The 576,716-nt window shown below is 45.6% G+C and overlaps 6 protein-coding genes, 1 long non-coding RNA gene and 3 pseudogenes across 25 annotated transcripts; 5 read left to right on the plus strand and 5 right to left on the minus strand.

Moving 5' to 3' along the window:
* Positions 1 to 23,024: 23,024 nt before the first annotated feature.
* Positions 23,025 to 139,274, plus strand: FBXW4 (F-box and WD repeat domain containing 4). 5 transcript variants are annotated; one of them, XM_054690345.1, is made up of 9 exons: positions 23,025 to 23,314; positions 75,697 to 75,792; positions 80,169 to 80,354; positions 80,789 to 80,921; positions 86,197 to 86,291; positions 128,199 to 128,264; positions 137,844 to 137,984; positions 138,447 to 138,588; positions 138,738 to 139,274. In XM_054690345.1, the coding sequence occupies exons 1-9, from the start codon at positions 23,208 to 23,210 to the stop codon at positions 138,855 to 138,857; spliced, it is 1,086 nt and encodes a 361-aa protein (XP_054546320.1). In that variant the 5' UTR covers positions 23,025 to 23,207; the 3' UTR covers positions 138,858 to 139,274. The 5 variants fall into 5 exon arrangements, with proteins under 5 accessions (XP_054546320.1, XP_037351882.1, XP_037351881.1 ...); XM_037495985.2 differs by lacking the exon at positions 23,025 to 23,314 and adding an exon at positions 56,565 to 56,591; XM_037495984.2 differs by lacking the exon at positions 23,025 to 23,314 and adding an exon at positions 56,626 to 56,643.
* A 21-nt stretch (positions 139,275 to 139,295) lies between these two features.
* On the minus strand, positions 139,296 to 177,859 carry DPCD (deleted in primary ciliary dyskinesia homolog (mouse)). 3 transcript variants are annotated; one of them, XM_054690347.1, is made up of 8 exons: positions 177,829 to 177,859; positions 171,611 to 171,884; positions 168,505 to 168,651; positions 156,197 to 156,277; positions 147,359 to 147,483; positions 146,896 to 147,029; positions 140,701 to 140,803; positions 139,297 to 140,322 (listed from the first exon to the last, which is right to left on the minus strand). In XM_054690347.1, the coding sequence occupies exons 4-8, from the start codon at positions 156,234 to 156,236 to the stop codon at positions 140,218 to 140,220; spliced, it is 507 nt and encodes a 168-aa protein (XP_054546322.1). In that variant the 5' UTR covers positions 156,237 to 156,277; positions 168,505 to 168,651; positions 171,611 to 171,884; positions 177,829 to 177,859; the 3' UTR covers positions 139,297 to 140,217. The 3 variants fall into 3 exon arrangements, with proteins under 3 accessions (XP_037351886.1, XP_054546322.1, XP_037351885.1); XM_037495988.2 differs by lacking the exons at positions 168,505 to 168,651; positions 171,611 to 171,884; positions 177,829 to 177,859 and adding an exon at positions 161,142 to 161,252; XM_037495989.2 differs by lacking the exons at positions 156,197 to 156,277; positions 168,505 to 168,651; positions 171,611 to 171,884; positions 177,829 to 177,859 and adding an exon at positions 161,142 to 161,252 and having other exon boundaries at positions 139,296 to 140,322.
* On the plus strand, positions 161,284 to 170,019 carry POLL (DNA polymerase lambda). 6 transcript variants are annotated; one of them, XM_037495980.2, is made up of 9 exons: positions 161,284 to 161,360; positions 162,188 to 162,328; positions 162,791 to 163,085; positions 163,243 to 163,399; positions 163,682 to 163,999; positions 164,756 to 164,929; positions 165,445 to 165,573; positions 168,397 to 168,565; positions 168,967 to 170,019. In XM_037495980.2, exons 2-9 carry the CDS (start codon positions 162,214 to 162,216, stop codon positions 169,329 to 169,331), a joined length of 1,722 nt encoding a protein of 573 aa, XP_037351877.1. In that variant the 5' UTR covers positions 161,284 to 161,360; positions 162,188 to 162,213; the 3' UTR covers positions 169,332 to 170,019. The 6 variants fall into 6 exon arrangements, with proteins under 6 accessions (XP_037351877.1, XP_054546319.1, XP_037351879.1 ...); XM_054690344.1 differs by having other exon boundaries at positions 162,192 to 162,328; XM_037495981.2 differs by lacking the exon at positions 161,284 to 161,360 and adding an exon at positions 161,437 to 161,689.
* Positions 177,860 to 194,034: 16,175 nt separating the features above from the next.
* Positions 194,035 to 359,442, minus strand: BTRC (beta-transducin repeat containing E3 ubiquitin protein ligase). 8 transcript variants are annotated; one of them, XM_037497132.2, is made up of 15 exons: positions 359,426 to 359,442; positions 315,347 to 315,454; positions 275,876 to 275,953; positions 258,496 to 258,585; positions 218,431 to 218,662; positions 214,617 to 214,803; positions 209,013 to 209,109; positions 207,631 to 207,768; positions 207,050 to 207,168; positions 205,380 to 205,629; positions 204,780 to 204,898; positions 203,194 to 203,304; positions 202,472 to 202,550; positions 196,605 to 196,797; positions 194,035 to 194,365 (listed from the first exon to the last, which is right to left on the minus strand). In XM_037497132.2, exons 2-14 carry the CDS (start codon positions 315,446 to 315,448, stop codon positions 196,636 to 196,638), a joined length of 1,764 nt encoding a protein of 587 aa, XP_037353029.1. In that variant the 5' UTR covers positions 315,449 to 315,454; positions 359,426 to 359,442; the 3' UTR covers positions 194,035 to 194,365; positions 196,605 to 196,635. The 8 variants fall into 8 exon arrangements, with proteins under 8 accessions (XP_037353029.1, XP_037353027.1, XP_037353026.1 ...); XM_037497130.2 differs by lacking the exon at positions 359,426 to 359,442 and adding an exon at positions 357,616 to 357,752; XM_037497129.2 differs by lacking the exon at positions 359,426 to 359,442 and adding an exon at positions 357,454 to 357,576.
* Positions 325,156 to 325,825, plus strand: LOC119234058 (proteasome subunit alpha type-2-like; annotated as a pseudogene).
* LOC119234059 (probable global transcription activator SNF2L2) lies at positions 328,894 to 357,343 on the minus strand (annotated as a pseudogene).
* On the minus strand, positions 343,251 to 343,377 carry LOC119234989 (U2 spliceosomal RNA; annotated as a pseudogene).
* Positions 359,443 to 457,333: 97,891 nt separating the features above from the next.
* On the plus strand, positions 457,334 to 459,722 carry LBX1 (ladybird homeobox 1). Its single transcript, XM_037497220.1, has 2 exons — positions 457,334 to 458,254; positions 458,910 to 459,722. The coding sequence occupies exons 1-2, from the start codon at positions 457,930 to 457,932 to the stop codon at positions 459,428 to 459,430; spliced, it is 846 nt and encodes a 281-aa protein (XP_037353117.1). The 5' UTR covers positions 457,334 to 457,929; the 3' UTR covers positions 459,431 to 459,722.
* Positions 459,723 to 495,552: 35,830 nt separating this feature from the next.
* LOC129145043 (uncharacterized) lies at positions 495,553 to 497,719 on the plus strand. Its single transcript, XR_008550049.1, has 4 exons — positions 495,553 to 495,950; positions 496,386 to 496,512; positions 497,133 to 497,306; positions 497,487 to 497,719. It is a non-coding gene; the product is annotated as an uncharacterized LOC129145043 (long non-coding RNA).
* A 19,252-nt stretch (positions 497,720 to 516,971) lies between these two features.
* TLX1 (T cell leukemia homeobox 1) lies at positions 516,972 to 520,340 on the minus strand. The gene is made up of 2 exons (XM_037497059.2): positions 519,300 to 520,340; positions 516,972 to 517,177 (listed from the first exon to the last, which is right to left on the minus strand). The coding sequence occupies exons 1-2, from the start codon at positions 519,868 to 519,870 to the stop codon at positions 516,972 to 516,974; spliced, it is 777 nt and encodes a 258-aa protein (XP_037352956.2). The 5' UTR covers positions 519,871 to 520,340.
* Positions 520,341 to 576,716: the final 56,376 nt, after the last annotated feature.

A 576,716-nucleotide genomic window follows, 5' to 3' on the forward strand; every position in this document is an offset into this window, starting at 1 on the left:
TACTCCAGGAGCCCTAATCTGGGGATGCCTGAGTACTCTGGGTGAGGGTGGACTCACGCCATGACTGTGACTAGGGAGGAGAGGTGGGTTGTCCACAGAGCCAGACCTGCCTCACAGAGCTGAGTGAAACGATTGATGGTGGGAAGTGGAGGTGGACAGGTCAGGGAGATCTGCTTCCTGAGGCTTTGGGAAGCGGTTGACTCCCAGCAGGACCCCAGGCCAGGCACCCATGGGAGCAGAGCCCAGAATAGTGGGGCTAGGCTGGGCTAGAGCACCCACTACCTTGTTTATCTTTGCATTGCTGCCTCCATAGAGCCCTCACTAATGGGGTTTTACAGCCCACTCAAGCTGCAACTGGCCAAGAATCAATCATTACCGGCACTTAGTGGTTTGATAGTTAACAGCCTGAACTGAAGCCAAACTGGTTGTTAACTGTGATAACAACTGATTTCAAGGGGTTATTGCCGGCCCAATATGCTCAGCCCATTTATTTCAGGGAAAACAAGCAGGGAGCTGTTGCAGGGCCCAGAAAAGGGAGGAGGACTGGGCTTTCCTCAGCCAAAAGGCCCGCCACTCTGTGGGTACTAGCCGAGGTCTGCATGGAGGCTTGACTTCCCAAAGTTCACTGAGAGCCTGTGTGTAGGCCCAGGTGATCTGCGCAGAAGGCCCTCTCTAATCCTCCCTTCTCCAATCATCTTACCTTCTCCTCTGCCTTGATTCCCCATCTCTCTCTCCTTCTTCTCCCACAGCAGTGCTCCCTTTGAGGCCCTCATGAGACTGGTCCTCCATGAGGAGAGGCCCAGGCCTAGTGACCAGACCCTCTCATCCAGGCTCCCAGGACCCTGCCAAGTCCAAACCAGAACCTGGCTTTTCATTTCAAAGTCAGAGAAGACTCCACCCAAGTTAGAATTCTCTTACTCTACCAGGTTCTGTCCATTCCTACTTTCTACCCTCAGTAGAATGAACTCAGGCAAGGTTATGACTGAGCATCATTTTAGAAAATGTTCCTGCAGCAAAGGACCTCAATCTTCCCTGCTACCTGCAGATAGACAGCCTGAGACCTAGAAGTCACATAACTGGTATCAAAGCTCATATAATAAATCCTCGCTTAACATAGTCAATATAGGCGTTGGTGATTGTGACTTCAAGTAAAAGGACATATAAAAAAGCAGGTTTTTGAATGATGTCATTTTGTTCAGTGTTGCCCCGGATTTCCCCCATCAATGTTATGATGAAGAGACATTATTCAAAGACCTGCTATATAGAAATCAGTTCATAAGTGCTAGACCTAGGTTGTCTTTTGAGTACAACAGGTGTATCCCTAATTCCATCCATTCATTCACTATTTATCACTTGCCTATTATGTGTCAGACTCTGTTCTGGGCAGAGGGGACAAAGCAGGAAATAAGAGACAAAACCCTTGTCATTAGAGAGCTCATATTCTAGTGAGTGGGGGTGGGTACAGGGCAAACAGGATCTAGTACAGGTATCCCCAATTTTAGAAGGTTTGAACTACCCCACTTCACTTTTCCAGAATATCTACCCTAGTACCGATTTTAGCTAACCAAAAAGAAATCTGAAGAGAAGTTCTTCTCTGATGACAAAAGGTATAAAGCAAGCATAGCTTTCAGAGTTGGTTTTGTAGCAGCCCTTCTAGACACCACAGCCTCCTGAGCAGTGAGTGACTCTACCAAGCTCCTTCAGGAACTACTTTATGTAGGTTGTGTGTGTGTCATATCATCCCTGCTTTTACTGTGAGTCTTATATTAGGCTTTATGTGTTACTTGGTATGATTTGGTAGGTTACTTTTGAGATCTGAGTAAGCTGAAAAAAATTCTATATAAATTAATGACAATTGCTTCCTTGCTTGATGCTCTTTTGGTGGTAAAAAGATACTGGAATTTGAAACATTTTTTGCCAGTGGGGATGACAGGATTTGCTGCTGGATTTGAAAGTGGGCTGAAAGAGAGAGGAGTCTAGGGATCTCCAAGGTTTCTAGTTTGGGCAACTGAAAGGTTTCACAAGAATGCTCTATTTTCAGGTAGCAGGAAGTTGGAGGCGGGGGAGTGGGGGTGGGAGGGAGCGGGGTAGGGGGCCTACATAGCAGACACTGACAACTTTTTTTTTAAAGATTTTTTTTATTTTTGCATAGAAGAACTGGGGTGTAGGCCAGAGGTGCGGGGGCTGAGAGGATTCACCAGAGACAGAGCGGGGAGCAGAACAGGCAGATCTACTGAAATACACTGCTGAGGGGAGCAGCAGGCGAAACAGGAGAGGTCTGCTGCGCCATGTGGCTTAGCTCCCTGGTGGGGATTGAATTCAGGCAACTCAGGCCATCTCCATGGGCTGTTGTGGTGATAGTGCTGAGACCTAACCCCTAGGCCACCAGGGAGGCCCGACACTGACAACTCTTACAGAGAAAAGTCAGAGAAGGGAATGAATGTGGACGTGGGACACAGTTTAGCAGCTTTCAGTAGGATGTTCAAGGAAAGTCTTCCTGAAAATTTGATGTTTGAGCGGACACCTGACTGAGGTAAGGTGTTCAGATATTGGGGAAGAGCAATCCAGGTAGAGGAACAGCGGCTACAAAGACTTACTGCATCAGGAGAAGAAGAGGGGTGTGGCTGGAGTAAGCGAAGGGAAGACATGGGGGTGTGTGTCCTTGGGGCGTGGTGGTGGTGGTGGAGAACCATAGAAGCCGAGATGAGGCTAAAGAGAGAAAGGGTGGTGGTGGAGGCCGATGTTGAGGGCCCTTTCCAAAGACTTTAGTTTCCACTGTCTTCAGCAGTAGAGTGATGTGATCCTAATTCAGTTTTCATAAGATTTATTTGGCTGCTACGTTGAGAATTGACAGGGTGGGGCCTCCCCTGGTGGCGCAGCGGTTGAGCGCTGGGCTGCAAGGCTGCCCGCAGCCTCTGCAGTGCTGGTTGGTTCCCCGGCTGCCGTGGAGGTCCCACAAAAAAAAAAAAAAAAGAGAATAGACAGGGTGGCAAGGAAGACCAGTTGTGAAGTCATTGCAGTGATCTACGTGAGAGATAATGATTGGAGGTGGTGAGAAGAGATTGGAATTTGGGCCTTTTTTTGCTAGTAGAGAGAACAGATCTACTGACGGATTTGGATGCGGCTTGAGAGAAAGGAGTGTAGGGTTTTCCAAGTAGTCTGAGCAACTGAAAAGTTGGAGGGGTCATTTCATCATATCCAGAAGATTCCAAAAGAGACAGATTTTGAGGGTAAGAGTAGGAGTTTCGTTTTGGACATGTGGAGTCTGTTCTGATTAAATAAACATTCAAGTGAAGATGTTGAGTAGGCAGTTGTGTATGAGTCTGGAATTCAGGGGAGAGGTCTAGTGTGAAGATAGAAATTTGGGAGTATTTAGCAGCAGACAGAAGATTTTTAAAGCCAGGAGATGGAAGGATTCCCTGGGGGAGTGAGCATAGCTAGAGAAGAGCTCCAAGTCTGGGCCTTGGTGTACTCCCAACATTTGGAGGTGGAGAGGAAGGGGGAAATGCAAAGCCGATGAGGTGTCACCGGCAAGACCGGTGGCGGAGAAACAGGAGAGCACGGTGCCCTGATGATAGAGGGAAAAGACAGAACGCTGTCTGGGCCTGAAGCTCTGAGTGGGGTGAGGGAATTGTTTTGCTGTCTCTCTAACCCCACCACCCAAGAGGAAGAGGTCAACACACAGGCTGATTCTCCTCTCAGCCTCCCCTGCATCTCCTCCTGCTGCCTTTACCTCCAGAACATATCCCAAATCCAGTCCAGCTGCCCCACTCACCCTCCTGCAAGCCATCAATGGCTCTTGTCTAGTTTATAGCAGCAGCCCTCTAAGAGCTCCCCCTGTTTCTTCTCTTACCCCCTACAATCCGTCTGGACCCAGTGGCCAGAATTCCCAAAACACAAGTCAGTAACAGATCAGAATGGATTGTGTTACTCCTACCTCAGCCAGAATAGAATTCACACATTTTCATGGCCTGCAATTTCCCCACATACTCCGGTCCCCACTGGTTTTTCTAATGGAAAAGGTGGGTTGGGGATCCTCCGTATCAGGGATTTGGGTCAGGTCTTGGGAATTGTCTGGCCATCAGGGAGACGTAAGGGCTGTCCTGGAATGGGTGAGGCTCTGAGCCCAGCTGAACTTGCAGGTTTTTTTTTTTTTTTTAAAGATTTATTTATTTATGCATACAAGAGCTGGGGTACAGGCCAGAGGTGGGGGGGGGGTGAGAGGATTCACCAGAGACAGAGCAGGGAACAGAACAGGCAGACCGACTGAAATACACTGCTGAGGGGAGCAGCAGGCGAGTCAGGAGAGGTCTGCTGCGCCATGTGGGTAGCTCCTTGGCCGGCCGAGGATCAAACTTGTGCTGCGGAGGCTGCGTACAGCTTCACAGCACTGTGCTTAAACCCTTGCGCCACCAGGGAGGCCCTGGACTTGCAGTGTTTCTAAAATGTCCAATGCTATTCAGCACAGGCTCACTCCCATCCTTTCAAGCTGCAGTAAATATCTCCAAAACCTGGACAAGCGAACATCCCAGCCTATTGGGATGCACGTCTCAGAACCTCCCCAAATTCTGCTTCATTCCCTGCCACTGGGTTTCCATAGCAACTAGGGGACTTCAAAGGAGAGAGTGAAGGGGAATTAAGAGCCAGAGAGAGCAGAAGAGAGAGGAGGAGTAAGTGGTAGCAAGACAGATGGGGAGCTGGCAGGAACTCCAAGGGGATCCCCAAGTCCCATGTTACTAGGGAGGGCTGTGCCAATAAGGTCCCTTTGGTTATCCCTCTTCCCCATCTGGATCTCTTGGTGACCTTCAGATCTCACTGTCCCTCAGGGTAGGACCCAGAGCTGAACCTCATCATACCTTCCTCCTACTGGCTGGTGGACACTGAGAGCTTCCAGCTCAGTCCTCAGTCCAGCTCCCCTCTCAGTCCCTGTCAGCAATAGTGAAACAGCTGGGAAGAAATTTTCTCTTCTTTCCTTGGCTATGGGTGATAGGGGGAGAGCATGGGGGAGAGTCCGGGCATTACCCTATGCCAAGCCAGGTCCATAGCTTTGGCATTTGGGAAGTAAGGTCATGTCCCCAGCCAGGAAGGATCAGATGGGCTGCAGCTGGGGAACTGGCTGGAAGTACTCAGATCAAGGGGCTAGACCTGGACACTGCTTTGAGGGGCTCAGGAGAAACCTGGACAGAGCTCTGCACAGCTTTGCAGCCTCCTGTTCCTGGAGCCCAGAGGACCAGAAATTGTCTGGGCCTGCGTCCCGGGGCAGGGGTGGGGGGGATGGGGGCAGAATGGCAAGCCCTCGAGGAGCCAGGACGCTGGGCCCTAAGACTAAAGCCAACTGCCTGGAGAACCAGCCAGTGAGTTTCAAAGGTAGGAGTGGTCAAGGCCAACACCAAATTGCAGCTGTCCCTGGGCCTGCACACAGGCGCATGGCTCCCAGACACTCAGGCTCAAGACCTCTACTTTCTGGGACTCCTCCTCATTTCCGCCTCTGACATTTAATCATTTCAGTTCAACAAATATCATCAGCCCCGGCCAGATCTTTCTTCCCAGAGAAGTCCCACCTCCCATCATAACCCATACCCGGGCCATGCCATACCCTCCTATCTCGTCTCCCTGCCCAGTCTATCTCTGCTTTTTTTGTACACTCTCCCCTCGCTGACTCTGGCCTCCTTCATGAATGCAGAGCCAACTCATCAAACTTTCATGATGGGTAATATACCATGTAGGATCTGCCTGATCTGGGCCCTGATACGAGAGGATGGGTCAGTAGGAAGCTGGCTCTGGCTTCTGAGGGTTTGTGCTGACTCGCCGCCTTGGGCTCAAGTTCCAGTCACTTCCATGGATCTGGCCTGATCCTCCCTGGTGGAGTAGGGACAGGGTGCTCCCAGGTGGAGGGAAACACTGGGTTCCTGAGGAGAGGCGCTAGCACCCCAGGCAGGGGTGGATGGCGTCTAGGGAATGTCCCCAAGGGAGGCATGACTGGCAGCTGGCGCTCTGGATTAGAACTGGAAGACAAGGCGAGCTGAGATGGAGAGACTAAAGGTTTTTCTGAGAGTGAGGAGCCTTAGCATGTGGTGTCTGGAATTGTTATTTTTGCCCCAGGGAGCTGGGTAAGATGGGTGTGTATACGGGTATGAGGGGAGAGGAGGGCCTCCAGTTGGTGGCAGGAGCCCTGCCCCAGAAGCTGGCCTCCATGTGGGGGGTACTTTCAGCAAATCCGTGGGGTGCATAGAGAGAGGGAAGGGAAGAGGAAATTAATCTTTTCTTACTCTCCTCAAACCCCCTGGGATTTCTACGGAGGTGGCACTCTGCCCTCACCCTGTCCTTTCTCCCTACCTGGGCCTCAGCAAAGTCTAGAAGCAATTCAGAGAAACGGCAGTAGGAACAGATGTTCAGATGTGACTTGGTGTGATGATTAGTCATAAGGACTTTGGAGTTAGACAGAACTAAGTGTGATCCTGGCTCTGGCACCTCCTAACTGTGTAGCCTACGCAAGTCATTTTCACCTCTCTAAGCCTCAGTTTCCCTACCTGCAAAATGGGGAACATAGTCTACTTTCTGGAGTTGCCATGAGGATTAATATTTATGAGTGTATGTAGGGTGCCTGGCAGAGTGCTTAACAATGGCTTCTGACAAGTGGTGGCTGCTCTGGGGAGTCACTGGGGAGGGGGTGGGTGAGCGGAGCTGTGCCCCTGTGAGCTCAGGTTTGCACAGTCCCATCATCCACACACCATGGCCAGGAGCCTGGAACCAAAAGAAAGCAGAGTCTCTGGGGAGGCTGTTTTCCTGGGAAAGCAACTCTGGCAGCCCGGGGGCCTGAGAGAGCCAGAAACCTGGGTGGAACAATCAGCAAGGTGCTCCATGCACACCCTCACCTTCCACTCATCCAAGTGGGCCCCTGAGGGCCTGGGGGAATATAGGGTAGATGGTGGGGTCCTGCAGGGTGGGGGGTGGTCTTCCTATGTTCTCTCCGAGGCCAGTGTGCAGGTTCTTACTGTCCTGCCCCTCAGACTTGACCATGTCTCCTAGACTCCCAAAGCAGCCCAGGCAAGAAGGGGAGAGTCAAGCCTGAGTTGTGAGCAGTTGGAAAGAATGGAGAGAAGAGCACAGGGGACGCCAAGGGTCAACATTCAATGCTTCTTAGTTTTCCTCTTAGCAAGCGCAAACTTTTTCCTTTTCCCAGGACATAGCATGGCTTCATGATAAACTTGTTGGGCCCTTCCTTTATACTGGGCATTAAAGCCAGTGTGGGGGAGCAATGGTGAGTGAGTCGAGAGACCCCTGGCTCCCAAGGCTTCCAGCCTAACGCAGATGGCCACAGTAGGCAGGCAGTTCTGAGGAGGCGTGGGAAAGGTGAGTACAAAGAGGAGCAGGGGTTGTGCAAGGACAGAGGGCCTAGGGAGCACGGCTGGAGTGCTTGAGTTGAAGCCATGCTGATTCTGAGGCAACTGGTGGAAGAATCTGGGCTGGCTCTGACGGAGCTCAGCTCCATGCAACTTAGTCCCAATTCAGTTCGGTGCACACTGAGTTTTGAATTGCTGGAGACAAAGGCAAGGTCCCTTCCTAGGGGCTTCCCCATGTATTGGGGTTCACTGAGTAATAAACATATGGTTGCCATACCCATGGTGTGGGTAATACATGGGTCACTGGACTGACTCATAAAGCGATCAGAGAAGATAGGAGTTGAAAGGAAGTAGCTGTGGAATCCTCAGGGAAATTCATCTTTCCCGAACATTCTAGAAGGTGAAAGGTTTGAACTAGATTATTTGTTTTAAAAAATTTGTTTTTAGTAGCAGAAGCTTATTTCCTGAGGAAAACCTGTATAGACGCCTATTTCATAAAATAGATGTAAACCATATTTGCTTTGGTTGGCTCAGGGATCAGTGTCCCTTCAGCTTCTTCCTTTGTGCCTGACACCTCAACTGAGGCAGGTGGTGAAGGGGATGGAACATCTGAGCCCTTCAGAGTTCTCCAGGCATCCAAAGAAAGATGACGACAAGGACCCTCCAGAGAGGCAGGGCTGGGTGGGTTCCAGGCCTGCTGTCCAGGGCCACCCCCTCCACCGCTGGGAAAGTTCCTGCAGGATGAGCTTCTGAGCCCACTCCCTCCTCAGAGCACCTGGACAAGTGGGGCTTTTCCCACAGCCTCTCAGAGAGGCTCTGGTCTCTTCCTGCACTGACCACTCACACCCAGGGATTATCCCAACCAGAAACTTCCATTCCCAACAAAGCTCCCAGGAATGCAACCCGAGCTGCCACTGAGAGGCTCCCAGGCTAACTGGGAAGTGGCCGGGAGAGGGAGGGAAAAGTTGCAAAGCACTGGAGCCTCAGGGAGGCTATGAAACCTGAAGACAAACGACCAGCCTGTGTACTGGTGCTGCGGAGCTGCCACTGCCTTCTGCAGAACCAAAGGTCAAGGCTGAGCTGAGTGGGAAAATAAGGGGGAAGTGCACCCCCCAGGCTTTTCAAGGGGAGAGTAATTGGTGCACCTGTGGCTAGGGCCAATATCCCCTGTGAGGCCCTCAGGGCTGGTCTGCAGTCACTCAAGCTGCCTCCTCCCTACCCCTCCCCTCAGCCCTCTCCCAGCTGCTTCCACTTACTCCCATGGGCTGTGGAGGGTCAGAGACCAGGACCCGCCAGCACACCCAAGGCGGGTGGGAGAGAAGAGTAATAACTGTAGTTGCCACTTGTCGAGCACCCATCAGGTGCCAGGTGTGCTGCATATGTTGTTTCTTATCCTCACGGTAGCCCTTTGAGGTCAGTCCTACCAGCCCCCTTTTACTGATGGGGAAACTAAGGCTAGGAGTTAAGCCTTTTGCCCCACATGGTGGAGCTAGTTAGTGTTTTCCTATAAGCTGAACCCAGGGCTTGTGGACTCTACTAACGCACCTTCTGGCACACCACACCCTGCAACCCTCAAATCCCACCTTAGAGCCCAAGAACACTAGTTCAAAAGAAATGCTTCCCCTGCAAGCCATGCTGTGCAGCAGCAGCGAAACTGTGAGTGGGCCCATCTGTGGCTTGGATCTCTGTGACCTTGTGAAAGTGATTTTACTTCCCCGAGACTCAGTCTCCTCGTGTGAAATAGGACTCATAACAGTGCCTACTCATAGGCGGAGGGCCAAGCGGATAACACATAGACTATTCAGAAGGTGCCCCCACAGGGCAAGCGCTCAGTCTTTGCTATGACTGTGGTGAGATCTCCTTTTCCGCTTGGCCTGAGCCCTAAGGACGAAGCGTTCAGCAGTTTGTCCTAAACTCACCCCTCCCTGCCAGCCTCTAAGTATAGGTTAGAAGGTGTCTCAGTCTTCGAGGAATTTTGGAAGCCATCAGGAATCTTCCACTCTTGTTTCTAGAGAAGCGCTAGGCCTCCCGATGACTGAGTCACCAAGTTTCCCACATGAGGAGGCTGCTTAGTTGGGCTCCTGGTCCTCCCTGGTGGCTCTGGAGACTGAGAATGCCAGCATGGCAGGACGCCCGCTTTTGGAGATCCTGGGAATCAAGCTGTCTGGGGAAAGGGGCAAAGGCGGGTGGTCAGGGTGGGCCTAGGTGCTGTTGTCTAGGTGGGGACTCCGGCAGAACTGCTGAGAGGCAGGCAGCTTGGGCCTCTGAGAATGGGTAGTTTTGCTGGGCCAGAAGCCAGGACCTTGACCAGATGCGTGGTTTTTCACCTCAGCCTCCTTAGACCGGGTGTCCCAGAGAACCCCTTTCTGGGGCTGGATAGTGACTGGCTCTGCCCTATAGGTAGAGAAACCCTGTTGGTCTCTGCTCACCTGGGTATCTCAAGGCTTGGCTTCTGGCTGCATTAGTGACTGGGGCTTGGACTAAGAAACTAAAGCTATCCCCTTCAAGGACAAACCTGAAGTCAACTTTTGCGATGGCTCAGCTTGAGCCTGTGCGGGTAGTAGTGGGGGGCAACTGAGAAAGGAGGCGCTTACAGTCTATACACATACAAACGATGGTGGAACATCAAATAGGCAGTTACAACGGTGTGGTTTTCAATTTTATTCCAAGTATTCATTACAATAAATGAGTCAGCCAGTATTATTACCCTTTAGAGATAAGAAAATCAAGGCATAAATGCATTATCAATATTGATACTAAGTATATCTACAACATAAAAGTTTTAAGCTAAATGTGTATGTACCACGACTGCAGTGTGCATCTGTATGTGTGTGTGAGCGTGCACATGCCTTTGTGTGTCTGTAGTATGTTCACATAAATGTTCTCTAGCAAGTACCCTATGTTTCAGGCACTGTGCTTATATACTATTTTTCAATTTTTCCTTTTATTGACTTTTCTAATGACCTAATGTCTTCAGGTATCAATATTCCAAATTTATAGAGGAGAGAATGAAATTTCAGCAGGAGTAAATCTTATCTTCAAGTCACACAGCTCATAATAGGCCAAGTCAGGATTTGAAGCCAGATCTGTTCATTCTAGTCTTTCTTCTCTGTCATGACAAATAATGCAGAGCAGCACGTCATGGAAAAGGTGACCAAAGGCAGGCACCGGCGTGGTGCTAGGGGATTCCAGAAGGGCAGAGTTCCTCTCTGGTTGAAGGGAAGAAGCACTAAGGAGCTTTACTTGCCCAAGGTCATCAGTGGACTAATCAGGAGTTCGAGGTAAAATCTAGGTTTCTAGACTTTGAGATTGATACCAGTTTTGGATGTTACTGATAATCAGAACACTGAGAGGGATCATGTCAGTTCTGCTTTGGTGACGAAAAAATTCTGAAGCCTTTGGAAGTCCTTAGGACCTATGTGAAATTTGGATGGGCTGAAAGCATGTGCAAAAAGCAGAGAGGAAGCAGAGTTCCCCAGGAGCCAGAGCAGGGGCAACATGAGCACACCTGGCCCCCCTTCCTTTCCCAAAAGATGGGTGCTCCTCTGCACTCTTCCCCTACATGACAGCTAGAGCAAAAAATTTCTAACCAAAGCCAAATATGGTATCAAGTCACGGGTTCAAGTCTCCACTGTTGCCCCTTGCACAAGAGATGCAATTCAAGTTCCTCAACCCAGCAAATGAGGCCTTTCAGAACCTGGCTACAAATTTCCAGATTTTTCTCCTTCTACTTTGGTGGGAGAGTCTAGTAATACAGATCTTTTTACCATGTCCCAAATACTCCATGCTTTTCTGTGCATTTGTCTTTTCATATGCTGTTTCCCCCACTTAGATGAGCTCCTACACACCTCAAAACCTAAATTTGTCTTCTCCCCATGTGTCTCCCAGGTAATCCGCTGTGGTTTCATACATTAGTCTGTTTATAACACTGGCTTATAACTACTGTTGATAACAAGTAATCTTGGAATATAGTGGGTGCTTCATACATTCTGGTGAATGAATGAACTCCAACCTGCATATATCAGTGCCTGATACTGCCTTTATGCACCAAATCAAGAAGGTCACAAACATGATCTGAGAAGACCTGGTCAACAATCTCCAGGATTTGAGGTCCTTCAAAGATTGGAGGTAGTTTTAGAAGAGAGAATGACAATTATAGTTACTGTTTATTAGGTGTGCTAGTCCTTTCTATGTCTTATTTCATTTTATCCTCACATTATTCTGAAGCAGTAGTTATTCTCAGAAAGATTTTACTCCCTAAATACGTTGTTATCCCTATTTTACAACTGGAGAAACTGAGGTTCAGAAAAGTGAAGGAATATCTTTTTTCCAAAGTGATGTGCCCAGGATTTAAATCCAGACCCGCTGACCTAAGTGCTTTATCTCTAGGTTTTTCTGCTTCTGACTCCCCCAAGTAGAACTTCTTCTTCTGTATTAAGGGGGAGCCAAATCCATTGCTCCTCTGTCTAGTTAGAAACACCACTGGCATGTGTGTTCTGCACCATTTGGCACAGGCTCTAGGGCTGCATAGGCAGGTTGTAGATCAGAAGTTCCAGGTTGATGTTTGTGTTGAAACTGTGACAGGCACCCATGGGAGGGGCACTACTCACTAAGTTATGATCCTGCCATCCCTGGACTGTCCTAAGCTGAGGGCTAAAGCAAAAAAAAAAAAAAAAAGAAAACAGGCCTAGGAATGACTTAGGTTTCTCTCTCTTCAGGTTACTTTGTTAGGAAGAGGAAAGCCCTTACAGAAATTCAGGAGGACTTTCTTTTGAGGATGGAACGTGAGTTCTAGTTGGCCTTTGGTATTGTCATGTGACCTTGGTCTAGGGTCTTAACTCATAAGCCTTCATGAGTAGGCAGATAAATAGGCAAGAACACAATGTACTTAGGAAGGAAAGATCCAGATGATACATAGAGGTTGGGAGTCTGAGCTGAAGTGTAGACCATGCCAGAGGCCCCAGAGTTGCTAGTGGTAGTATGACCCAATATACTGCTGGGGCTGAGAGGCCACTTAGGACCAGACACCGTGGAGACGGGCAAGGAAACCATAGACAAAGACAGCATTCTTCTTTGGGATACCAAAAGCAGGCCCCGTCATAGCCCCTCTGGAAAGTCAAGCAGTGGGCATCTAGAAGCTCCCAGCTATAGGAAGTTAACTTCACCTCTCTTTGGGCCTCCCTACACCCAACACACTCTTGAATCTCAATAGTGGTTACCCTTCTAAGGAAGGCTAAGGTATAAGGTATAAGTACTTAAATGTCAGATTCTTGCTAGAAAGCAAACTCCTGGAGGGAAGGGAATTGACTGCTTCACCTATGTTCCTCACCCCCTGCTATGGTAGGTGTCACATAATTGTCTGGATAAATAAATGAATAAATGGATCAATGGATCAATTTCAGGTGAGTAGGAAAGGGTTCAATGTGATAGAATAGAATAAAGAGAAGATATATGTATATGTATAAAGAGAAGATATATTCAAGAAGAAACAGAATCTGAAATGGCTCAGGGATTTAGGAACAAAAAAGTTAAGAACAGAGAATATCAATTCACATGGGCCTGGGTTAACAGTGGCCAACGAAACCTTAACTGGGTAGACTTTAGGGCATTCTTAGGCTCCTTGGAGAAGATGTGAAGGAAAATGGCACTCAGGGGTCAGGTTCATTGTCTCTAGCTAGAATGACCATATGTCCTGGTTTGTACATATTTTCTTTGCCTCCCATCTTATTATCTTTTTTGTTGAGATGTAATTCACGCACCACACAATTTGCCCTTGAAGTGTAGAATTCACCCTCCCTGTGCAATTATCATCACCCTTTGATTCCAAAACATTTCCTTTTTTTTAAAGATTATTTATTTATTTATTTATTTATTTATTTATACAAGAGCTAGAGGTGTGTGTGCGGGGGGTGGTGGTGAGAGGATTCACCAGAGACAGCATGGGGAGCAAAACAGTCAGACTGACTGAAATACACTGCTGAGGGAGCAGCAGGTGAGTCTGCTGTGAAGAGCAGCGGGAGAGCAGCAGGAGAGGTCTGTGAGCAGCAGGAGAGGTCTGCTGTGCCATGTGGGTAGCTCTCTGGCCAGGGTTTGAACTCGTGCTGCAGTGGCTGCGGATAGCTTCATAGTGCTGAGACTTAACCCCTTGCGCCACCAGGAAGGGCCTAATTCCAAAACATTTTCCTCACCCTAAAAAGAAGTCCTGTATCCATCAGCAGTCAGCAGTCACTCTCCATTCTCTCCCTCCTCCCAGTCCCTGGCAACCACTAATCCACTTTCTGTCTCTTTGGATTTACCTCTTAGGGACATTTCATAGCAATAAAATCACACAATATGAAGCTTTTTGTATCGGGCTTCTTTTACTTAGCATGACATTTTCAAGGTTCATCCATGTTGTAGCCTGAATCCATACTTTAAACAATACAGTGCAGTAGATTACAGTCACTCTACACATCGCCATTAATATTGTAGCTGTTGTATTGCAGGGGTCAAAGGGAGTGGAGAGGGAGGAGACAAGCTAAGATTCTCTTCCTGGAGGGTCTGCTTTATTGACTCAAGGCACCGAACCAATGGTTGGGGGCTGATTCTAGACTCTTGTACTGGCATTTTGATTGGCTTTGAGACCTTGACTTCCTGATAATAGGTACAGAGAAATGACTATAGTTTAACCTATTGCCAGCTTTTTGGAAAAAAGCACAACTTAATGAATTAAAAATTGAACCAGGGGAGAAACAACCCTCAGGCTCTCGGTTTGGTTATTTGCCTGTCCACTGGCTTTTTGTGTTCTTGATTGGGGCCCTCCATTTCTAATCTCTATAAAATGAGTAGTCATAACAAGAAAACGCTCCAACTCTTCAGTTTTAAGGCATTTCACAGAATCTTCCATTTTTCTCTGGTCTCTTTTGTAGATGTGTGATGCCAGGACCCACGCACTTAGGATGGGTTGGGCCTTTGGCTCACAGCTGTGTGTGGTTTTGAGTAGACTGATCAGGAGGGCATTTTGTGCATTAGGCAATTGGGACAGAATAGTTTGGGTATTCCTCACACTGTTATCATGGCACAGGGTTCACGATGAGAAAATGTCATGGGTGTTTCTGTAGATACGTACCTACTAGTCTCGTTTTCCCTGATGTGTTGAGTTCTCAGGGCCAGCGGCCAATTTGTAAATAATGCCATTTTTCTCCCAATGCCCAGGCAAGTCCTTCCTCATAGAGGGGCCCTGTGTGTACTGGAAGGAAGGATGGAAGCCTGGCCAAGTCATATTTGTTAGTGCGTGGAAGTATTTCCTCATCTGTAGGGGGCGGAGGAAGAGTCTCCCTGTCTCTAGGGTCAGGGTGAGGAGCCCCAAAGTTTAAGCAATCAGAAATGGTCTTGAGGTGCCACTAGGCTACATACCAGGAGGCAGGCCACAGAGCAGCTGGACCTGCTAGTTGGCAGGACTGGGGGAGGCTGTCCTCAGGGGAAAACCGAGGAGGGCAGGGCATGCTAGCCAGGCCTGCTGCGCTGAAAGCAGCAGACGGGTAATTTCCAAATGACCATTTCAAAGGAAGGTTGAATTTCTCCAAGATAAGAGGGAGAGCAGAGAGCATGCCTATATCTCTAACCCCCTGAGCTCATGGCCGTGATAACAGCTGTGGGGTTGGAAACCTAATGCTGATGAAAGAGTTAAAGGGTGGCTGCGGGCAGCTATCGGTGACACCGCTAGGAATTGAGCATGCTCCTGGAGCTCGGCTGGGGACTGGTGTTCGTCCATGAATAGAGGCCACTCTCAGGGAGTTTTTCCTGGAACAGAATGGGGTCAGAGAGCTGCCCGGGAACAATGGTTGCCACCGACTAGCTGAATTTCTTACAATCACACACCATACCCCCTGATCAAATAGCTCCTTTGTCTGGCTGATATAAAAACATGTCATACAATGATGATTTGGAAGAATGACACGGGTTTGCCTTTCACAGAGATCAGAAGGGCTTGTTGTGCAGCAGTGGGAGAAACATCAGAGTCAAGGAAAACCTGGAGAATAAAAGCAGCAAATGGAAACAGACAGCAACAATAAAAAAGGGCTGGGTTGCTAGAAAGGCAGACAAGGGCTTGGTTACCAGCAGGGAGACCCAGCAACCAGGCAGCTCCAAGGAAGGAAGAGCCGGCTGGCTGCCCGGTAACCAGTTTCACAGCGCCCCCTTGAAACTTGGGAGAAACTCAAGGAGTGAAAGAAACACAACTTGGAGTAAGAGACCTGAGAGATCATCCAACCCATATTATTATATTTGACAGATGGGGAAACTGAGTCTGGTGAGGGATGGTGTCTTAGTCATTTCCTTGGATTGCCTAGGTTCAACTCTTGGTTTCCAGCTGGCTTCTCTTATTTCCCTGGCTTTGAAGATGGAAATGCAGGAAACTCTCAAGCACTATCTGTTCAGAGTGTGGAAGAGATGAGCTTTAGAAGTTGAACTGGACTTTGCCTGAAGCAGTGATTTCTTCTATAACGGAAATCAGGCAAGTCAGAGCACTCTTGTATGCCTCTGTTTCCCTTCCTATAAAGTGAGGTGCTCCTGAAGCCAGCTAGCCGTTAGTTCAGCCATCATTAATTAAATGCCTTCTGCGCATCCTCCCCTGGATGAGGGTACTGCACAGAGGAGGACGTGAGAACCTCATTAAAAGATATGACACAGTCACTGGACCCAGCTAAGTAAATGCTGCCTAGACTATGTGGATGCCAAACCCTGCTTCTCAGCTGGGACCTGTAATTGAGGTGGGCAGGTTTTCTGTCTGTTTCAGGTAGGTCAGACTGAGACTTTGTTGTTCAAAGGGAGAAGGCTCATATAGCAAGATTCCTGCAGCTCCCAGTCATCAAATAGTTTACAAGGAAGATGACAATTGTCAATGTCACTAATTAACATTCATCTTTAGTGCAGCGACTGTAAATGGATCTGAAGTCTTGTATTAGATTTCCCTAGAACTATGTGGGGTTAAAAAGCAGGAGTATTTGGTGTTAATATATTCTCTTTCATTCCAAGATCCTGAAATCCTTTACCCATAGACAGCCAGTTCTCAAAGCTACCCCTGTGGGGAAGCTGGCAAGTGCCACTCTCCCAGTTTTGCAGCTGGGAGGCCTGGGTCACAGGATGGTTCTTAGTCCTGCAGTAGGGCATGGAAACCAAGACTGTTGCCCTCTCATTCACTGCTTAGCCTATGCACTAAAGAGCAAGGGTTTGGAAAGCAAAAGTGAAGCTTAGATCAACAAGTGGGCCTGGTATGCCTCTGGTATAGAAAAACAGAAATGTTTTTATATTTCTAAAATTTACATGATTTGTTTAAATGGATGATACATATACATGGTTCTTTAAAAGGTACAATAAGGTAGGAAGTCATATCCACTCCCCAGCCCCATGCCACATATGCTCTGCTCTATACACACCATTGCCTATCCTTGAGAGGACCAGTTATGAGGTTCTGAACAGCTATTCTTTCTTTTTTTTTTTTAAGATTTATTATACTTATGCATCCAAGGACTGGGCTAAAGGTATGGGCGTGGGTGTGAGAGGATTCACCAGAGACAGAATGGGGAGCAGAACAGGTGGATCAACTGAACTACATTGAGGAGGGGAGCAGCGGGCGAGTCAGAAGAGGTCTGCTACACCATGTGGGTCACCTCCCTGGCTGGGGATTGAACTCTCTGCAGTGACTGCGGATAGCTTGATAGTGCCAAGATTTAACCCCTTGTGCCACCAGGGAGGACCTTAACAGCTATTCTATACATTTTAAGCATACACATAAAATATACGTTCTCACTATTCTACATATGTACACTGTGTTAAAGTTGAGTATGAAGTTGGCAGAAACCCAGTGTTGGGAGGGCGATAGGAACCCAAAGGTCATTACCAGATCCTGGATAGGATGCCCACCTCTCTCCAATTAAGCTGCTGGTTTTTATGCTCTGCTTTGGAGGAGAGTTCCTCATAATGTCAGAGAATGGGTTAATCTGAGTGTCTTGAAGAGAACTACCCCCAAATGTGTTGACTTTTTCACCTAAAAATGGAAAGTTAGTCTGGGATCAAAAATAAGAGGGTATGGGTATCCCACCCAGACTTCTCCTTATAGTCTAATGTTCAGTGATTTCCTTGTAGGAATTGAGAGCCCTTTGATGAAACATTCTAGATAGGTTTCAAAACTAACATTTATTTTTTTTTAAATATTTTTATTAGAAGAACTGGGGTACAGGCCAGAGGTACACGGGGTGAGAGGATTCACCAGAGACAGAGTGGGGAGCAAAACAGGCATATCTACTGAAATACACAGCTGAGGGGAGCAGTGGGCAAGACAGGCTAGGTCTGCTGCACCATATGCAGGTTAGCTCCATGGCCAGGATCTGTTGTGGTGACAGCGCTGAGACTTAACCTCTAGGCCACCAGGGAAGCCCTCAAAGGTAACATTTTGAGTGTTTATTATGTGTCTGGATATTAAAATTATGCGCACTTTTTATACATTACTTCACTTAACTCTCACTGCAACTATAATCTCCACTAATGTCTGAGGACATGGAGGCTTAACTTATAAATGGCAGTCAGGAAAACTTGACCTGAAGTTGATGTTCTACTGTTGCACTTACTTGCATAAGAATCTTACCTCTGTCTGGTATCTGAAGAGTTAAATCCAAACTCCTCAGCTTGGAATTGAAGACCCTCTGATCTTAGGTTTCTCTCTTAGGTTTAATTTTCTCTTAGGTTTATCTCTTCTCCCTGCTTGCCACGCATTGCAGGCTGAGTCAACCAGATCATACACTGGTATTGATCCTTCCCTTCTTCCAGGCTTTTGCAAAGGCTGTTTCCTTTTCACATAGATTCTTTTTCTCATCTCTATGTGGCAAACTGCCAATGTGATTTTTCTAAAAATCTGACTGTGTTATTTCACTGTTTTCTCACCTCCTAATGTGATCAAAACCACATTTCTGAAATTCAAGCAGAGGCTCTTTACGTTCTGGGTCCTATTGACCTCCAGCCTCACCTTTCACTTTAGTCTCTTAATTGTGTTCCACACCTGTGACTTAGCATTTCCTAAACATTTTGGGTACTCTCAGCTCTAGGTCTTTGCATATGCTGTTCCTTCTTCCTAGAACACTTTTCCTACATTCTCCTTCACTTGACTAATTCCTACCTGTGTTGATCATTGCTTGAGTCGCACTACTCAGGGGTCTTTCCCTTACCCTTCATGACCGTTTGACATCTCCTCCTGCTCTCAGGATTTGTGTTTTATTTATTTATTTAAAAAGATTTATTTTATGCATACAAAAACTGGGGTACGGGCCAGAGGTGTGGGGGGTGAGATGATTCACCAGAGACAGAGTGGGGAACAGAACAGGCAGATTGAGTGAAATACACTGCTGAGGGGAGCAGCGGGCAAGTCAGGAGAGATCTGCTGTGCCATGTGGGTAGCTCTCCGTCCGGGGATCGAACCTGTGCTGTAGTGGCTGCAGATAGCTTCATAGGTTACGTCTTAACCCCTTGCACCACCAGGGAGGCCCAGGATCTGTGTTTTAAAATAACTGTTTCCTGAACTATGAGTTCCTCAGGAATCCAGGTTGTCTCAAGAAATAAGTGATGAATGAAAGAGTTGATGAATGATGGATGGAAGATTTAGAGTCCCTGAATGGGGTCTAGCTGCTCAGTCTGAACTTGGATCCTTCCTTTATGGCCAGCTGTTGCCTGATAGTCTTGCAATTACTCCCATTATTTGGAACTTCTTCACTGCAATGTGACTTTATTTATGTGAGTTTACTTCTTTGAGACTCAGTTTCCTCAAATGTAATAGGAGAAGGTAGGAGTACATGATCCCTACTGTCCCTTCTGGATCAAATGTTAGGGGACTATCTATCAACATAGATAGGTTTAATTTTCTCTTAGAGAAGGAATTTTCCAAGCACTGTCAATTTGTGGGAGAGCACCAACGATGTTAGTGGTTGTAGGAGACGTTCAGGGTCTCCAGATTAACATTTTGAACTCAGGAGTTGGCAAATATGGTCCTTGGGCCAAATCCCTCTCCCTGCCTATTTTGATACTTACCTTCTTCCAGGCTTTTTGCAAACTAAGATTTTTTTTTTCATATTTTTAACAATTGGGAGCAAAATCAAAATAATAATATTTCATGACTTGAAAATTATGAGAGATTCAAATTTCAGCTTCCATACATAAAGTTGTATTGGAATGAAACTATGCTCATTTGTCTATAACTGCTTTTATACTACAACAGTGTAGTCGTGACAGAGACTGTATGTTCCTCGAGTGACCCTTTAAAGAAAACACTTATCAGGCCTCCCTGGTGGTACAAGAAGTTGAGTCTCAGCACTGTGAAGCTATCCATAGCCACTGCAGCACGAGTTCGATCCCTGGCCAGGGAGAAAACCCACATGGCATAGCAGACCTCTCCTGTCTAGCCCGCTGCTCCCCTCAGCAGTGTGTTTCAGTAGGTCTGCTTGTTGTGCTCCCCACTCTGTCTCTGGTTAATCCTGTTACCTCCCCCGCATCCCTGCCCTACACCCCAGTCTTGTATGCATAAATAAATAAAACTAAATTAAAAAAGAAAACACTGGGCCTCCCCGGTGGCGCAGCGGTTGAGCGCTGGGTTGCGAAGCTGCCCGCAGCCTCTGCAGTGCCAGTTCTATCCCCGGCTGCTCCCCGGCCACCAGAGGAGGGTCCCACATGGTGCACAGACCTCTCCTGCCGCCCGCTGCTCCCCTCAGCAGTGTACTTCGGTCCTTCTGCCTGTTCTGCTCCCCGCGCTGGCTCTGGTGAATTCTCTCACCCTCCCGCGCTTCTGACTGTACCCAGTGCTTGTATAAACCAATAAATAAATCTTAAAAAAACAAACAAAAAAAAAAACACTTACCAACCCCTGTTCTGACTCAAGAATGATCAATGGCTTCCCGTTACCTGTTATAATTATCTGTAAAAATATAATGTGAGCCACATAGGTAATTTAAAATTTTCTAATAACCATATTGAAAAATAAACAATTATTTTAAAAAGACTAATAACATTTATTTAACCTAATATATAAAAATATTATTTCAGTATGTAAGCAATAAGAAAATTATATAATGGATCATCAGAGTATCATTGATTATATTGCATAATTATCAGGCATGCTGTCTGATAATTTTTTTTTAAGATTTATTTATTTATTTAAAACATTTATTGGGCCTCCCCGGTGGCGCAGCAGTTGAGCGCTGGGTTGCGAAGCTGCCCGTGGCCTCTGCGGCGCCGATTCGATCCCCGGCTGCTCCCCGGCCACCAGAGGAGGGTTCCACATGGCGTGCAGACCTCTCCTGCGGCCCACTGCTCCCCTCAGCAGTGTACTTCAGTCCTTCTGCCTGTTCTGCTCCCCGCTCTGGCTCTGCTCTCCCGCGCTTCTGGCTGTACCCAGTGCTTGTAAGTATAAATAAATAAAATAAATCTTAAAAAAAAAAACATTTATTTATTTATTTTTAAAGATTTATTTATTTATTTATACAAGCACTGGGTACAGTCAGAAGCACGGAAGAGTGAGAGAATTCACCAGAGTCAGAGTGAGGAACAGAACAGGCAGACTGATGAAACACACTGCTGAGGGGAGCAGCGGGTGGCAGGAGAGGTCTGCTGCGTCATGTGGGACCCTCGCCTGGAGGCCGGGGATAGAACTGGTGCTGCAGAGGCTGAGGGCAGCTTCGCAGCCCAGCGCTCAACCGCTGTGCCACCCAGGGAGGCCCTGCTGTCTGATAACTTTTGAGTTGTGTAGATGTGTATGAAAAAAACTTTCAAGTTTTGGGGCCTCCCTGGTGGCGCAAGGGGTTAAGATGCAACCTATGAAGCTATCTGCAGCCACTGCAGCATAAGTTCGATCCTCTGCCAGGGAGCTACCCACATGCTGCAGCAGACCTCTCCTGACTCGCCCACTGCTCCCCTCAGCGGTGTACTTCAATCTTCCTGTTCTGTTCCCCACTTTGTCTCTGGTGAATCCTCTCACCCCCTGCACCTCTGGCCTGTACCCCAGCTCTTGTATGCATAGATAAATAAATAAGTCTTAAAAAACTTTCAAGTTTTGAAGATCACATTTTCATGTTTAGCTACACATTTAGTGATCATTTTAATGGAAAAATGCAAAATATAAAAAAATGCAAATATACAAAATAAAAAAAACATGGTTAATGAGACTTAATATATTTTTTCATACTATGTCTTCAAGATCTGGTGTGTATCTTATACCTACAGCACATCTCAGTTTGGATTAACCACATTTTACATGCTCAGTAGCCTCATATAGTTAGTGGCTATATTGTATTTGACCGCTCAGATCAAATTTAAACTGTTTGACATGAAATTCTAGTTTGTTGGTTGATCTCAGCTTCAATTCTGTTTCCTTAAATACAGCCAGGTGAATCTATTCTATGCCCCCTAAATTAGATGTAATACTTCCCACCTCTACTTTACTCTCTGTTCTTTCTTGGGGGGTGGAACATATTTATTCAGATATAATTAATATTTTATACAATTCACCCATATATAGTGTACAGTTCAATGATTTTGAGTATACTCAGAGTTGTGCACCATCAATTTTAGATTATTTCATGACTCCAAAAAGAAACTCCATACCATTTAGCAGTCACACTGGTCTCCATATCCTCCCAGTCCTAGGAAACCACTAATCTATTTTCTGTCTCTCTGAATTTATCTGTTTGACATTTCATATAAATGGATGCATACTATTTGGTCTATTGTCACTGGCTTCTTTCCTTTTTTTAAAACAGATTTATTTAGTTATGCATACAAGAACTGGGGTATAGGCCTGAGGTGCAGGGCTGGGGGTGAGAGGATCCACCAGAGACAGAGTGGGGAGCAGAACAGGCAGTCTGACTGAAATACACTGCTGAGGGGAGCAGCGAGCAAGACAGGAGAGGTCTGCCGCGCCATGTGGGTTGCTCCCTGGCCGGGGATATCGAACTCATGCTGCAGAGACTGCGGATTGCTTCATAGTGCGGTGCTTAACTCTTACACCACCAGGGAGGCCCTCGAGGTTGAAATTTGGTGCCATAACTTAATATCTGTGAAAACGATGAGCAAATTACTCAACTTCCCATGGAAAATTACGGGTATATACAGCGGCACAAAAGAGCTCTTAGCCGGGGAAGAGAGCAGGAGGCCTCAGAAGCACCAATCACCTCTCCCGACTCCCCTTCCCACCTCGGCCCCTCCCCCCTGGCGACCCCCATCAAGCTGTCTCCCAGTCTTTGCACTCTGCCCACCCTTTCCACAGCTCTGCTACCCTCCCCTTCTACTTTCCCAACACTTCTCAGAGCTGCTCCTCAAACTATGAGGGCACCCAGGGCCCCTCGAAGCCCTGTGATAACCCGGGAGCCCGCGGCCGTCTAGTAACAAGGAAGCGCCACCCTCCCCACCTCAGCGCCTTCTCATTGGCTGGTCCAGTAACAAGGACGCGCCACCCTCCTCACCTCAGCGTCTTCTCATTGGCTGGTCCAGTAACAAGGACGCGCCACCCTCCTCACCTCACCGTCTTCTCATTGGCTGGTCCAGTAACAAGGAAGCGCCACCCTCCCCACCTCAGCGTCTTCTCATTGGCTGGTGCTTGCCCTTGAGTGCCGCCTCCCCACTGCGCAGGCGCACCACAGGCTTCCCCCCCCCCCAAGTCCTTTGAGGGCCGGTGCTAGAACTTTCTGGTGGGCCGAGCTTGGCTTGAGTGTTAAAGTTTCCTCTTCCTCTTTGTTTTCTGTAACTAATGCTTGCTAGGGAAACTTTCACAGTCCTGCAAGTCCTCTGCTTATAGTGTGGTTATTTCCCGGGCAGCCCACGGAAGTTGGACATTGTGGCAAGTTGAAAATGCCGCCTGGGAGCTGCCGCCTGGCTCCCCCGAGGGCACAGCGTGCCCGGTCCACTCTCGGGGGGCTTCTTGCTGTCACACCAGCACTTCGTGAAGTCGAAAAATCGTAAGTTGAATTATCGGAAGTTGGGAACCAACTGTCCATAAAAGTGAAAAGGGGCAATTTTTAATTTTTATTTTTTTAGATATTTATTTATTTATGCATACAAGAACCAGGGTGTAAGCCAGAGGTGTGGGGTGAGAGGGGGCGGGGTGAGAGGATTCACCAGAGAGAGCGGGGAACAGAACAGGCAGATGCACTGAAATACACTGCTGAGGGGAGCAGCTGGCGAGGCAGGAGAGGTCTGCTGTGCCATGTGGGCAGCTCCCTGGCCAGCTGGGGATCGAACTTGTGCTGCAGTGGCTGGTGATAGCTTGACAGTGCTGGCTTTAACTCCTGCGACACCAGGGAGGCCCACTGGGGGGAGGGAGTGGGGACAATTTTTTAAAAAACCATGCTGCCCCTCCGGGATCCTTGTGCCTAGGTGGAATTAAGAGCTGTATGTGCATTTAAAGCATTGGAATCCAGTTAAAGTAGAAGTCATCGTAATAATAGGTCACTTTGGTTGATATTTTCTATGGGCACTATACTGAATTCTCTACATTTAGCACTGTACCATACTTTTCCCATATTACAGTTGAGAAACTGGCCTTACAAAGGATAAGTAGTTTCCTGTAGCTCTTACAGTTAAGAATTAAGTGATAGGACCAGATTTGAAACCAAGTCTGACCCCAGAGCCTGTGTTCAGCCTCTTCTTTGTACAGCATGGTTTTTACATCCAGAGGCTGTTTTCCTTCTGCTTTGGGAATAGTTCCCAAGACATAACCTCTCATCATTTTATGACTTCTGTGCAATATTCCTGGTCAGTGGATCTTTAGGATATGGGAAACCCCAAGTGAGGACTGGGTTGACTCCTTTGGAAAAGGCTTGGAAGGCCTGAGTGAGAGCTAGCCATTCTAACCTGTCTCCAAGGTCTAGAGCTCAAAGAGGCTGCCCCTGAGGGTGAGTGGTTCCTCCTGGGAATGAGTGACCTGGTAGTCACAGCTACATGTGCTAACAAATAAGAGTGACTGTCTTCGGTAGGGCCTGGGCTAGATGCCAGGCAATTAATAGACATTATTTCAGTCAGCTCTCCCAGTAACTCTACAAGGTAGGTGAAATGATTTGTCCAAAGCCAGTGTTGTTAGAATTCAAACCCAGGCCCGCTTGCTTTTCTGTAAAAATATAGCAGTCACTAAGAGTGTGATGTGCCAGGTCCTCTGCTGGCATTTGTCCATGTATAATTGTTTCATTGCATCTGCACAGTAATCCTGACAAGAAGATGCCATGATCTCCCTTTTACACATGAAAAAGCTAAGGTTCAGAAAAATTCAGTACTTTACTCAAGCTTAATAGCCTGTAGGAAGGGGACACAATAGCCACACCCTGAGTGATTGATTCCTCACAGGGTGCCTTGTCTGCAGTCCCACACCAGGGGCAAAGTTTTTTTTTTTTAAAGATTTATTTATTTATTTATACAAGCACTGGGTACAGTCAGAAGTGTGGGAGGGTGAGAGAATTCACCTGAGTCAGAGTGAGGAACAGAGCAGGCAGAAGGACCGAAGTACACTGCTGAGGGGAGCAGCGGGCGGCAGGAGAGGTCTGCGCGCCATGTGGGACCCTCCTCCAGTGGCCGGGGAGCAGCCGGGGATCGAACCGGCGCTGCAGAGGCTGCGGGCAGCTGCGCAACCCAGCGCTCAACTGCTGCGCCACCGGGGAGGCCCCAGAGGCAAAGTTTTGATCTGCATTGAGGGTTTGGCTCAGAGCTAGGTTCAGCCTGGGCAGGCACTTATTTAAGGACCAGGTAACAACTGAAGTCTGAAATTTATTCAGGACCTCTGGTTCTTCCTTTGACATCCACTCTGGGGTGAACAGAGCAAGGCCCCAAAAGGAGGCAGCTGCTTCACTTCAGCAAGGGGGTCACAAGAGGTATTTCTTGTGCTTTAGTCTCTCCATCCTGTATGTCTGGAACCTGCTGAATCTTTGATTCTTTTGAGTTTATGTAAAAGAAAATTATCCTGTTCTACTGACTCAGTGGTAGAAAGAACTTTAAAAGAGAGTTACTAGTGTTACTTTTTGTTTGATGCTTCTCTGTGCCTGTTTCTTCCTCTGTCTCTCAGGATTTCATAAGGTCTTAGGGAGGAGAGACAAAGTAATGGAAGTGGTAGTAGAAGGACTGGAATAAATAGGTTATGGTTCTGAACACTTCAGCAGTTCTCAAAGTGTAGTCTTGGGACGCCATCATTTCAGGAGTCAGCAGGGTCACAACTATTTTCATAATAATGATAAGATGTTATTTGTCTTTTTCACTCTTGTTTTCTCTCAAGTATACCGTGTATTTTTCCAGAATATGAAGCTCCTGGACAAACTTCATTCATTGCATTCAGATTGTTGCATTCATTGCAGTGGTTTGAATAAAGAAGCAAGTAAGAGAAGTATGTCTTCTATGAAGACAGAAAGTTGGTAGACTTGCAAAGATGTGAAAACAATCCTACTTTTTTTGAATATGTAATTCTTTATATATTTCATATGTAATGGGTTTATTTTTAAAAACAAATTAAGTGTCTTTAATAAAAAGTTCTCAGTTTTTATTTATTAAAATTGATTTACAACACTGATTATGATCTAGGGATCTGTTTTAATTTCTAAGGAGGTAAATATTATTTTTTGATTTTATATATTTTTTGCATCATTTTTCATTTTTGTACAATGTGTGCATTTTCATCTTGGTTATAGTCCCGTACAATTCCCACCACCCTTGTTCTGATCCTCTTCCCTGCTCCCCCTGCCCTGCTCCCTCCCCCCCCCCAGTGTGTCTCTGGTTTATAGTTGCTTGTTGATTTTGATTTTTACTTTATTATAATTAGTCTTTTTCCTGATCCTTTATTTAGGTTTTCTAAATTCCCGCTATGAGTGAGACAATCCAGTATTTTTCTTTTTCTTTCTGGCTTATTTCACTGAGCATGATCCCTTTCAGCTCCATCCAGGTTGCTGCAAATTGCACGAGTTTATCTTTTTGATTGCTGAGTGATATTCCATTGTGTATATGTACCACATCTTCTTGATCCAGTCATCTATTTTTGGGCATTTGTGTTGTTTCTGTAGCTTAGCTATTGTAAATAGTGCTGCTATAAACATAGGGGTGCATGTGCCCTTTTGAATTAATGTTTTTGTGTCCTTTGTAAATACCTAGGTAAATACCTAGGAGTGGAATTGCTGGATCATATGGAAGCTCCATTTTTAGCAGACTGAGGAATCTCCACACAGCGCTCCATAGTGGTTGGACCAATTTGCACTCCCTAAGGTGGTAAATAATGGCAGATATTGTCCACCTAACCATAAGCTCTCTGGGATTCTCAATTCTTTCCAAGAATGTAAGAGTAGAGAAACCAAAAAGTTTGAGAACTGCCTTAGATCCATTAACATCACATCAACATTATATTAGACCTAACTGTGAGTGGTGCCAAAGATTTCTGGATGAACCATTGGTCTGTTTATATCACGGTAGTTTGCATTTTCTGTAGTCTCATGCACATGGATTCATATATAGGTATCCTTTTGTCCCTGCCTTCTTTCACTCTGTTGTTGGTTTTGAAACTCCTCCATATTAATGTGTTGAGGTGATTTGAACTCTGGTTCTGCCACTTAGTGACTGTGAGAATATTAACCTGTCTGTTCTTCAGTGAGGAAACAATAAACAAATTTCTATCTTGCATAGTTGTGAAGATAAAATGAATAGAAGTAAATAAAACAGTTCAGTTCCTGGTACTTACTGGATGCTTGATAAATAGTAGTTATTTTTGAATGTATGTTTGGGGTAGGAATTAAGGAGGGTAACTAGTACAGCATGGGGATAGGGGAGAATCTTGTTTAGACTGATTTGATAGCTCAGGTTTAACTATTTGTTTAACTTTTTTTTACTTGCACACCCAAAACCTCCACACATGGCAACCTGACCAGGAAATTTTTCTTTAGTGAGGGCTGGGGACATGGAAATTTGTAGCTTTGAAAGCCTTGCCAGTTTGGAGTTATCCTCCTGGAAAAAAACAAAATCCTACTAGGTTGCTTTGAAAATGGAAAAGATGTATTCCTTCTTCATCCTTGATTCCAAATCCAACTGGCCAGGCTAACTAACACTTGGAATGGTAACACCTTGTCTGGGGATTGGGTGGATACTTCAGAAGGTTCTTGGCCAGAGGAAATGGGAGATTGAGGTTTTCTCTATGAGCCTGGGTTGGGACAGAAGTTGTCGAGCTGAGGAGTTTCTCAGAGAGTCCGAACAGTATCCCCTGCTTCTCAGCCTTTCTAAGCACCAAGGGCCATGGAGACCTGCTATAGTCATGTTGTGTTTGCTACTGGCACGAAGCTTCTTGTATCCTCATGCTACCGGGAGGTAACTGCTTTTTCTTAAGCCTGAAGACACAGTCTGGGAGAGAAAAAAAACACACACACAAAGAGGACATGAGAGAAGAAGAGAGGGGGGGGGGGTGAGAGAGAGGGTTGAATTGATCGCTGTCTGTTCAGGTCTAGCTGGAAAACACAAAGAAGTGAAAAGGCTTCTTGGTTGGTGTGCTTTTCTTCATGTTTTTCCCAGGGTTTGAAGTGGGGAGGGAGGGATGGGAAAAAAGAAAAGAAGAGGTGGTGGATTGGCAAGGCCTGAGCAGAAGCAGCACAAAGCCTTTAGGGTTGGGAGCTGAGAGTAAGTTGGTGATTCTGGGACCCTCTAGGATCACCTCATTGCTGGCCAGTCCTTTCCTTCCCCAGAGACTCTGACTAGGGTGATGCTGCCAGTAGTGCATTTTGAAAGAAGAAAAACCAAGTAGCTGAAACCTGTCCATCCCTGCTCTAGGGAAAAAGCCACCACCATATTAACTTTTCTTCCATTTGGAGGTGGATGTTGGTTTTATCTTTTTCCAGTGTAGTCTTCGCAAACTTTTATTCAGTTTTTACTTTGTGTCGGGCATTATCCCAAGTGCTTTGCACATGTTTTCTTGATTAATCTTTACAACGACCTTGTGAGGTATGGGTTCTGTTATAACTCTCATTTTACAGATGAAGAAACACTTAGAAAGGTTAAATATAATTCCTTCTAGCTCCATCCATGTTGCCGCCAATGGCATTAGTTTATCTTTTTTGATTGCTGAATAGTGTTCCATCGTGTATATATACTACATCTTCTTGATCTAGTCATCTATTTTTGGGTATTTGGGTTGTTTCCAGGTTTTACCTAAAAAAAAAAAAAAAAAAAAAAAAAGGATAAGTAAAGGATCTAAGGTCATGTAACTAGTAAATGGCAGAACCTTGCCTTGTTTTGGAGTCTGAATGCTGAGACTGCATACTTAAGCATTGTATTACGCGTATTGTCTCTTTAATAGCTCATAGGTTACTATTACTCAGGTGGGAGGAGGGTTGGAGTTGGGAAGAAAAGAGATGGAGGAAGGGGAAGTGTAAAAGCAACTACAGTTAGTGTGTATGGACCATACCAGCAAGTTGAAATAAATGCTTCAGTAGCTAAAGAAGGGAATACTTCTACAAGCCTGGAATGAAAGAGTTGAGGAAGTCTTTTTTGCTTTTTGAGAAAATATATCTTTTTGAAAGGTTAAAAGGTTAAAATGCAGTGCTTACTGCCTGGAAACAAAGCAAGCTGTGCCATTTACCAGCACTATAGCCTTGGTCAAGTGACTTACCATCTTGAGATTCCAGCTCCTCAACTATAAAATGAAGATACACACATTCCTTCCACAAATGTTTACTGGGAGCTGTTTTGTGTCAGGCAGTATTATAGGCAACAGAGATATATTAGTGAATAAGACAGACAATGACTTTGTACTTGCAGGGTTTACATTCCAGTGGGGTAATAATTGCACCTAATTCATGAGGCTGATGTGTCTGGGACATCCTAGGTCCTCGCTCCTATCATTTCTTACTTCAGTTCAAGCTCCATTTCTTTGAAGAAGTCTTCCTCAACCTGCCTGACCAGATCAATTTCTATGAGCCTTTATAACACTTAGCATTGTTATAAGTTGTTTGATTCTCTGACCAAAGTCTGTAAACACCATGAAGGCAAGCGCAGTGTCTGATTTTTTGCTTTAATTTGTTTTTTAACTCACCATTAAATACTAGTTGAATGAATAAATGAAATGAAATTATGCATATAAAGGATGTGGGGTGACCCTGGAGCAGTCAGCACTCAATGAAATACTAACTTTTATTATTACTTGACATTTAATGCTTCCTGACTTGGAAACTAAAGTAAGCCACATTTCCGCTTACCTGCCTTTGACCTTTTTGCCTACGTAACTGTTATTGTTTTTCCTTGTTGGTTCACCCTGAATTTTGTTTGATTGTTCACCCTTGTCCCTAGACTAGGAAGTGGTAGAATTGGGATTTGGATCTAAGCAGTTGGCTCCATAACTTTTGCTTTTAACCTTTGAAAAGGTCACATATTGGTAAATATTTGCAAATCATATTTCTGATAAGGAGTTAATATCTACAATATATAAAGAACTACAATTCAACAACAACAACTAAAACCAAATAACAGTTAAAAACTGGGCAAAGGGGGCCTCCCCTTGTGGCGCAGCGGTTGAGCACTGGGCTGCGAAGCTGCCTGCAGCCTCTGCAACACGGGTTCAATCCCTGGCCGCCGGCGAGGGTCCCACATGGCGCGCAGACCTCTCCTGCCGCCCACTGCTCCCCTCAGCAGTGTACTTCGGTCCTTCTGCCTGCTCTGCTCCCCGCTCTGGCTCTGGTGAATTCTCTCACCCTCCTGCGCTTCTGACTGTACCCAGTGCTTGTATAAATAAATAAATAAATCTTTAAAAAAAAAAAAAAAACTGGGCAAAGGACTTGGATAGACAGTTCTTTCGAGAAGATGTATAAACATCCGATGAACACATGACAGATGCTCAAAACCACTAATCACTAAGGAAATGTAAGCTAAAACCACAGTGAGATACCCCTTCACATCCACTAGGATGGCTACATTAAAAAAAAACAACTGGAGAAAAACATGTGTTGGCATGGATGTTGTGCACTATTGGTAAGCATGTAAGATGGTGTAGCTACTACACAAAACGTTATAGTAGTTCCTCAAAAAATTAAAAATAGACTTACCGTTTAATCCAGCATTCCACTTCTGGGTATATATATCCAAGGGAAGTGAAAACAGAGTCTTAGAGAGGTATTTGTATACTCATATTCATGGCATTATTATTTGCAGTACCCAAAAGATGGCAGCAACCCAAGTGTCCACTGACAGTTGAATGGATAAATAAAATGTAGTATGTACTTACAATGGAATGCTACTTAGCCTTAAAATGGAAGGACATTCTGACACATGCTGCAGCATGAATGAAACTTGTAAGTAACAGATGGACAAATAGGGTATGATTGCACTTACATGATGTGTCTAGAGTAGTCAAAATCATGGAGACAGAAAATTGAATGGTGGTTGCTAGGTTTGGGAGAAGGAAAAATGGGTAGTTATTAATTAGTAGGTACAGAATTTTAGTTTTACAGGATGAAGATGGTGTTGGTACCACATGGATGGTGCATGGATGGTGGTGTTGGTACCACAACAATGAGAATGTACTGAATTTCATTGAATGGTATATTTAAAAATGGTTGAGGTGATAAATTTTATGTTATGTGTATCTAGCACAATTTTTGAAAAGTCAATCAAATTTTTTTTCACAAATAGTCACATTAGTATGGGAATTATACGTGTGTGTACATGTAAATTTACATACATAGAATCACATATTACAAATAAAGGGACTTCCTTAACCTCATTATCCCAGGTCTTCAGGCCCCCCAGTCACGTCAGTCCCTTTGATCTTTTTTTTTTGTAAGATTAATTTATGCATACAAGAACTAAGGTACAGGCCAGAGGTGGCAGGGCCGGGTGGGGGAGTGGTGGATTAAGAGGATTCACCAGAGACCGAGTGGGGAGCAGAACAGGCAGATTGACTGAAATACACTGCTGAGGGGAACAATGGGTGAGACAGGAGAGGTCTGCTGCGCCATGTGGGTCACCTCCCTGGCCGGGGATTGAACTTGCGCTGCAGTGGCTGTGGATTGCTTCATAGTTCTGCAACTTAACCCCTTGTGCCACCAGGGAGGCCCAATCCCTTTGATCTTACTGGTGATTTGTGTAAGGTGGGAATGTGACTCAATTCTGGCCATGAGGGTAAATCTGTTAGGTAGTTTCTGAGAAATGTTCCTCTGATAAACAGAAATACACAGATAGATATTATCTTGTCTACGTGAGAACTGCGCCAGCAATCTTGGCACCATGACAGGTGCTAATGGAGACTATTGACATGCTGAGGACGTCAGAATTGAAAAACAATTTGTCCAAAATGACAATTCAGTGATGGCATCACTGGATTCTAAATCAAAGACCCTGAGCTGTTACATAAAATTATAATGTTCTTGGGGCCTCCTTGGTGGCTCAAGAGGTTAAGATGCAACCTATGAAGCTATCCACAGCCACTGCAGCACAAGTTCGATCCCTGGCCAGGGAGCTACCCACATGGTGCAGCAGACCTCTCCTGACTCGCCTGCTGCTCCCCTCAGCAGTGTATTTCAGTCAATCTGCCTGTTCTGTTTCCCACTCTGTCTCTGGTGAATCCTCTCACCCCCACACCTCTGGCCTGTACCCCAGTTCTTGTGTGCATAAATAAATAAATATTAAAAAAATAAGAAAAGGTGGAGGTTATTTATCTCCTAATATTAAAAAAAAGATTATAATGTTCTTTATTGGTCAAGCCATTTGAGTTGGGTTTTCTGTAACTTGTGACCAAAGGCATCCTAACATTCGGAACGTCATAAAATCAGTACTAGGATCCTCTGGCCCTCTGAGTGCTTTTCCCTTGTGCAGCTTTCCCAAGTCAGAACAGATCCCTGCCATTGCTTGACAGCAGAAAGTCTTCAGCAGTCCCAGTGGGCAGCCCTTGCTAGTGACTGTGCAGGGCATGGACGGGAGTATCTCAGGACCTGGCCACTTCTAACCAATAGTCTTTCCTTCTGAGCCTTTCTTGGCCCAGCTCTGCTGCTTCCCTCCTTCATCTTTCACAGGCTTTACTGCCTCCACCCCACCCTGCTTGCACACCTCACTCTTCCTTAGTATGTGCTGACGATCAGAATGACTCCCTTTGAGGGATTTGTGCAGCCTGATCTGAAAATAAAAGACCTACTTTCTCCTCCTTGTCATTCTGTATCTTTCCAAATATATTCCTCATGTCTTGGGTCACAAAAGATCAGTTAGATCATCATTTAACAATTGTTAAGTGCTGTTCACACCAGGACTGTACCCGGGGCCTTACAGTCTGTATCTCATTTAATCCTCAGGGAAGTCCTATGAGATGGGTATACGTATACTTATTTAACAGATGAGGAAGTCAGGTTTTGAAATGTTAGGTAATATATCCAAGGTCACATTAGCAGAAGAAAGTGATCGATCTCATTTTATTTAGATCTAGTTGTCAGCCCTTCAGAGAACCCTGCTCTCCTGCCTAAAACACTTCCTTTCCCTTCATTATTCTCTAGTCCTTTCCCCATTTTATCACTCTCTGAAATTACAGTGGTGCTTGTCTGTCTTGTCTCTCTGAAAAGGGACATTTCTGGAACACTGATCCTGTCTGATTTACTGCTGAGTCCTCAGAACCTAGAACAGTATCTGCCCTGAGCAGTGCTCAGCTCGTCCCTGAATGAATATGTAAAGGAAACTCTGCTCTTCTTTAAGGCATGTTTATATCCATAGCTTGCAAGAAAAGTACATCACATTTGAATGACACACTACAGTTTGCATGGTGTTTCTACCGTGATCTCATTTGGTCCTTACAGAAATCTTTAGATAGGACTGACTGTAAGTCTTTCTTCAGGATCTTCTCACACTTGCTGGTCCTTCTGCCCTGGGGTGCTTTTCCCCTTTGTTCCATATCAGCATCACTCTCTACCTCCTTATGTTACTTCCTTAAAGCCGGCCTTGCTTGATCTCTCAGCCCATTTAAGAACCCATGTTCTTCACACCTCATAAGTCTATTGTAGTCCTTATCACAATGGTAGTTAAATAATTATGGCATTGTTTTATGACTGGCTTGTTTTATGACTTGGCCTAGCCACTGTGAGGACAGGGCTTTGTCATGCCTGTGTCATATGCCACTGTGCCTGAAACACTGTGATGCGCATTATCTCCAGCTCTGTATGTATGAATTATTTCCACTCAGTGGATGGGGAAATCAAAGACCTATCTTCTAGACAGATGGCTGGAAAACTTTTTTTTTAATTTGCAGTCATTTACATGTCTGTATAACGTTGGGATTACATTTTTACTCTTCCACTGTGCACATGCTCACTGACCCTCCTCCAAACCTCCGCTGCCAGTGTCCTGTCTCCTCTCTTCCACATTCCCTTCTCTGCCTCGCCCCCCAAAACTTTTTTTTTACTCACAGTCAGAAATTTGTTACTTATCACAGCCCTAGGAAACACATCTACACGCACATGCAGTAGTTCTTACCCTTATTGTGGACTAAGCACTGATTTTTTCTATTTTGTTCAACTTGATTTTATTAAAAATGTGTATTTCTAATCCACTTCATTGACTTCATGCCTGACTAATGTCTGAACAGCCTTGGCCTATGCAACCCACTCAAGGTCACCTAACGGGTATAGTGGTGATCAGGATAATAATCCTGTATTCTCCCACAACCTACACTCTGGAGGGTTCTTGTCCTAAGACAAGACTGTCACAGTCTTCTGTCATTTTTGATAATCAGAGAACAAATTCACTCTTTGGTTTTTAGCCTCAGTGAAGGCAATGCTAGTATCACCATTCACAGGCATTTCGATTAGGTTTGTCCAGAGACCTCAGCTCTCTTCAATGCAGCTGTCCAGAAGGTTCTTCCTAGACACTCCAAAGGGAAAGATTTAGCTCTGATGAGTGGCACACCCACACTTGCTGGAATTCTCATTCGAATTACACCAAACATTAACATATGGACAAAGGCACATGGCATATTAAATGATTTACTGGGGTCAAAGATCAAGTCAATGGCAGGCCTGAAGTTAACCTGCCACACAGCCCCAGAGTCTGCTAGGCTAAGACATGAGGAAGCCGTGGCTGGGCAGTGCCGTCAGCCAAGGCCTGGTCAGCCTTCAGCCAGTTAATCTACAACAGCACCTTCTTTTCCTCCTGGAGGGAGGTTTGACTTGAACTCCTGGGAGACCTGCATTCTTGGAATCTAGATTTCTCTCCTTCAGAGTTTAAATTAGCTGGTGTTGGACGCAGAAGCCTAGAGAAAGCTGAAACTTGTTTATTTATTCTTTTATTCCTGGGTTTATAATTTGACCTAAAATACTGTATGTCTGTACATGTGTTGATCTCAGAAAATATTTGAGCTTGCCTGCTTCTCAGGCCGTGTTGGCAGGCAGCTGTTAAAGCCATCAGCAATGTTTGCTTCCAGTTACAAAAGAAAACATTCTCTATTTGGGGCTCTGTTGTTGTTTTTTTCTTTCCTGATTTAAAAGGGGAAATATGTTTCCCAGTAGAGATGTGGGGCTGCTCCCAGCCCCTTTCAGGGCTAAGAGTGGCTAAAAAACTTTTTCAGTGCACCTGGTTCATCATTTTTCTAATACTTACAGTCTTCTCTACCTGTAGAAGTATCCCTAGGGGATTTGGTTTGAAATTATTTGAGCAACAGGGCAGGTTTCTTCCCCTTCTCTAGGGATACCAGTTTATGGTTCAACATCTCTTTCAAACTCTGGTGTGTATTTAGCTAAGAAAGAGTCAGGTTGTGTCCCATTATCAGGTGCACTGACGAAATAACTGCTGATGGGCCCACAAAAACACGAGTAATTCTAACCTCTACCCAGAACCTTTAAAGGAATGCACAAACCCTAACCTTGCTTTGGTGCTTTGGAGAGACCATCTGGGGGAAAACTTCATTTCCCAATATATATTTGAAATTGAGAGTTCCTCTGACTGGGAAGTAGGAAAAGCCATATGGCAAATGTGGGGTCACATATGCAAATATTTGTTTCAGAGAAACATTTTAAACATGATAAGTACACTCTTGAAGGACTGCCCTGTACCCTGGGGACACGAACTGAAGGAGTTGAGGTGAAGAGGACTGAAGAACAGAGAGTCAGACAGTGGCTGGGAAACAGGATACAGGCAGGATGACTTGCTGGAGGTAGGAGGTGCCTTTGCAGTGTCAGGGCGAAGTTCAGCAACCAGTGGGAAGCAGGAGAGGCAGAAGGTTTGAAAATGAAGAATGGAAGCCTCCAGGGGGAAAAGTGGCTGCCTAAATGAAAGAGGCCTGGAATAAAACAGGACTTACCAATAGTCCCTCAGGAATACCAGGATGGCTAGAATTGCTCGACTGACAGCTTTGACTCAGAATTTAAGACGAGATCTGGGCCACTACATGTGAATTTCTGACTGAAGGTCATAGTCAAGTTGAAACTGCCAACCATCAAGCTAATGTGCTCATCACCTGAACCACATGATGCTAAGAAACAAGACTTTTATATGGTATCTTTTTTAAAAATTGCAAACTATAATCGTTCATTCCTGGTATGTGCGAAAGCAGTTGGCTTTTATATACTGACCTTCTAACACAGACCCTTTCTGCATTTCTTTAGATCTTTGATTTCTTTTATCAGTGTTGTATAGTTTTCTACATATAGATTCCTATACATTTTTTTTAGATTTATACCTAAGTATTTTTGGTACTATTGTAAATGGTGTTTAAAAAAAATTCAAATTCTGTTTTTCTTTGCGGGTCTTTAGGAATGCATAAAAAAGCAGACTTTTATCTTCTCAACTGCCATTTTGAGCTTCTACCCAAAGATACTTTTCGTGAAAGAAGGTTGGGGCAGGATGGGTCAGTAATCACAGCTGTCCCGTTCCCCTTCTTTCTCACTCTGTAAATATTTGTTTATTTCATTTGACTGAGTTGATGTCATGCTAAAGAACAGCTGGGGAGAATGGGGTACTGTTGAGATACAAGGGAAAATGCCTGAGTCTCAAGGTTAAGATCTTTGGAGGAGAGATGTTTGAACTCTTAGTGTCTGAGATAGAATGGCAAGTGTGGGAAAATAAGTGGTAACAGCATTGTGAGGCAGGGAGAGAGCTCGGCACCAAATGATGTGGCTGAAGAGGAAAGCATATTTTGCCTGTGGTCACATGTAACAATCTACCAAAATAGCATGTGAATTGATATTTGAGATGAAACCCCTGTTTGTTTGACCTAGAATAATTAGAGTATAATAAGTCATTGCTATGTTAATACTTATGCTAATGTGTTTCAATAAACAGTGATCACAAACATGAATAGTCTCTGCACAACTGGGGTTTGTTTCTGACATGAGGCTTTTTGGTTGTGAGAAAAGTGGGACTTTCAGTTGAAACTGGGTTGAGAGAAAAATGGGAAGATTCTATACCTCATGCTTTTATCTCCCGTGGCTAGCAAGGTACAGGGGAAGTAGTTCTCAGTTGATGTGTATTGAACAAATCTGGAAGCAATTCAGCAAAGCTGACTTTGGTGCCCAAGTGTCCAAGAAGGGGAGGGGCAAGGCAGAGATGAATTTAAGCAATTATTATCAACAGAATCTAGAGTAACAGCGAAATCAAGATTCAGGTGGCTTCCAGGGCTTCTTCCTGGGACAAGTAGACCAACGCTCTGGGCAGAAAGGCTGTTATTTACTCAGTGATCAAGGTAGTTGAAAGTCATGGCTCTGTCTTGGGTGGCAGGTAAACTGTAGAATCATCCCTTCCCTACATCTCATGAATATCTACCCAGCTGTCCGGGATGAAATGTGTAGATGGAGGTATACTGGTGTGCTGGAGGACCATGGAATGACAGAATGACCCTTAGAATCTCTTCTGATTGTAACAGGATGGTCCCCAGGAAAGGGGGAGGTTCCAGGTTTCCTGTCCCACCCAAAAGGTGGGTGCAGCTGAGCAAAAAGAGAAGAAGCTAAAGAAGAGACTGAAGAAGGAAGGAAACAGGATGGAGAGCCAGGAGGAAACCTGGAGGAGACACATGAAATGAAAAGACATGTAAAAAAACTGCTCTTGCCTTTTGGTCGTAGACTGGGTGACACAGATGTGGGTGAGAGACCCATGGGGAGGTGACCATGGCGGTTTTTATCTTAATTTTAATTTTGCTCTTTTTCTTCTGGGCTTGTCTGGTTGTTTCTGATCCTTTTCTGTGGGTCCCCACTGGAAGATGCTTTAGACTTGTGGCAGGCTTTGGGGCCTTGCTTTGGGCCAATCCCATTTGGATGGAGTTTTACCCACGAGGGGACGGGTAACTTTGGGTGCTTGATTTAGAAACTAGATTCTTTGCCTTTCCTGTATTGTTTCTTAATTGTATTAAAGTTCCTTCCCATTAAAGTCTCATATGTTTTGTGTTGATGGGGCGGATGGCAGAACCCATTTAGAGCAGGCAGGTTTGCGGGGTCTGGGCTGCCCCTCTCCCTGCCCTGTAACATAATCAGGGTCACCTGATTCCCTTGAACTGCGCTTGAAGAGTTGTGCCTTTGCTGGAGGGATCCTAGTTTTATGGAGGGCTGAGAACACCTGTGGAGGTTTGTACTGTTGTTTTTTTTTTTTACACTGATGTCTTATTTGGTTCCCCTATATTCCTGTTATAAGTGAAACCATCTGATATTTTTCTTTTTCCTCCTGGCTTATTTCACTGAGCATAATTCCTTCTAGCTCCATCCACGTTGCTGCAAATGGCATGAGTTTATCTTTTTTGATTGCTGAATAAGTACAAAACACAACAAAGCAAAAAAAGACAATTATAAATCAGAGACATACTGCAGGGAGGAGGAGGGGGAGGGAGGGAGGGAGGGAGGAGCACAGGGGACTGAGGTGATGGTGCACGGGTACATTGGGAAAGGAAATTCTATGGGGACTAAACCTGAGGAGGTTGGGGGAAGCAAATATTGTTTAAAAATGAACAATGATGGGCCTCCCTGGTGGTGCAAGGGGTTAAGACGCAACCTATGAAGCTATCTGCAGCCACTGCAGCATGAGTTCGATCCCTGGCTAGAGAGCTACCCACATGGCACAGCAGACCTCTCCTGACTCACCCGCTGCTCCCCTCAGCAGTGTATTTCAGTCAGTCTGCTTGTTCTGTTTCCCACTCTGTCTCTGGTGAATCCTCTCACTCCCCACACCTCTGGCCTGTACCCCAGTTCTTGTACGCATAAATAAATCTTAAAAAAATTGAACAATGATGTAAAAAATATAATAATAATAAAAATTAAAACAACAACAACAACAACAAACACCTGACCTCCCAGTGGTGCAGCGGGTTGAATGCAGTGTTGTGAAGCTGTCTGCAGCCTCTGCAGTGCTGGTTCGATTCCTGGCCGGCCAGGGAGATTCCCACATGGCGTGGCAGACCTCCCCTGTCGCGCCCTGCTGCTCCCCTCAGCAGTGCTTTCGGGTCCATCTGCCTGTTCAGTTCCCTGCTGTGTCTCTGGTGAATCCTCTCGCCCTCTCACGCCTCTGGCCTGTACCCCAGCTCTTGTATAAATAAATAAATCTTTAAAAAAAAAAAAAAGACAACCTGTGGAGGTGGAGTTGCTAGTCCCTGAGCCTTGAGGTAACAAGTGCAATGGAGAACCATTTCTAAAGGCTGCTCTGAGTCACAGCTAATTAAGGCATAAGGGAAATGATGTCTTTCCACCACAGGCCTAGGTTTCATTCTGTACCCCAATCAAATATTTTCCGCATGGTTCTCACCTGGAAAATTTCCCAGAGAATTGGCATATCACGTACATTTTTTTCATTCCTCTATAAACACAAAAGAGATTTCTGGAGGTGGTTACTGTATCCAGGAATGCCAGCATTTTCTTCTTAGGGAAGGACCTAACATTCAGCAATTATATTACTTTAGAGAGGGACAAATGCCCATTAGCAGTTAAATATGGATGGAAATTTTCTTAGATGAGGCCCAGAGCATGAGATCTGAAATCAGTAGATCTGAATTTGGTTAACTTGTGGCCTTGGATGAATCACTTGACCTCTTTGAGTCTCTGAGAAGTATGGATGATAATAACAATAATATCCCTTCTGTTAACCTTAGGGGCTATTGCTGCAAACAAGGAAATGCTATACTTTAGTTATGATCATTCCTGGGATGAAATTGGTATCAACGGTCCCTGAAAATACCTTAGGAAAGAGTCCATTTAGAAGGACTTAACGCAAATGTACATATTTTAGGCAGGTCATGAAGCTCTGAGGGAATTAAAAGGATCAGTCAATAAATATTTACTATCTATTATGTATAAAGCATTCTTGGCCCAGAGGGGAAAAGTGGGATGGGTAGAAAGGTAATAAGCATTGTTTCTGTCCTTTGGTGGAGAAGACAAATAAAAGTATGACCAGTACCAGGTAGATTGACAAATGTTGAATGAATAGTCCAGTCAGATAGTGCTAAGGATTTTCATGGGAGGGATTTCAAGGGGGTGAAAACATGAGTTTCGTTTGATGGATGGGTGGGATGCAGATGGGAGAAGACTTTTTCAGAAAAGAACAGGTGGGAACAAAGACTCTCAGCACAGGATAAACAAGACATTCACCTATCAAACACTCACTGCTTGTTCTACATTGTGCTGCTTTTGCATGCTACTTGTCCAGCGTAACATGTACATAATAACAGAGAATTAAGCTTTGTCAACCCTTTCTACTGATGAGGAACTTGAGGTTCAGCAAGATTATTGTTTTGTCCAAGGTTACATATTAAAGAAATGGTAGAGCTAGTCAGATTTTCTGACTCCCAAGTCCAAAAAATCTTTCCACAGTGTCTGCTGTTTGTTTGGGATCAGTTTGGATGGCATGGAGGTTTTCATTTTGGGGCAGTAAGGATGGAGAGAGGTCGGAGAGTACAGAATACTAAGTGCTAGCTGATCAGAGGCTACTGGACTTTGAATAGGGGAGCAACATAACCAAAGTTTGTTGAAGATTTCCAAGTTCAGGGCTTCCCCGTTGGCGCAGTGGTTGAGCTCTGGGTTGCGAAGCTGCCCGCAGCCTCTGCAGCGCTGGTTTGATCCCTGGCCGCCTGCGATGGTCCCACATGGTGCGCAGACCTCTCCTGCCACCCGCTGTTCCCCTCAGCAGTGTACTTTGTCGGTCTGCCTGTTTTGCTCCCCGCTCTGGCTCTGGTGAATTCTCTCACCCTCCCGCGCTTCTGACTGTACCCAGTGCTTGTATAAATAAATAAATAAATCTTAAAAAAAAAAAAAAAGATTTCCAAGTTCAAGGCTCTGTGGGGGCATAGGCTGTACCACCTAATAATAATTATTAATATTATTAAGTGTTTTGTTCAAGGTTACCTAATAAAGAAGTGGTAGAGCTAGTCAGATTATCTGAGTCCAAGTCCATAAGGGAGAAAGCAACTACCTTGTCATTTATTCTTGGCTGCTTCCACCTCTTGAGATTATTTTCTCGATTGTGTTATTCCTGGGCACACAGGAATCTGCACTTTCCACTCCAGAAGATAGCATCATATTTCAGTAATGGGCAAAGTGAAAGTGGTTCAGACTGATCCCAGATCCAGCAGTGAACTGAGGGGTAAAAGTGCCCACACACAGAGACTCTTGTAGCAACCAGATCACCGCCAAACCAAGCCTTCAGTAAGAGGTTTCTGTGTTATTTTCCTGAGACTTAATCCCTTGTGCCACCAGGGAGCCCCTAAAATACCTGTTTTCAATAATAAGAAATTGGTTGTGTAAATTATATCTTATACAGTAGAATGCTATGCAGCCATTAAAATGGTTCTTGTTGAAGGATATTTAATGACAAAAAAAGAGTCAAGATTATATTAAACTAAAGCTGAGGTCAATTTTTAATTTTTAAGAGTATATGATTGGCCTCCCGGTGGCGCAGCAGTTGAGCGCTGGGTTGCGAATCTGCCTGCAACCTCTGCAGTGCCGGTTCGATCCCTGGCTGCTCCCCGGCCACTGGAGGAGACCTCTCCTGCCGCCCATTGCTCCCCTCAGCAGTGTACTTCGGTCCTTCTGCCTGCTCTGCTCCCTGCTCTGGCTCTGGTGAATTCTCTTACCCTCCCTCGCTTCTGACTGTACCCAGTGCGTGTATAAATAAATAAATAAATCCTTTTTTTAAAAAAAAAAAAAAAAGAGTATATGCTCATGCTCATTAGAATGGCTGTTATTTAAAAAAAAAGCATATGGTGGTGTGGATATGGAGAAATTGGAACTCTTGTGCATTGCTGATAGGAATGTAAAATGACTCAGCCATTGTGGAAAACAGTATCATGATTTTTCAAAAAAATAAACCTAGAATTACCATTTGATCCTGCAATTCCACTTCTGGGTACATACACAAAATAACTGAAGGCAAGGACTCAAACAGCTGTTTGAATACCAGTGTTCATAGCAGCATTCTTCACAAAAGACAAAAAGAGGAAGCAATCCAGATGTCCGTTAAGGATGAATAACAAAATGTGCTGTATACATACGATGGGATATTATTATGCTTTTGAAAGAGATGAAGTTCTGACATGTGCTACAATATGGATGAACCTTGAAGACATTATGCTGAGTGAAATAAACCAGGATAGGACTAATAGTGTATGATTTCAGTTATTGAGTTACCTAGAAGTTGTCAAATCCATGGAGACATAAAGTAGAACAGTAGTTACCAGGCCTGAGGGTAGAAAAATAGGGAGTTACTGTTTAATGGGTACAGTTTGGGAAGTTGAAGAAATTCTGAAAGTGGTGGTGATTGGTGCAAGATTATGTGAATGTGTTTAATTCCACTGGGACTTAACCTTTAAAATGATAAATCTTTTTATGTATATTACCACAAAAAATTATTTTTAGAAAATTCTAAAAGGCCATATAGAAGGCTAAGTTGCAGATTATAGATGATTTTTTTTCAGTATCTTCTCTTTGATCTTTAAAATTAATTAGAAAAATTATTTTTAGTTACATGAGAATTATATAAATACTTCTTAACAAAAAATTAAACATTACCTCCCACAATCTCTTATACATGCATGCCTGAGCCCACTAAAATGGTAAGAATTGTTTTATAAATAGTTTATGTCATTTTAAACTTTTTTCACTCAATAGCATTTCTCAGATTTGATATCACTCTTTTCCAGTTTTATTTTTATTTTTTTTAAAAGATTATTTATACAAGAATTGGGGTACAGGCCAGATGCACAAGAGGGTGAGAGGATTTACCAGAGACAGAGTGGGGAACAGAACAGACAGACTGACGAAATACACTGCTGAGGGGAGCAGCGGGCGAGACAGGAGAGGTCTGCTGTGCCATGTGGGTTGCTCCGTGGCCAGCGGGGATTGAACTGGGACTGCAGAGGCTGCGGACAGCTTCACAGCGCTGTGCTCAACAGCCTGCACCACCAGGGAGGCCCTCCAGTTTTATTTTTTAATTATTATATATTATTCCACAGATGGATACATTATAATTTTTTTTTTTAAGAATTTTTTTTTTTAGGGCCTCCCCGGTGGCACAGCGGTTGAGCGCTGGGTTGCGAAGCTGCCCGCAGCCTCTGGGGCGCCGGTTCAATCCCCGGCTGCTCCCCGGCCACCAGAGGAGGGTCCCACATGGCGTGCAGACCTCTCCTGCCGCCCGCTGCTCCCCTCAGCAGTGTACTTCGGTCCTTCTGCCTGCTCTGCTCCCCGCTCTGTCTCTGGTGAATTCTCTCACCCTCCCGCCTTCTGACTGTACCCAGTGCATGTATAAACAAACAAACAAAACAAATAAATAAATAAATAAAACATGCCTCTATAAAAAAAAATAAATAAATAAAAAAGAATTTTTTTTTTTTTAATAGAGGCATGTTTTTATTTATTTATTTGTTTGTTTGTTTTGTTTATACATGCACTGGGTACAGTCAGAAGCATAGGAGGGTGAGAGAATTCACCAGAGCCAGAGTGGGAAGCAGAGCAGGCAGAAGGACCGAAGTACACTGTTGAGGGGAGCAGCGGGCGGCAGGAGAGGTCTGCGCGCCATGTGGGACCCTCCTCCGGTGGCCGGGGAGCAGCCGGGGATCGAACCGGCGCCGCAGAGGCTGCGGGCAGCTTCGCAACCCAGCGCTCAACCGCTGCGCCACCAGGGAGGCCCTGGATACATTATAATTTAACCAGTTACTTGTTGATGAACATTAGATTGTTGAATTGAGATTTTTTGCTATTGCAACTCATGCTGCAGGAACACAATTGAGGTTTTTTTAAACTGATACCAATAAAGTGTGTTACATTTGTAAAGAGGAAGTATATTTTAAAATATAAAATTATTTTTTAAATTTGAGCAGGAAAAAAGGTAGCGACTTAATGTCCCCGTTTTTTCTAGAGGCTGAGGTGCCCCAGGATGCCTATCACTTTTGAAGTATTAGGAATCAAGTAATAACACTTGATCTTCATTATTTTTTTCTCATGGAATTTAGAATAGTATAAATCCATCAACTCCCTAACTTTCAGGATCAAGTCAGAGGAACTGAGATATGGGGAGAGAGTGTTCAGCCCATAAAGGGGAGGAGGTGATAAGATAGATATCTCAGTCCTCACAGCACACCACATTCTTAGGTAGAAATGATACCATTTGATTTCTTGAAATAAGGCAGCCATATTAGCTCCTGTCACCACCTGATCTTCAGCTCCTAACCTTACACTTGGGATGCTGGAGACATTGGAATTAATGAGAAAATCAGCAAATTCCCAGCACCTTCTGCTTAGTGCCAGGTCATCTTTACCCACAGGTGCAACTGATTGTAAAATAAGTAAAGTTCTTGTATTCGACAAAATGGGTTACAATACAAAGGCTCTCCAGTTAAAAAAAAAAGAAAAGAAAAAGAAAAACTCCCCTCCCTCCTTCAAGTCTCTAATCTCATCTGTGAAAAAGAACTGTACTTTACTGTCCACAAAACAGTCTATTTTCAAAGTGAGAGGAGAATTGCTCTGAGAGGAGAGCCATCAGTAACTGGGATCGCGAATTCCTGCTTGTTTATAGAAAGCAGTGGCTAAGGGTAGACACTTTGAAACCACCTGTGAAAGAATTAAAGACCCAGGGGGGCAAAACCCCCATCACAAACAGAATCTCACTGATCAAGTGTGAAAGAAAAGGAAGAAAGAAAAAGCCAAGTAGATCTTTGCAGGCAACCACTAGATGGACATAGAATTCAAAAACATTCTTTAGTGAGATCAAGGATGGCAGGCTTTGAAGCCTGGAGGGCTGGCGAGTCTCAGAAACGGCCTGGCCGTGGCAATCCCCACACTGAAGCGTCCACAGTCTTGCACTTGCTGGAGTAAAGCATTTAAATTGGAACAATGTCAAATTTCACAGCTATCTTATGTCCAGTGACCTTACGGGACCCCAGGGAAAAGACAGATAAAAAATGATTGTTCTTAACAAGTTCCTGAAAGGGAAGAAGTCACATAGGCAACCTCAAGAAACAACTTTTCAAAATGCAGACATGCAGGGTAGCAAGCAAACAGTGTTTATTTATTCATCTATTTATTCTTTTTACTTATGACTGATGGTATGTTGCACTCCTCACAGAACACATATAAAGTTCTGTAAGTACAGTACATTTATTAATGAGGATGATGTTATTGTGGGAAAAGAGGAGATAACTAATCTGCATCATTTAATCATTTTGAAACAGGTTTTGTTAGAATGAGAGGACATAGTAGTATTTGACCAGCAAAAATCCGTACATTATGTGAAAAAATAATTGAGGACAAAGACAAGATCTCGAACTTTTGCTGTTTTCTAGACAAGGATTTTAATGACACTTCACACCCCCTAACTCTAAGAGAATTATCTTAATTTTTTTTCCCTTTTAAAAGAAACATTATCTCACTTTTCCCACCTCCTTTTCCAGAGGAGCCACTATCAGAGAATTCAGGTATATAATTCTGTTTTTATTTTGTATTTTTACATAATAAATATATATGGTCCCTAAAGAATTACGATTTTTTGTGTTAAAATTTTTTGTAAGTGCATAATACTGTATTCTAAATTTATTTATTTTGGTTATTTCACTCAACTTTGTTTTTACCACTTATCTTCCTTGTTTTTGCATTGATGTTTTAAAGGAATAAATCAAGCAGGAGGAGTAGAAAGAAAAAGCTTATTTAAAGCCAGAAAGAAAAAGAAAAATACTGGATGGTCTCACTCATAGCAGGAATTTAGAAAACCTAAATAAGGGACCAGGAAAAAAGACTAATTATAGTAAAAAATAAAAATCAACAAGCAACTATAAACCAGAGACACACTGTAGAGGGCGGGGTAGGAGGGATTACAGTCAAAATAAGGGGGCTGGGAATTGTATGGGGACTATAACCAAGATGAAAATGCATACATTGTGCAAAAATGAAAAATGATGTAAAAAATACATGAAATAAAAATTAAAAAAAAAAGAAAAAGCTTATTTACACCAGAATAGTTACATTTATGTTTCTGCCCGTCTTTAATTGGGAGACTAAAGTCGGGAGGACTTCTTGGAAGAAGGGAGTCCTAAATTGAGTTACTGAAACATGAAAATATGCTAAGTGACAAAGAATGCCATAGGGCATTTCAGGAAAAAAAAATTTTTTTAGTTTCCTAAAATAGGAATTATGAGGTTTGCTTTATGATCTTTCCTTCACTATTTAAAATATAGCATCGATGACTTTTTCTTTTAACTTTTTGCCTTGATGAAGGCTTATGACTGTAAGAGATACATTTAGAAAGGGATGCTACACTTAGGGGAAGTAAAGTCAATAAAACAAAACAGCTCTAGAAATCCTATACTTAAGTCGAACAGGTATACAACAACCAATTACAAATGAAAGAATCTTTGATCAGTGGAATCTTTAGAGTGCGCTGAATAAAATACATTCAAAATGTATTTGGAGAGTGAGATAAAGATATGGAGGTCAAATGAGTGCTGTGTATGTTAGTAGTTTTAATTTTACCTTGTCAGCACCCTTGTGTACAAAACTTGAGAGCAAGACTTTGATTTGTTCAGGTTTCTGTAAGGAGGGGCTACAGAATCCTTGAAGCATGATTTGAAAAAGATGGATAAGATATTCCACCCAAAATTCAACATCACCTTTAATCTTGCCCTCTCCTCCTCTAATCCCTAGGTAATGTTTTGTGCTTCTTTTGCAGGAAAGCAATTTTGTTAATCACTTTAGCACCAATTCTTGCATCCCTGGCAATACTCAGAACTGCTTCCATCCAAGTCTTTGATGTGGGAAAGAAACACACACACTCTTTCGCATGTAATCTGAAAACAATTCACCTCTTGCCAATGAATGCACAGCACTCCACTTTAATAGAGAGCAAGTTCTGTGGAGGTTTCTAATCCTTTCTGCCAAAGAAGAGAAGAGAGAATCACTCAGGTAGCCCAACCTCATTCAGGAGTTAAAATCACTTGGAATGTTTTGTGGTGTGTTTGGGGCTTTTTAAAATATCACTTGCTGAAGATTACTGCACTCAGGGGAAATCAAAACAACTCAAGATCAAAAAAAATAAATAAATAAAAAATAAAAAATAAAAAGATTCCCCATCCCCAACTCAAACAGGATATTCTTCTCAATGCAGATAACTCTTGATCTAAGTGTATTATAAGAAACCTGCTTTAATCCCTCAAAGCAATGGTGTTATAGATAAGTAGCAGTAACTGAGGTGGCTTAAATTCCAGAAATGTACAAAAGATTTGGTTGGAAACAAAACTAAAACAGAAAGCTCAATCTCATTGCTGTGACTTGAAGGGGTAAATTTAGGGCTGTAAAAATGCAAAGAATGATGTCTAAAAGAGAAATAGCCATAAAAATCTAGAATTGTCTTAATGGTTTTATAGGTAACTTACGGTGTGTTTCAATGTGTTTTTGTAGCGTGTATAAGCATTGTAAGAAAGTGAAATTGTTTTACTGATTTTGGGTCTGATGGACTTGATTTGAAAATTTTTATGTACTTACTATGATGTTACAATATTCTGAAACTATTTCGTCAGTGATTTTTTCTTTTTTTATAATTTTTAGTTGAATTTAGTCCTTTTTAGTCCTTGTTTATTCCTTTTCCTAAACGTATCACTGCTTTAATGTAATAGGGTGGACTTTATTCTTTTCTTTCTGTCAGTAATCATCCTACTTTAACAATTTGGGTATCATTTTGATATACTTTCTGACATCTCAGTTAACATACTGCAAATTACCCCTACCCCCTTCTTCACTATAGGTCTGTTACAAAGTAATGGCAGTTTCTTTCAGTGTGGCCTTTTACATTTACTTAAAATATTTGAAAATGCCCTTTCACTTTTTAAAGAGAAATAAAACTTACTTACTAGGTAATACATGCTAATAGTTTATAGTCAAAAATTCAAAAGGTATAAAATAGTATATAGTGAAAAGAAACCCTGTGCCCCATCCACCCAGTCCCTCTTCTTAGAAGCAAACACTGCTACTAGGGTTTTGTGTATCTTTCCAGAGGTATTTGGCATATAACAGTCAAGGCACGAATATAGTTTCCCTTCCACAAGTAGCAATACATTACACACAGTGTTCTGTATTTTGCTTTTTTCACTTAATGTATATTAAGGATCCTTCTATAACAATGCATATGATATTCATTCTTTTTCACAGCTGGTTGTTAGTCTGTGCTACAGATGTTTCATGGTTTATTTAAGCAGATTAGAATACATTTGACCCAAACATTTCTATTCTCTGTCAGTGGCTTACTTTTTTTCTAACGTTGGTCCTGTGAGTCAGTCATGGGTACTGTTGAATAGTGATTTTAGTTGTAACATGAAAGGCTCTTCAGCAAATATAAAACAAATTATTTTTTAAACGTTTTATTTTATTTTTTTTTTATAGAGGCATGCTTTATTTATTTATTTATTTGTTTGTTTGTTTGTTTTGTTTATACATGCACTGGGTACAGTCAGAAGCGCGGGAGGGCGAGAGAATTCACCAGAGCCAGAGCAGGGAGCAGAGCAGGCAGAAGGACCAAAGCACACTGCTGAGGGGAGCAGCGGGCGGCAGGAGAGGTCTGCGCGCCATGTGGGACCCTCCTCTGGTGGCCGGGGAGCAGCGGGGATCGAACCGGCGCCGCAGAGGCCGCGGGCAGCTTCGCAACCCAGTGCTCAACCGCTGCGCCACCAGGGAGGCCCTATTTTTTAAACATTTTAAAGCATTAAAAAATTATCCAAAGGGATATGAGATTACTGTTAAAAAAACAACAACAAAAGCCAGCAGCACAAACCTGGCATTATGGAGTTGTATGATGCCAAGACTTTCAGTTGTATTCCTCTTAGTCTCATCATGAATCCCCCTAGATTGTGTCATGCCTTTACGGCTCAAAAATTTAAAATTCTGTTGTCCCTGTATGAGTTAAGATAGGATACTGAATTGAGAATTTTCTAATAGTTGATGTTAACTTTAATACTTTTAACCTATGAAATATTATTAAAAATTTTAATGTATTATTGAGGTAATATATTTTTATTGAGGTAACATATACAACACTATAGGTTCACACATCTTCAATGTATGTTGCTACATCATGTCCCCCACCTAAGCCATCAATAATCCTCTACTACAGTCTTTAAAATATTATTAAATATTGTTTTACCCACCAGTTTGATATGTTGTCTTATACATGACTTAGGACTCAAATCAGGGGAATTGGAGCTTCTAGATGACTTTAGTTCTTTGGAAGAGCTAGTTTAACCATGGGGCTTGGCCATTTGTGAATTTTTTCCTGTTATTTAGTGGCCCAAGAAGAGATGGAGATCTTGAGAAATTTTGTGTTACGTCTCCTGGATTGTACCACATATCTGCTGAGAATGGTCATGCCATGCATGAGCACCTGGGCAAGAGTTCCTTTGTATTTCGTGGTGTCTTCATAGCACTTGGAGGCCCATCCCCTTACCAAGTAAGGGTATGAACGCTTAAGTCTGTCTGGCCAGGACTGATTATCTGCGTGATTATTGTTTAGTTCTCAGTGAGACTGACTTCAGTTTTAGCCTTTTGATCTGTCCATTTTGCTCCTAATTTATGAGCTTCTATCACGGATGTGAAGTTTAGCTTCTTACTGCTCACTCTTAGAGGGAAACTTTTCTAGTGGAAGCCTTTCTTCGGTGTGAAGCAGAGCTGGTATTGATGTGTAGTGACAGAGTTGGTGGTCTGGTGGCCATTGTCCTGTTAGGAGCAGGTGAGCTTGCTAAATTCCTTGTGTTTGGAAACTTCTCCTTTGCTTGTGTTGCCAAAGGAAGAAGATTCAAGCTGTACTCCTTGTTTCCAGGTCAACCTGCTGATTGGGAACCTGAGACGAGGCCCTGGGGCTAGCTGGGACTTCTTCCTGCTTTTCTGTTCATGAGAGTAACTAATGATAGCATTACTTAGCAGAGAAATGTGGAAATGTTTTCTTTTCCTCACTAAGTTTCATTTTATATTTTATCATTCTCACCCCCTGACATGCTCTTCTACCCATTATAGAGCTATGATCCCTTAAATTCTGCGTCCATATATCATTTATATAAAATTTGTGCTCTGATTTCTCAGTTGTAATATTAAGAGTGTTTCTGGGAATGATATCTGACTCTTTAAAAAATGAATCTTTCTAGTAGAGCTGTTAATTTTAATGACTAGAAATCTTAAGTAGAGGTTTACATCTTGTTAGAGGTGACCTTATGGGGCATTTTTACTTTTTTCTTTTGCATTTGGGGTGACAGGAGAAGGTTTTATAATATCATGAATTTCTATAACTCAGGAAATACACTGCCTTGATCTGCGTTACAATTTTTTAAAAGATTTATTTATGCATACAAGAACTGGGGTACAGGCCAGAGGTGTGGGGAATGAGAGGATTCACCAGAGACAGAGTGGGGAGCAGAACAGGCAGATTGACTGAAATACACTGCTGGGCCTCCCAGTGGCGCAGCGGGTTGAATGCAGTGCTGTGAAGCTGCCTGCAGCCTCTGCAGTGCAGGTTCAATATTCCCAGCTGGCCAGGGAGATTCCCACATGGCGTGACAGACAATGGTAGTGGTAGTGTTATGCTCTATGCCTTGAAAGTGAAATATAAAAATTATTTGGAATTCTTCTGTGTGAGATATTTGTAAAAAACTAGCTTAATTAAATTATTTTTTTAAATTTATTTTGAGAGTTTGTGCTGTTTTCATTGCTTTTTTTTTTTTTAATGCCCATAATGGCATCTCTTTTATTTATTTGTTTGTTTGTTTATTTATACAAGCAGTGGGTACAGTCAGAAGCACGGGAGGGTGAGAGAATTCACCAGAGCCAGAGCAGGGAACAGAACAGGCAGAGTGATGAAATACACTGCTGAGGGGAGCAGTGGGCGCCGCAGGAGAGGTCTGTCGCGCCATGTGGCACCCTCACCGGCGGCCGGGGATCGAACCAGCGTTGCAGAGGCTGCGGGCAGCTTCGCAGCCCTGCGCTCAACTGCTACGCCACCAGGGGAGGCCCCTTAATTAAATTTTTTTTTTTTTTATAGAGGCATGTTTTTATTTATTTTTTTGTTTGTTCGTTCGTTTTGTTTATACATGCACTGGGTACAGTCAGAAGCGCAGGAGGGTGAGAGAATTCACCAGAGCCAGAGCGGGGAGCAGAGCAGACAGAAGGACCGAAGTACACTGCTGAGGGGAGCAGTGGGCGGCAGGAGAGGTCTGCGCGCGATGTGGGACCCTCCTCTGGTGGCCGGGGAGCAGCCAGGGATCGAACCGGCGCTGCAGAGGTCGCCGGCAGCTTTGCAACCCAGCGCTCAACTGCTGCGCCACCAGGGAGGCCCTAATTAAATTATTTTTAACATGTAGGTATAAAAACTTCTTAGGCGTTTTCTTTAGAAAGCCTGATTATCATGGCAATACATATTCACTGCAGAAACTTAGAAAATGCAGGAAGATGTAAAGCAACAGAAAAAGAACTACCTGTGAGTCCTCCTCTCATAGGCATCCATTTCTAGCATTTGTTCATATTGCCTTCTAGTAATTTTCTGCATAAAGTAACTTTTAAGTAGTACTTTAAATTATCTCATATGAAATAAAAATACTTTATCATTGAATATGACAGTATTTCTAATAGTATTTCAGAATATAAACTACTAACTTGGTAGTTTCTGAAAACGACACTTTGACCTCCTTATCCTTTCACTTATGAGGTGCTCAAATGTTTATAAGTAGAGCATTCAATGGTAGGCCTCTTCTTTTGCTTTCTAAAACTCAAATTTGTTCTTTATTTTACTATTACATAATGCATGTTTTATTTTTTTTTTAAGATTATTTTATACAAGAACTGGGGTACAGGTCAGAAGCACGGGAGGGTGAGAGAATTTACCAGAGCCAGAGCGGGGAGCAGAACAGGCAGACGGAGCAGAACAGATAGACGGAGCAAAGACACTGCTGAGGGGAGCAGCAGGCGAGGCACGAGAGGTCTGCTGCTTTGCAGCACGGCGCTCAACCTCTGTGTCATCGGGAGGGCCCCATAATGCATGTTTTAAAATGGAATAATGTTTGAGTAAACTCATTGGCTAGTTAAAAACTGGCAATGGTCTGGGCTTCACATCTCCAAATTTCTTGTTGTACGGTGTGTTTGAATTCATGACAACTCTATTTTTCTTTATGAGAGAATTTATTTTGTAAAGGTAATACATACTTGTCACTTACAAGATCAAGCAATACAGTAAGTACATAGTAAAATCCAAAAATTCTGCTACCTAGAAGTAACCATTATTAACCTCATTCCAGAAAATTTCCTTTTGCATATGTAAGGGAGGGATAAATTTACAAAAAAATGCTCATATAATACATAATACATAAATTGCTACTTTTAAGAGAAGAAAATGAAGCTAAGTTTAGTTAAATATTCTTTTGCAATATATATTCTCACAAATCCCATTAAAGTTTTGCAAAAAGATTATGAGAAGCATTAAGGGGTTGTAGGTTTGTCTGTATATAAAAAGTAATTGAGACAAGAGCAAAAGTTACTTTGAAGCAGCTTTTGTTTAGATAATAGTACTGCTAGATGGACAGAGGTAAAGTATAACATTTAGATATCTTCTTATTAGTTGTAAGGGGCCTTAGAGGACCTTGAATTCAATGCCTTATTCCATTTTTTGCTATGTATGGCAAAGGCCTGATTCAGAATACAAGATTTGTAGTTATATTATCTGAATTGATACCTGTTCTGCCAGTTAGCAACCATGTGGCCACAGGCCTCAGTTTCATCTTCTCCAAGACAGGCTAGTAGTAGCTTTTTCATGTGCTTGTTGATAGGCATAAGGGAGACAATACCTGTAAAGTTCTTATGTTAATAGTGTCTCATACACAGTAAGAGCTGAATAAATATAAGCTATTATTATTATAGAGGAATGTTAGCATCTGAGCCAGAGTATGACATTGAAAACTGTCATTCACAAAATAATCTCTTTCTCATTCATCTTAGAATAACTTCCTTATTAAAGCTGCCTACTCCACAAGTTAAAGGCTGGGGCCCTTAGGACTTAATGAGTGGACATCTGGGCATGAGAGTGCTGGATGTGTGAATAGGCTCCTGATTGTCACCTGTATTTATATGAATGGACAGAATACAGTTCTAAACATAATTATACACTACCTATAACAGCAACAATCACTACTATGCATGTTGCTTACATGAACATGCAGAAAGAATTTTATATCCGTGTTTAAAAATCCTCCTTAAAAGTAAACCGATACTGGGCCTCCCCTGGTGGCGCAGCGGTTGAGTGCTGGGCTGCGAAGCTGCCCCCAGCCTCTGCAGCGCTGGTTTGATCCCTGGCCACCAGCAAGGATCCCACAGCGCAGACCTCTCCTGCTGCCCGCTGCTCCCCTCAGCAGTGTACTTCGGTCCATCTGCCTGTTCTGTTCCCTGTTCTGGCTCTCTGGTGAATTCTCTCACCCTCCCGCACTTCTGACTGTACCCAGTGCTTGTATAAATAAATAAACAAATCTTTTAAAAAAAAAAGTAAACTGATAATAGTTTTTCTAAAAACAAGGTATGAAATTCACACTGAGCTTTAATTTTTAATATACTGTGAATTATTCCATGTTTTTGGCATAGAGTGTTTTTGGTTTTTAATTTGAATTTTATTAGTAATATGCAAATTAAGGGCCTCCCCGGTGGCGCAGCAGTTGAGCGCTGGGTTCGATCCCTGGCTGCTCCCCGGCCACCAGAGGAGGGTCCCACATGGCGTGCAGACCTCTCCTGCCGCCCGCTGCTCCTCTCAGCAGTGTACTTCGGTCCTTCTGCCTGCTCTGCTCCCCGCTCTGGCTCTGGTGAATTCTCTCACCCTCCCGCGCTTCTGACTGTACCCAGTGCTTGTATAAACAAAACAAACAAACAAATAAATAAAACATGCCTCTAAAAAAAAATATGCAAATTAAAATTATTAATAAAAAACTTTATAAAAACCAAGGTAAATTTTACCCCCCCCCCACCTTATTTCATTATGACTGGCTCCTGAATTTGAACTTTGAGGAAGCTGATGATTTTTTTTTTTTTTTAAAGATTTATTTTTATTTATTTATTTATACAAGTACTGGGTACAGTCAGAAGCGCAGGAGGGTGAGAGAATTCACCAGAGCCAGAGCGGGGAGCAGAGCAGGCAGAAGGACGGAAGTACACTCTGAGGGGAGCAGCGGGCGGCAAGAGAGTTCTGCGCGCCATGTGGGGCCCTCCTCCGGTGGCCGGGGAGCAGCCGGGGATTGAACCTGCGCTGCTGAGGCTGCGGGCAGCTTCGCAACCCAGCGCTCAACCGCTGCGCCACTGGGGAGGCCCCACAGTTGATTTTTTTGACATACCCAGTCCTAAAAATGAATTTTAAAAAAAATGATTTTTTTGTAGTGTGGTTCTTTTCAAGTTTGGGTTAAACCTCAAATTGGATTTTGTTGGTGGGGGAAGGGTAGGGAGAATTGATGAAAAATTGTAGTTGCTTCTTTAAGCTGAGACTAAACTAGGTTAGAAACGTTATTTTTTAATGCTCAGGAATTTAGGGATACAAGTTACCACCAGATAACAGAATATATGTCAGTTTTCCATTTTGACTTTTCCTTTCTGCATAGGGAGTACTTTGACTTTTTTTTTTTTTTTAAGATTTATTTATTTAGAGAAGTACCGGGGCACAGGCCAGATGCGTGGGAGGGTGAGAGGATTCACCAGAGACAGAGCGGGGAAGACTGACGCAGACTGACGAAATACACTGCTGAGGGGAGTAGTGGGCAAGACAGGAGAGGTCCGCCTTGCCATGTGGGCATCTTCCCTGCGGGTGGGGATTGAACGGGCACTGCAGAGGCTGCGGATAGCTTCACAGCGCGGTGCTCAACCGCCTGCGCCACCAGGGAGGCCCGGGAGTACTGTGACTTTTTAAAGAATTCTTTAAACCATAAATTCTGCTTTAAACAGTTCACTTGTCCCCTAGTTTGGATGTGGATGAGTGATTTTTCAAATGATGTTTTAATTTCTTCATCAATGAAGGTGACATGGGATAAAGAGTAAACTGCACTTGTGTGACTGGATTTTAATCCTGACAGTTTAACTTGGGTTAATTAAGTAGTTTTCTGTCCCTTCATGGTGCTCTACTAAAACTAGGTATAATGTGGATGACCTACTCAGCTTTAATTGGTGTAAAGGAATGGTTCAAAAATAGTCAAATGGTAAATTACAAATGTGACTAACATAAATCTGAACACCAAATGTAGAAACGTTATGATGTATTCCTCAATGTCTTGCTTCTAGAGTGGCTCACAGTACATGATAACTGTTGAGCTGATGATGCCATTACCTCAGTTTGCAGTTTTCCTACCTTAACAGTTTTCTAACAGTATAGTACTGTGAATAAGTATATTTCTTTATAATGATCTCTAAGAGAGGAACAAAATTATTTCCTTGCACTGCAGTGTCATATTAATATTGTTTTTAATAAGTAAAAACCACTGAATGGAGTTTGGAAATCTTTGTCTACACTAACCCCTCACCCCTTCTTTTTTTTGGGTAAGGATATTTTTTGTAACAGGATTTGACCTGTAACTATTACCTGAGAATTTTCTTAGAGGAGTTCAAAGCATTTTACAGGGATCATCTCATCCCTCGAAAGTCAGGCAGAGGTATTATCTCCACTACAAACTGAGAACACTAAAAGGACAAGATAGGTGGGGTTTTTGTTGTTGTTTTGCTAAGATCAAAAAGTAATTCCAGGGCAAAGCCAGATTCCAGTTTGACCTTGTTACATGATGCTTCTGTAGCACTATAATGTGATGTAGTTGCTTCCCAAGTCTCTCCTTGGCTATGCTAGATATTGAATAATTTCCAGAGTTGACTTCTCATTCATTCTTGCTCTCTGAAAATGGGTCTTAAGAAGAAAATACAAAATAAAAACCTCAAGTTCTCTCTGTCAGAATTTGAGGGACAGGATACACAGCCAGGGATAAACATCTTCCTCCCCACCCCCACTTCTAGCCCAGTACTGTCCACAGTAAGACAAAATACAGGCTGTCAATGCAAGTCTCATGTACAAATTAAAATTACTAGTGGTTACATTAAAATATATTTTACGCAGTGTATCAATAATATTATCACTTCAAGGGGGTGGGGCGCGGGGAGGGGAGGGATTGGGGTCAAAATAAGGGGGTTGCAATTGTGTGGGGAATATAAAATTTATTTAAAAAATATCACTTCAATATAAAATTACTGAGACTAGTTCACATACTTTTCCCTGTATATCTTCAAAATCTGCTGTGTATTTCACCGTTTCAGCATATTTCAATTTGAACTAGTGACATTTCTGATGCCTAATAGCCAGCCACCTGTGACTGGGGGGGATCCTGTTAGACAGCATGTCTAAACTTCAGTAGGTTTTTCTTAGTAGATCTCCCTTCAGATCGTTGCTCATGTGAGTGGAATGAGTAGTGTGGGGAAGGGCTCCTAGGTGACCTTGGATAATCCACTTGCAGTTGGGTGGTGACTAATAAACCCTACCTAGCCTTGCTATTTTCCAGATACCAACTGGGGTTAGTGGATCCCATCTAGAAGACTGCCACTTCCCTAAATAGCTAAAACACAAGCGCATTGCCAGGACCAGGTTCATACCCTGTGTGAGAACCTGGGCTAAGGAACCTGTCCATTTCCAGGACTGCTGTTTTGTGGGGCCCTGGTATGTGGCCTGTGGAAAGAAGGCATCAGCAGCAGAGGAAGAGGAGGGCTTCCAGAGAAGGAAGGCCAGCCAAGTGGGGGCTTCTTGAGGGCAGGGACTCCAAATAGGCGCTTCTTGAAGGTTAAAGTTCTTTTTCGGCCTTGGTCAGGTCCTTAACGGGCTCCCAAGCCAGGTGAATGAATGCCTGTGCTTCCACCGAGCGTTAGGGGCGGCCTCGGGGGCGAGGATGGGGCGGGGGTCTGTCCCAGTGCCCGGCCCGCACCCCGAAGCGGCTTCTCGGCGCGGGTGTGAGGGGCGGGCCCAGGCTTCGGCCCGCGCCGCCCCATGTGACCCGGTCCGACATGGTGTCGCCTCCTCCCGGGCGGCGGCGGCGGCTCGGGCTCGGTTCCGCGTCGGGCCGGCCCGGGGGCCGCTCATGGGCAGCCAGGGCCGCTCGGGGCCCCCGGGGAGCGCGGGATCCGGCGAGGGCGAGAGTGCGGACGCGAGGAGGCTGCAGGAGGGAAGGGTCGCCAGGGGGAAGCGGAGGAAGGGGAAGGGGAAAACAGGAGCGGGGCCAGGCGGAAGAGGAAGAGGCGCGGAAGGGAAGCCGGCGCCGCCAGAGGAGGAGGCATCGGGGCCCGGGGCCGAGGCGGGAGCAGGGGCAGGCCCGGGCGAGGAGGGAGAGGGGCCCGGCGGCCCGGAGGACGGGGCGGGAGGGCGCCTGAGGGAAGCCGAGGGCAGCGCGGAGGCCGGGAAGGCGGCACGAGGACGAGATGACGGGAAGAAGGAGGGACGGCGGGTTAGGACTGGGCGGCGGGAGGACCCAAGGCCGGGGAGAGCGCAGGGACGAGGGGGCCAGGTTTGGGGCCGCGGCACAGGCACGGGGGCGGCCATGGCGACGGCGGCCGAGGAGGAGGAAGAGGAGGCGGCGTGGGAGCCGGCCGCCCGCCCGGCCGCGGGGTCCGCGCTCTGGCGCCTGCCGGAGGAGCTGCTGCTGCTCATCTGCTCCTACCTGGACATGCGGGCCCTTGGCCGCCTGGCTCAGGTGTGCCGCTGGCTGCGGCGCTTCACCAGCTGCGACCTGCTCTGGCGCCGGATAGCCCGGGCCTCGCTCAACTCCGGCTTCACGCGGCTCGGCACCGACCTGTAAGCGCCCGCTAGCCCGCCCACCCCCAGCCCCGGGCCGGCCAGCGTCCCGGGAAAGGGCGGGGCGCCGCGGCCTGGTCGGCCTGGGGCCCAGTTCACCCCAAATTCCGAAGCCCAGCCCGGGTCTCCACCGAGGCCCTCTCTTAGCACCTAGGGGGTTCCAGGGCCCCTCTTCTTGAGGCCCCCAGCCGGGGAAGCTTCTCAAGAGCATCCATCAGTCAGCACACTCCCTGGGGTGGCTCCTCACAACTAGCCAGGTCAAGCGTTCCTCGGTTGTCTTTTCGCAGACTTGCTCTGCTGTGGCTCCTCAGCTTCTGTGGAGCCCGACTGGCCTGTGGCTTTTAACACCACCTCCTGTGCAGGTCTAAGACCCAGGTCCACTGTGTGGTCTGTCAGGACGTTTGTGTGGTTATTTGTCCTCTCACCTTCTTGTAAAGGTTCTTTGGCTTCAGGACTTGGGTAAAATGAAATACGGAGAAGGGGCTTAAACCCAACAAGCAGGCCCTAGGTCCAAGTGTCAACCATAGTTTATACCTCAGGAAGGGTGCCTGCTTATGGCGCGGATTAGGGCTAGGCTGAATACAAAGGCACGTTATGGCAATTTGGCCTGCTTCTGGTATGGGCTGAGACCTGTGAATGAAAAACTTTCCTGAACCACTTAAAATGTTAAATATGAAAGGGAAAATATGTATATAGAGTTGGAGGGAGTAAAAACTTTCAGTTTGGGTTAAAACATCCAGTTTGGGTTAATCCAGTATAATAACATTAAAGTTTGTTAAAACACCTCTAGACAACTATTTTCATTTTTAAAAGTTACCTTTCAGTTGCATACGTCTCCCTACCATTTAGTTGCTGTCAGTGCTCCTATCAGAATAGGTACATAATAAATATGACTTGTATCACGAGATTGTAAACATTCCTCTAATATTAAACTTTCATATTGTGTCTAGCATTTTGCTGTTATAGATAGCAATGGGATAAATAATTTTATGTATTTTGGGTAATAGCTTTATTGAGCTATATATCACATGCCATATAATATGTGTCTTTTTTAATTAGTTCCTTAGGATAAATTCTTGAGGTTGGCATTGGATGAAAGGTTAATAGGTTGTAAAGGTGTTATATCAAGTTACAGTGGTTCCAGCAGAGAATGACTGAACTAGTTTCATGTGAGAATTTAAAAAAAATTTGCTGCTTTAGTGGACATATCTTGGTATCTTTTGTTATTTTGCATTTCTTTTACCACTGAACAGGATAAATATTTTCCCATGTGTTTCTTTCACCTGTGAGATTTTCTGTTCCTAGTCTTTGCCCATTTATTATTAGAGTCTTGATGTTTTTCTTAAAATTGGAATTCTTGTAGGTCATAGATATTAGACTCCAATCTGTCATCTTTGATGCAAATATAAAGTAGATCTGCCCATATTTTGTGATTTTTTTCTTTTGCCCACAAAGCCGAGAAATGTATAGTTTCTCCATAGACTTGATAACTTTCCTTAATATTCTGATTTTCTTATAATTTTATTTTTTTAACAGTTAACACTTTAATCAGTATCATTTTTGTTTTGGTGCGAGGGGTGAATTCACTTATACTGTTTTCTTCCTAAACATCTGTGTAGTTATCCCTGTACCTTTTGTTAAATAATTCTTTTCCTCCTTTCAGAAAGTTTGTTTTTCCAAATATTAAGTTTATATTTGTATATGTATGCACATATATATGGGTATGTGTATGCAGCCTGTGCCACTTAGAAATGGGGATTCATTATGTATCCTAGACAGTCTCATCATTGTGCAAACATCATAAAGTGTAATTTCACCAACGTAAGTGGCATAGCCTACTACACACCTAGGCTAGGCACAGGGGCCATGGATATTCTACCTGTCCTTGACAGGTTAGTTGTTAAGTGACAGATGATTTAGTGTATGTGTGTGTTTGTTTTTTTTTAAGGATTATTTATGCATACGAGAACTGGAGTACAGACCAGAGGTGCAGGGGGTAAGAGGATTCACCAGAGACAGAGTGGGGAACAGAATAGGTGGATTGACTGAAATACACTGCTGAAGGGAGCAGCGGGCGAGACAGGGAGAGGTCTGCTACGCCATGTCGGTCACCTCCCTTGCGCCACCAGGGAGGCCCCTAGTGCATGTGTTTATATTGGATCTCTATATAACCTCAGTTTTGTTCCACTGCTATAGTTTTACATTTCCATACTATTAAAAATATTGTTGCTTTTGATAGAGCCCAATTATCTGTTAGACTATCCTTGTTTGATTTTGCATGTTTGTCACTCACCCCCAGAAAAAAAAAATCCTGTGCCTTTTCAAAAGTTTTTATGACTTTCACTGTGAAGTTCCCACATGTCTGTTTTCCGTGTATTCCCAAATATATTTGGCAATCTCTTTCAATATGTTTTCCAGCTGGGTATTATTAATGGTATACAAAATTACTTTAATTTTTTGTAAATATTGAACCTGGTCATTTTGATGAACTTCTATTAATTCCAGTACAATTTTTGTTAATGATGATAATGATGCTTTGGGATTTTTTTGAAATGCAGTCTTAATTACCTTCTTTTTCAAAGAACATAGCGGTTGATATGTAAAAGAAATTAAAATAAGTGGAAACCAAACCAATCAAAGCAAAGTTTGGTTTTCCTTATAGAGATTAAGTGAACAAATGAAAGAATTCATGTTTATTTTTCTTTTCATTTCAAATGCTCTAAAGGAGAAAATGGGAATGAGTGTGCATTCTATAAGCAATAATAAAGTGAAAATGTGTTTATGGTATAAAGTGCTTTGAGACTGTCAAGTGATATGATTTTAGTATTAGCCATGTGTGTTTTGATTTCTTGACTGTCCTAGGATGAGGTATCTAGGAAGTTGTTTTTCCACAGTACTTGATAAAGAGCAGGGTCACTGCTCATGTTTTCTGAGTTGCGGGGAGAAGTTATACGTATTACAGCAGGTGGAGAGAGTGTTTACCAGTGTGGTCTCTTTCTGGACAGCTGCAGAGATGTGATAAGCCACCAAGAGAGTTGTTGTCATCTCTGGAGGGAGACAGCATACATCCCAGCCCTCTTTGTGCATAAAGGAACCTGGGTCCAAAGTACAGTGAGAGAATGGCTGCTTGGGTAGTTGGCAGGGCTATAATATAGACTTTGGGCTTATTTACTGCAGTCTGGACATTGAGATAAGTTTTCAGAAGTACAACCCAAAACTTCATTTATCAGAAGCAACACAGCCTCACTGGACCTGAATTTTACCATCTTTAGAGAATGGGAGTAACATACCCAGTAATATGAGGCTTACATGTAGTAATGTGTAGTTGCCAGCACATTGTCCAGTCATAGTAGTAGTAAATTGTTGTAAAATGGAACTTTTTTTTTAAAAGATTTATTTTCATTTATTTATGCATATGAGAACTTGGTTGTATGCCATACAAGAACTTGGGTGTATGTGGGGCACAGGGGATGGTGAGAGGATTCATCAGAGATTGAATGGGGAGCAGAACAGGTGGATCTACTGAATGACACTGCTGAGGGGAGAAGCGGGCAAGGCAGGAGAGGTCTGCTGCGCCATGTGGGTCAGCTCCCTGGCGGGGGATGGAATTCATGCTGCAGTGGCTGGAAATAGCTTAATAGCTGAGACTTTAACCCCTGTGCCACCAGTGAGGCCCCTAAAAGTGAAACTTTTTATTTGCTTGGGTTCTCCTGTAATCAGTATGTATATAACAAAAGTGGTTTTATTTAGAGTGTGCCTGAAGTCAGGTGGATGAAACACGTGAGAGAGAGAGAGAGAGAGAGAGAGAGAGAGAGAGAGAGAGAGAGAGTGTGTGTGTGCACGCGCGTGCACAAACATCGCTTCTCTTACCTGTCTTGAATGTTTTTAGAAACATGACAGCAAAACCTGTTGGCTTAGAGTCTGCATTGCCTACCAAAGTGACTCTTGATTCTCAGAAACACAGACTACTAAAGTTTAGTGACCTTCCGGCCCAGGGCAAGTCTCGTTCAGTTTGGCTGTTCCTAACTGATCATAGCTTTGTTGAGTAAGATGAACTGTTTTGGTTCCTTGTGATTTGTTAATGGTCTTATACTTGTGCTTGAAGGCATTTTGACCACTTAAAACCACAAACAAATAATTTGCTTCCCTTTAGGCCTCTTGCCCAAACACTGGTAGTTATCCTGACCCTCTGTGTGTGTGTGTGTGTGTGTGTGCGCACGTGCTCGCGCCCATGTGTGTTTAAATTAGACATAAAGATAATTTGAGTCAGTCATCTGGGTTAAAATCAGTTTTGTTTAAATATTTCACAAAGCCTAGGGGAACAGAAACATCTTTAATATAGAAAAATGAAGGAACTATTTTATAGAACTGTTTTTTAAGTTTTCCTGAATGAATAGTGGAAAAACTATCTTAATTCATTCTTTCGGAACAAAACAGTGACAGTTGACTGTCATTTTTATAATGTAGGCTAAATATAAGAAGTTAAATTGACATAACAAATGAAAAAGCAGAAGTGCTGTCTGCAAATTCTGATCCTGAAAATTAAAAGCAAAGAGTGGAAAGAAGAATGTGTGTTTGTTTATAAATCTACTTTTAAAGAAATATTTTTGTCAGTCTTAGGGAAAACTTACTTGATCTTCTACCTCCCAAATTAAATCCTACATGCTTAAAATTGAATTTTACTTAAATGTCCTTCCAGCAATACCCGATGCTCTCTTGCATTTGCCTGTGATAGAGATTCCTAGAATTTAACAATAGCTGTTTAGGGAGTAAGGCTCTTGAGGTGTTTGCCCTGGCATGTACATTCATTCCTCAGCCAGGGTTGTAGGCTTGGAGCTCTTTGAGGCTAGGGGACTAGGGTATCTATTTCAGTGATGATTAACGTCCAGAGTGGTGAGATGGATACAGATAAGCAGTGTGTGTTTGTTTGTTTTAAAATGATTGCGCCTAAGAGCATTTTTTGGCCTAGAAAGCATAAAGTTTCCTTTTTTAACTCTGAAAAGAGAAGGCATTGCTGAGTGGTTACATTTAAGGCCTAAACAGTGATTTTCAGAAAACATTTAGCCACTTAAAGTAAACTTAGGCTTTCTCCTTTACCTTTCTGCCTTACCTAGGAAGGAGAGTCTCTTATTCTTTATTGAAAACTTCTGTATATGGATGTATTTATCTTCAGCCATTTTGAAAGACCATATTTTGAATGGTTTTTTGAGTTAATAAAAGTTGAGTCAGTTTACATGCTTGAATAAATAAGACAATACACCCGTGGAAGCATGAAATGGTGTCGTGCAGTCAGTACCTCCAAGGGCAAAATGCAAGGATGGAAGAGGCCTTTTCTTCCAAGACCATGAGACTATAGAAATTGCTTATATCCTTCCCATTCTTGTAAAACTTAAGTAGTAGGGGATGAATTTCTTAGCTTTCAAGGCAGAAACATGGGGAAGTCCAAAGTCCCATAACTTGCATGATAAGGAATTCATATTGGAATAAGGTTTCTGAAAATATTTTAATATTCTGTACGTTCAGATTTTTTGTGTCTAGCACCTTCACCTTAGGTGAAGATAGTGCTTAAGCAGTTTGAATCAAAATGACAGTGAGATTACTGAAGAAGCATACAGATTTTTTAAAAGAGATTTTTGAGTGTTTGATATAGAAAAGAATCGCCTTTGTGTGACAACTTAACCTTAACTCTGGGTTAACCCTGGATTGAGTTAACTTCTCGTCTGGATTTATAAACATGGAGTAAGGAGAAGATGAGATCAACTGTGTGAAAAAATGAGAAAGTTGAGTTTTGAATTTTTAGTAAAAATGGGCATATCCCCCACTTTGTTCTATAGACACAGATATTTGCCAAGCTTCAGAATTTACCTCAGGTGTGTCAGCTATCGAGTGAGTTTGAGAATCCTAAGATTTTCAATAGTAAACTTCTTGAGACAAGTCCTTTCTATTCAGCAGTTTTCCTTAGATTTGAACAGGATCCAGATGGGAGTCAATGGAGGCAAGATGGCTGCACTAATTAAGAATATGTTTATGAATCTTGCATCCTGTGACTGCTTGAACTATATCTGAAATTGAGTGTGCGGCTATTCGGACAAAGAATTTATCTCCTGTTAGAGGTTTGGCTGCTTTGTCTCAACTTTTAAGTGAGTTTGTCATTATATCCAGATTGTTCACATTGCCCACCCTGGATGTCTGGGCCACCCAATGGGCCCTGTGCCTGCCCCTCTTTAGCCCACAATTAATTGCCAGTGCATTCTTTCTTCTTTTCCTTCTCTTTTGGTATTTGACATGAGCTCAAATTGCTGAGAAAGGTGACAACTGTGAAATGAAGTCAAGGCTTGGAGACACCTTAAAAAATACATGCAAAGGCCACTAAATGACAAGAGCAGACTGCTAGGCTCTTTCAAAACATCGCCATGTCTGTTGATTTTCCATTCCTTGTCCACAGCACAGAATTGGAGGTCAAAGAATCATAGGAGTTAGAGATGGAAAAGACATTTGGGGTCAACCAGTTCATCCCTCCGCCTTCTCCTACCCCTGATTCCAAATCATTCCTTACATTATATTTTCTGCTCCCCCCTTTGCTCTTGTACAGTTTTCACGGTCTTCACTTCAACCTCGGCTGTCAACCTTTGGGGAATGATGCTGAAGGCTCTGTCCAGTTTCTCCTCTGCGAAGAGAGATATTGCCTCTACCCCCCTGTGAACTTCTTTGTTGGTGGTCTCAGCTGGGAAGCAGAGGCTAACTGGTGATGAGCTTTTCTAGATGGAATTGAAGAGCATTTAGTATATGATGATGTTGAGGAAGGGGAAGAGGTTTCTGGGGTACAGTGTAGTGATAGCTGAATGTGTTCTTAGATTTTGTGTTTCAAGTCTCTTTACCTGAAGGAGATTGTGTGTGTGTGTGTGTGTCTGTGTGTGTGCGCGCGCGCGTATGTGTATACACAAGGAACATGGTGTTGGGGAGGTCGACAAAGACAAGGAAATTACATAGATTAGGAGTTAGATAACAACCCTAACTTAGATATTGACGAGTTGAGCACATAAATTAAAAATATTAATTCTGTGGAGTGGTAGAGGATTGTTTCAAGAAATACATGTTAGGGATGAAATAGAGTGGTAGCTTACTGTACAGCTTCAGCTTAGAGTCAAGTCGAGGAGAACAGATAGTTTGGAGACAGGTGTTTTGGACTAGGGGACGCTGTTGGTTTTGGGGTCTTCCTGTGCTTTAAGAAAGTAGAGAAAGAGGGTCTTCTGCTTACCTGCTGCCTCATTTGGCAGGGGGAATGGCCAATTTTAGAGGCAGCTTTGGAAATTTCCCTGCTCCCCATCTTGTTCCAGCAGCTGTTGGGAGCTGTCCGAAGGGGGTATTATATTTCTTTTGGTAACTCTGCCAAGAATGAGAGGAAATCCACAATCTGTGGGCTTTGCTTGGGGTGGGGTGGGGGTGAGGTGGGGATGGCAGGTGATGCGACAGGGAAATTAAATTGTTTTATAGAAAATATGTTGAGTTACTTTTCCTGGAAAGCTGTTTCACTGGAAGGAATATTTCCCCTCTTCACTAGCTTCTGTAATGGGCTCTTTCTCTGTGGAGAAAGGGAAATAGTCTTTTATGGGTACTCTTTTTCTTTCTCCTTTCTAGCTCCTCTAGGACCCTCCTGTGTTTCTGAGTATTTTCCTTTGATAGTCCATGTCAAAAAGTTGAGTCAAGATTCAGATATTAGTAGTGTGTGTGTTAAAGAGGGGTGTCTCTCCATAGTGAGTTACTAAGAAAGAACTTCTCTTGCATCCTTGGGTGTCTTGGTTGCAGTGTGACTTTATCATAATGGCCTAGAAACTGGTGGTGTAAAATCTTCATGGGTGGCATCTGGTTCATGTTCTCTTCATTCCTTCATCTAGGCTGGACAGGCATCAGGGGTTTTGAAACCTGGCCCCTTGCACTGAGAACCTATTTTGGTGATTAATATGGAACACAGTTAAAAACAATAAAAAACAACCTTGAATAGCAGAGCAGTGAATGTACTTGTTCCTTACTTTTCATAAGTGTGCTGGTACCTAATACATAATGCAGAGGATGGCCTGTTTACAAAAATAGCATCTTTCTTGCTGTTGCTTATTTTCAGGAAGTGCTGGATCAGACTTTTTGAAAATTGTATGGTGGAATTACTAAAAAACTGATTCTGTGATCAGGTGAGTGTGGTAAATGCTGTGCTCTACATTCCTGCTCTTGGAGATTCATAATGCCCATTGGTGAATTAAAGGCGCTGAGAAGTTCTGTTATAGAGGGACCTGTTTGATTTTGTTTCAACCAGCATGGTCCAAAATGTTTTGATCATAGAATTCCTTTTCCCCCTTCTTAATATCTCTTAACATCTTACAGAACACACACACCGGTCAAATGACTGCAAGTACAGAATTTGAATAACAGCAGTTGGAAATAAATATGAATGTGAACATGACCCTAGATTCCAAGCGCATATAAGGATCAGGGTTATGCTCAGTGCTTCTGAAACTACTTTGGGCAGCTTTGACATATGGGTGCCATGTGTAGATACATTATCTGTTCTGATTCCATCCCTCGAGCCCTCTCTAGCATAAGAATTTGGAGGCTTGGTTGAATTCCTAAAGGTGTGGTTTGTTACATGTCTTCAGGAAGGGCCTTTGGAGCTTGAGGGTAATGTGTCCAGGCTCCCGAAAATGCATTGCTGAAAGTGTGACTTCTGAAACTAGACTTTGTGAACTCTTATTTAAGCAGTTCCTGAACAATAGCTATCAAAATACCTTACTATGCTAGGACTGTGGTTGTCATCTTTTGTGTCTAAGACTTGCATCATACGATGTTAGAGTTATTGGTAGTGCGTGGAAGGATTAAAAGGTGAATGCCTTTTTCTTTTGTAAAGCATGTTTCAGAAAGTTGAAAAACCTGCCCTTGATTATTTACTACTTCACTGTCTGGTGTGTTAACTGTTTGAGTAGACCTCATTACTGCCCTGATTGTGGTTTTTCTTATATCCTTGAGGTAAAGTTCATATATGTTCCTCTGAAGATGTACTTTTCCTTATATTTGTAGCAAACTGTGTCATAAGCTACATTGTAGCTCAGTGATTTGTCTGAAATATTCATTGAAGGGGATCTTTAGCTGAAGGAACCTTACTCAAGGTCCCTGGTATACCAGTGCTATGCAAGCATGCTGGTTGAGAGCAACTTTTAGAAGCACTGGGAGACTGAAGATTTGATCCTGTGGAATTTATGACTGAATTGAATAAACAAGGCATATAACTGTGAACAGCTAACAATGCCCAGATTTATGGTAGTTTCAGTCTAAGTGCTCAGGTGAGATGGAAAAGAATGTTTGGCAGAATCAGGAAAACAACAGCTTCCTTAGATCTTAAAGGATGGATGAATTTGGTGCCTAGAAGAAGAAAGCATTACAGGAAGCTATGGGTATAGGAATGAAGGTAGAAATGGATATAGGAGTGAAGGTAGGAAAAATGGGCTTGGATAGAGCCCATTTACCTATTCAATGGGAAGTGAGGTTGACAGTTGGAGGCTTTGAAGAGAGGATATACTCTAAGCGTTTCTTATGCATGGCCCTGTCCTCATGCTGGCGTGTTCTGTACGATTTCAGTTCACTCTGAGTCTTGAGGCTATCCCTCTGTTCCCTCCCAGGAAGGATAAGCAATTATGTTAACAATATAATGATTTTTCATGGATTTTATTTTGCATCTTAATTATAGATCAGTGCTGCTGAGGCCACTGGAGGATTTAATTTAATGCAAGTGTCAACAGAGAGTTAGAAGTTCCTTGTCTTGGGCTGTTTAAATATTTGTACTTTAAAGTCAAATTCTTAGTATTGTAAAGACTGGTGGATAAAGGCAGTATGAAGGGATATCTGCTTTCTGGTAAGAAGATCGAAGAAATCAAGAGACTGTGTTAAAATTCTAAGCCCCCAAGCATCGTTTTGGCCAGTCCTACCCTTCCTCGTTGGCCTAGTGCCCCTTGAGAGGGCCTTGCTCCTGAATTTTCAGGCCAGTGGGAAATCATGCCAATCTGCAGGTATGCAGAATCAGCTCCATCAAGGGGAATTAAACTTCAAGATGGGCCAGGAAGGCAAATTGATTTGTGACCCAGGAGTTTTCTGATCTTAGAGGCTGTGCAGGTTTAAGACGTCTCCTATATACCCACATCCCCCCCCTCCACTTCCCAGCCATTTTTCTTCAGACGTGGTTTATTTATTTGCTTTTGGTTTGGGGTGTGATCAAGGAGAGGTGAAATGAAAGAGGACTCTAGATAACTGCCTAGATTAATTTCTATCCTTTTGGACTCACTTGTTGCTAACATTTTAAGGGACCTGATAGTTTACCCCTGGGTGCATGTTGTATTGTTTTTGTTTAAAATAGGTCCTGCGCCCAGGAATGCAGTCAAACTGTAATGGTGACTAAGTGCCGGAAAGCTGAGAACTGGGCCGAGTGGAAAAATGACCCTGAGGCAAAAGGAGGGCTGGGAAAATGGAAGTTTGACCAGATCCACAGGCTAGGTTAGAGATTCTTCTGTGCGTTAATAGCCAAGCAAGAGGTTTATTTACAGGGCACTAATCATTTTGGGGGAGCACCCCCACTTTATTTCTGTAACTATGCTGGGGAAACAACCAACCAGAAACATTTCAAGGATGGGAACAAGGATCCTGAGCGGACTTCAAGAGGCACGTTGCCCCTGTCCTCTCAGTACTTGTGCTACCTTGTGCTATGGATGTGATAGACTCCCACAGGAGGGAGTGATACCTGTTTTCAGAGAAGGGGGATTTTTTTATTCCGTCTGATTTTTCAGGTGCCAAAAATAGGAATATAGATATGGTTTGGCTACCAATCAGGGGAACTGACCATCAAAGATGATTGATCAAACAAAAGGGATGAGAAAGGTGAATTGTTAAGCTGCGTCTAACAAAGTGATACTATATGTCAAGTGAAAGCCACATTGAACAGTTTAAAAAAAAATCAGAATTTGATTTGAAGAAACCAGAGCCAATTATTTTGATTCTGGTGTTGGTTGTGGGAGAGGATGCTTGTACCTGCTATTTGGGAACAGTTTCTTGAGTTCACCTTTGAAAGTTTCTTGTGATCAGGCCCTTAGGGGAGTGCTTTGACCCTTAGTAAAGTGTCACCAAATGGCAGTTGAAGTGACCTGGGAGATGAGAGAAGTGTTGTCCTTATCCTAGTTCAGGAAATGCATTGATTCTTTGCCCCTTATTTTCTTCCTTCTGTGACCCAGGATATTCAGTTTTTGGTTTCACCTCCACTAACTAACTTAGACCTAATTCAAGAAGAAATGCTAACTATAAATGAACTACTATTTGTATGTATGTCTGGGAAGGATTTGCAGATAAAATGTGACAGGGAGTCTAATCCTTTTCCATTAAGACTTTCAGTTCTTTTGGCCCATCCTGTTAACTATTTTTTACTGCCTTTGGATCTCTGTCCATCTAATATCACACTAGTAATGTGAAACCAAGGACCCACATTCACTAGTGGAAGAATTCAGTAATACATTTTAGCTTTTAACATGTATATTCTCAAATCTTAATCATTCAACGTGAAAAAGGACTAATGTTTTACTTAGAAGAATAATTTCTCCTAAGTTATAAAATTAGAAGAAAAAGAAATGATTTAGTTTTAGCGATGACACTATTAATAGATATTAGCTCTTACATATATTTATGTAAAAATAATCTTTTTAATAGTGATTTATAACTTATAGTGCACTTTTGTTTTAGTTATTTTAAAAAATACAATAGCGTGAAATACTGTCCTCATTTTATTTATTTTTAAAATATCCTCATTTTATAGGTGAAGAAATTGACTATGAGGAAAGTTAGGTAACCAAGGTTATAAAATTAGTAAGAGACAGAGCTGGGATTCATTTTCCTAAATCTGCATTCTGGACATTTCCCGCAATTTCATTTAATCTATATTCAGCTAAAGGTAAATTGAAAGACAGCCATCAATAATTGTGTAATATATTTTTAAAAATTGCTCATTTCTTAAAGTACCATCTGTTTACTACTACTTTCCTGTTGTTTATGGAGATAAAATTTTTTGTGATGTCTCCTTACTTCTACCTTTATAAATTTGACTTAGTTCTAAATTACCATTATTTGCTATAGTCATTTTTAAAATGTTTTACAGTCTTTATCCCTGTTATTTCTAGAGACAGTATATTCCATTTCATTAGTATACCATTTCCCCCCATAGATAGACATTTGGGCTGTTTCAGGATTTTAGCTCTCATATACAGCTGCAACTATAAATACCTTTGTAAACAGTGTTTTTCTTTTGAATTATTTCTTTGTGATATTGGTACCAAAATTGGGTATGCTGGACCAGAAGCTGTCATTTAACAACTTTTCTCTTAACCAACAGAATTTTTTTTGAAAGGCTGTGCCAGTGTGCTACCAGCAAAAACCAAAAGTAGTGTCTGATTTTTCTGCTTAATAGCTAGGAGGCTGTAATTTACTGATTGTCTTAATGTGCATGGCTGTGAACTGAACTGTTGTGGTTGTAGGATGTCTCCCCTGTGTTCATGGTGTGAATGCTTTGTGACTGTTCTTACCTGTTAGTAGGTATGAATGACAGGGTATTGGAAACAATGTATCAGCCTGCTAGATTTTTATTGGTCCCCTAGAAGTTTTAGAGAGAAAATTTGTAACTGTAGAATTGTTAATTTTCTTCTAATCTATTGCTTTCACTTAATCTGTTTTCTTTATGCAGTCTTTAAATACCTTAATGTCTTCTGAATCCTCTTAAAATCTTGCTTAAAAACTGTTTTAAATTTACTTTCATTTTAAAAAAAGTTTATTATATTGTGGTATGAAATGGTAGTCTCAGTATTTTGCTCTGTTGATAACGTTTTAGCAATAGCATTTCTTATTAATATTTAATATTTTTTTCTCTTTACCAAAATATTACATTATAGAAAAACTGGAAAATGCATAAAAGCACGAAGAAAGTAAGAGCATCTAATGCTGGCTATCTGGAGTTAACTATTACTATTTTAGAGTATATCCTTTCATTGTTTTTTCCAGTTACGAATATTCTGCTTCTTTCTCTTCTAATGAAGTTAGGAACATGCCACATATAAACCCAGTAGTACTAATTTAAGCAGTCATTTCCTTTTTTAAATATATATATATTTTATATCATTGTTCATTTTTGTACAAAGTATGCTTCTATGCTCTCCTCAGGTGTATTCCCTGTAAAATTCCCACCACCAGTTCACCTGTGAACCATCACCATAGTCCCTTTCCTTTTTCCTCCCCTGTTTTGATCCCTCTGCTTTGTTGGATATTAAGTTCATTTCAGTTTGGGTCATTTCTGGCTTTATTTTTTTAAGGTCAAAGTATCAGACATTTTGTTTATTAGTGCCTTCTAATTGGATAGAACTAGCAATATAGGAATATAATTGCTCTGTCAATATACACTTTTTGATACTTATTATGCATAAGGCATTGCATAAATGAAAATAGCAGCTGGCACATTGTAAGTACTATATTTGTATTTGTTAAATATATTATATTTCTTTTTTTTTTTTAGTAGAGGCATGTTTTATTTATATGTTTGTTTGTTTGTTTATACAAGCACTGGGTACAGTCAGAAGCGCGGGAGGGTGAGAGAATTCACCAGAGCCAGAGCGGGGACCAGAGCAGGCAGAAGGACCGAAGTACACTGCTGAGGGGAGCAGCGGGCAGCAGGAGAGGTCTGCGCGCCATGCGGGACCCTCCTCCGGTGGCCGGGGAGCAGCCGGGGATTGAACTGGCGCCGCAGAGGCCGCGGGCAGCTTCGCAACCCAGCGCTCAACCGCTGCGCCACTGGGGAGGCGCTTAAATATATTATATTTCAATCATGGTCCAGAGAGAGCACATTTAAAGTCATTTTTAAATAGTATTCAACTGGGTTAACTAAGCTCTACTTACTTTGGTGAAAAGATTTTCAGATGTTAGCTTTGAAATAATATATTCTTTGCCTATCTTGGGCCCAAAAAATTGTAGCAGGGAAACCTATCCTGAAAATTCACTTTCTTTAAAGTGTTTCAAAAACAAAAGACCAACATGAAATTATGGATATATAAAACTTAATGATATTTTCAGGAATAACATACTATAAATTAAGCAAAAAGAACATGATAAATTTATAACTGAATATATAAAGAGTCTTTACAAAAAAAAAAAAGACCATGAACGTAATTGTTCACACAAGCAGAAGAAATACTAATGGGTTTTAAACCCTTGGCCAATTTCAATATTATCCATAATTTAAAAAAAATTCCCATTTAAAGAATAGAAAGGAGTAATTTTTTACTTCTTAAAATGGCAAAGAATAAAAAAAACCTTAAATGGCAAGATCATGAAAAATAAGGAAAGGCTAAGACACTGCTATATATTAGAGGAGACTTGGGAGACACGATAAGTCAGTACAATGTGGATACTAGATGGGGTCTTGACAGAAAAAGACATTAGTGGAGAAATTGGTGAACTCTGAACAAAATCTGCAATTTAGATAATACTGATATAGAGTGTTAATGTCTTAGTTTTGACAAATATACCATGGTTGTATAACATGGTAGTTACCATTAGGAAAAGCTGAGTGAAGGGTATGATTTTTTTTGGAAATTGAAAATGATTCCAAAGTAGAAAAAATTTTTCTTAAAAAAAAAAAAAAAAAAAAAAGCATGGGCCTCCCCGGTGGCACAGCGGTTGAGCGCTGGGTTGCAAAGCTGCCCACAGCCTCTGCAGCGCCGGTTCGATCCCCGGCTGCTCCCCGGCCACCGCAGGAGGGCCCCACATGGCACACAGACCTCTCCTGCCGCCGGCTGCTCCCCTCAGCAGTGTACTTTGGTCCTTCTGCCTGCTTTGCTCCCCACTCTGGCTCTGGTAAATTCTCTTACCCTCCCACGCTTCTGACTGTACCCAGTGCATGTGTAAACAAAACAAACAAACAAATAAATAAATAAACATGCCTCTATTAAAAAAAAAAGCAGAAAATCAAGAATATTTAGAAATAAACACCCTAATATGCTATTGGGAGTGTAAGTTGGAATAACTTCTTTTGATAGTATCTATCAGAATAATAAATACACAATTTCTTTCCGCCCATTCCATACATAATTTTTTCTCCATATATTTTCACATGCAAAAAAAGTATATATTTATTGCAACATTGTTTATAATGGTGAATTTGGAAACCTTTTAAATGTTAATAAGTAGGTGACTGATTAAATGATGATTGAGTCACACAGTGGAATTCTATGCAACTATTAAAGAGAATGAGATGGTATGTTAATATACCTGAAGGGTGTGATTCTATACCTCTAGGTTATATATAGTGTTATAAATGAATGCTATCTCAATTTAAAAAAGAGAGAATGAGATGCATCTAAATATATAGTAATGAAATGATCCCCAAGATACAGTTAAGTGAAGAAAGCAATGAGGAGAATAGTACATGATTTGAAAATGAAAAGTGAGTAGATGTACCCATCAACCATGTACAGTATATAGTTATCTCTAGGGAGGGAAACTCTCAGCCAGGAGTGAAGAGAATGAATCATTTTTGCAGTTAATCTCATGGTATCTGTAATCTCATGGTATCTGTTTTTACTCTATATATTTACTGTTTCCTTAACCAAAGGAATTCTTCTATACAAATAAATAAGTGAGGATAGAAGGTAGAGTATTATATATCTACCTGCTAAAATAATCTTTTCTAGCCTGTATCCATTAGAATCTTGATGGCAGGACTGGCTTGCTCCCTTTGGGGTGGCACAGAGAGGTGAATGTGAAAGTATAGTGGAGGCTGGAAGAAATGCATGTCTCTCTTCTCTGCCAGTGCGTTTCTCTGTAGACATGGCAGTTATCACTGTGTCCTAAGCAGTGTACCTTCTGTTGTCCAGTGGGAGAAGCCAAGGAGACAGGAGAGGTTCAGGGGCCTGAAATGCAGTTTTCAGATTCTTGCCAACAATTTCAAAATTGTGTCTAAAGATGCACTTTCAGAGGGGCTTTGAGCTATTCTTATCCTCCACCACTTAGCGTTCTCCTCCACCTCCAACTATGCCATTTCTATTGCTGATGTGTGTGCCTATCTTACTGCTCCTACCTTACTCACCTGGAAAATACTGTGGACACTCCATCTCCAAAATTTTAATATATGTCAAAGTTGAATAAATTGTGCATACACCTATCACCTGGATTCTACAATTAACATCTTGCTATATTTGCTCTATTGTATTTTCAAAGTAAGTTGCAGATATCAGTATATTTCAGCTCCAAACATTTTAGCATGCATATCATGCATATCATTGTCTAGAACATGTTTGTGGGTTTTTTAAGGACAGTTACATATATGAAACACAATTACATATATGAAACACTCATGTCAATCATTGGATGCATTTTTGATAAATACACATCACTGTAACCCATATCCCTTTAAAATTTAGACTAGAACATTATCTTAGAGTTTCTGTATGTTCCTTTTCAGTCAGTCCCCATTCCTATCCTGTTGATAATCAGGTTTATTCATCATAGGTTATTCATTATAGATTAGTTTTCCTTCTTCCCAAACTTTACATAAATGTAGCCATACAACGTGAAATCTTCTGTATAAGATTTATTTCATTTAGCATAATGTTTTTGAGATTTTCCCACATCACTGTGTATAGCAATAGCTCTTCACTTTTTATTGATGAGTAGTAGTCCATGACCTGAACACAGGGGTGTGTTTACTATTCCCCTGTTGATGGTGCCTGGGTTGTTTACAACTTTTGTCTATTATGAGCAAAATTCCTATGAATATTCTTGTGAGTCTTTTTTTTTAATTTATTTTTTTATTTTTATATTCCCCAAACAATTGCAACCCTCTGATTTTGACCCCAACCCCTCCTTTCCCCCCCGCCCCCAAAGTGTGTCTCTGGTTCATAGTTGTTTGTTGATTTTGATTTTGTTCTTTCTTGTAGTTACTCTTCTTGTGAAAGTCTTTTTGTGGACATATGCTTTCATTTCTCTTGGGTAATTACAAGGTCATAGAGTAGATGTAGATTGAGATTTATAAACTGCCCATGATACTTCTTCCCAAAATGACTGTACCATTTTGCATTCCACCAAGGGTAGGAGAGTTCCTTATTGGCCTTCAAAAAAAAAAAATCATCTATCCATCCATACACACATACACCGAGGAGATTTCTTCATACTTTCTGGATGTAAGCCTTTTGGCAAATATGCATTTTGTGAATATTTTACTGTGGCTTATGTATTCATTTTGGTGAGCAGAAATTTTTAATATTGATAATCTAATTTTTGAATTTTCCTTTGTGTTACTGCTTTCTGTGTCTTCAGGAACCTTTACTTATCCCCCAAGTTGCAGAATTATGATTATATAAATTTTTCTAACAACTTCATAGTTTTACATTTTATGTTTAAGTCTGTGATTTATTTTGAATTCATTTTTATGGTGTGAGGTAGGGGTCAGGGTTCATTTTTTTTTTTTAGAGAGCCTGTGGTTCCAGCACTTTTAGTGATCCTTTCTCCATTATGTTGCTTTGACATTACATATAGACACTTTATTTATTTTTAAAGATTTATTTATTCATGCATACAAGAACTGGGGTGCAGGCCAGAGGTGGGGTGTGTGTGAGAGGATTCACCAGAGAGAGAGTGGGGAGCAGAACAGGCAGATTGACTGAAATACACTGCTGAGGGGAGCAGTAGGCGAGACAGGAGAGGTCTCCTACACCATGTGGGTCAGCTCCCTGGCTGGGGATCAAACTCTTGCTGCCGTGACTGTGGACAGCTTCATAGGGCAGACACTTTACCTCTTGTGCCACTTTTGCCTTTTAATACCAGAAAGAAGATTAAAGTATAGACACTTTAAAGGACAAGCTGTTCTCCTTAGCTTTCTTGGTTATCCTAGTATGGAGAATTAAGAGTTCTTCTGACCATTTCATTTATATCCAGATATAGTTTGTGTGTTCCTGAGATCTGACAGAATAAGCCCTGGGACTTTCTCTGGTTGGCAATTTGTTGTAGTAACTGAATTATCTGTTATGTCTTTACATAGGATGACCAATGTTCCAGTAAAGGAACGAGTGAAAGTGTCTCAGAACTGGAGGTTGGGGCGTTGTCGAGAGGGGATTTTGCTGAAGTGGAGATGTAGGTAAGTAGCCTCTTGACTCTTTCATAGCTGCCTGGAACAGGAAAGCATGCTGGGAAATGAGAAGACACCACATTGTCTTGGGCAATGTGGTGCTCTCTGGTGATCCTTTAAATATCACAAAAGTGGCATCAGATGAGTAACTTTTTTTCACATTTTATAAAAGGATTACTTCAATAAATAAAAAAATGGATTTCCAAAGACTTTATTTTAACTTTAACAAATTCTGTACTTTTCATAATTATAAAATAATAAATGTTTATTGTAGAAAACTGAAAAAAAAAGAGAAAAATATAAAGAAAATAGAACTTACCTATAACTCTACCACTCAGCAGTAACCACTATTGTTGTACCTTATCGAAAGATAAATGAAGCTAATATTTCAACCTATCTGGTTTTACAATTATATATATATTTTTTATTATTCTACTCTAGAGAGTTAAACCTTCACTCGTGGCTTCCTGTAGCCCTGTTTCTTTTCTTTATTAAAAGGCAAAGTAGAATTTAAGAGTTTGGACATATACGCTGTAGCAGTTAGACCTTCAAAAAATTGCCAGAAAATTTAGACATTGGCTTTGGTATTGCTAATGCCACAAATTTTATACTCCATTGATGGAAATTAATTCATAGTTACAATTTCCTACCAAAAAAGTGCTCCTTGCTGATTGGTTGGAATGGATAGGGATCATCATGATTCCTCATTTCATTTTAGACTGTACTTGTGCTAATAGATTTAGGCAGCCTTCTTTGACTGATGACCCTTTCACTCTTTGCTTGTGTCCAATGTCACTGGTTGCATTGACATTATTTGTTTTGAATCATGTGTTATTGAAGGTGGTGGTAATAGTGAAGGAACTACAGGGGAGACAGATGGATTTTACTAATGAAGGATTTTACCCTCTGCTTTTTTCTGTTACTCTTCTTTAACTCTAGAGAGTTAAACCTTCACTCTTGGCTTCCTTTTGCCTTTTAATACCAGAAAGAAGAGTTGAGTTCTTATCAAGTTTTTGTCCCTGATGAATTTTTGGGCTGATTTCAAGCAGTTTGGCAAATAAACACACAAAAGTAGTTACCAGGCTGCCCCAGGATTCTGTTGTTTACCTGTCATGAACCTGGTTTCTAGTCCTAGGCTGTTTAGTAGATGGCTCTAAACACAAGAATTCCAACCCAGCCCCCTCTTCTTGTTGCCCACTTGAGTGTGCCGCCAACTCATGCAAGGGGATGTTGAAGAAGAATGTGCAGAACGTGAATGCAGGAATCTGTACACACTCTACACATGTTCTATACAGTATATGCACACACTGTAAAAGCCTCATGAGCAGAAATTCCATTACTACAATGTCCAAGCTGCATTTAATGGCCCGTCAAGTCAATTTGCAGAACTTTTCCACATTCCCATGACATTTGTGTTAAGGAGTCTGGGGAAGAAACACAGCCCAGTTTGTTCAGATAGGCTTGCAGTTGGAGATGGTGTCTCTGTATCTGGGAATGAATGTGCTGGCCTTACAGTTTGCTCGGGGTTTGGTAGCTCCAAAACCACAAATAGTGGCTGCTGGATATCTCTCTTGGAAAAGGGTAGGTAGTCCTCACCAGAATCTGCTGTCTGGCAGAGTCTTCTTAATGTTCACTCTGTGCCATGGGACTCAGCCTTTCTCCTTTACCCAGATTGTAGAGGGAATCTTTTTTTTTTTTTAAATATTTATTTATTTATGCATACAAGAACTGGGGTACAGGCCAGAATTGTGGGGAGTGAGAGGATTCACCAGAGACAGAGTGGGGAACAGAACAGGCAGATTGACTGAAACACATTGCTGAGGGGAGAAGTGAGCGAGTCAGGAGAGGTCTGCTGCGCCATGTGGGTAGCTCCCTGGTGGGGATTGAACTCGTGCTACAGTGGCTGTGGATAGCTTCGTAGGTTGCTTGTTAACCCCTTGCGCCACCAGGGAGGCCCCTGTAGAAGGAATCTTTAAATATTTGTAGATTCCTCTTATCAGCTGCCTATGAAAGATGACTATTTCTTTGTAGCCCCTCAACTGTTGTGGACTGCACTGGAGCTGTGTTTTCCCATTTCTATACTTACCCTTTGATGCAGAACTATAGATCTCCTCTACTCAGTACATTGGCATCCTTTTCTAAATGGCTTTATCCTCTTTACTTATAAATGACCCATTTGCTCTAGTAGGACAGGGAATAGAACTTTCCAGGGCTCCCCCTTTTCTTTTCTCCATCACACCCTAACTGATTTATTGGGGAAGAAGTATGTACAAGAATATTGAAACCTTGAAAGTTGCCACTTGCACTTCAAATCAGTGAGGATGCAGAATGAAAGAAAGGTGCTTCATCTGGCTGAAAGGTTTCTTTTTGACTCTTTCTACCTCTCAATTATTGAATCAGTAAAATTCACCTGCCCACAAGAAGTCTAGGTTGCTCGTGATTCAAGTCTTAAGCATTCTCCAATTAAAAGTGATGTTTAGGTACTTCTCCAAAGACGTACATGGCCAGCAGACAACATGAAAAAATGCTCATTACTTATTGTCAGGGAAGTGCAAATAAAACCACATTGAGATAATTTCCTCACTTCTGTGAGAATGTCCCATATCAAAAAGACCAGAAATAACAAGTGCTGGTGAAGGTGTGGAGAAAAAGGAACCCTCTTATACTGGTGCAGCCCATATGGTAAACAGTATGGAAGTCCCTCTAAAGATTAAAAATGGACTCCATATGACCCAGCAATTCCACCCCTAGGTATCTATCCAAAGAATCCATAAACACTAATTTGACAGTCAGCTTGCACTCCACGTTCACTGCAGCACTTATTAACAATAGCCAAACTATGGAAACAACCTCAATTCCCCAAAACAGATGACCAGATCAAGAAGGTGGTATATATATACAATAGAATACTACTCAGTGATCAAAACAGATAAACTCGGGCCTCCTCGGTGGTGCAGTGATTAAGCGCTGGGTTGCGAAGCTGCCTGCAGCCTCTGCAGTGCCGGTTCAATCCCTGGCCGCTGGAGAGGGTCCCACATGGCGCGCAGACCTCTTCTGCCGCGCCCTCCATTTGTCTCCCTGCTCTGCTCGTCGCTCTGATTCTGGTGAATTCTCTCACCCTCCCGCGCTTCTGACTATACCCAGTGCTTGTATAAATAAATAAATAAATCTTTAAAAAAATAAATAAAAGACAAAACAGATAAACTCATGTCATTTGTGACAACATGAATGGAGTGGGAAAGGATTATGCTAAGTGAAGTAAGTTAGATGGAGAAAGATAAATACCATATGGTGTGACCTGTATACAGAATATAGAGAAACCACAAAGGGTCAGATCAAGCCAAACTTCAAAACTAAACTTGAAAGCTGACTGTAGAATGAAGGCATCCAGAGGGTGTGGGGGAGGGGCGAGGACAAAATGAGAAGGGAGCACAATGGACTATGGTGTTGGACTGTAGGTGCTTTGTGGTGGGTGTGCTTTGGTAACAATACCTCAGTGGGAGGACCCTGTACTGCCAAGAAACAAACAACGATGTGAACCATGTTACCTCAATAAATTTTAAGTTTTGTTAAATTGGTCCGTTAATTATGATTCTCTCAGGAAGTCTAAAGAAGGACCTCCCTGGTGGTGCAGGGGGTTAAGCACTGCACTGTGAAGCGATTCGCAGCCTTTGCAGCACGAGTTCTATCCCTGGCCAGCCAGGGAGCAACCTACATGGTGCAGCAGACTTCTCCTGTCTCGCCCGCTGCTCCCCTCAGCAGTGTTATTTCAGTTAGTCTGCCTGTTCTGCTCCTCACTCTGTCTCTGGTGAATCCCCTCAACCCCTGCATCTCTGGCCTGTACCCCATCTCTTGTATGCATAAATAAATAAATCTTTTTTTCAAAAAAAAAAAAAAGAAAGTCTAAAGAAGATTAGGTCAATCATGCTAATTTTCTGAAAGAGGCCTAGAGAGGGGTAATTTTGAAGGAGGGGAGCAAGGTATACACTTAGCTTGCAGGTTATCCTTGCTAAGATGAGAATCAGTTGGCCGCTCCAAAGAGTAGAGTTGAGTTTTCATGCTATATCTTTTTTTTTTTAAGATTTATTTATCCATATAAGAACTAGGGTGTAAACCAAAGGTGGGGGGCTTAAGAGTATTCACCAGAGAGCGTGGGGGGCAGAACAGGCAGACTGACTGAAATACACTGCTGAGGGGAGCAGCGGGCAAAGACAGGAGAGGTCTGCTGCACCATGTGTGTTGCTTCCTGGCCTGCTAGGGATTGAACTCGTGCTGCAGTGGCTGGTGATAGCTTGATAGTGCTGTCTTTAACCCCTGCGCCACCAGGAGGTCTCTTTCATGCTATATCTTGATGATCCTTAATTTTTTTTTTTCCATCTCTGCAGCCAGATGCCCTGCATGCAGCTCGAGGGTGATTCTCTATACATATCCCAGGCTAATTTCATCCTGGCCTATCAGTTCCGCCCAGATGGTGCCAGCTTGAACCGTCGGCCCATGGGAGTGTTTGCTGGACATGATGAGGATGTTTGCCACTTCGTTCTGGCCAACTCGCATATTATCAGTGCAGGAGGGTAAGTGCTGCAGGTCTCTCCTCCCACCCTCTTTCTTACTGTTCTTCAGGGACCTTTTACTTGCCTCTGGCTTTTCTGTCTCAACTTCAAAGGAATGAGGAGAGAGACTGGAAGAAGGGATAGTCGTTTTTTCCATTTAAAGTAGAGATTTACCAAAGGTACTTAATAGGGTTAGAGAAGGAAAACAGGAAGAGTCTAATGAAAAGTGAAGCTGGTTTTGATACTCTCAGAGGGGGGATTTGTTTTATCTCTGCTCTGGTCAGCCCCAGGAGATCTGAAGAAGTAAAGGAATCTAGAAGTTCAGGGCCTTACTGGGCTGAATTACTTAAAGTTTAGCAAATTTGGACATCATTGGAAACTTGGGCTGTTCTGTAGACCTGTTCTCTCCAGAAAGAATAATTGGCTTTTGGGTGGGCTCCTTATTTCTCTCCTAGAGATGGGAAGATTGGCGTTCATAAGGTTCATAGCACCTTCACTGTCAAGTACTTGGCTCATGAACAGGAGGTCAACTGTGTGGATTGCAAAGGGGGCATCATTGTGAGTGGCTCCAGGGACAGGACAGCCAAGGTGAGGTGGTCTCCCTCTTACATACTGTTACTCCTTCTGTCTATAGGGAGTGGGTTGGGAGAGGGTGGTTAGGGTCTTGAGTCTCAGGATTGGCTGAGAGCATTGGGTGGGGACAGAGGGGCAACAACACAATAAAGAACTCACTTATTTGCCTCTGGCATGCAGCTTGCCATGCCAGGCTGTGCCCTTGCCAGCTGGATTGGGAAGGGAGCGGACAGTGGCTGGGAAACTTGCCATTCACTTGAAATGTGTGAACTCAAAAACAGAGAGCCTAGCCAGCTTTTTCCTCCCTGAGCTGAGTTTTCTCAAGTTTGTGGGTTAAGTTCTGACCCCAATATTTTATTTTAAAATCTACTTTTTGCTTGCTCTCTGTTTAGGGAGGTTAATTTTTCACCACTTTGTTTATAAGCAGTCAGGCTGATAATTAAAATGTGTTTTTACTGTTCCTCTGGAGAGTGATGTGGTCAGTAAACAGTAGAAAGACGATGAGAAAAAGGTGCTGTTGGTTGTGTCGTTGCCAAATTGCCTGCTCTACAGTCAGACATCTGACAAGGCGTGCAGAATGGGCTGATAAGCAGTGTGACCCCTGCTTCAAAGACTTAGCTCATCTACGTCTGAGTCGAACAGGCTCATCCCCATGAAACAGAGAACTTCTTTCTCCATCCCTGTGTCCAGCAGCCCTAGCAAGGGCCTACACAGTCTTATGGAGCTGCTGTGGGAACTTCACTGACAATTCATTTGATGGTGCAGGAGGCTCAGTAGTATCTTGCTTGTCTGTTTCCCAGCATCGGGAGAGTTCATAGTGCTAACAGGAGCAAAATGCTTGTCTGTGTCAGCAAACAGGCCTGTACAACACACAGGTTGGGAATCAGGAGTGGGAAGTTGCAATCTTTACTACTGACTTTACCGACAACCTGTATCTAGTGATTACTCCTTCATGAGAATATATTGCTAGTGTTTGTGAAAAGAAGTGCTAAATATGTTCCTTTGTATTTTTGAAAGTTTCTCCTCACTTTGCTGTTTCCTGCCTTTCTTTTTACTCTTTGTGACCTATGAGAGACATGTATACCAGTGTTTGGGGTCTTGAGAAAAATTTTTGAACCAACGTGGAAATTGAAGTTTCTGTCATGTACTTCCCATTCTCCCTCTGAATACCTGTGGCATGTTTCTCATTGGTCACTGTTTTACTACTGTCCCTTGCAAAGAGACTGGCTTTAACTTGCTGTACTGCTCAGGAGACAGTTTGCATAGAAACATGCGTCATGTGTGACCATCTCATTCTGGCATCTTCTTGTCATGACTTCAGGCTTCCCTTGACTCTTCCTTTTCAGTAACATTTCCTTCCTCTTTCCTATTCTCTGGTCTAACACCCAGAACACTATGAAACTAAGCTTTGTGGCCACATGTAGCAATTCAAGGGGATGAATGGCTCATGGTGGAAGAATGATAACAATTTGATCTGGGATATTGGGTTAGTTTCCTGTTTTACATCCTATCCTTTTGAGAGTTATTTTTTTTAGGTCAGTGACAATTCTCTCTCCTGGTTCATCAACTGCGGAAAGCTTGTCACCTGTTTTGGAGCTCCCCAGTGACTTCCAGGCCAGCTGATCTCATACAGCTTTCTGGAGCTTGCTTCTGTTGACTTCCTTTCTGTTGTCATCTTTGCATTTAGCCACCTTCATCTTCCTGGCCCATTTCTGTATTACCCACAGTCTTGTCTAACTGACCATTTTTTTTTGGTGGCATCTGCAATTCCACAGACTTCTAATACCTGAACCTTTTTAAGAACTTACTTATGTTTGCTTGTGAACACCTATAGGCAATAGGTTGCCTGCTGGGTGTGTGTGTGTGTGTGTGTGTGTGTGTGCGCGTGCGTGTGCGTGTGTTTTCAAATTCCCCAAATATTACTGTGTTTTGAAAGGAAATTGGTTTTACTGAGGTGAAGAGAACTAAAAAATTTTCTTTGTAAGTCTTCAGAGCTAGTGACTGCACAGAGAACCCTCTTCCTTCCCCTCCCCGAAACCCTAGTTTTAAATTTACTGTGATTTATCTTGGATTGCTTCTTTGGGCTTCAGTGGATTTGGCTCCATCTTCCATTCTGAGATGTGATAGGAGGGTAACTTATGTTCTTGGTGGGCCTGGGCTGGTACTGAGCGTTCTTTCATTTCCTCCTTTGTTCTCAGTTCTTTCATTCACTCTTGTGTTACTCTATGTGAAGTTTAGCACACGAGGCGCTAGAGCTCTTCAAAGATGAAGATACAACTTTTCTCCTTAAGGGGGACTGCTGTCTGTGTTCATTGGTTATGAAATTGATTGGAAGTAGCCAGGAATGTGAAGTGTAAGCCTCTAGGGAAAGAAAGTTCAGAGTGGAGCGATCACATCTGACTTGGAAGGAGATACTTTGTGAAGGAGAAAGCACTTGAACTTGTTCTATATATTTTTCTTCTTTTAGTTATTTTTCAATGCATAGGTTTGATTGTTTTTTAAATAATTCAAAATTTAACCAGGCACTGTGCTTAGTACTTTATTTTTTTTATTTTTATTTTTTTAAAGATATATATATATATATTTTTTTTTTTTAGAGGCATGTGTTTTTATTTATTTATTCGTTTGTTTTTTGTTTATACATGCACTGGGTACAGTCAGAAGTGCAGGAGGGTGAGAGAATTCACCAGAGCCAGAGCGGGGAGCAGAGCAGGCAGAAGGACCGAAGTACACTGCTGAGGGGAGCAGCGGGCGGCAGGAGAGGTCTGCGCGCCATGTGGGACCCTCCTCTGGTGGCCGGGGAGCAGCCGGGGATCGAACCGGCGCCTCAGAGGCTGAGGGCAGCTTCCCAACCCAGCGCTCAACCGCTGCGCCACCGGGGAGGCCCTAAAGATATATTTATTCATGCATGCAAGAACTGGGGTATAGGCCAGAGGTGGTGGGGGGGCGGTGAGAGGATTCACCAGAGACAGAGTGGGGAACAGAACAGGCAGACTGACTGAAATACACTGCTGAGGGGAGCAGTGGATGAGTCAGGAGAGGTCTGCTGTGCCATGTGGGTAGCTCCCTGCCTGGGGATCGAACTCGTGCTGCAGTGGCTGTGGATAGCTTCATAGGTTGCGTATTAACCCCTTGTACCACCAGGGAGGCCCTGTGCCAAGCACTTTACATTTATTTACTTTCTCATTTTATTCTTTAGGATAATTGTTTCCCTATATAATTGTGCTCATAATATGTTTCAAATACTCACTATGCCCTGCTGTATATACTTTATTTTATAAGGTTTTCCATTATTATGCAAATTGTTTGTGTTATCTTTAATGACTCCACACTGGACTTAACATTTAGGTACCATTTTTCCTACCTGTCATGTTTGTACCTAGTTTTTTCCTACAGTATTAATAACCACTGTTATTGAATGCCTAATACCTGCCAAATACCATGTTATAGTGCTTTACTCATCCACACTAAACTTTGAAAGATAGGTGTTATTTCCCATTTTACACATGAAACTGAGGCTAAGAAGTTATGCGAAATCTCTGTAATGAAAGGTAAATAATAGCAATTAGGGTTCAAACTCAGATTTGTCTGATTTCACAGCCCATGCTTGCTCTTTGTAATTACAAGTTTTAGGGAATATTTTCACCAGTTAGGTTTTTCTTTGTTTTAGGATTATTTTCTTAGGATTGAGTGTCAGCAATAAAATTATCAAGTCACAGACTTTGGTCATTTAAAGTATGTTTATATATATTGTCCGTTTGCTTTTTAAAAGGACTGTGTAAATGTATATTCTCATTGCGTTTATTTTCTTGAGGGTCTGTTTTAGATTTGACCATGAGGTTGACGATGTGATCAGCACACTCATGTTTCTGGGGGATTGTGTGCTGCTTAGGTAGGCCGGGAGTGCTACTTTCCAAAGATCATATAAGCAAGAACTTACCTCCTAGGGAATTTGCATCAGGGAAAATACACAGCTTTTCCCCCAGGCTGAGGTGGTCTAAAAGGTGGTCTAAAAGAGCCAGAATCATGGCACTCCAAGAAAGATGTGGTATTTACCTTTTTTTTTTTTTTTTTACCCCCCTTCATTCAGGATTTTGTTCCACTTTTATTTTTCCTATGTTGGAAAAAGTAAGTCACACCCTTCTTCCAGTACCCATACACAAAAATCTAAAACACTTTCTCCTTTTATAGAGAAGAGATATCATGTAACCCTAAGACGGCAGGTTCACCCCACTCTATCACCTACCCCTTAAACTCTTAGGAATGTTAAAGTTCTTCCATCTAAGGCCCTGACTGGGTTTAGTGTGTTCCCCTTATAGCCCTGCAGGGACCTTGAGAGGTCATTGGTCCACTGGCTGCCTCAGGATCCCTCCTTGGCTGCTGTCTGTGGACAGTGCTGTACATTTGAGGTTTCCTTTCTGTTTGGTTAGAGGCTTATTTCCCTGTGTGTGTCATCTGGGGATCTGGGGTAGGGAGAGGTGAGGGGGGCCTTGTGCTTAATGGGAGATTTCTAAATGCACTGGCTGCTGAGAGGACTCTGTGAGTGTTGATTAGAGTTAAGCCCAGAGTGGCTGCTAATGTACATTCCTGACTGATAGGGACCAGATAATGCGCTCCAAGCAATATTTTTAACCTGTAGGAGATATGGACGCTTAAAAGAGTTAAGCTTTTCTGCTACTTTTGGTGATACTAGGTGCTAAATTCCCTGCTGACATGAATAACTTTGGATCCTGGGCATTATCAACAAACAAACAACAATATACCACCTTCTGACATAGAAGTCTCTCTTCTTCCATCTTTCCTTCCCTTTCTTTTTACTCTTTCATCTAATTCTTCTCTAATTCTGTCTCTGTCCTCACACCCATACTATGCCTTGATCTTCTTCCCTCTCTCTACCTCCCTAAAGTAAAAATTGGTTTGAGATAGGAAAATCCACAGTCATGGGAGGTTGCTGAGAAAAGTGAGCTCGATCTACTCATTCTTCTCAGTCAAGTCTCAGTGAGGAATGTGGAACTTCTGTTTCCCTGGTGTAAAATTGACTGGTAAGTAAATGCTATCAGGTAGTGATCAAAGGAGGTGGTTAGGACCATGAACCAGGATTTATTAGGTGAACCAGAAGCTGGAGAGGCCCCTTGGCTATATTCTGAGCTCTATGTATGCAGCACAGAAAGGATTTTCCAGTTTCCCAGCCCCAGCACCTCTAGGGACAGTTACCCTGCTAGGAGCATCTTTCTCACCCCATCCTGACCCCAGGCAGTGCCAACAAGAGCATCTTCTCTCATGTTTCCAGGTATGGCCTTTGGCTTCAGGCCGACTAGGGCAGTGCTTACACACCATTCAGACTGAAGACCGCGTCTGGTCCATTGCCATCAGCCCATTGCTCAGGTAAGGGAGATATTTTTGGATATGGTTTTGTCCTATATAATAATGCTTTTATTTTACCAGGTACAGTATGCTAAAAAAAAAAATCTTATGCATGTGTATTCTAGGTTCCTTTGAACTGCTCTCCTGGAGATTTTAGAAATCCTCCAGAAACGTGTGGTCTGTAGCCCACTTCATATGTGGATGGGGTTGAAATAACCTTCCTAAAACATCTAATACCAGAAATGTGAAGAAGAAACATACTGTGTGTTACAATGTAACTGAATCCAATTTTTATAAGAATATCCCTTCTAGAACAGATGCCCTTTGGAGTTGCTTCCAAAGCAGAGGTGTCTCAGCACCCCGGGATGTGCCAGCACCAGCCAACATGCTCTAACAACTGACCTCTCTCTCCTAACGAGTGTGTTCCCCTTGGGAAATGTCCTCTGGAGTAACCCTTATGGCATTAAGTCATCCTAAGGGCTGTGGGGCCTATGTCCAATTGAACCTTCATCCAAAGATACGTATGTAGAGTAGATTGACAATTGTAGCAAAACTGCCAACTTTTTGATGTTGGCTTTACAACCTTTTCTTTGGCCTGACTGGTATTTCTCTAGCTTTCCCTATGAATGAGTGAATTTTGCATCCTGACATGTGCCTTCTAGGCGCTCTTGAATTGAGGTGGTACCTCTCTCCAGCAGAGTACATAGATGCCCTCTCCTGCACCTGCTCTGTCACAGTGTTCACTTATGATCTTCTCCCACTTCTGTCATCTCTCACTCCCCACACAGATGATCAGTGGAAAAGCTGTGGGGCTGCCACTCTCCTTATATACTGGGTTTAAGTCCGTCACTTGTTTTATGAGAGACTTGATCCCTCCTTTGCTCAGCCTCCTTCAGCCTCCTTCTCCTCACCCTGCGGAGTCTGCACCCCTCCTGCTCCCTTCCACAACTCCCTTTCAAATTTTTTTCTTCCTGAAGAATTAGAGCCGATTAGCCACGTCATTAATTCTTCAATTTGACGGCTGATATAGCAGGACCTGAAACACATTGCTGACCTCAGAGAATGGAGACCCCGTTCCTTAGCATATTGACGATGGGAGAAGTTAATTAAAATTCCACCAAGCGGAGGTGTCGGCTAACCTATAAACCTGTCGCTGTTCAGAACAAATCATTTTAGCAATCCTAGGAAAGAGGGAAGGAAAGACCAGCAGGGAGTAAAGAGGCCTAAATGTGTGGGAGCGGAAGGTGGAAAATGGAGCCATTGAGCTTTGTTCCCTCCTCATTTTCTTCTTAATTTTGCTCCTTTTAAAGCCAAGCTTTGGGATCTGTGGGGCTGGATATGTGTAAGGATGGAAGGAAGATGGGGCAGCTTGTGGGAGGTGATAGGTGTGCTGGTGACTTTGTCCTGGTGGTTACCTGTGGACTTAGGCTGGTTTCAGGAAACTGGGTGGGTTGAAGTGGGGCAGTGGTAGAAGAAAGTTTCTACAGGCTGGAGATGGTCCATATGCCTTCCGCACATGGATTTTAGGCCAGAGAACACAGACAGTCTCTCCCAGTACCTACACCCTCTATTCCTCTACTTAAGCTGATGCCTCTACTTAGCCTACCTTTTGACAGAATAGGGCATAACATACCTGTTGAAGATGGTGTCAGTAAAAGAATTTGAGGACAGAGTCTGCCCTTGTCATTAAGAACCATGTTAGATCTCAGTAAATTGGGTTTGGTTTCTTCACATCTTGGAGACTGGCTTTGAGGAAAGACCTAATTTCCTAACATTACTAGTACTACTCTACGACTGTTATTAATACAAGCAGCTAACATTTATTAGTCATCTGCAGTATGCCAGACTTCCTAAGTCCTGATGTGCCTCATTTTTGATGAGGTGAAGATCGGGGTCTTTTGTTTTCTTCACATTCACCTTCAGAGTTGTCTTGTCCTCTTGATAGATTTTCTTGGTCTTGGCATGATTTTTTTCACTCATTCTTGACTGGCTGTTCAGCACCTGACCCACAGTTATTTGATATGACCCCTGCTCCACTGGTGATGTCTTGGACTCTTTGAAGATAGTTTGCATTTGGAATTCTGTCTTTATACTAGATGACAGAATATATGCTGGTATTATTGCTGGCCTCGAGGGCTGTCTTACTGGACTTCTCACCCAAAGGATATGCAGGGTTAGGGAGCTTATCACCTTATTGTTAGGCCCACTTCTCTTACCATGTCCATGAATTTGAGCCTTTCAATAAACATCAATTTTTCACAGTTTGGGGAAATACTGTTTCCCAACCTCGAGATCTGTTCTGGAAGACAGGAATTCTGCTTTACCACTAACCAGCAGGGTGGTCTCAGGGGAGTCATTTACTTCTCTGAGCCTCAATTTCCTTATTTACTAGTATTTATATATTCTTTATATTTACTGGTAAAATACATTTACTAGTATTTACTCTTTCCCTTTTATATTGTTGTAAATACGATCCAGATAATAACTATGAAAATACTATCAAAGAAAGCTAAAAGGATTATAATGTTTTGCCAACCAGAATCTCTCCTGTCTGGTATAGCGTTTATTTAGTGGTTTAATTGCTCTCATGTCTCCACCTTTTCCTGAGTATTCTCCTGAGCCTTATGGAGTTACACTGTTCTTTTGTAAACTTTTTGAGATGGGGACTCAGCAGGACTCTCTTTCTTGTCTTCTTTTCCCTTTGTAGTATGCTTGTCCTCGATGGCTGTCTTCTGTTCCCGCCACCTCCCCTGTTGAGTAGGGTTGTCAGTGTCACTAATGTGATGTGACCATGAACTTCTCATGAAGAATATGGTGAGGTAGGCTGTCCTCTAGGGCAGGGATTCCTGGTCTACCTGACAGTTTCTACTCCCTCATATAGTTACATGGCACTGGGACAGTTAGGAGACCTAGCACATCTCTTTTTTTTTTTTTTCCCTTCCCCTAATTTACCTCTTTTTTTCTATTTAAAATACTCTGTCAGAACTGTTCATGTTTATCTTTGATGCTAGGGCTTTGCTTTTTTTTTTTATATTTATTTTTTTGTGTAGAAGAACTGGGGTACAGGCCAGAAATGTGGGGGTGAGAAGATTCACAAGAGACAGAGTGGGGAACAGAACAGGCAGATTTTACTAAAATACATTGCTATGGGGAGCAGTGGGCAAGACAGGAGAGGTCTGCTGTGGTTAGCTCCCTGGCAGGGGTCGAACTCAGGCCATAGTGGTGATAGCACTGAGACTTAACCCTTAGGCCACCAGGGAGGCCCCTTTTCTTATATGTGCACTTAGACACTTCATGGTCTGAGACATGAAACTTCAAGCCCTGGGCTTTATCTGAGGTGTTCAAGACTGGGAGAAAGCAGCTTTCTGTTCGGTGTCCACACAGCTCCTTCCTTTCTTTCCATGACCTTGAGTTCTTGATTCTGAATAGTTGTGGAGGTTGATAACAGTATGCTGAGAGTTGTGTTCAGATACTCAAAAACACAAATGATAAAACAGTGTGCTCCTCAGAGAGGTAAAAGGAAAGGAGGTTTTTCTCTATCATTTTCTTGCCCTAACACCAATAATTCTATTTTAAAGATTTATGACATGTTCTTTGTGGAAACTCCTCCAAGGATCTTTTTCTGTGATGGGAATAAGATGTGTGCATAGCTATCACAGTTTCCAGATGATACTAAGTGACTAAAGTCAGGCTGTTTCTGGTTAAGGGGAAAGAGAACTGCCATTCTCCTGGTGGCAGAGGGAGAAACTGGGAAGATCATTGCAGGGCACATGCAGGACAGGGCAGAAGAGGCAGCAGTTTGTGCTCAGGTCTAGCCTGTTGCCACATTGGTAGGGAGGGAGGGACCTGAATCAGGCTTGGGTCATGCTGTGCATCTAGGCAATAGCTGTGGCACTTGAAGGGCTCCTTAGGGTCCAGGGAACAGTCTCTCTTCCTGAAATCCAGAGCTGAGATAGATACAAGTTGGGGAAAGCTGCATGTCATCACGGTATGGGCTCACTTGGGTAGCTGAGAACGTTTGCCCTATTCCTGGAGGGCAAATGCACATGAGTCTTTAATTTAGGGGACCTCTTTAAGCCTGATCTGGGGACCCTGGTAGTGAAATGGATCTGTAGACCCACTTGCCCTATCTGCCAGGGAGGCTCTTCCTTCCTCTGCAGGCACCATATTTATTGCCCTCCAAGAAGGAGATACTCAACAGAATCCTTCCCCGTCTCTGAACAGCATTTACTGTCCTGTGAGTAAGTGGTCAGGAAGGCTTTCCCAGGACACTTGGGTTTTAATCCCTTCTCTCTCGTTTCTGTCATCAGGGAAATATATGAGTGGTATAGGTGTAGAACTTGACTGAGCTGTGTTATTAAATATACAATATAATCTTGTGGTGCCTGTTTGTTTTTGGGGGGATTAGTCCAAGTCTGCATGAAATGTACCGATTGAAATTTGTAAAGTGAGTTGTGGCCTCTGGGCGGGGGGAGTTGCTGCCGCTTCTTGCTTCATTTTGATGGAGGAGCTGCCCCTTCTTGCTTCATTTCTCCCAGAGGTGAGGGAAAGTCTGGAAGGAAAGCAATCACTGTGTACTGTTTGGTAAGGGGGTGGGTTTCTGGGGGAGAGCAGGTTGTTTGTTTCCAGTAGTTACAGGGTTTACTGTGTGTTGTGTGTGGTAGATGCATATTCACCAGCCAGTTGAAATACACCTTTCTTTAGTAAAAGGTGATTGTATCTGGAGTTTGCTTGGACTGAGAGGTTTGAAAGATTGGAAAAAGAGGCAGCCAGCATTCAGTTTAGATTCTTCTGGTTCCCAGTGGTTCATCAATCCTTGCACCCTGGGCTTCATAACTCACTTAGTGCTTTTAGGGAAAGACAAATCAAAAGAAAGGTTATGCCGCTGAGTTTTGCTTTTTCTGGTTGGTCTTGGAGAACTGGGCCTTGAAGGGGATCCCTAACCTTGATAACCTTAGGAAAGATTGGTGGATGACTTTGTTGTGACATAGTAGCTGGCGGCTGCTATGAAGCTCTGTCTTTTCTTCCCTCCCAGGGTTGGGGCAGAGGAAAGACTCCTGGGGCCTGTTGCAGGAAAGGGGAGACCTAAAGAACTAGGCAAGGAGTGCTTCGGTGTCCCCTTTTGCCAGTCTGCAGAGCCCACACGAGTATGTGCATGTGGTACCCCTAAATGAGAGTCAGAGGCACAAAGACACCATGCAGGGGCCAGGGGCTGGCATGTCTGGAAGGGATGGCAAGATGCCTGGAGAAAGAAGGAAACTCTAAGTGATGCTAGGTAGGCCCACTGGTCTGGCCTGAAGTGACCTAAAATTGGAAAGTGATCAGTGTGGGGGTACAATTGAATTGGAATCTGGTCCTGCTGAGTCCTGCCACCCTAGAGTTCATTGCCCGTGCTTAGCCAAGCCTCTCTGGTGGGCGTATCCATTAGTAGCAAGGATGAAATGACACAGAGATGGGTTTCACGTCCTTAAGACCCTGGATTTCTGCCACTGCGCGGGACAGGATGGGCACAGGAGGCTCATTTGCTGAGCTGCTGGCCTGAGACCAGCAACTCAACTAGCCCCGACTGGCTCAGAACCTATTTGTGGGAGTGACTGCTTCCTTGTCCAGGAAGGGTGGCTCAGTTGTTAAAAGTTGACCTAAGTAAACCACTACAAATAGAAACAGAAGCTGCTGCAGAAGGTGGGGTACTGTGGCTCCAGAGAGGATGCATCAAGACCCTGCAGCTGCTTACCTTAGTGTTCAGATTATTATTTTCTCATTCTCCATCTCTCTTTCTCCCTCTTTCCTACCACCTAACCAGGTGGTTGTACTAGACACTGGGGAAGCAACAGTGGACTAGACAGCATAATCTGATGGAGAGATGGGCAAGTCAAATGGGTGACTGAGTGTGCTCACTTCTCAGATGGCGATGCGGGGCACATTATGGGGGTCAGAGTCTTTCTCTTCCTGCTGCCTGCACCTCCTTTGCCCCACCTACACTGCTATTTCTTATAGTCCTCCCTTGTCAGGAGGGAAGGCAATTTTCCTGTCTCAGCTGCGCAGACTTTTCTGGGTTGTGTATGCATTGTGCCTGTGTTTTTCCACCTTTGATCGCTGTTCTGCTGACAGATAATTTAGCAGTCACATCCCAAGGTGGAAGCATGGAGTTAATGTTAAAATTAGTTGGTTTTTTTTTTTTTTTTTTTTTTTTTTTACTCTTTAAACTTCAGTGGGTGATGAGGCAGAGAAAGAGGCAGGAGGGTGAAGGGGAGCCATAAATTCTGTGGCTGGTGTAGTTGTTCTCTAAGCAGCCGGGAAGCCTCTGATGTCTCCACAGCACTTTCATTAACATTTAAATTAAGGGTTTGTTTTCCAGTCTGTTTTATAGGCAGGGACCTTTCATGGCTTGTCACATGCAGCTCCCCCCACTCCCCCCAACACTGCAAGTGTGTAATTGTAGCCACTGCTTCATCCTAACTCTGGGTTGCAGCCGGAGTTCAAAGGGAATTCCTGGAGATGGAGCTCTGGAGGCACAAGGTGTAAGAATCAGGATGTGGGTGTTCCTCCTTACAGGAAGGCACTGTGCAGCAGGTGCTCTTTCCTGCTTCCCTCTGCTCTGTCAAGGGACACACTTCGGTCTGACTGACGCCCCACCTTTCTTTCCCTGAGGCGGTCCAGCAGGTGGAAAAGGGGCCTCCATCCAGTGGTTTCTCCTGTATCACAAGTCAGGGCCTGAGACAGATTATTCTAAGATAAAGGTCTTTGTGCTTATCTTTTTATTTTTTTGAGCCTCAAGAATATTTCTTCTTACTCGGACTTAGAGAAGCAACAGCGTAAAAATATAAAAGCATTACCATCTGAGAAGAATTTACAGTATAAGAGGTCTAAGGTCCTAAAGAGTGCCATCTGGCAGATATGTGTACACTTATTTGGTGCTACCTCAGAGTGCACACATCTTTGAAATAGCTTATTGATTTTGAGAGATCATTCTCTGAGGTCTTGGGATCCAGAGGAAGCTCTCCTGTACCCTTCCACGGTAAATTTACTCTAAGCTTCCTTTCACACAGACATATCTGGCATCATTTGGGGATGTTTTGAAAGACATCCATGCTCTGGTCTGTCTCCTTCCCACCAGCATCTTGTTGAACTCCTGGTGGTGAGGCTATACACCAAACACACACACACACAGTATCTCACTAGTTCCCAACCCCTGAGGGCTTCATTCCCTCACTGCGAGTCTTGAGCTAGATTTCTTCTCTAGATTGTGATGAGAGGGCATTGTGGCCTGTCTTTTTGCTCAGAGGCTATGGATTTTCTTCCCCATGGAACTTTAACTTCACTGCTTGAGTTACCACATCTTTCCTCCTTCATTGATCCACTCAAACCATCTGTGACTTGTCTGTAGGATTGAAAACGGCTGAGTGGCTTGCCCTCCTGTTCCAGGTACTCAACAGGTGGACACCCTCATGCCCTGGAGTTCTGCCCAAGAGGAGCGAGGGAGGTGCTGGGGCAACCCCTATGCAGGTGCTGCTAGGTTCAGATTGCAGGCTGGTTTCCAGGCCCCTCCTGGTGGTGATTAATCTGGGACATGGGCTGGCAGAGGCCCAGCCAGGGCAGCTTTGGTCCCTCACTGTGAAGACCTTTGGCTCAGTGACTGAACTGATCTCTGTAGCTGTTTCGGCTTGAGTTTGATCTGTCAAGGCTAAAGAGGAACCTGATGGCGGGGCGGAAACTTCTAGCCCTGTCTGACTTATGGCACTGATCCGTTCCAGTAGCCTTGTCATCATAATACCCATATATTTAAGAGGATTTCTCCACCTGTTAGCTGTAACACTCAGATCAGCCAAAAGGGATCTTTATGAAATATCTGTGCTTTTACTTTCTTGAGCCCATGAAGTTTTCTCTTGTAAGTAGACTGGGGGTGGGGATTTGTATTGGACCTGAATGAAAAAGGTAGTGACAGAGATACTGCTAGGTCACCAGCATAATGTATGTTAGTGTATTGGGGGGTCATGTCAGGTGGAAGAATCACCCCATTCTCTTACAATTAGGTTGCTCTTAGGCCATTTGAAGTAGATTTCACTATTTTAGTTTGGAATTAAGTCTTCAGTTTCTTGTTTTCCTTTTCATTTTAAGCCAAATTTTTGGAAAATATGATTGATACCCCCACCCTGTCTTTCCATCTCCCAGAGTCCTGGCCCCTGGGACTCCAGGTTTCAGTCTGTAGGGCTAGTTGTACTTCTTCCCTTCTCTGAGTTCAAGACAAAGAACTCAGTTGCACATGACTCTACTTGGTCATGGGCTTTAGGCTGAGAAACAGAAATTCTCTGACTCATGACAGTTTGCCTGTTTCAGTGAGTCTCAGTGAGTTGCATTTTACAGTAGTTTCATTTGGGGATTAGGAGCTTGAGGGTCCAAGAGTTGAAACATTTTCCTCATGCCATGAAGAAAGAGAATAGACATTCTTATATACAACCAGCATTTGAATATGTTGGCACCATTGATCTAGGGAAGTGGCCGCAAAGTGCTATAAATCATAAACGTCTGTGTGGTTCTGAATTTTGCTGTGCTGACTGAAGTTTCCACATATGATGACAGTAAACGATGCTTTTATGCCTCAGCAAGCCAACCCTTGACTTGGCTCTTCCTTCGTACCAGTGCTAAAAGATCTCTGGCTATGTGGATCGAACATAATCCTTGTGCCTCTCTAGCATTTTCTTGAATGAGACACTCTTGACATTGTGCGCTTCTGAGGGCAGGGGTTTTATTTCCTTTCTTGTATAAGAGTTTTGTACCTCTGCACTAAAAACAAGAAACTCCTATACCGCTGGGGTGCCCCATTAAACTGACTACCCGAGATCGTTGCCCCTCTTCCCAGCTTGTTCTTGCTCTCCTCTCTGGCTGGGGCATTTTCATAGGGATGGTTTGTGACTTGGTCTGTAGTGCCTGTTAGAGAGGCTTGGCTCAGGCAGAATGTGCTGGCAGGGAAGGAGGGAAAGAGGGAGGGGAAGGGTTGCAGGGAGGAGGGAGCTGGGTACATGCATGCAGAAGCCATGGTAATTGCCAAGGGAATATTAGTCTAAGAGCTGCTGGCCCAGGAAATTGCTTTCTGTAGAAGCTTTCCTTTTTCATAGTTTGCAATGCAAATTTAAGACAAGAACAGAACACAAAAAAGTATAGGAGGGGCAGTTTTATGATAACATTAAAAAATTTCAGCAATGTCTTAATTTTTAAAAGAGAATTTCTTTTGGTCAATGCATAATTTTATTGAACATGTATTCTGCCCTCAGCTTTCTCTAGAAATCATTCTCTTGAATGGGAGTAAGTCAGTGTATAACCATATAGAATATATTGTGTATTACATATAACATTTCTCTGACATATATATATATACAAACATACACATATATACATCTGCCTAGCACTATAGTGATAGATATTGTATAGTGATATATATGTGTGTGTGTATACACTATGGTGATAGGTATATATGTGTGTGTGTGTGTGTGTATATATATATATATATAATTTAAAGTAGGAAGAGAAAACTTTATTGTTATTATTTTTTTTAAATTTTATTTTTATATTCCCCATACAATTGCAACCCCCTTATTTTGACCCCAATCCCTCCCCTCCCTGCCCCCCATCCCTCATAGAGTGTCTCTGGTTCATAGTTGTTTGTTGGTTATGATTTTTACTTTCTTATAGTTACTCATTTTCCTGGTCCCTTATTTAAGTTTTCTAGATTCCTGCTATGAGTGAGACCATCCAGTATTTTTCTTTTTCTTTCTGACTTATTTCGCTGAGCATGATCCCTTCCAGCACCATCCATGTTGCTGCAAATTGCATGTGTTTATCTTTTTTGAATCCTGAGTAATATTCCATGGTGTATATGTACCACATCTTCTTGATCCAGTCATCTATTTTTGGGCATTTGGGTTGTTTCCAAAGCTTAGCTATTGTAAACAGTGCTGCTATAAACATAGGGGTGCAGGTGCTCTTTGGAATTGATGTTTCTGTGTCCTTTGGGTAAATACCTAAGAGTGGAATTGCTGGATCATATGGAAGCTCTATGTTTAGTAGGTCAAGAAATCTCTACACAGCTCTCCATAGTGGTTGGACCAGTTTGCACTCCCACCAACAGTGCAAGAGAGTTCCTTTTTCTCCACAACCTCGCCAACATTTGTTGTTGCTAGTTTTTTTAATATATGCCATTCTCACTGGTGTGAGATGGTATCTCATGGTAGTTTTGATTTGCATTTCCCTGATTACAAGTGATGTTGAACATTTTTTCATATGCGTGTTGGCCATTTGCATTTCCTCTTCAGGGAAGTTTCTTTTTAGCTCTTCTGCCCATTTTTTGACAGGATTATTTTCTTTGTTGTTGTTGAGTCTCATCAGCTCTTTGCAGTTTTTTGTGATCAGTCCTTTATCATTAGTGTTGTGTGCAAAAATGTTCTCCCAGTTGGTGGGGTTTCTCTTAGTTTTTGTTATTGTCTCTTTTGCTGTGCAGAAGCTCTTTAATTTAATGTAGTCCCAACTATTGATCTTTGCCTTCACTATCACTGCTTTGAGTGATGTGTCTGTAAAGATGTCTTTGATGTGCATATCCCGTAGTGTTTCGCCTATATTTCCTTCTATGTATTTTATGGTTTCAGGTCTTAAGTCTAGTTCTTTAATCTATTTTGAGTTGGTTTTTGTGTATGGTGTGAGGTAGTAGTCAAGCTTCATTCTTTTGCATGTAGCGACCCAGTTTTCCCAGCACCATTTATTGAATAAACTTTCTTTGCTCCAATGCATATTCTTTGTTCCTTTGTCAAATATTAGTTGACCATAAATCTGTGGGTTTATTTCTGGATTTTCTATTCAATTCCATTGGTCTGTGTGTCTGTTCTTGTTCCAATACCATGCAGTTTTGATGATTATGGCTTTGTAGTATAGTTTGAAATCTGGGCGTGTGATGCCTCCATTCCCTTCTTCAAAAGAGAATTTCTAATAGTGAGAGAGAAACTTGTGGGAGATTAAACTATTTATAAATCATATTTTGCTGTGACGCCTTCCTCTACTTCCCCTCCCCACCCCCCATCTTTTCTACATTCTTGTGTTCAGGCTTGTCTCTGGCCTTCTTCAGCTTACCCTGCTGTAGCCTCTGCTCCTTCCTATAGTAATGCCATAATCTAGCTTCTAGATGAATAACTGTGGTGGTCACAATGTAGTATTTTGATTTCTGCAGCAGACTAGAAATAGCAGCCCCATCTAAAGTAAGTGTGGTTTAGACAGTGTGCACACTGTCAGTACATGTGCTGACAAGCACATATCCCAGGGACAGGGGCTTGCTTGCTTTGAGAAGACAGTAAAAGCCAACAATGCTCTTTACTTTCTCTGCTCCTCAACACTGGGGGTAGGCTTGATGAAACAGAATATGGGGCCACCTGGCCTTTTTCTTCTCTTGCTTTTCCATGCTTCATCTGCCCTGTCTACCAAGGAGTGGCTTTCTGCTTCAAGGTCAGGGACGTTTATGTCTGTGTTGCTTCTAGATGCTTCAGGAATGCTGAAGGTGGGGATAAACCGGGATGGCCACCACATTCATTATGCTGGCATAGTAGGTAGTCAGGTGAGAAGTTCTAGACTGATGACTTTTTAGTAGTCAAGCTGCACAGGAGGACACAAAGAAAGGCCAACAGGCAGTGTGGAGGAAGAACTTTTCTAGTATAAATATACCCCTGTAGTAGAGGGTTCTGGGTAACTGTGGGGATTGCTTCTGCCCCCTTGTGTGTGGCTCTGTGGTACATGTGACATGTTCGGCTGGACAGGTAGGAAAGGGAAAACTGAGATGTGAGGGGTAAAGTGAAATGAACTCCTTCTTGCCTGGTGGCCACCATGAGTGTCCCTCCCTCCCTTCTTCATTGATTGTGGAATTTTGAAAGCAAAATTAGCTTGAGTCTTACCCCAGGTCAGTCTTGTGGTGCCTTGTCAAAACTTTGGAGTCTCAGGAGCATAATCTCCCCATAGGATACTGTCTGGATTTAATCGGCCATTACTTAGTACATGTTCCTTACCCTGAACTACTGTACCATGGCCTTCAGGGGCCTCAGAGAGGGGCCAACTTAGAGCATGTGATCCGCTGTCTCTTTCTCCAAAGGATTCTGCTCTTACAGGAAGCTTCTCTCTCTTATATTTTCTGCCTTGTTGCAGCTGTAAATATTCGCTGTGTTGGCTGAGGCTGGGCCTCTTTCCTCCTGGACCTGAATGGGAGGAGAACAAGGGAATGATTGGAGTGGGGTCCTATGATAAATGACCCAAGTGAAGGGTCAGCTGGGCATGAAGGTGAGATTTGTAACATCTGGCAGGGAGGGAACATCTGGCAGGGAGGGACACATGGGTTAATATGTTTGAAGCACTCTGCTCTCCCGACCTGTAGTATCCTGACTAAATCTCACTAGTATCCAGGGTGAGCTATGGTTGAGAATAAAAACAACAAAAAAAAAAATTAACAGAAAAATACAGATTACTTAAAGGATTCTTCCACTTGCTAGAAGTCTTGCCACAAAAATTCTTTGCAGGCAGGTAAGGACAGCTCTAGGAATAAGGAGAGGAAAAGTTGAGAATTTTATAATTACATTAGTTTATAGTGAATATTAAAATAAAACTGAAAACCTTTGCCACATAAATTCTACTTCTAAGAATGTATCCTAAGGCAATAACCAGAAAAGTATGCAAGATGTATGTATGAAGACATACTAAGAACACGTAAATATCTATTAATAAGGGTCTGGTTAAAGGTTCTATTGTATTTTCACCCAATAGAATACTACCTAGCTATTAAAAGAATAATAAAGATATACATTTATTGACCCCAAAAGATGTCATGACAAGTTGCATGAAAAAAAGTTTACAAAACAATGATAAGTATTTGACTATCTTATCAGGCTTATTATTATGTGGTGAATTTCTGCTGACATTTTCTTTCTTTTTTTTTTTTTTTTAAAGACTTATTTATTTGTTCATACAAGAACTAGGGTAAGGCCAGAGGTGCAGGGGGTGAGAGGATTCACCAGAGACAGTGGGGAACAGAACAGGCAGATCAACTGAAATATACTGCTGAGGGGAGCAGCGGGGGAGTCAGGAGAGGTCTGCTGCTCCATGTGGGTATCTCCCTGGCCAGAGATCGAACTCGTGCTGCAGTGGCTGTGGACAGCTTCATAAGTTGCATCTTAACCCCTCGCACCACCAGGGAGGCCCTACTGACATTTTCTTATTACTTTTTTAAATTTAAATTTTTTATAACGAACCTATTTTTACAATTAGAAAAGCACAAATTTCAATTTCAGTGTCAGGCAACTATAGGGAGAATCCATTTTTCTTTACATGGTTATTTAAATTAAAGATGTTTGAACCTGTATTTTCTGAATTTTAAACAGTTTTGCAAAAGTTTATTTTGCATACCCTAAAATACATCCATTTTAAGTATACAAGTTAAGTATACAATTCCATGATTTTTTTTTTTTTTTTAAAGATTTATTTATTTATTTATTTATACAAGCACTGGGTACAGTCAGACGCACGGGAGGGTGAGAGAATTCACCAGAGCCAGAGTGGGGAACAGAACAGGCAGACCGACGAAATACACTGCTGAGGGGAGCAGTGGGCACGGCAGGAGAGGTCTGTCGCACCATGTGGGACCCTCGCCGGCACCCGGGGATTGAACCAGCACTACAGAGGCTGCGGGCAGCTTCACAGCCCAGCGCTCAACCGCTGCGCCACCAAGGGAGGCCCTACAATTCCGTGATTTTAAGCAAGTTTTCTGAGTTGTACAGCCTTCACCACATGGAATTTGAAGTGGACTTGAAGGATGGCTCTAATTAAACTGCAGAAGGAAACTTGAGGCAAGAGAACTGGTATGAGCAAAGGTAAGATAAGGGATAGAGTTGTTCAGTGTTAAGTTTAGGGGTTCAGAGTAAACAAGTTTGGCTGGCTGAGGTGGAGGGTTTGTGTAAAGGAGTGGTGGACAAATGAGACTGGAGGGAGAGGTTTGGAGCCTGGCTTTGGAAGACTGAAGAACATAGGATATTAGGAAACCATGGAAGATTTGTGATCAGAATGAAACAATTAAATGATGAACATGGTGGTACAGTGTGTAGGTTACTTTGGGTGGGAGAGACTGGGTAGTTTTCTCAGGAGTATACTTTGTCAGCAGTGAGGGTCTAGATTCCTGGGGACAGTGGGAAAGCAAACATTGGACTCAGGAGACACAGGAAAAAAACCTGTAGGCAGTCATGACTGACGGAAGAGAGGCATTCCCTCTATGGGCATGATGACTGAAGGGGGCTCTAACTTTGAGAAGACAGAGTTCTGTTTTAGACAGGTTGGTTGTGATGATCGGTTGCCATAACTTGAGATAGCCAGGAATGGTGGCCTGAAACTTGGACATGGGGTTGCAATGCAGAAGGCACTGGCATGGAGACAACAGCAGAAATAACATGAGGATTATAAGAGGAAAGATAAGAGAAATAAAGGTAATCAGGCAAGGAGAAACTGAGGCAGAGAGGCAGGAAAACTAGGAGGAGGAAAGTAGGGAGAGAGAATGAGAAAAAGAGAGAGAGAGCACCCAGTAAGAGTAGAGGAACAAATTATATAAGTTATCACTACCTTACTAGTTATTCTGAGTGATAGATAAAATAGATAAAAGGGAAAAATGCATAGCTTTGATCTTGATGCATACAGATTTAGAAACATCTTTTTCCTTGCTCTATTTAAACATTTTGCTTTCAAACTATAATAAATCTTAAGTTTTGCTTTCTTTCAAGTTCTTTCCTCCGACTTTTGTTCTGTTCTGTTGTTCTATCCTGCAGTTTTTTTCTCTTGAGGGTTGTCTGTTTGGTCTTGGTCATTTTTTTGTCCTGTTCATAAAACTATTCAGTGTAAGCTGGGTTTTGAGGAGGAGTAACTGAACTGGAGATGCTCATGATAAAGTGAGGGAGTGTCTTTAATCCCTGTATTTTCTCCATGTATAATGGTATTTGGGCAAAGCAAGAGAGACTTATTAGGAGAGTAAAAATCAACTGACCACTTTGCCATTTGGACAGATGTGGTATCACAGGGGCAGCCCAGGTTCTGGGTTTGTTTGGACAGCTATGTCCGTCTGAAAACATTTCTTTAAAGAGAATTAAATATAAACTTTCAAATCTTTGAATTTTTAGGGTAGCAATTCCATGGAACATCATTTGTGTTTGAAGCTAGTGGTGAGGAGGGCGGAGTGGGGAGAAGCGAGGGGGTGGAGATGGGAAGTCCAGAAGGAATCAGAGAGAGAAATTTTATTGAGGGAGAGTTTGCTGGGTTTATGGGAGGGAATCTCTCCCCTCCTCCCCATTCGGATTTGAAAGGGCCGGTGAATCTTTGATTAGGTGCAGGTCAAAAGAATTTACACATTGTGACCTTAATAACTAGAGGTGATTGGCAGGCGGGCTGTGGGGAGGGGGCCTCCGGCCCCTTTCATCTCACTTAGCACAGAGGAGAGACAATAGGCTAGCCGATTTTCCTTGTTGTCCCTTGTTTGAAAAGGTCTGGTGTCTCTACTAGGTACCTGTGACATGGGGGTCTTGATTGGGGTCTCATAAAGGCCCCTGTCAGTATGTCCAAAGGCCAAGAGTACAAAAGCGAGCAGTGGGTGGGGGTCTCAGCTGACCACTGAAGAAGGGAGGGGAGGGCCCGGGAGGCAGTGGAGGGAGAAGCAACCCCCGATGGGAGCCCTTATAGAAGGAGGGGAGGAGGGGGGCAGAGAAGGGCCATTTTTGTCCCTAACTCATCAAGCACATCTGCAGAATTGTCCAAGCTGCTGCCTCCCGGTTTCAAAAGGAAAAAAAAAATGATCGTTTGATAAACCGTCCCTGATTCACCACTTTCTCACAAGGGTGGGAGACCCGGCCCTGACCTCTGTATGATTTCACGTCAGGACCGGGCTTCTCTCCCCCACCCCCAGATTGCTAGAGAAACTTTGAAATGTATCCTGTGGCTTTCGCTGCCCCTTCTCAACCCCCCCTCCCGGCCCCGTTTCCCACCCTCTCCACCCCACTGGTCTCTGTTTTCTCCCTGGGCGCTCCCGAGTGTAGGCAAGTAATTAGTCCCCTCTTTCTGGGGCACAATGCAGCCAGGGTGTTTGGCGGGCCGCTTCCCACCCGCTTGCAGAGCTGGGGGCCTGGGGGCAGTACCAGGTGGTATGTGTAGTGTGTTCCAGGCCTGTGCAGTCGTGGAGGCACAGGGCCGGGGGCTCAGGGCCTAGTGTGCTCCTGCTTCTTGAAGGAATGTGCAGAGGCACATGCATTAATGGTCCCCACACAATGCGTTTTTTTTTTTTTTTTTTTTTTTTTTCCAGCCAGAGGCATCTTCCCCGTGAAAAGGCTGCCGAACTGGAGCCCAGGCGGGAGTTTGGGCCTCGGAGAGGGCGTTATTTCCCACTCTGCGCTTAGTCACTTGGAGCTAACGTGGGAGACCAACAGGCCACGTCTCCTGAGAGCCCACTCTTTGTATCTGATGCATGCTCCCCCTTTGCCCTGTCAGTTTTGTGTGTTCACGGAGCGTTGATTTTAATGCGGCCTGTGTTGGGCTGGTAGGCCAGGCTGGGGGGAGCTCAGGTCTTTGTCTTACAGGGCTTCTTCATCTTGGAGGGTCTTCAGCCCTGGAGGCTACTGGCAGATTTAAAAGGTGGGGTGAGATGCCAACTCTGGCTGGCAGAGGATTCCCCCATCCATGCGTCTGTCACAGACCACTGTGGGGTGCCTAGAAAACAAGAGCACCTTGGGATGCTCAGGCACACGCTTGCTTGGTCCTCCCACCACCCCTTGAGGGGGGAGGTTAGTTCTACCACGTAGGGCTGCCAGCTTGAAGTGATTTACACCCCCATGTGACTGAGTCTGGCAGGAGCACAGATTGTGAGCCTCAGGGAGCCAGGCCGTGGGGTGCGAGGAGGTGGGGACAGGCAGGAGGGGTGCTGGGAGAGCACAAGTCTGCTGCAGTTGACTGCCCAGCAGCTGGTTAAGGTCACAAGAGAAAGAGACCAGACAGAAGAGAGGCAGTACCTAGGGGCAGACCTCACAAGTTCACCTCTGGCAGTTAAAGGGAGAATCCCTAGACACTGGGACTGAATAGATAGCACTTTCCCCATGAAGAAGAACGGAGACCCCTTCACAGGTGAACCCACTAGGGACTATCTAACAGGATGTCTTCTCTTTTGACAGTTTGTCCCACTGCACTGTATAGCCTCATGCTGAGAGCTGGAAGGAAGCATCTTTGCCCATGCTCAGTCCTAGTCTTGCTGAGAGAAAAGATGCTGAGGCATGACTTGAGGAGGGAGGAAATTGGGGAGCATCAGCCTCAGTGTGGCCTGCTCTCCTTCTGGAACCTAACGGTTCCTCTGAGTCAGGCAGCTGGTGGGTGATGATCTGCCCACCCTCACCGTGGTCAGGCTGTGGTCCTGGCATCTGGTGTGGTGCTAGTTGCCTTTATCTGAGGAACCAGGGCTTTGGAAAGCCTCACTTTCCAGGCCATGAGAAGGCTGAGCTAGTGGTTGGCCAGTGAGATAAGGTGGTCCTGAAGAAGCATTCCACCAAGGTTGCCCGAGCACAGTGGCTCATCTATGCTGGACCCTTCAGACTGTGTCAGGAGTTGTGCCAGTCACACTGCCCAGCCTGATGAGGGGAAAGTTGCTGGGGCTCTAAGGCCTTTGAGGGGCCTGAGTCCCAAGGGGCCCACCAGTTAGGAGCAGCTCCTGCTTTGGGTCAGTATGTGGCAAGAACATTTCTTTCGTTAAGAAACAGGCACTCTGGCAATACCCACCCACTCCCTTTACCTTTTTTTTTTTTTTTTTTTTTTAAGATTTATTTATTTATGCATACAAGAGCTGGGGCACAGGCCAGAGATGCAGGGGGTTGAGAGGTTTCACCAGAGACAGAGCAGGGAACAGAACAGGCAGACCGACCAAAATAAACTGCTAAGGGGAGCAGTGGGCGAGATGGAAGAGGTCTGCTTTGCCATGTGAGCTGCTGCCTGGCAGGCCAGGGACCGAACTTGTGCTGCAGAGGCTGTGGACCGCCTCATAGTGTGGTGCTCAACCCCTTGGGCCACCAGGGAGGCCTTCCCTTTACCTTTTACTGTTTTTTTTCCTTAACTTTTCCAAGTGTATGTCTCCCTTCTCTTCTCATCCATTCATAAACAGCTCATAAATACCCTAAAAGAAACAGAGCTTATGTGTTTGGGACAATAATGGAGGAAAGGAGTGTCAGGGATGGCGAGGCAAGGCTTCAGGATTTCAGGTAATATGGTCGTTCTCCCCAGGCCATCCTGCCAGGCCTGGCTAGGAGGGCATCAACAGATCATAACCTTTTAATGCAAACTTGATGGAGGAGAAAGATGAAAGCATGGAAACAAATGATATATTTATCTATAGAGGGTGTTCAACTGGAGAAAAGGAGCATTTCTTACTGATTGGAGTGCAGGGCATTTCATTACTAGGCTTCATTAACAGGGCAAGAGTGTGGTGGGCCTCTTTGGGGATTCCCTGGGCTATTTTTTTCCCTTTTAAAAGTGTAATTGTTTCTAGGTTGGAGGAAGAGGCAGAAATTGCTCATGGGAAATTGGTGAGCACCCCGGGTTTTAAAACAGTGTTTGGTACAAGGTGAAGGGAGGTAGATGGCCAGTGGGAGGGTGTTTAGAGGCCTTCCTCATTCCTTGACAATAAAAAAGAGATTGGAAAAGCTCTGGTGGAGGTCTGGAGACCTCATCTTTGGAATTAAGATTAAAGAATTTAGAGTGATGAGAAAAATGTTGATTGGAAAACCTGACTTTCTGGGAGATGATATTTGACTATTTTGACTTTTGTATTAAAAGTGCAAAATGGTGAAATTTAGATGTGCAGTGTCTGACACCAGAGCTATTTCCCAGCATGTCCCGACATTCTCTTTTGGAGCCAATCAAGGGCTGGAGTGGGCTGGCCTTTAACTTGGCTGGGTTGCATGCATATTAACATCTGTTCAGGCAGGGGTGACCAGCTTCTGTCCACAGAAGATTTTCTAAGTCAGGTGAGCTTGACTTTGAAGTTCTGATTCCTTTTCCTGCCTTTGCTATCCCAGTGTTCATGTCCAAAGTATAGTCAGTGCCCAAGAAAACTCTGACCCAGAATGCTTACTCTCTGAAGTGACTTGTCTGGGTTCTGTCTAATGAATTCAATTGTCTGGTATTCAGCATTGCAGGGACTCTGAGGAGAGGTAACATTTTGTCATGACTGAGTTTCCTTCCATGACTGGAGTCCCGAGAACAGAGATACAGTTATCTCGTGTAGACTCAGTGCTTGTTGTGACTTCATCAAACGCCTGGAGTTTTTGCTTTCTCCCACACAAACCATCCTTTCCTTCTACCACGAGTCTCTGCTTAACTCAGGCTCCCTAAGGAACCTGGAACTTGAAATACACTGGATGTCTTTCCGTGGCTGGTAGACCTAATTCAGAATGGTCTTCAATGACCTGGGACCTCCCTAGAAATTGGGTGAGCCTGGGATTTATGAGATCACTGGGCACCTGTATGGAGGCAGCATATTTCTTTTCCCTCATTTTCCTCTTTACTCCCCACATCGCCTTCCTGCAAAGAAAAAAGTGTCCCTTTGTGCACTTTCCAATTCCTCAGAGAGGAGATGAATGGAGGAAGCACTTAACATTTCATGAAAATTAACTGAATGGTAGATAGCCAATGTGTTTTTGCTTTTTAAATTTGCAGGCACATGTCCTCTGTCCTTCTCTTCCCAGCTCTGTGAGAGTGTATGTGTGTGTGTGTGCGTGGACCTGCCATATGTCTCTGAGTCTGTGCCTTTGAAAGTGGATGTAAGGGTGGCAGGCAGGTCTCTTGGTCTCTCTTGGTCCCTCCAAGCAAGAACAACCTTTCCTGAGATGATCCATGTGGACTCTGCCTTTCATCTTCATTACTTTATCTTGCTGTCCCTGCTTCTGCTGGGACATTCACCTTAAGGAGGAACTGTAATGTAGTATGTATGCAGTATGTGGATTCTTCCAGCCACTCAGTTCCTTTCAAACCTGGATTAGCACCAGGAACCTAGTTATTGAGATTCTGGCAATCACTGTGTTTCCTGAAATTCTTTTATTCTTCTTTAGATTATCTTTGGGCCAGTCTTTAGGAATTCTCTGCTCTGAATAATCCTCCTTTTAGTGATGGAGTGAAAGGAAGTATAGTTTTCTTGAAGAAATGGTGGGCTTCTCAAGCAAGTCAGAGTGGTACCTGTGGTCACATGGAGAACACAGAAGCTGGGCAGAGGAGAAGGCAGGCTCTCAGGTTGACAGAAGACCCCAGGGTCTAAATTCCTTGGCTTTTCTGCCCAGGGAGCCGTACATTGGAGGGAGCCGTACATTGGAGGGAGCCGGGAGGCCTGCTGGGGGGGGAGTCAGTTTTCTCTAGAAACCTTTGGTTTGAAGATGGTCAAGGATATCTCACTGTCCAGTACTTGGCACAGGTACTGTGTAGCATTGTCAGTCTAAAAAGTGAGGGGGATCACAGAGCCAGTGATCACAACTGTCAAGTATCTTTGTAAATTTGGGTCGTTTCTTTTCATTCTTCTGAAAGGTGTTTGTAGTGGTTAAGTAGAAAAGAAAGGAGGGCCTCCCCTTTGGCGCAATGGTTGAGCGCTGGGCTGTGAAGCTGCCCGCAGCCTCTGCAGCTCCAGTTCCATCCCCGGCCGCCGGCGAGGGTCCCACATGGCGCGCAGACCTCTCCTGCCGCCCGCTGCTCCCCTCAGCAGTGTACTTCGGTCCTTCTGCCTGATCTGCTCCCTGCTCTGGCTCTGGTGAATTCTCTCACCCTCCCGTGCTTCTGACTGTACCCAGTGCTTGTATAAATAAATAAATAAATAAATAAATAAATCTTTAAAAAAAAAAAAGAAAAGAAAAGAAAGGAAACTTCCCTTTTGGTGTCTCAGTGCTTTTCCAAAGAGAAAAACCCATAGTTTTTATAGTTTATGATTTCAAAAATTTATGCCAAAATACATGACATCAGAAAAAAATCTGTTCCAAAACAAGCATTGGGAGTGTGGGGTGAGAGGGTTGAGCTGTAAACTTGAGGAATTGAATAGGATGGGCAGACAATTGCTTAGGGAAGGGATTCCCAGGCCCGGTATCTCCTTAACTCCTCTTTGAAAACCTTTCCTATGTCAAAGGTGCAGTGCAAATAGTCCCTCCTCTCATCCTCTCTAAGGTGGTCAACCACCCAAGGAAGGTCTGGAGGCCGCGCCCTGGGGCCCATTAGAAGGGAGCTGACACAAGCAGAATGACCTATGGGGGAGAGGGCTCTATTCCTGGAGATAATGAAGGAAACAGATAAGGTCACCAATAAAATCTCCTCTGCACATTGTAAGAATTCTTGGCCAGGCATGGGGTCAGAAAGACATGATTCTTGGGAATACGTGGACTCTGCCAGCCTTAGAGTATCAATCCTCTATTTGGAAAACCACACATACTAATGAGTAGCAGATTGCAAAGGTATATATGGATCTGGAATCTTGAGCTTCCCAGATCCATATATACCCTTGTTTTGTGATAGAGCTGACTGAGGTCATGCTCATGCTCCATCCCTAACCACCACCCCAATAGGTAGAAGCTTTCCTCCAGGCCTCTTATGATAACTCAGTTCCTCTGGGACTAAAGTCTCAGAAGAGAGATGATGGTTGTTAAGGTATTTGGGATGCCTGTTGACTATTTATGATCTGAATTCCGGGTTTGAAATTAATTGAATTGCAGAGACAACTTCCTTTTATTATTTTTTTTCAAGCCAACAAAATATCCTAAAACCAAATTAAAAAATAACCCAACCTTTCATCCTTCTCCCTCTCCCTGTGGCTTTGTTTGCTGGTGAAAAGTGTTTTCCCCAGTCTCCTTTGGGTTACCATGCTGAACAAAGTGAGAAACCCAGGGAAAGAAGAAGCTGGTGCCAGAAGGGCTGTAACCTGCCCCTCTCCTGCAGCCCCACCCCCACTCTGGCTGCCCAGCTTCTTGTCCCCTGGCCTGCCTTGGCTGCCTTACCAGCTGGGCTGCAGCCCAAACAAGCAAAGGTATCTTGGCCAACAACAAACCCCAGCTTTGTTGTGCCTATGAGGAAAATGCTTTCTGGAGCCCAGGGATCTCCTCTGAGAACCACCTGTGCCTCCCACCCTCCCGCCTAGCCAGGGCCTTCTGGCACAGGGGCCCCTACATTCCAGCCATCAGGCTGATGGTGGAGAGTGAAGGGTGGGAGAGGTCAGTTTGAGGGGATGCAAATTCCAGTCTGCCCCTTTATGGCCCTTAGTTGGCTCAGAATCTCCTGCGGTCCTGGCCAAGTTAAATTTGTCCTGTCTGTCATCAGCATTGACAGTTCCTTTTTGAAGTAGTCTTCAGAATAGGGACAAGGGAACCTGAGGTCTCTCATCTTACCAGGTCTTGGTGCTTCAGCTGGGCAGCCATGTAGGGAACCCTTTGCTAGGCCACTTCTTGATCACCAAGTGTCTCCAGTGTGTCTCTGTTACCCAGTCAGTGACAGTGATGAAGAGGATGACTGACTCCTATGAAGTGCTGGCAGATGCCCAATACTCTGCTGAACACTTTCTGTCTCATTTCATCCTCCCAGATAGATACTACCTCCATCCTCAATGTATAAGTAAGGAAACTGAGGCCTGAGGGAAGCTAATTAACATGCCCAAAGTCACTTCTGATATTTGAAACACTTAGGGCTTGAGCACTGGCAGCTGTCTCCAGCATGCACCACTTTTTCTCACCTTCATGAGAAAAATTTTATTTATGAAAATCTTAAGGACAAAACTCAGAAGTCCCTTAGCTGCAAGAAATGTGGATATGATGCTAAACAACATTTCTTTCCCCTAAATTGAGTAAAATATGGCATGTCACAGTAACCCTTAAAGCAGCAATCTTCAGAGTTCAGTATGGCCTGTACATTTTTAAATAAGCAAGACTAAAACGAGCTGCAACGGTTTTGTTTTTAAAAATATACTGTGCAACAGATGGCAATTACATGAAATGATCTTAACAAGGTACATATATAAACTTAAGCAAAATATGTCACATAGGTAAAATATTGATACTGCAACTAGCCATGTGGTTCACATGGTTTCTCAAGAGAATTGAGAGACAGTCTTTCTACTCCAGCTTATCCTCTTAACTTGTTACTATTCATTTTCAGTAAGGCTTGTGGGGAAACTAGCTATCAATGCTTTTGCTAGAAGATTGCAGTTTTTGTTAATAGTAGAATCAGCAGAGAGACTGTGACATTATAAATCTAGGTCAATAATCTATAGCATGGGTCTCATTAGAGAACTTAGTTGTACAGAAACTTATGTAGAAGCCATTTCAAAGAAGAATTTGTAAGCTTTCGGTATTAATATTTTCCTAAACAGAGGTAGCCCATGAAGAGTCGGCTGACACTACCTAGATAATGACCAAAGAGAAGGAGAAGGTCTTTTGACCAAAGTGGGAAGGGCAGTATGGAGATACTTAGAATCTTTGCTCACTCCTTTCGTTCTTTGTTCTCTCTCCCTGGACTGGAGACAAGGTTGTTTGTAAGTTTTCTTGTGAAAGCTAACTCTGTTTACATATTCATTCAGAGAATTGTTTTCTTTAGATTGTTCCCATGGTTTCAGCTTTCCTTTGTGTGCCTCATAGTTGAGAGAAGGAGACAAACTTGCAAACTGTGGAACACTTCACAAATTTGCCCATCACCCCAGTCACCTCACGGCCCAGTGGCCCGGCCCTGCTGATCTCGGTGTTGTTCCAAGGATGCACTGCTGGTCCTTTTTCGTGCTGTGCTACATTTCTGCTTTCCTGGGCCATGATCATCTCACTGTCACTTGGAATTAGAACTTGTTGATTTTCTTGAATTGCTTCCGATTAAAAAAAAAAAAAACACATATAAATTGAAGATTTGATTCTTTGGCTGGGGCTTACGTTACCTAAATGCAAGCCTCTGTGAGTTTACTTTTTCTGAACCCCTTGTGTAAGGCTGGCTGGATAGCCCTGAGGTACTTATGGAAGGAATGAAGCTCCTGTTTTTGCTGCCTCCAGCTTTGGAATTGCCCAGGTGAGCCTTGTTCTGGAGAGGAGTGGTCAGTCTCAGAGTAGGAACACCCAGCTGAGGGGGGAGGGTGGCCTGTGCAGTGGGGTACATGATTGATCCAGGGGCAGTGGAAGGTGGGAAGACAGAACCCAGGCCTGATGTGATGAGGCCGTGCCAGTTGTTCTTAACAGCAGGCCTACTTGTCCTTGGCCTGTATCTGTCTGACCGGAAGCTGTTCCAGGAGTGCTAGGGCAGGGAGGGAGGGTCTGCTTTCACATCTCTGAACTGTGGTGTTTTGATTAGTCATCCTTTCTTTTTTTTAATAGATTTATTTATTTATGCATATAAGAGCTGGGGTGTAGCCAGAGGTGTGGTGGTTGGGGGGTGAGAGGTTCACCAGAGACAGAGTGAGGAGCAGAACAGGCAGATTGACTGAAATACACTGCTGAAGGGAGCAGTGGGTGAGACAGGAGAGGTCTGCTGTGCCAGGTGGGTCAGCTCCCTGGCCGGGCATCGAACTTGTGCTGCAGTGGCTGCGGATTGCTTCATAGTGCTGACACTTAACCTCTTGCACTACCTGGGAGGCCCATCTTTTCTTTACTTTGTGGACTCTCTTAGAGGACCACTGTGACTCAAGATCTTGACAGGGTTTGAGTTGGGATCAGGGTGGAAACCGTAGTTCTTAGCAACCAGCCCAGGTCAGTGCAGGTGCGGGCTTGGGGTAGCACATCATATTGCAGTAGTTTCTGTGACTTAGTCTCAGTGTTGGATGAGTAGGCAAAAAGTTTGACTTGACCACTGCTTAGAAGCCATATGCCAGCCTGTTCCAGCTGCCCCTACCCACAGTTCACCAGTGCTGTTAGAGATTTTGCTGTGTGTGGTTTTTGATGGCAAATGGGAGCATGACCCCACTTCTGTTGGTGTGACAGCAGGGTAGCCCTGGGCAGCCGGGTGGAGCCTTTGCCTTAGGAAGCTCAGCCTCATTTCTTTTCTTCAGTCCTGGTCCTCCTCTGTGGTGATATGATCAGTGGTGAAGAAGCCCCTGAGAGACTCCGTCTCTGGGTTTCCAGACAGCTTTGCGTCAAAGGCAGGAGGATTTGAAGCCATATGGGTGGGGCTCCCTCTAACCCCTGACCGCCCCCACCTCTGCTCAACTGTCTTATTAGTGTCTTTCCTGTCTTCTTAGACTTTTTTTTTTTTTTTCTGAAAAGTTAAAAAGCATTGTTGTAGTATAACTTTCCCATTTTGTGGACAAGAAAATTCAGGCACCAGGAGGTTACAGGCCTGCCCAAGTTATACTTTGTGAGTGGCTGAGCTGGCACTGAATACTGGTAGACTGAGTCCCAGCTCTGGACCCTTTCTAGTGAACTGCATGCTGCCCTTACTTGCCCTCTCACCTGGCAGCCATCTCAAATCCTCATTCACCCACGCAGCTCATTTGTCAAGCAGTCCTGCTGTTGCTGGTTTTCACTTTTTTCAAGGAGAACTGCTTGGGTCTGGAGTCAGGATCTCCCAGGGTTGGTTGTGAGAATCTGGTGGGCCTGCTTGCTGTTGGCTCTCTGGTTTCTTCCACTGTTAGAGTCCACTTTCCGGCCTTTTGGATACCTCACACTCACCCCAGATAATCCACATGCTGCTTTTATCTTGTGCCTTCTTGCCTTGAAGACGCTCCTAAGCTGTAGACTCGCCTCGCTTGGCTGACTGTCAGGGCAGCTATGATGGCAGCTGTAAAGATGTATATTTAGAGGAGCCATGGGTCTCCCAGTCTAGAATCTTTCCCTAGAGCTTTCTGACTCGGGAAGGTCCAAAATGTTTTATGAGCTCCAGGCTCAGGCCCTTTGGGGAGAGCCAGCCAGACATAGCACAGTGGCCCTCTGCTCCCCCGTGTCTCAACCCAGCACAGTCCACCATCCCTTTCCTGTTCTTCATTAACGCAGAGCTATAGTGCTAGGTGGAAGTCAACTGCTTGTGTGCCTCCGCCTCCCACAAAGCTATTTGGGCCACTGGCCCCCAGGGGAGAACACAGATTGGGTGGGTGATGATGTAGATCCCTTGACCAGGCCCCAGTCCCAGCTGCCCCCACCAGCCCTGGTCTGGCTCACCAAGGGGCCCAATTCAGAGGCCTCTTTTGTTTGACTTGCACAGAGCAGCCCCAGCTCACCGTTCCCACATGCCAAAGTTTCCCCACCATTCACTGAGAAGGCTGAAAAGCCCTCAGCTAATTGCGTTGGGCTGAAAATTACCACTTCCCTGTGTTCCCCTGCTGCTGAGGACATTTGTGTCACTGCTGTATTTAGGGGGAACAAAGGCCTCCTGTGGGGAGAGCCCAGGTACTAGTGTGGGATGGGGGAATAATTGCAGTCTCTCCAGGTGAAAGCCCCTGTTAAACTTCAGTAAGTCAATTAGGCTGGGGGGGAGGGCAGAGACCCCCACAATAAACTGTTCCCACCAAGCAATTAAAGAAAATCATTTTAGCTTTGAGGAGAGAAACTGCTTATTAGAAATTTTGTGGGTCCCCCTCCTCCCTAGTCCCCCCAGCCCCCCCCTTGGGGATGAAACAACAAAACGCCTTCCTCAATAGAAGTGTTTCTCCTCCTCCCACTCATTGTGTGGCCTGAAAGCACTTACTGTGGGAGGGTAGAGGGAAGGACAGAGACAGCCAGAGGGGGGAGAAAATGGCTGGGGCTTAACACCTGAGTTAACTAAAACTTACAACTGCCCCCTAAGATGGAGCAGAGAGACTCCTGTGTGTAGTCTTTGCACAGGTTGTGTGTGTGGGGCCAGGGAGGGTGGTGTATATTTGTGTGGGACATACACGTGCCTACAGACCCACTTTCCTTATTTGGAGTGGAAACACCAAACTGGGGGTACATCTGTGTAAGTGTGCCGCATCCTGCATGCCCCCATTACCAAAAAGAGCAAACACAGGGCATGTGTATATGCGTGTGCGTGTCCGTGTGTGTATAAGTGCTTATATGTGCCTTCTCAGCAAAGGATGGCAAGGCCAGCTGGGTGTTCACGTCTCCCCAAGACTGTGACTGGGCCCACGTTCTCTCTTCTCCGAGGAGCCAAATACCAACTCCTGGGAGCCGGGCCACAAGCATAGCTTTCTGCCTCAAACAGAAGCTGAGGGCTGAAAGGCTAGCAGCTCTCCCTTGGCCCTGGCCTACGAATAATCTGGGGGGGGGGCATATATGTGTGTGTGTGATGGGTGTACGTGCTGATCTCCACAGCCTCCTTCCCCTTGTTGCCTGGGTGAGGGTGAGGTATGGAGACTCAGCAGGAAAGAAGTAGCCTGAGCTGGCACATGTTTTCTAGGTGTCCATCTTTGTATGAAAGGATTATGGTAAGAGTCTAATTGGCAAAAAAAAAAAAAAAAAACCAAACCCACCCCTAATCTATGAGACATGTAAAGTTGGAAAGATAAGGTGGTCTTATCTACAGAGTACCACTGGGAGAGGTTGACTCCCATGCCGAAGTCTGCAACTTGGTTATTTGCAGGTGTGTATTCATTGTGTACCCACAGATCACAGGTAGCATGGGTCCATCCCCTACCCTGTCCCAAATCTTGGTCCTTTAGGGGAGGGCCTGTTGGCTCTGAGAGTGGACATGGCATTGAGTCAGGCACTGCCCCGGCCCCAGTGCATCCTGTGGCTAATGATGTGTTTGGCTTTCATTCCAATGTTCCAACATTGGTGGGTTGACTTTTCCCAGAAAACAAATATGCCAAGTTATTTGCCTACCAAGGGGCCTTAGGAGGTAGAATTTGGTGCCTACGCACTGGCAGAAGGGAGGTAAGGGCTGTTAACAGAGTCCTGAGCAGGAGCACGGAGGTGAGGTTGGATGGAGAGTGTGCACTGGTTGGAATCTGGGGATCTCGGGAGGTGTGTGTGGAGTAGGTGGGAGAGGAGCAGGAGGGGGCTGCTCGCTGAGGCAGACTCCACGCCTGTAAGGAGATAAGTCTTCAGAGAAACCTGAAGTTCAAATGTCTAATTTTGCTTCAGTTTTCGTATATGTATCAATAGATGCATACGCGTGTGTCTGGTCATGTTATAGTGATATAGTTAGATTTCTTATATGACATATGATATTTATTTTATGCATCAGAATGTGGTTTTCCATGAAAAGGTCTTAGTTTACTTATACCTTTCTGACTTAGGACTTTGAATGTCTTTCTGACCTAGGACCAGGATCATTAAAAAAAGAAAATGAAAGGGTTTTGGGGTGACTGCATTAAATATGTGTGCTTTTTTTTTTTTAAGAAAAAGAAATTTTACGTGCTACAAATGGATTCTCTGCCTGTTTCTTCCTATATTTTTTTGGTGTGTCACTCCAAAAGCAGTGGAATACTTGAGTGTACTCATATGGTTAGATTTATTTTTCCCTTGGTTTTTGGGGCATTGGTATTGGGTCAAGGTAGGTAAAAGAGAAAGAATTGCAGTAAAGGTACTGCTCGGGGCTGCAAAATTTTAACTTAAATTTTTTGGGGAAGTAACATTGGTTTACAACCGTGTATATAATTTAGAGGTATAGGTTCATACTTCTTCACACCCACCTCAAAGCACCCATAATCCTCCACCACAGTCCACTGAACCCCCACTCCCTCTTGCTCTTCATCCTCACCCTCATCCTCTGATAACTTCAGTTAGGCAGTCAGATCTCGAAGGTTTGTTCTGGTTTGGCTTTGTCTGTTCCTGTGTTTTGTTTCTTTATATTCCACATGTGAGTGAAACCATCTGGTATTTGTCTTCTCCTTCTGACTTATTTTGCTTAACATTATCCCCTCCAGCTCCATCCATATTGTTGCCAGTGAAAGATTTGATTTTGTGTTTGTGTTTTTAAACTTTCCAAAAAACCCACATTTATTTATTTATTTATTTATTCATTCATTCATTCATTTATTCATTTATTTATTTATACATACAAGAACTGGGGTGTAGGCCAGAGGTACTGGGGTGAGAGGATTCACCAGAGACAGAGTGGGAAGCAGAACAGGTGGATTTACTGAAATACACTGCTGAAGGGAGCAGCAGGTAAGGCAGGAGAGGTTTACTGTGCCATGTGGGTCACCTCTCTGGCCGGGGATCAAACCTGTGCTGCAGTGGCTGTAGATAGCTTCATAGAGCTGAGACTTAACCCATTGTGCCACCAGGAAGGCCCTCCTCCCTCTGTCTTAATAGGAGGAAAGAGATCCAGGGATTTAGGTGGTGATAGTGAATCCATAGGTCAACACACACACTGCCTCTCTGAGACTTTTTTCATTAGTGGGTCATGAGGGTCTCTCTTACTTTAAGCCCTGGCAGTCATGAGCCATTGGATGAGGAAAGTCATGTGGTGGGTAGTATGGACGGCCTCTCCTGCTCTTTATTTCTTTAGAGAGCCTCTTTCTAGAAGGTCTTCATTGTAATTTGATGCATGTCACATGAAAATGACTGCCCCACATTGGTGCTTATGGAACACTGGGAATGAAAATAAGAGCCTGGCTAAACTCTAGGGAACTCCATTGCTAGGCCTGACAGTGGGTGAGGAATGTAGGACCATGAATCATACAATGATTTCTCTTTGACCGGTCCTTATCACTCTTCACCATTGGTGTTAAAAACACTTAATGCTCCTATGCAAATCTGGATCAAGTCTGAGTCTCAGGGTCCCTCTGTGGCTTATTAATGTGGATGTATTTAGAAAGAATTGAATAGTGAATAAATTTGAATTTATGTCTGGCTTGTATGGGTGACTCTCTGTCTAGCTCTTTCCTCTGTTTAGAGCCATAGTTGATCATTAGGGTTCTTACCATCATCCCATCTCATTCAGATGCCAGCCATTTATGTTCATCATCAAACCTGAAAAGTCACCAGACTTGTCTGGCGTGAGTCTCCCTAGTTGTCATCAGACCATGTGGGCCACCCATGCCCTGGAGAAGATGCCAGCAGTTTGGTAGCCCAGACCTTATGCCTGGCCACTACCATGACGCCAAAATGGAATGCCTAAAAGGAAAAGGCTATTCGTTTTGAAATTGGAAATGTATTTTGTGCTTCAGGCCAGCCATAGCAGCCACAGCCATTCGGGTATCCAGTATCTAAGGGCACTGTTGTGGCGTTAGCTGTGGCCTTGGCTTCTGTTGGGTTGACAGTCAAGTTCAGAAACTCACTTGTTTGAATACGCTTGTTGTTTACCCCTTTACAGAGACTGATTATGAGGCAGAAGATTGCGGGGGCGGGGTGAGGGGTGGGGGAGGTACTATTAGAGCAGGGATGGAACTGATGTTCTCATGGACAACTCTTCCCAGGCCTTAGCTACTCTGCAGCCCTCTAGGTGAAGGGTCTCTATAGAGGGTGGCAGCCAGATCCAGAATGGAACCCAGAACCATGTGGTTTCTGTGATGTTCAGAATTACCCTGCAACCCATCATTGGGCAACTTCAAAGACGATATTGTTATTACTAGCCTCATTTTAATTTCTTGTTTTCTGTTTTTGCTTTACTTACATAAGTAATATATAAATACATTCCAATTGTAAGGCGTTTGGCTTAAAAAATACATTTTTTATATGTGTAGAGTATAAAGTAAAAATTGCCTTCAGTTTCCAGTGGCCCCTCCCCCATCCACTTGTTTTTGTAGGAAGACAGGTATGTGTCACTGCAGATCTTTTAATTTGAAGCAAATGTCAGATATCATATAATTTCATGACTGTGTATTTATAGGTACATATAAATATATACATATATATATACACACAAGTATATGGTTTTGCTTTGTTTTAGGCTCATATTATACTTTTGTTTGGTAACTTGAATTCTTCCCCTACCTGTGTGGCTCAGAGGTCCTTTGCTATCAGAGCACTTAGCTCTAGCACATTCTTTTTTCTGTTGCTTTCTAGTTCAGAATAATATGAATACACCATCGTTTACTTAGTCATCCTGCTATTGATGGACGGATAGGCTATTTCCAATAGTTTGCTCTTATAAACAATGCCTCAGGAAACACCTCTGTACTTGCCTATTTGTGCATGTGGTCTGGCCATTCTAGGAAAGATAGATACCTGGAAGAGACTTGTCAGAGGGGTAAGTGCATTTAAAAGTTTTCAGGTGTTGGGCTTCCCCGGTGGCGCAGCAGTTGAGCGCTGGGTTGTGAAGCTGCCCGCAGCCTCTGCAGCACGGGTTTGATCCCCGGCCGCTGGGGATGTGCAAGTACATATTTACTCTCTCACTTTACAGTACTGGGCATTATCTGGGGTTTTGTTGTTGATTTTCACATTTGTCTCTGATGGGTAAAAAGTGGTATCTGAAGTAGGGAGTGAATACAGAATAGTGATCAAGAGCTGGACTCTGGAGCCCAACTAACTACGGTCAAATCATGAGTCCACCTACCTGCTGTGTGTGTGACCTTCGTGAGTTAATTTACCTCTCTATTCCTCAGTTTTCCCCTCTGTAAAAGGGGGGTGATTCTGTTAGCACATACTTAATAACAGTTTTTTTTTAATAGACTATGTTTTGTTTTTTTTTAAGATTCATTGATTTATTTATACAAGCACTGGGTACAGTCAGAAGCGCGGGAGGGTGAGAGAATTCACCAGAGCCAAAGCGGGGAGCAGAACAGGCAGACTGATGAAATACACTGCTGAGGGGAGCAGCGGGCGGCAGGAGAGGTCTGTGGGACCCTCACTTGGTGGCCGGGGATCCAACCAGCACTGCAGAGGCTGCAGGCAGCTTCGCAACCCAGCACTGAACTGCTGTGCCACCGGGGAGGTCCCGTAATAACAACTTTTAAAAATTTATTCACTGTGGAAAATTTCAAAATATACATACTTCCAGACTTTTGACCAATTTTGCTTTAATATTCCCTACATACTTTCCCCTCCCATATTATTTTGAAGCAATATTAGTCATATAAATATATAATTCAATATGGTTTTTAAATGGTAGTGATGCTTTAAAATATAATTATATATAATTATAATTATTATATAATTATAATATAATTATAATATCAATTTAATGATAATTATATAAAATATAATTATAATATCATCATTTTACCTGAAAAATATATATAGGAGTGCTTTAAGGGTTAAAAGAACTAACCTATATAAAGTGCTTAGAACAGTGTATACATACTAGTAAAAACTATACAAGTGTTTGCTGTATTTGCGTTATTCTAATTTATATTTCTTGACTAATAGGTTTCACATTACTTCATATTTTTTTTGGAAAAGTGTATTTTTTCCCATAAATTATTGAAATTTTTTGCTTACTTTTTCCCTCTGTGGTTTATAAGATCTTTTTATATGTTGTGAGCATTAATCTTCTGGTTATTATATATAGTTTGTACTTCCTTTAGTCTCTTGTTTACAATGCCTCCTGTTGCATAGATGTTTTTGTTAGAGATTAACTGTCATCCTTATCTTTATGACTTAAGAGTTTTGTCTTAAGAATTTCTTATCTGGGCCTCCCCGGTGGCGCAGCGGTTGAGCTCTGGGTAGCGAAGCTGCCTGCAGCCCCTGCAGTGCTGGTTCGATCCCCGGCTGCTCCCCCGCCACCAGAGGAGGGTCCCACATGGCGCGCAGACCTCTCCTGTCGCTGGCTGTTCCCCTTAGCAGTGTACTTCGGTCCTTCTGCCTGCTCTGCTCCCTGCTCTGGCTCTGGTGAATTCTCTCACCCTCCTGCGCTTCTGACTGTACCCAGTGCTTGTATGCATGTATGTATAAATCAATCAATCAATCAATAAATAAATAAATCTCTAAAAAAAAAAAAGTATGTCTTATCTATTCCAAGACTATACAACTATTCAACTGTGATTTCATACTTTTTTCTAATATGTCTACAGTCTTCATATAATTAAAAAAAAATTTCTCTCCCTAATCTATCTGGAATTATGTCTATGTCTGCTGTGAAGTAGGGCTCTAATATTTTACTTTTCCTTAAATCAATCTTAAGATTGATGTGTATCCTGTGGTCTCTACACCATTTATTGATTAGCTTATTGTCTTTATTTTATTTATTCTTTTTTTAAAGGTGAGGAGATACTTATTTATTTATTTATTTATTTATTTAATCACTGGGTACAGTCAGATGCGCAGGAGGGTGAGAGAATCCACCAGAGCCAGAGCGGGGAGCAGAGCAGGCAGAAGGAACAAAGTACACTGCTGAGGGGAGCAGCGGGCGGCAGGAGAGGTCTGCGCGCCATGTGGGACCCTCCTCTGGTGGCCGGGGAGCAGCCGGGGATTGAACTGGCGCTTCAGAGGCTGTGGGCAGCTTCGCAACCTAGCGTTCAACCGCTGCGCCACTGGGGAGGCCCAGCTTATTGTCTTTAAAGACCAGCTAGGCTCTATTAATTCCTGCAAATGTATGGGCATTGCTTTGGATTCTTTTTTTTTTTTTTTCCCCCTGGTGAAAAAAATTATAATACAATTAGCAGCTGGACTGAGTTCAGAGGACCCCAGTTTTGTTGTCAACATCCACAGTGTCCTTTCAGGAGCCACTCGAACATAGGCCTTCTTCTCTCCATCAGGTCTAGTCAGGGGGTGACCTTAGCCTCTCGAGGTCATAGAGCTTCTTCACAGCCCTTTTGATCTAGTACTTGTTGGCCTTGGTGTCCACCATGAACACAAGTGTACTGTCGTCCTCTGTCTTCTTCACGGCAGACTCAATGGTCAAGGGATCTTGATGGTGGCACGGGGTCAAACTCATTTCTCTTTGGAGCACTCTTTGGGGTGCCTTCAGCATCACAGTGCCTTGGGCTGCAGGAAGATGGGTAACAGGTGACATGATGTGTGGATCTTCTTTTTCTTGTGGCTGTGGACTTTGAGCACTGCTTTGTTGGCCTTCAGAGCTTTGGATTGGCTTTGGGAGGGGCAGGGGCAGGGGCTTCCTGCACTTTCAGTGCCATCTTCATGAAAAGACACTGGGATTTTTTTTCAGATCCATTGATTTATTTGCCTATTCCTGCATGGACATCATATATGGCGTTATAGCATATTTGATGTCTCATAGAGCAACTTCTTAATGTTCTTTTAAAAATATCTCTTGATTATTCTTATGTATTTCCTCTTCCAAATGAATTTTAGAATCGATTAAGTGAAATTTCTTATTTGGATAGGGCTAGATTGAACTTGAGGATTAATTAGAAAAGAACTGACAGTTTTAACCTCTGGAGACTTCCCATCCAGGAACAGGAAATATTTCTCTACTTATTCAGCCACCAGCAGTTATTCCCTTTAGTAGCTTTATAGTTTTTTTATATGAGCATAACTTGGTATTTGTTGTTGTTAGGTTTATTCTTGGTTATTTTATAGTTTCTTAATTCTTTTTTTTTAATTATTTTATTTATTTATACAAGCCTGCATACAGTCAGAAGTGCGGGAGGGTGAGTGTATTCACCAGAGCCAGAGCAGAGAGCAGAACAGGCAACTGACGAAATGCACTGCTGAGGGGAGCAGCGGGTGCGGCAGGAGAGGTCTGCGTGCCATGTGGGACCCTCTCCGGCCAGATGGGGATCGAACCGATGCTGTCGAGGCTGCGGGCAGCTTCACAGCCCAGCGCTCAACCATTGCGCCACCGGGGAGGCCCTCTTAATTCTTTTTTAATGAGTGGATTTCTGACTACATCTTAGTTGGTGATTGCTGGTGTATAACAATAGCTAACCTCTCTGGGTGTGTGCTCCCTGCATACACTGCCGCAGGCATCTGAAAGCCTGTGCCTTGGCACTGTTCCTTCTGTTTCACAGGTAAAGAGGCTGGATCTTAGAGAGGTTAAATACTCATCCAGGATCACACTGGCAGAGCTGGTAGCCCTAACCTTGCATTCCTTTCCACTGTTGTACATAGCATGGCAACCACCTAAATCAACCCTGCTGTTTATTTTATTAGTGTATTTTTTTCTTTTTTTTAATTTTATTTTTATATTCCCCATACAATTGCAACCCCCTTATTTTGACCCCTAGCCCTCCTTTCCCCGCCCCCACCCCCCATAGAGTGTCTTTGGTTCATAGTTGTTTGTCGATTTTGATATTTTCTTTCTTATAGTTATTCTTTTTCCTGGTCCCTTATTTAAGTTTTCTAGATTCCTGCTATGAGTGAGACCATCCGGTATTTTTCTTTTTCCTTCTGGCTTATTTCGCTGAGCATGATCCCTTCCAGCGCCATCCATGTTGCTGCAAATTGCATGTGTTTATCTTTTTTGAATGCTGAGTAATATTCCATTGAGTCTTTGGATTTTCTAGCCTCTTCTTTTTCCATGCCCTTTGTTGGGTACATGGTTTCGTCAGTGTCATTTCTCAAAACTCTGACCCAGTCTTTTTTTTTTTTTTAAGATTGATTTATTTATACAAGAAGCGGGAGGGTGAGAGGATTCACCAGAGATAGAGCAGGGAGCAGAACAGGCAGACTGACTGAAATACACTGCTGAGGGGAGCAGCGGGAGAGACAGGAGAGGTCTGCTGCACCATGTGGGTTTCTTTCTGGCCGGCCGGGAATTGAACCTGCACTGCAGAGCTTCATAGTGCTGTGCTCAACCCGCTGCGCCACTGGGGAGGACCCAGTCATTTTTTTCTCCTTAGCACTGAAACATACTACAATTTCCTCTTCTCAGGAATGAACAGAACAGTTCTTATATGGAGTCCATGTAGATAGAAAATAGTGTTGAAACTGCAGCCCCCCAAAATATCTTGTTAAATTCAATAGATTAAATGAACATGTTATTCCATTGTACTGTGAATTTTGTTTTTGATGTGCTTAATTTTTTCTCTATCCTGTTCTTCCATTGCTTATTTTTAAGTTTCTATGCTTCTGCTTCTTGAGTGGAGTGGGTGCATTTGGGAAGAGGCTAACCTCTCCTTGGTCGGGTTGACCTTACCATTGCTTCAGATGAAAAACAACCCACTCTGTCTTTCTATCTAGTCATTTCACAGCGGTAGGACTGCTGTCCTCCTTGGGGCAGGCAGACCTGCTTTGCTGGCCCTTGTTAGCTGGCAGTAGGAGTCCATCCTCTAGCCATTCTGTCCACAGCCTGGTCTTCCTTCTATGTGAATGCTCATACCATCCTGTCACGAAATACTTGGGCTGAGAGAGGCCTGGGGGGTGTTGTGTGTGTGTGTGTGTTTCTCTGGGAATGGTGTTCCAGGCCTCTGCCAGTCATGGGAGCCCAGGAGTTGGTCTTATTTCCTGCTGGCCAGTGCCTAATTAGGAGAAAGAGATCAGTGGAGCTCCTCCCTTTTGACCTGGGGTTTGCTGTCCTGCCCTTGGGCTACTGGTCATTCCTAAAGCCTCCAACCAAGGAACGCTAGGCCACCATGCTGACACCTGCTCCTGTTGCACAGAGCAGCAGGTCCACCTGCTCTTGGACATAGGTCAGTGAACAGGAATGTTTGGTTATGCTGTGTTTTCTCTTACAAGATGTAAATATTATGTTTTCCCTTTAAAAAAAAAAAAGCACATTCTCATTAAAGTAGATTTGAAAAATAAAGAAATTTTAAAAGAATCTCTAGTTACTGCTACCCAAATACAGTTTGCTTTTAGCTTTTGATTATGTTTCCTTCTACTCTCTTTTTCTATGCATAGGCTATTTTTTAAATAGTTGTAAAAATTACTCTTGTCTTATATTAGCATATCATAAACATCTTGCCTGTATACTTTGAGAACATCACTTTAAATGACTGTGTAATATTCCATCAAATGGATGACCATTTGTTGAATAAGCTTTCGGTCTTGACCCCTTGAAGGCAAGGGTTGTCTTCCTTTCCCTGTTAACCCATTTTGGTTCAATCATCCATGAAGTTGGCTAACCTTTTAAATTATATTTTCTTTCTGTACCATGTCTTTGAGGTAATGGTGTGCCAATTGCTATGTGAAATGAAACTTTATTTTTCTTAAACTTACATTCAAGTTTTAATTATGAACAAAATTGGACTTTTCCCTCACTGGCCTTACAGCATTAGTTTTGGGTGCCTCTGGCCCCCAGCCTTGAGAACAGCAGGCACCACATGGATGGCAGGTCCCACACTTGTTGTCCTGTCCCATCACTGATGTGAATGACTCGCAGCCTTCTGGCCTGTGGACGGCATTCAGGGGGATGTTCCCCCAGCTGTGGGATGGGCTCTTTGCTGGGGAGACATTGAGATATCTTTGTCTATTTTTTTTCCTTCCCAAACACATCTATTTCCCTTCCCCTTGGGTGGCCTGAGGTATCCTGTTTGCTGGAACTTGGGAACTGGCTGCCTCACACTTTCACCTGCCCCAGTCTTGGCTCTCTTCTTCCTGACTTACGGTGACCACCTGTTTCTACTCCATTGGTCCCTTCCTTGCAGTGCTGTGGCTGCGCTGCTGCTCCTGGCTTCCCTTGCTGAGAGAGTGTGCGTGACCTTCGCACTGCATTCATGCTTCGGGATTTAGCTGCTGCTGTGATGTCAGTGGCACAGGTTAGCAGATGGCAGTGGCAGCAATGAGACCTGACATGTTCTAATGACTCCCTCCTTCCCATCCTTGCTGGCTGAGCCAGTGGAGGGGCTGCAGTTTCCTTGAGGCATTTTAGGAGGGAGCTGAGGGAAATCGGGGGCCCCCCAGGTGCCAGTGAGGCCTGTGACCTTTGCTGCTATAATATCAGTGTTTCACAAGCAGGGCGGTTCGGGAGCCCACTTGCAGTCCATCAAAAATTGATTTAATTGCAATTTTTCCTCCAATTAGGAGCACTGGAGCCTGACTAATTGGAGTAATAGAGAGTAATAAGGCTCAGATAAAAAGCCTTCCTTGGCGGCCTTTGTATCTCGTGTCAGTGCCTGTCAGAGGTCAGAGAGCTTGCATATTCTATTAGGCAGCCCGGCCTTCATTTGTACAAATTAGTTTACCCAACAGTAATTAAAATGCCAATGCGGGTTGAAGAGAACTGAATACACTTGATGGGCATGTTGGTGAATGATGTGACAGCTCTGGTGGCCTCCCTTGCCAAAGTGTGTCAGCCCTGGCTCAGAGGCGGCTGGGGCCTGGGCCAGCTGGGTGGCTCCAGGCCAGCCACGGGGCACAGCTGCTGAGCACACCACTTCTGCTGCCCCTCCTCAGAGTCACTCAGTGCTTCTTCTTCCAAGTAGAGTCATTTGTTCACTTGTCCATTCATTCATTCAGCAGGCATTTGAATTTTCAATATGTGTCAGGCATTATTCTAGGTGTCAGGGAGAGAGCTTACAGGGCAAGGCTCTGGAATGAAGATGGACCAGGATCAAATTCTATTCTTACTAGTTGCTTCCTCTGTAAGCTAGAGCAAGTCATACTACCTCTCTGTGGCTCAGTTTCCTCATCTGTGAAATAGAAAAAGTGGTCACCTACTGCATAGGTTATGAGGATTAAATGGGATACTGCTTTTAAAACACTTGCTCAGAACTTGGTACATAGTAAGTGCTCAATAAATTACTAGTGTAATTAAGAGGGCCTAAACTAAAGGCAGCAAGAGTCAACCTTTTTACCCTGCTCACACCCAAGTATTGATAATTTCCCTTCTTACCTTCCTCTTCTGGTTTCTGTACTTTGTTATTTTCTATTCCTCAACATGAATACCTAATAACCCTAAGTACCCTAAGTCTCTCTCTGTTGTGAGTGCTCTTGCTTCTACTTCTTGGGCCAGATGCTCCTCTCTGGATGCCAGGCTTGCCTGCAGAGGGGCTGCAGATCTGAGTAAGGTCTGCGGTAAGATGGAAAAAATAAGACAGCTGGTTTTTTGAAAGGGCTTTCTACAGGCCCCTCAAAAGTAGAGTTTACGGAGTCAGAATGAGAGAGTGCTTGCACTTGTGCAAAAGTGTGTATGTGTTTTGACATTAATTTTTAGGTACTGTTAGAATTTCCCATTTAGTGTCTGGTTGTGGTGCTTATAAGGACTTTACTGCCCTAGTGATGTATGACTATGTCACTGTCACGTGTCATTTAGGTCTGAGTCTGGTGCTTTAGGAATTATTAAGAAACAGAGTAAATACCCCTCTGTCCTTCACAGCCTATATTGACTAGCTTTCCTAGCCTCGTTGGCTTCAAACTCTGGAAGGCCCTTTCAGTCAATTCTACAGATTTGTCCTGAGCACCTCTTTCAGGTCAAGCACTGCTTTGACCGCAGGTTCACAGGAGACACATAGGGTCTCAAAGGAAAGATAACCCGAGAGCTGTCGTATGTCCCATGAAGGCAAGCTCAAGGTGTGTTAGGAACTTAGGAAGGATGGTCAAGCCACCTGGGGAGCCACCAGCTCCTGCCTCTGCCTATCCAGACAGGTTTGCCACCCCTGTCCCTGGGATGCCCCTGCGAGATGAGGCTTCATGCAGTGCACAGATCCCACCTCACACTCCTTTCTTCAGGGCGTGTTACTGAGTCTTTGGGAAAGCTGCGTGCTGAGCAGCAGGTCCTGTATGCAGCGGCAGCATTTTGGATACATTCGTGGAAGTGAAGTGGTCACTTTATTTTACCTTTCTGTACAATGGGAATAAGAGTTTGTATCTCATGGACTCATTGTGGGGGATGAACATCTTTGGGTGTCCCAGAGGAGTGAATTCCTTGTTTTCCTCTGCTGCATGTGTTTCTCTTCACTCTGGCAGGACTGCCGTGGGCATACTTCTTACTCTTCTGGCCGTGAATGTGGTTCATCTATGGTCTTGCCTCATATTTCCTAAAATCCATGGGAGTTAGGGGGTGGGGCGCACGTATGGCCGTAAGTAGCAGGGAGCAGTGTGAGGTATGCCGGGACTGCGTCTGTAACCAGCCTTATGTGACCCCAGGAGTCCTGGGCGGTCCCCATGGTTTAGGTGTGAGTCTTGGTGAATGTCGGCAGGGCCTGGTTCCAGATCTCTTTGGCTGCTTGTTGCCTTCATGTTTTTTACTGAGTGTAAACTTTGATCAAATTCCTAGGCCCTTATAGATGCCAAGGGAATTCTCCTCCTCTCTTCCTCTTCTTCCCTCTTTCTGCAGTAAGGCGAGGGGAGAGGGCAGCTTTTGGAAAGAAATGTTTATGGGTGTCACATGCAGGCATGAAAAGAAAGGCCTTTGTAGGATATGATGGTAAGAGGCACTCCTCCTGGTGGCAGATGGACAGGGCCAGGGACTGGTAGGCAGGCTAGAGAAGGACAGGAGCCTCATGGGACGTTGGAGCTGTGGAGTGGCAAGGATTCAGGGTCCAGGTGCCTCCCATCTCTCTCACTCTCGTTCTCTCTCCCCCTCCCAACCTGACCTTACCTTACCTTGATGCTAATTTAGGCCTGTGGCCAGTCAGAGGCTGCCACAGGCCTCCTTTAGAGATGTCTGTGCCGGCGCCCCTCACCTGGCCCCCGCTGCTCTAAAGCTGAGAGAGCCCAATTGCCCGCTCGAATGATTTCCAAGTGGCTATTATGTTTCCAACCCAAGGTAATTGGCTTTACCAGTTATTAATGGATTACCCTCAAGAGAAAAATGTCAGGGGAGGGAGATGAAGGCAACACCTCCTGGCTTTGTAGTTTGGCGCTCCAGTGTCCAGTGACAGCTTCCCAGGCTAGCAGTCACTTGGGGCATGACACGGTGGCTGTTTTGGCACATCATTCTAGTTCGGTGGCTGCTGGTACTTCTGAGGCAAGAGGAAGCTGGAACAGTGGAGCAGGTCTCTAGAGGAAGTCTTGGCTTGAAGCAGGGAAGCCCTAGGGTGGCTCATTGGCCTTGTACCTTTCCTACAATTCTGATTACAAATCAGTGCCTTAGCCAGTGCCTGCCCTAACATCCCCCTTCAGCTGCTGGCGGGCCGGCTCCCCCCAGCTGGAGCCACTAGCTTCTTCAGAGCCTTTCTGTGGAGATCCATCTCCCACCGACACGCTTGGGATCAGAGAGGCACAGGCGCTGGGCAAGGCCTGGGCGGATGAGCTGCGGCCCCCACATTGCTAACGTGTCATTAGTGTGTCCAGCCCCCTTCTCCCCCTGCTGACATGTAAGGGCATGCCTCCGGGCTCCGGAGCGACACAGCGACACAGCCGCTTTCAGTTGTCTTGCTTACCAGTTAGGTTTTCAAGGCCAGGATCCCTACAGACTCCCCGCCACACCCCTGCCAAATCCTCTAACAAAGGGCTGGTCTCGCACATAGGCTCAAGTTCTAGTGCTCGCACTGGGCGCCCTTGCTCTCTGCACCGATCCGTCACTCTAGGTTATGCCGCCACTTAAAATGAAACTGCAGATTGTATATGTTGAACTCTTTAGGGGTTTATGAGACACTGAGAAATATGGTCAGAGTATTCCCCTTACCCGCCTCTTAGAAACGTCTGCCATTGTCCCCTAAACTCTGCCTCACTGGCATCCTACCCGAGCAAGCCCTGCCTGCCTGGCTCCTCACATTCCCTGCTCCCCATCCTCATGTAAGCACATCGCCTGTCTCTCCTTTTCCTGCTGTCACTTTTCGTAGTCTTTCTTTCCTCAGTTTGGCACCTTTACCCCTGCTCTGTGCTTACACTATAAGATCAGATTCCCTAGTTCCTGAAACTGTCAGTGTTGCCCCCCAGCCCCTCTAACATCCTGGAAGGATGTTACCTTCCAGCACTCTCCAGCCTGTTCCCAGGAGACCTCCTCGGTACTGTGGCTTTGTGAACTCGGCATTCACGCCACAGAAGCCTACCAGCTTGCCCTCTCTTGGCCTCTGTCCTGGAGGTGTTGCAAGTCCAGCCGTGGTTGTACCCCTGGGTTCTCCAGGAGGGACAGTCCTCATATGCTCCCAGTGGTTCTCCTGTAGCTAAGCTCCTCTGATTGCTTTCTCTGGGCTGCTGCTCATCCTGGCTTAGCCCCACAATCCCTTGGAGAATGAGCACAGTACAGCCAATTGTGTAGCCATTTCCACAGGTTCTGACAAGCTAGATCTGACTCTGCTCTCCTTTTGTTTGGCAGCTCCTTTGTGACAGGGACAGCTTGTTGTGGGCACTTCTCACCCCTAAGAATCTGGGACCTCAACAGGTAAGAGATTCCTGAGTCCACCATGGTTTCCAGTGGGGGTGGGGCTGAAGCAGCCTGGAGGCAAAGGAAAGTGTGGGCTGCATCAGCTGGCTAGGAGTGGTTCACACAAAGGCTGAGAAGGACTCCTGACCTGCACCCATGGCAGCCTCTGTTGGGGTGCCTGCTCCCGTGGAATCATTCAGGGTTAACTGGGAAAACTGTGGAAGTAATTATAAATTATGATAGGTAAATAATTTCATGTAGAATGTGTAACAGCAGTTTGGATTTATGATACTCTTTCTCTGAGAAGTGCTGACTATGTGGCTACTTAAAATTCCACCTGTCTGCAGGGATGATTTTTCTGCAATAAATTTTGCAATTTTATTGCCCAGGATATAATTGCTGGGTACTTGGTAAGTGGTATCTCATCATGGTTTTCATTTGGACTGCCCTGATAGCTCATACAGTGGACAAATTTTTATGCGCTCATTTGCCCTCTCATATTCTCTTTGATGAAATGTCTGCTCGTGTCACCCATTTTCTCATTGGATTGTTGGCTTTTTCACTGCTGAGTTTTGAGAGTTCTTTACATATCACAGATATTACCATCCTGTCAGGAGTGTGGTTTGCAAATATCTTTTCTCAGTCTGTAGCTGGTCTCTTTCTCCTTTTAACAGGATCTTCTACAGAGCAAAATTTTTAGATTTGGATGAAGTCAAAATGATCTCAACTTTTTCTCTTATTGTGCTTTTGGCATCAAGGCTAAGAATGCTTCACCAGTACTAAGTGCCCACGTTCTGGTTTCTGTGACAACAGTTCACAGTGGCAAGGACATGACATTCTTGCCTGTCTCCTGCCTCAGTTGCTCTAGCTTGTCTTCTACTTTCTGTCCATCTCCTCAGGAAAGTATTAGCCATATCGTTTTTTTCTGAAAAAGTCCATTGTATCGTCAGTCTTTCAGAAGTATTTTTTATTACCGATTAAATGTTTTAACTAAATATGATTTTCTCTACAACATTCTCTTGAATGGTCATCCAACCATCCAACCAGGGGTAGGAGCTACTTGACATCTTCGGCTGGCTTTGAGAGTTGGAAAGCCTGCCCTTCCTTGAGGATTGACCTGCTTCCCGGAGTTGTGGTCTTGGGCAAGAGCCAGGTTGAACCTCTCCTCTGAAGGACGGGCCCTGCCCCTCCAGGGTCTTCTCTTTTCCAGGCCAGAAGTCTAAGGACCTTCATTTGTTCACAGACAAGGTAGATCAGTTAGGATCTTTGGGCTATAAGTAACGAAGACCTAACTCAAAAGTGGCTTATTACTTTTGAGTAATTACTTTATTATTACTTTCCTAAATGGCAAGGAATTCCAGAAGTTGGATGGGCTCAGTAGTTCAGTGAGACCATGAGGGCCCATCTTCTCCTCTGCTTTCTGCCTTGCCACCTTCGTTACAGTGGCTTTTGCCCTTTCCCGCAGACTTGGTTTCCAAAGTTCCACCATCTCATAAGGCAACGCCCAAAGGGAAGAGAACCAGAAGAGGTTATATGTTCTTTCCTCAGAGCCCCCAAGCATACTTTTCCTAATATTTAGTGAATAAAAACTGTGTTCCAGGGCTTACCTTGAACCAGGGCCTCACAAGGGAAATGGAATGCCCAGTCAGGATTCACCTCGAGGCCTGGGAGAGAGCCAGCTTCTGCCAGTGCAGCATTGGCAGTGGGGGAAAGGAGAGGTGGGCACAAAATCAAGAACCCTTTGGTTAGCACCAGAGGTGGGAAGGAATAGCTGAATGGGTGACCTACAGTATTGGTCTCACACTAGTTTCAGGACCATACTGACTTGACCATTTTTTCTAATATATATGGTTTGATGCTTCCTGAAAAGGGGTGTTCACAACTGAGTATTGAACAGACCAGGTGTGAACTGATGAATGGCAGGTACTATCACCTCCCTTATTCTAGAGATTCTACTTTTGTTAATGTAGTCCTTTGTCATTGTTGCTTGCATAACTAAAACTTCCAAGGGCTCCTTTGTTCTTTTGCCCCTGGGATGTTGGCATCCCTGCTGTCTGTGGAAGCTGTTCTCACCTGCTAGATTCTTGGCCACTGGCAACTTTTTCCTTCTGAATGGGGCTGAGGCAGAAGGAGCCCCTCCTGGGGGTTCAGATTGGAGGTTGTGAGGAACTACAGAGGATACACAGGTGGTGTGGTCAAACCTGGATTGTTGAACTGACTGCTGCTTTAGTAAGCTCTGCGATCTGGGGACTGTTCCACCTTGGAGACATTAAACCACTCTGAGCTATCTCCTTACCCACCCACATCAGTACCTTGAGGTTTGCTGGGGCTCAGCTTGTCAGTCCTCCAACTAGCTGTGGCCTTGTGACTAGTAGAAAGGAAGGTGAATCTGCTGACCTCATGGCACAGAAAAGGCTCTTGGCACGAAGGCTGCAGGTCACAAAGGTGGGTATTGTTGCTGGAAATAAGTTGCATTTAGTCACGTAGCTGGACCTGATGCTTGGTATCATCACTGCCCTGGACCCAAGATGGTAGACAAACCAGGGGGAGAGGATACACCCTTGAGGCTTAGTTTTGAGTAATCTTTGAGTGGCCTCTTCAGCCTATAGGTTGCCTTGGTGAGGGTTCTTCTGGGGTCAGATTGATGGTCACGGTGGAGTTCTAAGATACTCCAATTTCTTGAATACCATGCTCATATAAAGTCCCTATCTCACTAACCCCATCACTTGGTCTCTACCCAGAAGGAACCCAAATGAGAATGGGCACAAGACAGCTATGGCCTCGGTTCTCACTGGAGCCAGACAAGTAACAGCCGCTGTACCCACTGGCCAATCTATGGTAGGGCTGCCCAGGGTAGCACTTGGCATTGCCTTGTCCTAGCCCCCAGGCTTCCCTCATCACTGAGAGGAGCCCAACGTCTTTAAACATGTCTCCTGTCCTCAGAAAAGTGTGGAGCCTGTGCCACGCAGGGATGGAGGGAAAGATTCCCTAGTGGAGGCATCTGCTTTGGGTGGGAGGAAACGGACAGACAGGACGACTGTCTGTAGTTCTCTTTCTCAGAGAAGCCCAAGCAGATAATAAAGCCATGTAGAAAATAGGATTAAGGTAATGAACAGGCAGGACAGAGTTTGATCTTTCAATAATGCCAAAGCCTGACTGACAGGCCAATCTGGAAGGTGGAGCAATATCGCCGGCAGGACTCGGTGGCGGGGCTGTGTGCGATACTGGACGGATTCTTTGCTTTTAACCTGTCACTGCTGAAACTTGAGGCGTACAGGATTTTCTCTTTTATGTGTGTGCTACGACTTGGTGGGGGGACTCCTGGAGGGCAGTTTTGCTCTGAGCATTGCCCCTCCAGGGGCTGCCTTCAGGCTGGTGGTGGGGGCTGGGATACACCTCACAGGTATAGGCGCCCTGCTGGGCACCAGGAGCCCCGCATCCGCCTGTCTGCCAGGGACACGTCTCCAGGCAACCTCCGCTACTTCCCTGAAAGCTGGGACCCCTTTCAAGGCCACCATGGCTCCCTCAGCCCTCCGTTCCATCAAGGTCCTTGACGTGTCCGTCCTCCTTATGGAGAGGGAGGAAGCACACAGGTCAGAGGCCAGCACACAGCCGTTGTCTAGTTGGCTGGGAACGTGACTATTCCTTCTCTCCCTCCCTTTCTGCCTCTCTCTGTCCTTTTGCTGAGGACCATGTACTGGGCTCAAGGACAGGGGATTTCTCACCTGTCTAAACCAGGCCGTGGCGTCCTTCACCCAATCTGGAGATGCCAGAGTGCTCCCCGTTCCCAGGGAAGATGGGCTCTGGGCCCAGTCACCAGGCTCCGAGAACTTCCATCTTGACAGGCAGTGCCAACAGCCAACCACTGAAGAATCACTGGCTTGGCTCTGTGTTCGCATCGGGCCAAGGAACTGTGCCAAAACAATCCCATTCCTGAGCCTGAGGTCTGGAGGAATCAAGGCCCCGTCTTGTATTCCCTGTTTGCTCTTGATCGGAACTCTTGGCTAGGCCCCAGGGAAGTTGCCAGCTTGACGTGGCTGCTGAAGGCCTGGGGAAACCTGACTGGCCTGACATCACATACGCCCCTCTCCCTGAACTTGCTAGTGCCTTGGGTTATACATCTCTACTAAGTGGCACTGGTGCCTTGAGAGTAGGACACAACAGATGCCCTGGTGGTGGTGGGCAGGCAGGCATCAGGATGGAGAAGGCGTGTGATCCCAGACCTGGGGATGTCACAGTGGGCCCAGCCGCGGTCTGCAACCTGGGCTGTCTGATAGAGGAGGAGGCACGAGTGGGCTTTGGTGACCATGTTACTCCAAGGGCATTGAAGGTGGTTGAGTTCTTGGCTAGACGTCGTGCCGTATATGTGTGACAATATGCTTGGCCTCAGCACACATCCCATCTCCCCTTCCCCTTTGGGCCGAGGTCATCCCGAGCTCCCCTTTGTATCTCCATTCCTGTCTTAAACCCCTACGTCTCCTCTCAAAGAAGGCAGGGCTTCTCACACATTGTGACAGGTGCCTGTATTTTTTCCTTCTGCGCCTTTGCTCCAGCCGTCCCATGCCTGGAATACCGTCCTCTCCCTACTGAAACCCTTCTAACTCTGCAACAGAAGTAGCACCTCCACCATGAAGCCCTCCGTGATTCTCCCAGCCAGGTGCCCCAGCTCTGCCCCTTGCCTGTAGCTGGTCCTTTTTCTGGGCCACCCTCCACCACCCGTCATTGCCTGTCACAGTCCTGTTGCTGAAGAATCCGCGCTCACAACCAGAAACCTTCTCGCATCTGTCCCCTCATAAAACTTGCTTTCATCTCTCTTTTGGCTGGAGTTGGTGACCTTCTCCACCAAACACTGCCCGAGCACTCACATGGTCACTTGCCAGTCACCCTGTGGCCTAGAGGGCTCCTCCGTGGGCCAGCCATCTCTCTCGGGATCCTGGACTGAGCACAGGAGAGGAGTATCAGAGCACCTAATGGCAGCTGGAATGGCGGCAGCGTTCCTGCCCGCCTGCAGAAGGAACCGGTGGCCTAGGCACATGCTGGTCTGCTCTGAGGGCACCACGAGTGCCCATCCCGCCCAGGTGTGGCTTTGTCTCTTGGACCGCTCGGACCGTGGGGCTTGGCCCTCCGTCAGGGTGATTATGGCAATTGCCCCTCTTTAAAGCACCTGCCTTCTCCTTTGAAAGTATTACTGACAGCTTTTTTCATTTTCTTTTTTTCTTTACCTTTTTAAAGAACCCTGTAATTTCTTTCTTTCTCCCCCCTTTTCTTTCTTGTCCCCTCTGTCCCCCTGAACTCTTTGAAATTGGCTCTCTGCCTGCTGACACCAAACTGATACTTTGCGTTTCACGTCTCCTTATCCCTTTATGGCAACAGATGTTGAAATTTTGTATCCTTTTATCTGCCCGGCTGCCCCTTCCTGTAATTACGGCCCTCTTGTTAGCAGTACAAAGTGGGCTGCCTGGCCTTTGAGCCATTGTGTCTGAACACGTGTGTGCAGGCGGGTGCGGGTGCTGTGCACGCGCACACGTGCATGTGAAAGGCCGTGTGCTTGGCCAGGACCCTTCCTTCTCACCTACCCGGCTGGGGCTGGCCGTGCCTCCTCATGGCCATCACTCTGGGCACGCTGGGGGCCCTTGCACCTCCTCCATTCTCTTACCCCACCAGAGCTGCAGATGGGACTCTAGAACCACCACTTCATTTCAAAATCTGCATGGCTCTCTGCAGCCAGAGTTCATGCCAGCGCAGCAGTGTGTCAGCCAGTCCCGCCAGCTCGCTGCCCTCTTGAACCCAAGCCTCCAGCTGGACCAGATGCCAGCCAGATGCCCCCAGCTCTGCCCCTTGGCTGGAGCTGGTCCTTTCCCTGTGCTGTCCCCTCTCTTGTCATCGCCTGTGACAGTTCTGTTGCCGAAGCTCAGTACCCACAACCAGAAACCTCTCATCTGCCCCCTTCCCAAACTTGCTTTCATCTCTCTTCTGTGACCCCCCAGTTGACTACATGACAGGCTTCTCTCCCTCACTGGATGGAAACCTCCTTGAAGACAAGGAGACTGTCTTCTTCACATTTCTCTGCACGTGATGCCTTGTATACAGAAGGTGCTCAGTGAGTTGTTGATCAGAAAGGAAGAGCGGGAAGGAGCCTCCTCTCTCAGCAACCATGTTGGCCCCGCTTATACCTTCAGGCTTTCTGTCCTGTTTGCCACCCATCCATCCGTCCCCTCTCCCAAAAACTAGTGTTGCATTTTGGGGTAAAAAACTAGTGTGCATTAGTGTTGCATTTTGGAGGTCAAATGGGGTGTCCTCACATCCAGACAGACGGTAGAAACGCGCACCTATAGGTCTCCAGGGAGCATTGTCAGGAACCCAGTATGTTGACAGTGATGCTAAGACGCTAGGGCCATGGGCACCTCAGCACCAGGTTCCAGGCTCTGGCTTGTGGTGGGAGCCTGGACAGGCTGGGACGCGGGGACTCGGGAGGGAAGTGAAGCAGGATGGGGTTTTGCCAGGGACTGCCCCTCTGAGCCCAACGCTGGCCTGTCTCTTAGGACCTCACCCACATGGACATCTGGGCCGTTACTCTGGGGATGGACTTCAGTTCCCTGTCCCCACAAAGCTGGTGATGGGTGGCATTTAAATTTCACTCCCCGCCTCGGGAATTCTCTTCGTCCTCCCTCTCCTCTGCTGATGTTGGGCGGGCCAAGCCACAGAAAGCTGGCTGCCTCCCCCCACCCCCTTACGGGGCTCCCAGGGTGTGTACTCTGCTGGCCTTTCCTGCCCATGTACTCTGGAAGCTTCCAGGGGGGAGCCAGACCCTGGCAAGCGGGCTCCTTGGGCTGCCTTCCCCGGCTTGGGTCCGATTCATCAGGCTCAGAGGGGCGGCCCCCTATGTCTTTTACTTTCCCTGGCTTGATAGAGAATTGCTGGAGCCGGGCTTGGGGGAGGCTGGTGTGTGGAGGCCCCCAGCCCTCTGCAGCTCCCAGAGTCCAGGCTTTGTGTGCAGGAGCTGGAAGGGAATGGACTTTTTGTCTGGCTCTATAGTGAGACTGGCCCTTGCTCCTGGCTCGGCCTGGGGGCCCTGAGTCGCAGCCCTGTTCCCACACGAGTCTTGCCACAGCCAGGGCTCTGCCCCCCCTTCCCCCCCAGTGAGCGGCCAGGATACATTCTCAGCATTCTTTCCAGGGAGAAGGGGTGAAATGTCTGAATTTAGGGGTGACCATATTATACAAATTGCCATCTAATTGTTTTTACAAGAACACACTTGCAGTAGGAAAAGGCCCCCCCGGAGGTGGTGCTGAGACGGTTTGTTTTGTCCCTCTTCCCCCTCCAAAGTTTGGGGCTATTGTTGGCTGATCTCTCCCTCCACCAGAGCAGTTGAGCTAGAGTTTTCTAGTTAAATTGGTCCTGGGGTGGGGGCCATGAAGGGCCCATGGTGCCATTTCTGTTTGTTTTCCCAAATCAAAGCCACAGCAGGGCCCCTGTGGCACCGCTGGGCTGCCATTGGAAGAGACGGGCCATTTCCCAGAGCCTGGTGTGTCAGTTTATACTCTGAACTTAACCTCTTGGGCACACACAACAGAGCCTTGAGGGTTCCGGGCCCAGAGGCAAAAGAAATTGTATCTCTTTATTGGCCCATTTAAAGCGTGTGTGGCCTTTTCAGAGTACCAAGAAGAGCATGGCAGACAGTCTGCAGCCCCTGGCCGAACTGGTGGGACTTGTCCTGGCCCCGAGGGCTGGTGTTCACTTGGCCTTTGGGTCTCTCCCAGATGGGGAGAAAATTTTGTTTCTTATCACAGATGTGGCATGACATTTTTCAGTGATGGGCTCGGACACGGAGGCAGGGGCCCAGGGTGGCAGTGCCATCTGGAGGCGGCGCTTACACTGCCTGCCCAGCCCAGTGGTGCCCAGCTCTCCTTCTCAAACCCAGGACCAGCTGTGGGCAGGTAGAGCCATGCTGGGCTTCACCTCCCCAGCCCCCACTGCCTTTCATCTTCTATTTCAAACACACAAACATGAAATTACTTCAGTAGATTAAAGGGGAGAGCTCCTCAGTCATTCCTGCAGGCCTCACTAATGGAGGGGGCAGGGCCCCCAAATCTAGGTGGAGAGGGGGCACTGCGGAGCAAAACAGCCCCTACCTGGTATGCACCAGTGTGTGCGCACCTGTGGGAGCGACCAGCCCATCTGGGAAGACAGAGCTTCCTGGGAGCTGAGGTCAGTGACCCTCAGAGATGCTGACCTGATCCTTTCTGCCTGATCCTTCATAGCATCACCCCCACGCCCCCAACACAGGCTTATCATCAGCTTCCACTGATGGGAGAGTCCGTCCCTGGGACAGAGGCTGGAGCAGGGGTGCTACAGCGAGTGTGCGCCCCGCTGGGTCACTGTAGTGCCCAGGGCTCCAGTGGGGAAGGCAGCGTGAGCAGATGGGAGCCCCCAGCCCCCGCCTCTGCCTGCAGGGAAGATGGCTTTGCTGGGGAGAGGGAGGCGGACGGTCAGCCTGTGCGTGGAAGGACTGGAGGTGAGGGCGTGTTCACCCGTCTGCCCCGGCCCTGGAGGATACTGCTGGGGCCAGGGCTGGACTGGTGAGACCACCCAGTCCTCACACCCTGTGCCCTCTTACCTGGTGTCTCTGTGAGTGACCGTGGCCATGCTGTCGTCCTGCCAGGGAGGAGAGCCCGGCATCCCTGGGTGAAGCTGCGGGGTTGGCCCTGGAAGGGGCCCCTCTTTTTCTTCATTCCCCCCAATCATGCTGCAGAAACTCACTGCATCTACCCGTCCCCAAGCCACAGGGATTAGCGGGTGTACTTGATGTTGAGGGGTAGTTGCTAGGGCCAGGAGGCCCCCCTACGTGGTTGCTAGGGGTCCGGCATCAGGGCGAGGGGTCTGCCCACTGCCGCGGTCACGGAGGGAATTACACAGTCACAAAGAAATTGTTCTTCTCGGTAATCTGCTCGAGGCCACCGGGCGGGGTGAGGGTGGGGGAGCGAGCCGGAGCGCAGCAGGCTGGGGGCTGTGATCACAGAGGCGTGCGAGCCCCGGGCCGGGGGCCAGCGGCCCAAGAACACCAGGGACCAGCCCGCTAAGCTGCTTTCTCAGCGATTTCTCTCCCCAGACACAAAGGTGTTTACTTGTTTTAACATCTCCTGAGACTCCCCTTCTCCCTTTGTGTGGTCTTTATCCCCAATGAGGTTTGAGCCCCAGATTACAGGCGGGAATTAAGGCATTGGACTCGGGCAGCTCAGAACGGCATGACCTGCAGGATCAAGGAGTATAAAGTAACCGAGTGTGTGTGTGTGGGGGGGGGCGACCTCTTCAGCAGGGCCCATTCATGTCTGCGGGAGGAGAGACTGCGGTGGCGTGGCGGCACGCAGGTGTGGTGGAGGGAGTGCTGGCCTCCGGGGGAGCCCTTCAGCAGGGGGAAGGGGCCCGGGCTGGGGGCTGCCCTCCCAGGCCCCTTGCTGAGGGAGTCTAGTTCTTGGGGAGGAGAGCAGCATCTGCCCAGGGGCTGATGCCATTTGCAGGTGAAAAGAATGTGTGTGGGCCAAGGTGGGCCGACCTCTCCTTACCTCCTCAGCCTCTCCTTACCTCCTCTCTCTGCAGCGGGCAGCTGATGACACACTTGGGCAGTGACTTCCCTCCAGGGGCTGGGGTGCTGGACGTCATGTATGAGTCCCCCTCGACGCTCCTGTCCTGCGGCTATGACACCTACATTCGCTACTGGGACCTCCGTGCCAGTGTCCGGTGAGCGTACAGGGTGGGAGGCCAGTAGCAGGAGCCTGTGCCAGCGCCACGGGCCCACAGGGAGGACACAGAGTCCACGTCAGGGGTCCACCACGTGGGACACCCCACCCTGGGCATTCCTGGTCCCAGGAGACCAGGGCCTGGGAGACCACAGGCACCGGGCCCTGGAAAGGGAGGGCATTTCTTAAAACCCCGGGAGCTGTCAGGTGTGGCCCCTCAGTCTTCCGCTCCAGCCCATCTGGGAGCCTAGCTGATGTCGCGGTCTGCGAAGCACGGGTGCCGGCATAAGCTGCCGTGGAGTCCGGGGCTTGGCAAGTGCAACCTTTATAGAGGAGGATTTTAAAGAATTTGGGGACTCAGCTTCCTTCTCTCCCAGTTAAAAATGGTTCCCGAAGGCCCCGGAGGAAGCTGGGGTGGAGGTCTCCCCTGAACCGCCCACCTGCATCTCCTCTTCTTGGACAGGAAGTGTGTCATGGAGTGGGAGGAGCCCCACGACAGCACCCTCTACTGCTTGCAGACAGATGGGAACCACCTGTTGGCCACAGGGTCCTCCTACTACGGTGTCGTGCGACTGTGGGACCGGCGCCAAAGGGCCTGCCTGCACGTGAGTGCCTGCCTCGGTCCTGGGGGGTGACTCCTGGAGGGGGTGGAAGCCTCCAATGGCAAAGGTCCCACTGACCTGGGCATCTCAGGGTCAGTCTCTTCCAGCCCCCAATGGGAAAGCTCTGCCCATTCTTGTGCCTTGCCTTGTAGGCCTTCCCGCTGACGTCGACACCCCTCAGCAGCCCTGTGTATTGCCTGCGCTTCACCACCAAGCATCTCTATGCTGCGCTGTCTTACAACCTCCACGTCCTGGACTTTCAAAACCCGTGACCTGTGGGCCAGGGAAGCCAGTTACTCAGGGACTCTCCTGACTGGAGGGTGCAGTGATACCTCCTCCCCTGTCCCATGGCGCCTGCGGTTCTAGACCTGTGACTCCAGCTGAAGGCTACCCACTGACTCGGGATTTGGAGTCACCAGGGGCTCGGTCCCTCCTAGGAACCAGAAGGAGAGAAGAGATGTGCTGCTGAGACAGGTAGCCAACCTGGCCAGGCCTTGCTTCCCTGTTGGCTAGAGCAAGGATCAGGCCTGCACCCTGGCCTGCAGACCCTCGAGCCGTGACAGCTTAGTGAGGCGAGGTGCTCAGCCTTCCCAGCTGTTCCCTTTCTGCCCCTTGCCTGGAAGGAGGGGTAAGGCTGCCAGTACGCCTGCTGGCACCGGCCCCTCCCACCTCAGTCAGACACCTCCCCCCCCCCCCCCCCCCCAGCCTTGACCAAGCTCTCCCTGCTGGGACACTGGCCTCCTCTTGATTTGAAACCGAGAGAGGACAAAGGGAACCCAGCAGTTCTGAGCCAACCCAACTTCAGGTTGGCTCTTAAAACATGCTACAGTGTTCACTTTTGTAAAAAGTAAAGCTTGATTATTCACAGATCTGTTTCCTCATTGGCTGTGGAGTCCTGGAAGACCCCAGGTTGAGGGAACAACAGATTCAAACTTGGGGATGTGCATGCTGGGAATAGGGCTCAGTGCTCCAAAGAATAAAGGTTTCTCTTCAGGAAGACCTCTATGGAGACCCCTGGTCTCCTGGCACCCTGGATGCTGGGGTAGGTGTCACCTGTAGGTGTGGAGAGGGAACTGTGGATGGGCTGAGGGCGCCCAGTGCTCTCCATCTGCACACGCTATGTCCAGCATGCACACCCCCACCACCCTAATTGTGGCTTTTCACCAATGTCTCAATATCCGGGGCTCTGTTTCCAAGGCTTATGTATTTTAAAAATGTCTTCCTCTCCTACATCTATCTTAGGGCGTCCACTTCTGCAAACTAGGGTAGCACAGGGTCCCTGCCAGCCTAGCCTTGGCCTCCATTGAAGGCTCATGCCTCCTTCATGCAGAAGACTTTAGGTTGAAGGTCCTCCGGCTGGAGGAGAAGGGAATGTATAGCCCCCCATCTGGGGACAGGAGCATACAGAAGTGGACAAGAGGGCAGTCTACCCACAGCGACTCAGAGTGACTTTACTCAGCAGATGCGCTCAGGATGCCCCGAGGCCCGGTTCTTACAGAGTCTGATAGCTCCTGGGAGAGAAGAGGCTGCCCCTGCATGGAAACACCTAGGCCCTGAGGTCTCATGGGTGCACTGGAAGAGCCTCACCGTCCTCTAGCTGGGGGTGCACATCCTTCATGGTGGGGGTGCTCACTACTGGGTCTTGCAGTCCCCATCACTGCTATGGGCCGTCTTCACCTTCTTTAGCTCCTTCTGCAGTTCTGATTCTGCTAACAGGACCTCCTTTGGCTTTTGGTACTGTGCATGGGCCAGAAAAAGGGCATAATTTAGTTATCCCACCCCTACCACACCACCCCTTCTGAACCCTCTATTCAGAGATGAGGAAATTGAGGCCTAGCGGGTTGAAGGATTTGCTCAAGGTCACATGGCTGCGTAAGAACAGGCCATGGACCAGAACCCGGTGCTGTGATTTCAACCTCCCCCAGGCACCTCCATCCTCTCCCAACTGATGATACAGGCAGGCTCTTCTTCAGGCCCCCACCCTGCTGTCCTCACGCTGCAGTAGAGGTGCCTGTTCTCTAGCAGGCGCACTCCACGGGGGTGGGGGGGACGCCTATGGCATGGGAAAAGAACCTCTCCCCGATGCAGTGGCTAAAAAGTCTGGGTGAATCTTACAGAGATGATCAGGGTGCAGTTGGCATGAGCAAAGCTCAGCAGGGAAGCATCCAGAGGCAGCTGGTATCTGTCTAGGTCAGGAATGGAGAACTTCTTATAGTACCTGTCGGGACAGAAAGAGGCCATGAACACCCAGCAAGGTGACCCCAACAGTTGGGCAGCAGGCCTCTCTGCTGCCAATCCCCTATACCTGCCACACAGCCAAAGAGGAAAAAGGCAAGCCTGTCAGAAGGCCAGGACTTCAGAGCTTAGTGACCCTGGAATGAACAGGGTGAAAGGCCTTGTGGCCTGTCTAGCAGTAGGAGAGTGGGGCCAGTCAGCACAGACCAGTGGTTGGTTAGTGGCTCATCTTTCAGGCTCGGGACCCCTAAACACATGCAGAGAAACCTCTTAGAATATACAGGCAAACTAGGCCTTCTTTGTACCCCAGAAAAATGGAAAATAAATGGAAAATGGAAAAAATGTGCCAATAAGGGACGGGATAGAGCATCTAGGGCCGGCTCCCAAAGGCGGGGAGCTGCAGTTGCCTTTTGCATGGGACTTCCACTGCGCCTCGGCTACCTCTTCCCCTTTGGCTTTCAAGGCCGTGTTAGCCTGACTCCCTGCAGACCACAGAGGAAAGGACATCCTCAAGGAGGGATCTCAAGAGGACAGAGCATGTGATTCACCTCAGAAGCTGGACCTCTGGGGCTCTAGACTACATTGCTGGCCTTGAGACCCCAATCCTCGGTGCCACACACACAGGGCCCCTATCATCTGCAGGTGCCAGCTCAGAGATGAACGATCCCTTTTAGTAAAGCAAACCAAACCAAACAAATAAAAGCTAAAAAAAAAAAGAAAAGAAAGAAACCCCAGATAGCAGGGCGCAGCTCATGATGTGTGTAACTGGACTTTGTTTTGCAAGGAAACCTGACCCCCATTACCAAAGAGGAAACCCAGGCTCAGAGGTGAACGGGATTAAAGCAAGCGCCTTGCTCCTGGTCCGGGGCTGGCTGTACCAGGGCACAAAGAATGGCCGCCTCATCTCACGCCGAGTCCACCGGACATTTTCCTGGCCGGAAATGGGGTCTCTTTGGCTGGTACTGCCAGACCTGTCCCCCAGAGCTCACTCACGTGCGGGCTGGGGCAGGAAACCCCGCAAGCAGCTGGAGAAGCCGGCGCTCTTCATACTTCAGAGGGTCTGGCTCTTGTGGGGACAGCTCCCCCCAGTCCACCTCAAAGGCCTGATGCCCTGGGGGCTGAGAGTTGCCATCAACGTGGCACGTCTGCCCCTCTCTCCCTGCCCAAATCCTCAGTTTTGAGGCGGGCGCTCCTGGCTCCCCTCCAGGTTCCCCACTCCCCGCCAAGCCAAGGTGCTGGGGCTCAGGGCAGGAAAAGAATGTTTACTTAAAGGAGACAGTTCAAAAGGCGTGGGGGTGGGGGGTCCTAATGGCACCACAAGTTTGCTTTATTTTCCAAAGCTCTGCCCCAGGGAAAGGCGATCCATCTGCCTGCAGAGCGGGTGGAATGCCCGCATCCTCTTCCCAGCCAGGCTAAGGGCGCTTCCTGGGGCCCTCGGTCTGGCCAGTAAAGGTGGCAGACACTGATAATAGGAGGAAGTCAAAGGTTAAACAGCAGAGATTAGCAGAACACAAAGGCTTGTTAGGAAGTGTTAACATCTTCCCTGCGAATAGACACGAGCAGCAGAACGAGGAGTGAGGAGCGAAGCAGCCCCAGCACAGGCAGCCCAACCAGACCGGCAAATCAGGGGGCCTGTTTAAGGCCTGGCCATGTAGAGCCTGGGCCATCCTCTCTGCCTACCTAGCTCCTGGGCTTGGGGGCCTGGGGAGCTGACACACACCTGTATGCACTCAGAGGGGCACTATCAAGCCACATTCTCCAGGTTGGGGCAGTGACCCTGGAAAAAGAATCCCAGGGCTTGGTCTCCACAGCAATGACAAGATCAAAAGGAATTTGAGGTGCATGGCTTGACACCCCCCCATTCCCTGTCCTAGTCCCACCACCTTTCATGAGCCAAGCAGAATGGGACAGAGCGGGTCTAGAAGTTCAGCTTTGTTTCGAGTCTCTTCTAGTGGATTTCATTTACTGGTTCAGGTTCAACAACTCTCAGGGGTTCCTACAGGCAGGGTTCCAGGGAGCACGGAGCACCTGCTTCCTCCCTGAGGGAGCAGCCCACCCCCACTCACCTCTTTCCTTGTCCTGGAGTTTGCTCTGAAAGGAACTGTTAGGGGGAAAGGATGTCCTACACACCTGATTTTCTCACCAGAGACAGAGGCCCACCGTGCTCAAGTGTGCCCACACTCAAGCAGCCGTGCGTCACATCAGCTCTGTCCCAGACCCTGAGCTCTGAGCTGGGCACTTGAAGAAGAGACAAGACTGCATCCCTGCCTTGCTGTCAGGAGACTCCCTGTGTTGCCACTAAAAGCGAAGCCTCACAGCGGGTGGTCCCCAGGCTTCCTGCAGGACACAGTCCCAGTTCCCCAGCCCAGCCGCAGTCAAGCTGCTTCGACTGCTTCGGGGCCAGGCACTGTTCCGAACACTTTGAGACCCCAAACAACCCTCTCGGGCTGGGGACGCCTCTTCTCTTCTATAGAAGAGGAAACTGAGGCCCAAAAAGTATCTTGCCCAAGTCACAGAACAGGTCAATGGAGAAGACGTAATTCTAAGTGATAATCCCCCAACTCTCCTGAGCCCGCCACCTCTCCACCTGCATCTGACCAAGAATGGGGCCGATAGAGTGGGGTGGACTCCCTCCGTCCTGCACTTTACCCTGAGCAGGTTCACTTAAGTTCTTTCCTCAAAGGAACTGCCCTAGAGAAACTCTGGCTGTGAAAGGGACTGGCCGCCTCTGCACCGCTCTTCAACCTGCGCCAAAGGCCAGCTCCTTTATTTTGGCTATTTTGGAAGTGACCTATTGTACCCCATCACTCTACAGTACCCCCTTCCCAATTCACAGTTCTTTCCCATCCCATTCTCCCTTGCAGTGAAGTGACAAAGGACACAGGTGGCCTGGTCTTCAGAGAGACTGGCGGAGGGGGTAAAAGCAGCAGCGCTACGGTGATCACAAGGGCCAAGCCCCGCACACCTCCAGGGGTGCCCTGTGTGCCTGTGCACAGGCTCCCCAGAGTGCTCCAGAAAAGCCTGCCAGTTTCACCCTCAGAAAATCACTAGGCAAATCTTTCTTAACCATCAAGGCTTAAGGCCCACTGGTCACCCTGCTGCTGCCTTTTTTTTTTGAAGATTTATTTATTTATTTATCCAAGCACTGGGTACAGTCAGAAGCGCGGGAGGGTGAGAGAATTCACCAGAGCCAGAGCGGGGAGCAGAGCAGACAGAAGGACCGAAGCACACTGCTGAGGGGAGCAGCGGGCGGCAGGAGAGGTCTGCGCGCCATGTGGGACCCTTGCCGGCGGCCAGGGATCGAACCGGCGCTGCAGAGGCTGCGGGCAGCTTCACAGCCCAGCGCTCAACCACTGCGCCACCAGGGGAGGCCCTGGTCACCCCTGCTCCTGCAGCCCCACCTAGAGTCATGAGGCGCATTCGCAGACTGAAGGCTCAGAAGTTAATTCCGAGATTCCTAAACTCAGTGACCACAGAATCCCTTTTTCTGGGGGTGCCTGATGACACCTCCCAGTGTTGGTATCACCAATGCCAAATCAACTGTGTCTTCTTCAAGTTCCAATTTCCAAAGAATTATTGAGGAGCTGCTTCATCCAATGCTGTATAGTTTCATCAAATCCTCTAATTTGTGAGGCGGGTAGAAGCATTCCTCTCCTGGACGAGGGAACTTTGCCCAAATACCACAGGTAATATGCGGCAGAGGCCAGATGGAAGCTGATGGCTCACCCAGCACCCTGGCCCATCCCGCTGCCAGCTTCTAGGCCGAGGCTAACAACCTTCTTCCTGCACACACACTCTTACCAGGAATGAATGGCACCACACCAGGGTCTTGGAAAAGTGCTTTCTTCCCCCAAGAGTCATCCCTCTCCAGTGCCTGAGGTCACAGCACACCAGCGACAATTCCCTCAAGAAAAGTGGCCACCTCAGCCCTTCTTGCAGGGATGGGTAAAGGAACTCCGACTTTTGTTAGGAGACACACTGCACAACACTAGAACTGGGGCAGGCACGGAACTTGAAGTCACGTCAGAGGGAGACGCGACGTGGGAGACAGAGCAGGTGCCCGGGCCTGGGGAGCACCACCGCCCCTTCGGCGCGCCAGTGTTGCTAGGTCCTGCACAAGCCTGGGCCCCGCGGCCCCTCGGATGGGGTGATAATCAGAAAACGGATAGTAAAAGTCTCTCGGTTCGGCTCGAGGCAGGGCAGGTACAGAACCCGGTGCGTCTCCGGGCGGGGGCCAGGGCCTGGGCTCGGGAAAGAGTCGGTCAAGGACAGAGCCGCGCCTCTGACCGACCGCCCAGTGCGGGGACCGAGGAGAGCGGGGCTGAGCCAGACTGGCCCGCGGGGCTCCAAGGGCGGCACGGACGCGCTCCTCTCCCTCCGCGGAACTGAAGCCCGGGCCTGCCGCCCCAGAGCACCACTCCCGCCCCGCCGCAACTTGCCCGCAGTTCAAAAAGGTCTCGGGGCGCCGTGCGGGCGTCTGGCCGCGAGCTCCAGGCCAACAGCGCCCCCTATGGCCGCCTGCGGGCCGGGGATGGGGCCCAGAGGCTCTGCCCGCAGATGAATTTTTTGGTGAGCTAGCTAGCCGCTCTCCGCTCCCCGGTAATCACATTTCTGCCTGATGTCTGTATTCGACAGTGACCTCTGGGGGACAAAAGGGAGGCAGCAGCCAGCTCCACAAACTGCTGGGCTGCAGATTCAAGTGCTATCAGAAGCACTTTTGTTCCCAGTTTGGACCCAGGGCCGCCTCCGCCAGGGAATGCTTGCTGAAGCATGGAGTTTGTTTTCCTAACGGCAATTTCTCTGTTGTCTGAAATTGCTAAATTCCACTTTAGGCACTGACTCCTGTTAATGATGAGAACAATAACGGGAATAAACTGCCTTTTATCTGAGGGCTTCAAAGTGCTTTATAAACGCAAACCCTTATTATTATGACTTTATATTTATAGACATGGCCCACTGCAGGGGCTGCTGGCTGCATGTACAGCAATAATCCTAAAATTAATTCATTCATCTCCAGTCTTCCCCGTCCCCTTAACCCTGACAAAGTGATTGGATGTGGGGGTCACAAGAGGAAGGTGGGACTCAGGGCTGCACAGGGGGATCCTGGGAGCCACACTGGATCCCTGTGGGCCTCATGGACCTGAGGGAAGTAGAAGGGGAGGCTGGGCCACAACATTTGAGAAGATGGACAAAGAGCTGGGTCCTCTCACCACGTGGAAACCAGAGGGTGAGTGGGGCCCCGCTGGGCCAAGCTGACTGCTCTGTGAGGCACGCTGGGTGGCTCCACAGCTTGTGGACCAGTCACTCATTGTCGTGAACAACACAAGCTGGTACCATACAACATTTCTCTAGGTCAAGTTTGATGTATTACAGGCTTTTCTCTTCACCTGTGGTCAGCCTGCGCTCCAGAAGTCCAAATGGGATCAAGGTATTTCCAAGATCGCCAGCCCAGAAACATCCCTGCCTGGATCAAATCTCCACCCTGGACACTTCTGTCCTCTCAACCCCACATTTTGCCTGTCCCCTAGCAAACCACAAGGAGAGGAGCAAAGGAAAGTTGAGTTCCCCTTTTGAAACATAATGCAAAAGACTTCTAGGAGGCCAAAGCAGTTACCCACTCTCCCTCAGTCCAGGGAGGGATCAGGGTTGCTGCTCCCTGGTGCTGTTTTAAGTCCTGTAACTGCCACCTCAGAGGCGGGCCTCCCCAGTCATGGCTCCCTGCTAACTCTGAGCTGTCACCGGGTCAAGTGTGCTGTGGACTGGATCTAGCGGGTACTTTAAGGCCACAATAACCTTACAGTAGAACTACATAAGATCACAAGCTAATTGCCAGGTGATTCCCTCACTCATCTCCTCATTCATCCAGCAAAAATAAATCAAGTCCCAGTAATGCCAGGCACTACACCAGACACTCATTGTTCCAACTCCCCTGCGCTGATTATGTTATTCATACCGGTCCCAAGAGGAAGCCTCTCTGCCCTCTGGGGTAGGGAGCAGTCTGAGCCTTAACCCTGGGTCCAACCCCACTCCCCACCTTGCCCCACACAGGCAGGCAGTGCCCACCACACTACTTACTTTTTGTTGGTGGTTCTGACAACAACACAGCGCTCTGTCTGGTCCACACAGACACTATAGACATCCTTAGGGTAGGGGAGATTTCGAATCCGCCACTGGAAACTCATTTTGGTATCCTTCCGCATGAAGATGGGCTAGAAACAACAAATCCAACTCTGTTCTTGGAGGGAGGGGCGGGTAGGGTGGCATGACCTCCCATTCTGCAAAGCTTTACCTAGGGGCAGAGTGGAAGACCCTCAGCTCTTCTCCACAACACCCCTCTGATGATGCTATGGCCGGGACACTCCAGATCTGTCACCCTCACCCTGGGATGGCCAAACCCCCGGGTATGACTCAAGCAAACATTTATATAGCATGTGTGCAGGTGGGGACACTAGAGATGAGAAGTAAACATAGTCGCTGTCCTCAAAGGTCAGTCCAATCCCACCCGACGCCCGCCCCTGACCTGGCCCGAGACACATACATTGGCATTGCTCTCCTTGATGAGTTCAGGCCCCAGGCTCCCTGCTCCTGGGGGTGCTGGCTCTCCCACCTCAATCTGCCACTGGCCCAAGGCTCCAAGGGCACTTTTCAAACGCCACTTTCTCACTGGGGAGAGAAGGAAGCAATGGAGTTATGGGAAAAAGAGGAGCTCTGCTCTTTTCTGATGAATTGTCAACTTCACATCAGGCAAGAACAGAATAAAGGAAGATGAGGTTAGTAAAAGGGCAGTTACTTGTAAGGGAGAAAATCTGGATCCCAAAAGTGTGAGTTGACTGAACACTTTTTCCTTCTAAAGCTGACAGGTAGATTTATCTCGTGATTCATAAAGTCTATATACAGAAATTCACTCATCGCAGGTATACCTGGCTTAAAACAACAGCCCCCAAATGTATTTAAATAAAAATTTAGACACATGCATTTTAAATGCAATATTTATAGAAAAGCTAATGTGATTTTTTTCCCAAGTGGGACCATCCTTTTATAATGCAAATAACTATCTGCATTTTACCTTGCTTTACAACTCAAATATCTGCATAAGACTTTTTTTAAGTAAGGCACATACATTATGAAAATTATTAAGTGAAAAAACTAGTGCAGGACATTACCTAAACCCCCTGCTGGGATTTTCAGGACCGCCTCAGCCCTGTGGAGGCAACCCTGTCCTGGTGCAGGTTATCACTGCAGGGGCTTCCCCCCCCACCCCCAGCGGGGACCCGCCCCTCCCCTGCTCCTTCCCCTTCCCACTGCACTAGGGTGTCGCCAGCCTGGGGAAGCCAGGTGCAGCCTTCCTGCCGCTGGTGTAAGGAGTCACACAAAGGGCCTGGGGTCCTGCTGGAGCCCTTGCGTGCGCGCCATGTCTGCCCCGGTCAGGCGGCCGCAGTCCGCTTCTCACGCAGGCTTCTGTGAGACCTTGTGAGGAATCAGGCCCAAACACCCTCGCTGCTCCGAGTAAGGCATGCAAGCTGAACACAAAAGAGTGCTGTAAGATTAGAATTTTTCCTTGAATATGTGTTTTTTAAAGGTCTGCTGCATTCTGCAGTGTGGTTTTATTACGTCTTAGGGCCAAAATTCTCCCTAGAAACACATTTCCAAGTTTATAATGAAAATTAATAAGGAAGAGTAAAACTTGGAGATATGCTTTATAGGCAACTTTTTCCCCCACAAATACTTCTTCTCTCTTAAGTGAATGGACTGTGACTGGGAGTATGTCCAAGTCTATTCATGTAATACCTAGCTCAACTGGAAGCTGGCCTTCTGGGGGTCTCTGTCACAGTCACAAACGCAGAACTGACAAATGCCTCCAACCAGCAGCTCATTGTGACAAGCCCCAGCACCTCGTTCTCCACTGTAGCAAACATGGCTCCCAGTTTCTCACTCAGACTATGCATATAGTCTATGCATAAAGTATGTGTGCAGAATGCACAGGAAATTAATTTTTCCCAGGCACACTGATAACAGCACGAGGGCACAGCTCACAGGGAGGGCACCAGCTCACCAGGAAGCACATGGGGCCAGTCGGCAAGAAGGGCAGACAAGTGTCCCTCCACCCTGACAGGGCCACCAAGTAACAGCACAGCCATCACACATTCTGAGGTGGGGGATCCTTTAGAAAGCATCTACCCCAGTGCCTATCTTTTTAAAGTGAGAAATATATTTCTTCTCTGGTTGCTCTCCTTCAACCCTCGCCACTGTTCTCCAGGGGACAGAGAATGAAGAATTTCTGAGGTTCAGGGAAAGAAACTAACTTGCAACTAAAGCCACACTAAAATCCAGGTCTCAGGCCTCCCTGGTGGCACAGGGGTTAAAGTCAGTGCTATCAAGCTACCAAGCTATCACCAGCCACTGCAGCACTAATTCTACCCACATGGCACAGCAGACCTCTCCTGTCATGCCCGCTGCTCCCCTCAACAGTATATTTTAGTAGGTCCGCCTGTTATGCTCCCCACTCTCTCTCTGGTGAAGCCTCTTACCCCTGCACCTCTGGCCTACAACCCAGTTCTTGTATGCATAAATAAATAAATCTTGGGCCTCCCTGGTGGCACAAGGGGTAAAGCACCACACTATGAAGAAATCCACAGCCTCTGCAGCACGAGTTTGATCCCCGGCTAGCCAGGGAGCAGCCTACATGGCGCAGCAGACCTCTCCTGTCACGCCCGCTGCTCCTCTCAGCAGTGTATTTCAGTGGATCTGCCTGTTCTGTTCCCCACTCTCTCTCTGGTGAATCCTCTCACCCCCGCATCTCTGGCCTGTACCCCAGCTCTTGTATGCATAAATAAACAAATCTTTAAAATAAATAAATAAATATTTAAAAAAATAAAATTCAAGTCTAAATTTGAGTCATTAATAAAAGGTTAAATTATATTCAATAAACATTCAATAAGCATTGATATTTAGAAAAGTTTCCATTTTTTTGGTAAATAGCACTAACTCTTATATTTTAGCCTTTATTTAAAGAAGGGCTTTGATGATCTGAAAATGTCTTTTATGAGGAACACCTCACTATCAAGGCCAGGCCACTGCTGTAATCCCGGGCCTCATGCAACAGGTGTCCTCAAATCCAACACCAGTGTAGCCAGGAGAGGCGATTCTGACCCCGGGGCTTTCTGTCTACTCTCTTATTCCAAGGGATTTGGGTTTTGCAGAGAAATCTTCCCAAGGAGCATATTAAGGAGGAAGGTCAGCTACTGGTGTCCTTACTGCTGACCTTAACAGTTGCTTGGGTCACAGGAACTTGGCACCCTTGGCTGTCTCATCACCATTTTAAAACACCTTGGGAAATTAAATTCTTTGTTAAGGTGCAGGTGAAGGTCTCCCTACTCATTTCCTTATAAGATCCAATGTAAGATCGTGATGAAGTCCTGCTATTTCCCCCCCATGTATATGGGTGTGAGTGCACACATGCAAATACACACTCTGCCTTGTCTTTCTTGTTCTGTCTTTGTTCCAAACTCAAGGACAGTTCCTGCGGCAACAGAAGACCGTCTCCACCTGCTGTCACTCTGATTTGATTATATGTTAGCCCAAACTGGTGTGTGCGAGGCAGCTCCCTGGGACGCTGTCACAGCTTCACGGCTGAGCCAGGGCCAGGCCTTGGAAAGGAGGCTGTCAATGACCGCGTAAAGGGTCTGGTGGGGAATATATGAAGGAGGCTGTGCCTGGGGGCTTTTTCCTAAGTCAGCAGGAAGCAGGCTGATGTCCCAGACTGCTGAAAGGAGGCCCCATCTTTCAGGTGGGCTGGAAAGTGGAGGTCCTCAAGGCCTCTTTCCCCAAAGCTCCCAGCCCTGGCCCACTTCCAATGTGGATAATTACATTCCCCTCTCCTAAATACTCCCTGCAGCTTAAACTGGATGCAGGATTCTTCTTTTCTGCCCTAAAACACTGCAGCATTGCTATGTGGCTATTAAACAGCTGCCACGTCCCATCCCTGAGGAGGTTGAAGGGAATCGAGTGGGTCATTTATAAAGCTGGTGAAGTGCTTGGGGATGAAAGTGCTCAATATCCTCCAAATGCAGCCTGGGGTGGTTAGGCTGGCGGTCAAATACCAAAGCAGATTAAGCCTGTAATCCGAATGTAATCGCTAGGGGATGGCCTGCCCTTCAGCCTCTGCCCCCCTGGACATGCTGTGTTCTTCTGGGGCTGGTTTGATGTTCCGATCATTGTTATGGGGCCCTTCAGTTTTTTCCTCTATGAATACATACAGCATCATTGTGGGGGGTGGGAATGAACAGCATTGAGAGGGTAGAAAAAAAATATGACACTGCTACGCTTATTAACACTGACTGGAAGAGCTCTGCTCTACACAGATGCACTACTGGCGATTCTTCCCTGAATTACTTTCTGAGTTTTTCCAGCAGAAAGCCAATTTGGCCAATTCTCAAACTTGTATAATTAGCTGGAAAGTTGGAAACTATTTCCACTCACTCCCATAGTAACCCTGTCCATATTTTACTTCGTAGAATGCACAAGCAAAAGTCAGCTCGGGTCCTGGCATTATTTATACTTAAAAATCAGCAAAGAACAGTATTTTGCAAGGGCAGCTGGCGGGGGTGGGGTAGAGTGGTGGAGATGGGTAAGAAAAGCAGTTACTGCTCACAGCGCCCAGCGGCTCCAGTGGGTGTTCCTGTCTGGCCATCTCTGTCCTGCTCCCACTAGCTCCTACTCACGTCATTCTGGGCAGAGCAACTTTAGTAAGAAAAGAAAACAGGACTAAATATTCTCAACCCCCAGCAGGATGCCGCTGTAGACTAAATCATGGGCTCTAAATCACAAGACTTAGGCTGATGTCCCACCAGAGAAACTAACCAGCTATGTGATTCTGAGCAAGATGCTTAACCTCTTGGGGCTTCTGTTTTCAACTGTAAAATGGAGACTGTGTACCAAGTGCCTAGGGCTGTAACAAGGATGATTAAATGAGATGATTCTTGTAAATCACTTATATGCTGCGCAAGGAAAGTTATGGTACTGATATCATTATTAGGTAAACTTTATCCAAACAGTATTCTCCTATGAACCTTCATTTCTGCTCTTAAAAAAAAAAAGGGCTTGGACATGTCATAACAACAACAACAAAAAATCATGATTGTATCAACAGATGCTGAAAAAGCATTCAACAAAGTTCAACAACCATTTACGAAGGCCCTCGCAATTCTCAGGATAGAAGGAACATACCTTAATATAATAAAGGCCCTATATGACAAACCCATAGCCAATGTCATTCTCAGTGGTGAAAGCTGAAAGCCTTACCCTTAGGATCTGGAACAGGATAAGGATGTCCACTCTCACCACTGCTTTTCAATATAATACTGGAAATCGTAGCCAGAACAATAAGATAAGAGAAAGACATACAAGGAATCCAAATAGGGAAAGAAGAAGTAAAACTATCACTATTTGCAGATGACAAGACAATATACATAGAGAATCCTAAAAACACTACAGAAAAGCTAATCAAAATAATTAACCAGTTTAGTAAAGTAGCAGGATACAAAATCAACACACGGAAATCAGTATCCATCCTATATGCACACAATCAATAGAAGAAGAAATCAAGAAAACCATCCCTTTTATAATGGAAACCAAAAAAACAAAAACAAACAAACAAACAAAAAAAAACAAAAAACAACCAAGTACCTGGGAATAAACCTAGCAAAAGAGGTGAAGGACCTATACAAAGAAAATTATAAAACTCTGTTAAAAGAAATAGAAGACACAAAGAAATGGAAAGACATGCCCTGCTCATGGATTGGAAGAATTAACATTATCAAAATGGCCATCCTACTGAAAGCAATTTACAGATTTAACGCTATTCCAATAAAAATTTCAATAACATTCTTCAAAGAGATAGAACAAATATTGATAAAATTCATATGGAACCACAAAAAATTTTGAATAGCCAAAGACCTCCTGACCAAAAAGAAGGAGAATGGAGGTATCACATGCTTCAAACTATATTATAAAGCCATAATAATTAAAACTGTATGGTACTGGAACAAAAACAGACACACAGACCAATGGAATCGAATAGAAAACCCAGAAATAAACCCAAAGATTTATGATAACTAATCTTTGACAAAGTTGCAAAGAATATGCAATGGAACAAGGACAGTTTGTTCAATAAATGGTGCTGGGAGGGCCTCCCCGGTGGCGCAGCGGTTGAGCGCTGGGTTGCGAAGCTGCCCGCAGCCTCTGCGGCACCGGTTCGATCCCCAGCTGCTCCTCGGCCACCGGAGGAGGGTCCCACATGGTGCGCAGACCTCTCCTGCCGCCCGCTGCTCCCCTCAGCAGTGTAGTTCGGTCCTTCTGCCTGCTCTGCTTCCCGCTCTGGCTCTGGTGAATTCTCTCACCCTCCCGCGCTTCTGACTGTACCCAGTACATGTATAAACAAACAAACAAAACAAATAAATAAATAAAAAACATGCCTCTATTAAAAAAAAAAAAAAATGGTGCTGGGAAAACTGAACTGTGATATGCAAAAAAAATGAAGCTAGACACCATGCACAAAAACCAACTCAAACTGGATAAAAGGCTTAGACATAAGACCTGAAAGTGTAAAATATATAGAAGAAAATATAGGCAAAACACTACATGACATACACCTCAGTAACATCTTTAAAGATACTTCCCCCAAAGTAAAGAAAGTGAAAGAAAAGATGAACATATAGGACTACATCAATAAAGAGTTGATGAGACTCAACAAAAACAAAGTAAACAATCCAGTCAAAAAATGGGCAGAAGAGCTAAAAAGACACTTCTCCAAATAGGAAATGCAAATGGCCAACAGGTATATGAAAAATGTTCCACATCACTTGTAATCAGGGAAATGCAAATCAAAACTACAATGAGACACCACCTCAAACCAGCAAAAATGGCACACATTAAAAAAACAGGAAACAAGTGTTGGAGAGGATGTGGAGAAAAAGGAACTCTACTACACTGCTGTTGGGAATGCAAACTGGTCCAACCACTATGGAAAGCTGTGTGGAGGTTCCTCAAACTACTAAAAATGGAGCTTCCATATGACCCAGCAATTCCACTCCTAGGAATCTACCCAAAGGACACAAAAACATTAATTCAAAAGGATGCCTGCACCCCTATGTCATTGCAGCACTATTTACAATAGGTAAGCTATGGAAACAACCCAAATGCCCCAAAATAGATGATTGGATCAAGAAGAGGTGGTACATATACACAGCAGAATACTATTCAGCAATCAAAAAAGATAAACTCATGCTATTCACAGCAACATGGATGGAAATGAAAGGGATTATGCTCAGTGAAATAAGCCAGAGGAAAAAGAAAATTATTAGATGGTTTCAGTTATAGGAGGAATATAGAGGAAATAAGGGACCAGGGGAAAAAAAATTATAATAAAGTAAAAAACAAAAGGAGGGCCCTGCCTGGTGGCGCAGGGGTTAAAGTCTCAGCCTACAAGCTATTACCAACCACTGTGGCCGTGAGTTCAATCCCTGGCCAGGGAGCTAAGACACATGGCACAGCAGACCTCTCGCTGCTCCCCTCAGCAGTGTATTTCAGTAGATCCACCTGTTCTGCTCCCCACTCTGTCTCTGGTGAATCTTCTCACCCCCTGCACCTCTATCCTACACCCCAGTTCTTGGATGCATAAATAAATAAAATAAATTTTTTTTAAAAAAACAAATTAACAGGCAACTATTAATATCAGAGACACTCTGCAGGGGAGGGGGTAAGGATGGGATCAAACTGGGAGGAAATGTGTTCTTACACATGGGACTATGGTGATGGTGCACGCGTGAATTGGTGGTGGGAATTTTACGGGGCTACACCTGAGAGGAGAAAGCATGCATTGTACAAAAAGGAAGAATGATGTAAAATATATATAAAATAAAATTAAATTTTAAAAAAGCGCTTGGAGGCCACTGTCTGTTCCCACCTGCCAAGAGGGAAAGTTGCCGCTTAATGTGGGGTACTACAAATGAAGGAAGCTGGACTTGTTTTTCATTTTAATTTCATGTCCAAGCACAACTAAGAGGCCTGGGTTTCATTTGTTTGTTTGTTTTCACAGCCACAGCTGCTATGGCTGTTTTATTTGCTCTGTGTGCAGGAGGGAGGTGATACTGGGGCTGGAGGAGAGGAGCTGCAGCGAGTCTGTGGCCTGGTGATGGGTGGTAAGCTCACGTGACCTCTGTTTTTATAAGCTTGCCCTGTTAGGCATTCCAAGGCTGTCACCCCCTGGGAGCTCTATAAATTACAAGGCATTGTGAGGATATTACTACTGTATTGGTTTCCACCAAATCAGTGTCATATGCTAAACACATCAAGATTTTTAATAGCACCAGACTAAGCCAATTGGGACTGGAGTCCAAGCAGCTCATAATAAGGAGGGATCAACACTTCACTCTGTAACTGAACATGCGCAGGACACACGTTTTAAGACTGGAGACTAAGAGAATGCAAACCAGTGTAATCCATGTTGTCGGTTCTAGACATTTATGAGCTGTCAGAAAAGGGGGAAAAAAAATTCCCTTGCCAATACTACCTGTCGATCAGGCCCAGGAAGAAATTAAAGTCAAGAATAATGACAAGAAAATAACCCAGCCCATGACTCCATCATTGGTCTTAGCATTTCAGTTGGAACTTAATAAAAAGACCAACTCCCACTGCTGACAGCCTTAGGCCCTGGGTCAAAGAACCAGCCACCTAGCTCTGGGAAGTCGGTTAATGCTGATGTGCATACCTGGAAACAGAGAACGGACAAATCAAATAACCCCCAGAAACCTGAGCTGGAGCAACTACTCACAAGCCTATTCTGAGAGGAAAAGAGCCGCAGGAATGAAAATGACAAAGCTGCAAAACCACCACTTCTCCCCCCTTCTCTCCTGGAATCCTTCATTCTCCAAGGTGAGGGTCGTATTTAATAGTCTGCTCTGACACTGCTTGATCCCGGTGAGGCTTCAGAAAACAAAAGACAAGCAAAACAAATAGAAGGGAAAGCCTGACCTTAGCACTGCTCGGCCTGCAAGGGCCATTTTCAGTTCCACCTGCTCTCTGAAGGTTTTTCCCAAAGGTTCCTCTGCTGCCCATTTCCACCTCAGAAGTGCTCGCTCCCATAGCCTGGGGGCGGGGGGTGCTTTATGGGTCAAGTGGACTTCCGCTCCACTTCTGATGTCCAGTCCTGGGTTCAGATTATTCTCAGGAACATCTTGGTTCATCTGAGGGCATCTGTTTCCCCTAGTTTCAGCATCTGGTACTGGGGTCCTCCCTCAGGCCTCAGTTAGGAGTGTTCACCTGTGCCTAGGTCACCGCAAGTGTACCTATGGGCTGACTGGGAACCCCCATCACTTACCAAGTAGTTCACCTGTCTTCTCATCATATTCTTCGGCCATTTCCTTCCCATCTGGGAACAAGTAGTGCACCTTCCTTCTCCCTGCGCACAAAGCAGAGTACCTTCCTCAAAACCTCCTCTTGCCTTCCACTCTACAGATCAAGGGATCTAGAAGGGAAATTCCAAAAGCCTTGGGCACACTGAGAATCCCTCCCAAGGTCTCCCACAACTCCTCGCCAACCTTGCCTACCATTACTTTAAGACATGTCTGGGACTCCCTTCTGTAGCTTGCTCTGAACTTGTCTTCGCTCTGCTGTTTCCTATACCAGTGAGAGCTCTAGACTTCATCCCATCTGTTGAGCGCCTCCTTTCCCCCTTTAAAATCTAGCTCAAATGCCACTTCCACTGGGAAGTCTTCCTTAGCTATCACACCCAGCCATCTTGGCAGAATTCATCCCCTCGTTGCTTGTGCCTTCTTACTGCTCTATTCATATCCACAGGGGAACACTGATTGGTGTGCTACTTTTTAAGGCCTCTGTCTCCCCAGGATTGGTATCATATTGATCTTTTCCTTCCTATTTCCTAAAGCCAAAGCTCTGTGCTCAGGACATTGAACTGGATTTTCTGACCATGCCCTCTCTTTAGCCACACTGTTGCTCTGCCCTCTTTGGCACATCTCTGTGACATCTCTAGCCACAGCGACAGTGTTAGTGTCCAGGGGTTTTCTTCATGGCATTTACCTTGGTTTTGAATTTTTCTCTATTTGCACTACCTGTCTTTTCTACTAGATAGAAGGGGTTTTAGCCCTCCTAACACCAAGCATAGTACCTGGCATCTATTAGGAGCTGATCATTACCGATTGAAAGAAAGAATGAACACTGATTCATCTTTCATTGAAAGAAGGGGGGCCTCCCCGGTGGCGCAGTGGTTGAGCGCTGGGTTGCGAAGCTGCCGGCGACCTCTGCGGCGCCGGTTCAATCCCCGGCTGCTCCCTGGCCACCTGAGGAGGGTCCCACATGGCGTGCAGACCTCTCCTGCCGCCCGCTGCTCCCCTCAGCAGTGTGCTTCGGTCTTTCTGCCTGCTCTGCTCCCCGCTCTGGCTCTGGTGAATTCTCTCACCCTCCCGCGCTTCTGACTGTACCCAGTGCATGTATAAACAAAAAACAAACAAATAAATAAAACATGCCTCTATTAAAATAAATAAATAAATAAATAAATACATACATAAAAAGAAAGAAGGGAAGGACTAAGGGAGTCTCTAGCCTGAAACTTCCAACTAGGTAGTATAAGCCTTTTCTTAAAAGTGACTATGTAATTCCCCCTACATTCCCCTACTTAGTTACAGGGAGGCTCTTCACTGAAACTAATACTCAACAGACAGGTACCCAACACATGCTTGACAAATAGAGCCCCAACGCCGCTAATGAGCTAAAGGTGCCACTAGCTAAAACAGGCAACTGTATCTGACCTACCAGTACTTTTCCCATCCAAAACACTCCTCTGGGACACAGTTCCCTTGAGTCATTCCTATTTGGTATTCAGGAGAAGTTCACCACATAATTTGCAGGGCCTCTCCCCTAGGTCACACTATTCTTAGTCCTTTGGATGGTAGATAGATTTGAAAGGGGTTTTCCTGCCAGGAGTGGGGTACCTACATAGAGCTGAGACTGTCTGGCCTGACCTTCTTTGCCCCCTGGAGTTGTCTTGAGTCCAGGCAGGATGCAATGCTTACAAGTGGTCAGTATTTAATATATTTTATTGCATTTAATTCTCACAATAATCCTATGTGCCCCCATTATAAGTGAGAAAAACTGAGGCTTAAAAGTCACACAACTTGTCCAAGGTCATAAAGTTAGGAAATGACAGATGCAGGCTTAAACTCATTTAAGGGCAAAGTCCATGCTCTCATAACCATACTAGGATAATATCCATGGCTCTTAATATTCTAGTAAGGTTGAACACTGTCCTAAGGGCTCATTGGTCATATTCTAGTGAATTACCTGTTTAGGCCTTAGCCTATTTTATTTGGGTAGTCATCTTGTTTTATTAATTTGACTGGACTTTGTATACATTAACCATATATGGGGAAAATATTTTGTTTCAGTTGCCTTTTATTTAAAGATACATAGTATGTATCTATATATTAAAGTTAAGAATTAAAGGTGTCCTGGGTTCTTATTACCAATAGCACATACACATACACACCAGGAGGGTAAATCTACAGGAGAGATTTAATAAGATATATCTATATATTTAATATTTTGAGGGGGCTGGAGGGAAAAAAACCCAACTAATAACATTGGTTTGTGATGCAGATGATGGAGGAACTTAAAATCCTGGCTGATGAAATAACTGTTTAAACACTGGCCCGTGACCAAAGCAGGGTCTTAAACAGATACTTGTACACCCATGTTCATAGCAGTATTAGTCACAATAGCTAAAAAGCAACCCATGTGTCCATTGACAGACGAATGGATAAACAAAATGTGGTACCGATATACAATGAAATGTTATTTGGCCTTAAAAAGGAAGGAAGAGCGTCCCTGGTGGCATAAGGGGTTAAGCACAACACTATGAAGCTATCCACAGCTTCTGTAGCATGAGTTCAATCCCTAGCAGGCCAGGGAGGTGACCCACATGGCGCACCAGACCTCTCCTGACTCGCCCGCTGCTCCCCTCAGCAGTGTATTTCAGTTAGTCTGCCTGTTCTGTTCCCCACCCTGTCTATGGTGAATCCTCTCATCCCCCACACCTCTGGCCTGTACTTCAGTTCTTGTATGCATAAATAAATAAATCTTTTTTTTAAAGATTTATTTATTTATTTATACAAGCACTGGGTACAGTCAGAAGCGCGGGAGGGTGAGAGAATTCACCAGAGCCAGAGCGGGGAGCAGAGCAGGCAGAAGGACCGAAGTACACTGCTGAGGGGAGCAGTGGGCGGCAGGAGAGGTCTGCGCGCCATGTGGGACCCTCCTCCGGTGGCCAGGGAGCAGCCAGGGATCAAACCAGCGCTGCAGAGGCTGCGGGTAGCTTCGCAACCCAGCGCTCAACCGCTGCGCTACCAGGGAGGCCCAAATAAATCTTTTTCTTTAAAATAGGAAGGAAATGTCTTGAAGACATTATACGAAGTGAAATAAGCCAGTCACAAAAGTATACAGCTATTGTATGACTCCACTTATATAAAGTTCCTACAGTAACTAAATTCATACAGAAAGAAAGTAGAACAGTGGTTGCCAGGAGCTGGGAGTAGGAGGAATGTAGTTAGTGTTTAATGGGTACAGAGCTCCAGCTGAAGAAAATGAAAAGGTTCTGGAGAAGGCAGTTGATGATGATTGCATTGCAACGTGAAAGTACTTAATGCCACTAAACCAAATAGTTAAAATGGTAAACTGTGTGTTATTTTTAATAACAGAAACAAAAAACAAAACTTACTGTGATGATCACTTTACAAAGTACATACATGCTGTACACTTGAAACTAAAATAATGTATGTCAATTATACTTCAATAGAAAACAAAACCAAACAAACAAAAAACAGTCCGGTGAGAACATGTCCCAAATCTTTAGCTTGGCAAAAGCAATGTATTACAACATACCCCAATTTATCTGCAATCCTGCCTCATTTTCCATCATTTCCCCTTATTGCTCCATGAGAACTTTCATTCACCCTTGCAGTCTTGCACCTGACAGTGTGGAGGGATGTTTCGAATGGGTGAATGCTTCAACTTCAGTAACCGGTTATTTCCCAGGTAATCAGACATGTGCTTTCATACCGCCTGGCCTGTACACGTGGACATTCTTTCTGGGCTAATTATCCCCATTTCTCCACTCAGCAAGCACCTATTAAATCTTTAGGACCCATCAACTCGACCTTTTCTGTCAGGTCTCTCTTCAAGGAGATGTTCATTTCCATCTTCATTCTCACAGCATTTTACAGAAGATTTTGACTTCTGATTAATCTACTATCGTTTATTTACTTGTCTTTCCTGACCACTTGGTGAACTCCTGGGACAATATGTCTTTCCTTCTATCTGCTCTAGTACAGTTTAGCACATGGCTAAAGCGTCCCTAAAAGCTGCAAGAATGAATGAGCAAAATTATTTTCGTTTTAATTTCCACACATCCGTGAGTGTGGATGTGAGTGCCTACCTGGTATCTTGAGAGCTACAGGAATTCATACCTAATTCATTCAGGCTACCAAGTGGGCCCAGGAAGAGGCCCTGAAAAACCAGGGCCCTACACCTGCCATTCTTAGGAGAAAAAAATCCCACTCCATACTCGTGTGCCCAACTCTTCCCAGCACACCCGGAGACCCTGCTCTGTCTCCCCTAAAGACCCAGGAAACATTTAGAGATTCGCTTACAAACATGAGAGCTGGAAAGGACCTCAAGATATCAAAGGTTGCCACCCCACCCACCTCGTTTTACAGATGAGGAAAGTGAGGTCCAAATAAGTAGAGGGGACAACCAGAGAGCCCCCGGTGACAGGGTGGTAACTAGAGCCCAGGTCTCCCCATCTCTCCATGGCACCAGGCTGTCTTCAGCAGAAGCCCAGGCTGAGGTTTATGGGGTCCCAGGTCACGATCCAGTTGTACCACTGACTGCCCAGGGCAGTTGGGACTGGCTAACACCTTCTCGCGTTTCCTTTTCTGTAAAACGGGGTGGAAGAGTAAAAGCCTCTTGGGACAGCGGTGTGGAGCAAAAACATAATGAAGATGAAAGGAAGTATTTATTAGTAACAACTCAGAGGTGCGAGTGGTGTAAAGGAAACTAGCGGGTGTTCGGAGACGCGTATTCGCGTCACGTCATCTCTCTGGGCCTCAGTTTCCTCATTTGCAAATACAGGCCCCGGCCGGGCTAGCGGCCACGACCTTTCCAGCTCTGCGGTCCCAGCTGTGAGGCGCCAACGCTGAGGGCCCGACTTGGGGTGGGGGGAGGGCGAGGGAGCTCGCGGGGCCTCGAGTTACCGTCCTGCAGGAGCGCCGTCTTCTCGGCCGCCCGCAGACTCTCCAGCCAGCCGGTCACCGCCATCTTCCCTCCGCCCAGCCGCGCGCCCGGCCGCTACCATGACAACCGTTCCGCCTGGGGCCACTTCCGGCTGACCCGGAAGGTGTCCTGGGCACTTGCTCTTTCCCACTCCCGGAGCCGTCGCGCTCGCCCTTCGTCCACGCTCATTGGCTGCCCCGGTAAGTTGTTACTCCTGCCCCCAATGGACCCGTCGGGTCTTGAGTGGCCCCGCCCGGACCGAATCCCGGGAGCCGGGTGGGGGCCTTAGGGCCGGGCCCGAGCACTGCAGCCCTCCTCTGGCCCCCAGTTGGGAGTCCATGGCACTCGCCAGCTGCGTCCGCGCCGGCTGCCGCACACCTGCCGGAGTCTTCTCCACCCCCAGCTGTGAGACCGAGGCGCCGTCAGTCCCAGAAGGCGCCCCACACCTGCGTTCGTGCCCCATTTCCCCGTGGCTGCGGGGCTGAGCCCTCCTCCCCGCCCCAGTCCAAGAGGCCCGTGACTGCGACAGGTGCAGGGCGTTTCCCCTGCCTCCCAAACACCTGCATCTACACCCCACGTTTTCCTCTGCGGTCTCTGATGGGGGTAGAGAGATTATGTAGGGTTTATGTGCAGCTATTCCACACCCCCAGTCTCCACTCCTGTTGAGAGCCAAGTCTATTCTAAAGATGCAGTTCTATATTCTAACTTGGTAATTCCCTCCTTTTGGTAAAGCCCTTTGGAAGTGAGATGCAGCAGGGTAGACGCTGCAGAGTCGCGCCCCTGAAGAATGATCTTACCTAGCCCTCAAAGGTTCTCCCAGTAGTCCCTGTCCACTCTGTTCCCCTTGAAAGGGCGTGAGTGTAGTACAAGGCTAAACCACTGAAATTCAGCTGGGTTTTGAGAGACCCCTGGCAACTAGTTACTGCCCCCAAAACCTGGTCAGTGGAGATTCCACTTCCATAGGCAAAGGGTTTGGGGGAACCTCAGATCTCATTATCCACATGACAACTGCCCGATCAACCCTCAGACAGGCCAGGATCCAGTCATAACTCAATGGACCTCAGAGGTGTCCTGAAGACATTTCCCAAGCGGAAGAAAACACGTGCCAATTCATCGCCTAAAGTATCTGCAAAGATTCCCAAAAGGGAAGAGGGAGAAGCAGCAGCAGGTGAGCAGACCTGCTCTCGGGTCCCCAGAGTTATGAGTTATTATATAGCCTAATTAACAAATAGGTGACAAAGGCTTAGATAGTAGGGCAGGGCAGGGGTTGGGGAGAGAGTTTAGTGACTGTGAGGCCTGTAATGGTCTTGTATACACCAGCTGTGTCTTGTGCCTGGTACACAGTCGGTGCTTATTAATATTTGTTTAAGGAATAAATGATCAAGTGAAGTGATACCTACAGTATGCCAGGCCCTGTTCTAGGGTATCGCAGGAAACTGTTAAAATCCTTGCTCCTGATATTCACTTGATGACCTATGAGGTAATTAGCAATATGCTTGCGGTGGGTCCCCAGAAGGCCAGCAGGTTGGATGGAAGGAAAATGATTGATTGGTGGTAGGGGACTATAAAGGGTTCATTCGGATCATATCTGAAAGTTACGACATTAGGCATCTGGATGTCCCCTCCACAGGGTGGCTGAGCTCCCTGCAGGCCCATGTTGTGCCCACTGGCATAGGGCGAGCCCGGGCAGAACTCTTTGAGAGACAGATTGTCCAGCATGGTGGCCAAATATGCTCTGCTGAGGCCCCAGGAATTACTCACATTGTGGTGGATGAAGGCATGGACTGTGAGCGAGCCCTCCGCCTCCTTAGACGGCCCCGGCTGCCCCCAGGTGCTCAGCTGGTCAAGTCGGCCTGGCTGAGCTTGTGCCTGCAGGAGAGAAGGCTGGTGGACACGGCAGGATTCAGCATCTTCATCCCTGACAGGTGGGCTGGTCCCAGTCTTTCCTCAAATGTTTTTTTTGGCAGCGTCTTGGACTCTTTTGGGCACATTGGAAAACCAAGATTTCAGAGTAGACAAGGACTGGGAGCAGAGACAGTTTGAGAGCTTTGGTATCTTAACCTCCCATCACTATCCCTGCAGGTACTTGGACCAGCCACAGCTCAGCAAAGCAGACCAAGTCTCTTCTCTTGGAGCCCAGGATGCTCTGGTCGGAACAGCCTGCTCTCCCCCAACTCTTCCTGCCAGACCTATATCTCCTCCCCAGAGGGCAGAAAAGACTTCAAGCACCCTAGTCCAGGTCAGGAGCCTCCCAGTCCCCACAACTCCCTTCCCTAGGAACTAGATCACAGAAACAGGGAGGGCCTGGTGGTGGTTCAGAGAGTCCCAGGCCTGAGAAAGGAAATGTCTCTTTATTGTGAAGCCATTTAGCTCTTCCCAACATTCATCATTCCTGCATTTGTCCAGGCCATATCTACCTTTTACCACTGGGGACCCTACGGCTGGCCACTGGGGATAAGGGTGAGGTGCCCTCCTCATAGAGGGCAGGAATTTATTTTCTTTTCTTCTTTCTTGCCTCAAGCCTGGCTCTGATGATGAAAACAGTGATGGGGAAGAGACCCAGGTTAATGCAGCTGATCTGGAAGCCCTGATCAGTGGCCACTACCCTACTCCCCCTGAGGGCGATGGTCAGCCTAGCCCAGCCCCTGAGGGCCTGAGTAAGTGGGTCTGTGCACAGCCTTCCAGTCAGAAAGCGACCAACCACAACTCCCACATCACAGAGAAGCTGGAAGTGCTGGCCAAAGCCTACAGTGTGCAGGGAGACAAGTGGCGGGCCCTGGGCTACGCCAAGGCCATCAATGCCCTCAAGAGCTTCCACAAGCCAGTCACCTCCTACCAGGTATCTGGGACTAGGGCAGGGTATATGGGGGCCTGGGGTTGGGGGAGTCTTCACTGACCAGAAGTTGATGGAGGTACCAGTCGCACGTGGGGATCAGGTGTGGTTTAGGTTTTATGATGTTTGGGATTTGTACAAAAGGAAAAAAAATGGAGAGACTGATGAAAGAAGATTGGCAAAACTTATAATCATTGAAGCTGGGTTTTGGGTACTTAGGTGTTCATTGTACTGTTCTCTCTACTTTTGAATTTTTTCCATAATAAAAAGTTTATACTCTTGAGGCCAGTAGACCAGGGTTTGAATTCTGATTCCCATCATTCACTCACTGTGTGACTTTAGGCAAGTTACCTAAATCCTTTGAGCCTTGGTTTTCTCATCACTGAAAAGGGACTAAGAATAGTAACAAAGTCATAGTGTTCCTGTGAGGACTAAATGAGATGATCCCTGCAGTGCAGGAGCTGATACCAGGAAGGCTTCAGTCAGTGGTAGCCGTGATGGTGGTGTGGTGACTAGTACCATCATTATTGCCTTTTCCCTCTTCCTGTGTTCATCTCCATCTCTTTGAGAACCAAAAGATGAGTTACCTAGCCCATGCCATTCAAACTTCTCATCTTCAGCTACGCCCAGGTTTTCACAGCCATCATTACCAACCAGCCAAGGGGCTTTTATTTGGACATCTGCTGAAGGGGAGCCAGCTTCCCCACTGCTGGCTCTACCTTCCCCATCTTCTGACTTTTCTGCCTCTGCCCCCTCCTCTAGGAGGCCTGCCATATCCCTGGAATTGGGAAGCGGATGGCAGAAAAGATTGAAGAGATCCTGGAGAGTGGGCACCTGCGGAAGCTAGACCACATCAGTGAGAGTGTGCCTGTCCTGGAGCTCTTCTCCAACATCTGGGGAGCCGGAACCAAGACTGCCCAGATGTGGTACCACCAGGTCACACCCTGTCCCAGCCTCCACTTTAGTTTTACTATGTCTAGAAGCTTCTGCTGCAGTTCTCTTACCTTGTACTCTGATGGGGGTGAATCCAGATTACAGGGAGACCACTTTTCAGGGGGCCAGGTAAACCCCTCTTCTGGCTCCCAGAACCATCCCCTTCTTTGGTTCCCTTGGGGCATTAATTTGTGGCACAGGCAGAGACAAGAAGTGTCTCTCTGTCCCCCAGACCAACAAGGGCCTTCCTGAGACAGCAGGCCTCAAGGCTAAGTATCCAGTGTTCCCAGACTGATGGAGTCATGAACCAGTATTTTAGGATTGTGGCAGAGCTGGTTAGGGTATGCTTTCCCCGACCCCTTCCTTTCCCAGGTCCCACTGTTTGTAGAATCAGTCATCCAAGGTTGGTCCTCAGACCTTCTTCGGAGTCTGAGCAATGGAAGACTTGTGTACTCATGTACTGTTTCATTAGTGGTCCTGGATCCTTACAGCCTCCCAAACTGGCTTCTTTTTTCCAGGGTTTCCGGACCTTAGAAGACATCCGCAACCACGCTTCCCTGACTACCCAACAGGCCATTGGTCTGAAGCATTACAATGACTTCCTGGAACGTATACCGAGGGAGGAGGCTACAGAGATCCAACAGACAGTAAGCAGAACAGTGAGGAGAGCCAGGCTCTGCTGTAACTTCCAGGCCTGGCTCGAAGTAAAGATACCTTAGTTGGGGAGTCCAGCAGGCAGAGGAAACTGTGGGTCACCAGGGGTTGGAACCAGTGGTGAAAGAGTAAGTTGAGTCTGAAGCTGTGAACCCAATGGAGGGATAGTGTTGGTAGGGTAGCAGGCTACAGTACCATCTCGCTGGGTTAGGGTTCTTAGTAGTCAGAGTTATCATTGGCTTAGATGCTAGAATGCCATTAGGATTGGGCTACTGTTAGGGCTAGATTAGACACTCAAAAACTACTTGAGGATATTGGGGTTTGAACTGGGCTAGGTTATGGTGGGCCAGCACAGAGGTTCTTTATGTTTGTTTGTTGTTGTTTCTTTTTTTTTTTTTTTTTTTTTAAAGATTTATTTATTTATTTACTTATGCAACCACTGGGTACAGTCAGAAGCGCGGGAGGGTTAGAGAATTCACCAGAGCCAGAGCAGGGAGCAGATCAGGCAGAAGGACCGAAGTACACTGCTGAGGGGAGCAGCGGGCGGCAGGAGAGGTCTGTGTGCCATGTGGGACCCTCCTCCGGTGGCCGGGGAGCAGCCGGGGATTGAACCGGCACTGCAGAGGCTGCGGGCAGCTTCTCAACCCAGCGCTCAACCACTGCGCCACCGGGAGGCCCTGTTGTTGTTTCTTTAAAGATTTATTTATTTATGCATACAAGAGCTGGGGTACAGGCCAGAGATGTGGGGGTGTGAGAGGATTCACCAGAGACAGAGTGGGGAGCAGAACAGGCAGACTGACTGAAACACACTGCTAAGGGAAGCAGCGGGTGAGACAGGAGAGGTCTGCTGCTATTGCTTCATAGTGCTGTGCTTAACCCCTTTCGCCACCAGGGAGGCTCCTTGTTGGTTTTTTTTTTAATTCACAAACTTCTTTGAGAATCTTAAGGAAACTATGGACTTTTTTCTCTCCAGAATTTGTATAAATGTACAAACTTTTCTATCTCTGTCCAGATGTATCAACGTCTGAAGGTCTGGTTCAGGGTTGGGGTTAGTGTCAAAGCACAGTACCCTTGGAATTAGGTCTGTGGTTAGAGGGAAGTAACCCTAATTGTAGGGTTACAATTAGGCCTGAATCAGGAGTAGAGTTTTCTTCTTTCTTAGTGTTGGATGCTTTTAAGATTTGTGGTTGTCCTTGAAATAAGGTTTGGCCAAGATTAAGGTTTTATTTAAAGTAGTGTTAGGGATTAAGTGCATATAAAACCTAGATCAGAGAGAGAATAGAGTATGACATCTAGGGCTAGATATATATCACTTGTTCAGCTGATGTCAGGGTAAAGGGTTGGTTGCTATGGGCAAAATTTACTCACTTTGGTCTAGGATTCTGATAGACTCCACGGAGACTCTGGCCCAGCTGAGTTGAAATTAGCCTCTAGCTCTACTCCCAGGACACTGGACCATGAGGCCCTTGCAGGTTGGATAGACAGCTCCTTTGTGCACCTATCAGCAGGCCTTGGTACAAGTGATGACACTGTCACTCAGCCATGCTATTCAGGCATAGAGAATGTCCCAGCCAGCCTCCAGCCTCCCCACCCCCCATTGGAACAGAAGTGGCTTCCCACCTGGCCTACTCCCCCTATTTAAGGGTTCCAGCCTTAGGCTTTTTTGATGGAGTTACTCATCCCAGGCCTCCTCCCATCCTCTTGGGAGGCTCATGAAGAAAGTTGAGGGGATTAGCAGAGCCTGTCTGTCAGGAGAATTGAGGTGTTCTGCCTACTGGTTTCCAGGGCCCCAGAAATCTCAGTGTCCTGGGGTGGAGGCGGGCATCCATCTACATTTGAAAGGCCTCTGTGTCTGTGTGGTGGAGACTAATAGGTTTATCCCCCTCAATGAGGGATGATCCTCTAGCTGACAGTCCTCTCGGTCTTGCCTCTCTCCCCACCAAGTAAGGCTCTGGGCATTGGCTCACAGTTAATGTTTTCTTTCCTTTCCTTTTTTTTTTTTTAAGATTTATTTATTTATTTGTTTGTATGTTTGTTTATTTATACAAGCACTGGGTACAGTCAGAAGTGTGGGAGGGTGAGAGAATTCACCAGAGCCAGAGCAGGGAACAGAACAGGCAGAAGGACCGAAGTACACTGCTGAGGAGAGCAGTGGGCGGCAGGAGAGGTCTGCGCGCCACGCGGGACCCTCCTCCGGTGGCCGGGGAGCAGCCGGGGATCGAACCAGCGCTGCAGAGGCTGCGGGCAGCTTCGCAACCCAGCGCTCAACCGCTGCACCACCAGAGAGGCCCTCTTTCCTTTCCTATGGGTGTAGTCATATTGCTCTATTTTCCCCCAGTTCTAGGCCAGGGGCACCCTGCCAGCCAAGTTCCAACTCAATCTTTCTTTAGCCCCAAATCCTTATATCCAGGACCACTGAGACCAGGCTAAGGACTTCCAGGCTCTTTGTGCTAAATAGAGTTTCACAGAGCTGGACACATGGGTTAGGGCAGAGGCCAAGAGAAGGTGTGCCTTTCTGTTCTTAGCTCTAGAGGGACAGGTAGTGCTTCCCTCAGAATCAGATCTTACAGCTTGTATCTCACCTCAGGCTACCTCTGGTGGTAATAGTGTATTTTCTACTCTTCTAACCTAGTGAAACTAGAGAACAGCCATTCTGCAGGGTAGATCACTGGCGTCTGTTGCTTGGGGTTCATTCCCGCAGGGATTGTCTTGGGGCAAAAGCTGGACATGTGGGCTCCTGAATCAGGCAGGGAAGGCCTGGGGAGAGGAATGCCTTGTAGGCCCATAGCCTTTCACCCCTCATTGCTCTTTCCCAGGTCTGGAAGTCAGCTCAGGCCTTCAACCCTGGGCTGCTGTGTGTGGCATGTGGCTCATACCGACGGGGAAAGGCCACCTGTGGTGATGTGGATGTGCTGGTCACTCACCCGGATGGCCGGTCTCACCAGGGCATCTTCAGTCCACTCCTTGACAGCCTTCGGCAGCAAGGTATAAGCACCATTTTTGGATGAGCAGGTTGGCAGGAGGCAGGACAGGGCAGGGCTGGGCAGGAGCGAAAGCTTCAAAGCTGCAGTCTGTAGGCAGGAAGCAGGACAGGACAGCTTTATGAGACCCACGTCCCTTGTGGCCGAGCATTTCAGAGAAGGGGTGAAACAGGCCCTTCGTACCTACACAGAAGTCCTCAATGATACTTGCAGGTTGAGCATGTCTCATCTGACGACGCTGTGGGGGGATGTGGGAGGACCTACTGTTTTACAGATAAAGAGATAGGCCCAGAGTGGGCAGTCATCCAGAAAATAAATGGGCAAGCTGGGAATAGAGGATGATGGGATGGCCCTGAGCCTGGCTCCCCTTCTCCATCCTCCAACAACCCTCCTGTGTTGAACCAGGTTTCCTAACAGATGACTTGGTGAGCCAGGAGGAGAATGGCCAGCAGCAGAAGTACTTGGGCGTATGCCGGCTTCCAGGGCCAGGGCGACGGCACCGACGACTGGACATCATCGTTGTACCCTACAGTGAGTTTGCCTGTGCCATACTGTACTTCACCGGCTCTGCCCACTTCAATCGCTCCATGAGGGCTCTGGCCAAGACCAAGGGCATGAGCTTGTCTGAGCACGCCCTCAGCACAGCTGTGGTTCGGGACGCCCAAGGCCATAAGGTGGGGCCTGGCCGAGTGCTGCCCACACCCACTGAGAAGGACGTCTTCAGGCTCTTAGGCCTCCCCTACCGAGAACCAGCTGAGCGGGACTGGTGACCCATGACTGGGGGCAAGGGGTGCCGAGCTGGACTGCTGCTCCATCTGGCCATCAGTACTGCCTTCCAGTCTCAACTGGCTGAATTTCAGTGTTTTAACCACCAGCTCCATGTGCCTGAGGAAGAGGACCTGCCTGGCTCCCAGGGTCTTCCTAGCTCTCTCCTCTCCAGAAACAGGCTATTATCCCTTCTACCTCACCACTGCCTGGTGGAGTTGTGCACCCACACAGCCCCTTGTCCTGTTTAAAGCAGGAACAGTAGCTGGTTTGAAGCTACCTTTCTGCGCTAAGTGCCCAGTCATTCCTCCTTCCCCACCCGGGGAGAGCCCTGCTGGGATGGGGGCAGTAAGGGGAGAGACAAGGAGCATCACCCATCACCCTGTGGAGCAGAATGAGCCCTTCTCCATGTACGTCACACACCCTGCTTCATGTGCTACTGGAGGTGTGGGGAAGGGGGTGCCCCTGACTGGGTGAGGGCTACATTTGAAGGCCCAGGAACTCAATAAAGTGCATTTGACATTCAACCTGCCTGGTGTCAGTGAGCTGCTATGGTCCCTGCCTGCCCTCTTCCACTCAGGTAAGGATGGAGATGGGGACTGAATGGGGACCCAGAAAGGCAGGTTAACTGCTCCCCCTACAAACAGGCTGGGCCTGAGTCAACTCAGACAGGGGTGGGTGGATATTAAAAGGAAGAACTCATGGGGCCTCCCTGGTGGCGCAGCGTTGAGCACTGGGTTGTGAAGCTGCCCGCAGCCTCTGCAGTGTGGGTTCGATACCCGGCCACCAGGTGAGGGTCCCACATGGCGCGCAGACCTCTCCTGCCTCCCGCTGCTCCCCTCAGCATTGTATTTCGTTAGTCTGCCTGTTCTGCTTGCCTCTCTGGCTCTGGTGAATTCTCTTACCCTCCCATGCTTCTGACTGTACCCAGTGCTTGTATAAATAAATAAATAAATCGTAAAAAAAAAAGGAAGAACTCATGGAGTCAGGAATTAGGAGTTCCTCTCTACCCATCAGGGTCTCCTGTGGGCCCTGCCCTCGGACAGGCTATCCGTGAACACAAGGGATCAACCAGTGGTAACCTGTGTGCCTCTGACAGCTGCCTGGAGGAGTGAAAGGCAGACTGACAGGAAATCCTGCTTGAGAAGGGTATGCAGGTCACGTTTGGGGATGATTAAGGACCCTGCTTTAGAGAGGATGCTGTATGTCAGGGACCAGGAGAAGGCCAGGCTAGGGAAAGATGGGAAGTCAAGCTGAGGGCTTGGTTTGATAGAGCAGATTACAGCCAGTTTGCCTGCTGGGACAGGATAGTTTTCAGAGACTGGACCTCGCAGGGCGGAGAATCTGGTGAGGGGAGCGTTGGTGTAGAGAAGGTTTGGGCATACCACATGTGACGAAACAGCATGGACGCAGGGGGAGGAGGCGGTGCTGGAGGAATAGTCAGGGTCCCGGAGAGGCCCAGGGCCTGAAGGGATTTTGAAGCAGAGTGTGAGTGGAAGTTGGGCTGCAGAGATGGGCTCAAATCTGAGTGCCCTGCACAAGAGGTAGGCTGCAGGAAGGCGCTAAGTCCTACAACTTCTGTAGCCTGCACAGTCCAGGAGCTGGCCTTGGGTGTGGTGTCAGAGAACTGAGTAACCTTAGAGTGGGCCCCTCGACTCTAGTTCAGAACCCTAAAGTCAAGCCATGGGCCTTGCCTGCCAAGAAAGGAAGCAAACAAAAGCCATGGAGTCTGGGAGGACTCCTTTCACAGCTCAGTCCCAGCCAGGGACAGCTGCATCCAAGGCCCGTGAGGGGCGAGCTTCTACCCCCCAGGAGGTATGGCGGCCCAGGGCCTGGAGTGGTCCAAAGGAGCTGGGGGGAAATCCCTGGCCCCCAGATGTTAGCACTGCTTTGGGTGCCTCCTCAAGCTCTGCTAGTTCTACTCCAGACCGGGCCCTCAGTAAGGGTCAGAGTTGGCAGAAGCCCAAAGCCTGGAGTGTTGGGGAGCAAATGTGGAAGTTATTTCTCCTTTCTGTTTGTTCCCACTTCAGTGCCCCAGGCTATTCAGCAGCCTCTCCAGGCCTGGAGAAATGGGGCCTTTAGGAGAAGAGAGAACCCATGGGTCATGGTTAACTTGGCTAATTAACCCCTTCTTCCACACAGGAAGCCCCTAGGAACACAGGGATAGTGCTGACTTCTCTGTCTGAAACCAGGGGCCTGGCTTCCATTCCTGCCAACCCCCCACCTTCCAGGGTACTTAGGATTACAGAGTCTGCTTTCAAACCATACAGACTTATGGCCTTACCTCCTGACAAGGGCAACAGGAAATCATGGAATAAAAAGGAAGAGTGCCCACTACTTCTAGAAAGATCCTGGTGGTGGTCTCCTTGCTCATCTGACACAGGAGCCCAGGGGAACGGCCAATGGGAGGATTTCTGTGTCTTCAGAAAGTCTGTCCAATTTGAAGGGGGTATTGTTCTCTGAGCCCGACGCCAAGGGTGTGCTGGGCTGGAGGGGCTCGCTAGCCACTTCAGAGTCTGAACCTGGTTCCTGGTCAGGCTTTCAGCCCAGTCTTCACCCTGGAAAGAGAGATTGTGTTTCAGAGCCCTGGTGGGAACTGGCAATCTGTCCAGCAATTGAGCATCTCCCCAAACCATCACAAAGTCACCATGTGGTCCTGGGGAAAAGAGAGTCCCAGCAAGCCTGCCCCCGACCCCAGCTCACCACCACTCTGTCACTGAGCCAGATTTGTTTCTGGCCGGACCTCATGTGTGGTAGGCAGTATAGTGACTCCACCTGCCACCTGCTCCCAAAGATACCCACATCCTAATATCTGGAACCTGTGACTAAGTTACGTTATTTGGTGAGAGGGACTTTGCAAGTGTGATTAGGGTCAAGGGTTTTGAGACAGAGGAACTAATCCTGAATTATCCAGTGGCCCTAATCTAATCCTGAGTCCTTAAAAGTGGAGAACCTTCCCCAATATAGAGGGAAGGTCAGAGATGGGATGTTTCTGACTTTGAAGATCAAGAAGGCAGGCCACCAGCCAAGGAATGAGGGCAGCCTTTTAAAGCTGGAACAGGCAGGTAATCAGATTTTACTTCAGCGCTTCCATCAGGCAACACAACCCTGCTCACACCTTGATTTTATTCCAGTGGAGGCAGATTTCTAAACAATAGAATCTATTATGCAATGATAATCTTGTGTTGCTTTAAGCCACTAAGTGTGTGGTAATGTGATCTTACAAAAGAGAACCAGATGTGTCTTGGCTCTTCTATACAAATTGTGTGTAAGGACCTTGGGTGTGAACAGGCTTGGCTGTGAGGTGGAGAAGGTCCCCTGAATAGCTCGGTGTGGGGGAGAGGAGGAGGCCTCCTACATCCGGAGGGGTGGGGGTCTGGTGGCAAGCAGAGCCCGGGGCTCCCGCATGTGACTGGCACAGTGTGAGCCTGTCACTGACCTCTCAGGGCTACTCTGCCCAGGCCTACCGAGCTAGGAGCCTCACCTCTTCCCACGGCTGGGGATGACGACACTGGCCCAAGTTGCACTGAAAAGGGGAGAAGATAAAGCCAGGCTTTCTTCCTGGGTTCTGGCTGTTCATGGTGTGTGTGTGTGTGTGGGGGGGGAACAGGCATGTACAGGGGGCCAGGGGCCTCCCAGGCCTGGAGTGGGCATGACAAGCTTGGCAAGCCCAGCTGTGTCCTGCCGTACAGGATCCAAGGGCTGGGAACGTAAAACCCAGGCCATTTGTCCTGCTTTTCCAGACAGCTATGGAATTCCTGTCCCTTTAAATGGAACATGGAACATGATGCCTTTGCCAGGACTAGGGACTACAACTTGGAGAAGACGTTGGCCTTATTCCCTCTTTGCTCCAACAGAAGAGCTCCTTTCCAGACTCCCCACTATCTCAGAGATTGGCCTCCCGTGGAAGTACAACTGTGGGGCAACTGCTACCCAGACTGGACACATTCAGGCACTGCCCCAGCCTGGGATGGGCTCAGCCCCATGACCTTCAGCTCTAGTCCACTCTACTTCAGTCCAGGCACCAGCCAGCTTTCCAGAAGGCGTGAGTCCCAGGGCAGCCCTGCTTCTGAGCTCTGGGACCGGGGACCCCCCCAGGTCTAAAGCCCTCAAGCTGGTCTGAGATACTCAGCCAGAGATACCCTACCTGGGGGTCCTCAAGGCCTGCTCCCCCACACTGGAGGTCAGTGCAGAAGCGAGCCCCAGCAAAAGACCTAGTGGGACCATTCCTGAATAAGGCCCCAGAGATTAGGAGAGAACCCAGGGGTCGAGGGACTATGGGGAGGGCTCTGAGGATGCCGGCTGTGTGGCTGAGGAGCTGTGGAGTCTTTTCTGGCCCTTCACTCTGCTGGGCTTGGGTCTGCCCGATAGAGCAGGCCCCAAGCCTCAGACAGTGTTCTTCGAGAGCAAGCCCCGTTAGCCACTGCCACTGCCCCCACTCATTGGGCCTGGGCTCCCTCAGCTGTCACTGCGCCCTGGTGTTTCACTGCATGTTCATGCGCTCATGTGCCTCACGTGCCGACCTGGCCTGTTTGTGCTCTGTGTGTTCCTGATTTGGTATCTGTGGGTGTGTGGGCGACCCCGGGTGTTTGTCAGCGTGTCTGTCTATCCCGAGCTCTTAGTTGCCTGCCCCAGTGTTGTCAAGGGCTCAGGCAGGACCTGGGGGACGGAAGGGGGTCCCTGGAAGTCCCGTGTGGTACCAGGCGGGGACTGCATACGTGCTGGATCCCTGGGCTCTGGACGCTGGGTCCTTAAGTCCACGGAGGCGGCCGCAGGGCGGGCCGCCTGCGTCAGCCTTGAGCGGCCATCAATAGCGCGCGGTTAATTAATTTGATGGGAACAGCAGGGACCGCCGTTTGCATTTAGTGAAGTTCCAGGAACTTCCAACCTCATCTTCATAATTGGCCTCATAAATTGTAAGAAAGAGAGAGATCAGCAAAGCGGGAGGGAGGAGGGGCTGCCCGTCCGTCCTTATTTAATTTTATTGCTGAAATTCATCTTTTTAGCCTCCTCCGGAATCGGCTCTCCCTGCCGGATTTGCCTAATCATGATAAATTAATATTCATTTCCCCACCTCTTACCCAGCTCCCGCGCTTGGATGGAGTTGGGGAGGGTCTCCATCCAGCCCCTCCGCCAGGCCTCTGTGCACCTGAGGGTAGGGAACTGAAGGGGAGTTTGCAAACAGAATAGAAAGTGGAGCCTGGGGAGCTCAAGAGGGAAGAGGTGGGTGCTGTTACTGTGGGGGGCCTGAGGGGAGATGATTGATTGGGGTTCCCAGATCAGAGGCTCCTGAGGCAGGAACAGCCTGGGGTGGGGGTCCAGGATGCTGGGATCAACTACCCCAACCTGGCCAGGGCTGGGTGTGAGGAGGCAGAAAGAGCCTGGGGTCAAGGTTGGGGGCAGTCAGGACTGATTTGGGAGATGGATTTGGAGAGCCAGCTCTGGTAGAAAGGCAGGGCAGAGGAGGTTGGTTGTCTACCCACTCTGGTCTTTGCCCCATCCCCCACCAACTAGATGCAGGCCACCTTGCCCTATGCAGATGTCATGAGGGGCACAGCCTAGTCTGTGGGTCCCACAGCCTGGTCCAGCTGGGTGGCTGGACCCCTTAAGTGGGCACCTTCCCGGAGCAGTGCCATTGTCCCAGTTACTGATCTTCCTTGGTGATGCCCTTTAAAGGTCTGCAGGGAAGTGCTGATGAGTGTAACGCAGTCCTGCTTTTCTCTGGGCAGTGGGGGGGCCACCTACAGTCCAAAGGATCAACATTCTGTCTTCTTGCTTCACAATTAGTATGTGAGACATGAAAAGGACTTCAGGTTTCATCCAGTTCCTTGCCCCATTTATCAGGTAAGGAAACTGAGGATCAAAGATCAGAGGTGACTGGCTCCAGAATCATGGAAGTGAGGAAGCCTAGGACACGGAGTAAGGGATGCTTTCATCCCACTTGGAGGCTGGGTGTGGTGAGCAGGAGTCTATGACTCCCATGATCCTTGCCCTTGTATACTTCCCTTCTTTTGAGTTCCGGTGGAGTCATCACTTACCATTGTTGTTAGTCCTATTCATGGTGAGATTACTTCTAATAGCAAAAGGGAGAGTATCTGAGTGAGCCTCATAGTTTCAATGTAACTGGCCAGTAGAAGAAGGGGTAGAGAGATTTAAAGCATGAGGGGGGTTTGAAAATAGAGGAGTCCATGTGCAATGACCATGTGCAATGTCTTCAGGATGAGAGCAGCCCCTAGCTCACAGCCAGCAAGGAAACTGGGCCCTTAGTCCTACAAACACAGTAGCTGAATCCTGCCACCAACAGAATGAACAAGGAAACTGATTATTCCCCAGAATCTCCAGACAAGTGCTCAGACTGGCCAACACCTTGATTTTGGCTTTTTGGGCCCCTAAGCCCAAATTCAACTGAACCTGCCTAGATTTCTGGCCTATAGAATTATAAGATAATAAATGGCTAAGTTGGGCCTCCCTGGTGGCGCAGCGGTTGAACACTGGGTTGCGAAGCTGCCCGCGGCCTCTGCGGCGCCGGTTCGATCCCCGGCTGCTCCCCGGCCACCAGAGGAGGGTCCCACATGGCGCGCAGACCTCTCCTGCCGCCCACTGCTCCCCTTAGCAGTGTACTTCGGTCCTTCTGCCTGCTCTGCTCCCTGCTCTGGCTCTGGTGAATTCTCTCACCCTCCCGCACTTCTGACTGTACCCAGTGCATGTATAAACAAAACAAACAAACAAATAAATAAATAAAACATGCCTCTATTAAAAAATAAAAATAAATAAATAAATAAATGGCTAAGTTTGTGATAATTTGTTATGCGGCAGTAGAACATTAACACGCAGGATTTAAGGAAGGGTGTCTTAAGAGACTCCTATGATGGTGGGAAGGGAGATGAATTTGGGGGAAGTCTGAGGCTCTATTTTAATGCTACTTCCCTCCCCCAAATTCTCACATTGCAACAATTGACTGGAGCTATTCTCTAGTTGCCAAAGCCCTCCCTATTGTTTTACTTGGGACCAAACCCTCATAAGCATTTAAATTTGGGGCTCTTCCAGGTGGAGGCTGGGCCCCAGGGATCAGTGAGTTCACTTCTCACAGGAATGAGTCCTCAACAGGAAAAACTTCTAAGGAATTGGCTCCAAGTAGAGTCTTCCAATATGCGGGCACCATGGGCCAGCTGATAACTTAGTTCCCTGCCAAACCAGTTCCCCTTCCTCATCTCAAGTGAGAGTTTTCAAAAATATTTTTCATGGAGCCTCGGTGGGTATTGACAAGGTTTTTGATTCTCACTTGGAAGGCACCAACTTCTATGGAGGCTGGGGAAGAAAACAGATTTTGCAAATTATGGAAAGAGTCTCCAGTGTGGAGATCCAGGTTAGCTGCACCACCACATTTCTGGTTTATCACGGTTTCAGCAGCATTTATTGATTGATTCTTATGCCTGCCAGTCCACCTTTAACTTGCCTCTGCATGTGGATTATATCATGAGGCCTTCCCAACAGCCCTGTGGGTAACTGTATTATGCCCATTTTGCGGATGAGAAAAGGGAGGCCCAGGAGACTTGTGCTAAATCACACAGCAATGAGGAATAGAGCTGAGTTTCAACTCAAATCTCTCTGACCTAGGAAGCCTGTTTCCCTTGCTCCCCACGGGAAGTGGCTCTAGGCAGGATCTAACTGACCTTTCTGCCCTAACCTCACTTCCTTCTTCTCCCAGGTACTCAAAGCAAAGAGCCCTGAGCTTTCCATCTGTGGAGGATTCCTAGTGTCGGTGTTGAAGGACACAGTTCCTAGCCCTGAAATCTGGGAATTTTTGAATCAGCAAAATGTTCACTTGTCCTGAGTTGGGACCCCCGAGACCTCCCACCTCCATGAGGGAATTAGAAGCATGGGAACACTAACTCTTAAGCTGCAGCCCTGCTGTATGCAGGTGTCTTGGCGCTATAGCTCACATGTGTCTTTATACATGCCTGACCTGCCCCCACAGACCACCCCAAACCCCACCTTGTCCCTGGACACATCTGAACCCTCCCTCAAGCCCCTCCCCTCCAGCATACCTGACTTGTTCCAAAGTGGATGCCTCACAAGGCCGGATGAGCGCCTCCCCTGGCCTGAAATACCCTCTGCCCCCAGTTCTTGGCCTCCCCTGAAGATCTTCTCTCATCACCATGACCTTGGACTCAGTGCTGTACGTCAGCGCTTTGGGGTCACTGTGCCAAGGATCTCTGGTGAAGCCTACCTACCTGCCTGCCAAGCCATGCACCTCACTGGAAAGGAATCACCCCTGCCTTGCCCCCTCCCTCCCAAGTCGCCTAATGGGAAGAAAGTCCACAGAACCCCAGGAAAGAGGGCCTACAGGTCTTGCCCTTCTTCTGCCGGCCAGAGAAGAGTCTTGGAGCGCCGGACAGCCCCAGCTCCCCGGCCAGGGGCCACGAACTACAGCCCCCACTTCAGCACTGAGCCTCAAGCCCCCCACCTTGAGGGGGCCCTGTCCCGGCCCTGCCCAAGTACCTGTGGAAACTGCAGGACTCAGTGGAGGAGGACGGCTCCCGGGAGCGGCCCGAGAGAGCCCCCCGCAGCGCGCAGTGCGGCCCGGCCGCGCCCGGGAGTCCGACTCCACGGGCCGGCGTCGCGCTCTCCCCACCCCAAGCCTCAAGTTCGGTCGTGCGGGCCTCGCCGCCGCCAGCCCACAGCAACGGCCGGACGAACAGGCCTCTCGGGAATCCGGACCGGGAACGGCCGCTCCGAAGCCAGGGAATGACTGGGCCGGGGCGACCCCCAGGGGTCAACTCGGGGCCGGGCGTCGCGACAGCCCGGAAGTCGCGGGCCGGGCCGGGCATCCCGCGGGTGTGCCGTGGGCGGGGCCGGGCGTGCCGTGGGCGGGGCCGGGGAGGGCGGGGCCGGGCGTGCCGTGGGCGGGACCGGGCATCCCGCGGGCGGGGCCGGGGAGGGCGGGGCCGGGCGTGCCGTGGGCGGGGCAGGGAGGGCGGGGCCGGGCTCCCGCGGGCGTGGCCGGGGCGGCCGGGGCCGGGGCGGGCGGGGCAGCCCCGTCCTGTGCGGCGGGCGGCGGGAGGCGGGGTGCCGCCCATGGGGGCGCTTCGCGGAAGGCGCCAGCAGAGGGCGCGCGAGGACCGGAGAAGAGGCGCGGCCGCGTGCGAAGGCGGGGAGGGGGTGTGGTGGAGAGGGGGCGGGTGCCGGGAGAAACCGCCCCCCGACTTCTCTCGGGTCTCGGGGTGGGGGCGGGGCGGGGAGCCTCCGGACTGCCCCGCCCCCACCCCGCGGCCCCCGGCCTCCCTCAAAGAGGCCGCGGGTGGGTTTGCGGCCCCGCGCACCCCGTCCTGGGTGGTGGATCCTGCCCGTCACCCCTCAAGGCGTCAGGGACTCGCGGCTCCAGCGCTGGCGACTTTGGCACTAAGTCGGGTGAGCCCCTGCCCCAGACTCACCTCTGGGCGGGATTCTGTGCCTCAGTTTCCCCTGGGGAAGTGCGATCCTTGCTCCTGGAAGCTCTTAACAGAGACGACCCCGAGAGCTGGAATCAGTGCCCCCCGCTGCCCCCGCTCCCCTTCGCAGAGCTTGAGGGAGGAGGAAAAGCTGGGGAGAGGAGAGGCGTGAGCGGTGGGGGGCAGGTGGCCCCGAGACGCGAAGGCGCGGCCGAGAGGAGGGCGGCGCGGAGGGGAGCGGCGTGGGGCCCGCGCGGGGCCGAGCCCTCTCCCGGGAAGCTGTCCGGGGACCCGGGCCAGACGCGCCTCCTCCGGGCGGCGCTGGGCGCCGAACCCCGCGCCCGTACGCCGGGGACCACCACGCCACCCGAAGCCCCGCTCCAGCCGCCATGATTTATGGCTGGGCCAGGCCCGGCGACCTTGGACGGATAACTAATGGCAGGTCAATAACGCTACAGAAAAAGTGAACTGGTTAGTGTGGGGGGAAGGGGCCCTTAGTCGGCCCGTCCTTCTCCTCCCAGCATCTTCTCCCTAACCCCGTGCCTCTCGCTTTCGTCCCCTCCCTCTGGGGTCCCCTTCCCGAGGAGGATCTGAGTAGGGGGATGGGGGGAGGGTCCTGGGAATACTTCCTTCTCTCACGTTCTGTGGAGGGGAGTCACGCTGGGAAGTCAAAGTGGCAGGTGTAGTTGTCAGGCTGGCATTACCCTGCACCCTCACCCCCTCACACACACACCCCTGGCTCCCTCTCCTGGCCCATATGTTTGGAGGTGTCCTCTGCCTCCCCCACCCACCGTCTGCAGTCAGAGTGCTTACTTTAGCCTGGGCAGCACCTTATGTTTGCGGTGGTCTGGCTTGCAGAAGGGTTGTAGGAGTTAGGGGCCTGCCACTCAACTCCTAGATCATCTGGCTCTATTGAGAGTGAACCAAGGCCTTCTCCGCCCAGCTCGGGCAACTCCCCTACCCCTGTTTTAAGTCACCTGGATCCCCAGTCTGTTTTGGACACCCCAGGGCCCCCAGAGTTGGGAGGAAGGAAGCAGCTCTCGCAATATCTGACTCGACTGTATCTGATCTGTCAGCAGCAAGGTTCAGGGTAAATGTGTTCCATTTTGTGGATGGAGAAGTTCAGGGAGAGGAACAGTCAGCAGATGAAGGAGTTGAGACTCAATTTCAGATCTTCTGGCTCCAAATCATCACCTCAGGGTTCTGGACTCTTCTTTCAGTTAGCTCCTCCTTAACTCTTAACCAGCTCTGTAGGCTGAGGAGACACCAAGGAGCAGGCACTCAGGCGAGGGCATTCTTTCCCTAAGTAGACATGAGTGATGAAACAGCCCCGGCGGAAGAATAGAGCAGTGGTAGTGGGCTGCGGGAGTATATGGCTCTGCGGGTACCCCGTGTGGTGGTGGGGACTAGATGCCCAGTGTGTGTGTGTGCGCTTGTGGGTGCACATCCATCCATGCATTCACTTGATCTCTCAGCCACCCAAACAGATATTGAGTGGCTACCACACCTGGGGACTCAGGGCAATGTTAGGGAACTTGTATTTTAGCAAGGATGGGTATGTTTAAGAAGCCATGTTCCCGTTGCGTGTGTCCATGTGTGGACTCGCTGCAGCACTGAGGCACATGTAAGTTCCAGGCCCATGCAGGATGGAGACACTGTCTTCACAGATCCCTTTGACTGCACACTAGACCTTCAGACTTACTGGCTGGTTCCAGCCAAACTCACTGCCTTCTCCTTCATGTTCCCTCGTTCTACAGTCTTACATGCTCAACCTGAGAGATCCCTGGAGCCAGGACTGGCTACATAATTTTTGGGGCCCAGTGTTAAATGAAAATGCATGCTTCCTAAAGAATGATAAAGAATTTCAAGACAGAGTTAACTAAAGCAGAAGGCCCTTGTAAATGCGGGGCCCCCGGAACTGCACAGGTCACATGCCACACTTGCCTGGTGCCTTCCACAAGCCTCCTTTTCCATCCATTGACCTCCTTTGCTGTGTTGGGTGCTAACTCCAGCCTCTTGGGTCTCTTGCATGCACCTATGCCAGCTCCTGCTAGGCCCCCTAGCCTGCAGCCTCTTTCCAGCTCCAGTATCTTGGCTCCCGTTGATCTGATAAGTCTGGTTCCTGCTGTACTCAGCACCATTCACCTGGACTCCTGTCCCTTCTAGACTCTGGCCTCAAATACTCCCTTACACTTTTCCATACCTTTTTCCAGAATTCAATTCCTTTTGAAAATTGACTCTTCCTTTAGCCATCTCCTCTAGGAAGACTTCTGATTTTACATTTGGAAATCTCATATCACAAACTGTGTAGCTTGGGTCAAAACAAATCATCTGCCTTCACTCATAGTCATTTGTCTGCCCTTTCAGGTGTAGACTTAAACTTCTAGAAGACAGGGATGGTGCCGTATTTATTATCGTGGTAAAGCCACAATACCTAACTGACCTGTGCCTGGGAGGGAGTCAGTTAGTATTTGTTAATGCAGATGTTGGCATCTTTTGCACATGGGGGTGGGTGTATTTGGAGCCCCTGAATTGTGTACAAAGAACTGTAAGGGATGGTGTCCCAGACACAAGCTTTTCTGCTTATGTGTATACATATTTTCCCGTCAGTGCATATACCAGCATGTGCATGGAGCATACATGTGCACGACCATAAATGCTTTTTGTAGGTGTGTGCACGAATTGCAGGTGCCTGGGCAGGCAGGTGTCTGTGTGCATCGGTTTAGGTTGGGGGGCGGGTGTGTACCCTGATTTGGGCATAGGTGTACGCCTGTGCTTGGCAGAAAAGCCTATGCCTGCGGTCTCGGGAGGTGCAGATCGGTTGTGCCTGGACAGGAGCGGCAGGTGCTCCCTGCAAGGACACCGGCGGTTGGCGCGTGTGCCCGCCATGTGTGTGCACAGCTGCGTGTCCTGGCCCCGAGCCGGCCGGACGCCCAGTGCGTCCCCTGCACCCGCTGAGCGCTCCGCTTTGTTCCTCCGCCGCGGGCGGCCGCGTGGGTTCCCGGCTTGGGCCTGGGCGTCTCGGGCCCCGCGGTGATTGGCGGGCGGCGGGCGGCTCGGGCCCCCTCCCGGGCGGGCGGAGCCGGATCGGCTCCGGTTACCGGCGCAGAGGGGTAGGGGGTGGGGGGGGGCGGGGCGCGCCAGGCCATCCATCTTCTGTTATTACAGCGTAATGGGGCTGCTCGGGCGCCCGCCCATTTGTCATCGGCCTCGTTCGCTGATAACGGGCATTTGTCATCACTTTCCTCTGCGCCAATGTCATCAGCGCCGCTGACAGGCGGGGGAGGGGGTGCGGTGTGGGGGGGCTCGCATGCATGAGCACAGGCGCACACACATGCACGTGGGCCTGCTGGACACACGCTCAGTCATATACACACAGGCACACGGAACCTGAGGGGGCACACCAAACCTGGGGGGACACATGTCCCTGTGCGGGGATCAAAGCTCCCTGGAGAAGGACGCACTTGCAGACAAACTCAGAACAGCCTCATCTGTCAAGCTGATATTCCCAGCTGGAGATCCTCTTCCCCAGTTGAGACGTGTGCTGGGGGAGGGGCTGCTGGTGCTCCGCGGTTAATGGCAGTTTGAGTGCAGGTGGCCCTCTGCCAGCTTCGTGTGCACACGTGTGACATCAGCCCTCAACGTTTATTGGGACCCCCAAAGGTTCTTCAGGCCTGTGTGTGTGCAGGCCATGACAGCACAGGGACAGCCAGGCAGGCTTCCCAGCGCTCAGACACAAGAACCTTGGCTGAGTCTGCAGGGCCGGGTGCTGGGCCATGGAATGAGGTGGAATGATGGGTGGCCGGCTGGCAAGTGGTGAGATGGTGGGAGGTACTCCCTAAAATGCCTTCTCTCAGTTTTCCAGGGACAATGTAGACCTTTGCTTCTGGCCCTGTCCAGGTGCTAAGTCTCGGCTGATATGCAGCAAGAGGGACTTAAGAAAGATTCCAAAAAGAACTTCCAGCCTTGAAAGGGTGGGAGGCAGGTTGGGGCAGGGATGGCGCTGGTAGCCAGGAGGGGAGCTTGGAAGGCAGTGAAGGTCTCTTATCTATGCCCTGTGCCCTCTGGGCTGGGTCAGGGCCTGGGGCGTGGATGCTGCTTTTACCACATTCACTTCAGGATGCAGAAGAGACTCCATTAGCCTCTAGGAGGGAGGGAGACCCTCCAACTGCAACATCTCAGGTCCCTGGTTGTCAGGGACATAATAGATGCTCATTAAATATCTGTTGAATGAATGAATGATTGATGACAGGGAGGGAGCGTCTTCCTAGTCCTTCCCTGAGTGACCGCCAGCCACTAATGACCAAGACCTCTTGGCCTTCTCACAGCCTTCCCCTAACTCCCTCCCTCACTCCTCTGCAGCCCCCCAAATTTCCCTTCTCCCCCAGTCTCTCCCTCTTGGACTAAGGGGGATGGGGGAAGGTCCCCTGGCAGAGCAGGGCTCTGCTTGTTCCTTGTAAATGAAGACCATAATTAACATTAAATTAAGGTAATACAAATGAAGGCAACATAGAGGCTGACAAGATGAGCGTTTGGGGAGGCAGTGGGGAGAAGTGATTCATATTTTTAATTTACTGTACGGATGGGCCGTGTGGCTAGGGAGCGGGCGGCTCTAGTGGAGGGGGTGTCGCCCCGCGATGTTTGCTGGGCTCTGAGTGAGCACACAATGACTATTAAACTCAACTGTCCATATAATGGGACAGATTCAACATGACGCCCACCAGAGCACTAGGAGCTTGGCCCGCCAGGCTGTAAATCCTGCCCACACAGAGTCTCCCAGCCCACCTGCCCATCCAGCCCGGCTTGGCCCAGGAATGGGCCTGGGATAGGTGGGCACAATCAAGAGACCCAAGGGAGCCTTGGGCAGGGGAGACCAAGGAGGGTAGAGGGTCTAGATGGCTAGATCTGGCTGAGCTCAGGGTTGGGGGGTTACTGGAAGGTCAGGTCTTGAACCTGCTGGAGGTGAGATGGGCCCTGTTACCCCCTCTCACCGAGCCTCGGAGCCGGGATGGGTTGGAATCATGACTCACATGTCGCCTGTTCCAGGAAATGAAGACACTGGTGTCCCATTTCACAGAGGGGAGCTGGTCCACATCATCCTCACCATGGCTGCTCATGCTCGCCATCGCTGCCCTACCACACCTGCCGCGCACACCCCCAAGCACTTCTCACCCATTAGCAGTTCCTGGAGTCCTCGCAACCATCCCATGAGGAAGATTTTACAGTTGAGGAAAAAAGCTGAGATCGGGAGTGACTTGGTGACAGAACTTGTAAGTTTCCATTGTCCCATCCCATACCTCCAAACCTTAGAGCTGGGGTGACTCCCGGATCTGGTAAACTGTGCATGAAATGAAGGCCAATCTCAGCTGCCCTTCTCCTGCTGACTCTGAGGCCTTACACAGAGCTCTCTGGGGACTTGAGGTATATGACCCCCCCCCTCACCTGAACAACTTTCCACCCTCCCTCCAGTCAGAAGTAAGGTGCCAACAAATCCCAGGCCAGCAGGAAAGATTCCTGCTAACTCACTCTGCAAAGGGAGCCGAAAGATGCACATCCCTGGGATGGAGACGCAAGTGTAATTTAGGTTTTGATATTATGAAAGTCTCGCTGCTCTAAAACAGCGGGGCACTCGGTGCCTCATTAATAAAGGATAAACTCGGAGTCTATTTACAAGGCGCTTTTTGGGGTTATTTACTCTCCAATATACATATGTAATGTTGCGCATACTTACCGCTAGGTACAGCTCATCCTTCCAGCCTGGGCGGTGGAGTCACCCGGGGCTCCTGCAGGGTGGCGGGGGTCACTGGGGAAAAGGCAATGCAGAAGGGGCCACTCCCAGGGGCAGGGAGGCTTTGTGGAAATGCCAGGGCCCCATGGAGGCGGGGGACTCTTAGAATTTTAGAACTGAGAGGTAAAGGGGCAAAGGGCAATGCACCCCATTTTCTCCTCTCCCCCCACCCCTGCCTTTCTGAAACCTAGACCCCTGTAAAGATAAGGTGCAGGCTAGACTTCCATGCTGGGCCTTCAGGCTCTCCCCTCAGCCCCTCCCTATTGAGCCAGGGTGTGGGTATTTCCTGCCCCAGAGCCCCCTCTGACCACACCCTGGCCAGTGTGGGGAAGAGCCCCCACAACGCTGAAAGAGGTCAGCGGGTTCCTACCAGCATGTTCTGTGCAGCACTGTGCACCTAGTCCTAGGCCCTGTCACTGTCCCACCGGCCCCGCCACTGAACGAGACCGAGCCTGGGGTGGGCGAGGTCTCCCTCAGATCGGATGGGCACTACCTCCCAGCTCTTGGTGCTCCGGGCCAGCCACAGCTGAGATGGCTTCCTGAGCTGCTCAGTTGCCTCCTTTCCCTGCAGCCGCCAGCATCTGAGCCTCTTCACTTTCCGCGCAGCGCCTCAGTGAATCTGCAGCTATCTTATGAGGTGGGCCACTGCTTTCCTCTCCATTTTATGTGAAACTGAGATTTAGGTTAGGGAACTCACCCGGTACCATCAGTAAGTGCCAGAAGGGGATCTTACCCCACACCTGTGAGCCTCAGCCTCCAGCGAGGCACTCTGAAACCTGCCCTCCAAGAGCAGATCTCCCCTCACTGACCAACTCATTGAACACCCACTGTGTGCAGACTTGTGCCTGGGCGTGGAGACCTTGGCCAGACCTTAACCAGACCCTGGTTAATGCATGGGAAAGGCTGGAGATAGGGCTCCTACCCACGCATCCCACTATGAGTTTTGAGACTCTCTGCCCTTTCAACTCCAGGGATGAGGAGTCTGTGGCCCAGGGTCCAGCCTGGGGGGTGGGAGGTGATGCTGGCATACAGCTGGGAGAGGAGCAACATGGGTCCCCTCCCCCCAACCGGGTCCTCTGTACCAAGGAGACATCTGAAGCCAATAGCAGACTGCAGTCTTTTTGCAGGGAGCCAGGGTGGAGGGCTCAGTGTCTGACTGGTCCCTGGGGATTCCCTAGGGCTAAAAGGACACAATCGGCCTTGGGCTGGAACTCATGGCTGCCCTGGTCCTCGGTGCCTGGGGCTCAGCAGGAAGAGAGCAGGTTCTTATATATCCTTCCCAACCCCAAAGTCAGGGGAGAGATGACCTGGAGGTGCTGGACAGAGAGGGGCGGTGAGGAGGATCTGATCCATCATTGTTGGTGAACAATGAGCCATCGCAACCCTAATTAAAGATGCAATTACAGCAAATACATTCAGGACTCAGAATGAATGACGGATGGCAGGAAAGCACCTTGTAGTCAGCAGTTAGGAGATGATACCTCCTAAAGGCTCCCCACTCCTCAGCACCCCCAAACTGGTTACAGGGTGCCCTGGTCAGCCTCCTGACAGGATGGAGACAGACCGGTAGGGACTGAGCCTGCAGCTGAGGGGCGAAGCAAGGACTAGGGACCTTGCTGGAGAAACGAAGCTGGGAAGTAGGCCAAGAGACCAGAGTGAGAGGGTTGGGGCTGGTGTTTGTCAAGCAGGGAGCAGGGTCAGTTGGGAGTGGGCGTCTTTGTGAGAGCATGACCAGAACACAGAACAGGATTCCAAGGTACAACTGCACAGGGGAAGGAAGTAACTGGACCCCAGTGAAGGCCGGAGGGACCAAAGGCCACTAATCCGAGGCTGAGTGCAGGGCCCAGGTGCAAACTCAGCCTGTAGAGGGTAACCAGGCAGGGCCCTGGTGAGGTATACTGGCTTCAGGTCAGGGGGGTGGGGAGGGGCATGTTGGATTAGTGCTTAACTGGGGGTCAGGGTGTGGGGCTGGCCACATGAGGGGAAGAGAAGTGGGTTTCTTCCACTTACGTGGCTTCTGCTCCGCTCTCCTTAAGCAGGAAAGGCCCCCAAGAACCCCTGAGTTCCACTACCCCTCTCCAGGGCCACCTCAAGCTTGCGGGCACTGACTGTCTCAGGGAGGCCTGAACTTTGGGACATCTTCCAAGGGCTGTTTGCCCTGGGCCCCACTCCCACTTTCCTTCAGGAGACCCTGAGCCCAGGGTCAGGTCACTCTGAGGCCAGGCTGAGTTGTGGGCATCTCAGGGTCAAGACATGAAGACCTGCCTGGAGGGGGGTTTGGCGGCCCAGCCTTTTGGCCCCACCTGCCATGGTGGTCCCTGGTCAGGGCCCCACAGGGTGTGTGGGATGACCCCAGGGGAAAGAGGCCTGGGTGGGGGTGGTGGGGAGCCCAGGCAGGCAGGCAGAGGGGAGGGAGGGAAGGCCACTGACAGCAGAACAAATGCTTGTAATTTTATAACCAATCTCAGCGTGTCCGTGGGGGGCCGTTTGTGCCTCCACTCAGGACCAATCAGCCTGACAGAGCTATGAGTCTGCCTGAGTGAATGTGAGCAGCTTCCCCGCCCCGCCCCCCCAGCACCACTCACTGCAATCTCATTACCTGCCCAGCTCAAGACTGGCCAGAGCCCAGGGGCTGCAGGGAAGGGGTACCCAGCCCATGCCAGAGCCAGGGCTGAGCCTAGGACCCGGAGAGCATGGTGGGAAAGCACTGGACATCCAGCAGCTCCGACGTAGGGAGAAGGGAGGCATTTATTAGGCACCCTTTGGTGGCTGAGCATTTAGGATCTGGATAGTGCACAAGCCCCTGCCCTCAAGGGGCTTGCAGTCACTAGGGGCAGATGGAAAGATTATAGAGGATGGGCCCTGGGAAAGGGGAGGAGAGAGAAGTGACCGAGGAGGTGCGGGGTGGTGCACAGAGCCCCAGAACAGAGCTGGCATCAGAAGAGGGGTGGGAAGGAGAGGGTAAAAACCTCAGGAGTGCCAGTAGAGCCTGGGCAGAGAGAGCATTGGGCTTGGGGAAAGAAACGCCCACTCACAGGAGAGAGGAGGGCGGCTGGGGAGGGGCTGGCCCGCCAGTGGTGGATATTAAAGGACGGCCTTGCTGGATATCTGGCTCTGGGGATAGCTATGTGCCCATTAGTCTCTCTAATTGTCAAAAATCTAATTTAGTGTCTGGAGCCCGGGCCGGCCTCGGGTTAAATGGAGGGAGGCAGGCCTAGCCATAAATCTGCCCTCCCAGTCTGGGCTGGTGCTAATTCTGCAGTTAAGTGAGGGGGTGAGTAAAGCAGCAAGATGGGACAGGGAGAGTTCTGGAGAGGGATCTCTCTCACCCTGTGTGCCAGCTTCGGTGTGCTAGGTCCTAGCTAGGCTCTCCTCTCTTGCTGGAGGAAAGGGACTTGCCTGGGGCTTATCTGGACCATGCAGGGGAAATGCCTCAAACATGCCATGAGTTCAAGAGACCAGAGGTGTCTCCCAGACTGTGCAGCTGAGACTGTATAATCATCAGTCTCTCCTCTTCCTTGACTTGCTCTGGGTCTATGTGGACTCACTCATCCCTTGCAAACTGGTAGGCAGGAAGGTGACATTTCCTAAGGACACAGTGAGACTGGTGAGTCTCACTCACCATGGACCAAGTGACTGCTCATCCTGTTTGCTAGGGGCTGCTAGTGATGGGACCCACGGGTCATTCCACAGTGGGTAGAACACACACCATCCTTGGGTGGCCCAGACTTCAAGAGGAGCACGGGGATGGGATAGCCCCTGAAGGCCTCATGTGGCCTGAGGCAGGGGAGTTCTCTCCACCTGGGTTGGTAATGTCCTCACTCCCCTCAGAGTTGCTAATTGAAAGCAAGGGGTGTGGTAGGCTCAGCGGGAGAGGTTGGGGGACTGAGAGGGTTCCCTGAGAGGCTCTGCTTCCATCCGGGAGAAAAACAATTTCTCCTGGCTTCGCCTCCATCTCACCAGGCACCCACCCGGCCTCTCCTGCTGCTAACGAAGTGTCTTTAATTAGCAGCCTAATAAAATGCTCTTAATTGGCAAGAGCCAATCAGGAAGAAGGGAGGTCTCCTCCCCTTAGTCATTGCCGATGGTGGCAGAGCTGTAGGTTTCAAGGGGAGAGGGATTCCAGGCCTGGTCTGACTTGAAGAAACAGACTTCAGGGCTGAGTCTTCCAAGGGCATGCTCTATAGACTCCAGTCTTTCTGGGGTAAATGACCTACCACTGGGTTACAAGATGAGAGGCAAGCACCCATAACCCCCCAGGCTCAGCCTCTGTTCAAGTCTGGGCTGAGGGGCCCAGCTGGTGAGTGACAACAGAATGGACGTCAATGGCCTGAGTGGTCTCTGCTGGCTTTGCCTTTGGCTGCCTGACCTCAGTTGTTAGGGAAGAAACTCCAGTGTGGTCTCGGGCAATGTGGGGTGCCGCTTTTCTTGCTTCTGGAGCTCCCCATGTGCTAAATGCTGGTATCCTGGATGCTCTGACACTCCTCTAGTTCCAGCAGGGAGAGCGCTGCCCCGGGGCTTGCTGAGAATGTCTCTTGACCACAGGGACCAGTCCAAGTATGACAGGCACTGAGACCAGAGCCAGGGAGCCTGGTCAAGCAGGGAGAGAAACTAAAAGCCCAGATGTAAAACAAGGGCCCTGCTTGAGACACTCGGGAAGAGTGAAGAGGTTGGGAGTCCCTTTCTCTCACATCTGCAAGGGCATACATACATCTCTCTGGGTTTGGTTTGAGGCGGAGAGGGCATGGGTTCACTAGGGAGCAGCAGTGTTTTCCCCAGATGGTCAGTGCACCCTTAATTTTTATAGCTTGCTGGAGTCTCTGGAAATTGCTCACAAATGTGTGAAACTGTCGAGAAACTGATCACATGGGATGCAAGGGAGATCTAAGTCTTCTCACCATCTCAGTAAAGAGGAAATTTAAGTTTTGGGTTAAGGTTGGGTTGTGGGAGGCTGAGGCTATGGTGACAAGTTCCCAAACTAGACATCACCTTGGCTTCACTTTTATTCAACACAGGGCACTAACTGTATGCTGGGGACCCCACATTTATCCACACTATTCAGCTCTGATGTTTTTCAATCCTGTTTTCTCATGTCAGATTATTTTAAAAGCTACCTGTGCACTCCCTTGACATAGACATTCACTGAAAAACTCATTCTCTTGATGTTGGGCAAAGAGACAAGACACTTAAAAAATTCACTTTAATCTTATATTTGCAATTTAAGTTACTTTTTTTCTGAACAGTTAAAAAAACCAAAACACACTATATTACCATGATCCTAGGTTATGAACATATTGGTACACTGACTATACATCACCAGAACATAATCACAAAAGTCAAAGCAGTTCTAGAGAACAAAGGGCTGGACCATCAAAAGCTCTCTCAGGGCAGCTTCCATTTGTTTCCAAGCCTGCCCCAGACAGAACTGGATCCAATGAAGATCGCTCAGACAAACAGTCTGGGTTGGCCAGGAGTGATTACTGATTTGGGGAAGTGTTTGTTTCCTTGGTACCCAGGGGTCTAACCCTCCTAGTCGGTGTTTCCCTTCAGTGTCCAAGAAGGGAAAGGGACAGAGGGGAAGTAATGCTTTATCATGCATCGATCCTTACACACACACACACACACACACACACACACACGAAGGCCAATTAGAAGCTGAGCAAGTGTGTTGCAAGTGTATTGGGTTGCACGGATTTTAGATAACATCTGCCTCCAGAAAATTTTACATCATAAGTATTCAATTTCCAACAGAAGAGGTTTGTGGATATCAATGCATTAATTAAGCTTTCACCTGAAATCAGGCAGCCCAAACCATGCTCTTATGCTCTACTTTCTCTCCTCAGTTACATGGTTTCTGAGGTCACAAATGGACTACAGATTAAAAAAAAAAAATAGTAAAATGAAGCTTATTCCCCTAGCAAAAGGCTGTCTTTCTGGCACTGATTAGATTGAGAGGGGTTCTAGCCTTTTGGTGATCAGCTATGTGAATGAAACCCAGGTTTATTAACTCAGCCTGAAGACTCTGGGTGCACTTATTAGAAATGAGTGTTATTCTAGGAGGGAAGGGTGGAAGGCAGGGAGAAGCAAGGGCACATTCCCAGGTTCTTCAGCTCAAACTGAATGGGGTCTGTCAAGCTCATCTAAATGAGGACAGAGATGAGTGCGGGTTTAAGTAAAAAGGTTTCTCATGCCCTTTTCCGCCTAAGTACCTTGGATTCTTCTGGAAGCCGTCTGGAAGACTAGCCCCGCAGGCCTGCTCTACTCTGGGCTGGAATGCTTCCATGTCAGGCAGGGAGGTATTACCATGTAAGGAAAATGGAAGACACCAACGCCAACAATACCAGGGTATCTAATCTAATTTTAGGAAAGACAAAATCGCTGAAATGATTTCCAATACCACACTCCTCTGAAACTGACCTGATTATGTTTCCATACACAACCAAGGGCTATGCAGGTAGGCTAGCCACAGATGTTCACAGCAAAGGGTAAGAGGAGATGGCAAAGGAGACTGCATATTTTCTTCTCTTCAGCTTTTGATTGTACAGAAGAAAAATAAAAGGATTTTTCTTACTTAAGCAGAAACCAGAATGATTTAGGGGTCCCAGGATCTTTTCCAGTTCAGAAACAAATTACGAGGCCCAGACTTTATTACTTGTCAACAGAATTCCAATGTCCCTGTCTTTGAAATTCCTGAAGTCACCAGAAAGAATTCTGTGAAGGGAAAAGTGTAAAAGTTCTCCCCTTCACAATTCATGTCCACTTTCAAATTGCACATAAGAAGTTCTCAGCAGTGGAAATACACACACATGTGCAGAGGGCATGCTGGTTTGTCCAAGCAGCCCTAGTATGAACAGAAGCTCACTTGTGCCCACAAAAGCTCCCAGGTGTGGGTGCACGCACACACTCCGCACCCGCCTTTGAAAGGGCTTCTTCCCATTTTTAGGAAACAATTCTTTCACGGTCTCTTTGCAAACTGCATGAGAAGAGGTTAGACTACACTGGAGACATTTCATTTCAGAGTCAAGAGATGCCTTCAGCTTCTTTTCTACACTCCTTTAAAAGTGTTGAGATCTTCTTTGTCTCTCTTTTCTTTTTAAAAAGGTCAAGCTTTACATTTATTCTAGCCCAGTTGGGGATAAGTGATAATCAATTCCCACTGAAATCATGCAGAGATGGTAAGTGGGGTTTACCTTCTCTGGAAATGAACTTCTACTTACCTGATTATTTCTTCTACAATGAACTGGTAAATGACCCCCAGAGCCGAGAAATGTGACTGACTCAAGTTTTTCAGACCACTTAACTTCATTCCCATTTCCATCAGCAGCGGAGGACAACTTGGAGAATATCCTCGACAGAGCTAATGGCTCCCGACTGCAGGGTCCACCCTTGATCTCATTTATGATGTTCTGGACAAGCTTGAGCAGTCTGAGAAACAATGCACCTTCAACTGAACCTAGATGGGAGAGCAAAACCCGGGCACCAGTGAATATTCAACAGCTCCCACTTTCGAATAGCAGCATATAATAGGAGGGCTGGTACAGTTATGGCTATTGGGCAATATTTTGAAACAGCTCAAAACCCATGCCTCTTTAATGTGTTTTTCAGGGCTGACAGCCCTCTGCCTCATCTGTAGCAAAATCCTTAACCAATCAAAAAGTCAACACTAGTCAACACAATAGACAAGGAACCCTGATAGTGGCTAAATAGAAAACATTTCTCTGTAGCATTTGGTAGTAGGGAAGGGAATTACACTCAAGAAATACTTCCCTGGCAATAACATATCATTACATTGGGAATTATTTTCTGAATATAACCTGGAATTAAAATCTTAAAAACATTCAGAGCAGGAAAGGAAAAATGCTTAAGCTTAACCTGCCTCTCAATATGTAATACTAACATTCAGTCTGGATACATTTTGGGAAGAGGATACCTTCTTGCAAATCAGAGGCAAGAGTGAAGCTGGTTTTCTTTGTCCCTTCCCCTGTGCTGAACTAAAAGGTGGCCTGGCTTGTAGGTCACCTGCAATTGGTTTCCATTCTGATGTTTTTACAGTAGCTGGTTAAAAAGGGGCTTTCTTTTACGCAAATGCTTTGATTAGGAACACAAATAATGGCCTATTTCAAGGGACAGTTCGAAAGGGAAATATAAGACTCACTGTGGACTCAGACTTTTGACAGGTGTGCCCACAAGACACAGCTGGGGAAACAGGCAGGGTGCAGGTCCGTAGTGCTCCTGTTGCTCTCAGGTCAGGACAACACATGTGCCCTGAATCTGAAGCCCACACAGCTGCTTTTTTAGTGGCTGGGTAGCCTGGCCCTTGGTGGGGGGTTCATTTGTTTATGTTGCTTACCAACTGCCAGAGAAATTTTATTGGCTGGGGAGACTGTACAGCAAAATAAGGCCAGGAAGAGGAAGAAAAGAAAGAGAAAGCTGTTTGTGTCCCTTAATAAACCCTGTGTGCCAAACTTCACCCTGATCCTCTCTCTGGCAGCTTTACCTTTGTAAGTATTGGGTTTTGGAAGAGCAGAAGGAGGATTCTGCAGTGCAAGGTTGAGATTATTAGACTGACTTTTGAGAGATGATATTTAATGACCTAAAAAAAAAAAATCAACTTTTAATCCTAACTACCTCGTAAGTTACTCTGACCATGGTCGTGACAAAGATATAGGTACCTGTACAGGCCCTGATGAGGAAATCAGAAATGTGAACCATTATTAGAATGCACTGAGCGACTGGCTCTGGCCATTTCAAACCTTTCTGTAGGCTGAGCCTACCAGTGATTTAAGATGAAGTACAATGCTTTTTATTACACATCTAATTGTTAATGAGAGGAAATGCAATCAGCAACTCCTTTCCACACTCTACATGGAATCAAGGAGACTGCTGAGTCCAGAAAAGATGTGGCCATTGATGGAGCCCAGGAAATTTCTGCCTCCCTCCCCCCCTTTTTGGAGGGGGGTGCATTGGCAGAAGAGAGAAGAGTTGCAAATATGATGAGAGTAACCAGGTCTGAAAATCCGTTGTTGCCACACAAGGTCACTTGCAGCAAAGGCCTGGGTTTGAAATTTTGATGGAACAGCATTAAATTCTTCCAAATGTTGCATTTTCTAGCTGGTCTGCCTCATGCTATCTGAGGACACTCTCTTCATATTCTTTCTTCTCAGGTGAAGTAGGGAAACAGGTTGAAGAGAAGTGGGGGGAGAGGGGCAGAAATAGAGAACGATGGAAGGAAAGAGGCCCAGATCTTCCAGTGTGTGCATTCTCGTTTTCTTTCTTTCTTGCCCCAGAGGCTATACAGACAGCGGTCTCCTCCTAGGCATAGTGGGGCTGGGCCCATCTTTCCAGGCGCTGGGCATTCCTGTGGTTCACAGGGAGACACTGGATGCTGTCTGGCTTGAAGTTGTATCCCCCTGTTCCCTAGAAGTGGGTCGGTCCCAGTAGGCTATACAGGGAAACTAGTTCTTCTGCTTAATGGCAAAGCAAGAGAGATTCTGGCAAAACACTAAATATATTTATAAGTCATCTTTGTCTGGAACCAAATGAGGAAAACACAGGTGCGGAGGGGAAAGGAGGAGGGAGGTGAGGTTTAAAGTTCCAATCATTCACGAAAGATAAAAGACATCTTCTGATAGCAGCACTGAAGCAGTCAGCTGTGCTGAGCAGCCCGTCCTGGGTCGACTGCAGACCAACTGTGTCCCAACAGGAGTCTCAAAGCCCAGATCCTCGGCTAGTCCAGGAAAGTGGGTAGTAGTTTGATTATTACTGCTGTTGCTCATCCTGGTATTGGCAGATATGTTAAATACCACAACCTTAATGAGTCCTGTGTGAAAACAGAGCAGATAGTCATTAGTTCCTTTCCCTGTAATTCTTACTTGCACTATAAGGAGCATATTATCTTAGCTATCAATTGAGAGAAAGACTTGGTGGTCCTTCCTAATGCCTGCTCTCTGCACATGCCATGCAGAGCTTCTGCTAAAGGTCACATGCCCTATTTGGGGTCTTGGTGGGGCACAATGACATGATCAGGCAAACTGATTCTGGTGTCTTGAGATTGAGAGTGACTACAGTAGATGTAGTGACAAGCTTTCACATGCTCCCTACAGTGACAGAGTAGGTGAAGACAGCTCTGGGTTTCTGGCCTTGAGTGGCCAGGAAGATGGCTATGCCGCTACCAGAAGTGGGGGAGATGGGTGATGCTGCTTGGCTGGACAGCACCAGAGCTGTGGATGGGAAAAGTGATGGCTCAATGTGTTCCCCAGAAGTGCTCTTGGTACTCTCAGGTACAGATGTGTAGCGGGTGGCATGTTGAGCTGAGAGCTTAAGTCCTGAGATAAAGAAGCCCAAGGATGTAAGGAAGCCCAAGAAGAGGGCTTAGATAAGGAAAAAAGCCCAGACTCTTAGGGGATGTCTGTGTTTCAGGGATGAGTGAAGGAATGAGATATAAAGAATCAGAGTACTAGGAAGAATATTAAAAATGGCAAAATGTCATGGAAAGCAATGGAAGAGAAAGTTTTGGCAAAAGAAGGGATAGGTTGGGGTGGTTACACTGTTAATAATAATGACTACTTTTTACTTAAGTGTTATGTGCTAATACTGCTAAGGACTAACGTTCTTACATATAAACATCTTAATGCATTCCTCACAACAGCTCTGTGAGGTATGCACCTTCACTTTACTAATAATTTGCTAATGAGGTTTGCAATCCTAATTTTACTAATAAACTAGGGTTCCAGGGAAGTTACTTGCCCCAAGGCACACAGCTAGGATTCTCACCCAGGCCTGTGTATGACTTGCCTGAGGAGGCTGGCATATGAGAAAAGAGTGTGTCTTCTTTGAGAGCAGTGAGCATTGATGTGAACCAGGGGGTATTAATTTTGCAAGCTACTCACCACACTCTACCACACTCATAAGAAACCACTGCAAAAAGTGGACTAGATATGGCCTTCTGCCACAAGAACTGAGGTGGGAAAGGAGAAATAAAGATAGCAAGATAGCAATGCTCCCTGGTAGCAAGTGCAGTTGTTTTTTTTTAATTTTTTATTTTTTTTTATTTATACAAGCACTGGGTACAGTCAGAAGCGCAGGAGGGTGAGAGAATTCACCAGAGCTAGAGCGGGGAGCAGAGCAGGCAAAAGGACCGAAGCACACTGATGAGGGGAGCAGCGGGCGGCAGGAGAGGTCTGCGCGCCATGCGGGACCCTCCTCTGGTGGCCGGGGAGCAGCTGGGGATCGAACTGGCGCTGCAGAGGCTGCGGGCAGTTTCGCAACCTGGCGCTCAACCACTGCGCCACTGGGGAGGCCCAGCAAGTGCAGTTTTCCCAGAGCAGTCTAATGTATGTATTTGAACTGGTTGTGACACCAGGCATGACCTGAATATACCACTATATATGCATATATATAGTGCATATATGTATATATGATGAATTTTAGGACATTTTCCTGCCTTAGAGGGAGGTAGGAGACCAGAGTGGGAGAATAACACATGGAATTCTTACCAGCTACTGCTAAGGTCAGGTTTCTTTTCTTTTCTTTTTTTTTTTTTTTTGAGGGGGTGGGGTATAGGAATAAGCATTAAAAATACCCACCTTTCAAAATAAAATGACAACAAAAAGACAGCACTATGAAAAGTCAGCATGATATTTCACCAGGAGATTTTTCTACTCACATATGAGATATCACCATGGTTAATTTAAAAGTCTCTATTATAGGTAATGGTTTGACTTGGGGACTACAAATTCACAGGTTTTGGGGTCATTACCCTTAGTTTTCAAACTGATATAACCTCATTTCCTCAATACTACTACTAAATAAATGGGTCAGGAATTACTAATTCTACTACCCAGGATCATCTAGATCATTTAGGACTGAGGCTGGCTATCTTGATGAAAAGTAGCATCCAAAGTGTAGTCCAGCCCTGTCTCAAGCTGTTAGTTGCCCTGGTTTTACAGGACTTGGAGAGGTAAAGGGCATGAGATATCTGAATGAGCCAACAACCCCTTACAGCCAATATTCTGTTTCCTGAGCACAGTGCTAGGTACACAACTTTTTTCCCCCCATACCTGGGCAAATATGAGGTCAGTATATGATCATTTATCTGGAGATATAGGTGTATGTTCGAGAAGGGGAGCGGGGGGGTTCAGTCTGGGTAGCTGGGTCATTTAGGAAGTCCCAGATGAGGATTGTGTCATCATGTGAACTACTGACAATCTGGAATTCATCAAACTGAAGTCGGAAAACTCTTCCAGAATGCTCCTGAAAAAGCAGAAATGAGAATTTTTGAACTATTCAAAGCCAAAAGGATATATATTGAGCAACATGTCAAAAGGAGTCTATGGGAAGGCTATGGTATGCTGATAATTTTCTCTGTCTACCATTTAGCTGTTTTAAGAACACAGAGGAAAAATTTAATTTTGATTAAGGCAGGTTGGAAAATTAAAATATTGTGCAGTTTATTTCATAAACAGTCAAAACAATATCCACTAGCGCTAAGACAAGTTAGCACACTGGCTTCACATCATTAACTCTCCTTGGTTTAGGCTCAATGACAACATTCCTCAGTACCTGCCTGGGTTTATCCTCTTTTTGAATCTCTAAGATTTTTCTACAGAGGCCAATGACTGATGAGGAATGAGTAGTGTGCTAATAAATATCGACTAACCCTCCCCAATTTGTAAAACCATTTGCATATTTTCATGGTGTAAAAACTCCTACACTGGTCAATTTCAAGCTATCCATGTGAGGTCAACTAGCTTGCAAAATTTATAGAAATTTCACTTGGCTCTCACAACAATACAACAAGCCTGTTCTAGCATACCATTGGCAGTACTGTCCACCTGATCAAGACAGAGTATTTGTAGTGTCCTGGAAAGTACTGTCCTGCCCCTTATTTGCCAGTATTACTTTCACCCCAATGCTCTCCTCAGCAATCTTTTTTTTTTTTTGCTCATGAATTTCATTTCAGTACATTCACACAGTATGTATTCTTTTGTACTAGCTTCTTTTACTCAACAATATGTATAAGAGTCCTCTCTGTCACTACATCTAACAGTAGTTCATTTTCTTTACCTACTGTTGGTTGACATCCCATTATATGAACACAATACAATTTATGTTTTCTTTTGTTTGGTGGACATATAAGGGTAACTAAAGTTTTGGCTACTATACCAAAGTTGCTGTGGATATTTATGTACAAGTCTTTTGATGGATATATGTACACATTTCACTTAGGAGCAGAACTTCTGGGCCATGGAGTAGGCACATGGTTAGTTTTAGTAAATACAATGGAAACGTTTTTTATTAAATTGTGCCCCCTTGTGATCTAACAGCATTCCAGTTGCTCCAGATCTTCACCCACAAATTGATACTGTCGATCTTTTTAATTTTACCCATTTTGGTAGCTTTGTAGTAGTATTTTACTGAAGCTTAATTTTCAGTTTTCTTTATGAAGCCAAGGAAATTCCCCTCTATTTCTAGTTTGCTGAATTGTATTTTTTTTTCCTGCCATGAATGGATGTTCGGTTTTGCCAAATGCTTTTGCTGCATCTATTGATATAGTCATATGATTTTTTTCCCCCTTCTTTAGCTTTTTGATGTGATATAGTACATTGATTCTGAATATTACACAAGGTTTGCATACCTTGTGGAATAAATCCCACGTGGTCATTGTGTATAATTCTTTTCATACATTGTTGGCTTTGATTTGCTAATATTTTGTTGAGAATTTTTAAAATTTAAGAATTACTTAATTTGGCATATTACTTACCTTTTAAATAATTTCAGAAAATTTCCTTACCGTATAATCACTAAACATGCAGACAGTCACAACACTTAAATCTGAAGGAAATGGTTAAAAAAAATCCTACCTAATAAATTCATATCAGCCATGCAATTGTGTGTTTGCCTGTTACATTAGTATTTAAATATTTTAATTTTGAATTATGGTAAAAAACAAGTAACATAAAATTTACCACCTTACCCATTTTTAAGTATTCTGTTCAGTAATATTAAGTACATTCAATTGATGTACAATCAATATCCAGAACTTTTAATCATGTAAAACAAACTCTGTGCTCATTAAACAACAATTTTCCATCTCATACTTCCTCCCCCTGCCTCCACTCCCTGGTACCCACCATTCTACTTTCTTCTTATATATATTTGACTGCTTCAAATTTCTCATATAAATGGAATCAAACAGTATTAGTCCTTTTGTGACTGGCTTATTTCACTTATAATGTCCTTAAATTTCATCCATGTTGTAGCATATGACAGTTTTTCTTTTCTTTTTAAGGCTAAATATTATTCATATACGTAACTGTATGTGAGTGTATATATATCTATATAGAGTGTTTATATATATACATATATTTGTTGTTTACTTGTTCTTCTATTCACCTATGGATACTTGGGTTGCTTCCACGCACTCTTGTCTATTATGAATTATGCTGCTTCATTATGAACATGGGTATGCAATTATCTTTGAGATCGTTCTTTTAATTCTTTTGGATATATATCCAAATTGGGAGTACTGAATAATATAGTAATCTACCTTTATTATTTTGAGGTACTGCCACCTTGTTTTTTATAGAGGCTGTATCATTTTACATTCTGTACAAGAGCAAATGAGCTCAGAGATGAGCATCTGTATTTATTAGATTTTTTTTCCTTGTAATATATTTGTCTGGTTTTGATATTAGAGTAATTCTGCCCTCATAGAATGAATCTGGAAGTATTCACTGCTCCCATCTTCTGGAGGAGATGGTAGCAAATTGGTATTTATTTCTTCCTTAAACATTTGGTAGAATTCACAAGTAAACCCATCTGGGCCCGGTGCTTTCTGTTTTGGAAGGTTATTAATTATTGATTTAATTTCTTTAACAGGAACAAATCTATTTAGATTGTCTATTTCTTCCTATGTGAGTTGTAGAAGATAGTATTTTTTAAGGAATTGCTCTATTTAACCTAAGTTATAAAATTTTGGGGTAAGGAGCTAGTCATAGTATTCCTTTATTAGTATCCTTTTAATAGCCATGGGATCTATAGTGATGCAAAGCTCGGTTTAACATAAAAAAAAAAAAATCAAAGTAATATTCCAACAAACAAGGGTAAAATCCACGCGATCATCTCAATGAATACAAATAAAAAGCATTTACACAAAATGGCAACATCCATTCCTAATAAAAACTCTCAGCAATCTAGAAAGAAAAAAGAACTTCCTAACCCCTTGATAAATGAATATCTATGAAAAACCTATAGCTAACGTAAGTCTATAGATAAGCATATATAAAATGATGGAAGACCAAATGATTTTTCCCCCAGGAAAAGGACATCCATTTTAGTAGTTCTTTTGAATATTGAACAAGAAAGAAAAACAAAAGATACACAGATTGGAAAAGAAGTAAAAGTGTATTTCTATATACTTGCAATGAATAATCTAGAAACTGAAATTTTAAAATACCATTAAAAATATGAAATACTTATGAATAAATATGACAAAAGGTGTGTGAGAACTCTACATTGAAATATAAAACATTGCTGAGGAGTTTAAAAAGACTTAAATAAATGCATAGATATACTGTGTTCACGAGCCAGAAGACTCAGTATTGCTAAGAAGTCAATTCTCTCCAAATTGATGTAGGTTAAAAACAATCCCAACAAAAATCCCAGATTTGTTTTGTTGTTGAAATTCACAAACAGATTCTAAAATTCACATGAAAATTCAAAGGGCCACCGCCCAAAAGCTATTAAAAAGCTGCAGTAGCCATGTTACTATGATACTGGTATCATGATAGACAAAAAGAACAAATCTGAACAGATCTGTAAGTAGACCCAACATTAATTTCTGATAAAAATACAAAGGCAATTTAGAGGAAAAATGATAGTCTTTTGAATAAATGGAGCTGGAATAATCAAATATTGAAATAAATTTTGATCCATACTTTGTACTACCCTCCCAAATTAACTCAAAGAGAGTCATACACCAAAATGTAAAATTTAAAACATAAAACTTCTAGAAGAAAACAAAGGGGAAAATCAATTACAACCACTACACAACCAGTCAAATGGCATAGTGTTTTTTAAAACTGAAAATATCAAGTGTTATCAAGGGTGTGGAAAAATGGGACTCTCATACATTGTTATGGAGATGTAAAATGATTTTGCATTTGCAAACTCCCCAAATTGGGAAATAGCTTGGTAGTTTCTTTCCTTTTTTAAGATTTATTTATTTATGCATATAAGAACTGGGGTGTAGGCCAGAGGTGTGGGGGGAAGGGGTGAGAGGATTCACCAAAGACAGAGTGGGGAGCAGAACAGGCAAACTGACTGAAATACACTGCTAAGGGGAGCAGCGGGCGAGACAGGAGAGGTCTACTGCGCCATGTGGGTTAGCTCCCTGGCCACTTGGGATTGTACTCATCCTGGCTGTGCTGCAGTGTCTGCAGATAGCGTCATAGTGCTATGACTTAACCCCCTGCACCACTGGGGAGGCCCCCTAGCTTGGTGGTTTCTTTAAAATGCAATTGTATACTTATCAGAAGACCTAGAAATCACATTCCTAGATATTTACCCAAGAGAAAACACTATGTATATACAAAAAATTACTGCAATTCTAGATACTGCAATGAATAATCTAGAAACTGATAGTGTATGGGGATATTTTCAGTATCATCAAAAACTGAAGACATTACAAATGTCCTTAAGTCACTGAATGAATGAATAAAGTGACTCATCCCCATAATGGAATACTATTCAGCAATAAAAGGACACAGTAACAATACGAATGAATCTCAAGTCAGGTGGAAAAAATCAAACATAAAAGGCTACATACTCTATGATTTAATTTATATGACATTAAGACAAAAAAACTGTAGGAATAGAAATCAGATGAATAGTTGTTAGGGGTTGGAAGGAAAGGGGACTGATACAAAAGAGCATCACTTTTGAGGTAACATAAATGCTCTGTATGGTGATTGTGGTATGTACACCACTGCAAAATTCATACAACAACACTAAAAAGGAGGGCAAATTTGGTAGCGTGTAAATTATTAAAAAAACAGACTTAGATTAACTGTAAATGTAAAAAGCATGAAACATGCAGGTATAGCACATCTGTTGCTGAAAAACGAACTTTAATTCCAACAAGGAAGACAAAGAAATGTACCTCTTTCTTCTCTAGAGCAAGAAATTTTGAGACTCTAGATTCAGAACTCTGGGCTTCAAAAGCTTCCTCACATCTTTTTCCTGAGTTGTGCAAAAATTCTGTGCTCCCTGGTGCCCCACCTAATCTTTTCTTTAATGAAAGCAGCTTTTAACCTTAGGCCATTTTCTAATCCGGGCCTTTGGTGAACACCCTGATAAAGAATGCTGTGCTTTCCACAGTGACATTCCTCCTTATAAGTTACATCCCTCCCTAAATGTCGAGATGTCCAGGCAAGGGGTTATATGAGGAACAAAAAAGGCAGGATTCAAGTTGCTGGAGGCAGCATGCCTTCAATAGGATGCAGAACGTGGCTGACCAGGGGGTCCACGCAGATTCCCATGGCACTTTTTGTAGGCACAGGTGTGCAGGTCCTCAGCTTCTGGACAGGTTCCAATTTGAGTAATTATGTTCCCTCTCCCTAAGTACCCCCTACTGTTTCTGGTGGATACAGAATTCTTATTCACTTCCTGTACTAAACTGTTGTGTAGAGTTGCTGTGCAGCTGTTAAGCAGCTGCCACGTTCCTCTCCATATATAGTCTCTAAAGCACTTTTGGATGAAAGGCACTATATAAACATATTTTATCGTCACATAGTGGTTGCCTTCCCACTTAGTAGTAGGCTATATAAGGTTCTAACCATCAAATCCAGATCTGTATTCCATAGCACAGGAATGCTTAATTTCTTCCCCTTTTTGCTCCCCAAACCCCTCCAAACAAGGCTCTTACCACAAGGGTCCGTAGACAGAGAGTCCCTGCAGGAGCACGGGGGTCTAAAGCAGCCACAAGATCCCATACTTTAATTTTTCTAAAGATCAAAAGGGGGACAAAAATCTCAGTTTAAAATGAAAATTAAGGGGACACTCGAAGAATGGCAAAAAGTCACAGCAACAAATACTTATGGTGAATGTAATTTATATGATAAATGTAGCTCACAGGAATATAAATACACTTTTTTGTTTTAGAGACTTGGCTGTCACATTCATTCTTGGGAAGAGGTTACTGAACACATTGTTAGTGAAATGACAAAAGAAGTGAAGACAAAAGAGCTACACTTTTAGAAATTACTTAAAGAGATCAAAGTTCAAGATCCAACCATACTAAGCCCCAAAGCCACTGTACTCCAATGTTTCAGTTTTTCGAATAAGTCACTCTTTCATAAGCATATCCTGTTATACTGGGATTGTCCAGTTCTTTGCTTTATAGGTTAAAACAGACAAATATAACCAAATAACCAAAATATTAATGAAAATCGTGAGCAAGCAAGTGCAATCAAACCAGTGCAAAGAACATTTTGGAGGTGAATACAAAGATAAGACATGAGAAATAATGCATCAGATCCTTTCCGTGAAATATAAATTCTTTTAGAGAAGAGGAAGGGCTATATTGAACATCCTAAAGCAAGAATGACTGAGATGTACATTTTCTTTAACTCTTGTTAGCAAACTCACCCATCATAGGCGCCACTGACTATTCTCTTGTTATCAAATCGAATACAGCGCACTAATTCCTCATGGCCTTCTAACACCCGTAAACAAGCACCACATTCTATGTCCCATAATCTGGAAGAGAAAATTGAGTCAAGTGAATTTTTACCAAGACTTACATATTTCTTTTCTAAGCTCAGAAGGTAGTAATAATATACTTCATATCTTAAAAAAAAAAATTACAAAATCAACATCCATACAAAGATGTATTGCTTTCAGTGTAATTTATTTCCTTTCTGCCATATAACTCAGGAAGAAAAAAAGAGTGATTTAAGCTCAAATATAGTATATATTTTCCAAGCACAATGCTTTATATAATTCTGTAACTAGGATCTCTAAGACATAAAAAGGCTGAGTTCAATCCACACAGATGCCTGTGAAAGAAATGACCAAGCCAAGAAAAGTAATGCTTCTTGAAAAAGCCAGTAAGAATGTGATGCGGTGTCAGTGACGTCCTGTCCTCAGCAAAGTACATCCACCTCACTGAGGACACTTTACTCCCTGCCCAGAACAATCTGTCTCATATAATAGAAACACAAAGTTAGTCCTCAAAAACTTAATTTCATACTAATTTAAGAAATTTATGCTTTCTAATCAATCTAAGTGATTTCTAGGAATGAAAATTTCCTTAGAAATAGCTCTATCTTTTTTTAAAAATGGTTTTTTCATCCTTTTTGAAGAGAATTGAAAAATCTTCCAATTCTATTCATATCTGTGTCATTCATCTTTATGAAAATAACAAAAATCACTTTGATTTGTAAGTTCTTCATTAATTTCAATGACTGGGTAGCTCCTTGACCAATGTATGTGATACTAAGAAAACAAAATGCAGGGAGTTAAATTAAAAAATGTTTTTTGAACAGTGGTAGAGAGAAAAGGCCTTTAGCTATTCATTTGCAATTTTCTTTTTTTCTTCTTTTTTTTTTTTAATAGAGGCATGTTTTATTTATTTATTTATTTATTCATTTCTTTGTTTTGTTTATACATGCACTGGGTACAGTCAGAAGCGCGGGAGGGTGAGAGAATTCACCAGAGCCAGAGCGGGGAGCAGAGCAGGCAGAAGGACCAAAGTACACTGCTGAGGGGAGCAGCGGGCGGCAGGAGAGGTCTGCGCGCCATGTGGGACCCTCCTCCGGTGGCTGGGGAGCAGCCGGGGATCGAACCGGTGCTGCAGAGGCTGCGGGCAGCTTCGCAACCCAGCGCTCAACCGCTGCGCCACCGGGGAGGCCCTCATTTGCAATTTTCAACTGTAAACAGGAGAAATTTAAGGAAGAAGGGTCTTCAATCTTATCTATTTATCCATCTTGCTGACTTCCTCATTCAAGTAGTACCTTTAAGTAGGTCTATCTGGTGATAAAATTATTACAGGGAGGAAACACCTCAACAAAAAGCTTTGCTGTGCTGCCTCTGCTTGGGGCAAACTTTTGGCCTTATAAGAAGCTATAGAAAGGAAAAATATAAACATAAGCGAAAGATTTGTTTGATCTATGTGCAAATAATGAATGGCAGGGTAATACTGATCCCTTCTGGGCAAGGCACCTGCTGATCACCTGATAGTGTTGTCAGATGAGCCACTCACGACCAGCCTGTCTCTGTACTGCAAACAGGCGATGCCACGTTTGTGTCCGTTTAAGGTCCTTACAAATTCACAAGTACTTGTGTTCCATACCTGAAACAGAAATCAGCATTTGGCAGGTGATTTAGTGCTGTAAGTAGTAAAATTTATGGCAACTGGAGTCTTGGAAAAACAGAAAACAGGACTGAACTACTAGGGGTAAGTCAAATTCTCAAAACAAACTAAAAATATGAGAAACATTATTCATAATAATAAATGGCTAATTTGTAGCTGGCTGTTATCACATGAGAAGTCCTCAAATTAATTTACTCACATTGGATTAGTCTGGTCTTATAGATATGTTTTTTTGAACATATATCTACTCCTGTCCTCACACTCACCATTATTTATAGGAATAAAACATACAACCAAAATTTTCATACAACCTGTCTCATTCATTATCTTTTTACACAAAGACTAGTATCTGAGTTAATTACTCATTCTACATTGAGGTTTAATATGAAATTGCTCTTGATCAAATTTTCACATGAACTCGCCTACTATAAGGGGGCTTACTGAAAAAATGCCCTTTTACCTTTATAGTTCTATCCCCAGATGCAGAAACGATGTACTTGTCATCAAAGTCTACAACATTGACGGCAGCTCGGTGACCAACCAGTACCCTCCGCAGGGTTATGTCGGTTGGGGAGGCCATATCCCATACAGCAATGGACCGGTCTTTGGAGCAGGTCACCATCATGCCATTATTGAAACGCAAATGCAGAACTGCTTCACAATGGTGTATCAATGTGTTTAGCATTTCACCTGTATTTACATCCCACACCCTGGAACAAACAACATTAGGAAGATTATCTAAAATTTTGGTGGCAATCATGCTATAATTATTACTGCTATGTTCTGCAGTACTCACCCCCACCCCCATTTCATAGTGTTATACCCCACTCTTTATAGCTTTGAGGCTAAGCTGAGGTAAAGAGTACTTACTGATGGGTCATGGGGAAGTGGTAGATAGATGGTTGGGCTGAAGAGTGGGAAAAGGGGACTGGATGCTACTAATATGAAACCCTTAAGACATGCTACTTGAATTGTGGGCAAGTTGTGGGAGGCAAGAATAAGGTAGCAGCTACCAACACCTCCTAATTGCGCCCAGACTTCAAGATTATTAGAAAACATCTGACATTCAATCTGTTATCATTAATGAGGTACATTTAAAACTGGGACTCTAATAACAGCAGTACCAGTGTCCCAGGGATAGCTGCCAAGAACTAGAATGGATATAGGCCAAAAAGCTTCTCTAAGAAAATGACTTGGTATTGTAGACTGGAGCTAGATTTCACCACACAGGTCAAGGTCCTACTTCTGTGCTTTGAGGTGGTAGGGGTCAATGATAGCTATCCCACTGTAAATACAGGTTTTAACACAGAGCATGGGGCTTTTGGATAGCTTGAGAATTTTGTGTGAGGATATACTTTATTTGGGTATTTGCTTTTGGTTTTTATAACACATTCTTTTTCTTTTTCTAGTTTAACCCCCTTTTTTAGAAAGCTATTTTTCCCCTTATCCTATAAAAGATGTTAGCTTCTACAATGTTTCAGCTTCCTTGAGGCACTCCACACACACCAGTAAATGTTAAATGTCGATAACTATAAGAAATGAATTTGCTATGCCTTTAAGTCAAAAGACATGAAACAGGAACTACCTTTTATAATCACAGAAGGATAACTTGAAATGTTAAACATTTGACTTCAGAGAATCTAACAATGCAGTTAACTGTTTTTTTTTTTTTTTTCCTATTTTGTTAAAGTTACTTTTGATGCATTGTGTTTGCTAAATCCTTTAGCTTAAGGCAAAATTCCTAACAGAGGTTTCCAGCAGTGCTGCTGGTGCCCAGAACTCAAACTACACTGGACTCCAGCAGCATAATGGCTGTGTCATCAAATCACTATCGCCTCTGGAAATTGAAGGCCCCTCCCTGAGTGAAGCTTGCAATTAAAAACTGCAGGGACAGCAGGGGAGGGGCTGGCAAAGAGAAAGCACTGCTCACCTGTACACATTTTAAAGGAGATAATGCATACCTGAACTACAGTTATAACCACCATTCCCCTGTGAGATGGTTTTTGTAAGGTATGCAAAGATTTACCAAGTTTCTATTATAGATGATTTGTCCAAATTAAAATAGAATACGTGGTCTCTTAAATGTACAAAAATGTAAACTAGTTCAAAAGATCATCTGAAATTTTCTACCTGACCGTGGAATCCGACGATCCAGTTATGATCACCCTCTCGTCATACTGGAGACACAGGACAGAACCCGTGTGGCCTGTGAGAATTCGCTTGCATTCCAATGTGCTTTTATCCCAGATCTAGGATGGCAAATAAGATCCTTTTGATCACTATGATAATGGGGTGCTGCAGAGACTTGTTGGTTCTATTAAGTGTTTGATTCTCCCAAAGAATCAAAGCCCAGAGTAGTGTGGAATGCATTCTAAGCATCTATGTATATATGTGGCTTTAATACAAATGCAGACCTTATCCTTTTCGTGAAAGAATAGGGACAGGCTATAATTATATGAGGGCCACAAGAGTAGTAGTGCACTTCAAGAAAAGAGTATTTAACCCTAGGACTACTCATGTGTATGTTATGTTTTTGGGCAGGAGGAAGCAGGTATCTGTCCTTTAAGGAATGATTTTGGCTTTGCGACTGGAAATAACCTAAAACTCTTACTTACTGGAAATAATGCTTAGAGTTTATGCTTTGGATTATTTTATGAATGTGGTTACCCTCCCTTGCTCCTTTCACCTTCCCACAACTGAAGAAACCTTACCTTGATTGTGTTGTCTCGAAGACCGCTTACTATCTTCTGGTCATCGTACTGTAAACAGTAAACTCCCTTGCTTGTTTCACTGCGGCAGTGAATTCTCTGTAAACTGTGCCTTCCACATCTCCAATTAGATTCTATTGTCTGAGAAAAAGGAATTGTAAGAGTAATTAGGTAAGGACCAGAACTAAACTCTTATGTGACCTTCACTGGCAACCAAGGACAAATGCTCAATGCTTCATTCTATGGGATACACAGCACTTAGAGCAAAGTGAAAATGCTTTTCAAAATCCACTATTAAAGTTTATAAAAAATTTTCCAAAAAAAATTTTTTTCCCATTTACAAGGTAACTGAAGATTTTCTACTTTTTTGGCTGGAACTGCTATCTTCAGTAAATCACCAAAATGATCAACACAAAGGAAAAGGGGGAGTCCCCACTGTAGGTTCTCTAGGCCTGTTAGAAGGCATGGAGTTGTATCTTCGGCCACATAAGTGGTAATCTACAAGAAAGGTGGTAATGTAGACACTGGGAGGGTGGGCACTATTCAAAAAGGGAAACTTCACACGTCACCGTGGCAAAACTGGTAGAGTCTACAATGTTACCCAGCATGCAGCTAGCATGGTTGTAAACAAAAGGCAAGATTCTTGCCGAGTAAAATTAATGTACGTATACTAGCCACTCTGAAGAGCTGAGCTAGTTTCCTGAAACGTATGAAAGAAAATGATCAGGAGAAAAAAAGGAAGCCAAAGAGAAAGTTATTTGGGTTCAGCTGAAGTAGCAGCCTGCACATTTTGTGAGAACCAATGGGAAGGAGCCTGAGCTGCTGGAACCTATCTCCTATGTATTCATGGCATAACAGGTGTGTGTGTGGGGGGAGGGGAAGACTTTGGACTATTAAAAAAAAAAGATTTTTTAGAATTTTCCTGCATATACCGCATTCAATTAAATAATAAATCTGCTGGAAAGAGACTGCTCATCAACAGAGGGCAAGCTATGAGTCAGGTGACGTTATGTGCTCAGTGCTCTTACTTATGTGGAAGCCAGTTCTGCCTGTGAATTTCCATGGTGACTCAACTCAGAAGATACTCAAGTATCAGTTTATAAATGCAACTTTAACAATCTCACTGCTATTATATGAAGACATCATTCTTCCTCTCTTTCATCTACCTGTCTGTCTGTCTATCTATCTGTAAAACAATTTTCAAGAACTTCAAAATTTTTTCCTGGTTATTTACTAAATTTTACCTACCCTGTTCCCTTGTAAAGAAATTGATTTTTAATCTACATCAATAAGCCTTAATGGGTTTGCTGTAACAATGCAGTTACTGAAGAATGCTGACATTTCTCTAATATTTGGCAAATACCCAAATATACATAGATTCTTACCTCAATGTCTTGTATAATTTTAGGATAAAGTGCTCTATAAAAAGAGTTGGGAGGAGCATTCCCATCAGGAGGTTTGTTTTTGAATAAATACTGTCCCCTAAAAAACAATAAACATTTTCCAATAAAAATCATATTATGACACATTTACAAGGAGCTTCATACTTCAGTGTTTTCAGTTATGTTCCATATCATCTTCATGACCAGTTTGGAGAGGTGTAAAGGTAAGCCCTATTTTAGGAGTCCTGCATTGGGGAAACTTTCCGGGATCTAAGGAACTCAGTCATAATTGATTTACTCTTGGATAAAACATTCTGATTTCTACTGTAGAACATTATTGGATCAAATCTTCAGGAACATTTTAATCTATCAGACCTCTGTTACAGTCTCAGACCTCTGTTACAGTCTCTTTTGAAAACTTTGTTAGTGATAACTCCTACCTTTGATTAAGCACAGGCCACAGCGACTTCCTTGTTCACTGAGTAAAAAGCTGTGCCAGTGTCAGTGGAGACCTGCATCGTGGACAGCAGTAGTGCTTCAGTCATGGAGACCACTTTTTCTAGTCTTCACTTACATGGGGTAAGGTGTATTGTGACTCACCAGGCTGCTGGTGATCAGTGTAGCTAGGCTATAAAAGGAGCAATTCAGTTCTTTTCTACAGAAAACAAAGGGATTATAAGAGTATCTAGCAGAAGGTATGGAAGATGATGTAAAGAAATGCCTAAGAGCACTGAGCTGCCAAGTCTAAAGCATGAAACTGGCTTTCACAGGTGTGTTCCTGGCTACGTACATACAAACATGCATTTTATTGGCTTTCCTTGACTCCAGTGAGCAACATTTGTCAGCATCTCCTTCCTCATGACAGCACATATCTGGAATACTCATATCCCAAGCTAGATCTTTGCTACCAAAAAAAATCAGTAAGTGGCAATCACTTCCTGCTGGGTAAAAAATTTAATTCCTCATCCTGAAGTTAAGAATCCACCAAACACGGTGTGGAAGCTAGTAAACCCCACTATGGGTGTACTAACTGCTGTTCTCACTGGCACTGTGCCTTGCAAAGTGGAGATAGACAGAAATGCCTCTGAGTGTAATCCTGGCACCAGAGAAATCATGTTTTCTCTGGGCCAGTCATCCACTCCTCCCTCTATAGCTCCATTACACTATAATTAATTGTTCAATGTCTCCAGGAGCGCTTCTCCCCTGCCCTCTTCCTATTATACACCTTGAAAATTAGTTGAGAAAATTTCCTATCAGGAAGGTAGCTGGCTGTGATTTCTGTGTTAACACAGATAGGGATATCTGCAATGGAGAAGCTAAATAAGAGTTTTTAAAAAGGGACTAATAGGAGCAAGAAACATCATATACTCATATAAAGAAAGTGTGCAAAAAAAAAAAAAAAAAAAAAAAAAAAAAGAAAGTGTGCAAACAACACAGTATGAAAAAATTCTGACTTAAAGGTATACTTTTCTAAACCATCTTGTTTTATAAACACATTGCAGGCAAACAATAGATTCTGAATGAAGGAATTCTAAATCTGGTAAATAATTATGATTTAATAATTTCAACTCCAACATTTTTTGATGAGGCAGGAATCACTGTATTCATTTTGCAGATAAATCAAATGTCAGAGGGGTTAAGTTCCTTGCCCAAGGTCAGAAAGCTAATAAGTAGATCCAGGATTGGAATTTAAGTCACACGTCTGAGGCTGTAATCTTTACTGTTGTCTCTCAGTACCCAACATTCCTTAGAAATTATGGTCCTTTTAATCTTAATCTCTAGCAATTGAACACAGGTACCCCAGGATTTTTTTCACATGCAATAAAACTATCTCTATATCACATGTAAAGAGAAATCACATAAACCTGATAGCATTTTCCATTCCATTGTATTTATCATGCTTTCCTATAAAGATCTGAATTCCTTCAAAATCAAAGCAGCTCCCAGAAAAGGGTAGCTAGCTGTTAAAAACTGGTTTCTTAGTCTATGTCTGTATTGTAAAGCCAAAACCTTTTATGCTGGAAGCTCTTTGACAACAGGGACCACTTCTATGTGAAATGTCTAGTACCTTTGAGAGTATGAGTACATGATAAATGCTAAACATTAAATTCAGAATGTTATCATAAAATGTGATCTGCTGATTAAGAAAATGGACTTTTCCCAAGTGATCTTTTATTATACTTTAAAGAGTTACCATTACTGAACAGAGAATACATTTAGTATTGGGCCTCCCTGGTGGCGCAAGGGTTAAGACGCAACCTATGAAGCTATCTGCAGCCACTGCAGCACGAGTTCAATTCCTGGCCAGCTAGGGAGCAACCCACATGGCGCAGCAGACCTCTCCTGACTTGCATGCTGAGCCCCTCAGCAGTGTACTTTGGTCAATTTGCCTGTTCTGTTCCCCACTCTGTCTCTGATGAATCCTCTCACCCCCGCCCCACACCTCTGGCCTGTACCCCAGATCTTGTATGCATAAATAAATAAATCTTAAAAAAAAAATACATTTAGTATTATTCAAGAGAAAATGACAGAGTTCATATCCTAGGGGCAGACTGTCAAATTCATCTCGATATAAACTACAACAGCAAAGTAGAAGCTATTAAACCCAAATGTTTTATTAGAAACTATATTTACTTATTTATTTTTGGTTGGAGGAAAATTTTGGTTTGGTTTCATCGTAGGTTTGGCGAGACACTTGAAAGAAAGTGAGAAACTGGTCATAGATTAATTTTTTGTTTTTTAAAGTTGGGGAAGCCAACAAACAGGAAGAAAGGACTCAGGTAAAAATGGAAGCAGAGGGAGGGGTGTGGAAAACAAAAAATAGAAACAGCCACAGAAAGTCAAGGGGATACTGAAGGTCTTCACAGGATAGACAAATAATTGTTAATTTCATGGGGCTATATGAAAGTAAGGTGATAAATATGGCTAAAGGCAAAGGAATATAATTAGAACGCTGAAGGATACTCAATGGAGCAGGTGTGGGTTTCTGTGATGAAGAAGACAATACTGAATTCTGAATTATTCCTCAGTTGTACCTTCACATACCTTTTTAAAGGGTTCAAAAGTTAGCTTTTCAATGAACTGACAGGTCCTCTCCCCTTTAACTAACTTAACAGATCTAGATTTACCGCCAACCCTAAGCAAAATTAGAGAGCCTACGTTTATCGTTAGCATTTTCACACACATTTGGCAGGATCTGCCCTTCTACTTCTTGTTCTTCCTGCCTTGAAAAAGGACTGTAATCTCCCTATGTCTGAGAAAGTTTACTGTCATTTATAGTCCAAATGGGAACAAAGTGTGTTTTAACAGGAAACAAAACCTTTATAGCTATGGGAATGATGCTCTGTAAGTGAAATTCCAGGTGAGGAGTTCTTTGGAGGACAGTTTCTTTTCTTTTTTTTCTCTCCGTCACCCCCCACCCCCCAGAGGATTATTCATAGCTGCCCTAAAATTTTCCCATGTAAGCAATGCCTGATCTTTTTTTTTTTTTAAGATTTATTTATTTATGCATACAAGAGCTGGGGTACAGGCCAGAGATGCAGAGGGAGAGGGGGAGAGGATTCACCAGAGACAAAGCCAGGAGCAGAACAGGCAGACAGACTGAAATACACTGTTGAGGGGAGCAGCGGGCGAGACAGGAGAGGTCTGCTGCGCCATGTGGATAGAACTCATGTTGCAGAAGCTGTTGACTGCTTCAAAGTGTGGTGCTTAACCCCTTGCACCACCAGGGAGGCTCTGCCTGATCTATTCCTAAAGTTGGTCCTGACACTTAGCAAAATGGTAGATTTTGAATGTTGTACAACTATATACTTACTTGTTTTTGAATTTATTTCCAAAGTATGAAACACGCTAAAGATAAGATTTCTGTTTTTCACACACAGTGGAGTAAGTGAGAATAAGAAAATATTTGGGAAATACAGATATTCTTTGACTTCTACAAAAAAATTTTAAACAATTTTTATGTAGTCAAAGAATTGCCTGGCATTTGTTTCCTTTAATTGAACTTGTGAGAAAAAAATTAAAAATTCTTCCTAATATACAGAATGACAGAAATCTCCTGGTAGAATATTAGTGGTTGTAATGTTTATTATGTATTAATGAATTTCAAAGATGCAAAAAAGGGAAACTACTGCATTTTTATGAAAATTGCTAAGAAAAGATGATCCTTCATTCTTAACTGTTTTACATTTCTTTATGATCCAAGATTAACAATTCATAAAATTAACTGCTCAGGTTATCACTGAGCATATACACACCTGCTGGGACATACCTACCAACTAAAGTACTTAATATGCCTCTGTTATTTGATTTCTGAAATATTTAGACCTAGCTTTCTTAGAGCGACATGTTAGAGACATCTTCAGAGAGAAAATTATATATGGGAGGCATCTTCCAGACTTTTTTTTTAAAAGATTTATTTATTTACACAAGCACTGGGTACAGTCAGAAGTGCAGGAGGGTGAGAGAATTCACCAGAGCCAGAGCGGAGAGCAGAACAGGCAGACTGATGAAATACACTGCTGAGGGGAGCAGCGGGTGGCAGGAGAAGTCTGCGTGCCATGTGGGACCCTCGCCCGGCGGCTGGGGATCAAACCGTTGCTGCAGAGGCTGCGGGCAGCTTCGCAACCCAGTGCTCAACCACTGCACCACCGGGAAGGCCCTTTCTAGACGTTTTAATGAAATGTTACAAGAACATCAGCGATATTTTTTAGACAGCTAACTACACAATGCCTTAAAGGAATCAGGATTATGCAGCAAAATCTCAAGAAAGGATAAGAATCTTAAGAAGAAACAATGATTTAATGTTAATAAATCATTAACAATGATTTATCATAGTTTCTGATAAGCTAGCGTTCTTATTCTAGTTGGGCATAAAAATAATTTTTGAATACAAAGGTGATAAAACAGTACAGGCATGGGTTAAAAGCAAGAAATCTTCAGCAAGCCTTCCTAGTGGTGCAGGTGGTTGAGCACCACACTGTGAAGCTGTCTGCAGCCTCTGCAGTGCGGGTTTGATCCTGGCCGGCCGGCGAGAATCCCACATGGCGTGACAGACCTCTCCTGCCTCGCCCACTGCTCCCCTCAGCAGTGTATTTCGTCAGTCTGCCTGTTCTGTTCCCCGCTCTGTCTCTGGTGAATCCTCTCACCCTCCTGTGCATCTGACCTGTACCCCTGTTCTTGTATAAAAATAAATAAATCTTAAAAAAAAAAAAAGAAAAAGAAATAAATCTTCAGCAAAATAATTTTTGTTTTAGGGGAAAGTTGGATCTGATGGCTTCTGTGTGATATAGTCATCTACTGTTCTTATAAGTTGCCCCTTTTCAGGATACCAATTTCTACTCAGAGAATGCAGAGAACAGAATGCTTTCAATAGGAGGGCTGACTAGTTTTCCATTATTTTTTTTTCAAAGCAGTATAACACATTGTTATATCATATAATAGTGGTCAGAAGAAAAGTACATGAACAAGTATTTTTACATTTTCTTGTTATAAACCAGCAAAATCACTGTATTAAATAAATGGTTTTACAATTGGTTTATACAATATTCCAAAAACTTTGCGTAGCCAGATCCTGAAGCTCTAATGAAAGAAAGTTAAAAGGCTCACCACCCTCTTCGTTCTGCCAGGCCTCTCCATAGAGAATCTGTCCTGACCATTCTCTCGATGAGCTTCTTCCATAACATGCCATCAGATGTTACTCGGTACCACTCCTTACACACAAGTTCAGCAGCACATAATGATTTGGCATCCAGGTATGACAGAATGTTTTCAGCAATGTGATCCAAACCCCGAGCTTTTGGTGAGGGGAGGAGGCAAAGAAAAAGAACAAAGGTGGTGGTGGTGAATGATTTTTTTTTTTTTAACAAAAGATCCTTTAAAACAAAACAGCATTTATTCTGCTATGAAGGCACATCCCTGTCCCTAGTGTGGTCCAGTTTCTTTTTCAAACAGAGATGGGTAAAATGAGTGTCAATAATTTTTCCATAAGATTACAGAAATGAACAGTATTTTCCATCTTCCTTTAGATAAGGAAGTTAAAGCTAACAACCAGCAAACCCCCAAGACATTAAAAATAAAAAGGAATCCAGAAAACAATTCACATCTATCTATATGGATTTCAGCACTAGGGGATGTTCTATGGATGGCATCTCAAACTCTGTGATTCAGACCCCCCCAAATCTCTATATTAGGTCCATTTCTCATTCTGTTTCTATTACTGCTGCAATTCCAAAGCTGTTCAGTAAAAGAAATATCCTTTAAATGTACTCGGGGAGAGGCACTAAGTCAGAATGTGCTGGGTTATAGAATTTTGGGCATGCAGAAAGGAGAGAAAGAAATACAAATTGGTACAGGAACATCCCAAGAGGAATGACAGAGAGGTATGTTTAAGTTCAAGGAAGAGTTTAATTTCAAGGAGTTAAAAAAAAAAAAAACCAAAACAACCAACCCTATATTTGAGAATAGCTGTTGCTATAAAACCTAAATGACAGTTGACCAAAGTCAAAAAAATATCAGACCAACAGTCACTTGGCTAGAATTTCAGAAACTATTTTGTAGGATGTACAGAGGTAAAACAGTGAAATAGTTCCTGTGCTGTGCAAACCAGATTGAGTTTCCTGGTCAATATTCTCTATCACCCAAATTTGTATTAAGGCCTCAGAGGAATAGATCCTATAAAATAGGATGATGGCACTAGTAAACCCTTTTGCTGCTGTTCTAATTCACAAGTGAGACAAAAAACATTCAAAGTTATTTCTCTTTACAGGTTACATATCAGAGTTTTGCTACAGATTTAAATAGTGCAGAGTATTCCTTTACTCTAACTCCCTTAGGCACAAACTTAACAAATAGGAAAGAGAATAGCAAATTTCATTTTGTGCCTTTCCTCTGAATCATATAAGGACACACTTGGACGCCATTAGCAACAATCCAAATGTGCTTAAACATTATTCTAATTATAAAGATTGTATGAATATCAGTCACATTTCTCAGCAGATTTGGGAAAAAATGCATTAAATGAATCTTGTTTGGCTGGCATCACATGTTGATATTAAAGCATAAGCAGATGGAGGCATCCATCACCTAATTCTTAGTAAAAGAACATAACTTTTAAACCAATTAAAGATATAATAATTAGCTCTTCATGCAAAAAGCAATGATGGTACAATTTCTACATCTTTATATTAAAACTTCCCATACCATCAGAAGTTTCCAAAGTGCATTCCTGTGTTTTTAATGGTTGCCATCAAATTGCTACTGATCTTTCACTATGTCCCTATAATAAGTCTTTGGAAGTAATTTCACCTAACACTCCAAACAAACCCATTACATTAATGGATTACAGGCACTTTTTGAAGTAGTTTGGTTTACTAAATGTAGCCAGATGGTGTAGGTTTTTAAGTTAAAATGGCCATAAAGCATTAAACTGATGATTTAATACCTTATAAAGTGGCCAGCAGATACACACGAGGGATGAGTATTAGGCAAAGGATACACCAGGTCTAATAGGCTCCTGTTCAATTCTTAGTGGTGTTTGCTTGAGATAGTAGCATGTCTTGTGATTGGGGAGAACACGGTAATGAGATATACACAGATTGTTTGCACAAAGAAAACTATTTGCCTATGGCTAAAACAAAATCCAATGAGTAAAGAGGGGGTAGAATCTATTTAACAAAAGATATAGGTACAAACTCAGCTTAAAAATGGTTATTTCGAGCCTCCCCTGGTGGCGCAGGCAGTTGAGCGCAGCACTGTGAAGCTGTCCGCAGTCTCTACAGCGCTGGTTCAGTCCTGGCCAGCCGGCGGGGGTCCCACATGGTGTGGCAGACCTCTCCTGACTCGCCCGCTGCTCCCCTCAGCAGTGTGTTTTGGTCAGTCTGCCTGTTCTATTCCCCACTCTGTCTCTGGTGAATCCTCTCACCCTCCCACGAATCTGGCCTGTACCCCAGTTCTTGTGTAAATAAAAAAAAATCTTTATAAAAAAAAAGTTATTTCTAAGATATAAATAGGCATTCTTTTGTTTTAAAGGGCAATTTAAGTTCCAAGTTTGGAAAATGAATTTTAAAAAAAGATATCACTGGCAAAGATTAAGTAAAGTAGGACAGTGCAGTTCTGGGGGAGGGCATAAGTAATGTTTTTCCTAGGATAGTTGGTGCATGTACTAAAAGCCTTAAAAATGTTCTTAATTTTTTTAATGTAACCACCCCATATCTGGTATTTTTTTTCCTAGAATGCCCAAAAGATCAATTATAGTATTGTAGTTTATAATAGAAAAAATTTTTTTTCAAACTGCCTAAATGTTCCATAAAGGGGTTAAAACTGTTGTAAAGAATATATAACACTATAAAAAATTATGTTGTAAAAGAGCACTTAGAAAAACACATTCAGAGAATAAAACAAGAAAAAATGTTACAAATCCTTTTGATCACAGCTTTAGAGGGAAATATGCACACCGAGGAAAAAATTGGAAGACTATATGCCAAAATACAATAGCACATTAGTAGTTTCCCCTGAATTGTGGGGTTCTGGGAATTTTTATAATGTTTCCTCCTAAATTTCCAATAACCAGGAAAAAAAAGCCGAAAAAAAACCCCAGGATATATATTAGATGAGATTCATGCATCGCTGTACTACTTTTATCTTTTTAAATAAGCTTTTAACATATATGAGAGAACCTTATATTTTTCTGATAGCAATTTCCCTAAATATTAATGCCTATGTAGTGTCCTAGATTGTCACATCAAGCATTTAGTAAACAACACCCTCCAAATAAAAGGATTAAGTCAGTATGTGTGTGTATGTATTTAAGTGTAATTATGTATATATTTTAAGTGGCCATATACTTATTTAAATGTGGAGACACACACACACATACACACACACACACAGAGTTTACAATAGCTAGTTGGTAACTGAGCACAGTTAGATTGTAAAGCCAGGGATTTACATATTTAATGTCATAAAAAGGCTGCTGAATTACTCTTCTTTCAAAATACTTAATTAAACATGCTTCTTATTCATTCCTATAACCTAGTCTGTTGCTAAATGTCCACAGAAAACCAAATCTAAGTAGGTAAGTTAACATACCTTGAAACTAAGATATGTTGTAAATTACACACATTAAATTAGGTAACACCTCAGAAAAGATTTTACTTGGATTTATGTGTAGGTAAAAAATAGGGTGAATAGGAGGGCATGAAATAGGGAGAAGACAGGAAAAAGGATCTCCTTTAATAACTCAAGTTAGACTTTTTTGTATTTATACCCTAAAAAGGTGTGATTCAAGGACCCAGTTTTGAAAAAAATCAAGTCAATCAGAATAAGGACTTATAAAAGACATGTCTAGCTGAGAGCCGGTACCATTACCATTGTCAGATAGCTTCCAGGCAAATTAATGCCTTACAAACACCCACAGACATACCTGGCAGAGCAGTTATGAAATCCCTCTGCAACATAGGCTTAAGATAGGAGTTTATGTGTCCATGTTGGTAATGACACATTTGGGATATAAGGTGTTCCACAAATTCCACTTGATCAGACTCTGACCACTGCTCAAAATATTTGACACACAGTTCTTTTTCCTTTTCATAGCTTGCTGAGAGTTTCCGTTGCTTGGGCACAATCATACTGGAAGTGCCATTGGCAAGTTTTGTCTGTAGAAGGAATAGATTAAAAGAAATATATAACAGTAAGTACTGAAAATGAAGGAAATATAATTTTTTGGTGTGGCATTTTTTTATGTCTATATGATAGAGCTCACTCTGTTATTCTATTAGTAACTGTGAATAACAATTACTGAAAAGTCACAATAAATAAATAAATAACACAGTAAGCTGGTAAATCAGGAATATTTAAGGACAACTAAGCATTCATTTCCCAAGGTTCACAGGAGGACATTATCTGGAAATACACAGGTGAAAACCAAAAGCTGAAAGCAGGTAAATTATTAATCAAGAAAATTAATTTGTTTTTTCTTGAATTCACCAGTTACTGGACATTTATACAATTACTCACAATTTATTTTTAATAGTCAAGTAAGAAATCTTCCAAGCAAAGAAAGGTCAATGAATAATTTGTGATTCTGCTACCTTTGGAGATAAACTTTACATCGTTATTTATATACTCAATCTACCTTTACCTTCTTAAAAAAACTCATCCCTATTATCAAATTTACAAGGATTAAAGTTCTTTTTATTAATTGTTAATTCAATAAATGTTAATTATGCCAAACACTGTCCTAGGTGCTAGGGATACAACCTTAAACAACACAATCTCTATTTAATCAGGAACTCATATTTTAATATGTGCAAGTTAAAAAATTAACCAAGTACGTAGCAAATAAAATGTAGATGATGTTACAAAGAAATATAAAGCAGGATAAGGGAAGAGGGGAAAAGTATGTTTCTGTAGTAGGCAAAATCCTAGATGGTCCCCCAGGTTTCTTGACAACTGTACACACACATCTTTGTTGTTCAAACAAACACTGGAGTAGTGCTGCTGTGATTTAAGGCTGAGATAAGGTTCTCAAATCAACTGATGTTAAGATAGGGAGATTACTCTAGTGGGCCTGAAGTAGTCAACTGAGTCCTTTGAAAAGCAGGGAGTTTTCTCTAACTGGTTGCAGAAGAGGAAGGGGGCCATGTGTTAAGAAACATGGACTGCCTGCCTCTAGGAGCAGAGACCTCAGCCTCACAATGCAAGGAACTAAATTCTCCCAAAACTAACAATGAACTGAGAAGAGAGTTTTCCCCCAGAGCCCACATGCAAATTGAAAACTCAGCCCAGGGAACACCCTGATTTTAGCAGTGTGATACTGTGAGCACAGGTCCTAGCCAAGCTGTGCCGGACTTCCAATCTACAGAACTGTGAGCTAATGAACAGGTGTAATTTTAACCTGCAAAATTTGGGATAGTTTATTATTCAGGGAAAAAAATCCCACAGACATAGCATCCTTGAACAGCCACATTTGAACTGAGACATTAAGGAAATGAGGGAATTAGACATTTTGTTACATGGCAGAAGAATGATCTAGGCAACGGAAATTTTGAGAGCAAAGGTTCTGGGTGGAAGCCTGTCTGGCACACTCAAGGAACAACAAGAGGGGCCAGTGTGGCTGGAACCAAATGAGCAAGGGAAGATAAAGTTAGACTAGTTGTCCAAGCCAGGCCATCCAGGTCATTTAGGGGGTGGCAGCTCATCTCCAAAAATGGCCCTAAACAATTCCATCTCTAACTGAATGCAAATGCTGTTCCTCCCATCAAGAGGTAGAATTTATATTCTAGCCTTTCAGTCTGGGCTTTGATTAATAGCATGTGGAAAAAGTAACAATCTGGGACTTTTGAGCTCAGGCAGCTTACGCTTACTACTTCTTAGAGTGGTGAGCTACCATGAAAGAAATTCAGGTAACCTTAGTGAAGAGGGAAATCCAGAGAATGAGAGGCTATGCAGAGAGAGACAGTTCACACGGGGAAGCGCCTAGAAGCATGAGAGTGATATGATCTGACACACTACTGTGTGGAGAATAGACTGCAGGGGACATGGATGGAAATAAGAAGACTAAGAATCTATTTCATAGTATCCATGGAAGAGACAACCACCTTTCACACTAGAGTGATACTGGAGAGGTGGTGAAAATAATTAGGATTCAATGCAATAACCGAGATTTTAATCTTATAAAATTTGAGGGAGGAGTCAACAAAATTTGCTTTAACAATAGATACAACAGCATACCCAAATCTGAAGCTAGGAAATACAAGGAGAAGATTCAGAAATTAGGTGAAACTCTGAAGTTGATTTTCTTTGAGGCTAACCAGAGTCATACAGCAGGATACTTTTTTTTTAAGGATTTATTTATTTATTTATACAAGAATCGGGGTACAGGCCAGATGCGCGGGAGGGTGAGAGGATTTACCAGAGACAAAGCAGGGAGCAGAACAGGCAGACTGATGCTCCACTGCTGAGGGGAGCAGCGGGCACAACAGGAGAGGTCTGCTGCGCCATGTGGGACCCTCGCCGGTAGGCCAGGATCGAACCTGCGCTGTAGAGGCTTTGGACAGCTTCACAGCGTGGCGCTCAACTGCCTGTGCCACCAGGGGAGGCCCCAGCAGGATACTTTTTTTTTTAAAATAAATTTTATTTTTATATTCCCCATACAATTGCATCCCCCTTATTTTGACCCCAATCCCTCCCCTCCCCGCCCCGACTCCCCATAGAGTGTCTCTGGTTCATATTTTTTTGTTGATTTTGATTTTCACTTTCTTATAGTTATTCATTTTCCTGGTCCCTTATTTAAGTTTTCTAGATTCCTGCTATGAGTGAGACCATCCGGTATTTTTCTTTTTCTTTCTGGCTTATTTCGCTGAGCATCGTCCCTTCCAGCGCCATCCATGTTGCTGCAAATTGCATGAGTTTATCTTTTTTGATTGCTGAGTAATATTCCATGGTGTATATGTACCACATCTTCTTGATCCAGTCATCTATTTTTGGGCATTTGGGTTGTTTCCAAAGCTTAGCTATTGTAAACAGTGCTCACAGCAGGATACTTTTTAAAGTTATGTGATGCATTGTCCACATATTTGCTTGAGGCCATTTCAATTTGGTGGGGTGACCCAAGTTATCATAGTGTTCATACCTGCTTAGACATATTGAATGTGCCATAAAATTCTCAACTTTGGATAATCATATCTTGCTATTTAAGGTACAGGCTTATATTAGTTTCTAAGAGTTAAATCCTACATGCAGGCCTCTTTACAAATGATTCTGATTCACAACTGTAAATTTTCATAAATGGCATTAACCATTCAAATTATGTTGAAAAAGCTGACACCCTTGTCAACTGCAAGCCCTAGTGTACAGAGTTGGATGTTTTCTAGCATAAATGCCCTTGTTGTCTATGTACAGACCAAAATGATTAATAAGAACCTTGTTGGACACAGGCCTTGGGGAACTTCAGTGTTGCTGTTTGTCTAGGTTGTTTCTAGCTCAGAAAAGGAAAACTTGCAAAACATAGAGTAAGATTTAATGAGCTAACAAATAGGTGGATTTACAAGCTTGACCAAAATGCTACTACCCATCCCCACAACCAAGACCTCTCATTTCATCATCTTTTAGATATTTGTCTTTTTTTTTTAATGGACTTTTTTTTTTTTTTAAAGATTTGTTTTTATTTATTTATACAAGCACTGGGTAACAGTCAGAAGCGCGGGAGGGTGAGAGAATCCACCAGAGCCAGAGCGGGGAGCAGAGCAAGCAGAAGGACCAAAGTACACTGCTGAGGGGAGCAGCGGGCGGCAGGAGAGGTCTGCGCACCATGTGGGACCCTCCTCTGGTGGCCGGGGAGCAGCCGGGGATCGAACTGGCGCTGAAGAGGCTACTGGCAGCTTTACAACCCAGCGATCAACCGCTGCGCCACTGGGGAGGCCCTTTTTTTTTTTTTTTAAGCTTTATTTTATTTATACAAGAACCAGGGTACAGGCAGATGCGTGGGAGGGTGAGCGGATTCACCATCAAGAGAGCAGGGAACAAAACAGGCAGACCGACTGAAATACACTGCTGTGGGGAGCAGTGAGCAAGACAGGAGAGGTCTGCTTGGCCATATGGGTTGCTCCGAGGCCGGCGGGGATTGAACCGGCACTGCAGAGGCTGCAGACAGCTTCACAGCATTGCGCTCAACGATCTGTACCACCAGGGAGGCCCATATATTTGTCTTTCAAAAGGTAGAAATGGACCAAAGATGGGTGCTACACAGAATATTGTTTTCTGACTAAAGACCAGAAATTGCAGTAACAGGACAATAATTGGCCATTTGATGCAATCACTCTATTTATAATTTAAACAAACCTGGTGTATCTATAATCATGGGGGGTCATGCTTTGATCAGTGGCTATTAATAGAAAAAAATAACAAAGGATTTTACAAGTTTGGTTATTTTACTGCAGGAGCTAACAATGAGTCAAGACTTTCTTATACTTTCAATGGACAAATCATAAATGGTACCTAAAACACTATTAGAAGAGAAGTATATAGCACTGTGCCTGGCAGCCACCCATCTAAAATTTTGCCTCCACCATGGCCTCCACTTCAGAGCCTGCCTGTATCTACTCAGCCCTCACCTTGCAGAATGATGAGGTGCCAATCACGGAGGATAAGATCAATGCCCTGGGCCTCCCTGGTGGCACAAGGGGTTAAGCACAGCACTGTGAAGCTATCCACAGCCTCTGAGGCACAAGTTCGATCCCTGGAGGGCCAGAGAGCTACCCACATGGCACAGCAGATCTCTCCTGTCTCACCCACTGCTCCCTTCAGCAGTGTATTTCAGTCAGTCTGCCTGTTCTGCTCCCCATTCTGTCTCTGGTGAGTCCTCTCGCCCCCTAAACCTCTGCCCTGTATCCCAGCTCTTGTATACATAAATAAAATCTTAAGGGAGTGATGTAAACATTGAACCTTTCTAGTCTGGCTTGTTTTCAAAGGTCCTGGCCAATGTCAACATCAGAGGTCTCATCTGTAACACAGGGCTGGTAGACCTGTCCTGCAGATGGTCCCGCGGCAGCAGGAGATCCTATCCCCTCTACCATGGCTGCTCTAGCTGAGAAGAAAATGGAGGCAAAGAAAGACATTCGAGGAATATGATGATGATGTGGGCTTTGGTCTTTTTAACCAAACCTCTCTGGTAACCTGTTCAATAAAAAGCTGAACTGTTTAAATAAAGAAAAGGAAAGAAAAATAAAGTATAAATTGAGAGTTTATGCATTTATGAACTGCACAGGGTAAATCCAGCTGATACTATATTTTAATCACCACCCCTCAAAAACAAGAGTATTATTTCCTTATGAGGTGGAAAGACACATACCTCAGATCCATCATCACTTCAAATAAGTTATTCATAACAACCACACCATATTGTATCGTTTTAAGAGCCTGAACCAGACAGAAAGAACTGATTTTAAATTCTAGTACCCCTTTTGCCAGCTGTGTGACTTGGAATAAACACCTTAATTTTTCCCTCTGAGCCTCAATTTTCCTCACCTGTAAAATGGAGACAATTACAATCTATTTCATTGGACTTTCGTGAGGACCAAATAAAATAATCTAAGAAATGCATGCTTAGCTTACCATGTGGCACACAGTAAAGAACGCAATACTCTTAGAGATGATTGCATGACACTGATTAATATGCCCTTTCACATTATGTAACACAAATATTTTTAATTTTCGAAGTATAATATACATAAGAGCTCAATCTAAAGGTTACAGTTTGCTGAATTTTCGTAAGGTGAATGTACTTATGTAACCAGCTCCCAGATCAAGAAAACAGATTATCACAAGCTTCATTGAATGACTGAGAAAGAAGAGATGTGGAAGAATTTCAACTCAAGAAATAATGGTCGAGTGGAGGGAATGGTGGCTGCCAAGATAGAAAACCACGGTTAATACCAGAACCCCAATGCTTTCAGGGTCACCACCTCCCCTTAAGAGTAACCACTATACTCATTTCATTTTTAAAAAAACATATTTTAAAAATATTATATAATTTGTGCAGCATTAAAATACATATAATAGGAATACACTTGACATAGGTTATAATATCTATAAACTAAAAACTATGAAACGTGGGTGAGGAAAAGCTAAAAAGACTTAAATAAATGGAGATACCTATTATGTTCACAAATTGAACTCAATATTGTTAGGGACCTCCCTGGTGGCACAGGGATTAGGCTCAGCACTATCACCACTATGGCCTGAGTTCGATCCCCAGGCAGGAGCTAACCCACATGGTATAGCAGACCTCTCTTGTCTCGCCTGCTGCTCCCCTCAGCAGTGTATTTCAGTAGATCTGCCTGTTCTGCTCCCCACTCTGTCTCTGGTGAATCCTCTCATCCCCTGAAACTCTGGCCTATATCCTAGTTCTTATGTGCATAAATAAATAAATCATAAAAATATATATTGTTAAGATGATAATTATTTCCAATTGATCTACAGAGTCAATGTAATATCAATAAAAATCCCAGCAGCTAAATTGACCTGGTAGCGCTAAAATCTGTACATAAATGCAAAGGACCTTAACTTTAGCCAAGGCAATCTTGAAAAATAAAAACAAAGATGGATTCACACTATTGAATTCCAAGACTTGCAACAGTAATCAAGATAGTGTGGCTTTGGTGTAAGGATACACATACAGCTCAATGGAACAGAACAGAGTCCACAAGTAGACTTATATATGATCACTTGATTTCTGAGAAAGGTTACAAGATAATTCAATAAAGGGACAGTCTTTTAAAAAATGATGCTGGAACAACTGGATATCTATATTGAAAACAAAGCAAAACATTATTCTTTACTTAGACCACATACAAAAATTAATTTAAACCTCTGCACAATACACTACAAGACCACAGCAGATGAGTCAAAGAATCTAAAAAAGAGAAAGGGAAATATATTCTTCTCCTATAGTTTTGGCACCCACTGTGGAGTGCTCCATTGGCTGAATGTTACTTGTTCTGGGATTGCTGCAGCTGAGAGATTCTAGGACCTCTGATAGGAGCCAGGAGAAGATTGGTGGCCAGGAAGATGGCATCAAAGGAAAGTCCCTGCTTTGCTCCAGGAAGGATAAACTGAGCAGTCCAGGCAGGTTATGAAATTGGAGAATCCCAAGACATGGGATAATTCTAGAGTACCTCATGATCTCCAGGGACCAACACTGACAGAGTTAAGACAGAAGAGATGTGGAAGAATTTCAACTCAAGGAACAAAGGGTGAGTGGAGGGAGTGGTGGCTGCCATGGTGGCAGAAACTGGGTTTTGTGGATATGGCTGAAAAGGGATAAAGTGCTGTGGGGAGCCACCAGTTAGGAAAACAAAGCTCAGAAAGGTGTGGCTCACCTCACCCAGTTCCCCCAGAGAATAGGTGGATACAGGGCTGAACACATATAGTGAGGCTACTTTGCAATGCACTGGGGTTGCACAAAGGGTCTAGCCCACAAACTGTAGAGATGTTGGTCTGAGGCCTGGAGAAAAGGGCTTGTAGCCCCACTGACTAAGGCACAAGCCTGGGGCACAGCACTCCAGGATTACTTCCAGTACCCCGCTAGCCCCCACTAGCTGAAGACCCAGCTACAAATCAGTTCTCCCTGCCATACAGCACAATCAACTGGAAAAGGGGAAGCACTGTACCACTGAGAAAGAGGGAATACTCCCGAACACATATTATGAGGCCAACATTACCCTAACACCAACACCAGACAAAGAAAACTACAGACCAACTTCCTTAGTAAACAGAGATTTAAAAATCTCAATGAACTGAATTTACAATGCATTAAAAAGATTCCATATCATAACCAAGTGAGATGTATACCTGGGATAAAGGTGGTTCAACATCTGAAAATCAACCAACACAACTCACCACATCAATGAAAGTATAGTTAAAAAAAAAAAGATCATTTCAACAAATGACAAGAAAGTATTTGATGAGATTCAACATCCATTTATGATGAAAACCCTTAAAAAACTGGGGATAAATGGAACACACTTCAACATAATAATGGCCATATATAACAAATTCACAGCTAACACCATTTTTTTTTTTTTTTTTTTTTTTGCTAACACCATTCTTAATGGTCGAAAAACTGAAATCTTTTGCACTAAGATTTGGTACAAGGATGTCCACTTTCAGGACTCCCTGGTAGCCTAGGGGTTAAGTCTCAGCGCTATCACACGATAGCCCACCACGACGGCCTGAGTTCAATCCCTGCTCAGGGAGCTGACCCACATATGGCACAGCAGACCTCTCCTGTCTCACCTGCTGTTCCCCTTAGCAGTGTACTTCAGTAAAAAATCTGCCTGCTTTGCTCCCCACTCTCTCTGGTGAATCATTTCACACACATACCCTACCTCTGGTCTACACCCCAGTTCTTTTATGCAAAAAATAAATAAAATCTAAAAAAAAAAAAATTATTTATTTATTTATACAAGAACAGATTTGTACAGATCAGATTCAAGGGAGGGTGAGAGGATTCACCAGAGACAGCAGGGAACAGAACAGGCAGACTGATGAAATACACTGCTGAGGGGAGCAGCGGGGCTGCGACAGGAGAGGTCTGCCGTGCCATGTGGGCCCCTCGCCAGCTGGCCAGAATCAAACCGGCACTGCAGAGGCTGTGAACAGCTTCACAGTGCAGCGCTCAACCGCCTGCGCCACCAGGGGAGGCCCAGGATGTCCACTTTCATCACTACTATTCAACATGGTACTGGAAGCCCTAGATAAACAGTTAGACAAGAGAAGTATATAAAAGAAATCCAAACTGGAAAGAAGTAAAGCTATCATTACTTGCAGATGACATGATAATGTACACAAAGAATCCTAAAGACTCCACTAAAAAACTAATTGAAACAATAAATCAGCTCAGCAAAGTGGCAGGTTACAAAACCAGTCCACAAAAGTCAGCATCCTCTCTATATGTAAGCCATGAGCTGGATGAGGAAGAAGCTAACATTATACCAAAAGAATAAACATCCAGGAGTAAACTCCTACAGGTATTGGTGAAGGACCTATACAAAGTTAATTTAGGGCCTCCCCGGTGGCGCAGCAGTTGAGCGCTGGGTTGCGAAGCTGCCCGCGGCCTCTGCGGCGCCGGTTCGATCCCCGGCTGCTCCCTGGCCACCGGAGGAGGGTCCCACATGGCGTGCAGACCTCTCCTGCCGCCCGCTGCTCCCCTCAGCAGTGTACTTCAGTCCTTCTGCCTGCTCTGCTTCCTGCTCTGGCTCTGGTGAATTCTCTCACCCACCCGTGCTTCTGACTGTACCCAGTGCTTGTATAAACAAAACAAACAAACAAACAAATAAAATAAAAAAAAAACATGCCTCTCTCTCTCTCTCTCTCTCTCTCTCTCTCTATATATATATATATATATATATATATATAAAAGATAATTTAAAAACATTGTTAAAAGAAACAGAAGACAGGAAGAAATGGAAAGATAGTCCCTAGAAGAATTGACATTGTTAGAATGGCACCCTACCAGAGCAATTTATAGATTCACTGCAATCCCTATCAAAACTTCAGCGGCGGGCCTCCCTGGAGGCACAGCGGTTGAGGGCTGGGCTGTGAAGCTGTCCACAGCCTCTGCAGCGCTGGTTTGATCCCGGCTGCCAACGAGGGTCCCACATGGCATGCAGCCCTCTCCTGCCACGCCCATTGCTCCCCTCAGCAGTGTACTTCGTCAGTCTGCCTGTTCTGCTCCCCGCTCTGGCTCTGGTGAATTCTCTCACCCTCCTGTGCTTCTGACTGTACCCAGTGCTTGTATAAATAAATAAATAAATCTTTAAAAAAAAAAAAAAGAACAAAAAAACTTCAGTGGCTTCCTTCAAAGAAACAGAACAAACATTACTGACATTCACATACTAATAAGTGATAATAATCAAAACAGTATATTTCTGGAACAAAACAAATGCATAGACCTATGGGATAGAACTGAGAGTCCAGAAATAAACCCATACCTACACGGACAGTTAATTTATAACAAAAGAGCCAAGAATATACACTGTAGCTAGAAAAGTCTTTTCAATAAATGACGGTGGAAAAACTGGACAGCCACACACAAAAGAATGAAACTAGAACACTATCTCACAGCATATACAAAAATCAACTCAAAATGATGAAAGACTTGGATATAAGGCCTGTAACTATAAAATACATTTAAGAAAACAGGCAAAAAACTCTATGACATAGGCTTCAGAGATGGCTTTGTGGATTAGTCTCCAACAGCAAGGAAAAGAGAATAAAAACAATTCAGACTACATTAAACTACTCCCTCGCCCTCTCAGGTAACTTAAAGTAGAGTGTTCCTATTTGGTATGATTTGGTAGGTTATTTTTGGGGTTTGGAAACATGCAAAAATGTTTTCCATATAAATTAATGGCAATATAATTTCCAGACCCAAAAAAAAATCTACCAAATCATACCAAATAGGAACATTCTACTTTTGGATAGCAAGGGAAATCCATACACAAAATGACAAAGATGAATCTCAAAAAGATCTGAATGAAGGAAGCCAGGCACAAAAGAGTACATATTTTATGATTCCACTTATATGAAACTCTAGGAACAATAAATCTAATTTATAGTGATAAAAACAGATCAGTAGTTGCCTGGGGCTGGATGTGGCATGGGATTGACTAGGTAAGGGCACAAGGGAAGTTTCTGGGGCAAATGGAAATATTCTACAGTTTAATTGTTTCACAGGTATATATATATTTGCCAAAATTTGTGGAACTATATACCTAAAATGGGTATTTTTTGTATGTAAATGATATCTTAATAAAACTGATTTTTAAAACTTCTAAGGATAGTTATCTAAGGATAAATGCCATAGAATATTAATTTCATCCATAACAAAGACATTACCTTTACAGATAATTCTATAGAGAGGAAGATCTTTTTCATCAAGCCTCTCCCTTTATTATTCTCCCATACAGAGTTTTCTACTAATGTCTAAAGTAAATGCAGCAAAATTTCAATTTGAGAACCTTTGAAAATTCACAAGGGTATAGTGAAGAAGTTCAATTATTAAAAAAATCAAAAGGTTGTATATTAAAATGTATGGGAGGAGAGGGTAGTAGTTACTAGTGGCAATAGAACTGATTTGGTTTTCCCAATACAAGCCTGATGATTCAACCACTACTGCTCAAATGTCCAGGAAAGCTGACAAGCAACTTCAGTTTAATGGCAACACTAACTTTCTTTTTTTTTAAGACTTATTTATTCATTTTACACAAGAACCGGGGTGCAGGCCAGATGCACGGGAGGGTGAGAGGATTCACCAGTGACAGAGCAGGGAACAGAACAGGCAGACTGACGAAATACACTGCTGAGGGGAGCAGCGGGTGCGACAGGAGAGGTCTGCCGCGCCATGTGGGACCCTCACTGGCTGGCTGGGATCAAACCAGCGCTGCAGAGGCTGCAGACAGCTTCACAGCGCAGCACTCAACCGTCTGCACCACCAGGGGAGGCCCAGCAACACTAACTTTTTGCCACCCCTGCACATCTCCTCTCTGCTTTTCTGTTTATAATGAACACCTATCCTTAAAAGAAAGAATCTATGAAGTGACAAGCACACAAAATGAAAAAAGTTAAGTATTTATATGACTGTCCAAGCTTAGTCCTCAAAGACTAAGGGCTAATACCACCCCCCCCCCCAAGAAACATTACCTGTGTCATTTAAAAATTACCATGAATTTCTCTGAAGCTGCCACCTGGGGCAGGAGGGGAAAATAAACACTTTCAGACACGAAGTGGCCTAACTACCCACTGTAGTATTATTATTAAGGGTGTAGACTCAAAAGTGAAATGATACATGTTTCTAGTCTGCAGGCAAACCCTGCTTTCAACACAAGGAAAGGTGTGATAAGTAAAAAAAAATGTTCCTCACACAGAAATCATTTTGAATTGAGGGGTGCAAGGATTAGATGAATAGAGTGCTATTTACAAATTGAGAAATGCAAATGATACTTGGTTCTGTTTGGCCTTATAAAGGACTTTGAGGAAAGACTTTGGCATTGAAACTCATAGTAGGGGAAAGGCATTTAACTGTAGAATAAAATGGGCAAAAGCTGTGCTATGGATTACTGTACCCTAGGAGGAATAGGACAAGAGTTTTGATTAAGGCTGGAACCTCAGAGTTACCAATAAGCCAACAACCATTTATTGAGTGACTGCTCTGTTGGGCACCTTTCTAATGCTAGGGAAACTGAACAAGCACAAGAAGGTGAACAAGCACCTTCTTTGGGGAGGAGCACAGGGAAAATATACAACAAATGTTAATTTCAGAAACCAGTAAGTAAAGAAAATAAAGTAACAAAATAGGAGGTGCAAGGCAGACTGCTTTAACTGAAACAGTCACAAAATGATGCTAAAAGGAGTTAAACTGGAGTTGAGATCTGAAGATGAGAGTCTTGTGAAGATTTAATGTTTGGAAAGCCTTTCAGACTGTATTTAATGAAAGACAGAAAGAAGGCTAATGTGCATAAAACAGAATGAATGAGCGGGGAAATTAATGGGAAATTAGGTTAGTGAGATGGCCTGAGCCAGATTCTATAAGGCTTTCTGGAACACAGTAAAAACTTCATCTTAAGTTTAAAGGAGAGCCTCCCTGGTGGCGCAGTGGTTGAGTGCTGGGTTGCAAGGCTGCCCGCAGCCTCTGCAGCGCTGGTTCGATCCCCGGCCAAAGGGTGAGGGTCCCACATGGCGCGCAGACCTCTCCTGCCACCCGCTGCTCCCCTCAGCAGTGTACTTGTCAGTCTGTCTCTCTGCTCTCCGCTCTGGCTCTGGTGAATTCTCTTATCCTCCCGCGCTTCTGACTGTACCCGGTGCTTGTATAAATAAATAAATAAATCTTTAAAAAAAAAAGTTTAAAGAAGAGTTTCTGGAAGTTTGAAGTAGTCAAATGATAAATGTCCATATTAAACCCTCTATTGGCTGTTGCCAGGCTTTAGTTAGATAAGAATCTAAAAACATGATCTTGTTATTTCTCCTGCATTTCTTTATAAAAAAAAAAATCTTTAAAAAAAAGTCAACATCACCTTAGTTGAATTAAGAGGAAATGGTATTGTCTGCACTTTTGCTTAGGGCAAAAAAGATGAGTAAGCACACTTAGGGATAAGGTAAGCTCCAGAACCCCCATCTAGAGAGAGAGTGGGGGCGGGGAGGAGGGAATCCAGAAGGGATAGAGCCCATTGATACTTGGGCATCTTTTAATAAGGGTATTTTAAAAGAAACTGAAAGAACTTGGCCATAAATTGAACATGCAATGTAAAAGCTAATGAACACTCTAAAGAGGGATCATAACTTTTAACATTCTAGTTTTCAGTTCTTAAAAAACAAGCAAAAAAACCCTATAACTTTCAGTGACCAAAAAAAAAGTTCATTATCTTTTTGGGGGGTGAAGAGTGCAAATGAAAAGAAAATGGTGGCTGAACATAGAGAATGGAACATACATTTCAACAGACGAAAACATCATTTTCTCAGTGGGATTACTGCATTAATATTTTAACAGCTTCTACTAAATATGATTACATATAAGGTGAACTCATAAATATGTCAGATCTGATTAGTGAATGTGGAAGACAGGAAGGGGCAGATTTGTCAGCAGAAGCAAAGTTCACATTATGAATCTGATTTCTAATAACCAACAAGAAAAAGCATGTAATCAGTTCAATTTGTTTAAATAAAACTCACCAGGAAATGAACTCACAGTATATATGATTATTTAACAACTGGACACTGCCAATCTTTTTCTTTCTTTATATTTACTAATTACAGGAAAAGTAATATAAAAAAATTCATCAAAATAAAAACAATGCCCTTTGGTTATTTCTGGATTTTGAGGTAGTCGAGGGGATAGGATAGTCATTTAACATTTGTAGGTTTCAAAACTGAGGCTGTTATTTCTGTAGTGGGTTTTCTTATACAACTTTATAGCTTCCAGGGTGATAGGTTCTTTTGTTCTAAACCAAGAAACTCACAGCAGTTTTAATTTATTACTGCATTATCATAGCTACTAACTACACACACCTCCAAGGCTGGCAAACCCATTGATGTAGACAGTGCCACCTTAAAAGGGTTTTTGGATGGGTCTTAGTGACGGGAAAAAAAAGGACATAATGTTTAATTATAAGAAATGATTGAAATAGGCACAGACATACCCCGGGTGCCTCTGCACTGCAGCAAGCTCTAAACTTGTTATCGTTAATGGTTTAAATTTCACTGTGCTAATCATTTCAGGACACAAGCCTTTCTTGATAATCTAATGAATTATTCCAACATCCTTCAGCAAAAAAAAAAATCCTCCATGACAGCACTAATTACAAGACGTTTTCCCAGTGCTTATGTAAAATATGACAGAGCAGCAGCTTAGGGAATTGCAGAAAACTGCTTCTAATTTCCACTGAGAAACTGACAAACACCTCTCTTTCATCTCTCCCAGCTCTCAAGTAAGATTTAACTTTCTCATTTAGTTAATTACCGAGTGAGGATCATCATTTCCCCGGATCGGAGCGGCACAGAGCCTTTATCGTGTTAACTTGTGAACTTGATCGATGGCTGCTGCTAAAACTTAATAACTTCACCCCCTGGCAAATTGTAAGATAAATATAATAGGAGAAACTCTGACAGTAAAAACCTGCCAGAAATGAGCGCTGTGTTTATGTTTCTTTGCAGGCAGCAAAAAAACAACCGACAGCTTATTACTGGTTGCGTGTTACTTATATTTAAAAGACTCCAGGCAGTTAACTTTCTACGTACTGTTAAAACTTTACTCACAAGATGGGGAAAAATGGGAAAAAGCACCAGTAAGGCAGACTTTGAGAAGTGAGGGAAGAAGGGAAAAAAGCCAGGGAGGTTAAGGCAATAGAACATATACTGTGTATAAAATATAACATGTCATTTTGATGATACAAAATGTCCAACAAGAATAAGCAAGCATAAAATCCTTTAAAAAAAAAAAAAGCACAAAGATTTCTAGGTTTCTGATATCCTGTATGAACTATATCTGAAGAATTCAATTAACTACAGAATTCCTAGATCTCTTTTCAAAAGCCCCTGCAGCTAGAAAACCATTCACTAACTACAACACCATTTAACCCGTTATGAAACAAGTACACTATAATCAGGAAATACATAACTTTGTCAAGAATACTTCATTTAGTCTTATATTCACCTTCCACATTTAAGTTAGCCAACTCAAAGGGAAATAGTCTGAAAGTTTTTCTTTTGATCAAACAAATCTGAACTTGGAGTTTTAACATCTTACACTGTGGGAGTGTTGGTGTCTTTGAGTCCAGTGCACCATGAATTGTATACCTTTTATAATTAATAGTACACCAAGGACAACAGACAAAATATAACAATGAGGTCTAACAACTGAATTGCTACTAACCAATGCCAGTCCCCTCAGTCCTCTAAGACTGAGGAACACAACTATATATAAATTTCCACATTGACTACACTGTGTACAAATATAAAAAATAAAATATGAACTAAAATTGGGCTGGGTAGAGAAAGGCAGAAAAGATCGTATGGGACGACTTAGATTTTAAGCTTAACTTGTCATACTGTATTTAATATTCAATATATGCTATGATAGCACCAACAGCTAAAGGCTTTATGGTGCAGTCTGAGAGGGTCACCATCTTGAAAGTATTTAGAAAGCTGAGTATCAAAATAGCAAACCACATTCATATTCACTAGAGGACCAAATATGATTCCTCATTTTGATTTGGTTTTACTTTTGTTGAATAAGAATCTAGTGAAGCAAAGAATGATTAATTGATTTTTTTTAAAAAAAACTTTATCACACACATTTTAGAAAATATGAAAAACACAGATGCACAAATAACATAAAAATTGTCCACTGTTTCTACCATTAACAAATAAACAATGTTCACATTTTAATGAGTATATAGCTTTTAGGCCTTTAAAAAAAGTGCAATTTGTCAATTATTTGATGTATGTGGGGGCCGTGGGTGGTGTTTCTATGTCATCTAGAAGTTTTTTTTTTGTTTGTTTATAACATCAAATCAGAGCAGGCAAATTTTATCTTATTTGCTGAACATCTTAGAAGTCACCCCCCACCCCCCACCCCCATTCCAGAGGATACATAGTTACAGATGACTGTGACTATGGAAAGGAGTGAAAAAGGAAGAGAAGTACAGAGGGGAAAATGGCAAAGACGCAGGCAGGGAGAGGGAAGCAGAAGGGGGCAGAGAGACAGGAAAGATAGACTGGGTGAAATGATAAAAGGGGAGAGGAATGACAAGATCATGTGGCTGGGGGGCAAGCAGAGTGGGGACTTGGGACGAGTAGGTAAAGATAAGACAAAGTAGGGAAGGATCAGCAAGAGTAGGGAGAGAGGGAGGAGAAATGAGGGGAGCTATGGAGGTGAGATAAATGGGGAATCGAGAAGAGATGGACAGAGATGAGGGAGAAAAGAATAAATATAACCAAATGCAAAGGGACCTAGCATTACCAAGCTCACCTGCTCCAAGAAAAGCAATATGTTTGTTGGACAAACAGGTCCTCTCTCACACAATAAACAATAAACATCAAGAGGGAGAAGAAATGAAAAACTATTTTCCTAAACCACTACTTAATGTTTGAGGCAGAGAGTAATAAAGTTTAATTATCTGGAATCTGGCTGCTCTTTCTTGTGTCACTTCCCCAGATAGAGGTTGCTTATCTGGATGTTAAATGTTAATATAACTAAAATAAAATTTCTTTAATAGAGAAAGTTTAAACTAAGAGTCTTCTCCCTCATATCCTCCCTCTATTTTAGCATTAGAAAGTTAAGTTATACCATAAATAACAGGGAATGATGGAGGTAATGGTTGCCAGAGAAAAACAGAGACACACTTAAAATTAAAAAGTACACGGGAAAAATAGTCAGTTTTAAATAAGAAGGAAAAAAAACTACCCTCTTCCTCTTAGTGCTCTAATCTTTACATTTTTGTGTCTAATAAAAAGGTCACAATTACTTGGTAAAACTCACTCCTGAAGAAAGTCTCTGAGAAGCTGTATCTAAAACCTGGATTAGGAAAATAGAAGGGTTTTTTATTGTTGTTGGTTTTTTTTTTTGGATGGAATCTCAAGAAGCCAACTCAGCTTTCTAGAAGAAATTCAACTCTTTCCAAATGCTTGTTAATGCATGTTAAATGCAGCAAGAAATAATCCTATGAGGCAGCAGCACAGGCCTCTCTTAGCTGCAGTGAATGAAGTAAATGACTTGTAACTTCTGGAAGACTTGGTTATCTGCAGGTAAAACTTTAATAACCCTCGGTGCATCAAGGGACTAAAGACATTTCTCTCTGGAATACTTGGGTAATTGTTTTCTTAATTTATCCAGGAGAAGCTTAGTTTGGATGTAGCATCTGTTTTTTTTTTTTGTTTGTTTGTTTTGTTGTTGTTAGCAGAGTTGATCAAAATCACTTGCTCAGCTTCACAAAAGTTAGTAGAATACAGACTAAATTTCAAAATGCAGTTGTTACGTAAAGTGTAGTTTTTCTAAAATGAAATTCTGGCCCTTTCTCTATTTTAATGACAATGAAATGCCAAGTGAACAACTAAGACTAAATATAGAAGACCAAGTACTGCTATGTATAGATTGGTAAATATTTTCTATAGTCAAAGCCTCCATGAGCACCAAGACCACAGTGCTACACTGTGAACATATGAAGCCAGTTCAAATGTTCTGAGGGAGATAATAGAATAGAATAGAAAAAAAAAATAACACCATGGTATGGCACTGACTGTATTCAAGCCCATCATTTACCTGATATGTGACCTTGCATAAGTTATTTAACCTCTCTGTACCTCCATTTCCTCATCTGTAAAATGGTGATTTTTACAGTACTAAACTAGAAAAGTTACTATTAGCATAAAAACAAGACAATACATGTACAGTCAGTTAGAGGAATGTCTAGCATATAGTAAGGGCATTCACTGTCATTATGCTTTTAATTAGAGAGAACTGTAGTGTACACGGTTGCTGAAAGTAATTAGCTTATTAATACTTCATTTAATATAGTCTTCTTGCTTTTACAATACTTTTATGACCAGAAACCTTCACTTTCAAACTAGATTTTAACTCTGAAGGACCAAAATTATGACATAAGTCTTTCCTATCTACATAGGAGCAGTTTAAAGATATTTGGTAAACTGAATTTTTAATCCAAACTAATGTAAAGAGTGGATATTCCTTTGGGGAGTACTGTGGTAAACTGTTTTGTGGTATAAACATACTTGAAGTCCTCTCCTCTAAGCAATAAGGATGCTTCTATCACTACATTGATACTTTGTCCATGAGTACTCTAACTTGGCCATCTTCATTGTTTTCTAAGATTAATTTCATGATTTTTGTAATAAGATGTGTAAAATATTACTGTACAAAAATTAACAAAGTAAAACTGAATTTCCAAAAAGAGTGATGATTGACGTAAGTTATTATTTCCATTGCATTTTAACAATTGGAGACAGAAAAGGAAAAAAGGCAGAACTTGAAATTTGTTCTATAATATGGAATAAAAGACATTTGTACATTGATTTTTTTTTCATTTTTAATATTTCAGAGCAATTACCAACACATATTTCTAAAACATAAAATTTAGCGAGGGAACAACAGTAAGGAAACTATAGATGGTAACAAGACTCTTGATGCCAGTACTCTAATTTTTGAAATCCACTTCACTGGTTTCCACCAAAAAGTTAACCTCCTATAGGGTACAGATACATTTTGCTTCCTTCATACTTTGTACTTTGTTTTAGTAATCAGCAAAGACAGAGCGGAGCAAAGACAGAGCAAAGTCAGGGCAGAAACCAGCTGTCATTAGCACCCATCTTCCTTTCTCTCAAAAATTGGCATAACAACTATTATACCTTGTGATTTTGTCTGGAGGTTATTTATATTTCCTCTACATGGGCACAATTTTTGTGGGGTTTCAAGAGCTAGAGATGAAAGATTTTTGGTGTTTCTGAGGAAAGACTAAATTTTGAAGAACATGAAATATTTTCTTTTTCAGATTGTGACAAACTTCCACCAGGCATCTTGTGTGTATATCTGTTGGGAGTTCAGGTGGGATTAATAAAATGAAAATCAGGAAGACAGTGACTTCCGGAATGTTCATGCACTTGATTAAGAAATAGGAACTATGTCCTTTCTTTGAAGAATGTAGTTTTTCATGAAGCATGAAATGGCTTCTGCAAAGACATTTCCTGGGCAAATCAATAAAATTTGAGAAAAAATATAAAGCCCCTTATGAAAGAAAAAAAAAGACATCTTGCTTTACTATCAACCTTTTTATTTTATCTGGGTGTGGCTTAAGCTGACATGGAGCACTGTAAGTATGAAACCCAAGGGCAGCAACTTTTTCCATGAAATTTTTCTATGTTGAACATTCTGAAGTTACTCTATTTCTGTTTAAGAAATACATTTGGAAACAAACTAATTTGAAAAAATTTTTTATAGTTGCCACAATGTAAACAGCCTCACAACAAAAGTGAAGCAGCTTGATGGCCCAGTCCCACCACTAACTAGCTAAGCGATCCTGGGCATGTCTCCACTGCCATGGTTCTCATCTGTAAAATGAGGGGGTGACTGGATAATCTGAGATTCAGCTTAGCTTTTATATTTATGAGTTTATGATTCAGCATTTTCTTACTACAAGACTAACATAATACAGTTGAAGTATATATGTCAAGTGAAAAGAGAAATACTCTTCATAATATTATTTGGGCAAGCAATATATTCTAAAATTCCAAAAGTCAAATTTTTCTGCAAAAATTGAGTTTTAAATGAGAACAAAAGCTACAATTCTGAGTGACATGTATACATGTAATATTACTATTCTCTGACTTTTCTGCATGCTAAAACATTCCATAATTGAGAATCTAAAACTTTAAGAGTTTTAATTTACTATTCTTATGGATGACACCAGGTTCTAACACCCTAATAATATCTTCTTGAAGTTTTATCGCAATATACCTCATTTCATTCAAATTTACTTTTATTTTCCCATTCATCACTCTCTATAGTTTGTAGTATTTAAGAAAAGGTTTTCTACGAAACTGTCAATAAATTAATATGCCTATCTATTAAATCCCTTTACTTCACATGAAGGCAAAAATTATATCAATTTAATACACCAACTTATCTTATTTAGGACCAAATCAAAGTAGAATGACTACATGAAAAGTCTGAAAATAGATATGAAAAACCTACTGGGATCCTCCTAATACATTATCAAGGTTATAGTGTCCATGATCAAATGGCTTCTATTCTCTGCCAGTTTAATTTTCAGCATTATAGCTTACAGTTTGCTTAGAGACCTTTTTCTTTCAGATTCCAATGACTATTAAGTGTTTTCAGGGTCAAGGTGGCATATTAGCTACTGAAATAAATAAATGAACATAGAAAGAACTAGACCTCAATTTCTACTTGAAAGATTATGTTCACTGGAAGATACAAACAGAATTCGTGGTGCCATTTTCCATGGTATTTTTTTGAGTGAGCAACCTAGGGCCCTACACATTTTAAGTAAGGCTGGAAATGATAATTGAATGGATATGTACTAGGAGAGTAGCAATGACAATGTGGAATGGGGCTGGGAAGATGACAGATTCAAGACATTTTGGAAAATATATCCTTAGTGATAATAATATTCTGGGCATTACTTATCGAGAAAGTAAAATAATTATTTTAAGGGTACTACTACAAAGTGTCAGACAAGTCTAGGTTCAAGTTTGGTGTCTCTCCATATAAACCATGTAGGTTTGAGCAAGGTAGTTATCCTTTTCAAGTCTCGTTGTTTTTTTTTTTTTAACTTGCAAAGGGGAATACTATTACTTATTTCCAAGGGTAGTCAAAAAGAAATAGGAGATGCACAGATGTGCCACATAAATGTTCAATAAAGGTAGCTATTATTGTTTGCTAGTATGTAGAAACCATTTTGGCAATTCAGGCTATATCAAGACTTATCCACCAAACCTTAAAGTTTGAACTGAAACTACACACAAAATTCCTCATCAAGGGTAATTATAAATTTGAGTATTAAAAAAATGCTAACTTGTTTGGTTATCATTAGCTGATTAGGGATTATTGGGGATAGAAGTGTGATGAAAAGAATGCAGCTTTAAGTTGCGATTTAGATTACCAGAGCAGTTCCTTAGAGCTAAGGTTCAATGGTGATTGATGAAAGCAGAAGTTAGAAACTACAAGTTAGAGAATTTTTGTGTTCCCTGAGTTATCGCACTTAAAAAAAATACATTGAGGCTTTCCACATGCAAGTGCATCTGTGTCACAGAGATGTAAGTATTGACAAGTTGATTCTAAAACTTTATGGAAATGCAAACGGGCCAAGAATAACCAAGCTAATATTGAGGAATAACAACAAAGTTGGAGGGCTTGCTAGCAGAGTTGCAGATCTGAAAAAGTCGCATACATACAGGATCATGTACTTTTATGACAAAGGGAACAATGAAGCATAGTGGGAAATACCGACTTTAACAAATGGTGCTGGGGCATCTGAATATCACATTAAAAAAAGGGGGGGGGGGAACTCTCACTTCTACCTAACATCACACACAAAAATCAAATGGCTTGTAGATCTAAATGTGAAAGGAAAAACAATAAAAATTTTAGAAGGAAACATGAGTCTCTTCATGACTTGTATTAGGCATAGATTTCTTAATGTAAAAATTCTATATAAAAGAAATATTGAGAACTGATCTACATTAAAATTAAGAACCTCTGTATATCAATAGACTTCACTTACATAGGCAAATCACAGGGTAGAAAAGAATATTTGCAACATTTATGTCAGAGAAGAGACTGGTGTCTAGAATTTATAAAGAACTTCTTTCTAGTTAAGAAAAAATACATAAAACCTAAAAGAAAAATGGGCAAATACTTGAACAGGCACTTCCTATCTAAATGGTCAATCAACATATAAAAAGATGCTCAATTTTGAGTGTTAAGGGAAATTTAAATTAAAAACCATAATGTGAAAACAATGTGAATATACTTATTCTTGACACTACTGAACCATACATTTAAAAACAGTTAAGATAAGTTACATTTTATGTTTTAAGGTTTTTTAAAACCACAATCAAAACAAAACAAAATAACAGCATGATACTATTACACACAAACAAGATGTTAGAAATGAAAAAAAAAACAAGAACAAGTGCTGGTTAGTGAGGAAATGAATAATGGAATGCTCATTCACTGCTAGTGAGTATAAATTGGTACCACCAGTTTGGAAATTCCAATCCTCCTCCTACTTACATACCCAGTACAACATGCATCCATTGTGCATATTCACCAAAAGATACACAAAGTTTTTTTGGTAGTTACTAAAATTTGAAAGCAGTTTAAACGGTCATTTATAGTAAAATGTGTAAATAAATCACAACTGTAAGTAACAATATGACTCACAAAAACATGTTGAGTGAAATAAGTCAGATATTAAAGAATATGCACTAAATGATTTCATTTATATTAATAATTCCATTCATATAGTCTATTTGATTATATTTAAAAAAAAAAAACCCTCTGCTCCATTTATATGGGGCAAAATGACTAACACACAATGTTAGAAGTGAAGATAATGGTTACTACCCTTTGGGATGGGAGTGACAAAGAGGGCAGGAATGGGCTTCTGTTAATGTTTCTCTTCTTTCTTTAAAAAAAAAAAAAAAAAAAAAAAAAACAACACAACAGGGCCTCCCCAGTGGCGCAGCGGTTGTGCGCTGGGTTGCGAAGCTGCCCGCAGCCTCTGCAGCGCCAGTTCGATCCCTGGCTGCTCCCTGGCCACCTCCACCGGAGGAGGGTCCCACATGGTGCCCGCTGCTCCCCTCAGCAGTGTATTTCGGTCCTTCTGCCTGCTCCGCTCCCCGCTCTGGCTCTGATGAATTCACTCACCCTCCCACGCTTCTGACTGTACCCAGTGTGTGTATAAATAAATTATCTTAAAAAAAAAAATCACGTATTAAAAAAAACCCAAAAAACCAACAACCACAGGGCCTCCCTGGTGGCGCAGGCGGTTGAGCACCCCGCTGTGAAGCTGTCCGCAGCCTCTGCAGCATGGGTTCGATTCCATCTGGCCGGCGAGATCCCACATGGCGAAGCAGACCTCTCCTGTCTCGCCTGCTGCTCCCCTCAGCAGTGTATTTCTTCAGTCTACCTGTTCTGTTCCCCGCTCTGTCTGGTGAATCCTCCCATCCTCCTGCTCATCTGGCCTGTACCTGGGTTCTTATATAAAAATAAATAAATCTTTTTAAAAAAAACCCAAAAAACCAACAAACAAAACCTCAGGGATGGTTACACAGGTGTGTTCACTTAGTGTAAATTTACTATGCCAAATTCAGGTTCTCCTGAATATTGTACTAGAATGGGGATGATTACGTTCATAAAGAGAAGGATGAATAAAGTTTTGCTTTGTCACTGATAGACAATCCTAGCCATTTTTTTCTAATATAAAGAAGCAGGGAGTTCTAATAAAAAAGATATAAATTTTTTGTCATGAAGAGCTTTAGCCTCTCTCTTCACTTGCGACCCTATGGCCATATACAGACAATTGTTCCCTTATGCCACTACTCTGAACAAGGTTAGAGCTCCCTCTAGCACTTTTAACTAAGGAAAACACCACAGTCCCTTACAGAGCCGACACAGTTTGGTGCTGCCCACAGTTAAATGCAATATGGTGATTTTTATTTTTAATTTGCTTTAATTGTTGCTATGATATGAATAATTAATAGGCTGCCTAAGCCAGTTTTGTAAAGTTCACAATACAGAAAGCCAGGAGAGAAATATCTACTTAGAAAGGAGGCTTAAAAATGGTTATAACTGCTATAATATTACAGAATTCAGAATATTTATTCATGATTTGTGGCAACATTATGTCTCACCAACAAAGAAACATGCTACCAAGCACTTTCTACTAAAAAATTCTTCTAGTCTTCCTGTTGTTTTTCCTCTCTCTCCATAGCTGCATTACCATTGTACCTATAGTACCCTAAAGACCAAAGTAGGTCACTGTTAAGAGAACCTTGCTCTACTGGTGGAGAACACTGGTTTTAAACACTTATAGTTACTTCCATTCTGAAACAAGTATTTATTAGTAAATGCCCCCTCCCCGATAATAGAGACCTATTCAAATTGAACCTTGTATTCTTTTTCCATGCCTATAAATTCCCTTTGCCACAGACACCTTAACCATTGGAAATTATGATATTAGTGCTTCCACCGAGCAACATCTAGTTTGCATTTGGATATCACCAGAAAATATAGTTTAAATGAGATACTGTAATCCTATGAGATCTAGACAGAATTTGAAAAGGCTTGAAAAGTTTTATAATAGGCACAATCATCTGGAATGCAGCCAGGAATTAAAAGGGCTTCATTTTTCATTGATGGATTTCAAATCTTCCCCACTCAAAGAAACACTGCTTTTTAACACTCTTGTTAAAACTAATACAAATATAAAATCGGCTAATAAATTAAGTTCTTTGAATCAAGGGGGGGAATGAGAGAATAAAATGAAGAGAATAGGGCCTCCCCAGTGGCACAGCGGGTTGAGCACAGCACTGTGAAGCTGTCCGCAGCCTCTGTAGCACTGGTTTGATTCCCGGCTAGCCAGGGAGAAACCCACATGGCGCAGCAGACCTCTCCAGCCTCGCCCGCTGCTCCCTTCAGCAGTGTGCAGACAGAACAGTCTGTCTGCCTGTTCTGCTCCCCGCTCTGTCTCTGGTGAATTCTCTCACCCTCCCTGCACCTCTGGCCTGTACCCCAGTTCTGCATAAATAAATAAATCTTAAAAAAATAAATAAATAAAATGAAGAAAATATAAAAAGTAACCTTAAAAGTAAATTCTAAAAATAGGGGCCTCGCTTGTTTCACAGGGATTAAAGTCTCAGCGCTATCAAGTGACTGCTAGCCACTGTGGCATGAGTTTAATCCCCAGTCAGGGAGCTAACATGGCGCAGCAGACCTCTCCAGTCTCACCCACTGCTCCCCTCAGCAGTGTATTTCAGTAGATCTGCCTGTTCTGCTCCCCACTCTGCCTCTTGTGAATCCTCTCACTCCCCACACCTCTGGCCTACACCCCAGCTCTCGTATGCATAAATAAATAAATCTTTTTTTAAAAAGTAAATTCTAAAAATATTTGTGGAGATTATTATTACTGATTCTGCTTTCTAAAATTAAGAAACTATATATATTTTTTTGGCCTCCCTGGTGGTGCAAAGGTTGAGACGCAATCTGTGAAGCTATCCACAGCTACTGCAGCACGAGTTCGACTCCCGGCCAGCCAGGGAGCAACCCACATGGCACAGCAGACCTCTCCTGACTTGCCCACTGCTCCCCTTAGCAGTGTACTTTGGTCATTCTGCCTGTTCTGTTACCCACTCTGTCTCTGGTGAATCCTCTCACCCTCCCCCCTGACACCTCTGGCCCACACCCCAGCTCTTGTATGCATAAATAAATAAATCTTTCAAAAAAAAAAAATTTAAAGTCTTCATTTAAAAAAAAAAGAAACTATATTTTTGAGTTATAATATAAAATTAACATTGCCATCAACCCTTTTTTTTTTTAAAGGATGAGGGTTCCTCAAAAAGTAAATTCATAATTAAAGACAATTTTATAATTTTTCAGGTAAAGTTTTTTTTTTTTAAGATTTATTTATTCATTTATACAAGAACTGGGGCACAGGCCAGATGCGCAGGAGGGTGAGAGGATTCTCAGAATGGGGAACAGAACAGGCAGACTGATGAAATACACTGCTGAGAGGAGCAGCGGAGAGACAGGAGAGGTCTGCTGCACCATGTGGGACCCTCGCCCGCTGGCCCGGGATTGAACCGGTGCTGCGGAAGCTGCAGACAGCTTCACAGCACTGCGCTCAACCGCCTGCGCCACCAGGGGAGGCCCATTCAGGTAAAGTTTTACCTTTTTTTTTTTTTTTTGCATTCTAAATGGAGATAACAAGTCAGTACAACTTCCTCTCTCATGCTCTGGTTATGCACAAGCATCCTCTGTATGCCATGGACATCAGTCCTGGCCCTTTCCTGCATGTACCATGGAGCCATAATGCCAACTCACCATTTGGTTTGGTTTTGCATTGTATCTGCTGGTCACAAAAACATGGCCACCATTCATTCCAAGGGCAGCTCAAACTAGGGGGGAAATATTATGTGAAAACAGTGATTCATGGGGCCTCCCTGGTGGCTCAGCGGTTGAGCGCTGGGTTGCGAAGCTGCCCGCAGCCTCTGCAGCGCCGGTTCGAGCCCCGGCTGCTCCCCGGCCACCAGAGGAGGGTCCCACATGGCGCGCAGACCTCTCCTGCCGCCCGCTGCTCCCCTCAGCAGTGTACTTCAGTCCTTCTGCCTGCTCTGCTCCCCGCTCTGGCTCTGGTGGATTCTCTCACCCTCCCATGCTTCTGACTGTACCCAGTGCTGGTATAAATAAATAAATAAATAAATCTTTAAAAAACAAACAAACAAAAAAAAAAACAACAGTGATTCATGAACCTGCAGAGAGCCTCAATCACAAAGTTGTGTTTTTCCTATGAGAGGATTCACTGCTTTTCTTTCAGTTCACCTAGTATCTGTTGGGAGTTGTATATCACAAGGAGGAGAGAGCTAAATTAACACAACAGTAAAGCTACTTGATGCTGCCTCTTGGTTTCCCCTCTTCACTCTGTTTTGTGTCATCCAAAGGCTTCAGAACCCTAGCATTAATTAAGCAACAGTTTTATTACACACAATCAAAGCTTGAAAAGAAAAGCCTAACAGACAATAAGAGATTACAAGGTTCAATGAACAGTTTTACTTTTTTTGTGGTTGCTAATTGAATATTTTTAATTTTTATCATCTCATATGGAATGCTGAGAAGGATAATACTGCAAGTGCATAAGAATATATCCTAAAATGTATCACTGTATCATGATTTTACATTACCAATTTGTACTGGCTACTTATTAGTAAATTGTTAACATTTATAGGTGCTATAGAGATCTTTTTAGATAATCCCCCATTTGCTACATTTTACCCTAGTTTCTATGTACTAAAATTCACAAAATACAGTGAGTGATTCAAAGTACACAGTGATGGGGTCAATTTGGATTCAAATTTCAGTTTTGTAACATACCTACCTCAAGTGATCGTTTATTTTCATGTAAAATGTGGCTGTATACTTAGACTGCCATGAGGATTTTAGTGAGAATGTATGATAAAACCTCTAGACCAGTTTCCAGCACACTGTAAACATTCAATAAATAATGGAGCAAATGGCTGTCAAATTTGATGATACAATCTCTGGGTTTTTTAATACTTTCAAAATATATTTGATACATTTTTGGTTTAGATGTCAGAGTCAGCAAACATAATTTGAAAATCTATCTTCTGCAAGTGAAAATCAGCCCTATTCAAACTCTTCAATTAAGGTAACTTACTTTTACATACAATTTACCTTTCATACATAACCTGTATATATACTTTTAATTGAGGGGAAGCAGAAAGCAAATAATTTAAATCTCAAACATTTGAATAAATGATAGTATTAATAAATGATAAATGATAGTATTAATTAATGATAGTATTAATTGGCAATCAACAGTAACCTAAACAGTTGACTTAAAAATTACTTATATGATTCTCACTTAGAATTTATTCTTACTGCACTTTTCATGTTATAATGGCTCCTAAAATGTCCATGGCTCCTAAAATGTCCCAGGCTAGATATATTCAAGTTTACATTACTGAGTATCCAAATCTTTGCAAAGTATCCCCTATCAACAAAACAATCACTGCAATGGAATCTACTTGTAACCTGAATACATGTGGTATCTATACCTACAATAGTTGTATTTCTCGAACCTACCTCTTCTCCTGAAGTATTACACAAAGGAAAATAAGACTCCTTCAATCTATCAATTTTAAAGTCTAAAATGACATCACACTAGTTCTATTGTGTGTGTGTGTGTATGAGAGAGAGAGAGAGAGAGAGAGAGAGAGAGAGAGAGAGAGAGAGAGAGTGTGTGTGTGTGAAGATTTAAGGGAATGGATTTTTTAAGTTTCCTAATTAAATTGGCAGGTTTGTAAGTATTCCAGTTACAACAATAAGAGAACACACAAACTAAAAATGAACCTCACACATAAGATGTAAATAAAGCCACTCTTTAGGTTGCCCATTAATCCACAAGTGGCATATTCATCTTATTTACAGTATCATACCCCCTGCCATGATATTCCATTACAGAGTCACGCTACACACTTCATAGTTAACACTGCAGGAACCATCTCTTTTTAAACATGGTTTTCTTTCTATATTTCCTTTTTGCCTTTCCCCCAGGTTTTGAAAAAAAAAAATCTTTTAAAATTAAATCTCTTTTGCTATAAGATATTCCAAGAAAATGCAGATAAAGTTAGGAAGTGATGTTTGAGGTGTAAAACATAATTAAATTTATGTTCATTCTTCTAGAAATATTTCAACATTACTGTTTGTTAATATATGCTTATGTGGTAAATCCTGACATAGATGGCAGGATGAGATCTGTATTCCAAAACAACTTTTTATTTTTTAAATTTCAATTTTTATTGAAGTAACAGTGGTTCATAACATTACATAGGACTCTGGTATATAGCTTTACAAATTTTTTTTTTATTTTTTAAAATTTATTTTTCTGTAGAAGAACAGGGGTGTAGGCCAGAGTTGTGGGGGTGAGAGGATTCACCAGAGACAGTGTGGGGAGCAGCAGGCAAGACAGTAGAGGTCTGCTGCACCATATGGGGGTTAACTCCCTAGCTAGGAATTGAACTCAGGCTGTGGTCATAGCGCTGAAACTTAACCCCTGGCCATCAGGGAGGCCCCTACAGCATTATAATTTGACATCTGTATATACTACATTATGATTACCACCAAAAGTGTAATTTCCATCCTCCACCATACAACTGATCCCCTTTACTCGACTTATCCCTCCTGCCCCCCACCTTTCCTCTTCTCCTCTGGTGAGCACCATTTTATTTCTATAATCTAAAAGTTTGTTTCTGCCAAACAACTTCTAAAACAATTACTAAGATATGAGTCACTACCTTTACCTAGCTGTGTAAGAGTCATAGTGTACCATTCGTTTTATATGTAGGAAATAGAAAGTGAAGTAGAGATGTCATTTTAGATCCTTCGAAGACCCATGTCTTTGAAGGTAGGTAATTATAATTGAGTAAGCATTTATTTAGTAATACTTTCATAACTGCACAATTTATTTTAATAAGTAACAAATGCACATGGTAGGCAATAGATATCCCTTCCACGATCCCCAGTCTCCAACTTACCTTCTTCAAAGGCAAATTGTATGACTGGTTTCTTTGGTTGAGTAAGCATTTAAAGTCACATAACAGAATTATGATTCAGTAACCCAGAATAGATATAATTACATTTTCTGAATATACTACTTGGCTTAGTTCAGTCAGAATAAGATACTTTACAAATAGTAAAGGGGTGGGGAGAGGTGAGAAAGATGAAGAAATATTTGCTAGATGTCAAATGTGCTACAGAAATCCAATAGATAAAAGTTAGAAATGTTTCTTGGTGTGAAGTCAAATACAATGGTTGGGGAAGACACACAGGGTCTCCAAATACTTGGAAGGCAACATGGATAGTAAAATAAGGACTCTGAAGTCAGAGAGATCTGAGTTTAAAACTTGACTGTACAACATAGAGATATGAAAAGTTAGGGAAGGTTTAACTTCACTAAGCTTTAGGTTCCTTATCTGTAAAATAGGGGTAATACAATTCACCTCATAGGTTCACATTAGAACATTAGAACTGAAGTAGATAATGGAGCTAGCTATCACTATAGGGCTTAAATACTGAGTGCTAATAAATATTAATGTAGGGCCTCCCCGGTGGCGCAGCGGTTGAGCGCTGGGTTGCGAAGCTGCCCGCAGCCTCTGCAGCGCCGGTTTGATCCCCGGCTGCTCCCCGGCTGCTCTGCGTCCCACATGGCACGCAGACCTCCCCTGCCGCCCGCAGCTCCCCTCAGCAGTGTCCTTCGGTCCTTCTGCCTGCTCTGCTCCCCGCTCTGGCTCTGGTGAATTCTCTCACCCTCCCGTGCTTCTGACTGTACCCAGTGCATGTATAAACGAACAAACAAACAAACAAACAAATAAATAAATAAAACATGCCTCTATTAAAAAATAAATAAATAAAAATTAAAAAAAAATATTAATGTATTCTCTCTCTTCAAACTTTTTGGTACAAAGTTGGAAAAGGAAAAAAGATAGAGGTCTTCCATTCTAAAGATATATGGGAAAGAAAATGGAAATTTTCCAATTACATTTTTAGGAACATCTTCAAAACTAAAAATCAGGGGCAAGAGATGTGGGGAAATAGAAAGAATTAGTGACTAGCATAGCCTCAGAGATTTGACTATTTCCAGACTTAAAAAGTTTAAATACATAAGGACTAGACTAATGAAAATTTCTCTAAAATGAGGTCTATTGGTGAAGTTGGGATTAGTAGATTTTAGGTGACTTGGTTACTCTTGCTTTATTAGAAAATTAGAAAGGAGTTTCTTAAGTCATTCAGCTTGTTAGGCATTTCTGTAAATACTAGCATAAACAAAATAAAGATGCCTTCAGAAAGAGGAGATCTATTTTAACACTGATCTAAAAAAGCAAATTACAACTGGAAAAGAACTCTAATGGTAAGCAAGTATGACTATTGGCAAGACTATTAAGTCAGGTGGAATTCCAGTATCATAGGAAATAGAGGAAATACAATTTATTTTGGTAGACATGTGAATATTGGGATAGTCATTTAAATTCAGTGTTCATTTGCTTTAACAAGCTGAAGTCAGGATATAAAATTTTACATGTATGAATCCTGAGCTCACGCATATAGAAAGGTTCAAAGGGAGAGCTCGGGTTTCGCCAGCTTTGTAAGTGATCTGTTTATACCATATGACTAAGAACATATTTGTTCATGGGCTGCTTATGTGCCCAGGCTTCTGAAACTGTCAAAGTAGGAGAGAGGAGAATGAACAGTCACAAAAATCCATAAAAGCTATAAGAATAAAAAATTTGTCTTCCAGAGTAGGGAATGCAGAAAAGTATAATGCAAACTTCTAACAATAGGTTTTGAAATATTAATGTGAACAATAGCACTATTCTCGTAGAGTGTTAGGGGGAAAGTCCCAGAGACTACTTAGTGTAAAGTCACTAATGCTAAAATACTGATAAATATACATCTAAATGAGTATTTTAGGTAAAGTTCACTATCAGTCTAAAAATAAAATAAAAATCAGGTTTCTGACAGAATTCCAAGAGCTGTGTTGAAGAATTTTGGAGATAAAAAGAGTAGGGAACTAGGTCCTAGGGGAAGGTGAAGTGCCTTTGTTCTGTTATTTCTGTATAGAGGTATAGCAGTGGACTTACATTCTATAAATATAGTATCTTAGGACGGCAAAGCTATAACCATTAGTTAGACATTAACTATGAAAAGAAAAGATCACCTTATATCCAACCTGAATATTTCTTTTTTTTTTTTAATTTTTTTTAAAAAGAGATTTATTTATTTATATAAGAACCAGGGTACAGACCAGATGTGCAGTAGGGTGAGAGGATTCACCAGAGACAGAGCAGAGAACAGAACAGGCAGACTGACGAAATACACTGCTGAGGGGAGCAGCGGGCGAGACAGGAAAGGTCTGCTGCGCCATGTGGGTTTCTCCCCAGCCGGCCAGGATTGAACCTGCGCTGCTGACAGCTTCATAGTGCGGTGCTCAGCTGCCTGTGCCACCAGATAGGCCCTAACCCGAATATTTCATACCATGAAGTTCTTTTCTGATTCTGTACTCAGTTGGTTCCTGAAAACTGACTTGTATAAATTCTCACAAATTTATTTTAAATAAATGCCTAAGCCAACAAGCTGTTAACATCAAGAAAACATTTATTTTATATATCTTCAAAAGATATCCAAATTCATTGACATAACCTGTATAATATTACTTGCGTCACCAAAGGTTAAGGTATAAAGACTAAAATACTACATGCACATCCTGATGATTTTATATACTTTTCCAAAGTTTAAAGTCTAACAAAGGTACTTCACCTGTTTTCAGAATTGATTTATTTGGCAGAGAAAATCTGGCTCCTTAATGTCTTCCATAGCCTTATAACATATTTTCTAATACTACAGGGATGATTACCAAGGTTATAATTTTAGTATAACTTTAAATGGATGAATCAGCCTTTAGTCTCAGTTACGGCATAGATTTTCATCCCATCTTCCTGTTATAAACACCACACTTCATTGATATTCAATTTTCAATTATATAAATTGAAATAACACAATCCCTAACACTGAGAAGTCAATGGTATAGAGGGAGGAAAAAATAGTAAATTTCCTAATAAAATCAGGAAAGGAATATAATTTAAATATGCCATAGTTTATTACCTAGATTTTGCTCCTCTTTTAAACAACCCCAAGTGACATAAGTGCTCAAACAAGAAAACTCTCATGCTACTTCCAAGGAAACTCTAACTTGGAGAGGTAGAACAGTAGGGATTGATAAGTCAAAGCTTTTAAAAATTTCTTTGGTTTGCTGATTTTTAAAATGCATAGTACAATGCCAAAGACTGTGTAAGTAATCAAAATCCTAAATAACCATTGTAGAATTATAGCTATACATCAACCGTATTTGTGATGTTATTTTAAAAAGCAGATAGCATCTCTATCAAACAGCTCTAGAATGGAAATACACTGTCTACAGCATTGAAGTGTAACATAAAACCCACAGATTCTTTTTATTTTCCTCTTCAGGAATTGTGCCTGGCCCAGTGCAGCTATGGTACTCTGCCTTCATCACTCCCTCCATTTCCAGTCTTGCTAATTAAAAGGTTGATCACAGAACAATGCTCTTCTCATTAATTTCAGTGTTCCGATTGGGCAGGATCCCTGCTTACCCCACCTGATCTTTTCACACTGCTGAAGTTAATGTGACAGGAGCCCGAAGATGGATTACCTGCTGCCATATTGCCCATCGCCTCCAATCAGGAGCTATCTGTGTAAACTGATTGTTCTAATTTGCTCTCATTATTTTTACAATATCAGGAGAAAATAACGCACACAGCTCACTGTCAAAGCCATGAAAATCAGCCATTAGTTAAACCCAGACACTGAGTGGCTTTATTAGAGGCACTGCAGCTTATTGATGTAGCTCTAGTCAAACAAGGCAGCATTTGGTTCAGAAGATGTTTTTACGGAAAGCAAATATTTATTGTAATAATACCCACGACAATATGATATTTTGAAGAATCCTGTTCTTATCTCAGAAGCTGAGTCTTGACACAAATTAACAACAATAAAGAGTTGGGTTGGCATAAGAAAGTTGATAACATTTAATACACACTCAGTAGCATGAAAATATGTCTACTAATTCAAATCTATGAGTACTCTTCACCTTTTACATACCTCATATAAATAAGAAACTCTATTCTGTGACTAAAAACTCTCATCAATCAATAAATAATGGATTCTGTTTTGCTCTACAGTACAACAAATATTTTTCCAAAACAGAAATTTTATGACTTAGGAATAAAAATTATTTCTGTAATTATCATACAGGTATAGTTTTAAATAAGAAAAACTATATTTTTGTACAACATACGTAGTCAACAAGAAAGATTACTAATCCTAACATCATACATATTCATACTATATCTCAGAATTGGAAAATGAGCCGGATAGTAAAGTCAGCTAAGCAAACAACAAGCTAGGTTTTTAAACCCTTCAATGAGAGATGGTTTCCTAAAGCCAAAGGCAGAACTCTGCAAAAAGGTTTGATACTCAATGAGGTACTATTTTTTGTTTTTAATAAGATTTGTCCTGGGCACAAAGAATATATTTTCTTGCTGTAAATAAAATGATAAAATCTAGAAGAAAATATATTTAAACTGACATTTCTAGACATGTCTGGCTATGGACATTTTTGTTAAAATGTTACCTAAATGCTACCTGAACAGTATTGGGAGGGGGCTGGAGAAGGAGGGCATAAATAATAGAAACTGGTGTCTTTTAAATAAAGGAATTTAATCTACACACTAGCCCCCCTTTCTCCCCCTTCAGAATTAGAAGGAAACATGGCTTCCTCCTGTTCCTTTCTACACCAAGATTCCTAGGTAATGTGAAGGCAAGAATATGCCCTTCTTGCTGCTCCCCCTTTAATGGCCACTTTTCTTTTTCTAAGAAACGTGTGCCATGCTTTTCTCCTTAAAATTCCTGCACTAAAAGACTGCACCATACTGCACTCCGCAAAACGTGCTGATGGCGCCAATTACAAGCCCCCAGCCGAATGCTCCAGCCCCCACCATTCGGGCAGATTTATGCGGACTCTTGCCGACGTTATTACAAGTCAGAGTTTATTGGGAAATTGTTACATTATGCGGAGTGTCTAACAAATTGCTTATGCTGCTATAATTGGATTACAACAGCCGCTTGCTCCCACCGGTAAGATTAGGCAAGTAGGACTCCTGCCGATCTCTGAGCGTTAGCAGTAATTTTATTTGCCTTGCCTCTCTCTTTCCTAACAACATGCCTCTCTCCCTGCCAGCTGTCTGCTGAAAAGGCACAGGCTTGTTCCTTGGCCCTAACAATGCAATTACAGTCCTGCAGATCGCACTGTTTGTGCATTAAGTACAGAGCCAAAACGAGGCGAATTGATCGTTTGACTTTTGGAGAAGCCATGTGATCTCTCGGTGCGGGTGATCCGACATGCATCAGCAGGCAATACTGCAGTCAATTCTTGATGAAGAACTTTCTTCCTCCACCCTTCTCTCTCCCAACCTTTCTCCTTTTTCACTGAGGAAGACACTTGGGCTCATGCTAATCTAGATCAATCCGCAAAGACAAACTCAATATTATTAGCTCCCTGGCTAGATAGAAATGTGAATAGGTCCTAGCATCTTGAAGTGTCTCAGATATATCAGTGGTTCTCAACAGTTGCACTGCTGCTACTATCTTAAAAAAAAAAAAAGGGCCATAAAGAGTTCACTCAGGGGGGAAAAAGTTTACAAAAACACTGTCATTCAAAGGAACTTAAAAAAGTTTTAGGTTTTGGCAAATAAAACTGTCTTGGAAAGGCTTTGTAAGAGCTCAGTGTTCAAGGGGCCATCAAGAAATCAGCACTGAAACCCCTGTCCTGCCTTCGTCTGCAGATCTGCTCTGCTGGAAGAGGCTGGCAGTGAATGTGCAGCATCAATGCAGTTGACTTCAAAAGAGGCTTAGAATGAACTAGTGTGATTCCCCATACAGGGCACAGTTTGAAACATATTTTGTTGACAATTTTCAGTTTCTTATTTCTTTTTCTTGTATGTTGAACAATGAGTTCAAGTAGCAAGGAGACTGCAAGCAGTTACTGCGACTCTAAGTCTTAATTCATGAAGATTCTCACAACAGTCCTTTTTTCCTATGAAATTAACTCTTGAAATAGTTGAAAATGACTTTGACTTTCACTTATTTTAATGCAGACGAGGATTCCTGTTTATACTTTCCTCTCCAATAGCATGTCCTACTTAGGGTTCCTGAAACTATTCACACAACAAACATACAGTCAATCTGCTGAACCATTTTTGGTGTTCCATCTATGTTTTCTTAAATATCATACATGTATAGAAGATTATGGATTCTTGCATCCTTAATCTGACAATCATACTAATTCTTATCTATAATGAAGGTTCTTGACATCAAAGTGAGCTTGAAAAAGTTACTTTACTAGTATTTCTCAGAACATTTCTGTAACCCCCATTAACACTCATTAAATTCATGTGAACATTTAAAGATGAAAGAAAAAAAATTACTTCTGAACTTTATTCCTTCCTTTTTGAAATAGCAATAAGCCTAATGTGTAACATGTTACACTCCAGAGTTTCTGTAACCATATCGGCCTCAATGACATGGTTAAATCTTAATATATTCCCTACAAAGCTAACATTTAGAATGGATAGAGGAATCTGTAGAAAAGAACGGACCATCTGACATGCTACTTGTGGAACAGTATATTAAAGAAGCCTGTTAACATGTAGTTTAAAACTCAAAAGAAACTCTGAACAGCTGAAATGCCTTATAAATAGCGCAGACCCAGAGGAAGTGCAAACGTCTGCATTGTGAATTGTAGATCTTAATTACCGACAATGGCTGGTACAGCAAGTAGCACAGAAAAAAAGTGAAACAGTTGCACTGTTCATGGTTGGCAATAATTCTTCAGGAAAATATTTACTATCAATCAGTTATGAGAAAAGGGACTCTGTGCTCGTAAAACAGCACGTTGCTTCTCATACCAGGACCATTTTGCTTCAGCATAATCTGAATTTAAACAGCTTGTTTCCTGCGGATATAATTTTGGAAATAAATAAAACAAGTCTTCTATCAAAATCTGGAGTGAGTAGAAAGGAACATCACATTTTTCTGTCTCAGTCAGTTGCAAACAGATTATTGGTCTCAAGTAAAAAACAGCAAACAACTACTACAATATAGAATCCTCTACAAAGGGCTACTGAAGAGGTTTGTTTTCTAAACATAAAGAAGCAGAACTTCTACCTGGGCAGGAATCTAGGTAAAAGTGTTCAAACAACTCAATTTTAATTGTATGTGTTTATGAGTGTGAGTGTGTTTGTGTTGGGGGGGTGGGGATAAATGAGGGGGAAGACTGAAGCCAAAAATTTCTGTAATGTCTAAATAAAATCAATAAAAAGATAACATGAAAAATTTATGCTCTTCATTTTTCCAGTTAGCTTTCTTTACCAATTAAAAACATCGTGAAGGTTGACAATTAGGTACAACATTATTATTGATTCTAAAGACTAAGTTGGCGGTCAATAATGACTGTCCACTTAAAACTACAATAAATACAGAGCTCATCGTGTTCCAACCACAAAACTCATGAACTATAGGACTATAATTAGTAAAAAGAAAGACTTCTGAGGAAAATACAGTGTTTCAATGCCTTCAAATATCACTTGGATTAAGTTATACTGATAAAATGACCCCTGCTCCATTTTTATCTTTAAATATTTTCTTAGGTGCCATTCTTCAAGTTAGAGATTCATATGATTATTACTAAAGCGGGAATGGCTGTGGTTTCTCCTACAACTTTGTTTTCTTGTATTCTAAAGAGGACTAATGGGTTCATTTTCATAGAGCTATTGTAAGACATTTATTATAAGATATTTTGGCAAAGAAGAATAACATACAATCTACTGGCGAGGTTTGAACATAATAATATCACTGTTTTTATGGGACTAACTGGTATTAACGTCTTCTCTAAAATTCAACAATAAGCTTTTAGACTCTAATTAGCTTCTGCATTCCAACCAAAGTCACTCTTATTGGATATCACTATTTCATACTGTTCACACAAGGAGATGGATGGGCACTCAAGACCACTTTGGAGCACAATTTGAAAAAGCGACACTTGTATCCAGTAAAAAAACACTGCAAGTCATATGTGTAGCAGATGAAACTATTCAGTTAAGGGCTAAGGTAAAGAGTAGGAAATAGGGACCAGCTAGCTGACCTATGAAACAATGGCAAGTCATTACCTTTCAAAGGTCAAGCAAAAAATGAGGTCAACAGAAACAGTAAAGAATGATGAGAAACATGTAACACATGTAAATAAAACAGGAAAAGTTCTTTCTTATTTCCTGTACCTCACTGAAGGCTGTTGTAAGACAGAACTTTTTTCACTTATATGTTTTTATTTGCCACTGAACAACTGATTATTTGGCTCAAATCTGAAGCAATAAACCACAAGAGAGGATGTAGGCCAATAAAGGAACCAGACAGTTGGGTGGGTTCCAACATGAAAAGATAGAAATCATTACTGAATTAGGGTATTCAAGGAGATGATGAAAGGATACAGGTGTCAGAATAATGTCAAAATAAGCAAGAGTAGGATGAAGGGGTCACCATCTGGGAGCAAAGGAAACAGACTAATAAGCAGCAATAAGCAACCTTAATTCCTCACCCAAAAGCATAGAAAATATTACACCATTGTGCAAGATGCCAGAAGATTTCTAACCATGCACCACTGAAGAAGAGGGTGGGGGTGGGAGTATCACATAAATACACACAAACATGTAACTATGTAGCTTAGAGATCTTGTTTTACAAAATATGGAGAAAACAAAAGGAACAGATGCTCACTTGGCCAGCACTCAAGGAAACTCATTAAAATCGTCACCCTGTTCTTGGATCAGTGCTCATGCTAAGATTTTACCTTGTTTAGCCAGAAGTCACCCACTTGTGATGAAACATGGTGGTGTGGCCAAAAAGGAGCAAGATTACATCTAAAGGACCAAATAATTGCAACTTCATCCTTGCCCCCCATCTCAACAGACAAACTACTGGATATAAAATAGACTTGATTAGCACTGGCTACTCACGACTGACTGAAAAATATGTAGGTGTAATTCACAGTATCCATATTTTGTAGCAAATTATTAAGACATTCTAATTTTAAAGATTCAACTGATTATCTTTTTAAACAAATTTTGATATTTCTTATATGAATTATTTCAGATGGTTATATTTTATATAGTGTATTTTCAGTTGATAAAACAGGTCCAGAGACTACAACATGTTTTAAGAAATGAAACTGAAATAATAAAACATATTGCTGTCCTTTGAATTTTTTAGCAAAGGGTGAAGACAACACATCAGGCCTGGCTCTAATAATTAACAGTAAGCAACTGAGAGTCTGAGTGTGTAATATTGGGCTGTTGGAAAAGTGATGACATATTTTTGTTTGAAAAACACAGAAAAAATACATCTTGACTTTTCCAACAACCCAATACAATAAAGTTGGGAGTGCTGTAATAGTGACAAATCCCTGAATAGTCATAAAGGCAGTAATTTTCAATACGCAAAGTAAAAGTTAAAAAATAAGAGTTCATACTGGAACTTTACCTACTCTTGGAGTAGTCAAAATGACTAACATCTAAATTTAGGTCAAAGTTCCTAAATAATTAGAGAACTTGGAAAATTTGAGCCAGAGTTTACATGAAAAGTCTAGGGTCTCTGATATATAAGATTGTTTTTTTGTATGGAAGCTAGAGCTATGATACATACTTACATATGAGAGAGCTTATATTTAAGATTAAGTATCACTCAGATCAAGATTACCAAAAGCAGTATTTCTATTATTGGCCATTCAGTAAATAAGAATAGTGATAATAATAAATGAACTTTCACAGCATATTTCTCCAAACTTTCACTAGTGTACTCCATACTTAATTACACTTAAAAACTACAAACAAATGTAAAAACAATGTGTAAAAACAATGTGTATTTTCTTACATAAATCTTTTTTTTAAATAGACCCTGTGCTTTTCTTTTTTTCTCTTTTTAATTTAAATTTTATTTTTATATTCCCCATATAATTATAACCCCCTTATTTTGACCCCAATCCTTCCTTCCCCGCCCCCTACCCCCCATAGAGTGTCTCTGGTTCATAGTTGTTTGTTGATTTTGATATTTTCTTTCTTATAGTTATTCTTTTTCCTGGTTCCTTATTTAAGTTTTCTAGATTCCTGCTATGAGTGAGACCATCCGGTATTTTTCTTTTTCTTTCTGGCTTATTTCGCTGAGCATGATCCCTTCCAGCTCCATCCATGTTGCTGCAAATTGTCTTACATAAATCTTATTTGTGATGACCCATAACTAGTGCCAAGCAATATGAAGTAGTCTAAAGTATATCCAGGATACATAATTTAAACATTCTGCTGTTGTTGAAGAGATGGAGACTACTACTTATAATTTATTTTGGGTAAAATGATGTCTGCTATATTCTTTTTAAAACATAAGCCATAACAATAGTTTTTAAATAGCAATATTGAGTGAAGATATCTATAAAGAACTGTTATGATATGGTACAATATTATTGAAGATGAAAATTACTCACTTTGGCCACACAATTTTCAGTCTTCATAGCAGTGCCTGCTAGACATACTGTTTCTTGGTTTAAGCAGAGTCTGGCACAGCTGTTATAAGTCTGCAAAGAGAATTTTTTGGAAACAGGTTTAAATATTAAAATAGTGTCATATGTAATTTTAAATCTTGTACTATTTCTCAAAATCCACACACAGTTAGAACCTATGCGCAAATTTCAGATTTATGGTAACTGAGTATTAAGTAAGACCCAGAGGGAAAACAAAGAAAGTGAGCCCACAAGACCCACTGATGTGTCCATGAACAAGTATGTGAGTAGTGGTGGCTCTACTGTGTGTATAGAAAGTAAAGATGGTTTTATTTATGAAGTAATGAGTAATGGACTTGAACAGACATTGCTCCCAAAGAAGATAAACAAATGGCCAAAAAGCACATGAAAAGATGCTCAACATCCCCGATCATCAAAGTAATGCAAAAAATGCAAAACTAGGAGACACCAACTCATACCCATTAGATGGTTACTATCAAAAAAAAAAAAAAGGAAACATGTGTTGGCGAAGATGTGGAGAAATTGGAACTCTTGGTAAGAATGCACCGTTAGTGAGAATGTAAAATGGTACAGCTGCTGTGGAAAACAGTACAGTGGAGGTTCCTCAAAAAATTAAAAATAGAATTACCATATGATCCGACAATTCCACTTTTAGGTATATACCCAAAAGAACTGGAAGCAGAGCCTTGAAGAGATAATTGTATATCCACATTCACAGCAGCATTATTTACAACAGCTAAAATTGGGAATAATGTGGAAGCAATCCAGGTGTCCACTGGAGGATGAATGGATAAAACAAAATGGCATAAACATATAATGAATAGTTTTCATTCTTAAAAATTAAATAAATTCTGCCATATACTACAACACAGATGAGCCTTGAGCATATAATGATAAGTGGAATAAGTCATTCACTAAAAGATAAATATATGACTCCACTTACATGAAATACTTAGTCAAAAATCATAGAGACAGAAAGTAGAATGGTGGTTGCCAGGGTCTAGGAGAAAGGGGAGATAATGTTTTTTGTTTGTTTTTTTATTTAGAAATTACTAAGTGCCAATGACTGAGGTATGTCTTTTACATAGATTATGTCATTTAAATCTCTTTAAGATAGGTGTTATGCCCTTTATTTTTTTTCTCCGTTCAAAACAAAACAAAACACCACCACTAATTATACCCCCTCCACCCTTACTCCTACCTTCCATCCTCTATACCTTTGGTAACAATCCCATTTTGGTTTCCAATGTCCACTAGTTTATTTTCATTTGGTTTTGTCCATTTATCTGCTTAGTTTCCTTATACTGCCCATATAGGTGAAATCATCAAATATTTATCTTTCTATTTTTGCTTTGATTTATCCTAGCGTTCCTTCCATTTTATTACAAATGGTAAAATTTCATCTTTTCTTATAGCTGAACAGTATTCTATTGTGTACATATATACACCTTCTTTGTCCAATCATCTATCAGTGGGCACTTAGGTTGCTTCTAGATCTTAGCTACTGTGAATATTGCTGCAACAAACCCTGCAGTGCACATAACTCTTCAAGTTGACTTCTTTGGATACCCAGAAGGGGGACTGCTAATTCTATTTTTTTTTTTTTTTTTTGTGGGACCCTTGCCAGCAGCCAGGGAACGAACCGGCGCTGCAGAGGCTGCGGGCAGCCTTGCAGCCCAGCGCTCAACCGCTGCGCCACCAGGGGCGGCCCCTCTATTTTAGGTTTTTGAGGAAGATCCATACAACTTTGCAAAATGGCCACACCAGTTTATTTGCATTCCTACTAACAGTATATAAGGGTTTCTCTTTCTCTATATCCTTGCCAAGAGTTATTGTTAGTAGTCTTTTTGATGTATGTCATTCTCACAGGTATGAGATGAGATACTGTGGTTTTGATTTACATTTTCCTAATAAGAAGTGTTGAACATTTTTTTTATGTCTGCTAGCCATCTATTTATCCTTTTGGGAGAAGCATCTACTCAGACCTTCTGCCCCTTTAAAATCGAGTTGTTGTAGTCACTGTCGTTAAATTGTATGAGTTCTTTACAGAGCTTGGATATTGAATGTGTGATGTGCAAATATCTTCTCCGGTTTAGTAAACTATCTTTTTAGTTAGTCAATAATTTCTGTGCAAAAAGCTGTGCAAGGGCTTTTTAATTTGATGTAGTCCACTAATTTATTTATTTATGTGTCCTTAAAAACACATCTATCACTGCTGTCATGGACCTTATCACCTTTTTTTCTTGCTATATACTTATGATTTCACATCTTATAGCCAAGTTTTTATTTTATTTTTTTAAAGATTTATTTATTTATGCATACAAGAGCTGGGGTACAGGCCAGAGATGTGGGGGGTGAGGGGATTCATCAGAGACAAAGTGGGGAACAGAACAGGCAGACCAACTGAAGTACACTGCTGAGGGGAGCAGCAGACAAGACAGGAGAGGTCTGCTGTACCATGTGGGTTTCTCTGGCCGGCCAGGCATTGAACTCATGCTGCAGAGGCTGTGGATTGCTTCATAGTGCAGTGCTTAACTCCTTGTGCCACCAGGGAGGCCTTTAATTTATTTTGAATTTATTTTTGTGTATAGAGTTAGAGAGTGATCCAGTTTCATTCTTTTACCAGTAGCTGTCCAGTTTGACCAACTCCATTAAAGAGATTTTTCCTTTCTTTACTGTATGGTTGTGGCTCCTTTGTCATAAATTAAGTACTAATATATGTGCAGATTTATTTCTGGATTCCTGATTCTATTCCATTATTCATGTGTCTATTTTTATTCCAATACCATACTATTTTAATTACTGTTGCTTTATAACAGTTTAAAATTTACATTTTTAAATCGATAAATGCAAATGTTGTATTATATGTATTTAATCACAATTTAAAAAACACAGGTTATACTTAGAGTAAGTAACCATTAATAATGACCTAGCATTAATAAAAATGTTTCATTTTAGCCTTTAGATCCTTAAACTTTAGCATGCATCAGAAATCATATGGCTTATTAAAACACAGATTTCTAGATCCCATCCCCAGAGCTTCTAAGAATTTGCATTTTTAACAAGTTTCCAGTTGATGTTAATACTGCTGGTCCAGAAACACTCTTTAACTACTATTATAAATACGTGTGTTAAAATTAAGAGAAAAATCTTGAAACACTGATAATCTCTTATAACCAACATTGTTTTAAATTCTAGATTTACACAGTACAGTTACAAAAATAGGTATGAATTCCTGTATACCCTTCTTCCAGCATCCTCATGTTAATGGCCTTAACCACAGGACAAATTTTATCAAAACTAAGGACCTAACTTAGTCAATAGCTAACCTAACTTAGCACAGCATAAATAACTTATTTAAGTTTCACTACTTTACCCACAAACCTTCCTTTTCTGTTCAGTATCTAATGCAAGCGTCTACACTGTATTTAATTGTCATGTTTCCTCGGTCTCCTCTAATCTGTGACAACTCCTCAGTCTTTGCTTGGCTTTCATGACTCTGACATTTCTGAAGAGCAGATTAGTTAATATGTAGAATGTCCCTCAAATTGGGTCTGTCTCATGATCAGATTGATAGAGAGGGAAGGACACTGCAGAGGTAATGTGCCCTTCTCAGTGTATCAAGTTAGGAGTATGCTGGCAAGTATTTCTAATGATTTTAACCTTAATCACTTGCCTAGGGCTGTCCTGCTAAGTTTTTCCACTTTAAATATACTATTCTCCCTGTAGGAATTATTTTTTTAAGATTTATTTATTTATGCATACAAGAGCTGGGGTGTAGGCCAGAGATGAGGGCAGTGAGAGGATTCACCAGAGACAGAGTGGGGAGCAGAACAGGCAGGCAGACTGAAATACACAGCTGAGGGGAGTAGCGGACGAGATAGGAGAGATCTGCTGTGTCATGTGGGTCACCTCCCTGGCACGTTGGGGAATCAAATTCATGCTGCAGTGGCTAGTAATAGCTTGATAGTGCTATCTTTAACCCCTTTGCCACCAGGGAGGCCCCCCTGTAGGATTTATTTTTTGAGACTACACAAATATTACTTCTGCTTCAATTCTGTCTGTCCATTTTAGAATCCACTGGTGGATTCATTGGTGCCTATGGTAATATTTAATGTAGTGTTCTAATGCAGACTTATAAATTTCCTTTCCTTCTACATTTTGTTAATTGAAATTTTCCTGTAATGAAGAGTTATGATTTCTTCTCCCATTTATTTACTTATTAATTTATTTATATAAGCAATGGATGCACAGCTGTTTTAAATTATTTTTGGTCAATTGTCACTCACTGGAAATAGACTAGGTAGGTAAAAAGAAAACAATATAAAAATTGTTTTCTTTTAAAACAGGTTAAACTTAAAAAATATTCTTATTTGTGTATCATTCAAGTTGAAATTATTTAAAACCATACACTTTAAAAGAATAAATGCGAATATTTCACAGTGTGTAAGGCCTACTGGTATACATGTATGTTTGGGTCCCAGGTTCAGTACCTTTTTTGCAATTACTAATACCAAAAATATTTGTTATGCATGTACAGACAATACAAGAAAATTTAATGAAACTTAATGTATTTTTAAAAGACACTTATAACATAATTGATAGTTACTGAATAAATTAAAATTCATGCCAAGGGGTTCTGATTCCAATAATGGCAGAGATGCTTGTATTGGATAAACCCTGCTACAGGTTAACAAAAAAGATTTTAAAATAACTACGTAAAGGGTTTTTAAAATAGGCAGAAACTGGGCCTCCCTGGTGGCGTAGCGGTTGAGCGCTGGGTTGCGAAGCTGCCCACAGCCTCTGTAGCGCCAGTTCAATCCCCGGCTGCCGGGCGAGGGTACCACATGGCACACAGACCTCTCCTGCCACCCACTGTTCCCCTCAGCAGTGTACTTCGTCAGTCTGCCTGTTCTGTTCCCCTCTCTGGTGAATTCTCTCACCCTCCCGCGCTTCTGACTGTACCCAGTGCTTGTATGAATAAATAAACAAATCTTAAAAAAAAAAAAAATAGGCAGAAACTGAAAGGAGGGATAGACTGACCTTGAACAAAAAGAACCATGGTGGGTGAAATCTGGGTTTGTATGTTTTTATCTCTGAGGATACTCACTAGTCCACTTGGTGCGGGGTAACTAAAATAAAATTAGAAAGCCACAGTCTGTTGGCTTGAGATGTCAGAGTATGGAGTTCAGGGCTGATATATGGTTGGAAATTGAGAAGAAAAATCATAGAAAACAGAGAGAGCCATGGGGGAAGGAGAGGAAGCATCAAAAGCATACAGAATTCCCCTCAAATACATGGCTAACTCTCAAAAGACTCAAAGGATTCCAATGGAAAGCAACAACTAGAATACTGAAAGTTTGGAGAACAGATTCTAGCTGCTACACATGAGCAAGACAGAATTGAGAACTTAATTCCTACTAAGTTAGAGAGGCTTAATAAACATCTCAAACTTTGCACTGAAAATTCAGAAAGACCCTGCATTGAGACCATAATTAAGTCTTTATGACTAGGGACAAAAACAAAACAAGGGCCTCCCTGGTGGTGCAAGGGATTAAGACACAACGTACAACGCTGTCCACAGCCTCTGTGGCACGAGTTCAATCCCCCCAGCCGGCCAGGGAACAACCCACATGGCGCAGCAGACCTCTCCTGATTCGCCCGCTGCTCCCCTCAGCAGTATACTTCGGTCAATCTGCCAGTTCTGTTCCCTACTCTGTCTCTGGTGAATCCTTTCACACACACACTCCCGCCACACACACACCTCTGGCCTGTACCCCAGGTCTTGTATGCATAAATAAATTAAAAAAAAATCTTTTAAAAAAAAGCAAAACAAATGCACTAACAAATGTAAAACCAAGACTCTACAAAGTCATAGTGATTGACAAGTAATGTAATTAGAGGAAGATAAAAGTGTCTACAGTCTCTGCAATGTATCATTTATAATGTATACTATACAATAAAAAACTATGAGACTGAAGAAGCAGGTGAGACTCATAGTCAAGAGAAAAAACCAATAGAAAATGACCCTGAGATGACTTTATTGTGGGAATTAGCACACACAGACTCTAAAGAAGCTATAATAAATAGCTAGAAAAATGAAAACCCAAAATGAATAAACAGCAATTCTAGAATTTAAAAATACATGACCTGAAATTAACTAGATGGGATTAAAAGCAGTTTGGGACGGCAGAAGAAAAGGCCAATGAAGTTAAAGACAGTTTAATTGAAATTCTCTTTACTGAAGAATAGAGAGAGAAAAAGAAAACAAAATGAAGTCTCAGTCATCTGTGGGAGAATTCGCAATAACTTCACTTATGTGTAATTGAAGCCATGAGTGCAGGCAAGAATGGGACACAAAAAAGTCATAAAAATAGTGGCCAGGGTGTATTGGTGAAGGAAATTCTATGGGGACTACCCCTGAGGGGGTGGGGAGCAAGCGTTTAAAAATGAACAATGAGGGCCTCCCCGGTGGCACAGCGAGTTGAGCACAGTGCTGTGAAGCTGTCTGCAGCCTCTGCAGCACGGGTTCAAGTCCTGGCCGGCCAGGGAGCTACCCACATGGTGCAGCAGACCTCTCCTGTTTCGCCCACTGCTCCCCTCAGCAGTGTGTTTCGGTCTATCTGCCTGTTCTGCTCCCCGCTCTGTCTCTGGTGAATCCTCTCACCTTCCTGTGCCTCTGGCCTGTACCCCAGCTCTTGAATAAATAAAATAAATCTTTTTTTGAAAAAAAAAAAAAAAAAACAGTGATATAAAAAATATATTAATTAATTAATTTTTAGAAATAGTGGCCAATACTGCTCAAATTTTTGAAAACTATTGGAAATACTGATATAAAATCAGTGAACTTCAGGGAGATTATATACAGAGAAAACAAGATCTAGGCCCAAAAACCAAAAATAAAGATATAATCTGAAAGCAGAGAAAGAAAAGTAGATTCTACAATACATGGGTGCAACAATAATTATAGCAGACTTTTCCCATAAAAAACAAAGCCTAGTCGACAAGGGAACAACATTTTTAAAGTACTAGAAGGGAAATCAAATGGTAGGATATTTAATATTAGAAAAGAGAATTATACATTTGAAAATAGAGGAATTTAGAACAAAATCTGTGGTGCTGGACTAAAAGTAGAGCTATCAGTGTGGACACATGGTTTTCAAAATAAACAATATATATGTAAAAGAAAAGCTAATGTTTACACATCGCTCAAAATACCATTCTGCACTAAAAGAAACCACAGCTCCCTGAAAAAATACCTGATTCCAGAACTGGACCTGGAAAATACAAATGAACCTGTAAATATTCAGGGTATAATGGAGCTATGTCAAAGGAGCCACATATGCCAGCCTAAAGGAGCTCTCATTAACCCAAAGTGGAATAATCTGAATATTAAAATAAAAATAAAACATATTAACAAATTAACAAATTTCTTAAAAGACACAATTACCAAAACTGACACAATAAAAAAATTTGAATAGCTTTATATCTAATTATCTATTAAAGAAATTGACATAGTTAGAAAAAAAATCTCCCCTCCCTCACTTTAAGAAAACAGAAGAGGAAGAGATGACTTCCCTACTCATTTTGTGGGGGCAGCATAAACCTGACATCACAACATGACAGATATTGGGCCTCCCTGGTGGCGCAAGGGGTTTAAGCACAGCACCATGAAGCAATCTGCAGCCTCTGCAGCACGAGTTCGATCCCCGGCCAGCCAGGAAGCAACCCACATGGCACAGCAGACCTCTCCTGCATCACCTGCTCTGCAGTGTATTTCAGTCAGTCTGCCTGTTCTGTTCTCTACTCTGTCTCTGGTGAATCCTCTCACCCCCCCCACACACACCCCTGGCTTATACCCCAGCTCTTGTATGCATAAACAAATAAATCTTTTTAAAAACAAAATTTGACAGATATTAAAAAGTAAATAACATCCCTCATGAACACAGAAAAATTCTTAATAAAGTAAATTTATGATAGCAACTGAATGAGGGGGTAGACCATTTCACAAAATTAAACATCTAGTAATGATAAAAATCTCAGCAAGCTAAGAATAAAAGAAAATTTCCTCAATCTCATAAAAAGGCAAAAGAAAATTTCAAATAACAATATATTTAATGGTTAAGACTTAATATTGTCCCTCTAAGATCAGGGAAAAGGCAAAGATTTCTTCTTGTTACATCTATTCAACATTCAAAGCTGGCCATTCAAATAAAACAAGGGGGGAAAAAGGGCAGGTAAGTTGGAAAAGAAGAAACAAAAATTATTTCTATTCACAAGTGACAGGAAACAAGGCTAACAATCAAAAATCAATTTATTTATATATTCTGGTGACAAATAGAAAATAAAAAATTATAAAACCACTAAAAACATTAAATACACAGGAATAAATTTAACAAACTTTATACAATGAATGTACACTGAAAAACTAAAAATCATTGCTTAGAAAAATTTTAAGAAGACAAATAAAAGGATATACCATGTTTACAGACTACAAGACTCAATATGATTGAGAGGTTAATTCTACTCAAATAGATATATAATTTCTATAAAATCCACATCAAAATTCCACAGACCTTTTAGTAGAAATTACTAAGATGATCATAATATTTTTTTGATAGTTTTAACAATTCTCTTTTTGGGTTTTTTAATGATCAGAATATTTATATAGAAATGTAAAGTATCTAGAACAGCCAAAACCAATATTAAAAATAAAAACATGGGCCTCCCTGGTGGCGCAGTGGTTGAGTGCTGGGTTGCGAAGCTGCCCACAGCCTCTGCGGCGCCAGTTTGATCCCCGGCTGCTCCCCGGCTATAGGAGGAGGGTCCCACATGGTGCGCAGACCTCTCCTGCCGCCCGCTGCTCCCCTGAGCAGTGTACCTCGGTCCTTCTGCCTGTTCTGCTCCCCGCTCTGGCTCTGGTGAATTCTTTCACCCTCCCGCACTTCTGACTGTACCCAGTGCTTGCATAAATAAATAAATAAATAAATAAATAAATAAATAAATAAATAAATAAATAAATAAATAAATAAATCTTAAAAAATAAAAACAATATAAAAATAAAAACATGGAGGACCGACACTGCCTGACTTAAAAGACTTCTATAAAGCTACAATAATTAAGACTATGTTATTTGGTGCAAGGATACAAACCTCTAAAAAGATAAGAGGACCTGGGGTTTGCCTCTATGTCATATAGGGACTTAAGTAGGGACTTGTTAGTGCCTCAGTCACTGTTACCTTCTGCTCTGCATTCAGTTTAGAAATAGATTATTGTACAGTCAATTGATTTCTGACAAAGCACCCATATAATTAAATTGGGGAAATGAAAATCTTTTGAACAATAGTGCCAAAACAACTGAATGAAAGTATGGGGAAAATAATGAACCCAAACTCTACTTCACAGCATACATAAGAATTAACTCATGATAAATCACAAACTTAAAGGTAAAAGCTCAAACTTACAAAGCTTCTAGCAGAAAACCTAGAAGAGTATCTTCACAGTCATTGATAATGGTTGATAGACTGGGCTTTATTTAAAAAACTAGAAACTTCTCATCAAAACACACCAAGAATAGAAAGAGGTAGACTAAGAAAATATTCAGAGCACATGCCTGACAAAGGACTGGTATCCAGAATCAATACAGTTGAGTCCCACAACTCAATAAGAAGACAGACAATGCAACTTTTTTAAATGGCAAAAACAAAAAACAAACCTTAGATACTTCACAGAAGAAAAGGTCTGAATAGCCAATAAGCACGTGAAAAAGTATTCAACACATGTTCACCAAAAAAGCTTTATAAAGAAGATTCACAGCTAATAGCTCAGGTATATATAGAAAGATTGGAAAACAAACTCTAGGACATGGGATATACTACATAACAATAAACTACTGATAAACGCAGCAGCATAAAGGAGTCTCATAAACACATGCTGAAAGTCAGACCTCAAAAAAAGATATTCTATTTCATGAAATTCTAGAAAAGGCAAAACTAATCAGCAAGCCATCACATGTTTGATTCACTGGGTTTGGGAAATCAGGTGGAAAGGGGCAAAAAGAAATTCTTGGGGGCCTCCCCGGTGGCGCAGCGGTTGAGCGCTGGGTTGCGAAGCTGCCCGCAGCCTCTGCAGCGCCGGTTCGATCCCCGACTGCTGGGCGAGGGTCCCACATGGCGCGAAGACCTCTCCTGCTGCCCGCTGCTCCCCTCAGCAGTGTACTTCGGTCCTTCTGCCTGATCTGCTCCCTGCTCTGGCTCTGGTGAATTCTCTCACCCTCCCGCACTTCTGACTGTACCCAGTGCTTGTATAAATAAATAAATAAATAAATCTTTAAAAAAAAAAAAAAAAGAAATTCTTGGGTAATGATAATGTTTCACAGCTTGATTGGAGTCGTAGTTATACAGGTGGGCAGACTTATAAAAAATTAATTGATTTATACAATTAATACCTATATAATTCACTGTATCATTTTTTAATAAAAATATAAAAGTATGAATTTGTTTTCCTCATTTCCCCCTCAGAACATTTCCCCCTCAGGACATTAAATAGATTCAGGAAACTTGTTCCAGGCCTATGGGAGTTTCTAGAGTAAGGCTATAGATAGCCTTTTATTTTCTAGACATTCCATCTATAAAATGGGTATATCATCTTGTTTCTCTCCCAAGCAAGTCACATACATTAGTGAACTAAAACTTGACAAAGTCCTTAGGTGACTCTAGAATAAAAGGGCTAAAAAAATTCAGTATTACACATTAAGTATTTTACTATTATAAAACTCCTTCTACACTAAAATCCAACTGGTGACTATAATAGCCACAGGTAAGATAGGTTCTGTCCCCAAGCAACATCTGAAAAGGTAGCTTCATTGCTGAACCAGAGGCAGAGAGTTTTGCGTTGGAGTACTTTAGTACATTTTTATATTGCATATAAAGCACATAAGCATAAACCAGTAAGCTGCCTTGCTGAAAACTACCTTCTTTGTGAAAGCAGGCTGTAATTCTGAACAAGTTTTCAATTTTCACACTGCTGCTAGGGTAAAACATTTTAAAGAGTTTAATTTTTTACAATGGATTCAATGACATAGGATTATCTAACAAAGTAATGGCTAATCAATAGAAGGTTTAGTTGTCAGGTGAAACATATAACACACTAAAAGGGATTGATTGCCAGACTTCTCCTTATTTACTAGAAGGTATATATTTAAAATGACACAAACTTGTTACCAGGCTGCATTCTTTTAACCTTGCAAAAAGCTGCTTAAGAAATCTGTTCAGCAGCCCTATAGCAATACAAGATATAGTATAATGAAAATGGCTAGTGATTGGGGGGTGGAATGGGGGAGAGAGGGATCCTCAGATATATGGTAACATCAAATTAAGCCCCCAGCAAGAATATGGGATGGAAAAAAACTACGAAGCCACATCTAGGGAAGCTGGAACTGGGCTTTAAAAATGCCACACTGACACTACCTACCAAAAGATGTAAAGCTGCATTGGATATCTCATTGCATGGTGTTTTTAGAGCAGAATTTTTTTAAGGACTCATTCAGCTGGGCTTCCCCCCCAACCCCCAGTTTTCTGTTTATTTTTCTGTTTATTTTTTGGCCCATATGGACTCTGACCAACATATAAGCTGATTCCTTTATAATTTATTCAAAATATCTCAAATCTCTATATGAAAATATACTTTTTATGGTCATTTAGACCCAGGAGTTCAATAATATTTTTCCTACTAAGTCAGTGATTACACAATTTATCAAAGAATGATTACACTGAAATAAAAGTAAAACAAATACCAACCCCCTATACAGTCTTCCTTCCTCAAAGTAATTTTAAGAAAGCTGGTTATTAAATTGCTTCTTTTTGAAGAACAGTTTCTGTAGTTAGACGCAAATTGCCAAGCCATGTTTTTAAAAAAGTTATTAGACTCTGAAGGATTCAGCCAAAGTGGGAAGTTAAATAAACAAATCACTTCATAAGACTTGGAAAGATCACTTTTGTCTTACTTAGGAGACCTACATTAATTACCTTTAAGGTCTTTTACATGGACTATTTAAAATAAGTACAATTTATTTATTTATTTCAAATGAGGTGCTTCTTCCAAAGTATTAAATAATGTCTACAAATGCAAAAGCATTTTTATAAATAGGTAATTAAAACAAATGACTAAAATTAAGTCAAGCTGCAAAACATTACCCAGGATGCACTGTGCTCTGTGTGTGTATGTGTGTGTGTGTGTGTGTGTGTCTGTGTGTGTGTTTTAATAAACATCTCAGGCAATTTTTTCCATCTAAAGCCCAGAGCACTTCAGGAAAAAAAAAGTAGGAAGTTTCATAGGGGAAAAACACACATATATAATGAAATAATGCCAAACCCCAAACTAAAGTATTTACAAGATAGTCCCTTAAGCATAGTTTGTCATATTGCAATTACACCTTGCTTACTGCCAAGTCAAAGTGCTTACTGTTGCCACTAGGGGGAGAAATGTCTTAACACAAAGCAACTGCAAATAGGGAATGAGTTTTCTTGAGCAATTATCAGAACAAAGCTCCCTTGGCTGTGTGTACCTTCTAATTACTCAATACAATTAAAATGACTAACCTAAAACAAATAGAAAAAAAATCTGCCTGCATGATATCAGGGACTTCATTAAATCCTTTCCCCTCATCAATCAAATCAGAAAGAAGGGAATGCCATCATATGCAAACATTACAGACAGGACTATTAAAGGAAGAATATTCTGTGTTTTGTTTTTTAAGGAAGAAAAGAAGCGGCTTTCTTGAAAAAAGAAATGTCGTGGTATTTACCCATCTGGATGCTGCCTGAAAACAAATTGTCCTCCAAAGAGCAGAAATACAGTATGTTTTTCTCTCAGTTCATTGGCTTATGAATGACTTTTTGTTGTTGTTGTTTTGTTAATACACACTATAATGTTATTTTCTGTGTCAGTGATGTGCTGCTTCCTCCTACTCATCCAACTGTGTAGAAGAACTATGCCAGTCAGACTTCCATGCTTCTACTAAGCTATTTGAAGTTTTTTTGTGGCTACACTCCAGGCAATGTTTAGAACAACATGTGAATTTGGGTGTGTGTAAAGAGGTGGAAGAGAAATGGAAGGCAGGGAAAACTGCTACTTATTCCTTCTAAAAAGACTTGAGTAGTTTCTTTTATAAGGCCCAGTCATTAACAGAAGATGACAACAGAGTCATTTTTCTTTCAGCTGACAAATGTGACATTTTTCCAGCAGCGCGCAAGGTGTTGAAAACCTGGCAGCTGTTACCTCCTGGGATGAAGATACTTTTTTATCCTCCCTTGACAGTTTAACTCAGTGGGTCAGCACCTTTAAAGACTGCAAAGTATCCTTGAAGAGGATGGAAGCTTGAATTACTGCTCCCTCCCTAATCAATGTAAACCCTCACTGCAGGTGAAGTCTCCATCTATAGAGGTGCACGGGGGAGGAAAATGTAATGCCCTGAGCCAGATGGTTTTTATCTTGTTTTTAAAGAATAAAGGAACAAGCTAACAAGGGAGACAGCTACTTTGTTAGCTTCTTGGCCTCTCTCATGGCTTTGCATCCCCAGGGTTCCAGCTACACAAGAGAAAGAATACAGAAAAACGTAAACACTTAAAGAAATATAACTAGAGGGCTGGCATCATGCTGCTTTCAAAGAGTTGAGAAAGCTCTACTCAATGCTTTATTTATCACTGCCCACGTTCTCAGGATGGTAAGTGGACAAATACACAAAGGGAATGGGGGTTGGGGGAAGGATTAGACAGAGGTCACAATTTACTCAATTACAGAGAAAGGCAGGGCTGACAGATCCTATTAGCACCAATGTGAAGCAAAGAAGGAGTTGCATGTTGTAAGACTACATTTTCAAAAAGTAATGAGTACTTTCATGTATCCTCCCAGGTCTTTGCCCTGTTTGCAGATATGAATAAAAGCTATGAAAACAGTTGCTATGGTTTCCTCAGCTTCCTATTTTAGGAGTAAAAGGAGAAAGAAAGTTGTACAACCTTTAAATAAAAGTTGACAGTGCCAAGAGATGAGAAGATTGTCTTAAAACTTAAGACAATTAATTAAAAGGACATACTGCTTTTCTTTCCCTAGCAATTCTCCTGCCTTCTAACATTGGACAAAAAGCAGCAAAGCAGGTATACAAAATGACTTGGTGATGCAGGGAGTGTAGTGTTTCCTGACTCTTTAATATTTTCTTTTTTCCCTAGTCTTTGTCAGGTTTTGGATTACAATTAGAAATACAAGTCAGGAAGTGTCCTTTCATTCTCTATTTTCTGATAGAGTCTTTAATATTGGTGTTATTTATTCCTCAAATGTTTGATAGAACATTTGGTCTTTTAATAATTCAGTTATTCAATAGACAGAGCTGTTTTAACTTATGTTAGTTTCGTAAAGATGTCATTTTCAAGGAATTTGTCCATTTCATCTAATTTGTCAAATTTTTGGCTTAAAATTGTTTATAGTATTTCCTTACTATATTTTCAGTGTCTGTAAGATTTATAGTGATAATCTTTCTTTGAGCTCCTACAGTAATTAAATAGCTCTCCAAGTTAACATGTATGATCATATCCCATCAACAATGTTAAAACAATGTACTTTAGAATAATATATGTAAATCATAAAATTAGTTTAAAGTAACTAAACTTGCAAGAACATAACTGAATATTTTATAATCAATGGTGAAAGAGCTCCTGAAATCCCATTAGAAATATGTTAAAGAATCTTAAGTTAAAGAATTGGCCAGTATGATACAAATCCTATTTACATCAGCACAAGGCAGTCTTGATGTCTTTTTATCTGTGTAACTTTACTAAAAGGGGGAGGTGGGAGAAGAAAGTGGCATTTCATTATTGTCATATGCAATAGAGGAAAGTGGGAGTTTAAAAGGCTTATATATTATGTTCTACCTTTAAAAAAATCAGTGGTGGGGTAATCAAGTTCAGGGCAGTCCTGGACAGCTGCCCTGTGACCCGCTTCTATTGACCCCTGCTATTCATCACTCTTCCCTAAGATGGAGAGGGCAAGCTCCTAGGGAGTGACCACCACAATAGACAGACACAAGCCAACAGTAATCTGGTTCGGGCAAAAAACCAGATGGCACAGCAATAAATTTACAAATCTGCATTCATGGGGCTGTTAAAACACCCAGAAGCTAAAAGACTCTGAGGGCCCCAGGAGGATCTCCTACTTCCCTGTTTCTAAAGGCCATTTCTCTTTCCAAGAACACAGAGTTCATGCTCTTCACAAAGAGAATGGAGATAAAGCTCTTTACAAAAAAGGGAGGGGAAAAAGCCTCATGACCCAATTAATCTCGAGAGCTTGGATCTCAACAGTGAATGACAGATATTAGAAAAATAATTTTGGAGCACAAGGAGGGAAAACAAAAATGATTGTTAAATTAAAGTGGAGGTAGTGAAGCAAACCTACTAAAAAGCAATAAAATAAAAAACAACAACATTAAATCTCTTTCAAATACTGCACACAACAGATCTTGCAAGTAGAAAATGATTCAATAATGTATGCATTTATTTTTAAAATGAATCAGATTAGTCCCATGTGTGACCTGCTGGTCCATCTGTATGTGCTGGACTTAATAGGCACGATTCTCTCTTTGCTTCAGTTTGAAGTATGAGAGAGATAAATTTAGTTTAATTTTCAACAGATCAGCCTATCCATTTTCCAAATGGACCATCTGGATCAGCCTATTAAAATTAATTTATAACTTTGCAGAGTGAAAATTCGTTTGTTAGCTTAAATAAAGTTGCCAAAACTTTTTGTTGTGTCATTTTTTTTTTTTTTGACAGTTGTTTCTGTATAGTAGGCAGAGTATTTCCACCTCCAAGTTTATCGTATTCAATACTGGTCCATTTATTTAGATTTATAAATCAGGTATTTATCTAAATAAAGTTGTAACTACACAATATCAATTACTGATCATTTGGTTTTTGATTTTTTTACAAAGCTTTCTAAACAGATTCAATTTACAATAATAATTTTTATTAAAAAAAAAAAAACAAAAACAACAGGAAAGGTCTTTCCCCTAAATTTAATAAACAGTAAAACAAAGTGAATATATTATCGTCATGTGCAGTTTCAAGTAATTTTCCTCTAAATTAACACTGTATGCAAACTGGAGTCAGAAGGCAGAAAAAGAAATGAGATATGGGTTGCAAATCACTGACAAGCTACACAAGTCATCTAACCTAAGACTCCATTTCTTAATCTATAAATTGGAAATCATATCTAGAAACTTGACAGAATTATTATGAAATAAATACTAGGTTCCTGGTAGGCGCTCAACAAATATTGCATCTCTCTTTTTTCCTAGAATGTCATAAATGCAAATAAATTAATATTATCTTCACTAGGGCTAGTGCTCATCCAATTTTATATTAAAAATTAATAGCTGGTATACCTATTCTCTAGCAACAATGTTAAGAATTTACTTTTGTTGACAACAGGGGATAGGTGTTAAAAGCTGCTACAGGTAGTGAGAAGAGCAAAATTTTTACCAAATGTTTTTAGATGTTTTGGTTTCTAAAAGGAGAGCACCATGGAATTCAACTTTCAAAGTAAAATGTGACACTTTTTGGGAATGGGGCACAGTGGTAAGCAAACATTTTTACAGTTGTCATCAATAACGGCCTTTACTTCTAAAAAAGACAAGATTGGGACTCCCTGGTGGCGCAAGGGGTTGGGACGCAACCTATGAAGCTAACCGCAGCCTCTGCAGCACGAGTTCGATCCCCGGCCAGGGAGCAACCCACAAAGCGCAGCAGACCTCTCCTGACTCACCGGCTGCTCCCCTCAGCAGTGTATTTCAGTTGGTCTGTTTGTTCTGTTCCCCACTCTGTCTCTGGTGAATCTTCTCACCCCCATACCTCTGGCCTGTACACCAGTTCTTGTATATATAAATAAATAAATCTTTTTAAAAAATAAAATAAAAAAGACAAGATTGTTGCTCAAAAGGAGCTAACTTCATTATAGGCAGATCCTTTTATTTTTTTCTTTATAGGAAAATAAATTTTAAAATAAACTATTCTTTCTGCACTTAAGAAATATTTCAAGTTTTTTTCCTGAACAAGAAACCCTTGATTTTGTTTTTACTATATAAACAAATTGACTGTCTTATACTAGTACACTTAGGACATTTTTTAAATGATTAGGAAAACAATATTACCCCACTGGAATTGATGGCTACAGCCTGAATAATTTCAGAGTCCTCTTCATTTAAGCTCCAATACTTACTGAACGGCAAACTGAGGGTTTCCTATCTTTTGTTTTGTTGTTGGTAGCTTTTTATTTTAAGTAAGACTGAATTTCATACCTGTCTAAGTGAATTCTTCTCTGGTATTATCTTCCTAGGGGGTTCGCCATTATTACAGTCTTCTCTCTCTGAGGAATTCTGTGAAAGAAAGTAAGCTTTAATTCAGTTCTCATTATCTTCAATCTTATTCTGTGGGAGTAAACTGAATTACATTTCTAATTCTGTAAGGTAGAATACCGTGTATATTTATGTGTTTATTCATTTGAAGATTTATATACATGTAGACATAACACTTATGCAAAGGGAAACATATGCCCATATATATAAATAAAAGTATGTAGGGATCTAGGTGGAAAGTATTTAATCTATATTTAAGCACTACACAACAGGTCATATTCATTAGAAATCTAGTTTATTGCTCTTTGAAAATGCAAGTTGACATGGGACATAAGAAAGCTCCAGTCTAGGTGGGATTAAACCACGATAATCATCTTCCCTTTTAAATAATCAGTTATATACTACAATGTATGTTTGGTTGATAAAAATTCTCAAAATGTGAATCCTGAAAAACAATTCTTTCTCTTCCTCCTCCTTTCCGGTTTGATTTTCTTTCCTTTATTAAAAATAGTCTAGAACTTAGCCCCAAACAGTGTAGAACAGCTCATTGAATCAGTGGCTTAGAAATAGAGTCCATTCTTGTCACTATCCCAACGAACAGCACCTAAGAGACCCTAACATACCAATGGGATTTTAAAATACTTAAAAGAAGAAGAAAGCATGTGCACATGTTGAGGGATGAAGTTGTACTTCCCAAATTACATAGTTATGTCAATGACTGGCAAATCAATTAAAGTTGATTTTTTAAAAAGATAAAAAGAACAACAACAATCCAACTGAAAGCAAGTTCAGAATTTAAATATCAGCAGAGTAAAAAGGCAAAACACAAAATGAGAAAAAAAATATGCAAATCACATATTTGTTAAACTATTACTATCCAGAATATATAGAGAAGTTATAAAACTGAACAAAATTCCAATCCAAAAATGGGCAAAGGACTTGGATATACAAATGACCAACAAACAAATATAAAGATGTTTACCATCATTATTTATGAAATGCAAGTCAAAAGTACAAGTAAGGCTACTACTATTAAGAAGGCTAATTATTAGGAAGGCTACTATCAGAAAAAAAAAAGGAGAAATTAACATATATTAGCAAGGATGTAGAGAACTGGAAATACTGTGCACTGTTGGTAAGAACGTAAAATAATACAGTTGCTATGGAAAATAAGGTTATTCTTCAAAAAGTTAAAAATAAAATTACTCGGGCCTCCCCGGTGGCGCAGCGGTTGAGCGCTGGGTTGCGAAGCTGCCCGCGGCCTCTGCAGCACCGGTTCGATACCCGGCTGCTCCCCGGCCACCAGAGGAGGGTCCCACATGGCGCGCAGACCTCTCCTGCCGCCCACTCCTCCCCTCAGCAGTGTACTTCGGTCCTTCTGCCTGCTCTGCTCCCCGCTCTGGCTCTGGTGAATTCTCTCACCCTCCCGCGCTTCTGACTGTACCCAGTGCATGTATAAACAAAAACAAACAAACAAACAAATAAAGAAAGAAAGAAAACATGCCTCTATAAAAAAAAAAAAAAAAAAAAAAAATAAAATTACTCTATGATCGAACAATTCCACTTCTAGGTATATATCCCTAAAAACTGAAACAACAGTCTTGAAGACATGGCTATATACATTCATGTTCATAGAGTGTTATCCACAAATAGCTAAACGGTGGAAGCAACTCAAATGTCCACTGGAGAATGAATGGATAATCAAACTGTAGTATAAACAATGGAATCATAGTCACTTTAAAAAGAAAGGAAATTCTAACATACAGAACATGGATGAACTTTGAGGATATTATGCTAAATGAAGTAAGCCAGTTACAAAAAGAAAAATAGTATATAATTGCACTTATGAGATACATAGAGTAGTCAAAATCATAAAGACAGAAAGTAGAATGGTGGGTGCCAGGGGCTGGAGAGAGGTGGGAATGGGAAGTTATTTAATTTATTGTTAGAGTGTCAGTTTTATAAAAAAACGAGTTATGGCACTGAGTTATACACTTGAAAATGGTTAAAATGATAAATGTTATGTTATGTAAATTAAAAAACAAAACAAAATACCTTGTAGTCAACACACGCAAATCATTTCACAAGGCAAAATACGGACAATCCAAATTATACATTATTTGGGTTTTATTTTCCACAACTATATTTATAACATTAATATCTTAAAATTTGCAGGCAATATGCTCATTACATTACATATATCTATCACATTCTAATTGAGTTATTTTATTTTTAGATACTTACATTCTATCTGAAAATTTTCATTCATGTATGAAATTGTTAGAATAGGATCATAATTGTGTTTAAAACTAGGCATATTGTCATTGTTTTGGTTTGTATCAAATATGACATTTTAAAAAATATTAAAGGGTAAAAGGCACATTTTTAAGGCTCTTGGACTTCTGTGGCTAACATCTGTGTGCCTTGTGGTGTCACTTGTAGTTGACTTGGCAGGCCAACAAATTCCTTTGGGGTAGAAATCACTTATGATATTTGATATTTTGCATTTGTGATGATCACTTTCAGGTAAAAGTCCCTAATATTGAGACAAAGAAGAAATATGCTATGTTATAAGCAAGGGACAGAGAATCACTTCAGAGCTTTAGCTGCTTTTCCCCCCATTTTGAAAAAAAAAGGAATGGATTATCAATAAAAAATAGGGCAGAAATACAGTTGAATTCATGGCTATAAGCTCAACTATATGGCATTCCAAATAAGGACACTAGGGATACACACCATTATAAGAGAATTAAACAAAAGAGGGAAAAGGTGAACATTAAACCCATAAAATAAATTTGTATGTTTAACTTAAAAAGTATAGAATCAATGTTTTAAATGCCAAAATAAAATCCTTTATGATAAAAATGTATGCTAGCATTCTATTATAACTGAGTTCAATTCAGCCAGTATTCAATTAAAAACTTATAATTGGCAAGTAACTATTACTCAGACCATGAGCTCATCTCTTTTTTAAAGTACCATTTCAGATAAAATAAACCTATTTAATCCAATATAAGGCCCTATATATTTCAAAATTAATTATGTTTTGTTAAAGTGTCACAATAATAAACTTGGAAGCCTAATTACTTTTTGGTGAAGTTTGTTATACTGAAGAAACCAACACCATAAATCACACTTTTATTCTTCAGGTGCTTGGGATGAAACAAAATTAATGATAAGCTCTCAGTACTGAGTTTCATAGTGAAAAGTAGTTTTGAACCAGCAGGATGACTACTAACTTTCTAGCTTATACCAACAATTTTCTTCCTGCCTACTCTCTATTTCATCTGTTTTATATGGTGGACTACTGAGTGGGTTTTAAGAGAATGTGTGAGGTATGAAATGGTGAAAGGAGCTATAGAACAATAATTACCTGAGAGCAAAACAGGGTTGTAGAGGAGCTCCTTTCCTTCTCTACCCCATTAGAGTAAAGAATATATAGAGACCATGTTGTTAAAAAAGAGTAAGTCTTAACATACAAGAAAGAAAAAAAATTGTTTAAAAAACACACTTTATAGCTAGTTCTTTTTAGAGAGAATGACACAACATATTTTACTTTTGGACTCAATATAAAAAATTCAAATCTGTTTTTATATAAAATAGAGGTAAGGACATTAAACAGTCATGATATCAGGAGCAAGAGTAAGATACCCTACTACCAGTGAAGAGGAGAATCAGAATTCCAGTGACTAAGAGATGATTAGCTTTAGTCGTGAGAGCAGAGGGGAATTAATGGTATAGCCATATGTACCTAAGTGGTCAGTTCTGCTTCTCAAATCTATGTGGTCTCCAACATCACCCAGGAGAGCTCAAAGCACAGGCATTCCTTGTATTTTTATCTATAATGCATCCCAATAAGCAGTGTTCTCAATTGCCCTGGGGCATCAAGTTAAACTATGTCCAATAAGTTACATTTAAGGGTATTAAGCTGATGCATGACTCACCACACAAAGTAGAGGTGAAAGTTAGACAAATAACAGGATAGTTACATAATCTGAGAATGTTTCTCTGTAAGATATCTAATTGCTAAAGAAAAACAGTAACCTCTCATTAGAGAAATTAGCAGACACCATCTTTACATGATACCCTTGCTGATATGATGCACTGAGAAGAACACATTATTACTTCTGGGGTTAGCTTACCCAAAACTCAATCTCAATCTCATCATGAGAAAATATCAGAATTAGTCCAAACTGAGGGATATACTACGAAATATAATAAGTAATTAACAAAATGTTAAGGACATGAAATACAAAGAAAGACTAAGGAACTTTTACAGATTCAAAAAAACCAAAAAGACATGACTGAATGCAACTTGTGATCTGTGAGATAATTTTGGGAGATAGAGTGGAAAGCAGAAACAAAACTGTTGGTAAGCTCCTCTATACTAAATTATACAGTGGAAAAATAGTGATCTAAGCCTAATAGGAATAATAACTAGTCACATCCATAATATTCTTCCTCTTGACCTTCTATTTACCTGATTATCATAGGTTACTGAGTATATATTATGCTATAGTGGTATATAAAGGACATTACTAGAATATTTGGGGAAAAACTGAATGAGATCCATAATAAGCTAATTGTTGTATCTGTGTTAATTTCCTGACAACCTACTTTTTAAATTGAGAAAAAGAAAAATAGAATTTTTGGTACATAGTTCTGTAAGCATACAGTATGCAACACTACCATAATGAGGATGTAAAAACAGTTATATCATTCTCAAATTTCCCTTCCTTTACAGTCAACCTCTTGCTCTAGTACTCACTGATTTTTTTGGCTCAATAATTTTATCTTTCCCAAAATATCACAGGATGGAATCATATAGTATATATATTTTTGAGTCTTTTTTTCATTTGACCTACTACATTTGAGTCATTCACATTATTGCATATATCACTAGTTCTTTCTTTTCTATTGTCAAGTAATATCATTGTATGAATGTACCACCACTTGTTTTTGCATTCAATTTCTGGATTCTGATCATTTTTACTGTGGTTATTAAAGAATTTTTTTTTTAAGGAAACATACAATGAAACATTTAGGGGTAAGAATACATTATATCTGTAACTAATTTTCAAATGGTTCAGAAAAAATAATATGTAAATGATGCATATGAATATATACATGTATATAAAATAAAGCAAATGTGGGTAAAATGTTAACATGCAGGGAGTCTGCGTGAGAAATATCAGGGGATTATATAGTGTTCTTTCAACTTTTCTGTAAAAGTTGGTATTATGTCAAAATAAAAACTAGCAAACAAAATAGATGAAACCTAAAAGAAACTATGTTAAGAAATGGAAAAACTGAAGTCAGATAAATGGCAAATAAATGGGGGGGGAGAAGGGATGGAATTCCACCATATATAAATAAAGTTATAACCTACCACTTAATCTTGAGTCAAATAAAAAAACCTGTCAGCTCAGAGCAACCCATTCATAGCACTTAAGATAGGAATGTCTCATTATAGTAAATTACTTGTAGAGTATTTGTAATCCTAGTGTAATATTGTATAAAAAGTAGCATTATGGGGACTGGTGGCGCAAGGGGTTACGCACAGCACCGTGAAGCTATCCACAGCCTCTGCAGCAGGAGTTCTATCCCCGGCCAGGCAGGGAGCCACCCACGTGGCACAGCAGACCTCTCCTGTCTCACCTTCTGCTCCCCTCAGTGGTGTATTTCAGTCTGCCTGTTCTGTTCTCCACTCTGTCTCTGGTGAATCCTCTCACCCTCCCACACCTCTGGCCTGTACCCCAGTTCTTGTATTCATAAATAAATAAATCTAAAAAAAAAGCAGCATTATGTAAAAGTATTTCTGAAAAAAATATACTGTAACTTGTTACCTTTCGTATCAGTTCAAATAATTATCATAATCACAGACTTGCTTAGAATTAAAAGGGGTAGATTAAAAGAATCTCACTGACAACTTGGAATTTAACTTCAAACTGGAAGCATTCGGATTGTAACACCTGCAGACACAGTTAGAAAGATTTAGGCAGGAAAAAGTCAATATTGCTAAACCTCATGTATTAGATTTCAGGGATGTGCATTGGATAAAATGTTTCCAGAAGCAACCTGGGGGCGAATAAAAAGGAAAAGAGAATAATCCAAAAAAGTACTCAGATGATAAACCACCTCAAAATCAGCATGTCCAACTTTTATATACTCCTTTACCATTTTCACCTATTCTAGGTCCGCTCTTTTTCTCCTAACCTTTCTTTTCAAGACAGTTTTTACTCATTCTATCCTTCCTTTTTTTCTTTGAATGTATTCTAGTCACCTTCATGTCTTCAGTTTTGAATCATCTGATCTAAGCCTAGTTTTCCACTACTTCTACTCTAGTCTAGACCACCAGTGCTATTACTATTGAGATAGCCTCCTGACATTCTTGCCTAAATCATATCTGATCCGCCCTATATACTGTCTGAATCATGGTTCTAAAAGGAGGTTACACCCCTGCTTAAAAACCTTTTATAAGCTCTCAGTCACCTATGTAATATGTCTGAACATCTTAGTATGGCATCCACAATCTGGCTAACTTTCCATCAAAGTCTCTCTTACCATTTACATGACATTTATTATTCTCCAAAGTAAGAAAAGTACTCTGTCATCCCTGTGCTTTTGTTAATTCTATTCCTGCAGTGTGTAATAGCCTTCTTTTACCAATCTCTTCATGTACTAAAATCCTGATACATATAAGAGTCAACTACAATGATAACTTCTCTAAGACAGTAAAATTATCTTCTCCCACTCCTCATTCTGGTCCCACCTACACCCAGTTTGAAATTAATTACCCAGAATTAGCACTTTATTTCTATTTTGGTGCTTATTCTTTAGAGCTCTCTACGTTATTACTCTATATAAATAGGCTTCCCACCTGCATCCTACACTCTTAGGTTCCTTCAGGGTCGGGCCAGTTTCTTCTTCATCTTCATTTTCCAGTTGTTCAGCACAAAACTTGAGAACATGATGTGAGTTTTAAAATGTCTGTTTAAAATACTGTTGCCAGATTAATATTTCTTAAATACTGCTACTGCCATAGTGGTCTTTTTCCCTCAAGAACTTTTAGTGGCTTTTTATTTTTATGAAATCACATATTAAGTTTTAGCTGTCATTTGCAAGACCTTCCAGCATTTTCTGCCCTCAACATAAATTTTCTGCCCTAGTTATACAAGTCTATTCCTAGTCTCATAACATGTGACATGACCTTGAAACTTTTCAGGGTAGAAAGAGCCTTAATTCAAGTCTAGTTCACTCAACAATTAAAAAACAGAAGAAAATTATTTAATCTACTCAAGTTCTGCCCATTCCAAGGAGGTATCACACTTCCTGATTTCCAACTATACTGCACAGCAACAGTATTCAGGCAATATGGTACCAGAACAAAATCAGAAACTCAGAGTAATAGAATAGAACAGAAAGTCCAGAGATAAACCCACACAAATATGGACAGTTAATCTTTGACAAAGAGTCATACAGTGGAGAAAAATAGCCTCTTTAATAAGCTGCCCGCATCCTCTGCAGCACCAGTTTGATCCCCAGCTGCCGGGCAAGGGTCCCACATGGCACGCAGACCTCTCCTGCTGCCCGCTGCTCCCCTCAGCAGTGTACTTCATCAGTCTGCCTGTTCTGCTCTCTGCTCTGGCTCTGGTGAATTCTTTCACCACCCTCCCGTGCTTCTGACTGTACCCAGTGCTTGTATGAATAAATAAATCTTTAAAAAATAAATAAATAAATGGTGCTGGGAAACATGAATAGCCACTTGCAAAAATAATGAAACAAGATCCATATTTGACTCAACACACACAAAATAACTCAAAATAGATTAAAAATCTGCATCTAAGGGCCTCCCCAGTGGCCTAGAGGTTAAGTCTCAGCACTATCACCATGACAGCCCACTGTTAGTAGCCTGAGTTTGATCCCTGGCCAGAGAGCTAACCCACTATGGTACACCAGACCTCTCCTGCCTCGCCTGCTGCTCCCCTTAGCAGTGTATATCAGTAAATCCACCTGCTCTGCTCCCCACTCTGTCTCTGGTGAATCCTTTCACCTGCTGCACCTCTGGCCTGCACCCCAGTTCTTATATGCAAATGCAAAAATAAAATCCTTAAAAAAAAAACCACCTGGATCTAAGAATTGAAAACCAAGTATCTGAAAGAAAACATAGGGGACACACTACAGGACATATACTACAAAGATGTATTTGGAGACTCAACCCCAAAGGCAAGGGAAACAAAAGCAAAAAAAAATAAACTAGTGGGACATCAAGCTAAAAAGCTTTTGTACTTCAAAAATGATCACAAAAACAAAAGGCGACCTACAGAGTGGGAAAAAAATATTTACATATTATGCATCTGACAATGAGCTAATGTCTAAAATTTACAAAGTTTTCATACAACCCAACAACAAAATATATATATATATATAAAAAATCTAATAAAAAAAATGAGTAAAGGACCTAAAAGGGCACTTTCTCTAAAGAAGGCATTCAGATGGCCTACACACAGATGAAAAATTGTTCAACATCACTTATAAGAGAAATGCAAATCAAGCCCATACTGAGATAACCTGGCCCCTATGAGAATAGCCCATATAAAAAAGAATGGAATCAACAAATTTTGGCCAAGTTGTGGTGAAAAAGGAACTCTCGTGCTCTGTTAGTGGGAATGAAAGTTGGTGTGGCACCTGTGGGAAAAAGTATGGTGATTTCTTAAGAAAATAAAAATGGAAATTCCATATGCTCTATCAATGCCGCTACTAGGTATTTATCCAAACAACATGAAAACTCTATGAGAAGATTTATCTTTACCTATGTACACAGAGGGACTGTCCACAATTACCAAGTCATATAACCAGCTTAAGTGTCCTTCAACAGAAAAATGGATGAAGACATTGTGGAAAATATACTCGATAGAATATTACATGGCTGTGAAAAAGATGAAATGGTGGTATTTGAGAGAAAACTGATGGACACTGAGGTGATTATGTTAAGTGAAAGAAGTCAAAAAGCAAACGACAGATATCAGATGGTTTCATCTGTGGGATATAAATAACAAAAACATACACACAGACAAAATGTAGTAGATATAAATCTTGAACTCAGTGAAAGAATATAATGGTTACCAGACAGAATGAGTGGGAGGAAGGAAGAGATGGAGAAAGGCAGTTCGGGTAGTGGCACAGGTGGTTTGTTGGAAGGTGAGTGGAACATGTGTATATATGGGAGAACAAAAATGTAACACCCCTCCCAAAAGAAATCCAACTCCTAAAATTAAACTACTAAAAAAAAGTTCTGCCCATTTTTAAAGTGATGTTGAACTGTCATCTTTTCTAAGAAACCATACAACTACTTCATCTTACCTACTAGAAATTCCTTAGCTTTTTTTTTTTTTTCATCTTGGTCCACACAATTTGGCACTTAATTAGATAAATGGTTGTATGTTACTTTCAACTACCAATAAGATTGAAAGCTTATCAGGCATAGTCTTTGTAGTTCCTTCTACCTTGTAAGACACTATATAATATATAGGTAATGCTTAATAAATAACTAAAACCCTACACCCACACTGTCCAGCTAGTTTTAAAAATGGTTTTAACAGAAGAGAAACTTAAAGTGATAGCCCAACTATACAGTTCCATTATCTTACTCCTAGAAATGCCAGTATGATAATTTAGAGCAGGAGTTACCAAGTTCTGCTCTGATGTACCTTTTTGCAAATGAAATTTTATTGAAAGAGCCACCCTATTCAATACCCTTTTTCTATAGCTGCTTTTATATTACAATGGCGGAGGTGAATAGTCGTGACAGATATCCTATGGCCCACAAAGCTTAAATGTTTATTAACTGGTCCTTTACAGGAAGAAGTTTGCTGTAAGACAGAAAAGTTCTGTGGAAAAGCAAAGTGTTCCTAACTTTTCAGAGTTTTAGGTGCCATAAAATAAGTAGTAGAGAGGTTTTGATGGTAGCACACAGCAGGTTCATGGGTAAAGCAATATTTCCATGACCTAGTAAGTAGCTTATTTACTGTTTTCAGTTATCTATTCGAACACACAACTCCTGATGACATGGATAATTAAGAGTTGATTATATAATCAAATGAAAAACTAAACTAATTTACACGGTGATGAAAAGTCAAGCCACTCATAATGACTTATAATAATCTTTGAGTAAGCATCTTGCTCAAGGTTGTATGGTGCAACAGAATCCTCAGCCTGTTTGAATAGATACCTGTTACAAATAAAATAAGTGGCTCCAAAACTAAAAGTAATATTTTCCACCTATGCCACATAATTTGTTGGGAGAATACAAAGGACTCTGTAACCAGGAAAATTATATCATTTTGACATACCAGGTAAATTATGGTGAACTATAACTGATTTTGAAAACTTTTTTTTTTTTTAAGGAATAACCTATTCATCATGTGGAATGTTAACCCACGTTAAGAAAAAAAATCTTGAGATAAAATTCTAATAGTTACATCCTATTGTGGGTTTGGTAAATTAGTAATTGCATTAATATTTTCCCCTCTAGCATATTATATGACTTGAGGCTAATTATAGCCTCCAAATATACATGATTTGCAATTTTCAAAAATAGGAACAATTCTTCTTCAAGGTTAAAAGCTAATTTAGCTACATGGACAAAATCAAGCTCTTCAGTGAAAAATGACATAAATAAAACCTTGTGTGTGTACATACGTGTGTATAAGCAAATATTATATAATGCTTCTAAGATACAATGGGGGAAACTTAGGTCATTTAACTTCAGAAGCTCACTGAAGAATCCTATTCAAGGACCAGTTTTAGGGAGGCCCTGAAGTGTCCTCATAAGATAATATTCTCTGATACATTTTACCATGTGCATTGTTCCTACAGCACCTTTATCATTTGACATACTCTATTAAGCCACAAACATATCAAAGCCTCCTATACTGCTAAACTTCAATAAGATCCACTAGTTAAAGCTTTCAAGAAGTGATATTTTCTAGTAATACCCTTATCTGAACACAGTGCTAGGAACCAGATATAAAGGAAAGAACTCTCTGGGACAACCAAATACACAAGGTTTCCATTGCTCCATATGACAGAAGAAAAACAAAAAAACCAAAACACCAAGAAAGTCCCCCACCCCTAACACTAATTATAAAACACTACAGATGTAACCTTTCTCAAAATGCAAAGGGATTGTGTATTTTGCAAAGAACAACTATTTTTTATGCTTCCAAATTCTTAATCCTGTTTGGAGCTGTCAGTGGGGGTTAATGGAAGCCTTGGATAGGAGAATTCCAATCTGGTTGGCAGATGGATAGGTTGGTTATAGCTGCATAACTATGTCTTGCCTGCAGGCACAATTCAGAACACTGTTAAAGCAATATAAAGTCTCTGTCAAGCTGAACCATTTGGATCAGTAGCAAGGAGAAATAATAATAAAAAAGAAGTTCATTTCTGGGCCTTGTGCATTTATGCTAGTATGCAGAAACTGATTAATTGTCATAGTGTGCTGGTCTTCTATACCTCAGATTTCTACTTCTGGAGTAGATTTTGCATGCTAATATAATCATTCTCCCTCTTGAGACATTAGCAAATAATCAAATGAAAAACAGGATCATAATTTACTGAGATTCAAGCAATTCTCTATGCAAATTTGACTTGTTATTGCTGCTGCCTCGTTAATCTGAATGCCTTTGACAAACTCCTTTGATTTATGAACTCGTGACAACTCCAATGTGTATATATTTTGCTAGATTGACATTATCATTAAGAGTGGGTGGACTGAGCTCACATGAATGGCTGATTTTATTCGCTGGTGTCTGCTGCTCAACAGCTGAGCATCTCCTCCTCACAAAGCCCCTGAGCGTCAGGCTCTTCCCATCTTCCCATCCATTCATCATCTCGATGTTAATTGGCCCAGGCTTTAAGCAAATTTTCAACACGATTTAAAGGCACGATGACACTGATTACTGACCCTCTGCCATACGGTGCCTATTGATTAACCTGACAGAGATGATGAGCTTGAGGGAAACTAGGTGTGTGGGGACCTTAGGGGGAAAAATATATTGTCTATGCAGGCAAACACTTGTCATTACCTCACAAGCCAGAATTTGCACAGCACACATTCTTAAAATACACTACTGCTTTAATACCTACAGCTAACAGAGAAAGTGCTTTCTGTACTCAGAGATATTACAGATATGTCATGTCAAAGCACATGACACATTCAGTATTTAGAGGAACTCCCTAGATAGATGGCTGCCTTTCAACCAATTATGCCTGTGCTAGCCGATATATGTACTTTTGGTTAAATTCAAAGAAAGTACTGGGTGGCCTGAGAGTGTTGTATCACATCAGAAAAGAATAATAGGAAAACAAACTGAGTTCATGAAGGAAAAAAAAATGGAGAAAGGAAGGAGTAAAATTATCTGTTGCTATCCTCTCACTACTATAATAAACCACCATTCTACATCACTATAAAAATAAAAAGGTACTCTTAAGAAGAAAGAAAAAACAAACTAATTTTATAAATTTTATTTTCTATTCTTTAAATGCCACTACGTGATTCCAACTGTCAAACTATTCCTGGCACAGAAATTACCAAAAACTGAGTATTTGAAAATAAAGAAAAGTAATATTTAAATCCAACAAACATATTCCCTTTAAATTATTGCTTGCCCATTTTCAACAACTTCTGTACAAACTTCTATACTTAGGGAAGCTACTGGATATTTGAAGTTAAACTTCACAAGAAAACAAAATGCTTCATTATTTAAGAAAAATTACAAAAGTTCATAATAATTACTGAGCACACATTAGCAACAAACTTAAAAATCTGCTTTAAGATAGTGCTAGATGTGCAAACTTACACAAGCAAACTCATACTTGTGTAAAAAAGCACACCACTAGGTATCAGATAAAAACTATCTTTAGCCAGGAAAGGTTCTTATTTAAAATAAAGCTAACAAAATATGCTCCCTCTGGTCACACATATCACCATGTTTACTTACGAGTCCTGGGGGGACAGCCAATATACAATTTTAAACACGGAGATTTTGGAGCAGCACTAACAGTTATTTCAAAGCTAAAATAATAGAAAACTGAACAACAGCCTGGCTGTAGTCCCTATTACAGTGACATGGGCTGTTAATGTAAGAGATCAAATGTTTTTCAAGTCAAACAGCATTGGTGCCTGTTTTACTGGAACATGTAGCTTACTCCCTAAAAGCCTGCCTCCTGCTCTTTTAAGATAAACAAGCTCAACTAAGCACTGAGATACTCTGATAAGGATGGAAGAGCTACACCAGAAAGTGACAAGGCAAAGGCACAAAGGAGCAACATTGCTTTTGTTAACTTTCAAGTTACAGAATATATCATAATTTAGCAATTTAATATTTCACCATTAAAATTATAGCTAAAGGACAAATTTCTATCAATAAATATGAGGATCAAAATAAAAGATAAAACATGTTTTGTGAATAGGAGAGATATACAGTTGTCTGAACGCATTCAGCTTTGTGACTACTTAATGGAAAGGTTTGAACATCAACTTAGCAATGACTATGAGTAAATGAAAGAATTTGCAATTGTGTTACTATGCTCTATATCAGAAGTAACAGTCCATTTAAACTCTGAAGGTTTTTTTTTTTTACTATAAAGGCTTAAATTTAAAAACAAAAATTTCACGCTTACCCCCCCTTTCAAGTAGTTTTTTTACGTTCTATTCTGCTTAACATACCAATACAGTAACCAAACCACATTTACATATGACAATGTGGCTTAATATTTTGAAAACCACAGCAGACTTGCAAAGGAGGCAATTATATATACTACAGATTGTTTTTCTTGACAGATCTAAGATGTCTACCATTTGTACAGAAAAAAAATGAGTTTCATATGTGTCTTCACTATTTGAAATGCAATGACATATGCAGAAAGTAGCTAAACAGCACAGTAAAATAAATAAAAATTCACCAGAAAGATTTGGGATAGAAATACATAAAAAACCAACCTAACCTATTATGTGAGCAAAAATATAAGTAGCTCATTTTATCCCTCTTGCCTTCAAATCTACATGATTCTTAAAGTACTCCCCCCCCACACCATTATTTTATGATTACATGTTTAGGACAAATCCTTTCTTGCCATAATTTTCTTTGCTCATATATTTACACAGTATTTCATCCAGAGATTCTCTGCAATAGTTTTGAGTGAATTAAGAAGCCAACATTTGCTTCTACTAAGTAAGGCCATCTAGTTATTTTTGTAACTCAAAGACACCTGCATTCTGCAGATCTTTTTGACTTGTGAAAGTGGGGTAGAAAACTACAGATCCCTTAGGATGTATACCAAAATCCTTTCTCTCTGCAGAATAATTATTTCTGTCATCTGTGCTTCTGATTTTTTTCTGCTAAATGACTTTTGTCACCTTGGATATCTTCCCTGCTTCGGTTTCCCTATTTTATTACAATTCAACAATACTGTAGAAGGATTTTAAGGCATATTTAAAGTTGATAGGCCGAAATAGTCCCAAATGTCTACCTACTATAGAATGAAAATAAAATCAATCCAATAAGTAAATTTCTTAAAACCAGATTGGGGTAAGTTAAGATTTGTGTTTAGATGTATACACCTCTTTTTTTTTTTTTCCTTCTTTATGTTAAAAAGAAATTATTCTGTGGGCTTATTATCCTTTGGACATTTCCACTAATTATACAAACTTTTAATGCCCTCCCAGGTCTTCTAAAATTACAAATACCATTCCTCTCACTGACGTATGTAGATTTTTGGTTTCCAAGGGTGAAAAGCATGATCCAAAATAGGTCTTATGAAGGCCTTAAAAAAACATCAATCAAACATCACATTTTGCTTTGTATCCTTTGGTTTCTCTCTTAAAATGTCAAGTAGACTACTCTTTATTTAGGATACTAGAGTTTAAACTCTAACTTCTTTTACTATAAAATCTTTCCTATTCTTTTTTGCTTATCTCCACTATAGATAATTATACAAAAAAAAACCCTAGAATGATGAAAAAGTATGTTTCTAATTGAAAGCAGCTAATATAATTCATACTGCATTTTCACAGATCTCTAAGTAGCCAGACACCAATGTAGTAGGAGTCCATAAAGAATTTAAAATTTGAGTTTGAAGTTTTCTATTTCAGAGGGGTCAAAAGTTATAAACACCAATTCATATCTTCAATTTTTCATTTGTTTATTTTACCAAACAACAAAATGAAAATGAAAGATCAACTTGTAGGTCTTGTTTTAAAAAAGCAAAACAAAACACCAATGTTCTTTGACATGTAAGTAACAATTTAAAAAAATATTTCTTTTTTAAAATAGGAGAATTTTTTCTATCATGATGCAAATGGTTTCTACTTAAAGGATATAGTTGTGTTATTCTTCTAAAAGTATTTCTGTTAGGCCTATGGTCTTAAATTATTGAAATGCTAGAAAATGGTTATATACTTTATTTTACTAGCTATTGTAAATTTATTTTGTGCATTTCTGACAAATCCTACAAAGAGTTTGATCATGGTGTCATTACTTTCCACACCATAATAGTTCTCAATCTAAAGAATGAAAGAAATCTACATTATTTTCTCAAAATTACTCAATAAGTCATTACAATTATAAAAAGCAAGTTACTTAGTGGGAGTAAAGAGTTTTCTTTGGAAAAATTAACGATCCTTTGTTGATTAAAGAAAAAAAGTGAAAAACATTAATCCAAATGTTCCAGAATTATTCTGTCTTAGATCAGCCATCTCAATTTTAAAGTAGCCTTTTATTTAATTAAATAATCAGGCTTAAATGATTTTTAGTCTGATTATTTAATTAAATAAATAATGATTAGCCAATTTAAAGTGGCTAATTTTAATCAATGATCTCTTAAAATCTGTTATCAGCTACCATCAGTAGCATTTTGTTGTGGCATGGAAGGAAAAAATCACTTTACTAAACTTTTACGTCTGGTAATGATCCTTTTGACAGATATCAAACATTAGTTTTAATATCATAGTACTTATCCTTGCAGGAAAGAATCTATGGATATTGTAATAGCCAACTCTGGCATTAAACTTTGTTTTGCTACAATTCCTTCTTGTGGAAACCAATGTATCTCTTGCTCCTGCAGACAATGAAAGAACAGCTGACTTCAAAACCAGTTGCCTAACGCTGCCATACAAAGGACATTCTGGGTAGTGGTCAGTAAAGAAAGCATAGCCATTTCTAAATGCCAGCAGTTCTCAACATCTTCTTTCCTTCTGAGTGGAGTGAAGTCTGCAAGCACTGACTGGTGGGTCATTCGACCCACGAGGGCCTGGAAAGGTTTCAAGAATAACAGAGGTCATGTAATTGCCAAAAGAGCATTAGCCACTCAATCATAATGGATAATTAAATGACCTACATGATTCCTGAAATAGCTGCTCTATATTTGGTCTATTACTTGCGTCCCTCAAGATAAGCTACTCGTCTGATCTGCCTTGACCCGCAAAAGTCCAACCTGCGCCTGAAAACTAGCCGCATGCTTCTATTGCTTTGTAAATCCCACCCCTAGAAACCCTCCAAGTAGTCATGCCCCAGACTATGCTTTCAAGAGGACACACATAAAAAATCAATCTTGTATCCTTCTCCCTATTGTGCTCTCTGGAATACAAATGACTAAAGCAAAGAAAAAAATTAGTAAATTCCTGGTTTAGATCTTTGGGGAATAAAAAAGAGACTTAAGAACTATAAAGAAGGAAAGTCATGATAAATTTTTTTTAAGTTGTTTCTCACTATGCCTCTAAAAATTTTTACATTTGATTATAAAGCTAATCAGGGTTTTTCTTCTTTTTTTTTTTTTTTGTGGGCAGCAAGTCATTAAAACTCCAATTGCCTGGACTGCGTTTTTGATGGTGTGGGCTATTAGAATCTTTCGTGGCCTAGTTTTTCAGTCTATACTGAAAGCAAAATGCCTCTCAACAAAATGAAATATAGATGGAACCAATTGTTTACATAATAGCAGTAGCAAAACCAACAAGAATCTGTGTATTTCACATTTTCATCTCTCTAATAGTTTAAACAATCTCACTGTAATATTTGACCAGAAATACAACCAAAGAGAAACTAGCTGCATGAAATGGCAAAAATGCACTGGAGAATATGCTTCTTTAGGAGAAAAAAGGTCTGCCTGTGGCCCTAGAGGTAACTGCACATCAAGTAAACACTGCAAAAAGAGGCAAGAGACAAGTAACCAAAGACAACGCCACAATAATGGTAAGGGACAAGCGATGTGAGGGACAAAAGAGCTCACATTTAGAATACCTTGGAGGCTAGAAAGATTTTTGTTTCCACAGGAAATTATGTAGCTTGAGGCTACTGACTACCCTGATCTCTTACGAGTACATGAATGGCTTATTAAACCTAGAACATATCTGTTTTAGTTAACTTCTGGGCAGGGAGGGGGTTAGAAGGGGAGAAGAGAACAAAATGTACTTAAATGCTGAATTTTTTCTCCAGGCTGAATGCCTTTCATCCAATAAGACATTCAAAGCAGTGACCCAGCAAATGGATTGAAAAAGCAATCTTCCGTCCCAGTGCCACATTATCATTCCTATTCAGTATTCTCCATGAGATATCTCAATCAGCTGTGTGTAAGTGACAACGCAGCCCATTGCTGGGTTAATTAAACATTTGACTTTAACACCCTCCCCGTCATTAAGCAAATAAAAACAGATAATTCAAACTGCACTTCATCCTCAGGGTACACAACACACATGTCAAAATTAAGAGAGTCCAAGGCCTCTGGGGAATTCTGTTGGGGCTATAATCAGTTTAAATCTTATCTGGTTTATCAATTATTCTATTGATTAAACCAAAGCGGTTATACACAACTCCTCTGCCACATGGGATTGATGTCAGCAGAGCAAGAAAATAACTCCAGGAGGTTCCAAACTGATTTAAAAAGAGACCAACAGACAGACCAATAATAGTCGATTATTACATACCAGTGATCCATATACTGAAGAGTTGATTCTTAGTTTCAGGCGGGTGAAGTGAACTGTTTCCAATCACTATGTCCCCCTGCTATACCTTATAGTTGGTGTGAGTAAATTTATGTCTTGGAAGATCAACATATTTCCTACTGATTTAAACAGAGGCTACCATGCTCCAGAAGCTGAAATATGTTTTATAGATACTGACTCTAAACTATACGACGGTCAATCTCAAACAACGAAAACTAAATTTTTTTTTTTCTAATTTTCTTACCTGTCTGCATATGACCAATTAACATGCAAGGAAGAAAAGGGGCATACTTGAGCGTTGATTCTCCTACAAATAGTCAACCAGCTATTCCATGTCCTAGAGCACAAAAGTCTTGAAAAGGGGAAATCTAAGAAATTAGAAAGGTATTACCATATAGAGAGAGTCATGACGCCTTTTATTAATTCAATGGGCAAACATCTTCAAAGCCATTAACAACAGTGAAACTATGGAGCTGTATCTTCAAATGAAATGTTAATATCCAAACCCAAACATACCGAGCTACTACTGGATATTTTAAAGCACAATTTAGATACTCTCCTGCCCAATTCATTGTGTAATATTCTTCAAAGGTCCAGAACCCTTATCACTTCAAGGCCATACCCTCTATATATGAGAAAAGTACTAATAAAACCTACTAACAAAAACAAGGCGGGGGTGGGGAGGTGTGAGTTATACTTTTCCACACCTGATATTTGTGCACACGTAGCTATGCTCTTCAGAAACAAAATTTGTTCACTGCTATGTTGGCACCACATGTGCAATCAACCATAATTTAACGTATCTCCTTCAGATTTTTTGTTTTCAGGCAGACTAAGTAAGAAACCCACATTAGCATGCTGTATTCTACACTCACCACTAGAAATACTGAGGGTGCTATTTGTAATTGTATTCTTTTTAAGAGGTTTGTTCTCTGCAGCTGTTTTCTGCTTGCAGTGTATTTTGTGTAATCAGCACATCATCATAAATACATTGGCTGTTCCCCTGAGGGTAGCTGTCAGTGTTTAATTTACAGAACAACCTGGCCAATGTGAATTTTAACACTACAGCACTAAGGCAAGGAGTTACCATACTCTGTGAGAAACAGGTTTCTATGAATTTTTATATCAAAAGCTTGTCCCAGGACAATCAAGGTTCTAGAAATAGACTGTTCAAAGTAGTACTTTACACCTTGTATGCAATGGACTTATCTCCATTAACAGCCTTAAAAGAAGTCATGAACTAACTACTAAACTACAATGGGCACTACCAATTCCAGAGACAAGGACTGAAAACAGAGCTACGAGCATGAGAAACTATAATAAATGTTACCCATTTCTTTAAGCTACATATAAAACTATCAAAAGCTACATGTAAAGCAGCTATCACTGTTCCCTTAGAACTAGGTGTGTAGAGGCAGAGGGGAAACCATTTAAGACAGATTAGTCTGAAATATGCTTATCACTTTTTGTTGTGATGAGCTGTATCTTATACAAAAATAAGTATGCTGCTTCCTAAAGGCTGCTATTAAGCCAGAACTCCAGTTCAATGAATGGGAAAATAAATCAGTGTTCATGGTAGTACTCCACACCCAAGTATATTTCATAGTGTGTGGTACACAGTTTCTCATAAATGTCTTAATAAATAAGTATAAGCACCTTGAGGACAGGGTTTGAATCTAAATTTTGCCTAATATTTTGTATAGTACCTGGTACAGAGAAGATAGTCTATAATTGAATTGAATGAAATTGTGGTTAGTTGGGAATGGCAATTTATCTGTAAAACCTTAGTTCTACAAGATATCAAAATGCATTTTCTACATCAAAATTCTCTTGAAGGCTTTATAGTACATATCATATATTTTAATCAAAGCTATTTGTACAAAAACCCTAAGTATGTCAATCTTACAATGAAAACAAAATAGCCTACAATATTGGAATATTTAAACTTACATTTTGATAGTAACAGTCATACAGAAGAAATTAAGATTTTCATATATTCTATATTTATTTCTTTTATAAAAGACTGAAAGAGATCATTTTAAAATGCTCAGAAATGTAACCAATATTACTTTTCTGTATTACATGCCCACATTCTATAAGTCAAGTGATTATACATATGCATCTTTATATTAAGGGATAGTTATGTTAGACTGTGTAGCATTAAACTGAATCAAAATATATTTCGTGATGAATTCTTAGTGTACTTGCTTTTAAAATTGTACATGTACATATTTATGATCCTTTACAAAAATTATTACACTTTGACTAAGATTCTTTTTTAGAAAAGGAAGAAAATTACCTATACTTCACTTCAAAGGATTTAAAATTTTCTCAAATTTGTGTAAAATTTTAAGTAACTATAGCAATAGAGATTTATAGAACTTGTTCTGCTATTACTATAAGATATTTTTCATATTTTATGTAAGCATGATTATATTTTGAAAGATTTTTAACACTTTTTAAATGGATGAAACTCAGTATTTTGACAGAAATTTTATTCAAGAACACAAACTAATCATATTTCTATTCTGTGATGCTCAGACATTTCCAAAAGGTAATTCCTTTTTAGACTTATATTACAAGACAAAATGAAAAAGATCATGATCTACTGACTCAGTATATTTGGATCTGTTGTCACCAATTAGGTTAAGATTCTATTTTTTAGTTAATCTGAATATTTGCAATTTAGTACTTCATAAAAAACTTTATGCCTAATAAAACATCTTAAATTTTAATGGAGAAATTAATCACATTCTTTCTTCTTAGATTTAGAATTACAAAAATACATCCTAGACCCTTTTGAACTAAACTGAATGGGGTTAGATTGAGGTCACACTAGATCAGATGACTACATTCTCTCTTCCCTGGAGACCATGTAGTAGTTCCATAGGCTGCCATTAGATAGCAGCACAGTACACACCATCAGTCATATACTCCACAGTCTCTCCCGTTAAGGTTGGAATTATCTCAGTAAAACACACACACACACACACACACACACACACACACACACACAGAAAGAGAGAGAGAGATTCTAATTCAATTAGTGCAGTCGGCAACTCCAGAAAAGAGTAATTCAATTAGTGCATTGTGGAGCTCTACAATACCTCTCAGCAGATGTTCACCATCTTCAGGAACTGGAGCTAGGTTTAAAATACCTGTACCACTCAGATGTGTCACTACATTATATCATTTGTTAAAGTGCTTACATATGCTTTTCTGGCTTCAAAGAAAAGATGAAGAAACATACTCAGGCTAAGCTCCTAGAGATTTTTCCATCATCTACACTAAGGAAGTAAATGCAATTTTAGGCTGCAATAATTAAGTCACATAATTCATATTATGTTCAAAACAAGATGTATCATTGAATTCTACACTATTACACACTTTTGCAGTACTGCCTCCTGTTATGCATGCCACACTATAATGAGGACACTGTCAAGATGGGATGTAGTCACAAAAGACAACAAAAATGATAATACCCTCCACCAAAATAGGTTATGAAAATGGCACGAATGGTTATTGATATTTTCCAAAGAAACACTAGTGGAATCAGAAATACTGAGAACGGAAAATATGAGCAACGTAGCTATCCTCAAACATAAATATATGAAAATGAAAACAATTACTTTCTATTTATACAAAAGACAGAATTAGAATCAGTGGGTAAAACTAAAAGTTGACTCCTCCTTGAGGGAAAACTTTTCAATAGGCAAATAATGAAGAAGAAAACTAGATACCTCAAGAAGTTCAGTTGGCTAGTAATGGCAATGATCAAGAAGAAATCAGATGAACCCCTGTCCAACACACTTCATAATGGATTCCTGTGTGTGACTAGATGGCCTTCTGATGTCCCTTCCAATACTGAAATTCCATGGTTCTCTGATTACACTGATTTTTGCTCATGAGGCAAGTGCATGCTGTAAGTAATAAAGCTAAACATTATTGTGGAGGTGTGGCTATATAAAAGCCCACAGGCTGTGAGGTATTTTCATGGCAATTGATGCATTAATAATATACCAAAGGAAGAAGAAATTTTGTATAGCTTCTCTGTGTTAGATTTAGCAGAGTACGTCTATGTACATGTCTACTCTCACTTCTTAGATTAGCACATACGCTCCTTTTATTCTTTCAGGATTAAAAAGAATGCTTTTACTCATCCTCAGGAAATCAACCAAAGAGAAATCAATTTCTAGAAGAATGATTTTTTGAAATCTCCCCCACTGAGTCAAGACAGTGGGTTCTCATAACTTAAATGCAAATTTATGTCAATATTTACACTTTAAAAATACAGAGCAATACTTAAAACAACAGTGACAAATTCTTAATATCCCTCCCTTTGCTCTTGCTTTTTGTGCATTGTATTTTACAAGTAAGGATATAATTCTGGGTACAAAGGATCTGGAGATTATTTTACAAATGCTATCTCCTCTCTTTCCAGCATGAACTCAAAGCAGAGAATTAAGAAATGTCAGGGACAATTACCAACAATTTTCCCAGTGCATTTTACCACGCAGTCATGGTAGAGAACAGTTCCTGCCTTCCACATTTGCAGAAGAGAGGGCTAAGCTAAAATTGCTGTGCCTTAACATCACCAATAAGAATTAATTCAAGTACTTTCAACAGTTTGTTGTCCTACTTTTTTCATACTTTAGGGGAATTGTAAAAAGTCACTCTCACTTAAAACTTTACTTTTAAGATCTATGTCCCCGAAAATACATAAAGATAAAAGCATACATCTATCAACAGTGCTGTTTTCTTAGGAAGAAAATATTTTAAAATATAAATATTTGTTGTTTTCAAGATATACTACAATCTAAAACAAACAGCAATACAAAGTCATTCTATTAGTATATTTTCCAAGCAATATGCGTATTGGTTTTTTTCAAAGATTTTCTCTTCATATGCCATAAAGTTGTATTAACACAAACATAACTGTTCTTCATAGTACCTATTCATCAACCTTTTCACTATAAATAGAAATTTTGCACATTTTTAAAAGTTGTTTTTTCTGCCAAAATTTAAATTCTCTCATAATGAACACTTCCAAAGATCTTGGATAATTAGAGCAATAAATAACAGAGCTGGATTAATTTTTTTTTGACTGGCAATACTGGCACATAGTAGGCTATTAGTTTAATTAACTATATATCATTCCATCTCTTACTTTATTTACCATCTTCCCAACTTCCTGCCTCCATAAAAACAAAACTAGAATCTAAGCTGATTCTTCCTTACAATGGGGTGTTACATAAACCCCAATATTAATGTACTAACCCAACTTTAGTCTCCTTTTGTTCATGCCTCACAGCCTGCATTTATGTTCCAGTGTTAAGTTTATTTGGCTCCATCAGTACCACTTCTCTTTAACATTGTCCCTTTTCATGCATTTAAGCCAACTACTTCCAACCCTATCAAGGAAAGCAGACAAATGGGGGAGAAAGGAATGAACTGCAAACACCTCAAACAAGAAAGGTTGCTTAAAAAACCAAGTGTCACATTCTGACAGTTCAATATTTCATAGCCAATACAAGGAATGTGCAACGACACTGCAACTTTAAATCTTTTCCTCCTATGTCAGTCTCCTTCTCTCTCATTGTAATGCCAAAGGGAACAGCAATCAGAGTGGAGATGTTCAACGTGATAGAGGTCAGGACACCATCGGATCAACGTACCAGAAACACGACCTTGTTTATTTTTTTTTCCACAGTATTATTGTTTACAGGGTGCTTTGCTCGTGTACCTTGTGGTTCTTAGCTAAAAGATGAAATTACAGCCCAGGATGAAGCACTCAGGCACACATCCAATTTGTGTTTCCATCTCAGAAAACAAAAAGCTTCTAAGGCCCTCAGGCTGCCATTCAAACTTGGAGGCTGACATTTTTAACAGCATGAACCAGAGACTGGCAGAGAGAATGATCTAATGCATTTCTGACTTGTCAATCAAAGATCTCACCTCTGCTGTCTTGTAAACAGTTGGGGGCCATCTAACTACATTCATAAACCTACGGAGAGCTTACTGCCAGCTGGGGTGCTGGAGCCACATGCTCTGACTTCTATACACCAAAATCATGATTCAGTTTTATAATCTCACTGTAAGTAGTCCACAGGCATATTTCCAGGACTACTGGAATAGAACCAGAGTAGGGAATACAAAAGAGATTTTGGTCAAATACTGTGTTACTTTCAAGCTGTTGGTATCCTGTACCCATGTCATCCTCATTTTACCAATTCTCCACAAAGGACTGTACTGTTCCAATTGAAATGCTTAAAAAGTTAATGACATACCAATTTAAAAATCTAGGTGAGATATACTAGTATCATATTAGAAATTTCTCTTATGTTTTACTGCCAGCAAAGAAAGTCATTCCCCAAAACATGGTCAACCACACTGCAACGAACAACAGCAAGCATATTTTAGTAAACTAATCATATGCTCGCTTTCAAATATAAAGTTTTTCATGGGCATACACAATACCTTTGTATTTTCTATTTTAAAATAGTACATTTTATATCTGTATATTGTGTGTATGAAACATGTAAACATGTAAACATAAAATGAGGAAACTTATCCCTCTATTCTTTCCCTTCTGTTTATGATCACTAACATAAAAATAATTAGAGCAGATTAGGCTGAGATGAACTTTGCTAAAGGATTATACATGAAAATGAATAAAGACTCTTCTTTTTAAAGTCAGTTTTATAGGGGACAGAATTCCAATTCACTTCATACCAAGTCACAGATACTGGGTTTGCAACAAAGGTCTTGAGGATTTGAATGGTACACCTGAGAACTTTAAAAGGCAGATGACAGATAACCAAGCAGGGGAAGGTACACTGCAAAGTCCTATTTCATGATGATGTACTACATCTGAGGCCCAAATAACAATTTCAAAATATAATAGACTTAGTCTCTAGAGGACTGGGCCAGTGAATATAGAAAAGCTCAAAGTCACTCAATATTGCTCTAAGGAAAAACAAAACTCATGGGCATTACCTCTCTATAGTAAAGTATTGCAATACTTAAGAGGCTTAGATAGCCAAAGAAACTAACACAAGGAAAGACAGCAACACAATAAAACACCACCACATAAAGCAAAACAACAGTGAAAGAAGGTGCAAAAGGCTCCAACTGTTACAACACTGATTCCTGAATAGCACAGAAAGAACTCCTATAGTAATACGTCCTCCAAGCTGAACAAAGGTAGCAATAATCTGTGCTTCCTACACTGGGGCAACTCCAGCCCCTTTGGGGTACCTGTACTCTCCCTTCTGCCATTAGGGGTCATGTTGAAGTTAGGGATAAGACAAAAAGCAGCAAATTCAGATCATATCTACTTTTCTTAGTGAAATATAGTTTAAAAAAAAGTTGAAAGGGTAGAAGGTGAACAATCAATTTCAGTTATTTAAAATGTTTTAAAATACATTGTTATACTTTCTTTTAAAGAAACAATCTGCAATAATATATTAATAGCTCCATCATTTTGCATATGTACTTTAATTTTGTGTCTAATCAAGGCTAAGGGGTCATTTTCAGTATACCTCATGATTCCCATCTTCAGACTGTTGGCTATCATCACTATCATCATTTTAATTTTTCTAGTGTCTTTTATAGGATAAGGGCAAAATGCAATAAAATAGTCAAATAATTGCACAAATATACACTGCTGTGAAGATAAAGATGTTGACATTGTTGAAACTAAACTGTTAGCTAGCTGGCAGTGCACTATTTAATAGCTTGAAATGTGCATTTGTTCAACAAGAGTCCAAATTCAGCATGCAAAATCCAATTCAGAAGGGATCATCATAGTGTGAATTGTATGAAAGCCAAGTGTATAAAATTTGAGGATTATCTATAAATCAGCCTCAGCATTTTCCCCCTCCAAGTAAATGTGTGGTCTTTGGAATGATTGTTCAATTATCATGACTTCTTTCTGAATACAGAATACTTATGTATATGTATGTGCAGGTACCTGTAACAATAAAATGCTTTCCTTTCTCCCACCCCATACATGTTATTTGATAGCATTAGTCTTCAAATTATATAAGTCCTTTTCCATTATTTAAGCAAAAATTTATAAAGCACATACTATGCACCAAGCACTGCACTTGCACTGGAAATAGAGAACAAAACATAGCCCTCCTCTCGAGGAATTCAGTCTAGTGGGGAAGAGATAAATACACAGTCAATTATAGTAGCTTACCATGCTATGACGGGTATCTATTGCATGCCTTGGGTATAGATATCTGGCTACATGAAGGTGGACAGTGAGAAGATCAGCGAGGGCTTTTATTCTAGAAGTAAAACAACTTGATCTAAATTGTGGAGATTACAAATTTGCCAGGTAGACAGGGAGGAGGCAGGCCATAGGGGAGAACAGTTGTTTTCAGTAGGGTTCAGCAGAGAGAAAGAACAGGATATGGAAAGATAGATGCATGAGAGAACTATAAATTTGAAATAGCTAAGACTTACATGAGAGAGAAGTGGTTGTAAAACAGTCAGTTATATGACTGGCAAACCAAGTTTTAACTTTGTTTGACTTATCCAAGTTCTAATTTTACTTGACTTACCAAATGTGAGCAACTGACCATAAGATAGTCACCAGTCAATGCAACAAGCTGATGAATGTATAAATTGGACAAGAATAGCAGATAGTTAAAGTTCAATATTTCCTTTCTTCTTTCTACTTCTCTGTATTTTGTACAGTTAATTTTTTATTTTTATATTTTTTAATTTCATAACAAAATAGTAAAACTATTTTTTTTTAAATAGAGGCATGTTTTATTTATTTATTTATTCATTTGTTTGTTTTTGTTTATACATGCACTGGGTACAGTCAGAAGCGCGGGAGGGTGAGAGAATTCACCAGAGCCAGAGCGGGGAGCAGAGCAGGCAGAAGGACCGAAGTACACTGCTGAGGGGAGCAGCGGGCGGCAGGAGAGGTCTGCGCGCCATGTGGGACCCTCCTCCGGTGGCTGGGGAGCAGCCGGGGATCGAACCGGCGCTGCAGAGGCTGCTGGCAGCTTCGCAACCCAGCGCTCAACCGCTGTGCCACCGGGGAGGCCCGTAAAACTATTTTAAAACAAGACTATATCTGGGCAGGTCTGCATGCATGCATGCATGCATGCAATGGATAAGTCACTTCACATTAAAGAAAATGAGCATGTTAATATTATCTTAAGTGTTTGCTTCAGCAGCACATATACTAAAATATTATCTTAAAGTGAAAGTACTATAGGTAATACCTTGTATATTTACCAAATGATTTATAAATTTCATAATAAGCAATAAATTGGTCTTTTTAGATAGGGGGAAATGTGGGGTTTTCCCCTTACAGAACAATTTTTGATTTGCCCTCTAGCCAAACTCCTAATTTAAGGGTTGTAGCTGAGATGAACACAGGTCAAATGTTAATATATGCACAGAAGAACTAAATTTTATAGTATATAAGAAAATTGCTGGGGAAAACATGGTGTCCCTTTAGGAGTGACGTCACCAACATGGCAGTGAAGGGACGCTAGGAGTGAAATCTCCCATAAAAGCAACTCATAAGGAGAAGTAGCCGCAAATTCCTGGTGGGTCCCAGACGTGTTAGACAAAGTTGGTGACACAATTAAAGGAGTGGGACGGTGGGAAAACAAAACAAAACACAGGGCACGGAAGAAGATAGAACCAGCGATCTGATCCCTTCTCCCTACTCCCTGCCCAAACCCCCAAAGCCAGCATACTTTGCCTGAGAGGAGAGAAGAAGGAGAGAAAGTCTGGAGGCCACAGACCTTGGACATCAGACATCGGAAGGCTTCATAAAGTGATAGGGAGATAGCGGATTCTGGGAAGACTATTCTCTACCCAGTCATACGGTGCTCCCCAGTGACCAGACTAAAACAGCAAGGACTAGCTCACTGGGAGCCATCAGAGGTCTGAGAAGCAATTCTCCCCAACCTATTTGTTTGTGTGTTTGTCTGTCTGTTTATAGGCCAGTTGGTTGTCTTTTGTGCCCTTCCTTCTACACTACCTCTTTTCTGTTTCCTTTAGTTTTCTTTTTTCCCCTTTAACATCATTATTACTACTTTCTCTTCTCTGTCACCTCCCCTCCCCTTCCTCCTCTTCCCTCTTACCCCTATCTAATCCTTACTATTTCTATCACCTTCCTTCCCTTTACATCTCCACATCTCTCTCCTCTTTCCTCTTATCCCGTTTCACTCCTTATTCTCTTTTAATGCCGGTTTTCTTCTGAGAAACGCCTACAGGGACCTAGCAGTTCAACAGAGAAAAACATCCTACCCAGCCTCCAGGCACCTTCCAGAAACTTGGCCTTAGCACGTTTCTGGAGGCACAGGGCTCCACATGAGACTCTTGAGTACCATTGGCTGAGACATCGGATTCCATCCCACGCAGTGGGGGCTGGAAAAGCAGGGGCTCCTGGAGCAAAGCACAGCTCAGACAACATCTTCCATAATTAAAGAGTATCTGGATATGCACCCAGGTGGGAACTGCAGGAACCCTCCCCTCCCCAACTCCCAGCTCCAGTAGCCACCAACACCCTGAGAAGAGCAATGGGAACTACTACTTGCCTAAAGCAGGGGTACAACTAAAAAGAGAAGAGGGAGAAACTACAAGAGCCCTCACCTACACCTCTACCTACCAGCCACAGTGGCTCAGACACCAGGCAGACACATATATTCACACCTCAGCAAGAGAAATCAGAAGTCATGCCCACCAGCACCAGTGGTACAGGTGTACTAAGAACAGAACAAAGTCGAAGGCTAGCAAGGGGAAGAAAGAAAAATACAAATGATCAAGCAGGCCATTCTGGAAACAATACACCACAGAAAGAAAGTCAACCTCCAGAACCTGATAATATAGACACAGAAGAATATCTCCACCTAATAGACAAAGAATTCAAAAAGGCCATGATGAAAACAAAGAGCTAAGAGAAAATGCAGAGATAGATAAGAATATAATTAATGAACTGAGAAAGAAAGTGAATGAACTGGAGGAGCTTAAGTCTTCTGAGAAAAGCCATTAGAACAGAAGAAATGGACAAACAAATCAGTACTCTTGAAGATACAGACATAAAAAGAACCAAAAAAGAAAAGGAAAGAGAAGCACAAAGGAAAAAGAATGAAGAAACACTTCAAGAACTTTCTGACACCATGAGGAAAGGAAATATAAGAGTCAAAGGTATCCCAGAAGGTGAGGAGAGAGAGATCAAGGAACTGAGAAACTATTCAAGGAGATAATTGAGGAGAACTTCACAAGCATGAAGAAGGAAATGAAAATAGACATACAGGAAGTTAGAAGAACACCAAATTACCAGAATGAAAAGAAAGCTACAGCAAGACACATAATAGTAAAGTTTCCAAAGGTCCAAGATAAGGAAAAAATAATGAAAAATAATGAAAGGGTGAAGAAACAGATAACCTACAAAGGAAAACCAATCAAACTGACAGCAGTTTCTTCTCTGAAGAAACACTATGGGCAAGAAGAGAATGGAGGGACATATTTAACAAACTACAAGCCAACAAATTCCAACCAGGAATACTCTACCCTGCGAAGCTCTCCTTCCTCTATGATGGAAAAATAAAAACCTTCTAATAAACAAAATGTCCAGAAATTCATTACTACTAAACCCCCACTCCAAAAAATACTACAAGGAACCCTAGAACTAAAACCAACAGAGGAATGAATAGGAAGAATAGAACAAGGTATGGAATAGAATCACAAAAAGGTAAACAAAAGGGCAAATATGAATGTCATTGTCTCAGTATTAACTCTAAATGTAAATGGTCTAAACTCATCAATAAAAAGGCACAGAGTAACAGGCTGGGATTAAAAAACAGAACCCAACACTTTGCTGTCTACAGGAAACACATTTAACTACAAAAGATAAACAGAGATTGAAAGTAAAAGGATAGAAAACAATCCTACAAGCAAATGGACCAAAAAAGAAGGCAGGAACTGCTATACTCATATCAGATAAAATAGACGTCAAACTAAAAAAAGTAAAAAGAGACATAGATGGTTACTACATTATGATTAAGGGGACAATACATCAGGAAGACATAACACTCATCAACATATACTCACCAAATGAGGGAGCACCAAAATATGTCAGACAATTATCATCTCTGAAAACTGACATTAGAGAAAATACATACATAGTAGGAGACTTCAACACACCATTCTCACCAATGGATATATCAATGAGACAAAAAATAAGCAAAGATAGGGCCTCCCCTGGTGGCGCAGCGGTTGAGTGCTGGGCTGCGAAACTGCCTGCAGCCTCTGCAGCGCCAGTTCCATCTCCGGCCACCGGCAAGGGTCCCACGCAAGGGTCCCACATGGTGCGCAGACCTCTCCTTCCGCGCCCACTGCTCCCCTCAGCAGTGTATTTCATCGGTCTACCTGTTCTGTTCCCCGCTCTGCCTCTGGTGAATTCTCTCACCCTCCAGCACTTCTGACTGTACCCAGTGCTTGCACAAACAAACAAACAAACAAACAAATCTTTTTTTTTAATAAATAAATCTTTAAAAAAAAAAAAAAAGGGCAAGGACAGTAGGGCTCCAAACAATGGCCTAGACCTCATGGGCTCATGGGCTTAACAGACATCTATAGGACACTGCACACAAAAAAATCCGAGTACACATTTTTCTCAAGTACACATGGGTCATTCCCCAGGATTGATCACATCCTGGGACACAAGACAAACATCAACAGATACACAAAGATCAAAATCATACCAACTATCTTCTCTGACCATAGTTATCAAACTAGAAATAAGCCATGAAAAGAAAGCAAGGAACCCTCCTACCTCGTGGAGATTGAAACCCACACTACTGGAAGACCATTGGATCAATGAAGAGATCAAAGATGAAATTAAAAATACCCTGAGATGAATGACAATGAGTACACCCCCCCAGAACATATGGGACACAGCAAAAGCAGTTATAAGAGGAAAATATACAGCAATACAGGCTCACATCAAGAAACAAGAAAGAACTCAAAGAAACAACCTAATCTCCCACCTTAAAGAACTGGAAAAAGAACGACAACAACAAACCCCCAAAAGCCAGTAGAAGAAAGTAAATAACAAAAATCAAAGCAGAAATAAATGAAATAGAAGTTAAGAAAACGGGGTCTCCTTGGTGGCGCAAGGGGTTAAGATACAACCTATGAAGCTATCCGCAGCCAATGCAGCACAAGTTCGATCCCCTGGCCGGCCAGGGAGCAACCCACAGGAGACCGCTCCTGATTCACCTGCTGCTCCCCTCAGCAGTGTACTGCCATCAATCTGCCTGTTCTGTTCCCCACTCTGTCTCTGGTGACTCTTCTTAACCCTCACACTGCTGGCCTGTACCCCAGCTCTTATGTGCATAAATAAATAAATCTTTAAAAAAAAAAAGAAGTTAAGAAAACCATCCAAAAGATCAATGAAACCAAATTTGGTTCTTCGAAAAAATAAACAGGGCCTCCCCTGGTGGCGCAGCGGTTGAGCGCTGAGCTGCGAAGCTGCGCGCAGCCCCTGTAGCGCCAGTTCGATCCCAGGCCACTGGGTGAGGGTCCCACATGGCGCACAGACCTCTCCTGCCGCCCGCTGCTCCCCTCAGCAGTGTGCTTCGGTCCTTCTGCCTGCTCTGCTCCCCGCTCTGGCTCTGGTGAATTCTCTCACCCTTCCGCGCTTCTGACTGTACCCAGTGCTTGTATAAATAAATAAATCTTTAAAAAAAAAAAAAAGAAAGAAAAAAGAAACAGAATAGACAAACCTCTACCAGGCTCACAAAGAAAAAAATGGGAGAAAGAACAAATAAAGAGGATCAGAAATGAAAGGAGAAATTACAACAGACACAGCAGAAATCAAAAGAATAATCAGAGATTATTATGAACAGTTATATGCAAACAAGTTCAACAATCTAGAAGAGATGGACAAATTCTTACAACTTTACAATCATCTAAAGCTAGCTAAAGAAGAAACAGAACATCTAAACAAGCAGTGAAATTGATACAGTAATCAAAACTCTCCCCCAAAACAAAAGCCCAGGAGCAGATGGCTTTACAAATGAATTCTACCAGAAGTTTAGAAATGAACTAGTGTTGGGCCTCCCCGGTGGTGCAGCAGGTTGAGTGCTGCGCTGTGAAGCTGTTCGCAGTCTCTGCAGTGCAGGTTCGATCCCTGCCGGCTGGTGAGAATCCCACATGGTGTGGCAGACCTCTCCTGTTGTGCCTGCTGCTCCCTCAGCAGTATATTTCTGTTGTCTCCCTTTTCTGCTCCCTGCTCTGTCTCTGGTGAATCCTCTCACCCTCCCACGCCTCTAGTCTGTACCCCAGCTCTTGTATAAAAATAAATAAATCTTTAAAAAAAAAAATGAACTAGTGTCCATCCTACACAAATTCTTTCAAAAAATTGAGAAGGAAGGGATATTACCAAATACATTTCACAAAGCCAACATTACACTAATACCAAAACTGAACAAGGACCGCTAACAAAAAAGAAAACTACAGGCCAATCTCTCTAATGAACACTGATGCAAAAATCCTCCATAAAATCCAACAATGCATCAAAAAGATAATTCACCATGACCAAGTGGGATTTATTCCAGGGGCACAAGGATACTTCAACATTCAAAAATCAATTAACATAATTCAACACATCAACAAAAAGAACAAAAATCATATGATCATATCAATAGATGTTAAGAAAGCATTCGACAAAGTTCAGCATTCATTTATGATAAAGGCCCTCAAAATTCTCCAGATAGAAGGAGCATACCTTAACATAATAAAGGCCATATACAACAAACCTATAGCCAGTATCATTCATTGTCAATGGTGAAATGCTGAAAGGCTTTCCCTTGAGGGCTGGAACAAGACAAGGATATCCACTCTCACCACTGCTTTTCAATACTGGAAGTCCTAGCAAGATCAATAAGACAAGAAAATGGCATACAAGAAATCCAAACAGGGAAAGAAGTAGTAAAAATATCACTTTTTGCAGATGATATAATATACATAGAAAACCCCCAAAACTCCACAGAAAAACTAATCAAAATAATCAACCAGTTTAGTAAAGAAGCAGGATACAAAATCAATACACAAAAATTAGGAGCCTTCCTATACACAAACAACCAATCTGAAGAAGAAGAAATCAAGAAAACCATCCCTTTTATAATTGAAACAAAAAAAAAAATCAAATACTTGGGAATAAACCTAACAAAAGTTATGAAGGACCTATACAAAAAAAAATTATAAAACATTATTAAAAGAAATAGAAGAAGGCACAAAGAAATGGAATGACATCCCCTGATCATGGATTGGAAAAATTAACATTATTAAAATGACCATCCAACCAAGCAATTTAGTTTCAACACTATTCCAATAAAAATTTCAATGACATTCTTCAGAGAAATAGAACAAATATTGATGAAATTCACATGGAGCCACAAAAAAACCCCTCAAATAGCCCAAGCTCTCCCAACTAAAAAGAAGGGAAATGGAGGTATCACACTCCCAGACTTCAAACTCTACTACAAAGCCATATTGATTAAAACAATATAGAACTCATACAAAAACAGATACACAGACCAATGGAATTGAATAGAAGACCCAGAAATAAAGTCACACATATACAGACAATTAATCTGTGACAAAAGAGCAAAGGAATGCAATGGGATAAGGGTAGTTTGTTCAATAAATGGTGCTGGGAAAACTGGACTGCTACATGCAAAAAAATGAAGCTAGGCTACTACTACCTCATACCATGCACAAAAACCAACTCAAAATGGATTAAAGAATTAGATATAAGACCTGAAACCATAAAATACACAGAAGAAAATATAGGCAAAACACTACATGACATACATCTCATTAACATCCTTAAAGACACATCACCTAAAGCAAACAGTGAAGGAAAAGATGAACAGCTGGGACTACATCAAATTAAAGAGCTTCTGTACAGCAAAAGAGACATTAACCAAAACAAAGAGACCCCACTGATTGGGAGAAAATTTTTGCATATAGTATTAATGATAAGAGACTGATCACAAAGATCTACAAAGAGCTGACAAGACTCAACAAAACAAAGTAAACAATTCAGTCAAAAAATGGGCAGAAGAGCTAAAAAGACACTTCTCCAAAGAGGAAGTACAAATGGCCAACAGGCATTTGAAAAAAATGTTCAACATCTCTTGTAATCAGGGAAATACAAATCAAAATCTCGATGAGATGCCACCTTACACCATCTTACACCACATTTTTTGTAAAAATTAGCAACAATAAATGCTGGAGAAAAAGGAACACTGTTGGTGGGAATGCAAACTTGTCCAATCACTATGGAAAGTTGTGTGGAGGTTCCTCAAACTACTAAAAATAGAGCTTCCATATAATCCAGCAATTCCATGCCTAGGAATCTACCCAAAGGACACAAAAACATTAATTCAAAAGGACACCTGCACCCCTATGTTTACCGCAGCACTTTTTTTTTTTTTTAGATTTATTTATTTATTTATACAAGCACTGGGTATAGTCAGAAGCGCGGAAGGGTGAGAGAATTCACCAGAGCCAGAGCGGGGAGCAGAGCAGGCAGAAGGACCGAAGTACACTGCTGAGGGGAGCAGCGGGTGGCAGGAGAGGTCTGCGCACCATGTGGGACCCTCCACCGGTGGGAGGCCGGGGAGCAGCCGGGAATCGAACCAACACTGCAGAGGCTGCGGGCAGCTTCTCAACCAGCCCTCAACCGCTGCACCACCCGGGAGGCCCTAAGGCAGCACTTTTTACAATAGGTAAGCTATGGAAACAAAGCAAATGGCCAAAAATAGATGACTAGATCAAGAAGATGTATATATACACAATGGAGTATTACTCAGCAATCAGAGAAGATACACTGATGCCATTCACAGCAATATAGATGGAGCTGGAAAGAAGCGAGAAAGAAAAGAAAAATATCAGACAGTTTCACTTATAGGAGGAATAGAGGAAACAAATAAGGGATCAGGGAGAAAAAAGTAATCATAATAAATTAAACATCAAAATCAACAGGAAACTATAAATCAGAGACATTCTGTAGGGGAGGAAGAGTGAGAAGGATCACAACAGGGGTGGGGAGAGCATAAGGGAATGTGGACAAGGGTGAATTGGTGGTGGGAATCTCACGGGACTACACCTGAGAGGAGAAAGCATACATTGTACAAAAATGAAGAATATAAAATATATATAAAATAAAATTTAAAAAAAATTTTATAATGTGCTATATTGCCATTATTCATATACAATAAGAGGGTCATTCAGCTCGGGATTGATAAGTGTTCCTGTCAGGGGATATCTTTCCCTATGATATTGTTTTATAACATTTGAATGCTAATTTACATTCAGTGTGATAATCCACATTCCCCTAAAACCCCAAATGTAAAATGAAGTCTTACATTACAAACATATTCTGAATAATGCTTACTTTCCTGGAATTGTCCTATTTTAAGATTTTGCTTGTAGATGGTAAGATTTAATAGATTTCTAAGAATTTTTAAATAAAGTACATTATATCTCCTGAAATCTGTCCCCAATAATTCTAACCTGACAAGGAACCCTAGTTAATATTAAAATATTATGTTTCATTTAGCTCAGATTTTCTTAAAATTAGTAACTATATTTGACACCTAAAATTTCTAAGATCATAAATTCTATGTATAATCTTGTTAGAATTTTTCTTTCAATGTCTAAAGAAAATAAGGGATCTTAACTACTTAGCTATTTTTAAGCACTTTCTTTCTGCTTCTCATTTTCAGCAAATTATTTCACTGCTAACCAACAGAAAACCTCCTGATTGTCCTTACATTTTCCAGGACAAGACACTGGAATGAAGAAAATGAAAATATCCACGGGAGCGTGGTGGAGTGGAGGGAGTGAAAACAGGTGGAAAAAGAGCACAAGGGAATATGGTGATGAACTCTGGGTGCTGTGGTGGTAGAACTATGGTGACTGCACCTGAGGGGAGAAATCATATGTTGTCCTAAAATTAACAACAATGTAAGAAGAAAACTACTGCATTTAAAAAAATTTTAAGGGCCTCTCTGGTGGTACAAGGGGTTAAGCACCACACTATGAAGCAATCTGCAGCCTCTGCAGCTGGCCAGAAAGAAAACCACATGGGGAAGCAGGCCTCTCCTGTCTCGCCCGCTGTTCCCCTTAGCAGTGTATTTCAGTCCGTCTGCCTGTTCTATTCCCCACTCTGTCTCTGATGAATCCTCTCACCCCCTCCATCTCTTGCCTGTACCCCAGCTCTTTTTTTTTTAATATAATTAATGAATAAATCCACATTCCTTTACCTTTATTTATTTATTTTTAAAGATTTATTTATTTATACAAGCACTGGGTACAGTCAGAAGTGAGGGAGGGTGAGAGAATTCACCAGAGCCAGAGAGGGGAGCAGAACAGGCAGACTGACAAAGTACACTGCTGAGGGGAGCAGCGGGCATGGCAGGAGAGGTCTGCGTGCCATGTGGCTGGGGATCGAACCAGCACTGCAGAGGCTGCAGGCAGCTTCGCAGCCCAGCGCTTAACAGCTGCGCCACCGGGGAGGCCCTGTACCCCAGCTCTTGTGTGCATGAATGAATGAATAAATCTTTAAAAAAAAATTTTTTTTTTAAAAGAATGAAAATATATTCAAACTAAACATGTCCGTCTAGGTTCTACTTAACTGGTATTTTCAGCATCTTCTCAATGTCACAATTTAAAGGGTGTGGTTTGAAATGTAGATAACCAAATCATCCCAGTGTTGCCATTTCAATTTGATTTACAGAAGACAATCCAACAAATTCACGTCTCTTCTTAAAGTTAAAAATAAACCTACTCTATGACCCAGCAATTCTACTCTTAGGTGTTTATCCAGGAGAAATAAAAACAAAATGTCCACAAAAAGATTTATTACATAGAAGCCTCACTCAGAACAGACAAAAAAAGGGAAATAATCCAAATGTCTGTCAATAGACATGGAAAAACAAATTGTGGTATACTGATACAATGGAATATATTCAGCAACAGGAAAGATTAAACAGCTGATAAAACAACAAAATTAATGTCTCAAAAACACGTTCATCAAAACAAAACAGACATTTAAGAATACACTTAAGACCTGTGTATTTCACTGTGTGAACATTTTTACTTTATATAAACAAAATCTAAATAATAAAATAAAACCTAAACCAGAAAAATGCTCAATTGGGTCCATAAATGCACAAAGCCCCACTGTTCTTGGACCTCTGCAGTGGCTCTTTCTTAGATCTGAAATTTTGGGAGTTTATATTTTTGAAATCTATGATTTTAATTGTTCTTCTATTATTTCACAGTAGAATATAAATAATAATATATAAAAACCATTATTTCAACTGCATTTTTCTAAGCTCAATTATTCTCACAGTTTCTCAATGAAGCCTATGGTCTCGGTGTCGTGAAAAATTAGCCTTACCCAAAGTGATATGTGACCTTTGCATCTGGCTACTGGGAGGAGGTTATCTGGTTATCTGGGCCCTGGAACCTGCCAGGAATGTCTTCTTTTGCCTGGGGGCTTTGGCCATGAACAAATGTGATTGATGATGGGGGTTCTGAACCAATCCTAAGAGGAAATAGAGGCTGAAAATATTCATAAGACATACAGGAGGACTACAGACTAGACAGAAGAGGCTTGGGTGAGTTTCCCTGGGTGGCAATATCCTCCGTGAGTTGTCACATACTGTGGCTAGCAGGCAGTAATGCCATCCATGACTTCATGGGGAAAGAATGACAGGAAGTTCTACATTCGTACTTCTCCAGATTCTGCTCTGTGTCTCTTCTTTTGTTTAATTTATACCTGTATCATTCCCCCATAATAGAACATGACAACAGTAGATTTCAATGAGTTCTTTTTTGTGAATAATCAAACCTGAGGCTGGTAGAAGAGGCTCCTAAACTTGCCACTGGTATCTGAAGTGAGGGCGGTCTTGTAAGGACGATTTTCTCAGATTTTGCAGTTTTGCTAAAGTTTACAAACCCAAAAAGGTTAAGGATAGGCTAAACTATAGGTTCCTGTAGAGTTGAATCTTTATCAATGACAAATAGTAAAAAACATAAGATATTTGAAATAAATTGATACTCTCAGGAAATCAACAGTCTAACAATAGTAATGTTAATGAGAATGAGGATGATGATAAAAATAGCAACCATTTACCGCATGCCCTTAATATACCTCCATTGACAGGTGAGGAAATAAGCATTAGCGTGAAATGACTTGCTCAAGATCATACCACTAAGTGAGAAAGAGAACATATAAAACCCTGACTTAACTAATTTTAAAGCTATACACTTTACTGTATTTAGTCTCATAATCAAGCAAAGGAAGTTTAATGCTAAATTTTGCAAAGAACAAACATAAATATGCAGCATTGCCATCAGTAAAATAGTATCATTAAAGACTAGCAACTGCTAGCACAGTTCAGAAATGTGGAATACTTAAATTCCCCTTGTTTAACGAAGACTTAATCGTAGCATTCCAATGCTTAATTATAGCTTGTCATTGAAATTCTTTGAAACAGAATATGAGTTACATAGGTCAAAAACAAATTAAGAAACCTAATTTGTTCTGTATTACTATCAAATGTTAAACACAAGTTCCAAGTACTTGAGGTGGATAGATAGCACTTCTGCTAAGAAAATCAACATAACTGTTACCCCAATCTTTAAGTAATGGGCACCACACGCTTTCTTATTGATATATTTTCCTCTACAAATTATCCATTCTCTTCCTCTATATTTTTTGCTCACACCCTGGAACTGTCCTACTGACCGCAAATAAAGACTGAAGGTACAAGAATCTGTCCGTCTATGTAAGACCAGCTGGAATGTCTCAAGGTGAAAACTATACTCTAAACCTGTTGGTCACAAACAGTTCTTGCAAAACACACACACACACACACACACACACACACACACTATAATAATATATAGCTATAGTAATAGGGTAACCAGGAGACACTCTGAATAAAGAACTTGATAATCATAACAAAAACACAACAGGTGTTTCAAGCAACTGACTGTAATTAATAAATTACATTAATTGGTTTTATATAGGTCCAGAACAAAATTACATACTGAATACTATTCATTGAGGTTACTTTAATATTCACTATCATGCTTCTACTAGATAAGAGAACCAACAGTCAACTGTGCTATGACAATTTTGATAAACCAATTATGATGGTAAGAATATTTTAAGAGAGGATCAGTCTGAATCTACATTAAAAATTAATCATTACAGGAGTACTGGATGATGTGAAATACAGGCAATGTGAAGAAGTGAACATAAGTGTGGGAAAGGAAGGACACACTAATGAATTAAGACACACACATGGATTTAGCCCACAAATAACCCACAGAGACAGAGAAAGTACCTGGAAAGCTGTGAGTGCGCCAGTCCCTGGGTTATACAGGCATCGCAGCGAAGGCATACTGTCCGCCAGGCTGGAGCAGCCCAGCCACAGAGACCTGGGCATAGAGCACTGCAGAGAAAGGACAACTATGAGATGGAACAGTATGAGACAGGATGGCACAGATTACAGGAATTATCAAGACTTGGCTGAACGCACTATTCCAGTTGCAGCTGGCCTTTATGATAGAAACATCTAAAAGAAACATGCTACTTCCTAGTTCTGTTCCCAGAGAGAAACTCAAGAGGGGCGCTAGTGGCCAAAAAGCAAAGGCGGAGAAAGAGGTTATAGGTCCAAAAGTCAAATATTTAATATAAAAATTTTTGTACCTGTTCGTCTATGTATGAGTCTAAAGGAAATCTACTATTTAACCCAATTAAATCAATTCTTTTTCCTCCATGTGCCCTATCACCCATAAAATTACCAGTGTTTAATACTGTACAGACTAAACAGAAAAAGGAATAGCCCATGGTAGCATTTCAATATCAGGAATGGTAAGTTTGAAAACATAGTACCACAGGAAAGTTAAGGGTTTTTTTTTTCTAAGTGGAAGAAAGGAAAAGAGAAAGTGCTATACCCCTATGCTTTGACAGCTTCCATCTCTGCATGGTTTGCATGTGTTTTATGTATCTTGTTAGCCTGCTATTCATTAACCAAAATGCACAGTTACCATAGCAGCTGCCTCTTCATCTTTCCAGATGGATTGTATGTGTGTAAGGGGTGGAGGGGGGGACCGCCAAACAAAAGGGGAAACAACAACAAACAAAGAGACAAAATGAAAGAACCCCAAAGGCTGCTGGTATTAAAATTTTCTAAACAAAAAAGTATGTGTATTAATTAGTAATACTAGTTATTAGCGATTATAATTAGTAATTAATTAGTAATAGTAATTAAAAATATTAGTGTTATTGCTCCTAGAGCTTTATGAAACACTTTACTTTTAGAATTTTAAGTCTTCAAGTTTCTCTAAAAGTATCCCAGACTGAAGTTTTGTCCATTAGTTTGACTGCTATTACAGTCTAACAATAAAAACTAAATATCTGATCACAGCACACATAAAAAAATATGTATTTTAAACTGTAACAGTCAATGCACACTACAAACTTTATTTTTATTTTTGCATATAAGAGCTGGGGTGTAGGCCAGAGGTGCAGCGGGCGGGGCTGGGGGGAGGGTGATGAAAAAAGATTCACCAGAAACAGAGTGGGGAGCAGAACAGGTAGATCAACTGAAATACACTGCTGAGGGGAGCAGCAGGCGAGACAGGAGAGGTCTGCTGCACCATGTGAGTTAGCTCCCTGGCCAGGGAGCAAACTCATGCTGCAGTGGCTGCTAATAAATAGCTTCATAGTGCTAAGACTTAACCCCCTGCACCACCAGGGAGGCCCCCACACTACAAACTTTAAATTACAAGTTTTGAAATATATAATATCATCATCATAGCACTTTTTTTTCTTCTTGAGAAACTCTAGTTGTAGAGTGTTATTAGGAAACAAAATATGGTGTTCATTGTTTACACATTCTGCAACCGATATAAGGGTAGTGTGCTGCAAAATCCTCCAAAAAAATACTCTGGTCTCCATTCCTGCTTTCACATGATTATTTCCTCATTTTTAGTTAAGGTGATTAATGTTTAAGAATTATTAAGTGTTTATCCATGATTATAAATTTAGAAAGCAGAAAAGTAGGAGTTACAATAGAAGCCTATTGCTTGTTAGTACAGAACTTTCTCTTGCTTCTATCTGACCTGGAAGTGATAAAGTCAAAAGATCAGAGTTCAAAGAAGGGTAATTGCTAAACTTATCAATGGACAACATACCAACCAAACAGCTAAACAGTTTGAACTACTACAAAAATCTCCTAACTTTGTTCACTATTTCCAGTATTTCTTCACCTGAGTTACATATTTTTACATACAGCAGTTATATAAATGTCTTCACTTTGTTATCAGATCTTTCTTGTTAATAATTCACAAAGGCTCCCTATATCTGTTGTATGAAATCCAAGCACTCTACCAAACTGACCTTTGCCTACTACCTATATTAACTTACCTTCTCTGTCCTTGCAGTTGGGTCTTGCACTCAAGCTAATTAACTACCCTAATATTTTGCTCAAATATCCATCTTACACCTATACCTTTGAACTTGTAGTGTCCTCCTTTTTACCCCGCCACTATACTTCTACCATCTACCCCCATCTCTCCTTTAGAATGACTTACACAAATTTCAGTCTCATCCAGTGGTTCTCAGTAGCAAACATTATCATAATGTAAGAAGACATCAAGAAAAGAAGGCAGGATTTTTTAAAAGACTTTTCTTTGACAATCACTGTTCACTCATATTACTGCTCTACAATGGAAGCATTAAATTCCTCACTAAAATAATTTTGGTATAAGTAAATGATATTTAAAAGATATATGTCTAATGTTTAGTCCTTTATTCAACATATATTGAGCATCTTCCTTGTAACTAGGCACATTTCTAGGTAATAGGGATAGAACATGAACAAAAGAGACAAAAATCTTTTACATTCTAGTGACATTCTCTCAACCTTAAATTCTTCCATATTTGAAACTCTTAGTATTCAAAAAAACACACAACAGCTTGCTATTAGAGAGTTTACCTCACCTCATTATTAATGAGAGACATTGTATACATTATTAAGCAGCTGATTACAGTTTTGTGTATGTCTGTGTATGCTGGGTAGAAGAAAATCTCATTCTGAAGGAGGGACTGAATTTGAAAAAAAAAAAGTGGAAGAGGGAGAAGAAATGAGAGTAAGCAAGTAGGGGTAAAGGTAGCATGAAATATAGAAGAGAAAAATGGTGGAAGAAAACAGAGTGGCCACTGAAAGATAACATGTCACTTATCCCATCCTGAAGCCACCTGTATGATCTCTATTAAAATATTCATCTCTATTTGCATTCATGAATGTACCTTAAGAAATATTAAGGCATTTATCTTATAATGTTTGTCTCCATTTTATATTTACAAATTATATGTGTTTCTTCTGCACCAGGTACTTTATTATTTGACTTTCCTTACTTTTACTCATTCTAATGTTCTTCCTCATTCATTCAATAGAGATTGTCCATCAAAATTCCTAACAATTAAGAATGTGAAAGGGCTCACTCCATCCCCTTAAATTAAAATTGAAAAATATTATAATCAATAATGAGCCACATACACCCAGGAAAGTCACTAGATACACTAGTGTGATTTCTAAAATAGCATTAACTTGCAAATACCACACAGAGGATGCATTCCCGATTATTACCAGACAATTGGTGTGGGTATGAAAACTGTACTGACTACAGTCTGATCTGCACATTACGATAAGATTTTATATATTATGGCTCAATTTAAAAACCAATTTTCAAATTGGTGTGTATTATAACAATTAATCTTAACAATACTGGTAAATGCCACTTAAAAACATTAAGGAAAAAACACAATTACAAAATTAATGGGATATGCTATAACTTCTCTTTTACCTCCTTCCCTTCTATCTTTATACTTAGGAGCATTTTCTAAAGGAAGGGGGAATCTGAACAATAAGCAGCAGCATGAAAAACAGTGTCATTTGGTTACTATTCTTACATAGTTTTTCTTATATAACTTTTATATATTTCAGGATATAATGATTGGTCAATTTCTGACAAAGATATAAGACATTTTCTGTACTGTAACACTTAATAAACAATCCCTTTAAAGTTTTTTCTTTAGAATACTGAAAAGCACATGCAGTTTTCTACTTAAAGTTTGAGTTTCAAAAGTTTGTGCCTCCTTACACATTGTATTTTGATTCCTAAGGTTTTCTTTCTACATCAAAAAAAATTTTTTTAATTAAAAGCAGGTTCTAAACTAAGTTACAATTCAGCATCTATACTCTTATAAACAATTAACCTTGATTAACTGTTAAAGAACTTTTAAATAACGTATTTCTTAAATGTTGCTCCCATATAATCTCAAAAGTTACAACAGAGTTTGGATTACACATTTGCCTCCATGCTACACAAATCCAGATCTACAGATCAAACATTTATTTCTTTAGCTCATTTCCTAGCTAACCTCACCCCATTTGTCTCTCCTTTGCCGAATCAGAGAGAACAGAAGACTATAAATTATTACATCTGAAGTTTGTTATTCAACTGAGTTTACCAGCTTTTAAAAAAGCATACACAGCATTTTAAAAAAATGTCTGAATATATATCCTACTACTTGAAAGAATTCAGAAAAAGGGACTGAAATGTTGCAGCAAAAGGCCTCTGGTGCTTCAATGAGAACAGATAGTGCCCATTAAGTTCAATGGCACATATTCACTTACAGGAAGAACACTGAAAACCTTGACTCCTCCCCTCACTTGGCTGCCAGGAGAAAATTCAGTTCCTCTTCACTGATAGCCGGTCCTGCAGGCAAAGGACTGGCCTCAGCATTTACTACATGAAAGCTGACAAAATCTCCTAAACTTAGGTCCCTGTTGGTCAACTTCTAGGAGTAACAGAAGCTATAATAATCAACAATAAAAAGATTGCTGCATTGAGAGTTTATGTATCCTTAAGCCATGAAACAAAATTCCCCTTTCACTACTATATCAACTAAAATATTCAGGCCAACAGAACTACAGTATTCTACAAGCCACACATTCAGATTCTACCTATGCAAATCCAATGACTGCCTCTAAGAATCCCAACTTAGTACACTCACTTGAAAAAATAAAAGTTCCACCTGTCACACAGGTCAGTCACATCTGCCTAGCTTTTTTACACAAGATGGTGATAAAATTAAAATGAGTCTGAAAACTTCAAAGTGAAAAAAAGTAAAGTGGCATCATTACCAATAACAGGCTTCTATGCCATTCTACCAGAAGCAATTTACAGAATCAATGCAATTCCAATAAAAAGCTCAATGACTACTTTCAAAGAAATAGAACAACTATTGATGAAATTCACATGGAACCACAAAAAAATAAAAAAACCTTGAATAGCCAAAGTGCTCTTGACTAGAAAAAGGAAGAATGGAGGTATTACACTCCTAGACTTCAAACTATACTACAAAGCCATAATAATTAAAACAGCATGGTACTAGAACAAAAACAAAGACACATACCAATGGAACCAAATTGAAAACCCAGATATAAAGTCACACAATTATGGACAACTAATCTAAGACAAAGGAGCAAAGAATATGCAGTGGAATAAGGACAGCCTCTTCAATAAATGGTGCAGTCTAGTTCAATAAACTGGACTGCTACATGCAAAATAAAAGAAAATAGATTACTATCTTGGGCCTCCATGGTGGCGCAGGGGTTAAAGACACAGCACTATCAAGTTATCGCCAGCCAGTACAGCACAAGTTCGATCCCCAGCCAGCTAGGGAGCTAACCCACATGGTGCAGCAAACCTCTCCTGTGGCACTCAATGCTTCTATAGATCTGCCTGTTCTGCTCCCCACTCTGTCTCTGGTGAATCCTAACACCACCCCACCCCCACACCTCTGGCCTACACCCCAGTTCTTGTACACATAAATAAATCTTTAAAAAAAAAGATTACTATCTCACACCATACACAAAGATCAACTCAAAATAGATAAAAGACCTGAATGTAAGACCTGAAACCATAAAATACATAGAAGAAAACATAGGCAAAACACTCCATGACCTACATCTCAGCTTTAAAGACTCATCCCCTGAAACAAAGAAAATGAAGGAAAAGATAAACAGCTGGGACTACATCAAACTAAAAGGCTCTGTGCAGCAAAAGAGACAGTAACCAAGATGAAGAGACACCCAACAGATTGGGAGAAAATATCAGCACTCCACAAAACTGCTAACGGACTGATATCAGATATCTACAAAGAACTTACACAACCTAACAAAAACAAAGAATCCAGTTAAAAAGTAAGCAGAAGAGCTAAAAAGACACTTCTCCAAAGAGGAAATACAGATGGCCAACAGGCACGTGAATAAATGCTCAACATCACTTATAATCAGGGAAATGCAAATCAAAAGCACCATGAGATACCACCTCACACCAGTAAGAATGGCCCACATTTTAAAAAAAAAAAAAAAAACAACCTAACAAATGGGGCCTCCCAGGTGGTGCAGCGGGTTGAGTGCAGCGCTAGGAAGCTGTCTGCAGCCTCTGCAGCGCTGGTTCAATTCCCAACCGGACAGGGGATGCCCACATGGCACGGCAGACCTCTCCTTCCTCACCGCTGTTCCCCTCAGCAGTGTGTTTTGGTCCTTCTGGCTGTTCTGCTCCCTGCTCCATCTCTGGTGAATTCTCTCACCCTCCTGCGCCTCTGGCCTGTACCCCAGTGCTTGTATAAATAAATCTTAAAAAATAAAAAACAACAAATAACAAATGCTGGCAAGGATATGAAGAAAAGGGAACCCTCTTTCATTGCTGACGGGAATGCAAAATGGTCCATCCTCTATGGAAAATCATATGGAGGACCGTCAAATTACTGAAAATGGATCTACCATATGACCCAGCAATTTCTTTCCTAGAAATTTACCCAAAGGTCACAAAACCATTAATTTGAAAAGACACTTGCACTCCTATATTGATCGCAACACTATTTACAATAACTAAAATATGTAAACAACCTAAATGTCCAAAAACAGAAGACTGGATCAAGAAGATGTGGTATATATACAGAGTAGAATATTACTCAGCAATCAAAAAAGATAAACTTATACCATGCAGAGCAACATGGATGGACCCAGAAAGGATTGTGTTCAGTAAAATATGTCAGAAGGAAAAGAAAAATATCGGATGGTTTCACTTGTAGGAGGAACATAGGGAAACTATACAAGGGATCAGTAAAAAGACAAAAACAGCTGTCAAACTATAAATTGGAGACATTCATCAGAGGAGGGGGAGGGAAAGGGATCAAAACAGGAGGGAAGAGCACAAGAGTCTATGGTGATGGTTCATGGGTATCTTGGCGGTGGTAATTTTATGGGGACAACACCAGAGAGGAGAAATCAAACACTGTACAAAAATGAATAACGATGTAAAAAATATATATATAAAATAAGAACAAGCTTCCTTGAATGCCACTTGCATTTCAGAATATTCTGGAAAGCCACTATGAACTATAAACCATGGGATCAATAAATTCATCGATCCATCAAATATTTATTGCTCATTACCATAATGGACACAGATGGTATGCAAGAGGAGGAAAACCAAAATTTATCAGGGATGTATTGTTGGCTGAACATTGTGCTACATCCTTTAACACATTATTTCATTTTATCATTACAACCCTCTCAGAGAATTATTAATATTTTCACTTTAACAGTAGAATAAAGTCAAGTTTAGATAAGTTACAATGACTAAGTGGCAATAGCAGAAATAAGATTCCATGTGTTTGTCTCCCAAAATCCATAGACTCCCCACTACAAAGACCCATTCAAGCAGTTTACACTTAATTTAGGGAGATAAATTAACTAACACAGATAATAATTACAGGGAAAAATACAATGTATTGTTCAACAATAACTACTATACAGGTTTAGTTAAAATTTCTAATTTAGAAAATTCAGACACGAGCATTAATCTAATTGTAGTGCTTGGCACTATCTGTAAATTAATTGTGTATTTGCTTCCTTTCCCAGACTATATTCCTCAGATATATGGGCCATGTCTCTTTTTTTTTTTTAATTTGTTTTTATCTTCAGCATCTGGTTATAGTAGATGCTTGATAAATATGTACTATATGGTGAGAGATAACTGAGATTCCATATCAAAGAAAAGAACACATTTTTTACTTATGAAATAGTGAGTATACTGATAAAATAGCATTGGTTATTTTACTAGAGAGGAAGGTACATGATTGGATAAAATTCTTTCACTATTCATTATCTTACCTCTTGAATCTAATAAGTTTAATAAGACCTAAAGAAGTTACTAAGGTTACTAAACTAAAGAAAAGGCAGCCCACCTAAGAGGTTGCTGTAATCATCACTGTGATGAAAACAGAGAAGACAATGTACATTAAAGAAGGAGCAATAGGACCTAATGACTAACTGTGAGGAGAGGACAATGAATCAAAAATAAGTTCAGGGCCTCCCTGGTGGCACAAGGGGTTAAGATGCAACCTATGAAGCTGTCCGTAGCCACTGCAGCACAAGTTCGATCCCTGGCCAGGGAGCAACCCACATGGCGCAGCAGACCTCTCCTGACTCGCCCACTGCTCCCCTCAGCAGTGCATTTCAGTAGATTTGCCTGTTCTGCCCCCCACTCTGTCTCTGGCAAATCCTCTCACCTCCCACACCTCTGGCCTGTACCCCAGTTCTTATATGCATAAATAAATCTTTTTTTAAAAGAGAAAATCTTTTTTAAAAGAGAAAATCTTTTAAAAAAAGAGAAAATCTTTTTTTAAAAAAGATTTATTTATTTATTTATGCAAGAACCAGAATACAGGCCAGATTCATGGGAGGGTGAGAGGATTCACCAGAGACAGAGTGGGGAACAGAACAGGCAGACTGACGAGGGTCCCACATGGCGCGGCAGACCTCTCCTGTCACACCCACTGCTCCCCTCAGCAGTGTATTTCGTCAGTCTGCCTGTTCTGTTTCCTGCTCTGTCTCTGGTGAATCCTCTCACCCTCCCGTGAATCTGGCCTGTATCCCGGTTCTTGTATAAATATAAGTCAAGATTTTAAACCTGAATGACAAGAAGATGGTTGCAGCACTGACAGACACAGGTAAATTAAAAACTACCATACATGTGAAGGTGGGTGGAGGTGGGGAGGCTTGTTTAGGTCAGAAATCATGAATGTGATAACACACCTCAAATATGTGGAAAAATAATGCATGAAAGCTTGGGTAGAGGATTACATAGATCACTGGCTTCTGTTTAAGTTGTAATACATTTGTTATAATGTAATTCACTCAGTTACAAAGTAATATAGTAAGAACAATGGCTATAAAAATAGCTAGTAAGATGTTATATTTTAAATAAAATTTAATTGATTACTCGCTCCTCATCTCCTTCCCTACCCCAACAGTTCAAAAACAATTAGGTGAGTACATGCTAAGTAGGCAACAGGCTGAGTGGCAGAAGTGGACAGAGTGGCCCAATATAAGTATTTGGAGTCCAAGTGGTATGAGAAAGGTGTTCGAGAGGAAAGAGGCCTGGCATAGAGATTCAGCACCTGATTAAGGTGAGGGAAAAAACCTACATGGGGGAATGCCTGGTAATGATTGTTAAGGCCCATTGAAGAAGGCTTCCACATGGGGGACCGCAGTAGCAGTGAGCAGGAAGAGAGTATCCACACAGTGGAAAAGTATAAAATGAAAAACAATTTATAAAATAACTAGATTGTAATCCTTAAAAAAGTCAATGTCATGAAAGTCAAGAGAATATAGAATTGTCCCAGACTAAAGGAGACTATAGAGACATGACAACTAAATGCGACATGTGATTCTGGACAACATTCCAAGAAAAGAGCTTCAGCTATCTGAATATAAGATCCCTCAAGTCTGTTCCTGAATACTAAATCCTGTTCACACAGGGTGAAACTCTGTATGACTCGTCAAAGAACTACAGAGAACTATGTGCTCAACAACTACTACCCACAAGAGCTGGGGGACTTATCTTTTCTGAGCAGAAAGCCTAACTGAACAATCAGTAGGAGCCCCAAAAGGCTCACACTTTTCTTACAGGGATGAACTACACTAGAATAAAAGGCACACTACACCTACCCTAACATGTTGAAAATCAAGGCACAACAGGGGTCTCCAAGTAAAAATGGCAGAGCATGATTACAGCTTTTGCTGACCACTTTTGGACTGTCCAGCTTGAACATGCTTTGGCTATTGTAGTTAGAGGAACCACGTCAGGGGAATTAAAGCTGCAAATGGTATGATATAAGCACTGAGAAAAACCAGAAACCCATTTGTTATGAGTGAAGTATACACAAAGTGGAACCAATTACCAAGCATATAGGTTTAGTGGGATAGGCCCAGACTACAGAGTGCTTCTGCACAGAGTTCAAAAACTAGACCAACAGTACTATCTGGTTGACCAAGAACCCATTCCCACAGCTTATCTGGTAAAAAGATTAGCTTCTGTGATGCAAGAATACACTTTCAGGTGGTGGTCATTAATTTGGAGTTCCTTATTTATGGCTGGAATGAGGGGTGACCAAATTTATTTTAGTAAGATGCATCTGGAGTTTATTTTGCCTGGAAAGACACAGCCTTGGGGGAAAATTATGTGAAGGGAAAAACTTTCCTTGATATAAGATATAATGGAGATCTAGAACTTGGAAATGACATTCATACAGCCATCTTAACCTCTTAACCATAAAGGAAAACTTTGAAGGGCAAATGACAGAAGATAACAGGGAAGTTGGAATATGCAATGAAGATGGATTCAGGAGACTTACTCCAACTTGAATTAAGGATTACCTGGCTGCTACAGAATAATGAAGTGACTGAAAAATCGGATTTCTGATAATCTACCTGCTTAGACATGTTTAAAGTATGTTTTATTGGGCCTCCCCGGTGGCGCAGCGGTTGAGCGCTGGGTTGCGAAGCTGCCCGCAGCCTCTGCAGCGCCAGTTCCATCCCCGGCTGCTCCCCGGCCACCAGAGGAGGGTCCCACATGGCGCGCAGACCTCTCCTGGCGCCCGCTGCTCCCCTCAGCAGTGTACTTCGGTCCTTCTGCCTGTTCTGCTCCCTGCTCTGTCTCTGGTGAATTCTCTCACCCTCCCGCACTTCTGACTGTACCCAGTGCTTGTATAAATAAATAAATAAATCTTTTTAAAAAAATAAAGTATGTCTTGTTTTGTAGACTTTTTGCCTCTTATTTCTACATGGTTTAATGGACCTATGTTTTTAAAATGACAGTTATAAATCATAATAAACTGTTAAATCCAAATTTTAAAATATCAAGCTAAAACACTAAGTTGATTTGCAAGAAACTTAACTGCTAGTCAAAATAACTGCAAAACTCTTTTAAACAGGTAACAAAATACAGACACTGACTAATGTTATATTTATAATATCTAAATCTAAAATTACTAGGTGAGACAAGAAGCAATAAAATGTGGCTCATAATGAGGAAGTAAATCAGTCCACTGAAGCAGTTCCAAAAATGACAGAAATGATTAAATTAGCAGACTAAAAAACTTTAAAATAGTTTTCTAACATAAACACAGTGAAGGTAACTGTAGGATATAGCAAATAATGTATTTCTTACAGTATAACAAATTGTCTAAAAAGACAATTTCATGAGATTGGATTAACAGCAGATTAAATACTACATAAGAAAAAAATCAGGGAATGAGAAAAATAGCAATAAGCAAAATAAAGCACTAAGAGAAAAAGGCTAGGAAAAGTCTGAATACCACCAAACTGTCCACAGGAAATAATCAAGTGGTACAACATATTTATGCTAGGTGTCTTGCAAAGAGAATCAAGGGAGGACTTCCCTGGTGGTGCAGGGGTTAAAATCTCAGTGCTATCAACCTATCGCCAAGCACTGCGGCATGAGTTCAATCCCCAGCCAAGGAGTTAACCCACATATGGCACAGCAGACCTCTCCTGTCTTGCCCACCGTTCCTCTCAGCAGTGTATTTCAGTAGGTCTGCCTTTTCTGCTCTCCATTCTGTCTCTGGTGAATCCTCTCACCCTCCCATGACTCTGGCCTGTACCCCAGCTCTTGTATAAATAAATAAATAATTCTTAAAAAGTTTAAAAAAGGAAGAATGTATCAAACAATGTACAAAATGAACAACAATGTAAAAAATATATAAAGAAAAAGAAAAAATGGTGAGGATGTGGAGAAACCAAAAACTCATATATTGCGAGTGGGAATATAAAATAGTTTGGCCACTGTAAAAAACATTTGACAGTTACGCAAAAGTTAAAAAGAGTTATCCTCTTACCACTTCTAACAGTTCTACTCCTGTATATAGTCCCAGAAGAATTAAAAATAGATACTAAGATGAGTATATGTATACACATGTTCATAACAACATTATTCACAATAACCAAAAGGTAGAAACAGCCCTGATATTCACCAACAAATAAATTGTGGTATATACATACCATGGAATATTATTCAGCTATAGAAGTAAATGAAGTACCCGTGTAAGTTACAACATAGATGAATCTTCAAAACATACTAAGTGAAAGAAGTCAGTCATAAAAGGTCACATATGGTAGCCTCCCTGGTGGTGCAGCGGTTGAGCACTGTGTTGCAGGGCTGCCCGCAGCCTCTGCAGCACCGGTTTAATCCCCTGCCACCCGCTGCTGCTCCCCTCAGCAGTGTACTGTGGTCCTTCTGCCTGTTCTGCTCCCTGCTCTGGCTCTGGTGGGTTCTCTCACCCTCCCGCGCTTCTGGCTATACCCAGTGCTTGTATAAATAAATAAATAAATCTTTAAAAAAAAAAAAAAAAGGTCACATATGGTATGATTCTATTTACATGAAATATCCAAAATAGTTGAAAGCCAGGGCCTGGAGGGAAGGGGCAATGGAGAGAAATTACTAAATAGATAAAAGTGTTACTTGGAGTGATAAAAATGTTTTAAAACAAGACAGAGGTGATGACTGTACAAAATGTCACTAAATTTTTCACTTTAAAATTGTTAATTTTAGGATATGTGAATTTCACTTCAATGAATATTTTTATTTTTTTAAAGATTTATTTATACAAGAACCTGGGTACAGGCCAGATGCGCGGGAGGGTGAGAGGATGCAACAGAGACAGAGCGGGGAACAGAACAGGCAGACTGACCAAAATACACTGCTAAGGGGAGCAGTGGGCGAGACAAGAGAGGTCTGCCGCGCCATGTGAGACCCTCGCCGGCCGGCCGGGGTCAAACTGGTGCTGCAGGGGCTGCGGACAGCTTCACAGTGCTGCGCTCAACTGCCTGCGCCACCAGGGGAGGCCCTCAATAAATTTTTTTTTTTTTAAATTACTGGAATTTTATTTGCCTCAGGCTTATGACTGGCAACCAAAGACATTATGCAAAGAAAGCAAAGATTAAGTACACTTTAGGGATGAGAGGATACACATCGGTAACATAGGAGAGATCAGGTTGACGAAAGAAGCCATCCAGTACACTATATAGATTGCAATATTCAATAGTGTTTTCAACAAAAATTTTAAATCAAGAGCAAAAAAATTAAGCAATGTTTACAGTAGACATAAATCTTATACAATTTAAAAAGCATTTTTTTTCAGATCAGAGAGCATAAAATGGAAAAATGTATATGCAGGTGAAGTCTAACTACTGTACATTTTTCACCTATCAAAGTTGCTTATATGTACCACAGTGTAAAAAACAAACAATACTGAACAAATAAAAACCTTGAAAATTGCCTGATGAAAAATAAAATAACCAGTGGCTTTTAATGGCTTCTCCTGGTTATTAGTGCTACAAAAGACAAAAATCTTCTCATCTGAACAGGTGATAAAACCACGCACAATCAAACCATTACCAAATTAGACCCACCCTTAGAAATATACTATCCACCCATATATTTTCCTTCAAAAGCTTTTTTGTTTTAATCTTTGAATCTTTGAGGCCCATTTGGTCATAATATGTTACAAATATTTTGTGTGTGTGTGCCTTTTTTTTTACACCATGATATCATATGTTGTCTGGCACTATCCTAAAGCTAATTTATAGATGATGATGATGATGATATAGAAACAACCCAGGGCCCATGTCACAAGTGAACTCACTGGGTAGGTGAGAGGGGAGGGAGGAATTCAGTTCTACCAAGGAAAAAAGGTCCCATACTGATCACTCATCATCAGTTCCACTTGCTTCTAACTGTTCGTTTTCATCCTGCTCTTCATCACTGTCGAAGTCACTCACGACAGGTTTGGCTTTTCCTTGATTTGGCCTTTTCTTGCCTTTTCCTTTGTCCTGGCCTTTCTCATCTTTTTTATTGAGCTTGATTTTTACTTTAACAGATTTTGCCTCTGATTCCTCCTCCTCCTCCTCCTCCTCTTCATTGCTTTCACCCTCACTCTCTTCCTCTTTGGCAATTTTCTGCCGAGCACTCTTAAACACTGACTGTAAGACGATGGAGTCTTCATAGATCTGGGATCCCTCCAAGTTGAATGTCTGTGCATTATGACAGAGAAGCATGACATCTTTCTCCAGGTCACCCAGGCTCCGGTACTTATGATTACGAATTCTTTCCTTTATTTTTTTGAAATCCACCAGCTTCCCAATTAATTCATAATATTCTGGTAATTCTTTCCTTGAAGGTAATTGAATGAAGACTTCACTGAGCTGTCGCCCTGAACTGTTTCCTTCTATTTCCAACTGAGAATTACTGGGCACCTTCTCCACATTACACCTGTGTTTGTAGTTTAACACGGTTATCGATGATGGCGTTCATCTGCTTTGTCAGTTTGGGGGGATTTGGTGATAGTTTCTCCACAGGGGGGCGGCCTCTTCTCTTCTTAGCCTTTTCTACATCTTCTTTCGCAGGATCTTTATCCACATTTCTTCGTCTTTTTCACTTCTTCAGCCATACTTCTTCCATTTCTTCCAAATTGCCGTCTTCGATGGCCTGTAGTCCTCGACAGCCCGCAGAGTCTCAATAAATATTTTTAAATGTATACTGTACTCCATTAAAACAAAATGTATCTAACAAGCCAAAAGAATAGATGAAAGCTAAAAATAATCCAAAACGGGAGGAAAAGGTAAAAAATACAGTTGGGACAAACAGAAATAAATAGCAAAATGGTAAATTTAAAGGTAATGATTCTAATAGCTACATTAAATGTAAATGGTCTAAACCTGTATTTTTCAATAGTCAAATGTGGCTACTGAGTATGTGAATGGGAGGTAGTGCTAATTGATATGTGCCATAACTGTAAGACTTCACATGCACACACAAAAAAGAAGAAAATAAAAAAAATCTCATTAAAAATTTTATATTGGTTGCATCTTAGAATGATAATACTTAAAATATACTGGGCAAAATAAAAAGCATTATGAAAATTTCAACAGCTTCTTTTCACTCTTTTGATATGGCTATAAGACAAATTTTAAATTACACACTTGGTTAGCATCTGTCACTGACATATTCCAACCAGCCATTGCAAATCCAGACACTGAAAAACAGATTGTTAGACTGAATTAAAACCAAAATACAACTATATATTAATACATATGGATGTTAAAAGCTTGAAAAAGCTATCATAAAAGGTCATCATAAAAATGCTGAAAAGGCTAGAAAACATCAAATACTTCTTATCAAGAAATAGAGGTCAACTTATCAAAAATTTAAAAGTGTATGTACTGAAAACAAAATTTCAAAATATAACAAGTAAAATACACTGAACTAAAGGGAGAAGAGAGGGCTATATTAAACCAGAGGGAGAAAAACAAATACCAGATGATTTTACTCACGTGGAATATAAAGAAACAAAGGAAGTGGCAAAACTAAACCAAAACAAAGCCTAGAAATATCACTGCACTGTTGAAGCTACCAGAGGCAGAGGATGAGGGTAAAACAAAGGGGGTAGGGAGCCAATGGTATGGTAAAGGGATATGAGCGCTCTGGTGGTGGGTGTGGTGTAGTGATGTACATCTGAGGAGGTATGAAACTATTCCCTGAACCATACAGAGTGCTATAAACCAATGTTATCTTAATAAGAAAAAGTCAAAACATTTTTAATTAAGATAAAATCAAGATCTAAGTAAATAAAAAGTGGTGGAAGAATTTTTTTAAAAGATTTATTTATTTATGCATACAAGAACAGGGGTACAGCCAGAGGTGAGAGGATTCACCAGAGACAAGAGTAGGGAGCAAAACAGGCAGATCTACTGAAATCCACTGCTGAGGGGAGCAGTGGGCGAGATAGAAGAGGTCTGCTGTGCCACGTGAGTTAGCTCCCTGGCTGGCTGGGATAGAACTCGTGCTACAGTGGCTGTCCCTGCCCACAGCATCATAGTGCTGTGACTAAACCCCTTGTGCCATCAGGGACGCACAAGGAAGGAAAATTTTTTAATAAAGGGAAAATACACAAATCTACAGTCACAGCTGAAATTTTAACATCTTTCCCACCGAGCCACTTGATACAATGAGGAAAAAAGAATTGACTAGCACAATTAATGAACTTGACCCAATGGCTTATGTAAAACACTGTACCCAACAACTACAGCTTGCTACATTTACCAAAACAGAGCTTAAGATGGGTCATGAAGCAAGTATCAACAAATATCAAAGGACTGAACTTTACAGAGAATGTTGTTAACTAGCTCTAAATCAGCATCAAAAAGATAACTCGCCTCCCTGGTGACACAGCGGTTGAGCGCTGGGTTGCGAAGCTGCAGGCAGCCTCTGCAGCGCCGGTTCAATCCCCGGCTGCTCCCTGGCTGCCGGGCGAGGGTCCCACACGGCGCACAGACCTCTCCTGCCGCCCGCTGCTCCCCTCAGCAGTGTACTTTGGTCCTTCTGCCTGCTCTGCTCCCTGCTCTGGTGAATTCTCTCACCCTCCCGTGCTTCTGACTGTACCCAGTGCTTGTATAAATAAAAATAAATAAATCTTAAAAAAAAAAATAAAAAGATAACTAGAAGGGTTCTGGTTCCAGTTAAGAGAATCAGTATTCTGTTGTCTGTCACTGCAGCTACTAAAAATGGTCAGAATGTACAGCTATTTGAAGACTCTGAAAAGTATAAACAGCAGTAGGTAGACTGGGAAAGACTTCAACACAGCACTCAATCAACAATGAATTTACCTTTTATAAATTTCTCCCACAGCCACCAGCCTAGACTGCAGCCTGAAATCCAAAAGAAGGCATCAGTATAATCAAAAAGAGATCCAGGAGAAACCCTCTAGCTCTAATCCAAGGAGTATAGGAGGAGTATACTAATACTCAGAAACCATTGGGGAAATCTCCCATTTTCCTTTCTTTAAAATTCTCTCTGTCCTCTCCAAGCAATCTTATAATGACAATCAGAGTAGAAGCAAGGGCACATGCAAGCCTAAAACTCTGAAGTACAGAAACTCTCTGTGATCAAAGGAGCTGTTTTTTATTCTCCTTTCTTCTATCATTTAGCCCCAGACAGAAAAACACATTCAGATAGATCAGGCTAAAATTAGCCCCAGTTTTCTGGCTCCTGGTGGACTGAAAAAGAGAGTTCCAGGTAAGTAGAGAGCACCGTGAGGGAGGATCTTAAAAAAGGAAACCCATAAAGCGGTTTATAAAATTCGGTGCTCCCTAGGAAGCTGTACATCTGTGCATATAACTAAAACCATAGCCACAGACATCGAGAATTGAAGTACAAGATAGACTACCATCTTAGGCCCTAGGCTGGCCGCTGAGTGGTACCTACATGCAACAGATTTCAAAAGCACTGCAAAAGTTAAAAACAAAACACACACTGAAACAACGACCCCTATAGAAGGGATGCTCTTATTTTGTCTTTTTCTTTAAAGGGAAGATGGCAGCACCCACTCGTCCCAACATCATGGATGACTGAGGAAGAAGAGACAATATCGCTATAACAACAATAACTGCAAAATATAAGAATGTTACAATAAAATTAGTTAACATACAAAAAATAGTAGCAAATACAACTCAGCAACCTATGAAAAGGAGTATATATGATAACCAAGTGGGATCTATCCCAGGAATGCAAGGGTGGCTGCCTTGAGTCCAAAAGGAATCCAGTGACTGGCTCTATGTCACTGTTGTATTGCAACAGAGTAATCGAAAGAGGGCAGGTTCCATGTTTCCCTTTGCCTTCTAATAAAGGGTGGAGCTGAGTGGTGAGGGGAAGCTTAAAAGTACTTGGGAAAGACTTGAAGAGAAGACTTGGGGAAGCATGTGGAGCGGAGAGACATGTGAGGAAGCCATGAAGCAAGCCAAGAAGCAAGCTTCTTGAACTTGCAGTAGAGACCTGGGGGACATGGATGGAGACTCTTGAAAGAGATGTGGGTGAGAGACCCGCGGGGAGGCTGACAATGGCAGCTTTTATTTTGACTTGTACTTTGATTTTGCTCTTTTCCTTCCAGATTGCCTGGGCCCTATTGCCCCTCTCCTATGGTTCCTTGCCACAAAGTGCCTTAGACTTGTGGCAAGCTGTCAGGTCTCAGTAGTCCTGCTTTGAGACAAACCTTTTTGGCTGGACATTTACCCACAAGGGGATGGGTAACTTTGGGTGTTTCACTGGGAAACCATATGCACTTATTCTTTCCCTATTGCATACAAATTCTATTAAAGTTGTTTTCTATTGACCGTCTCATACAGTAAGTGTTTGTTTTTTCTTTATGTAGTGGATAGCAGAAACTACTTAGAGAGTGCAAATTTGGGGTGCCAAGGTACCCTCATTCTGCCCACAGTAATATCTAACTGCACATCGTCCCCTTTAGTTCCACGAACAACCTCTATACCCTTGAAATAGTTGCCCCTTCCTGCTTAAAGGGGGAATGTGACCATCTGTTACTTAAAGTCAAAAGACTTGATGAAACTACACTTACTCCAACAATGCCATCAAGGCTTGGAAAAATATTTTTAATTTAAGTTAAACTGGATTAACTTTATGAGAAGTAAATTAAGTCCCTGCCTTTAAACAGATTATAGCCTAGTAGAAAATTAGATTCAAAAATTTGTCCACCATATATTAACATTTATAAACATTGGGAAACACTAGATAAATTAGAATTAAAATATAAAATATTACAAGTTTGATGTCATTATTGTTAGACCATATAAACTCATATCATTCTTATAATCTCTGAATAATTAGCTCTCTATTGTACACATATAGAATTGTTCAAGATATCCCTGGGAAAATAAAATGAATTATGACAACTGAAAAAGGTATGATGCTAATTTAGGAGTTAAGACCTCAGGTTATGGGGCAGATTTATCCTCAAATCAATGTAATACCTTAGGTAGTTCACTTAATTTCTAGTGCTTCAATTACATTTGTAAGCTAGAGTAAATTAAAATATTTCTAACAGTACTTTGCCATTATAAAAGTCCATAATTCTGTGATTTAAGTCCATGTACAACAATTCTAATGTGAATTTTTTCTATAGGAATTATTAAATTTTACCACAAAACCTAAATTTCACCATAAAGGGATGGGAATTCTTTTAAACAAGAAGGCCACAGGAGGGAAGAAAGCTACTCCAGATACTAATTTAAAACTGTTAAAATTCAAACTTGGTTGCTTTCTAAAATAAATTTTATTCATTATAATTTATTAAGTATGTAATCAGTCAAATATAACACTCTGATAAACTAGAATTTTGAACAAACAAATGCTTTAAAATTCTAATAACTATGCATAAGCAGTAAATTATTCTTACTTGAATTTCTACTGCTGTGTAGCGCAGGGTTACTAAGTACATAATTACATAAGAGAGTCACCCAACTTCCAAAGGAGCCATTCCAGTGAATTGTGTAAATAATATGCTTTAAAAAAAACATAACCTCCTCACATATGAATTTAGATGTACCAGATATGGTGTAGCTGTGTACCTGTGAGACTAGAACACAGTCTTAAAAAGGGCTGCCTAATTATGAATTTACCAGAGAGACTGGAATGACCCAAAGCAAATTAATACAGACTTTCCCTCTGTAACTTTCTGTAAAAATATTTTCACTATTCTGCTTCAGTACAGAAAACAAAAGATCTTAAAAGTCACTGGCTTGAGATAAGAACTCCGGGTACAAGACAAAGACCAAGTATTTCTAGCCTTGATAATCTGTTTTTCTTAATTGCCAAATAATTGTTTTGTCTTTCATTTGCATTAACATATCCTAAATATTTGAACTATGCCTGATTTTACTTTAAGGTTGATGAATTTGGACTAAGAATAATTTTCTTTTTTTTTTTTAAATCACATAGCATATTCAACATTAGCAGGCAGCAGGTTTTATAATAAAACCTAGTTGCCACATGTGTTCTGTACCAAAAAAAGTCTTTTTTTTTTTTTTGGTGGGACCCTTCCTGGTGGCCGGGGAACGAACCGGTGCTGTAAAGGCTGTGGGCAGCCTCGCAGCCCAGCGCTCAACTGCTGCACCATCAGGGGAGGCCCCCAAAAAGTCATTTTTAATACCCATCTACGGGAAATAAAGCAATTTAGTAAACAAATTTATGCACAAAGCCAGGTGGTGTCTTTATTCCCCCAATAACAGAACAAAAAGCAGGGATGTTGACTTACATTTTCTTTGCTATATTAAAAATCACCTTATGCTAAGTAAAGAGATCCTATATATGCTCACTTACTAGGTGAGAGTAAAACTGCAATTATCTCAGATTAGTTTTTACAAACTCAATCTCTTAAATCTGTACTTAAAGACCCTTCAAATCATGCCAAAAAGAAATTATTAGGGAACACTGGAATTTTGCTGTGTTAAATTCTAAGCAAATCCCATTGCAACAAGCTCTAAGGGACTGCCCAAATTCCTTTATTGTCCTAGAATTTATTGCATTAAATATTATTTGAAATAAATAGACCACCAGTTGAGACCTGGGATCATGGGGTTATGCAACAACTTTTGATGATGTAGGGTTGGCCTATACACAAATTTCAAATGGCTACAGTGCTCATTGGGAAGATTAGGCTTTATATATTTCTGAGGCAGGGAGGAGATGAGGGAAAGAAAAGGGAGGCAAGGACAAAAAGAGGGAAAAAAGAAACCTTGGTTGTAACTAGAAGAGTAAATAGAAGTTTAAGCAGTATTTTATTTTATTTTTTAAAAGATTTATTTATTTATACAAGCACTGGGTACAGTCAGAAGCGTGGGAGGGCAAGAGGATTCACTAGAGCCAGAGCAGGGAGCAGAACAGGCAGACGGACGAAGTACACTGCTGAGGGGAGCAGAGGGCAGCAGGAGAGGTCTGCACACCATGTGAGACCCTGGCCCGGTGGCCAGGGATCGAACCGGCGCTGCTGAGGCTGCGTGCAGCTTTGCAGCCCAGCACTCAACCGCCGCGCCACCCGGGAGGCCCCTAAGCAGTATTTTATTTTGATGAAAAGCATTGCAATGCTTTTTTTCCAGTATGGATTTACATGTTTGTTCATAACAGTTGCTATGACTCAACAGAGGCAAGTGTCATGTTAATTATCCACCTATGAAGGCAGGCTGGCTGCAATACAAGCAATCAGAGTTCTTGCCCCTAGCTTCCCAGCCAAAAAGACCAAAAGAAGACACTAAAATCCTGATTGGGAAGTCAGGGAAAAGACATAAGCCTTCATACTAGATTTCTGGACCATCCCCCTTTGTACAGATGTGCTGCACTAACAATGAGTTCAAAAGGGAGCTATCTGGAGCTGCCTTCTTAACGGGAGGGAAACTGCTCATGAAAGGATCCCCTGATATCAAACAGTATTTCAAGGACTGCAAACCAAGTATCCCAGCCCTCTTGGGTACTCCTTAATTTAACTTTTGTGTAGGAGTAGAGAAAAGAAAATTACTTGCTCATTAGAAAAAGAATAAATGCCTATATAAATAAATGGAACCATATTACATCTGACTTCCTAGGAAACACAAACCAACAGAGGAGAAACTCGTTTTCAGTGGTGTGTTTACTTCACTATTTGCAAATAGCTGGCTGATTGGCAGCTACAATATATGAAATAAATAACCATTTCAAAAATCAAGTGTCATGTTCCCTGGTAAGTAACAAAGATGAACATTATCCACCCTCCCAGTCCAGTCTATGGAATTTAGCAAGAGAGTAAGTTTATTGGCTATTTGTGTGATGTGTTTTGAGGACATTTTCTGTGATGGGGTGGTTATTATTTAGGTTAAATAAGAAATTTTTTCTCCTTTCTCTTAGGACATCAAGTATTAAGAGTTACATATTCACAAGAAGGATCCAAAATGAGTGTTTCTGAAGCAAGTGAAATGTGACAAGAAGTTGTAAGATGAGAAGTGATGAGTATACCTAATATTTCTTTTTCTTCCAGGAAAATAAAGTACCTAACCTTACAATCCAATTTATTACAAGCCAAGATGCAAACTAATAAATCTCAAATATACAGCCTAGTGCTACTGCCCACTTTTTTTTGACACCAACCTGAATATCAATGCATCAGATTTTATGTAAAACACAAATTCACAAACTAGTCTTTAAAATTTCTGTTCTGAAAGAGAAAATTTCTGAAGGAGAAAGGGAAGTTTAAATCCATGCACTGTTACATTCCAGAGGAGGTACAATAGCTAAGAACAATGGGATAGAGGCATGTATGGTCAGCTTTCATTTTCAAATTCTGTTGCAAAATATTAGCTTACTTGTTAATGGAAGCTTTGAAGAGTTTGCTGGGTATCTGAACCATTTAATAGCCTAATTATATGACCTAAGTCACATGAATCATATAGGACCTAAAATATTAAGTAACAGCAGAAAGGGATGTGTATTTTATGAATCCTTCAAAAAACAAAAACAAAAACCTAGTTCTCGCCTCACTTCCTTAATCTTTTTCTGCTTTTTAAAAAGATGTGTCTTCCCCATGCCTACATGAAAGGATAGATTTCGGTTTGTAAGGCAAACCCAGGAAATATTCAAAATGAAGAACCTATTTATGAAAACCAACTTATATTTCTAACAAATCAATGGCAACATTTGGACTTTGAATGAAAACATTCAATTAATTATGTTAAAACACTGTTCTTGGGTGAATCAATATTATCTCACAACTTATTTACATTCACCCCACAGCTTTCAACTACAACATAAGAATATCTAATATAAAAACCTCTACTAAAGGAAAAGGGGTAATGGCATCAGTGTACTCATACTTAGGTAGTGTTCACCTATTTGCAATTAATTGTAGACAAATATATGAAAATTATGATACCACAATTTCAGATAAACTCTCAGTTTTATAGCATGTGTTCAGTCTTGCAGAATTCCTTTTTCTTCCACCTCATTTATAATATAAACTGCTCTTAAAACACTTTAATACATCGTTACAGTACCCACCAAGCAGCAGATCAATACTCTAATACAGAGATGCTGATTCCATTAACACAAAAACCTGTGCAAGCAGCCAAATGCTGAACAAAGAGCACAGCTTTCACCGGGTTTATTCTTAACATGTCTCCACAAGACTGAGATGAAATATTTTGCTATGGTGGGCAAGCAGAAGTTGAGTAAGAAATAATGGCGTTTAAAATAACAATTAAGAAGATTTAATTAGAGAGAAAGTTTGAAAGATAAAGTTAAAATAAATTTCTTCATACCTATAGGAAATTTATCATTTATCATCAGATCCGTTCATCTGTAATCATAATGTTGCACTTGATGCTTCACAAACTGTCATGTCATTAAATGTTTATGCTGCAGTTCAACACTTAAGACTAAAATGATCAAGAAAAAGGTTATGAAAAAGAATGAAAATAGAGCATTGGGTGAGAAAAGGGGAGAGGAGGAAAAGGAAACCATTCTACTGTTCTCATTTTAAAGCTATTTTCAATGGCATCTTGTAACTTTTTTTTTCTAAATTTGCTACCAAAAATATTCACAACTTTTCATATAGTTATTACATTTATCTTTCCTTTATACTATCATTACAATCTGAGGCAATAAAACTGAGTTGAAATATAACTAGAAAGAATGGAGATCTGCCTATATGCAGTGGTACTAGCAACTTGTGGCACCAAAGGGATTTAACTTTGTCTAAAACCAATTCTCCCTGCCTTTTCTTACACTATTTGTTTTCAATGGACTAAAGCTGCAATACATCCTTTCTAGACCAGCTTTAATCATTTTCACAACTATGGTTGCTATGACAACAGGATGCAGCTTATCTGTGTTTTCATTTTCTCCATTTGAGTTGCCATAACAACACAATGATTCTGCCTTTCTCCAATATGTAACAACTTTTTTTTTAGGATTATATTTTTAAGGACACTGGATTTCCCTATGATGAAAATAAATAATAGAGAAAAATAGAATTTGTGTAAGAAATTTATTTAAATAACATAACATCCAATTTTAAAATATTTTGAAAGAAGAGTTACTTTGACAGGCACTTTCATCACACAAAAACAAACAACATTTAAAATAAAAACCCTGATACTACTGAAATCTAAAGACTGAGGATAGTGAGTAGTGACTGATTTTTGTGCAGACTTCCCCAAGCACAAGATAGCAATCCTATCATGATTAGGAGCTGTGGGAAAGTGTCTGTTAATAATACCTGTCCTGGGCCTCCACAGTGGTGCAGCGGGTTGCGCTGGGTTGCGAAGCTGCCCGCAGCCCCTGCAGCGCTGGTTCGATCCCCGGCTGCTCCCCGGCCACCAGAGGAGGGTCCCACATGGCGCGCAGACCTCTCCTGCCGCCCGCTGCTTCCCTCAGCAGTGTACTTCGGTCCTTCTGCCTGTTCTGCTCCCCGTTCTGGCTCTGGTGAATTCTCTCACCCTCCCGCACTTATGAATGTACCCAGTGCTTATATAAATAAATAAATAAATCTTTCAAAAAGTAATAATAATAATAATACCTGTCCTAAGTACAGCAGTCAAGAATGAAGACAGTTTTATACCACATACTTTGGTGTGGTAATCCAACATTATTTGTTAGGAATACCACAACTCAGAGTAGTGGGTGTTATACTAGGTAAATTCCATTTTACAATCTTTACCTTTACAAATCTAGGTTTCTAAAGGTAGTAGAATTATTCAAAAGTTCATACAGTTCAAATTATTTTATAAGGTAAATTGAGTATTTCTATAAGTTCACATTTTAAAAATGTCAAAAGAAATTGTATGGGGAATATAAAAATAAAATTTATTATAAAAAAAAATGTCAAAAGAAAACATTTTTCCAAATAAGCACAATAAAATTTTAAATTCTTTGGCTACTGGATCACCATGTCCATTTATGGACTATCAGTAGGTTTATCCTGGGAAAAGCAAGTATTTTTTAAAAACTCTCACTTTTACAAACCCTTTGTTCCTGTATTTTCTGGACCAGGACTTTATATGCTGTAAATTATATATAGTCAGTCCTGCTAACCACAGAAATGGAACTCTTAACGCCACTTAATAGAGTTTTCTCCATATTGCATCTTAAAATAGATTAATATATGATGTCAAAATAAACGGAATTACAATGGTTTTAAAAACATAGAACATTATATATGCAAAGAAAATCTTAATAGCTTAAATCTAAATTGAGATCTTTTAGTCCTTTAACCATTGACAAAAATACATTAAAAACTTCTCCCATAGTATAAATACCCATAATATATACATATATATACACACACACACTTACTGCTTACAAACAAAATATGGAAATGTTACTATTTTAGAATATATGCAAATGTTACTAAATTCCCCGAGTTCCCTACAGGCATATAAAATGTTATTTATTATAGTATTGTAGTATCTTTACAGGATAGAACTAATTTTTACATATTAATGTAAATGAGACACACTTTAATTTTAATCACAGCTGAGATAGAACAAATTTTACAGCTTGCAATGAACTGAAAAATATTGAACTAAACCTGAGAACCAACAGAAAACTTAGGGTCATTAACTGGGTGAACATTTTCTTTTTTTTTTTTTAAGATTTATTTATTTATGCATACAAGAACTGGGGTACAGGCCAGAGGTATGGCTGGTGAGAGGATTCACCAGAGACATAATGGGGAACAGAACAGGCAGATCTACTGAAATACACTGCTGAGGGGAGCAGCGGGTGTCAGGCGAGGTCTGCTGCGCCATGTGGGTTGCTCCCTGGCCAGCCGGGGGATTGAACTCATGCTGCAGCGGCTGCAGACTCCTTCACAGGTTGCATCTTAATCCTTGCGCCACCAGGGAGGCCCTGCGTGAACATTTTCTTAAACTCTTTTTAAGAAAAAAAATCCTCTACTATCCCAAACTCTGAAATAACAATTTAACAATTTGTATTTTAATCACTTTTTAAAAAGGACTATAGAGGAGAGCATCTGTAAATATTAGAAGCAAAAATAATGGCTGGAACAAAATCTTTAGAATCCTTTCCACACAGGAAACTGAAGAAATCTAAGACAATGATAATGAAAATCAAGCTGCTGGAGCAAAAGGGAGGTTACACTACTTCAGAGGAGAGGTTAAGTAAGAGAGAATAGCAGTACAGATGTTGTTGAAAAGAGAGGCTATCACAAAACAGATTCCAATCCTAAGCAATCTGGCTAGATCCTCACATGAATATCAAACCAACAAACTTGGTTAAAATCATACATAAAAGTCCATTTCTCTCCAACTCTGCTTTTGTCTTTCCTATAGTTTGTTGGATGCTGGGAATCCTCAAGAAAATCCTTTTTTGTAAGGCTTAAATTCCCCCAAATAAATACTACTTTGCAATGATTTCTAAATTAGCTGAAGTCAGTAGGTCCTAGCCTATAAAGAAAGATGATGAAATTTTATTATAGTACAACGTGAATTTAGGTGCTAATGCTATTGTTATCATGTGGGTCTAGAGACTGGGTTTTTGTGATGCACTGTTGCAGGATTGATTATTTGAGCATGTGTGGCCTAGCATTCTTGGTAACACTGTGACTCTACCAGAATACTCCTTAAAGGAGAGCCTCTGGTCTAATTCCAGGGCAATCGAGCAGACATGCATTTAGATCTGAGCTACTGCTGCTACACCTGCTAGAACTCACTGATGGAATTGTTAGAACTGCCCTGATCTGACATGCCTAGCCATGTATTCTACAGGGACTTGAAGGTTACTAGGACAAGCCCCTACTACTCTTCTCAAGAATGTTAAACCCTATCTAGAGTGGTAAGAATTTCAACCCTCACTCTCTTGGTTAAGGCCTCCCTTATTTTTCTTCTATTCATAAGGCAAGTGATGATTTGCTTTTGTTTTACTCATAGCTAGTGAGTCTATGATCTCTGTATATTTTGTGTAGAGAAGTGGGAGAAGAACTTGCTTTTAGATTAATCTTTGATACTAGATAACTGAGCATTTTAAACGGACAAAAACTATACCTCAGTACCCCGAACAGAAAAGCAAGGTGAAATCCACAAGCCAGGACAGTTGCATGCTGCAGAAAAAGGATATTTATTTCCAGTGGTTTTTGAGGGGTAAGAAAACATATAAGAGATCTAAACATATTCCCATACTTCAACATACAATATAGTGACTTATAAAGATTCATTCCATCAGTCATTAGAAATTGGATTTGGGAAGATACCATTTTTAATCATTTTTCCAGAGTGAAAGAATACATTAGCATAAAATTAGCAGAGTCCTCTACTTTAGAAAGAGATTTTTAATGTGCCTTTAATCACAGATTTCCACCTCTTGCCTTACAAAAATATTAAGAGGCAAGCTGATCCTTTAAGGCACAGGGGGATAAATCAGACTTTTATTCAATTAAGATAGTTAAGAAATAAACCTTTTTCTCATTTGTATTATATAGATTGACACTGGTTCCCTCATTTGATCTGCTATTAGTCAAATGTTACTTATGAATCAATTGTTCCAAAGGAATATTGGGAATTCCATAACACAAACAGGTCGGCAGTGGTATCCCACCTCATTTGTTCTCTTTTAATTTATTGCAAAAAAAAAAAAGAGGTAGTGTGCCCAGGATTTAAGAACTTAATCTTCTCTGGTTCCTTGTATAAGCTCTTTAAAAAATCACTTTGAGAGATTAAAAACAGTATTAAATTAATCATTTATTAATAAGTGAATAAGAAACAGTATTAAAACAAGTATTTGAAATGTGAATTTACATATATACTGTTTATATATATATATATATATATACACACAAAGTATGCATAATATAGACACCTTGCCCTGAGTGCATATGCTATGCCTTGACATAGTAGCTAATAATAGTGCCCTCCAATTTCAAAATCTTCTGTCTTGCCCTTACTTTGTCTCCTTACTTTCTAACCCTATCTAAACACTCATTTTTAACTATAATATAGTGCATTTCTCAATAAAAAAAGAGAATCTCTTCTTTGATCTTTTCCAGTATTAAATATCACTCTTCCTACACTTGATCTGAGCCAAAAGGCCGAGAAGCGATAGATAATCACTCTTTCTAGTTCCTGATTACATTTTCACATCAATGGAAAAACAAGATCTCACTCTCTCCTATTGCTTAATGTAATAAAATAGGGCTATTTGTCCAAATTCATCAATCCATGAATCTTTGAAAAAAAGCTATCAGTCAAATCCTAGTCTTCCCAAAATTTGGTGAATGATTGTACTACCAACCTCAAAAATATACGCTTAAAAAAAACCCACAAAACTTACTAATGAAGACTATAATTTAATACTACTCATAAGAAATTATAGCTCTACTGACTGGCAAGTAATTTGCAAAGGCAGATCAGTTTAGCTGCATAAAATAAATATCCACCTGCACGTACTAGCACTAATCAGGGCGTGAAATTAAACTTTTTATTCAGAAGGAAGTAAGTGCTTCAAGGCTGTGATTTAGTCTGGGAAGCAAATATTAAGGTCATCCTTTTCTCTCTGATGTTTATAGTATTTCACATGGTGGGAAGAAGGGAAGTGGGTAGACTGATCAAATTCTGTAGAAGTAAGAATAACTCTTTAATGTAACAAATGAGCCATTTAGTTTTACTAATTGCACAGACTAAACAGAATCCAGTTAGGCCTCCCTGGTGGCACAGGGGTTAAAGTTTCAGCACTATCAAGCTATTGCCAGAGTTCAATCCCCGGCTGGGGAGTTAACCCAAATGGTGCAGCAGATCTCTCCTGTCTGGCCCACTCCTCCCCTCAGCAGTGTCTTTCAGTAGATCTGCCTGTTCTGCTTCCTACTCTGTCTTTGGTGAATCCTCTCACTCCCATACCTCTGGCCTGTACCCCAGTTCTTGTATGCATAAATAAGTAAAAATAAATCTTTTGAAAAATAATAAACAAAAAGAACCCAGTTGCTGAAATGTATGAACACTGAAGACCTAAAATCACCACACTATGGACATCTAACTCAGTCAAAACTAAGGGGTCGGTGTTTCACTAAGTAAAGAAAATTTAACAAGTATAAATGTACAATGTTTTAAAATAGCTTAGGGTCTCCCTGGTGGCGCAGGCGGTTGAGTGCCGCACTCTGAGGCTGTCCACAGCCTCTGCAGCGTGGGTTTGATCCCGGCGGGTTGGCGAGAATCCCACATGATGAAGCAGACCTCTCCTGTCTCACCGGATGCTCCCCTCAGCGGTATATTTTGTCAGTCTGCCTGTTCTGTTCCCTGCTCTGTCTCTGGTGAATCCTCTCACCCTCCCGTGCATCTGGCCTATACCCCCAGTTCTTGTATAAATAAATAAATAAATCTTTAAAAAATAAATAAAAATAAAATAGCTTATAGACATTTTAATTACAACATCGTAAATTTTGGATTAGCGGTTAATGAGATTTTATTCTGTAATTTAGCCAACTGCCTCAATTTTCCCAACATTTATCAAAATCAACTAATACAAGCTTCAATCCACTATACTCTATCCACATTACACTTGTGTCTACCAGAAAAAGCAAACAAAACCAAGAGCAAAATATTGGCTATAAAGATCTACAGAAGCCATGGCAGTTTTCAAAGTTTGTTCCCAGAACTACTATCATCACCAAGAAACTAGTTAGAAACACAAATTTTCAGGTTCCACCCTCTTCTGCTAAATGGAAAGCACAAGCCTCCAGGAAACTCTGATAGTTTTTACTGCCACAGCAATGAACAACTAAGCCAAATTCTTCAAGCAGCTTTGGCAGTGTTTTCTGCTAAAGATAGAAATTATAAAGTAATGAACTATTTTTTATATATATGTAATAAAATGTTATCACTGCTAAATTTCTTGTTGGGCTGTTTCATTGTAATTATGAAAGACAATGCTCTTAGGAAATACATGCTAAAGTAGAGGTGAAATATCATGGTATCTACATTTCATGATTTAGAAGGAAAAGTATAACCACATAGAGAGAAAAATTCAAATACAGCAAAATGCTAACAATTGGTAAATCTAGGTGAGATAAGTAATTATTATGCTTTCCTCACTCTTTCTATAGATTTGAAAAAGATTGTTTCTATCCCTACCTCTTTTCAAAACCATATTTATTCAACTATATGATCTTAAGGAAGTAATTTAACACCTCTGTGCCTTAGTTTCAACATTTCTAAATTAGAGAAAATAACATTTAATAAAGTGAGACATATAATAACTGAGTAAATATATGTAGAGTACGTAGAATCATCCAATTTATACACTGAGCTATATAAGTGTTTGTAGCTATTTTTACTGTTGTTATTTTGTTGTTAATACTACTGCCATTATCCAAAACCAGAGAGAAAAAAAACATAGTTTGGATGCTCTATATAATTTCCAAAATATTTTTATTACTTATAATTTCACTGAGTCCTCACAACAACTCTTTGAAGTAAAAAGCATTATTACCATCACTCTCCAGATGAAGAAGGGAAATGAGACTCAGAGAGATTAAAGTAACTTACCCAAGGTTTTATGACTATTGAAAGTGTGAGATGAGAATCATTCTTGTTTTCACTACAGCACAATGTAAAAGTAAAATTTACATCCTGGTCAGGGAGCTGGAAGGGCTTATGCTAAGTGAAATAAGTTAGAAGGAGAAAGATAAATATTGGATGGTATCACTTATATATCTAATATAGAGAAACCCAAGAGTCAGACAGACACAAATTTAAAGACTACCCCTTGAATGCTGATTACAGAACTGAGGTAATACAGAAGGGAAGGGTGAGGAGGGACAAGAACTAAGTGGGAAGGGAGTACAATGGATTATGGTGGTGACTATAATCACCACCACTTCACGGTGGAAACTTTACTACAACTGAAGGGGGGGAGTCTTACACTTCCAAAATATCAACAATGTAAACCAATGTCATCGCAACAAAAATAAATAAAACCAAAGAAATTTACATCCCAATCTAAATTGATTACAAGGTAACTCAAAGAAAACACACTAAAAAAGACAGGTAGAACTTCTGTATTATCAGTTATAGAGAGAAAAAGTTACTACTAGTCCATTCAGCAAAAACAGATGTCACTTTGCAGAGCTTTGATATTTTTCTTAAATACCTCTGAAAACAAGGATCAAAAAATATGAACTCTTATAAAAGGGGATTTATTGTATTTTTATGGCTTATTACATACCTTGTAACAATCATTTTGTTAAATGTGAATGTCAGTTTTATTTTCGGTCCCTTTTTTCCTGGCTATTTACAAGCTTTGTAAGAATCGTTCTTTAATTAAGTCTAAACATAGTTTTATATAAATGGATTCCTGGAAATAAAACGTTCAGACTTAAGAAATGATTGTTACAGAGACTGTAACAGGCCGTAAAAAAAGAATGCCACTTTAAACAAAGATTTCTCATTTTAATTAAAAAGATAATCATCAGAACATTCCTACACTTAACAGAACCATTTGAAGAAGCTTCTTTGGAAAAAAATTATGTAGTATCTTATGCAGGCTCCCATGTATAATTTATAATATATTTAAATCAAAGTCTCAGTTGATCCTATAGCATGAATTTTTATATACTGTTACTACACTTTAATGATATATTAAAAGAGAAACAGACCCAAATAAGATAATCATCATTGTTCTTTTTAATATAAATGCTTTAAGATTATTAACATTTTCAACAAGATATTGGTAAAAGCACATTTAAGAATACCTATAAAATACTTTTTAACATGACCTTATATGAAATAACAAGGATTTGTTTGTTGATGCATTCCATTTGTGTCAGCTGAAGAGACTATTTCCAGTAGACAATGATATAATCAAAGATGACACATACCTGCATAGAGTTTCTATTCTCAAACTCTGATAAAAGGAAATGTAATCATTCTGATTTTCAAAATACCATATCTTTATATGACTGGAGAGTATGAAAAATCTTCAGAAGCAGGATTTGGAAAGGCAGGATTCTTTTTGATTAATTCATTTGACTAACTTTTAAACAGTCCAGTTTTAACTAGCTGTGATTCAAAAAACAGATGCATCAATCTTCTTCTCTTTGTCACCTTTTCTAACTTACAAAGAATACTAAATCTGAGTTGAGTAACTATTAAAAAGACTACTTCTGTAGCAACATATTACTAGAAACTACTTCAGAGCAGATTTTACTTTCTCAGGTTATAATCAGAGAACTATTGCCTAACTGAGGACTTGGTATCAAAGAAAGTAGTGACTGTCTAAGATCACCAAAACAATGATTCAATAACTGTAAACTTTTACAGCCATTAAAAATAATGAAATTATATTCCAGCTTCACAAAATGGGAATAACATATCAATGATCAGCAAGTATGTATTCAAAGTGTAAAAACAAGTAACTCGTCCATATTTACTTGTTAAACATATTTAACCTCAAGCTAATAACCAACTAAAACAAACACTAAACATTTAATTAGCAATCATTTACTTTGTTTCTTTATAATACAGACTGCTTTTTGGGATGATTAATGAAGAAGGGAGTAGTAGTAAAAGGGGGCCAAATCATATAGTACTCAAAAGAATGCCTTTCTTTCCTCTATCTAAACTATTACTCTGAATAAGCAAATTATTCAAAATCAAACCAGCAATAGATTAGTAAATGCTGGTCATGATCATGATGAACATCAGTGTTTCTTCACTTATTTTGCTTTATTTTTAAAAATTACAGGATGGGCCTCCTTGGTGGCATAGGGGTTAAGTCTCAGCACTACCATCCGGAAGTCCCACTGCAATGGCCCAAGTTCGGTCTGCAGCCAAGGAGCTGACCCACATATAGTGCAGCAGACCTCTCCTGTTTCGCCCACTGCTCCCCTTAGCAATGTATTTCAGTAAATCTGCCTGCCCTGCTCCCCACTCTGTCTCTGGTGACTCCTCTGACCCCCGCCCCCTGTACCTCTGGTCTATATCCCAGTTCTTCTATGCAAAAATAAATAAAATCTCTTTAAAAATTTACAGGATGACCAGATTTTTTTCCCCATTCATCTACCTCCTCAGTTTATTAAAAATCACAAGTGTTCTATGTAAGACCACAGGGCAACAGGAAAAAATACTCTTCAGTCACTCATCGCCATTGTCATTGGGCTTTCTTAAAACTTAGCATATTGGTTTCAGTACCTAGCACTTCACTGAAAAAAACCAGCAACATCATTAGCACAAACTCCTTTTTAAAATATTCACAAAAGCCACAGAATGTTAAATTTAAGGCATATTATTCTTATAACCATTCTTTTGATTCTTTGGATGATGACATCTTTGTGTTTGATCCCAATAGATAAAGGCACCAAGAACTAAGGCACACATTCTCCCTCTGAATTATTATTTCTCTTTGCATACCTCCTACTCCAGTTCTATCCATGTTGTTACAAAATCATTATCACCTGCCTTTACTCTGGAGTCCAGTTAACTGAGCTCCTTCCTGTTATGTTCCCCATAAGGCCTTATTTTTTCTCTGGTTCTAGCTACCATATTTCCCCCAATCTCCCTATTAGACACACTGGTCAGAACACACTGGAATAAACATTTGTCAAAGCATGATATGAGAATGGTAGATGCCATTTTAATCACGTAAACAAGATTATAAAGCAAATAAAAATCATGTTTTACACAAGAGGAGGCAATAAGTCAAACACAACATCACTTCTGGCAAAAGTAAAACGCAACATTATTTCTGCCAAAAATATATGACTTGGATCTAATAATGAAGATTTAATATCATCAGATAAACCCAAATTGAAACAGATGAATGAATAAAAACAAAAACAAACTTTCAGACTATAAGAACAAAATAGCAGTTACCAGAAGGGAAAGAGGTAGAGGGGTTGGGAAAAGTGAGTAAAGGGATCAACTATATGAGGAAGGATAGAAACTAGACTTCTGGTGGAAATATAGTATATACAGATATTGATTTACAAGGCTCTACACCTGAAACCTATATATTATAAACCTGTTACTTTAATAAAAAATAACAAAAATTGAGCAACCATGCTACAAGATAACGTTAATATTGTATCTTCACTCCCTCCAACTCCCTTAATAGTTTTGACTCAGTTTATTTTTATTTTTATTTTTTTTAAAGATTTATTTATTCATGCATACAAGAACCAGAGTACAGGCCAGATGCTTGGGGGGTGGGTGGGGGGAGGTGAGGATTCACCAGAGACAGAGCAGAGAACAGAACAGGCAAACTGACTGAAATACACTGCTAAGGGGAGCAGCGGGCAAGACAGGAGAGGTCTGCCGCACCATGTGGGATTCTCGCCACCCAGCTGGGATTGAACTGGCACTGCAGAGGCTGCGGACAGCTTCACAGCACTGAGCTCAACTGCCTGTGCTGCCACTCAGTTTATAATCATATTTTTATCAAATCACATTGCATGCCAACTATCATGCACAATTTAGGAACAACAGTCCTAAACTTCCAATGAAAATCTAAGATACACATAGTAGTTTTATGGTGTAAATTATGAATTAACACATTACACATGGCAATTTAAATTTAAAGTTAACAGGGTGGGGGGAGCCTCTTTTAACTTCAATAGCCCATTTTCCAGTGAAGAAAATGAGCTCAGAGTGAGATACTTGTTCAAACCACCACTGTTAGCCCACCAGTATACCTGCTACACTATAATCCATGATCAAGTACAGGTGTTCATTTGGGGTGCTAGTATAGATACAGTCATACCCAAGTAATGCTTTTTTGTGTGCTTACTAGTACATTTTCAGATGCCACTAACTATTTTATTACCCATAATTCAACAATTCACAAATAACCACATGAACAGTTTAGTGTGCTACTTCCTGAGTATAAGAATGTATGTATCTGTGCTGCAAAATCACTATCCACATGCTACAATTCTTGAATGTCTATCTCCACGACATTTCATGGAAAGTCCAGAAGTTTCCCAGACACCTGAAGATATCAGCACCATAACTTTGCAGTTTTAAAGTTTAGATACAGAGAGGGAATTGAAGAAATCTAACCTACCATGGGAATTATTAGCATATTATGTATGATCTTGACTGAAACTGTTACAAATGCCACTGGAATATGCCTTATCTCTCCCAAGGATAGAGTAGCTCTGCCATAATGATAAACTTTTCAGGGCATCACTGTGGATTAAAGCAGATTCTAATTATTTCTATGTGCCTTTTTTTCTACATTGCATGATGCAAAGATATTTGCTAAATTAAACTGGATTCAGGGTGTATCCAATTAATAGGTATTATTCAGTAATCAAAACAAGAAAGTGCTAGTAAGGATGATTCTAACAACAGAGGGCAGAAAGAAAGCATAATGGTTGTCATAGTATTTTATCATTCTTCTATAAATCAAATGTACTAGGTTATTTTTTTAAAGATTTGTTTATTTATGCATACAAGAACTGGGGTACAGGCCAGAGGTACAGGGGGTGAGGGGATTCACCAGAGATAGAGTGGGGAACAGAACACGCAGGTCGACTGAAATACACTGCTGAGGGGAGCAGCAGGCAAGTCAGGAGAGGTCTGCTGCTCCATGTGGGTAGCTTCCTGGCAGGGGATCGCTTCATAAATTGCATCTTAACCCCTTGCGCCACCAGGGAGGCCCCACTAGATTATTTTAGATTATTATTACTGCAGTAGATTATTATGGAAGTTACTCCCTCCCTACTCCTTTTATGGGCAGAGAATATACTTCCCTGCCCCCTCACTTTGGACTTGACAATGTGGCCTGCTTTAGTTAATGGAATATAAAGTATGATGTAACCAACAACTGAAAAGCACCTGAACAGTTGGACTTGCTCTCTTATACTGTCACTCTAGCTATAAGAACTTTGCCTAGGAAGTTATTTTCTTTAGTCTATGTCCCAGAATAATGTGGAAAAGTCCTGTGTGAGTAGCCAAGAGTCACCCAACTTATTAGCCCAGTCAACATCACCCAATCCCTAGCAAATCCACATATTCATAAAAATATCTATTGTTATGTGCCATGAGATTCTCTGATTATTACACAGCAATATATATTTCATAGAATGATACTGTGACAACCATAAAGTCTTCATTTCCTCTGTAATTCAAATAATCAGCAAATTTATATGTAATTCTGGACAGAAACCCTTCCACTCCAAACACCATCTGACTAGCAAAGCAGTATTTCATTGTTTCTTTGCTCTTCAAGGACAGAAACACAATGTAAATGAGGATCTTGAATCACAAAGCCTGGGTTTGCTCTCAGGCACCTTGCTAGCAAAGTGTCTTCTTGCAAGCTACTTAACCATTATAGAATCCATTTCCTCATCTGAAAAATGGGGGTTAACAATAATGCTGAATATATCTTAAAGGATTACTAGGAGGATAAAATTTGAACAGTACACTTAGAACAGCCCAGAATGAACACTAAACAAATGAATATATGATACTGTTTGCTGTTCATGGCTGACTATTTAAAAAAAAAAACACAACTCTCCCACTTTCTACTGTATTAATCCTGTTACTGACACAGTCTAGTCAGGTTTTAAGCCTGGAACAGGAAAAGAAGGATACCTGGAGGAAAAGCCAAATCTTGTGAAGGAACAAGACCTCAGAAGCAAATTCCAACACAACAGAATGATCTTAAGCAGGCAGTAATTCTCTCTCCTGGCTCTGTGGCTTTTACTGCCTTGTTCCCTATCTCCCATCCTGCCACCTATGAAGGCAATTCACAAACTAGAATGGTAGTGCCACAGGGACAAATCATATTTTTGGTTCAACATTTTTTTCAGTATCTATTCCACTGTTATCACAGAAATCTTCTGTAAAATGTTCTAGCTGTCTCAGTAGGGTTTTGGGAGACTAAAGGGAATTATCTAGAGTTCCCCCAAGTACAAGGTAAATCTTGTAGAACACTGGTTGAAACTGTAAGATCTGATAGACATTTCCATAGAGATTTCTCACCCCCTCCAATGATAATTTTAGGATGATGATTTATTAAGAAAAGTGACCAAGTTGTTAAAACTCTGGCAAATATTTTCTATTTCATCCTCAATGAGTTCTTATCACACACCTATAGAAAGCAGTATTAAAATAGAGTAGATGGAGCCTCCCTGGTGGCGCAGTGGTTGAGAGCTGGGCTGAGAGGCTGGCCACAGCCTCTGCAGCACCAGTTCGATCCCTGGCCGCCAGCGAGGGTCCCACATGGCCCCACATGGCGCGCAGATCTCTCCTGCTGCGCCCGCTGCTCCCCTCAGCAGTGTACCTTGGTCCTTCTGCCTGTTCTGCTCCCCGCTGTGGCTCTGGTGAATTCTCTCACCCTCCCGCTCTTCTGACTGTACCCAGTGCTTGTATAAATAAAAAAATATTAAAAAAAAATAAAAAGAGGAGATGGGCTTTTAAAATATTTTAACACCACAAGGATTCTTTTTTCTTTCTTCATTCTCATTCTTTTTTAATTGTATTGCCATTTATCATAAAACAGTTTTATCCCTATGTAATGAAGATCTCACACAATATACCCCCTTCCCTTTGGTAAGGGAGAAAAATTCTTATAGAACAACAAGTATTCTCTTTTAAAAGTTCTTTTTCTAACTTAGCAATAAAAATTTGCAGACAATCATTCAAAGTAGAAGAAAATTTACTACAAATTTAGTAATTTCACTGCCAATTATTTATTGTATGCATCTATGACAAACATGTATCAAAAAAATTAGCAAAAAGACATCAGTAATTTGTAATTTCATACCCCATTTCCTGTATAAGTGTATCCAGAAAAGAAAGTGAAGGCTAATTTAAACTGGGAACAGGTAAAGGATCCACAGAAACTCTAACAACTTAAACTAAAATAGTTTGAAATGCTTATTCAACCAGTTTATAATTAATCCTACTGATTTAAAGCAAAGCTTATTACAGTGAAAAATCTAAGTATTTAAAATGCAATCGCTTGCTTTTAGATACATGTTTCTCAAGCAAATATGAAAAGGTATTGAGTCATAATAATTCACCCAGTATTATCTCTACAGTGACATTATTAAGGCAAGTCATTCAGGAGATCATGTTAGTTCCATAAGAAGTCAACCTCAAAGAGAAAGAGGCCCCCAAACATTCTTAATGTTATCACCCACAGATTTGGCTGATTTGTATTTTTAACCTAAACAACCAATTGGAATAGCATTTATGGTAGTAGATCTCAAAAGGGCTGGTCCCCAGCAAAGTCCCCCTCTGTTTATGCATGTGAGTCTTGTCTATAAGTAAAGATTATTTCCTCTCTGATTCTAGGCTGGCTTTGACTGTCTGACCAATAGTGACATTCTTAGATTTAAAAACCTATACTTAAGAGACCTGGCTGATTGGCTTATATTTACTATGGCCTAGAATGTTCCTTCTTACAACCATACTTTAATGAAATCCAAAGGCCATGTGAAGAAAGGAGGTCTGAAGGTTTTTAGCAATAGCTTCACTTTCAGCCAGTGGTCCAATTATAAGAATGTGGTCATTTCAGGGCCTTCCCTGGTGGCGCAGCAGTTGAGCACTGGCCTGCGAAGCGGCCCAAAGCCTCTGCAACGCTGATTCAATCCCTGGCCACGGCCAAGGGTCCCACATGGCGCAACAGACCTCTCCTGCCGCGCCCGCTGCTCCCCTCAGCAGTGTATTTTGTCACTCTGTCTGTTCTGTTCCCTGTTCTGGCTCTGGTGAATTCTCTCACCCTCCCGCGCTTTTGACTGTACCCAGTGCTTGTATAAATAAATAAATAAATCTTTAAAAAAAATAATAATAACGTGGTCATTTTGAACACTGCAGTCAGGCTGGCACCCCAGCCCATACCAACTGAAACAGAAAACCCTGGTGAGGTGGGGCAGAGGGAGATTTTATACTGCGTGACTTAGCAACTCTATAAAAACTATTTTATGTGCCCTAAAATTATTTCATCCAAGTTTCAAATGTCTCCCCAGTTCTAACATTCTGGGGACATTTTAATCCACTCATCAACTTCATCCCTCAACTTGTCTTGAGATCATATATATAATATATATATATTATATATTACACATATACAAAACATTTTGTGTTTGTATTAATTAGTACACAGTACACATGGAAGGACTATTCTTGTAAACAAATTGACGTATTTATATAATATCTGGCTTTGTTTTTCCTTATCCTTTGCTTCAATTATGAATTGTGAATAGCAGTTTTTGTGTGAATGCCCTGGTTTCCATAGGCACATTTTACAAAAAAAAATATAACATATATTTTTGGTAAAAAAAAAGTATTATATATTATATACTATTATATATTATATATTTTTAGTAAAATGTGCCTACATTGCTGCAGTCATTTTCATTTCTCTTCTCAGGTCCTCTTCCAGTTCCCATTTATTGCTTCTGAATTATATAATTTTGTTGATTAAGTATTAAGAAAGGCCCTTGAGGACCTTCTTAAGTCAAATGAGAGATATTAGCATACAGGTTATTTAATGCTACTACTTTTTTTATCATCTGTTTCTAAAAGTTAAACATGCTTTCTGCTTGGACTATTTTTCACATGTGTAAATTATGCTCAACTCTGAATTAGTAGTCTTCTTACTAAGATTTTATTGTAAAACTCCTAATCAAAGCACTACATTAATGCAGTAATAAGCAAAATTCATGAACTATACCCATGTTAAAATGCCAACATGGCATTTTAAACAAATTTTCTTAAAACTATGGAAACCAGGGCATCCACACAAAAACTGCTATTCACAATTCATAAATGAAGCAAAGGATAAGGAAAACCAAAGCCAAATATTATATAAAAACGTCTATTTGTTTACAAGAATAGTCCTTCCATGTGTACTGTGTACTAATTAATACAAACACAAATAAAATACCTTCCTATCTAAAATGGACTCTGAGTAAACAGACATGTTATAGCTGGGTAAATAGGACCAAAGGCAAGTTGTGACTTACTCAGATTCATAGTAAGACTGTAACCGAGCTGAAAAAGAATACCCAATCTTGAACTCTCCATTCTCTGCTTCAGTTATTAAAGTGTCATTCTTGGTAACCCGCTTCCACTTGATCTTTTCTCAAACAGATGCCAAAACAACAGGAGGGGTCAAAAATATTTGAAAATAACTGAAATTAAAGGGAACAACTGTCTCTTCTTTGTGGAAAGTGACTCAAACTACTATATGGCCATCACTAGATTCACTTAATTCAACCAGGAGACCATTATCCAAACACAACTGACTGGTACAAAGCAGAGATAGTAGCTGGGAATGTTCCTAGGTTGAGGTCTAATGGGGAGTAAAGATTACCTCATAATGTCTCTTTATGATCTGTAAATCACATTATTCCATAAATCTGACACAAGTGTCAAGATTATGACTGAGTTAACATCTAAGTAGGAAAATAAAAAAAACAGCTGCTACTTCTCTGACTTAAATCTAGAAGGTGACTGTAGATATAAAACAATTTTTTTTCTCCTAAAGTGAAAAGAAAATTTGAAGTCTCCCCTTAATATTCTAGAATTTTAACACTGGCAGAAATTCAATAAACTTCCTCAGGCAGGCCTAATGGAATTTTGCTAAAAAAAAAAATGATACACTCAAATTTAACTGGTTTTGAAAGCACTGATACAAAATACAAAAAAAAAGCAAAAAATTACGATATAAAGTTTAAGTTTTAGCAGTCTCTGAAAAAGTATTCTTGTATAAAGGGAGCAGTTTAAAGACTAAATTCAATAAGGTTAGTGTCCATGTTCATATTTAGATTTGTTTTGGTATTTCAGGCCAAGACACAAAATAACAACTATGTAACAAAGAAATAAGATTTGGCGTGGCAATTTACAATAATTTCTGAAAAAGTAAGACTTGGCTGCAAATATTATCAATGTCCCTCCACCTGTTAAGAAAGAGTCTAAGCACACCATCATTCTTTAGCTGTAAGCACAAAGTCTGGTTTTTACACCTAAGATATACAAGAAAGTATCAGATTAAAAGGGTCAAATATTGGACTATACAGATTTGCCAAATAAAAGTGTTGCAAAAGAAAAGCATGATACAAAATTAAAGAATTATGTTCTAAAGGATTTAAACAGATGAACAAAATCCAAGTTCACACTGTACTTAAACCTAAAACTGCTAAGTAACCTGACATCTCCCCATTTATCTCCTGAATTTCTCCACTTATCACTTCTTGTGAATCTTGTGTCTAATCGCCATTGCTTTTCCTTTCCCAGAAAGTGATACAGCACCTGGCTCCCACAGTTTATCTATTAGCTATGCATTTTACTACATTTAGCACTGTTTTGTTTTACCCTACTAGGTAGTTATTAATTTTGGCCTCAATCTCCCGTATCCGTTTCCCAGACTAATGATCATCTTGCTTTTTCACCAATGCATAGTTACAATAATTAGCCTCTCCTTTCAAAGTAAAGTATGTATTTCTTTTCCTGACATTTGTAATCCTAGCTCACAGTCAACACTGCCTTTCCTAAAGACTGTCACCATAGCTCTCGTCCCCATCTCCAGTCCTATGTACCCAAGTAAGGCCTCTTCCTCTTCCAGAGTTTGTCAACATTAGTTTGGCCAGATACTGCACCCTGAAGGCAATGGCTCTCTCTCCCTGCTCCTAGTACAAAACTACAAGTCTTAGCAGCCCTGGCTCTCTCTCCACCACCCTTAGATCCATTTACATCCAGCCCAGCCCGCTGCCCCCGCTACCCCCAACATCTCCCCCCACTATTCCACGCTCCCCTTCCCCACTCCCGAATACACCTACTATCCTGGGCCTTACCCGTAACCCCGACCCGGGAAGGCTCAGCCAGCGGCTTCACGGTGTCTCCTCCGGGCTTCCACCGCTCTTTAGTAACTGTCCCCACGCTTCTTCCCTCCAGGGCCCCGCGCGCCGCCAGAGCCCCCTCCCCGATTAAGCTCCCGCTGTCACTTGGTCTCTCATCCACAAGATGGCGGAACTGCGGCCCCCACCCCCAGGTCCTCTCCGCACCCCCTCTCGCCTTCCCGGAGCTCAGGTCCCGTCCCTTCAGCTTCCCCCGCCGCTGGGTCATCCCAGGGTCCCGCTGCCCCCTCCTCCGGCGGGCAAGCGGCCCAGGCCCGAGGCTCCGACGCCGCCAGCGCCACAGCCTCCACTGTTCCCCAGCCTGCACCTTCTCCTCACCATAAACTTGAGCGCTTTTTCCTGCAGCACCGCCTCAGCCGGGTCCATAATCGCCGGGGGCCGCTGGGTCTGCACACCGCCGGGGCCGCCCCCTTGGTACCAGGCCGCAGCCAACGCAGCTCCCGGATCCCGCCTCCTCTTCTTCCCCCCGCCCTCTCTTACCTCTCAAGACCCGGCAGGGGGTTAGGGGCGGAGGGCGGCCAGAGAGGCCCGGCTGCTTTGTGCGCATGCGTGAAGCCTCTGGCTGCCGGGATTTGTAGTTCTGGAGCTTCCCGCAGCAGAACGTGAGCCCATCCCACGAACCGCAATTCCCGCAGTTCACTGCGGCAGCGTTTCTGTTGCTGAGAAGCCAGATGCAGACAAGTAGCGGTCAAGTAGAGAAAATCGGCTCATGGGAATCGTAGTTTACAGCTACTACAGATGAGAAACGGGAGGGGCACAGGTGTCTCCGTGGTTACGGAGCGACGCCTGTGGCGGCTTGCCTGGCATTTGACATCAAGATGGCGATCAGTGCCTCACTTGTAACCCAAATACTGAGAAAAAGTGATTGGACTCATACGTCCTAGGTTTTAGAGCAGTGGACGTGCCGAAATTTCATCGATCGGGCGTCTGTGGACGGATTTCGATCCAGAGGCGCTGGGTCCATGGACACCTAACCAATGCAGAATTTCAAGGTCCTCCTAGGTGATCATCCATATTCCCATTCCCATTCCTCTTCCCAACCAAGTCAGGACTGGATAGAACGAGTTCTATCCAGGAAAATTCTCTGATGTTTTGTGCTCACAATGTATGCCCTGCTGCTGCTAATCCTGGAATGTAAATCCTGCAATAGTGGTCAAACAAGTACTTACAAAAGTCCTTCAGTGATGGTATATAATGGCTGTCCACCAAACAAAGCCAGTAAGTATATAATTTGGCCTTGAAAGAAACTAATTTATTTTGGAAATTGGTCCTACCCTAGGTGGGGAAAAAAAGCGCTAGGTTTCAGCTACAAATTGGAGTTATTTAAAACATCTGAAGTGATAAGTGAGTTAAGGAAATACCTTTTCACTTTTCAGAAAATTTTCCATTGTAAACTATTTCATCCATTTGTTCAACAAACAGTAAACACATAACCCAAGAAATGGGGAACATGGAAAACCCAGTCTCAGGGAGCTTACATTTCTAGTATTTGGTACTCTTCCTAGTCATCCCTATGTCTACAGAACTCAGCACAATACCTAATACATAACAAACTTTCCACTATTAAAAAGCTTTACTCTTGAGGGGCCTCCATGGTGGCATGGGATTAAAGTCTCAGCGCTATCAAGCTATCACCAGCCAGGGAGCTAGCCCACATGGCACAGCAGACCTTTCCTGTCTCACAGGCTGCTCCCCTCAGCAGTGTATTTCAGTAGATCCACCTGTTCTGCTCCCCACTCTGTCTCTTATGAATCCTCTCATTCCCCATATCTCTGGCTTACACCCCAGTTCTTCTATGCAATAAATAAAATGAATCTTTAAAAAAAAAATTTACTCTTGAGTTTAATAAAAAAAGTTCTATACAGGTGCAAAATAGAGAAGACTTAAAATTAATTTATAGTACTAAGTCGGTAATGTGGCAGAGTTGTCAAAAAAAGCTAAAGCAGTTCTAGGCAACTTAAAGAGTAGTGCCTGGTGGTGGTGGCGGGGGGGATCTCCCTCGTGGCACAAGGGGTTGGGACACAGCATGAGTTTGATCCCCGGCCAGGGAGGAGACCCACGTGGTGCAGCAGACCTCTCCTCACTCTCCTGCTGCTCCCCTCAGCAGTGTACTTCAGTTAGCCTGCCTGTTCTGTTCCTCACTCTGTCTCTGGTGAGTCCTCTCACGCTTCTGGCCTGTACCCCAGTTCTTGTATGCATAAATAAATAAATCTTTAAAAAAAAAAAAAGAGTAGTGCCTGGGAAGGAGAGGCTTATGAGTTTACACTGTTTTGAAACCCTCAGACCACACCTGGAGCACTTCCTTTAGTTATGGGCACATGTTCCACAAAGCCATGCAGGTGCATAGCCAAAGGCAGGATAACCAAGAGAGGAATTATTGCAGAATGCTTACTCTGAAAAAGGACCAATGGGTGGGATAATGATGATAATGGTGATGATGATGGTGGTGATGATGACATCTATCACTTTATTAGCTCTTTGTGCTAGGCATTGTGCTAGACATTTTACATTTTGTAATTTCCAATGTTCATGGTAACTATAAAACATATATTATTATCCCTAATTTACAGGTGAAGTGAATGAAACTGATTAAGATAAATAACTTATGCAAGTCATACAACAAGTTACATAGTCAGGATTCTAACCCAAGTCTGCTTTACTTAAGGCCAGTGCTGTTTTCACTGCACTGCACTGCAGTAACATAGGACTCAAACTCAGAGCTTTCATGGGAACTGTCCTGACATAGGAAATGGACTGTCTCATTCCTGAAAACATGAAGAGGCAGGGTGGTCATCTGTCAGGAGTATTGTCTAGGGAGTTTCAGTTTGAGTAGGAGGTTAAGATCTTTTAAACTCTTAAGATTCTATTCTGTTAAGAAGTCATTTGCTTTGTTATCCATAGAGAATTATGAATATATTGCCTGATGAAGCTGGCAGTCAGTGACAGTGAATCACTTTGTCCAGTCATGTAGAGGGAAGGATTAAGAAAACAAATAAAAGGAGTTTTTGTTTGGAAACCCAAACAGCTAAATACTTCATTGCATATGAATTGAAACTGAGCTGGCAGGGGCTGGGTACAGAAAGGGTGAAGCTTCTTTCTTGAAAATCGACAGCTCATGATCACGCACACTGAGAAATACAAATATGAGTAGCCTTGGTTTTCAAGCCACTTACATCCAACATCATATAGGAAAACTCATTCTATTATAAGTTAAAAGGTATGGTTCTCACCATTTTTTCTCTGGTTACTTGTTTGACTAAATCTCTCTGGTCCTTTCTTGTGTCATCTGGAAAACAAAGATATCTGCCAACTCTAAAATCAGTGCACCTTGAGCATGCTTATGGCAGTTACTCAAAGAGAATACTGAATCATTAAAACCTTTAAAGCTCCACCTTATTGGAAAACTGAATTTCCAGCATAAAAAATCTGTTACAACTGGACTTAATTTCTTCCCCTATTATCCTGGTTTAAGACCTCAGAATACTCTCACTCATCCTTACTCATTAATGTCCTCGTTCAGTCATTAATCTATCAAAATGTCTCTTACTAGTTCCAGACTACAATCACCTTTCTTAATTTACCACCATCAAACTAATTCTCTGGCTTCAGACTCTCTCTATTCACCTTTTCTTTAATCTCTTTTAGACTTCACTTTTATCATATCTCTCCCCTGTTCAATCCTTTTTTAGTTCTTAATCTCCTTTATCATTTTATCCTTTGAATTTCAAGATTTTCATAATCTTATCCAATCCTATCTCTCTGACCTTATTTCCCACTTTAATATGCCCCTCTTTTCCAATCAGACCTTTTTCTTTCCTATACCTGCTCAGCACACTCCTGCCCCTTGACCTTCACTTGTTGGAGTCATTTGTTGTTGTAGAAAACTTCCCTTTCCTCTTCCTTCCTACCATTAAAAAACAAAATTCAACCTAATAAATTTATAGATCTAATTGGCTTTATTAAACTATTTGTGAATTGAGCATCATCTCATCTAGCAAGTAGAAACCCCTATAAGGAGATGTACAACATGGAGGGTTTTCATAGTCAGAAAGAGTGGAACAAGTTTACTAGAAAATAAAAAGGAAGATTAGTTTAGGTAAAGTTACCTTCTCTGAGGGGAAAGCAGAGGGTCATATCCTACAGATGACCTCACTAGTGCCCACCAGGAACTTCTGGACTGATTGAACTAAAATTCTGCTTTTGAGAAAGGCTGAAATTGCAATTAGGTTAGGTATTAAGACTTGGTGGGGCTTGGCATAAACAACTCCATCTTGGACCTCTTCTTTCTTTTTTAACACTACTCATCTTTTAAAGTTCTTCAATGTATATCTTACTTTTTAAAAAATCATTATTTATTTCAGCACCAAAGCCTGCTCTTTTCCCTCCCTCCACAGGTAATGTTTATCTTTTGTTTATAAGATGCTTACAAATTAGATATTGCTTTGTGTGCTATATTTTCAATTCCCATGTGTAATATTGTTTTATTTATCTCACTATGATTCATACCTTTTGCACCAGAACCTATGGTTTTAAGTTCTGTTCATGTTGATATGCATACATTTAACCTGTTGCTTCTAACTGCTGCATTATAGTCTGATGGTATAGCTCCATGTTCCAAGTCACCCCTCAGTAGTGCTGTGGTGATCAATCTCCTACATGCCTCTTGAGTGAGCATATATTTGGAATACATATTTTAGATTATGCTGGCTCATAGACTTAAGGACACATGATTGGACCATGTTGTGTCAATCAGCAGTACAGAAAGACAGTGACAGTCTTCATTTCTACCACCCTACTCCACTACACACAAAATTATTATTATTTAATTTTCTACACCTTCCATTTTTTTTTTTTACAGATCTATATGTTTGCCTTCTCTAGAGTGTACCCAACTTGCAAGAACCATGCCCTTCTCAAGTAATACCACTCTGTCTAACCCCACCCCCACAGTGTGTACTTGTACCAGATAGCAGGCTAGGCCCAGAAATATTCCACACATAACTGCACTTTTTTCTCATCCTATGGTATACCCCTCTCCTATACCCAGTGGGGTTCTCAACCCTGATTGCACATAAGTCATTTGAGGAGTTTTATTTAAAATATTGATGCCCAAGCTCCACCTTCTAGGAATTCTGATTTCTTTGGCAGTGGTAATTTTAAAAAATCCCCAGGTAATCTAATCTTCAGCCAGATTTGAGACTACTTCCGTAGAGTTTACATCCCAGTGCCTCCTTGTTGACCTCTGGCTATCCAGAGTCCCTTCCATGCCCAACTTGTGTTTCAAACTCTAGAATTACTGCTCCCCCTTCCCTGCAGGGCTGCCCCCTTACCTAAATCCTGTTTTCCAAGGACAGACAATCAAAGCTCAAGGCTGACTGGAAATAGGGATTAAAACTCATATACTTTAGTATATGATAGGCTTAATTCTAGGGTCCAGAGGTTCAGTGGAGGGGTGAAAGGTAGTCTATATTTCAGTTGGCAGGAAAGACAGTGTTGTAGCTAGGGGCTAAATAAAGACTGTCACTCCCTTCCCCTCATTTTGCTTATCTTCATAAAAGGTCAAGAGTCTGTTTCCTACTTCTGAAAGTTTGCTGAGCCCATTTGAGCTCTAAGTTTTTGTGCCTAAGTAGGAGTCATTATTAACTGTGGATTATGATCCAGATTACGTTCCCTCAACAGATTTCCAACTGTCCAAGGCCAATGTTATCCTTATCTGGGTAGAGCAGTCAGTCTCTTTCAGGGCACATTTTGGAGTGTTCCAAGCAAAGGTAACCAAAATTTTGATATTACATAGATCCAAAGCAAGACCAGTGTGACTTTTGGGGAGAAGTGGTGCTAGATGAGACTGCAGGAGACGAGAGCATGGGTCTCTGTAGGAGAGCTCTTAGTAGCATACACTGGCGGGGTGAGGTCAGTGCCTGTGCCTTACCAGCTACATAACATTTTTTGGTTTCACTTCAGCTTATTGGCCAAATTAAGGAATTCAGTCTTTATCCCAAGGGCTGTAAGAAACTACTGAGCTCTGCAACATGGTCAGACTTGGATTTTGAAAATCACTTTTCCCAGCTGGAGGCTGGAAAAAGATTGTGAGGTTGCTGAAATATTCCTGGGAGAGGAGATGGAGGCCTGATGAGGGAGATGTGAGAACAGAAAGAAGTAGATAAATTCCAGAGAGGCTGAGGAGATAGAAGCTGCAGGACTTGGTGATTGATTGGATATGTCACGGATGATGTCAAAAGATGTGTCAAAGATGACTTGCAGGTATCTGGCTCAGGAGAAAGGATGAATGAGGAGTGCCATTTTTAGAGACAGGAAACACAATAGAAGGCACGGGAGGTGGGAGGATAATCAGTTCTTTTTTGGATATATTGCTTCAAGGTGCCTGTGAGACTTCCACATGGTTATAGACATTGAGGGGGCACTAAGGGATTCAGAACTGAAGCTGGAAAGAAATACCTGGGCTATAGAGAAGGCTGTGTCTGTGTAGAGGTGGCAATAGAAGTCCCCCAGGAAAGGCTGCATCACACAGAGAAAAGCAATGTAAAGAGCAGCAGGTCTAGATCAGGACTCTGAAGAAACTGGAGGTTTACAGGACGAGTAGAAGAGAAGGAAGTGGGAAAGGAGCCCAAGATGGAGTGAACCAAGAGGGAGAAGGAAGATCTGGCAGGAGGCAGACGCTGTAATACAGTGAGAACGGGAGACAGCTCGTCCCTTATGAAGCATACGGGGCTAAGGGAAGGAAAGAAGAGATAACAATGGTTAGAGGTAGAAGTTGTTTTATTGAAGAAGAAGGGAGATGTTACTTCAAAGGAAACTGAAGAAGCATGACAAGTAAATGCAATGGCTGGTCCTCGGACCTGCAGCCGGGGTGGGGCGGGGAGCGAGAGAGGGAGAGGAAAACAGCGATGAAGGATATTAGTGGGAAAATGGAGGGGGGGGAACTGAGTATGTGCTGTCTTAAATAATAGAACTATTTCAATGTTGAATTTCCTGAGTGTGATAAATGTGTTGTGAAAATGAGGATGTCCTTGTTCTCAGGAGATACGTGCTGAAGTATTTAGGGCAAAATGTAATGATATCTGCAACTAATTCAAATGACTTAGGAAAAAAAGAAGTGCGTGTTTGAGGGTGGGGTGAGAAGGAGGGAGGGAGAACTTACTAAAGCAAATGTGGTGAAATGTTAACAATTGGTGGATCTAAGTGAAGGGTTAACAGTATTCATCGTATTCTTTTTTTTTTTTTAAGAAATATATATATTTTAAGATTTATTTTATTTATTTATACGAGCACTGAGATATAGTCAGAAGCACTGGAGGGTGAGAGAATTCACTAGAGCCAGAGTGGAGAGCAGAACAGGCAGACTGATGAAGTTCACTGCTGAGGGGAGCAGCGGGTGGCAGGAGAGGTCTGTACCATGTGGGACCCTAGCCCAGCAGCCGGGGATCGAACCGGTGCTGCAGAGGCTGCAGGCAGCTTTGCAACCCAGCGCTCAACCGCTGTGCCACCGGGGAGGCCCCTTCATCGTATTCTTTTTGCAAATTGTCTGAAAGTTTGAAAATTTCCAAAATAAAAACTTGGGGGAATAAAAAGGTGAGATAATCCAGCATATTTAAATGCTGACAGACAAAACAGGGGAGGGAAGAGCACAAGAGACTACGGTGATGGTTCCCGGGGGATTTGGTGGTGGGACTTTCATGGGGATTACAAGTAAGGGGAGAAATCAAATATTGTACAAAAATGAACAAGGATTATTTTATTTTGTAAAATAAATAAATACGCTAAAAATAAATAATAAATGCTGACAGGATCCATTAAGAGGAAGGTTGAAAATAAAAGAAAGGGAGAGGGGATAACGATGAAACGAGCTTATGGGGAGAGAGAGCAGAATGGGCTCTGGATGCCAGGAAGGAAGGAGGAAGAGGATGGGGCAAGAGCAGGTCTGGTAGAGATTGGAGGATAAGTTGAAGTTCCCTCCCAGGGGACGTTGAAATGGCCTCTAGCAATTGCTGCCTCACAAGAAATGCAGCATTTGTGTGTTCTGTTCTTCTGGATGTTTATCACCTTTCATTCATTAGCACAAACCACTAAAAAATAGATATCATTAGATTAGATTAATGTTGTTCTAAGCCAGTAGTTCTCAGTTGGGGAAAATTTTGTTACCTTCAAAATGATGCACTCCATCCACAGTAGCTCAACAGGGAGGGATAGGGAAGGATCCATACCCTAATATCACTTTCCTCCTGCCCTCTAATCTTATTTTGCTTGTTGGCCAAATAAACAGTAGCCAGAGGACAAGATGTAGTTCATATAAGTTGTCTCCCAGGATCCAGACAGAGGAGCTAATGATAGAGGATCTCTGGAGGGCAAGGGGAAGATTTCAGCCTGAGGCCAGGACTGGAGGGTGGCCTGGGGTAGAGATAGAGAATGAAGAGAAATGCCAAGAGCCTTTTTCTCATCAAAGAGTGCTGAGGCCTCCCCACTTCTGGCAGGAAGAAAAGACAGATCACAGAGACAAGACAATCCTAGTGTTAACTGTGAGAAGCCAAAGAAAAGGTAGTGACTCAGAGACTTTCTATAGAGTTTCTGGGATCAAAGAAAAATCAAAGTGCAAGTTCACATTTTCTCTCTCTTCTCTACCTAAGCATTTAGGGTTTGTGTTGATGAACTTTTATATAAGGAAAAAGTGGTAGATTTTTCTTTGTACGAAGAGGCAGACAGGGTAGAAAGATTCTGGTGGAAAGGAAATTCTTAAGAGGGTGGGTGCAAAAAAAGCAGAAGAGAGACCATCAAAGTCAGGGGAGAAAGGAGATTCCTCTCTTAAACCATGGTATGTCCTTGCTCTTCATACTCTTACCTAAGCTTTTGTCTTTGAAAAACTCATTTCACCTCTCCTGGTCAGCTCTTCCTCAACCTGCAGGCCCTGAGAACACTCTCAGACTCTTCCTAGCGCTTGTCACAATTTATAGTTATTATGGGATCACTTGTGCGTTGTCAACCCCACGAGACTGCAGTACAATGAAAGCAGAAACCAGGAACATATTGTTTATAATTATGGACCCAGCCCTAATATGGCAAATGCTCAGTAAATATTTGTTAAAGGAAGGAAAATAGAGAGAAAGATGTTGGTGGAGAGAAGCTTCTATAAAGCAAGGTCTTTAAAGGATGATGGCTTAGTGGAATTGTCCTTTTTTGCTGCCCCTTTAAGAGACCAAAGACTTGAATTATTCTTCATTGTTATTTGAAGTCAAATTTTTGTTTTAATAAAGAGAGTCTACATGAGTATATTCACTTTCAAAAGATTCATTGAGCTGTCACTTTATTATTCTGTGCACTTTTCTGTGTGTATATTATACTTAAATATCAATTACATTTAGAAAGAGAAGGAAGGAGACCATACCAGGCCCAGGTGTGTAAAACCCCATAGAAATGGGGAGTGGAGGAGAAGGCATAGGTGAAGGTGGGGATCAGGTGAATTGGAACACAGACAAAAGGAAGAAATGCAATTGGCATCTACAGAGATTGGAGAGATGCTGGTGAGGGGAGGCGAGGACTACCTAGGGTCAGATTTGTAGCCTGGATGCAACTGTGGGGAGTTTGGATTTAGTTAGAAATTATTTAAGGGCAGTGCTCATAGTTTATCCCAGTGGTTTTCTATTTTTGGATGCATAAGGATCATCTGGAGAGCTTGTTAAGTAGCATATGCACGAGTCCCATATTCAGAGATTCTGATCAAGAAGATTAGGGGCAGCCCATGAGCCTACATTTTAACAATCTCAATCTTCCCAGATGATTTAAAGATGATTCTCTGGCCTGATTTGAGAAACAGAACAGTCCCTCATTCACATGACCCAGAACCTTGGGTTCCTGTCAGATATCTGTTGATTTTGATGATCAGTGTCAAAGTGAGCATGACTCTGAGGTTAGCTGTCCTCTTCCAGCTTAATTGTTTGGCAGTTTTCATTGGTTTTGTGGTTATGAGCACAGGCTCTTAATAGGGTAAAGCACAGGGTTCAATTCCAGGCCCAGTGAGTTAACTTCTCTAAGCCTCAGTTTCTTCAGTTGTAAACTGGGATTAGATAATAGGATCTACTTCATAGGATTATTATGAAGATTAAATAGATTAATGAGTGAAAGCACTTACCACAGCCCCTGGTACATAATACACTCTCATTACATGATAATAATGATCCTTATTCCCTTTGTAGTCCTTTCTTGGTCCTTCCTCCTGCTCTCTACTTCTCCAACATCGAGTAATAGGAATAGCTAGAGAAATAATAGCCTTAACTTTGCAGACAGGGCCCAAAACATCTTGCAGTCTCCTGTCCTCCCCAGGGCCGGGGCAGCCAGGCACAGAGAAGTCTGGCCTTTATAGACCAATGTCAGCCTCTGTGTAGGAGAGCATTTCCACTGAAAAACTTGGTGTTGCATATCCTTGCCCCCCCCATCATCACCCCCATTTTGTTAGTGCTAGGTCTAATTTATTTTAGGTCCTGGATTTGTGACTCCACATTAACGAGTTGACAAATTTGTACCTCGTGAGGCTATAGGTTGTCTTACCCTGAATTTTCTCTAGTAGGAGATTGGAAAATCAGCAGAAACCAGAAAAATTCTTCAGAGGGGGCAGGAGGGCAAGAGTGAGGATTGTTACCTTTTTTCAGTTCTTTTTTTTTTTTTCAGGAGCAAATCTAGCAACCATTCCTCATTCCCCCCTCCACCCACGTGGTGAGAGTACTGAGCTCCACTGTGCTAGAACTCACAGGCTGGACCTTATGAGCAGGTGTAGGGTAAAGAAAATATCAGGTTTTTCTGCCCTTCCGCCATCAGGATAGATGATGGATCCTTGTCCTGAATGCATGCCTGATGGCGGGCACCTGGAGTAGGGTGTGGGCATAGGTAGATGGGATTCAGCTGAGCTAAGACTGTGCTTTTAAGGGCGGCGTCACGGGGGGACGCCAGCAGCACCAGCACCAGCAGCAGCAGCAGCCGCAACCGAAGCCGAGAAGCAGCAGAACGAACGCCAGAGAGCCCAGATAGAGTGAGGACTTGCTGGGGGCTGGGAGGCCTGCCAGCCTCCCAGCCCCCCAGCCAGCACCCCTGCCTGCCATATGCCTGGTGAACCCCAAATAAAAAACCTGCAAAACTACTGAGGACTCTGACTCCTCCTTTACCCGATCTGCATGGGATCAGAAAACCTGCCTTGTGCCCTGTCCTGCCCCTTACAATTGGCGTAGTCGGCAGGATCCATGCAGACGGGTATTGGAGCCCTCCGAAGACCTGGAGGGACTAAGGAGAACAGACTTTGCCTGTGACGACGCTGGAGGCACCATGGCGGTATAGAAGATGGATACGTCCATGAGCTACAGGATGAGACCTGGCGTGAAGGAGACGCCCGAAAGGACCAGCCAACGACACCGGATAGGACCAGCCAACGACACCAGAAAGGACCAGCCAATGACCCCTGAGGCAGCAGGCCATTGCTGAAGCAGGGAGAGGCCAATGGACTGATAGACTGATGAACTGATGATTTTGGACTGACAATCCCGCCAGAAGGCGGAGGACCTTAGCAGGTTATGTTTATTTTTTGAGAATCTGGGGGTGGCCAGTGGGCCTAGATGGCCAAAAGCAGCCTGTGTATGCCCAGTGGCCAGGTGGAGGAGAAAAGCCAACTAAGGTGGCAAAAGCTGGTACTGATGCTAAGTTGAGAAGCCCTAAAGCGGCTGTTAAGCAGCCTGGGTATGCTGAAGCCCTGTGAGTCTCGTAAAATCACCTGTGGGTGATGCCCTGCTCATTCTTGAGTGAGGGTGAGGAGCTGAGGAGCCCGTCCTTGGGGGACGGGTGGGGAATGTGGCTTGGGGTGGAGCCCAAGCCAAATGCAAAGTTTGGATCCCCAACCCATGTGCTTGTGCAGTGGGTTGGCTTGAGAGCAGGGGTCTGTGAGTCGCATGGGTGGCTGTGAAGGCCGAGTGTTGGAGCGACTGCAGACAGAAACCCTGAGGGTTGGCGATTACCCCCAACAGAATAAAATTGCCAATCCCAGAGCTAGTGCATCCTGGGGGTGGATGCTGTGTGTGCCTTGTAGCCGAGACTACAGCCAGAGAAGGCCAGGAAGCCTGACGGCTCCTGGTGTGTTATAGCAGATGCCGTGTGTGATTTCCCCTCCCTCGTATGAGCAGTGCCTTCGGCAGCAGATTTGGTGGCTCATCTGCTGGTACCAATAATTGTCTTTTGCACTTGGTTGGTGCCCTGCCTGGACTTATTTGTGTTCTGTTGTATTTTGTTATGTTGTATTTTGTTATTTGATGTATTTGCTTTTGTGGGCCATGGCTGCATTGTTTGTTTGCTTAGAAAATTGTGTGTATATGTATAGACTGTATGGCAGAAAACCCTGAGGGGGTGGACTGTAGGGTAAAGAAAATATCAGGTTTTTCTGCCCTTCCGCCATCAGGATAGATGATGGATCCTTGTCCTGAATGCATGCCTGATGGCGGGCACCTGGAGTAGGGTGTGGGCATAGGTAGATGGGATTTAGCTGAGCTAAGACTGTGCTTTTAAGGGCGGCGTCACGGGGGGACGCCAGCAGCACCAGCACCAGCAGCAGCAGCAGCCGCAACCGAAGCCGAGAAGCAGCAGAACGAACGCCAGAGAGCCCAGATAGAGTGAGGACTTGCTGGGGGCTGGGAGGCTGGCAGGCCTCCCAGCCAGCACCCCTGCCTGCCATATGCCTGGTGAACCCCAAATAAAAAACCTGCAAAACTACTGAGGACTCTGACTCCTCCTTTACCCGATCTGCATGGGATCAGAAAACCTGCCTTGTGCCCTGTCCTGCCCCTTACAGCAGGCAATAGCTGGACTTGCAAAAGCACCCTCCCTTCCCATGACAGGCCTTCAGCTAGCAGATCTGGCAGTTTATTTGTCAATAATATTTGTTGTTAGCTTAATTGTAGGAAAATTGAAAAGTATAATGCATAGCCATGAAACCCTTAAGGCTGGTTAATCTTTTTGGATTGTAACCAATGTAATTTTTATTAGCTGATCCCATCTTGATTATAACATGCAGAGCCCTAGAAAATCTGCAGAAGGCTCCAAGTCATGGTGTGCATAGGGAACAGACAGGCTCCATCATCTGCTTTTTCTGCCAAAGAGACAGAAAGGGCAGAAGGGGCTGGATTGAAAGAACTGGGTTTGGGATGCCTGTCTGTCCTGTGATGAGGAAGCAGTCTTCAGGATGACACAGAAACGATCCTGGAAACCCCATGAAGAGAGGACCTGCACCAAGCCAGGTCAGGTCCTGTGCTTCATATGCTGGAGGTGGGTGGGCCCAGCAGTGTGCCACAATGGAGACATTTGAGTAAGGGCCACAGCTCAGAATTAGGCATCAGTGGAAGAAACAGAGACAAATACAAAAGCCAAAGAAAATGCATGTTCTTTTCATTGACACTGGTTATTTATGATTATTTGATGAGGCCTTCTTCAATTTTATAGTTCAAGCATGGCAGCCTCGAGAATCAGGACTCTATCTGGAAATGAGAATTTAAAATTTGTAAAGGATGATTCTAACAGTGAGATCCTTCTCTGGACTTTGATTTTCTGCATCAGAGAATAGGGAACAGGCATTCTCATCCATTCTACTGCTTCTTTCTCAGCTCTGACATATCAGGGGGGCCTCCTAATATGCTTGGGCATCTCTTGGGTACCTCTAAATACCCAATCCAGCAATAATCCCCCTTTTGAAGGGTGAGGTTGGGGACCAGAAACACCAGGATTCTACTGACACTTGACTGATGCCCTTCACCCCCAACCATACACCCCAGCAAATGAGCCAGCAGCCTATTCTTGACAAATGGGGAGCCTAGAGGCAGCACGTGGGCTTTTTTTCTTTAGCCCTTTTATGAATATAAATATTTAGTGCATGGTGTTTTGCAGAATTAAATCTCCAAGCCTAGATTAGCCTGGTAATATCATTATGTAGATGCCAGGGATGAGCTACCTGTGACTGCTGTGTGTCTTCTCATTCAAGGATGCCTGTGATGACTTGATGCACTTTCATTTGCCAGGGCAATCATTAATTGCATATGAAACAGTTGGTGTTTGGCTTTAAGGGAAGCTGATTGGGTCAGTCACTGAGTGTTTGGCTCAATGATCTACAGCTGGCTCTTTGCTCCTGCACTCCTGCTTTCTTTTCAAAGCATTCTTACTCAGTGTTTTGGGGACCCCCTGAGGAAGAGGCTGTGAAACATAGGGGGTTTTAATCTGTGTTTTCCTTTGGGCATTATAGTTTTAATTTTAATATTTTGGATAATAAAGAATGATTTTAAATTAAATTTGTGAGTCTGCCATCTGTGATTGTTTGGACTTTTTCCTCCTCTCTGGTGGGTTTTTTACTTAATTCTTTCTGAATATTAGTAAGAGTGGGTTGAGAGCAGGAGGAGCAAGGGGCAGTAGAGCAGGTAAGTCCAGGAACTTAGAGAAGTGGGGAAAAGCTTTGAGGCCTGGCTTTGGCTCTGGGAATGGAGGAAGGGGCAAGCTCACTACCCAATTCGAAATCACAAAAGTGCACTCAGTGTAATTGCAGCTTCTTGTCATCTCCTCTTGATTTGACTTTGAGAAAGTCATTTGCCAAGGTTATGCCTCAGTTTGCCTCTCTGCTGAAGAGTCATCTTCCCCAGTGGAGGTACCATTATGATTTAGATAGCGTTCTCCATCTGAGGATGCTACTGGCACCCAAAGCATTATTATTACACACCAAAGGCTAAAGGGTACAGGCACCCACATGTGTTTCCAGATCCCAACCTGAGTCCCAAAAGTCTCTGACAACAGATACATCCTTAATCTGGCCAGTGACTCCCAGGAAGAAGAATTGTCTCCCCTTCCAAATAAGGACCCACCCATCATTGCCACTGCAGACCAGGGCATTCATGAGTCAGACAGCGCCACCAAACACAACAGACAAACACTGAGTGAATGTCACAATAAAACGAAGAAGCAGCCGCCAGCAGAGGAGTTGGTGGGATGAGTAGGCTAACTGGGTGGGGGTGGGGTGGAGAGGCAAGTGACACCCTCTCTCTCTGTTTAGTGGAAGGATCCTTCTTGGAGGGGTCAACATTCGTATTTGAGAGGAGAGAGGAGAGTGTGAGGAGCACATGGGCCATCTGAGCAGAGTCTTAGAGGAGAGTGCCTTGACTAGGGCATGGGGGGCTAAGAGGGTGAGTGACGGGAGACAGACCAGGAAGGAGATAAAGTGAAGGGGGAATAAAGATACCCTAAATGTGCTCTGGAACCAGAATGGGATATAAACTCAATACCAGAGAATGGCTGGATGTCTGGCGCGGTACTCAGGTCGGCATCAGCCAGAGTTCCTTGACATCTGTTCCATTCCCGCCCTCTCCCCTCCTTCAGCCCAAATTCTGCTTTTATCAAATCCAAGTGAGGCTCTCAATTACCTTACACAGGGCAGCACCAAAATCACTGCTGTGCAGGTCAGAGGGCAAAGGTTATGACTCACAAAATGACCCCAAAGTCAGAGAGGCCCTATTCATGGCTCTGGAACAGGATCCAAGCTCAGGTAAACAAAGTATTTATCATGTTTTTAAGATCTCACATGAGCACCCTTTGACCCACGTGACTCCTAGACTAAGAGATAAGCTCGGAATCTCAATCAATCTCTCTCTCTCTCTCTCTCTCTCTCTCTCTCTCTCTCTCTCTCTCTCACACGCACACACACACACACACACACATACACACACACACCCGCACATGTGCACACACACACATACACACACCTCCCCCCTCCTCCTCTGTTCTCCTCCTAAAAATCTCCAGGTTCTCCTAAATACAACCTTGGTATCTCCCCAATAGTAGAAAACAACCCCAACAAGTGCCTATGAAAAAAGCCTTTAAGACTCATGAATATTTAGCTCGTCCTCATGTAAAATATATGACTTTGTGTAAGGATCAGGCGAACGAGGTGCATGATTTTTTTCTGATTTATGGGCCTGGAGACGGATTATTCATAGCAGAGCAGCTGTGTGGAAAGATTCATCCGCTGCAAAATGTGATTGTACATCAGGCAGTGTGTGGGAACGGAGCTATGACTAATGGCTGCTTTACATATAAATGAGAAGGTTTGTGCTAGGAACTGTAAAAAAATACAATCACTCAGCTGACGGGCAGGCTCCTTATCGTGGGTGCATGAAAGGGACCCTAGGAAAAGCAGGCAAACGAATGGCTCACCCCAAAAGGCTGGGCCAGGTGGGGATGAGAGAAAGCAGGACAGGGGGAGGAAATTTGGAGAAGCAGCCAGCTTTCTTGACCTGGTGCTAACTCCATCTTCCGAATTCTACTGTGACCTCTGAGAGCCTGTTAGGGACTAGGCGCCGTCCAAGGGAAGTGGTTGTGCTGCCAGTATCAGGGTGATGATCAGGTCCCAATTCTCTAGAGCTTGGCGTTAGGCTGCTGAAGATTCAGGTCCATTTCAGAAGTCAGCCCAGGATTCATTTGGGTAAACCTCTGAAGAGAAAAATTATATGAATCTGAGATTTCCCTCTGCCCCTCCACACGTCTCCCTTGCTTTCCCCCGTTCATCTCTCTCCTCTCTTGCAGCTGAGACAGGCTGTCTAGACACTGCAGATGTGGACAGATGTTGGGTCTGTAATTTATAACAACGGCCTCCAGAAGGCAATTCCAATTTGTTTCGGTAAGGCTTTGAGTTACAGGCAGAAAAAATATCCTGTAAATACCGTTGACTTACATGGTAACTACACCAAGGGTTTACTTAGTGAACAATCACTAACTACAGCATAATTACATATCCCTGAAGATTATCAGAGAATTTAATGACACTGAGCAGGTAGTGACCGCCGAACAGAATTTCTGACTTTAGGAGGGCCTGAAGAGCACAGGAGTTGAGCCATACTTGGCAGGAATGTATGCCTCTTTCTTCAAGTCATCAATTAGTCTCCATTTTGAGCGCCTTTCAGTTTCATCTACAGGCTCGGCATCCCCTTTCCATCATACCGAACTCCACACACGTTGGATGGAGATTGTTGCTTTCCACTGATATATTTTTAAACCAGATAGTATCTACAGATACTCCCAAAACCCTCAGACAAGCCAGGAGGCTGGAAAATCATCTTTGCTATTATCATAGTGGGTCATGCACTCTGCAGCATGGCTGCGCTGTACCATTCCACTCACTCTTTCCTGCTGGCCAGCGACTAAACAGCTCTCCAGGCCAGCAGAGAGGAGCACTGGCCCACCCAAGATCAAGCTAATTCTCATGGGCACTATATTCTGATCTAATTATAATGGGAAATAGAAAGGTAAATTTCTAGAATAGTTTTTTAAGAAATTCAGGATGCTTCTTACTATTGGGATGGTGCATGTGGAGGGGGAACAGGAGGCTCATATTAAGGTCAATCTACAGAGAAGCTAAGTGATCTGCCATGATCAGAGTCCGTTCACAGCAGAAGCCAAATTTGCACTTGGGGTCTGCCATCCCTGAGAACTCTGACCAGCTGGGATTAGGGGATCTGAGCTAGCCAGCAGCTGGGGATCTCAGGCTTCCCTGAATATATAGGGTTGCAGCTGAAATAACCATTGAGGCATCATTTATGTCAGCCTGGGAGAAAGGGAGAGAGGGTGGGAATAAAGGGGGTAGGGAAATATGGAAATCAAATAAACACATTGGCAGGATTGGATTCCAATTTTTACTCCATCACCAACCTCTTTGAGTTTATGTTTCATTGAATCTTCCCTCCTCCCCCTTGCTTATCCAAAGACAGTCAAAGCAATGCAACTTAACTTTAATACACCTAGGGACAGACCCCTGGATTTCCTCAGACCCTGAAAAAAAGAACTTTATGCCAAGTTAAGGACTTGGAGAATTCTGATTCTTAGCAACCATTGTTGTATTCATCCTATCCTATCATATCCCCTCCCTGCCCTGTTTGCTGAATGCTTTGTGTCTTTCCAACTTTGATGCTGCCTTGCTTCACCTGAAGACATGGATCTGGTTTAGCAGGTGAGCCCCTGCTAGAGCCATAGAACCAACCAAAAGCTGGGAGGGAAGGCCAAAGACCAAAGGAAAGCACTAGGATTATCAGATACCAAGACCCAACCTGCACCTCTCTGCTGGGCACTGCCCAATGGGTCTGGCCTAGGAAAAGGGTGTCAGTTGCAGAAGGATGGATGGAGGAAACAATCTGTATGTTAGAAGTGTAAAGTTTTGTACACAACACCTAAAAAGTCTCCTGAGACTTATTTTATGGAGACCTTAAAAAATATGAGTGAGTCCTGCCTGCCGAGGTGAGTTTTTGTCCTACTGAGAAATACAGATGACGATGGCCCAGAACCCCAGGAGATCCTTGTAAGGATCTCACACAGCTCCCTGGCAGAAGTGGATATGGGTACTCGTACTTCCAGCCCCAGGAGTGCTGTTAGGAGAAGAAGGGACGCCCTCTGGTCAGGGAGGACAAATGAACTATAATAATTTTAATAGCTAACATGAATCGAGAGATGACTATGTGCCAGCCATAGATTATCTCTTTGATGATACATCTATGCATTAGCTCTTTGATAAAGAGGAAGTGACTCACTGCAGGAAGCAAAACTTTCCTCCAAATACGAGGAAGCACAGAGCAAACAACCCCATCCTGTGGCCTCTAACATTGGCTGGAAGGTCACATTCAGTTTCAGGGAGTAGAGGATAGAATGTAAAAGGCAGCTACAGGACCACACATCTGTAGATATCTGTGGAAAGGGGACTTGGAATTGCAGACTCAGGCATCTATAAATATCATTAGGACAAGAGAGAGCAAGTGAAAGGTTGGATTTAGTTATACATGTGTATACATACATGTGTACATGTCCACATACAATATGTATTATCTGGTGAGTAAATATCTCTAAATTCATGAGAAAGGATCACACAGCTTAGGCACATGGGACAAATTACAAGACATGTTTGATTCTATACACACAGGAATGATGTTTTACCTTCCACAAAGACCCCCTCCCCAAACCTCTTTATAAGCTAAACCAAGACTGGGGTGTGGGAGGAAGACAGGGAGGATTGGGAAGAGTTTCCTTCATAGGCATCTTCTCAGAGGGATGAAGGTCTGGTCTCTAGATCGAATCTTCCTGCCATGGCCAGGTCTGATATCTAAGGTGTCTTGCAGGAAGGTTAGGGGTGGACAGAGTATGATCTGGGTTAGGGAGAAGAATGGATCCTGTGCCCAAACTCAGGGTATTTTTCCAATACTGACCAAATCCTGAGAGGCCTGAAATAAACAGTAAAATGACCAGGAGCTTTTGGAGCCAGAAAATCTTTTTGGTTTCGATCTTTTCTTTGTACTAGCTTCTCATCCATCCATTCACTCTAAATAAATAGTTAATTAAGCATCCATTGTATGCCAGGGGTATGACCTTTTCGGGGGAAGCTATTTAAATTCATTTAACATCAGTTTCCTCATCTGTAAAGTAGGGATAATGGTACCTGGGTGTCACAATTGTGAGGCTTACATGAAATGAGGTACTTGGTACATGGTAGGTTCTTTTTTTTTCTTAAAGATTTATCCATTTATGTATACAAGAGCTGGGGTACAGGCCAGAGATGCGGGGGGTGAGAGGATCCACCAGAGACAAAGTGGGGAATGAAACAGTCAGACCGACTGAAATACACTGCTGAGGGGAGCAGTGGGCAAGACAGGAGAGGTCTGCCTCGCCATGTGACCCTGGCTGGCCCGGGGATCGAACTCATGCTGCAGAGGCTGCAGATAGCCCCATAGTGTGGTGCTCAACCCCTTGCGCCACCAGGGAGGCCCACATAGTAGGTTTTTAGTCACTGCTTCTTATTGTTACTATCACAAGTAAGAGAATTTTAGTTACGCTTCTTTAACAAAGTCTCTCTTTTTCTTCCTCCCCTAAAGGTGGCTGAGTTGTGTCCGGGGGAAAGTTTGGGGAGAATTTTAGATGGCCCCAGAAGAAGTCATTTCTTACAGGTGACTCTGGTGTGGCTCTTCTCTGCAGTGAAGCAGCCAGGACAGGTTTAGCACCACGCTGGTCTCATCTGTTTGTCTGTCTTTCTCGCTGCACTATGAGCCCTTCAGTATCAGGGACTGTGTCTTCACTTGTCCAGCATTGTGGCCACAGTGCCTCTGACAGGGCCTGGCACATAGAAGGCATTCAGTAGATGTTTGCTGAATGAATGAAAGAAGGAAGGAGGAGGGTCACTAGTCCCAGCATGGTTTTGCAGGCCCTCATTCCTTCACCCAACAAATATTTATCAGGCAGCTACAATGCCCCTGGGTACTGGGTTGCAGATATAATGATGAGTCAGATAGACATGGCCCCTGCCCCCAGGGAGGTCAGAGTCAGTGGGAGAAAACAGGCTCTAAACAAGCAGTCACAAAAGAAAAGTATCCCTCCAATGTGTGGTCTGTGTTGTAAAGAAAGTAAATGATGCTAAGAAAGCAAGTCAAAGAGAGAGAGCCAACCAAAACTGGGCAGTCACACAATGCTTCCCCCAGGATACAACATTTCAGTGGACCCTGAAAGGGAGCAGGAATCAGAGCCACCCTGGAGTGGTGTAGCCACCCCCGGAGGAGTCTCCCTAGGAGAAGAAACTATGTGCACTGTCCCAAAGGCTGGTTAGAACATGGCACCTGCAGGCAACAGGAGGAGGTCTGTATGGCTAGAGCAGTTTGTAACTGAGAGTGTGGTGCAAGGAAGTTAGAGAGGTGGGTTCTGTTTTATCCTAAGAGCGAGGGGATGACACTGCAGGGCTTGAAGTTGAGGGGTGGTAGTAGCCACAAGGCCTCTACCTGGCTGAGGTGGGGGAAGAGGACCTTTAGGGAGGCCAGTCACGAGCCTGTTGAGATAGTTAGGCAACAGATGGCAGTAGCCTTGGGGCAGTAGAAATAGAAAAGACTGGATGAGAAAGCCCCTCTAAAGTGGAGGTGAAAGGGCTCTCTGCCAGTTGGGCCCTGCAACTGTGGCTGGGGGAGTGGGAGCAGCTATGGATAACTCCTAAGCTGTGAAACTTGCTCCTTGTTCATCTCTATGAAAGGTCTCCTTTCTTATTCACCAGGAGTTTGGTTCTGAAAGTCTTCAGAGGTGGTTGGCTTTCCACTCCCAGAGAATGAGAGAGACTACCAGGGGTCCCGTGGCATCTGGGAGGCTCCTGGAAGGTCATTTTCCCACTTTTCCCTTCTGCCACTTAGGCGATCATTTATCCTCCCAAACTCCAAACCCAGACATACTCTCTGAGTCCCTGGCTCCCCAGCCTTGCACAGAGCCTTCCAAACACTCCCTACAGAACACTTCATCCTACCCTTATTTATCCTGGCCTCCCTGAAGCCCTCCATGCCCCCCCTTTCCACTCTGCTCCCCACCCTACCCCAGCCCTACCTCCTTCTGCCTCCACTTCACCCTATTAAGAAACAGCAACCCCCCAGAACTCCTGCCCCCGGCTGCTGCTCCCTGAGCCCCGCCCTCCCTCCCTCCTCCTGCTCCTCTCCCTGACAGATGCCTCAGAGCCCCGGGCCGCAGTTAAGGTGACGAGATGCAGCAATTCTTTATGAACATTTCATTCCTGCTCGCTACACGACGTAAATTAGATGGTGTGTTACATTCGGGCAATAAGAGAGATATGTCACCACGACGCTGGCCCATTGGATGGAGAGGGTAATCCTGCCGTGAATTTCATTACTGCTTTTATATAGACAGAATTAGCTCGGTGACAGCGAGCCTGATTGTCTTTCACTAGGGGTTTGGCGAAGAGCTGAAAGGATTTCACCCTGATGTGCACACTACTGAGTGACCCCGCTCACCAGCGGCTCCGCTGATTGCTTTGCACCTTGCAGACCCGCGATTGGCTCAGCCTCTCTGCCGCCTCATCTCCCTCCCTGGTCCCCAGCCCTCCCAGCCTGCTTTTTCTTGAAGCAAGAAGAAAGGAGACCTAATGGAGGAGTCACAAGGTCACGAAGGGAAATGTGTATGCAAGGAGGGACAAGATGGCAGAATTAAAAAGGGAGGGGGGCACTAATAATCCCTTTATGGTCAATCTCCTGGACAAAAGCTGTGGTCACTCACTTCTTGTCGCCCCCCAAAAGGGCACACATCCATTGCCCTCAGGGGAGTATCTCTGGCATGAGTCTCTCTGGCAGACTCCAGAGCGGCCATCAGCTTGCTGTCTCTTTGCCTATTGCATCTCTGCGTCTTTTGCCCATGGCGGCTCAGTGTCCTCTGCCCACCTCCACGCCAGAGAAACATCCCTGAGAACTGCTCTTACTCCCAGGCTGTGGACCCAGCAATTCCAATGTGAAGGTGAGGAAGGGCACAGCTTCCCTTCACAACATTTCCCACACGCATCTGACCCTGTCCTGGGCCCCACACAACCCCACCACACATGTACGTACACACTCCGGTGACTTCCCGAATCCTTCAAAGGACCTAGATAACCCAACCCAACAGCCTGCAAACAGGTCCCGACCAGGGCCTGCCAGACTTCACTGTTTCCATGGCAGTGCCTGGTTCTGAGCAAGCCAGTCCCCTCCCTGTTCTCTTGGCCTCTGCCTTGAGTTTCTTCCCCTCAGGTACTGTCTGCTCCCTTCACCTCAGTCAACCCTCACACAAGTGTTTTCTGCCAGTCCTTCTGGAGGCAGATGGTTGCCTTTGGGACTGGCCTGGGAGGTTGATCATTGCTAGGCCCCTGCTGACAGCTCTGCCCCCTCCCCCAGAGAAAACCTGAGAGATCCCATTCCTTGGGGGCCCTAGGGCCAGGCATCAAACATACAGAATAATCTCCTCAAAGCCCCTCATCTTTAAGTCAATCCGACACATCTGTCAGAAAAGTTTCTCTTGTAGCCCCATCAGCCAGCTCCGTGGTTCAGTGCTGAGAGGGATTAAGGCCGAAGTCTCCGCTTTCCTGAGGGGAGAAGGCTCCCTGGGTTTCCACAGAACTGAGAGGGCCCTCAGGAGGGTCTCTGTACCCTGATTTGGTGCAGCTTAGCTCCAACCGCTGGTCTTCCACAGAGCCCTCGATGACTCACACAGTCACACTGGAGTTGCTATATGTGTAAACCCCTTCTCTGTGAAGCCAAGATCAAGTATAAGACGCTGAAACTATCCTCATACCCTGCCTGCAGGTGGTTGTATGGCCAGGCAGATTGCATTTCTTGGAACTTCAATTTCTTCATCTTCAAAAAGAGAGAGATGACTGCTGTGGTGGAGGCCGTGGTGCATTGCCCTCATCCCCTCAGTATTGAAGGACATTCCCCAGTTATTGCCCTTACCTAGCAGCCCAGATTTGTCTCTGCTGAGGAGAGCTGCCTCATCCAAGGTCATGTCTGTTCCCCTGAGCAGCCAGTAACTGGTCATTATTTGGCATAGGAAGGCCTGGATGACTTACTCTAAATCGGGATAGTTCTGAAGGGCCATCCCAGCCTCAGAGTCCTGCTGTCACCAGCTGAGTCTTTTTTGAGGCTGCAGCATGTCCACCTTCTTCCTCTGTCCAGTCCTGCTGCTTTCCAGTTCCTTCCCTTGCAGAGGTGATGATCCCTAGGACACCCCTAAGTAACGCTGCTGCATAGTAACTCTACTCCCGAGGCTGCTGGGAGACTCTACCTCAAGACAATTTCCACCCTATCTACCAAGGAGCTATTACAAGGATTAAAGTGTTGTGTAAAGTGCTATGAAAAATATCGGTGCTGCTGTGTATCATCATCATCATCATAATCCTCCTCTTCACCTTGTTCAGCTGGTGCAGTGGTTTAGCATAGTTTCTCCAGAAAGTCCAGTAAATTAATGTCCAGACTTTCCCCACCCCCTTAAGGACCAGGTCCTTTGCAGTCTGCCTTTTATCTTCTGATTAGAATTGCCTTCCCAAATTGGACAGACATGACCATCCCAGGAAGTCTAGCCACGGTTCCAAGAATCTAGGAGTTCAAAGTGCTAGAGTTCTGGTATCCCTATCTCATTCTCTGCCCCAAGAATCAGTCAGACAAAAGTCCATTGAGTTCTTTCTCCTATCCTCTCTGGATGTGTTCGCACCGGTGCCTCCCTACTCTTTTATTTAAAGCATGTAGTTTCCTCCCATAGACCAAAGCATCCATGCTTGTAGGGAGTGGGGAGTAGTGAGGCCTGAGAGAAGAGTCTCCTCTCCTTTGAGTCAAGACTTCCTTCATTATGGGCCTACCTGAAGGTCTCCCAAATAAAGCATGCCTAGGATTGTTCTCTCCTAGGGGATGGGGAGGATCATGGGCAATGGGCCCAGATTATTATCACCCTTCTAAGTGTCCCTGGTCTCATGACAGGCCCATAGACTTCTTGGCATTTTAGAGTGGAGTGGCAGATAGGGATACTACTAGGTGAATCAGGTCTCCAACACTGTCCCTACTACTGGGCCCTGACCTGTGATCCTCAGGAATGCAATGTCCTGCCTCTCTTCTGGAGTTTTCCCTGCAAGGCTATAGACAGAGAAACAGAGGTTTCTCACTCCACCCCCATCCTGACATCACAGCCTTCACTTTCTGACACTAATTGGTTGCCTTGGAAACAAGTTCCTTAAAGTGCATAATGACTTGAGGTGGTGGGAGGGAGAACCCTAGGAGCCTTCCAGAATTCACAGAGCCCCTCAGAATCAAACAGCATTGCCTGGAGCCCCTGTCCTCTGCTGGTCCACGTGCCTAGCACATAAAAAGAAAAGTTCACCAGCTCTGGAAAATGCACAAAGATGATCCTAATTCACCACTCCCACCACTTTCCACTTTGCTTAGGAGTCTGTCTTGTATTTGAATAGGGAGATTTTACTGCAAAGTCAGAGGTAGTCCAAACCAAGGGAAATAAGTCACTCACCCCAAATATTTATGAGATGTGAGGTGGGCCTCTCTCTTCCAGTCCCAGATTAGAAGTCATCTCTTCTAAGACACTGTCCTGTCAATCTCCCATCTTTATCATATCCCCTCCTATATATGTATATACTCTGGAGCTTATAGTCATTCATTCAACAAGTATTTATGAGCTTCTGAGCCAGACCCAGAGCTGACAGGGCCTGCTATTTTGGAGCTCACTGTCAACATCTTACACTATGTTCTTCTATACTCACATCCTCAGCCCTTTATTAAGCACCTCTGTTTTCTCTTTTCATCGTAGTCCCCCTAATGTGGTGAGCTATCTGGTTGCTGGTAGGGTGCGGTACATTTGGTCTGTTATCTTGCTTTACCAACCATAAACCTATTGTTCATGTACATCCTTGCCTGACATTAAACTCCAAAATTGGGGCACTCCAGTCTCCCATGTCACCCATTGCTCCCAGCACCAGCCTTCTAAGGACCCGGGATTCTGTATCTCAAACCCAAGGAACAGAGGAATGGATGGGACTTGAGGATGCAAGCAGAAAGGTGTCTGCTGTGTGACCGCTGGAGTGTGTGCATGGGCACCTGATACTCAGTTGTGCTTTCATGTGTCTGTGTCCTGTGTTGCGTGATGTGCATTATGTTAGTCAGTACCTGTGACTTCTCCCAAATTGACCAGTGCAGGGGTGTGAACATGTGTGTGATTCCACTTATGAACAAGTGAGTGAGCATGTGTTCAGGAGAAGGGGAATTTAGGGATATGTCTCTATGTGTGTTTTTTCCAAATGCTTGGCTTTTTTCAAAATGGCTTAGAGCACTACTGTCATTTATGGGGTTTAAAATGTCAGAACAGGGCCCGCGGGGAGACAGGGGAGATTAAACTGCAAACAGTGAAGGTTATAGATGACGTTTCTGATAGGCTGACAGGCAGACTCAAATGATGCCACACTTTAGCAATCATTTAAACACACACACATACACACACACCCCAGATTGTGTCCATATTTTAATGGCATATTCTGAAGGCTAAAAACATAAAAGCCCATATCTAGAAAACCACATCTGCTTTTAGAACACGTGTGTGTGTGTGTGTGTACTCACCCAAGTTCACCTACCTGTGCCAAGGGAACATGTGCGCTTATTTTTATTTTAGGGTCTACATAGGTTAATTCTACCTCACTTTTATTTAATGCCCTATATAGTTGACAAAATATATCACATCCAACAATTTACCTGAATATCATGATAATTTGCATAAAGCCAGGAGGGTCAAGGTAAATAACCCTATGACTTCTGGAATTTGTTTTAAAATACACCCTCTGGTATTTATTTGTATATATGGAGTAGAGAGGGAAAGGAAATGGATGAGAGGGAGAATAAAAGAAACTAGATTAACCATTGTTTAAGCTGATGCATAGAAATTTAACTTATATTCCCTTTACTTTTGAATGTGTTTAAAATTTCCATTATAAAAATTTAAACCTTTCTTTTAAAGGATTGAGGTAGCTATGTATTTACTGAAATTGAAATACTAATACAAATTTGTTGACAAAAAATATTTTTAAAGGAAAAAAAAAAATAAAGAACCATATGATTCAGCAATTCCACTCCCAGCTATCTAGATATGCAAAGAATGCAAATACACTAATTGGAAGGGATATCTGCACTCCAATGTTCAGTGCAGCACTCTTTACAATAGCTAAGTTATGGAAACAACCTAAGTGCCCAAAGATAGATGAGTGGATTAGGAAGATGTGGTGTGTCTACACAATGAAATACTATTCAGCTATAAAAAAAGATAAATTCTTGTGATAACATGGATGGAACTGGAGGGGACTATGCTAAGTGAAATAAGTCAGGAGACAGAAAAATAAATACCAGAAGGTGTCACTTATATATGGAATATAGATAAATAAAATGAAGGGTCAGATAAAACCAAACCACTAATAAACCCTAGAAATCTGGTTGTAGAATTAAGGCTATCAGAAGGGGAGATGAGAGGGGGAAAGCAAAGTGGGGAGGGGGCACAATGGTCTACAGTGGATGACTGTGGGTGCCTCGCTGAGGATGTGGTGTGATAGCATATATCTGAGTATGTGACCCTATACCTCTAAATCATATACAGTGTTTTAAGCTAAAGTTACCTTGATTTAAAAAAAATTTTTTTAAAAGATAACTAACCCTATTTTGCAGATAGAAGGAAAATGAAGCTCAAAGAGACCTAACGGGTCACCCAAGACCACGTGGCTAGAAAATGACAAAACTAAGGTTAGAAAGAGGATCTTTTTGGGCCTCCCCAGTGGCGCAGCGGTTGAGCACTGGGTTGCAAAGCTGCCCGCGGCCTCCGCAGCGCCAGTTCGATCCCCGGCTGCTCCCCGGCCACCGGAGGAGGGTCCCACATGGCGCGCAGACCTCTCCTGCCGCCCGCTGCTCCCCTCAGCAGTGTCCTTCGGTCCTTCTGCCTGCTCTGCTCCCCACTCTGGCTCTGGGGGATCCTCTCACCCTCCCGCGCTTCTGACTGTACCCAGTGCTTGTATAAACAAAACAAACAAAATAAAATAAATAAAACATGCCTCTATTAAAAAAAAAATTAAAAAAAAAAAAAAAGAAAGAAAGAGGATCTTTTCATATTCATGCAGAATTCCTTTCTCAAGGTTGTAGTTCTCAACTCTGGGTACACATCAAAATCACCCACCAGTGCCTGGATCCCACCCCTGGAGATTCTGATCCAAGAAGGTAGCGCTTGTGGTATATTTTTAAAGTCTCCCCATTCATTCCCCCCACCAATTCTAACATGCAGCTGACAGAGAACCACTGCTCCAGGACTTGGCAATGTCAGGCAGGAGCTGTGCATGCGGTGTCCCAGGTATCCGGTTATGCTCATGGCTCCTCCATGTGCATGTGAATTCAGTCTTTTCCCTCCTTGAGGCCTGTCTTTGCATCTACTTCCCAGGGGATCAGATCCTTTATAACTTTTGCATCACCCAACTCTACATTCTCTCAGATGGTGGAGACTTAAAAGAATGTTCAGCTCAGTCTGGCGCCCAGAGTTTGGCCAGACTATGTGGTCTCACCAAAAGGGAGGAAAGAGAACCTGCTCTCTCCAGTCCTTTCAGCCAGGAGAGGGCCAGGGAGGTGAGAGGCAGCTACCTTAGTGGCCTACAGGGAGATGCAAGAGGGAAAGAGAAAGAAGAGAAAGGACAAGAGGAGAGTTGACCCCTTTGAAAGTAATACTGGTTACCTAAGTGCTAAAGCCTTAGTCAGAGCTCACTCACTCTGCTGTCTGAAAGAGGTGGCAGAAATTCTTACTTAACATGGCCAATAGGTTCTTGGAAACTTGGACTTTAAGTGAACTGAGGTTATAACATATAACAAAACCAGTACCTTGAATATCGTCATTTCATTCAACATTAGTGGGAATTTTTTTCCCTCATTAACATTAATAACAAAATGAAGTTGAATGAACATTCTTTGAGGGCCTGCTGTTAGGAGCACAGACTCAGTAGTCCCTATCTGGACTTGAATCCTGACTTCTGCTTACTAACTGTGTGACATCCCTGAGCCTCAGTCTCTTTATCTTTAAAATGGCAATGATCACCAAAGCGAAGTAGGGAGGGGGCCCAATGGACAACTTCATGGGTCTCTGGGAAGATACAGCAAGTTGATATAAAGTCCCTGAGATAGCACAAGTACCAGGTGGGGGTAACATATTAATATCCTGCATTAATATCCTGGATGCTTTGGAACTCCCCCTTCTTAGAACTTTCCCCTCCCTTTTCTCCATACCTCTTACCTGGTTCTCTTCCTACCTTCTTGAACCTTCCTTCTCAGTCTCCTTTGAAAGCCTTGTTCCTTTGCCCTCTGAGTCATTGGCTCTCCACCCCAACCCATATTACAATCACCAGAGGAACTTGACAGCTCACACCCAGAGATTCAGATCTAGCTGGTCAGACAGTGGAGATTTTCAAGTTGCCCAGCTGATCCAAATGTGCCGCCATGGCTGAGAACAACTCCCCAAGTGTTGATACTACCTAAGAATCTACTCCTGGTCTTCGTCTCTCCCAAGCAATTGACCTGCTATCAGTGCCTTAATTACCATCCATCCCATACGCTGGTGACTTTCAACTCTGTATTTCCCAACTCCATAAGACTTCTCTTGAATACCATATATTTCCAACTTCCTACCAGATACCTTTATTTCCAAATGTATGGAGATAAACTTGTTCTTTTAACCTCCTAGATATCTTTGGTGAGATCTATGCTAGACTCTCCAAGAATATGTTTGCCATCAGAACTCAATATTTTGCACTCACCCCAAACTTTGTCCACCTCATCTATTCCCCATCTCTGTCATATCCACCCATTCACCCAGAGCAAGAACCCAGGGCAAGGTGGTCACCCTGGAATCCTTCCCCTCCTCATCTCTCATCTCCACTAAGGTACAAAGTCAGATCAGTTCTCACTACTGCCATGCCTTTATCTCCTGCTGCACATGGTAAGACCTCCCCACTGGCCTGCCAGTCTCCAGCTTCTTTGGCTTCACCTTCCCCCAGTCTCTTCATTCTCAGGCTCTTTTTCTGAAATGTAAGTCACTTCACTGCTAACACCTTTCAGGGGCTCTCAGCTCACAGGATGAAAGCACAACTTTGCATAGTCCTTCACTATCTGTCCCTTCTGCTGGCCTCTCCCAACATGACCTCTCTACCCCACCCCTACTTCAGTAGAATTCTCCTAAGGTGTCAGGTGGTGGAACACAGGAAGGCTTTTGCATATGTTAGTCCCCTAGCCTGGACTTCCCTCCCATCTCCTCCTCCTCCCATTTGCCACAGTTAGCTGAAGCACCACCTCCTCCAGGAAGTGTTACCTGACTCTTCAGGTGAAAGTGATCACTCAGGTGAAAAGTCACCACTGCACCTTGTAGTTCCCTTTATTAGGTCATCTCTCACTCTGTATTTTACTATCATGATTTCATACCTGTCTAGCCCAGTGAACTGTGATCACCTGGTAGGCTGGACCTTGTCTCATTCTTCTATGAGAGTAGAGTAAGGAGTAGTCAGACTCTAACCCATAGAGAGTTTAGAGACTGTTCTATTCTTTTGGCTAAAGCACTTGGTTAAGAATACTTTGGCTTGTGGCTCTGGATTTCAGAGAGAAGCTTCCTTTCTCCTGGAGCCAAGCAGAGAGGCTTGGTATGAGTGAAGAGACTCAGAGATCCCTCTGGTGAGACACTGTGCCTCTAGATTTCTTCCCTACCAGAGTTGGTAGTTCTGACCACCATAATACCTGCTGCCCCTTCCTAGCCCAACAGAGGTTCACTGACTCTTTTCCCTCTTTCATTTAAGATCAGGTCAGAATGCCTCCAAAAGGATCTTTCAGTAAGAAATAAAAACAAAAAAACAAAGCAAGCAAGAAAATAGAACCATAAGAAATAGAACTATCAAAGGAACAGAATGCAGATGTCTGAGTCTACTTTGTGCATGAGGGAGCATATTTAAAAGCCACTTCTGGATATTAATTGTCACTTTTGGGTAAGAGAGAACATTCAAGTCACACCCCCCCCCCTCCGTTGCCCAGGGAAGGAACTAGAAATTCTAGTCCCACCCCAGGGCAAAGGTACAATTCTTAAAGTCCGGGAGATTAAAGCAAGTTCTCCACAGAAGTGAAAGGTCAAGGACATCAACGGAATAAAACAATAGAAAAAAGTCAGGGGTCCAGAGACTAACCCACAGAGAAAATGTGGTCTCAGGACCCCCAAGGCAGTGTTTGTCTCACTCACTGCTGGACCTGTCATGCCCAACCCTTACTTGCTAACATTCCTAGAGCCCTTGCCATATATATGCACTTGTGCCAAGCACAAGTTTGGGATGAGTAATGCTCACAACAACCTATGAAGTAGGGACTATTATTATCCTGTTACAGATGAGCAGACTGAGTCCTTTAGAGCTTTGACTTTTCTAAGGCCACAAAGCTAGCAAGTGGTTAAGCCAGGATTCAAACTCAGTCTGAACCCAAAACCCCAAGTTCTTAACCCTCTGGTGTACTGCCAAACACACATAGCAGATGATTATTCAACATCTGCTAAGAGTAGCAATAATAACTATTAACATTTATTGAACATTTAACCACGTGCCAACATTGTGTTAACGACTTACTAGATATTATTTTATTTATTGGTTAAGTACTACTATTTCCATTTTATAATGATGTTTAGAGAAGTTCAGAGCATTGTCCCAAAGTTAGTAGGTGAAAGGAGTGGGATACAAACCGGGGTGGGGGGTGCATCTAATAATAACCAGAGGGATAGGCTACCCCCCCCCCACCAGCACTACTACTGTTCTGGAGCATATCCACAGAGGCAGGAGTAGGCCTTTCCAGGAGCTCTGACAAGGTGACTGACACCTTGACGAAAGATGTCCCAGGCAAAGCAGCCCCAGCTTGGATAGTTCTGCAAAGTTCAGGGCCCAGCTTACTCAGAAGTGACCCTAGAAGGCTGAGTCAGCCCCTCCTTTTTCCCAGGCCTCTCCAGAGCACCTTGCACCAATTGTATCTACTTACAATTGTCTGGCACTTGGAATCTGGTTGGGTTGGGGAGCCCCAACATCCAGAAAATCAGAGCCTCTGGGACCCTCCCCTAAGCAGGCAGTTTTTATCTCTCCCCTGATGGATCCTTGGGTTCCTGACTCTCAGGTTCTGATCTGCCTGACAGGAATCTTTGCAGAGAATCATCCTAGTACCTAAGGAAAGAGGGAAAGGGGAAGGAAGGAGTCAATTCCAGGCTTCCCCTCCCCAAGTCCTGAAGGCCGCCACACTTCCAACACCCCAACCCCCCACCCAGCTGAGTTTCTCACCTTCAGGCAAAGGCAGATGATGGCAGAGCCGGCCAGCAGAACTTAACCGAGCCCTCAGGGCACTGCAAATTCTCATCATTAGTGTTTAGGGAATGTGAATGCCAGAAGATGAGGAAGAGAGGGAGAGACTGGGAGAGGAAGGCCAAGATGTTCAGATGCAGAGATAGGGATGGAGACTGACACCAGGAGGGGTTGCAGAGACAGAAGAGGAGGGAGTGAGGGAGGCAAAGAAAGGAGACTGGCGAGGGTGGGAGAGAAGCAGAGAAAGGGGGGAGGGAGGAGAGAGACAGAAAGAGCCAGTTGCTTTATTCATGGCTGGTGATATTATAGACTGAGTGAAAATCACATTATCGTAATGGGAAAGTTAGAGTTGCTGAGATGATGCCCTGAAGCCTCAGCGCTGATTGGGGTGTGATTGCTATCTGTATTTATATGTAGAAAGCAAAGTTCACTGCCAGTTCAAGATGGTGGCGGCTGCTTTATGCAACATAATTCTTCAGTAGGGAGACGCCCGGAGCGAGCTGAGCCAGCCGTGCCGGGAGTGGGAACGGAGCCTGTACTGGAGCTGACGCCCGAGGAGCACTGGAACCTGGGGTGGGGCCTCGCGGAGCTCAGCCTGTGAGGAGGGCGGCTGCGCATCTGCCTGGGAGCTTGGGCGAAGCCACCGCGCGGGCCCAGCCTGAGGGGGTGGGGACCGGGGTGCAAGGGGCTGGGTTAATAAGAGCGGGGCTAAGAAGCATCTCTCTCACCATCTCCTTGGGCCAGACCAACCCCGAGTTATACCCTCCTTGAACAGAGCTGGGCTGAACCTTCAGAGGCTGGAAACTACAGGGATGAATCGACCCCACCCGCACCTCCATTGTATAGTTCAATTTCTTTTGTAATTTTTCCATAACCTTTAATGAATTGCAACTATTGTTAACAGAAAAGATTCTCCCCCGACTGCGCAATTTCTGAATAAATCAGGAAAAGCAAAAAGACACCAAATTTGTAATTCACATTTTAAAGGTACAATAAATGGGAAAGTTTTGATTTTTTCCTATCTTGACAGCCTTGACTTTTTTTTTTTACATCTCAAATTTCTTTATTTTTTTTTTCTGTAAGTTTTAATTTTGTTTTCAGGGATTCCTGCTCTATGGGTGCCCTACATGTTGTCTGCACTGCTGCTGCAGCCTTAAGCAGCCCAGCTCGGAAATGAAAAAGAGTCCATTCCCACCTATTGGTAAAACGGGGACCTCTGATGCCCCAGAGCAGTGCTGAGGGGTGGGGGAAGGAGACAGCTCAGGCCAAAGTCCAGGCCTGGCCCCATCCTTGGAGGCCTGAGCTACTATCAAGAAGAGAGAAAAAGGCTGTCAAAGGGGCTTGATCAGACTCCAGCCTTTTACAGTCCCCTGCCACATGACAAGGACAATGTTTTGGTCAACGCAGACCACAAATAGAAGGTGATCCCCAAAATCCTGTTCCCCAGTGATGTCATAGTACACACTGCTGGTGTACAGGAGTAGTCTCGAGGATGACTCAGCTCCTCTTCCAAGATGCCCGCCTGAGTTGCTATGCCAGCAAAGTAGAGAAGTACTGTCAATGACATTTGCTCACACAATGATGGAATCATTTCTGAGAACATACCCTGTCCCTGTGTTATGTATGACTACTTGAGGCCTATTTCCCTTAGGGCTTCCTTGGGGAATAGGGATAAGCTGGACCTGGCTCTGACTCTACTCTAGAGTTGCCAGATAAAATGCAACATATCCAGTTAAATTTGAATTTCAGATAAACAACAAATAGCCTTTTTAGTTTAAGCAGGTCCCAAATACTGCTGGGGATATACTTATGCAAAAATTTATTTGTTGTTTATCTGAAATTCAAATTTAACTGGGCATCCTATGTTTTTATTTGCTAAATATGGTAATCTCCCTCACCCTCACCTTGCCGGTTGACTTCAGGTTTTGTGCTGAAATACTGAGGGAGGCAGTGCCCCTGACTGGAAAGAGCCAGATTCACTGCTTAATAGTTGTCTGGCTTTGGGCCAGTTTTTAACTGAGCCTCAATCTCTTTATCTGAGCAAGAGGAGGTGGTAAAACCTACCATGCAGGAAGGCTGTAACCATTAATGAGATCAGTATGTAAAATAGTCCACTATCTGGCACAAGATAAGCAACAAGTGATAACTGCAGTCCCTCTAAGACACCCTTTATTCCCTTCTTTATCCTAGGCTTCAGAGGTCAAATAAAAGCCTGGTGTTGGGTTCCTACTCTGGAAGCTGCTGCCTAAGTTGGGGAATCCCAGGGATAGATCTGATCACAATATGGTTCCTTCCGCCCCTCTGGTACCTGGTGCTACAAGGTCCACTTGATAGCTCCGAAAAGCTAATTGCAAGGGTGAAGTAAGGAATGAGAGCAAGCCCTATCCCCAGGCCCACGTCAAGTCCCACGTAACCCCAGCAACCTTTTCTGAGTTTTGAGAACAAAACAGAATCTACCTTCCTTTGTCCCCCAAGTTTCCCTTTCTCCCACAAGAATGTAAGGTCACAGAATGGGCTGCCCACCCAACAGCTATCCCCCTCTCCATCCTCTGGCAGAGGCCCATGTCCAGGGCACGCCAACAGGAAACCAGTGAGTCCTTAAGGGTGTCTTTTGCTCCCTCTCTGTCTCTGACATCTCAGCCTCAGCTCAGAAGAGGGAAGGAGGAAGGGAAGAGGCAGTGGGCAGAGTTCAGAGTCCCACTGGGCCAACCTAGCTTCCAGTCTGATCTGTATAAGCTTGAACCTCTCTTTTAGAGAATGGTTTTAGAGAAGAATGAGGCTGTTTTCCTCTCTTAATACAGGTGCTCCTAACTGCAAAAAAAACAAAACAAAACAAAAAAAACTTTTGCAGTACCTTTCTGTCTCAGAGAATCTATCTGGTGGTTGTGTAAGAGAAGAATCTCCAGGGCCTCCCCGGTGGTACAGCGGTTGAGCACTGGGTTGCGAAGCTGCCCGCAGCCTCTGCAGCGCCAGTTCGATCCCTGGCTGCTCCCCGGCCACAGCAGGAGGGTCCCACATGGCGCGCAGACCTCTCCTGCCGCCCGCTGCTCCCCTCAGCAGTGTACTTCGGTCCTTCTGCCTGCTCTGCTCCCCGCTCTGGCTCTGGTGAATTCTCTCACCCTCCCGCGCTTCTGACTGTACCCAGCGCTTGTATAAATAAATTAAATAAATAAATAAACAAATCTTAAAAAAAAATTCTTTAAAAAAAAAAAAGAGAAGAATCTCCACTAAAAAGGGAGACTCCGGGTTCTCTGCCTCATATATGAGGGGCAGAGATGAGTGGCCAGGTGAAGCTACAGAACATTTGGAGAGACACAAGAGGAAAAACACTTGGAACAGAGAGATATGTGAAGAAAAAGTGTGTGTTTGCTTGTCTGCTTTGGAGTTGCACCAGGGACTTGGGGGAGTAGGAGGAGACCTCTGGGGTTGAAACATGTAGAAACAGTGGGAAGAAACATGTGGGTGAGAGACACGTGGGGAGGTCCCAGACTTGCCTGGCGGCTTCTGCCCCTCTCCTATGGACCCCTGCCAAAAGGTGGCAAGCTTTTGCTCCCCAGCAGCCTCACTTTGAGCCAACCTTATTTGGATGGACACTTACCCACAAGAGAATGGATAACGTAGGATGTTTTCATTGGGAAAATATATCCTCCCCCACCCCCCCATGCACAATCATTCTATTACAAATCATACACACAAAGAGTATGCTGTGTCTTTATGCCATGGATGGCAGAACCTCTTTAGAGCATGCAAGTTTGGGGGGTGCAGCATGCCCCTCAGTCTGCCCACTAACAGTTGGATCCCAGCCTTTTTCTACAAAGGAGGCTCATTATTCATGAGTCAATTCATGGGCAAATAGGAGCATAATCTCCTTTCTCTTCAAGAGGTCACAGACTCAAGACTTCAGTTCCAGGCAGATTATATAAATGTGAAACAACCAGTGAAATATAATAGGGCGCAATGGGATATGTGACTGTACCTCAAAAGCACATAGCATTCCTAAAGGCTTTCAACTTCACATTTGTTTTAAGCACTGCGCTCAGCAAACCAAAACCTAGTTAGGCCTGATTTTGATCTTTAGGCAGCATCCCAGCCTCTTGATATTCTTTCTAGTGGCACAGTGTCCCTAGCCACAGGTCAAAAAGTAGTGACACAGAGTACATATGCATGTGTGGAGATATACTGACCTGTAAAGACAGCAGGAGCCATCCATGCACATACCAACATCAGACCCACAAAGCAGCAGAACCCCTATACGAAAACATACGGACACTCACAGGGCAGCTGCCCGTCACCAGCCTGCCAGCCTCCCATCTCTCTGCCTCCTCCTCCCTATTTGCCACTGGAACTGAAGTCTACAGTTCACCCCCTCCCTGCTCTCCAGTAGCGTAACTCTGTAGAACCCAATGGTTGTGAGTAGAAAGGGAGATGCTCTGCACAGCTGATGGGTGTTGTGAGGCCCCTCCTGCTTTTGATCCTCACCATGAACCCATGTGGGGGCAGGTGACTGGCAAACAATGTTCACACATTCCTAGGCCTCAACGTCAGAAAGTTGAACTTCAGTCCCAGTGGTTTCATCCATGTTTGTTATTAACACCATCAGGGTGTGCAATGACCTCACACAGTATCACTCAGGCGCTTTAATACTGTCCTTGATCCCTTCTCTTTTTTTTTTTTTTAAATAATTTTTTTATAGAGGCATGTTTTTATTTATTTGTTTGTTTGTTTGTTTATACATGCACTGGGTACAGTCAGAAGCGCGGGAGGGTGAGAGAATTCACCAGAGCCAGAGCGGGGAGCAGAGCAGGCAGAAGGACCGAAGTACACTGCTGAGGGGAGCAGCGGGCGGCAGGAGAGGTCTGCGCGCCATGTGGGACCCTCCTGCTGTGGCCGGGGAGCAGCCGGGGATCGAACCTGCGTCGCAGAGGCCGCGGGCAGCTTCACAACCCAGTGCTCAACCGCTGCGCCACCGGGGAGGCCCAGATCCCTTCTCTTGAGATCGGACCATAAAACCGAAACACCAGGCACTCAGACCACAGACCCTTGAAGGATCTGAGAAGTAGTGCCCCGTCTGGGGTTTTCCATGCTCCTTCTGGTCCATTCCATCTTTGGTCATTAGTGTTAGAACCTAGACAACTACCTCCTAGGCTCAGTCATTTCAGTAAAACGGAAGTATATCAGTCAGTTACAATAAATAAATTAAAATCCTGTACTCTTTCAAAGAATCCTGAGAACTGATTTTGGATAATTGGCTGCTAGGAATTGCTGTGCTCCTGTCCCCTTCCCTTTCAAGTGATATACAGCTTCAATCACCAGTATCTTACCAAAGCTGAGATGGCCACACCTTAAGGAAAAGCTCCCCATGTCAAGGGTGGCGGTGGGAGAGGGTCCATCGAATAAGGTTTTGTCATCTTATAGACGTGGGGGAGACTCCAAGGATAGGACCTCTGTTCTATCTTGGAGACTTTGAGTATGAAAGGAAGGCATGTCCAAGAATGGGAAGCTGGTCTGGTGACTTATTTATTTATTCTTCAGAGATGCCAATTTTTGTCCCTTTGGGCTTGTGTTTGTGCAGCTACGTTGGGGGATTGTGCCTATGTCCCTGATCCCCAAAATGACCTGCAAGAGGAAGTGAGGTTAGTTAGAGAACACTCTTCTTATAGTAGAGGGGAGAGAGATGAGGAATCTGCCCCAGAAACCTCCCTTCTCAGGGAAGAGAGAGCAGAAAATAGCTCAGTGCCCCTGGGACAGAGGAAGGGGCAAATCTGTTCAAAAGCTAGAGGCTAGATAAAATGACCCCTGTTTGGCATGGATGTCAAGGAATGTCTCTGAGGATATGTCACTCCACTCCCCTGGAGGGCCCTGTAGATGGCTGGTAATTCGCTTTCCTTCCCCGACTCCTGTACACCCGCCCCCCCCCCCAAAAAAAAAAAAACCAACACACACACGCACACATATCTTAATTGTGTCCGGGGCTTTTTGCAGTGTTAATTAATCATATCGCGGGCTGTTTCCAGCTGTTGCTGAGGGAAAGAAGGTCCCACACGCCTGTGACTTAGGGTAAATCCAATCAGATGGAGGAATTCTTTGATTCTGGAGAAGCCAAGCATGGGAAAGACATCTCTAATCCCAGAGCCTCTCGGACCCCTGCCTGCCACCTCTCCCATTACTGCCCTTGGAAACTGATCTGGGCTGGGGAAGGGAGGACTGGGGGGCTGGAGAGGCAAGGGGAGGAGCACCAGAGGGGGCCCAGGGTCCTGCTTGAGATGGCAGAATGTGGACAGGAATCAGGGCCTAGGCCGGCTATGTTTTTTGGAGTGTCTGCACTGTACTTGGGCTGTTTAGTGGACTCGGGAGAGGCCATGATTCCTGAATAGCCACTGGGCCCAAGAGTTATTACAGGAGGCTGGGCCTGGATGAGTCAGATCAGTGGGTGGGCAGCACTGACCTAATTACAGCCCTGCACAGCCAGCGTGGTCTGAGGAGGGACCTGCCCAGGCCGCTCTGCTTTCCTGCGACTCTCCCGATGCCCCAGCAGTGTCTCTCTGAGCCACACATTTTTCTCTTCCTAGGGACATGTACCTTGATTTCAGTCTTGTTACTGGTACCCATCTCTGTCTCTCTCTGCCACTGTCTCTAAAGTCCTAGCCCACTACGTCAAAATTTCTGAAACATACCTTAAGATAAAGAGACATGTTAAGGGCAGGGGCCCGCTTGACTAGTGCCAGTGACTTCTTTGATTTATGTCAGTGGCCCATTAAGTACTCATGTGGGGCATATAGGGGACGAGGGGGTAGGTAGAGAGAGAGGAGCTGCTGCTCAGGGTGGGGGCAGGAAGGGATGGTCCCACCCCTTAGGGACTTGAAAGGAAGTGAGAGTTCCCCAAGGTGCAAAGTGAGTGTGCAGGACTGTAAGAAGGCCCAGCAGAGGCTGAGTAGTGGCCTCTCTATCCACCCCCCTACGGTGACCCCAGCTTACATACCCTCTTGTTGAGGCCTTCTGGGTCCTGGTCGAACTGGGCCTAAATAATTGAGGAGCCCATTACAGCCTTGCTGTTTCCTCACTGTCAAGTGTAAACGCTGCACTGGTCGGGTGGGGAAATGGGACTAATTTGAATTGATAATAGGAAACGCAGGGAAAAGTCATCTATAGTGAGTGAGGAGCGAGCGATCCCCGAGCAGATGCTAAATCTTGTATAATGAAAGAATCTGCCGATGTCAATTATGTACGAGCGTCTTTGCAGTGGTTGGAGGCGGTGGGCGGGCGAGGGAACGGAGGGCTGGGTGCATCCCATAAACCCAAACACCCATCAAAGGCTCATACATATGGAGCGGCAGAGATTACGGCATAAATTTGAATGTTATGAATGTGCATGAGGGACAGGCAGGAAGCCCACCTCATAAGGGGGTAGGGAAGGGACTATTTTTCAATGTGTGTGTACAAGGGAGCTTTTGTCCTCTTGGCCCCTCAGCTGTGTGTCCTCTGCCTCAGCTGTGCCCCCTCTATACCCACTTGTGTCCCAGGACAAGTAAGAAAGTCAGGGTCTCAGTGAGCTAGGGCAGGGTAAGCTGAGCTGTTCTTCTGGGCCTTGATGTAGATCCCTTGGGGACATTGAGGCCCAAGCTGCCCCTGACCTATTCAGAGTACTCCTAGGGTGAGAGCTGGAGGTTAATGTGGCTAGAGAGCCAGAATGATCTGTGACGTGAACATAGCTTTCCCTCCTGCTTGATGGAAGAGCCAGGAGAGCTCAATGTAATGCCCATGATGAACTGGACAGAGTGATCCTGGAAGACAGCCTGGAGGAAGAGGTCATAAACTGCTGTAAAGGGGAACAACTGCTCAGAACGACATCAGAAGCACATCTTCCTGTTTGATGGGCACAAATTCACTCCACAGATGGGAGTGTGTGCTTGTGAATGTGTACACACACACACACACACACACACACACACACACACACCCTGTAACAGGGCGCAGACCCTTTTCATCGGTTCCCAACCTGCAGCCGCTCCCTGAGCAGACTCTGTGATTTGTGGTGCAGGCCACCCAGGGACTTTAATCTTCACCGTGACAAATGCAATAAAAGGAACAATTTGGAGATCAGAGCTAAGGAAGACACATTTACAAACCCTTCCCCAAAGGTTGGATGGGGCTGTCACCATGTGATTTGTGCTGGAGATGAAGCAGGGAGGGGGAGAGGGGGAGACAGAGAAGGCAAGCTGGGGAAGAGGAAGCATCACTACCTCGCAGGCTCTGTTGTATTACAGTGGGGGTGGGGGGAATAAGCCAGCGGGAGGAGGAGGCTCTGACCACAGACTGCCTCTGCCCCACCCCACCCCATCAAAACCAGAGAGCACAACTCAATTACCAGGAACACAGGCCAGAACTCCAAGCTTCGGAGATTCATCTCAGCAGTTGAGGGGCTCTATCTGGAGGCAGGATTGCTAGGTATGGGGGGTAGAGTTGAAGAAGAGAGAAGAGGGAGAGGAAGAGTGGGAGACATTTTAATAGAAAGATGGTAACAGGACCTCCCTGGTGGTGCAAGGGGTTAAGACCCAACCTATGAAGCTGTCCACAGCCATTGCAGCATGAGTTCGATCCCCGGTCAGGGAGCTACCCACATGCCGCAGCAGACCTCTCCTGACTCGCTCGCTGCTCCCCTCAGCAGTGTACTTCAGTCAATTCGCCTGTTCTGTTCCCCACTCTGTCTCTGGTGAATCCTCTCACCCCCCACACCTCTGGTCTGTACCCCAGTTCTTATATGCATAAATAAATAAATCTTGAAAAAAAGAAAAAATAAAGAAAATGAAACACAAAAAGAAAGAAAGAAAGAAAGAAAGAAAGAAAGAAAGAAAGAAAGAAAGAAAGAAAGAAAGAAAGAAAGAAAGAAAGAAAGAAAGAAAGAAAGAAAGAAAGAAAGAAAGAAAGAAAGAAAGAAAGAAAGAAAGAAAGAAAGAAAGAAAGAAAGAAAGAAAGAAAGAAAGAAAGAAAGAAAGAAAGAGAGGGAGAGAGGGAGAGAGAGAGGGAGAGAGGGAGAGAGAGAGAAAGAAAGAAGATGGTGACATCTCCAGGTGCAAGGGGAGCCCCTAAGAAACCCCAGTCTGAAGAAGGAAAGGAGTGGAGGTTTCCACCCAGGGCGCCACAATTGGGCAGGTCTGCAGGGAGCTAAACATAGAACAGGGGGCAGGGGAAGGGGCACTTCATTTGGGAACAAATCTGTGGGGCAGTAGGACAGCCTTGACTTACTGAAAATGAGGCCACATTGGGGTCTGAGGATGAGGCTGATAGATGCTAAACAGGACTCGAGACCTTGGTGCAGTCTAAGACCTAGGACTCCACTCCTCATCCCTATCTGTGAAATGGGTGCTGGGCTAGATATCTACCAGATATCTGCCTGCATCTTGGAGGCCCAGATTTCTTGGAACCGACAAAGGCTAAGTAAGATAGACAACACCCTGCCGCCCCCCACGCTGCCTCTCTGTAGCTGTACTGATTACTGACACTGGGCTCCTTTTTACTGGGATCCCATCTCAACTTTCCAAGGTTCAAGTCTTCAATTCTCTCAGCCAATCGTACCCCAGTAAGGGTTTTAAAGAAACTCCTTTAAAACCTGGTCATTCTAAAACCTGGTCACTCTTATCTTCCTTTTGGATAAGATAATTCTCAAACCTTGCTCCTTCCACCCCATACCCAAGTGGCCCCTGTGCTGTCTCCCAAAGGATCTCATTTGGAAGACTTCTAGTTTCCTAACTTTGAGCTGCTAGTAACTGAGATGTTAGTTTCCTTGACCAGTCTAACCCCTCCCCCTACTGCTCACCCAACTGGGCTCAGGGACCATGGAGGCACCATACTGGCAGGGAGGAGACTGTTTCAAGACTAGAAGGCCTTGGTTTTCATCCCCTGCACCAGCCTGGCCCACAACAGAGAGGCTGTCTGCCTGCGCATCTTCAGACCCAGAACTTGTCCTCGTACCAAGTAAGTGGGCCCAGGGAGTGCCTTAGCAGGGGTAGGAAAAAAGACATCAGGACCGTGTGGCTCAAACCCTCATTCAAAGCTCTCTAAAGAAGATTGGGGTGAAAACAAGGTCCAGTTGTCATGGTCATGGCCCAGCAGGCATGGCCCATACAAGCTCCTCCAGATTGAGAGGGCCGCTTCAGAGTGGTGACTCAGGCCTGGATCATGGCCCCCTGGGGGACGTAGGAGGCAGCGGGTGGGAGGTTGAGGGTGAGAAATGTAAGCACATTTTCTAAACTGGACATGAAGGGAGGGGCCCCTGCTTAGGAATGGACAGAGAGGCTTGTGGGAGCCAAATTAAGAATAGACTGACTTCCCGAGGTTGCTCTCCAGCAGAGGGGCAAGGGCTAGCAGTGTAAAAAAATGTCAAATGACGTGAGTCCCTCCATATGGGTTTGATGGCGGACAGTGGACTCCAAGGAAACTGAACTACTAATCACAGGATGGGGCAATTCCCATGGTCCTCTGCTGCCTCCCTCTGGGGATGGACAAGAGGCCTAGCTCTCTCCCCATCCCAGCCCAAGCGCCTCTCCACTGCACCCCATGCCACCTCTACCCCACAGAAGGTGCTGTGGACTAGTGAGTGAAACGTGGACTAGTAAGTGAGTGAAAGGGACCCTGAAAAAATTATATCCTCTTTATTGCCTGACTCCCCTCCTCAAAGCAGGAAAGGACTTTACCTAAGCTCAATCACTTTCATCCTCACCTTCAAAAATGAGGCTGGGCTAGGAAAGCAAGAGGGAAAAAAGAAACTCAAAATCTGCCCATCCTGCCTGGCACCACATTATTACTTTACCCAGAGCCTAATCCCTCTCTGGGGCTGAGACCAAGACCAAGGCCAGACAGGAATCTAGTCTAACTAGCTGACTGATAGTTCAGTGTCCTCCAGTGCCCCTCCTCCATGCTGGAGGACTGATCCCAGCTGGGCAACCCCTGACCTCCTGCTCTGCCTGCCTCCCAAGTTCAGTCTAACCCTGAGGGACCTGAGACCCAGGGATGGTGGTGGGGAGGGGAGAGCCAAAGGAAGGCAAAAATGGCCAAAGGGTCACATGGAGTCAAGAGAGGCTCTTCCCTCTGCAAGCCTCAGATTCAGTCCAGCAGACCAGCAGTTGATGAGAAAATAGCAAAACAGTCAACGAGAAAGCCATTCCAGTTTCTTCTCTTGTTAATGTTCACACCCATCTGGCCTGAGACTTGTGACTGTATTTCACCTGCCAGCCACATTCTCACATAGACACAGAGCTGAGCTTTGTCCAGCCTTAATGTTCACGTGATAAGTCACGGGGTGGGGACCAGCACAGAGGGTTTGAGGGACATGCACGGCAGGAGGCTGGGTTGGTGAGTGAAGGGAGCATTGGCAGCAAGCCTACGTGGGGCACTTTGTGGGGGGAGCAGTGGGGTGAGATCTCAGAGGGGGCTGGAGGGCAAGAAACAAGGGGGAGAGAGATGAAATAGAGGGCCCTCCAAAGGCTGGAAAGGAGCACCCCCTGAAGGGAGGGTAGCGAGCAGCTGTGGCAGAATTCCATGGTGACTGGGAGCCCAGATACTGACTGTAGCAGCATACCCTGTTCCGGGTGAGAGATAGACTTACCCAGGCCTCCAAAGGCCCCAGAAGGTAGCCAGAGGCCAGGAGTATTCAGGTGTGATTCTTGTCCCTTTCTGCTGGTAAGTGGAAGGGCAGTTGGGAGATAGTTTCAGGTCCTCATTCTTCCCTCTCCCTCAAAATGCTGAATTCACCCACTCTCTTCAAATTCAGCCACTCCCTAATGAGATCCACCTTCCCCCACTGAGCTTCTCTACCTACTCCCAATGGGGGGTGGGGTGGGGTGGGGTGGGGTGGGGGTGGGGTGGGGTGGGGGAAACAACAGATCCTCTCTGACTTGTTCCAGATCCTAAACTGGACAGGCTTGGGGTAGGGTAGGAAGAGCCAAAGAGGGACTGTGGCCTCCCGCCCAGCTCTTTTTGCCCAAGCCTGGCCTTGTTACCACTTTCCCTTTAGTAGAGTGTAAAGTCAGAAGGGGTGGGACGGTGGCCATTTTGACCTTGGGAGGCCTGCCTCGTCTTTCTCCATGCCCTGCCAGCTCTTGGTGCCCTTTGGAGGTTTATAGTCATATAAATCGCAGAGCCCGGTGCCAGACTTGGAGCCTGCAACTATAAATAGGCACGAGGTAAACAAGGTGGCAGATGCAGGGGCTTGGGACAAGACAGGAAATCTGCCCCTCTTTGCTTGGGCAGGGGCCAAGGCACATCCGTGGAAAGGGATATCTTCCCTCCCTTCTCCACTCGCCTCCCCTGCCCGCTGGCTTATAGCTGCCTGTGCTTAGGGCTTCTAGTCTTTTCCCACTGGGGATTATCCTCCAAGTTGGCTTTTTGCTGCAAGTCTTCCTTGGTCACCTGCCCTGTTTCTTCTGAGTCAAGCTGCGGGGTGGAGGACCTGGTAGTGTCTCCATTACAGACAGTGCCCCCCACCGTCTCCTTCCTGCTGCTTCTTCCTGAGCCTTCTGCTCCTCCAGCAAATCTTGAGAAGGTACTTGCTGCTGTCAGCCGCCAGGCTCTGCCACTAGGGGCGCCCTGATTCTTTTTCCATCCTGTCCCCCAAGATGATGCTAGTATTTCTGTTAGGAAACTTCACCAAGAAACTTTGGAGAGACAAAGCAAAGGCCGTCACCTCCCACCCAGCACCTTCCAAAGTACCAAACACAAGAATGCACAAATTCTCAGTGGTTTGGATTGCTCAACATTTTCCTGGCTACTTGGGAGTTTCTCCCCTAGTCTCTGGGCCATGCAAGCTGGCTTCTGCATAGAAACCCTGAGATCAAGGTGATTTAGGTGGTCCTTCTTTGTCCCAGCTGCTTTTCTGCTCTGTGCTTTTCCTGGCTGCACTAGAGATAAGACAGCCTCCAAGAGTACTCTGAGCAAGTTCAGATCCCATTGGTCCCCAGTTACCTTTCTTCATCCCTTTTGGGAAAGACTGGATCTTCAGCCCTGACATTCCTTCTTTTATCCCAAGTTGGATTCTCCAAACAGTCACTCACCTGTTCAGAATGAGAGAAATCATAACTGGAAAAAGTCTTACTTTAAAAAAAAATTTACAGATGAGGACTCTGAAGCCCAGAGAGTTGAGGAGACAGAGAATAAAGGCTTTATTGCTAAATTTTAAATTGTTCCTTAAAGTTCAGCTTCTTTAGCCAGACCTCCAACTTCTAGCTCCTAATGGCTTCCTTTACCTTCTCCTAGAAACAGGCTTTCTAACTTTCAAGGATCCATTCTCGTTTGAGCCCTACCTCTGCCTGGCATGGACAAACTGAATCTCACTGAATGGTTGAGCCTCTCATGGCTATTTCCAGGATCTTCACTCTTCCCTCCCGCCCCATTTCCCTGGACCCTATCCAATGGCTTAGTGGATAGATGACCCTGGGGTAGAAATGGGGAGAAATGGCTTTCCAGAATCCCATCTTGAAACGCCCTGGGGGAGTGAAAGGCATCTCTCTTCTTGTGGAAGTTGCTTTCCTGTCCACTCCTTCATTTTTCTTCTGAATGTCAATTTCCTAATTTGGAGGGTAGGGTGGGGCTGAATCCTGCTCCATAATGTGCCCCTTGGGCATGCAATGCCCAAGTGAGCACAGGTGTATGCACACATACAATTCACTCATGTTCTCATCACCAACCTGTAAAAGCAGTTCTAAACTAGAAGCAAGATCAGAAGCTATATGTCAAATGAGTCATAAGGACAGGATGACCAATCCAGGAACAGAATGGGGGTGCGGGTAGTGAGGACACGAGTCCCTGTGGTTCTCTAAGGGCAGAGGTGAGGAGGAAGCAGAGGTAACTAAGACAAAAAGGCGTGACTTGCACTTTGATATCTGGGAGGGGCTTTCCTTTCCACTGGCCTTTGAGGTAACTGTAATGTATAGGAGAGGGAAGGTGCTGCTGGAGGTAGGCAGGGCTGCCCCCAAATACTCCCATCCTACAGTAAGATTGGAGTTCTAAAATACCATCTAGGAGTGCCTGGGATGTGTGTAGGAGCAGCTGGAGGGATGGCCTTGATCTATCCAGCACCTGTCCTACCCCTGCAAGCTGATGATGTAACAGTATAACAATGTGGCGGAGGACAGGGGGGCTTTGGAATGTGGGGGAGGACTGGTCCAGTTTTCAGTGATGTGACCAGAATAAGGCAGCTGTTGTCTCTGCTCTGAGTTCAGAGGGAGCCCCTACCCCTTAAATGAGCAGTCTGAGATGGGGTCCACTCACCTTAATACCAGTCCTCAGCCATGAGGTGGCTTATGAGGAGCTCTCCTTTCAAGAAACAAAAATGATTTGGGCTGCAGCCATCAGTCATGTAGATTCTAATTAGAGATCAGATAGGGCAGATAAAAGACCCCGCCCATGACAGAAATGGAGGCCTTCCTATGAGGAGGGGGCATCAGACACTGGAGGAGTCTTCATCCCAGGCTCCCAAGCATCTATCCCCTCTTTACCACAATTACATTCCATTTTCCTGGTCTTCTGATGTCCCTTGTGCCTTCAATTTAGGCCTCCCCAAAGGCCCAAAGTAGGTGCTCCCTCAGGCTCTCTTCTCCCTGGTGTCTCTGAAAGGCATCACCTTGGTCCTCGATGATCACTCATCCTAGCCCTTCGCAGACTCTCACCAGGATTCCTTGCAAACACCTAGGTTGTGAACTTACCTATAGATTCAGTTGCTGTGAGGGTTAAATGTTTCCTAGGTGCTCTGCCAACCAGACTCAGGAGGAAGGGCCTGGAAGTTTGGTAGGACCTTTGTGTCCCCAACCTGACCAGTTTCCCTTCTGCTTTTTCATGCCAGCTTCCAAACTGGTCAGGCCCTAGAGAAGTAATCTCAGCACCCACTTTCCCACCTTTCCCCTTATCTGAAACTCCAGGTTTCATTCTGAAAGCAGCAGCCATGTCTAGCTTACTTCTCTGCCCCAGATACAATACCTCGCAAGTTAAAGGTTCAATAAAAAATTTATTGGAATAACCCATCCTCAAACTTCTCCAGTACATTTTCTTCTTAGTATACACATCTGCCAACTAGCCCCAACAATCACACACGTTTTTATTCCCAAGGCAGCTTTTGAGGAGCTGTTCAGAGGCATTAACCTCTTTTAGTCCCAGATGATGAGGGGGAAATGCACTGGTGTCCAGGCCTGGGCCCCAGCACTGAGCACATGGCCTGCATGCCTCCCCTGAGCCTTCAGGCCCCAGGCGGGATTGTCTCGCCTCACTCATCCTTGCTGCCAAGGCCTCCTCGCCTGTATTTATATACACTAAAGCCTCTGCCCGAATAAAACATCCATGTAAAATCCAATTTCCTCAGAATCTCTTTTGGAACCTGGGCCTGAGATGGAGTAGGTAACCCTGGCAGTAACTGCCTGAGCCACTCCTGCTGGCTGCAAAGGTGAGGCCCATTTTTCAATTATCTATCTGCTGTGACAGCAGCGGTCCAGTCACCGAGCCAAGAAAGGGGGGTGGGGAGGCAGAGCTGGCGAGGAGGAAGAAAGAGGGCAAGGGCATAGTGGGGGAGAGAAGAGGGAGCAAGCTAGCGAGGGGCACTCCGGAGAGACCCCTGCATGTGGCACCGAGTAGGTGCTTAAGAATTATTTGGAAAATGAGTGGCTGGAAGAGTGAATAGGGATGGAGGGGGTGAGGCGAGGAGAGGGGGGAGAGCTGGAGAGACACAGTGGGTGGAGAGGGAGGGCGGGAGGGAGAGGGGGTTGGGGAGGCGAGCTTGGATGGAGCCAACAAGAGGCTCCTGTGTCAATCCGTGGAAACGGGAGGCAGAGTGATGCGGTCACAGCTCCTGCCATCAATATCCTCTAATATAAATGTCAGTGATGCTATTTTCCGCGCAGTCATTTCGCACACTGCTGATTACATTAACGTATAATGGAGGGGCGCCGGCTCCACTGCTTTCTCCCCTAACCCTCCCCCCCGGTGATGTGTCAATAGCCGCCTCCATGAACAAGTCAATTTTCTGCAGGCTTGGCAGCGGAATAAATCTGCCCGGCTATGGGGAGAGCTGGAGATATTTATATACCCGGCTCCTGACTTCCGAGAGCGCGCGCGCGTGTGCGCGGCGGGCGCGGGAGGCGCGGGTGGCGCGGGGCGGGGGCCGTGGCGCGCCGCGGCGCTGAATGATTTCCAGCCCGGACTCAATAAGAGGAGAATTTAGAGCGGTCCCTGAGCTGGGCTCCCAGAAACAGCCTTACACGTTTATTTTCCTTAGCTGAACAGGAAAGGCGAGAATTATATGTGGATTTATAGGACAGGCGCAGCTCAACCCAAATGCTCCCGCTCCGGGGCGGGGGGCGGGAGCGCGGGGCGGGGCGGGGAGGGGCGCGGCGGGCCGAGCGCAGCCGCTGGGACCCCGCTCGCCGGGTGCTGGTAGGGGCGCACCCCCCTCGCCGGTCGCTTTAATTACATTTGTTCTTGTCCTTCTTGAGGGCGAGACTTCGGCGCAGCCAGCGTGTGGGGTGGGGGAGGGGAAGCGCAGGCCGGGACTGCTTGGAGATGGGGCGCGGGGGGGGGGGGCGCCGGGAATGGGAACGCAGGGAGATCGGGAAGGGGGGGCTGTCAGCTTCGGCTCAGAAGCGGATCAATAGTACGAGATCTAATGGGCTAACTGCCAAGCGGGAGCACCGAGGCGCTGCCCCCGGGGCGGGAGGGGTGGGCGAAGGACGCGAGAACGCAGGGGTGGGAGAGGGAGGGGGGAGGCGGGCGGCGGGGAGGGGAGGGCAGGGAGAGTGGGAGGGATGGGGGTGGAGAAAGAGCGAAAACGGAGAAAGGCACCGGGGAGGCCGAAGGGAAGGGACAGGGCAGGACAGTCGTCGGGGGCGTCTCTTCAGCCCCCCTCGCGCCCTCCCACCCGCGCAGGAGCCGCGTCCCGAGGCTGCGGACCCCGCCGCCGCCCGCCCCTTCGGTCTCGGCTGCCGAGAGCCGCCAGGGGGCGGCGCGACCCAGTCGGTCCCCAGGAATCCGCGAACCCCTTCGCAGGGGCTCGAGTGACCCGTCGCCTCAGACGCCTGGTCCCTGTTCGGTGCCCTCTGCCCTCGCCGGGGGACCCCCTCGCTTGGCGGGGGTGGGCGCAGGGCAGCTGTCCGCCCCACCCCGCTCCGAGGAGAAGGAACCTTCTGGCTTTCACAGTGTTGAGCCTGACCCCCGGGGACCCGGGAGCCAGAAAGTGCCCCAGGGGCTGGATCACCGGCTCGCGGATGTCGCGTGGCCCCCCAGATACCCAAGGCTGCGGCAGACGTGACTTCCGAGGCGGTGTGGGCGTCTCATCGTGGTGGCCGAACTCAGGCGAGTCTGCCGGACAGACCCCGCGGGAAGGAGCCCTTCTGCGTGTGCTGTGTGGGCGCTAACGAGGCCAGCCAAGGTCGCTGGGATCGAGGCCCAGTTTTAACTCTCTCGGGTTCTGGCCATTGTCTGACCCCTAATCTCCTGATCGCAGATGGATCCTTTTCTCTACTCCACCCTGTCCCTTTCCAAACTCAGAAATAAAACAGACCCCAGCACCTAAGCCTGCAAAAGAAGGCACCCTGCAGAGGGGAGCCTGGTGGTGTCAGTTCAATAGTTTTCAACCTGGAGGGTGGGGGGGTATCAAAATTACTTGAGGGAGCTTTTCAGCACAAACATGTCTACCCACAGGTCCTCATAGTATAAGGGGTGTGTGGGAGCTGGCAGGGGTCCCTGCACTTTGTCAAAGCTCCCTGGGTAATTCTGGTGCATTCTCTTATAGAATGGGATTACTATTGCACATTCTTACTGTTGGGTGTGGTAGCTCAGCCTGGGTAATCTGCCCTCATGGATCTGCCTGTGTGTGTATCATTACTCACAGCTGTGTCGCTGGGCACCTGTGTCCTTGGGTGAGCGCTGTTTTATGCATCTCTCTGTGTATCCTCTGCGTGTGATGTGACATCAGTTGTCCTGTGTGTCATTGGCATTGTCTGTGTTTAAGGAGGGCAGTTACTGTGTGTGCATTGTTGTACATGCCTGTCCTGATGAGAATGAGCATGGGTCCTGCGGTGTTTGTGTCCTGTCGAGCTCATGTCCGTGGGCTCCATTGTGGGGCACAGCCATTGTCTCCATTGCATTGAGAGCGTGTGCTGGCAGAGCTCGTGACACAAATGGAACGAAGCTGATCTGCCCCAGAAGCAAAGGCAGCAATGACCTTCTTTTTCCAATTATATCCTGGTCAGAGGTGAGCGACCTCTCCCCACTGAGGCCGCTTCTTGTCATGCAAACTGAGCAGAAGGATGGAGATTAGAGGAATGTGACCGAGTCACGTGTGAAAACAATCAGCTATCAATGGGCCCGATCAATGCCCTAGATTACTGAGGAGCCCAGGGCGAGCAGTCACTTTGGAGTTTTTCTCCAGGAGGGGGAAACCCACAGTACTCAACTGTTCACAGCAGACAATGACATGCATGTCCCACACCCAGAGACACGCATGCACTTACATAGCCTGGGGACAGGTAAGTGGGTTGGGGAGAGCTGAGCAAATGAATGAATTGGTTGGCAACTATTATTAGTACTAGGTGGTTATTTTGTTTTTGCTAAAGATGCAACCTTTATTCAGCTGGAAGCTGGAAGTGTAAAAGCTTGTGTTGAGTGTTTTCTATTTTAAGTCTGGAGAGTTAGGATTCTAAGTGGGTCACGGGAGGCAGAGTGGGGATTTGGAGGAAACGCTCATGTCAGGAACAGAGCAATAGCTGGCTTGTGTTGGAGGTGTGACCAAGGAAAGTCTTGGACCAACTGTGGGCATGGGGTAGGTATGCAAAGGGGCTCATGGGGCCAGAGCATCTGTGCTCAGAACAACTTGAAATGCAGTGGTGGGGTGAGATCGCTGAGCTTCTGAAAGGTAGGGCGAGCCCCAACCACAAATATGCTCCAGGATAACAGGCAGAGCAGAGAGAATTGAGCTGAGGGGAGTCAGGAGCTCTAAAGGGCAGGGCTATGAGGAACCCTCATGAAGGCTGACTAGTCTTTGGAAGGAGGTAGTGGCAGGAACTTGGGGGCTATGAGGACCAGCTGAGAAAGACTGAGTCAGCACATATAAAGGAGCCCAATAACAAGAAGGGAAGGGTTCTGGAAAGGCCTGATGACCTTATTAGATCTCATCAGTAGCAACTGAGCCCACCTCTGGCCAGCAGTCCACGTGGTAAGATCTAGTACCCAGGTCAGCCAAAGTTGAGGTGAGAGGAAGCATAGCATCATCTGTGCCTGTGGGGTGTGATGAACAGTCTTCTGTGGACTTTAGTTGTCTTAGAATTCCTTTGGTGCACATTTGTGGGTGTCCTACTCTGTCTTAACCTATAGGAATAAGCAAGAATGCCCTTGCAGTTTGATGGAGAATAAAGAATTTAAATGCATTTAAAAACTTTAAATCTGATGCCCATCCCCCGCCCCCCCCCCCACACACACACACATACACCTGCTTTGGAAAAAGTAGGGTTGCCTAAGAACAGACCTCCTGGTTTCAAATCCCCATCATGCCATTTGCCAGCTTCAGCTTATAAGTTCACATCTGTAGAACCTACCCCTTTGGACTGTTGTGCAAATTTTAGGGAAAGTCCTTAGGATAGGGCCTGGACACAGTCATACTAGTGTTGACTTTCTTAATCTTTCCTTTGGTTTTCTAGCACAGTGCCTTTGGAAAAGTCCTATTCTTGTGTCAACAAAATTAATGTAAAAAAAAAAAGTTAAGATAACAGGGTGATTAGAACCTTAGAAGCTAGGTTGTGGTGGGGTGGGACAGTGATGGGGCCTACTGGCAAAGCTGAGATAGGCTTGTTCTAGGCCAGGCTGAGGAGCTGTCGGGCAGAAAGGGAAGGGTGGGGAGAGAGGCCCGGAGCCCAGCACACCTAGGACTAGGACAGTCCAGCATGTTGACTCTGTCTTCTCTCCCAGAAAGGGTGCTCCTTGCTGAGCTGCTGGCCCACAGAGGTCCAGGGGGCTGCATAGAAAAACCTGCGGGACACCACAGGATAATCAGCACTGTTTCTTTCCCAGGGCAGGCTTTCTTCTCCTACCATTTGACCTAGGCTAGCGCAGCCGCCTTCTGCTGACTTCAGCAGGGCTAGATCTGGGCCCTGCCTCTGCCCCTCTCTATTTCTTTCAGACAGTTCTGAGGTGAGATGAAAGATCACAGAGGCCCCTTCCACAGCCTGGGAGGTTGAGGGTCAGAAGACCCCTGAACTGGGCCTACCTGTTCAACCAGACTCCTATAATGCTTGGGAGAGATCCTTGCAGACAGCGCTGCAAGATGGCTGAGTTATAGGTTCTGAGAACAAAGTCCTGAGTATGAATGGGGTGTGTTGAAGGGATGCCCAAGGAAAGTCAACACAGCCACTTATTAGTTGCTATGAACTTGGATAAGTCAATTAACTTGTTTTGTTTTAGTTTCCTCATCTGAAAAATGGGAACAACTACATTACCTACCTTGTTATGAGGGTCAAATGAAGTAGGGCACTTTATAAAGTATTTCTCACAGAAATTTGCCCAAGGAGGAACTTGCTCCTGTGGCAGCACTGAAGTTCTCTAGGGACACTAGTCCTTGACTGAGGGCTTCTGGGGACCTCACTGTCCCAGGTTTGTTTATACAAATCCCAAAGCACCAAATGGCTGAGCAGCTGCCAGAAGCTACTGCTTCTATATAGGACAGGGTGGAAGGGATGGGATGGGGGGAAGGGGTTCTGTTACCTTACAGGGGAGAAAGGGTTAAGGCAGTGGGGGTGCTGGCATGGGAGTGGGTCACCCCTCCCCTTCCATTGATTATTCCCCTCTCCAGGTGTTTTTGTGGCTTTTTTTCCTCCCTTGGGGTGGGAGTGGGGGCTGCTGGGTCCACTTCGGGCTTAGTTATTGTTTTAATTTTGGTGCTGGCTCCCTGGTGCCCAGAGAGGATAATGAAAGAGGAAAAGAGAGGTCAGGGTGGTGCCCAGGCAGCAGATTTCTGCCCGTCAGACTGGGCTGGGGAGGGTGGGGAGGTATGGGGGCGCGGGAGTTAAGTTAATATCAATAAAGCAACTGGAGTCTCAGAAGTGAAGAGCTGCAGAGCCAAGCACAATGTCTTTGTGCCCTAGAAGCCGAAAGGGGCATTTGCCTGTCCACACGGAATCCTCAGAACGGGCCTGGGCCTGGGGAGAAGAAGGGCAGCCAGCACACAGCCTGAGCAGGTAGAGCTCAGGGGTAGCAAGGAAGTAACAGCAGAACAAGGAACTGGGCAGAGAAGTGAGTCTCAACTCTGTCATTTCTGCTGGATCTCTGCTTTTTCTTTCCCCATTGCCCTACTATGTGTCCAATCCCAGTGGGGTGGGCTTGGGGCTGGAGAAAAATGGGTGGAGAAAAGTGTAGGGACTTCAATCAGAAGCTTTGCTGTTAGGCAGTGCCCATGCCGAATTCCTGGTCAAATTCTACAGGCTGTGTGGCTTTGGGCAAGTTATTGGACCTCTCTGAGCCTCAGTTTCTTCTGTAAAATGGTTTTAATAGTAGGGCTAACCACGTGGGGTCATTGACATTGTATTTAGAGAACTCAGTGTGCAGCCAGGACTCAATACCATGCCAGCTATCCTTATTAAGCCTATTTTCCTCAGCTGTAAAATGGGGATATCAGTTGTAACTTCCCCATAGGGGTCTTATGGGGACCAAATTAGATAAAGCCTGTAAAGTGCTTAGCACAATGCCTGGTACATAAATAAGCCCTCAATACATGTTAGCTGTTGTTATTATATTATTTTTATCTTTATTATTCCCTGCTGTCTTGGAGCTGGTGATTTAGTTGAGGAGACTGAGGCCAAGTCACTCCCTCAGCCATCTGAGCTACTTGGCTTCTTTCATAAGGACTGACTGAAGCCCAGTCCCACTTGGAGAACCCTTCTGGTTTTTTCTTTTATAAACCAGGTGGACAAAGAGAAAGTTCAAGTAGATGAGAAGATTGCTGAACTTGCAAGAGAATGAGATCTCAGGGCCACTTTTGGCCCCAGGAGAAATAAGTTAGCAGCCTGACCTCACTCCACCCTCCCTGGAATTGAAGGGGTGTAATGGCTGAATGAGGGTGCTCACCTATGTCTCTGGGGAGGCTCAGTAGGCATGTCAGAGAAGTGGGTCTCAGAAAACCCCTGCCCTATCCCATCCGTCAGATTCCTCTCCCAAGTCTGAAGGGGTGGGGGGGAGTGGCTGAACAGATCAAAAAAGAGGGTAGTTAATATTTCCCACTTGACCTTTCTTTCACTAGCCCCCTACCCCCACCCCAGCGGGCGGGCAGGCTGAGGGGTTGAATGGAGTAGAGGGCACGATTTTCACATTAATGGCAGCATATGTTGTGTTTATTGACACCGCAGGGTCGGTGCTTGTGGTGGTTGGGGGGTGCCTAGGAGGCCACTGGCAGGAGGGGGCTAGGGGAAGAGGAGGCAGAGGGGTAGGCTGCCTGCGGGTGAGGAGGGGGAGAGAGGGGAGCCTGGGGCCTGGGGGGAGGGAGGCAGGAACAATATTGTTGCCCGAGCACACCAGGTGCTCGCTGTCAGCCCGAACAAAAAGGAAGAGTCAGCAACTCTGGGGGGGGGGGGGGAGGAGGAGGGAGCCACCGCCTGCTCCAGTCTTGCAGCCTCTCCCCGTTAACCCCCACTCTGCCGAGCAGCTGAATAAGGAAGGGGAAGATGGAGTTGTCCCCAGGATCTCTCCTCAGCCCTGGTCTCTTCAGAGATAGGCATGCTTCAGTCATCCCAGAGATGGGCTGGCTCTGGAGGGGGGTGGGTAAGGGCTGGACTTTCCCTTCCTCCTGGCCTGAAGGGAAAGAAGCCCTCCTCTCACTTCCAACCTATTCCATAATGAAGGGGCTTGTGTGGTCCTGGGAAAGACGGCAGATAGAGGGCTGGGGTCGACAGCTTTGGGCTTCTGAAAGTGACTGCAGGTGGGGACTGTGTAAAGAGGGGATTTTGAAGAGGAGGATGGGCCCTCCATTGGGCCCTCCCTCCCCCCAATTTCCCTGTGTCTCCTAGGAGCCACGCCAGGGTTTTCCGGCCTGGGTCAGGGGGAGCAGAAGGACTCTCAGTGCACTGAGAAGAAGGGCTAATTCACTTCTTAGAAAAGCACCCTTAGAATACCCGGGTGTGAGGAGGGAAGATGGCAAAGTGGTCTCGCCACCCTCAGAATACCATTTTGGAGGTCTGGGGGCCAGCGGCTCTGGGAGGGGGTCCTGGCTGGGGAGCAGAGCTGCAGGCGTCTTATGCTGTCACTGTCTCCCCTTCCCCTTCCCACAAAACCCAAGGAAAGCCACGTACTTAGAGCTGCTGGGACTCAGCTTCCAGCATTCTCAATTGCTTGGGGGCGGGGGGAGTGCAAGGAAGGATTATGGGGGAGGGGAGATCACCTGTGAGTGGGGAATGGAAGACTGACCATTCACCCCAAGGAGGAAAGGGATAGGATTGATCCTTTACCCCTGAATGCTGGTCTCCTGACCATCAGGAGCCCTCGATCTGGACATTAACTTTCCTCCTGGCCATTCTATTCTAGAGCTCCAGTCTCATCACCCTGGGTGAAGGTCCTGGATTCCCAGGTACAGGGCAGGGTGCTGGGGCGCCAGAGGAGGTTACCCTTTCCTTACCCCTGCTCTCTGGCCCACCCCGGTCTGGCCACCAGGGGTCACTGAGTTTAGGCGCAGAGGCCACCGTGGACGTCCCCACCCGTGGCTCCACGCCCAGGTAGTGGGGAGGGGTGGGGGCCCGGGGGAAGTGCCGCGGGCCAGAAACCTCCTCCAGCCATAGTCAGTGCGGGCTCCGGGCACCTAGTCCTCCGCCGCACGCCCTCCAGCGCGGGGGTTACGAAGCAGCGCGGACCCATCCGCACCGCGCCCCTCGCCGCTCGCACCCGGCTCCTCCCTGGGCTGCAGGCCCGGCCCGCACCCCCCTCCCAGGCCCTCTCGCCGGGCTCCAGCTGCGCGCGGAGCGGTCCCGGCTCGGCTCCAGCTCCTCAATGGCCCTGCTCCCCCATTACCCTGATGTCGGCTCCTCTCCCCCTCGGCTTTATCGGCTCTCAGCCGGCTCCGCCAGGGTAATGAGGGCCCTCCTAATTACCATTGCAGAAACTCCACTTACATTAACAGCTCCATCCGATGAGCGGCAACATCTGCTGTGCGCAGGCAGGAGCCCCTCCCCCGCCCCTCGCTCCCCTTCCCTCGCAGCGCCCCTCTTTCCCGGTCTTCTCCCCGACCCTTCTCTCCAACCTCTCTGACCGCCCCCCTTATCCTCCCCTTTTAGCCTCTTCTCCGTTCTTGCTCTCCCCACCACCCTGACCCTTTTCAACTTTAGGGTCCCAGGGTGAGAGAGTCACACAGAGACAGGGCCCCAGAGTTAACAGAGATGGAGACACTCAGAGAGGCAGGGCCTGGGCTCCAAGAGACCCATAAACTCAGAATCCCAGAAACACAGCCGGGAACCGGGAACAAATAAAAAGTATAAGCAACAGAGATTGTTAAAGAGATGGAGTGTGGGGAAGGCCAGCCTGACTGTATGGAGCTGAGTCCCCGGCTCTCTTGTTCTCAGATGTGCAAATGTGTGTGCGTGGCATGCACGTGTGCATGGGTGGTGTGTGCATGGCATACAAGTGTGCATGGGTGCTGTGTGCGTGACATGCATGTGTGCATGGGTGCTGTGTGCATGGTATGTACGCACGTGCCATGCATTGTGAATGTTCATTTGCTTAAGCATCACATATGAGTAGATGGTGCATGTCAGTGTATCTTTTTTTGTATGTACACATCTGTGTGTGTTCCTGAGGTCACTTAGCATACATGTGCATCAAGTATATAATTGTATTTGTCTACATGTATCTCTGTGCTTGCATTTTGCAAGGGTATATCTCTGTGTGCATATATTTGTCTATCATATTTGCAATGTTGCCTGTGTAGCTCTCATATATGACTTGCAACATGTCTGATCCATGTTCAATGTCATGTGTGTGGCATGTTCAGATCTGGATGTGGATACACAGGTGCCTCTGGGTGTATTTGCATCTCTGCAGGCATGCCTGTGCATGTGTGTATCATCTGTGTAATTATTTGATGAGAGTGGGAGCATGTGTGTGTTCCTGCTCCATGGGGGGTGACAGGCAGTTGGGAAGACGCTGAGCCCATTTTATCTGAGGTTAACAGGGGTCACATTTCACTCCTGGAAGTCCCCTCCTCACCCCCCCCCAAGCCCATACAATTAAGCCTCAGTGTGGTGGAAAGACAACCAGCAGACATTAGGAAAGGTCAACAATATTATCAGCTTCTAATCCAATTAGTTACTGTTTATTTGGGAATCCAGCTCCAGGTCAGCTTCCAGGGAGGAGTCCTAGGAGAGAGGAGGGCAGGGGATGGGGATAGGCTGAAAGAAACTATCAAAGATAGTGTGACGGTGTGTTGGTGGGGAGGGAATCCCCAAAGCACAGTCCAAAAAGGCACTTCCTACACTTGAGGCTAGGTAGCTCTGGTAAAGGGGCTGAACTTCACAGAAGGGGCTGAGATCTGAAGTTTTATCTCCAGAGGTTGGGGTGTAACACAAAAGAGATTTTTCTCCTCACCTGAGAGACTGCCTGCCTTTGCAGCCCTGGGATCCTGAGCAGGAGGATGGGGAGCCAGACAGGCTGCCTCAGGCTGTGGTCAAATCCCCCAGGATGGGAGTCAGAGGAGGAGATGTTGGTAAATGCACTATTAGCTCTTGAAGCCACTTCATTAATCCTGCTCTCTGTTTTATTTCCTCTTTTCTCTCCCACATCCTTTTCTGAGCCCTACCCAGCAGGACCTCTACTCCCTCCCATCCCAGGACATGCAGGGACACTAGTTTAGTCAGTATAGTTCTCAGGGTCCCCCTCTTGCGGAGAGACAGTGGAAGAGACCCAGAACTTGGCCTCCTGGCCTTGGAGTGGCCCAGTGAGTGGGATTGAGGCCCTGGGCAAGAGGGGAGTGTTGTGGTACACTTTGCCCTGCTCTGAGGTCTCTGACTTCTTAGGAATGGACAATGGCCTGGGGTACCCAGATTGGGGTTGGGGCTAATAGGAAGAGGAGGGTTGACTGCTGCATTCTAAGGCCAGATCCCAGAGCCTCTTCTGGTCAGCAGTCAGGGGCAGTCATGACTGATGCAGCAGTGAACTCGGACCCCAACCAGGGCCAAATCAAGTTGGTAGGGATAGCCATGCTCCCCCAATCAAGCCTGGGGTCACTTTTGCTTGTTTCTCCAGGAAAAGTCCATAGGCCTGAGCCCCCAGTAATTAGATTGCTCATTCTTCCTGCCCCAGTCCCTTGTTCTCAGCCCAGAAATCTCACAGGATTTTTTTCTTCCCACTGTCCTTTCCAGGCACAGTGATGAAAACACATACATTTATACAGCCACATACTCACTCACCTGCCTCTGAGACTCCAGGCCAGGGTTGTCCCAGCGTCTGAAGATAATAGCTGTGGCCCTATCTAAGGACCTCCAATGGGTCTGTGTGCTTTCCAGAAGATTTCCCTAAAAAGTGTTTCCCCATTTCTACCTTGCCCAGAGATGATGATGACAGTACTCTAACAGTGATGATGATGATACATATCTCATCACTAGATGACCCATGTCTCATCCTTAGTTGGCTATTGGAGTCACCCAGACTAACTCTTTGAAATGTACATGCCCAAGCCATCCTGTATCTCCAGGGTTGGGTCCCTAAAATCTATATATTGTATTAGGTGGTATACATGGTGAGTATAGCTAAAATAGTCCATCAATTAAAAAAAAAAATCAGTTTGGGCCTCCCTCGTGGTGCAAAGGGTTAAGTCTTAGCACTATGAAGCTATCTGCAGCCACTGCAGCACAAGTTCAATCTCTGGACATAGAGCTAACCCACCTGGCACAGCAGACCCCTCCTGTCTCGCCAGCTGCTCCCCTCAGCAGTGTATTTCATTCAATCCACCTGTTCTGCTCCCGACTCTGTCTCTGGTGAATCCTCTCACGGCTCCTCCCGCCCCCATCTCTAACCTGCATCCCAGCTCTTGAATGCATTAATAATAAAATAAATCTTAAAAAAAATTAAAAATCACAGTTTACAAATGACAAAGCATTGCCTCTACTTTTCTCATTAGCTAGAGAGGTATTATCTCCATTTTATAGATGAGGCCAAATTGATTAAGGGTAGTATTTTTCCCCTCCCTTCCTTCCCCATTCCCTTTTCTCTTCTTCCTCTCTTCCCCTTCTTTTTTGTTTTTTAACCAGGGAACTAGATCATCTGATTCCATGGGTGACCTATGAGCTTCCAACAGCATCTAATTGTCAGCGGGACTTGAACATCCTGATGGTCTGTCCCAAAACAAGATCTCCCTCCTTTGTGATATCTGCTTCCAAGCACAACTTCTTCACGGACATCAGTTCATTTAATTTAACAATTCTTTGTTATGTTCTCACTAAGGCATACAGAACATCTCCAGAGAAATGAGACAGGGGTCTTGCTCTCTCTGATGCTGCAGGGGAAAGGCAATGTGATATATTTGGGCAAACAAGTCTTTGGTTCTGTTCTGCATTTGTATTCTGGTTCTGATACTGAACATCCATGTCACCTTACTCAATCTATGATTTATTATATGAGGCTCAGAGGCTCACTTATAAAATAGAGATAACCTCAATGTCATAACTGATCAACTGATGGTAAATATTATTATTTTGAAATGTAAAGATATAAACTATAACCCCTGCTAAAATGACTATAATTAAAAAGACTGATAATACTGGAGGCACTAGAACTCACATACATTGCTGGGAGTGTAGGTTGATAGAATCACTGTAGATTGACATTTAGCAGTATCTACTAAAACTATCAAAATCCTACAACTTAGCAAATCTCCTGTGTACATGCCCATGAGAAATGAGCACTTATGTTCAGCCAAGTACTAGAATGTTCATAGCAGCAGATTTTGTAATAGTCCTAAACAGGGACAACAAATGTCCATTCACAATAGAATGGTAAATACAGTTTGGTATATTCACACAATGGAATACTACCAAGCAAGGAAAAACAATGGACTACTGAAATAAGCAAGGATGTAGAGAAAGCCCACAGATACAATGTTGCATGAAATAACTTTAACACAAAAGAGTATATATATTGTATGATTCATTTATATAGGGCTTAATAATAAGTATTATTAATCTAGGATGATAGCTGTTAGAATAAGAGGTACTAGGGAAAGAGAAACAAAGAATCCTTCTGGGGTACTAGTACAGTGTTCTAACTTAATCTGGTTAGAGGTTACACATATGTATGTAAAAATTCATTTGAGAGTACTGCACTTTGCTGTATATAAGTTATGCTTCAATTTAAAAATAATTACACTACCAAGCAGCTGAAGATGATGTCATGGGAGTGGTAAAAATGACTATGGAACTCAAAAGAAGACATATACCTCATGTGGTGATTGGGTCATTGTGCTCATGGAAGGTGATCAGGAAAGGTTTTGTAAAAGGCAGCATTTGTTATAGCACTTGAAGAAAAATGGGGGGCATTGATAGGTAGAGATGGAATAAATTGCTGGAAAGAAAGTGTTTTCCAGTTGGGGTGTTATTGTGTGAAGGGTGGGCAGGAAGAAGTCTGCAGAGTTGAGATTAGATTGGTGAGTCCTTTCCTGAATGCCATGTGAGAAGTTTGCACTTAACTGGGCACCAGTTTTTAAGCAGACAGGGACATAATGGAAGGTATTTTAGATGATTCATCTGGTGGCAGGTGGACTGGCTGGATGGAGAGGAGAGGCAAGGTGTCCCTGAGAGACAGCCGATGGTCTTTCTGCAGTTCCCGGGGCTGTCAGTAGCAGGGCCATGTCCTAGGAATAGCCATGCGCAGTGAGGGGAGTCAGAAGAAGTGGACATAAGGAGATAGCTCAGCTAAGGGGCCAGTCTTCAGGGAGACAGCTTTCTCCCCAGACTCCAACTAGGGGAACTGTCTTTGCCCTGGGGAAGGTGGGTCTGGAGAGTACTGCTCTGTACCTGCCTCCTGCCTTCCAGCAGAGCCCCGCACTGTGCCAAGGATGCGGGAGATTGGTAATACATAATTGTAAAGTGAAGACTAGAGGCCTGGCTTAACAAAGACAGTGGTGGCTACAAGAAGACAGCAAGAAGTCCTCAGAAAACAGAATGGCAAAAAGACTGGAAGGAAATTGTTCTTTGCCTGAATCTACAGCCTTCTCCTACCTCTTTTTTTTTTTTTATAGAGGCATGCTTTATTTATTTGTTTGCTGGTTTGTTTGTTTGTTTTGTTTATACATGCACTGGGTACAGTCAGAAGCGCGGGAGGGTGAGAGAATTCACCAGAGCCAGAGCGGGGAGCAGAGCAGGCAGAAGGACCGAAGGACACTGCTGAGGTCTCTGCGCTTCTTCCTGGGTAAGTGGGGACAATGATGGTGCCTATTTCCCAGAGTTACTGTGAAGATGAAATGAAATAAAGCATCCAAAGCAACTGGGATAATTCCTGATCTACAGTAACTGTCAAAAAATGTTAGTGATTATATTAATGGGTCTGATAATGAGATTAAAAGTTGTCTTTCTGAGCCTCCCCTGGTGTGTGCATGGGAAGGTGCGGCAGACCTCTCCTGTCTCACCTGCTGCTCCCCTCAGTAGTGTATTTCAGTCAGTCTGCCTGTTCTTTTCCCTGTTCTGTCTTTGGCGAATTCTCTCACTCCTGCACATCTAGCCAATACCCCAGTTCTTGTAGAAATAAACAAATCTTTAAAAAAAAAAAAAGTTGTCTTTCTCCTGCTTCTTTATACTACTTTGTCATGAGTGTGGATTACTCAGCTAAGCAGAGGAAAATTAAGAGAGGGAGAAGAGGGGCAGAAGAGGGAAAATTAAGAGGGGAAGAAACTAGTGATAGAAACATGCTGGAAGGGACAGTCAGGAAAATATACATTCAGATGTCCCCAAGCCCAGAGCAGGGAGAAAGGGCTCTCCCACAGACTTGGCTCAGTTCAGAAGTCTAGTTATACGGGGCAGCTGGATTTGAGCCTTAAAGAATGGGAGAGGTTTAGGGTAACTGGCATGTAGGTGATGTGGCTCTCAGGAAGAATCAACATCTTTAATAAAAAGTCACGATTCACCCAGTGCTTCCAAGGTGCCAGATTTTATATATAACTACTGATCACTGCCACAGCTCTGTAAGATATTATTACCCAATTATTACACCTCCCTGAGAAGTAACCTGCCCGAAATCCTTCCAAAAAGTGAAGATGTGGACCCATTGTTGCGATGACTTTTTTCCCATTGGCCTTCCGGGCCATTCTCCGCATAAAAGCCCTAAAAGAGGAGAGGCTGTACCGCCAGGCCTTCAGACCCGAGCCCCCAGGCAAGGGGGGCTGCCTCCCATCTTCTCTCCATCCAGGTTACTGCAGGGAACTGCCAGTCCCTGGACTTAACCCCAGACTCCCACCTGAAGGTGGGTGCCAGACAATGGTACCTGCCCCCCAGCAATCAACACTGCCCCCATCTCCTACCCTCCCAGATGGCTGTGTCCCACCATCCTACTCTCCCCCAGAACTCCCCTCTATTCTCTCTCCACTGCTGGTGGATACCCCTCCCCTCCTGCCTGTCAACACCATCCATCAGCAGCACTTGAAGCTCTGCTGCAGCCCCTCCAAGTGGCTAAATCCCCTATTTAGTTTAGTTCCACTCCAGCTCCCCCTGCACAGAGGGACCCGATGGAGTGCAGGGAAATTATACATGTAATAAAGAGCGGGTTTGCTCTGATAATTCTGATAATGATACACACCTCACACCTTCCATGCACATATGTTGCCATACACACATGCACATATCAGACCCCGAACCTCCAGCCCACACACCCACCAAAACACATTCCAACTGCTGACATGCAGCTTACATCCCGGAGATGCTCCACAGACCATGTCTCTGCTCACCCCGCTAAAGTACACACCCATTCTCTGGAAATTCTCTGGGTCACCTCCCCTCTCCCCAGTTCCCACAGTGTATAGCACTCCCTGTCATGGCATTAATCAGCTGTGGTCTGTGGGCCTGTGTTCTCTGGAGCCTATTAGATTGTGAGCAGGAGCAGTATCTGTGCCTCATTATTAGCCAAGCACAGTGCCTGGGGAACATGGTGGCACTCCCATACTTTGTTGAGTGAATGATTGAATGAATGAATGAATGAATGAATGTACACATCACTTCATTCACCCTTCCCAACCCACACATCACCCCTCTGAACTGCATCTGATGACATACACACCGCACACTAAGAGCCACTTGTGTCTGTTAGTGGGTGCTCCTGACACACCCCTAACTGTGTGTGTGTGTGTGTGGTGAACAGCTGCCTGAGATTCTCCTCTGTGTGTGTGTGTATGTGTGAGCATGGGTGAGAGAGTGTGTGATATGGGAGTGTGAGTCTGTCTCGGTGAATGTGTGTGAGAATGTGCATGAGTGAGTGTGCATGGGTATCTGGGTGGGTTGTGTGTGTGCTGTGTGCCTGTGTGCACAGCTGTGGGTTTTCTCAATTTACCTTATTTCCTATCTTCTTAAAATATTGACAAGAATTGGGTCCTTATTCAGGTTATCTCTTCTTCCTTTGTCCCTCAAAGTTTGCTTCCTTTTAGAGATAAGTGTTCTCCTTGGTTTTCCCATATTTCTGTAGCCTAGGGAGGTTAGGAAGAAAAGGAGGCTGACATGGAGGTGTGGTGAGGGGTTTCCACTTTCAGGTCAGCCCTGGTCCCCTCTTCCAGGTTGTTGTTCTCCCTGCTTCCAGCTACCCTCTGCTGCCACTTTCCACTCCTATTCACACACAGGAGAAGGCAAAAACAAGCCACAAGTGTCTACCCCCACCTCCCAGGACTAAGAGCCTCTGGGCTTGCTGATCTGGCCACTGTGGCTATGCTCTTCCTGTTCCCTTCTTGTTTCTAGCCTGGTGTCTTGGCTAAATTCATCATCTGGCTTCCCCCACCCACTGCCCTTGGTTCACTTTCTTCCTGCCACAGGAGGGGTTCCCCACCAAACCCTGCCCATGGACATTTTTTGCCTAGGGGACTTCAGAGATCAGCTGAGTCTTGGAGATTTAGCCATTTCCCAAGGTGGAGCCCTCTCCTGGGCAAACTTTGTCACTGCCTCAGCTTTATGCCTGTGGAGACTACAGCCCAGCCTTCTCCAGTTCCTTTCTCCCCATGTGTGACTGTAGGACCCGGTTCTTGGGTCCTCTCTTTGTCTCCCTCACCCCATCATGCATATTCCCGTAGGCGGCCCCTCCTAGACTCATCCTCTGTCTGATGCTTGCAGTCACTCCTCCCCCTAGGGCTCCCCTCTCCCTCCCTCAGGACCACCCCAAATCCCTCCTAAACCTCCTACAGTTCTTAGTTAATTTTCCCAATTCCTGGAGGCCTGGAGGGTTCTGGGGTTGCCTCAGAGAGCCCTACTCCTATTCAGCCTGTCTTCCTCATATGTACCAGAATGTGTGATTTTTTTCTTTTTTTTTTTTTTTTTGTGGGACCCTGGCTGGTGGAGGGGGAATGAACCAGCACTGCAGAGGCTGCAGGCAGCCTCGCAGCCCAGCGCTCAACCACTGTGTCACCAGGGGAGGCCCCTCTTTTTGATTTTTTTTCCAGAACACAGATCTGATCGTATCCTAGCCATTGGCTAAATATATCAGGAATAAATGAAATTAACCAGTAGTCTCAGGTTGGACAAAGAGAGAACTTTCACCAAGAACTTGATGGTATCTGCTCAAAATCTGAGTTCTTTCATCAAGTCACTCACATGCTCAAGATCTTTCTATGGCTCCACAGTGCCTTAAAAATTAAGTCTAAAGTCCTCTCCCAGGATTCTTCAAGCCTTGATATTATAGCTTCCTCTACCCAATCCAAATTAATTTTATTTATTTTCTGTCACCACATTTTTGCTTCCACCAAACAAACTCAGTAGCCCATAAATATACCTTGATTAGTCTTACCTTCATGACTTCATCCACATCATTATCTCTACCTGAAATAATGATCCTTCTCTTTATCTTCAACTTAAATCCTACTCGTTCTTTAAGGCCAAGACCATGTCCCTATTCTTACACTATTTTTCCTGACCATTCTAGCACTACATAAATTCCCATGGCCTGACCTCTCTGTACATGCAGAATATCAGAGACTATTAATCTCAGAAGGGCCAGAGTTCACTGGTTCAACCAGAGTCTGCTCAACCTCCAAAAGGCTGCTTTCCATGCCTCGGCACTCAAGCAGCAGCTTCTCGATTCATGCCCTGTCCATGCGCCCCCTGTAATGTTATTTACATGATCTTTTTCTTTAAGTCCACTTCCTATTTTTTACTTGACTATGTTTATTATTTAAAAATAACTTTATAGCTCTACAGTAGCTGGAAAAGCAACCACCACTTGCCAAAAATAGAAAGTAATTATAAAAATAATTAAAATAAAAACAAACACTGATATTCCATTCTAGCTGGATCCCACTGCCTGTGGAGAGCTCTTGAGCTTGAGACCTCCTCTCTCTTTGTTAAAAAGGGAAAGAAAAGAAACAGGAGACATGTGTTAGAGATATACTAGCACCAAACTGAGACTTTCTTTTTCATAAAACTGGAAGAAATCCCAATTGCCTGTCAATGAATAGCAGTACCATTTTTTAAATTGAAATAAAATACACATAGCACAAAATGGTAGCATTTCTAGCCATTTTTGGTGTACAGTTCAGTGACATTAATTGTATTCATATTATTGTGCAACTGTCACCACCATCCCTCCCCAGAATGCTTTTCATCATCTCAAACTGAAATTCTGTACTCATTAAACACCAGCTCCCCAACTCCACCTCCCACTCGACCACCATTCTGCTTTCTGTGCCTATGAAATTGAGTGGAATCACACATTATTGTTTTTTGCGACTAGCTTGTTTCACTTAATTTTACGTTCTACAAGCGTCATTCATGTTATAGCATGAATCAGAATTTTCTTATTTTTAAAGGTTGAATAAAATTCCACTGTATATGTGTGTACCACATTGTGTATCCATTCATCTGTCGATGGACACATGTTGCTTCTGCCTTTGGTTCTTGTGAATAAAGCTGCTATGAACTGGGATGTAAACAAAGTGATATCTTTATCAAAGCCTATGGTATCCTCACACATGGGCCACTATCAAAGCAAAGAAACTTAAGTGACATGCAATAGTATGGATGACTCAGCAGTGTAATATATGAAACTGTAAGTTCAAAAAAATCATGTATAGCCTAGTGCAATTTTTATTTTAATTTAATTTTTTTTAAAGATTTTTATTTTATTTATGCAAGAGCCGGGGTACAGGCCAGATGCCGGGGAGAGTGAGAGGATTCGCTAGATACACAGTGGGGTACAGAACAGGCAGATTGACTGAAACACACTGCTGAGGGGAACAGCAGGCGAGACAGGAGAGGTCCTTCCAGCCATGTGGGTTGTTCCTCAGCCGGCGGGGATCGAACCTGCACTGCAGAGGCTTACCAAGGCTTTAGACAGCTTCACAGTGTGGCGCTCAACCGCCTGCGCCACAAGTTAAGATCAAGGCCTCCCTCGTGGCCCAGACGTTTGAGCGCTGCACTGTGAAGCTGTCCCAGCCATCGAGAATCCCACATGGCGCACATGGCGCAGCAGACCTCTCCTGTCTCACCCGCTGCTCCCCTCGGCAGTGTATTTCAGTAGATCTGCCTGTTCTACTCCCCACTCTCTCTCTGGTGAATCCTCTCACCCTCCTGCACATCTGGCCTGTACCCTGGTTCTTGTATAGATAAATAAATCTTTCTTAAAAAAAGTAAAAAATAAAAAGTTAAGATCGAAAATACACTTTCTAGGAATACATCAAGTTGTCATTATATTAAGCTATATTAATTTTATTAAAGGGAAGACATGGGAATACTGAACATAGGATTTGGGTTGTCAGATGCCTCAGACTGGAGGCAGGAAATGGGATAAGGAACCATGTGCTTAACTGTCAGTTATTGTCAAGTTCTGAGATTTCGTTTTGGGTGATAAATTCATAGGTGCTTAAAAAACCTTTTGAAAACTACTAATTAAATATCTAATAAAGTAACAAGGCCCAAGATGAGGCCATGGCATGAACCAGAGGATATGATTAATCCAATTCTGTGAATCCAGGGTCTCATGGAGAAAGGAGGGAAAAAAAAAGAAATGGGCAAAGAAACCCTTTTCACTATGGGATTCAAAGTGATTTAATGTTTTGTCAGTGCACCATCAAAAATCATCTGGCATTGTGCCAGAGTTCCAGTTACCTTCCTTGGGTGAAAGGCTCTAAATTATCTCTATCACAAGGCTGCCAGCTTCCTCTGCCATCTTCCTTACCTGCAGCATGAGGCAACCTGGGACTTCTGGAGGGACTTACCTGGATAGATCCTTTAGTCAGGAAGTTTTTCCTCATGTGCAGGCAACCATCTTGTTCCAACCACTGTCCTGCTCTCTCCTTGTCACAGCCTAGGCTTGGGCACACAGAAACCCAGAATTTTCATGTTATTGCTTCATAGCTGAGTCTCCACTCCCAGAGCAGGAACCAAGTCAGTGGTTCCAACAGTCAGACAAAAGAACCCCAAACTTTCTGGGACAGTCTTTTTGCTCAATATAACCCTACCCTTCTTGTAGGAAATTAACTTTCTTAATACTTGAGCAATTTTCTGATAAACCTTTAATGGGGTTCACATTTCTTCTGAGAAACCAGTTTCCCATCTAACCAATTGTCAGTAAGATTTTGATTCATTTTATCCAGACATTATTTTTGCACAGTCTGTTCATTTTAACAATGATTCTAACTACTCTTCTTCCTCGAAGTGTGGATACTAAGAGGTGATTGCAGAATTGGATTCTTACAAGTCTCTTCATCTGCAGCAAGACTGAAATAAAACTTCGACACACACTAATAAATAAATGTTCTAAAAAACCTTTTTATGTTTTTTTTTTTAAACACAGCTGAATATGTGAAGGTGGGCTAGAATTTTTCAACTGTATTTTTTACTGATTCCTAGGCTGGGATTAACTGAGACTTCTTGGTGTAAAACCTCTTGGCCAGACCCTTGGTGTAAAACCTTGGCCCCCCTCAACTCTGACCAGCTATTCTCTTCCCCTGACAGAGCCCATGGCTTTGGGAATCCTGGGATGGGAGGGAGCAGAAAGCAGGGAAAGGGGTGAAATAGGCCTCAATATATCTCCATAAACCCAGCCCTCACTGAACCTCAGAACGCTGGAGGAAACTGCCTTCACCCACTCTTCCTGTATGGGAAAGCCAGAACCAGTCATGGGGGGTCAGCTGACTCTGAACCCCTGGCCCCTTTTGAGGGGCTGGGGTTGAGAAGCTGTGAACACCTGTACTTCAGATTCCTGCTTAACAGACTTGGCCCCCCAAACAGGGCCCTGTGCGGCTTGGAGATGAGGAGTCTCCCCCAGCCCCATTGGACACGGGATTGTCTCCAGGCACAGCTGACTCCCAGCTGCCAGGCATCAGGCCCTCCCCCACGAACAGTCAAGGGGTGGAGGTGGGGTTGGGGGTGGGGTGGTTGGTGGTGGGCAGGATCACCAAAGTTGAACTGGGAAGTAGGCAGCGGGTTTGGGGTCTGCAAGAGTTCCAGGCCCACCTTTGGGGTGTCAACTTGATATGAGTCATCTTAATCTTTCTCACAATTCCAGAATTGTATACGCTGATGGTAGAATTTTAGAAACTAAAAAAAAAAAAAAAGAAAAAAGAAGAAGAAGAAGAATTTTGGAAACTACAGAAAAATTTAAGAAAATAAAATCACATACACATTCAGAAATTTAGTCACACATATTCAGAAACCATCTATATTTTGCTAGCTTTTTCTAGTCTTTTGTTTAATCTATGGATTTATTTTTGTTTCATAAATGGAATCATTCTATACCTAGTGCTTTGTATCCTGTTTTCTTTTTTCTTATCTTTTGCTCCTACAAATGTTCTCTGATAAAGTTTTTGAAATGTGACTTGTAGTGGGTACGAATTAGCATACACTCCCCAATGCCCTCTCTCCCCCAACTCCAGTCCCTCCCTCCACCCCCACTTTGCAAGGACTCCTAATATATAAAGATGGAATTGTTCCAGTCAGGGGCTTGGGAGCTCACCAGGAGTAGGAGGAGCATTAAGCCAGGCCACAGGGATTCTTGGACTCATCCTTTGGATCTTCACCCTGCTGCACCTACCTCCACCCTCAAAATCAGTGTTCTGCTCCTCCTTGACACTCATTTTCTTTGGCAAGGGGGTGCCCAGGGTTTCTGAGGCTGCTCAGGCACTCCTGGCCACACTAAGCAGCTTCAACAAGCTCTGATCACCTCACCACAGCCCCCTTGGTTTGGGAAGCCCTAGTCTTGAGCTGTGTTTTCCTGGGAACAGTTTGTGAATGGTTGAATGGAAGGGAATAGTGGGTGGGGATCAGAAAAACAAAAGGGGACCTGGAGCCAATATTTGACATTTTAGGTTTAAAAAAATCTACCTCTTCCTGTCTGGAAAACTCTGGGATCCTCCAAGGGGCCTCTGCAAGGACACCAGGGGGAGGAGGGACTGGGAAGTCCTGGGAAGAAAGGGCGCACTCCCTTGGTTCCTGGAATTGATTCAGGAGAGACAAGGGGCCCCTGCTGCCCATCCACTCCTCTACTCCCAGGCTTTCTTCCCAGCCTCCCAGGGAATCCCAGGATTACCTCGGCATTGTAGATGCTTGGCACACCTGGCAGCTAATGGAAGCATGAAAACTTTCCTACTCCATGAGAAAATCACTAAGCCCAACTGTAGAGGCAGGCCTGGTCCCCAGTTTAACCCCACTGGGTGAAATCACAAGGCTTTGAGAATCATTCCCAGGTCTTCTCCCACCCCCATCCCAGTCCAACGCAGTGACAATAATACCAATAGCTCATTTTGTGCAGTATTGCAAGCTGCGCATGCTCACATTTAGTGTCCCATTTGATCTGCCAACACTGCTATTAGGTAAGTAGGACTAGTTTTATCTTCCTCATTTACAGACCACAAACCGAGACCCGAAGTCAGACCGTGGGTGACGTCAGGACTTGGCCCACCCTGCCCTCCTTCCTCTCTACCCACCCATTCCCCCTCGCACCCTGAGACACCAGGTTCCCTCTGTTTGGTTTCCCAGGCCTGCAGATTTGGGGGAGGGAAGGGAGGTGGGAGCAGCCACTCAGTGGCAATTCCTAAATGCTCCCAGGTCTCCACCCAGAAAAGCTTTTCTCTGCCCTGGCTTTTCCCTTGTCTCAACCCGTCCCCCTCAGTGGATTGCCGTTGGGTGGAGGGGTGCAGGAGGCCTCCTTTGAGACCTCTCCTAATTGATTTCTCTCTGATGAGGTGCCATAATCCTTTCTGGCTGCCCTTGCAGCTTCTCCAGTTTCTTGAAACAGCCACTCCATGCTTTCTCCTGACCTCCCACATATTTCCTGGGCTCAAAATGTCTTTCTTGACTTTTTCCTGGCAGCCATCATCCATGACAGGCTACAGACTCTCCGGTCTCTCAGGACAGCCCTGCCTCCCAGAGCACACAGAGCTTGCCGTTGTACACTGGTGAACAGCAGTCACACACACAGACACACAGACACACACACGCACACACACACCTTTATTCTCCACATCCTGCCCCATCTACTCTGTTCAAGTCAGACGACAGGGGAGCAGCAGCTTCAAGGATGGAGCTAAAGAATGCTGCCTGAGGTGAGGCTTTTCTTGCCAAACCTGTCCGTGGCTTGTTGGGGCTGCGGGAAGGTGCGAGGCCTTTGCGATGTTCTGGTCAGCTGTGGGACAGTGGGACAGCTTGGGGAGACCAGCTCGCCTGGGGAGCCCTAACTCTGTGACAGAGGCAGACATTCTGCTGGAGCATGGGCTGCCTAGTCCTTCGGACCCCTTTCCGGTCACGGTCACCGACACTCTCACCAGGAGGAGCGCCGCAGGGGCCAGCTGGGCCAGGGCACGTGCCTCTGGCCCCAGACCTCGCGAGCCCGAGCCGGGCTGGACCAGAACTCAAGCCCCCCACCATATCATTCTTGTACCCCCTTTTCTCCAGCCAGCTCTGGGGGAAGGAAGGAAGAGATTGGTTGGGTGCAATGCAGTGTTTCTGGGGGCTGAGGGGGGGGGGCAGGGAGTCCATTCAAATTGACAAAAATAGAACATCAGCCTCATATCATTTTTCTCAAAACAAGATTTATTGAAGTTCTGTCGGTGAAAATCGCTGCTGTGTGGAACGCTTAACTTATAGATTAGATTACTCAGTCGTGCCTTACTACATTTTTCATTAGAAAAATATTGGCTGGGAGAGTTTGACCTCATAATCTCTGCATTTTAAACAATAACCAGAGGAAAACCAAATAGAAGGCACAAGTTAACGGGTTTTCCCCCCCAGCATTTCCCCCTGGGAGAGATCCGAGCGAGGCCTGGGTAGGGAACAGGAGCGGAATCTGCTGCGTGAGCAATTCCCCATCTCCCGGCCTGCTCCCCAGAGGCTGCGGGAGGCGGCTGGGGGTGGCAGAAGGAAGCGTGGGCTGAGCTGAGTCCTTGGGGCTTAGACCCTGGCAGATCCCTGCTAGGGTGGCCCTTAGGTCTGCGTGGCCGCAGCCCAGAGTGGCGCTGTAAGTTAGCATTCGGTCACCCCCAGGAAGAGGGACAGGAGCATCAAGAGAGAAAAGGCTTTTTCTCTGCCCCAGGGAGTGCCCAGTCTCATTGGGGAGACAAGAGCAATGGACAAGATGGAGAAGAGTCTACAATCCCAGGGCAATTGTGGTACTCCATCTAGGTTCCTGGAGTGGAGGGGAGAGACCAGGACTTTCCCCTCATCCCCTAAGGGTGAGTATGTGTGTTGGGGAGGGGGCATTTGGGAGAGGGGTGTCTCCTTCCAAGAGGATTTTACGGAGGAGGGAGTGATTCTAGAACTAGCCAGTGGGGACAGGCGTTCTGCCCATTCCCCTGGACCCAGAAGCAAGTCTCCTAAGGGGACATGGGGCTTGATGCCCTCAGGTTGAGAGTGAGTGTGGGGTGCTGGCTGGCTCCAGAGAAGGGCAGGGAGCCCCTGGGTGCAAACAGGTCCCTGGCCACTTTATGATTGCTGATGCGATTCCTTGGAGAGTGGTACCCCCACCCCCTCTGTGTCTTGGTTTCTACTTTCTGAGGCTTTGGTGATTTCCAAGTTCTGACACAGTCATTAGTTACAAAGAGCAATTTTTTTTTTTTTTTGTCATTAAGTCATTTTTTAAATGGCTCCGGGCGACATCACAGAACAAAGAAACAAAATATCCATGAAAAGACTTAATCACAAATTACTAATTATTTCACCCCCTCCTCCCTTCCAAAATCGTGAAATCTGAGCCCCATGAAAAGGGAGAAGGTCTCCCCAGCCATGAGCTCGCCATGGCTCTTAGGCACCTAATCCATCATGGGGGGGCATTTCCTGCTCCCTCTGAGCCCTGGGGGAGGGGCAGCAGGGACTCCCCCATTCCTGACCTTTGAAGTCACTTTCTGCTCATAGATACAACCCCTCTGCAGCCAATGGAGGGGGACTTGGAAATGAGCAGGGGACCCCATCCAGAGCCCCACACCTTGGGCCCCTCCTTCTAGACCAGCAGTCTCCCCAGCTGGCATTCCACTCTGGGGCCTTTGAAGCCTCCTGGCCACAGCAGAGGAGCCGCCCCCCTGCTGTGGGTCTCCTAGAGTCCAGCTGGAAAACAAACCTGAGGAGGAAGTAATCCTGGAGGGGAAGCCCCAGACGTGAGGAAATAAAATGTGTTTGACACTAAGATGTATGGGGGCAGGGAGGGGGGTGTTCAGGGAATGGGCCCCTCCATCTGACCAGGCCTTCTTCTAGAGCTGATTGTGGTCTCCTTATCCAACCCTTGATGAGTGAGAAAAGGGGCTGCATGGAGGAGGCCGCAGCCAGGGAAGCCCTGTCTCAATTCAGGACAAAGGTGGGTCTGCTGGAGGTGGGGTCAGAGGCAGGGAAGACCTCCTAGGAAACACCACACCTGCCCCTTCTCTCCCCAACATGCCCAGCCCCCATGAGCAGCCTCCTAAACTTGTATGACCAACTCGGTAGTCATGGCGGGCAGAGCCTGAGAAGGTAGGATTGCTGGTGTAGAGATGGGCCCTCTGAGTAGGTAGGACATGTCTGGGGCGGCGCATAGCTGTGGGGTCCCCACAGCTCAAAACCCAAGTAAAATCTCCCAGACTCTCCTCATGGCTCAGCTTCTAACCTGACTCCAAAGTGGACCCAACCCCAGTATACATCCAGTCAAGAGATGCTGACCAAACTCTTACGATGTGCCAGGCAACAGGAATACACCAGTGACCATGACAATCTAGATCCTACCTTTATGCTGACCTACGTTTATTTTTCTTGAATATCTTCATTGAGATGACCTGGATCAAAGACAAATTCAAAGTCATTGAATTTGTGGGCCCCCAGCCTTTGCTCACTCCTTAATCATTTGCACTGTTGTCCTTAGTTGTTTTCTGACTCTCCATTCAGACCATTCCCTTACACACAGATCTTTTATGTCTCCTGGGTCGGCCTCCCTACCTGTCCTGGGCACCTGAGAGAGGGGCCAGTGGTCATAGGTGGAAGGAAAGAAGGCAGGCAAATAGGCTTTTAATAAGCAGAACATACTTAACAAATCTTTGTACCTCGTTCCCATGTCATATGATCAATGAAGCTTGAGTATAAATGTCCAAAATATTGGAATCATAGACACTGTTCCAAGCAAGAGCTTAGAATTCAAATAATCATTTTTAACCACACTGTGTGCATTCACTCTCCTTTTCTTTCTTGCCACACAGTCCTTTTTCTTCCCCCTCTTAAAACCTTTCTTTTTTTTTTTTTAAATTTATTTATTTATGCATACAAGAACTGAAGTACAGAGGCATGGCAGGGAGCGGTGAGAAGATTCAATAGAGTCAGAGTAGGGAGCAGAACAGGTGGATCCACTGAAATACACTGCTGAGGGGAGCAGCGGGCGAGCCAGGAGAGGTCTGCTGCACCATGTGGGTCACCTCCCTGGCCAGGGATCGAACTCGTGCTGCAGTGGCTGCCCATAGCTTTATAGGTTGCTTCTTAACCCCTTGCGCCACCAGGGAGGCCCCTCTTAAAATCTTCCTGACAAAGAAACATCTGAAATATTCTGGGACATGGGCTAACTTTATTAAAGGTACTTCGTTAAAAGGAGTAGACTTTTCTATTCTACACGCCACTGCCCAAAGCCCTAGTTCAATGCTAGCCACTCCTTAGACCTACAGGAGGTATGAGCTTGGGGGATAATCCCACTCTGGTGTAGCAGGACTGCTGATTGTCACCCAGTATCCGTTCTCTACTTTTCCTTTTAATGATAACCCCCCACCCCCACCCCACCAAGTGTTAGCTAGAACTTGGTTACCATGCTTAGGACTACATTCCCCAGACTGTCTTACAGCTAGGTGTGTCCACATAGCTCAATTCTGGCCAATGAGAGATAAGCAGAAGTAAGTCTGTATTTTCTGAGCTTAGTTCTTTAAAGAGTGGGAGCTGACATTCCACATCTTCTCCCCTTCTCACTGCATAAGAAATGGGCATGGGAATTAGAGCTGCTATCTTTGACTTCAGGACGGAAGCTTTAAGGTTGTAAGGATGGTGAAGTCATATCAAGGAAAGACACTGGCACCTTGACACTGTGGGGTGGTCCTGCCATCCTGGCAATGGAGAGGTTCTTCTTAGACTTTATGAGAGAGAGAAACAAACTTATTCTGTGCTTAACCCATTGTTATTTTGCAATTTGCTTCAATTTCTTTCCTTTTGCTTCCCTGAACAAAGGATAAACAAATGATACAAGCCAACACTGTATATACAATTCTAACCACATGTTAATTAAATTTTTCTAGTAGACCCATTTTAAAGAAAAGGGCCTCCCTGGTGGCGCAAGGGTTTAAGCACCGCACTATGAAGCAATCCGCAGCCTCTGCAGCATGAGTTCAATCCCTAGCCAGCCAGAGAGCAACCCACATGGCACAGCAGACCTCTCCTGACTCGCCCACCACTCCCCTCAGCAGTGTATTTCACTCAGTCTGCCTGTTCTGTTCCCCACTCTGTCTCTGGTGAATCCTCTCACCCCCTGCAACTCTGGGCTGTACCCCAGCTCTTGTATGCATAAATAAATAAATCTTAAAAAAAAAAAGAAATAGGTGAAAATATTTTAAAATATTTTATTTAATCCAATATTTTCAAAATATTTCAAATGTGATTAATATAATTATTAGTTTCCATTCTAAGTCTTCAAAATCCAATGTCTATTTCACACCCATCTCAATTGGACTAGTTGTATTTCAAATGTTTATAGTCACATTTGACTGAGAGTAACAGGATTGGCCAGCACAGGTCAAGGAATTGCCTTGAACCATTGAGGGCTAGAGGACCATCCCTGAGTTAAGTGAAGCAGCTGCAATAACCACTGCTCCTGCCCTGCAAGGAGGAAAGCTACCCCACTTCTAGTCAGGTGTCTTGCACACCATCGTGCTCGGCTCCAGCCCGTGAGGGTCCCTGAACTAGTACCGGGAGAAAGTCTGTCTTAGAAAACAAGACCTCAGTATGAATCCATTTGACAGACGCCCATCAAACCATAGTAACACATGACATCTGCCTGTGCCGGGCAGCAGGAATATATCAGTGACCATGACAACATAGGTCCCACCTTTGTGGAGATCTACTTTACTTGTCTTGAGTATCATTTTGTTGAGAAACGTGGATCAAAGCTACTCAGGAAGGGCCTCCCTGGTGGCACAGGCAGTTGAGCGCAGTGCTGTGAAGCTGTTTGCAGCCTCTGCAGTGCTGGTTTGATTCCTGCCGGCCTCAGAGCAACCCACATGGCAAGCAGACCTCTCCTGTCTCACCCGCTGCTCCCCTCAACAGTGTATTTCATCAGTCTGCCTGTTCTGTTCCCCACTCTGTCTCTGGTGAATCCTCTTATCCTCCTGCACATCTAGCCTGTACCCCGGTTCTTGTATAAAGAAAAATAAATCTTCTTAAAAAAAAAAGTCATGTCCAGGAAGATGGAGAAAGAGAAGGTAAAGCTGAAGTATGAACTACCCTTCAAGCTCCATTTTTCCTGCAATCAGACCAGTGTGGACCGGGAAAGATAGCACAGGGCTGCTGACAGGTTTCAGTGGGAGAAGTCCTCTCTCCTGGCTCAGGAAGACCCTCTTTCCCACCCTGAGGGATTAGGGTCCTCTAGAGTTTGCCTAAAGGATCAGTCTTATCGCATATACTTATTGGGATTAAGGAAAGAATAGGAGAGCCCATGAAGCGTCCATATTTACCCATGCATTCCTTGCCACCAGCTCCCTCATTTGGACAATCTCTACCACCACATTAGTCCCCTTCACTCGGTGACCATAACCATAGTAACCATCATCCATCAATAATGCCATCACCCTCAAAATGATTGCTCTCTCATTCTGAGCTTCCATATCCCCTTGTCCTTCACCATGATTATCACGTACCCTCTTAATCACCATGGCAACAGTTACTGACAACATCATGACTACTCATCACCTGATTCCTGCTATTAAAATAATCAGTCACTGTGATCATCAACCTCACTATCACAACCACTTCCACTATCACTGTTACAGGATTAGAACCTCCAACAGCTCTCCTCTTCCTATCTAGAAGTCCTTAATGTGTACCACTAATTCTGCTTGGCCAATATGACCTCTTGCACCCCAGCATCTCTCTCACTCAACCATCCTTGCCTCAGGATCAAGTTCCCGTTGCCCTACTTGACCTTTTGGACCTTCTGGACTCTTGCCTGCCTCACCTGTCCATTGGAATCTGCAATCTCTCTCTGCCTGTTTGAATGTTCTGGCTTTTGGGCCTTTGGTTTATCTCTAACTCATGACCACTTAGCCCTGGGCACTCTGCCATCATTTACAGAGGTCAGTGTGGCCAGACCTTGGCACTGGCATGCTCTCTCAGGGGACTAACATCTTGCCAACATCTTTTCCTGGATTTTTGCTGAGCAAAAACAGACTAGATTTATGAAGTTGGAAGGCTAGTTTGGTGACTCCCAAACTCAGAGAAAACTAGGAAAGGGCATTTCTTAGCAGGATTTACCAACAGAGAAACCTAGTGTATAGAACGTGTCAGAGGAAGTAGAAGAGGCTGGGGGGAGGGGACAACCTCTTTGCTCCCCTGGTTTGTCTAATGATCACATAGTTCATGGTTGTCTCTAGAACGGGATCACTCCTTGTTTATGGAAAACTTGCTGTGGGGGCCTCCCCAGAGGCACAAAGGGTTAAGACACAAATTATGAAGCTATCTACAGCCACTGCAGTACAACTTCGATCCCCGGCCGGCCAGGGAGCAACCCACATGGTGCAGCAGACCTCTCCTGCCTCCCCCGCTGCTCCCCTCAGCAGTGTATTTCGTCAATCTGCCTGTTCTGTTCCCCTCTCTGTCTCTGGTGAATCCTCTCACCCCAACCCCACACCTCTGGCCTGTACCCCAGTTCTTGTATGCATAAATAAATAAATCTTTATATAAAAAAAAAAAAGACTGTGGAGAAAGACCTTGGACAGCCCAAGTCTCTCGTGGACAGAGATCTTGAGGATCTAAAGCATTTGGGAGAGGGGCTTCTTTGTGTGTTGCTGACGGTGGAGGCCATGTCAGAGGCAGCAGGAATCCTCATCTCTCCCTAACCCTGAACTCCAGCAATGGTCACTCAGTCACCCTCTTACCCTCCCAGGAATCCACAGGGATCCAGGTTTTCTGCCAAAAGTCCATCTCCCCACTCATGCTTGGTTCAGGTTTCTGCACGGGGAGGGAAAAAAATGCGCATCTGGATTGAGTTCAGATCCCAAAGTGCATCTCCTGGCCTGATCACGTAACCCAGTGGATCTCCAGCCCCTCGATCTGAGTAACATTACTAGGGCGATGTAGGAAGGGGGCATCCTTACTTTGTATGTTTTGATGCCAGACCCCTCCCACTGCCAGGCATGGGCTCTGCCCAAGACAAAAGGGGTTGGTTTACTGCCTGTCTGCTGAGAAGGTGGGGTTATGGACTCCCCAATATGTGAGCCAGTTTGCTTAAATTTTGGGAGTGGCCCAAATGCTCATCAATAGTGACCCCCACCAAATGCTGGGCAAAGTATATTCTGGATTGTGAAGTGATTCAGGGAGATGGCCAGGTGGAAGGGGAAAAAGCAGTTGCATCTGGCCTTCACAGGAAGGTGCTTTGGTCATAGACATATCAGTTACTAAACACAAACACCTTCCCATTGCCATCGCCAGAGAAAGGGGGGAAAGTCTTCCTTTCTCTCCATTCATTTGTTTCACTTTTTTTTTTTTTAGGATTTATTTATTTATTTATACAAGCACTGGGTATAGTCAGAAGCGCGGGAGGGTAAGAGAATTCACCAGAGCCAGAGCAGGGCATAGAACAGGCAGACTGACGAAGTACACGGCTGAGGGGAGCAGCGGGCGGCAGGAGAGGTCTGCGGGCCATGTGGGGCCCTCGCTGGGGGCCGGCGATCGAACCAGCACTTCAGAGGCTGCGGGCAGCTTCGCAGCCCAGCACTCAACCGCTGCGCCACCAGGGAGGCCCTGTTCACTTTTTTTAATGAACAACTATTATGGGCTTTGCACTGAGCTGAAACTTGGAGATACAAAGATGCATAAGGCTTGGTTCTTATCCTCAAGGAGCCCACAATCATCCCTTAGAAGTAAGAAAAGATGTCCCTGGCCTTTCAGCTTGTCAAGGGTCAACCACATGGCTGAGCCAGTTCCCCCGAGAGGGCAGTGGGCGAGACTCCGGCAGGTAATGGATGAGAGCAGTTACGCACTGACAGGGACATTGCCTGCAATTGGTTCCAGTCATCTATGGAGCCAAGCAACTTTGAAAACTGGGGGATGAAGGTGACAGAGGAGAGTAGACCCTGCCTCTCCATCTTGAATCTGTCCTGATCTCCCTACAGAGAGAAGCAGGGCAGGTATGAGAACTCTCATGGCCAACAGCAGAGAAAATCTTTTGCTTCTCCTCCTGACTAGTTTCTGCACAGGCAGGAAACCACTGCCAGGGAAGAAGCAATGAGGACCCTAGCAGAGAGGGCAGAGGCCAGAAACAGGGGATTGCCTGCTCGGAAGGTCAGACTCCAGAGCAAACAGTGGGCTGTCTGCCTTTCCAAACTCCAGAAGGATGCGTGTGGGTATGGGAAAGGAGAGCATAAGATTAGGGCTCCTGTGGGCCAGAGGAGGGGGCTCCAGAATCTGACAGGTGCCCCGGGGCTTTTGGCCTGAACCTTTGCTGGGAACATGTAAGCCCGGTGAGTGCAGACCTGAGTGAGTGCAGACCTGAGTTTGCTACAGAGCTAACCCCTCCTTCAGAGTCAGAATGGGAAGGAGCCTGGCAAAGCGCAAGGCCGTCCTCTTCCATTTAGAGAGGAAGCCGAGGCCCGGACCACACAAGGACAGTCACGAGCTCAGGCTTCTCCTGCTTCTCTGACATACAGCTTCTCTCCCCCAAGGGACAATATGAGCACATTTCCCCAGTGACCAACTTCCTACCTGTGACCGTAGGGCACCGGTGTGCATGGACTTTGGGGACAGGCTCAGATTTTAGGGAAGGGACAGGGCTAGCTGTGCTGGTAACTGCCTGGGAGTCTGTTCTGCCATCCTCTGCTCTCCCCTCCCCTGCCCCTCTTGCAAGGATTTGGCCAGGACTCTGTCCTTTGCCTCCCACTCCATCTCAACCCACTCAGTCTACCACTCAGTCCCACTCAGTCTACTTCTCCGTCCCCTTCATGTCTTCTGAGCTCATTTTCTTTCCGCTCTTCTACCCACTCCCTGGCAAATCCAACCTCCTCCTCGTCTCAGCTCTATACCCCCATGCATTCCTGCCTCAAAATACAGGGTACTCCTTGTCAGGGACTAGGCCATACCTGGAGATGGGGCTGGTGTAAAGTGGGAGGCTATTGCCTTCAGGAAGGCAAAGGAGTCCTATGTCTACCTGAGTAAGTCACAAACCACTGTCAGTCATAAACACAGAATTGGTGGTCTGAACCCCTGGGGGGTATAGTGTGTGAAGGGCTGGTCCTGGATTCAGGGGTCCATTTCTGAGAAAAGCTGCCCAGGCCCACCCAGGCCCAAGTACCTGTGGTCCAATTCACAGAAATCTTCCCAAAGTTTCAGAGAGACCTGGAAAATGAGGCAGGAAGGTGTCCAGGTAGGTGGGGAAGGCTTTTACCCATCGCTGTCCCTCCAGCCAACAAACCTAACACTGATGTTACAACAATGAACAAGACAGACAGACCTAGCCTCTGTGGAGATTACAGTCTGGCAGGGGAGAATATTAAACACTTGCACTGAATTGTTAAAGACATTAAAATTCTAAGAAGTAGCATAGTGGAGAAAATTCCACTGGACCATAAGAAAAGCTAGGAGGGGCCCACCTCAGGCAGATTGCATACCATACCAGAAAAATCCATGAGAGCACAACTAGGGGACCATGTGTTTGTGGAAGAATGGAGACCTTTTCCTAATTCTTATGAAGGCACCTCATAAGCAGGCAGTAGCCTGAGATCTAGCCTCGTCTGGGGATGAGTTTCCTAACTGCTGCCACAGCCACCAACCTCACGGCATCTCAAGGCCAATTTCAGGGTCAACCTCACTGTCACAGGTAAGAGTATTAGACAATATTCTCATACACTTGTACAATCACCCACACATATTTAGCCTCACACACAGGCTCACATCGGCTCCCAAACCTCATTACAGACATGACTTGTCACGCACTTAAGGAGTCCTCATAACCACAGATTGTCACACACAAACTGTCACATGTGCAGACACAGCCTCACTACAGTCACGCAGGCAATCCCTCATATCCTATCACACACACGGTTTCTTTCAGACCATGTCACCCATATACCAATGGCTTCACTACAGTTACACGCAGTCCCTCACACCCTCGCACACACACACACACACACACACTCACACACACACACTCACACTCACACAGTCTCTCAAACATACAGGCGGCCACGCTCCTGTTAGGCTCCTAGAGACAGGCGTGTGCAGCCCCTGATCACAGCTAAATGTCAGCGAGTCCCTCTCCTCCCAGTTAGAGATGAATTGTTGCTCGGGAGATATTTCATCCTTAATGCCTCCTGCTTGAACTGGAGCATGCGTCTCGGGGAGGTTACGTTTTTTCCCAATCCGTCTGCTGCCCCCAGGCTGGCTCGGGGAGCTGCCCTCCTGCCTCTCAGCTTTCAGGGGAAAAGAGGAGTGCTCCCTCTCCCCTTACAGCCTCTCCTCATGGGTTGCCCCCCACAGCTCAACTCCTGGCAAAAGAACAAAGCCCAGGCAGTCGCCCAGCGCCCCCCCCCCAACCCCAGCTCCCAGCACTGGAGGAGTCCCCAGAGCCCAGAGGCCATCCCCTGGCCACACCCCACCCCCACTCCAGCTGCTAACTGCATTCAGAGTCCGCATGGACCCTGTGGCCTGGAGAAGAGTTGAATGTGCAGAGAGAGGGGCATGGCATTGGGGAAACAGCCCCTCTTAAGGGCCTTCTGTGCCCATTCCCCTTCCCATCACGAACTTAAAAAACAAAAGGTCTGAATGGTGCTGCCATGAAGGTAAACTGTCAGGAGGCCAGGAGGGCAAGAGGCATCATAGCCTCTGCAAGGTAGATACCTTTCCCCCCAGCAATGCCATGTTTAGCAGTTTATCATAAGGAAATAAGCAGGGATAGTCCAGACAGTCTCGCTCCAAAGGGCTCATCCCAGCCTGGCTTATAAGAGTGAAAAATTGGAAACAACCTAAACAGCCCACAGTAGGGATTGGCAATGGCACAACCATCAACAGATTCACCACGAAGCCACTAAAACGATGGTGTGGAAGAATGTTAAGCACCATTGAAAGGTGTTCACACACACAATGTTGAATAAAGCAAGCAGGTTGCAAAACAGTATGTGTACTAAATGTGATGTGGGAGCCTGGATGGGATCCTGAAGTAAGAAAAGGACGTTGGTAGGAAAACTAGTGAAAGCCAAACAAAGTCTGGAGTTTATTTCACAGCAATGTACCAAGGTTGGTTTCCTCGTTCTGACCTAGGCACCATGGTAACACAAGATGCTAACTAACATTAAGGGAAACTGCAGGGGCTTAGGCAACCTCTCCACACTAACTTTGCATGTTTTTTTAAAAAAATATTTATTTATTTATGCATACAAGATCTGGGGTACAGGCCAGAGGTGCGGGGGTGGGGGGTGAGAGGATTCACCAGAGACAGAGTGGGGAACAGAACAGGCAGACTGACTGAAATACACTGCTGAAGGGAGCAGCGGGCAAGTCAGGAGAGGTCTGCTGCGCCATGTGGGTTGCTCCCTGGCTAGCTGGGGGATTGAACTCATGCTGCAGAGGCTGCGGATTGCTTCATAATGTGGTGCTTAACCCCTTGTGCCACCAGGGAGGCCCTAACTTTGCAAGTTTTCTGTGAACCTAAAATTGTTCCGAAATTTAGATGTTGTATATATAAAATCACCCCATGTTTGTTTGTTTTTTTAAAGTATGTACACATCAAGGTCTGGAAGAATATTCACCAATAAGATAACTTTAGTAATATCTGAGGGGTGGGATTATGGGCAATTTAATGTCAATTTAATTTAATTTTGATCATTTGGATGTTTTTTCAGCTTTATTGAGATATAATTGATATATCACATTGTGAAATTTAAAGTGTACAACGTGTTGATTTGATACACTTATATATTGCAATATGATTACCACCGGAGTGTTAGCTAACACTTCCATCACATCACATAATTACCATTTCCTTTTTGTGGTGAGAACATTTAAATTCTACTCTCTTAGCAATTTTCAAGTATACAATACAGTACTGTTAACTATAATCACAGTGCTGTGCATTAGATCCCTAGATCTTTTTTTTTTTTTAATAAAGGAACATGTACACTTGTGAAATTAAAAAAAAAAAATTCAAACCTGAAGCGTCAGGGGGATGCCGAGAGCATGCAGCTCCAGCCACTTTGCCCTCACAGACTAGAGCCCAGCATTTCTGGTGGTTTCTTTCACATCCCCCCAGTCACTACAGGGGCACAATGGCCTCCCTTCTCACCTCCTCAGGATTTGAAACTTGCTTCTTTGACCCTAATTTTGTAGCCTTCACCTCCTCACTCATTCCCTCATGTCTACCGACTCGCTCTGTACCCTCAAACCTTTCACCTTGTCCCAGCCCATCACCCCCATTCTGCCTTACTTCCTCCCTTCTTTTTTTATTTTTGCATAGAAGAACAGGGGTGCAGGCCAGAGGTGCAGGGAGTGAGAGGATTCACCAGAGACAGAGCGGGGAGCAGAACAGGTGGATCTACTGAAATACACTGCTGAGGGGAGCATGGGGGAGACAGGAGAGGTCTGCTGCGCCATGTGGGTCACCTCCCTGGCCAGGGATTGAATTCAGGCCTCAGTGGCTGGTGATAGCTTGATAGCACTGAGACTTAACCTCTAGGCCACCAGGAGGACCCTACTTTCCCCCCTTCCTACCCTGGCTCCATAACAGCCATTTCACAGTGCCCTGCCATCCTACCTAACTGTCTGCAGCCTCCAGCCACACTGCCATTAACTTTTTTTTTTTAATAGAGGCATGTTTTATTTATTTATTTATTTTGTTTGTTTGTTTTGTTCATACATGCACTGGGTATAGCAGAAGCACGGGAGGGTGAGAGAATTCACCAGAGCCAGAGCGGGGAGCAGAGCAGGCAGAAGGACCAAAGTACACTGCTGAGGGGAGCAGCGGGCGGCAGGAGGGGTCTGCGTGCCATGTGGGACCCTCCTCTGGTGGCCGGGGAGCAGCCGGGGTTCGAACCAGCGCTGCAGAGGCCGCGGGCAGCTTCGCAACCCAGCGCTCAACCGCTGCGCCACAGGGGAGGCCCACACTGCCATTAACTTTTCTGGCTCCCACTCCAGGCCACACTGGAATAGGTAAAAACAAAACAAAACAAAACTGGCCCAGGTGTGGCCCTCAACTCATCTTTCGCCAGCGTGTGTCAACGCAACGACAAACACCCCTTCATGTTTCACTGACTCTCTACTCAATTCCACAACACTCAGAAACTTTCTCTGCAGCCTTCAGCTTGGATTTGAAAAAGGAGGTGGAGCCCACTCCTATGTTCACCTCTCTGGCTGCCCCCAAGCCCACCAGTCACCCCAGAATTTCCCTGGATCATCACCCCCTTGTGACTCCCTTCTACCTCTGAGGAAGAAGAGAGCTCCTTCTCCTCCCCACCCTCGCCTGCATTTGCCCAGAACTTTCCCCAGGGAGCATCTTCTCCTCCATCTTATTTATCTGGGCTGTCCTTCCCTTCTCCTGACAAGAGTTTTTGAAAGAGCCACCATTGCAACCACCTCTAGCCTTTGCCATTCACTCTTCACGTAACATCCGCGCCATTGCAGTGCACTTGTGGCCTGTGAGCTTGGAATTACCAAACCTCCTGGCCATTTCCTCTGTCCTCCTCACAATTCCCATAATGACAATTTCTTTCCTAAAAGAACTTTCCTTGTCTCCAGGCCACTGGCCTCCTTGTTTCCTCTTACTGTCTCCTCGGACTCCTTTCTCACCTCCACAGTCAAAAGAGGGATCTCCTGGGGTTCCCTGCCAGTCTTGTCCTGCTCCGCCCCTCCCCAACTTCTGGCTCTCACCAGTCTCTGGTGTCCGGTTAGCCATCTCTTTGGAAGAATCCCTGACAGCTTCTGAGTTCCCAGCTTCCTGCTGAGCATCTCTGAGTGGATGTCCCACATCCCCAGCAAGCCCTGCCTTCAGACCCCACCCTTCTTTCCAAGCATCAGGATGAACTAGGAGTCATGTGGTCTCCACCCTCCTCCTTCCTCACCCCCAAACCCATTCACCCACCAGGTCTGGTCAGTTCTAAGTTAGCCCTGTCTCTTGTCCGCACCCTTTTGAGTTCTGTCCTGTCTGTCCCCATCTCGTTCCGGCCTTTCTTCCCTGGACTGGGGCAATATCCATCCTGGACCATCCTGCCTCTCATTTTGCTCCACTCATGTTAATCCTACAACCCCCAAAGCTGGAGAAACCATAAGCTTTATTAGCCAACACAGGATGAATCTGAAAGTGAAAGGGGGCTCTGGAAAATAAAAATGACAAAATCTGAGAATAAAAAATAATCATACAGTGGGCCAATGGGCATAAACTGGAACTGCGCCGGGCAGTGGCGTCCCACCTAAAGCACATGGCTGATCCCCTCCCTCTTGCTCAGAGACCCTCCGTAACGCCCACTGAATTGAGTTCAGACCCACACTGGCATTCGAGTCCTACCTTCCAGCTTCTGTCCCCTTCCAGCAACCCCTCCCCTAACAGCAGAACTACTCATCCTTGGCCACGACCCACGCTATCCCAGCCCCTGCCCGTGTTCATGCTAGCCCTTCCTCGGAAATGCTTACCTCCGACTCTGCTCCTCGAGTCCTATTCTTATTTTAAGACCCAAACCACAAACAAGCCTCCTTGGAGTCTCCCCTCATGCTTTCTTGCACCTCTCTGGCCACACTCTGTATTCCCTCTGTACTGTGGAATCATTTCTCCACTTGGTTCTATCAGAGAAGCTGAGCGTGGCTGCGCCCGGCCCCATTCCCAGCAGTCCTTTGACTGGGCAGCTGCTCACGACGTGGCCTGGCATTAAAGGATGAGCTAAGCCAGTCCGATTTCCTCTTCTGGGAATTTGAACTATGAAATACTGAAAGACTAGAGCAGTTAGCAGAGGTGATGTAGAGAGAGTCTGAGAGGCCGGCTGGTCAAATGCAAGTCACGGTTATGAGAAATTATGAGAAAACCAGGAAGCCGTCTATGCGGCTTGGGGGTCAGAAGCAGTTATGAGCTGGGGCTCTGGAGACCTGAGTGAGAATCCTAAGTCCTCCGGTTCCTAGCAGGATCCCTACGCTCCTTGAAACCCAGGGTTCTCACAGGCAAAATGGAGATAACGCTACTAGTTAACTCACGGTGTTCTCACAAGGATTAACTGACATGGCAAGGAAACCAGTGTACCAGTCACTTAGTAGGTCCTTAGACCTGAGTAAGTGCTCAGTCCTCCTCCTATTCTAATGTTAATAATTGGCAATTTCATCACTATTAATGAGGAGAGTGGGGCCTCCCTGGTGGTGCAAGTAGTTATGATGCAACCTATGCTGTCTGCAGCCACTGCAGCACAAGTTCAATTCCCAGCCAGGGAGCTACCCACATGGCACAGCAGACCTCTCCTGACTCTCCCGCTGCTCTCCTCAGCAGTGTATTTCAGTCAGTCTGCCTGTTCTGTTCCCCACTCTGTCTCTGGTGAATCCTCTCACCCCTCCTGGACCTCTGACCTGTACCCCAGTTCTTGTATGATTAAATAAATAAATCTTTTAAAAATATATGAATGAGGAGAGAGACACACACAGAGAAAAGAGCCCTTCCACCTTACCCTGAGAGGGAAGTGAGTTCCCAGAGCTGCCTCAGTGCCTCCAGCTTTCTGGATCCAATGGCAAACCATGTACTTCAATACAAATTGCCCTCCTTTTTCTTGTTATCGCCTTGCAAAAAGGAGGACCCCTGCCCAGACTCCTCTGTTCTCCTGTATCTGAACTTGAGCTCCTCACAGTTCAACACAGAGCCCTGTCTACCTTTGCATCCTGCCTGGGCCTTGAGCACAGCTGATGCTCAGTGCTTGGTGAATAAATGAATGAATGAATGAACAAGACTCTAAGTCCTCTCTAGGAAACCTATGCAAAGGTTACTTTGAGGAGACTCAGAAATCCATAGTCTAAGGTTGGGGGAAGTCAGCCCCTGAATCATGGCCTCATCCCTCAAAGGAGGAAAGAGGGAAGGACTAGGAGCCAGGACTAGGAGCACCCTGTAGGACTGAGTTCCAGCCTTGCCAAGGGGTTGCTAGGCTTTGCCTCTTCCTTTCCTCACTCTCTGTGACCCCAGGATGAGGGGCTGTAGGGTCAGAGGAGGCAGGGAGATCCACTATGGCAGGTTGCAAACCTGGGAGGTTGCAGCCTGCCAAAACAGGATCAAGGCAGCACCTATCAGGCCCTGCCCCTCTCCCGCCCAGCTGCATCCCCTCCTGCCTCCACCCACACCCCAGTGACACATCTTCTCAGACCCTGACTTTCACCATGTTCTTTCTTCCCATGTCTTTGTACATGCTATTTCTTCCCCCGCAGATACCCTTCCCTGCCTTCACCACCAATGAAAACTCCTCCTGGTCTTTGGACACTCAACTTAGAATTAGCCCCCTGCTGGAATCTCCCCTGGACCTCCCAGGCAGGGCTAAATGTTCCTGCTCTGCCCTTGCACAGCCCTTGTGGAGGTTTTTATGAGCCCTACCTCACTGCTCCAATTACACATCTACTTGTTTATCTTCCCCTCACAACATCTCAAGGACAGGAATCATGTCTTATTCACCACTGTGCCTCTAGTGCTTAGCAAAGGACTTGGCATACAGTAGGCTTTCACTAAGTGATTGTTGACTGACTATATGAATGTATGAATAGATCGATTAACAGTTTTCCTAGCTCTGGGATCCCTGGAACCTACCATTTTTTCTCTTCTCTCCTCGCTGTCTTTGCCATTTCTTGTGCAGTCCCCATGACTACTTCTCCCAAAGGCACTACTGCCTATCCACAGTCCCAAGCAACACCTGGTATGTCCACAGTGCAGAACACTGCAGGCTTAGAGATCTGGATCATTTCAAAGCTGGAGATTTAGGGCTTAGGTACTAAGTAGGAGCCATAGGAGAATGAGGACAAAGTAGGGTGGATAGGGGGTTGGAATGTCTTCATTGGCCATTTGGGTCCTAATGGATGGGACCAGACTCTTCCTCCCAGACAGTCCTTTGACTAGGCTGCCAGGCATGGCTGCCACTTGCCTGCCCTCCTACCTCCCTGGGCCCATGGCTGAGCGGCTGGCAAAGGCAGTGCTGGGCCTGCCCGAGCAGACAGCCTTGCGCGATTGCTGGCTCCAGGCCTCCCAGCCCAGCTTGTAGCTCCCCCCAGAGTGGCGGGATTGATTGGCTGCAGCCGGAATGGGCACCAGTCTCCCTGGCTTGGACAGAAACGGGGCCATCTGTTACACCTCTAGTTAAAAGTACATAAAGTTGAGCATTTGTGCGCCGACAATACCACCCCTGACACCCTCCACGCGGCACAGCGCTCCGGCTCCTTGGCAGGCTTGCGCTCCGCGACAGGCCGGCACAGCAACGCCTACATGCTGGCTGGGTTGGCACCACTGCAGGCACCATGGCTCCACCCTCCAGCGGCCTGGCCCAGCTGGGTCCAGCCTAGAATCCTAGATCCCACCTGTATCAGAGCGGGGAGGGAAGGATGGGGTTGTGAGGGTAAGTATATATTTGTGGGTGACTTCTCCTCTAGCCCAGGGTGCCTGGGCTACAGATGATGCCAGATTTCAGGCTCCAATTTGGGGAGACCCAGGACAGCTGCTCAATTCAGTCCTGAGGGGTAGGATTCAGGCAGGCCCAGGCTGGCTCTGGGCTCATGCCAGGCCTGAGGTTCCCTGGGCCGCGCCAATCAGAAGCGTCCATCTTGTTGCCCAGTAAACTGATGCATTTTGAGTTTGGCACCCCAAGGTGGCATCTTGCACCAACCACAAAGATAGCTTTGGAGAAGGCTGGGTATTGGACTGTGGCCTTGATTTCTGAGTTGTAGACTTTGATTTCTGGGGTTCAGGATGTAGGTCCTGACTTCTGAACCTCAATTTCTGATCCCTGGCTCTGGGCGTGGACAGTCAAGGTATTCCACAAAAGTCTTTCCCACTTTTCTTTTGGTGTTATAGGCAGGCTGACCGACCTGTCTCCAAAACTGTTGCACGCATTCCTGCCTCTGCCCTTTTGCTCTCACTGCCCTGCTTTCTCATTCAACCTGGAATGTTCTATTTCTTCCCTCCAATCCTTCTTATCCTTCAATGCCTAGTTCTAGCTCTTCTGACTACAGAGCTCTTCTCTGCTCCCATCTCCCAGAGACAACCCCACCCCACCGCCCGCCACATGCACACCTGGATGGTTTCTCAAGAGCCTTGTCCAATATGAGACACGAGTGTCTTCACAGACAGAACTTGGGCTTGTCTTACCCACAACTTGGAATAGGGCGGAGCCCTGAGGGACAAAGGAGGCCCCACTAGACCAGTCTGAATTCAGCTCAACTGTGGGGGAAATGGCTGCAGAGGAGGAAGCCCTCCCAGTGGCCACTCTAGCGACTCTGCTGGCCACAGCCCACAGGGCACATGCACAGGGAGATAGACAGCTTTGGTTATTGGTTTACACATGTGTTTGTTCGATAGAAATTTATTAAACTGGCCTCCCTGGGGGCGCAACGGGTTAAGCACCGCACTATGAAGCAATCAACAGCCTCTGCAGCATGAGTTCGATCTCCCGCCAGCCAGGGAGCAACCCACATGGCACAGCAGACCTCTCCTGTCTCACCCACTGCTCCCCTCAGCAGTGCATTTTGGTCAGTCTGCCTGTTCTGCTCCCCACTCTGTCTCTGGTGAATCCTCTCACCCCCCTCATCTCTGGCCTGTACTCCAGCTCTTGTATGCATAAATATAAATAAACCTTTAAAAAAAAGAAATTTATTAAACCTGTGCTATGTGCCTAGTCTGTGTGGGGCATGGAAGGAGAAAGAGGAGAATTGACAAAATGAGGTCCCATAGTTCCTACCTTCAAGGAGCTTCCTTATTAGCAAAGGCCATGAGAGGAGTAGAAATAATAACTATAAATCAATGAAGCAACCAAAATCAACAATAGACTCTCAGAGCTGGAAAGGAGTCTCAGAGACTGTGACCCCATCCTTGGCCAAAACACACTTATATAAATTACATTAAATAATGTGAGTAAAGCTCTTACTTGGCACAAAGTAAGTGACAGCAAAACGTTAAAAATGGTGATGGTGACAACACAACTGTGATTATTATCCTCGGCAGGTTCTAAGCCTGGCTTGCTTACTCCATCTGTTGGGGGGAGTTACTCCCACACAAGGCAATTCATTGCCTTGTTTACACTTCAACCCTTCAGAAAGCCATTCACAAGGATGAGCTGAAATCATCCTTTCCATCCCCGCCTGGTAATTCACTGGTGTGATTCCACCCATGGGACCACACAGCAGAGCTGGGACTAGGATGAGGGAAGGGAGAAGCCTAAGGACGGCACTCAAGGGTCAGACACAACGCCAAGAGCGACAAACCTCCTTAAATGCTGTCCTTAACGGGCCTCACTTGCTTCATCTAGTGCCAGCCCTGCCACACAGTGAGTCTGTGCCCTTGCCCCCAGCCAGCCCCAAGGAGGGGCTGTCAGATTTCTCAAGCACCCATAGCTTCCAAAGAAGCTCCCATCAGCAGCCTATAAGTTGTGGGTGACCTGGTCATCACCAAGGAGTGATGGGGGTAGAAGAGGACTGAAAATCATGGGAGTGCATTAATCCTAACCAGAGACTTACCTGCCCACCCCAATCTTTTTCTACACAACACATCCTGACCTGGCCCAGTTGTTTCCAACTCTCCCCCAAGCATGGACACAAGGGTGTAAGTAAACTGGTATGCCCAAGTCTGGGCCCTAGAGGAAGCCAGGCGGAAGAATCTCTAAAGAACAGTTGACTGCTTCTCCTTCCTATGAAGGAGAAGGTAGGGGTGAGTGAGTGAGTGAGTGTGTGTGTGTGTGTGTGTGTGTGTGTGTGTGTGTAAATGTAAAGCTATGGAAAACCTTGGAGGATGAAAATGGGGAGGGGAGGCACTCTGGCTCTGGTGATTCTCTCACCCTCCCGTGCCTCTGACTGTACCCAGTGCTTGTGTAAATAAATAAATAAATCTTAAAAAATATATATGAGGGCCTCCCCGGTGGCGCAGTGGTTGAGCGCTGGGTTGCGAAGCTGCCCGCAGCCTCTGTGGCGCCGGTTCGATCCCCGGCTGCTCCCCGGCCACCGGAGGAGGGTCCCACATGGCGCGCAGACCTCTCCTGCCGCCCGCTGCTCCCCTCAGCAGTGTACTTCGGTCTTTCTGCCTGCTCTGCTCCCTGCTCTGGCTCTGGTGAATTCTCTCACCCTCCCGCGCTTCTGACTGTACCCAGTGCTTGTATGAATAAATAAATAAATCTTTAAAAAAATATATATATATAAAAGAAAATGGGGAGGGGAGGCAGTTAATGTGGAAAGGTGTGGTGGGCTCAGGCAAAGGTGAGGGGGAGGCAGGAAAGTGGGTTCTCAAGGTGGTAAGATGGCCTGAGCCACTGCTTCCCAGCTGAGTCACCTCACACAAATCACTTGACTTCTCTGAATCTCATTTTGCTGAATCTCAGACTGGGCTAAAGTCTGGTTTTCTAGCTCCAGAGACCACAGAGGGCCTCCCGTGGCAGGCCAAGATCCTTGCTGGGTTCAGAGGCCTTGCTCAGCTGGGAGTGAGCCCCAGGCAGGCAGGTCTTCTGAGCTGGGGTCCAGCCTGGCTGTGATTCCTAGAACCACTTCGGTGACCTTTTTGTCTCTCTCTGACCCATACTGACTCATGTTGACAAATCCTTGCTTTCATTTCCCTGTTTATAAAGCCCTCACCGCCCCCTTAGCCCTTTTCAGCTTGTCTCAAGAAAGAGCCCCTGGCTGCGGAATATTTCTCATTTTCATCAGCACAGGCCAAACCCCACAGCCTGTGAGAAACGCTGACGGGAGGGGAGGGGAGGGAGGGAGGCCTTGAACGCCAAACTCCTCCTCCCAGCCTGGGGCCCCGGGGGTCCCTGAGAGACCCGCACAGGCCCTCAGGGGCGTCCCGGCTGCGCGGGCCGGGCCTGCGCTTCCCCCGACCCGCCGGCAGCAGGCGCTGTGGGGAGGCGCCCTCCGTACAGGAGCATTAACTGAAGAAGAGCTCGCACTAATATCCCTGGCTGTGTGGAAACAGCGTTTTATTAAATGCTTCACACAGATTTGGTATAATAAAGATGAATATATTATATCCTTTGCCTCCCCCAGAGTGAGACAATAATAAGAGAGAAAAAAAACAATAAAGTGAAGCATAAATACAGTGTAATGGGTCTTGTGCGGAGGGACGCTCGGTCTGTCCGGGCTGCCACGGGGCGACCTTGCTGCGGGGACTCCGACCCGGTCGCCAGGGAGCCGGATTCCAGCGCCCCCTGCCCAGTCAGGGGTTCCCAAGCCCCGCGGCCAGCTGTTCAGATCCGCTCCCCCACAGCTAGTACCTCCCCTGCGGCTAGGAGGACCCTAGCGCCGAGAGGCGCCCCTGCAGAGGGTCAGAGAGGGGGTACCTCGGCCCTGACCCTGCGCTTTCTCCCCCACGTGCGGGACTTGCAGGGCGTACCCCCAGGACAAGCATGCTGGGGAGCGGGAGGACCGACTGGAAAGAGGGAAAATGGAAAATCTAGGGAGCGATGGCTTCTGCCTCCGGCCTCGGGGAGACACTGCCCTCTGCGCCCCGCCCCAGGGGTTCGCCCAGAAGCCGCTGGAAGTCTCTCCCTGAGTCTTATTTCCATCCGTCTCTGGGAACCGCCAAAATCGTTAATCTGAAAATAAGAATTTCAAAACTTTCCCAGCACGGAAAGGAGAGAACCCTTGGAGATTAGCCCAGCGGGCCCCGGCTTAGGTCGAGTCACCAATCCCAGGAGAGATCGGGACGTTTAAACGCCAGGTACCGCCGAACCGGGAACCGGATTCGGGTTCGAATCCCACCTGTGGCGCTGGCCAGCGCGACGCGCTCTTAACCTGTTTTCTCTTCGGTAAAACGGAGACACGGCGAGGATTGGAGTGACGGTTCCTAACGTCTGGCACCCATCATCTGTAAAAAAAGAGAAATAAAAAGCAGCTACCAGCTGTTCCTAAAATATTGACTAAAATAAAAGGCTTTTTCAGACTTGGACGCACCTCACTTCTGCCTGAAGCTCCAAAGCCCTTTTCCACCAAAACGAATGAAAAGGTTTCGTCTCCCTCGGTCTCCTGCTTTTTGTCCTGGTCAAGGCTCAGAGAGGTTAAGATACTTACCCAAGGTCACACAACTGGCTAGCGGTGGAGTTCTATGAGGTGAAGGTGCCATCAGCCCATTTCACCTGCCCCTGTGAAGACACCCTACTTCCCCTGCTGTGAGCACCCTTGGAAAATTGTCCATGAGCCCAGAATCCTGGCTGAGGCCCCAAGAGAGGCAGAATAAGCCTGAAATCCCCAGGCACCAGGGTCAGAGTCCCACAGTATCTCGACAAAAGAGGGGGGGGAAATGAATGAGAAAGAAATGTGTCGAGGTCAAGGGAGGAGCAAGAGGAGGAAATGGTGGCAGAGGAGGAAGCTAGGGGTTGGGAGGAGGAGGGAAGAGGTCGCAGGTGCTAGCTGGCTTTGGGGCTTCTTTCTGGTCTGGCTACCTGCAGCACCGATAAAGCCCAGGCTGCCCGCCTTGCCTGCGGGGACTGGGAGAGCCAGGGGGGCCTAGGGGAGGGTAGGAGTAGGGGTGCTGCTGCAGAAGATGGGGTTGACCTGCCAGAAGGGAAGGAGAGTGGGGGGAGTGGCAGCAGGCTGAGTGCCATCCCTCAAGACCAGAAAGTGCAAAGCTGGTTCCACCCAAAGGAAACAAGGCTAAGACCCTAGACTTTCTCCTTTAAGACCAGCAGCCTGGGGGGCTCCCTTAAGGGCTAGGGGAGATCCTGGGAGGGGAGCGCTGGAGCCCAGGAAAACACCCCACCCCATGCTGAACTGCACTCACAGGCCCTGGAGAGACTGAGCAGAACCAGTAAACCTGGGGGGGGGAGGTTCAAAGGGGTGGAGTGTGCTTGGCTCCTCCTGCAACTTCACTTCGTGGATTGCAGGGATCCCTGCCTGGACAGAGCAGCCCCCAGGGAAGCTGAGCTCAGAGCAGAGGTCTGAGCCTCTTCTCCGCCTTGCTCAGAGCCACACTGCCCAGGTCTCTGCATCCTCTGCGTGGTGGGGTATGGAGGCCCCATTCTGGCCTTGGTTCCCCTGCCTGTATTCTTTTGCCCCAGGGACTTTGAGAGCAGCTTAGCTGGGACAGTATAGCCCAGCAGGTAACCTTCTGACTGGTGGGGCCCCAGGGGATCTGGGGCCAGGGAGTCTGGTGGGACTGGGCCCTGCAGAATCCAGGAGAGGAGCGGTAGGGGGTCTTCTATCTGGCTCCCACCCTCAAGTGTGCTCATGATGCCCCCTCCCCTTATGGGGATGCAAAGGGGTGGCGCCTGCATTGTCGCTAATGCAATGAAACCCGTGTGGCTGCTGAATTATTCACGTGCAGTTTATTAGGAGAAGCCTGACTCAGGCCTTTCCCGTGCCCGCCTAGCCCGCGCCTGGGTCTCCCATCCTCTCCCCACTTCGGTCCCGCCACCTATGCCCCTGGCGGAGCCCAGGCACACTCACAGGCTGGTGCCCTCCTGCAGGCAGTGAGATCTCTGTGGGACGGATGGTTCTGCCCACACTGATAGTTTTGTTCAGACTGGGGGACTCCCAGGCCAACTAGGTTAGTGTGAGAGAAGGTGTGCCCTTGGAGCTTCTGAGGTAATGAGGAGAAAGGGACCCCAGTGTAGCCCCCCGAGCAGCCAGCGTTGGGGGTGAGCCTCTTCCTAGCTTCCCGTCATCCCAGGGACGCACCAGTCCCAGGCTACAGACCTGATGGGGGTGCACTTAGGACCCCAACCCCAGAGCCCACTGCCCTGGACAGAGAAAGTGTGGGTCTCTGTGGCTCCCCCTCTGGGTTGGCACTTCCCAGCTCTGCACCTACCCAAATGCTCCTGGTTTTTCAAGACTCAATTCAAATGCCATGTCTGCTGGATCAGACCAGACTCCTCTTACTTATCCTTTGCCCTCTTCATAGTCCCCTGGGCTCCAGGGTGGAGGGGTGTTTCCTGTCACTTTCTCCTACTCATCACCCTCCATCTTTGTTTGTTCTTCCTCTCTGTTTGTGGGCCCAGTCTGGCTCTGGGCAACAATCCTGGTATTTATTTATTTAGATCATACTCCATTCATGGATCAGGTCATACATGCCACCACTGGGTTCAGAACCTATGACCCCCCAACACACACATACACATACACATACACATACACATGGCAAGAGAATAAAGAATGGGTCTCTGTGCCCCTCTGTGTTTGCTGGATATATGGGCAGCAGGGATGCCTCATACACCTGCATGCAACTAGCAAAACAATGCCCCTGCCATTCCCTCACACTCCTGGTCCTCTCTCTGGGCACAAACAGGTCCCTGCCTGGCTGTCTCTTTTGTCTCTTTATTCACTTAGCTTATTCATTCAAATAAATGCATGAGGAGACCTTGGTGTGTGCCAAGCTGGTATAGGACAGGGAGGGGAGATTCAGATCTCTTCCTCCCCATGTTCATAGTCACATGAAAAGAGACAGCAGACAGACAGACAAGCCAGTGCATTCCTGGCAATTTGACAGTGACTCTAAGGGTATATGTGCTAAAGAGGAGCTGAACAGGGCAGGGAACGTTCCACAAGGTAAGCTGAGCACTGAAAATAGAGCAAGAGGTGCCAGAAAGGAAAGGGATAGAGATTTGGGACCAAGAAAAGAGAAGGCTGTTCCTCCGGAGGCTGCAGAGTAGCACCTGACCCCTGAGCATCTCTCAGGGACTATCTCCTCCACCTCAACTGTCTTTGTCAATCCGTGGTCTGTCTGTGCCCCCCAAACTTCCAAGGACTCTCAATTTCCTCTTCTGAACTGAAGCATCTGGAAGAGGTTGGCCCATGTGGTGGGGCCACCTTGTCACTAGGCACTGGAGAAACTCAGTTCACAAAAGAAGTGGGCAGGGGAGAAGCAGGAAGAGGTGTTCTCCAAACCAAGCGCCCTATCGTGGTAGCCATGGCCTCCACCTCCTTTGCCAGAGGAGGTCCTGAGGGCTGAGCTGGCCAGAGGAAGCATAGTAGGTCCCAGAGCAGACTTGAAGTCCAGTCCAAATTTTGGAGCTGGCTTTCTACTCCCCAGGACTTGGGAGACAGCTATGCCCCCCCCCCCCATCAGCCTGCTTCCAGCCTTAACCTTTCTTTCCTGGACCTCCAACCCCTTTTGTGAATCCACTGTGTTATGTAATATTGCCCCTGGAAAAATATACCCACTTAGGCTCACAAACATAATATTATACACAATTTCTGGGATCTTCAGAGTCCCTGAAGCCCATTCAGAGAGCTCTTGGGCAGTGCCTCCCTGGTGGCACAAGGGATTGAGTCTAGACACTACGGAGCTGTCTGCAGGTACTGTAGCACATGAGTTGAGTCCCTGGCCAGCGAGGTGACCCACATGGCACAGCAGACCTCTCCTGTCTTGCCTGCTGCTCCCCTCAGCAGTGTATTTCAGTAGATCTGCCTGTTTTGCTCCCGACTCTGTCTCTGGTGAATCCTCTTACCCCCTGCACCTCTGGCCTGCACCCCAGCTCTTGTATGAATAAATAAATAAATCTTTAAAAAAAAAAAAGAGCTCTTGGTGGCCTTGAGTTAAGAACCCCATAGTTTTAGTATTAAGGGTAGATTTTGAGTCAGATTAAAACCAGTCTGCAAATCCTAATCATTCCAAACAAGGCTGTGTGACTTTGTATGAGTTACTTAACTTCTCTGGGTCTCATTCTCTTTATATGTAAAATTGGGGTGATAGGTGTAGCTACTTCACAGGGTTGTAAGTAATAAATGAAATGAATATAACTCTTAGCCTGGAGAGGGACACATGGTAAGGGCTTGTGGTGTTTTTGTCATGACTATGTCATTGTTGTTACTACAGAAGACAGCCCAGGGCAGAATATAAAACCGAGTGAGCAGGGCTGGTTCAGCCAGGGTGGCAGGAGAACATCTATCGGAGTCTACTTCTGTAGCAGAAGAAACACTCTGAATTCCACATGGGGTGTCAGAATACCAGGTTCTCTGAGGGGCAAAATGACCTCCTTTGGTGGTCAAGTTAACTCACTGCAAGCAGTGTCACAATTTTTTTTCCCCTGAGGGAAACTCTGATTCGAGGGCCAATGCTGGTGCTCACACATATAATCTGGAAACAAATAGGGCTACCAAAGCAATCTGGATTAGAGCCTGTGGAGCCTTTGAGGGTTTACTGAAATTATTCCCCTGTGCTAAGGAATAACTCATTTTGTTTGTGTCTGCAGGGCCCCCTTATTTTAGCAATTCATGCAATACTCCTTTTCTCCTCTTTGTCTGGAATACTCACTAAACTAAGGAGAAAGCAGATTTTTTATTTATTTATTTTTTTGGTGAATAATTCCTTCCCCCTCCATTGCGGATGGAATAAAACTGGACCCTGGCGGTATGGGCAGCAAGCAGAAATCTGGAGGTCAGGATACAGTGTAGCCCAGGCTCTGAAGATAGGCATTCCCTTGGCAGAGCAGACTTCAGGGACTAGTTGCTTCTAGTTCCAGGGGAGATATTACTGGCCCAGATGACAAGGGTGAGGGAGGTGAGGGTTGGGGTAAAGGGATGGGAAGCCCTAGAGAGTCTTCTCAACCCAGCATCCAGTCCCAGGAAGCGGGTTAGGTAGAATGGTTAGCTCCCCAGACAGTGACGGCAGGGTTCCTTCCCACCAATCCTCACCCTGCTACCCACCAGGTAGTCTCCTTTCCAATTCTCACAATCTCCAAAACTCCTCTGAGGGGAACAGTCAAGACCCAAGCCTTCCCCACCCACAATGCAAAATATTATACTCCTGGTCCACAAAAACTCATGCAACCAATATGTACCAGGTGACCCCTGGGCCTGTGCAGATCTGGGGTGGATGGAATCTCTAGGTCAAGATCCCTGCCCGCAAGCATCTCCTAGCTTCACCAGAGAAGGAGGGAATCGGACTGCAAACTGAACATGTAGCTCCTTGCTCTGCAGGAGGGGTACCCAGCTCCCAGGAGTTCAGAAGACCCCACCAGCTCACACACTGGGGTCTAGAGTTAGGGTTGGGAAAAGACAGATGGGCATCTTTTTGAAGATGGCCTGGATGAGGCTATGGAGGTGAAGGAACTAAACAACAAAACAGCCAGTGGTACCATGTGCCCCTTGCATCCCCAGCTGTGCTAGCTGGAGCTGTTTGGCTGGGAGTTCAACCAATTAGGCAAACAAGCAAAGCCTCTGATTGGGTGGCAAGTACCAAGCAGGAAGAGAAAAGAAGCTTTGGTGAAGTGGGGAGGAAGAGGGAAGATAGCAGATGAGTGTGGGAATGTCCTATCCATTTCGGCACTTCACAATCAAAGACCAAAGGTGCAAGAACCAGGGTCCCAGTGGAGGCAATCTGCGCTCCACCCCATTGCCCCCCTCACATGGTTCACCTTCCTGGCAGCCTGAACGCCACTGGTCCTAAGGGCTGAGGTGGGCAGCAGCAGGGTTGTCCTTCAAATCTGGCCTGGCAGGCCAGTGTCAGACGTGAGTATAGGAGGGTGTCGCTCCCAGAATAGTGACTCAAGAGTGTCCAGTCCCTGATCTGGGAGTGCCTTCACTTTGCCCTCATGGCTACTAGACCCAGCATCACCTCACCCCAAGGCTCCCCCACCTCAAGGCTCCAAAGCCAGCGGTGCTGATGCCTCAGACAGGCCTGCCTTGGGGATGGTTCTGCAGCTCTGGGGAACTAAGAATCCCATTGTCACCGCTCCCGCCTCTGAGCACCTGTCCTTCCTGCCAGCTACTGCAGGACAAAGATGGGGAAGGGGGAGAGTAGCTCTTCCCTACACTCCCAAACAGACCTGGGGCGGCCACTGGGGTCCCAAACAAGAATCCTTTCTCCCTGCACTGTCCCTCTCACTCTGGAGAACTGCAAGCCACGTTCCAAATGAAAAACTAAAGGAGAGAGAAAGAAACCATCTCTGAAGCGCAGAGGTCTTTATGTTGGAGGTATCCTTCTGCCCAGCTGCACTCACCCTCTCTGGGGCAGGTAGGGGGTGGCAAGGAGCCCAAGCAGTCCTATTCTTCCCATTCAGCCTCTGGGCTGGGCCACTGTCTTCCTCACCAGCCTTTCTGGGCCCTTCTCTCATCCACGCAGGCTGCGGGACCACACTGCCTGCCCAGGAGTTTACAAACAAAGCCAGGCTGTGTGTGGGGAGGGGAACAGCTCTTCCTCCCTTGCCTCCAACCCCTCTTCCTCCTCTGCATTCTCCAGGTGCAGGAATGGAAAATCAGGATGATGGGGCCAGTGGCCCCACACAAACCTGAGGAGGGAAGCAAAAGAGAAAAGAGGCCCCCCGGGGGGAATACCCCCTGCAGTGCCTCATGGAAATGAGAGGTGGGCAGAGGCTCAAACACGCCTAAATTCTCACAGGTTCACCTGTGTCCACACAAATATGCACATGAACACCGCGCACAAATATACTTGTTCAAAAACATAAACACACTCAAACACCTATGCACACGAACGCTTGCCTAATAGACACAAAGTCCTGGTCGTAGGGTTCCCAGCCCCCAGTCTTACTCGTGTGGCCTCCCTGCGGGTTCCTGGGAGTGCAGCCCCCGCCGCGGCCCGGCCCCCACCGGGCCCCCGCCCCGCATCCGGAACAGCTGGAGTCGCCGGGTGTTGTGCTCCAGCCCGGCACTGGGCTGGGCGGGGCCGGTAGCGGGGCCCGGCCGGGGCCCGGCAGAGCGCAGCGGGGGAGGCCGGGAGCCGGCCCGGTGAGCCCCCGCACCCGGCCCGGCCGCCGGGTGGGACTTCGGTCAGCAGGCGGGCTGCGCCGGCCCGAGGAAAGAGTGTGCAAGATTGCCAGAGGAGGTAAGGCTGTCATCGCGGGCTCAGGCCGGGAGAGGTGCCTGGCGTCACCAGCCCCCTACTCCGCCTCTCGACGTGGGGAAGGCTGAGTCCCCTGACTGGCCCCCTCCCCCAGCCCTTGGGGTCCCCCACCCCTGTCCCGTGTCGCCTCACCCAGGGCTGCAGAGCCACTTAGATCTCCCGCGGGTCAGCCCGGGGTGGGCTGGGAGCGCTGCCGATTCGCTCTCCCCAGGTGCGTGGTCCCGGGCGGGGAGCAGGGCGCGGGAGGCTCTCGGCGCAGGGGCGCCGGGACCGGGATCTACGCTCGGCCACGTCGGCGCCGGGCACAGCGGGGCTCACCCAGCTCCAGGTCTTACCTGGTCCACGCGGCGCTTGCGTCCCTCCCCAGCTGGGCACTCGCCGCCCTCCTCGGGCGCCAAATCCGGGTCGGAGAGCCGGAGACCTCCGGGCCAGCGCTGCCAGCCCGGCCCGGCGGCGGGAGGCGGGTGCGCCCGGAGCGCGGCGAGCACTTTGGGGTGGGGGCGGCGGCTTTTCCGTCGCCCGAGGTTCGGGTGCAATAAAGGCGCTGCTAATGTAATTTACCAACAGCTCGGGCCGAGCGCGGCACAGCGCCCGGACTGACAGGCGCATTAGGCAGGCTAATTCCAGCCGGCTCCTCCTACCCCCGGCCCGCTAATTAATGAGCTTCCCAACTTAGAGCCGCCTGCATTGGACAGACAGAGAGTGAAAGAGAGGGCAGGGAGAGGGAGAGAAGGAGAGAGACGGGGGGAGCAGAGAAGAGGGAAGAGAGAGGGAGGGAGGGAGAGAGAGAGAGAGAAGAGAGAGGGAAAGAGCGGAAGAAAGGAGAAAGCGAGAGCGAAGTGCCGCTGCAGATAATTGATTACTCCTCGATCAGGGCTAACTTGTTAGCAATAGTCAATTGCCCCATCTCTCCGCCTCCCCTCGCAGTACGGAATCTGCGCCCTCGCTTCGGCTCCTCCAACTGCCGCCGCCAGGACCCGGGGCCAGGAGCCGCGGCGGAGCCACCTGACACCTTTAAATAGCACCGGGGCTGGCGAAACTGGAGCCCCGCGCGACGCGCCCCGGCTCGGGCCCCGGATTGCTGGAAGCCCCGGCGGCGGCGGTGCCGGCGCCAGCGCCCTCCTCCCGGGGCCCCGCGCGGCTCTGCCCGCCTCTGCCGCTGCGCTAGGCGGCCCGCGCCCAGCCCGGCGCGGCCTGCTCCCCGCCCGGCGCCCGAGCTGCCCGCGGGCTGGGTGCCCGCGGCCCGAGCCGCCCCGGCCGGGCCCCCCAACGAGGCCGAGATGACTTCGAAGGAGGATGGCAAGGCGGCGCCAGGGGAGGAGCGGAGGCGCAGCCCGCTGGACCACCTGCCGCCGCCCGCCAACTCCAACAAGCCTCTGACGCCGTTCAGCATCGAGGACATCCTCAACAAGCCGTCTGTGCGGAGAAGTTACTCGCTGTGCGGGGCGGCGCACCTGCTGGCGGCCGCGGACAAGCACGCGCCGGGCGGCTTGCCCCTGGCGGGCCGCGCGCTGCTCTCGCAGACCTCGCCGCTGTGCGCGCTGGAGGAGCTCGCCAGCAAGACCTTTAAGGGGCTGGAGGTCAGCGTCCTGCAGGCAGCCGAAGGTAGGCGCCGCCGCGGGGTTCCTCGGCGTCCGGCACTAGGCGCCCCGCTCCCTGAGCCTCCTGCGTCCTGTCCGGTGCCTCTGGCCGCCACCTCCCTCGCCGGCAGCCGGGGCCCTCCAGCCCGAGCCGCCGCGGCGGGGAGTGCATAGAGGTGGGGCAGGACCCAAACCCTGTTCCCGAAGGACCTCTGGCGACCCGGGAGAGCTAGGCAGACCCCCAAGACCGCTGCGGCCGGGTGCTCCGCGGGACCCCATCCGGCTCCCAGAGACCTGGGCGCCCCGTTCCGGGGGGAGAGGATAGAGAGCCTTTCACTGGGACTCTTGGGGCAGGGGTGGTTGGGGAGGCTTCTAGAGCCAGTGTGCACACCGCAGTCAGGGCATCCCCGGCTGTCTCCCGGGTGCTCTGGCCACCTCCGGTCTTTCAAACCAACTCTCGGGTGGGTGGGGGTGGAAGCAGAGACCAAAACAATTTTCCCTACAGACTTCCGGTAGATGAGAGACAGGAGAAGGGGGTTTGCCTAGTTCAGGAGGCCGAATCAAATCGGAGAAGGGAACCGCGGCCGACCGAAGGCCGAATGGGCCTGGGTGGGGAAAGCTGGAGCCTGGGTGGGGTCTCCTCGCCCCGAGCGCAAGCCTATGCTGTGGTTTCCTCGCAGGCCGCGACGGGATGACCATCTTTGGGCAGCGGCAGACCCCTAAGAAGCGGCGAAAGTCCCGCACGGCCTTCACCAACCACCAGATCTACGAGTTGGAGAAGCGCTTCCTCTACCAGAAGTACCTGTCCCCGGCCGACCGCGACCAGATCGCGCAGCAGCTGGGCCTCACCAACGCTCAGGTCATCACCTGGTTCCAGAACCGGCGCGCCAAGCTCAAGCGAGACCTGGAGGAGATGAAGGCCGACGTGGAGTCCGCCAAGAAACTGGGCCCCAGCGGGCAGATGGACATCGTGGCTCTGGCCGAACTCGAGCAGAACTCGGAGGCCTCGGGCGGCGGGGGCGGCGGTTGTGGCCGGGCCAAGTCGAGGCCTGGCTCGCCCTCGCTCCCCCCTGGCGCCCCGCAGGCCCCGGGCGCCGGGCCCCTGCAGCTCTCACCCGCCTCCCCGCTCACTGACCAGCCGGTCAGCAGCCAGGACTGCTCAGAGGACGAGGAGGACGAAGAGATCGACGTGGACGATTGAGAGGCGCCCGGGTGCTGCCACCAGTCCAGGCCCGGAGCGCCGGCGCGCCTGCCGCCTCCCGGACCAGACCACGGAGGGGAGCTGGGACCTCCTCTGTCACTCCCGCCTTCTCCCCTGCTCCCGGCCGGGACTCGGCTCTCGTCGGCCGCCTCTTCCCTCTCGAAGCAATAAATCCGGGCTGGCCGGCGGGGCCGGCTGCCGCTCGCGGCCTCCGCCGCTGCGCGAGCCCTTGCCGTGCAGTTCTGTATGGCTTCTGTATAAATATTTAAACCTCTATATAGGGTTCTTCCCACCGCAGCCTGACATTTTCTCTTTCTTTTCTTTTTTAAAATCTCGGAGCTGTCCGTGTTCTCGGAGCGGAGCGCTCGGGCTGCGGGCGGCGAGGCAGAAGGGAGGGGAGCGAACACTTAACCCCGCGGTCTGGAGAAGGAGCCGCCCCAACTGTTTTGATTTTTCTCTGCATGTGGCGAATGCACCGGCCGCTTCCTCCTCGCCTCCTTAGGCCTATTGCAGTTGACTTCATTTATTTCCCTCTGCCTTTTTTCCCTGCGTGGGAAGGGGCCGAGGGGGGCAGCCGGGTCCTGACTTGCAAGTTTCAGATCGATCTTTTCTCTCCTCCCACCCCTCCTCGAGAGAACTCTGTTTTCGATGCCATTTCTGCCTCCCAATGCTCACTAACGCTATTTTTAAGATTCCTCCCCACCCTCACTAGGTTTCCTTGGACCGGCCGTTGGGGCCCCAGTGTTAGGGACAAAGCAGGGGGAAATCCAACCAACGAAAACAGAACCCAAAGTCCTAGAATTATTTTTTACTCTTTTTAGAATTTTTTTGCATGTGACAGAGACTGAGAGGAGGCCGACCTAAGCCCTCACCCCACCTCCTCCGAAGCTCCGGGTCTGTCTTGCAGTCTCCAGCGCCCTGCTCCCAGCTCGATTTGGCCAGACAAGGGTGACCGGACCAGGGTTGGTCCCCAGTGCCCTCTCCCTGCTCTTGCCCTGCCCTCTCCCTCCCGGATTGTACCCAAGGCCTCTTTCTCCGATAAATAAAGTCTTTGCCATTTTACTAGAACCAGCGGTGACCGTGTCTGAATGCGTGGGGCTGATTCAGGGAAGCCGCGGCTGGCTCCATGTCTCTCTTTTCGCTCCTCCCCGGTGGCCCGGGTCTTGCAAGGTTTAGAGGAGTTTTGGGGCAGCTGTGAGAAAGAGGGGTGAGGGCAGAGCTGTGGGAGGAGGCACTTCTTGCCTACAGACTCACAGCAGCTACCAAACAGTAGGGTGGGTCCGGAGAGAATTCGGCTTCGCCAGGTCCGGGTAAGAAGAGAGGCAAGCAACGCTAGGAGAAATGCCGTGAACGCTGGGGGTGCCACAGGTATACAATTAATTTGTGTGGGGCAAAGGGTGGGTTGGTGCAAACTTGCTCGGGTGTTGGTGCATTTCCCCCCAGGACCCAAGGGCGTTCTTCCAGTGCCCGGCGGGACACCCGCTCAGCCTCCGGTGCCTGCCAGGTATGCTCAGCTCGGCAGCAGGGCTGAGCTCGTGGGCTCCCAAGTTTCGGTTCTGCCCTTTGGGCTTCATCCTTAGGGTCGGGAGGAAAAAGAGACCCCCAAAACACCAAGGGTAGTTTGACTTGTGCACTGGTACAAGGAGGCGTGAGCCGGCAGCGGCTGAGAGTTGTGGTGAATTTCTGGTAACACTCACACATGCTGGGCCCTGAACTCTGCGAGGGGCAGAGACATCCATCTCGCAAGGTCGCTGTGGGGTCCACCCGGCCGGAGGGCGGCCAGGGCCGGGCCGGGGGCAGCTTTCACTTTCCCGGACTGAACCGGTTGTGTCTGGGCTTTTGTTGTCGTTGGGCTGGCGAGTGGCCGCTGTCCCCGGAGCAGGGTCCCGCCTCCAGGCCACTCGGCTCTTTCCCCACAAAATTGATGTGAGAAACGCGCATCTGGTCTTGGGCAGCCGACGGGGCCCCGGGGCCTGAGTCGGGAACGTGCGTGTCCGGGAGGAAACTAAGGACAGAGCAGCAGAGGCGAGAACACGGACGCTCCACGAGAAGCGCGGGGAACGGAAAGCGGCCGAGAGAGGGGACGGGAGAGAGAGGGACGGGAAGCTGCCGCGGGAGGGAGAGAAAACAGGGGGAGGGAAAGAGAAGGGGAAGCGGAGAGAGGAGAAAGCGACGGAGAGGGGCAGCCGGGCGTCCGGGCGGGCGTGCGGCCGGCTCCTCCCGGGCGACAGAAATCGCCCCCTCTCAGGATGGATGGGTCTGTAATTCGGAGCGCGGACCATGAAGGCCGGGACGAATGGGCCCGGGCGGCCGCTGACAGGCGACAATAGCCGGGCCCAGCCCCCCGCGGCTCCGGGTGCGGGCGCGGCCGCGGCCCTCCGCAGCCCAGAGCGCGCCGGCGCTGGCGACCATATGGTTTTTGAATTTTCTTCACAATTTGTAGACAATTTGATGGATTAGTTCCCCGCGCGCGCCTCCCCAGCACAAAGGCGGCGCAGGGACCGCGGCGCGGCGGTCACCCGGGCATCTGCGCCCGCCGCGCGCACCCCCGCCCCCGCCGGCCCCCGCCCGCGCCCGGAGCCCCGGGCCGCCCGCCCAACACGCCCATGAATCCCAATGAAGCGGCGCTGGCACCTCGGGCCGCTCCCCGCTCCGCGGCCCGGGGCCGGGCCCCGCTGGGTCCCTTCGGGCTGGGGGCGGCAGCCCGCGGGCCGAGCCCACCCGAGCCGCGGCGCCCGCGGGGCGCGCAGCTAAGCAGGCGCGTCGGGGCTGAGGAGAAACGGGGCCATTTATCCGCCCGTCTAGTTAAAGCGGGTTATTTGTTTGCTTCTCAGGCCTCCCTCCCCTCCCCTCCCCCCCCCCCGCGCCCTCCCCTTCCGCCTTTTATTCTTTTGTCTCTAAATGGATTTAATGAGCCTGAAAAACATGACAATTGAATATAACCAAGAAATAAAAAATAACGAGGGAGGAAGGAAGGAGGAAAAAGAAAGAAGGACAGAAGGAAGGAGAAGGATTAATAAAATAAAGGGAAATCCATTCAGTTCGGCAGATCTGTGCTGTGCGTCTCTGCTGCGCCGGGCCGCGCTGGGGGCCGGCGACGAGGGCGCGGCGCGCGCGGGCCTGTCCTCAAGGAGCGCCCCGTCTAGCGGGCGGGACGCCGCGGGCCCTGGCGCTGGCGCGGGGTCTGGGCTGTGCGGCGGGGAAGGGCGCTCGCAGACGGCCGAGAGAGCGCTTCTCCGGCTCGGGGAGGTGGGGGCTTCCCGGAGGAGGCGGCACGGACCCCCGGCCTTGAAAGGCGCGCAGGAATTCGTTGCTTCTGCGGCTGGGACGAAGGGCGGGCGGGAGGCGCGACAGCACCGCCGTGCGAGGGAACGTGAAGAGGTGCGCGCCGCGCCGCGCCCTGAGGAGCCCCAGGCCCGCGAGGCAGCTCCCTCTCGCCGCGCTTGGAGAGAGGATTCGGCCCCGGGCAGTTTGGCGGTCCTGGGTTCGGGGCCGCCGCCGGGCTGCAGCTGGGCTTCCGGAGCCCCTCGACAGCCCCAGGGCCCGGCCTGCCCGGTTGAGCGCCAAGCTGCGGGCTAGTGTTCTGGCCCCAGAACGCAGGGAGGCCGCGGTGGCCGTAGGAAAGGACTGGGGAGTTTGATGTAGGCGGGAGCGAGGGGCTGGGACCGGCAGAGGCCTGGGTCTGGCCGCCCTCCCTCTCCTTGGCGCCTGTGGCTCTGGAGGGAGCGGCCACGCCGCGCGGGTCGGGGCGCTCGGGGCGATGGCTCTGGCTGCGCGCCTCTCGCTGCCGCGGGGGCCTGCGCTGCCAGTAGGCCTCGAATGCAAGTGCCGGCCCTGGATCTGCGAGCCGCCGGCGCCGGGACTGCCTCGCGTGCCGCCGAGCGTGGCGTGTGCTTCGCATGTGTCCGCTCCGTGGGAGCGGGGCGTGCGCGTTACCTGGGCTATTCCCCGCGTGTAGGGGTACTGTGAGCGTGGCGTGGGACGTGTGAAGGACTGTGGGCCCTGTGCCCATTTTCGGGGCGAAGTTCGTGAAGGCTTGGGACACTCTGGGGCGTCCGCCCAGTGGCCAGAGTTCCTTCACCGCCCCCTGGAGCCTTTGCAGGCACCGTCCCACCGGGATCTGCCCCTCTGCAGACCCACTCTCAGCGCCCTGCTGCCCAGGGCTGCCCACGGCTTTGTCTCTCCCTTCGCGATTGCAGCCAGGGCCCAGACCCGGCTGGCCAAGTCCGGGATGCGGGCGCTTTCTCCTCTCGCAGCCTGGGACCCTGCGGGGCGGACCCGCCGGCCCCACGGCGCGCTCAGGCCGGCTCGGCTTTCCCCGCTCCGCCCTCCGCAGTCTGGGGGCCAGCGGGCGGCGCCCGGTGAGGCCGGGAGGCGCAGTTCCTTATTTTACGAGGTGTCGGGCCGGTGTCAGACGCAGCTCCGATAAGTAATACTCCAGTCTGAGGGACCAGAACGTGGTAATTAATCCCAAAGACTTAAGTGTATTTTAGTTCAGGAGAAAAAAAATCACTAATTCAATCGTCCGGAAAATTGAAGTTTGATGCATGAGTCCCCCCTGAAAGGGACGGGCTGGGGCAGCGCGCCTCCCCTCCGCCCCTGCCAGTCGCCCGGGGGACCCCCTCCTCCCCACCCTTCAGAGCCTCCAGGTCCAGGGAAGTCCACTCACCAGCCCAGCATAGCGTAGCCCCCAGTGAGGTGAACCCAGGGACACCTTGGCTTTCTCCCTACCCACAAGGGCCAACCCCTCTTTCTTGGGGTCCAGAAAGCTGTCTGTGCCAAGAATACAGATGTTTCCCAAGCACATACCTGGAAAGGGGTATTAGGGAGACCCAGGATGGAGGGGGCATGACTAGATAAAGGGTCCAGAGTGGACAGGGTCAGGGGCTGCAGGCGCGTGGGATCAGAGGTGAGCCTCAACTGGGACCACGGGCCAGCAGCTGGGAGGTCTCTGTTGTAAAGTGAAGTACATGTGGCTGCCTGCAAGGTGGGGCGAGTAGAGGTCAGAATCGTGGATGAGTTGGGTGCTGGCAGTGGTTAGATTGCAGAATTTTGGAGGGGGCTTGTGTGGTTGTATCTCTAGACAGCAGGCGGGTGGAGGTGTCCAGTGGAGCCTGGGGGAGCTGGGAGGCTCACCCCAATCAGGTCCACAGGCTGCGTCTCCCAACGGAGAGGCTCTTGGGTCTGAAGTAAAGGAAGGTAGGGCTTGCTAGGCCTATTGCGTGTGCATGAGGGGGAGCAATACTCGGGAGGAATAATTCCACCCTGAGTTTCCCTGGGGCCCCCAACTCTGCACTCCCAGATCCAGAGCTGCCATCAGCAAAGCACCCTGTCTCCTGATACCTGCCAGTCCTGGGAGAGACTTGGGGGTATGTGTGTGGTGAGATTCGTGGGCATTAACTGGGCATGTCATTGAGTGTGTCAGAGAGCGTGTGCAACTGAGAGAGTGGGCATGTGGGGCTGATTGATAGAAACAGAGCACGTGCAACTGGGGGTGTGCTGCTGTGTTCGTGTAACCGATTGTCACAAACTAGTGTGTGCAACTAGGTGTGACTAAGTTTGTGTAATGGAGAGGAAAGAAGTAAAGCTGTCATGGGGTGGGTGTGACCAACGGGTGAGTAATGCCCTGGGGTGCATGATATGTGCTGGGAGGTGGTGTGAGCAGATAACCGGGAGAATGTACATCGCCGTGGAACTGAAGCTACAGACAGATAATCAGAACCGCAGGTCCAGAGTGCTTGACCAAGCTGGTTACGCAAATTCACATTTACAGTGTGAGGTGAAGTGGGGAGCACAAGGCCTGAAGGGAGGAGAGCTCGGGAAAGGAGTGAGCAGAAGGTGGATGGAGAAACTCTGCCTGGCTGGGAGTCTACACTGAAGACAGTTGGGGCCAGTGAATATACACTCTGGAGACTGGGACTCTGCTTCTCTGGGGGTGGGAGGGATTGGACCTCCCTGTGCTGTTGTAAGCCTGCCTGCCCTGCTGCCTCTGCTCAAGTTGGTCCCAGGCCAGAATCTTTGTCTCCAGAGTAATCTGCACACCCACCTTCAGCTGCACTGGCCCCGGTCCCCCTGGAAGGCCCAGTCTCCCCAGGTCGTGGGAAGTTTCTTCTCCCTATGGCCACTCAATCCTGCCCAAACTGGGGAGGGGACAAAAGGCAACATGTATGTGTGTGCACAGTGGATGCGCAGTGCTGCCGGCAGTGTTGGGAGCGAATGGGTGCTGCCTGCTTTAGAAGCTAGTCTGTGCATCGCCAGTGTGCAGGTTACTGTGCATTGGCGTGTGCATGTGGACATGTACAGGCTGCCCCATGGGGAGCTGGATGTGGTGAGTTGTTTGTGGGCAGGGGTAGAAGGAAGGAAGACTGGTTACCTGTGATTGTACTAGGACCTGTGTGGGTTTAGATACCTCTATCTGTATATAGAGGTTTGAAATGAGTTGTCCCCATATCTGGATGCAGGTGACTCCTGAATCCATATAATGGAGACTTAACTGTGTGGCTGCATCTTATTTGGGTGGCAGCACCCCCAAGCCTCCCAAATTCAGCCTCCTTGTCAGAAGCAGTGGGTCCAGGGCTCTGTGGAGAGGAGAATCCAGGATTTGAATCTCCACCAAGAAATGGAGGTCTCCTCTTGGCCTTCCTTACTCCCCCCAAGGCAAAGGCTGGGGTGAGGGGCTAGGGCTGGGAAGAGGCAGCCTGTCTCTCAGACACTGTTCAAGGTGAAGTCCCTAGGTGTCTGTGGGGACTGTCCCCTGTCTGATAGCCATGATGGGGCTTATTGATTCTGCTGCCCAAAGCTCCTCTGGGACCACACGCCCACATGAGAAGCAGGGTGGGCTCACAAACACAGGCACACAGTGACACACATACATCCCAGAGGCAATGTAAACACACACAAGGCAGGAACTAAGTTACACAGACCCACCATACAGAAACCCAGTGCACACCCAGGGACACAGACATACAAGTATGCCCGAAACAACAGTGCAGTCACACATGACACAGCACACTCATCAAAATATAGTCAGCCAGTAACACAGCTAAGCACAGCTAAGCAGATAAGCCTTTGCTGTTAATCAGATACACCATCCCCACCGTTATACACACAATGCAGATGACAGGACAGAAGCACAGCCCGGCTACCACAGCAGACAATATACACGCTCCAGACATTCTGTGCAACCACAGGCATGAGGAGGGAGCGGGCTGGTTTAGGTGACTTTGGGGGAAATGCTGCTGAGATTTGGATGGTCTGAGAAGAGTCCAAAGCAGTAGCAGGCGCCATCCAATAGCAGACAAGGGTGACGGGGCAGGGAGGCTCTGGCTATCTGGGGGAGATCCCAGCCCTTGGCCCAGGAAAAAAACAACTCCCCAGCCACCCCAGAAATGCAATCAAAGGAGCCCGATGCCCACCCGCCCTGCACAATGGCTCTGGCTGGAGTCGTTATCATTTTTGTTAACTTTTTATCGACTGTTTGCTAGATGGCGTGTCAGTAAAGTGTATGATTTGAGATGAAAAATTAGGCAGATTAACCTGAGGGGAGAGCCTGATTGATTACTAAATAGGATCAATTTGAAAGTTTTAGTCCTGGCGTTTCTGCAGAGCCTCTTAATACTTCAAACTTCAATTTTACGGGCGATTGAACTAAGCATGTTTCTGACAAAATTGATATATGTATTAATTTGCTTTAACTGGTGATTAATTACTCTCCACTGAAAGAATTATATGGAGCTGTTTGCCTGCGATTTGCATATTAATCAAATTCTAGTTGATAATTCCACTGGTGGGGGGGCTTGGGGCGGGGCGTGGGGCGCAAGAGTGTGAAGGGGTGTTTGCGTGTGTGCCGGTGTGTGCACCCGAGTATGTGGGGGGGCTCCCCACCCCCCTCTTTGCTTGCTCCCTGCTTAGCTGCCAGTTTAGTGCATTAAAACCAAAGATGCAGAACGAGTTTGCCCGGCTATTTGGCGGGAGCAGAAATTGCCTGTCCGGTTTTATGATCTGCTCAGCCTGAGCAGCCGGGTCCTTAATGTCCCCTGTCAAAGTGTCCGCGATTTAAAGGGAAAACGGCCCCCGCTTTAGCGCCGCGCCTGTCTGACAAGGGACGAGGCAGGGACGAGCACCCCCTTAAATAACTCCCCTTCCAGAAGGACTGTGGTTTCTGGATTGGTACCCCAGCTCTGGAGACCCTGCGAAACAAAACCACCTTCTTGGAGAGATCCCAGCTCCTATAATATTCTAAGCATGGACACCCCCCCCCCCACACACACTCACTCATATACACGGGGGCATGTGCAAGCACAGCAGAGACCCAGAGACACTGTCAGACATTGTCTTTTGAGCTGATGGGCAGGAAGCCACCCCCTTAGACACCAGCAGACACAGCTCCCCAGTCACAATCCTGTTCACTTAGGCCCCTTCTCTCTGGCCTGTCTGGGGACACACTCAACTACCCTCTCACACACGAACACACAGAAACTCACACAGGCGGGGAACACACATAGACACCCAAGTCACGTCCACACGGTCTTTCAAGGCACACGTGGTCACACACACTCAGACACACGCACATTTCAGATCCACATGCAGACCTCATACACACACGTGCACACCCCCCCCCACACACAGGCATGGAGCCCAATCACATGGGAATTCAAGGTCGGTACACCCCAGGCCCCTGCTCACACCCTCCCAGGCACACGCAGTCCCCACCACCCCCTCAGGGTCCTATTCAGGGTCCCCCTCTGTAAGCTAAAGGGGGCGGAGCAACTGAATCAACTTTTCCCATCTCTGGATTCAAAGGGTAAGAGTGTAATTAAAACCAGATAATTAATGAGACAATATTCCTCCAGCTACATCTTTAATGAACAAACCCCTTCAGGGCAGCCTCTTCTTCTAGGCTCATTAAAGAGAAGAAAGTTGGGCGGCTCGCGGACTTCCCAGCGCGTTAATAACGAACCCGGAGCGGGTGCCTTGGTGGGGAGAGCAGGAGCCACAGGCACTCCCTGGCCCTAGTCTTCCCACTACCATTTCGTCCCTTGCCTACCCCCAGCCTCAGCCCCAGTCGCACCCCCATTTCCCTCATCCCTTCGCGGTCCTATCACGCCCCGCCCCCCTCCCCCCACACTCCAGCGGTCCCGCAGGCTGCAGTTCAGGGATCCCCGCCCCGCCGCCTGCTTTCTCTCTGGCCGCCTCTCCCTTGCGCCAGGCAGCTCGTGCTCGCTCACGACTCGTCGTCAGGTTTCCCGGTGGGCTCCCCCCCCCCTTGCACACACCTGTGCAGCCTCTAGGCTGGGCGCTGCGCCCTCCAGGCACCCAGGCTGGGCGGGGTTGTTCTGCAGAAGGGAACTCGAGGCAAGGTAGGGGCCTGAGTCTCCCTGTGAACCTCAGAGCCCTCGCTGGGTGGCCTAGGACTTGGCATTTGAGCTGCGGTCCTGGAAAGGGGTCGGGTGGAGTTGGGGACGGAGATCACCTCGCTTTCGCGCACTCTCAGGAACACACACTAGCAACCACATGCAAGTGCACTCCGGCGCACGCGAGCGTGCAAACACAGACACCGCTCTCCCCCACCCCTCCCTCGCTCGCGCGCTGGGACCGCGCGGCCCGAGCAGCTCCGAGAGTCTGGGAGGCCTCCCCCGCCGCCTGAGGTCGCCCTTGCGCCACTCCTGTCCAGGGGGGAAGCTTCTCTCCTGGCGCGCAGCCTCTCGAGTCTGGAGCCGACAGCTTGTCGGGAAAACCAGCCGCGGACAGGGTACTGATGGCTCGGGGCCGGGCGAGCCCTGGAGAGACCCAGGTGGGGGCGGGAGCTCGGGCGGCTCTGGCTGCGGCGCCTGTGCTCGCCTGCGCTGGCTTTTAGGGATGAGTTATGTGGCAATGAGCGAAGTAAATCTGCATGCGCAAAAGATGCTAATTACTCTTAATAGCCTACCCAGACGCCCCGAGACTGGAAACCCAGAAACGTAAATCTGCTCCCGATAAATATTTTTAATTGTGAGATTTCCTGGAAAGGAGGCTTTGGGTGCGCCGGCCGAGGCTTTTGGCTTTGGAGGGAGGGAAACTGCCCCCGTTGGGGACGCGGGATCCAGAGCCAGAGGCCCGCCCAGGGGCGCCAGGCACGGGCCGAGCGACCTGAGCCGGGCTGGCCTGCGCTGGGTAAAGTTAGTGATGTATCGCATTAATTACCAGTGTGAGCTGCAAATGGTTCGAGGCCCAGGGAAAATTAATGGGAATCCAAATTCTAATTATGTAGCTGTTGTTAAAGAGTTTAACTAGATAGTCACGGAGAAAATTGGATTATGCATAGAAATATGCAGCCGGCGCACACGGTCCGGGGGATCCGCCCGGGGACTCTCAGCCAGGCCGCTGCTGCCCTGGAGGACGCGCCTCCGCGCAGAGGAAGGGAGAGACCCACCCCAGCCCCGGCGTATAAATGGAGACCCCGTGTTTTCCGATGGCAGCAGCAGGGCGGGTCCCGGGATGTAAGGAGAGGCCGAAGCCCGCCGAGGCGCGCGCCTGCACGCGGGGTCGGTGCGGAGGCCCAGGACTCCTGGTTCCCTGGTCTGGGTAAGCGCTTGTGCCCATTTCTCAGGTTCTGGCCTGCGAATCCATCCTGCATTTCTTTTTATATAATCATATGATTACAGCTGGTTGCTGTGGGTTGACATTTTTCCTCTATCAGTTTAAGGAAATAGTCACCAACCGGAAGCCCAATTACACCCGACGCCTCGTCATTCACTTTATTAAGGACCTTGGATATGTTTCCATTTTCGCAGGAAATGAGATCTGATCAAGCAGCACTAATACCTCCGGCCTCCGGGAGGGGGCGGGGACTCTCCCGGGCGGGCTCCCTTCCTCCGGAGGCCGCGGCCGGCGGTGCTGAAGCTGCGGAGAGGGTGGGGCCCCTGGGGGCTGCAGACATCTTTTTCTCCACTTCTCTAAGTTTCTCCCAAATATCCCCAGAACCCTGGATTCGTTCTGTCCCGGGTTACCCACTGGGCAGGCCCGCACTCTCCAGCATCCCAGGCATTGGGTTTGGAGACCCCGCTCTTAGGCGCTGATGGGGCGAGCGTCTGGGGAGCGCAGGGAGATGGGGCGTCCGCTCAAGCCCGCCAGGCGCGCGGTGGCCTCCGAGGGCGCTGCCGAGGCCTCTGGCCTAGGAGGGAGGGTTTGGACGCGGGGGAAGTACCACCGTCTGGGTCCCCGTCTTTGTGCCCTTCAGTCTCTGATGCCAGATCCCCATTCCCTTCAACTACGCTGCACCCGCTCCCCGCCACTCCCATTTTGGGGCGGAGGGGGGGAAGCAGGTGGGTCCAGATCTCAGCTAGGAACTCGCGTCCTCCAGGTCAGAACGCGCCTGGCGGTCCTCTGGCGGCTTCTAGCGCCCCTCGTCGGATCTCGATCCTGCCGCTACCGGGTGGGATCAACGCTTGCGCTGCAGGCGGCGTGGGCACCCCACCCCTCCCCAGGTCTCCCCTCTTCTTCCACACGGGCTCCCGATTGAATTGGGGGGCGCTGAGAAAGAATGGGGCGGGATGGGACCTCTGGTCAGAGCCTCTGGAGACACTGATGGCCTGGAGGGAGCACCCCACAAATTGGAGGCATCAGAGTCTCAATAATTCATAGGAGTGGCAAGAAGCCAAACTGGGGCCGGAGGATCTGTATAGGGAAGGCCTTATGCTGAGGAGGGCGCGAGTCGTGGGCGTGTCCTCGAGGGACAAATTCTGACCTGGGTCAGATGTGTCTAGAACCCCCTCCTTTTTCCCTCCTGAGCCCTGGACCGGCGGGGGTTGGGGCGGGGTGTTTCTCGAAGCCTGGGGCAGAGACTGCAAAGGAAGAGGAAGGGAAAGGGATCTGGAGATCTGGAGAACCACCGTCCTCCTGGCCCAAGAGGGATGTTGTGGGGGGGATGTCGGCGGGGCAGGGTCAGGAGGGCCCTGAGCAGATGATACACAGACTCACACGTGGAGAGACATGGACACGCTCTTGGGTTTTTTCATTCCCCGGGCTGAATTCAGGTTCCGTAACCCTAAATTCTTCTCCAGTAGCCTCAGAAGAGAATCCATAAATCTGGAAAGGCACACGAGACCACGACAGGCTGCAAGACCCAGGCCCTGCCTGCACCCCTCTCCAGCTCGCAGGAAAGATCTCCAAGGGGTCCTTTCTCCCTTGCAGTGTGCACCACGCCTTCGGCCCCTCGTCACCTCGCCCCTTCCAAGAGAACCTTGGCAACTATTGCTGTTCCATCGGTCCTCAAATACCCAGGCCGTCCCCATGCAGGGAGGAGGAGCCTGTGGCCACCGCTCTTTCTGGCAGCCATCGCGGGGTCTCCCAGCAGCTCCCTCCATTTGAGTCGAGGTTTTCAAGGCTACGCTTCTCTGTGATGCGGGCTTCGAGCGCCACCTAGAGGCATTTATGGAGACTTTCAACAGCAGCTCGCGCCGTCAGCCGCGCCTTCCCACCTGGAGCCCCGAGGCCCAGCCGACGCTGCACCTCTTCACACTCAGGTCCTAACCCGAGAACGCTTTCCCTTCATTTTCTACTACTGAACCATTAGGGGAAGGCACCAGCAAGGAAAACGGGTACGGCTGTGGGGCTTACCTTGCACCCACAGATACCGAGGATGCGCTTTCAGGGAGTGGGTGTGCATGGGAGCTGAGAAAGGGGCTACATTAAGCCTCTGCAGGTTGGTGGGGGGGGGGGGCGAAAAAAGGATCTTTCTTGGGCTAGAGGCTACTTCTCTTATCTTGGTGAGCGCCTTAAGGGGAAGTTATGTGCCCCCAGGCATCCCTTTTTTTATCCCACCTTAACCTCCCCTGCAGTCTTCTGGACCCCCGGAGCAAGTTACTAGAGGCCCCTTTCTCCTCCTGGCTCTCGCAAAGTTCGGGTCCTCGGAACCGCCTCCGCGCGGCAAAGATTAGGCAAGAGCTCCCTCTGCTGTCCAAAATTGGGCACTACCGCAGACTGCCGCGCTGGCGGCAGAGAAAGGCCGGCAAGCGGCAGAATCGGCTTCTCTGACCCTGAGCTGATCTCTGGCGCATAATCTTAGCCTTCCCTGTGCCTCCAGGAAAGAGGTTCCCTTCCAAAATCGGCAGAGGGAGTTCTCTTGTCTTTAAGGATTTTCACAGGGAAGAAATGAATCAGTGCCACCCTTGCAGCTGGTTCTATGCTGGTCTTACCTCTTTCCCTTCTGCTTTGGGGCCAGCTGCTCTCCGACTAATATGGGTGCTTGGAAGGTCAGAAATTCCTCCCTCAACGGTATGGCCCTCAGGTCTGATGGGAGGGGCTGTGTGCCCTAGCTAGCACTCTAGATGTAAATGTCAAGGGACGAGTGTGTGTGAGCAGGCCCAGGGGCTTCCGGAGCTAGATAAAATGTGGTGAGAGGCAGTGACAGCACTGCCTGACGCTTCCAGAAAAGCCAAGAAACCTGAGCTTCCAGAAGACACCAGCCACTCCCGGGCAGTGCCTAAGGGGCTGGGGTGCAGAAGTCCCCCCACCCCATGTCCTATGAGGGACCTCACATGTCTGACACATGTTGACTCCTGATACACCAAACACTACCTCCTGCAGACCTGCCAGTGCCCACCTTCTCCTATTGCTACTGAACCCCCTAACTACGTTCACCAAATGCCCTCTCTTGAGACCTGCTCCCACCCACTGCAGGGTATTCTCCAGTCCTGGGCCACTAGGAGAAGCAAGGGACAGGGTGGGGTGGGAGAGTCTATAAAGGTCACTCTGGATCTTGCCCTTGATTTTGGGACTGCCCTTAAAGAAGAAAGAGGGTGGGCAGTGTGTGTGTGTGTGTGTGACAGAAGAGGGGTGCAGGGCTTTGAAAGTCACCCTGGGATATGAGCTCTGGTGAGCCTGTGATTGTGTTCTGACCCATGCACCTCCTGCCCAGCTGCCACATCACTCTTGCTGGACAAAAGATTAGGAATTCCAGTCACCCTAAGTAGCCCAATAATATGACAATCCTTAAACACAGGCCTCAGATGGGGACAGCAGTGAGGGAAGACTTCGTCCACCCTTTGCCCACCCTTTGCCCACCCTTTGCCTCTTGGGGTCTTTAGTAGTTTCCCATAAGGGGCTTGGTATTTCCTCCTCTCTCTGACGTGCACCCTGGGGTCCTTGGAGACACTACACTTAATGCCAGGGCACCTTGTGCCCCTCCTCCTTCCCCAGGTCGAGGCAGGGAAGGCCGCAGGAGAAAGGCTTCTGTGTGCCTGGCTGCATGCTAATCTGAGCTAGAGAACATCCGGACTGCAGGGTCCGGACCCCTCTGGGGTCACTGAAATAGAAGCCACATAGAAGCCACAGGAGCGGGGTCTGAGACTCTTCCATGGGATGTAGCAGCCGGCGCTTCCTTACCCCTCTTCCAGATTCTCCTACACTATAATCTGAGAGGTGCAGAGCTCCCCTGCCCATCTACCTGGGCTCCCCACAGTGCCTCACAGAGGAGGAAACCAGCCCAGCATTAGGAATCTCACATCCTGTGTTGTACCCTGTAACTTGCTAGCATTTGTAACTTGCAGGGCATTTCATCTCGCTGAGCCTCAATTCCTCAGCTATGCATTGGGGTCAATAATCCTTGCCCCAAAGGGTTGCACTGAGGGTCAGATGAGTTTCTGTTCCCCAGAGGAGCTTTGTAAAAGGCACCTGTCAGGGCCTCCCCTGGTGGCGCAGCAGTTGAGCGCTGGGCTGCCCGCAGCCTCTGGAGGGCCGGTTTGTTCCTGGGCCGCCTGTGTGGGTCCCACAAAAAAAAAAAAAAAAGGCACGTGTCAGTACCAATGCTAATATTCTGGAGGGTGGGGGCTTCTAAACTGTTGAAATATTGGTTGATTTTTAAAGAACAGAATCTACCCCTTGAAGAGGGTTAAGGGGCTGCGTTCTTGAGTTGACAAGCTGGAGGGAAGGGAGGGGCTGTGAGCTTGTGTGGTGCTTTGTGAGCTGGTGAACTAAGCATGATGGGGACTCGACTTTGAGTAACCACTGCCTGGGTGAAAATGAAGAGACCCACTTAGGAGCCTCAGTCCCTAGGACGCCTCCTTAGAAGTCTCTCAGAAGACTGCTTCCTTGACTCTTGGCCTTGGAGGGGTCACAGATGGGACTCAGGCAAGCTGGAGACGCACGTTCACCTCTGCGATGGCACAGAGGGCATGTTCAAGAATACTCAAACTGCTATAATGAAGAGGCCCCTGGGAGTAGAAACTAAAAGGGATAAATGTCTGTTTTCCTTCCCCTGGAAGGGAGGGTCTCTCGTCCACATGCTGCCATAATTAAGAGCCCAGACTCCAGGGCTGGGAGGCAAGGGCTTCAGTCAAGCCCTTCGTGACTGCACAGAGGTTACTCAACCTCTCCGTGTCTCAGGCTTCCCGTCTGTAAAGCTGCGATGCTAATACATAGTCAGGTAGAAACCTGACCTCACAGGATTGTTGTGAAGATTAAATGAGTTTAGTTCCTCCAAAATTTATTTTTTGAGTGTCTGCTATGTGTCAGTCACTGTTTGAGGCCCATGGTGGCTTCCATCAGTGGGCTCAAATGGGCTGCTCTAGCTCCTGCCATCGCGTCTGCTTCCCAGAACTTGGGGAGAAGGAAAGGGTGAGAGGACCACATACATACTCATTCCTTTCAGCTCATAACCTAGATCAGGCACGTATCTGACCTCTTCATAGCCATCAGGCAGAACTTAGCTATACAGTCTCATCTGAGCTGCAAGGGAGTATAATATTTAGCTATGTGTCAGCCAAAGCTCAGGTGTACTAAGAAAGAAGAGGAGAGTGGATATTGGGGGGAAACTAGCAGTTTCTTCTCTCTGGTGGCAGCCATATCTTTCTCACTCACAGAAATGACAGAAGGAGAAGAGAGAGTCTGAGGGAAAAAAGCAGTATAAGGATTATTTAAGAAGGGAGGTTCTTGAGGCAGGGACAAGACAGAAGGGGAGAAACTGAGATCGGGGCCAGCCCTGGATCTGGGGTCGGGAAATGTCTGGGGTGTGATGAACTATATATTTGGATCTTGTTCATTTCCTTCTGCTCCCTCTGGGTTTCCGTGGACTTCTGTGCTGAGAAAAAAGGGGCATTTTCGGTGCTCTGGCCTGCACCCAAGGGGAAGAAAACTCAGAATAACACTAGTGGGTGCTCAGGAACTTCCAGGCAATGAAATCAGAATCAGCCACAGGCCACAAAACAGCAGCCCAGGTTTCCCAGGCCAACAGAACAAATGCTGAGATCCCTGACGGTCCTGGGAGAAGCAGACAACAGGATGCCCTGACTGGTCCAGTCTGACCAGGGGGACAGGGCAAAGGGTGGCTGTTGGGGACTTGAGGGCACAGGGCCTGTGCGATGACACTAAAAACTGGGGACCTTTGTCACCTCACCCTGTTCTCTGGCTGTGTTCTTGAAACCCTAAGCTTATAGGCCCTCGAGACCTGACATTCTTAACCCAGTGTCCATGCTTTGCAAGTGGCAGTGGAGATGTGGGCTTAAGTGTGTTTGTTTTAGGAGGTGATGGCATTGTGTGCTTTTATTAGATTCCTGAAGGGTCTGTGATCCAGTGGATGTCCAGAGCAACAATTCCTTCTTTTCCTCATCTCTGTTGTGAAGAAACCACCCTGGTTTGATCTTTAAGCTCCTGTGACTGCATATGATTGTGCATATAAGGTGTGCTGGAAGACAGGCAGGGATTCTATGGTCCTGGCCCATGCAGGATGGCTGGCAGGATACGACTGGGGTTTGGGTCAGAGGAAGGCGCCAGAAGCACCAGGGAGAAGGGGGACAGGAGAGCCAGGGCTTCACCAGCAGGACCACCTCACCTGGTAAATTTCAGGTGGCCAGAACTGGCCCTGCTCCCTGGGGCCACAAATCCCCTCCTGCCCCTAACTCCCCTCCTTCTCCCCGCCGGGCCAGGGCTGCCAGCCACCTTTCTGCTCAGGCCCTGCAAGGCTAGGATCATGTCTTCAAGGTTGCAGCCCTCTCTTTCCTATCTCTTCCCCTCCTCCCAGGTAGATGGTGACATCCACTCTCCTGCTTCTTGCAACTCAGAGTGTGGTCCTGGGCCCCCAGCATCGTCATCACATGGCAGATTGTTAGAAAAGCAGAAGCTCAGTCACCACCCAGGCCTGCTGAGTCAGAATCTGCATTTTCACAAGATTTCCCTGAATGAGTCCCATGGACATGTGAGTTGGAAAAGCTAGACCTCTGCCATCCACAGGCAAGGGAAACCCTTGCTGGCCTTGTCTGAAGGAAGCCACTTCCTTGGGGATGCTGGGCAGTGATGCCTGTTACACTCAAGACCTGAGCCTCGGGCCTCCCTGGTGTTGCAAGAGGTTAAGCACCGCACTATGAAGCAATCCACAGCCTCTGCAGCACAAGTTCGATCCCTGCTAGCCAGGGAGCAACCTGCATGGCGCAGCAGACCTCTCCTGACTCACCCGCTGCTCCCCTCAGCAGTGTATTTCAGTCAGTCTGCCTGTTCTGTTCCCCACTCTGTTTCTGGTGAATCCTCTCACCCCCCCATCTCTGGCCTGTACCCCAGCTCTTGTATGCATAAATAAATAAATTTGTAAAAAAAAAAAAAAAAAAAAAAAGAGCTGAGCCTCTCTTGTCCCACTTCAGGCTTCTCAGGATTCTCCCTTCCAAAGCTTCCCTCCTCTTCCAACTAGAAACCAGATCCTTTAGTCCTACCTCACATCACTGCGTTACATCACTAAAAAAGTAAACTTTTAATTCCAGAATAGTACTTTAGGCAAAATTGTTGCTTATTTTTACAAAGATGAAACACAAATGGAAAAAATACTTTGAAGGATTTTTTTCAAAAATGAGAATTGACACCTAGGTCCTTTGTTCAATACTTGAGAGAAAACTGGATACAGCCAGCGTAGATTTGAGGATTAGCATATAAATACTGTTGAAGGCCGTGTCTCAGCAAGGAAGGTGTAATCAACTTGAATAAATTATTTTTTTCTTTTATTTTGGTGCTTTTAAACATTCTTTCTTGAGGAGTTTTTGCTTAACAGATGAGTAGTGACTTAGAGTATAGAATTGGGGATAAGAATAGTTTTGAATTTATGAAAATTTCCAGAGAACTCCAGGGCGCCCTTCCCTAGCACCTCTTATTGTCTGGGTACACCAGTGCCATGGTGCATCTGTCCCAACTGGTAAATCATGATTAACTAACCTCTACTTTATCCAACTTCACTTCATTTTCTTTTTACTGTCTTTTTTCTGTTCCAGGATTCTCTCCTGGACCCTGGACAGAATTTCATTTATTCATCACATCTTAGTCTCTTCTTGTCTGCAACTGTTTCCAGATTTTCCTGTTTTTTAATTTTTTTTTTTAATGCCTTTAACAATTTGGAGGCCTTGCCCTTCACATTTTGGGTAGGTATTTTGTAGAATGCGTCTCTGTCTGGGTTTGTCTGGTGGTTCTTTCAAGGTTAGGCTGGACTGTGGGTTTGGAGAAGCCCACAGAGCACACCCTTCTCATCATGGCGCGGGGGACCACAGGCCACATGGCTCCTGCCCAGTGATGCCAACTTCCTCACCTGGCCGGAGTCCTGCCCGACCTAACCTTCCCTTTCTTCCCTCCCCAGTCTCCCTAGTTTCCTTCCTGGTAGTTTCCCATTGTTTAGTAGTTCATAATGTGCTTGTGCCCCCACGTCTTCCCCACCCCCTCCTGCGCTGTCCTCTCTCTGCCACTTGGGTTGTCACCCGGTGCTGCTAAGATGGGGGGTGTGGTCGGGACACATCCTCTCCTCAGCCCAAGGAGCATCAGCCCGGCCACGTGTCTCCTGCCGGGGAAGCCTGAAAGCTAAATCGAAGCTGCTCCCGTGGCCTGGAGGCAAAGAGAAGGTTGGTCTTGAACAAACTAAGATACGCTGAGGATGATTTAGGAAAGGTGTGTGCTACCCTGGCTGAGGAAGAAAACTAGATCTGAAAGTGATCAGGAAAATATATATAGAAAAAAAAGTGACCAGGAACAGGGCAATGCTGGGGGAGGGAGACACACCCGCGTGCCGGTGTTCTTTACATTTTACTCTAAATTCTGAATCTGTCAGTCATGCTGGGCAGTAATTATGTGCTTCTGCTTTAACACCGTGGTCAGATGGCTGTTTTAGAGCAGCAGCACTGAATGGAAAGCATTCCACTGTCTGTCCAGTCGCCCAGGCTCCTCCAGACAGCCCCTGGCTCCACATCCTGGGCTACCTTTCACCAAGTAGTCATGGGATAAAAAGACATTAAAGACATCGAGCCAACCTGGTACTGAGGAAGGAACACTCTGGCTTCTGCATGAAATTGATGTCTTTAGAGGCCTAAGTGCAGGGGTGGGAGAGGGACCCAGGCTGCCACACCCCTGCAACCCTACCTACCATCCCTGGCAAAATCTGTAGAACCCAGTTCAACTTCCAGAATTCTCCACTCAGTCTAATAACTACCTCAATTATATAACCAAGTCGACAGGCTCCAGGATGGTCCAGGGATGATGAATTACTGGCACTTGTACTTCCTTCAAGGCCAAGGTATAGTCTGTAGTCACATGTACATGCCAGGTAGAGTCCACTTGTGCAATATTCTGTAGGGCTCTTTGCCACCCTGCACAGGGTGCATGATGGTCCAGATACACTGTCACTGTCTAGTTGGTTGTTTACACGAGATCTACTGTCAGAGAATGTTGTCTTCACTCACTTAGGAAGAACCAGGGATGTGAGGGGGCGCAAACCGACACTCCCAGGCTATTGGCAGCTGCTTGAGTCAGCTCTGTTTAACGGCAGCAAGTGGAAATCCACCCAAAATAGCTTGATATGACATCGCTATACAGGATCCCTCTTTGGCCCCTCCCCAGAGATGGGCTGCTGAAGTGGAGTGCAATGTAACCCCCACCAGGCGTGGCTGATGGGAGCAGGGGCAGATACTGACCTAGACTGGGCTTGCCAGATCCTGTCTCCTGATTTGGATGAGGGCTAGAGAGTGATTCGGGTATCTCTGTAGTCACCTGAAGGTGTTCACTCCCAAGACAGGCAGCAACCGCGCCCAGCTTCGTGTGCATGGGAACTGAAGAAGGCTGGTCTCGGGTAAGATACTTCCAACCATGTGGTCCAAAGACAGGACAGTTTGGCCTTTAAATTCTGCTATCAGCTCTGGTGTGCCGCCTTTCCCAGGTTCTGTCCTTGTAAAACTACCCCTTTGCCTAAGTCAGCCCACGAGGGGACTATGGTAGGGATTTGGAGAGCATCACAGGAGGAAGGGTGGAAGCACAATGGGGCTCAGGAATTGGAAAAAAATCAATCTGACTCTCTCCATCTGCCTATCTGGGTCTTTCTTGCCCCTATTTATCTCATCAACCAGTTTTCTTGCTTTTTCTTTCCCCATCCATGAACCCCAACTGAATGACTGTCCCAGTCCCGAGTCCATACAACCTTTCCATTCCAGTGATGGGACTGTAATCTCTGCATGTAGCTTAAATATGAGACAAGGAGATGGGGGGAGGAAGAAGGAGGAAATTGATCAGGACACCCCACTTTTTCTTTCTAAGAAGAGACAGAAGTCCAACTAAACCAGCTTAAGAGGGAAAGCAGGAACACGAGTAGCTCATGTAACTGATCTGAACAAAGCGGAACAGGGCTTCAGGAACAACTGGATCCAGGAATACCCACAATGTCCCTGGGACTTTGCTCCTCCTTGTGTTGGCCTCATTCCTTCATATTGGAGCTTTATGTGGGGAAGACTGACAACTCTAGGCTTGTATCACCCTAACTAGTGTACTCAGTAAATAAAAACTTCTGTCCCCTGTTACCTTATGCAGAATCCCAGTTAAAGGGATCTTGTGGGAATCAAGGCCCCTTCCTTGGGCTGATCACTGTAGCCAGGAGGGCAAGGACAGCCCTGTTGGCAGCCCCCCAGTAACCCCGTGGAAGGGAAGGTCCCAGGGACTAAGGGTGTGGCAGATAAGCTAGCAGGGAGCTGGGTGAGAAAGGAGGCAGTCATGGCTCCCGATCCTCCTGTTCCTGGTCTGCCCCCTCTCATTGCTGAGGTGAGTCACTCTGCCAACAGCTCTTTGGCTTCCTTTCTGTTCTTGTTTTCACTGGGGCTTTCGTTTCCTGCCCTGACTCATTCTGCCTGGGCTCAGCCACTGGCTCTTGGAATCTTGCTTCTACTCTGGAGGAAGACTCCAGAAGCAGGGCTCTGAGTGAGAGCCTATTACTCTCCCCCATGGAATGGCATTGCTGCTGGGGCCCTGAGGAGGTGAGTTCCTGGTGGAGACACTCTTACCCAGTGCTGCATCACCAGCCCAGGCATCAGGCCCGGAAGATCCCAGGTCCAACTGCTTTCTGTCCCATGGAGGGTCTCAAGAATAGCCCTTCTAATGGCAATTATAAGCTCCTCTCTGTATTGATTCCTGTCATTCTCGAGTCTTAAGCAAAGTTTTGTCAAATGCTAACAATAATAGAGAGACATTAGAGGTCAGAGGCCTGCAGGCAAAGCCTGCCTTCAAAACGGAGACACGGCGAGACATCAGGATTATTCACTACTCCTGTTGTCTCTCAAACAAGTCTGTTCAGACATCTTCAAATACGCATTTTAGCACTTCTCTCTGCGAGAGTGTTGACACTTAGGCTGGCGTTCAGGGCTGAGTGATGCCTTGGTGGGTCTGTGTGGCTCCTGCCTGGTCCTTGGAGACGCAGGATCGCCACAAGACAGGCGTGCGAGCCCGGAGGCATTCCTCCTTCTCAATCAGTACCTCTTCTGTTTGCAAATCCCTCAGCACAAAACATTTAATACATGTGGACAAATATGTCTAAACTCTCAAAGGATAAAATTCTTGGGGGTGAGGAAAGAGGAAGGACTGTCTTTCCTGCGTCCTTGGCCATCTCTTCCTATTCCGCCACTCCCAACTCTGGCCGGGAAGATTCTGAGAGCAGATGCAAAGGCAGAAGCTTGGAGAGCCACTGAAGCCAGATGAGGGGTCAGGACCTTGACCTCAGTGTCAGGGGGTCAATACTGAGGTGGTGCTGCCTTTGGGACCCTACAGAGAGTGAACCTGTTGGCAGCCCCCCAGTAACCCCGTGGAAGGGAAGGTCCCAGGGACTTTAAAACTCTCGAGTTTTAAATTAGTGCCAGGCTGGACACAGCACCTGCATTATGTCAGTCCCTCCCTTTTCACCACCTTTTTACTTTGAAAAAAATTTAAACCTGCAGGAAAGTTAATAGAATAGTATAATAAACTCCCACATACCCTTTACCTAGACTCACTAACATTTTACTCCAGTTGCTTTGTTCTCTCTCTCTCTCTCTCTCTCACACACACACAGACATGTATGCATAGGTGCAAATATACACACACACATATAATTATTTTAGCATTATTCTGAGCTGTGTGAGGATGGGTTCCAGACATCACAACTCTTCACCTTAAATACTTCAGCACATATTTCTTAAGAACAAGCACATTGAGCCTCCCTGGTGGTGCAGGGGTTAAACATAGCACTATCAAGCTACTGACAGCCACTGCAGCACAAGTTCGACCCCCAGCTGGCCAGGGAGCAACCCACATGGCACAGCAGACCTCTCCTGCCTCGCCCGCTGCTCCCCTCAGCAGTGTATTTCAATACATCTGCCTGTTCTGTTCCCCGCTCTGTCTCTGGTAACTCCTTTCACCCCCCACACCTCTGGCCTACACCCCAGTTCTTGTATGCATAAATACATAAATCTTAAAAAAAAAAAAGAACAAGCACATTCTCTTTCATGTTCTTAGGACATCAGGACACACTATTATCTATAAACGATCTATATTCAAATCTTGTGCTTTGTCCCAGAGCCGTCTTCTTGAGCATTTCTTTTCTTGCACCGGAGTCCGTGCTCCAGCCTGTCATGTCTCTTTTGTCTTCCTGAAGTTGAAAAAGTGATTCTCAATTGTTTTAGCTTTTCATAACACTGACTTTTTGGAGGAGCTCAGATGTCTGCAGTTTTCTCATCACTAGATTCAAGGCACGCACTCAGGGCAGGGCGGCCGCCTGGACGTGCGGGGTCCTGGCACATTCAGCAGGAGGCACGGGTGGAAGCTGGCCCCATGATCAGCGATGTTCCCTTTGGGCACTTGGTTCATGTAACTCCTGCTAGATCTATGGGGCGTTAGGCTATGTTTTTTCCTTTGAAATTAAAAAAATGCTCTCTGGGGAGATACTTTGATACCATCTGTATCCCCAATAAGCTCTTGCCTAAGAGTCTCAGCATCCATTGATGATACTTTCCTGAATCAGTAATTACTATGATGGTTTAAAAAAAAAAAAATGGAACTGACTCCTTCCAATATTGAGAATTATCTTGAGTCTCTCCTTTTGCAGATTTAGCCTCTGAGGTTCAGCAAAGTCAAATAACTTACCCAAGACCACAGAGCAGAGAGATTCAGGCTCAGGCCTTCTCTCCTGCCATGAGACGTGGGAAGTGGTGAGTTGTTCTCCGATCCCTGTGCCCTCCCACCAGACCCTCTGTCCCCTGCCTCTCCCCTACATGTGAAGCTGAGGCCCTGGTCATAGCTGGATGGAAAGAAATGGGCTGCAGTCGTCATCTTTGCAACCCAGCCCTTTCCTCTAGAACTTTCCAGAAATTCATATGCAGAGCAGAAATCTTATAAAGAAGTCACCTTTGTTACCTTGCCTCAACACACACACTGCCCCCAGAGCTGAGAGGCTGTCTCCTTTTCAGTCTTGAGAACAGGGAGAGTTTGTACTGGGCTGGGCTTTGAAACATAAATGAAAAGTACTTGTGATTGGAAGTGAGCCAGAGGGAGCTGCATGGCAACTACAGTTCACTAGTGAGTGTGAGTGAGTGAGTGTGTATGTGTGTATACAGCTGGGAGTTCTGGAAGGGAAAATGCAGAGAGAGGGAGGGAGTGTGGGTTGTATGTAAAAGTACTGACTCTGGAGTCAGACAGCTGGAATTCAAATTTAGGTCACCACCAGCCTGCACGACCTCGTATGACTGATCTAACCTCTCCATGATTTGCTTGTCACCTGTGCAACGGACATAACAGTACCTACCGCATGAGGATTAAATAAACAGATATGTGGAAAGTGCTTTGCCCAGGTGAATATTGCTCATGAGGGGGGAGGGGGACAAAGAACAAGGTGACGTGGTGACAGTGGGCAGTGGAGGAGCTTTAAAGAGACAGCACCGGGACAGTGTCCACATGAGGAGAGAACCTAGGCTGGTTATCTGAAAGGCTGGTGTTGAGACAGAGGCAGGAAGGACGTTCCTGTCATCCAAAGTGGGAGGGCCGGAATGACTCAAGTATTCACTTGTTTATACTTTATCTCTCACCTGCTTCCAGAAAGGCTTTGAAATGGCTCATAATTAAAGCCTCAGGTGCCTCAGCCTGCTGAGACGGGCAAGACCAAGTCCCAGATGGAGGGTGACTTGGGAGAGGCTGGCAGAGCTTGGCAGGTCCTGGGCTCACCTGGAGGGATAGAGGAGTGCCAGTCTGCACTGTGAGGTGTGGAGGACCACAGAGACGAGAGCCGAGGAGGGACAGCCCAGCCGAGCTCTGACTGGCAACTGGGCCCAGCTGCACAGAGGAGCCAGAGACTGGGTTTCTCAGGACTGACTCAGGATTGAGGGTTGGGGAGCAGGAACTGGGTGGCACTGAGAAGGAGCTCCTAAGGTCTTGCTGGGCCCATTCCTAGCGTTCGGTCAGTTGGCTGTCTTTGGCTTACAGTGTCCTGTTTGATATTCTTATGGGTCAGTCATGGGCCCTGCAGCTGCCCTGAGGCTCAGGCCTTCTATGCCAGGACCGTCTGTGAAAGGAGGATCTTTCTTCTTGGGTCCAGGTGCCTCTAGCCTCAGGCTGAACCACTTGTGGGAAGAAATCCTATCCACCCCATCTCTCTACCCCTTCTCTTACTCCCTCATCGTCTTCCCTCACACCCTCCCCAGCTTGAATTGGGCCCCCTCACCCCCGCCCCGTACCACCCAAAATGCTGTGGTAGATCCTGGTGGTCCCTGTTTCTTTGTCTGACATCAGGCGAAGTCCTGCCCCACCCACTCAGAGCCCTTCTTTCTCAGCCCACCAGAGGCCTAAGCTTTGTCTGCCCCCCCACTTCCTGCCTCTCACCTTGGACACCCTGACTTGCCTCAGCTCAGCTCGGGTTTCCTTAGGAGGCACTGACAGCATCTCCATATTACACCAAGTTTTGGCAAGTCCAGCCCAACTCTGACAGACTTTCTGTCACATTTCCTTGCAGTGACTTAAACCACACATTACCGGGTAATGGAATACCTTCCATTTAGGGAGGCGGGGTCTCCCCCACAGGGGATTAAACATGATGACACTTCCTGAAAGTAGGAGCTGGAATTCAGACTAAAAAGGTAAGGCAGCTGGCCGGGGGAGCTGATCAGAAGTTACAGCCTGGGTTGTGGAGACACCCTCGGGTGGGAAGGGGAGAAGGAACCCTGGGGGAGCAGCCTCTCTGCTCTGTGATCAAGCCCCCACCCCCCTTGGCAGAGGGAAATCCCAGCCTGAGGTCAAAAATAGCTGGGTCAAGAAACACTAGGTGGAGGAAGCTAAAAGAGAAGAGAAGGGAGCACATGGGCCAGGAAAGCACTGGCCTCAGGTCTTCGGACCAGAGAAAGGCCGGCTTTCCTCTGAAGGGTGGGGGGTGGAGTGGGGGATGGGGTGGGAGGGGAGGGGGGGGGCGAGGCAGACAAGCCTGGCAGACAAGATTGGCTACCAACTGGGAAAGAACCTTCTTGTAGGCTGAAATGACTACAATTGAGGACAAAGTTCCCTGTGGAAAGGGGGATCGCCAGTTACAAGGTGACTTGCTCAACCTAAAGGGGGTATTTAGGGCCTCCCCGGTGGCGCAGCGGTTGAGCACTGGGTTGCGAAGCTGCCTGCAGCCTCTGCAGCGCGGTTCGATGCCGCCCGCTGGTTCGATGCCGCCCGCTGCTCCCCTCAGCAGTGTACTTCGGTCCTTCTGCCTGCTCTGCTCCCTGCTCTGGCTCTGGTGAATTCTCTCACCCTCCCGCACTTCTGACTGTACCCAGTGCTTGTATAAATAAATAAATAAATCTGCAAAAATAAATAAATAAATAAAGGGGGTATTTAGCAGAAGGAAACAACGGGTTGTGATGTTGTGGTCTCCAAGTTGCAGGGCTGAAACAGGGCTCCCAGAGGCCTAGATATGGGCGCTTGAAAGTGATAAATGGGGATAACTTACCCCAAATCTCTGGAAAGCTTTCCCAATTGTGTGCCATTCTCTCTCTCTCTTTCTCTCTCTCTTCCCCTCCCCCCCTCCCTCTCCGCCCCTGCTAAATTATTGGATTGTTGGAAAAGTCATGGCTCACTTTTTCTATGTTTTTCAAAGAAAAAATACCTCATGACTTTTCCTACAACCCAATGCTTTGGCTTCTCTCTGCACTCATGTATTACACATTTGTATTTGTCAGCTACTCAGAATCTACACCCCTCCCTAACAGCACACTCAGTTTCTATGCAGGACTGTTTTAAAATGTACCCTGGACCTTGCTTTTCTTCAGCCATGATGAGTCCAACAGATCCGGAGAAGACAGCCATAGAAAAGGTAGTTTGCTCCTTAAGGCTTCCAAAAGGAGGGGCAGCCATGCCACAGGGGCCACAGGGATCACAACGGAGTTGGTCGTGAGACTTAGTAAGCAAGGTAGGCGGGCACAGCCCGAATCTCGGCTTTTGCAGCCAGGTGAGCCAGGGCAGGCAGATTTAGATTTAGGATTGGAGTTTGAATCATTTTGATGGGTTCTGGGAAATAGGATTTGGTTGCCTTGGGCCGGGGCCTGGGATGCCTGGGGCAGAGGAGCATTTTCTTCTGGAATGTGAAATTGCCAAACTCTCTTCCAAAGCATCTGCACCATCTTGCATTCCCACCAGTAATGAATGAGAGTTCCTATTGCTCCACATTCTCACCAGCATTCGGTGGTGGCAAAGTTTTGGTTTTGGTCAAGTGTCTCATTATAACTTGAGGCTCCCCAAGGACATGTGATGTTGAACAGCCTTTCACATACTTGTTTTGCATCTGCATGTCTTCTTTGGTGAAGTATCCATTCAGGTCTTTTGCCTGTTTTTTCTTTTTTTAAGATTTATTTATTTATGCATACAAGAACTGGGGTACAGGCCAGAGGTACCGGGGGGCTGGGGTGGGTGAGAGGATTCACCAGAGTTAGAGTGGGGAGCAGAACTCTAATTGACTGAAATACACTGCTGAGGGGAGCAGCAGATGAGACAGGAGAGGTCTGCTGTACCATGTGGGTCAGCTCCCTGGCAGGGGATCGAACTCATGCTGCAGTGGCTGGGGATTGCTTCATAATGCTGAGACTTAACCTTTTGCACCTCCAGGGAGGCCCACTTTTGCCTGTTTTTTAATTGGTACATTCATTTTCTTATTAAGTTCTAAGAGTTCTTTGCATATTCTAGATAGCAGTCCTTTATCAAATATGTTTTGGAAGTATTTTCACTGTCTTCTCATTTACTCAGCAGTATCTTTTGCAGAACTGAAGTTTTTAATTTTAATGAAGTCCAGGGTATTGATTGTTTCTTTCATAGATCACGTCTTTGGTGGTGTATCTAAAATATCACGGTGAAGACCACTTATATGTTCTCCTATCTTTTCTTTTGATGGTGAATTGTCAACGAAGCATACAGCCACTGCTTCTTTCCAGAAAAACCATACCTCATCAGTGCAATTCTTGACGAGACTGCAGTGTCAGACATCCAGTCAGTAGTCAACAGGGAGATTGAAACAGTCTTCAAAAAATCCAGAAGTCCAGGACCTAACAGCTTCACTGGTGTTTTCTACCAAACTGAAAGAAAATCTAATACGTAGCTTCAAAATCTTCCCAAAAGGGAATGCTTCTTAACTCATTTTATGAGGCCACATTACCCTGATACCAAAACCAGACAGACACACCACACACACATCCACATGTGTGCACAGGTCCAGGCAGAAAAGCAAAAATCTCCAACATAATACTAGCAAATCAAATTCAACAATGCTTTAAAAATATCATACACCAGGGTCAAATGGGATTGACTACAGGGATGTGAGCATGGCTCAACACATGCAAACTGATTAACATGAAACAGCACATCATCAAATAAAAGATAAAAATCATGATCATTCATAAATAGAGAAAAAGTATTTGACAAGACTCAACACATATTTATGAAAAAGATCTTTCAACAAAACAGGCACAGAAGGACTAATTAAGGCTGTATATGATATACCCACAGTTAACATTATACTCAGTGGTAAAAAAACTGAAAGTTTTTCCTTTAAATCAAGAATAAGACAAGGGTGTCCACTCTCACCACTATTAGTCAACAAAATATTGGAATTTCCAGACAGAGCAATTAGGCAAGAAAAGGAAAATAAAAGGCAACCAAACTGGAAAAGAAGAAGTAAAATTATCACCACTTGCAGATGACGTGATGTTATACATAAAAAGCCCTAAAGACACCACTAAAAATTTATTAGAAATAATAAACAAATGCAGTAACACAGCAGGCTACAAAATCAGTGTACAAAAATCTGTTATGTTTCTCCTTCCTGGCCCCCAGCTTTTCTGGCTTTCCCAGATTCCTTCCAATATGTTCCATTTTGTTTAAATTAAGTTAGCTATTTAAATTCAAAAGTTCAAATCATTCTTCGACTCTCTGAAAAGTATCCATGTTCCCAGAGGAGACGGAGAGGTGGGGGACAGGGCATGCACCTGAGCCTTGGTGGAGGGGAAGGGCGGGGAGCGTGCACACACGTGGAGGTGTGAGAGTGTGCTCTCCAAATTATGTAGTGATGTAAATGGTTAGTTAGCAAATTAACAAAATGTGAAGGAAAATGTGTTTGCTGTTTGCAGCCAGGGCACCTGGATACATGGCAGCAAATGCCACCCCATGTTTCTGTACTTCTTCGCACTGTAATACTGACAAGCTAGAGTTCTGTACCCAACTTCAAATTTCTGGGGAGAACCAATCTGATTGGCCTGCTTGAGACTCCTGATCCAGTTAGTCTGGCTCCAAAATAACGAGGTGCTATGGTGCTGATGAGGTTAAGGAGAAATCGACCAGACACAGACCCACCTCTGGCTTCGCTAACTGTGCAAAGTATGAAAACTTAACAGGGGTCCCATTCCCACCGCAGACACTGTAACCGTGCAAGTCCACGATGGAACCACTTGGTAGGTGGCACCAAAGCGTGTTGAGAAAGGGACCCTCTCCCCTAGTACTTACACAGGGGTTCTATGAACTAGTGGCAAGGGGGGCTGCAGCCAGTCCCCCACAGGGCAGGGCCTGGTAGGCAGTTCTTGGGGAAGCTAGTGTGGAAGGGCACACCTCGGTGGGGGCGCTACATATCAAACACCGCTGGCGGGGCTGTTGGCCTTGACGTCTGGAGCGCACGCATCACCGCCACCGAATGCGCAATGGCCACCTTGAAGCCCCTCATGTTTACAAAGCAGTTGCAGGCGCAGGAGTGGGAGAGGATGAGAGGGAGGATGTCTGGGCTGCAAATGCTGCCAAACCTGCTTTCACCCAAGGGAGTCGGAGGTGCTGCGCACTCCCTTCCAGAAACCCACCAAACATGTCTCCTCTCTGCAGCCATGTGGGGAAGGTGCCCCAGTGGGTCGGCGGCAGCAGGCAGTTCTGCATTATGGGGGCACAACGGGTATAAGAGCGTCAAGGTGTCATCTAGCAGGGAGGCAGACCTGGCAGGAATATTTCTAGATAGGGTGTGCTTTGATGGGGAATGCCCAGCTGTTGGGGATGGGGTGCTGTTACAATGAGCACACCGATTTACCTACTGCAAGGTGAGCAGAACTCAACCAGGTAAACAGTGAGGTGGCACAGATGAGCTACAGGGTAACCACCTTTAGAAAGGCCATGCATCAAACATGTTAGAATTGTTTCTCCTTTGTGTACACATGTAGAGTAGGTGCGATCCAAAACAAATGGTATTTTAGCTCCATAAAGTCTGACAAAAATCACAGTGGCTTAACAAGTGAGAAACGTGCTCCTCTCTCACGGAAAGGTCCAGAAGAAGGCAGGTCATGGTTGATCCAGAAATTCTGCTCTGTGAAGTTGTTAGGGACTGTATCTACTGGGGCTCAATTGGGGAAGCAGAGCCGCTGCGTGATGGAATCAATAATTTCTTATAGGCATTAGCTTTGCGTGATTGTTAAAGAAGCTAGAGGCGGCGGGGCAGCTGGAGGGTCAGGACAAGTCACCGCTTAGCCATGGAGAAGCACTGGCTGGGAGCAGGGTCCAACAGGGGAATAAGGAAGCACCCTCACCTTGTTTCTAGGGACAGGAGAGAAAAGGGAGACACTGTCTCTTCACACATACTACTTCTGCCAGTTCTTGCCCAGTGCCTCAAGGTGGGCCCTGATGACCAGTGCTGGCGATGAGCAAGAAACGGACACAGCTGAAGATGGGCTAGGACAAATAGGGACACTGCTATCTCTGCGTCTGTCACTCACTGCTTCGTGCCACAACCACCTCTGGAAGTATAAACCCTTCAGAGCTGCTTTACTGTCACCTTCCAAATCTTGGCCAAATTTGTCTCTAGGCTAAGTCATGCCCAGATCCAAATAGGGTTAGGGCATTTTGAAAAATAAATTCTAACCTAACCACAGTAATGCAGTGAAAAACCACCATGGGAACCCAGGCTCCTTTTAGCTAACTGCTGAGCATTCTCACCTCTGTTAACCTCTCTATGTAGACTCTCCAGAGGAGGGAGGCATCTCAGGAGCAGCCCAATCTAGATAGAAACCTCGTGGGCTCTCCAAAGGCACATCGCTACTGCAAACAATATGTAAGCAAACAATATGTGTGTGTGTGTGCTTGAGATTATGGCAGAATTAAGGACCCAGATAGCAGTAGTCTCCTCCCAGATACATACCACCAGTCAACAGAATGATACCCCAGGGGAACATGAGCTCATAAAGAAAAATAAGAAGGCATTTGAGTAGTGTAATCCCTATAAAAGAAAATCCAAAACATGAACAACCTATATGAGATGAAGCAGAATTAATGGACCAGTGAGAACAAGAATTTAAAATAATCATAATAAAAATTCTTGAAGAGATCATGGAGAATATAAATTGGAAAATAGGGAATGGGATTGCATAAAGAAGCGATCGAGTATGGAAAATACAACCGAAATAAAGAACTCAATATGTAAGGTGAATGACAGTATAGATTCAGACTAAGAGTGAATTAATGACCTGGAAGAAAAGGTTGATGATGTCTCTCAAAAGGTATCAGGAAGGAATGAAGAGATGAAAAATATAAGAGCAAATGTTGATAGATATGGAAGATAGATAAGTCTTTAAAATGAGAGTTCCAGGAAGAAAAAAATAAATAAATGGAAAGGAAGGAAATATTTGAGGGTGGGTAATGTATGAAAGAATTCCCAGAATTAGAGAAAAGTATAAGATTTCATACCAAGTACCAACAAGAGAGATAAGATTTTAAAAATTTGGGGGCCTCCCTGGTGGTGCGGGGTTAAGTTTCAGCACTATCAAGCTATCTCCAGCCACTGCAGCATGAGTTTGATCCCTGGCCAGGGAGCTACCCACATGGTGCAGCAGACCTCTCCTGTCTCGCCTGCTGCTCCCCTCAGCAATGTATTTCAGTCGGTCTGTCTGTTCTGTTCCTGGCTCTGTCTCTGGTGAATCCTCTCACCCTCCGGCACATCTGGCCTGTACCCCAGCTCTTGTATAAAAAATAAATCTCAAAATATATACATATCAGGAAAAACTTTGTGATTTTAGGGCAGGAAAGGACTTTTAAAATAAGTCCCCCAGAGTACAAACATTTCAAAAAATGGATGGATTTGAATACATCAAACTTAAGGATTTTTTCCTTGAAGGAAACCAACTACCTTGAAGGTAATTAACCGATGGGTAGTAAGTGCAGATTGGGGAAGATATTCACAACACCCAAAACTGACAAGGGGATAACACCGAGAACACAGCACACTTGAAACTCCTACAAACCAACGACGATAAAGACAAACCTAAAAGGAAAAAGTGTAAAGAAAATTAACCAACAATCTCAAGAAAAGGAAATTAAAAAAACTAATACATGAAGTGATGCTCACACTCACTTGTAATCAGAAAAAGTCCAGCCTGAAACAGCGCGAGGGCCCGGAGCACCCAGAACGGGCTGGATGTTAAGGGCAAGGGCGGGGAAAAGGGAGCACCGTGGCTGCTGGGACTGGAGACTGGAGAATAAGACCAGAGTGAGGCTGAGGATGTGAATCCTCATGTCTCCTCCTGCTCATAAACCTGAGCAGGCGAATCCTCGAACAAGGTCCCCGAGGGCACACGCATGAGTGCTCTTTGCTACAGCAGAGAATCGGCGCATCCTAAGGGCCCATCGTCAGGAGAACGGAGAAGCAAACTGTGGCTGATGGATGCATTCTGCAGAGTAAACAGGTAGCGGTAGAAGCAATGGATTCCAGGTCTATCTAATAACACGGATAGGTCTTTAAAACAGTGAAAAAAGTTAGGGATAGAAAGGGATCCAAAATGCATATAGAGGCAAAACACTATCTATTTTAAGATGTTCATTGCCAAGGTCAGAGGTGAAATATACCCAAAGCCATAGACCAAATACAATATAACAAGTGACTGTGGGGAAAAGGGAAATATGAGCAGTGATTGAGATAAGAGAAGGAAAATAAACATATAAAAGGAAAAAAGGACTGCCTTGGATGACTGCATTGCGCAATCTGGAGAGTGTGGTTAACTGAACTCTGCATCTGAAGGACACACACACACACACACACACACACACACACACACACACAAGCTACCTCTTGTACCAGACCTATTGGTTCCCTTTAACTCATGCTCAGGGCCTGGAGGATGATGAACAGCAGGGGTTCCTGGGGGTACCTGTGCAGGCAATGTTCTATTTCTTGACCTCTATGCTGGGGTATTCATTTAACAATTGTTAAAATGCATTAATAAGTTGTATGATTTATTCTTTCTTTTTCTTTAGTTCTCAGTTTTTAAGCATGCTTCCTTCTGGGGGCTTCTCTCGTGGAGCAGAGAGGAGACAGGAGCCTTGTCACCTCCTTCCTGCCTCCTCGTCTCTGAGGGTTCTGAGGAACAGTCCTACAACTTTGGGTCTGCTCCAGCTCTGGTGGCACAGGGGAGAAGACTGCAGTTCCTAAGGGGTATTGTTGGGTGGCCACATCCCCATTGACTCTAACGGGTCCTGATGGAGGCAACGCCCAGAGCACAAAGGTGCTGGTCACTCTTGACCCCAGGGGCTGCCCTCTCCCCTCTCTGTGCAGGAACTGGAGGTCAGGCCCAGGTGGCTAAGGTCATGTTCCTGTCCCTGGAGGGGACAGATAGTAACCCATGGAGTCCACCCATGTCTGCACCTCCTTCACCCAGAAACCCTTCTGCTGACCCTTTTCTGACCTCATCAGGTCCTGCCCTTGTCAGACCCCAATCTCAGTCAGACTCCTCACAGGGGAAAGTTGAAAAGTGATCGTGTTGACTTCCTGTCACAGCCCCCCAACCCCAAACCAGGCTTCCCTCTTTGGCTTGAAGCGTCTGTCAGGAAATGGCCCCTCCTTGGGAAGCTACCTGGGTCATTCTCTGTGTGTTTAAAGATCTCCATGGATGAGGGGAGAAAAGGAACAAGGCTCGTGAATATTGCTGGGACCTGGTTCTTTCAGCCATCTACAAAGTAAGATGCTACATCTTTTCATCTCTATTTTGGGGATGATGACCCAAGATTGTGGCAGAGTGTGGGCTGGACCACAACTATGTCCACTCCAGAGCATGCAGACATCAAATGCTGTCCAGAAGCCATCTGGGCAGAGACTGTGGGGTTCAAAGCAGCGCGTTCCTAACTCTAGGTGATCAGTGGGAGAATATGTTCTCATCCTCTCTGGAGAGGGACATATTCCCAGCCAGGGACCTGGGGGAGGGTGGGAGGGTGACAGGTGCAGAGAAGTGAAGCTGTGCTGGCTTAGATGGCCCTAAGGCACCTGAGGCCAGCACCCTCCCCATCCAGAGAGACTGTCCCTCACGGATGCCTGGTCTGGGTGGGAAAGAGGAAAAGCACACAGTGGTGACTATTTTCAGAAATTTTGAGGTGGTGCAACATCAGAGGAACAAATCCTAGGCTTTAAAAGAAAACACAGGGCATGGCTGTTAGGAGCCACTTAGCCTCTAGCGCACGCTAACTTAGCAGGGGCAGCTAGTGTCCAGGCGCTTTGTAACAGCTTTGTAAGGTGTAACTAACCAGCCCCTAGTGGGAGAACGTCTGCATTGCTGCTGGAAGGACGGGGTGGAAACACACAATCACAGGGAGTGAGCGCCCCCTCGTGGCATTTCAGGGAGATGGCCGCTCTGAACTCCGGGCCAGGGCACCGCTCAAATTCCTGCGGATTCTGTCGCTGAAGGAGACTTACAGGGTGCGGGGTCTTGCACTTGCCATTTACATTCACCATATCACCTTCACGACAGCTGGCGAAAAAGCGCTTCTCTCTACCAGCGCTTGTCCTCCACCTCTACCCTCGGGTTCCAGCTGAAGCCTCACTTTCTCCCAAGAGGAGCCTGCTGCCCTGCCCATGGGGCAGGTACCTGTGCTTGGAACTGCCAGAAAGCCTAGCATAGCAGTCTCTCTGATGCTTGTTGCACTTGACTATGATTAGTTTATCTAACTGTTTATCCTCACCAATGGACCATAACTTCCTCAGGCAGCTTACTCTCCTCACATCCCTGGCAGAGAGAAGGCACTGAATTAATTTTTGTCAAGTGAATATATGATGAATGAGAAGCTTCCTGGCACGCACAGCTTAGACACTGGGTCAACAGCACAGCCTGGAGTTCTGCAGTGCCTGAAACTGCCACTCACTTTAAGGAGAATGTCTCTATAGACTATTAAGCTTGAAATCAGGGTCACCTCTCCCGGTAAAACCCCAGATGGCTACGGGTTACAGGCCTTTTCATTTGCACCACTGTGTCCTGGGTGAGAGAGAGGAAGAGGTGAAACACAGGAGGAATTTTATGACATGAGTGTCTGGTTTGGGACAGAATTCCTCAGGGCTGGTCCCAGATGTGGGGACCAGGGAGAGACACAGGGAGACACAGGGAGAGAGCGGGTGTCAGAGAATGTCACCAGCAGACCCAGAGGGGAGTCAAGCTCACTGTCCACACTTGGGGCCAAGGTCTGTGGGTCAGGGATCACACCACTGATCTCTTGCTTTACTGCCTTTTGTGAGGTTTTAGTACGTGACCTTGGGTGCTCCTGGTCAGAAGTTTCTCCTTGTTTGTTGTCTGTATGTAGTTAAGGAAGGGGCAGAAGTTCTAGGCAAAGCTCGGGCTCCCCAAATGTACCAGAGAAACACCCCGGGAGGACGTCTCACAGTCTGTTTTTACAGATGAAGAAAATGAGACTAAAGAGGATCAGCAGTTGCTCACATCACACAGCTGGCAAACGGCAGTGGGGTGGGGACCCAAGTCTGCGACTCCAAATGTGTGTTCTTAAAAGTATTTTCCAATAAATAATATGCTCATACAAAACAAAGTTAAAGGGCCTCCCCAGTGGTACAGTGGGTTGAGCACAGCGCTGTGAAGCTGTCCACAGCCTCTGCAACACAGGTTCGATTCCTGTCCGGCCAGGGAGATACCCACATGGCGCGCAGACCTCTCCTGTCTCACCCGCTGCTCCCCTCAGCAGTGTATTTCAGTCGGTCTGCCTGTTCTGCTCTGCACTCTGTCTCTGGTGAATCTTACCCTCCTGTGCCTCTGGCCTATATCCCAATTCTCGTATAAAAATAAATCTTTAAAAAAAATTTAAAACAGGTCAAGGCAGCAACAAGGCAGCCTTCCTTTCACCCTCTCTCAAGCCAGAACCCGGCGAACAGGACCAGAACTATAGTTTCCTCAGGGGTCCTTCCTGGGCCTTGCCACACACACCCACATCTACATAGCCCCTCCCCCGTGCACATGCAGAGGCAGCCTCTGTGCCCCACGCCTCACTCTTCACACCTCATAATGTGTCTTAGAGAGTGGCCCACATCAGGGTATTTAGACGTCTCATTTTGTTGGTTTGTGTGTGTGTGTGTGTGTGTGTGTGTGTGTGTGTCTGCACGCATTACACTGACGGGTAGACCGTAATTTATTTTCCCAGTTCTTAACTAATAGGTACTTAAGTTCCCAATCTTTTGAAACTACAAATGGACCTTCAGTGAATAAGTGTGTATCCATGTCATTTCACACACGCACACAGATATCTGGACCAAAGTCTCTCAAGTGTTATACTTTGTCTGCTCATTTGCTTGCTTGGTCATTCACCCATCTAGGACCTGGGGACACCAAGATGAATAGTACCCCCTCCCTGGAGGGGTGAGCGCCTGGGCAGAGAGAGTGAGTGGGACAAACAAGAAGTCCGGGCCATTCTCTGTCTCTGGAAACCTGAAACTGACAACTGACCTGAGGACCAGTTTTCTCCAAGCTCCTGGATGGATGCTGGGACTCAGGTAGACCTATCACTTCTTCATATGCCCTGTGCCCAAGTCTTTCCGTGGATGGCAGTGTTCCATCCTGCGTCAGTTTTCATTTAGCTAGCCTCCTGGAGGCCGCTGGCCACTCTGGGAACAGGCGTAGTTTGGGAGAGCGCCCTCTTGTGGATGTCTGTGAATGCAGACCTCCTTTACCTGGAGGGGGAATGGCAGAGGGGAACAGTCCTCTCAAATCCTCCCATGTCCTACTAAAGAGGGGAGGCCCAATTTTACAGGTCTCCTGTGCTCTAGGGTATGAAATCAAGAGAAGAGATATGGAGTCAGGGAGGTAAGAATCTGGAAACCAAAAACAAATTGAAGGGAGGATCAGAGATGGAAAAATGGATCCACCAAAATGGACTGAGATCACCCCAAAGGGGAAATTACTAAGGTTGTATTTTCCTCATTCGCCAGGTTCACAGACCTCTGAGTTTCCAGATCCCAGTCTTTCTGCAACAAAGACAGTGATACTCAAACTAGCACCCAGGCAAATGGAGCCCAAACCCTCCCTGAAGGAGTGTGCACCTTGGCAGAGATTTTGGTAAGAATAGTTGGGGACATGGGTAACAATGACCTCAAGTCCAACTAAGGTAGGGCCAGCCCTTGGGAAGAGCCTGCAAGCCCCCCCACATTTGGGAAAGGCTGATTTGGGGTTATGCCCTGATGTGGTCCTGGGCCTCTGACCAGCCTCAGGAGAGACAGTGCCTCCAAGCCCGTCTGGCCTCTGGTCTTCTCCATACCCAGAGTAACTGCTAACCTCTGGCAGTGGTCATACCGAAGAGTATAAAATCAGAATTTGCTCCATGAACCAGGGCACCTGATGTTTGCGTCCATATCTTCTGAGGCTAACGTCCTTCTGAAGTTGTCCTGAATCCTCACTTGAGAGAAACAGCCAAGGCTGTGGGTAGGTTGTTGCTCACACAGCTGAGGTCATAAGGGAGAGAGTAGGGGTGGAAATGGGAAAAGAAAGGCGTTGGCCCTGGTACCACGGGCTCATGCAGGTGAGGGGTGTGGTAGGCAGGCTCTGCAATGGTCCTGGGTCATCTACTTCCCGGGTAGCCCCTCCCTTGGTGGGATTATCTCCCTTGAGTGTGGCTGTAACTTAGAGACTTGCTTCTAATAAATAGATTATGGCAAAAGTGAGGGGATGTCACTTCTCAGATTAGGTTACGACCCAGAGGGTGGCCTCTGGGGTGTGTAGTCTGGTGGGAGAAGAGGACAAGCAGTTGAGCTCTCACCAAACCCAGCGAGGAGTTTGAGGAGAGAAGAACACCAAGGGCATTTTGGGAACTGGGAAGAAATTCTTTCCTGAGGGTAGAGAAGCCTTCAGAGAAGGTAAGAGTTTATTGGGTCCCATGAAAGGGGACCAGGTGTATGCAAGAGGAGGTGAGGCATGCAAAGCCATGGAGGGGTGAGGCGTGTGCCCTCGGGGAACTGCGTGCCACTTGGTAATGAGGGGGCTCCAGTGAGAGAGGAGACGAAGCCACTGAAGGATCTTCATGTTTACTGATATAGAAAGAAGCCAAGAGAGGTTACCCAGTGAAGAAGGCAAGTCACGCGAAAGTGAGGTATGTGACGCCTTTGTAGTCTTTGTTAAGGAGATACATATTGGCATGTGAATGTCTGGAAACTTAATGGAAGAAAATACATGAAGTCAACAGCTTATACTTCCTGGGAGATGGGCTGGACTGAAAAGAACAAGAGAGAAGAGAAAGGAGAGCAGAAAGAGGGGTACAGTCCCTCTTGATTCCACACCACATTGGACTGATTGCATTTCCATTATACTACAATGTTGATATACTGAAGTAATTTAATGAAGTGATATAACCATATTTGCCTTACAAAAGATCTCTTTCATCGGATTTGGAAAACAGTTTGAATGTGGGATGGAAATTGGATTCTACTAAAGACTTATTGTTCATTTTACCGACATGTGGCAAGAATCATATTTTTTAGAGGTAAATATTATGCTATTTAACATACAAGGGTTTCGAAGCCATTGGGAGATTCAACAAAAGCTGGACCCCATGCATCTACCCATCTTCCTGCCCTGTGACTCTGCCCGGCAGTGCTCTGAGGCCTTGCGAAGAGAAAGCAGGACCTGTTGATGGGGCTCAGGTCTGGGGGTCTGTCCGTGGCATGGGGCTAGAGGGAGTACAGTCTGAAGTGGGGTAGAGGTTCTAGGCTTTATGGAGGAGTGGAAAGCCAGAAAGTTCCTAACTCCAGCAAGTAGCTGTGTGTGTGGTATATGTGAGTTTGTGTGTGTGTGTATGTACGTACTCCACATCTGAACACCTGCCATCTCTGGAGGCCTTTAATGTGTGTTAGAAGGAAGCAGAATCCCACCAGCCACTAGAGCAGCAAAGAGGCCAGGGCTCTCTCTACCACACCACCAGCTAGCCTGTGGGCACATGACCCCAGTCCAGCCAATTAATGTTCCTGCTCAGGATGACTCAAATGATAGAAGGACAGCTGAAAAATTATTGAAAGTGGGGGTGGTAGGGGTGGGAACACGGTGCCAAGAGCATGGACTGCTCAGTGACAGAGACACCAGTGGGGCGTCCTGCCCAGAATATTCTTGTAGTTTGACCTTGGCTGCATTTGCCATCTTCCTGGTTCCTACTGACTGGTTCTTTGGCATTTATGAGAATTCGATGAGCTATCCAAAATCTTTCCCTAAAACTCCTTTTATCTTTAGGCTTTAAGATGGCCAAATTCAATTTTTATGTTTGCTGCCAAGAATCCTAACGGGTACCTAAATTGGTAGCAGACAAATGAAAACAGGCAGAAGACAACCAGGGGAAATGGGAATTGGCTATTTGACTTAATTAGGGCTCAGGAATGGGAGTTGGTAACCTCAGCCATACAATGCAACTACTTAATTAAATTATCGCCTGCTCAACCAGAAGTGCCTCCTCAGGACAGGCTTGAGGAGACCATGTAGGATGGAGTACTTGCTTCTGAAATCACAGGACAGACTGCAGATATTGGATAACAAGCTCAAGCCCTAAATCTCAGCACAAAGTAACAATACACCTTATCTCTTGTAGCAACAGGGCTGACAAATAAAAACCAATCTCCGAATTTGTTGGACAAAATCAGGACATTGAACCCCAAAGTTAAAACCCCAAGGATTGGAATGGGGCTATATAAGATGCATCGGAGGGCATACCACTGTCACTGAGCTTCTCTTACCAGCTGAAAGGCCCCTCCCCACTGTCTGGCTGGGCTCCTCCTCTGACTGATGGTACTGTGACTTCCTCCAGAGTTACCTTAAAAGTGGACACCATGTAGGTGGCGCAGCGGTTGAGCGCTGGGCTGCGAAGCTGCTCATAGCCTCTGCAGCGCCGGTTCGATCCCCGGCCACCGGCAAGGGGCGCACAGACCTCTCCTGTCTTGCCTGCTGCTCCCCTCAGCAGTGTCCTCCGTCTGTCTGCCTGTTCTGCTCCCCACTCTGTCTCTGGTGAATTCTCTCACCCTCCTGCGCTTCTGACTGTACCCACTGCTTGACTGCTTGTATAAATAAATAAATCTTTAAAAAAAAAAAAAGTGGACACCATGTATCTGCATTTCCCACCTCTTTTGCCCAACATGTTCTTCAGTTAGGTCAAATCCCAGCATGTCAATTTGTAGAGAGGAGGTTCTATTTGAAGGAGCAGATAATTGACAGGAGCCTGGTCTCCCAGCTGCTTGAACCAGAAGACTTCAGAAATCTTGACAAGTGCTCATATCTCTTTAAATTCAGCTTGGTCAAAAGGCACAGTGTCAGAAGCAGTATAATCTCTATGGAATGTGCAGACATAGAGACAGGAACACTGGAAAAGATCATAATGCAACTTGACCACATACACGTTGTGACCCTGGAAAGAGTTGGAGATATTTCATTCTCAAAGTACTTGAAAAATACTTTGGTGAAGAAAGTAACAGAAGCACCTAAAAGAGTTCCAGTAAACCGTTCTCTGAGCTGGGGAGGCTACTGGGAGATGGTGGCTCTCTATTTCAAAGAAAATGAAAAACCCTTTGTGCTTCAGAGCAAATAGCAACACTTAGGGATTAGAGGCAAATGAATATAAATTGCACATTAATAAGCAGAGCTGACAGACACTCCATGGATGAGGGTTTCTGATATTATAATTATTTTTGCTTCTTCTTATCAAGAAAATAGAAGTGATGATGAGGCATTTTCAAATGTACGCAAGAGCAATACTCTAGTGATGCTGAAAAATACAAGATAAAAAGGAGTCTAGATCCCTGCATGGTCTTGTGAAGTAGACCATGGGAGGTCTAGTGTACGGCATGATGACTATAGCTAATAATACTGTATTGCATATTTGAAAGTTGCTAAGAGAATAGACCTTAAACATTCTCATTACAAGAAAAAATTGTAACATGTATGATGATGGATATTAACTGAACTTATTGTGGTGATCATTTTGCAGTACATACAAATATTGGGTGATTATGCTGTACACCTGAAACTAATATGTCAATTAGATCTCATTGGGGTAAACCAATGGTATTTTGATACTTTTTAAAAATGATGCATGTTACCCTAATATTAAATTATATTAGAATAAAGGGATGCAAAGAAAGGAGCAAAGATGAGTCAAGGCTATTAGAAGGAACCAATGTTTATCATGTAAACTATATTAAATATATTATCCGTGGTTCATGTCTTAAAGAGTAGATGGGATAGTTATTATATATTGTAACTTTACCAGTTCTACACAAATGACAAAGTGAATGAAAAGCTGAAAGTTTAAACTGGATGTTTTGCCTGATGTCCAATGGAAATATTGCCATATAATTGTTTATATGCAGATTATCAGCAATATTTCTAGAACATTTTATAATGAAGTACTTTTTGTGTTGGTGTTTGTGAATTAAGCTAACATTAACACATAGTCCTATACATTAACATATATATTTATATATGGAAATGTATTGAATTATAAAGCTACATCTTTCACATTATTCAGATATTAGAGCATCAGTAGAACCCAGTGTTGGGAAAAATCGAACTTCAAAACATTTCTCTTTTTCTCAAATTAGAGGTGCAATATATTTGAAGCATAGTATAGCAAAGGAATGGCCTCCTATACAGAGGAAAAACAGATATTAGAGGGGAAAATGCACAGTCTTAAAAACTGAGGCTGAAGAGTTGGATTTAAATGTGAAGAATAATAAAAATCCTCAGGTTTGTCACCAGCTCATATCCACTCATCAGATCTGATCATGAAAAGTGAGGGACCCCAATGCTTGTGGCCAGAGGCAACAGGGGGAGGAAAGCTCCAAACAATTTGGAAAGTATAAACTACTTGCACATTATTCTTAATTCTGTTAAGTTCAGAGGCGACTGCTGGCAGACATTTGAGACCACAGGGTGATGTGGGAAGGGGAGCAGGGGAGACTTGAAAGGTAACAGCAAGATATTTCTTTCCCAAACGGAATATAATTCTGACAGACTTTTTCCTAGTTACTTGGGATTTTTGAGGTCTGACACTGATGGAGGAAACGTAAGAAAATACACGTTGTCTTGTAAGGTAATTTGCCCCTGTGTGTAGAAAAGTCACTCTCAAAGGGGAAAAAAGATGGGGAGAGGGAGAAGGAAGCAATTCCATTTTTTTAAATAGGCAAGTGATTTGAACAGATACTTTACCAAATAGACACAATATTGATCACTAGAATAATGTAAATTAAAATCACAAAAAGATGCTACAACCTTTAAAATTTTTAATTTAAATTTAAAAACTGAATATACCAAGTCGTATGACAAGGATATAGAGTAACTAGTACTCCCATACATTGTTGGTGGAATTGCAAAATGGCATAGCCATCTTGGAAAACAATTTGGTGATTTATTATAAAGCTTTACATACTTTTATTGTATGATTCAGCAACCCCCTTCCGGGTACCTACCCAAGAAAAAGAAAATTTATCTTCACAGAAAACCCTGAACACAAATGTTTATATTGGCTTTTTTCTTTCCTTTTTTTTTTTAAGAGAGTGATTGCCTTTATTTATTTATTTTTAAAGATTTATTTATTTATTTATTTATTTATTTATACAAGCACTGGGCACAGTCAGAAGCGCAGGATGGTGAGAGAATTCACCAGAGTCAGAGGGGAGAGCAGAGCAGGCAGACTGACAAAGTACACTGATGAGGGGAGCAGCGGGCGGCAGGGGAGGTCTGCGCGCCATGTGGGACCCTCGCCCTGCGGCCGGGGATCGAACCGGTGTTGCAGAGGCTGCAGGCAGCTTCGCAACCCAGTGCTCAACCACTGCGCCACTGGGGAGGCCCGGCTTTTTTCTTAATTGCCAAAACAATATGACATTTTGGGGAATGGAACCAGTCCTAACATCCTCCAACTGATAAATGTATGAACAAATGGACAATGGAATACTACTCAACAATTAAAAAGTAACAAATTACTGAAACACTCAACAACATGGATGAATCTTAAATGCATCATGCTAAGTGAGAAAAATCAGACTCAAAAGGCGACATATAACATGAATCCATTAACATGACATTCTGGAAAAGGCAACTATCGAGATAGAAGATAGATCAGATGTTGCCAGGAGCCAGGGATAAGGCGGGGGTTGCCTACAAAGGGGTATGAAGGAAGTTTGGAAAGTGATAGAAATGTTCTATGTATTGACTATATGACTCCTCCTCACCCTTCAGTGCCCAGCTGAGAGTTCACCTCTACTAGGCTGTCTTCCACAATTGCCTCTCCCAGTCTGGTTTGGGGGCACCACCTGCTGGTTCCACCTAGGGCAGCATTCACCATGCTGTACTGCTGTTATTGGTGAGTGTCCATGGTGGCCACGCAAACAGTTGCATTTGTCAAACTCACAGAACTATTCACTAAAAAAGGTAAACTTTAGTGTATGCAGATTATATCTCAAGCTAGACTTGAGGGGGGGAAACTACCCTAAGAAGTAGAAACTATTAGCCCCATTTTACAGTTTAAAAAACAAAAATAGAGAGAACTGAAATGTACACAGTCCAGCTCCTGTACTCTTATCCACAGACCTCCACTGAACTCTCCTCTTAACTTTCTTTCAAAGAATCTTCAACCATTCCCAGGGAAATTAAACCCTGGAAAAAGAAAAATACTCTTTGGCAAGATTATTAGATGCTGGCTTTCAGCAAATATGAATGTCCCTGTGGTTTGTCAGTCAGAGTGGAGGCTTATAGAAGTGATAAGTTTTGACTCAATGCGCCTTACAGTGGGCTGGTTGGGCTGCAAACCCGTCTTCCTTTTTATCCTCAGGAACCAGCAAAAAGTACACATTTGCAAGTTGGTAGTTGAAAGGCAAAATGAAAGTGCCTGAAACTCTCCTCCATCCAAACAGTAGATCAAAAATTACATTCTGGGGGGATTGCAAAAATTATACCATGAGAGACTCTAAGAGTGAAAGGTGATGATTTCTCTCACATCTCCGTTTAACTGTCCGGGCATAGTAGAACATGGATGGGGTTTAGAGAAAGTTCAAATTTTCTGTGGTACATGGACCCTGTTTTATATATTGTTCTATATATTGATTGGGTGAGCTCCTCTTCAGCCTCCATTGCCCAGCTGAGAGTTTACCTCCTCTAGGCTGTCTTCTGCAATGGAGAAATCACAATGACAGCACTACTCATGACTCAGCAAATAACGAATAAGTGTACTTTTCCAAAAGAAAATATCTACTTACAGATGGCACTTGGGTTTGCTGTGAATCACTAGGTGTACTTGAGATGCCAGGATGAACTGAGCTGGCTGCTATCTGATCTACCTAGTCATGTGTTGACTGTACTTTTAAGAATCCATCATCAAGTGGGAGTATAGGCTATGGGACCAGGTCCAAGTAGGTCCTGAAGGCATAAATAAGTGTTCTGTGCAGGGCTGGACCAGGGTAGGACAAGCAAGATGTCTAAAGGTAAAATTTAGGGAAGTACGCTAATCCTCGCGTGGGTGCTGACCCTGTGCCTGCATGATCTCATCTGAGATAAGCACCTCCTTATAATTTTCCCCACTTGCCTCAACCCCACACACACCTTGATGGGCCACTCCTCACTTCACATCACATCTATTACTTTATGGGAGATACCCTAATACCTTTATGGAGGAAGGCAATTTTCAAGTCTCATGTATAGTACAATACACCAGAAATGGACCATTCCTGTACAGTGCCATTCAAGAGAAACCTACCCAAAGGGCAGAGCTTTGAATAGTATATTTTGTAGCTCACTTTCTCTGGAGGGAGAGATGGTCTTAGATAAACATCTGCAGTGAACATATGGGCAGTGGTTAATGGTTTAGACAAATGGACAAAGTATGAATGAAATTAAAGATTTGGTGCAAAGAAGTAGGAGAAAAAATATATAAAGAAGCATCTTTTAGGGTGGATACAGAGTGTGAAAATATTTGTGTTTTATAAAGATCGCAAAGTCTTCCATTATAGAAAAGCTTCTTAGCAAGCAGATGGACAAAATAACCAAGCCTGGATCTTAATCAATTACCTTCCCAGGGAGCTGCAGGGCTTGCTCAACATTCTCCTGAACAAATGACCCCAAGATTGAGATGAAAGTCACACATGAACTCAACATCTTGCCAAAGTTAACCTGGTTACCATCACTGCAAGGTGCCCAATATGCTAGCAGCAGCAATCACTCAAATTCCCGACTACACTGTATTATAGCCCCAGGGGACCAGTCAGGTATCTAGTCGAGGGTTTGGAAGTACCCTCTCCAATAACAAGCTTCTGCCAATACTATCATCCATGAACTTGATCTGTGCCTTAAAACTGACTTCCCATGAAACGTTGCTTCTTAACAAGAATTCATATTGGAGTTTAAAAATCAAGCTAATGTCCATGAGACTCACTGATCTTATGTATCCCGACACTCAGAAGCAGCTGCATTTATAGATCCATGTAAAGGTTTATAGAGAACGCAGTTAGTCCCCTCAAAGTCAGTCTTTCTCCTGAGCATATGGTTCCACCTAGGAACTACATTTCCCAGCCTCCCTTGTAACTCTTTCTCCCCAGTGGAATGTGAAGAGGGGGTAGCAGAACCCACAATGATGAAACGCATAGCCCCACCACCATAGGAGTTACAAAAGAGCCTGGGGGGTTTTTTTCTTCAACAGAAAAAAAACGGCACAAGGTGTTAAGACTCAACCTATGAAGTTATCCACAACCACTGCAGCATGAGTTCAATCCCCAGCCAGGGAGTACCCACGTGGCGCAGCAGACCTCTCCTGACTTGCCCATTGCTCCCCTCAGCAGTGTATTTCAGTCCGTCTGCCTGTTCTGTTCCCCACTCTGTCTCTGGTGAATCCTCTCACCCCCCACACCTCTGGCCTATACCCCCATTCTTGTATGCATAAATAAATAAATCTTAAAAAAAAAAAAAGTAACAGGTCCCAACTCCACTCTCAACCTTGCCTTTGCCATTGCCAGGACTGAGGGCACTATCTTTCTGGCAGCCCACAAGAGTGCCAGATGGTGGGATTCCATAGGGGTCCACTGACTCAGGTTGGCTGAAGAAAGGTCAGGTTACAGATTCTCCAGCCCCCTCACAGACTCTGCAGCTGGGACTGCACCATCTCAGTCTGCCAAGTCCTAGTCCCAGCTGAGTGGAGGCTCAAGTTTGCAGACAGGTTGGATACAAGCAGGTGAATGCAAGTTATGTTTTCTTCCCTATCACTCAGCCCCTCAACCCCCAAGGGAGCAGATTTGGGGGGCAGAGGTGCAAGGTGCCTCTTCTCTCCAGGAACTTGTTGATATTCCACATCCCTAAGCCTGGCAGGAGCCAGGACTCAAAATGAGAGTGAGTCCCTTTCTCAACCTTTTTGCATTGCTGGCAAATTACAACCTGGCATTCCTATCTCCCAGTGTCCCCTATTGTCTCTGTAGCTGGGGCAGAGAAAGGAGGAAAGGGGGAGCCTCTGAGTTGTCCACCAACCGTTCTTACAGAGCTTTTTGCCCAAGCTTTGGACCTGGACAGTTAGGCTTGAGGCCACATGGAAATTTCCTCCCACGCCCTGGGAGATCCAAGCAGGTGTCCATTTGCAGGTGGCACAGAAGCTCACAAGCCCAGTCCGTGAGCTATAGTGACAAGCGAGGAAGCTGGAGTGCTGTGTGGAGGGGACAGGAGGACCCTTCCCAGGGCACAAGGTTCAGGCATTGCTGGGGGCTGGCAGTGCCCAGTTCACCAATCGAAGTCCTCACCACAGTGATGTGTTTCCTCCAACACCCCCAAGAGAAGCATCCTGTCACTCAGCACCTCCCCTCACTTTCTCTGGCTGGTGTTACACCCACTGTAAAGGAAATGTGAGGGTATCCTGTTCCAACCAGCGGGAGGCCCGCACCTCACTTTCCCCTAGGAAAGTAGTTGAGGATGCAGAGTTGGCTTGGGGCTTCTGTGGGGTTAATAAACAGTCTTCTCCCTCTCCTCTTGACTAACTGCCAGCAGAGCACCCCAGGACAGTAACCTTCCTCCCAGAGCTGACCAGAAAGGGCCCAGTTTCTGATCTCTAGTGGGAAAGGAATACAACACAAAGCCTGTGGATACAAAGTGGGCTCAAGGGTAAACTATGTCTGTGAGTCTGCACAGCAGGCTGGTGTGCTACACGGCATAGGGCAGCTGGCCTTCCCTTGACAGCAGGGGAACAGGTGAGAGACACCAGGAAGGCCCCTAAGTGATTTCCTGTGACCTGTGGGACAAACTCTGTGTCTGTGCGCAGCTTAGCTTGGCCACGTGGCAGCCTGAAACCAAATGGGTGAAGGCCAGTCCTTTCCCTGGGCTGGAGGCAAACGTGGGGGGAAGACCTGGGCGTGACAGCTGGTGTGTATCTAAGGGATCTTCCGGGCAGGGGTAACTGTGTAGACTTGCAGCGGGACTGTCCCCCTGTGTGGACGCACGGGTTGGCCACGAGGGTCGGAGCAGCTACAGTGTGTGCCGGTGCGCACGTGCACAGGAGAGAGCGTGTGACCTGGAGCAGCCTCACCCCCTGCTGGGCACCTCCCACCCTCTAGGGCTGGGCGGGCTTTCCCCGAGTTTCCCTCCCTCCCTCCCTCCCGCCACACCCTCGCCAGTCTGAGGCTGCCGGCGCCCGGAACTTGGGACTAGAACTTCTGCTCCCAGCTCGAGGAGGGGCGTCGAGCGGGCACCTGAATACACAATAGCCTCCCTTTGCAGCACTGCGGAGGGAAAGCTCCCAGCGAGAAGAGCCACTGATTTTCCCCCAGGAAGTCAAGGATCTGGGAATAAGGTGGGAACGAGAGGGGCCCCAGAAGTTTGTTCGATTAGTCCCTGCAGCCGCTCACCCGCCAGAGGTTGAGAAAAACCAGGTCAAGCCAGCCTGGGGTTCCCTGTGCCACTTCAGCAGCCCCTGCTCAGTGGAGCGCTTTTACCTGCCTTATCTCCTTCATTCTGTAGGGAACCCCGGGAAAGGTTAGCCCTACAATTTGGGCAAGGAAACTGCGGGCTCCCCAAACTTAATTAAATTGCCCGAGGTTATAAAACACAGAAGCTTTGCTCAAAAACTAGGCTGGTGTCCAAAGTCACCTCTCAGCAGCCGCTTGAAAGTGAAAGAGGGTTTCAGAAAGAGGGACAGGTGCAGGAGAGGGAATGGGGGGTCGGAGGGACCCGGCATGAAGAGGGAGGGCACTGGGCGCAAGATAACCAGGAAAGGGGAGACCCATGGCTTGCATTTTAAAACACCGTATCAGAAGGAGTATCAGTTGTGTCTGTACTGCTCATTTCTTTAAATAAAGTGGAAAAATACTCTTGGGCAAATAAAGTCAGACTTCAGAGCATATTTGACAGGTAACTTTGAGAACTCAGGATTAGATATCAGACATAGGGTGGTGGTTTAAGACTAGGATCCTAGAAGCAGCACGGACACCAAAAGAAGTTTGTCCTAAATTTGGAAATCCAGGCTCCACCCCAGACATAACGAATGCCGATCTGCATTTTAACAAAATTCCCAGGTAATTCTTGCACTTATGAGTTTAAGACACAGGAATGGGTTATTTATGTCTAGACAGATACGGTTTATATTGTATATAAAAGAGCCTCCCCCTCACTTCCTCTACCCCTCTGGAGGAGCATATGGAGAAGGGAAGGCTGTATTGTCTTTTCTTTCCTATTGTGACTGAACCTTACTGCCTAAAGGGTTGACCTAAAACCTCTGCTAACTCCCTAAACGTCAAGCTCCCCACCCCCACTTTCTCCCCCATCCTGCGGGCCAGAGCAGCCTCCCCCAGCTACAGGCTTTGCAGAGAGCAGATGGAAAGGAGAGGGAGGATTTTCCTTCCTGGTTTTCCATTCCTTTGTCTAATAAAGTGTGATTCATTCCCTTCTATTTTTAACTCCCTGCTTGTCTGAGTATTTCCATCCCACTGACCCAGAAGTGGGAGGAGGTGGTAGTGCACAGAACCCCCTTCATTCCTGGAGGGCTCCTGGAAGGTGGTAAGCCTGGCTGGGAAGGCCCAGAGAGTCTGGGCAGGTGTGGGGGAGTGTGTGTGGGGGGGGGAGGCAGTGGTCTCAGAGGCCTGGCAGTGCTGCAGAGGGGGTCCTGGAAGGCAGGGGTGGGGAAGGGGGAGGCAGCAGTCAGAGCTGCAGGGAGCCCAGCAGCATAGATGGGATTGCAAGTGTTTTGTCGGGAACCTTAGAGGACAAACTCCTAGAATACGCCTGGGCTAAGAGTTCCCTCCACAAAAGAAACATCTCTGGGGAGGCTGATCTCACCTCCGGCCCTCCCCAAATTCACTGTCCCCCTGGTCATGGCTGCCCTTCCCAAAGACCTTAGCTCGAGGATTAGCGAGGATTCGGGTGTGCTCTTTTCTTTCACATTCTCGCTGAATCGCTGTGTAAGAGGCCGGGTGCTGGGCTGGAGGCTAGCCTCACCCTTTACCGGCAGCTCGTTTTTTAGGAAACTTGCTTGACCGCTCTGGACTCCGAGTTTGTCTATAAAACGGGATTGAACTACCACCTACCTCGTACAGTGCTACTATTTTAAAAGCTAGTGCGGGAGCACAGCAAGTACCAGGCAGTGCTGCTTATCGACGTTGTGATCGCTGTGCCTTCCCCCCAGGGCGCCGCAGCCCTGAGGTCTCGAGGGTCGCTCAGACCGGAGGCTCCCCGGGCCTCGGCTCGCCGCGCCCCCCCGCGCGGCCCCTAGAGGGCGCCCGGAACTCACTTGTTCTGCGCGTCCGCGTGGAAACTCGGGTCCCGCTCGCCTTTCTCCCGCCTGCAGCTTTCGGGGGGCGCGACTCCTCCCGCAGCCACCAAAGACAGTGGGCTCTGGGGCCACGGGGCGAAGACGCGAGCGCGCAAGAGCAGCTCCCACCAAAACCTCCCCTTAGGGGGCACAGGGCAGCCGGGCCTTGGCAGCCCCAAGCTCTTCACCAGCTGCGAGCGCAGACGTGGAGCCGATCTCCGTGGGCTTCGCGGAGGTAGCGGCGCCTGCAGCACCTTCTGGGCCTTGCTAGGGTCCTCGGCCGGAGTCCAGGGCGACCCGCCACCCCCCCGTCCAGCCTTGGCTGCATGGGTGCCGTCGCCGGAGCCGTCAGGCTGGAAGTGTAAGCGCCGGCCTCGGAAACCCCCAGCCCAGGGCCGAGCAGCCGCGGAGTTAGACCCTCCTCCCGCCCGGCCCCGGGGGGAGGGGAGAGGGAAGAGGAGGAGCGCCCTGGGCCGGGCGGCCGCGGGGTGAGGGCTCCGTAGGATCTGGACGGGGTAGGCCACGGGAGGCTGCAGAGCCATCAAGCGCCAGCCCGGAGACGCGCCTGCGTGTGCGCGAGCGCCGCACCCCCACCTGTAGCTCTCCTCGGTGCAGTGCTCACCCCAGTCCTTGAGTATTTGGAAAAGACGTGCGACGTTTTGCACAGCAATGCAGACTGGGAGGGAGGGAGTTTGTAATCACCCTCAACACAACATACGCACCACATCGCTCTCTCCGCTCACACCTCTCCACCCCACAATTCGTGGTGCACACCCCATCTTCCGAGCCTGTTCTGAGCTCCTTGGAAAATCCTGACTGGCTCCTGCCCGCTCCGTTGCGCAGCCTGTTTCTATGGGACTCCCTGGGGTTAGGAGTCCAGGCGCGGGTGCAGGTAAGCGGCGCCAGGGACCTCTTGCCTGGGCAGACGCGCGCCAGCCGATTCGAGCCATGCGGGCAAAGGCGCTGGCAGTTCCTGTTCGCTGCCCAGGCAGCGCCCTGGCCATGGAGCGCTAACCCGAGCCTGCTGGGGAGCGCCTAGGAGGAGTTGCTTGGGAGGATTCAGATGCAAGCTGGCGGGGCTGCTGCGACTGAAAAGTGGGTGAATGTGGGTGAGGGGGAGCAAAGCTTGAGGGAGGGGCTTTCTCCCGCATCTGCTCTGAGCGGTCCTGCCAGCCCAGGCACACAAGAAGCTGGGCGGCTGAGTCCCAGCTTCCACAGCTCGGCGCAGCCCAGAGGGAGCTCCCTGCTTGGTTATCTCGAACACCTGGAACCTGACTGGCCCCCATTCAAGTCACTCACACCACAATCAGGGCGCCCACCTGAATCCTGCTTCTCGGGCAAACCCCACACTTGCCCCAGCAGTGGGGGTGTCACAGGCAGTGTTCAAATCTGCCCACACAGCCCCCAAGCACAGATCCGCCACACAAAGATGCCATTATAGTTAACAGGTTGAGCCAGATTCAGGTGCGCTGCCTTCCTGCACCACGCAGGGCCCTCTGACCCCAGCCCCGACTGGGTTTCTGCCCCACACTCCAGCTCCCTGCCGGCCACCACCCACTCACACACCCAAGCTGGTCTGTGCCAGGTGTGAGCCCCATTCTGGGCTCTCTCTCAGAGGGGATTTGGTCAGTGTGGTCCGCTCGCTTAGGCTGAGGAAGAAAGCAGACCTTTCTGTCCAGACAGGTTTGTTAATTCCTCTTCTCTTCCCACACCTCTACACACAATTATCCGGATAATTTGTTCCTTTTTCTATTTTTGAACAGACACCCACCACTTCTGGCAGGAGACCTGGAGCCGAGCTTTCTGCTGCAGGTAGTTGATCCTCTCTGTGACCCTGAGGCCCCCTCCAGGCTCCACTGGGACTGAGTGGGTCTGGTCGCTCCAGGATCTGGCCACCATCCCAGCCTTTCTGGGTTGCTACCGCCCTCGGCCGGTGGACACGGGATTCGCCAAGAATCCGTCCCAACGAATTCTGAATTCCGGGTGGAGAGAGGGAAGCCTCTCGAGTTCCCTCAGTGCTGCCAAGGGTCTCAGGGCCCCAGGGAGTCTGGCACCCCTTGGAGATCTTGCTCCAGGGGCTGGGAGAGCTCGGGGAGAGATCGCCACTACCCAACGCGACAGCAGGCGTGGTAGCCAGGTCCAGTGTGGGTAGAGGGTAGTAAAGCTGGCTGGCCGCTGGCAGTGCGTCTCCAGAGCCCAACGGTAGGGATCTGCCACTTGCACAGAAGTTCCCAACAAGTTGGATAGGCTCAGAGAGCAGGGGTACTGAGTGGGAAATTTCCCAAGTGGTTATGAGTTCGTGAGCTCTAGGCTGTTTGTGAAGATTGGCAGGTAAGGGGTAATTTTTTGAGGGGGAGTGTGTTGTGCATAATTTTAATTTCCTTAGTCTTCCAAGAGGGTGTGAAGAGGTGGAAGAGGAGCCTCAACTTTAGAGCCCTCTGGGAGGTTGTGTTTGGGCAGGCAGCCTCTCCCTACTCCTGCCTCAGCTCGATTGTCTGTGGCCAAGAAATACCCAGGAACCTCCAGGCACAGCAGCCTATGGTGGGGTGGGGGTGGGGGTCCAGAAATTAGGAGGCAAGAAGAAGGCCCCAGTCTCCCCCCTGCAATCATGAGTCAGAAGCCCTAAAGGTAGTCTTCAAAGGGCAAATGGAGGGAGACCAAAGGGAACCAAGAAGGTACAAGCTGGGTCCCATAGTCCCCACCAGAGGAGGACAGTCAGGCCTGTCCAGGTAGAATGAAATTAATTCTGTGGCTCCTGGAAGGCCATTTCTGGACCTTGCTTGGCCAGGAACTAGGCACTACAGCCAGTGCAGGCAGGAAAGACAGCCAGAACCTTCTGCCCATGACCAACATACAGACAGTCAGGGTCTTTTTTGGTCATCCAATGGGCTTGGGAGTAGAGTAGGGTTACTGCAGAAGGCCTTCGGGCCCAGAAAAGATGGGCTCCGGGGGTGGGGTGATGAACAGGCCCACTTCCCACCTAGCCAGATTTCCCCCTGGGCCTCCTCGACTGGGAGATTGCTCTGCTCTTTGTCCCCAGATCAACTAGAAACTCCAGAATGGTGGCCTGGCTAGGGATGAAGGACAGAAGTATTGATGGTTTTGTTTCCTCCCCCCACCCCAACTGGGGTACACACACCTCTGCAGGCACAAGCAAGCTCCACACTTCACTCACTTTCATTTTCTAACCACAATGTCCTCTAACTGTCCCATCCCAAAGAAAGAACCACTCCACTCACCCAGAATGCAGAATGGCAAGTTCCTTGGAATCTCTGCTACCTAGCTTCTTCCAGAAAAGCAGACTCAAGCCAGTTTTATACATCTGAGATTGCACAAAATCATCTCAGGCCCCCTAAATCAGTGACTGGATGATATAGATATGTGGGCTCCGTGTGTGTGTGTGTGTGTGTGTGTGTGTGTGTGTGTGCGCTGTGGTCTGGGGATTCCCTGAAGATTTCTGGGAAGTTATGTATCTAGATCCTGCCTAGACCAGGCTAATGTTGGGGGGGGGTGCTTAGAACAACACAGAGGATCTTAGCCCAATTATTCACTCAGTGTACCCCATTTCCTGTAGTTTGTTGGGTAAGTGCCTAGAATCCAAGAACTCCTAGCAGTTGGTATTCCCACATGGATGGGTACACCGCACCTTAGACCCTCACTACCATGTACCTACCAGCAAACAATTCTGCCCACACATACCCACAGGTACAGTCACTCATAATGATCCTCACTCCCTACTCTAACTCTATTCACTCCTCCAATCATACACAGTCACATACATGCCATACAGTTAAAATACACATCTCACACATTATTACATTTCACACACAATTATATTCCTACAATTACAGGGTACACACAATCACAAACATGTACATGTTTAGCACCAAAAAATAGATTCACAAAGAAAAACTGATATGTACTCTCACAAACTTACCACACGGCTCATACACAATCACATATAAGGGTGGATGATCACACAATTACCCAGGGGAAAAAGTCACATTCACACATGCTTACACATACACCACTCCCTACTGGTCTGTGCACAGTGACAGTTTCGATTTGCAACGTAAGCAGAAACACACAATAATTACAAATCCAATAACACATTTAGATGCTATTACAAACATTCATTATCAGTAACATCCTGACTGCACACGCCATCACAAATATACAACATGCACACACAGCTCTCACACCCAAAGACATCCACACCCTCCTCAACACTGGCTGGCCCGGCTCTCCCTCTTTTCTCAAGTCTGCGTTCTCTCTACCTGTTCCTTTCCTTTTCTCTCTCCAGAGCCCACAGGTCCTGATCCCCAGATGTCCCTCCAGTTTAGACACCAGCAACTAACTGCCCTGACAGTGCCAGCTCACACCAAGCCCAGGAGCTGCAAGGTGCAGGCTCAGCAAGGAGCAGGCAGCCCTGACTCCGAATCTTGAGGATTTTATTTTTTTCCACATAAATTACACAAGCACTTTATAAAATGGTTACACAGAAAACACCTTATAAGTGCATAACTTAAATCCCCTTTATGAACAGGATCTGGAGAAATGGGCTGAATTTGTGTGAAAATCCCTCTGTGCATAGCTGGGTTCAGCTGGAAGGTGTGATAAGGGCCTGGCAAGGTCAGGTGACCCAGCTGTGTGTAGGATGGTGAGTCACAGTGTGGCCGTGGCCTTGTGTTTCTGAGAAGTGTCATGCTATTCAAAATGAGTCTGGGCCATCCCAAGTCTAAGCCTCATAGTGAGAGTCCAGAGTGAAAAGGGGAGGCCCTGCGTGTGCACGACCTTCTTCATAGGCCCCCTGTGTGTGCCTCTGAGATTACCCCAGGAGGGACAGTGAAATCACCTGTGTGGGCCAGTGGGTAGTCTTGTGTGATGAATGGGCTACAGGGAGGGGGTCTCCCCAGGGCACATTCAAATGACAGCCTGTACTATCCTCTTCTGACCCCAGAAACTCTCCCCACATCTCCCTGGCCTCTCTGGGTCCCTGGTTAAAAATCAGGAAAAAAATAAAATAGATGCAAATTGAGGAGACTGAACAGTTCCAGAGGGCTGGGAATCCCATAGGCGTTGGGAAGAGGTCGCCTGTCTCTGTCCCACGCTCTTTTCTTCCTTTCCACGAAGAGTGAGCAGTGTGGGCGCCAGCGCGCGCTGGTGCAGAGGGGCCGGGTCTCCCCCCAGGCAGGCAGTCTGAGGCGGGGAGGAGCTGGAGAGACTCTGGCTCTCTCCGACCCCCAGCCTGGGCCGCGGGGGGCTCACGGGCGAAGTAGCCAGGCTCACTCGCAGGCCGACGCCACCGACGTGACGCTGGTGATCTTGGTGGAGTCGTCAGACCACGGCTGCAAGTTCTGCAGGGCGAAGAGCGACGAGTTGTGCACGCAAAGCGGGTCGGCGGGCAGCGGCTGCGCCAGGCTCTTCTGAAAGGCCTCCTGCTGCAGCTGCAGGAGGATGCGGTTCGCCTGCTGCCTCTCGGCCTCACGCTCCTCCGCGGTCTGCCGCCTGCACGGGGACAAGCCGTTACCCACCTCGGCGCGCTCTGGCGAGGTCGTCTGAGCGAGCACTGCTCCCCTGCGCAGCCCCCAAATTCACGTGGACCCTTTTAACGCATTCCCTTATTTGGGGGGTCCAGACTCTGACGAAGACTGAAAGCCCCCAAAGTAGATGCAGCGGCAATAGCGTGGGAGAGCTGTGGGAAAGTTTGCTACACACAGTGCTCACACCCTACCAGCCTCAGAGGGCACAACCAGGGGCACAACCGGGGGCACGATGGCATCTGCCTTGCCTCAGTCTGAGAACCCGCGCGGCCCGGACCGAAGGGACCTCACCTCCCGAGCAGTCCAGGGCAGAGGCCAGGGTGGGTACAAGCCAGCTGCCCTCCCGAACGTCTCTGGCCTCCGCCGCCTGCGAACCTCTCCCCGGCCTCCGCGCCCCTGCGCTGCGCCCTGCCGGGCCTGGCCTCCCGCTGGACCAGGCGGTTTCCTCCGAGGCATTGGGGAGGCGATGACTCACTTACTCCATTTAATGCCGCCCCTCCACCCCGTCAACTGAGATCAAACGTCTGTCTCTAAGGTGGACAGACCTAATGGGAGTCCCCGGGGCCTCCAGAAGCAATTTGTAGGCGATCGATGAAGCCGCGCGAAGCCGGCGAGGGCCTCTCCCAGCGGCGGCCGCCAGCCTCCTTCCGCCGCCCCTCTGCCTCGTGGCTCTGCATCTTTCTGCCTCTCATCTGCCCCTGCTCCCTCACATTTCAAATTGCTTAAATGTTTCTCTCCCTTTAGGCTTTGTGTGTCTATCCCTCATTTTTTCTTACCCGGATCTACTTTTCTCAGAATAAAGGGGATTTGTTTGAAACGAAAACGGAAGTTTTAACGACCCATTGCTTCCCTTAAATATACAAAGGTGTACTTCAGGCTGCCTAGTTTTTTCCTTTTCTCCCTGGGGTGGGGTGTCTATCTCCCCCCGCCCTTGTGTTTCAGTTTCTCTTTGTCTGTTACTTTTTTTCTCTTTTCCTCCCCCACCCCTACAGGGGCTTGCCTGCTCGGCTCCGCAGCCCTAGGTTGAAGCCCTGGTGAGCCTTGGGGATACCGATGCCCTCCCCAACCCAGCAAGGCCCTGCTCCCTCTTTTAACAAGGTTTCCAGAGCTTTGAAACCAGTTCCTCACCTCCTCACCAGCGGCAGGAATGTAGGGAGGGGCTGGGTAGCAAACTCTTGGGGCACTGGCTTCCTTTGTGGCCAATATGCGGAATCCCGGGCAGATTCCTCGCCTTCATTCAGAAAAAGAGGAAACTCCGATTCCTTCCTCCGGCCCCAGGTCCACCCTGCCCGGCGCCGTGACTTCGCCCAGACTCTCTCCTGCTCCCCCCTGAGGCCTGAGCTAGCGAGGAACTCTTGGCGTGTGTGGAACCAAGTTTGTGGGCCAGATGTGCGGGAGGGTACGGTGTGTGCGTGTGTGCGTGTGTGTGCAGGAGTGTGGTCCCAGGAAGCCGCTCTGCGCGTGGAGGATAAGGTTGCCTAGGAGTGTGTGGGAATCATTATATACCTAAGGGCGAAGGGTTGAGGGGTGTGTGTGTGTGTGTGTGTTGGGGGAGATGATTGTGTAATAAGGATAGTTGTGGATTTGTGACTGGAGATGGGGAATGTCTCTCTCTCACGCACACACACACCCATCTGCTCCTAATTGATCCCCCTTTCACTGGGACCCGCGAAATCCCCGCTGCAGCCGGTGCGGATTGATTTTCCGCCTCCAGGGTGGGGAACTGGGGAGCAAAGGCCAGTGTCTGAGGAGGAAGGAGTCCACACGGCCCAGACCAGAGGTCTGGGGCCCAGGAGTCCTGCCGGGCGCCCTGCCGGGGGCGCAGGAACAAGCCTGCCTCCAGTCTCAGGGATAGAAGAGGCTTCTCGGTAAGTTCGAATTTGCGCAAACAAATCCCCCAGCTCAGGACTCACTGGTTCCCCACTGCAAGGACTGCATAGACTGCTCTACCTGGCTGTTTCTCTGTGCGGCAGGATACACCAACGGCGCCTACCCAGCACTGTGGGTGCCAGCCAGAAAGCTATGAAACCTCAAGTTGCACAGAGTCAGGGCTGTCCGGGCGCATCGCGATCATCGGCCACGGTTGCTTTCCACTTCCCGCGAGTTTCGCAGGAGCGGCCGGCTCCTCTGAACGGATCGCAAACTGGAGAGCCGAGGTAGCGTGCGCGCCCCAGGAGAGGCCCCGGCCGCCAGCGGCCCGAGCCTGCACTAACCGCGGCCGCGCCCGCCCCGCGCGCTCACCTCCACTTAGTCCGCCGGTTCTGGAACCAGGTTTTGACCTGCGCGTCGGTCATTTTGAGTGCCTTGGCCAGGGCGGCGCGCTCGGCCGAGGCCAGGTACTTCTGGCGGTGGAAGCGCTTCTCCAGCTCGCAGATCTGCAGGCGCGTGAAAGACGTGCGCGGCTTCTTCTTCTTGGGGGGCGTCCGGTTCTGATAGGGGTGACCTATACGGCGTGTTACAGTGAAGGGTGAGAGGGCCACTGGAGCGGGAGACAGACAGACGGCAGAGGCAAGCAGCAGAGCGTCAGGAGGCGTCCCAGGCCCGATGCCCCGCGAGTCTGCGAGCGCAGCGGCTAGACCCCAGGAGCAGGGCCGCGGTCCTGCCGGCAGCCCTCAGCGCCAAGCCCGCGGCGGAAAATGGCCCCCTCCTGCCCGCCAGGCCGACGCCGCGCCGCCACCGCTACTACCACAGAGGCCTCCCTAGCCCCAGGCTCCCACATGCCCAACCAGACACAGCCTTATGGCCTCCCAGGCCTCCTGAAGCGGCATGCTTGAGGGGAGCTTAGAGATCACAGCTCCTCCCCACCCCCTAAGTCCCAGGCCACCGGCCTCAAAAGAAGGGGACAGAGAGTAAGAGGCCATCTTGCTCAAGGCCCTCCCACCCCCCCGACTCTGGGTCCTGACCTCTAAGCCTCCATCACGCAGCAACATACACAGACGCGTCCCACATGAGTGGGGCAAAGTGTAGATTTATACGTCCCAACAAAGCAGGCTGATGTACACAAACAGAGGCACAGGTACAGAGGCAGGCACACACAGGACACAGGGCCACAAGTGGTGACACGAGGTGACAGCCATACATTCCCTCAGAATCTTCTTTAAGCCTGAAGCAGGATTGGGGGTGGGGACTCGTGGCCGGCTTAGATAGGCCCTACCTGAAGGAACTTTGATCACAGACCCAGGACCAGCCGGCTCCAGGCTGGGGGCTCCATCAGAGCCCTTCAAAACTGGCCTGGCCTGGGTGAGGTGTGAGTGAGTTGGGCACAGGCCTTGCCTTCCAGGCCTCAGACTTGGGTTGGGGCACAGGGGCCCCTTGAGTGCCTCCTTCCTGGAGGCCTTGGGAATGACCGGCCTCTGCCTCCTTCTCTCCCTGCCCCCTCAACTCATGCCACAGCCCCAGAGACGGGGCCAGCAAAACTGGAACGGGGGTAGGGGGCACTGTGGTGTCTTGGGGTCGCCTAGCTTGGGATCTGGCTAACCCCCTTCCTTGCTAGGCCCTGGAGCCCGAGCCCCATGAGAGTCCCACGCTCGGTCCGGCGCGGCCTGTGCCTCCCGCCTCTGTTCCCTGAACCCGGGCTGCGGGCTCAAGTTAAATTCGTGCCGGGTTTCCAGGGGGCCTGGGGCTGACCCGGCGGCGGGAAGACCGCAGCCTCAGGTCGGGGACACTCAGGGCACCGGGACGTGGGGCGGGGACGGACGGGGCCCCGCGCCCGAGTTAGAGCCGAGTTCCCCCGGCGGAAGCGGGAGCGGAGGGGCCGGGCGAGCGGAGCGAGGAGCGGAGCGGGCGGGCAGCGAGCGCGGCAGTCCGCCGCCGCCGAATGCGTAATTGTCCCAGGAGTTGTCCTCGGCCGCGGATCGATCGCTGGCGCGGCCCGTGCATTATTCACCCGGCGGGAACAGGGCTGGGCGGGGGCGCGGGGAGGACGCCGTTTGGGACAGAGCGAAAATGCAGAAGCCGCTTAGCCTCACGCGGCCGCCGACCCAGACGGAGCCCGCCGCCCGGAGGAAGGGCCCGCCGGCCCCGCTGCCTGCGCCGCGCTCGGGGTCCCTGCAGGGCCGGGCGGCGCGAGGGCCACGGGCGCTCCGCGCGCCGAGCGGGAAGGCAGTGGCGGCTGTGGCGGCGCGCGGCGTGTGCGGGGAGGGGAGGTGGGGACCTGACCTTTCCTGGCGTCTGACTCCAGGGCTCGCCCCCTCGGCCCGGCGGAAGAAACAGTTTGTGCACACCGCGCCCGGTTCCCCGCGATTCCCGAGCCTCCGAAGCCCAGCCGAAGAAGGCTGCCCCCAAACGACACCCCGCTCCCCTCCAGCTCACTGGGCCTGGGGAGAGGGGAGCGAGGAGCGAGCGAGGAGCGCCTCTCAGAACCGGAGTCCTGCGGAGGAGCCGGAGCGGGGCCCGGGCTGGGGCTGCTCGAGCATGGCGATTCCGGGAACGCGGAGAGGTGCGGGGCCGCTGACCTCGCGGGCCGCCTGGCGCGCAGAGGGGCTGCTTGCGGGAGCCGCAGGGCAGGGCAGGGGAGCGCAGAGCCCGGGCCGCGGCCAGCCGGGGCGCGCGCGGGCCGGACTCACCTGTGAACCTGTCCTTTGTGTATCTGCGGTTACTCTCCATCCAGGGGAAGGTGAGGCCGGTGAGGTTGTTGACGCCCGGCACGGCAGGCACAGAGGGCACCGTGGGCAAGCCGGTAGCCAGAGGCTGCGGGTGGGCCACCGCTCCTGCGAGCGGCCTGTGCGCCGGCACCCGGATCACCCCCGCGGCGCTCAGCGCCCCCCCGCCGCCGCCGGGACCCCCGCCGCCGCCGCCGGGACCCGGCCCGCCCGCCAAGGCCATGTTCACGTTGTAGGAGCCGGCCAGCGGGCCCATGCTGCAGGCTCCGCCGCCGCCCGCCGGGCCGCCCGGGCCGCCCGGGCCGCCGGTGCCATAGGCCCCTGCGCCCCCGGCCCCCGGCCCGGCCGCGGGGCCCGCGCCGCTGTAAGCATAGGCGCCTCCAACCAAACAGCCGAGGCCGTATTCTCCGTCCTGGAGGCGCGAGGCCGGCCCCATGCAGCCGCCCTGGTCCGGGCTGTTGAGGATCTGGTCGATTCCGAAGCTGATGGGCTCCGCGTGGCCCGGGTGGAGGTGGTGCGGCCCCAGGTGCTCCATGCTGGCCCCGGCCCCGCGGGGGGGGCCCGGGCGGCGGCGCGCTCTGTGCTTGGCTCGGGGGCAGCGCGCAGGGGCGCGGAGGCGGCTGCGGCTCCTGGCTGCGCCGAGACTTGGAGGCGAAGTGCGCAGAAGGGCTAAAGTAGGGGGGAGAAGAGGGGGCGCCGTATTCTTCTCTTCTCCGGCTGCTCCTTCCCTTCTCCGGCTGCTCGCTCGCTCGCTGTTGACTCTGGGACATCAATCACCGGGCGAAAAAGCCCGGTGCAAGCGAGCCTCGGCGTTCCGGCCGGGTCTCTCCATTGGCTGCGCGCTGAGAAGAGCGGGGTGAATGACAGCGCAGGGGAGGGGCAGCGAGGGGGAGAGGGAGGCCCGGAGCCCAGACAGATGCAGGAGCCAGAGACAGAGGGACGGAGGCCGAGGCTCAGAGTAGTTGTTCAGGAAGAGAAAGAGAGATGTAAAAGGAAAAAGGAAAAACAAAAACAAACAAACAAAAAAAAAAACAGGAGGCGGCTATTCCCAGAGAAGGACAGACGGACCCAAGGAGGGGGAGGTCAGAGCCCTCCTGCAGCCTGGCAGGAGCCGCCCCTCATTTTGAATTGGGCCAACAGAGTCCAGCCCTCCAGGCCTGCGGGGAAGGGGTGTCCTTGGCCTTTGGAGAATCTCCCCCAAGGGCTCTGCTGGGAAACACCTGTCCGTCAACCAGAGGATTTACTCCAAACTTCAAGTCTGGCTTGTTCGGAAGTAGAAGGCTGCCTACTCCCCAGGTATGGAGCCCAGGCCCCTGAGGCAGGAAGGTGAGTTCAGGCTTGTCCTTCTTTTTAAAATGGGCCTATGTTTTGGCTAAATGTTAGTGAAAAAAATTAACAACCATCCAACTCAGGCTTTTTAGAGAAACTGAGGTTAGGAAGACTTTCTGAAAGTGGAAGGAGTTGGCTTGGGGGCTGCTGCCAGGGCACCCATGCCTCAAGGTGGCCCTTTCCTTTTAAATAAACACAAGCCTCAAGAAAAACATCCCACAAGATGTGAATCAATTCATTCAGATCACTTTCTGTGTAGCAACCAGTCCAGAGATGGCTATTTCCAGCAAGAAACCTTTGGGCTGTGGGGAGGGAGAGGAGTTATTTTCTAACTTTTGGAATCTTGGGAGGGAGGCCTAGGGGCTTAAGACAGTAGGGGTGGGGGTGTAGGACCCAGAGCAGGGAAGTTACTTTTCAAAGGACAAACTTTTCAAAGTTTTGCCAGTGGCTGGTTTAGAGCCAGGAGAGAGGGAGGAAACTCCCTTTTCCTGCTTCCTCTCTTTCCCTCTTCAGTAAGGAAGGGTCTGCCCCCTCCCAGGAGCCATGCTCTGGGAAAGGTTCAGGGTAGATCACTTGGGATCTATTCTTGGTCTATTTCAGATTCAACAGGCCTTTAGGGAAGGGCTGTCTCTATCAGGCAAGATGCTAGAATGTGACTCACATTCTACTTATCAGGTTTCATGACAGTCTACTTGCATTGGTCATGTTTGTTATCTCCACTTGAAGAGATCTTCTTGGAGGCAGGGAATGACTTATCTCTGTCCCCACTGTGGAATGTAGCCCCAAACCCACAAAAAATAGTCCCCTTGGGTGGCTAATGAATGAATGCACGTTCTTATTCAATAGGCATTTGTTGAGTATCTGCAATGTATCAGACACTGTTCTTGTCATTGGAAAAACAGCAGTGAGCAAAACAAAGCTCCTAACTGTTTTCTCTTCAGATCACATGAATCTTTCACCTTTTACCAAAAAAAGCTCCTGCCCTCATGAAGCTTACATTCTATAGAGGGAGTTAGAAAATAAACAGGCAAATATAATTAATCCAATGGTAATTAATGAGTGTTGTGAAGGACAAAATTAACTCTACCATAACTTGAGATGAGCATTATTCCTGTTTTATAGATGCAAAGAAACCAAAATTTAGAGAGGCTAAGTGACTCGATCATGATGGAGAAGCTGGATTCAGCTTCTTTTATGGGTTAGCCTGGAAACCTGGCTATGGGTTGGAAGTGCATTTCTATGGGGGGAAACTCATAGAAACAGGGAAAACCCTGTATGAGCTCCAGGCTGATGGACAATGGTCCACTCAAGACAAAGCCAGATGTGAAGTTGGTGATATTTGCCAACATTAAGCAGACACGTGAAAGAGCTCCACTCCCTGGCTAGTTCTCTCCACCCCACCCACCCAGCCAGGTACTATACCTCTGCCTACGCGTGGTATCTGTCTTTGGAAGTTGTTTGGTCCTGAATGCATCTCTTTCCTCCTCATATCTTAAGGGAACTAAAGCAGAGATAAACATAAATGTTTTATATTTTACTGAGAAACTATGTGTCAGACACCACACCACAATGATCTCATTTAAAACTCACAACAACACTGTGAAATCAATGTTGGGGTGCCAGAAAAGTCATGACACATTTTTGCATAGAAAATATAGAAGGGGCCTCCCTGGTGGCCCAAGGGTTTAAGCATGAGCACTATGAAGCAATCCGCAGTATGAGTCCGATCCCCAGCCAGGGAGCTACCCACATGGCGCAGCAGACCTCTCCTGACTCTCCTGCTGCTGCTCCCCTCAGCAGTGTATTTCAGCTGATCCAAAGGTTCTGCTCCCCACTCTGGCTCTGGTGAATCCTCTCGCCCCCCCCACCTCTGGCCTGTACCCCAGTTCTTATATGCATAAATAAATAATCTTTAAAAAAACATAGAAAAAACATGTCACAACTTTTCTGACAACTCCATAGAAGCATCATCATTTTTTTAATAATTAAGAAAATGGAATGAATATTCATGGCAGTATTATTCATAATGGCCAAAAGGTGGAAACAATTTAAATGTTCTTCATCTGCTAAATGGAAAATTAAAACATGGTATATCCATACAGTGGAATAATATTTAGCCATAAAGAAGTCCTGGAGGGAAGAAGTCCTGGTTCATACTACAACATGCAAGAAGCTAGAAAACATTCTGCTAAGTAAATGAAGCCAGGCACAAAAGGTCAAACACAGTATGATTCTATTAATATGGACGATCGAATAGGAGAATCTACAGAGGCAGAAGGTATGGTGGTGGTTGACCAGAGTTGGGGAGATGGGGAAGTGGAAAATGACTGCAAATGGATGCAAAGTCTCTATTTAAAGTAACAAAAACATTCTGGAATAAGGTAGAGGTGATGGTTATACGCCTTGTGAATATATTAACAACTGCTGAATTAAAGGGCTGAATTTATGGTACATTAGTTGAACCTCATCTGAAACAAGGAGAAAACCCAAAATGGAGACTCTGAACATACTTGCCCAGAGTCTCACAGGCAGAAGAGGATTGATCCGGGATCCCCAAATCTGGGCTATTTTTCTTATGAAGCGGAAAACTCCGGGGAGGAGCTCTTTAGCTTCCTTTGAGGTTGGGTACCAATGACTCTGCTCCTTTTTTGGTTAACAAGTCACATTTGTGTCTAAGCACAGTTATGCAAGCTTCAGTTAAAACCCTGTCTTTACGGGTTATCCTAAGAATAACTCTCTTTGCCACTCTCTGTCCCATGGAGGGAATGTCTTGAGTATTCCCAGCACTGTCCCCCTTCCTTCTTCATCCCCCCTCCAGATGCCCCTTTCCAGTCCGTAGGGCTTATCATCTCTGCCTGATCTAGCCCTTTTGCGTCTGCCTCACTCACCTCTTGGACTCCCCAGATCTGGTTCCAGTCCTCCGCAGTACCTGGGGGAAGCCCCGCACTTGCTAGCCCAGCCTGAAGTTGACAGAGGTCACAGATGCCTAGTTGGCCCACTAAGACGGTCAGGATTCTCTTCTCATCAAAATCCAGCAACCCAGAAACACTCCGCCTTCCCCCTACCCTCACAGCCGCCTGCCTGCCCGAACTCTGAGAAGGAGGGGACACTGCATGGAGCTCTGGTGCAGTTTCTGTGTTTCCCTGGCGCTGGCCTGCCTTCACGGTAGCCCTGTCAGGAGAGCGAAGGGGAGGGAAAGCAAGCAGCATTCAAGAAGCGCCAGTGAAGTCCCGGACACCCCAGTCACAGTAACTATCTCCCCTCACCCGCCCGCTATCCAGTGCTGCAGCTTTGGTTGTCTCCATTTCACAGATGAGAAAAACAAGGCACAGAACCCCAGACAGGGACAGAGACTGCACTCAAATGCTGCTTTTCTGAATCCATTCATTACGAGCTGTTTCTTCAATACCAAACTGGCAGATGTGGTCCTTGCCTTACAGGAGTATCTGGTATGCATCTAGGTGAGTTCCAGCCCTGAGGCCACCTGGTAACATCCCCAAGTGCCATCACCCCTCTCGCCTGCAGAATAAAGAAGTGCCTCCAATTAAAAGAGGAGCAGCTGGGGCTGAGGCCAGGGTCCGGGGAGGAGGAAAGGGAGGGCCTAGTCCCAGGGGAAAGCCCCATTGGATCCCACTCAGTTGCCTCCCCCTCTGGGAAAGACCCCTGGGCCAGGGGTTGTTCTTTAGCTTAGGGGGGTGTGTGATAACTTAATTACTTTGTGTTTGTGGGACTGCACCCACAGGGGGAAAGCCAGGTGTGAAAGTGTGCGAGACAGTGAGAGTAACTGGGCAGATAGACTGCGCGTGTCTTTTAGGAGTGTTTTTTAAATTTACCCAGCAAATACTTATCAAGCCTTCGTTATGTATCATCAGTGTTGGGCTACTAGGATACAACCGCAAGCAAAAGCGAATTTGTCTGTGCCGGGATGCGTGTGTCAGTGCAAATGCAAGTGAGTGTGTTTTCTGTAACAGGATGAAGGCAGGTGTCTTCACAGCTGTCCCTCTGTAATGGGCACATGTGATGGGGTGAGGGAGCCCTCGGCCACTGTGGGAACATGTGAGTATAATAATGATGTGTGCTGCTAATGGTGTGTGTGTATATCTGTGGGAGAGGTGTCTTATTTTCTTGCACAGTTACTGGGGGAATGGTCATATGTGAGTCGTTGAGTGTGGGGAGGGGCAAAAAGCCTAAGCCCAACAGCAAGGAGAGGGGGGACTTTGCAGAGATAAGTGTAAGGGGGTATACAACACGAGGGGTCCACAGTGGAGGCACTGGGTGTGGATTCCCAACACCAAAGGTGCCCCTCTGCCTTGCCCACTTACCTCAGTAAAGGGGGCCAAAGATGCCCCCTTCCATGGAGGAGGCAGGCACAGTGGTGACTTAGGGACTTAGAGACCTGAGGAGCCCTGGGAGGGAGGGAGTTCTCTGGGAGACTAAGTTGGGGAAGGAGGGAATCAGCAGATCAGGCTGTTCCAGCCATGCGTCTCAGTGATTTTTTCAGGGCTGGGGGTGGGAGGGTTGGGGCTTGGCCAAGGCCAGCCAAAGGTGTCCCCACCCCATCCTGACAGTCACAAACCAACAGGGAATGGCCTCCCTGATAAAGAACACACCTCAGCTGTCACCTGGTGTAGGGACCAGCTCAGTTCTCTTCCTTCCAGGTCCTGCTGAGCGATGGGGTGCTTTTTTCTAGCCCTCCCCTGCAGAGCACCTTCTCTCAGCTTCTGACTGAAAGGAAGCTGTTCCTTTCTGTCAGAAGATGTTGGCCCCTTGCATGGAGCAAGGACTCTCTCTGACCAACTGGCTCCCAAGGGAGGCCCAGGGACCCTCAGGTTCCACCATCCAGCACTGGTTGGGGAAGTGATGCCCACCCGTGACCTCTCGGGAGACCAGGACAGAGGAAAGGGTCAGCCAGGGGTGGGGCTCAGAGAAGGTTTGGGGGAGGGGCGTGGCTGTGGATGGTCCTGCCATCTTCTGACAGCTCTGGTTCCAGAGCACTACCCAGGCATGCCAGTGGACCCCAACTCATCCTGGAACCCAGAGCAATGGGCTGGCCCCAGCCTCCCCATCATGAATGTCTACCCTGTTCTACTCAGTCACCAGATGGGTCCTGGAGGGGGTGTGTGTGGCAATTTCTAGTCTGTGCCACAGAGGGTCCAGGGAAGGAGAGGGTACCACCCCAAGTCCACCAGGCTTCTGAGGACCCCTGCTGCCTTCTAAGAACATTCCTCCCAGGAACTATGTCTGGGGCGGGGTTGACTGCTCCCTCCCTGGTCCACATGCAGGAGGCACCTCCCACTCCCAGCGCAGTCAAACCGAAATGGGGCAGGCCGAACCGACAGTAGCCGGATCTACCCAGACTTCAATTCTTCACCCAAATGGGAGAATAGGTTTGATCTCAGAGGATGGGCAGGTGGTGAATCCTTGATGGATAAGCGGGCTCGCAGGGGGCTCAGCCCTCTGCTGTGGCCAGGGAGAAGAGTAGAAGGACTGGCGTGGGGCGGGGAACTCTGGCCATGAGGGTACCTACAGGGCTGGTCACTCAGGACTTGGGGCTCGTTTGCACTTTGGAAGTGCAGGTGACATAGGATCCAAGGCCAGGCTGTGCTGGGAATGGAAAACCCAGGCTAGCCTCCCCTCCTCAAAAAGCCAAGGTGGATTTGGGACTGTCCTCTGAATAAACGAATTTCTATTTTGAAAGGGACTCTCCACACTCCTTGTCTATCAGACAGTGAGACGGGAAACGAATGGAGCAGGGGGTGGGGGTGGGTGTGTTCCACACCGACACTGCACAGGCACAATGGTCGCTGGAGACGCTCGGGAGGCTTCCCGATCCAGCTGGAATATAAACCGCCTTCAAGCCAGGCCCCTAGGTCCACACTCACCCTTGCACACAAAACGAAGACACTGCTCATGCTGCCTTTCCTGCTCACGCTGCCTCTTTACACACCCTTGCACACGGGCACTCGGACACACCCTGCCATGCTCACTCCCCTCTGCCCAGGTCTAAACCAAAACAAAAACCTCCTGTTCACACACACACTCACACACACACACACACACACACACACACACACGCAACCTGACAGGTCACCCTGGGCATGGCTAACCTACAGGCACACTCGCTTTCAGAGAGACCCACCTGCGGTGATAAGAAACACCCCCTGGATCCACACCCACTCTGACAGCCACGCTGGGCAGCCGCACGGAGTCGCGCAGTTTCCCAACTTTTCCTGGGAGGCCAAGGGCGCCTTCTCTCAGAGGGGAGGGGGAGCCGCAGGTGCCAAATTTTGGGGGAGGGAGGGGGAGGAACTGTATTCATATGCATGGGTTCTGTTCACAAAGAGCAGCTGCCAGGAGCTCAGCCCCGGTGGGGCCCCGAGTTTCACCCAGGCGGCAGCGGCCCAACTAATTGAATTAGGCCGGCCAGGCCCTACCACCCGTGCGCCACCCGCATCCCCTCTGCTGCCACCCGTCTTCAGTCCTCAGCCGCCGCAGGCGCTCCTCGGGTGCCGAGGGACGGATTGAGGAAAGGAGGCACCGCCGCCTGAGCCCCTGCCCGAGGGGGCCTCTCCCCCTAGAAATAATCCCATTGTCCTGAGGGCTGCAGCGCCTCTGGGCACCAGGCATCCCCAACTGGACTGCGGGCTGTGATTAATGAGACAACAGCGAGGGAGCTGACGCTGGGAGGGGCCGAGGCCCTCCTCCGCCCACCTTTCTCCCTGGTTCTCAGCTGCCTTTGGTTCCCCTTGGCCCTTCCCCGCTCTAGCCTCTGAAAGTGGCTGCTGGAAATGAGACCAGTTGGCTGCCTCCGCGCGGGAGGTGTGCACAGCTGGGCAGGCGCAGTGTAGCCTGTGTGAATGCGGGTGAATGGGTGGGTTGGGGTCCGCCCCTCCCTCGCCCCCACTGACTTCATGAATGTACAAGAGCACTGAGAGCTGAGAGCTCCTGTGCAGTGAGTGGGGTGCTCAGGGGAAGGGTGTGATGTAGTTTAAGGGTAGCACATGGGGCTGTGTGGGTGGGGTATGAGACCAAGCTCCACTTTGGGGCTACCCAGTGCCAAGACTAGATCCCTGGATTGAGCCACAGGCAGGGACTGGGGTCCTGGAGAAGTACCTGCTGGGCTCCTGCCCTCCCATTGGGGCTTCACCTGAGAACCCACCCGGATCCCACCACCAGCAATAGACAGTGTGGTTTCCCCAAACCCTCTTTCTCTCTTTTGCCCTGCTCCATTTCCTGGGAATGGTTTCCAAGGACAGGCATCTTTTTGTTCAGCTCTCTTCCTACCCTGACATTCTCCGTGACTCGGCTGACCCAGTGCTGGCAGTCCTGTGCGATCAGACTCATGCCCTCTCCACAGGAGCTCTCCAACACATGGCTGGGAAAAACTCTGTCCTAGATGGCTGGGGTTCCCCAGGTAGGAAGCATGTCTGAGGGTCCCCCTTCTAAACTATAAGTGCTGGGGCAGACCAGAGTCATGGCTTGCCCCTCGATGTGGACGCCACGCACAGCTGTTCTCAATAGGTGAGGCCCTGGACTGGTGAGCTCAGACAGGAGCTGCTGGGCCCAGGTGTTCAGGCACCGCGTGCACAGCCATGCTTCCAAGTCCCATGGCGCATGCTGGCACCCATGTCTCCTCTACCTGGAAGCAGGAGACCTGGGGGGCCTGGGCATGTACATGGGGTATCCTAGGAGCTGAGCCCTGGGAATCCCAGGAGAACAGGAAAGGGCCACCACCCTGGGAACCTGGGGCTGCAGTGGACTTTGCTGCTCACCCAGTGGCCAGCACTGCTGTGGAGATCCTGTCTCAGCCTGGACTCATGGCCCCAGGCTCCTGCCTTCTGTCACCCCCAAACTTTGCCAAACCTCCCAGGTTATGTAGTGAAGGTGAGGTCCCCTAGAAATCCCAATGAGTGGGAAGGACCAAAGCTGGGAACATTGTGTCCCCCAGGAGGGCTCAATGCATCCAGCAGGGAGTAATGCCAAGGTGGTAGCAGCACCCACACATACATATCCTCTGGAGAGGGGGTGGGGGTAGGGGCTCTGAGCTTAGGGCAGGCCCAGAGGGTACCCTAAGAGTGCCAGGCACAAAGGCTGCCCTCTCTGGCAGGCCTGTACCATATTTCCCTGGACTTTTACTGCAGCACCGATATAAGCAGTGACATCCCCCTCTCCCCTTTCATAAATATTGCATCTTCCCAATGCAATTACAGGAGACGGAGCGGCATGAGCGTTTACTAAATAAGATTATGGGGTAATGCTAATGCAGTTTATGTCTGCGCTCTGACACCAGACAAACTCCCTATTAATAACCTCTCAATGAGGCGAGAGGCTCAGAACGCAGAGCTGGGGGCTACAGGCCCTGTGCTTGGTAAGAATGGCCAAAGCCTGGTTACCTTGTGGGCTGGGCTAAGGAGGGGCTCTGTCAGTCTGGGGCTCTGCAGCCTGGGTCCTCTCCCTAGGCTGGGCTGTTAAAGCCACTCTCCTTCCCTCCTCTCTGGGCCTCTTGGCTAGCAGCTCCTGGGCTCTGGAGGGATCCTCACCTTCCAACCCCAAGGCCCTAGCCAGAAACCTCACTGACACCCTCACTTCCTCCACTTCTACTTTGGTGACAGTGTGGACCCAGCTGGCGCCCCTTCCTGCTTCAAAATCTGCATGGCTGGAGGGGCCATTCTCTTCACCTAAAGGATGAAATGGCAATTCTTCCCTGGCTTAGAAATTGCTCCCTATTGTCTATGGGGAAATCAAAACCCCTTATTCTGCCATTCAGGGCCCTCAACTTACTTTGTGCTTCATCCACACTCTCCTTTCTCAATGGCCATTTTACCTCACTGAGATAAACAGTCTCACACCTTCCCACTGCACCTGTCACTGGGCAGAGCAAGGCCCTGACAACACCCACCTACCCCCATCCATCTTCCTGCACCTACTTCTACTTCAAAACCCAGTTCAAATTCGGCCTCCCCTGACATTGTCTGGACACAATTCATGAGTGGCCAAGAGCATAGAAGTTTTAAAAATAATCTTTTTGATGTCATAGATTTGGAGTCAGAGAGACAGGGCCTGCAGTTCCAATCACACTACTTTACAAATGTGAATGGGAACCAACCAATTAACTTCTCTGGCCCTTGAGTATTTTTTTTTTCTTTGTAAAACAGGCACAGTAGACTTTGCCTTCTGTCACATCCAGCCCCTGCCAGAATCAACATAAGGATGAAGCAGTGTAAAAGTTTCCTAACTCATTGTATGTATCTCTGCTTTACCATCTTTCTTATTACATTAACATTTCTATAAAATGTATGTCCTCACTACTAGGGATTCTTGAATCAAATGCTGTCCGGCCCTACCAGTTTCCCAAACCCTGCCCTCTTTCTTGTCTTCCTAACTACCTCCCTCTTAAGGTGGATTTAGGGTCCCATTGAGAGGACAGGGCTAAGATAGTAGAAACACATTTCCGGAAAAATAGGGCATCGGTGCAATGGAAAAGCGCAGACAGGGTTTCAAGGTCAAGGGAGCCAGCCCCCTGACTCAAGCCTGGTCATTAACGCAGCCCTAGGTTCTTCTTGGCCTTCAAATAAAAAGACATTTCATGCCCAAGGACCTCAGTAATGAGGAACGAGGGAGGGGCTGGGTAGCCTGCAGGCTCAGCAAAAGCTTCCCCACCTCAGAGGCCTCCCCTCCTTCCTCTGAAGTCAGCGAAACCTTTGAGCAGCTTCTGGAAGAAGAAGGTTCTTTTGCCTTTGGAGCAGGCAGAGGGGCGAGAGGCACTGGTGAGGCCTCTTTATAGACCTCCTGGAGCCTCTCTCTTCTGCCTCCCCTTCTCTATCAAGGCCAGACCATCTAAGAGAGCACAAAGAGTCTGTGATGACTGGAGCCCAGGGTCTGGAGGATGGGTACAATGTCTTACTATATTCTCTAGTCCCCTTAAAATGGGGTTATGCCTGGTCAGGCTAACACATACTCACCACCAACCCTGACCTGCCATGCCTGCCATGGGCTACAAGTGACTTTACTGAATGCTGCCAACCTGTATGGATCTTTCTGGGGCATTCTGGATTCATCACAATGTTCCTTCACTTATTTACCAAGCATTACATTTAACTATCTTTTCTATTTCCCTTTTTTACATCCTACTTCTCCCATCCAGACTCTCTGACTCTCTGATAAGTCTTCTTTGTGTTTGAAGTGTGGGATACCTTCCTTACACACCCTTTTACATAACTTCTACACGTGTGCACACAAACACACACACAAACTCAAAGGTACTTGCAGACGCTATTCTCAGAAACACACGCACAAACTCCTGAGCATAACAAAACAATCCGTCATAGGAGTCGAGTCCACCTATGCAGACAGGCATCTGGGCACTCTCCCACTGGAAAGCATGAGACAGAGAAATACTCGAGCACGTGAGTTGACGTGTTGTAGGTCCACACAAAAGCACACACAGACACATATAATCAACATCCCAAGCACAGTTTCCGAAGTTGATGCTGCCATTAAATCTTCTGCAGCTTGCCAGAGATCAGGGAAAGTGACTTTTATCTTTGGGGGAGGTTCTATACACATAGTCTAACATATAGTCAGGGTTTTGCAGCTTGTACATTTGTAAGACAGAATCAGGAAAAACCACTCCCGGAAGGTACTTGAATTATGAGTCATCCCAAGGGACCTGGAGAAGTAGGAGGAGCAAACATCTTAACAGAGGGGTGTGGTCTAGTCATTGGAATCAGAACCTGCCCATCTTCTGCACTCTGTGAAGGAGCTGAAGATGCTAAGACAGGAAATAGCAACCTAGTGGGCAGGCACCAAGAGGCATGGGCTTTGAAAGAGGAAAGGAAGTTGTTTTTTGGGCCTCTCTCAGGGATCAATTTTTAGGGCCTCAGTTATAGAAAGCACAAGATGAAGATGTGGCTTTCCCTGGGGGATGACTATTTGGTCCTAGGTAAAGCCAAGCCTGACCATGATCAGGAAGAACAGCTGAGCTGCACCGGAAGGGTTTCCACCATAGTGTACTTTAAGAAAACCAATCAGGGCAAAGAGAAATAAACTAGGATAAAGGGCCTCCCTGTATCACTCTGCTGTGTGCCTGCAGCAACACACTTAACCTCTCTGATGCTGTTTACTCTTCTATAAAATGAAGGTATGTTGCCTCTTTGTAGGATTGTGGTGTGGGTTAAAAGAGATGAGAAGATATAAGAGCCCAACGGCTGGCACATAAAGGATCCAGCCGATGGTGGCTGTACATAAAGGAGGTAACTAGGAGGCTAGTGTGAGATGGTCTGAAACCAGAGCAGGGAGATTTAAGGTCTTCCTTCCCTGCAGGATCCAGAAAAGGAAGGGCAGCTATAAGCTGAGTGCCTGTTCCTCATCAAGGCAGCATGCATAGTGGTTAATAATCTAATGCCAGACTGTCTGAGTTCAAATCAACTAGTTATTTGGCCGACAGCAACTTTCTCTACACTCAGTTCCCTCACCTGCAAAATAAGCTTGACAATAATAGGATCTATCTTGTAAGTTTATTATGAGAAGCAAATGAACTAATATTTATCAATTGCTTAGAATAGTACTTGACGTATGAGAAACACTGTGCACTGTATGCTGAGTATACAGCTAAACCAGGTACATCTGCTAATGGGCAATCTGGTTCCTAGACGGACTCAGAGGGCAGGGCAGCCGGCTGTAGGATCCATACTCCTCAGCACCCTGTGCTCCCAAAAACCCCCCCTTTTTTATCCTCAGGTGGCTGTGGTTTGTTGATCTTAGCATGAAGTTACCCTTTAAGTTTTCAGAGCTGCTCAAGGGTTTGTTTTTTTTTTTATGAGATTTTTTTTTAAAAGATTTATTTATTTATTTATACAAGCACTGGGTGCAGTCAGAAGCGCAGGAGGGTGAGAGAATTCACCAGAGTCAGAGCGGGGAGCAGAGCAGGCAGAAGGAACGAAGTTCACTGCTGAGGGGAGCAGCGGGCGTGGCAGGAGAGGTCTGCGCGCCATGTGGGACCCTCGCCCCGAGGCTGGATATCGAACTGGCGCTGCAGAGCTGCAGGCAGCTTTGCTCAAGGGTTTGTTAAGGGAAATGTAGACAGTTCTTTATATGCTGTGGGTGGCTCTGTAAATTGGTCCCATCCTCCTTGAGTTATGCAACAAAAACTATGATACTGCTCATCTCTTTTGATCAGATAATCCTGCTGTGGGGACCATATCCCCAGGAAATAAAAAAGCAATTTGTACAAAGATGTTTATAGCAGCACTATTCATAATAGCTCAAACTTGGAAGCTACCCAAATACCCAACACTGGGGACATGGTTAAGCCAGCTAGGTGACATCAGCACAAGGACTAGTACAAGGTCATTCAGATTGCTACATACATAAATGGTGGGACAGAAACATTCTGAAGTGAAGGTGCCAAGCACTGGAAAAATATCCCCAAAGGTAATTTATAGACTTAGTGCCTTATTGAGCAAAGTCACACTAGAAATTTTCTTGGAACTCAAAAAACATACAATTCTAAATTTCAGAGGGAAGAATAAAAAGGTGAACCCATCAAATAATTTTCTTTTTCTTTTTTTTTTATTTTTATAAAAGATTTATTTATTTTTTATAAAAGAACCAGGGTACAGGCCAGATGCGTGGGAGGGTGAGAGGATTCACCGGAGACAGAGCAGGGAACACAACAGGCAGACTGACTGAATACACTGCTGAGGGGAGCAGCAGGCGACACAGGAGAGGTCTGCTGTGCCATGTGGGATTCTCGCCTGCTGGCCTGCATCAAACCCACACTGCAGAGGCTGCAGACAGCCTCACAGTGCGGCGTTCAACCGCCTGCATCACCAGGGAGGCCCCCCCCCAATCAAATAATTTTCTAATGGGACCTCCCTGGTGGCGTAGGGATTAAGTCTCACCGCTACCACTGCCAGGGCTTGAGTTTGATCCCTGGTCACATATAGCGCAGCAGACCTCCCCCCCATCTCACCCGCGGCTCTCCTCAGCAGTGTATTTCAGTGGATCTGCCTGTTCTGCTCCCCACTCTGTCTCTGGTGAATCCTCTCACCCCCTGCAACTCTGGCCTATACCCCAGTTCTTCTATGCATAAAAAATAAATCTTTTTTTTTTTTTTTAAAGATTTATTATTTATTTATTTATTTATTTATTTATTTACAGAGCAGGCAGACTGACGAAGTACCCTGCTGAGGGGAGCAGCGGGAGGCAGGAGAGGTCTGAATGCCATGTGGGACCCTCCTCCGGTGGCCGGGGAGCAGCCGGGGATTGAACCCTGCACTGCAGAGGCTGCGGGCAGCTTTGCAACCCAGCGCTCAACCGCTGCGCCACCGGGGAGGCCCATAAATAAATCTTTAAAATTTTTTTTTCTAAAGAAGAGCAATTTTTACCAGATATAAAAACATTTTACTACAGAGCAACTTCATGGAAACAGCAAGGTATGGGCGACCAAATAATTTAAGTCAACGGGACAAAATAGAGCCCAGAAGCAGAACAAGTCACACCTGAGAACTTAATATAGATGTCAGAAGCCAAGGGAGAAGGGAACAGAATTCCAAATGTCACCCCTTTAAAAATAAGCTATTTTATGTCCTTTTTAAAATTATTTATTTATTTATTTATTTATTTATTTATTTATTTATTTATTTATTTACAAGCACTGGGTACAGTCAGAAGCGTGGGAGGGTGAGAGAATTCACCAGAGCCAGAGCGGGGAGCAGAGCAGGCAGACTGACGAAGTACACTGCTGAGGGGAGCAGCGGGCGGCAGGAGAGGTCTGCGCACCATGTGGGACCCTCACCCTGCGGCCAGGGATCTAACTGGCACTGCAGAGGCTGGGGGCAGCTTCGCAGCCCAGCGCTCAACCACTGTGCCACCAGGGGGGCCCCTATTTTATGTCTTATATAAAATTAAATGCCAGGTGAATTAAATAATTACAATAACGATTGTGAGGATGTGTAGCTGCAGGGAAATATGGGTACAATGTAATGTTAAATTTTAAGAATTCAAATAAGTTTGTATGTTCTCACCACGGTGCCATGAAGGCACAGGTCTTCCCCTGGGTAAGGATCAAGGGATGAAACATGAAGATGGATGTAAATAGTTTGTGTCAGTTTTTGCTGTTGAGGAGGAAGGAGTGCATAAAATGGGGCGAGGAGATGAGAGGGAAGTAAGAGCTTCCCCTGTCCACCACCCCAGAGGAGGAGTCAGCACCGCTTGTGCAAGGGTCAGGCCTCTGTCTGTTCCAGGTCAGAGGGGTAGTAGAGACTGGGCGTGGAAATGCTCTGCCTTCTCATGTGACTCCTGAACCTGGGCTTCACTGCCCCCAAACCAGACCCAGGCACCTCTCAGCTCCCTAGAGGCCTGTCTCCCTGGGTTCCAGTTCAGGCCTCCACTTAAAAACTGGGCCACTAGTAACTTAGCCTCTCTAGATCTCAATTTTCTCCTCTGTAAAATGGGGGGAACAATAGTGCCTACTTGTAGAATTATTGCTAAATCAGTGAATTTACATTAACCCACAGAATAGTATCTAGTCCAGAGTAACTTCTCAGCAAAAGTTGGTATGATCTGGGTTGGGGTTGAGGGAGCTCTAAGAGAGGGTTGGAAACTAGTGCCTGCATTCTCTGGCTTGCCCCCTGCTACTAAGGCTGAGCCCACCTGGCTTTTTCCCTCACCTCAGCTGATAAGTCAAGAGAGACTTGGCCAAGAGGGGACCTTTGGTGCAGACACACCAAAGGTGTGTCCAGCTGACACACCAGGCTCACATGCCTCAGATTCCCCCTCCCCCATGGGGGTTCAGCCTTCCCCTCCACTCCAAGCCAAGTTTCCACCTTGAATTTGTGCCCCCGTGGGTAAAGGAGCCAGATTCTTGGGCACGTGAGTGTAGACTGTGTCTCACTAGACAGAGGCAGCTCCTCCAGTTGTGCACTGGCCCCAGACTAACCTGCTTTGGGGTGTTCTTGCACTGGGCTTCCTCCGGCCAACACTCCCTCCAATTCAAGATTGTGGCTCTAGACACAGCCTCCAGGTTTACAGGAAAATGAGGATGCTTTTCCTAAAATGTCTTTCTTATTCTTGCTAAGTTAGGCACGGATAGGGTGCCAGGGGTGGGAAGGGACACGGTCATTTCCTGTCACCTTCTCCTAGAGGCCCCTCAAACATACACCTGGGTTGCTTGTGTCTTGTGGTAAAAACTTTAAGTTTATTGCTTGGTTTTACTGTTATTATCACTTCTCTTATTGTAATTAGCCAAGGCAGGAGTTCCCAGGAAATACTGAGTGGCCACTTAGTGGACCCCGGGAAGAGGGAAGACCGAGGAGGCTGCTGGAGACCTGCTGGGCTGGCAGGGGCTGGCTTGTTGAGAGCCAGATTCCAAAGTACTTTCTTCTCTTGGGGACAGGTGAACTTTTTAAGAGTTAAGGTGAATCTAGAATAAGGTGAATGTCAGCCCTGCAGACAGGAGTCCCTGTGTGTCAGCTGCAGAGGGAAAGGAAGCAGGGGGCCTAGAAAGGTCTGAGAATCCTAGCTGACTCCACATGTGTGTTCAAAGAGTTCTGAACCCAGACAAAGTCAGGGAGGTTGATGATCAAGAAGCCTCTTCCATCCAACCATCCATTCATTTATTTGCTTACCTATCCAGGCAGCCAACTTCACTGAGCTTTACTCTGCCAGAGTGCAAGCTGGGCAGGCCTCCTGGGGAGGTGTCAGGACAGAGGCCCAAGGGTAGAGAGGCAGACCCAGCAACTCTTGTTCTGTCAAAGCCAGAATCGACCACTTCTCAAGCTTTCTGAGATTCCTGGTGACTTTGTAGTTTGCTCCGTGTTTGTTGTTTTTGCTGACCCCTGTTTGCCAATAGTTCCTGGTGATTAGAAAAACAAGCAAACCGAACCTTAAACACAAGAAGGGGGATGTGAGCTTGTTTCGTCCAGGAACGGAAGAGACCTGGAGAGGTGCTGAGAGAGCTGAGTGCAGGCGGGAGAGCCAGTCAGAGCTCTCCTCCCTACCCCTAGGTCTCCGCCAAGACCCTCACCCTCTCCCCAAAGCACCCCAGAATTTTTTCCCACCCCCTACTCCCTTCTCCTCCCCCTTGCCCTTTAACAGGTCCCCCCTCCTCCCCTTCACACCAGCCAGAGCCCCTCCCTCCCCTTGGGGGTCTGTCGTGAGCCTGGGTGTTGGAGAACTTGGACTGGGCCTGAGCATGCCCCTCCCTAATGAGCTTTGGTTTGGGATGGCCTGGCCTCCTCAGGTCAAAGGTGGCAGCTTTATTTACTCACAGCCCAGCTCTCACTGCTCAGTCCTTTCATCATTTTTAATAATGGAAACAGCCCAATGGCCACAGGCGCCCTGGGAGACCACCCCCCACCACTCCTCGCTCCCCCCAGACACTTGTGCTCCTCCAATGAGGGCTCAGATTTCTCAACAAAGTACAGCTTTGCTCTCAGGACAATTTTCAGCTGCCGATTTGATCACATTCCTCTGCCTGTTTAGAAAAGACTGGGGGTGGGTCAGTGTGCAAGAGTGTGGGCATGTGTGTGAGAAATGGGTGTGTGTTGTGAGTGTGCATTTGTGCATGAAAACAGAGGCACCTATAATGTGTGTGTTGAGAATGTGTTTGTGTATGTGAGAATGTGCCTGATGTGTATAAACATATTTATGTACATGAGACGTGTGTGTGAGGCTCAGGTGCGTGTGAGGAGCATGAGGGGGACTGGGGAACCTGGGGATTAAGAGCCCGTGTGTGAGCAGTTTAAGGTTATTCTGGAATCATAGACACATGAGCCTGCCCGGGATGAGCAATTACCAGAGTGTGTGCCTATCCATAGAGGAAGATTGCTCAAAAATTTGCTCAATACAGATAGTTCTTGCACCACGATGTCAAGCCAAAGAAGCCAGACACAGTATGAAATCTGGCAAAATTAATCTGTGGTGTCATAAATCAGAACAGGGTTTGTGCCTGGAATGGGGTGTTAGGGAGGGGTTCCTGACAATTACCTACTTTTCGATCAGGATGTGTTCACACGGGAGAGACTACTTTGTGGAAACTCATGCATGTGCTCTGGGCGCGTGTATAATAAACCATAGAGTGTGTAAGCTATGTACTGTCTAGATGTATGTTATAATTACAAAATTAAATGTTTACCCAAGACAATCAAGCATGAAGACTGTCCCCTGCATGTGCCCCGACGCCCCCCACGCATACCCACACCGCACCTTCCCTAACCTGCCCTGCACCTCGTCCTCCTTCCCACTGCTCACACCTTCTGAGGGGAGGGTGTCTGGGGGTGTAAGAAGCACGTGTGTCGGAGTCACAGAGTCGGGTGTGTACAAGGGGTAGGGCTCTGCAGTTTGGATATGAGGTGCTGGCCCAAATCACAGCTCCCCTCCAAGGTTCTCCCCTGACCTACAGCCCTCCTCCTCACCTCAGTCTCCCCTTCTCAGCCTCCACTTAGAACCCAGGGACCCCCTTCTGAGGCAGAGTCCCTAGGGACCAAGCTCAGCTAAGGGAGGATCTGGGCCCACCCTCCAGGAGCACCCAAGCATAGCACCAAGGGCCCCTCCACGGAGGGACAAAGTGCCCCTGGAGGAAACGTAGGGCACTAGTTCCTGATGCCTTTTTAGCAGAGAATAACCTTAATCATGTATTTTTTTGGAGATCCCAAAAGTTGACCTTGGTCTTACATCGTAAATCCCAGGGTCTTAATCTGTAAAGTGAGAGGAAGCATGGTGGGTCCTGGTGCGTCCCTGGAATGGTGCCGCGCATATCTGTGTGTGCATGCGTGTGTGCCTGAGTCCGTGTGCTTGTGCCTGTGTGATCAAATATGAGCCCCTCCCTGCATGTGGCATCCTGGGAGCCTGTGCTCATGCCCCACTCAGGAGAGAGAGCAAGTGTATCCCACTCCAAACAACTTGGCCCTGCGGTTTAAATGTTTAAATGCAGTGTTCCCATGAACACTTGCCTGCCACACATCCCAGTCTGGGGTTTAGGAACTCTGATTTCTGCAGGTCTCAGGGACATACACTGGGTTTCAGGGACATAGGGTGTACACTGGGAAGGGGCTGTGTCTCCAAAAAGGAGGGTCAGTTTGACTCAGCTTCCCTGTCTTCCTCCAGGCTGGGTTCATTCTCTCTCCTCCGCAGGTGCCTGCCTGTCTGGGCATTGGAGGAACCCAGTTTTTGTCAGCTCCAGCTGAGGCCCAGATCCCTCCCTGAGACAGACCCCTCCCACACTCTCCCAAACCTGCTCAACCGGCCTGGCCACCCCACATCTCCCAGAGGTGCCTCCAGTGCCCATTTTTAGGGGAACAGCCATCCCCTAGAATCAGGAGAGTCAGCAAGAGCTGGGAATGGGGTAGGTGGGAGGGCAGGCTGGCCTCTACAGAAGGGGTTGGGAAAGTAAGGCTTGCCACAGCCAGAGCCTTGAGGCTGTCTGACCTTAGCAAACAGAGGATTCTCCCTCCTTGCCCTGGCTCTCTTTTCCACTGACCTGATCTCAGAGAGTGACCTCTTTCTCCCTGCCCCCACCCTCAATGGCTCTGTTATTCCTCTGGGCTCAGCGAATATTTTGTCTGAGGAACCCAGGAGGGCAATTAGGAATGGCACCCCCCAGAAAGTTCTGGAAGCATGGAAGAGGTGAAAGTCACTCCTTTCCTCCTCAGGGCTGATTGTGAGAATGGGGCCCTGACCCTGAACAGTGTTCCTAGTCTCCTCAAACACCCTAGGCTCCCAAAGTAGGTGTCTACAAACAGATTGAAAGGACAAGCCACACAGCCATCTCCCCCTCTTGATGGGAAGGGGCTGAGACAGTGTTCTTCCTTTTAAGGGAATGAGAAACACTAACGTGTACACACACACACACACACACACACACACACAGAGAATGAAGAACATTTGTTGAACACTTAATGTGTACCAGGGCCTGTTCTAAGAATTTCACAAAACTTAGCTCATTTTTAATATCCACAGCAACCCTATGGAGAAAGTACATTTATCATCCCCACTTTAAAGATAGGAAGACTGAGGCATCGAGAGGCTAAGTAACTTGCTCAAGATCATAGTTTCAGTGAGTAGTGGGATCAGGAATCAAACCCAGGCAACCTGGCTACTAAGCCTATGCTCTTCACCTCCGCCCTACAACATTTGCATAATTGCCCTTAAAAATATAAACACCTACTCAGACTTAGCAGCAGCACCTCACATATATAATTGCACACAGAGATACATCATTACTGAGATGTTAATCATACCAAACCTTTATACAGCAATTTATTTACAAATCACTTTCAGGCCTAGCCACAATGCCCACTGCAGGAGGGCTTGTTACTCCTTTAACAGACAGCAATTAAAGCTGCCTTTTATTGACTACACTGAGGCTCAGCTATTTGGCTGAAAGTGGTTCATCTCCTTCTTTCTTCCTTTCTTAAAAAGAAAAAGTAAAGTATGCTTAGTAGTAAAATCAAAACAGTACAAAAGGGAATTCAGTGCAAAGTCCCCCTCCTTCCTCCTGATGTTCTCATTTCCTCAGGTAACTACTGTTAGCAGGTTCTTCGCATACCCTTCTAGAACTGCCAGTACACTAGAACTAGAGATTATACGTGGCTTCTAATCCTTGTGAAGAAGCTATGGTTCTCCTACCTTTTACAAATATAGAAATAGTGAGGTAGCTCTCCAAGGTATTATTATTCAGGTATAAAGTGGGGATACCTGGGTATTAACAGGGGTTGCTTAAACAACTCTTCCTGACCTGGATCTGTGACCCCCCCCCCCAATCCATCTGTCCCATGGCCCATTGCTGTCTCCTTGCTGGCACCGTGATGGCCCACCAAGATGAGGGGCTCCACCACTCCCCTGAGCAGGCCTGGACTCTGCTGCTCTGTGCTTTTAGGGCAGGGCAAGGAGTTTTTCTGGTAAAGGACATCCTCTTTGGCAACTCAGGCAACTGGGCTGAGCCCTGCTGAGGGGGAGGGCAGGGTGGACTGGGAATTCCTGCAGGGTCCACACTAGCCAAAGCTGGGTCCCAATATGCCCCTCAAGTCCACATCAGGTTTCACTGAGACCATGAGGGTCAAACAGAGAGGTGGGCCAAGGAGAGAGACCGCAGTCTTCATAGTACCTCCCAGCCAGAGACCCAGGACTAGGGAGGAGGGGAGCCAGGGGTCTCTGGGGTGAGTGGGGAGAGGCCTTTAGATAAGCCCTTCCACTCCTGTCACTCCTGTCTCTGGGAGAGGGGACTGAGCAGGGGCAAGGAAATTACTATTTCTAGTTTCTGGGTTTGAGGGGAGATTCTGGAAGCCCCCTGTCCTTTGGGTAAGCTTTCTGAGACCCCTCCTGGACCAGAGTTCAGAACCCCCTCCAAACCTGCCCTCAACTGCTTTTTCACACAAATTCAAACAGGGTTGGGCCTTAGGAAATGTGGAGTGTGGAGCTTAGCCATGCCCTGCCATGGGGACTTTGGGATTGTCCCCAATGCCTGGGTACAGTGGTGCCAGGCACTGTGACCAACGCAGCCCTGGTTGTCCCTGCAGGGTCCTGTGTATCCAGTCCTCCTGTTTCCTGCCCTTATATGGATTCAGAGAACAGGACAGGGTCAAGCCCAGCTGGACCTACCCTCCCCAAGTCCTCGGGGGACACTCTCTGGAACAGAAGCCTAAGTGAGGTGCCCCCTTCCTTTCTGACCTAGATGGAACTTGCTCAGGACCCCTCAGAACAGGAAGAAAAAGCCAAGATGAGGTTTTCAAGAGTCAGAGAAGGGGCTGGGGTTGGAGCCATGTCTCCACAATTTCTGGCCCAAGTGGACTCGGTAGGATGAGGCAGTCCCCCCCCCACCAAAGCTCACTTGCTTCCCCCTTTGCACGTGGTAGAGCCTCCCAAGGTCTCCATCACCTCTAAGGTCTTGTCTGCACACCTTAAAGAGGACTTACTACTTTGCAAGGCCACGGTGAAGTGGAGGGCAGCACATGTGGGATACCGCATTTCTCTCTGTCGGCAGTAATAGAGCTAGACTAGGGGTGCAAGGACACAGGCCCATCGCCCATTTGTCTTCTGACTGACTGAAGACTCTGGGACAAGTCTCTTCCCCACTAGGAGCCTCAGTTTGCCCATCTGTAAAATATGCGAGCTGGACTCAAACCAGAAACGTGGGAATCCCGGGGTGAGCTGGGGTGAGTAGGGTTGGCAGTTCTGCTCCAGGATTTCTCTTCCTATGGGACTGGGGAACAATGTGGAAGGCAGGGATCCCTAACAGGATATTATTGGTCAAGAAGAAAATATGTGTGTATTCGCAATGAGTATTTATGAAGGCGTATGACGTGTACATGTGTACACTGGGCATGGATACTCGTGTAGGGATATACGTGTGAGCACGAGCAAGCGCGTGTGAGCAGCTAATTGATCCTTCCCTCCCTCCCAGCTGGGGTGGGGGAAGGGGCCGAGAAGGCAGTCACTCATTAGGAGGCAGCTAATGGGCCCAAAAGGCCGTGTCAGCAAAGGCTGAGCTGGGAGGCGCGCCCTCCGGGAGGGGGAAGGGGAGAGGGGGGAGATGCGAAATAGGAAGAGGAGCGGAGGAGGGAGCAGAGGAGAGAGGGCAGAGGAGGGGGGACCATGGCGCTTCCCGGGAGAAACTGTGAGATTTGCTATGTCCTGACTTGGTCCTCATTAATAAATACTTCCACCCGCGAGGAGAAACAGCCCGTGACCTGCGGAGGGGGCTGTGGAGACGGGCGCAGGGGCGCGAGGAGGCAAGGAGGTCACGCGTGTGTCCCTGCGCCGGGACACAGGTGCAGCGCCCGCACTCACCAGCCCCTGCCACCTGAGACATGACCCCTGCTACCTGAGACACGACGGCCACGTCGAGCGGGCTCAGCGCTCAGCACCGCGGCTCCGTGCACGTGGGGGCGAGCGGGCCCGGCCACGCCCCGCGCGCGGGAACCCGGGCGCACAGCGGTGCGCACACGCGGGAGGGCAGCCTGCGCGCTCGCCAGGGGCGGCTGGCTCCGTGAGAGGGACGGGAGACGAAAATAAAGAGGACGCGATCCTGCTCTGTGGGGCTGACACTTGTGTGGAGACCGGTGCTAAGGAAAGAGACCACTCACGTGGCGTGGCAGGCGCTGTGCAGCTGGGCACGCAGAGCCGCGCGCTCAGGATCCTCCGGCCATCACCTGCCCCCTCTGCCTGGGGCCCTACTGGTGTTGAAGGGTGAGAAGGGGAGAGCTTGTGAGGGGGTCCTCTCGTCACCCCACCTCCTCTTGCACTCCTCCTTCACACCAGGTAGCTACCATTGCTAAGGATGCTTCTCTCTCCCCAGCTGTGAGCACGCCTGCATGCCTCGGCATCTGCAAATCAGATGCAGAGCAGATACCAGCGATGGTGGGGGAGGTCGTCACACTGTTTCTAACTAAGGACTATTTCTGGCTAAGCACCCTTCGCAAAGTAGAGTTCAGAGGAAATAAAGACCTCTCAAAATGTTAGACAATAAGTCAAAATTAAATATTTTTGGATTAGAGAAGTTTGTTGAAAACAAGACACAAACTATAAGTCATACAGAAAAATATTTACAAATACAAATTTAGAAGTGCTGTATGATGAAAGCTCAAAAATGAATAGAAAGATAAGCACCCTGAGCATAACAAATGTTAACACCCAGAATAAAGAATTCAAACACACCAATAAGAAAAAAAATGTTAAAAACCCATTAAAAATGGGCAAAGTATATGAACAGGCAATTTACAGAAATAGAAATACAAAATGTCCAATAAACTTATGAAAATATGCTCAACTTTGGAGAAATGCAGTCATAGTTGGAGAAATGTAAATTACATTTAAGATTTATTTTTGCTTGACCTGGATTTGTTACATTTGTTACATTTGTTACATCTGGATTTGTTAGCAAAAATTCCAAAGACTGGTAGCATCCTATGTTGGAGGGAGCAAATGTAAGTGGGTTTTCTCATTAACCCTTGGAAGTACCATAAATGGATCCAGACCTTGGAAGGTAGTTTGGCAGTTTCTATTAAAGTTAACAATGCCATCTTTGTCCTAGCAACTCTATTTCTACATCTTCATTATCCTAACGAAATATTCACATCTGCCCACAGAACCATATACCAGGGAATTCACTGAACATTGTTTATAACAATGAAAAATTAGAAGCAACCTTAACAGTCCATGTGGCTAAATAAACAATGCACCCATGCTATGGAATACTCAATGTAACAGTTAAAAATAATGAAGTAGATCTATATGTATTGATTCAGGAAAATTCCTGAGTCATATTTTTTCCCTGCCTATATTTTTAATTAGAAAAGCAAATTGCAGAGGGCCTCCTCCCCTGGTGGCACAGCGGTTGAGCGCTGGGCTGTGAGCCTGCCCACAGCCTCTGCAGCGCGGGTTCGTTCCCCGGCCGCCGGCGAGGGTCCCACAAAAAAAAAAAAAAAAAAGAAAGAAAGAAAGAAAAGAAAAGAAAAGAAAATTGCAGAAAAAGAAGAATATTTGTGTGCCCATTAAAAAAGCTACCCCCCCATAATATGTTTCTGCATGTTCAATACATGCACAAATGTAAATGCAGAGGAAAGGACCTGGAAGGATTCCCAGTAAATTGACCACAGCAATGACCTCTAGGGAGCATTCTGGAATTGGAAAGGGTGCTTCATCAGTGTTTCTTGCAGCAAGAATGTATTCATGTTTATTTTTGAAGCAATTGATTAAAATAAATTTTAATAAAGGCGCATTGAATGAATTAATAAAGAGACCAGCAGTGAGACTTGACATAGACATACTTGAGGCACCAAGAGTCTTTTTCCATTGAACGCAGAGAGGGGCCCTCTTTGGCAGCTATTCTGCTTTGGCAAATGTCACAAGGATTTTCTTTCCATTCCATCCCCAGAATGTGAAAACTGGGGAGCTGTCCAGATTCACTGGCTGGAGTCCCTCATTTACCGAGGTAAGGAAAGATGGTTGGGACCCAACCCTCGCTGCAGAAAGACCACAAAAGGTTAATGGGAGGCGGAGAGCAGCAAGCTGACCATGTCACAGATGAGGAAACTAAGCCTCAGAGGGATTAAAAACTAGACAAGGGCCTCCCTGGTGGCCCAGGCGGTTGAGTGCCTCACTGTGAAGCTGTCCGCAGCCTCTGCAGCGCAGGTTCCATCCATGCTGGCCAGTGAGAATTCCACATGGCGAAGCAGACCTCTCCTGTCTCTCCCGCTGCTCCCCTCAGCAGTGTATTTCAGTCAGTCTGCCTGTTCTGCTCCCTACTCTGTCTCCGGTGAATCCTCTCACCCCCCCCCCATCTCCCCCGCACATCTGGCCTGTATCCTGGTTTTGTATAAAAATAAATAAATCTTGGCCTTCGTGGTGGCGCAGCAGGTTGAACACAGCGCTGTGAAGCTGTCTGCAGCCTCTGCATCGCCGGTTCGATTCCCAGCCTGCCAGGGAGACGCCCACATGGCAGGGCAGACCTCTCCTGCCTCGTCCGCTGCTCCCCTCAGCAATGTATTTCGGTTAGTCTGCCTGTTCTGTTCCCTGCTCTGTCTCTGGTGAATTCTCTCACCCTCCCAAGCCTCTGGCCTGTACCCCAGTGCTTGTCTAAATAAATAAAATCTTAAAAAAAAAAAAAAGAAAGAAAAGAAACAGTAAAAAAAAAAGTTACACAAAATGAAAGAGTGAAGAAAACAGATGAGAACACCCAAGAACTATTTAAAAAATATGAAATAGTCTAACATACCAATTGAAGTCTCAGAAGATGAGAATGGGACAGAAAAAGTTAATTAAAAGTAAATAATAGGGCCTCCCAGGTGGCGCAGCGGTTGAGCGCTGGGTTGCAAAGCTGCCCGCGGCCTCTGCAGCGCTGGTTCAATCTCTGGCTGCTCCCCGGCCACCAGAGGAGGGTCCCACATGGCGCGCAGACCTCTCCTGCCGCCCGCTGCTCCCCTCGGCAGTGTACTTCGGTCCTTCTGCCTGCTCTGCTCCCCGCTCTGGCTCTGGTGAATTCTCTCACCCTCCCGCACTTCTGACTGTACCCAGTGCATGTATAAATAAATAAATAAACAAATCTTTAAAAAATAATAAATAAAATAAATAAATAAAAACTAGACCAGGTTCTCTTAGCTATTAAGAGGCTGAACCTCAGTCCTTTTGAATCCTCATCCCCAACTCTCCTGCAGCAAAATCCCTTCTGGGGTTACCACTTCTCCCTGCCTTCATTTTGCTAGGCATGAGCCTTAGCTGTGGCGGGACATTTGCTCTGGGAAAAACCCACTTCTGAGGCTGCTCTCAGGCAGAGGGCTTAAGTGAGGCCCTGGGGTGGTGATGAAGACTGCCAGAGGCAGTATGGCCCAATGAATGAGGGCAGGCACTTGACCTCAGATGCACCGGGGCTTCAGTCCCGATTTCTGGCCTCGTAACCTTGTGCACACTGAATGTCCAACCCTCTGAGGCACCCCTGACATAGTTGCCAGAATAATCTTTCTGAAACAGGTATCTGAACGAGCTACCCTGCTGTTAAAAACCCTCTAGTGGCTCCTTGTTGCCTGGGCATCAAGTTCAAACCCAAGCTCTTTGTCAGGGTTGGTAAGGTACCTGCTTTCCTCTCTGGTCTCATCTCTTATCACCCACCATCTCATAATTTATGCTCCGGATGAACAGGACTGTTTATAAGTCCCCAGGCTATCACCCTAGGACTACTAGGCCAGAACCTGCATTTTAACCAGATCCCTGGGTGATCCTTCTGCACATTAAAATGAGAAGCACACATCTCTCACACTGTCTGGTGATTAGAATCATCTGTGATATTTCTTTAAAATGCAAGTTCCTGGGCCTCATCCTAGCCCTCCAAACCAGAATTTCCTGGGAGGAGACTGAGAAACTATTTAACAAGCATCACATTTCACCTGGGAAATTTGGAGATCATTCTCAGGGTTTCTAAGTCTTGGCTGCACATTAGAATCACCTGGGGGAACTTGAAGACTAGTAAGGCCTAGAGCTTCCAGTCCGAGAGGAAGTCTAGGCATCAGGATTGTTCAAATCATCTCCAGGTGATTCCTGTGTTCAGCGGGGGTTGAGAACCCCGACCATGGGTTCCAAAGGCAGGTGTGTGGACTGGTGGCACCAGAATCACCTCAGTAGCTCGGGGGGCTGAGAACGAAAGTATCAGGGACATAGAAGCCTGAAGGCTTGGAGGGGAATGGGCTACAGAAGGTCAGAGGGGACCTGGAAAGAGGCCCTCTGCTTGCCCCTAACCAGTCCTCTGGCACGCAAGGACCCAGAGCCTTCCTGGGTGGGTTGCAGCTCTGGGGTGCCATTCCTCTCAGGCTCGGAACCTGGGGGGATATGAACAGACTACAAAGTGCTCTCTGTGGCACAACTGCCTCTGCCCCTCATGGTGACCCCACGAGAGGGCCTTCTCCCCATTTTTAGGTATGGAAACAGACACGTCCACAGCCACACAGCTGGTTAATTGAACAGAGAGCAGACTCCGGACATTCTGGGGACTCCCCCTCTGAGATGCACAGTGACTGCCTTCCCTCTCATGTCTGTGCTCTCCCCAAGCACATATTCACTCTTGAAGCACCCACACCCTGGTTGCACTAGCATGCTTGCCAAACCACACTCACTCTTTGAGAGACCTGCACCTCACACTGCCACCCTGGGGTCACGCTGCATATACTCATCATCATGGACACACATCTCCACAGTCACAGACACACACAACCTGGTCTCCAGAAGAGGTGCTCAGGCCAAGTGCACCCACACTCACCCTCTTAAGCCCCCGTGGCTCTCCCTTCTTTCCAGAGGTCAAGTCTCTTAACCTTGACCTCACTGATAGTGAGGGGAGGCAGATGCCTGGCCCTACCTTTCATCCCTCCACCTGCCACATTAGGGCTGCAGCCCTGGGACAGAGGTTGCCTGTGTTTGGGCAGCAGCCAGGATCGAAGGAGCAAGAGAGATCAGAATAGAAACCCACTGTCATCCTGAGCCTGGTGCAAAGTCAGGCCTAACTGGGTTTAAATCCAGTTCTACCACTTCCTATTGGTGTGACTTTGGACAGTTTACTGAACGTCCTTAAGTTTCAGGCTTCCTCATCTGTAGGGCGGGACTGTTACACCTCCCCCTCCCTCACCCTCAGGAGTGATAGGAAGATCAAATTGCAAAAGCATCTGGCACAACACATGGAAAGTGTTCATAACTGGGGCTGGTTTTTGTTATCCTGTTACCATTTTTTTTAAAGATTTATTTATTTGTTTGTTTGTTTGTTTGTTTATTTATTTATTTATTTATACAAGCACTGGGTACAGTCAGAAGCTTGGGAGGGTGAGAGAATTGACCAGAGACAGAGCTGGGAGCAGAGCAGGCAGAAGGACCGAAGTACACTGCTGAGGGGAGCAGGGGGCAGCAGGAGAGGTCTGTGCGCCATGTGGGACCCTCCTGCTATGGCCGGGGAACAGCCCGGGATCGAACCAGCGCTGCAGAGGCTGTGGGCAGCTTCACAACCCAGCGCTCAACTGCTGCGCCACCAGGGAGACCCAGTCCTGTTACCATTATTTTTAAAAATGTTCCTAGGTGTGGCCTATTGGAGAGATCAGGGCGCAGATGGGCAGAGGTGGCCTCCCCGGGGCAGGGCAGAAGGGCCAGGGTGGGGGTAAGGGCAGGTATTGGGGTGAGAAGTCAGAAAGGGCAGAAGTGAATGAGGGGGATTCTTCCAGGTGGGGGGCGCACACTGGGGGCTGCTGAGCATGACTTCAGAGGGCATTTCCTGCCCTGCCACTGAGGCAGATGGAAGCTGGGGGCCCTTCTCCAGTCTTGGATGCCTTTACCCCATCCCTCTGAAGTTCTAGATAAGAATCAGAGCCCACCCATCCACAGTGCTGCCCTGTTCTCCTCATCCCTGTCACCAGTGCCCCAAATAGGCACCATATCCTGCTCCCCACTGCTACCTGAGAAGGTTACTGCCTTCTCCAGCCACCCCAGGGAGGCTGAGAGGGCAGGCATTTTTCTCCCTCATTATAGTCAGACTGGGAAGTGTTTTGTGCTAATTGATCTTGAGATGGAAACTGAGGCACAGGACCCCAAGTCATAGGCAGAGTCGAGCAAAGCTGGGGCTGGAATCCCTGATATTTCTTTCCTTCCAGAAACAGACATTGGCCACCTGAGAGGGGAGAAGAAGGTCCCCATGAGCCAGCTGGGTTGAGGAGTCAAGATCAGCTGTGTCTGTTAGGGTCTGAGGTAGGACTTGGCCAGTGATTGGGGAGAGGCAAGGCTTTCCCAAGTGCCCCACCCCCATCGCAGCCTCTGTTAGATGAGACCACAGGGAAGCTGGAAATGGTGGGGGGTAGCTGGAAATGGTGGGGGGTTGGGAGAAGTTCGGATACGGAGACTCTGGTGGCCTGGGCCTAGCAGACTAGGCCAATGACCTGCTCCCCAGGGCCCCATCACTAGGAGCAGCTCTCATCACCTCCAAGCCCAAGCGGATCCCCCTTTATCAGCCCCCTAGGCACCAGCCTGTCTGAGCCGTCCCCATCTCTGACGCCCAGGACATTTGTTTTGGTATATGTGCTGACTGGGCAGAGCATAATTGGGGTTGAAACCCCCACCCGGACCTCCTCAAGGATAAACAAGCTGGGCTGGAGCGGCCCTGGAATCGACGTGAAGACAGACATGAAGACCGGAGGTCCAGGGAAGCCAGGCAAACTGGGTATGGAAGGGTCGGAGGGGAAGGGAGAGGACCAGGCAGGACAGCGAGGTCGTCTGAAAGTGCCCACTTCAAGGGCAGTTGCTGCAGGAAGTTAGCACTCTGATGCCAACATGAAAACCTCACCACCCACCCTGTCTGGTCTTCAGCTGCTCTCAGGAAGTTTCAGGTCTAACAGGGCTTTCCCTTGGCTTCAAGGAAGTCTTTGGTGCAGACTGCAGGACACCTGGTAGCAATTCATCTCCCTGAACCCCATCCCCACAGCCTGCAGCTCAGTAGGTCCTCAGACCCGGAGTCACACTGGAGAAGCCCTGGTCTTTACTGATGGGGATGTCTTGACCTTGACTTCAAGGAGTCTGAGAGCAAGAGAAAGGGCCCTGCCTGGGGCTGAGTTCCAGCAGGACACAAACGTCCTGGAGCCAGAAGAGGCATGATACCAACTCATACCTGCAGAGAGCTTGGGGAAGGGGTTTCCAGCCAGAACACTGGGGCCAGGTTTGTTTTCCTTGGACTCCAGTAGAGGCAGCCGGGGTTAAAGGAGGCCTGGCAGTTCCTCCAAGCTCCACCCTCAGGGTCCAGGGTATTTAAAGGGCCAGGGCCCTGCATCGCTGGTGAAAGCAGCTCCTTAGCTAGGTGGCAGTGCAATGCCATGCCTGCTGTGCACGCATCCCACTGCAGAGTTTGCCCATCTCAGTGGATGGCACAAGATCATACCCTCATGTTTTGTGTGAGGGCTGAGGAGCTCTGAGAAGTGTCCTCACTGTTGGAGTTACAGATCTCTTGAATATTAGGACCCATTTGTGCCTCTAGGCATCTCACCACTCAACATGGGGGCGGGAGGCAGGCATGGATCTGTAGGGGGACAGGGGCCCTTGGGTGGCCTGGGCCCAACAGCTCACAGGCTTGCATCTGAACCATCCGTTTGCAGGAGCAGAGAGGGCTCCAGATGCCGAGAGTTGCCCTTTGCTGGACCGCACTGACCATATGACACCAGTAGTTCCTGTCTTGGCTGCTTCTGAGGGTCTTACAGCCAAGAGAGAGGGACAGGAAAGCGATGAACTTGAGCCTGGGAGGGAGCGCCTTGACAGGCTGGCTGCCTTTCAGGGGAGAAGGGTCAAGGCCAGTGAAGTCTGGACTGACTGCATCCTCCCCGAATTGGGCCCCACTGCCAACCTTCTCCTCCTGGGGCCCCAACTCTTCCCCTGAGAATGATCCCATTTCAAGATGTCACCATGGCCCTGTCCTTTAGGCCCTCTAAGTTTAAAGGCTCTCTCCCTGAGCCAGACCCTCCCAACTCCATCTGTTCCCCAGCACTCTCCTCAGCCAGGCCCACCTTTGTAGAGGCATTCCCTCACCCCAACGCTGCCTCCTTCCTCCGGAGCTGCCATCCTGAGTTTTAGGTCTGCCCTCTGGTGGACATTGCCATAAGTACTGTCCCCACCTCCTGAGACCGTGGTCTTCTCAGAGGTCTAGCAGGAGCTGCAGAGGCCCCACCAGACCGGACCCGCCCTGGGGGAGGCAGGTCTCCCAGCCCCATGGATATGCCCACATCCTGCTTCGGTCGGCAAGTCCGCAGAGTGGGCTTGATTGGCGGTGGAGGCTCTCAGGGGTTGCTCAGGAACCTCCAGGTAGGGGCTTCCTTTGCTCCACCCAAGATCCCCAGCCTTAGGAAGCCCAGCGGTCACCCAGCGGTCCTCCTTCTGCCCCCTTCTGCAGGGGTCCCCAAGGCCAAAGTACTGTTTCCGGGAGCTGAAGAGTCCCTGCATGTGCTCCCGCCAGGAGCGGGACCTGAGTGGGCTCCCCTCTCCCAGTCATCCCCTGAAACCCCGACTGGCGCTCCAGGCCTGGGCCACACCAGTGAACACCCACAGCCCATCAAGCCACCATGTGGACCCGGAGGTCTGAGGACCCACCTCGGAACCTCGGAGACAGAGGATGGAAGTCCTCATTATGGGCTTCCTCTGCGTAGCCGGCAATGGTGAATAATTTATGTACAAGGCGGAGAAGACAATAAATCAGCGGCAATGATTAACATGAGCTATTTTACGTGTGAGAAAGATCTATGGCAGGAGGCTGCCAGGTTGCTGGTGATTAATGCTGCTGTTTGCACTGGCTTCTGGGCCTTTATATTCAATTATGGGCCCAGAGTATGTGGGGGGTCCTGAAGATGGCATGGGGCAGGCAGGAGCTTAGGGAGGAAATGGCTGATGCTTGGGATGAAGACTGAGGTGACAACAGGTGGCAGCCTAGCCCTGTGGGCACCTTTACTGATAAGAAAGTTTAGTTAGTGGGGTGGAGAAGTGGCTATTTTCTGTCATGGGAGTCACTGTGCCCCTGGGGTCACCTCTAAATACTAGTCAAGGGGGTGTCCTGGGAAGGAAGCACAAACGTAGAAAGCATCCTTGGGAAAATATAACTGTTTCAGAGTCAAATGTTGGGTATCGGAGCCCCCCTACTTGCCCCTGCTCTGAGTGGAGTGGTATCAGTCAGCCATTTTGGGGGCGGGGGATGGTTCATATTGGAAAAAATTCCGTCAGCCACAGAGCCAGGGAGCCAGGCCTTGTGTCCAATTCTTAGGGAGGGACGGTGGCAGGGGGTGGGCTGGGAAGAAGGCTCCAGTACCCTCCTCCCAGCTGACCCAGGAAGCCCTGGGACGACCCCCACCCCATTCCCACACTTGGGCCTCTCCTTGACAGCCAGCTCCAGCTGGCCCCCATCAGTGCCGAAGGCTCCTAAGACAGTGGTGGAGGCTTTGGGGTTAAGCGATTTCCCCCTGCTGGGCCCCTCCCAGCCTCAGCTACTCACATCTCCTTCCTCTGCCTCCTCCTTTTCTGCAGCGACCTCAGGGCAGGGTGGCTGAGCCTCCCCTCAGAACCCAAGGGTCTTCACGAGGCACAGGGTGGGTGCGGGTTTCTTTGGGCAGCGGGGCTGACAGTTGCGGGGACTGGGGGATATGGAGGAAGAGCGCCTCTCCCTCCCCCAGCCTGGCTGGGAGCCCGCTCTAAGTCTTTCTACCCACAGGCCAATGCTTCAGAATTCCAGTCCTGGGGTGGGAGGAGGTGCTGAAAGAAATGGAGAAGGGAACTTCGTCACCCCTGTGGGGGTGGGATGGGGCACCAGAGGAGGATGGCAGGCACAGGCCAGAGTTTCTGGTGAGCGCGTTTCTGGTTCATCTCCTTCAAGCCCCCACCCTCCCACCTGCCTCAGCTTCCAGGAAAGCAGTTCTGGGTCATAATGGTGTGTGTTTCTGTGTGTGAGCCTGTGTGGGTATGAAATTCATGTGTCTGCCTCCGCCAGTGTCCGGTGAGTGTCTGGGTCCGTGCCTATGTGCATCTGCGTGTCTGAACACCTGTTGTGTCTCCGTGTGAACACACACTGGAAGCTGACGCCCACCTCTAGCTCACTCACAGCCCGGTCATCCCCGACAACAGTCCTCCTTGGCCCCTAATCCCCTGTTTGCCTGGCTCATGCCTGGACTCTTTGGGACTCCATTAATGAGCCCTAGCCGCCCCGGGACAAGCCCCAAATTAACCCCACTGCTGACCCCGACATGGACACCTGTAATTAGGCCAGGAGGGGATGAAGCAGAGAAGGCCCTGGGGCTCCATGAGGTGAGGGCAAGGCCAGGCTGGAACAGAGAGCCTAATGCCCAGGAATGCTCTAAAAGCTATGCCTGGCTCCAGGGCCCGCCGCCTGGCTCACCTCTAATACCTCATAAAGCCTCCCAGACGGGGCTCCAGGAGGATTACCCAGTGGAGGGGCCCTGGAAGTGGGCAGGGCCACCTGGGGGGCCCACCCGGCCAGCTCTGGGCTGAGTCAGTCTTACAAAAGGGGAGAGTGGCCCCATGGCCTCAGAGCTCGTAACTGGCCACAAGATCCTTAGCAGCCCAGAACTTGTGCCCATGACAAGTAGCTGCCCTGGGAAGAGCCAAGTACAAGCTGGCTGGCACCCCCCACCCCCTCCAGCGCCAACCCCTCCTTTCCCCCAACTTGTTTTGTTTGCTCTGTGCAGCATGTACGGTAGCTCCATCCGCATTAACCCCTGACCCCAACTGTAACTCTTCCTCTCCTGTGACAACTATGTTTACCCAGTGGCTTTCTCAGGCCCAAGGGGAGGGCTGGTGCCTTTCCCCGCCTGCCTGGCCTCTCCCAGGAAAAGCATCCTCTCCTTGGGACTCCCTGACCCCAGGAGCTACACACAGACGCACACACCATGTATGCCCATGAACAACTGAGGTGGCTGTAGCAGCAACATTTACACTGGCTTGGGAATGAGGGTGTTTGGTGCAATCATCTCAGTGGGCAATCTGACAACAGTTTTCAAAATTTTTCAATGGATACATCATTTGACTCAACAATTTCACTTCTAGGAATTTGTCTGCAGATGTCAAAACCAATTATTGTAGCATTGTGAGAGCTAAAGACTCTAAGCATTCTGGGTATCTACCTAGAGGACTAGCTAAATAATGACCACGCAGTCATCGAATGGAATACTATATAGCCATTCAAAAGAACAATCTACACATTCCCACTGGGAATCGTCTTCAAGATAGAGTTGGGTAAGATGCAGAACAGAATAACATATGCCCTCATTGGCGGGAGGTGGGAAAGGGAAAGGTGTCAACAAGCATTCATATGTCTTCAAAAATATGTTTTAAGAATTTTTCAAGAAGTAACAGCAGTGGCCCATGAGAGAAGAGGAACTCAGGGCAGGAGTACGAAGGAGACATTTTTACTTTTATACTCTTTTTTTTGTACTTTTTGGTTTTTGTTTTACTTTGCATATATTTTACCTGATGAAAGTAAACAAATTTATTGAACATACAAATATAAGTAAAACGCACATACTCTGGGGTCCAGCTATTCAATTTCCAGAAATCTAGCTTGTAGCAAATACATAGGTACACAAATATAAAGCAAGGGTGATCTATTGTTTAAATGCCATAAATTGGAAACAACTTAAGTACGCATAGACAGGCAATTATTTAAATAAATGATGGTATATCCAAGCAAATGAAAGTATAAAATACTGAATATACAAAAAGAGTAGATCTGCATGCACAGGTATGGAAACATTACATGACAAATGTAAGGAAAAAAGCATATTGCAGAATACAAAAATATCCTTTGAAAATCATTCCATTTATAAAAGATGATATATATTAATCTCTCTCTCTCTCTCTCTCTCTCTCTCTATATATATATATATATATATATATATATATGTCAGTAATGTGTCACCAAAACTCTGGAAAACTAAACACCAAATTGATGTCAAGGAAAATGAAATGGAAGGGTTCACTTTATATGCTTCTATATGAACAACAAGACTTTAAGCATTTGTATAGTTAAAAAGTAAAATAAATAAAAGTTTGTAAAAAGAACAACACAGCCATTCCTCTAGTTTCCTACGAACACAACAGTTTCTGGAACCAGCATGACCACACTATTTTTATCCTCGTGTTACAGAAGGGGGAAATGAAGGCTGAGAGAGGTTATGTAACTTCCCCAAGGTCACACAGCAAACCAAGCCAGAGTCATGCTCCAAGGCTCTTAGCTTGTCCATGCCATCTCTCCTTGGTGATGCCATTTCCTCCACGTTCTGAATCCCTTCAAGGGTGTAGACATCCGAGCAGTGGTTAACAGTTTCCCCCAGACTCCTATGTACTGTACATAGTGAACTCCTCTCCTTCTGTCCACCTCACCCCTGCAGGCCCCAGAGGACCTGCTGGCAAGCCCAGCCAGGGTAGGCTCCAGAAAGAAGTGCTGCTCTGGGCCTTGGCATGGCTGCCAGCTTCCCCATCACCTGCTCCTGTTCTGGCTCCTTCTCACCAGTGAGAATTTAGTACCCATTCCCAGCCAACATGCCCCCCCACCACAGAGCACCCCCTTAATTACACTTAATGGCAAAGACCATAAGAGCTTTATTAACTTTATTACGGACCCAATTAGCAGCTAATGCCCCGTGACTTCTGTCCCCCCCAATAATCCCATTAAACATAATGAAGCAGCCTTCCCCTTCCCCTGCTGGATGGGGGCCGAGGGGACAGGGAAATCCATCTTCCAGGGGCTGATTCTGGCCCCTTGGGCCCATTGGGCACCACCGCAGGCCTGGAGCTTCCCAGGGACCAGAGCTGAGTGTGCAAAGACAGAGTTTAATCAGCAAGTCATTGATGCCAGCCATTGAGTGTGCGCACGCGCGCACACACACACACACAAACTCTGACACAGCCTGGCTGATGTCCAAACAACTCCTTTCTTGAAACAGGGATGTGGAAACACACACACACACACGTCCCATGAGCATAACCCTGTCCAGGACACAGACATCCTTCCAGCCTGTCAAAGGGTTCTTCAGCGTGGGGATGTCCAACTGGAAGGCCTGTGGGCTTGTCACTAAGCAAGGGAAGAGGGGCCTGAAGGTGAGGGAAGGGTGAATGTGAGGAAGGAGAGTTCCCTGAAGCAGATTCTACCCCTGATTTGGCTGATGGTTTCAAATATTTGTTAAGCACCCACAATATGCCAGACAGAGGCCTCCTCTACTGCCTTACTTGGGATCCCCACATGTATCTCTTCCATTTTATAGATGAGGAAACTGAGGCACCGAGAGACAGCCAGTTTTGGAAACAGATATTCAATGATTTGCCTTAAACAAATCTCTTCGATTCCTCCTCGCAGCCCACCTTCCCCATCTGAAGGCAGGAGCAGCAGCAATCATGGAGAAAACTCGTGCTACCTTCAGATGGGGGACTGCGGCCTGGGGAAGCCTGAGGGGTCTCCATGGTGACCCCAAGAAGACAGCTCCAGGGGTGTGGTCCCACAGTAACCTGCATGGAGGTGAGAGAGAACCAGAGCCAGGGAACATCCTGTCCCTATGCCACAGAGGCCCTGAATTCCTAGATCCCGGGCCCCATTCCAGGACCAGGCATAAATGAACAGATGAATAAATGAACGAGAAGGCTGGTGAGAGCTGAGGGCTGTGGAGAACAACCGCACTACTCGATTCCCAGCTGTCCCAGTGATCAAAACCTTAGGGCTTGGGGACCCTGTTCCCCCAGTGTTTGGCGACCATCTCTGCCCTCCTTACTCCAAACCCGAGAACCACCTCAGGATGGGTAGGGATGGCACACAGAGCCTCCAGGGACTTAGGTCTCCACCAGGCCTTGGCTCTGGAGAAACTGTGAGGAGGAAACCCTGAGATTGACAGGGTGGAATCAGTGGCTGCCCTGAGCGAAGGGGCAGGGGCTCAGGAAGGGAGACCCTTGAACCTTTGCTTGGAAACAGGCTCCCTATTCCCGCTCCCCCTCCCCTGGGCTAGCCCAGCCTGGAAGCAGCCACTTGAAATGGGTCTCAGGGAGCCTGGGAGAGGGGCTGGCCTGGCTCCAGCCTCCAGCTCCTGCCGCCCCAGTCAGGCCCATTTCCCAACCCCCTGGGCGCAGCCTCAGCTGGGGTCAGGAGGTGAGAGGGAAAGCTTTCTCTGGAGACCCGTCCAAGGCGGGATCCACCCTTCCCCCCAGCAGCACACACCCAGCATGGCATCCCTCAGTCATGCCATTTCTGGGAAGGGCGGTGATGCAGGGAGGCAGCACCCTCTTCTTTCCCAAGAGGCCATGGGGCCTGGGGAAGGGGCAAATCCTATCCCGGGGGTTACTCCAGGGCAGGGCACTGGGAGCCTCCCCAGGTGGGGCCCCTACTCTTCCCTTGCCCTGGATGAGTGTTCTCTGACACCCAGCCCCCCCCCCCTCTGAACAAACAGTAGCACCACCCTCCCTGCCCTCCTCACGTCCAGAGGGTTCTTAGCTGGAGACGTCCACAATCAGCCAACAGGGAACTACAGGGAGCATCTGGGGAGCCTGGATGGGGATGGGCCAGGAGGAAGGGCAGTGAAATCCAGGGGAAATTTAGCCTGGGCTGGGACTCTGGATAGGGGAAGAAGGTTGACTTCCTCTTTCCTGGCTATTCAAACTTACGCATGTCTCCCCACCTCTCTGAATCTTAATTTTTCATCTATAAAATGGGATTGCAACTAGAACCTGCTTCGTAGGGGTTTTCATGACCATTAAAGTTATAGCACACATAAAATATTTTGCAAGTGCTTGAAGATCCTTAAGCACAATAAATGAGAGTTGCTGTACTGTCGTCTGCAGGGATGGGTGGTGCCTGGAGCAGTAGCCACAACATCACCACGAATAGACACCACCGCTAGGGCTCTAGGCGCACAGCTGCCCCCACTAGCCCTGGGCCTGCTTCTTACCGTGCAAGGCCTCCGCCACCTGTAGCTCAGGCGGTGTGATGACTTCAGAGGTTGACTCAGTTCTGGTTCACTCACAGCAAGCCCTAAAGGTGCTCTCTAGCACATCTTTGTAGATGCCCCCCCATACACACACACACACACACACACACACACACACACACACAGAGTGTTCCTTCTTCCCCCTTCCTTTCCCTGGAGCAAGGAAAAAGAGATAGCAGAGTTTGAAGGATGTGAAAATTAGCTGGAGCTGAGAGAGGTGTCAACTTCAAGGCAAAACCCCTACCCCCGCCCCTTCTCTGCCCAAGGGATGATGTTTCCACAAGTCTCTGCAGGGAGACCCCCACCCCACCCCAGGTGTGAACTGACACTGTCAGGAGAGGACATGGCTTGCCATGAAGAGCCACTGCCACAGCCCAGGGGCCTGTGCCAGGCCCCACCCCCACCCCAGCTTAGATTTGTAACCAGGGCGGGAAGAAGTGGAGCCGGGCAGTCTGAGCTCCTGGGTCCCAGCTTCTTTGGCCAGAGCTGAAAGCACTGAACCTGAGTCAGGTGTGTGTGTGTGTGTGTGTGTGTGTGTGTTGGGGTGGTGGGGTGGAGAACAACTCTTGTCCCGGGACATGAGCGGGATCTACAACAATGGCCTTTATCTCAAATATCTTCCTAGCCCATCAGCTGGCCTGTCTGAAGGTCTTGTCAGCCTCCTGCCTCAATTTCCCCACTTCTCAGAGGCCCAAGAGCTGTTTCTTGCTTTGCTTTTTGGCCGTGGTCAAACCGATTGGCGTGTGGGAGCGCCGGCTGAGAAGGCCCCTCACCCTGTCTCTGTCATCGTTAACAGCTCCAATTATTATTATTCGGAGAGATGGGCCAGAGGTGGTCAGGGACGTGGTTGGGGTGAATGAAATGAAAAAGTCTGCGATATGTGCCGTCTCGCCAGGTTAATACTCCTGCCTGTCGGCCTGACAGCTGCAAGATTGATTACCCAGGCCTCCCGCTCTTTATAACTCGATCAGTCGAATTAATCTCTGGCTGTCGGCCCATCTGATGCCTGAATCACAAATTTAATTTGGAGGTGTACAACTCCTCCCCCATCCTGTCTCCTCCCCCTTCCCGCCAGCCCCCCTTCCTCCTCAGTCCATCCCTGGCCTTCCTTTTCCTTCTCTTCCTCCCCACTTCTCAGGCAGTGGTTGGTTTGCCAGACCTGCTGCTCCCCGTCTCTGACTCAGGCCCCTCAAGGGGCAGTGGATGGAGGAGGAGGGAGTGGGTGGCCCTGAGTCAGCAACCCCTCTGCCCGGGCCCGGGGAGGGGTCGTGTTCACCCACCCACCGGGCAAGGCGCCCACCCCACCATGCTCCACCCCAAATGGAGAAAGAGGCTTAGCTGACACTAAGTAAGACATATTAATGTACTAAAGACTTAATGAAGTTGGGGAGGGGTGAGGGGTGGAAAGTGCTTGCTTTATTAGTTTATGGCCGATTAATGGGGACGCCATTACTGTGATGGAGATGGATCGCTGCTGTCAGCAACTGGGCCGAGGGCTGGCCGCTGCTCCTTTCCTGGGGTGGTGGCCGCCCTGAACAGAGTCAGAGGGAACTTCATTACCAGCGCCTTTGGGGTCCCACCTGGGGAGGCCCTGAGGCCCAGCCAGAAGGGTCAGGACGGGGCTGGCTCTAGACTTTGGGCGGGGCCTCCAGGGGTCAGGAGAACTCACCCAGAGGCTGCAGGCAGAGGTGGCCTGGCTCTGCACCTGCACACAGCAGGGCTCCGCGATGTCACCTGGGGGAAAGGGGGGGGGAAGCTAACAGGGCAGGGGAACCAGGACCCACTGGGGCTGCCTGAGACCTTGCTTAAGATGAAGGAGGTGAAGAAGAAGGCAAGTGAGCGCCACTCCTTCCGTCCTGCCTCGGAGGGGACTGCGCCCAGAGACCAAGCCACCAGCCCAGGGGACTGGGCCATCTACCTTTGGACAGCAAGTCTGCCCTAAAGTTGGAATCCCAGCACCAGAGCCAGATACCTCGCCCCGCACCTTCCAGAGCGGGGGGGAAAACCCGCAGTGCCCATGCTCCCTGGCACAGCCAGGCGATGCAGAGGTAGAGACAGGGGCGGGGCGGGTTCAGGGGAAAGCAAGGGAGGTGCAGGTGCGGGTGACAGGCCGGCACTACCCAAACTCCCGGCTATCACTGGCCCCGGGGGCGGGATCCCTGCTGACCCAGACACAAGCTGACCCAGACACACCCTTGGGGCTTCCCCCTCTCAGCTCTGCTCATTTCACAGCCCCAGCCCCACCAGTTCTCCATGAGGAGGGAGGAGTACAGGGCTGGATCTCAAACAGCTCTGCGCCAAGGGCCGCTTTCTGCTTGGAAGATACCGAATGCCCCAACTTCAGGGTCTTCTATGAACTCCCGTCTCAGGAACATATGACTCTGGATGTGGCCATCTTGACGTAGGGACATTAAACTTTCAGAATTCTTTTTATTATTATCTAGTGATGTCTAAATAGGCACTCCTTGGCCCCTCCCTACCCCCCACTCTGTTCTGCACCCCGCCCAAACCCCACCATCCCCCTCACATCCCTAGAGGACCCCGGATGAAAAGACATGCCAGGGCCAGGGTGGGCTCAGAATCACAGTCTGCTGGCCAGAGTCCAGGGCACCAAAAACACATCTTTATGCTTTGACACAGGTTAGGCAAAACCACAGTGGCAAAACGAGCCCAAATGTCCTGTTTGTTCCCTTTGCCCTTCTCACTGCCTACCTGACAGGCGGCGCCACACGGGCCAGCGCACCTGGCTCCACGGGCTGCCTCCTGTCTGAGGACCCACCAGGGCTGAGCGCGCCTGTGCCCGTGTGCCCGTCCGGCTGGCCTCTGCGTGTGCTGGCGACTGTCTGCATCACAGTGCAGCCCCTTCCTCCTGGGCCACCGAGGTTGCCTCTCCGTGCGTGCTCAGGTGGGGGGCCAGCCGTTGGTTCAGGGGTCACCACCCAGGCTCACTCTCCAAGGTGGGAGCTACCTGCTCAGCCTAACTGGGAAATAAATACCCTGTTTCTGAGAGTAATTTAATTATTGGCTCCTGCGGACTAGTGGGTAATTAAATTCAGTAGCTCCCAAAGTAATTAATTGCTATGCAAATAGTAATGCCCTCTGCTTGGGAGAAGAGGATCTCGGCCTGGGTTTGCCCTGCAATTAGAAGCTAATAATTACCCTGTCAGTTCCCAGCTTCTATCGGGTAATTACCTGCTGAAGCCCCACTGGTCACTGAGGGCATTCCCATCACCTGCTGCTATGGCCCTGGCTCTGGTGTCCCCAACAGCCAGGGTGGGACAGCCTCAGAGCACGGCTTGATCCTCAGGTCCTCCACAAACCTCAGGGGGCACTCTTGCTTCCTAGCGGGGACCACTAAGGATGGCGCCTCCATAGCCTCTCTGTTAAGAAAAGAGGAGTTCGTGCTCTTTGCTGTTTAACTTCCTTTTAGGTGGGTGAGTCAGATCTACACTGAGAGATTCCTGGATGGAGGGAACTTTCCCAAAGAGTATTTAACAGTCAACCATCAGGAAAATCATTTCCGCCGTGTGACGCTGTGTGACGTGTGGACCAGGATCAGCAGCTATGAGAACGAAGAGGGGCCAGCAGTCACTCTGCCGCAAACACACATCTTCCAGTTTTTCAAGCAAATAGTAACCGAGGTCCTGCAGAAAGTTTTGAAGATGTAATTAAAGTCCCCATCAGTTGACTTTGAGTTAGAGAGATTATCCTCCGGTCTGACCAGTCAGGTGAGCCCTTAAAAGGAACTGAGCATTTCCTGATGATGGAAAGTGCAAATAGCAGCTGGACCTACTGTTGCTCTCCCCTCCATAGAGAGAGCTAGAGAGAGCGCAGCCCTTCCTGACTGCCCATGGACCACAGCTTCGCCAGTACCCAGGGGGCCCAGCTGGTTTCTGATCATTCCTTCCCGAGCACCTCATCATGGATTTTGCACTTGCTTTGTCAACACTTGCAATTGCATAAGCCATTCCTTGAAATATACATACACATATGCTACATAATACACACATATATAATACATGTATACTGCACACATACACATATGTCTATAGGCTCTGCCCCTCTCAAGCCCACCTCCTTAGGAAGGGGTTGGAGCATCAAGAACCCAGGGTGCCAACCTCCACCATCCCATCAACTAATTCCTTGCAATAAATCTCTGTCCTGGGTTCCAAGCCTGATAGACACCCCTATTTTTAGAGATGAGGAAGCTGGATTCTAATATAAAACAGTGGCTGGTCAAAGATTCGATAGTAACATTCGAAGGATTTAAATCCCTTTTCCATTCATCAGCAGGACTTGGCTCCAGGTTCCAACTCCCGGGTAGGTGATACCTGTGCCCAAGTGGGAAGGTATTTATGGACCCCCCACACCTGATGACCCTCAAATCTCCTCATGGTTCAGCTGATTTCCCATTTCTTATGCAGGTCTTGTCCCTTCTGGCAGCTCCAGCTCTCTGGCCAGGTTCCTCCTGACGCCCTCCGATTCCTTCCTAAGGACATGCACCTGAGAGCAGCAGCACCCATGTGCTTCTGGGCGCTCGTAACGTCTCCTTTGAGGAATATCCAGACCTCATCCCTCTGGATCCTCCTCTGCAGGTCCAAAGTCTTTCAACTGGATCCCTAGGAAAGCATGTTCTGGCAGAATATCAGAGTTGAGGGTTCCTGGGGAAGCTGCATGCTGGGTGGGATGTGAGAAGAGGAGGAGGGCATGTGGAGCTGGTAGTGAAAGACACTGAGCCAAGAATGAGTCTCCCTCACCCCTACAGGAGACTGGGCCCCATGTTCCATGTTCTCCCCCACACTTCTGTTCCAGGCCAGGTGAGCCAGAGAGCAGAGGAGCTGGGCAGAGGAGACAGGCCTGGCAGGAGGCCAGCTCTCTGCAGCCCACTGACCACGTTTAGGTTTGGAGATGACAGGAAACGCTACATGCCTTGGACCAATGTCTACCCCGTAAATGCCTTGCCCTTAGAGCAGACACATCCTGGGATGAGCTGTGTGCCACCTTGGCAAACCCCACCCCACCGCCATTACCAGGGAGAACAAGATAAATGGTCGGCAGAGGGGGCATCAGGAAAGCCAGAAGTGATAAGAAACAAGTGTCCCAAACTTCACGTGGAGATATGGACAGGGCTGCAGGGAACTAGTCAAGAGTCCCAATACAAGGAGGCGAAGGTCACTTGGGAGAAGCCAGCATTCAGAGAGGTCCGTGACCTCCTCTCTTGCTTCCCCTGGCCCAGCCTCCCAAGGCAAAGTCCCTCGGCCTACACCCTATACTCTATTTTCTATTCCCAACTTCTGCTTCTGATTTGCTGCTAGGAAATCATGCTCCTTTCATGAAAGGAAATTTCTTGCCTCGACAGACTCTGGGACAAAGACGGCTGATCACTTGTAAGTTAGCACCCTTCCGAGAACCGTCTAGAGGGTGGAGACCTTGTCTCGCCCCTTTTAGAGTGGAGGCTCCCTAAGAGAGGCCTAGTCGTGTATCTTCCATCTGAACAGACGCTCCCAAGTTCTGTAAACAGTAATTCCTGGAAGAGAGGGAGGGGAGGAGAGAGGGAGGGAGGGAGGGAAGGAGGGAAGGAATAGGGGAGGGAAGGCGGGAAGGGGGGAGGGAGGGAGGGATGAATTAGCCTGGTAGGACCAGGAGTCTCAGCGCAGAGCCAGGGCTTCCAGGCACCTTTGACACGATCTGACCTCCTGTCCCTGCTGGTACAGCTACTGCTCCACTGACAGCTCCTTAGAACCCATTCAGAGTTTTGGCCCCACTGTAATCTCTGTCTGATGAACATTTCCCCTTGTGAACTGACAGGAATTGGGTTAGGCTGGAGCGCCTGTGTGCTTAGACTCGAGCTGATTAAGCCCCCATCTGTGCAAGTCCTGCCTGTGAACAGCTCGTTACATATAATTATTTGAAGGAGGGCAAAATGATGTTGGTATTTGAGTTCTTCAAAGGAGGAAGAGGGAATGTGAAAGCAACACGTCTGTTGAGAGTTTGGGCAGGATCTAACTGTTTTTAATCTGACCAGGGCACGTGCCCCACCCTACCACATCTCCACTTTCTCCCAATCAGGTGAAGGCCCCCCCCCCCAGGGCCCAGGTGCCTGCACCACAAGCTCAAGAGTCCTGCACAGGGTTCTCTGGGCCCGCACCCATCCGTCCCCTGCTGACTAGACAAGGCGCTCGAGGAAAAGCGGGAGAGATGGGGTGCGAGTGGGTAAAATCAAACCTGTGGATTCAGTTCTCACTATATGCAGCTCCAGTTCTTTGTCCTTACTCCAAAATCATCTGGTTGCCTTCAAAGGGAAGTTCAGGGAGTCTGACGCCTCATCCAGGATAGGGACTCTGGGCTAATCTGGGGCTTTTGTCGGTCAGGACCAAGGATAGCACCTTTGCCATCTCCCGCATCTCTGAACTCCTAGGCCCCTCCACTCACCCCTCTTCCCTGCCCGGCGAGCTTCTCCATTCTCTAACACCCTCTCTTCCCTTTTCCTTCTCCTCGACTTCCTCTTCTCCCACCTTTACTTTCTTCTCCTCCTTTTTTCCCTCTGTCACTTCTTTATCTTTCTCACTTCTGTTTCTTTACCACCAGGTACTTCACCCCGAGACTCCCTCAAGAAAAGTTATTGAAGGGCCTCCTTGGTGGCGCAAGGGGTTAAGAACTAACCCATGAAGCTGTCGGCAGCCTCTGCAGCATGAGTTCGATCCCGGCCAGCCAGGGAGCAACCCACATGGCGCAGCAGACCTCTCCTGTCTCGCCCGCTGCTCCCCTCAGCAGTGTATTTCAGTCAGTCTGCCTGTTCTGCTCCCCACTGTCTCTGGTGAATCCTCTCACCCCCGCACCTCCAGCCTGCACCCCAGCTCTTGTATGCATAAATAAATCTTAAAAAAAGAAGTCACTGAAGCACCTCAAGAAGCCTATCCTACCTCACCGCTGTCAAAAAGTCTTATACCCATGACTTACTCCCCACACACCGTAGAAGAACGCACACACGCTGAAGTCTGCTCTAACAGGAAGGAGGGCAGCGTGGCTGTTTGAAAGACGCGCTGGCCGGCCCTCTCCATCTCCACCGGGGCCTGTGGCCAGCCCGCCTGGTTGAAGTGCTCCGGGCAAGTCACTGGCTCTAACTGCACAGCCCTCCCCTCCCCTCTCTCTCCTCCCACCCCCATTTCCTTCCCCCCTCCCATCCCTTCACTCCTCTCCTTTTTGTCTCTATGCAGAGCGGCAGCAGCTGCTGGAGAAGGCATACCCTTCAATGAACATCAGCGATTGTAGTGACTGAGTGTCCCAGCCTTCTTTGCTGGTTAATCTAACTTGGGGAGAGTTGAGGTGTGCTCTGGCTCCGCTGCCCATGAAAGACAGAGAATAAATAACAAGCCAGAGGCATAAACAGATGTGCAGATATATGCAGCTGGTGTTTTCCTGCCAAATTACCATGGAAGGAAAGCTGGCAGGGGGCCAGGATGCCTCCCCCTCTGTTTGGAGTTTGGCCACCAGGACCCATCTAAGCTCACCATCCATTTGGCAACATCTGAGTGAGGGGAGGGGATGCCAGGGAAGAGAGTGGAGAGCCTGCAGGTGCCCCTAGGTTTGGTGAAGAGCTCCAGAGGTTTGTCCCAGAGACGCAGGCAGGTGGGGATCAGTATGGGAGAGGAGAAAAGGGGGTTCTGGCCAGACCATCCCAGAAGATTGCCTAGAGTAGTCCCCTGAGGTGTGGCTTGAGTATGGTCTCTCATGCCACAACACATGTACCTAATGCACACTATGCTGCCACATGTCCTCTCACTCAAGGACTGGGTAGCCTTGCGATCTCTGATCATACATGGCCATGTGCAGAGTTGGCATGGATGCAGCGGGCAGGCAGCCGCTGGAGAGGACCCCATGAGAGACCACCCAACCTAAAGAGATGCTCCTGAAGTCTCCATCCCTGGAACAAGTGATGGAGGGAAAACTGGTTGGAATGTCTGTGGCCCCAGGACAAAGCAGGTGAGCAGAGAGAGACAGCATGGGGTACATGGAGTGTTGCCCAAGAGGGCCAGTCTCCACGTGTACCCCCAGATCTGAATTCAGAGATACACTGAGCCACCCACAGGCTTCATTCAGATCACAAGGAATATTTTCTCTTCATAAGTTATTCATTTGTCTTTCTCATGCCAGGCCATCTCACATAGATTTGGGGGTCACAGAGGAATTTCTCCAGCAACTGATTACTCTCTCTTCTTCAGAGAAGGCGATACGGGTTCCTGACCATAGGGTAGGGAAATGTGTGCTGGTGAAGATGGTGCTACAGTGGATCTTAGGTGGACCCAGCCTCATAGGCAATGGAGGAGAAGAGATTGATAAGAAGAAAGTAGAGGCCTAAGATGACGAGACTGCAGTAGAGCGGATAGGTAGGTGAAGGAGGAGAGAAGCAGAGCGGGGAAGTGAATCAGAAGCCTGTTGTCATTCCAGCATGATGATGGAATTCAGAACTAGGCATGAGAAAGGAACAGAGGGAAGGATCACAGGAGTGCTGGAGAGACTCGGTGATAGATTGAGCAGGAATCAGGGATGAAGTAATAGTGTGATCATATAATTTACTGTCCAATCTAAAAGCCTTCTGAGCATGAAAGGAGTACTTACTCTCAGTCATTCTACCAGCACAGCAGACATATACTGGCCAATGCCAAGCAGAGCTGGACACATAGACACTTTGAGCAAAGACAACCCAAGGTGTGGCTGGGGAACAGCAGATAGAGGGTGATGCTTACCAGAGCAAGGGCCTGCGGGGCAGAGCGGCAGGAAGGAATGATGAGCTTGGTGTTAGACTTGTTGAATTTGAACTGTTAGGAAACATTCACTTGGAAATAACCAGCAGGCCACCCTCTTCTAAGTGTCTGAAGGTGCTTGCTTGAAACGGTTTCAAGCCTGAACGAGAAATCCAAGTCAGCTATACAGGGCATCTTTTGACCCAGCTTAGAAATTTGAATCTCAGGAAGACTCTGGTGCAAAATGACATGTGGAAGGAGGCTCCCTGTGGCATTGTTTGTAAGAGCAAAACCTCGGAAACAATACAAAGGCCCATCAGTAGGGAGTTGGCTGTGGAGTGTGTGTGCAATAGGTCTATACATATTATGTACATTTTTATGTACTGATCTGGAAAGTATCCCTGATATTTTTTAAGTGAAAAGGATAGTGAAACAATAGCATGTCATGATAAATCTAAGTAACAATTGTCTTAAAACCGTGTGTGTGTGTGTGTGTGTGTGTGTGTGTGTGTGTGTGTGAAAGACCTGGAAGAATACATGCCAAATTGTTATTTTAAATTGTTGGAAACTGAAATTTCTATAACCATATATTTACTACACTTTTAAAGTGAAGAGCAATAAGATGGGTTTTTAAAAGACAGACTAAGGAGTTAGATTTTGCAGGTGAAGTTCTGGGGGTGGGAGAAACCAGGGTTGGGGCTGAAGCTTGAGACCTATTTCCACAGAAGGGGGAGCAAGGAAGAAGAGGCAGGGCCAGAGAAGAAAGGCGGCAGTGCTACTCCCAGGCCCATGCTGTAAGAGAAAAACAGTTCTTCCTCCAGGGCCACCCTCGCCCAGGAGGCCAGCTCGGCCCCAGGCGCACACGGCTCTGGGTGACCCGGGCCGACCCAGGGGGTGGCAGCCGGGCCAGCCCTACTCCTTCCTGCTCTGTCCTCTCCCCCGATGCTGCAAACATGCCAAAAAGCACTTCTCCAGGTGAAGAAAATAATAGCCAGGAAATAATAATTCTCCCTTTTGTTGCAGGGCTGTGTGTCTGGAGGGGGGTGTGGGAGGGAGGAGGGGATCAAGGGGACAGGCAGCAGCCATGACTCACAGGGGCTCCTCCCTTGGGGAGATGGAGCCTGACAGACCAGGGTGTGGGACGCTTAGAGGTGATTTCCTGACAAGGTTGTCAGCACACTTCACTCCTCACTCTCAGCCCCGAGTCCCCTGCAGCGGAGCTGTGACTTCTCGTTCTTTCTCTCGAGCCTCTCCAAGGCTGCCTTCCCTTTCCCAAAGCCCCCTCTCTCCGTGTGGCAAGCCCCTTACAGTGCTAACTTTCTGCCTTGGCGCGCCACTCCCAGCTCCGGGAGGCTGTTTTCTTCTTCTTTTATCAGAAATACATAGTCAGCTCTTCTGGTGGGTGCCCTGGCCCCAGACTCCTTCTCAACCACAGCACATTTTATAGATGATTGGGAGTCCAGGGATGCACAGTACACGGGGCAAGGAGGCCGTGTGTGTGTGTGTGTGTGTGTGTGTGTGTGTGTGTGTGTGTGTGTGTGTGTGTGTGTAGAGACAGAGAGAGAGAGAGAGAGAGAGAGGAAGAAGGAGGAGGAAGAGGCAGGGGGAGGAAGGGCGCACCTTTAGGGCTGTGTGTATGTTGATATGTTGCTCAGGGGTGGGGGTTGCAGTGTCTGTAAGGGGGGGGGCACAGCTGAGCCTGGGAAGGTTCCTCCGTCTTAGAAGATTCCAGGACATCAGCGTCTGCAGCTTGCTGCTAGGGGCAGAGCCAGGCTGAGCATCACGGATCCTGTCGCAAGGACAGTGCTGTGTCCATGGCGCTGACAGAGACCTCAGGGAAAAGGTCCTGTTTCTGAGACACTGCAGATGACAGATCTGACTAACAACTTCTCAAAGAGATGGAAGAAGCTGGAATCTCTTGGCTTCAGACTTCTGGGGCGGGGGTGTGGGGGGAACAGGCAGGGCCCTGTCTCCCTGCACCCACAGCAGCCCCAGCAGGGACAGCAACACTTCTCTGTGCCATCCCGGCCGCTTCCCTCCTCCTTCCTGGCACACCTGGCCAGAGAGGCACTCTGGCGGGGGCCGCTCCACCCCCAGATTTCTTTCCTTGGCTGCCCACCCTGAGCCCCATGTGTCTCATCCAATCACTTGGTCCCCCCAAAATTTATCTTCTCCCCCAAGCTCTGATTGCAGTCACCCCCCGCAGGAGTTCCTTTACTTTTTTATAAGTGTCCTGTCTTGTCCCCCAAACTTGGAGACTTTTGAGCCAGTCCCTTTGCGCTCACTTGCATTCTCCATAAATGACACAAGATCTCCCCTCTGTTTTCACTGGAAGAAAAATTAGTCCTTAAGACAAACATCTAATTATTTGTCATGAATGTGAGACACAAGCACGCTGTCCTGCATCCCTGCACTGCCCGACAGCCCCCCAAGACCTGCGCTAGCAGAGAAGGATCTCCCTCCTCACGCCACTGTTTCCCCAACTCTGCACCCTGCGCTTTAAGAGGGGCCAGATCTCCTCAGCTAGAAGGGTGAGTGACAGTATGTGAGAGCACTCAGCTGCCCCCCCCACCCCCATCTCCCTTCCCATCTCCCCGCCACGCCCAGGGAGAGAGAAAGGGGGCTGGAGAAGAGGTCGGCAGGACAATAAAAATGTCAGGGCCTTCCCTACTCCCTTCTCTCTCCTCCTCTCCCGCTTCTCCCTTCGCCTCTCCCCTTCCCCTTCTCCTCCTCCTCCCTCCCTCCCCCTCCTTTCTCTCCCGCAGCCCCTGCTGCAACTGCAGCCAAGGCTGCAAGCATTTGGGGGATGAGACGGGAGAGGTTAATTATTGCTCCCCCACCCCCCCACGCCCCCCCACAAGATGTATCTGACTGTCAGAAGGGGTGACAGATGAAGACAAAGTACAGGTACGGCTCCGCGAACCCGGCCCTCATGTACCAGCCAGGGGTGGGAGTGAGGGGGGCATGCTACTAAGTTTTAACCCCTCAGATGCCAACCTACGTGATGGGGGTGGGGCAGGGGGAGCTGCAGAGGCCAGAGATAACACCTGGGTCCAGGCCAGAGTGGAGTGAGCCTGCAAGACCTGTTGGCTCCACCAACCTGGGGTAGGTAACAGGAGGGAGGTAGGAGTGACTTTGGGCCAGGGGCTGTGGAGTCAAGGTCACAAGCAATCAGTCCAAGAACACTACGGGGACAGGACAAGGGGCTCGTGGAGCAACCTCGGAGAGAGGTAGATCTGGAGTCTCAGGAGCTGAGAGCAAGCTTTCGCCTGTGGGGCCAGCTGTGACCAAGGAGCCCTCAGAAGAGAGGGGATATGTGCTCGAAAGGACCAGGCACCTACCCTGGGAAGGTGTGGCCAGGTGTGTCCTTCTGTGGATATGCCAGGTATGCTGACGTGAGGGTGAGCATGATTTTGCCTGTGTGTGCATGAGTGTGTGGGACACACATCTGATGACCATATGTGCATAGTGAGTGTGCATGTGTGGGCAGTATATGCGTGCATGTGGGAGGAGCAGTGTGTGCGTGTGCATATGAGCACTGTGTGCATGCACATGTGTGCGTGTGCATGTGTGAGCAGCCACGTGTGTGTGCGCTTGTGCCAGCCTGCAGCTGCCACTCTCTTCTCACTGGCATCCCTCCCTTTCCTGACTCTCCTCTCTCCAACAAACGAGGTAAAATAATTACTTTTCTCTTTAAATGCCCCATGTTCAAGCCAGAATGAAAACAAAGTGATTTAATAAAATTGTCTTTAAAAGGGAAAAGAGGAAAACAAACGTTTGCTCTGCTCCTCTCCCTGGCGTTCAGGGAGGCCCCAAGCCCTTCAAAGTTAATTAAAACAGGAACTAAAATCGCAGAATCGCTTACCAACCCTTTTCCCAGCTCTTCCTTAAAAGGTAAGGCAGCCCCCAGAAGCCTTACCTCTGGCCTAGACATTGGGGATCCCCTGTTCTCAGTCTCCAGTTCTCCCTGGTACCTACCCTCATCCCAGTCTACCCTGGTCTTTCTCCTGCAGCCACATCTGGGGGGGGGGGCTCTGGCCTGTTCCTCCTCCCAAAGTCATTAAGGCCTCGCCTGGCCATTTGAAGTCCTTGATGGACACTGGTCCCCATCAGAAGCTTCCGGCCCTTGCCTCCTCCCAGGACACAGCCTGCCTTCAGCCCCTGTTGCCCCTCCCCACAGGTCCCCTGAGTCCCCAGCTGCTCTGAGCTTTATCTGTCTTCACTGACCCCCTGGCCTGGTCCTTAGCTCCAGCTCAGCACAGTTCCGGCGGCTTCCGCCTGGTCTGTATCTGTTCCCCATCAGAGGCCCCATTGGAGCTCCAGCCCTTCAGCAGCCCAGATAAAAGAGATGGATGGAGGTGAGTTTGGGGGATGCCCCTCCCTGCAAGCCCAGAGCTAGAGCTCTGGGTTCTGACAAGGGCTCCCTGAGGAGGGCTGGGGGTGAGGGTGAAAACTGCCAAGCTCTCTAGAAACCCAGCTCCACCTTGCTTCAGCCCTTTGCCTCCCCCTAAGACTCCATTCCTAAGGCCTCCTCTAGGCAGGCGTCAAGACTGCAATTACCCCATCCTCTAACACTGAAGCAGGAAGTTCAGCATTAGGTACCCGGCCCCAGCTCCATGCACCTCACCAGACTAGCAAGGTAAACCTGACAAACTATTGTGTCCCAGACACATAACTTACAAGACCACTGATCTTACCAAGACCCCACATAAGAGTAAGCGTTGTCACTACTTTGCAAAGGAGAACACAGAAGAAGGGACGCAAAGAAAGCTGCCCAGGATATGCATTTAAAAAGCAGTGAAACAGGGCCTCCCCGGTGGCGCAGCGGTTGAGCGCTGGGTTGCGAAGCTGCCCGCAGCCTCTGCGGCGCCGGCTCGATCCCCGGCTGCTCCCCGGCCACCAGAGGAGGGTCCCACATGGCGCGCAGACCTCTCCTGCCGCCCGCTGCTCCCCTCAGCAGTGTACTTCGGTCCTTCTGCCTGCTCTGCTCCCCGCTCTGGCTCTGGTGAAGTCTCTCACCCTCCCGCGCTTCTGACTGTACCCAGTGCATGTATAAACAAAAACAAACAAACCAGCAAACAAATAAATAAAAGCATGCCTCTATAAAAAAAAAAAAAAAAAAAAAAAAAGCAGTGAAACAGGGCCTCCCTGGTGGTGCAAGGGGTTAAGACACAATCTATAAAACTATCCACAGCCACTGAAGCACAAGTTCGATCTCCAGCTGGCCAGGGAGCTACCCACATGGCGCAGCAGAACTTTCCTGTCTTGCCCACCGCTCCCCTCAGCAGTGTATTTCAGTCAATCTGCCTGTTCTGTTCCCCACTCTGTCTCTGGTGAATCCTCTCACCCCCCACACCTCTGGCCTACACCCCAGTTCTTGTATGCATAAATAAACAAATCTTAAAAAAAAATAAAAAGCAGTAAAACAGATTCAAATCTGTACTGCAAAATCTCATGTTCCCTTGCTGGTGTCTCCTTGATATTAGAACCCCCTTCCTTTCCTCAAAGACACATCATTACCCTTCAGAGACTGCTGGCCCCAGAAATCCTCCCACTAGTAGCCCCAGAATTTTAACTTCTTATGATACCACACAAAGGTGGGGGCAGGGGAGCTTGGAAGCTGGAATTAGAACCTGGGTCCCTGCAGGGCCTGCTGAGTCTTGTGGGGAGAACTGCAGGGTCTTCTGCTCCATTCCAGTGACCTGGATTAGGTGTAGGGAGTGGGAGGCAGGAAGCAATTATCCATTGAGTCCCCACTCTCCTCCTGTGAGCCCCCCATCGCTTCTCATGAGACTCTGTCTTTTCTCCCAGACAACTTCAGACTCCATTTCCATACCCTCAAGTCCATCCTACCTCTCAAGGTCCTCCCCATCAAGAGGACAGGGTGAGACTTGATTGTAGGGCAATATTTGTCACCAAAATTGATCTTCATAACTGTTCACCCTATTCAGAGGGCCTCCCATCACCCAGATGACAGAGAACATGTCAGAAATGAATCCAGGGCCTCCCTGGTGGTGCAAGGGTTTAAGATGCAACCTATGCAGCTAACTGCAGCCACTGCGGCATGAGTTCAATCCCCGGCCGGCCAGGGAGCAACCCACATGGTGCATGCCCGCTGCGCCCCTCAGCAGTGTATTTTGGTCAATCTGCCTGTTCTGTTCCCCACCCTGTCTCTGGTGAATCCTCTCACCCTGCCACACCTCTGGTCTATACCCCAGCTCTTGTATGCATAAAAATAAAATAAATCTTTATAAATCAATCAGTCAATCAATCAATCAATCCAGGTCGAGAAGCAGCCTGTGTCTTCAGGCCTCCCCCACTGCCAGGGTCTAAGATCTCAAGATCTCTGGGAAGAAAAGAAGGTGAAGAGACAATGAGAAAACAGAAAGCTTAGTGCTAGGGTGAAGTGGCCTGGTACAGGAGCATGAGGTAGGAGACAGGTCTGGGGGGGTTGGCACAGACTTAGAGTGAGAATGGTACCTGCAGGCACCGGCCTTCACCGCATCTGGAAAACATCTAGCACAGGGGGGAAGGAAGAAAGAAGTGCCTCAGAATACCTTCACCAGCTCAGTCACAGGAGAGTGTGTGTGTGCGTTCTGTGATCTTTTCCAGGCCTAGGCCCCACCCTTGCTGAACTCCTTGGGCTGAGCCCAAATGGAAGCTGGTAATGGCAGCTGGGCTGGCAATGCCCCAAGTGGCTGGGATGAGGCTTCATGGGACAGTGGTGTTGAGATCTCTGTCTCACCTCACCCAACAGTGAGTCACCAAAGCCAGGCCAAACCCTGGAGCTGCTGCTCTTTTCTCCCCCCACATATCCAGTGCCCAGCTTGAGCAGAGAGAGGCCCAGAGAACACATGGGGCCCCAGCATGGAGTAAGGGAGTGATGATTCCGCCTGAGCTGGCTTCCAGGTGACACTCAGGAGTGTGGCTGCACCACCAGAGCCTCTCTCTGCACCTGCTCCCCAACTCCATCCCAGATCCCAACCTCATTACTCCCTGCAGGCCCCAATCTTACCCAGCAGCCCATTCTACCCCAAGGAATCCTCAAACCAACCCCATTATGTACAGGTGATCCCAGAGCTCCCATGACTACACCATCATGTCCCATCAGACATGGTCCTCCCAGGCTCTAATGGCCTCATCACTGCCCTCAGAGAACCTGTTCACTCCAGTCTCCCAGACCCCGGGCCCACTATTCCCCACCATCATCCCCTCTTCAGGTGCGTTGACTGAGCTACAAGGTGAGCCTTGATTCTCACTAGTGTGTCATTGCCGTAAGTGAACTTCTGTGGCTGTTCACTCCGAAGAGTCTAGTCATTCAGAGGACTGAGGGAGCAACAAAATAGACCCTGAGACATTGGACTGTTGCCAGCTGCTTTCCCTCTGTCCTCATTCACCCTCTTAGAATAGAGGAGCCCCAGATGATAGGAATCGAGTTTTTAAGCAAAAAAAAAAAAAAAAGTGTTTTCTCCAAGTCCACCATAGTATTTAAGCCTGTCTACCCCTCACGCACACACAGAGTTGCACATACAGTGCACATATGCTGTAAACACACAGAGAATTAATATAAGGAAACACACATTCAAAGGCACACCTTAGAATAGGAAGTAAGTTCCACGAGGGCAGGGATGATGTTTTTTCCTGTGAGGGATCCCAGCCCCTGTAAGAGTTGGACATGAGAAACATCTCTTGGAGGACTGGCATACAGTGGGGCATATCCTTACAAAAAAATGTATACATGCAGCTCCACACAGTAGAGCAATGCTTCCATGGAAGCAGTGCTCATGAGTACAAACACACATGAACCTGCACAATTAGCCATATGAATGTGCATGCATCTAAACAATCCACACACAACATGTTATGGTGTCCATGTGTACATTCTACATACACCTCACGTGCTGTGCGTGAAAGTGCACGTGCATGCAGATAACTACTATGAATGCTATACACATTACAGCTATCACACAGACATCATACACACTACACCTTCATGTGCATGTTCACATGCATACATGACTACAAATCAAAGTACCTTTTTCCTCAAATTTAATCTCAAGGTCCCTGCCCCAGGCCTGACTGTCACAACCAGAAATACCCACCAGATGGCGCTCCTCTGACACTGCCTGTGCTCCCAAGTGTCGCCAGAGGTGTCGCCTCCTTCCGACATGGCACAAAACTTGCGATCCAGGTGTACCCCATGTGTTTCCCCTGCCCATCCCCACCCACATCGTCGTCAGCATGCCCTTGATCTAAAAGTCTGCAGTCTCGGCTTTCTCCAAAACTGGGTTCACCCTCTCCGACCCACAGGCCTCTGACGAAAAAGGTGGAGTTTCCTTTGGGGGTTCCAGGTCTGCTTAGTTCTCAAATCCACACCGTTCACCGCCTGCCAGGACCGGGCCTCATCCTGACTCCGTGGGCTCAGACCCTTCCTCAGAGGCTCCGTAGGAAGGAGCTGCCAGACGCAGGGGCCCCATCCCGCGAGACGCCTCCAGGAGGGATTCAAGGTCATTTGCACACAGGCGGGACCCACACACCTGTACTCACGCCCCGTTTTGGCGGGCTCCCCACACCCTTCCCCCCATGGAGGGGCGCGGGACGCCGAGTCCGGGTCAGTCAAAAGCTGGGAGAAGAATGTCTGGGTCCCAGTACCTGGTACCCTCGATTTGGGAGAGGCTGGTGCCGGTTAGCCCTTCAGGCCCGGGTCGGGTCTCGACTGCGGGTCTCGGGTTCCTAACGAGAGGGACGGGCACTGGCTTATCTTAAGCCACGGCAAAGCCCCGGAGGCTGGGAGAAGGAAGAGCGGCGGGGCCTGTCCTCGCCAGTCCCTGGAGCCTCCCGCGTGGAGGAGAGCAGCCCAGCACGGGAACGCGGGCGAGGCGGGGCAGCGCGGGAGGCGCCGGCCGCCGGAGCTCGCCCGCTCCCCCCTCCCCGCTCCTCCCCCGGGAGCGGCGGGAAATTATTTATTAAAACGCCGCCCGCGCTCTCATTTATTTGCGGTGAATAATCCTCGGCATCTCAGCGCGTTTATTAAACCTTTCCCGTCCCCGCATTACTTTAATAATAAATCGCGTGTCACTTTCCAGCGACGTTATTAAAGCCGTCGGCGGGAGCCGAGGGGGGGGGCGGGGGGAGGGAGCAGCAGGGGTCCTCCTATTCCAAGCTGCGGGCCCTGAACCGGCAAGGCCGCGGAGGGGAAATCTGAGGTTATGGGGAGGCTGTACCCGAGCATCCCACAAAGTCTGCAAAAGCGATCAAAGAATACAGGTTCCCGGGGGCGCATGTGACCCCCTCGGATTTGGTGGCGCTCGGCTCTGCAGGTGGGCGAGAAGATATTGGCCCGCCAGGGGGCGCCTCTGAGCCCAGTTGGGCGGGAGTCCACTCCCCAGAACAAGCCTGGGGTGGATTCCCAGGCTGCCGAAGGACCCAGAGCGCGGCCCCTCTTTCCGCCAGGAACAGACCTCCTTCAGGTCCGGAGGCCGAACTGCGCGTGTCCCTCGCCCCACCACATCCCCACTCTGGCTTCCGCGGTCGACTCGGAGATCGCCCCAAGTATCCAACCCCCCTGAGTGGTCAAGTGCATCTGCCGGGGCCGCCGGTCTCCAGCCAGGACCCAGCCATCAGCTGCGCTCTTCAGCAGCCATGTGATTCTGCTAGCCCTCAGGTTTGGGTTCCCGACCCCACCCTTCCCTAGAGGCCAGGTTCCTCTGATAGGCCCCAGAGAACAAGCTGCTCAGGCTTCAGAGCCTATTGTGTTCCCTGCTGCCGGGGCGGTGCACTCGGGTCTCCAGCTGGAGCCCAAGTGGGTAGGATGCCCTTGGCACCCATTCCTGAGGTCTACGCTTGTGGACTAAAGATTTCCTTTTCTCCTTCAATCAATTACCTAGTCCAGTGTCCCAGGGCTAGGTTAGGAGAGTGTGGAGAGGGATTTGGGGAGCAAAAGAGTGCAGATCTGTGAGGGACCAGGTAGGACACGTCACAGTGCAGGCAGGTAACAGGCTTACGATGACTTTGTCTGGGTTCAGCCGGGAAATGGTTGGTTTCAGGGTGCAGCCCAAACATGTAGCCAAACCTTCCTCCTCCCTCATCCAGCTTGTTCTTACACTGGGGTTCCATCCCCATAGACTAGCTCCTACTCTGCCTGGGGAGGGGAGCCAAGGGATGAACAGCACAGCAGGGCTATTCTATCTCTAGGCCAGCCCCTGTGGACCAGTCTGGGAGGACACCCTGCCTCCACCAGATGCTTCCAGCCTTCCTCCCTAGAGGACAGAGTAGGCCTCGGCGCAAGCTGCCTCCAGTATGGCTAGCAGGCGTGAACTTAGAGAGCAGGACCTACA

Source organism: Talpa occidentalis, unplaced genomic scaffold (genome assembly GCF_014898055.3).
Source record: "Talpa occidentalis isolate TD23 unplaced genomic scaffold, MPIMG_talOcc4v2.1 talOcc4.8, whole genome shotgun sequence".
In the NCBI taxonomy this organism is placed as follows: domain Eukaryota; kingdom Metazoa; phylum Chordata; class Mammalia; order Eulipotyphla; family Talpidae; genus Talpa; species Talpa occidentalis.

Bases quoted from the DNA above. Each gene is read 5' to 3' on its own strand.
- LBX1 (XM_037497220.1), top strand. From the start codon at position 457,930: ATGACTTCGAAGGAGGATGGCAAGGCGGCGCCAGGGGAGGAGCGGAGG. The intron at 458,255-458,909 runs GTAGGCGCCGCC...GTTTCCTCGCAG, and splicing joins CGTCCTGCAGGCAGCCGAAG to GCCGCGACGGGATGACCATC.
- TLX1 (XM_037497059.2), bottom strand. From the start codon at position 519,870: ATGGAGCACCTGGGGCCGCACCACCTCCACCCGGGCCACGCGGAGCCC. The intron at 517,178-519,299 runs GTGAGTCCGGCC...CACGCCGTATAG, and splicing joins CACAAAGGACAGGTTCACAG to GTCACCCCTATCAGAACCGG.
- BTRC (XM_037497129.2), bottom strand. From the start codon at position 357,501: ATGGACCCGGCTGAGGCGGTGCTGCAGGAAAAAGCGCTCAAGTTTATG. The intron at 214,804-218,430 runs GTATGTCTGTGG...CCTCACCAAAAG, and splicing joins TTTCATAACTGCTCTGCCAG to CTCGGGGTTTGGATCACATT. The intron at 209,110-214,616 runs GTGAGCCTTTTA...ATTGTTTTTTAG, and splicing joins CTGGCAGAACGAAGAGGGTG to GGGACAGTATTTATTCAAAA.
- FBXW4 (XM_037495983.2), top strand. From the start codon at position 56,887: ATGGGCAGCCAGGGCCGCTCGGGGCCCCCGGGGAGCGCGGGATCCGGC. The intron at 57,597-75,696 runs GTAAGCGCCCGC...GTCTTTACATAG, and splicing joins ACGCGGCTCGGCACCGACCT to GATGACCAATGTTCCAGTAA. The intron at 80,922-86,196 runs GTGAGGTGGTCT...TCATGTTTCCAG, and splicing joins CCAGGGACAGGACAGCCAAG to GTATGGCCTTTGGCTTCAGG.
- DPCD (XM_037495988.2), bottom strand. From the start codon at position 161,205: ATGGCGGTGACCGGCTGGCTGGAGAGTCTGCGGGCGGCCGAGAAGACG. The intron at 147,030-147,358 runs GTATGTGTCTCG...TGTTGTTTCTAG, and splicing joins TCAAGGAGAGCAATGCCAAT to CCCATCTTCATGCGGAAGGA. The intron at 140,323-140,700 runs GTAAGATTCACC...GCCCATGCACAG, and splicing joins ACTGCACCCTGATCATCTCT to TACCAAAAGCCAAAGGAGGT.
- POLL (XM_037495980.2), top strand. From the start codon at position 162,214: ATGGACCTCAGAGGTGTCCTGAAGACATTTCCCAAGCGGAAGAAAACA. The intron at 162,329-162,790 runs GTGAGCAGACCT...TCCCCTCCACAG, and splicing joins AGAGGGAGAAGCAGCAGCAG to GGTGGCTGAGCTCCCTGCAG. The intron at 168,566-168,966 runs GTATAAGCACCA...GTGTTGAACCAG, and splicing joins TGACAGCCTTCGGCAGCAAG to GTTTCCTAACAGATGACTTG.